The sequence below is a fragment of the Amblyomma mixtum genome, chromosome 8, assembly GCF_055824585.1.
Source record: "Amblyomma mixtum isolate Tamu chromosome 8, ASM5582458v1, whole genome shotgun sequence".
Lineage (NCBI taxonomy): Eukaryota > Metazoa > Arthropoda > Arachnida > Ixodida > Ixodidae > Amblyomma > Amblyomma mixtum.
The window spans coordinates 106,847,793-107,402,507 of record NC_143019.1 but is presented as its reverse complement, the minus strand read 5'-3'; the positions used below and the strand labels follow the sequence as shown (position 1 = coordinate 107,402,507).

The following is a 554,715-nucleotide window of genomic DNA, read 5'->3' as shown; positions in this document are numbered from 1 at the left end:
ACAAGGGTCTATTTTGGGTCCAGTATTTTTCATTCTTTATATCAACGATATAATAGCCATCCCTCGAACTCCCACAATAATTTTATATGCAGATGATACCAGTGTATTTTTTTCTGGCATGCATCTTAGTAATATTCAGGCTGAGGCAAATGCATGGTTACAAGAATTGTCTTTATGGTTGAATATAAATAAACTAGAGTTAAATGTTAATAAAACAAAGCTTATTGTATTTAAGGCACGTAACAAGCCTGATAACAGTGAAATTAATCTTACATTCAAAAATAGCGTAATTGAGCGTGTTTCTTCCTACAAATTTTTAGGCATAATCTTTGAAGAACACTTGAGTTGGACCCTGCATATTAATAAGATTCATGCCAGCATATCAAGGTCATTATGTGTATTATATAAACTTCGAGACCATGTTCCGAAATGGCTGAAGTTGCAGTTATATTATACCCTAATTCAATCACATCTTCATTATTGTTTACTTGTTTGGGGATCTACAACGAAAACTAACCTCACGAGGCTGATAACATTACAGAAAAAAGCAATACGATATGTCGAAAACCTTGCATACAATGATCATACAGGTTTGTACTTCTCTAAGCATTCTATTCTAAAAGTCAATGAATTATTTGAGCTGAAACTGCTTTCTTATGTGTTTAACGATTTCAAACACCATCCCACTAAATATGTTCAATTAAACTCTAGTAGTGACGCGCCTTATAAATTAAGGCACGTCAGTTACAGAGTACCATTCGTAAGGACTAACTATGGAACCGAAATGCTTTCATATTTAATTCCCAGTCTTCTAAATAAACATACACAGGCCATAGAAATTATTCAGAAATCTGTTTCCCAAAAGTCATTCAATAGAAATGGTAAAGCTTACCTCCTTTCTCGCCCGAATGATTAAAATTCTTGATGTCCCTGTTTTTCCGTCAACTCTGTGAATTCTCGTGTTTTTCTTGTTGTGATGTGCCTTGTAAATATTTACTTTAATTATGTCATTGCAAAAGTATGCACCTTCCTCCTACTTTTACCTTGTATAATTATGTGTTGTTTTCTGTAATGAGAGTGTATGAAGCTCTTGCTTCTTTTGCCGCTTGTCCTGAGCATTGTGTCGGGTGCTTGGGCCCCGTCAGGCAGAGTGCATCTGCCTTTTGCCCCTGCATCCGAGACCTTGTTGTCTAAATAAAGATCTATCTATCTATCTATCTATAATCCTGATCCCTTTCATTAAAGGGACACTGACGACAAATAGGAGCTGGTCCGTATCGAATGGGTACCACGTTCTACTCACAAAGAGACCATTCTCATCGAAAACGGTGCTTTCATAGGCTGAAAGGCTAAAATATAGAATACGGGTGTTTCCATCACCGGCCGATTTCGCAGCTAAACTGCAGTGGGCGGACTTAGGATTTTGGGTGCGGAACCGCTGCACCGACGCGTAGCAGCACCGTCATACACTGCAAAGTGGAGTCCTTTCACGAGTTTGAATCAAGTGGCGGGAGACATTTTCATAAGCTAGAACAGGCAAAAAACCCGAATAAAAGTGTCGCCCCCACCGACCGATTTCTCAATAAAACTTTGGGGCGTGTACGCATCATTTTTTTTTGTAGATCCCGGAAAGTGCGATGCATCGTCATTCTCTACATAACTGTGTACGTCACGAGTTTATATCGACTGGTCAGTAAAGCTTGTTAATACAGTTTTCTTAGTAATAAATGCGTCTGTTTCTGACGGACAAACGTTGCGCTCCACAGAATGACCAGTAAAAGTCACAGCGTCGATTTTTACTAAAAAATAATTGATGCGATTTGCTAGGTACCATTACGCAAGAGACTTGCAGACGTAGACCTTGAAACAAACTAAAACATCCTCAACGGAACATAGTAAGATGAGTGCAGAAAGAAGTTAGATGAAGACAATGGACTATGTGTCACTAAAGGCACCGTACCGTGTTCGAGAGTTCACTACAAACACAGCTGGGCGTCTTCTTTATCAAATAAATAATTTTCCTAATCTTCGATGCGGCTAAGCGGCTGCGATGTTTCAGTGTACTGTGTACGGCGCCAAGGGGAATGTACTCCCCCCGTCAAAAGTATACAGCCCAAACAGATTGCTTTTGAGGCCTGCATCCTGAGAGACCGCAATCACTTGAAAGAAGAATGGCTTCGCGTCCTCAATCCTGCCAAGCTTCGACTGCTAGATGTGCTAGGGAGCCGCACTAAACAGCTTAGAAGCAACCCCCTTGGTCTGTATTCTTTTGACGGGGGTTGTACTTCGCATCCGCTGTGATCGCGTTCCGGTGGCTGCGAAGCGCAAGAACACCCTATATTAATACGGAGATTTAGCTAGATGTACTTTGACCCTCAGCATTCCGCTACGGCACCGCTCGAAAACCGGGGCGCAGATTTGGAGCACTAAATGGTTAATGGTGTCTTACAGGCCGAAGCAAAAGTCCGGGTGGTCAGGTATTCCGTAGCGAAGGACTCCGGAATATTTTCAGTAGCTTTAGGTTCTTGAAAGAGCCGCGGAATCTCAGACGGCATTTCTTTCACTTCGCTTCCACCTAAAGGCGGCCGCCATATCTGGGATCAAACCCGCGTATCAATGTGCTGGGTGCATGGCTGATGCTGAGCTACTAAGCCACCGTAACCAGCGTGTACGGGTTTAACTTAGCATCGCGATTACGTTTTTGCGATCACAGTAGAATTGTCATTCCGGAAAGTCCCGGCATCGGCATGTGACAGCCAAGGAGTGAAGCGTTTACAGCGGCGTCTGAGAGCAAAGGAGTCAAGCCGCCGCCCTTCACCCACTTGCAGCAACCGCAACCCTGCCATGGGAGGAGCCCACCACGCACACACCTCCACCCTTCAGACAATTCCGGCGTCGGCGAGTGTCAGCAAACGCGTGAGGCATCCAGAAGAGCCACCCTCCACCTAACTGCGTTCTTCAAAAGCTTCCACCTAGCACAAGTCCATGAGAGCAGCCCACCACCACTCACTAAAGCTCATGAAAAGCGCACAACCTACCCACATGCCTACCTCCACTCTACCACACTCTACACTCACCAGAAGATTACGCGTAATAATAACAAAAACCAGACGGCAAAAATTGTGCAGGTACGACGAAACTGCGCCGACGAACGGGACGGAAGAAGAAAGGAGAGACACATGCGCTGACGGATGAAGAGGCAGGCACAGCGCTGAACTGAATAAGAGACAGACACATGCGCTGAACTAAAGAAGAGACAGACACATGCGCTGACAGAAGAAGAGACAGACACATGCGCTGAACTAAAGAAGAGACAGACACATGCGCTGAAGGAGAGACAGACACATGCGCTGACAGAAGAAGAGACAGACACATGCGCTGAAGGAGAGACAGACACATGCGCTGACAGAAGAAGAGACAGACACATGCGCTGAACTAAAGAAGAGACAGACACATGCGCTGAAGGAGAGACAGACACATGCGCTGACAGAAGAAGAGACAGACACATGTGCTGAACTAAAGAAGAGACAGACACATGCGCTGAAGGAGAGACAGACACATGCGCTGAACTAAAGAAGAGACAGACACATGCGCTGAAGGAGAGACAGACACATGCGCTGACAGAAGAAGAGACAGACACATGCGCTGAACTAAAGAAGAGACAGACACATGCGCTGAAGGAGAGACAGACACATGCGCTGAACTAAAGAAGAGACAGACACATGCGCTGAAGGAGAGACAGACACATGCGCTGACAGAAGAAGAGACAGACACATGCGCTGAACTAAAGAAGAGACAGACACATGCGCTGAAGGAGAGACAGACACATGCGCTGACAGAAGAAGAGACAGACACATGCGCTGAACTAAAGAAGAGACAGACACATGCGCTGAAGGAGAGACAGACACATGCGCTGACAGAAGAAGAGACAGACACATGCGCTGAACTAAAGAAGAGACAGACACATGCGCTGAAGGAGAGACAGACACATGCGCTGAACTAAAGAAGAGACAGACACATGCGCTGAAGGAGAGACAGACACATGCGCTGACAGAAGAAGAGACAGACACATGCGCTGAACAGAAGAAGAAGAGACAGGCACCGGCGCTGAGATGGACCAAGAAGAGATAGACACATATGCTAAACGGAAGAAGAAGGGACACACACATGCGCTGTCTTCCGTCCCATCTGTCAGCGCTGTTTCGTCGTACCATTCAACATGAACCCATCAGCCTGACTCAGCCCTCTCCTTAAAATTGTACAGCACTGCTGTCTGCTGCATTGGAGAAATGCGAAAGCATTTCCGTTTGAACATCAGCAACTTTTTTTCCCCAAGTAATCGTTGTCTAACATCAGTACACATCACCAACACACCACAATGCGTTCACTTGCCCTCTAACACACTTGTACCAACGACCTTCCATGGCATATGCGTTTCGTGGTGGCCAGGCACACAGATGGCCTGGGTTCGAAGCGCAATGTCGGGGAATTTCTTTTTCACAATGGTCATTTTCGTAAGGACACACCCTGCTGACACACTCTGCCGACCCACGTCTGCTCTGACGTTCTGCTGACAGGTGCTGTACATGCCACTCATGACACACCAAATGCTTTCGAATTAAAATCGAACCCCCAGAACGCATTTGGAGGGCGAACATAGTAAAGCGAAAGGCGGGAGCCTCGCATAGCATCTTCACCGCATCAGTTCGTATGATTGTCCATCAGTATTGCTGATCAAGTGCAAGTTCAATATAATTTGCATTTCTATAAATACAAAAAATGTAGGAAAAGGGAGTAAATAAACTGACTTGAGGCAAGCGCAGTGGTGCCAACCCTAGAAATTTTTCTCTAGATCTAGGGAATTTGGACGCAATTTAGGCGAAAAGGGGTTTTTTGTATGATCTAGGTGAAATTTCGTTTGCTCGGAGAGTTTTTTCTCTCTCTCAAATTGGGAAGACAGTACAAGCTTTTCGTTGTTTTTGCTCTACAACTGACGGAGGCCCGCACAACACTGCCACGCGCTCGAGTAGAGCCTGTTTCACATGGAAGTGAAAACGCTTTGTTGCTGCGGCGCAAAAGCTGTTCAGAGCCATCGCGACGGCTCCAGCAGTCAGAGCGGCGATGTTCCAACAAGTTACAAATTTTTCGCCCCGCTGCGCTGCTGAATTTTCAGTCTCTTGCATGCATGTGAACCAGCCTTTACACGGACGTAGTCGGACGTGTATGGTCCCTGACGTGGCCAGTGGCACCCGCTGTGATCTGGCGCGCCACCGCCTTCCCTCAACACGCGCGCCCCTTCCTCGCGCTCTATTTGGAGCTCGCTGCACGACGTGAAATTCCTATTTAATAAGCATATCAGCACATTTATTTCGGTAATTAGGAAAGAACAAGGGTGTCATGCCTTTGATAAAGGAGCGCCGGGTTGGAAATCTTAGCTAGTCTAACTAGTGTTGCGAGGTACGGGCTGTGGACTCGGTGAAGGCACTGGTGAAGGAATTGGGTCTTTATTCACAGAATTTGACCCAAAATAAAAAAAGGACCCCAGGCCCTTGGAAGGTACAGGCTGGCTCCCCGAGCAGCTGCTCTCTTCCGCTTCTGGAGGACGACTCCCCTCGTTGACTCCCGTGCGTTCACTCTGCTCCCTCGAACGCCGTGCCCACGAGACCCAGCTGGGCGTTCTCGGGAGGAAGCGTCCCTCTGCGCTGACGGTCGCGCTCTCGAACGCCGTGTCCACGCGTTCGCGTCCCTGGGCATTTACGTTCGCGTTTTCGAACGCCGAACATGAGCCCCGTGTCTGTGAGGAGGCAGGCACCCTGCGATGCCGAGTAAGGTCCGAACGCTCGCGGCACAAACAGTTTCCGGATCTCTGGCCCACAGGCCCGCAGTGTCTTGCAACGTAACACTAGGGGAACAATTCCCAGTTCACGCACCGCGGTGGCGCGGGGGTTATGGCGCTGGGCTGCTGACCCGAAAGACGAGGCTTCGATCCCGGCCTCGGCGCTCGAATTTCGATGGAGGCGAAATTCTAGAGGCCCGTGCACTGTGCGATGTGAGTGCACGTCAAAGAACCCCAGATGGTCGAAATTTCTGGATCCCTTCACTACGGCTAATCCTCATAGCCTGAGTGGCTTTGGGATGTTCAAGCCCAATAAACCAAACCAATCAAACTGTTACGTCAGCCACCCTCTAGAGAAATCGCAGTAAATGAACAAGTAGCTTTTATTTCGGTTTCTGTACACTCCTCAAGCGACCTCCAGGCATTTTGTACGTGGTATCCTTCGGATGAAGTCTAAACCGACTCAACATGAGGGGAAAAAATTCAGTTAATTCCACATGCCGATGCATGTTTACCGATATCTTGCGTGCAGAAAAAAAAGCATACACGATATAGAGCGTTTAATTTGCCATTTTCAAAGAGCGCTACGGTTTATCTTCCAGCTTCATTTATAACTTCTTCATTTCAGATCCTTCATTTCAAATTTACAGCTAATTTGTTAACCGACGTCTGGTAATAGGGTAGCTGCATGATAAAACATGGTACTAAACTACGCATAAATATACATTTTTTCACAATTGAACACTATTTTTTGTACCTAGAAAAATTTAGGAATTTTTTGTTAGCAAATTTGAGGAGAAGTGGCTCTGGAGGTTGGCAGCACTGGGAAAGCGTGACAGGGCCCCCCTTTACAAGGCAATTGTAAGCAAGAACGCTTCAGCAATTTGTAATGAAGCAAACCTACGAAAAAACCGATCTATATATCATAAAACGCGAAGACGGATAATGTGTTAGGTATTATCCATCTTCGCGGCGTTAGGCATTATCCATCTTAATCAATGAATATCTTAATCAACGGACGCCACCTTATATTTGTCTCCTGTAAGCAATGCGAAGTGGCAGAAGTATTCCGCAGCCTCAATAAAAGAAAAGCTACCGACTGCGGCAACATTCAGATAAGACCTGTGACGCATGTCATTCATATTATAGCTCCTGTTTGGTCTTTTATCTTCAACCTAGCGATCGAACAAGCCGTATTTCAAGCTCGGATGCAAGCTGCCAAAGTATCGCCCATTTATGAGAAAGGAGACAAGAAGAAGCTAGAAAATTACAGGCCAATATCCATTCTTCGGCTTTTCGTAAAGGGTTTCGAAGAGGTAGAGCTTATCAGGCTCACAAAACTCGCTGATAGCATTTTTCCCCAGCGCATAATGGTTTCCGCACACACCAATCTACCGAACTTGCTCTCCTTGATCAAAAAGAATGTATCTTAGAAGCAGTAGAAAAGAAAAACCTTGGTCTAGTTTTATTTATTGACTTCACGAGAGCCTTCGACTTTCTATCACATGCTAAGCTGCTCAAAAATTGGAGGTTTATGGGTATCGGGGACACGCAATAAATCTGGTAAAATCTTTACTTGAGCAGCCGCCACCAACATATCTATAATGGCGAGAATTCTTCTGCAACTAAGCAATAAAATCAAGAGTGCCGCAAGGAAGTGCCTTAGGGTCATTTATTTTCAATATCTACATTAACGATATAGTAAACATTGCACATGAGACGAAGTTCGTTATTTACGCAGATGATACAATAGTATAGATGTCAGGATGTGACCGCCAAAGTATTGTAAACGCGGCTAATACAACCCTGGCAAACCTGGCAAAATGGTGTAACCAAGACAACCTAAAAGTTAACTCCTCCAAAACAAAGCAATGTTTTTCTTCGCGAAAAATACACCCTGTCAATTCACTCAGCTAGTCATGTACAATATGACGCCAATAGAGGTAGTGAGCAAGTTTAAAACGTTGGGCGTATTTTTTAGACACACATTATCATGGGATGAACACGTTAATAACATCGCAACAAAGATTGCCTCTGTTAGTGACGTCACGTATTATTCCAGCTCAGATTTGCACTACCCCTCCCTGTGAAAATGTTAATTTATAATTCATTAATTACAGCACAACTTAACTACGACGAAATCATGTGAGGTACGGCGACGCGAATAAATAAAACAAAACTATATATGTTGTAAAAAAGAGCGATGCGGGTAATGTTCAGTATCACGTTAGAGAACTCTATTCTGCCTGCTTTTTCATGTGCCCGCGTGGCAAAATATTTTTTACCTATGCAACCTCAGACTACTGCTCTTATATAAAAAACTGTCACGTAATGATGACAAAAGTCTCGAACACACACACACACACAGTCCAAAGACATTTTATATATTCAACATGTCGACAAGAAAGACGGATTGTTCAGCGAACAAGGACTAATTTTGGTAAGCAACGATTTGTTTACACACTAGCAACATTGCTAAAGCAATTACAAATTGCGAACAGTGATCCCTTGTCCACTTCTTCACGTCTATTATTAAATAACTTACACATTTTTTACAGCTTGAAAACCTATGCCTGTCTCCACTTGTTATACCTGGCAATACACTTATATATTTGTTTTTCTATTGAATGTCTCTAGCCCGCCATGTATAATTATTTCTGTTATATTACTGACATTTTTTTTACATGCTGCTGCACTGCCTGCTTTTTTTTCGTCCCTGCTTCTTACACCGTACGGGATTGAGAGCCAGTCAAGCTGACTAGTTCAGCTTTTTTCCGAGTGTTGCATGCCTTTGTAGACGTTCTCTCTCCACAAGACAGCCTGAATAAAGTAACCTTATCCTTATCCCTTTCCGTATCACCAACAAAAATACAAAAACAACAGCCCCGTCGCAATACTATGAAACGCCTAAATTAATAACTGCAAGAAAAATTATTTCATCGAAGTTTATTGCCTTAATGACCCAAAGCTGACTTTTTTTTCTTTTGAGGTAGCGGTGGTGTCCATCTAAAAATTGGGGCAGTTATGCGCCTTTAAAAGACGCATAACTGGCACCCTGGGTCAGCGGACACCACAATCGCGCTTTGAGGTACGTGGCGCTGGTGTCCACCTAACTCGTTACGCGTAACGCATTACACGGCTGCCGTTGTTCCCATAAATTGCTTCTACTAAATTACTTGTACAGAGGTATTGCAGCTTTCGCTGTAAGAAGTCATAAAATGCTAAATATGAAAAGACAACCACTGTACTGCATGGCGAACGACTCATTGTATATATCTGATTTCAGTTCATGAAAGTAGTTGCCTTCTACGCCGCTCAGTTTAGGCTACTGCGTATCCACAACAGAACTGCAATTTATTGTTGTTGTTTATCGCTCTTCCGGAACATGTCGCGCTTCGCGCACCGTTAGCGCAATAAGGGCTGCACGTTGAAGCCTCAGTCACAACTGGACACCCCTGTCGCTGCCGAGATTCTCTTAATTAGGGATTTTCATTGTCCATTTACGAATCATAAAATGTACGCACGTTTGAGCATGGCGGACACTGACGCACTCCCACCGCATGCTCCGACGCCGCTCATGGTTTGGAACTCCCACCGTGCCTTGTCACTTTATGCATGGTTGCCTAACTATAGCCGTAACGACGGTCATATTTCACTCGAAAAGACGAAACGCAGACCAAACTCGCGCGTGAGCATGGCACATGTCACGCCCACAAACCTTACTCGTGGTTTTATCTTCCTTCCTCATTTTTTTTTTTTTTTGCAATACCTCGTTTAGGGTCACCGCGGCGAAGGTTATACGAATAAGCGAAACGCGATGCCAGTTTGAAAACGCATCCACATCATTAAGTGCCTGGTAACGTAATTCTTCCTGGCACGCTTGAGCGCGACCGACGCGCAGTAACCGGCTCCCGGCGTCGGTAGGCAAAGCATCGATTGCGCGAGGCAGACCGCGCAGCACACACATTGCGTGGCACGCTGGGGTCACTGACCACTGTCCGCGGGAGACGTCCCTTCACTGCTCCGTTGTTCGCTGTTGGACAACGAAGCAACAAGGCACCTCGAGATGGCGACACCGGACCTGAGGTTGACGTTGTTTCAAGGTACTGGTGGGGTTAGCCTTGCGATTCTGCCGGCAAGTGCTCCACCGTGCCGACACTTAAATGGTAAATAAGGCCCACAGATCAGGTACATACCTGAGACCTGACTGATCTGCATAGCCAGGCTGCATAGAGAGCGCCAACGTCTAAATCCGCAAAGTCAGTACTGTTTATCCTGATAGCTGCTCTACTTAGATCAGAGGATCTGCAGCAGGAGCCACATCTGTTCGGACTCCTTAGGGGCTAAAAAAAACTCGAACTTGTGACTGTGACACTAAGTACATGCAAATCACGAGATACGTGCCCGTAATTAGACAAACTACAAAAATATGCAGTTACCTATGGCACGAGAAGAGGTTCAAAATGCCGACCAGAGAAAAACAGACGCCATAACATAGAAAGCAAAGAACATTAGCGTAAGTCCAACTAGCTTCCCCCACATGCAGACTGATTTGCAAAAAAAAGAGAAAAATTGGTCGAGGTGGTACGGATCCATGTTACGATCCACGTGCTCTTTTTCTGGCTCGAGCCTTGCAATAATGTACTTAACTGTGCACGACACGTGCTCTTTGTGTTCTTTCGTTTTGTTTTCTGTTTTTCATATATTGAGTGCCGCAGCAAATTTTTGTCAGTTGATAGTGGCCGCCTGAGCTGTCTTTCTACGTCTCCGTCGTCGTCCTTGTGGGGCCTCGATAACACGGACACTTTGATTCCCCTCTCCACCAGTCTGAACCTATAGCATGGAAGTGAAAGGCAACATATGTGTAACATTCTCGGACAGAAAATTTAGAAATTGGGAAATTGTAAGGTACTGTTATGGAAATATTGAAGGTAAAAGTCCATTCTTCTAATATATCGCAAATTGTTTCTTTTAAAGTGTTTCCATCCATCACATCGAACAGTTAAGACTGCCATAGAAAAACAATGGGGAACGCTTTTGACGAGAGCAAAAACGTTAATAGAACAAAAATGCAAGACCGCCGTCACGTGATATGCTGATATATTGATTTTGATAGTAAAATCTTAAGTCATATGAAAAAACTGCGTTCATCAACGGCTTCCCACTCAAAAATGCTTTTGTCCAGAACTGTTAGGTATGAAATGCGTTTAGTTCCCATTCAAGAATTGTTACACAAAGAGAGGTATTGTCTGCAGTCTGAAAACGACCTCTCAGCTCAAGGCAGCTAAATAACGGCGTCTCCCGCGCTTTACTTTGGGCAGATTAATTATACTTATATTTAGAGAAAGGGCAGAACTGTCACCGCCGTGATGACTGTAAGGCTAATTGCGCCTGCACCTTAACGCTTCAAGCATTACCCTCTAAGTACACATCTGAGATGTAATCGCAGAATTCAAGCCACAGATGCCCGCTGGCAGATAATACAGCAGAATAAAAAAAATACTTTTAGCCCAGTGGGTGCGCATTATTATTTCTCTACCGCGCGTCCATGGGAACAGAGATCGTACACAGCTGGCGGACCAATAAAAGCTTGAAGATTGTTACGGACCCGCACGGGCCCTGCAGATAATACATGAATGGCAGGATCGAAATGAACGCCCTCAGAATTCTGATGAAAGTAGCAAATCCAGATTCCACCCCAGTACATATTTGTTGGATGCCGGGGTATGAAGGATTACCCGGAAACGATGATGATGATGATGATGGAGCAAAGAGGCTTGCTCGAGCTTACACCAACCGTGCGACACCAAGACTACCCTTAACACCGGAACAGATGTCGTTTCTTGCAGGACATCATCGTACCATTAGGTGCTGTTATGCTCCTCGTCATAAGGATCTAGACAAAAAACAATTCCCGGAATGGCGGAAAATTCAAATGGGGCTTTACCCAAGCCTGCTTTATACGGGGTGTTTCACCTAAAATTTTGCACCATTTTTAAAGATAGGCTTTTTGAGTTAGAAGAGCGCATATTTCGGCACAGCACTGTCAGCGGTTAAGTACATCGGAATGCAACTAAGATGTGCTAACTAGAAATCTCGTTAACTCAAACTGAATGTTTAATTTTTAACTATTACTGCTAGGCTCCTTAATTTTTGAGAGGCGTGTACCCAGCGTAAGTAATATTCAGATAAGTTTTTAGAATTTCGAAAACGCGGTCACCCTCGGCGCTGTGTCCCATAGACATTTTGGCTACAGCACGCCAAAATACGCGCCCTTTTGAGAAGTTTGCAGGCAAACTAACCTTTCCAGTGCACGTAACACGTCCAATAGCCCGAATGTGTTGGGCCACAGCGCCAAGGATAACCGCGTTCTGGAAATTCTAAAAACTGATTGGATATTGCTTGCAGTGAGCTAAGGAACCTAAGACCCAACATTAAGGGGCCTAGCATAATCATTAAAAATTAACTATTTAATTTTGGTTACCCATCCCGCTATTTAGCACGCCTTAGCTGTATTATGATGTACTAAACCGCTGACATAGCTATGCGAAGTAAACGCTCTTCTAACTCAAAAAGCCTATTGTGTAAAGTCTTAGGTGAAACACCCCGTATAACCGCATGTATCCCAACAGGTATATGGAGTATTGTCCCTGGTGCGAAGACTCGCATCCCTCACTAGACCATATTACGGGTGGGAATGACGTCGGATCTAAGGAAACTCATATGCACTTCTCGAGAGCAGTGGGAGTCCCTGCTGGAGTTCTGACCTCAACGAACAGCTTAAGCTGATCAAAGCAGTCCAGAAGGCTGCTAGAGAGAGTGGAGTCCTGGACTAAGACCCAACACTGCTCTCCCATGAATATGTTTTGTGATTTCCAATAAATGTTTTCAATCAATCAATCAGCCTGCCTTGAAAAGAAGAATGCTGTAATCTCTGTGTATAAACCACTTTTGCGGATGTCTCAAGATGGTGTACAGTATCTCGCATAATGTTCGCGAAGGGTTTAAAGGAAAGAAACAGGTAAATATCAACTTTGAATATGAAGCAGTATTCTCGGTCCAAACACACGGAGTAATTTTGATTTACATGCTAGCTTCGGCAATTATTCGAAGCTGCTTTGGGTGCATAGGTCTAGAACCATAATGTTCCAAGTAATTCGAGCTCAAGGTCAGATCAAGTGGCCTCAAGTAGCCTACTTTGAGGAAAAGAGTCGGCATTGTCCTGCTCCTTCCTTCACGGTTTCTTTTCTAAGCAAAACAGCTTTGTAAAGCTCGACCATGTATCGGTGTTCATGAAGGTGCTCATAAAAACGGTAACAGTAAACCATGAAAAAGAGAAAAAGTTACCGTGTCCTTATTACAGCGTCTCGTACTCTACCACAAGCAAGGAACGCGCACAAGTCCGGCTTCTTGCAAAGGTAGGATATAAAAAACTCTGCCTCTCCCGTAAACGAGAGTAGAGTAAGCATGAAATGTTTACGGGCCTAATGTCATCTCGGTGGACACCCGAACCGCACCGTACAGGAAGGGAGGAACGCCACCACCCGTTCAGCGCGATGCCTTGCCATTTGAACGCAAGGTTTTTTGAGGAAAGGAAATGGCGCAGTAATTCTCTGCCATCTCGGTGGACACCCGAACCGCACCGTAAAGGAAGGGAGGAACGCCACCACCCGTTCGGCGCGATGCCTTGCCCTTTGAACGCAGCGCTTCTCCCCCGGATCACGTATGACAACGAAGTGTAAAGTGGCATTTATGTGCTTTTTGCACGCCTTATTAGAAATCGGAAATTATAATTCCGTGCATTATCAAACCCACAGCTCCACTGATATCTTGATAAACATTGAGAAGGCACTGGCAGCAGTTATTTTTTGTCTCGTTTGGAGACCAACCGGTGCTTGCATGCCGGTCGCGTAGGAGGGCTTAGAGAGTCTCGTTAAATCTCGTTAAGTCTCGTACGGTGCCCGGATGTTCTCGTTTCAGAGCCCGGATGAGTGGATTTCAGTGCCCGGATGACGGGAATTCAGTCCCCGGATGACGGGAATTCAGTGCCCGGATGAGTGGATTTCAGTGCCCGGATGATGGCTCTAGGTCTCGGCGTGACGTCACCACACTGCCGACAACGGGGGCTAAAAGCATTTCATGCTTAAAAGAAATTGAATCATTATCCATGACTGGGCGTCGAACCCGCGGCCGAGTAAACAGATCTCCTTTAAGGGCTGCTCAGCGAGAACACGAGGCTATCGCCGATTTCTTTTTTTTGTAGCCAACACGCTTCGAGTTCAAGTGCACCACTGTCTCGCGCTGTGCATTGGAGAGCGTCGCCTTCATCAACTTCTATTTGCTCACTGTCTTCTTCTACGTAGCAGAAATCCGTGCTTTCGCTCTGATTCGAATGTAGTAAACATTCTCTGTATTTTGTTTTCCCCTGGGACATCCATATTCTCCTCTATTACTCCAAGGTTGACCTTGGAGCACCGCTTTTAACTTTCTGTAACGCAGCATTTTTGGAACAGGCCCTAAAATAAAAATCGGAGCATTTCTCGCTCGCATTCACAGCATCCGGAAAGCTACACTCATTCCTCTAGATGTTGCTTGTGAGACCCAGTGCTAGTGAGATTTCGAGCCAATTAGGCATGGTAATTGACACTGGCATTGGCCGTATCATATGCCCTCAAATGCTCAAAACGTGACACATGACCACTGCGAGCATCAAATTCAGGGCACGAACGGGGAGATACTTTTTTGTTAACAGAGTCGTCGCGTTATCGTTGCCAGTAATGCAAAGCACCTCGCGAATTTTGGTATGTTGGTCATCATTTTGTGCCCCGGTTAAGTACCAAGCGCAAGATGAAGCAACCGGGGGTCAACGACCTGCTCCCGCTTATCCGCGGTGCCTACCCACCACCAAAACATGCAGCGGAGCTCTGACAACGCACAAATTGATAGCTTTCCCACCCGCTGCATACTGCAGCCTTTAATCACATTCATTTCTCACTTCTCCGGAAGCAAGTTGATAACTAACCCGAAGCGCTGTTCCTGGTCGTTCGAAGCGACTTGATTCCAAACGTCTCAAAGCAAACCAATGTTTCTTGATTCAAAGAATCTTATAACATAGAAACACTGTTTATCTAAAGTGCCTTAAAGAACAGCGATCATCACTGCAGTCTGCAAAGAAGGCAGAAGTACGGACAGACATAAGCACCGCAGAGGTCAGTGACCTCTGAGCAACTGACACGCTGCGCAAGGCGGTTCGGAGAGAAACTCAAACCAGGAAGAAAGAAAGCGCGCTACTTGAGTTTGCCCACACACTCACGTTCAAGACGACGTCGTCACGCGTCCACTACACATCCGCACGGGTTAAACTCTCCTGTTCTTGACAAACGGCCAACTGCGCACGGGTTACGACAAGCGAGCACAGTAGATAAAAGCGCGTACAGTTCCGGAAGAGAGTCCTGCGAGACCAAAGAGAGGCACGGGATTCTCTCTCGCCGGCTGGCAGCGTTGCCCGCAATGCACGCGGCTCGCTGGTCGATTTGAGAGCACCGTGGGCCCGCGTCGCTGGCCACGCTTGTCATTGGATGGGTGAGATCGTCACGTGACCACGCCGTCCCAGAGTGATCCCGGCCGGACGAAATGTGCCCCGCAGGCAAAGCAGTCACGCTCCACGGAACCAGCTTATTTGTTTATTTGCGCCCCGCAGCCCCTGGCCCAGTGGTTCGAGCTTCCGCCTTGCATGAGGAAAGTGCGGGGTTCCATGCAGTGGCAGAGGGCACCCTCCGATTTTGTAATGAGTATAAGCGTCCGCCGGGCCTGGTGCGTGGCTCTCTCCGGAATGAAATGAATGGGAAAATTGGGCTTAACCTCGCACCGTGCACACCTAAAAAAAAAAAGAGAGAAACGTTAGGCACGGCTTTCTTCCCTTAAGCTGCCCTTCCGCCATTACAGTCCACCGTCATCATCATAATAATACAGCGGGCTGTGTAGCTTGCCCTCATCATAATAATAACAATTAGCTCATACACCTTGTTTTTTTTTCAGCTAGCATTTAACCTTGCTTCTTGTCTAGCAACGTAGTACGCCGTACCCTAAAACTGCATGTACCCCTGCAAGCCAACGGGAAATACGTTCATAGACCTGAGCGTCTATATGTTATCCCTATCCAGGCAGCACCGAAACATTACGATAATGGCCCCGCCGCGGATGGTGGTGGTGGTGGTGAAAAACTTGAATCAAAGAGAGCTTGAGGGTTAAAAAAAAGAAACCTGCTGCATGGTCGGTATCCTTAGTCCGGGACACCGCATGACGAGGCCCCGTCTCGCGCCCGCTTGACCAGAGCCCTTTGGGACTCCAGTGTGGAGCAGTTGAGGAGGACAGTCTCCCATGCCTCTCGGGTGGGGGTGGGGGAGGGGGGAAGGTGAGGAGGCTCAGTGGTTACGGCACTCGGCTGCTGACCCGAAAGGCGCGGGTTCGATCCCGACCGCAGCGGCCGAATTTCGATGAAGGCGAAATTCTAGAGGCCTGTGTGCTGTGCGATGTCAGTGCACGTTAAGGAACCCCAGGTGGTCGAAATTTCCGGAGCCCTTCACTACGGCGTCCCTCATAGCCTGAGTTGCTTTGGGACGTTAAACCCCAATAAACCAAACTAAACCAAACCATTACAATAATGTTCATTTTTGGGGGGATCAAATGTTATTTCAATGTGCTCAATGTCCTTTTTTCTAATGTTCTAGTAAAGTTACATATAAATGTTAGAATAATCTTCCGCGGAAATTAATGAAACGTGTAAAGAACATAAATTTCACATTACTGTAGCAATCTAGAAAATGGTGAAGCAGCCCTCCACAAGCATGCAGCCCCACCAGTTGTGACGACGCACAACTTACAATGTTTTGCAAGAACCAGTAACGAGGGCGACACATATTAACTCCACTATTCAGCAACAACATGCAACTCGTATTCACTCACCTCCGAACGGATACCATGAATTCAAGCTTACACCCATTGCTGAGGGATGCACCATGACTTATAGTAGCGGATGGGTAATAACCAAAATTTTTAACAAAATTTAACGAAATATTTGTAATCTTGTTTGATATTTCTGACTCTAACGTTGTAGTAACGTATACAAGACTATAATAAAACAGTGTTGTTTACAGCATTAAAATAGCGTTTTCTGTATAACTTAAAACGTTATATGTTGAATTTTAACGCTATTGTAACATTACAATGGAACAAGTAATATTACTGCAACTTGCGTAACATTTTTATAACACTATTCTAATGTTCGGTGCTACCAGGGCATAACTTCAACACGCAGAAGAGCGATAAGCACCGATTTTTTGTTGTAGCAAAAGGGCTGCATCAATAATAAAGTTTTCACCATCATCATACAACGAAAAACGCGTTCCAGGCAGGTAGAACACCGTCAGTAGTTCTGCCTTGTTTTTTCTCATTTGACAATGCACGCAACAAAATCACATTTGTTTGTTTGTTTTTTTTTACTCAAAAACATCTCTCCTTGGTGGTGTAAAACAACTGGACAGTTTAGATCATTGCATTATCTCGATGATAACACAAAATCATCTGAAATCCTTTGAACATTAGCGATTGCGGCAGGGCGTAGCCTGTAGAGCACTTGGCCAGGAATGCTGTGGGTCTGACATTCAGCTGTAACCTTTTACGGAACGAAAACACAGAACCACTCACAATCAATGACCGAACGGCAGCAGTTGTCACTTATGCGACCGGAACCGTCACTCTTGCGGCCGCGCTGGCGGCGCTAAGCCACTGAGCACCGCAGCGGCTGAGTGGTTGTGGCGTTCGGCTGCTGAGTAGATGGTCGCGGAACCCCCATTCACGACAGCTGCTCTTCGACGAGACAACAGGAAAAAACATGTGTATGGGGTGTGCGACGTTGGAGAAGGCCTGCTGGTCGAAATTAAAGGGATACTGAGGCGGTTTTCGAATCAGCTAACCTTCCAGGGTTTTGAAGTAGTGTCATTGCTGATCACCTCTGTGAAATTATTTTTTCGATTTTGGCTAAAACAGTGGCGGAATCACCAATTAAAAATGCGATGTTTAAATTTCCCGCGCCCCGCGCGAGCGCCGGAGAGGGGAACAGCGGAGAGGGAAACCTCGTCCATGTCGGCCAGCGTGACGTCATGTTGAGGAGCCGGGGATGCTTCGGCGCACCCGAGCGCGCTTTCAGCGCGCGTTGTTTCTCGTGCTGCATGCGTTGTTCCTCGTACTGCGTGCGTTGTGACGTACAAAGTGTGTCAGCCGACCTTGAGAATCAGATTCAACAGGTACTACTCTGCGTTCGTGTCCACGAACAACTACGGCCGCGACTGTGTCGTCTTCCACTGTTTTCCGCAAGATCACAAGCTCGCAGCGCAACCGCTCGCTGCTGTGACGAAGAATTCAAGTCGACTAAAGCAATCTTACTCTGCTCGAAACACTTTCGTAAGAGCGGCTACAGGCAGAGATTGTCCTAGTGTGATCTCTGGAGATTTCTGTCGAAAAGACGCGGCTGAACCATGACACACTTCCATTGATTTCCTCGCGCATAAGAGGCGTGTCACCATTCCGAAGAAGCGCCTCTTTTAAAAGTAGAAACATGCTCACTTAGCCCCTGAAGAAACCTTATAGAGGCTTAAGCATGTGTCGCTCTCCTCAGCTTAGGTGCGGCCAGACCACCTGAGACGTGCTCAGCAAAGCTCGGTTAGTGATTTTATACTCGGTTCCACGTGTCCAAGCCAACAAGCAAGCAAGCAAGCAAGCAGAACAAAGCACAATAAAGCAAAGCAAGCAAGCATCGAAGCTCTTCATATGCGGCATCTCGTTTAATACTAGCTAAGCAATTAAAATGAAAGCGTTCGACGTTGATTTCGGATGCAAATTTATGACAGAAATGAATGCCAACCGAGTTTTTGCAAAAAAACACCGCAACCTTACTCGGTTTCTTCATCAAGTTGTGGCAGCGGGCGTGTTGCAGCTAGCTTGGCTTTTAAACACACATATAGTTGGCAACTACTTCACTGAACCTAAACTGCAAATGTAGGAAGGGCGAACGTTTCCGAGGCAGCGATTAATATTTTCTGGCATCTGCTGAACGCGCCAGGAGTGAAGCAGCAGCCTTGTGCACGTATTTGGCTTGGTTTCCAGCGCACCATGATTGCGTCACTAATTTTGACACCAACCTTGTGCTCCTTCATCGTTTCCTTGAAATACTTTCTTGCCCCAACCTGCAACGCAGGGTACTGAGAACGGGATTTTTTGTACACAGTGCTTTGGGCCTTTTCTTTAGGATGACGCTCTTCCGGGCGAGCCAGGAGGCGTCCCGTGGTGGTAATTGACTTGAGTATTGTTCGCACCTCTTTTTTTCCGAGAATACGAGCCGAGGCTGTGCTGGCACCTTTTACGCATGGTCTGCATCGCGTCTTTGACGCTGGCGTATGCTTGTGCTAGGCATAGAAGTTTTTGCTTGTGTCTTTTTTGGTTTCAGGCGATACGTGGAATGAGCAAACTGTAGTATCCTTTTCTTCGGTGGTCAGTAAAAAAAAATAGTCGCCGTATTCGCTTTTACAACGACACGGAAAGCTGCCATCTGCCCTCAACGCAGCGCCGGATCCGCATCGGCAGCTTCTCCAGTCCTCAAAGTGACGTCATGACCTCTCTTGACCAATCACGGGCGGCGGCGCGCCGCGCGGCGTGCCCCGCGGCACAGGCCGCATATTTCGGCTAAAAAAGGCAATTCGCGCTTGTTTTTGCCTTATTTGGATGCGATATTCCAGTATACAGCTTGAAAAACTATAGGATGCCGCTGCCAGCCCAATTTTCAGAAAAAGTGCTTCAGTCTCCCTTTAACCCGCAGCACTCCACTGTACGACGTCTGAATAACCCACATTCATATTCGTGGCTTAACCTCTACATAAAATACTATGCTTTAGCACGACGCAGTAACGAGTACGAATCTTGTGGCTTTCTAAATCACGCCATCCTTCACTGTTGCTTCGCTGCAATGCTTTTCTTTTCCTCACTCAAGCGATGAACAAAACATATCGTTAGCGTAGAAACCCCCAAGGAACGGACCATTCACTGACTCTCGCAACGTTGCTGTCATTATGAAGAATGATGCACAGCCCCTTTCACACTTACAGGGAAACTATAAACGCGTGACGACCGCGCTTGGAGAAGAGCTGCTGCCGACAACAGGCTCCTTCTCCGCCTTCTCACCAATACATTGCTGTGCCCGGCAGCGCTAAAACATTTTGACCCCTCCTTTAGCGGCAGCTGCCCACACTGTAGTCCAGTGTCTTCTGACACCTATCACATGGTGTGGGCCTGCCCCTCCAACCCCGCTATTCCCCCCATCCCCAAACCAACCCGGGAGGACTGGGAGGCGACCCTGCTCGGCTGCCACGACTTACAGGCCCAACAAGCCTTGGTCGAGCGCGCCCGGGCGGCAGCTACCGCCACTGGGGTCCCATACCAGGGACCTCCACCTAGTGTTTGTAAGGATCGGTCCCTTACGGGCTGATCCAAACATACCTCCTGTTCATTCGTAATAAATGTTTTCACCACCACCCACAACAGGAGATAATGCGTGGCACAAGGCACATACGCGGATAAAGTAGCTGGCCGGGCACATTGCGCATGCGCCTTTACCGCCGGTTCTCGCCGGTTGCTGGCAGTAGCGTTTCGCAAAGCACGGTGGTCACGCGCTTCCAGCTTCACTCTAAGTGTGAAAGGGGCTGTACAGCCCTTTGCCAAAAGCGAAGCGCCCAGAGGTCTTTTTTCTAAACCGTATAGAAGGGCATTTGTAGCATCACAGGCAACACAAAGGCGTCCTAAATATGACCCCAGAACTCCTGCGTCAGGGTGTTCAGGAGTCCTCACGTTCAGCTACTCAAGCGGTCCAACTGGGATCCATTTGTTCGTGAGTAGCGCATGCTGGGAATATCTTTAGGATTATTCATTTATTTATTCATTTGTTTATCTGTTTATTTATGTACTATCAGGGCCCGAAGGCATTACAAAGGGGAGTGCGAGGACATACATTTGGTAACGTACGGCGCAACAAGGACAATAACTGGTCTAAGGCGGCAAAAAAAACCAAGAAAATAACAGTACCAACTGAAAAAAATTTAAAAACTGGTTTAGAGAAATAGCACATGGCGCAGTCATTGTCCCGCATCTCGGTGGGCACCCGAACCGCACAGTAAGGGAAGGGATGTAGGAAAATGCTTAGACGTCAATATACCCGTAGTCGTCGATATAGTACATAGACGTCAGAGCTCCTACGGACGTCGATATATTATGTGGACGTTCTGTTTTCGCATTGCTCCAGTCCGGGTCGCCGCAGAGATCTCAGAGTTTTTTATAGTAACAGTGCCTTTTAATTTTTTGATTTTCAAAATATTTGTCCAAGAATGTTCGACATGGAGGAGTATGATAGGAAAGGTCCACAATCAGTTTTTTAGCACGCGTGCGCAGTTCAGCCTAACGAAGCTCTAATCTGGCAGCAACATGAACAGGAGAAGAAAAAAAATAGTGTCAGCACCGCCTATCAAAAGGCCACCTCCCCCATTCTTTTAGCCCTGTCACACCGATAAGTGGGAAAGCGCTTGTTAAAAAGAAAAATTTCAAAGCTTTTTCAAAAGTGACTTTCGCAGAAAGTCACCTTTCAGTAAGGCAGACAATGTCAGCGTCAGGTGCATCGATAGTCGCACAAAGTTAATCACATTTAGGCAAAGCACTTCGAGTGTTAGCTTACAAAAACCACAACGAATTCCGAGCTGCAGACCGGTGACCATCCCCCTCACGCATCCCGAATCGGTGGAAGTTTCGGATGAAAGGCTGGCAACACTACGACCTTCAGAAACGCTGTAGCTGTAACACCTATTGCCCATGCAAAGCTTATTGTAGAGTACATTGGATTTAGAGATAGCGTTCTGAGAGATTTCAAATTCGACTAGTTTTTTCCTCGCCGGACGCGTCAGAAGAGAGTATTGTCCACTTACGCTGATGCCATCATCTTTGAGTTTGGAACTTTAAAAGAAAAGTGTCTTGATTTAAAATACGAGAACATGATTGGTCTCCATTTATCTTCGAAGAAACCACCAAGCCTATGTGCCCGTTTAACTGACAGTCCCGATGCTGGAAAATTTAAGGCAGATGAGAATAGAGTACTGAGAACTTTTTCTTCAGTCTCGGTTCAAGAACTGACATGAGGTAGGCCATCAAACAGAATATTATAATAGCGCTGCCTCTCTTCCAGCTCTTCCTGGTTAACCCTCAATTTTAAATCTTCACTAGCTAGGTTCTAGACAAAGCATCGCAGTCGACGACATTCCTGCTGAAGAGATTCTCTGGCAGCAGTTTTGCCCTCGACCACAGTTAACCTTCCATAAATATCTGATAAGTGACTCTAAATTGCCTCCCGACTTTTTTTTATTTCATTCACTGTGCTGATTAAATCAACCTGATCCTTCTCCATTTTAGCGGTTCGAGTGTTCCTATCCTACAGTAACTAAAACATGTCACTTAGCTGCTTCGCCTCAACATCGGCGTCTTAGGCGCGAGTATTGTGTCCAGGATCTTCTTCCACATCACCGAAAAGCAGAAGAAGCTCTTTAGCAACAATAAGACACTCACTTAGCAAAGACAACAGTATTCCCGGGCGTGGGAACAGCAACAAGCAGTCATTGTACGATTTACTCGCATATAGACAAGAGTCGCGACTGACCTGGACAAAGAAATGGACCAAATTGAAGAGCCGCTTCACGAAGCTGCTCCCACGCCCACTGAAAAGTTCCGAAGCACGCCAGCAGTTCTTTTCGACAATGGGTGCTGATAACATGGTCGATGCGGATGCCTTTTACCACTGGGGAGCGATCAAGTACGATTGCCAGATATAGCCAAAGTCTTCGGCATGCGTGGTGGCGAAATGCACGGACGAAATTTATGAGCCACGCCATGAAGCTGCTCCCACGCCCACTGAATCATGTGTGGGAAAATTTTCAGCACTACTTCAGGATTTGTATCCAGCTTTTTTTTTGTTTTCAGGGGAATGCCGTATCCGAAGCTAACCACAATAAGCAAAACGAAGAGGCACAAAACCGGCTTACCATGTCCATGGATGGATGGAAAACTTTATTATCAAGCGAATTTAGACCGTGTAAGGTCTCAGGGCCATCGCCCAGCCCTCACATTACGCGCATGTTTTCAGGCCACCTAGGGCCATGGCACTGGCACCCCAGTTCACACAGCGAAGTTGCGTGTCCGGGTTCTGCGACGCAAGGAGGGCCTCCCATTCCTCCCATGTTCCGATGGCGGGCTGTCCCTGCGGGGGAGGATCATCAGGGCAGCCGAAGAGGATGTGGTCCAGGGTGGCGTGCGATTCTCCGCAGAGAGTGCACTCTGGGGAAACGGGGTGGAAGTAGGAAAGAAGCTGAGGGGTGGGAAGAGTTCGGGTCTGGAGTCGCCTCCAGAGGATTTGTTGGGAGTGGGATCGGCGGGTGTGGGGAGGGGGATAGAGTTGACGGGCAAGGCGTGCTTTTTGTGTGAGTTCTGAGAACGTGTGTGCCCGCTCCCTCGAGAAATCCCGGCTGGGGCCGCCATTTGCCCGGCAAATAAGTCCTCGGGCTATGTTATTGGCAGCCTCATTTCCGGGATTGCCAGAGTGAGCCGGCACCCACACGAGATCTATGCGCCTTACGGAATTTAGGGTGCACATTATCAATACCTGCTACGCGGGGGGATTGACGCGTCCACGGGCGAAGTTCAGAATGGATGTTTTGGAATCGCTTACTATATAAGCCGCGTAGGTTTGGGCAATGCCTATTGCTATAGCTGCTTCCTCTGCTTCTTCCGGGGTACAGAGGGGGGGGGGGGGGGGGGGGGCCTGCTAGATTCTAAGCCACAGCTACTGAACGATCTCGACCACATGCGGCGTCCACCCTGCGCACATCCTCTGAAGTGCCATATTCTTTTGAAAGCCTTTGGCTCGCGCGACTCGGCGGGATTGATGGTATTCGGTGTGGACTTTCTTAGGAAGGGTTTTGAGGATAAGCGCGGCGTCTACAGCGCGAGGGAGAGAGATTAAGTATCCAGTAATCCAGTATATATCGCCCTATTTCCGTGCCAGCCAGACGAAGGTACTGTGTGTGGCGATGTGCATCTGTAAGTTCATGTAAAGTGTTGTGCACTCCTAATTTTAAAAGCCTGTCCGTGCTAGTGCTCTTTGTTAGGTTGAGCGCTGCTTTGGTGGCCAAGCGGATTAGAGCCTTCATCTTATCTTTATCCGCACAGGAGAGGTTCAGGTAAGGAGTGCCGTAAAGAATGCGACTAACCACAAAGGCATGCAGCACCTTGAGATTGTCTGCATCGTCTAGACCGGCTCGTGAATGTGAAACCCTTCTAAGAAGATGGATGACGGAGTAAGTGGACTGTTTTAGTGCTTTCAGAGTAAGGTTGTTTTTCCCCGTGTCCTGTAAATGTAGGCCAAGAATGCGGAGGGTAGATGTTTGCGGTATGGGAGTGTCATGCACGTAAATTGTGATGAGGGTGGTAGGGACGCGCCGCGGGCGGATTATGAGGAGTGTTGACTTTGTGGGGGAGCATTCAAGCCCAATGCTTCCCGCGTGAGTTGCTATAGTTGTGGCTGCTTCTTGAAGGGTCGATGTCGCCATTCAAGCTGTATGTGGTCAAAACCGTTATATCATCCGCGTAAAGTGTGTGTCCTAAGTGCGGGGTGTGGCTGAGAGCCTTGGCCAGGGGATGACGGTGAGGTTGAAAAGCGCCGCAGAGAGCTACAGCTCTCTCTGAACTTGAATTTTGCTGCCTGAATGGAAAAGATGATTAGCCGAAAAATCTAAACAGTCCAACCCCATCAGAAGCATGCATACATAAGACCAGGTGTAAAAGCAAAAATGTCGTAAGATATCTTTTCACGACATTTATTTTTTGCGGTCACAATAGTTTTTTTTCATTGCATTACTATTGTACCGCCGCGGTGGCTCAGTGGTTATGGTGCTCGGCTGCTGACCCGAAAGACGCGGGTTCGATGCCTGCCGTGGCGGTCGAATTTCGGTGGAGGCGAAATTATAGAGGCCCATGTCCTCTGCGATGTCAGTGCACGTTAAAGAACCCCGGGTGGACGAAATTTCCGGAACCCTTCACTACGGCGTCTCTCATAGCCTGAGTCGCTTTGGGAAGTTAAAACCTACAAAACCATAAAATCAAACATATCGTTTAAAAATCTGCCGTTTTTAAATAATGAAGGCCGAGATCGAGACATAAAGATGGTTCGACCTCAGCTCAATTCCGCAATATTGCCCTGTGTTAGTGCGATTGTAAAGCATTTCAGGAATTTTCATCCTCGAACAGCGCCTCCTCTAATTATAGAGGAAGCGCTGACTCGAGTCATCCAGCAAAGTACAAATTAAGGACTTCGTCATGAGGGCATTTAGCCTTCGATGCACTCAAAAGGTACAGAAAATGTCCTGTTCGGAATAAGGACATTCTGACCATTTGAGGACGTTCTCGGGACGTTTGGTGTTGTATGGAATCCGTTGAACTCCGACCTTTTTGCGGGGCAACGGCGAGAATTCCTCATCATCATTAATATAATACTTTATTAACACAACTGATGAGTTCGGAGCACGCAGGCTCCTGCCCCTCCCCCCCCCCCCGCCCCCACCCTCCACCCCACTGCACTCAAGCGTTTATGTCCTGCATTCCTCACACCTCCGAGAGAATTGGGAATGCTGGTGGTATACGAGGTATTTCAGGGAAGACTTGAAGTTATAATTTTTCAAAAATAGGCTTTTGCGGCATAATATAGCCAGTGTTGGCGGACACCGGAAAGCCAGTGAATTGTTTTCAGCAGGAAGCTGGTAAACTAATTTCTGCTAATTAGCTTCTTAACTATCACAGCTATAGGAAACTGGTTGCAAAAGAGATTCGTAGCCAGTTGTTAGCAATCACCTCCTTAGTTTTTAGGATTTCAAAAACCCGGTTACCCCCGGCACTGAGGCTCCGCAAAATTTGGATACGTCGTGCCAAAATGCATACGCTTTCAAAAAGCACGCAGGCAAATCAACTATCTAGTGCACGTAACTAGTAAAAAAAGCCTAATTTTTTCGATCGACGGCGTCAAGCGTATTACGTTTCCTAAGTTCTAAAAAATGATATGGCTATTACTAACGACAGGCTACAAATCTCTGATTGCAACTAGGCGCCTAACACCAATAGTTAAAAAGTTAATTATTAAAATTAGTTAACCAGATTAGTACTTAAAACAATTTACCGGTTTTCTGGTGAACTAGCCGTGCTGAAAGGTGAATGGAGGTGGAATGGCAATGCTATGCTGAAAAAGCCAATTTTTACCTCAAAAAACTTATATTTCAATAAGACAGAGAGTTGAGCTAGTTGGTACATACTGCTGTCTCTCGTCTCAGCAAACTTATTTTTGAGAACTACTTAAAGTATTTCCTGAAATACCTGGTATAAACATTCACAGGCATCGCCCGCAAACAAGCCCCTGGCTCTGTGCTTTCGGCAAAGGCAGCACCTACGTAACAACAGTATTAGTAAGAACGCACAACGCGACGCGCATTCCACCTGCACCACGATGCCGAGATCGCCAAAAACGTTGCGTAGTCGTCTAACCTGCACTGACTGCACTCTGGGGAACGCCAGGTGCACTGTAATGCAGTGTTGCAGGGTTAGGTTTCGTGGATACTCGAAGTACTTAAAATTGTTAGAGGCAGGCATCGCAGGTTGTTCGCGTTCGGGGAGCGACTCTGCACATGCTGGGCACAGTCTAAATGGGTCGGAAGTCTCAGTTTCCGGATGGGCTGGACACTTTGCGCAATCAGGCATCTCCCGCAGATATCTCACAAAGGTAGTCGCTCTCACAGACACACACGGGGCAAAAGATATTGGCCGTGAACTAGGGCACGGCAGGGGACAGAGGCCCGTGCCCGACCCAAGCCTGAGACAAAGAATTGAGCCCAGCCAGTGCGTCCTATAAAGAAAAGGCAGCTCATCTCCTATGATGCCGCGCACCTTTCGCGGTTCAGCGTATTAGAGCATGAATTTGGAAACAGAAGGCTTCACTACGGGACCTCGGGCATCAATCGCGGACCGTACGAAATTGACCTTCAGCTGAATTAGAGGTCAAACCATGAAAAAGATAAAAAAAATCGCTGCACGAACAGATCTCCTTTAAGGACCGCTCAGCGAGACCACTTCGTTACGGCGGCAAACAACCCGCCTCGTGTTGTTGTTTGTTGTTGCCTCAAAAACGATGGCACATACCCACGGTGGGGGATTGGCCAGAGTTAAACTGCACCACACTCTCCCGCTGTGCACTGTAGAGCGTCGTCTCCATCAACTTTCATCTGCTCCATCCCGCGGCACTGCCTGCTCACTGTCGTCGTCTACGTAGCGCAAATCCGTGCTTTCTCTCCGATTCGAATGTAGTAAACATTATCTGCAGTCTTTGAGCCCAGTGTTTAGAATACGTGCTCTAATATGCTCAACCGCGCAAGCTGCGCGGGGTCGCAGGAGGAGTGCTGAGGCCTTTTAATGCGAAAGCACTACTTCACTAGCAATCCTCGAAAAGCCGCTGGGTCTCTGAAGCCTAGACCTTTGATACCTTTGAGATACCTGCAGAAATAAAATATTGCCGCGACTGGGTTTTGAGCACGCCGCGGTGCAGACAAGTCAGCTTTGCTGGCCACTGCACGACAGCACTGCGCTGTCGCCACAACCGATCAAGCCTCGTGTGTTAATGATGGTGATGATGATGATGTCCTCAGGCTTATTGGCCCATACCCACGGCGGGGGATTGGCCAGTCGTTTGTAAATGTCACACACACGCGCTTCTTCGCCTCAGTAAACATGGCACATATCCACGCGGGGGATTGGCCTTTCCGTTGCACATCGTCGTCTTCATCAACTGTAATAACGAAAGGAAAGTAAACGCGCATAACTGGCTCCCTAGGTCAGTGGACAACTCGATCGAGCTTTACTTCCAATGTGCGCCCTGTGTGCCCTGTTAGTAATGACCTACCGAAACATGGTCATACCTCCCCTTTCTATCTGTCCCTCCGTTCCCCTCCCCACGTGTAGGGTAGCCCCCAGGCAACGCCTAGTTAACCTCCCCGCCTTTCCGTTCATCTTTCTCTCCCTCTCTCAATCCCGCTTGAAAGTACGTGGCGGTAATCAGAGAGCTGTGCGCTGCATGCGCTGGCGTTGACAACGTTGTGGCAGATACGCGGCACTGGACATTTATTTCGTTCATTGGCGTTGCCATTGACAATGCTGTGTCGACTATGTTGGTACTGAGGAAAGAGATGGAGGCAAAGAGCAGAGAGAGCCTGCGTGCTGTGCGATGTCAGTGCACGTTAAAGATCACCAGGTGGTCGAAATTATTCCGGAGCCCTCCACTACGGCACATCTTTCTTCCGTTCTTCTTTCACCACTATCTTCATCTGTGCCCTCACGGCGCGGTTCAGTTGTCCACCTAAAAGTCAGACAGCGTGCCTACATTTCCTGATAACCTATCTTTTTGAAGCAAAAGCTTCACTACGGGACATCGTGCTTTGACCGCCGGGTGCTTAGTTTTGACCTCCAGCTCAGTTAGAGGTCAAACCCTGAAAAATAGAAAAAGAAATTGGATGAATATCCATGACTGGGAGTCGAACCCGCAGCTGCGCGAACAGACCTCCTTTATGGGCCGCTGAGCGAGACCACTAGGTTATTTCTTTTCTTTATTGCGTGGCAATGGCGCCGAAAAAAAAAATCTAGGCATGCTTACGCCACAAAACACCAGGCCACCATACCCCTGCATGACCCCACCTTCCAAAACATCAAAAGTCTGAAAGGCACACGCATGCATCCAGATAGGGGAGCCAGCTAGGCGGCTCTTGCAAGGCAGCATATACTCCCCGCACCAAAGCACATTGTTCACGAAACAAAGATTTCGACGAACGTGGTGATTCGGCGTAGCGGTCCATCATGCGGCTCTTACAGAGACTAAATAGCCCCAGCGACATAAATAGATCATATGGCACAACACAATTTTTCTCCACAGGCAGAAAAACGGATACTGTAGGGTGTTTGGTTTTGGTTTTGTGGGGTTTAACGTCCCAAAGCGACTAAGGCTATGAGAGACGCCGTAGTGAAGGGCTCCTAAAATTTCGACCACATGGGGTTCTTTAACGTGCACTGACATCGCACAGTACACGGGCCTCTAGAATTTCTCCTCCAAAGAAATTCAGCCGCCGCGGCCGGGATCGAACCCGCGTCTTTTGGGTCAGCAGCCGAGCACCATAGCCACTGAGCCACCGCGGTGGCCTGTAGAGTGTGATGTCTATGTCCTTCTTAATTGTTCGTTCTAATATGCCCCAGAAGAATACAGCATCAATGCAAAGAATAAAACAATGGTCAATTTTTCTCTGGTGTACTGCACAGCCGGCAATTCACCGTCCATGGCGCAAGCATCTTCTTAGCATGAAGCCATGCCATCACAGGCAGCGTAGATCTGTGCAGTTTAAAGAAGAATGTTTTTGCCGCAGAAGAAATGCACATTCGCCTAACACGTCTTAAAACACTGGTGCCAAGGAACTCCAGAAAAAATTGCCGGTACGAATACTCTGTAAATGGCTCTGCCGATACGAATACTCTGTAAAGACGAATACTCTCTAAATGGCTGAGTCATCTGCCTTCTGGAGAGGCTATAAAGGTAGTCCAAGGAAAAGCGCACAGTAGGGAAATCGAAGGCGTCAGCAACTTCCTTAACAAGGAATCCCCATAAAGGCCCCTCACGAGTGTGTCCAGTCAGTGCGAAGAGGAAAAGCAAATGAGCACGGAGACGCCTAATAAACACAGCTACTAAAAAAGGGTGGTTTGCTGATTTAAAAAAGAAAAAACGCGAAACAGGTTGATGCATGAATAAGTGAACAAGACCTTTTCCACCAGACTGTAAAGAAAGAAATAGCTTATCGCGACGCATGGGTTCCCATTGGGAGCGCCATACAAATGTAGCGAATATTCTGTGCATCACCTGCACTTTCTTTCTCACACAGTGGAGAAACTGTAGCACATAGGCAAGTGTTACAAATAAAAAATGTTAAGCCCTAGCAAGCACTGACTGTTCCCTACCCATCCAAGCCTGGGTTTGTCACCTCATGGAGATTATCTGTGAATCGCCCCACTGCTGCGAATTTGGTGAAGAGGAACCCCAAGGTAGTGAAGGGTACCGCAGTCCCAGCTTATGCCGCCATAATGACTTGGCGTTGTACTCCAGGGGTCCAACTAAAACCCTTTGTATTTATTTAAATTAAGAATCGCACCTGATACCTCACAAAACTGTTCAGTCAAATGTAATGCCTCAAGCACACTCGTTTTGTCAGAACAAAAGAGGGCGACATAATCTGCATATGCTAAAATCTTAATTTCCCATTGCGCCAGGGAGAAACCGCGGATAGTTGCGCTGTTAATAATACTGAGGCAAATGGGTTAAAGATATAGGGAAACAATAAAGGCGATAATGGACAGCCTTGGCGAACAGATAATTTCAATGGAATAGGTTTGGTTAGCTCTTGGTTAACAATTAGCCTTGTATACTCCTTATAGCACAGTCTTATGCCCCTAAGAAAAACATCTCCAGTATTTACATTCCCTAAGACCGCAAACAAGAAATCGTGACAACTTTATCAAAGGACTTGGCAAGGTCAATCTGAATTAGACCTAATTTTCCGGGCTCATACGATACTTTCTATAATACAGAACGTGCACTATGAATATGGGTTCCGATGCTGCGGCCTCTGATACCGCAGACCTGATGCGTGCCAATTAAGTGAGCGACCACTAGCTACAGACGATTGCAAAGAACCTTTGCATAAATTTGTAATCATCCGGTTCATCAACTAGACGAGCCCCCTTTCGCGGCTTATCTCTAGCCAACGCGGCTCCGTGATGCTCTCTGTCCTAGGGATCGCTAGAAACAGCCCGGCGCCTCCAACGCCCATTCGAATAACTCGTTCCGGTGACCGGTTCTGGCTCCATATGTCTACGGTGTCAGCAAGCGCTGGCCTTTCAGTCACGTGACACAACTGGTGTGAGAGCGGCGCAGCGGCAAAAAGCGATTACAGAGCTCTGCGACAAGTCGCGTAGTATGACGTCACAGCCACACCTCCGGCGAGCCTCCAGTCAGAGGTCAAATCCAGTCCTAATTTGACCTCCAGCTTTGCATGCAGAAGTGGAGTTTTTCGCTCCAAAAGTTACCGTGTCCTTGTTACAGCGTCTCGTACTCTACCACAAGCAAGGAACGCGCACAAGTCCGGCTTCTTGCAAAGGTAGGATATAAAAAAAAATAATTCAGGGGGCACTTTGGCTTTCTCAAGTGCTGCAAGGCGAAAGCGTTTCCTGGACACTGTTTGTTTTTATTCACTTTTTATTTTTCACAATTTGTTCTTTATTTATTTTTTGCTCCTTTTCTTAATTTTATTGTTTTTTATTTTTATTTTCACATCTTATTTTTATATTCTTTTTATTTTTGTTTATTTTCGTATTTTCAATTTTTATTTTCCTTTTCTTGACTTTACTCCTTTTATTCTATTTATGGAGCCCATGCATTCACTAGATGCGCCTTTATTCATGCTGGAACCTTGAACCTTTTAAGCGGTGACGCCGAAAGGCGGACGAATATGCCGATGCGTCTGTCGACGCAGCTGCCGACGCGTCTGTCGACACGGCTGCCGACGCGTCTGTCGACACTCCTGCCGACGCGTCTGCTAACGACAGTATGAGGCATTAAAGGCTTTCGCCTTAAAATGAAAACCAGAAACAAGAGAGAGGGATGAAAATTGTGCAAGAGCTCCGAATAACAAAACTGAACGCTTCTTTGGTGTCGGAACAAGAACCACGGTCGTTCCTTCCGGAGCACGCCGACGCGCACTCTCCAGACCGGCCGTGCAACTCGGCGGACGCGTTCACCTCATCTTTCGTGGTCATTACCATTGCCATCGCTGCAACCGTCGCAGCCACCGGCGTCAGAATCACCGTTCGCGTTGCTGTTCCGCCCATCAGATTAGCGTTGCGCTGGCCGCAGCAACCCGCCGGCTGCAGCTCTTGATGTCACAGCAGGGTAGGTCCGCTGGACGGGGTGCCAGCGAGGACGTCGTGACTAAGGTGAGTCAATGTTATGACGCATACCATTTTCGTGTAGAATGCAACACACCATAGCCACGACGCGCGTCGGATTCACGGCGCGAAACGCGCACGAGGACGCATTCTATCTAACCAAAGAGTGATCGCGGCCATATTGCATGTTTCACCAATACCGGACAGCTGGCGAGTTTAAGGGGCTGACAGATCATGGAACAATGAAGGTAGCGATGGCGGCGTCTCACTGTAACAGTAATGACAGTCATAAAATAAACATCAACGAAACAAGCAGCTAAGCTAGACAGGTTGTTTGCCATTTGAGAACGCAACCACCTTCGTTTTGCGCGCGATAATGTGACTGCGTTGGTAAGAGAAAATTGGCGGGGACTAGCTTTGGTTAAGCCTGGTAGGTTGCGAAAGAAAAAGCGCAGCGCCTCCAACTGAAGGAACGCAGCGCGTCGCATCTATAGGTCACGCGTGGCTACCGGCCGCCGCTGCGCGACGATTCAAAGCACCTTCGGTATTTTTTTTTTCATATTTTGTTTTTGATGATGTTGCGACAGAGATATTGCGACTGAGAGAAAGAAAAAATTATGGCTGAGGCTTAGTTAAGGTTAAGCCTAGTCAGATGCGAAGCATATTGGTGGCTAGGCTTGGTAATACATGGCTTTCCTTGGTTGCATACTTGGTCATTTTAATACAACCACTAGAAGCCTTCGTCGTGGGGGAAGCCAACGGCATGGCTACAGCGGAACGCCGACTAACCCCGAGACGCGCGTTGGGTGAGCGCCTGGATTGCCACGGAAGCCGCGTCTGCCTGCCCGGTGGAGCGAGCGTTTCACCTACACCGAGTGTGAACGCGCGTTCGAAATGCGCGGGAATGCCGCTCGAGGACATTCCGGCGTCTATGCGATGGCATCGTCACGACGACGTCACGGTGTCACGTGGCGTGACGGCTAGGGGTCCCACGGCGACGGCGCGAGGTGGAGGCCGCCTCTCTCATCCGATGTCACGTGGTGTGACGTCACGGTGTCACGTGGTGTGACGTCGAGGGGTCCCACGCCGACGGCGTGAGTGGTAGCTCTAGCAATATGCTTCGCATAAAAAGTCAGGGGGGCACTTTGTTGACCCAAAAGTGCGGTGAGGCGAAAGTCTTAAGCGCAGTGTTGCTGCCTTTGTCACTGATGTGTGGTTAAGATGTTAAGCTTCGCCTCAAAGAGTGGAACGCGACAGCGTCTTGCAACGCTGCCAGGAAGTACAGAGAACGCCATCGCCCGTTCGGCTCTACGCCTTACTCGTCGGTAATTTGTTTTTGAGGAAAGCAAATGTATCTGTCTCGCATATCTCGGTCCAACGCCTATGGCTTCAGCGCCGCGTTTCTGGCGCAACGTTGTCAATGCCTGCAGCCCTCCTCCTCTCTCTCTCTCTCTCTCTCTCTCTCTCTCTCTCTCTCTCTCTCTCTCTCTTCTCTCTCTCTCTCTCTCTCTCTCTCTCTCTCTCTCTCTCTCTCTCTCTCTCTCTCTCTCTCTCTCTCTCTCTCTCTCTCTCTCTCTCTCTCTCTCTCTCTCTCTCTCTCTCTCTCTCTCTCTCTCTCTGTCACCCCCACGTACCTAGCTGTAAGCTCGATTCAGGCGTCTGCTGAACCAGGGAGCCAGCTATGCGCACTTCCTTTCCTTAAAATGATCGGAGTGTAAAACCTTGTCAACGCCAGCGCCAATGAACACAATGAACGCCGACGGCCTATGGCTTCAGCGCCGCGTTTCTAGCACAACGTTGACAATGCCTGCAGCCCACCTCTCACATTCGCCCACTGACCCAGGGAGCCAGTTATGCGCACTTCATTTCCTTAAAATTGAACTACGTTGTCGATGCCAACGCATGCAGCGCGTTACCTTATATGGGCCCCTGCTCATCAGGGGTTGGCTGGAAACGAGGCAGGAGACGCAGCCGTCTGCGCGCGCTCTCACCGGGCTGTTTTCTCCTCCCCACCCGATCAGGAACCCGATCCTAATCCGATCTATACGTTCAAACATATTACAATCTACTATCAAAATAGTCATCGCCTTTACCCTAGCCCATGTAAAGGCCTGACGAAGGCGGACGAAGGCTCCTTGTCCGCATTCTCACCAATAAATTGCTGTGCCCGGCAGCACTAAAACATTTTGACCCCGCCTTTAACGGCAGCTGCCCACACTTTAGTTCGGTGTCTTCTGACACCTATCGCATGGTGTGGGCCTGCCCCTCCAACCCGGCCATTCCCCCCATCCCCAACCCAACCCAGGAGGACTGGGAGGTGACCCCTGCTCGGCTGCCACGACTTACAGGCCCAACAAGCCTTAGTCGGCCGCGCCCGGGTGGCGGCCACCGCCACTTGGGTCCCACACTAGGGACCTCCACCTAGTGTTTGTAAGGATCGGTCCCTTACGGGCTGATCCAAGCATACCTCCTGTCCCTTCTTAATAAATGTTTTCACCACCATCACACCTGTCATTACCGTCATAGCTTAAAGCACGATTGAGGTGCCCGCGGTTCCGAGATGGCAGTTTGCGCTTTTCCTTTGCTTTCCAAGCTCCCGCTCCATTGCTTTCGCACCTTCTTAAAGCGCGACTAAGGCGTCCACTGCTGGTTACAACAGCGACGGCAACGGCGACACCGCGAAACGCAGAAACGGTCGCCAAAGAGCTGTGCTCAAAAAATTACCGGAGACACTTTGGAAATTCTAAAGTGTGCTTGGCGAAAGCGTTGTGGTCAACACACTGTCGCTTGCTTCCCCGAACCGCTTGGCGCGGAATCACTGGGCCGCTTGGGAGCCATGCGTCTCGCTGTTTTAATGCTGTTTGCAACTATTAAGGCGAAAGCCTTCAATGCCTCATACTGTCGTTAGCAGACGCTGTCGTTAGTAGACACGTCGGCAGATTTGTCCGCATTTCGGCGTCACTGCTTAAAAAGGAACTGCGCCGAGGGTGGGAATAGAACCAGAGCCTTTGCATTTGAAGCGGAGACGCTACCACTCTGCCACGAATGCTCAAGGTTCGAGCATGAATAAAGGCGCATCTAGTGAATGCATGGGTTTCATAAATAAAATAAAAGGAATAAAGTGAAGGAAAGGAAAAATAAAAATAAAACAATAAAAATAAGAAAAAGAGCAAACAACAAAATATGAAAAATAATAAATAAATAAAAACAAACAGTGCGCCAGGAAAGGCTTTCGCCTTGCAGCACCTTAGAGAGCCAAAGTGCCCCCTGAATTTTTTTGAAGGTTTGTAAGAATCATGTATGTCCGTGTAAAAAGATTGCGAAGCACTGCAGTCTGCTGCATTGGAGAATGCGGAAGCATTTGCATTTGAACCTCAGCAACTTTTTTTTCCAAGTCATCGTTTTTACGTGACCTCAGTTGGATGACATCTCCAACACACTTTACCGTGCACCACAACGCATTATGCGTTCCGTGCCCGCTTGGCAGACTGCGTTGGATCCGCACTGCCAGTGGTCATTTTCGTGCAGACACGCTCTGATACGCTCTGCCGACACGCTCCGCTGACAGGCCCTGTACACAACACTTCTGAGACAAGAAATGCTTTCGCATGAAAATTAAACCATTGGCGATTTCATGTGGAAAACGGACAAATTTGCTGTATTGGGGTCTTGATATGTTATTGAAGCCGAAAATATTTAGTTTCATTTTAAGTAACGGTGCCTGAACGATTAATTTCCTCAGCTGACACGCACAGGCCACATTTTCTTCTCGTTTGCGTTCCCAGACGACGGCCGAGCTTGCCGAGCTGATCATCAAGCGTCTGGAGGAGCTATGCCCCGAGGAGGTGTTGCTGGCGCTGGATGCGAAGGAGCCCATGACCGACGAGGAGAAGCTCAAGATGGACTTCATGGCAGAGAGCATCGTGTCGGGCCCTCTGTACGGCCAGACTCCGAGTAGCGGGGGTGAGCCTTCCTTCTGACTCACGGTCGTTGGCAGGCAGCTAGGAGGGCTCCGAATTAGAGGCGCTCACCTTCAAAGAAAAAACTTGACGCAATTGTGCGATCAGGGAAACTTGCTAGTGCACCCAAGCTGGTCGCAGGTGGAGTCCTCGTTTTAGTTGCCATGTTGGCTCGATTGCTGCGCCGCCTATAGTTCGTGAAAATCGCCAATAGGGGTTGCTAACGTGTGCAGACATCACACTGCGCACGGGCGCCTTTTTGCGTTTCGCCTGCATCGAAACGCGACCGCCGCGGCCGGGTTCGAACCCAGGCCGTCCGGCGCAGTAACCAACCGCGCTTACCACGGAGCCACCGCGGCGGGTTAAAATTGAAACAGACACAAGATATATGGCCGACGACACAGCGCGGGAAAGGCACGGACAAAGAACCCGAGACATGTGCGCTCGTGGCGGGGCTTTTCCTTGTGTCTTTTCTGCTGTTTTGTCGAACTATATCAAGACACCTAGTTTTCCATCTTTAACAAGATGTGAAATGTGTTGCCAGAATGAACGAGAAGGCGACGAAAGCAGTGCTGCGCAAACTATAGCCCTCAAAGTAGCTGCCTTTATTGTTATAGAGGGGTCGCTATGCACTTGCGTGCAGGATAACCGCACCACCTTGCGCCTGGCCCAGTGGATGGTGAACGACGGGCTGTCAGGAAATCCGCCCGAAGACCCCAAACTCAGGGAGGCTTGGCGGAAGCTGAGCGAGGGCGTGGAGCACCGCCTTCAGGCCGCCGAGGAGTGGTATGAACGCCAGAAGGGTCACCAAAAGTGCTCCAGTGACCACAAGGGCACGGGTGACCACAAGAGTCCGGGTGACTGCACGGGCCCCGGTAACCACAAGTGCACGGGTGACCACAAGAGTCCGGATGACTGCACGGGCCCCGGTAACCACAAGGGCACGGGTGACCACAAGAGTCCGGGTGACTGCACGGGCCCCGGTAACCACAAGGGCACGGGTGACCACAAGAGTCCGGGTGACTGCACGGGCCCCGGTAACCACAAGGGCACGGGTGACCACAAGAGTCCGGGTGACTGCACGGGCCCCGGTAACCACAAGGGCACGGGTGACCACAAGAGTCCGGGTGACTGCACGGGCCCCGGTAACCACAAGGGCACGGGTGACCACAAGAGTCCGGATGACCGCACGGGCCCGGGTAACAACAAGGGCACGGTTGACCACGAGAGCCCGGGTGGCCACAAGGGCTCGGGTGACCGCAAGGATTCCGGCCAACACAAGGTATAATAACGGCCTGTGGTCATGAAAGCGCTGACGGACGACGGTGGCGGTCTGGGTAGTGGTCTCCTCCACTTATTAGATTGTATTGTGTGCCCATCTTAGCAACAGCGTGAAACGGCGGCACACAAATACGAACGATTAAAAAGAACAAGGTAAACATCATGTGAACTGTTAACGCCTGATATGATCATGCATTGGCGAGGCATGTAATGCTAAGGCGAGATAACCTTTTGGGTAACGGAGTGAGTGAGTGAGTGAGTGAAAAACATTTATAGCTCCAAAAATCAGATTTTAGCGGTGGGCCGATGTCTTCATGTCTTCGGCCTCTTCACAAGGTCGGCGCCCCTATTCCAGGGCACCGCTGAGTCTTGCTGCTTCGCAGGCGTGCTGCACCAGTGCCCTTTGGGCCGTGAGCTCGCTGCTGGTCAGCAGGCCCTCCCATTGTTCCGCATTCGGGTCATTTAGATTTTGAAATGCTCTGTTCCGTTCGCATTCCCATGTGATGTGATATAGCGTGGGGGTTGCTCCGCACCACGGACATGTGTCCCTGTATTGTGTAGGGAACATCTTATGTAGTATGTATAAATTGTGGAAAGTCCCTGCTTGCAGTCTCCGCCAGCAGACCGCCTCGTGCTGTGTTAATGATGTGTGGGGTGGTGGGTATTTGAGTCTCCGCCCTCTGTGGTAGTTCAATATTTCTGCATACGTTGGTTCCACCATCATGGGGTCCTCCAGGGTTTCTGACTGCCCTGCTCGGCTCGTGATCTCGCGAACTAGGCTGTCTACCCTCGAGTTACCCTCTATCCCGGTGTGTGCCGGTATCCAGAAAATCCTGTGTCTTAAGGTCTTATTTGGAAGCTTTGCTTCGAGGGGGATGCTCAGCGCTTCCTTGCTTATTTTGCCCTGTATGTAGTTCCTGCATGCTGCTTTGGTGTCTGTTAGGATTATCAAAGACTTGTTCCTACGGTAACCTTCGGCCGCCGCTAGAGCTACGGCAGCTTCCTCCCCCTCTGTTACCGTACAGTTTCTTAATGTCGCGCTGCTAATTGGTTCCCCCATGTGGTCTACCACTGCTGCCGCGACTCGGAACTTTCTGGTCCTGTGGTCCCATGGATAGAGGGCCGCGTCTGTGTATACTGTGTTTTCCATTGTGGCTAGGTTCCGCTTCACATAATCTGCCCTGGCCTGCCTTCTAGCGGCATGGAGGTTGGGATCCATGTTTCTCGGCAGAGGGCTGATGTCTAGTGTCTGGCGGACCTCGTCTGGAATGCTAGCTGTTCTATCTACGATCCCTTCTACATTGTGCCCTAATCTCTTTAGGAGCTTGCGGCCGGTGGCTGTCTGCTGGAGCCTGGCTATTTGCGCACTTAGCTGGGCTTCCGTTAGTTCTTCGAATGTGTTGTTTAGGCCCATTTGTAGCAGCTTTTCATTTGATGTGTTTCTTGGCAGGTGGAGTGCCGTCTTGTACGCCATTCTTAGCAGCGCCTCCGTCTGTTCTTTGTCTTTCTTGGTAACGGAATCAATTCTACCAGAGGGCAAGCGTATCGAGCCCCGCCGAGAGTCAGATGGGCGGACAAGATTTGTATGTTTGTTATCGCATCTGGCACAGGACAGGGTTGGAGATATGGGAGAGACCTTTGTCTGGCAGTGGGCAGACAGTGATTGTAATATCGCTCTGCATAAGGGCGCCTTTTCGAAACGCGGCAGGGAAGGAACTCGCGTCCCTCGGACTCGGCAGCCGAGAGAATTAACTATTGAGCCATCGCGGCGGGCGAGTGCGAACTTTAGTCGTAAGGAAAAAAGCGGCAGGTAAGGGGAAAGGTGAAGGGGTCGTGCCACAGATGTAAAAATGATAGTTTTGGAGCCAACTGTGAGTGAAGGGTCAGTGGAAGGGCTAGCGCAGGTTAGTTGGAGCTCAATAGCAGAGGCCTTTACCGTATTGGGCGGAGGTATCTGTGACGATGTGTAGAATGGCAAGTCGCGCGCCTGAGAAGGGTCAGAGTGGAGTGTACCGATAGAACGGCACGACTATGGTTAGAACCGAAGTGAGGTGCTTGGGCGGCGCCCACATCTAGAAATGCGCAAAGTTGCTTGCGTGGTTGAAAGGTGCCTTCAAGGTGCCTTCAAGGTGAAGGCAAAGTGTGCAAAGTGCTTCAAGGTACGATAAGGAGCCCATTATCAGCTAAATCAGCTGAGAGGGAATTCAGGCGAACACATCTGCCCCTTGGTATTACTGCGCGCTACTGTGTAGTAGCGCTCCGATGTAGAATCAAGATTTAGAACCGACTGGACACTGTTTTAACTCTGATTACAACTGTCCTCTCGGTGCTGGGTTGTTATTCGGTTCGTAGCGTTCGAGTTTTCCGGTTTCTGGTGGCTCCACAGCTGGTTTGGTTGCTAGCGGGAATACCCACTTATGATGACCAGTTTCATGGTACAGCCAATATAGCCGCTTCGGTAGCCCCCGGTGTTGAGCGTTCCTCGCGTAGAAAGCGATAGCGGTGACAGTGTCACAAGAAAGCTTGAACAAGTTCATATAATGCGCAAAAGGAGTACTGACAACCGTTTCATAAACATATGCAAGATGCAAAACATGGGTCTCAAAAAAACCTTGGCAGTTAGCAAGGGCGTCCGCAGAATTTTTTGCAGGGGGGGGCCCCGTTGGTGCCCCGGGGGGGGGGGGGGGGGGGGGGTGGTATGTTCGTAGCAAAAAGGCGCTATTTGCGGAGTAAATTTATTTATTTATATATAAATAAAAATTAAACAAAATGCACACATGAAAGAAAAATTACAAACAGCAAATTAAAGCGCGGCTAGGAGAGGTACATTGGAGTTTATCAACGAAGAAACAACTAAAATTAATAAAAAATGCAAAAAGATGCTATATCACTTCGTGGAGAAGAGTGCTCAGTCTTCCTGCATACGGGTTCTCGACTCACCCGGATTGATGACCAGCACACAGCACAATATGTTCGCAAACACGCAACTACAGTCACTCAGTCAGTCTTCCTTGAACAGCTACTGTAGGCGCCTCGGATTTTTCTGGGCGAATTGCGTAATTACACGTGTGATAAATTCACTTCTGTGCTTCATTACACGCTCTCGGTGCACACTCATCATACACATTGATTGGAAAAACTGTTGAACGTGTACGTTGAAAACAAAAGATGACTATATATACAACGAAAACTTATTTACAAGATAAATGCACGCTCGCAGCTTCATACACCTCGCTCCATCTTGCTTGCGCATCCGCACAGTCGAGCAACCCAACACACACTGCTCGCCGCTCGTCGTTTTCTCTTCCGCTGTCTTGGTTGTTCTCAGCTTCGCTGACAACCGGCCACTAAAAACACCCAAGCACAAACACAGAGGCGCGCACACGTGCGAGGGCTTACTTGCCGCAGTATCCCCGAATGCGCACTTTGGGGGTGAAAGGAACGCCGCGCAACTTCCGAGGGGAAGGGACACTCGCCACTCCGGTCGGAAAATTTGTTTTTGTGTTTTTATGGGGTTCAGAGCCCCAAAACGACTCAGGCTATGAGGGATGGAGTAGTACAGAGTTCCGGGTAATGTCGACCACCTGGGTCTCTTTACCATGCACTGACACGCACAGCACATGGGCGCTGTTGTGATTTGAGGCCCAGCCAGAGGTGACAGGCGAGCCAGGCAGGCGCCATCGGGCTGCGTTGACCAAAGGCGCTGGTTTTCACAGAAGACGCAAAGAACGCTGGTGTGGGGGCGCCTCGGGAGACTGCGTCGCCGTGAACAAAAGCAGCTAATCCCCTTTGCCGGAGATTCTGAAAGCGGCGCTTCTACCGAACTGCGCTACACGTGGATCGGAGGAGACAGCGAGCGGCGGCGGCGCCAACTCATCGCCCGCTTGCCCCTGAGCAGCCCGACAAAGCGGGGGTGGACACGGCTGATTTGTCCTTCCCTCCTTAAGAATTCATCGGTGACCGGCGTAACGACATAGGCGAAAACAAGATGCCCCGTGCACTGTCTGCCTCCGTGTCGCTATCTCTCTAGAGATCAAAGAAACAGACACCCATCTCAAGGCGGCTCGAAACACATGCTCGCCGGTGCCGCTGTATGTCTGGAACAGGTCGCCCTTCAGTAGAGCTAACGATGGCGTGGTTTGAAAACGGCGGAACGACGCACGCCCGGACGCGGCATTTCGCAGATGTGACCATGCGGGGCTGCTTTTACCCTTTTGACTGAGCGCACCACCGCCCCCGGCGTGCGGCCATCACTCACGGTTCGAGTGAGTGATTTTCCAGGGGGGTGCAACCGCCCCCCCTTGCCCCCCCCTCCGGACGCCCATGGCAGTTAGTGCCATGCCCGAGAGTCGTCGTCGGGAGTCAAACATGTGCAATTAAACGCTCTTCGTCCAGGCGGACGCGGCCTTACTTATTGTTACCATATGAACCCTCACTTTCTGCATCGAGGTCAGGATCAAGAAGCTCCCAAATTTGCCAGGAGGACAGATATGCTGCTCAACTAAGATTTTTTAGACAGTCTATGGGCAAATGCTAGAGAATAGTCCATAGGCAATACAAATCCTTTTGGCAGTCAACAGAATATTTATAGCCACACATTTTTAGTACACCTTTTATTTATAGGCAGTCTATATAGACTTTGAATAGACAAAAAGAAATATCCATAGAAAGTCAATAGAGCCTATAAGAAGCCTATATAGCCGACGCGGTGGCTCAGCGGCTATGGTGCTCGGCTGCTGACCCAAAAGACGCGGGTTCGATCCCGGCCGCGGCGGCTAGAATTTCTTTGGAGGAGAAATTCTAGAAGCCCGTGTACTGTGCGATGTCAGTGCACGGTAAAGAACCCCAGGTGGTCGAAATTTCCGGAGCCCTTCACTACGGCGTCTCTCATAGCCTTAGTCGCTTTGGGACGTTAAACCCCATAAACCAACCAACCAACCAAGAAGCCTATATACTATCAGTAGACCATTTTTATAAGAGCTGCGCGGCTTCAGGGTCCTGATAAGGGTGCGAACGGTGCTTGAAGCCTTAGCAGGAGGACTGAGTTGCGAGGTGTTTCTGCGCTTTTTAATGCGTTAGCATTATAACCCCCGTTATCGCAAGTGTCCGGCGTTGGCGGTGTGTGAAGCCTAGGAGCAGAGGGGGCAGGGTGCATAGAGGAAAAGGGTACAGGGGAGAAAGAGATGAGGGAGGGAGACATCAGGGGCGAACGGGAGAGGCAGAAAAATGAAAACTGGTCTTGACGAAACGAAATGGCGCAGTAACTGTCTCGATTCTCGGTAAACGCTTCAAACTGCTCAAACGCGCCGCGAGGGCAGGGAAGAACGAGGGAGTGAGAGGACGTTGGTAGGAGGCGACGGGTGGCTAGAGGAAAACGGCGGTTTGCTAGAGTCGATGGATGGGGATAGTAACGAGGGAGTACTGCGTGTCACATGGTTATTGATGAGCTCGATCAAGCCACCGTCAGGGTGAACACGATTCCTTACGAATCGCATTGATCATCGGCGAATTTTTGAAAAAGATATATTGTCCTGTCCATGTAATTGCTGTCGTAAATTATACCCTTGCCACACGGACAGATTTAATGCCATTAAGTGCTCACTGCCTTAAGCTTCAATGGCATTCGTGTGGTGCCACACGCATAAATTTAATGGCATTAGCCTTACTGTCATTCGCGACCTACTGAGTTCAATTCGCCCGTGCAATGCGTACTCCCGTTCCCATTCCAGACGCAGAAAAGCATGAGTAACAACTTCCTAACCAGCAGCAAATGGTTAAGTCGTAACTCTGTCAGATGAAGCATCTATATATGCAGCGTTTTCGATGCGAAGAGCGCCATTTTAACCAGCCTTTTTGACAGATACTCTCGACTCGTGTGCCGACATGCGAGTTTATGGCTACTTTTTCTACTTGCAAAGCAATAACTGCCGTATTTTATAGAAAATCATTTTTACATTACATTTGAACAACATTCCCGATATATTGTGCTCACTAGCATTCTTTATATTAAGATGAAACTTTTGACTGCCTTGCAAGCGTTATCGTCATCCTCACTTCCGATAATGGCATTAAATGTGGACGTGTAACACCAACTCCGAAGATATATATAATGGCATTAACAAACTTAAGGCCTTAAGCGCGTGGCACGGGTATTAGCCACCTACTGCGGGGCAGCACGATGGAGAAATTTAGCTTTCTTTTGCGTAATCCGCCTTCACCGCCTAACTCGTTATTCACCACTCTCTTTCCAGCCCTGAATACCACCTGTCTGTCGTGCGGTGCCTGCTGGCGTGATGGCCGGTGAAACAAGGACAGAATAAGCATGTTTTTTTGGATGTTTGTTTCAAATAAAATGATGCAGTGTGCACGCTCAGTTATTTTCTTTACTTCACGAGTCTTCTTGAGCCTCGAATCTAGAGAAGAGGCTCTCGAGGTAGAAACCACGTTTGGAGTTGACTGTTAAAAGAGCTCTAACTTGGAAGCATGGCCGCTTGCACAACGATGAAAAAGGCCACAAGCTCCATTCTCTGTGCATGCCCGGCCTCGAGCACAGTGCATTAAAAGAGGACGTCAAGGCTGTGTCTATCGGTTATATGGTGAGTAAAGATGGCAAGGCTGTACTTCACCCCTGGTATAAAGCTCTGCCGATCTATGGAGAACATTTTGCACTGCATTGAAGTCAACCTGTATCCACAGATTATTCGTAAAGAAGTTAGAAAATACCACAATATTAAATACAGGTGACAAGGAGTGCCGTGTACTGGAGGGCGTTGCTTTGCGCGCGCACTTTTCGAGATCGGCGAGAGATGGTCGAAATTTGTTGAGCCAGTTATGAGATCGAGTATAAACCCGGTTTAGGAGTCCTAAAGACGAGGGCAGTAGCGTTTTTGCAATTTTATAAACTCTTACGGGTTACTCTAACGGCCTGCTGCAAACGTCTAATTCTATCCAGGCGACTAACATTATAGTAACCTATGCCTGCCGCAGGGGCCCCATTCAGTAACACTAGAATATATTTGCAGAAAGCGAAGTTTTCGCATCTTGGATGCGTGAAACCGTTCAATACTGCTGCCAGGCACCGAAATCTTATTACAAATCATTATTTAAAAGCGACGCTAGCATCGAAGCACCCTATAGTATAGGCACGATCGAACGGACAGGGCTCAAAATCTGGACGTGTACGCGCAAAGTGTAAGGATGGGGCCAAGAACACATTTCTGCATTAAAAGGCTTAGGAACTTGCGACCTCCGAAGCAACTCTTCCTTCTCTTCCAGCCCTTTAATGATGGTGTCATCAGGCTTAATGGCACATACCCAAGGCGGGGGATTGGCCAGGGTGCATAGCACGTTTAATAAAGGTGCCTGCCATCTTCTTTTGAAGCGGAAAGCTTCACTAGGCTAGTCAACACCGGTCTGGCGTATGCTCCATTATCAGAATTAGCCACACCTGCGCGTGCGCAGAACCGAGTGACGTCACAGAAGAGGCGCAGGCGGCCGCAACTGTAACATCTCGGTGGACACCCGAAACGCGCCATAAGGGAAGGAAAATGAAAATTGGTTTTAAGGAACGGAAACGACGCCTGTCTCTCTCATATCTCTGTGGATACCCGAACCGCGCCGCACGGGCTTTAAGGAAAGTGAAATGAAATGAAAATTGCTTTTAAGGAAAGCAAATGGCTGTCTCTCATATCTTGGTGTACACCCGAAAGGAATGCACACCACAGTACATGTCTCGAAAACAACCTTCTATTATAAGACAACACCGTATTCACTACACGCGTGGCTCCTCCTCCGCCTCGCCGCAGCTTTTCGCTTCGAGATATCCATGCTTAACCTTGGATAAGCCACAGCCATTTTTTTTCTTTCTAGCATTAGTTTCAAGCTTGCGCGGATATCAGATTTTATTTTCTTTAAGCAAATAAGAGTAACAAAACTTGGTTCAAATAAAACAGATTATTCTCGAATAACTCAAGTATGAACGCACAGAGAGTGAAAAAACGCGCGTTCTACCATTTAGACAGGAAGAGGAGAATTTCCTGACAAGAACGCTGTAAATATACCCTCACTGGCTGACGAATTAAATGACACCTACCAAGTAAAACAGCGTTTTTTTTTTGCGCTTCATTCTCCTATTTAACACTTGAGTATACTTTTTGCTTTACGGGCTTCTGTGCGCCTGGCATGCGCACACCTTGGAACTTCAAAATTATTTCACGCGGTGAAGCGACGAAAAAGAAGCCATGTGACTGTGCCGCGAGACGGGAACAGTCCTGCCCTCTGGTTGCAGTGCCCGTCGTGCCGCGCGTTCGCCATCCGTCGAGGCCATGATTTCGATCCAGGACTGCCGCATACTGTCCATCCAGAGCCACGTCGTTTCGGGCTACGTGGGCAACAAATGCATCGCTTTCCCGCTGCAGATCTTGGGCTTCGACGTGGACACCGTGGACACGGTGCAGTTCTCCAACCACACGGGCTACCCGGTGTGGAAGGGCCAGGTCACCGACACCGAGGACTTCGAGGCGATACTCAGCAACCTCGACACGTCTGTGTACACGCACGTCATGACGGGCTACGTCACATCCGCCGCGCTGCTCGAGCGCATTCGAGACCTCGTCACCGAAATGAAGAAGGCTAATCCTGAACTGGTCTACGTCTGCGACCCGGTCATGGGAGACAACGGCTTCCTCTACGTCCCTGCGGAGCTGGTGCCCATCTACAAGAGAGACCTGCTCCCGATAGCCGACATAGTGACGCCGAATCAGTTTGAAAGCGAGCTGCTGACCGGGATTACCATCCGCGACGAACCGATGGCACTGGACGCCATGGAAGCGCTGCACGTGATGGGTGCCACATCTGTGGTCATCACGTCGACCACGGTGGACGGAAACGCGAGCACGCTGGTGGTCTTCGCGAGCAAGCGGACCGGCGACCGGATGACTTCGCTGCGGGTGGACGTGCCACGCATCGACGCGAATTTCTGCGGGACGGGCGACCTCTTCTCAGCTATCCTCGTGGGCTGGATGACCAAGTCGAACAACAACCTGCGCGTATCCGTCGAGAAAACAGTGTCCACCATACAGGCGGTGCTGAAGAAGACCTACCGACATGCCCAGAACATGCACACCGACCAGTCGGAGCTGAAGTACAACAGCCACGAACTGGAGCTACGCCTCGTTCAAAGCAAGGATGAGATTGAGGAGCCACCGCAGAACTTCAAGTCTGTGGCCCTCACCTAAGTGTGGTACAGGTAGTGGGCAAAGTCTCTGCAACCAGGAGTCCTGTGCTGGAGCAAATCGCTTAAATAAACATGTTGCCAAGACAGGCTTTGAGTGTGCATGTTAAAATGCAGGTCCAACTAGAAATTTCCTTTTTAATAAGGACAGAGAACTGGGCGAGTTGGTGGGGATTCATCGTTTGAACTGCGCAAAGAAACGTTTAAACTGTTTCTTTTTTATTCGCTCTTGCAGGAGGCTACCAACGCAGCACAAATTTGGCAATTTAGACCTGCATAATGCCAGAGCTACAAGATTGTCATGAATCTATATACCTTATGCAGTCTCCAAAAACATAACTGTGTTATGTTGTGCACCAGGGGGCGGCAGAAAGTAAGGTGGGCAGATGCGATCGTCGTTTGCGGGGGATATGGTGGCCGCAGCTGGCAGAGGACAGGGTTAAAGGAGTATAGACACCTAACTTTTGGGTGCATGTTTGTAATATGCGTAAGGCATTATTATACATGAATCACCATGTGGAATTTGCCTACGACCGCTAAATATTGAATAGAATTTCTTGTGCTGTTCCGGGTTCAGTCTACCGATGACTGCAACGTCAAAGTGAGGTTACAGGTCACGTAAGCTTCAATATTATCATTGCTTCTACATTCATTAGCATTCCAGCTATTGAGGAAGGCTGGCTTCAGCACCGTAGTGAATTGAAACGATGAAATGGCAATTATATCGACATTTTGCCATGCCTCACTTGACGTATAGCCATACTTTGATGTCACAGCCATCGTTCGCCTGTTAAAACCAAAACTGAAGCAGCATGAGAGAAAAATTCATTATAAATTATTTAGCAGTCACAGGAGAATACCTTATGGTGATTCATGCATAGTGGTGTCTACTGGATCATTGTAGAGAATAAAACACGCACCAAAATTAGGTGTCTACACTCCTTTAATTGCAGAGACATGGGAAAGGCCTTTGCCCTGTGGTAGGCGAAGTCAGGCTGATGATGATAATGTTGTGTTTTACGGCACAAGGCCATAATACATCAATTAGAGAAAAAGTACTAGTGGAGTAACAGATAAATGCAGCTGCAAAGTACTTAGAGGAAATGTGCATAACAGCAACTGTACGAAGAAAACTGTTCTTTCCTTTATTTCGGCCGGACACTTTGTGCCTGTGTACTACAAAAGCTGGCGTTCATTACTGGTGATATATTTTATTAGAAAAACCACATTAGTTTACTCTGCCGTCTTTGTCACAAACATCTGCAAATACGTAACTATTAACAAGAAGGCACCTATGCAAGGGCTAATCATGGGTTTCTTGGTGCACTTACTGTGCTACAAGTAATCTACACAGACAATTAAGCCATAAACAGTTGTGTCTTTTGGTGGCGCAATGACGAGCATGTCTAATTTGCATGTAATTGTGTTTTAACTGCGTGTGACCAGTTGGAATCGCAGTGATGTATGCTAAAAGACAATTTGATCGCATCACTTTTCACGGCCGTCCCGTCTGTCGCAGGCCTACGAATTTGATGTCGGTGCATAGGCCCTTCAAAATTATGTTGAGATGATGTCCACTAGCAGATGATCTGCAATGAATGCTCACATGGATGTCCCACGGATGTCCCATAGATGTCTCAATGATATTCAATATCTTTGACCATTTGTACACATTCTGTAAATACTGCCCATGGTTTTCTTTGTTTCAGCCACGTCAAGAGCCACCCAGGCAGCATAATTATATCTCCAGAATCATACCTGGACACGACGTTTGAAAATGTTCCTTTTTTCCTGTGGTCAAAACTTTCTCAAAAAATTCTTATCTGGTCCAAATCAGTGGATCCAGCAGTACAAAGAGATTACATCCCAGAGGACACTTCTGGCATGTTTTCAAATGTCATGACCATTTCACACAGCAAGTCTGCTTCTATATGAGCATGTGGGAAAAAAATATTTGCAGCCTCTCCTTTTTTCTACCATTTATGGCACACTCCTCCAAACAGTGCCAACTGCAAATCTGCGGATTCTGCTGGCCACATCCTGTAAGTTTTTTACATCTTTAGCTTAATCATGCTAGTTCCTCCAGTTTTCAATTAGCTCTTTCCACATACCCCTATCCACAAGTATGCGCATATGTGCATTCGGTGTCAAAAGTTTGTGGGGCACAAGTGTCAGCAAAAAAACATAATTCCATGCAACGTGGGCAGATAAGCTGAAAATGACAGGGGCTCTGCAGAGTTGTCATCCTAAAGCACAGGCTGCAGGTTTTCATTTCAAGGCACATCTCCAGTTGGGTACAACTCCAGAACGAAGCAGCAGATGCCCCTCAAAGGAGGCCTTCCAGCCAGTGGTGTGGAGCAGTTTTCATGACACTGCAGTGGTTAATCCAATTAAACCATGGTCAATTCCCTTTCGTCTGCTACACCCTTAATTCCCTTTCATCTGCTACACCCTTAATTCAATTCCATCTGCTACACTCTGTGGTTTAGTTTATGGGGTTTAACGTCCCAAAGCGACTAAGGCTACGAGAGACGCCGTAGTGGAGGGCTCCGGAAATTTCGACCACCTGGGGTTCTTTAACGTGCACTGACATCGCACAGTACACGGGCCTCTAGAATTTCTCCTCCAAAGAAATTCCAGCCGCCGCGGCCGGGAACGAACCCGCGTCTTTTGGGTCAGCAGCCGAGCACCATAACCACTGAGCCACCGCGGCGGCTACACTCTGTGATGTCATGTCTGCAGGTACAAGGGGATTAACAATGAAGAAGGATCGACATCTGAGCTAGTTGGTAATGCATCATGAAAAAGTTTAGCGCACTCCCGACGAACGACGAGGGAGACAAGACAACACAGGCGCCTGTGTTGTTTTGTCTCCCTCGTGTTCGTCATAAGAGCGCTAAACTTTTGAAGCGAAAAGCTTCACTAGGCTCGTCAATACCGCGCTTCGCGTGAGCCACGCCCGGGTGCGCCCTTCCTCCTCACCACCAGTTTATCCTTCGCCGCTGCCGCGCGGTCTCCACCGCCGTCCTAAGAGGAGACGGTTCTTTCGCAAGGCGTTGCGATAACGCGTGAGTGGCAGCAGCGGCCATAAAAGAGGGCGTGCGCCATGGCGCACGCTCCATCGCCACTTCTCCTCCTCGCCACCGGTTCACCCCTTGCCTCTGCTGCGCGGTCTCCGCCGCCGTCCCAAGAGAAGGTTCTTTCGCAAGGCGTTGCGAGAACACACGCGTGAGCGGCGGCGGCGGCCGTAGAAGAGGCGCAGACATTCGCCATGGAAGGAAGAAAAGAAGACCCAGAAGTGGTAGCGAGGGAGTTGGCTCAAAATCTACACCGCTATCGTGGTGCTCCCAGTGCATTGTGCGCGAACTGCGACAGCCATGATGTCAAACAAAGCATAACTGCAACTTTTCGCTTGTATATCCAGGCTTAACCAGAGCTAAGCCACTGCCAATTTTTTTCGTGAGGGATTCACCACGAGTCATGGGAATCACTCAAAATCTTTGGCGGGACGGCCTCCTTTGAGGGGCATCTGTTGCTTTGTTCTTGAGTTGTATCCAACCATAGCGACAAATTCAGATTTTTGGCAATGCGTATGTGCCGTAAACTCCTGATGCAAGGTGTAGAAAGGGATCTAGTACCCGATAAAGTGCCAGGATGTCAATAAATGTGCACGTCCCAGTGCCTGGCGAATGTACAATACGCCAGTCAGCAGTTTACAAGAATCGACTGAATGCTATAAAATAAGTTTATTCAAGCAGTGTCACAGAGTCTAAATTTCTATGTATCACAATCCTATTCTGTGCACAATTACATCTTATGATATTGCACGCACTGTACATCACTCTGGCCCACACTGAATCCCTTACAAGAATTTAACTTCCAGGTACTCAAGCCCGTACAATACAATGACATGAACGCAATGCTCCGATGACAAGGTGCATTGCGAAGAAGTCCCACCACAAACAAAGAGTATTGTAAACAAACAGGCTTTTTAAACAATAAATAATAAAACCTTTGGAAAATCAATGATAATTAGGTGTACGATATTTTACTATAAGGCGTCACTGACAAATAGTGCTGTAAAACTTCTCATAGGAGAGTACACAATAAACGTCTGAAAATAGGAATCAGCACAGTAACATTCAGCCCATTCCAAACATCACAGCGCAAGAAATGTCAAGCTTTCAGTTGGTACACACGAGTAAGCACCCCGTACTACAAATAGCAATATACTTAAAAAAAAAAAAAACAAGCTAGCATCGTGCTAAACCGGGACAGCACCGGGACTTCCTTTGGGCAAGTACCGCATAGGCAGCAAATATTTCCCCAAAATAAATGCAATCTTCCTTCAGCAGGAATCTGGTCAACCATCAGACATGAAACTGTTAGTTCAAGATGAGCTTTTTACATCCCTGGGCCTTGCACAAACTGTAAAAAGTGAAGTGTTGACAAAGCTACATTTATTTTTGTGCAGTCATTAATTTCGTGCATACTTAAATTTGTATGTTTAATGAATGCAGAGCAGACTAGTCGAAAATGCTCCCATTCTGGTGACATTTAGTCACAACACTGACCCATATGCACAATATCTTCACTATGGAAATGTTCTGAAGTATGATGCTGCTAAAGCAAACATAACTCCACCTTCATAACTTACCACTGGGTCAACAGAATATTAGAAAAGAAACGTATAAAACTCGACACCGATTCTAAGCAGCACATGCCAGCACTAAGAGTAAAGTAAACAAGTAACACTAAAGAGAACAAAGTTACATAATGTAAGCAAGGCCAACAGCTTTAATTCACTGGGATAAACAATGACCCCATAAAAACAGAAGTACTAGACATATATGCACAAATGTTTGCTTCTACCAAAGATTTAATCACATATTCGCAAAGAAAAAGGGTTAATATATCCACAAAGGAAGGAAGACAAGAAAATAGCAAAAGCCACCCGGTTTTAAAGAGGCAGTTTAGCCAGCCCGGCACCAAATTTGAAGTGGTACTTGGAACATGATGCATTGTGTTTGTAGTGGACTTGGTCACTCCACCACTTCCATGGTGCACGAAGACTCAAAGGTCTGCTTGGCGGGAAGCTTCCAGGGCTCGGACACGTATCCGGGCTCAACGCACACCATCTTGGTGTACTCGTCGTCGCCAAAGTCCGCCATGGCAGCCGCCCCTTTGTCCCACGGGTTCCAGATAACTGCAATCCCAAGTTTGCCCGTGTCGGGCATGATGTTTGAGAGGAAACGTGCAGCACAGCAGGGCTAGCATGTCCGGACTTTGAACATAACTCTATTTAAACTTTGTTCCTATAATGAAAACAAAATTGTTTGGCTCTTTCTGTCTAGGCTTACATTTCTTTGGCAGAAAAACACTCACCAAAGGGAACTTTTTTTTTTTTGCCGCTCTATCAAAATTCAGGGGGGCACTTTGTTGACCTAAAGTGCGGTGAGGCGGAAGCCTTAAGCACAGTGCTGCTGCTTGTGTCACTGATGTGTGGTTAAGGTGTTAAGCTTCCCCTCTAAGAGTGGAACGCGACAGCGTCTTGCAACTTCTTGCAATGCTGCCAGGGAGTTCACAGAACAGTATCGCCGTTCGGTAAATTGGTTTTTGAGGAAAGGAAATGTATCTGTCCCATCTATCTCGGTGGACACCTGAACCTCACCATAACTAACAGGAAGGGAGGAAGATGGGAGTGAACGAAGACACCGTATTCACTAGACGCACCTTTGTTCATTCCAAGCCATCGAGCTGGCATGGCGGAATGGTAGCGTGCTCATCTCGCACTCCGGAGACCGGGGTTCGATTCCCGAGCTTGACCAGTTTCCTACTCAGTTTTATTTATTTATCTGACCTGACTAGAAAAGTTAATTGGGCTAATTAGGTAATTAAGCAATGAACTCAACTCATTCCCACTTACTTTGAGCATCACTATAAGATCCCTTTAATTGGTTGCATGGTTACTAGCCAAAGTACACTTGTCCCCGTTTGAAATTCGCGCGCTGTGACGTTACGACCGTTTCGACCAATTGAAAATCGTGACATTTCTGTCGACAACTTCTGCTTACAACGATGAGGCTTCCGCCTTAAAATTTGTGTCGACAGGACTGAAATGGACCCTGCTATCAAGATTTGAAATTCAATAGAGAGTAACCCAGCCTGAGAGATCTGCACTTAAAGAAAAGCCTGCCACTGTCTGGAAGACGAAGAACCGAGCGTTAACTGAAACTATGCCGCCATTTTGTCCTCTGACGTCATACTCATAGTTCCACCTCTATCCACTATATTGGACCGTGACGGCATCATTGGCACGCAGCACGGGGTTGTTTCTACAATGCTATTGTAGATGGCGCTACAAGTCTCAATGTAAGATGTGCTGTTTTCTAGTTGCTCCCACAGGTGGTGCTGTGATCTCAGGGTGGTAGCAGACCCCACGAAGTCTCGAAACGCGATGAGTAAGAGCCAACACTCTTAAAAACTGTCGTGGTATCACTGTATTTGCTTGCAAAACCAGCCAGCAGTAGCTAATTTCTTGGCTCCTTCTGTCTTATGAAAAGCTACTGCTGCATGAAGCTTAAAGATGCCCAAGTAGGTGCTTTGCTATTAGAACACAGTAATCTGCTGATACAAGCTGAATTTGATTTGTCCTCAAAGGCTGGTGAAGTGTCATCTTCATGCTGTGAACATTAAAAGAAGTGTGCTTGCTGAATGCTTAGCGATGCACTTATGAAATGCACTAATGTGTACTGGAGAGCTGATGGTTGAAGCATAATGCATGTCACTGCTCGGGGGAATTAAAAAAGCACACCATGCCCCACGGAACCCTTGGATCCACTTTCAGACCCTCAGTGAAATAAGGGAGTGATTACCCAGGGCAAGGAAAAATTTTCCTTCAAATTCCAAGCTTTTGCGAAAGCTGTATGGATGGAAGAGTAATCATTCCATCGTCTATATTTACTCTGCCTTGGGAGGGGATTCCCCTAAACACAATGGGTGGCAACTGGTATAAGATTTGTGCGAAGGTGGCAGTAGAACGCCGCTGTTCCATTTTTTGTGGGACCGGGGAAAGAGCAGGCATTTCCAGTGTTACGTCTCGCCTTCGTCGTGGGGGAAAACAACGGCATGGCTGCAGCGGAACGCCGACTAACCCCGAGACGCGCGTTGGGTGAGCGCCTGGATTGCCCACGGAAGCCGCGTCCGTCTGCCCGGATGAAGTTTTGAGCAAGCGTCTCCCCTACACCGCGTGCGAACGCACGTTCGAATGCATAAACTGCGCGGGAGCGCCGCTCGTGGACATTCCGACGTCTGCGCTACGTGGATGGCATCGCTCGCCCTCTCCCAGCGCGAGGCCGTGTGATCCCTCGGAAGTGTGTGTGTGGGTGTAATTGATGACAAAGAGAACCTACTTAATCGGCGGGCCCGGCCCCCATCTAGGGAACCGAGGGAAAGGGAACACTTAAGAACCTCGGCAGCGGTACGGCCGAGGGGCTTTTTCATCAGATGGTCTCATCATGTGCTCTCCTCATGCAGCATTCCAGCAGTGAGCGTCTCGTTACCGAGCTCCCTTGTAAATAATGTAAATTAAATGGCATAAAGACTTCTCTCCTTGTCTTTTCCCGCATCCTCGTCTCCGACGTCCTTCATTCCCTCTCCGGCGCCCGACCATGCTACCTCATCTTTAACACCAGGCAAACAGTGCAAAGAGCCAGTCACAGCATGAAACAGCTCTGTTTATTTGCATCCCGAAGCGCGCACAGCAGCCAAGCAATTTGTAAACATGGCCACCGTAGCAACGGTCTTGCTGTTGTGATGTCAAATGTGAGCTATTTAAAGGCGATCCAACCAGGTATATGAGCCTCGCCAACGCACATCGCTTCTTTCTGTGGCCCGCAATGATTTCAGCACCTCAGAAACTGCTCTCGGAGGAGAAACGTCGCAGAGGACAGATGAGGAGCCGCAGTCGATACGACCTACTATGGAGGAGGGAGCAAGGCGATTTTCTCACAACCCCCTTTCCCACCAGGCACATGTGTCATGCAGGCTTCCCCACATGACACATGAGCATCCTGATTTCAACACAGCTATGACAGCTATGACGCACGACAGCTATGTGTTGTCCAGAATGGGTAAGCCAGACTGGAGGCTAATGAAAAGCCATTTGGACAGGGTTCGCACATTCATTAAAAGCAATGGATCTCAGCTGGTTTCTAGTTCCTTTCGGACTGCAGTGACAGCGCTAGCAATCGCTTCTCTGTTGCCAACGGTGGTAGGCATAGTGGCCAGTGCTAAGTGAAAGCACGTTGCCATCTGACACTTCTACGCATCTAAATCAACTCCTTGGGTAATGGCCACCTACTGGTCATCGGAAACTGTCTCACACCTTCATTTGCCACAGTTGTCACTAATTTCTGCCTTGCGAAACCAGCAAAATGTTAACAGCACTGAATATACTGAACACACCGTGAAATGCTTAAAACTTGCGAAAGAGGAAACTATGCTGCACTTGGCACTGGAGAAGCACAGTGCGGTCGTAGCAGGCTGTATGCAGCAAGAAGGTTGGACAGCAGGGGAAGTGCAAAGGCCTTGGTAACTCATGAGGCATAGTGAGGCATAGACGGCCCAGTGTCGTACAGCACAGTGTGCAAGTAATGACATTAGGCCATGACATGACATGAGTACAGGAGTGTTGAGCAGCGCTGCAAACTGATTTACACTCAGCGTGAAATTGCCTGGAGGTCCTTTAGAGTTCGTTATATCCCACTGCAGGAAGATTTTAGTTTAGTTTATTAGGGTTTAACATCCCAAAGCGACATAGGCTATGAGGGACGCCGTAGTGAAGGGCTCCGGACAAGTTCGACCACCTGGGGTTCTTTAACGTGCACTGGCATCGCACAGCACATGGGCCTCTAGAATTTGACCTCCATCGAAATTCATCTGCCCCGACCAGGATCAAACCAGCGTCTGTCGGGTCAGTAGCTGAGCACCGTAACCACTGAGCCACCTCAGCAGGTCACAGGAAGATTTTACTTAGTAGAAACGAGATAGAAGTACATGAGTTTGTATGAGACCTATCAATATTGGTCTATTATATCCATTATTTTGTTGTAAACCATACTGTTACAGTGAAGTTTGACTGTTCTTCCCGTTCAAGGACCGGCAGACAGTTCTCTTCAGTTTTTTTGTTATTGCTATGAAAGTAGCACTCCTTATTTAGCACTGCCTTCTAAAAAGTACTTATAGCGTCACGCTCCACTGAACAAAGGACACACAGCTGATGGCCACCGAAGTGCATTTGTGTGCAGATGGATGTCTGTAGAGCTTGGCTTAAAAAGCAATTACAAAGCTTGAACGCAGTTAAAAATGTTTTAAATGATGGAACTTACATGTGCAAAACCTGAGTGCTACCAAACTGCATCTTGTTGTGTACACAAAGTTCTACACATGTTCACGTTGACCTGGCTCCTTTGTGAAAACCCCTGAGGCTTGCATAAGAATGTAAAACAAAAGGAAAAGAAACTGTCCTGCACAGTCAGATCCATGGCCAGTTTCCACAGATGCGCTATATATATCACACGGGTGCTCAAGTTAGCCATTAAAATTCCTCTTGTCCTTCCAAGCACAGTCTCCTGAAAAAGAAACGAATGCAGTGAGCGAGGAGGACTGACCCGTGTCCGGGAAATGGGTGGTCTTCTTGACAATGATTCGGGCCTTGTCTGCCACGCTGCACGTGTGGGTGTCGCTCGTCTTGAGGTACACCCTGCACACATCCCCAGAGGGGAAAGAGAGAAAATACCGTACTTCCACAAGTCTAAGTAGACTCAAATGTAAGTCAAGCTCTCCCATATCACATCTGGGCAAAAACTACAGAGAATGTTTACTACATTCGAATCAAAGCGAAAGGATGGATTCGAGCTACGTAGAAGACGACGGTGAGCAGGCAGTGCTGCGGGACGGAGCAGATGGAAGTTGATGAAGACGATGCTCTCCAATGCAGAGCATGAGAGTGTGGTGCAGTATAACACGAGGAGTGTTGGTTGCGGCAATAGCTAATGGTCTCGCTGAGCGGCCCTTAAAGGTGCACTGAAGAGGATTCTGAACTTGTCTTTTTGCCGCGGGAACTCGATCTACACGTTCCTAGCATTCTTAGAAACTGCAACTTATTGCCCTGTATGGCCGATTTCCCTAATTAAATCGAATTAACGTCCGGCTCCCGCCCTTTTTTTTTAATTCTGCCTCGTACGATGGGCAAAGTCGACCGACGCGTGAAGTTCCTTTCAGCCAGCTCCGTGGAGGCTTTGCTTTCGCTTTATTTTGTTTTTTAGGTTTCCATGAATAAATAGTTTCATTCGCAGATAATAAAGCCGCAAAATAAGCCCGCAGAAATAAAAATACGCGCGGACTATTTGCTACTACGGACTACTACGTATTACTCCGCCGATGGCAGAGCGGCAAGCCGCCACGGGACTGGGTGAAAGGCACTCCACGCGTTGGTCGACTCCGCCCACCGTACGAGGCAGAATTAAAAAAAAAGGGCGGGAGCCGGCCGTTAATTCGATTTAATTTGGGAAATCGGCCATACAGAGCAATAAGTCGCAGTTTCTAAGAATGCTAGGAACGTGCAGATCGAGTTCCCGCGGCAAAAAGACAAGTTCAGATTCCTCTTCAGTGCACCTTTAAAGAAGATCTGTTCATGAAGCTGCGGGTTCGACACCCAGTCATGGATATTGATTCAATTTCTTTTTGTCTTTTTCATGGTGTGACCTCTCACTCAGCTGAAGGTCAAAACTAGGCACTCGACCACCGAAGACCGAGGTCCCATAGTGAAGTTTTCGCTTCAAAAAACTTGCAGGTCACTTAAGGATCACCTTCAATAGTAGAACGCAACAGCATTATTGGACCGCCGCCGCTTATCATCAGCCGCTATAGGCTGCTGTGCGCGGGCGTGCCCATGAGCACATTCCAAAAAATGTATTAGTCACTGGACTACTTGTCCACACTAGCACCATCGTCCTCATCAGCACTGCTGTCGTGATCACTGCTGCAGTCCCAAAGCACATCGTTTTAACGACACTGTCCAGCAAAACACTGCACTTCACAAACAGTTGCCCCACAAAGTCGCATGGGACAGCTGAAAATTTGCTACAGCTGCTACGTCTCTACCACCCGTTCTGAGGCATTGAACTTGCAGCCGACACGCAGTTGCTCGTTTCATGGGCGTAAAGAATGACAGCCATCTTCAATGTAGCCATGAACAAGCGCTGGACGCTCACCGGACCCAGAGCACAAATGACAACTGACGGAGCACTATGTTAAAAACTGAGAAAACACGGCGGGCAGTCATCGTCAATGCCAAAGAGAAACTATGCGTGAGCAGCGTCGGCTCTTCCATCAGCTACCGACACTCCCTGGCACCGCTACTGTTCCCAGTGGCGGTGCCGGCGTGATTGGAACAGCGGCCTTTTCATCAACTATCAACACTCCCTTGAACGCTGAGTGCGCAGTTGAAAGTTAAAAAAAAAGGGAAAAAAAGCAGGATGCTTAATCTTTGCCTTTAAGAGTAGAACGCCAAAGCGCAATCAGCAGCCGCAATCAGCAGCCGCAATCAGCAGCCGCAATCAGCAGCCGCAATCAGCAGCCGCAATCAGCAGCCGCAATCAGCAGCCGCAATCAGCAGCCGCAATCAGCAGCCGCAATCAGCAGCCGCAATCAGCAGCCGCAATCAGCAGCCGCAATCAGCAGCCGCAATCAGCAGCCGCAATCAGCAGCCGCAATCAGCAGCCGCAATCAGCAGCCGCAATCAGCAGCCGCAATCAGCAGCCGCAATCAGCAGCCGCAATCAGCAGCCGCAATCAGCAGCCGCGCCTAGAGGAGGTGCCAGTTCTGTATGCTGACAGAGCAGCTGCTCAAGGCCACCACCACGAGATGCGACTGAGCCCCGCAGCGAAAATGCAACCACGCCATAGCATCTCAGATATCTCGTTTGTCTCGCTTTTATTTATGCTGCCATGCTTTGGTTTCAATTGTAAGTCAACCCCCCAGTTCAGATTTTCAAATTAAAACAAAATGGGGCGACCTACAATCGTGTAAATATGGTAAGATTGGGTACCAATGCACACACACTGCTCACAGGGTTCCAAAAAAAATTTGTTCTGCACAGGCATGCCAGAATGCATCACGATGGCCTCGCCTTGTGGACTGATGACAGGACCTGTGCATGACGGCAAATAGACTTTATGGTGGGATATAAATAGATAAAGGGAACTACAAAAGAAAAATGACAGGTGTAACATTAAGAGACCGGAAGACGGCAGAGTGGGTGAGGGAACAAACGCGAGTTAATGACATCTTAGTTTAAATCAAGAGGAAGATGGGGGCTTGTTGGGCAGGGCATGTAATGCGAAGGCTGGATGACCACTGGTCCCTAAGGGTAATGGAGTGGATTCCAAGAGAAAGCAAACGTGGCAGGGGACGGCAGAAAGTTTGGTGAGCACAGCCAAGTGGAGCTTGGCTGCACGGGTACCATATGACTACTAGTATTACGACATCAACAACTATGCTTTGTCCAGAAACCTTCACATTAACAGCTAGTGCCGTAATTAAAAAAAACAGCAACCTTGCACAAAATATAAGCAGCACAGCATACTGTGGGGTTCCATAGAGCGCACTGACATCGCTCAGTAAATGCATTTTGCCTCCATCGAAATGTGACTGCCATGGCCAGATTGAACCCGCGCCTTTCGGGTCAGTAGCAGAGTGCCATCCACCGAGTCATCGTGGTGGCACCTTTGTCCAATGTACACAGCAAAACAAGCTCGCTTCTGGGCCATGCAGTAACATTCCTTTTGCCTCAACAGTGCTCCAAATCTGCCAAAGGTGAGAGGAACTCATCCGATGCCCTCCACAGTTCAGGACTTCAAGTGCTCCAAGTGCCGCTCTACAAGGCTCGGGGACAAACCCCCTGACCTTTTTACTTGTCACAAAGACAGCATTTGCTATGTCTACTGACACTAATTAATTCACAAGGGAAGGATGAAAAGTTTCTCTTCGCGTGATTTCCTTCATGCTTTCCTTTGTGGTGTGAGGCAAGGGAGGAAGTCTGATAATGCAATGTCAGGAGAGTAGGTCAGCAACGGCAAGAAGTCAAAGCCTCAAGCTCTGATTCCATCCAGGAATGCTGGGGTTTCGAGCCTTCAGTCTCACAGGAGGTCACAGCTCAACAAGTGCTACCAAAATGAAATGCCTATGCAGAGTAAGACGATGCGCACCATCACACTGGTGCGTTCTCATATGGTTGCAGTACCGTATTTACCCAATTCCACGTGCCCCCGATTCCAAAGCGCACCCAATTTAGGGCACCAAAAAAAAAAAAAAATTTCAAGCCCCGACTCTAACGCGCGCCCGATATTGGTAATGAAAAAAAAAACTACAAGCCCCGCTTCTAACATGCATGTGACTTCCACGAATGAAAATAATTTGCAACCGTTTTTATATTTTAAGGAGAGATGCGGGTGAAAAAACCGCTATTTTTTCTATAAAGTCGATTTTGTATTTTCTTGCGTTTTGTATTCCCCCAAGCCTCTTCTTTTATGTATAAAAAAATCAAAGCCGATAATCAAGGGGAAGTTAGTAAAAAATGCAATTAAAGCACTCGTGGTGGCTCGCGAAAGTGAGAATTTGAGCGAATTTCGGGAACGCGGCATTTCGCTCCACGGCGTCGCCCGCTCTTGAATTTTCGCGGGGAAGTAGGCCTACCCATCTTCTACCAGAAGCCACTTCAGCAGCGGCGCATTCTTGATAAAAATATGAAAAAAAAAGATCATTTCCCACCCAAGTCGAGTGTCGCGACTGGCCCTTCAAATCACGTGGTATGATCGGAGCCCTTCCATTGGCTACGAGCATTCCACCGCACGGTCGGGCGCAGACGCTCTTTCTTTGTTCTGCCGCCACTGAGACATGAATCAACGCTTCTGCCCGGGTTTTTCTCCTTTCTCTGCTATGGATGTGACTGAGAAACGAGATTTTCGTTCACGCAAGTTCCTGACAAAGCATCAGTATAAAGGAAGACGCCCCAAGCGCAAAGGAAGACACCCCAAGTGACGGGAGGTTCGCCTGCTGCTAGGCGTAACTGCGGCAACGGCGATGCACCATTTGGATCCTTCAAGCTTCTTGCGGAGCATCCATGACTTCGTCAGTGCATCTCAGCAAAAGATAAAGATGTTCGACAGCCAAAACAAGCGTAAAAACGAGCGCGGAAGCGCTGTTATCTGTGAGATTGGCATGATGCACGACCTCGCCAGCGGCGCGGCGTGCCCCGCCTGCGGACAATGTAATCTCTGTCAGAGAATCAGCCGCAAAACAGAAAGGACTCTCATCGTTTTTGGAGACGAGTTTCCGACAACCGTTGCTTCATCAACATATTTTTCGAGCTGCGTATCTCGATAGTGCAACGGCAGTGATGAGGCGTCCGCCCGCGGCAGTGCACGGGATACCGTCGCCGTGAACGTGGTCGCTGAGCACGCGACCAATGACAAGTGCCATACCGGTTGAAAATGGCTCCTGCGACGCAAAAAACGACGAGAGCAAACGTGCTCCCATGTTTGCCAGCAGTTAGTGAGCTCCCACATCGTATAATGGCGATGACGATGGGCAGCTATGGGGATGTTTCGGTTTGCACTCGAATCCAACGTGCATGCGGTTTTGAGACCTATTTTCCCCGAAAAAAGGTGCGCGTTGGAATTGGGTAAATACGGTACTTCTCATTCAACGCTCGCAGTTAGGCCCCTCCTTGAAGTACTTTAGGACTAATGTTTAGCCCATCCACAGTTGAAAGTGCCAGAACTAAGCAAGGAATGGCTACAAGCCCCTCTCAAGATTAGGTATCAACAAAGCCCAGTGCATAGATGCTCTGCACCATACGTGGACTTCTCGTTGCAACGTCCAATAACATGTTTCTGTCCATGAGTACTGGGTGCTGACAAGATTGAAGAATCCGTACAAATGCTGCCGACTGTTTCCATCAAGCGAGTTCGAAATAGAGTGGGCCATATTTTTCACTCCTTACAAAAGCCTTTGCCAACCAGTCTCCTTTATAAATCAGTCTTTTCTTTTTGCCTCATCAATAAACTTTAGCACCTACACAATCTCGAATTCACCTTCCATATGGATCTGCATCTTTGTGATGGTTCCTATCTAAATTTTATCCGAACTTGGCTTCTACCATTGCAGAAAGACAGAACGTGGAAAAGTGCGAACAAAAGCAGGACAATGAGAAGGAACCTGAAATTAGGAGAGGCTGAAGAACTGTGCAATGGATCTTTGCTTGTAAACAGTGATCCCAGCATGCCAGAAGCAAACACAAGCTTAGTCATTAATCAGCCATAAGTGCAACACACCCCCAATTCTTTAAATCCACCATGAAGGAGGCATGTCCATCAATGTATGCCACTGTCCATCATTGTATAACTTTCTCAATGTACCACTGATATGCCCAACCCTCACGCAATGTTCTGTCCTGGGACCCTTCGAGAAAAATAAAGCAGCGCTGCTGGTGTTTGCATTGTCCTGTTTGCACACAGTTTGTCACTGACGGCATTTCCTAGACGTTTATTAGACGTTTCCCAGACGTTTGCTCTGAATCTGCACTCCTGAAGAAATGGTCGAAATGAGCGCCCACCTGTCCGTAGGGCCCCGGATGCGCACCTGGTCCTCATATTCCAGGCACCTTTCCCCATCCTTCACCTGCGTGCAACGAACAGGGCAGCCATCAGCGTCTCTGATCTGACCGTTATTGCAAACCATGCAGTTCTGGGAAAGCTGTAACTCTGTCACACCGATAAAAAGGAAGTAATTATTAAGGCAAAAGCATTTAATGCCTCATCGTTGTCGACAGAAGGTTGTCAGCAGAGGTGTCATGCGTTTTCTAGTCAGACAAGAAAAAAAATCTTTGTGCATGATGGGATACGAACCACCATCGTTCGGTTCCACAGCCAAGCATGCTAATGGCTACGCTACTTCCTGCCAACGCATATGTAGTCCTCCTTGTCTAAGGCGCTGGAGGGTGTCTGCAGAAAGGCGCAGAACCAGATGAGTGCCACCCAAACACCCTCCAGAGTCTCCAGCATTTAAGATTCACAAACAATTGTGTACTTAATTAACATCTTAACCATACATCAGTGACACAAGCAGCAACACCGGGCTAAAGGCTTTTGCCTCACTGCACTTTAGGACAACAAAGTGCCCCCCTGAATTTTTCCATCGGCATCCACCCAAGCGCAACCATACGGCTACAAAGGAACCAACACTGACAAGCTGTTCCCACTTTGAGTTTTTGATCAATTTGCTATCACCTTGCCACATGCTAGCCATCCCAGCTAGCTCAGCTGGTAGAGCTACTGCTCCAGTGAAGTGGCGGTCCCGGGTTCGAACCCCAGACCAGGACAAATTTTTCTTTAACTACGAAGATGCCGTGGAACCTGTATACCTTTCCTTTGTAAGCGTGTCACTACGCTCGGGTGGATGCCACTGAGCGATTACTCCCTCATTACAAATCTATTCCACCTTGAGGGATTCCCTAACCATCTGACCAAGTGCTCTGGTCCAGAGCTGAGACGTTCACAAACTTTGAAGGCATGAAAAAGCTATGCGTCCGTCAAACAGCAATAAGCAGTCCTGCCTTCCAAGTGAAAAGCCGAGAGAAAGAGATGTTCTTTAATGAAGACTGTAGAAGTCCTTGATGTGCACCTCTAGCGGGGTGCACATCATGCAACAAGGCTGAAAGGTCACGCGAAAGATCTGTAAATGACAAGCCGACAAGCATCCAAGTGACACACAGTCCAAGGCACCTTTCAGAACAGAACACAACTCAAGGGAGTTAGTATGCAGTTGAGTACAACACAAATTTTCTCACGCGATACATTTTTCATTCCGGTAACAAGCAGTTATCATCCATCTCTACCTTCACCTACCAACACAGCCTCTACTTTCTTCACATGCTTACTTGTCCAGTTTGCTCTTCAATGAAGCTTTCACATCCAACCACTAACGGCAGCAATGGAGGCATGAACACCTGACAGTTAGTCTCTAGATGAGGCAGCTACACACCACGAGCAGATATATGGGTCACTCTTGGAGAAGCAGAATCATTTGCACCATACATTTGTCAGACTTTTTTCATTTTTTCAAAAGAAATGGGGATCAGCACAATATTCCTATGTAAAATTTCTAGCCAAGGGTGACCCCCCTTCCAATAAATCCACCCCTGCTATACACTGTTACCAAACGTATATATACCTGTGGTCAAAATTCTCTATCAAAAGCCACATGCAGGCAATCGCTTGTCACAGACAAGCCAGCGGTTAAGGTCGCAGAAATTCAATCGTTAGACTTCCTCGCATTCACCCAGGAAGTGCGCTGCTCGCAATGTGAGAAGGCACGCGGCACTGTTTGCTCTGAAACTTCCCCGACCTTACACCATTCCATCTTCGTACTAAGCTACCCCTGCATACAACTCCCGCACAATGTTGCCCATTCCTCGTCCACAGCACTCTGCCCAAAGCTATAACTGGCTTCAGGTCTGCTTGCCAAATCCACAGCTTCCTTAGCTCCGTAACCCAACCATGGTTCGTCCCTGTTTCCCCAGACCAAGTGGCCCACCTTGTCGATGTAGGGGCAGCCTCGGAGGCCCGATATGGACAACTGGTTCACGTCGTCCAGCCGCAGGTACGTGTGCAGCAGAATCGTGAAGGAGAACTCCTCCTCACCTGTGGGGAGAGGGGAAGAGGGGAACAACAGAGTCCACCACGTTGCTGTTGTTGTAAGGAAGGAAAAGCGATAAGGGCGACATCCTCTAATCAAGAGAGAAATCGTGATTAGAAAACAAAAGCAAGTTAACGGCATCCGAGCCGAAATCAATGAGGAGGAAATGTTTCTTCATGACAGATATTCGTTATAAGAAGAGACAACTTGGGTACTCTGTTAGAATAAAAGAATGAATTCCAGGGTGGAAACATAGGGGTGATAGCAGCAAAGGGTAAGGCAGGGAAATGAGGTTAGGAAATTCATAGCAACGCCTGCAGCAGGAAAAGAGGGGCCGATCGGAGGTCAATGGAATGGAACTAAAGATCAATGGCCTTTCTTCTGACTGATGAAGATAACTCGTTCACCATTGCAGATGCCGTAAAATACACTTGAACCGATTTATAACCACCCCGCTTATAGAAATGCTTCCTTAGTACGAACAAAGACAATGTGACGGCTGTGAAGAACAAGGGGCTAAGCACCGAGCATCAGCCATTCTGCATATTTTAAAATCACTTTATAATTACGTTAATTTACCATTCTTAGCAGACGAACTGCTTCTAGCAACATCAGCAAAGCACGTGACTCTACGCGTGCCCAGAGGCGAGCGGTGCAAGCCAGCTTCCGGAGAATGGAGATACATAACCTCTCTCAAAGCCCGATGTGGCGCGGCATTCACTGCGGCAAAGCCTTGGAAGTGTGACTGAAGTTGGGCCTTAACCTTTTCAGACAGACATGAAGGCAAAATAAAACACAGATATTTAACCATTCAGAGGCATCCATAAATAATTGATAACAAGCAGCGACAGCAACATGACAATGTGCTGCAAACAATTACACTTCCAACAATAAAGTGGGTGAAGAAGAATTGGGGGCTCAGGGAACACAGAAAAAAGGTCCGTAAAAGCGAATCGTTCTGCACATGAGAGAAGTAATTGCAGTGCAAAACACGGAGCATTCCAGTGGGTGAGTGCAGGAAGTACCTGTGTTGGTCACCTTGACATCAAGGACAAGGTTGTTCTTCCTCAGAATGACCATGTACACCACTCGGAACCTGCACCAGGGGAAGAGTACGCTGAGCACAAGACCATGTTTTAACCGTTCCCCCCACAATATGCGCCCAAGAACATGGAACCCATTTCAGCAACAACCCATCTAAACATACATCCCACTAATTATTCAATTAACCTCGTTTTATGCCATTCGCAGCTGCACTGTCTCTCACGCTTACCACTCAGAACGACCAGCTACATTGGCGACAACTTTGACGACTACCTCGCTCCCATCTCACCAACATTTCCTGACATTCACCTATTCCAAACTGAACAATGCAAGGAGAAGACACTGATGGCACTCTTCAATGCCACATGTGATTTACCTCCCAGCCGTTTCTGTGTTTGCGCTGGTCTACTGTACAAGAAAAATTTCGTACCCCGGAGGTAAGCACTTTTTTTCTCAATGTGCACGAAGATGCCATGACTTGCCACTTTGGAGTTGCCCGCAGCCTTCATTGCATAGAAGAATGATTTTACTTGCCAAAAATTCGTCACATGAGTCAACGCTACGTAGCCAGCTGTGTACAGTGCCAGTGCTTGAAACTCCTTACAACCTGTCTGCCAGGACAGCTGTACCCTCCAACCTCTCCAACCACACCATTTGAGCAAGTGGGCATTGACCTCTTAAGACTTTTTCCACAACCTTTCAGTGGTAACCACCTCACACGATACTTTTAAATAGCTGCAATGCCATCCACTACTGCTTCTGATGCTTCTCTTTTTCTTCAATTTCTCGTTCTCCAATATGGCCCTCCTCAAGTTCTCATCAGTGACTGCTGGTGAAAGTCTGCAATGGATGAATAAGTCTACTATGCCAGTTTACTATGGATGTTGAAGACCTTTGTCACTGTGAATGCAATATTCATCCCTCAACAACATATCACCCCGAAACAAATGGCCTCATTGAACACACAAACAGCACACTCATTATACTGGTTATGTATGTCGCTTCCAATCATAACTGGGACGATATTGTAACGAAGACTTGCCACAGTTCCACTGGCACAGCAGAGAAGACTGCGCTCTCACAAGATGGCTCATTCACCCAGAGGCACACTATCCTCATCGCGTGCTCTCCCATGAGCACGCGGAAATATCTTGCCTTTTGTTACATATGCGTGGAACACTGTGCAATATCCAACAACTGTCCATGGCCTCTCTCACCTTCTTTATGCTCGTGAACGTCTCAGCTGTCTCGGTACCATATTTCCCTCGACACACCCCACGACACACCCCCTGTTACCCCAACACTGCTGAGCTGAACAAGTTCGCACTTTGGACCCACAGAAGCGCTATAAGGAGTGCTATGACGTCCAGCACCAGCACATCTGGTATGTCCTCCAGCAATTAAGTGTGGCTGTGGACGCTGCTCCGCAAGCGTGGTTTCTGTCAGAAGCTCTATCAAGTACAACGTATCATGCCACACTGAAAGTGGCCAACGCTCACAAGACTCGGGTGATGCATGGCGCTGGGCTCATGAGATTCCTCCCTCGAGAACCTACGAAACTCCCGATCAGGGCTTTGTCTGTGAAGATGGAACTGTCATATGCTTTATGCTTACGAGAAACAAAGAGCGCAAAGAAAGAAGAAGCAGGTAGGCTTTGCTGTGCTGAGTTCTCCAGCCCCATCAAAGAACACTGTAAATAAACATGCCAGTATGTACTCAGTAAGTAACTATACAGATTCACAATAAAACCGGCAGTAATGCAGTTTTCGACCACAGTTTCTACCCCCATAGCAAGAGATGTATGTATTGGAACATGCCAGCAGTTCATTTACTCAACTCTGGCAGTAGATTGACCATTTCAAAAGCCACTAACCTTAGAAGAAAGCTGGCGACAGTGCCTTCACTTAATTTCCCAGCATTCCACTGGATGGATGCCAAGCCCGCCTTTTCATACTTGTCACAGGAACATTTGCAAAATTGCTCTTGCATCATTAACAGTCATCATCATTAATGAGTAGCCTCCTTTTTTTCAGAGCTGGCTATGCCTTCCCCCTATGCAATTAAAGTGCCCAGCCTGACGAAACAAACGGCAGCCCCCCCCCCTCACTTGAAGTTCCACATCTTCCTCGTCTCCTCCGTGTCCTCGAGCACCAGGCTTGCTGCACAGCCACCGTCAGCAACCTGCGAGGAGAGGACACAAGAATTGACATGAACGCACCCCACAGCTGGAGTCGGGAACAGGCACTAGTCAGTCGTCACAAGGTTTCACTAACAGCAGATGCCTGTATACGGGCCAAAGTAGCAACAAGAACTCACAAGCAAAACAAAGCCAGAGTAGAAGTTTTTACAGTTCACAGCAAACTGAGAGCAAGTAGCCAACAACTTCTGTTCCGAAGAGTCAAACAGCTGCCTTTCCACAAAATTGTAATCGTTTCCGTGCTGGCCCTGCTGATGATGGGCTTCGAGCTTAATGATGCGAGTTGTGCTACAGTAAACTATAGTTGTGCTCTCTTTGGACGCATTTTGAGCTGCCATGAAAGTTATACGTGCAGGTCAAAGATAAAACTGCTGACTATGCTCTCAGCACGGAACGACTCAACTTTTAAATGGAACAAAACACACATTTCAGTATGGGACCATGGTGAAGATTTCAGTGTAAAGGACTTTACTCCACCAACTTTGGAGGAGAAATTAGAGGCCCGTGTGCTGTGCGATGTCAGTGCACGTTAAAGAACCCCAGGTGGTCGAAATTTCCGGAGCCCTCCACTACGGCGTCCCTCATAGCCTTACTCGCTTTGGGACGTTAAACCCCAATAAACGAAACCAAACCAAACCACCAACTTACTTTCTGTCCCATTTTTAGTGCTTCGAAATTTCCTCTGAACTTCTTTTCTCTGTGTAATGTACGCACTCCCCATATTATCGCGCATATTTGGGGAAGAAAAGTCAAGCCAAGTCAAAGTCAAAGCCAAGAAGAAAAAGCCAAGTAAATGTGGCATTTCTTTCCATCGGATAGTTTACTGGTTGCAAGCATGGTTGTGGAACTAGGCGCTATCCAGCTTATTCTCATTCAAAAAATGTCACGTGCTTGCTTCTGGCAGCCCACATTGAAAACAGAGCAAGTATGTGATCATCAGTGCCTCTGTTCGCAAGTTATGCGTGTAGCCTGGGTGGTATCACCAGCGGCTAACGCAATCAGCCACTGTGCGTTCTGCCTCACAGGTGCTCTAAGGAGAATCCTGCTAAAGATCACAGGGGAGAGGAGACATTTGCAAACGTAAAAATGATAAAAGTTTCTTCGCTCCAACAGCCTGCTCGTCGTGATGAGCCGTGAGACTGTGCCAATTCGCCAATGAAGATAGACAAACACACAGTGGCATCCTTATAAGTTAATAGTCTGTAGACTTGGTCTCTGTGAACCCTGCACTGGGTGTGGACAATCTAGTTAAAATTTTTGCTTTTCAACAAGAATTGAGCCCTGTAGACTGCACTCCAGGTGCGGACTATATATCGGAAATCATAATAAAAAATAATTTCAGAAGCTAGTCAGCTATTAGCACTGGGTTGCACTTTTGTGCAGCTATTTGCAATTAATGAATACCTATGCAATTTACGATTCGCTGATGACATTGTCTTTCTAAGTCACTGAGGAGATGAGGTGCACAGAATGATCAATGAGTTAGACAGGCAAGTGAGACCGGTAGGTCTTAAAATTAACATACAGAAGACCAAAGTAATGTTCACCATTTTCCCAAGGGAAGAGCAGTTCACAATTGGTAGCGAGGTAATGGCAGTGGTAAGAGAATATGTCTACTTAGGGCAGGTAGTGGCCGCAGATCCGGATCATGAAAGGGAAATTACTAGGAGAATCAGAATGGGATGGGGAGCATATCGCAGGTTCTCTCAGATCATGAATGGTAGCTTACCAGTATCCCCTCCAGAAAAAAGTATAAAACAGCGGTATCTTATCGGTACTCACCTACGAAGCAGAAACGTGGAGACTACCGAAAAGTGTGGTTGGGTTTATGGAGTTTAAGGTTCCAAAGCGACTAAGGCTATGAGAGACGCCGTAGTGGAGGGCTCCGGAAATTTCGACCACCTGGGGTTCTTTAACGTGCACTGACATCGCACAGCACACGGGCCTCTAGAATTTCTCCTCCAAAGAAATTCAGCCGCCGCGGCCGGGATCAAACCCGCGTCTTTCGGGACAGCAGCCTAGAGCCGTAACCACTGAGCCACCACGTTAGCAGTCATGTGAGTGGCTTGCATCACATAAAAGTCCTGGGGAATGGAAGACAGCGTACCGAGTGTGGTGCCTCGTTGACGGCCCATCTGGTGATCCTCGCAAAGCCGTGCTGAGGGCCCAGGCTCCACGGTCCAAAGTTGGCTGCACATTGGTCGACAGTGGGGGCAAAGCTTAAAGAGAAACTGCGGGCGACTTGATTCATTTTTGTTTTCCGAGCAAAAAAAAGTAAGGTGTCGTGGCTCTTTCTGGTTATGCGGATGTTTGTTTGGTAGCGAAAGGTGCATTTGTAGCAGATAAACTTGCATTTTAAGAAATGGAACAAGCGCTTCCGGTCACTTCATTCAAACTTGTGATGCTGATGACAACGATATACCTGCATTCCATTTCAGGGCCTCCTCTAGCTTCTGAAGTCTGCACTCTCAGCAAAATTAGCCTTGTTATCATCACAACAAAGTCACTAATTGAAACAGGCTAATTTTGATTCGTGTTCCATGTCTCTTCACACACGTCCACAATCAAAGTTCTTCTTAGATCATATGTCTGTAAATTCCATTTCAAAAACTGACTAGTCCCAAGGCCCCTTTCTGGGCTTTTATAGATAGTGGCGCCATCTGGAAGCACCGAAAAAAGCTCGCTTTATTAGTCGCCATTACCTCTTTATTATCCCTCATTTATCCCTCAGACTGTTATATCTATAGATTTTTGTTACTGCATGTTTCACTGAATTCATTGCCAGGCAGTAGTACGTTTATCAACAATATTGAAGTTTGTAACTGAAACGCAGTTTATATTATCTACAACCTGTGCCACAACAATCCATAAACTCCAAATTTCAGCCAAATCAAATCAACATTTTTTTAGGATGTCGACCCTATGGGAAGTTTTGCAACTGGCAAGATCAAAGAGCTCTCTTAGCAATAACACACACAGCGCTCTCAGTTCAAAGCAGACACGAAGGGTGTTAACAGTTGGATAGCTCAGCTATAAATTTAGGTCACTGCCAAGGAGGGGACATATCTACACGTTAGGAGAAATGGGTACAAATTCAATGGCTCCTATTGTGCCAATAGAACAAAACACCATTTATACTAAGTAGAGAACAATACAAGGACTGAAATGGACTCTTCAGCCTAGAAGCTGTAAGCTCGTCATATAGTCAAAAAACTTCACAATGAACAAGGTAACAAATAAACTGACCTCACCCCAAATTTCATCATGCCTGCATGACACTAAATACAGCTTTTAGTTTATTGGTTTATGGGGTTTAACGTCCCAGAGCGACTGAGGCCATGAGAGACGCTATGTGAAGGGCTCCGGAAATTTTAACCACCTGGGATTCTTAGATAACGTGCACTGACATTGTGCAGTGCATGGGCCTCAAGAATTTCGCCTTCATTGAAATTCCACCGCCGAGGCCAGGATCCAACCTGTGTCTTTCGGGTCAGCAGCTGAGCGCCGTAACCACTGAGCCATTGCAGCAGTGTACAGCTTTTAGTGAACAGTACATAGTAACTCTGGCTACATATGTGGATGTCACAGACCCCACTGCCTCCACAAATAGCTTTATTTCATATCCAACTATCATTGCATACTTAATAGAATTCAAAATTTTTAGGAATTGAGCAGCACGGCTCTTTTAAAACAGCACAAATACCTAAGGCTCGGCACATATTTGTGTGCGCCATGCAGAATACCAAGCAGTGAAACAGAGTAGAAAAAAAAATTTACATGAGATCGTAATATCTGGTGTGACAAATCTGGGTTAGCAGTATTGTTTCTACATTTTGCATTTACATTGATCGCCTTCCCATGGCGTCTTTGAATTTAATTTTGCCCTCATCTGTGTGCACTTTCAACATGAACATGAACAAATCAACTGCTTATGGCAAAGTAAGCGAACGGCCATGTTGTTGTGGTGCCAAGCATTAAACAAACGGCAGCTATCGCTTTAGAACCAAGACATGGCAGCCTTAATTACATGTACATGTAATTACATGTAATTAAAGTACATGTCTCTAAGGCACTCCACAAAGTCAAAAACCAAAAACGGATTAGGTCTACCTTTGCTGAGCTTGAACCAACGAGCCTTTGTGGACTATGGGTAGCTTGCCCATACCACAACCAAAAGTCCTGGGTTCGATACCCACTCAAACACAATTTTCTGTTCACTCAATTTTATTTATTCCTTGCTTCACTCGTGATTTTTTATTGTAATCCAACGCTGACAACACCACTTTTTCTGTAACACGGGACCCTTAAGCAATCATTTAGAACTTCTTCGGCACTCCACACGTTTCTGTTCGCCTTACTACAAATTTGTGCAATGTGAATGCAGACCTACAGATCTAACCTGTAAATATAGACACACATGAAGCAAGCAGAGATGCAAAGTCAACTTACGAAAAACAAAAGGAATTCCTCCTCGAATAGCCTTCTTGTTGTCGACGACAGCCTTCGAACTGCAAAAAGAAGTTTGTACAAAAGGCATGGTCACACAGTTCCAAACTGCACGCATTAACTGTAGAAATAATCTGGAACAATGAAAGCCTGATAATATATGGTTCAAATTAGCTAAAGATTTAAGGTCCACCAAAGTTTAAAATTAAACGTGCCTGTAGTATCTCAATTCCAGTATGCATATCCTGGCGGTAAGGAAACCAACCTCTTTCTTAGTGCTGTGTTCAAAAAAATATAACCACTGTATAAAAGACTATGCCACATAGATCATAAAATTTATTGTTCAGAAAACTTCCTTAGGCAGTGACTTGTGCAGTGCAATCGACACCACATGCAAACCAGGAATACCGTTCTAAAGTAAATTCAAGCGCATTTAATCTTACTGGCAGTTTTTCCAAATGCAGATCTGCAACATAAAACTAGGTGCTTAGAAAAGGTGTCTGCATTACATCTTGTGGCAATGAAATGCTTTCTGTAAGTCTTGGCTGCTGACAATGCATTCCACATAGTGTTTCCCATTACAACATCATAAATCGAACAGCGAGCTCTGAAACACTCGGAAAACTGAACGTTTTCCGCCAGAGTTCCTATTTTATAACTGCTTGCCACACGCCCGACGCCTGCCCGACGCCTTTTCAGAGGCGCCTAAACGGGACAGCTACACAGTGCACTGAAATCAACAAACGAACACGCTAATTTCACCGTAAACCACTCGCCCGCGGCGGATGCAGCCACCAAGAAGTGGAAGAAACGAACTGCAGCAAATCCCTTCGGCTACAGCTTTTCCGACACTTCAGGACAGCCTTCGTTTTTTCATCAGAGGCCCCGAAGTGTCACGAAACCATTAAGTCAAAAACACTGCTTCGAGTCTGTTTCTTCGATTCTGCAACGCAAGCACACAGCCTTCGGTCAAGCATTCCCTCTCGCTAGCAAGAACCAGTCTCCTCGTCAGTCTGCTTTGCACCGAAACTAGTCCAGCGGCTTTCAGTGTCAGCAGCAGTAAGCAGCTTCTGAATGAGGCGAGCAGAATAAACAGTTTACAGACACCGAACATGCAAAACCTGTCGCGCATCACGGTTTCGGACACGAGTTCAGACATACCTGACGAATATCTGTTCCTTCCCCTTGTAAACCCAGGAGATCAGCGTCGCGCCTGTACAGGGAAGGAATCACTTTGCTCAGATACTGAACTTCGAAAGAAAGCATAACAAATAATAAAGACACGACAGTGTTCGCTGCCCTGTGTCGAGGCCAGACGTCAGAAATAAGGCGAATACCGTGTAGGTGAATGCATGCCGTCGCTTCAGCCGTTTGCAGCTTGACCAGATCCTGCTCTTGAGCCTTGTCCATTGTGGATCTGGAACACCGAAGACGGCGGCTGACCTTCTAGTGAAGCAGCAAGGACTTTATAGTGTCTTCAGACCATATGACGCGCGTTTTCGTAACAGCGCGGTGCCTCCTTCTACTCCTGACAGCTGGCAGCAACGATTGCCAAGAAAAATACACACGAGACTGGAGGGATGACAGCAGAGGGCGCATGAACATAGAAGACGAAGTGAGTGGAGAGCAGTAGAGGGTAAGAAATAACTGTGGTCACTTGTATTTAGTCACTCACTGTCCTATCTTTCTGATGTAATAGACCGCTCTCTCTCTTTCTATGTGTTTTGTACACAGCTTATTTTCTTTAACTGTATGCTGTTTCCTATACTAATTCATACTTAGCTACAAGGAATAATAAAAAAAAAAGATAGGGTGGTATGACCCGCCACCTGTTGGATGGCGCCTTAAAAAGGAATCGAGAGGCGGGAAGGTTCAAAACCACGTCAACGTATCCTTCGTAATACAACGGTAACGAAGTGGTACTTGAACACATGAGTCACTCGCTGAGGAAAGCGGTAAAGGAGGGGGTCAAAGGAGTTAAAGAAGATACACAATCAGTGGCAGCGACAAGCGAAGGCGAGGGTTGGCAGCCGCCTACCCCTAAATTTTACTGTTTATTTACTTTTTTTATTTATTTTTATTTAGAATTTATTTATTTATTTATTTATTTTATTTATTTTATTTTTTAGAATTTATTTATTTATTTAGAATTTACTGTTTCCTTCAAACTACAACGAAGAACGCACTGCTTGATAATGCAGCCCAAGCCTGCTCGCTGTATGTGCAGCACAATTTTAGAGTCACGAATAAGATGCTAAGGAATTTAGATGATGGATCCATTAGACTGTTAACCGAATATATTGGAGAAGTTTGAAATAACAGGTAGCTAGCCGAGTAATGGAAGGCGGCCAAAATCATACTCATACCGAAGCCGGGCAAACCCCCGCAGCTAGACAGCCTAAGGCCATTTTCCGTTACGTCGTGCGTAGGCAAATTGATGGTGCACGTCGTGCAAACAAGGCTGACGGTCTTCATGGAGCAAAACAACCTGTGGCCGCACGAGATGGTCGGTTTCCGGCCACACTTGTGCACGTAGGACGTGATGCTCCGACTTAAACACGACATCATAGACTCGCGCTCCAAAGACGGGAAAGTAATTTTGAGCCTCGACCTCACCAAAGTGTTTGATAATGTCAAACATAAGGTATTATGCTCAATGGGCTGAACGAGCTTGTATTGGGGAAGAGAACTTACGAATATATAAAGGGTTTCCTATGAGGACGGAAAGCCTGTTCGCGATTTGAAAGCTTAGAATCTCCCGCGATTCAGCTGGGAAGCAGAGGCAAGCCTCAGAGCTTGGTCTTGTCAGCAAGCTCTTCAACGTGACAATGAGAGGCCTCCCGGGCAGATTAAATGAGCTAGAGGGGATAAACTTAAGCATTTACGCGCACGATATAAATCACTGGGTCAATCGAGGGAGTGATGCACGCACGGAAGAGTGGCTGCAGGCCGCAACCGACATCGTTGTCGAGTATGCAGCCGAAAGGGGGCCGGCGTGTTCGTCGCAAAAGTCGTAACTTTTTGTATACAACTCTAAACACCTCCGGTGTAAAGAACGCGGGGATATTAAAATAAAGGTGGCGGCCATGCAGGTGCCAAATGTGGATAAAATAAGGATCTCCCACGGATATAGCGGGGAGGCCCTTACCAAGTTGGAGCATTACACGATGCAAACTCTAGGCCTAGGGGATTGAAAGAGAAGAACTTGATGTGGCTAATAAAGGCGTACGTAATTAGTATAATCAGTTACGCGAAGCCCTACTTAGATATAAAAGCCGGAGAGATAGAGAAAATAGATTTGCTCATTCAGAAATGCATTAAAAAGGCGCTATAGGGCTACCCATGAGTACATCGACTTAGTGACTGCTTAGGTTACAGGTATATAACACGTCGATAGGATTACTGGAGGCGGTGCGCACCTCTAAAATAGAGAGAAACAGCACAACGGAAACAGGCAGGGTAATCCTAGCAAAAGTTGAAATTCCCGAAACAGGGATCGAAATGAAAGTTGCGATCGACAGGGAACGAAGGAACGCCTTGGTGCACCCCCCCCCCCTTTCCCGAAAAATATGCGCCTGGAGTTCAACGCAGAACGCTGGGCCGAGCTTGAGGACCGCTAATATAGAGAAAGCGGACGTAGCGTATGTTGGCGCGGCGGGTGGAGGGACGGTAGCGGCAGAAGCTGCGGTCGTCAACGGCCGAGTGGCGCCAGTATGCGCGGGCGGCCAAAAACATTGACAGTAGAGAAGCCTGGGAGACCCTGCTAAGAAGCCCGGACCCTAAGCTCCAGCGTACCATCTTCCATTGGGCGGTAGAGGCCGCTACAAGTGAAGAACTGCCAGCCAGCCTCTAACTGCGGACGCGCAACTCCCCGTCTCCCAGGCCTGCGTGCCGGGGGCGGGGATAAGCGTCTTTTTATGATGGAAATAAGAGTTGTTCGATCAGTCAACGTATGTGGTGCCATGGGCGCTGACTGCAGGGGGGCTGGAGGGCTCCCCCGAAATTTTTTACGTTAGAGCTTAACCCACGTCCCCGCGGAGACTGAGCGACGGGGTCAGGGGACAGCGTTACTTCTCCATGGGCACAAACAGCTCACCCGCAAAATAAATCTCAGTGACATCGCGGACGAGTTTATTCAGAGGTGTGCTGTGCGAAGCAACACATTCTGGATTGTGTGGTAGCCTTTGTATTATATTTATTTATTTATTTATTTATTTATTATTGATACCCTCAGGGCCAAAGGCATTTCAGAGGGGAGTGGTTACAAATTACAGAAAGAGAACAAAAACAAAAATTCAACATACAAGCGTCATGTTCCTGGTTACACAATTCAGTAAAAGAAGTAAGCATAATATGTAAGTGCAAGGTAAGAGAACAAACAAAGGAAACTAAAGTAAACAAAGGAAATGGAGAATGATAAGTACATTTCTTGTGAGCCTTAGTATACAATGTTAGCTAAATTGTTACGGAAGCGCAGGATGTCTTGAATGCAGGCTGTCGATCCGGGAAGGTGGTTCCAATCTGCTGATGTACGGGGAATGAACGACTGAGAACAAGCTTTTGTTTCGTGCGACGTTATACCGACGTTGTGAACGTGTTCTAGCCGTGGAGAGATGAAAGACGGAGGAGATATCAATTCATCGCGTAGATTGCGACAGTTGTAAAAAATTTTATGAAATAAACATAACTGTGAAAATTTTCCACGGAAGGCTAAGGGCGGGAGGTTGAGCGCATTTTTCATGGAGGTGACACTTGCAGTACGAAGTGAAGGACAGTGAAGTTCATCACAGTAAAATACGCCAGCTTTCTTCAGGCGGCACTGTCCATAAGCTCAACTAAGTCCCACCCATAAAAACGGCCCTCAGTTTTCTGTGTTGCCGCTTCGCCATTACAACTTCTGCTCTTTAACTCCTGTTTGTGTCTTTCGTTTATATTTTTTAAAGATGCATGAAGAGTTCATATTCCTTCTTTACATTTTAAATTGTTAGCCTGTTGTGAGAATTTCTGTATGGTCGATTGTTTCTTACACACGAAGAGTTTAAAATATGTTTATGTTGAAATTGTAATGTTGTCGTGCAATGTTGTGCCATTACAAAGTGGTTTTGTGTATCCGGAATAAACCGGTATTTTTAGAAGACTTTATTGTCATTTATCGGGCGAGGCTATCGCTCACAGACCCGTTGATTAGAAGGCAGGGTCTTTCGTATAAGCCTCTCCGCCTGTCTACATCTTGTACTAACATCATCTGTAGATATCATGTCACACCTTATGCCCGGTCTGAGCGATCACGATATCTTGCATTTCACGTTCGATTTATCGCATGCACCATAATCAAATTGCTCCAAGGCCATTAACAACTAAAGCAAAGCTCATTTTGTAGCCATTAATAACTGGGCTCCCTTTAAAAATTTTCTTACTAGGTTATCTCGAGTGCTCAGTAGAAAGAAACTGATGCATGAACAGAAATAAAGTGTCTTAACTGATACATCATCTTATCCCTCTTCAGCGGGTGCACTCCAGTAGCCATGCTCCATGGTACAACAAATATTTAAAGGGACACTGAGGAGAAATTGAAGTTGGCTTGTATCGACAGAATACCAGCTCCTGATTCCAAAAACGTCACTCATACTGACAACAAAGCTCTTGTAACGTAGAAAAGAGCAAGAACCAAAATACAGGTATCGCCGCCACAGGCCAAACTCGCAAGTACAAGCGTGATGACGTCATAGGACAAAACAGTGTTGAGCACTAGGAACCGAGAAGCCACAAATCACTGAGGCGCAGCCAATGCATGCGCAAATCTCCTTGACGTGGCCAGATAGCGCCACGTTCCCGGCAGCTACGCGCGCACCTGCAGCATCGGGACCAATCAGCGCCGGCTCACCGGAGGTAGGCGGGCTCCCGGTATTGCGCTAACGGTAACAAGGTACACGGTATGCTAAGGGTGTCTATTTGCGAGAACTTCGTTGACGACTTCGAGAACGGGATCCATCGTAACGCTGGCAAAACGCCGGTGCAAACGTAAGCGAAGCGACTGTAGCAACGGCCAGCCGATAGATGCCTTCAACGTGCGGCCGGCGGTAGCTTTCTTTTCGGCTGCTGCTAGGCCGCTCTGCTGGCTGCCAGAAATCACGGAGTCTGCGTTACGTCATGTGCACGTCATGTTTCACGTCACCTAGTCCTGTGTCGTCATAAGAGAATCCCAAGTTTGATTCAGAGCGGCGGGAAAAACTTTTCTACTTCGAATCCAAATTTCTTAGAAATATATGCATCATTCGCTGCCGGCCAAGTGGCAACAAAGCCATGAAATGCCGAACTATCGGATTTTGCTATAAGAAGATATTAATAGTGCTCTCCCCACTGTCCCTTTAAAACGATTTTTTAACAAACGGAAGAGGCTTTTTCGAACTGCTAAGTATTAAAACCTTCCGATTGCACAGCATACATGGCAGCTGCTTCAGCATATTAACGAGCACTGAAGTCTATTAATCCACCTTCTTTAAGGTAACCCTCCTGAACATTCTGAAGACTAATCCAAAACGCTTCTGAAACATGATAAAACCTGGAAACACCAATCAAGTGTCGTTATTGCACCCACCAGCGAACTTTCTCCCGGCAACCTCTGTGCTTCTTCATCCAATGTTATCCAACGGCCCGGTCTCCAACTGTGCAATCATTTCGCGATGGATCCCACCATGTTCGACGTGCAAGGCATCATACCGATTTGAAAACAACGCCTTCTAGCGGAATTGATGGTATAAATGGGAAATTAATACGGAATGCTAAAGAGTATAGTTCTATCATCTTGAAATGCATATTCTCACAAGCGTGCCGTGGTGTACTACTGATGACTGAGAGACTGCTGTGGTCATACCAATACAAAAAGCCGGAGAGAAACAGAATTCATATAACCATTGACCCATACCTTTGAGATCAATAGCATGAAAAATAATGGTGCATATATTTACACATCTTGTTAATTTTCCGGAGGATCACAATTTCTTCTCTCCAACAGAACATGGCTTCGGAAAGCTTTCCTCTTGTTACATTCAAAATCATCACACCTGACTTAGTTGCGCTAAAACAGAAACCTAGAGTGTCTCCTTCGTCTACACAATTGACCAGAGTTTGCAGCTCTTCCTCGCTATCTATTAACAGTGCAATACCGTCTCATACATTAAACCCGGAAGCCGTTGTTCATCTACTTTTCCGCCTAACCTCTACGACAGATTATAACCTAGATGGCTCCTTTGTAGCCTCGTTTCCATGTTTATAATATAAAGCATGAACAGCAGCTATGATAGAGGACAACCTTGCCTTAATCCTTTGTCTACCTTCACAGTTATCCTACTTTTTATCCCTTCCGAAGTACTTTCAACTTTATTATCTCGGTTGATTTCCTGATCAGCGTAGACACGTGGTCACACACACTGTAATGGTAGCACATGTTAAAGACGCTTTGATGAGCTTACGGAAGATGACTTAAAGCCAATGTTTTTGATAAGAACCAAATTTGACTCACGACAATGGAGGAAGGGGATAATAGGCGCTTTTATAAGTGGCGGGTTTCGGATTAACCTCGACCGCCTGAAATCGCTAAACTTTCATAACAGTAACAGTACTTTTAAAGAAATTTCACACGCAGTGAATTCGACCGGAGTGTCTGTGAATCTACGACATCGTGCCCAGTAGGGGAACACTGTATTCACACAGCCACCGCGACATCTGTTCCTGCATGTTAGCAGTCGGGCCGCTATTTGAAAGATAGCTTCTTTCAGATGAAAAAAAAAAATCGGATCTGCAGGGAATGCAATAATAAAAAAGTGCACAATGCCGGCGCGCTGAAAATATGGGCACACAGCCATTCGAAACGAGACAGTATTTCCCGCGAGTAATAACACAACAGTGCAATACGGTATCATATCATCAGAGTTTCAGTATGCCGCAGTTCAGTATAAAAGCCGGATAACACTGAAAATCAAAGCATTTCTCACAGTTGCAGGAAAAATGTTTCACAGTAGATTTCGTTTTCGTTCAATGAAGTTTCGCTAGTAGGAACGGAATTAGACTTTTAGAAGCCATATATAAAGACTAAAATTAAACAAATAGCACTTTAGCTGCATCACAAGGCTCTACATTGCACAGCTTCAAACCGTGAAAGTATCCAAGGAAAAAATGTTTTAACGACAAAGAAAAGGAGATAGGTTGTGTAGTGAACGGAAACCACACCCGTCAAGCGCCGCAGGTGTGCGAAGTGCCGCCTGTCTCTGAAGTTGTCTTCAAAGCAGACCTTCAAGGACGACACATTTGTTCTCGGGGTTCAGTGGTTTGCCAACACTGCAGGAGAAAGCATCGCTAAAGGCAGCCACGTGGCGCACAGCGGCGCTGCAGTCGTCACCGATGGCCTCCGAGTTCCCGCGGCAGCGAATGTAGCACCAGGTGACGAACAAGAGCTGTGCCTCCGTCATACTTCTGAATTCCGCGAGCATGAATTGGGAGCCGTATGCAGCGAACGCGTCCGCCAGCACGTCCAAGGATACCGCGCGAGACAGTGCTGCTAGCCTGTCTGTGGTACCCGTGGTCGCTACACACTTGGCGGCGGCATTTACCTTCTTAGCGCTGAAGTAGCGGGGGATAGATACGTTGGCACACGCCTCAGCCACGTGAGCTCCGAACGCCCCGTACTTGACGGCGTCAACGAGGCCGTGGTCGTAGAGCGGAAATGAGAGGATGTACGGGGCCAGGACGAAGTCTCCGGCCCAGCGCGAGTAGGATGCAAACATGTGGATGTCGTTCCAACCGAGCCTACGTTGCACGGAGTCGAATTTCTGAAACCGCGACATGCTCCAAGCGGCCTCCCAGTTTCTTGCGAGGGAGAGAGTCATGTCGGGCAGAGAACTGGTTGCAGTCTTGAAGTTCACGTCCGAATCCATCGTTTGGTTCAACGCGCTCATTACAGTGGCAAGCGAGCTCCAATGAATTCTAGTGGATCTGTTAGAGTACGGTGGTGTCGAGGAAAGACGAGAGGCGAATTTTTTCCTGATTGCTAAGACGATACGTTCCACATCCAGACGGATTTCAGGATTAAAGCCTTGGGAATTGTAAGGAGCAAATAAGTAGTCACCGACGAATTTGTAGGCGAGCCTAAAGCACCAGCGTCCCTGATGGTATTTAATTACGTCGTAATTCGTTGTGGCATAGTAGTTGAAGATCAGCTCGTTGTTTGCGAATAGACTGGTGTATCGTACTGCCATCCACGAGATGAAAAGGTGAGTCGCATATTCGCCGAGTGTGTTCCAAAGTTTGACAAACGTCACGATGTAGGAAAGGTGTTTAGTCAGAAATGTCCGCGCCCTGGTCACGTTAAACTCGGCCAGTAAAACCATCCAGTTCTTTTTGTGTATTACTCCAGCTGGCACTTCTTCCACGTTTTCTCGTTTTCGGGCCCCATTAAGCTGTGGAAGGAACGCCTCTTCCAACCTGCTCAGTTCCTCGAATTCAACGGCCGTTTCTGAATTCTTTTCCAAGAACCTCTTCCTAATGAACTCGAAGCTGCTGCGTCGACCGCCCAGCATGCGCAGCCTGTCTTGTTCTGTGGCGATGAACTGGAATGAATCGGGTACACCTATATACACTTTTTTCGTCAGTGGGTCCACGCCTATGACCACGGCCCAGTCAAGCTTTATGCTCAGGCTGAATAAGGTGCGAAGGACATCGGGTTCCGCAGCCCGGCGCGGCCACACGACGCCCGCCCTTCGGAGGGCATCGCGTATGGTGGGCAGCTCATCGCGCTCTCCGCGCCACACCATGTCGCAGGAACGGTAGAATAGGCCGGCCTTCTGGGCGATGGTCTGGCCAGAGGTCGGCGGGTTCGTGTCCTTGCTGACGGCCTCAGTCATGTCGTCCACCGCGTTGGCGACGAGCTCCGCATGCACCGAGTACTTCCGCCTGGCCCTCCAGCCGCCGCAGACGTACGCGTCGAAGTTGGCGCAAGGGTCTGCGGATTGATTGACGGACTCCTCCAGGCGCTTGGCGAACTCTTCGCAAGCGGGACTTGTGCACAGCCTGGACTTCTTGTGGGCCGTTGTGCGAAACAAGATGGCGAGCAGAAGGAGCAGGAAGCAGGCAACGGCTACGATGGCGGTGCCCAACGCAGCGAGGAGGCTGATGCGGGGTGCCAAAGGTGCGTCCTTCCTACCCGGAGAAACGAGGCGCCGGTACAGGGCCCCCGGTGACTGCGGGAAGCAAAGGACAGACAGTTCTGTACGTTATACCTCAACTGATGGTTTCTGCATAATATTAGTCAGTGTCAAGCGTTTGTCAAAAGTACATAGACCAAGGTGTTTGCGGAGCAACTGACCAAGGCGGCGGTCAGATCTGTGACGCAGCGGAGGGTGCTTAGAATCTCTGGCTCCGGACAGGCCGCCATTGGAAACCGAACATGGCAACGTTTAACGCAAGAACCTTATCAAGTGAGGCTAGCTTAGCAGTGCTATTGGAGGAATTAGCCGGTATTAAATGGGATGTCATGGGGCTTAGTGAGGTTAGGAGGACAGATGAGGCGTATACAGTACTAAAGGGCGGGCATGTACTGTGCTATCGTGGATCAGCAGATAGGCGAGAACTAGGTATGGGATTCCTCATTAATCAGGATATAGCTGGTAACATCGAGGAGTTTTACAATATTAACGAGAGAGTGGCAGCTATCGTAATTAGGCTTAATAAGAGGTACAAGCTGAAGGTGGTGCAGGCCTACGCGCCTAAATCAAGCCATGATGACCAGATAGTTGAAAGTTTCTATGAGCATGTAGAATCGGAAATGACCAAAGTGAAATCGCAGTACACTGCACTGATGGGCGACTTTAATGTAAAGGTAGGTAAAAAGAAGGCGGGAGACCAGGCGGTAGGTGACTATGGCATAGGTTCTAGGAACAGTAGGGGAGAGTTATTAGTAGAGTTCGCAGATAGAACTAATTTACGGATTATGAGTACCTTCTTCCGCAAACGAGCAAACCGGAAGTGGACGTGGAAGAGCCCCAATGGTGAGACAAAATGAAATAGACTTCATACTGTGTGCACACCCTGGCATCGTAGAGGATGTGGAGGTCCTCGGTAAGGTCCGTTGTAGCGACCACAGAATGGTAAGGTGTCGTGTTAGCTTAGATTTGAAGAGGGAACGGAGGAAACTGGTGAAGCGAAAAGCTATTAACGAGTTAGCATTAAGAGGGAAGGTACAGGAATTCAGAATGTCGCTGCAAAACAGATTTTCCTCTTTAACTGAAGAAGACGACCGTAGTGTTCAAACAATGAATGATAATTTTACAGCTATCGTTACATAGTGCGCCGCAGAAGTAGGTGGTAGGATGGTCCGACAGGATACCAGCAAGCTATCTCAGAAGACTAAAGATCTGATTAAGAAACGCCAAAGCATGAGGACGTCTAACTCCACAGACAGGATAGAACTAGCAGAGCTATCGAAGTTAATAAATAAGCGCAGGGTAGCCGACATAAGAAAGTTTAACATGGAGAAAATCGAGCATGCTCTAAGGAACGGAGGTAGCCTAAAATCAGTGAGGAGAAAACTGGGCATAGGTAAAAAAACCAGATGTATGCGCTAAAAGACAAACAGGGCAATGTCGTCAGCAGTATGGATATGATAGTTGAATTAGCCGAAGAGTTCTACACAAATCTATACAGTAGCGAATGTAATCAAGTTACTGAGGGAGGCAGTCGAGCACAGCAATGGGACATCCTGCCAGTAACGAGGAGGAAGTGAAGAAAGCCTTAGGAGCAATGCAAATAGGGAAAGCAGCTGGATCAGGTAACAGCATATTTGTTGAAGAACGGAGGAGAGATTGTGCTACAAAAACTAGCCACCCTGTATACGCAATGCCTTGTGACCTCGAGAGTACCAGAAGCTTGGAAGAACGCTAACATTATCTTAATTCATAGGAAAGGAGAGGTCAAGGACTTGAAAAATTACAGACCAATCAGCTTATTGTCCGTTGCCTACAAGGTATTTACTAAGGTAATCGCTAATAGAGTCAGGACAACCTTGGACTTTAGTCAACCAAATGATCAGGCAGGCTTTCGTAAAGGATACTCCACAACAGACCACATTCACACTATCAATCAGGTGATACAGAAATGCGCAGGATATAACCAACCACTATATATAGCCTTCATTGATTATGAGAAAGCATTTGACTCAATGGAAACCTCAGCTGTCATGCAGGCATTGCGGAATCAGGGTGTAGAAGAGTGTTATGTGAAAATATTGGAAGATATTTACAACGATTGCACAGCTAGTATAGTTCTCCATAAAGTCAGCAATAAAATTCTAATACGGAAAGTTGTCAGGCAGGCAGACACGATCTCGCCAATGCTCTTCACTGCCTGCTTAGAGGAGGTATTCCGGGGACTGGAATGGGAACAGTTGGGGATAAGAGTTAATGGAGAATACCTGAGTAATTTGCGATTCGCTGATGACATTGCCTTGCTAAGCCACTCAGGACAAGAACTGCAAAGCATGAGCAATCAGTTAGACAGGCAGAGCCGAACGGTGGGGCTAAGAATTAACATGCAGAAAACCAAAGTAATGTTCAACAGCCTAGCAAGGGAACAGCAGTTCGCATTTGGTAGCGAGGTGCTGGAAGTAGTAAGAGAGTATGTCTACTTAGGGCAGGTAGTGACCGCAGATCCTGATCATGAGAGGGAAATAACTAGAAGAATAAGAATGGGGTCGAGAGCATATGGCGGTTTCTCTCAGATCATGAATGGTAGCTTACCAATATCCCTGAAGAGAAAAGTATACAACAGCTGTATCCTACCGGTACTCACCTATGGGGCAGAAACGTGGAGGCTAACAAAGAGGGTTCAGCTTAAGAACAACGCAGCGAACTATGGAAAGGAAAATGATAGCTGTAACGTTAAGAGATCGGAAGAGGGCGGAGTAGGTGAGGGAACAAACGCGGGTTAATGACATCTTAGTTGAAATCAAGAGGAAGAAATGGGCTTGGGCAGGGAATGTAATGCGAAGGCAAGATAACCGCTGGTCCTTAAGGGTAACGGAGTGGATTCCAAGAGAAAGCAAACGTAGCAGGGGACGGCAGAAAGTTAGGTGGGCGGATGAGATTAAGAAGTTTGCGGGGATACAGTGGCGGCAACTGACAAAGGACAGCGTTAATTGGAGAGACATGGGAGAGGCCTTTGCCCTGCAGTGGGTGTAGTCAGGCTGATGATGATGATGAACGTCCCAAAGCAACTCAGGCTATGAGGGACGCCGTAGTGAAGGAAATTTCGATCCCCTGGAGTTCTTTAACGTGCACTGACATCGCACAGTACACGGGCTTCTAGAATTTCTCCAGCATCGAAATTCAGCCACCGCGACCGGGATCGAACCCGCGTAAACTTTACTATAGTCACATACAGCTTAAGTCTGCAGTGGAGCTCCGCCCATATTCAGCCTCGGCGCACAGAATTGCTTCACGAAGAAACAGTAGTCCGTGTTGAAAGTTTTCTTCAACACCTAAATAAGCAGCTTATGACAAGTAAAAAATGATAAGCTTTAGAGTTTTGATGCCTGGTTTGTATAAGATAGTCAAACATTAAAAAGCTGACTTCGTTTAGTGCTACGATCGGCCAGCGGAGTAATACAGGGCGCCGCGGTCCGCGACACAGTGTTAGCAACTGCTGTTTTTTTTAAGTTGTATCCTACTATAGAACTAAGCTAGCCGGTTTAGCGTGTTATTCAGCGAAAGCTGGTTGTATTTAGCGGCCTTTCCAGCAGTAAAGGTCTGCCTGGCTCGTGCATGCTACGAAGACGGTAGTTCTGGCACAAGCATATTTACACACATTTATGCACGCGACGGGCCAACCTGACACACAAATAGCCACTTGGCTTTTGTCTTCTATTTCGTGCGTGTTTAGCTACTTGACTGCGCCTCTCTTTTCGAGCAAGTCTAGCTACTTCACTTTTGCCCGTTTGCTTGGAGCACGTTTAGGTACAGTCTTGGTCAAAAGTCTTAAGGCCAAAAGCTTTTCGCTTCAGCCGCTTAACAGAGCCATCACGGCACTCTTATGGACCGAATACCTTGAAATGGTAGCAGAAGGTCTCTTCTTGCGGTAGAGAATTTTCTTGCTCGACTTGTGTTTCGAATGACCCGCTACGCGGAGCATTATATAAACATTCATTTCGCTGCACCGTATCTTTAACGTGCACTGACGTCGCACAGCACACGGCCGCCCCTTACGTTTCGCCTCCATCGAAACGCGGCCGTCGCGGTCGTGTTCGTACCCGGGTACTCCGGCAAGGGTTGACGAGCGCCTGAGTACCCGGGTTCGAACCCGACCACGGCGGCCGCGTATATATGGAGGCGAAACGCAAGGGGCGCCCGTGTGCTGTGCGATGTCAGTGCACGCTAAATATCCCCAGGTGGTCGAAATTATTCCGGAGACCTCCACTACGGCACCTCTTTCTCTTTTTCCCTTTCTTCTTTCACTCCTACCTTCCTCCCTTCCATTACGGCGCGGTTCAGGTGTCCGCCGAGATATACGAGACAGATACTGCGCTAGTTTATTATTTATTTATTTGTGACGCTGAGTGTGCCGCGCGGCATAAGACGTGGTGTTAGTCACGAAAGGTAGAATAAGTTACAGAAATGCATGAAGCCCGGTTGCGTGTAAATAGTCACATAAGCTTCGGGCGTAAATGTTTTTAGTTACCCACACGTTCAAACTAGAGTCATTGTTTGCAGACAGTCCTGCCTCTTGAAGAACTCGAGCGCGCACCAGTGAAGTTCCGGGACATGTCCACAGTAGGTGGTGGACATTGGTTTCGGAAGCGGGTGCCTCGCAGTGGGGGCATTTTTGCGGCGCAGGAATCTTGTCACTTTTCCACTGGTTGCGAACAGCAGGCGTAAGGGCCACTCCGACACGCAGCCGCCTCAGAGAGACCTCCTCCACCCGTGATAGGTTGGGGGGAAGGGGGTAGGTACACGGGGGAATAAGAGCACGTGTACGCTGCCTGAGGGAGGCTGAAGATGTTAGATGTGTCAGAAGTGGATCTGGTGGCAAAGAGGCAGGTGGAGTTTGTGGAGTGTCAGTCTCACGAGATATGTCAGGTGCGATGCTGTGGACATCTGTGCGAGCTTGAACCCACTGAATGCGTATAGGCACCGGGTAAGATTTACAAGCAGCATGTATGGCCTGGGAAACACGAAGGGTACCGCGGACTTTCTTTAGATGCTTCACGGCTTCTTGGGAATGGGTACATAGGTGCACCTGGTTATAAGGAGGGTCGTCAGGTAAAGCTGCTATGGCATTTAATATTGCTTGCAGCTCCAAAGAAAGAAATGATGAAGTGTCAGTAGAGTAGGTTTGTCGGCCATAGAGGTGAGGGTGTGTCGGGCTTATAAAAGCAGTTGATCCTCCTGTTGGGGTTATGGCGACCTCTGTGTAAAGAGTGCAGCTGTCATGTTGCGTAGAAAAACCTTGTGGTAACGGCGGTGAGAAGAGTTCCGACTTCTTATGACGGGCAGGCTTGTTTGATGTGATGTGACAGTAGTCCCATGGAGGTGGTTGAGGTGCGAACATCGGACGAAGAGAAACTTTCCGCGCTCTATTTGTTTGTCTCTGGGTAATTAAATCTTCTAGTGTGTTGAGCTGCGCATACTCCTGCAACAGACAAATAGGAGTTGCTCGAGGTAGGCCAGTAATGACTCGCATGGCTTCGTGGTTGAGTGTTTCAAGTGTGGACCACTGTCGTTTAGTAAGTTGTTGGAACTGAGCCTGGTATAGGAGCCGAGGCTGAAAGACAGTACGAACAAGTCGACGAGCTGTATCTGAACGGGCACCTCCAGAGCGATTGGCTATCCTGCGGATGAGGCCAAGTGTGTTTAGAGCACTCTTGCGCATGGCTTACAACCAAGCCGTGCCCTTGCCTGAAGAATGAACGTGCAGGCCTAAAACATTGGTATGTTCCACCTCAGGAAGTGGGGCATTGTCAATAGTGAGCACGAACGGAGTGGATTTGAAAGTACGGCGGCCAGCTTTATTGCCCACATGGACATAGCAAGACTTGGAGAGGTTGAGAGAGAGGCCAGTATAGGCAAGAAAGTTGTGGAGGATATTGAGGGCATTTTGCAGGGAGTCTTGCTGCACCTGAGCTGAGCGATTTGTTGACCAGAGAGTGATATCGTCTGCATATGCCAGAACCTGAACATTAGGAAGGGTGGAGAGACTGTGTACCAGAGGAATGAATGCGATGTTAAATAGAACTGGGGCTAAAACTGAGCCCTGCGGTACACCCCGATTAGAAATGAAGTGGCCTGTGGGTTTACCATTGACGCGGATAGCAAATGTTCTTTGCGAAAGAAAGGCATGAATTGCTCGACAAAGCTGCAAGGGCATTCCAAGTGATGCCATAGTGTTAAGGATGGCTGCGTGGAGAATGTTATCGTAGGCCTTTGTGATGTCTGTTGCCAGGACTGTGCGAACGAGACGGCTGTGAGGTGAGCGACGTATCACATCGTTGGCAAAGCGGTCAAGACCATCCTCAGCGCCGTATCCTGGTCGGAAACCGATTTGAGCAGACGAATATTTCTGATGATGGTCGAGCCACCAAGAGATTCGAGTGGCAAGCAGTTTTTCATAGAGTTTACAAATAGTTGGGGTTAGAGAAATCGGTCGTAGGGCTCCAAGAGTTGTGGGTGGTTTTCCGGGCTTTGGTATCGGAACAACCACTGAATGTTTCCAATCGGATGGCATTTCACTGGATGTCCAGATTTGGTTAAAAATTTTGAGAAGTGCAGCCAATGCTTCACTGCGCTAGTTCCTTTCCTCAAAAACCAGTTTATCAAGTTATCACCTGAACGCTGTGGCCTTAACTCTTTTGACCAAGACTGTACTTGGCCTAGCGCCTGTGTTACAAACTCGTTTGGCCACTAGGCATAGCCACATTATCAGAGAGCACAAATGCTAGCGGTGCGGTCTTGCACGTTTAACTCGGAATCGAGAATGACCAATTCCGCCGGCATGGCGAATCTAAGCGCATCCTACGGCACACACTTCCGCGAGCATCCGTCGTGGACTGCTTCGCAGCTCGTCAACGCGGCACTGAACTCCAATGCTGCGTCTTTTGAGGAAAGGAAGTGACGCAGTGTCTCGTCTCCGGGTGGAGAACTCAGATGGCGTGGTGAAGAATACAGGGAGGAAAAGACAGGTGCAGAAAAGCGCTAGATGGGGGGGAGAGGGTTCTAGGGAGGAAGGTTGGAGTGAAAGAAGAAAGATTGGTTTGGTTTATTGGGGTTTAACGTCCCAAAGAGACTCAGGCTATGAGAGACGCCGTAGTGAAGGGCTCCGGATATTTTGACCACCTGAATTTCACTCCTCCTTTATCCGCCGCGGTGGCTCAGTGGCTATGGTGCTCGGCTGCTGGCCCGAAAGACGCGGGTTCGATCCCGGTCGCGGCGGCTGAATTTCTTTGGAGGAGAAATTCTAGAGGCCCGTGTGCTGTGCGATGTCAGTGCACGTTAAAGAACCCCAGGTGGTCGAAATTTCCGGAGCCCTCCACTACGGCGTCTCTCATAGCCTTAGTCGCTTTGGGACGTTAAACCCCATAAACCAAACCAAACCTTTCTCTCACAGCGCTATTCTACATATTTTGAAATGTTCATGGCGTACACCGACTGTTGTTCTGGTTGTAGCCTGCTATTCGCACGTAATTTCCACACTGGCGACCCCTTTCTCTATGGTCTTCACTAAACTGCCTTCCTTCTCACAGCACATTGCCAGAATTTCGGGAAAAGGAAGGAGCATAAACGGCCGACGTTTTTCTGCCTTCGTCCCTTCGTCCCTTCGTTCTTTCTGCCTTTCTTCTGCCTTCGTCCCACATGTCAGGAACCAACTGAATTAGCATCACGTTGACGCTAGCTGTGCAGAGGGCGCCTTGGCGATCCTTCGAGTGGAAGATGGCTGCCACGATTTCAATACGTAGGCGACGGAGATTTTAAGGCGAAAGCCTTTGATGCCTCATACTCTCGTTAGCAGCCATGTCGGCAGCCGTGTCGACAGCCGCGTCGGCAGCCGTGTCGGCAGATATGTGTCCGCGTTTTGACGGGTGTCCACCGAGATATGTGAGACAGTTACTCCTTTCCTCAAATACAATTTTCAGTTTCTTCATTACGGCCCCTCTTTCTCTTTCTTCTTTCACTCCCACTTCCTCCCTTCCTGTACGGTGATGTTAAGGTGTCCACTGAGATGACAGAGAACTACTGCGCTATTTGCTTTCCTCAAAAAGCGTTGCGTTCAAAGGGCAAGGCATCGCGCCGAACGGGTGGTGGCGTTCCGTGGACTCCCTGGCAGCGCTACAACACGCCGTCACGTTCCACTCCTAAAGGTGAAGGTTAAGCGTCATTAATTAGCAGTCAATTAGTGCATAGCCATTATTCAGTAATTAGTGATTAATTATTAATTTGTGATTACTTCGTCATCAATTATGTGTGACGTGATCCAGTGGCGACGTCACCAGTGTCGCATAGGCTAAGTGGTGCGGAAAACGCTTTCACCTCGACGCACTTTAGACAAAGTGCCCCCTGAATTTTTACATTCAGCACCATGTTATTACGGGTAGATCTGGGTAAATTAAATTACGGTTAAATTAAATGGAGGAATTAAATTATAGCAATTCGTAGTGCATGAGGTATATGACAATTTCTTCCCGTTAAACATCACGCCCTGCTTTCAATACACTGGCTGAGTACCTAATCACGCACACTGTTCCTGTTTTAATTGCCTAAGTATCTTCAACGTATGGCTAACAGAGGTGCAGTTTACCTCCCCAAGTCCTTCGAAGATAGTAGATGGGAGACTGATACTGATGTTTGGGAAACCTGTGAGAAATCTTTGGCACTGCTACGAAAGGGCGCGCTTTGCTCCTAGGCGAACACGCTGAAATCAAATTCAGGTAAGAGAAATAGTGTATGCAAAAGCACAACGATACGAACCATTGGCATGGATCTAGGCCTCGAAGCGCTTCCGACGGGCTCTTGTAAGTCCTGCAAAAAAAAATGATTAAACATTTTCTTCTTGTCGACAACGGAAATAAAGAGATAACGCACATAACGTATACGGACTGATTGATGGAATTGATAATGCCAGTTTTCAAGACGCAATTATTCGCGCTGTTTGCCGGCCAGATAGAGTTTCCCATCATGAAACCTGACGGCTTTGTGGCACCCTGGCGTCATCCTCGAAGACCTTACGCTCGTCTCTAAATAATATTTCTAAATGCTGTCCAGGTGTCTGGACATTAAGGAACTATAGACAACAAATTTTCGCCTTCGTGTTTTCTATTTTCAAATGATGCGTTAGATATTATAATACATGTATCACCGCGTGTCATTCACTTGCGACCAATAAATAATGTATTATTTCATCTTATGATTTACCTATTAGTAATATATTATTTCACTGAATTTATTCTCTTATGCTGTTTCGGTTTCATCAACAGAATGATGGCTGTGACGTGTAGTTCGCACTTAGGCCACGTGAGGCGTGAAAAAAAAAATCCCAGTGGCATAGCACGGCTATGCCAGGATATACGTAGCGAAAGCGAGCGCAACGACGAGATGATGATGATGATATCTTTTATTTCCACCGATGTAGGAGGCCCCCTACTCCCCGTCCCTGGCACGCAGGCCTAGGGGACGGGGGACGGGACCTCCGCGACTAAAGACTGGCGAAGATACATTGTCTCTTCGCGGCTTCAGCCGCCAGGCGGACAGCTCGTTTCTGGTCGGCGGGGACCTCGCTTCGCAGAAGGGCCTCCCAGGCTTCTCTACTCTTAATATTGTCCTCAGCACCCGGGGATCCAGGGCATTGCCAAATTATATGATCGAGTGTCCCCCTCGCTCCGCAGGTCTTACATTTGTCATCTTTTTTATCGTCTAAAGTGGTTTGAAATAACCAGACAGGGTTAACGAAATTTCCGGCCTGTAATCGTCGCCAGGCGATGGCCTCTGTATTGGTTAAATTTGGATCTGGTGGTGGCATTAGACGCCTGCCTAACCGGTAGTGCACGGCGATTTCCGCGTATGTTTGCAAACGTTCGTCCATCCCCTGGGGGTCGGGTGGCTCTACAGTTACCCGGAAGTAGAGATCTCGGGCTAACATGTGGGCCGCCTCGTTACCGGGGACGGATGTGTGTGCTGGGACCCAAATTAAGGTGATCTTGCGATCAATTTTGGCTGCGGACAGAATTCGAGCCGTTTCTGGCGAGACCCTGCCCTTTCCGATGTTGCAGATTGCTGTTTTGCTGTCACTAAGAATCAAACTAGCCTTGGTTCCGGCGCAAGCAAGCGCTATTGCGACCTCCTCGGCCGTATCTATGTTTCTACTCCTAATAGAGGCGGCGGCGACTGGTGCACCTCGGCCGTCAACTACTGAGGCGACCGCCGCCCCCGACCTGCCACTCGCTGCGTCCACGTAGGCAACCTCATTCGCCCTGAATTTCCCGGCCCTTTTAACCAGCGCCTCCGCCCTCTTTTCCCGTCTTTCCCTGTGATGTTCTGGGTGCATGTTGCGGGGGAGGGGGGGAACGATGATATTCTCGCGACATTGTGGCGGTAGGGCGACCTTGTCGCATATGCCCCTATCTACTTTTCGGCCGACCCACTCTAAGATGGTCCGGCCCGTATTCGTTGTACTCAGTCTTTCGAGCTGGGCGATTCGCACCGCCTCGGCTAGTTCAATCCAAGTATTATGCACCCCCATTTCCAACAGGCGGTCTGTAGACGTGGAGATAGGTACGCCCAGCGCCCTCTTGACGCAACGCCGAATAATTGCGTCGATCTTCTCTCTCTCGTTTACCCTAATATCGAGGAATGGCGTGGCATAGCATATTCGGCTAATAATATACGCCTGCGTCAGTTTCAAGAGGCTACTTTCTTTGAGGCCCCTGCCCTTCAGCGCGACCCTCCTGAAGATCCCTGTTACTTGCGCAGCGTAGTTGCTGAGCTTCTTGATCGTTCCTTCATTGTAACCGTCCTCTTGGATAAAAAGTCCGAGGATCCTGATGTGATTAACTTGCGGTACAGCTTTGCCCTCTACCTTAATTTCAAAATTCCAGTCGCGCTTCCACCGGAGCGCTTTCGGATTGTAAACAAAGAGTTCCGATTTCTGCGGCGAACACACAAGGCCCCTTTCGGCCGCGTAGGACACTACAGTGTCTGCCGCAAGACGAGGCAGGCGGTGTGACGTCATACCAAACGGCGGAGGCGGCTCCGCGCGTGGCGCGTGGCGTGACGTCATGCCAGATGGCGCGGCGTCCGCCAGATGCGGCGGTTGCTAGGCAACGGCTCAAGGTCGGTCTCTGTGCCTCCTCGGAGCACCGCCACAGCGAAATCGCAAGTTGGTTGGCAATGTAGCTTTCGCTACAACAAAACGGTAGTGTTACTGCTGATACGTCGTTTGTTGGCATTCCAGCTCTTCGAGTACGCTGGTTTAAGGCAGCCTACTTTCGTTTGCCGGTAAAGCTGCAATTATTAAGGTGGCTGCTTGCAGAAAGTGCATCGTATCTGAGAAAAGTTACCAAGCAATAAAGTTAGGTTCTCAGTCGTCTATGGAAGCGCTTATACCAAAGCAGCACACATGATTCCGTTTCATTTCGTTTTATTACCTTAAAGGCCCAATACTGCAAATGGATGGCTTTAATCGGACCCTTTGTGGGACCGCCGTTTGACAATACATTTCCAATACTGGGCCGCTTGCCTGTGCTGCTTGTGATATGACACCATTAAATACCATGAGGTCTGGAAAGGTGAGCACAAGGGACCTGCTTCCCTTGTCTACATAGACTGAGAGTTTGACTGGTGCCACAAGCAGTCCATTACAAGGCTAAGAAACAATCCCGCAGCATTGATATTTGTGCATTATTGGTTTGGTTTATGGGGGTTTAACGTCCCACAACGAGTCAGGCTATGACGGATGCCGTAGTGAAGGGCTCCGAAAATTTCGACCACACAGGGTTCTTTAACGTGCAGTGACATTCCACAGTACACGGGCCTCTAGAATTAGGCCCTCACCGGAATTCGGCTGCTGCACCCTGGATTGAACATGCGTTTTACGGGTCAGCAGCCCAGCGCCATAACCACTGAGCCACCGCGGCGGCCGCTTTTGGCAGAGATCGCGCTTGATTTTTTCTAAGGCCAGCCACCAGACGCCTACATATTTTCTGTTTCTCTGTACAGCAAGCCAGGTAACTAGTGACGGCCAGCGGCTCTGACCAGTGGTGTCCTTTGATCCACAATCTTTAACAGACTTGCCATGTCGTGTGTCATGCCGCTCCTATCATTTGGTTTGCGCGTAAGATGCCGCATATTTATGCTAAAAAACAAGCTAGCAAGATTCGTAGACGCGTCGTAGTAACAAGCCTGTCGCTGGCTCTAGCAGAATTAGCGGTACGCACCCGTGGGCTCGTAGGACCCGAGGGCGTCATCACTGAGCTTGGTTCGGTACTCCGCGGTGATCGGAACGATGCCGCCCGCTCCATCGATCTTTGCATGGTGAACTGGAGAAAGGTCAGGATGAAATATTCAGTTCTGGATTTAGGGCCTTGTCACACAGGTTGAGGGCGCTGCTTGTGTGTGTGTGTGCTTGAGTGTGTCTGTACATTGAAACTTTTTGAATGAACTTTGAAGGACCTTAAAGGAACACTGAGGACAACTTCCTTCAATTTTTGCTCACATTACTCCAAGGGCGTTAATGAGAAATTGAGAGCTAAACATTAAATGTTTTCCCGGCTGTCATTTGAAACCCTTGACGGAGAGATGTCGTCGAGAGGTGGATACACTCCGTGATTGCTGGCCGGGAAGTGGACATCCATGTATGTGTTGACGTCATGCAGCGCAGTTTGCCTGAGAAAACAGTGAGTGGGGATGAAGTCATTGTACTATCTTTTAGCCATTTCATTAAAGCTCCGTTCAAAATCAAATTAGTCTCCTTCCAATAAAACTTCCAGTTGCTTACTTACAATAAAATTCAAGTTACAAGTTCAGCGCCGTTCTGTGTGTCCCTTCTCTTACTCTGTCCTGTAGGCGCTGTTGAACCATCATGCAATGTCTCCTGACTGTGAAGCAGTACGTTAACGTCCCCATAACGTTAGCTGCACTGAAAGTTGAAGTGCCCTGGAGTTCGATGAGCTAACACACGTTTGCATTGGATACATCGTGGGTAAGGCGAGATTTCGCAATGTCTCACTGAACTTAGAACTTTGTATACATTTTACTGCAAAGTGCCATTTGCCAACATTTTAAAGCGCTCAGAATGAATGAATACACAGAGAAAAGTAGACAAAGCAAGCGTTGTAAATGTAACAGCGGCAGCGCAGTGTTTAGGAAATGCCGATAATGGAAAAATTTGAAAATGGAATGTTATAACATCACTTTAATGTTTCCATTTGTGTACGTCTGTGATCTATTTCGAATATTCCAAAGAACCCAAATATGCAACACAAATCAAATATCTTCGGAAGCACATACAATGATTAGTTTTCTTATTTGCAGTTGAATCGTGACGAGCTCTGCGAGAAAGACGCAGAGACCTGCCTGCACCATGCATCACCTCGGAGGATTGCGATTAATTTGTGATGATAGGAAATATCACTTACTCTGAGAACGTGTGTTGAAATTACGATTAGATTCAGATGTGCCTTTGTGCTAAATAGACGTTAAATTACTCTCAAATGAGCCCAAAGGCCACACCGGAAACTGGGACTGCGCCATAGAGAGAACGCATTTACGCGCAACAGTAATGGAAAGCAGAGATGAGCGCTATGATCAGTTTACGAAGCGAAGGATTGAAGCTGAGACCTACGACGAGAAAGAAAAAAAAATTTTAACAAAAAATATTTGCTCTAGATGTCATCGTCAATAATGCAATTTTGCTCCTTGTAGAGCTCTTATGAGTACTAGAGGTGAGTTACCAGACCCTACTGGGAATATCAACTTAAACTGCCTCCAGTCCACATAGCTGCAGAGAATGCGATTGACATGTACCTATAGAGTGGTATATGAATATCCTCTTGCGGCCAGATGGCCGTAGGGTGATAAATATGGACACACGTGACAGCACAAGGCCCACTCTCTAAAGTGCCTACTTCGCGAGTCGCCATGACTGCGCATGTTATAAGGCCTGCATGGACCGTACTCTCTGGAATCAGATGCTGCTACACACTGTATCCTATATAGGGGCCGCTGCCTCTCACTTTGATGACATGTCACATTAACCAGCTTGCAAGCGTAGACTATTAAGGCTCCGTTAAACGGCGACGATGACTGCGCAGTTTGTCGTTGGCAAAGCCTGATATACAAAGTCACTGACTGTACAAAGATGCCTCCGCACCCTGTTCAGTCAGAGTGCCTGGAATGCCCACGGTTAACAAAGTTGCTCTTTAGTCAGTCATGCACTCTTGGTACCGTTCGTCACTACATGCAGAGAGTCTCTCCATGTAACCTAGAACGTCACGCCGCCAAACGCACTCTGGGTTCTAAAGAGCTAGGCCCTGCTGTGGTGGCCATCTCATAGTAGTCCGGAACTCTCACAGAACCATTGCATTTATGTTCAAGTTCACTGTTCACTTGTGGGTGCAGTTCCACTGTGTTATGCTTTTTGTAATTATGTGCCCCTAAAATAGCTGGTGCGTTCCGATCGCAGCAGAGCCCGTGCGTGATCGCCATACACAGCACCTTTTCCCTCCTAAGCGGCGTCGGTGTCGGACCCCACAGCTCCCGTTGTTTACAAGCTGGCCGTGACGAAAGGGATCAAAGCGGAAAGGGGAGTAGGCGCTGCTGAGAGGGAGCCCTGTGCGGTCACGGGTTTCGTTTAGGCTTGGCGCGTGCGAACTTTGCAATGGGGTGTTCGAGTGGCGCTGGGTCGTTGAGCGGCCGACAACGATAAGGTCTCGCTTACCCTGATGTTGAGTGCAGATGTCCGCGACGTCTAGGCCGATGTCTTGCTTGTGTCAGGAGAGCACGAAAGAAGCGGCTTGCAGGCGGCCGTGACCTTTTCTTCTTGGTGTTCTTCTTCTTCTCCCCTCGGTAAAAGTGGCACGTACCCACGCGGGGTTCCTCGTTCTTCTTCGTCTTCTTGGGATACCATGACCGCATCCTTTATTGCTTTCTTTTTTTTTAGGCGGGGCGTTGAGAGAAGATATATTACAATATGAAACCATTCATTACAATGAGACGACAGTTTACAATGGCTGTCTTCTGTACACATACTGTGTTCTGTGTCCACTCAGCCGACACAAATTCCGGCATTAGATTCTTGAAGGCAACAGCGCAAAAGACGGGGACGAAAGAGCTATGAAAACAGGACGAGCACTAACTCACAACTGAAGTTTATTCACAGAAGAGATGGCGAATTTAATGCAAGCGCGAGAAACAATACGACAACCAAACATAACTAACATGTTGCTACTTGGGATCAAGCAACTTATCATGCAGACAGGGCTTGCTGAGGCACAATCTTGATTTTTCTTCCTGTGGTAAGTTTAGAGCTAAAATATAGCCTGTTGTATAGTGAGAAATTGTGAGAAAAATGTTTAATGAATAAAATTAATCGAGGTTTGTGGGTGGGTCTTCATTCCAGGAGTCCAATGGCTTGCCTCCGCTCTTGACCGGTTCACAAGGCAAAGGGCTGGGTTGCGGCACGGTCCAGCCCAAATGCGGAAGTCCTGTTGCACAGTCATGGGATTTTTTTGAATGGAGAATTCGAAAAGAAAGATAGAATAAAATAGGAGAAGATATTAATGAAGAAGAGAATAGGAGAACACATTATGCGATTTCGCACCCTGCGTTATTCCCAAAAGTCACGGATTGGCCGCGATCCTTTGGAATTCTTGAAGTGCGCTGACCACGCACTGTCAGCCTTTGGGCACACAGAGGACTAATAAAAATCAAAGCTAAATTACAGCGGGGAGATGAAAAAACGGCTCTCTACATTTAATCAAAGAATACCTTCTACCCTAACGCACAAATCCCCGAGAGTCATGATGGCATGCCTAGATAAAATATTCGCAAACTGTAACGCAATGCCATTCTCCTTAACATCTTAGATAGTCTGCATTCAACGGTGGGGAAGGTATTGTTCGCGAAATTGTATAAATAGTGCACGTGCGATTTGAAACAAAAGCAAATCTGTTTTGCCGAACAAAATTTTTGTTCACTGCAGCGGTAACGCGGGTGCTTCAGCGGCGCGCGCTTTGGACGTGCGACACTCCCTGGCCGTGCCCAACGGCGCGGTAGGGTGTGAGGGACTGACTCGGCAACTGAGCCTGAGTACCCCAGTCCGAAGCCGACCGCGTTGGATGATGATGATGTTAAGCCGAAAGTGAGGAACTAACCCGATAGTCGGCTGCAGAGCTTTAGAGGAGGTCGGCAGGGATCCCACCATTGCGGGCTGGACGATCCAGCGCTGCTGAGCCGGAACGGTGGTGCGCTGGAGGGACTCCCACTTGTCAGGATTTTGTCAGTCGTGTATATGACTGTGACATGTCCACATCATGTCAAGTAGTGTGGCAGTCTGATAACAGCCTTTGCGCAGTGGGGAGACTAAATTCGGCTATAGTCTGCTCTATAGCCACGGATTAGAGAAAGTTTCAGAATGCAGTTTTCGCCTCTCGTCTAGGGAGGCTCTTATCTGCGGGAGGGCAAAGACATCGGCTAAGTTCGAATTGCTGCAGAATGTCATGATAGGTAACCAGAAGTGTCTGCTTTGTTGAGGAGTGTTCAGCCGACAGGGGTGAAGCATTGCGCTGAATATCCTCAGCCCGGCAGCTAAGACCTCAGTCCGGATTGTGAGCTTCGACGTTCCCTAGCGATGACTCGTGAGCAAGGACCCAAATGAGGAGCCGTGGGGACGCCGGAGGCTGTATGTTGCGTTATACACGACAGGCTTGTTTCGAGATACGTACAAGATCAAAGTCCCCAACTACCAGTTGAGAGCCACTGACAATGCCAATGACTGACAATGACAATGGTGGGGTCGGTAGTGTTCTGGACACAGCAGGTAACTTGCATGTGACAGTGAGGAGCCACCTCTATGGCAACCATGGCTTGATGATTCCGGTGCGTGGCTGCATCTGTACAGGTAGCCTCAGGGTGGGTCCCAAAGCGGTGTTGTAGTAGGTGGGCTCGATCCGCGCTGCGCCCGGAATGATGATCCGTGTGCACACGTGTAGGAATTGGAGGAATTTTATGGCCTGCTCTCTAGCCGAGCCTCTAGATTGGGTTTTCCGCCCCACAGACTGGCGTAATAAGCATCCCAGTTTGGGGTCGATGACTCGTAGCACTCTTTTTGGGTCCGCCACACGTAAGAGAGCAGTGAACTCCGCAAAGCTGGTTGTGGAAGAGGAGTCCACCTGCGACGACGTACGCAGAAAAGATCCGAGTCCGTGAGCTTCCGGGGCGCAGACGCTGCCGGTAGGATTCTTGGACCACTATTTCTAGGACACAGTGGTCGCTACCAAAAGTTTCCCGAGTATTCGACCACCTGGGGGTCTATAAACTGTACTGAAAGCGCATAGCACACGGGCGCCTTTTTCACTTCTCCTGCATCGAAATGCGGCCGCGGCCGGGTTCCAACTCGGGTATACTCAGGCTCAGTAGCCGAGCGCTCTATGCCCTGAGTCACCACGGCGGGTACAGTCGAAGCCATTTGTTGGTTTTCAAGATAAAAAATGCGTATAAGTGGGTCACTTTGTCAAGTGCGCCTTGAAAGTAGTAGTAGTATTATTCAAAACTCTTACTAACGCAGACGAGTCGGGGGTACGAAGTCCCCTGGGCCGCTGCAGGGCTCCTTTACATACAAGCGTTCATGTTCCTGTGCTCCATGACATCGGCAACCCAGTACGTGGCGGTCTTCGGTTGGACCGGTTCCTGATAGCGTAGCGCGTCTCGAGAACACCTCCAGGTGCCAGCTATTGTTTTTTTAAAGCATGAAATGCTTTTAGCTCCCGCTGGCGGCAGTGTGGTGACGTCACGCCGAGACCGAGAGCCAACATTCGGGCACTGAATTGCACTGATCCGGGCACTGAAAGGAGAGCATCCGGGCACCGTACGAGATTTAACCAGAGTAAGCCCTCCTACAGGACCGGCATACAAGCGCCGGTAGCTTCGCACCGAAAGGGTGGTGGCGTTCCTCCCTTCCTGTACGGTGCGGTTCGGGTGTCCACCGAGATGACAGAGAATTACTGCGTAATTTTTTTCCCTGAAAAAGGTTGGTTTGGTTTGTTGGGGTTTAACGTCCCGAAGCAACTTAGGCTATGAGGGACGCCGTAGTGAAGGGCTCCGGAAATTTCGACCGCCTTGGGTTCTTTAACGTGCACTGACATCGCACAGTACACGGGCGTCTAGAATTTCGCCTCCATCGAAATTCAGCCACCGCGGCCGGGATCGAACCCGCGTCTTTCGGGTCAGCAGCCGAGCGCCGTAACCAGTGAGGAGGAGGAGGAGGAAAACTTTTATTCCTATTTACAGTGAGAGGTCGATGGGGCGAGCCGGAAGGGCCCGCCCCTTACAAACACTAGGAGGGATCCCTAGTCCGGGATCCCTGTAGCTTCCGCAGCGGCCCGGGCTCTAGCTACCAATGCCTGTTGGGCATGGAGTTCGGAGCAGCCGCGCAGGGCAGCTTCCCAGTCCTCTCGAGTGGGGTGGAGGTGGGGTGGGTAGGCAGGATTGGAAGGGCATGCCCACACCATGTGGTAGGTGTCCGAAAACTCCTCCTCACAGTGTGGGCACGCGTCCGAGAAAGAAGAATTGAAGTGCTTCAGTACTGCCGGACACAGTACAGTATTGGTATAGAGGCGGAGAAGCCAGCGCTCCTCCACCCTGGTGAGGCCTTTACAGGGAGGGGGATAGAGACCATGAAAATTTTGATAAAGAGAGGTGATCTCTTTAAAGGTGATGGCCGGATTGAAATTGAATTCCGGATCAGGCTGCGGATGAGGCGACGCCCGGTGAGTAAGCGCGCGGGCGGCAGCGTCGGCTGCCTCGTTCCCCTCAAGACCCGCATGAGCCGGAGCCCACACGATGGTACGATGGGTCGGAAACCCTGTGTATTCGCATGCGTGGAGAATTTTGAAAGCACGGTCTGGAATATACCCTTGTTCAATATTGCGGCAGGCGCCCCTGGAGTCCGTAATAATGACTCGGGACTCTGGATCTGCGGCGGCCAGTGCAATGGCGATCTCTTCCGCAAATGTAATGTTTGGGGCACGGAAAGTAAGGCCCTGAACTGTAGTGTTTTGGTGGATGACGGCCGCTGTGTACCAACCCCCATGGTGTGGGCCGGCCGCATCCACATAGAAGACACCTGGCTTATGGCCATATTGTTGAGAAATAGCCTCCGCCCGCGCGAGACGGCGACCATCATGGGTGCCTGCAGTCATGTTCTTCGGAAGGGGTCGCACCTGGAGTGCAAAGCGCCAGGCTTCAGGGATGCGGACCCGTTCTTCTGTATGTGTTGCGTAGGATATGTGTAAGCGGGTCAGAAGGCGGCTCCCCGCAGGTGTTTTGCTTTGGCGCAAGTATTGATTGTTAAGATGAGCTTCTCGTAATTCCCCAAAGGTGTTGGTCATCCCCAGACCGAGGAGACGCTTGTTGGACGTCGTTATGGGGAGGTCGAGCGCTCTCTTATAAATCTTGCAGAGAACTACTTCTAAGGCATTCTCATCGCATTTGCGTAGGTGGAGGTAGGGAGCCGAATATAAAATCCGGCTGGTCACGAATGCATTGGCCAGCCGCAGGGCATCTTTGCATCGTAGTCCCCCCCTTTTATTGCACACCCGGCGGAGCATCCGACCCACCTGGTCCCCCACCTTACGTAGCTTGTTTAGGGTAGTGTCTATCTTGCGCCTATGATGAATGAAAAGCCCCAGTTCCCGGATCTCCTCGTGTTCAGGTATCGGTCTGCTAAGTAGGGAAAGGGCAATTTTGGTTGTGCACTTTGAGTTGGGCGTATGTGCACAAATTCAGATTTGCTCGAGGAGCATTCAAGACCACAGCGACGAGCGTATTCGTCCACAATAGCTGCCACTTGTTGCAGGTTGGTCTCGATGTCTCCAACCGATTGTTGTGTTGCCCAGAGGGTGATGTCGTCCGCATACAGAGCGTGCTGCACACCGGCGACCTCTGCCAGCTGGGTAGGGAGCTTCATCATGGCCAGATTAAATAGTAATGGCGAGAGGATAGCTCCCTGTGGGGTCCCTCGTGTGCCAAGTTGATACGGGCCATATTCTGTGTCTTGCAGCCGGATATAGGATTGGCGATCTGTAAGGAATTGTTTGATATAATTGAAAGTATTGCGCCCACAGTCTGTTTGCGACAAGTGGGATAGGATGATCTCTTGGGTCACATTGTCGAAAGCCCCCCGCAGGTCAAGTGCGACGACTACTTTATCATTGCTGGGGTGCTCGACGGGGTCGAGAATCTCCTTGTGAAGTTGCAACAGGACATCTTGTGCGGACCGCTGTGGGCGGAAACCGTACATGGTGTCTGCGAAAATGTTTTGCTGTTCCAGGAAAGCCGACAATCTGTCGCGGACCATAGTCTCCATCAGCTTCCCCACACACGAAGTGAGGGTGATGGGCCGGAGGTTGTCGGTGTTAATGGCTTTACCTGGCTTGGGAATGAAAGTTACTAGTGCCGTTTTCCAATCTATGGGGAGTGGTCTGCTTCCAATCCAGATAGTGTTGAAGTAATCGAGGAGAGTTTCGTAGGCGGGATCTGGGAGGTTGGCAATAAGCTTTACCGTCACCTTGTCCCGGCCTGGTGCTGTACCTCGCTTCATTTTAGCCAGGGCCGCTTTTAGGTCATGGAGCTGGAACGGTTGATCCAAATCCGCGTTCTCGGAACCTGCATACGAGTACGCCTGACCACGGGGATCCTGGTGTATACTCAAATATTTGTCGCGGAGCGCATCGGCCAGTTTGGCCGTGTCTCCAGTGAAGTTATGTATAGCCCTTTGAAGCTGTTTTTGTGTCTCAGTACGGGTTTGTGCCGGATCAATAAGGGCGCGGAAGAGGCGCCACGTACTCCGACTCGACATTTGCCGAGCTGCAGTGTTGCATCGGTGCACCCAATTGGAGTCGGCGAGTTCGGCCGCGTATTGTGCTGCCTGTTTGGTGATATCCGCGATGCGAATTTTGAGTTTCCGATTGTGTTTTTGACGACGCCAGCGGCGGACTAGGCTGTGTCGTGCCTCCCAGAGGTGGAGGAGGTGGTTATCCACCGCCGGGCTCGCCTCTGAGAGTTGAACATTTTGCTCGACTGATTTTTTTTAATAATAATAATAATAATCTTTATTCAGCATAATGTGAACATACAAAGAAACGGAAGCGCCGAAGCCACAAGTGGGCTTGTGCGGCGAAAACCGGCAGCCGCGGCAATCTTCGCGCTACATCAGAGCTCCATCAGAGGCAAAAGAAAAATAAAAGACGTAAACATGAAGAACACAAAAATTTTGGCACGGAAAGAATGAAAAAGCACTGATAAGATTTTAGTACATGTTAAAGATTCTCTAACGCTTGAACAGCAACACGCAGTTTTTTGCGGGTGGTTAAAGAAAATAAATCATCCGGTAATTCGTTGAAGATAGCTGGCACGTAATATTTTCTAGTTGCTTTGCCGTAGTGAGTGCGCACTATCGGTTTATGATAGCGAGGAACATGTCTCAACGGTACCGGTTTCGTATTTATGTGTCTGTATGCGCTATTCCAAAAATATTTCGGTACTAGAATTTGTTTAAAAAGATTGTCAAAAGAAGGCAAACCGGCTGCGGTAAAGACACTGTTGGGCAGATTTTCCTGCGGCAAGTCGAGAACGCTTGTAGCAATGTTTTTCAAAATCCTATTAACACGACATTTCCATGTGAAAGAGCAGTTAAAAAAACAACACATACCGTATCTCAAGACACTATACCCCAGAGCCTGGGCGACTAATTTTCTCACAGAAAATGGCATCATAGTTCGCAAATTAAACAACAAGCATGCAACACTTCTGAGTTTCTTACAAATGTGAGCCATCTGAGTATTCCATGCCAAATCACTGTCTATGTATATACCAAGATACTTAACCGACGGGACGCTACTTATAGGTTGACAAGAACACAAAGAGCAGTATGAGGTGTGTAAATATATGGAACCTGCACTTGGTACATCCTTATGCGGGTTACGAAAACAGACTAGTCTGGATTTGGTGTTATTTATTTGTATTAAATTTGAGGCAAACCAATCACTAACTTTAATAGCGTCCTCCTGGAGGTTAGCCAGGGCATATGAAAAATCAGGGTTGCTTGAGACTAGTAAAGTGTCATCGGCGTAAAGGAATATGGTGGATGATTTCACATGGTCACATATGTCATTCGCATATAAGTTAAACAACAAAGGAGATAAAACGGACCCTTGCGGGACACCACACAGCACTTTTACAGCGTCACTGCAGATAGGCCCAAACATGACTGCTTGAGAACAATTGTGAAGATAGTTTTCAATTAAAGACAAAAAAGGACCCCTAAATCCATACGAGTACAGTTTAGAACACAAAATTTGATGATTTACCGTGTTGAAAGCTTTTTTTACGTCCAAAAAAAGTGCGAATGCTACCTCATTGTTCTCCAGGCTTTGATGCAGCAAATCGGAGAGATTTTCCAATAGCATCTGTGTTCCTGACCCGCTGACAAAACCGTACTGATTCCCACTCATTAGGTCATGTTTAGTAATAAAAGCATTCATTACAGAAAGTACATGTTTTTCCAATATCTGGGATACGCAGGAAAGAATAGATATAGGGCGATAGTTTTCAAGTGGGATACTAGGTGTTGGGACCACGTTGAGTATCCTTGGTCCATTATCGATTGAGGATTGGTGTAGCTGCTCCTAAATTTGGTCCAGTCGGGTAGTTTTGAATTGGCTTGTGGTCTTGTGAGTGGCTTGGTATGGATTGTAGTGGTAATTATGCAGTGGTCGCTACCGAGGGATTCCTCGGTGTTCCTCCAATCTGCATAGCGAATATTTTTCGTAAAGGTGAGGTCCGGACACGTATCGCGTGTAACGCAGTTACCTATACGAGTGGGTTGCGCGGGATCCGTGTGAAGAGTAAGGCCCAGTGTGGAAACAAGCTCCGCCAACTTGCGTCCGCGTTTCTCTTCACGTGTGTACCCCCATAAGGTGCTGGGAGCATTAAAGTCCTCAACGATTATGAGGGGATCCCGATTCGCGACCTTCAAAGCTCGGCTGAAGACATCTGCGAATGTAACATTTGGTAGCTTTGGGGGACAGTAAATGTTGAGTATGTGCAATGGGGGGTCCTGTTTGCGTAGCGGAAGGATCGTCACCATTACATAGGAGAAATTAGCGCTAAGATCCAGGTCAACCTGGGAGGCCGTGTAAATTTTATGTACGCAGAGGCAGCTCTGCGCATCCTGCTGGTACACCGTGTAACTGGCAAGGGTGGCGCCATTTCCTGGCTCCTGAAGGGCCACCACAGCAGGTAATTCTGGGAAAGTTGTAAGGAAAAGGCGTAGATCGGCTCGCTTTGTGCGTGCCTTGAATCCGCGACAGTTCCACTGTACAATTTGAATAGGGATCGAATTGCTTCGCGGATGCTTCCTATTTCTAGGGGCGCCCGCCATGATCAAGGGTAGAGTTGTGAGTTTGGAGAGAGGAGGCTTGAGAGCCAGTGGCTCCAAAGAGAGGAGCGTTCTCTATACTGGGGTTGGCACAGGGGACCTCTTCTTCTTCTCCGGCGATTCGACGCCTAGACGCTTTGAGCTGCCGGCCTGCGAAGGTTTTGAGCGGGCCAGCGCGCTTGGGAGCGCGGGTGAGTTGAGCGAACTGAGCGGTTATGAGGTTTGGGATAGATGCCGCAAGGTGGCTAATTTTGTTGAGTGCCGCCGTAAGTGTGGCATTGATTTGCGTTTCCAATGCGGATATTCTGTTGTTAACTTGAGTTTCGAGCGCGCTCACTCTCGCCTCGAGTGCCGTGAGGGCATGCGCAGCCTGTCCTGAAGGGGTTGCGTCGCTTTCCATTGCCTCTGCTGCGGGCGAGGCAGAGGTGTGGTTGGGGGAATTTTGGCGGGCCTCCGCTATTGCGAGGCGCTTTTGAAAATTTGCAACCTGCTCGCGGAGAGCAGATATTTCTTTTTGTTCGGCAGAGATTGTCCGTGGTTGGGATTGGGAAGGGGGAGGGAAGGGAGAAGCTGCCCTGCCCGCGCCGCTCACCTGGGAGTGTTGCTTGACAACGTTTGCCACGTCTTGGAGCCGCCGTTCTGGGGAGGTTCGAGGGGCTTCGCTGCACCGGCCTGAGGCGGCGGTGGCGCAGCTGGAGGTTTTCCCTGGCTCCCGGTAGAGGAATTCACAGGCTGGTCCATGGCTTGGTCGGCAGCCTTGGCCTTCAGCTTGTCCGGGCGGCGCTTGCCACGCCTGCGTCGGTTCCGCTTCGATTTACGCCCGCGCTCGGCATGCGGGGGCTGGATAGCGCGATATTTAGCCGTACACGCAGGGCCCCCCGTGACATGGGCCCCGCCGCACACTGAACACTTTGGGTTGCACTGGTGAGGGGCCCGCACCCCCTCAACGAGTAGAGCCTGCTGTCCGCACAGGCCACACCGGTCCAGCCTCTGGCCGGGGCAGGCGTCCACGCGGTGGCCGACCACACCGCAATGTCGGCAGGCTGGAATGGTTCGCTGGTAAGGTCTAACTTGTACAAGCTCCGAGTCGTAGTGCACGAAACGTGGCTTCTCTGTTCCGGCGAAAGTCAGTCTCGCTTTGTTGGATGTCCCAAATTTACGCACTTCCACGATGGTGCCGTAGCGCCATTGGAGCCTAGTACGGAGCGAGTCCGTAGTTTCAGAGTTACGGACGGTAATGACGCCGTAGCAGACGTCCTTGCCGTCTTGGCGCAGGTGCCCCACAAGGGGGACCCTCCCGTCGGGTCCATTCAGTTCAAATTCGCCGATGATACGGTCGGCTAGCTCAGGTTTCGCAGTCTGAACAATAATGAGGTTTTGGTGTCTTACCGGTATTATGGTAAGGTCTGTTGCGGGTTGCGTGCCCAGGAGAGCCGTGAACGCCCGGCCGTAGCCGGTCTCCTGGAAAGTCTCGTACAACGAGACGCGGGTCCGGGGCTTGATAACGACGACGTAGTCGTCTGGAGCAGGCTTGGGAATAACAGGCGGTTTCCACTTCGTGAGCAGTCGCCGACTGCGGCCCGCCGCGCGCGGGGCGGGTGACTGCTGGTTTCCGGCGTGAACGCCGGCCGCGTCTACGGACGCCGGCTTTAAGGCTTGGTCTTGCGCTCGGCGCAGCACTGCGGCGTTCAACGCGGCGCTGCGAAATCTTGCCGAAACTGGGCCTTCGGTTGCCGCTGGGATAACCGTTGTCCAGTGCATGTTTTCGGGGTCGTAGCCTCGGCAGGAGATTTGCGCAGCAGCCAGCCATACTGGCGTTAGTGGCCAGATCCCCGATGTGGCGGGTACCGGTTCGGCCGTTAGGCCTAGCCGAGCCACTGGCCCGATTGGGCCATGTGTTGCCAGAAAAAGGGGTTTAACCGGGCCCACCTTGGAAAAAACTGGTGTCCAGATGTTCCCGACAGCTTTCGGTGCACGTTGGGGATGATCTTGCTAGGGTCAGGCGGAAACTTCCGCTGCTCCGGCTGAAAATCGCCGGAGCCGACGAGCAGCACGTCTGACTCCCCGTGCGAACGCGTGCGTTTCGTAACCAGTGAGCCACCGCGGCGGATTCCTGAAAAAGCGTCGCGTTCAAAGGGCAAGGCATCGCGCCGAACGGGTGGTGGCGTTCCGTGGACTGCCTGGCAGCGCTACAACATGCTGTCGCGTTCCACTTCTAAAGGCGAATCTTAAGCGTCATTAATTAGCAGTTAATTAGTATTTAGTCATTAATCAGTAATTAGTCACTAATTAGTGATTTGTCATCACTTCGTCATCAGTTATATGTGACGTAATCCAGTGGTGACGACACCAGTGTCATATAGGCAAAGCGGTGCAGAAAACGCTTTCGCCTCTACGCACTCCAGACAGTTTCGAACACGCTGCATATACATTCTTGTCAGGCCTGCGTCTCGTCGTGTCCGCGTACGCTTCGTGTTATGCCCGTAAACATTTCATGCTTACTCTACTCCCGATTACGGGAGAGGCAGAGATTTTTTCTGACTGCGCGGTTCAAGTGCCTACCTATAAAGTAAGCCGGTCGTGCGTGTTCCCTTTCCTCGGAACTAACACAGTGATCAAACCCCTAATAAGGCTAGACTGGAGCTAGAGTGTCGTATTAGCTTCGTGCAAATGGTTGGTGAGATGCAGCGCCTCGAAATAAAAAGAAATAGAGAGATTTTATGTTCTTAATGTTCGAACGGGAAGAGATATCTATCATATTTTGAGCGCTAACAACGACAAACCACCACCACGTTTCACGAGTTCACTGCGGTCTTAGCATCAAGGGACGTAAGTTGATCAGTTATTTCAGAATCCAATACCAGTTAGCATAAACTAATCGCACCCTTTCCTAACTAAGGACGGGTGATTTCAAAATGAGCAGCGCTGCTAGTGAGCTCGAGTGAGCGCGAGGGGCAGGCATATACTAAACGAGGGCAAGTTTTATCCTCATCTAATTACGCTTCATATAATGCACGAATTTTCTCAAACTTTAGCTGTCGCGATGGCTTAGTGGTTATGGCGCTTGGGTGCTGAGCCAAAGGACAGGGGTTCCTTTCCGGGAGAAGCGGTCTAGCTTCGATAGAGACGAAACGCGAGAGGTATGTGTGCTGTGCGATGCAAGTGCACGTAAAGAACTCCAGTGGCCGAAAGAATTCCGAAGCACATTACTACGGTTCGTCTACTAAGGCGGAGTACCCGGTTTCGAACCCGATCGCGGCAGCCGGGTTCCGGTGGAGGCGAAACGCAAAAGGCGCCCGTGTGCTGTGCGATGTCAGTACTAGGCCTACACAATACGATAGGGGAGCTGATCGAGGCCCACCGACAGACACAATACATACGTCTCGCGAGAACCACCACCGGGAGACACATCCTACACACCCTCGGTATACTACTACCAGTCACGGATCCCACACAGCTCCAGGTCCCCCGCCATATTCACCGCGAACTACTTATCAAATCTCTCCTCAAAAACATGCACCACACCTACTACGAACCCCGACGCAGAGCTCGCGCTCGGGCACTCCACAAACACAATGGCGCGGAACCGTTTGCCGTTTGGGTGGATGCTGCATGCACAGGCGAAGACGCGGTTGTAGCCATCACAAACCCCTCCCTCCAACCGATTGCCACCCTTCACATATCCGCCGCTGCCACTTCCGAGGAGGCCGAAGAGGCCGCCATTGCCCTGGCCATCACACGCACACGCACGGAGGCTCGATATAGAGCATACTGTCAGATTCCAAAACTGCCATACTAAATTTTGCTCGCGGGAGAGTTCACGTCCCTGTATTTCGCATACTGGACTCCATCGCCGCGCACCCGCCCCACCATGTGGAGCTGATATGGGTGCCTGCCCACTCCGGGAATCCCGGAAACGAGGCCGCCAACGCTTTAGCCCGAGCTTCTCTCAGCCGGGCACCGGCGGCCTCCGTCCTGGGGTTCTCGCGGGAGCGCATGCACTCATTCAGTGAAATGACGCAGGCCTGCAAAGCCGAGCGTCGGCTCTACCCCCCACCTCATCCTTCCCTCGACCTTCCCCCCACCTCATCCTTCCCTGTTTAATCTGCGGGGGCCCGCACCTCACCAGCTCCCGCGAATGCACCGCGAAATTCATCAAGTTGCCGCAGCCAGGGCCCAGGACGCCACCCAAGGGAGCCAATGCCGGCGCTACACGGGGAGGGCGGCAGCGAAACAACCAGAAGACGCCACGGCGTGGCGTGATGCCTCCCCCTGGCAAGACAGCAACAGTAACGCCACCACCCGGAGCAGCGGAGTTCCCAGCTCTCAGCGCTTCATCTGGCGGCGCCGCCTGCAACCAACCCAAGGTAGGCAGCTGGGCGAGGGTCGCCTCCTCTCCTTCCCCTCCTCCCTCCTCCCCCACCAGCACCGCCGAGACACAGGAACTCAAGCGCGAGCTCGCCCTCTTGCGAGCTCAAAACGAAAAACTAGCCAGCGAGCTTAACTCGCTCAAATCCCAATTCCATACTCCGCCCGCGTCGAGCGACGAGGCATAAAACATAACAGACAGGGAGATCCCTCCTCCTGTGGAGAGTCGCGCCGCGGCCCTGAAGACCCGGGTGACCGCGTTTGAAACACAATTGGCTGACGTCCCCAAAATTATCCATGATACCATCGCGCGTCAGGTGTAGAGTGTCATCGCACAGGTGACACAAGCCGTAACGCACATTATCCAAAAAATGAATAAAAGACAATCCGCGCGTCCTTAAACGGGTAGCACCCATCTGGACTCTAACCGCCCCTCAAAATTCAATAGAGCTATTCCGGATGAGTTTGACTTTTCGGAAGACTCCTGCACGTCTGCGCCGGGCACTAGCGGACTGGGGAGTCTTAACAACGTGACCCCACCCTCCGCCTCCGACCATGGCCCCCAACCATAAGTCGCGAGCAAGAACAACTCAGCCGCTTACACTAACGCAGTGGAACTGCCGAGGTCTCAAGGACCACAAGAAGCGGACTCATCTCCGCCTCTATCTTGAGAACCTTGAGTTCCTCGTCGCCGTGGTTGCCCTTCAGGAACCCGGCGCCGGTGCCAAACTAACAAACTACACTACATTTCAACACAACCCGCAGACATGTATACTTGTTCACAAGCGATACACTGCGCAGGAGGTCACACTTCCCACAACACCGTCTTTCCCATACACGATGGTTTCAGTGCTGCCCCTAAAGCGGTCTGACCCACCTGTACACATTCTAAATATTTACTGCCGACCGAAACTTAACAACGTCACGTTCAATGAAATTTTCACTCAAGCTATGCAGGTGGCGGGTAGGGATCCCCTCCTAATCGTCGGCGATTTCAACGCCCCGAGCAGGCTATGGGGATACCCCCGGGAGGACAGGCGTGGGAGGAAGCTTGCGGAACTTCTTTCCACACTTGGACTCACCCTGCACACTGACCCCGCCAACCCAACACGTGTCGGCAATTCCATTCAACGAGATACTTGCCCGGACCTCACATTTACACGCAACATACGACATGCCGACTGGCTGAATACAGAGGACACTCTAGGTAGTGATCACTGTATAATCAACACAACCATTTACATGCGTCCCCTGAAACGCCCACTAAAACAAGCTCGTATCCCTGACTGGACGACTTTCCGCACCTCTCTACCTATTGTAGACCCCCTCCAGTCGGGATACGACGCCTGGTCCAGATCGCTCACGTCTACACTCACACAACACGAACAGCAGATACAGCTCACAGAAACACAAACAGACGTGGACAACCACCTTCTCCACCTTTGGGAGGCCCGTCGCAGCCTCACGAAGCGATGGAAGAAACAGAAACATAACAGACGCCTAAAGAACCGCATCCTCGAACTCACACAACAGGCAGCGGAATATGCTACTCAGCTAGCCGACACTAACTGGGTGGACCGGTGCAACGCGGCTGCTCGCCAGATGTCTGGCCGCAACACGTGGCGCCTGTTCCGCGCTCTCATCGATCCAATACAAACACGCACGGAAACCCAACGCCAATTACATAGGGCCTTGCACAACTTTACAGGAACGACAAAACAACTAGCGCACACGCTCAGGGATCGCTACCTGTGCACCACTAAGGACCCCCGGCAGGCGGCGTACTCGTATGCAGGCGAAGAGAACACGGAGCTGGACAAGCCGTTCCAGCTCCACGACCTCCGGGCGGCCTTGAGCAAAATGAAGCGGGGCACTGCACCCGGGCGCGACAAGGTTACGGTCAAGCTCTTGGCCAACCTTCCCGACGCAGCCTACGCCGCGCTCCTCAAATACATCAATAGCATTTAGGACGGAGAGCCTCCTCTCCCTCTCGATTGGAAATCGGCTCTCGTGAACTTTATTCCGAAAGCCGGGAAACCTATTGATGTGGAGAACCTTCGCCCCATCTCCCTCACGTCTTGTGTCGGCAAGCTGATGGAGACGATGGTGCGCGACAGACTGTCCGATTTTCTCGAAACACAGCACACTTTCGCGGACACCATGTTCGGTTTTCGCCCTCACAAGTCTGCACAGGATATACTTCTGCAGCTTCACCACGACATCTTAGATCCTGTCGAATGTCCCCACAACGACAAGGTGGTGCTGGCCTTGGATCTTAAAGGCGCATTCGACAATGTCAAACACGAAGTAATCCTGGACCACCTCAGTAACACCAACTGTGGCCACAAAACATTCAACTACATAAAACAATTTCTTACAGACCGTCAAGCCTACATACGCATACAAGATGCGGAACACGGGCCATACACCATCGGCTCGAGGGGAACACCTCAAGGCGCGGTCCTGTCTCCCCTCCTCTTCAATTTGGCAATGCTTCATCTTCCCTCCAAATTGTCCTTTTTGCCCGGGATACATCACGCTCTTTATGCGGATGACATTACAATCTGGGCCACGCAATGTAACCTGGGCCACATGGAATCCTGCCTGCAAGCAGCGGCGACCCTAGTCGACGACTACGCGGCCTACTGCGGACTCCAGTGCGCGCCGTCTAAATCAGAATTTGTGCACATACGTCCCTCCCCTCGGGACACAATACCGCTTTGCATCAGTCTCCCCTCGGGACCGATCCGGGAGTCCAAGGAGATCCGCGTCCTTGGTCTCTTCATACACCACCAACGCAGAGTCGACACCACCCTAGCCAAACTTCGCACGGTGGGAGACCAGGTGGGCCGCATGGTCCGCCGGGTCTCCAACAAGCGGGGCGGATTGCGAAGCAAGGATGCACTGCGGCTTGCCTATGCTTTCGTAACGAGTAGAATCCTCTACTCAACCCCCTACTTGCACCTGCGCAAACATGATGATGACCAACTGGAGGTCATCCACCGGAAAGTCATCAAGCGGGCTCTCGACCTCCCGGTCACCACGTCCAACCAGCGACTTCTGGCCTTGGGCGTGGTGAACACATTTCGGGAGCTTCGAGAGGCCCACTTAGTCAACCAATACACGCGTCTTGCACAGACCACGTCCGGTCGCCGCCTCTTGGACCGGCTACACATCAAACATGACTACCATATTGAGGAAAGGGAGAGAGTGCCAGCACCCTGGAGACGCGCCCTCCGGGTCCGACCCCTTCCCCGCAACATGTCCAGAGAAGACCATAGCGGTCGTCGCCAGGCGCGCGCGGAAGCGTTGGCGCGATACTATGGTAACCAACAACATGTGTATTACGTGGACGTTGCCGGCCCACACCACGGGGTGTGGTACACGGCCTCAGTCGTACACAACACAAACACAGTCAACGGGCTCACTTTCAAAGCCTACAGCGCAACACACGCGGAGGAGATTGCCATTGCTCTTGCTCTCACTACTCCCAAGTCGAAACACATCATCACCGACTCGCGAGGGGCCTGTCGGAACTACGAGTTGGGCTGGGCTCCCCCGCTTGCCTGGCGCATACTGGAATATAGCTGTCGATCTGAAGATCCAACTCCACGCAACCTGATTTGGGCCCCCGGTCACCAGGGGACTCCAGGGAAACGAACAGGCCGATCAGGCCGCCCGCGCACTCTCTCCCCGGGCTATCTCCCTGTCCTTGGAAGGGTACTCCCAATCAGACAATCTGGCCATTACATTCAAACAAATCACCGATTACTACAAGGAGGAGCACCGGCGCTACCCGGCCCCTTGTAAGGGTCTGGATCGCGCTGACGAGTGCCTCCTCATCAAAATTCTTACTAACACTGTACTGTGCCCGGCGGTGCTTAAACATTTCAATACATCCTTTGATGGCGCGTGCCAGTTCTGTGGGGAGGTGGCTGACACCTTCCACATGGTTTGGGCGTGTCAGTCAAACCCATCTATCCCCCCCAACCCCAACCCCACCAGAGAGGACTGGGAGGCGGCCCTGCTCGGCTGTCAGGACCTAAAGACCCAAAAGGCTTTGGTTCAGCGGACGCGGGCGGCGTTGCTTGCCAATGGGGCCCCGGAATAGGGGCTCCACCTAGTATTTTTAGGGGACAGGGCCAATAGGGCCTACCCCAATCACCTCTCTGTAAATATTTATTGCATTATAAATGTTTTTCACCACCACCACCTCCCTCGACAATTACCATCAGACACTTTGGAGGCGACTTAAAACACGCACTTTGCCCTCGCCTTATATACGCTCGCGATATCACCCAGTCCACACGAACCCTTCCTGTACCCTCTGCCACCACCCCAAAGCCATTCTCGACCATATTCTTTTCCTCTGCCCGGCGGATCCTCCCCCGCGGGGCCTGGAGCATCTTACCACTTGGGAGGCTTGGGAGGCCCTACTGCGCTCCGAGGACACGGCCAAGCAAACCATCGCCACATGCCGGGCTGCCAGCGTCATGAGCCTCCGGGACATGAACGTTTGAGTGCAGTGGGGCCGTGCGGGGGTCCAAGGACTGACGTGTCCAAAACTCCCTTGTTACAAATAAACTTTTCATCATCATCATCAGTGCACGTTGAGGATCCCCTGGTGGTCGAAATTATTCCTCAGACTTCTACTACGCCACCTCTTTCTTCCGCCGCCGCGGTGGCTCAGTGGCTATGGTGCTCGGCTGCTGTCCCGAAAGACGCGGGTTCGATCCCGGCCGCGGTGGTTGAATTTCTTTGGAGGAGAAATTCGAGGCCCGTGTACTGTGCGATGTCAGTGCACGTTAAATAACCCCAGGTGGTCGAAATTTCCGGAGCCCTCCACTACGGCGTCTCTCATAGCCTTAGTCGCTTTGGGACGTTAAACCCCATAAAACCAAACCAATCAGACATCTTTCTTTGCACTGCAGCGTGAGGCTGTACGCACATTCCTATCTTCCTCAGGCCTGAAATAAACTGTTCGATTGTGTGCAGCGCCGTGAATAATTAAAGTATGAGACAAAGAAACGTCTTCGCACGTTCTTAACAGGAAAAAAATAGGCGGGGGCTTAGCTTTGGTTAAGCCTGGTAGACTGCGAAAGCAGGTGTTTTATACTGCATATGCAGCACTGCATATGCAGCAGAAAGCCCGGGCCCGGGCTTTCTGGCCGGCCCGAGCCCGTGCAGTGCACTAATCCAGACCCTTACAGGGGCTGGGTAGTGCCGGTGCTCCTCCTTGTAGTAATCGGTGATTTGTTTGAATGTAAGGGCCAGATTGTCTGACTGGGAGTACCCTTCCAAGGACAGGGAGATAGCCCGGGGAGAGAGTGCGCGGGCGGCCTGATCGGCCTGTTCGTTTCCCTGGAGTCTCTGGTGACCGGGGGCCCAAATCAGGTTGCGTGGAGTTGGATCTTCGCATCGACAGCTATATTCCAGTATGCGCCAGGCAAGCGGGGCAGCCCAGCCCAACTCGTAGACAGGCCCCTCGAGAGTCGGTGATGATGTGTTTTGACTTGGGATTGGTGAGAGCCAGAGCAATGGCAATCTCCTCCGCGTGTGTTGCGTTGTAGGCTTTGAAAGTGAGCCCGTTAACTGTGTTTGTGTTGTGTACGACTGCGGCCGTGTAACACCCCCTGTGGTGTGGGCCGGCAACGCCCACGTAATACACGTGTCCTTGGTTACCATAGTATCGCGCCAACGCTTCCGCGCGCGCCTTGCGATGACCGCTATGGTCTTCTCTGGATATGTTGCGGGGAAGGGGTCGGACCCGGAGGGCGCGTCTCCAGGGTTCTGGCACTCTCTCCCTTTCCTCAATGTGGTAGTCATGTTTGATGTGTAGCCGGTCCAAGAGGCGGCGACCGGACGTGGTCTGTGCAAGACGCGTGTATTGGTTGACTAAGTGGGCTTCTCGAAGCTCCCGAAATGTGTTCACCACGCCCAAGGCCAGAAGCCCCTGGTTGGACGTGGTGACCGGGAGATCGCGAGCACGCTTGATGACTTTCCGCAGGATGACCTGCAGTTGGTCATCATCGTGTTTGCGCAGGTGCAAGTAGGGAGTTGAGTAGAGGATTCTACTCGTTACGAAAGCATGGGCAAGCCGCAGTGCATCCTTGCTTCGTAATACGCCCCGCTTGTTGGAGACCCTGCGGACCATGCGGCCCACCTGGTCTCCCACCGTGCGAAGTTTGGCTAGGGTGGTGTCGACTCTGCGTTGGTGGTGTATGAAGAGGCCAAGGACGCGGATCTCCTTGGCCTCCCGGATCGGTCCCGAGGGGAGACTGATGCGAAGCGGTGTTGTGTCCCGAAGGGAAGGACGTAAGTGCACAAATTCTGATTTAGCTGGGGCGCACTGGAGTCCGCAGTAGGCCGCGTAGTCGTCGACTAGGGTCGCCGCTGCTTGCAGGCAGGACTCCATGTGGCCCAGGTTACATTGCGTGGCCCAGATTGTAATGTCATCCGCATAAAGAGCGTGATGTATCCCGGGCAGAGAAGACAATTTGGAGGGAAGACGAAGCATTGCCAAATTGAAGAGCAGGGGAGACAGGACCGCGCCTTGAGGTGTTCCCCTCGAGCCGATGGTGTATGGCCCGTGTTCCGCATCTTGTATGTGTATATAGGCTTGACGGTCTGTAAGAAATTGTCTTATGTAATGGAATGGTTTGTGGCCACAGTTGGTGTTACTGAGGTGGTGCAGGATTACTTCATGTTTGACGTTGTCGAATGCGCCTTTAAGATCCCAGGCCAGGACCACCTTGTCGTTGTGGGGACATTCTACAGGATCTAAAATGTCGTGGTGGAGCTGCAGAAGTACATCCTGTGCTGACTTGTGAGGACGAAAACCGAACATAGTGTCCGCGAAAATGTGCTGTGATTCGAGATAATCGGAGAGTCTGTCACGCACCATCGTCTCCATCAGCTTGCCGACACAAGACCTGAGGGAGATAGGGCGAAGGTTCTCCACATCAATAGGATGGATGGATGGAAAACTTTATTAAGCAAGTGAGTTTGGACCGTGCAAGGTCTCAGGGCCACCGCACAGCCCTCACATTACGCGCATGTGTCCAGGCCACGTAGGGCCATGGCACTGGCACCCCGGTTCACACAGCGAAATTGCGCGTCCGGGTCCTGGGACGCAAGCAGGGCCTCCCATTCCTCCCATGTACCGATGGCGGGCTGTCCCTGCGGGGGAGGATCGGCAGGGCAGCCGAAGAGGATGTGGTCAAGGGTGGCGTGCGGTTCTCCGCAGAGAGTGCACTCTGGGGAAACATGGCGGAAGTAGGATAGAAGCTGAGGGGTAGGAAGAGTTCGGGTCTGGAGTCGCCTCCAGAGGATTTGTTGGGAGTGGGATAGGCGGGGGTGGGGAGGGGGATAGAGTCGACGGGTAAGGCGTGCTTGTTGAGTTAGTTCTGAGAACGTGTGTGCCCACTCCCTCGAGAAATCCCGGCTGGGGTCGCCATTTGCCCGGCAAATAAGTCCTCGGGCTATGTTATCGGCGGCCTCATTTCCGGGATTGCCAGAGTGAGCCGGCACCCACACGAGCTCAATACGCCTACCGGGATTTAGGGTGCACATTCGCGAAGGTTTGCCGGCCTTCGGAATGAAGGTCACGAGAGCCGATTTCCAATCGAGAGGGAGAGGAGTCTCTCCGTCCTAAATGCTATTGATGTATTTGAGGAGCGCGGCGTAGGCTGCGTCGGGAAGGTTGGCCAAGAGCTTGACCGTAACCTTGTCGCGCCCGGGTGCAGTGCCCCGCTTCATCTGGCTTAAGGCCGCCCGGAGGTCGTGGAGCTGGAACGGAGTGTCCAGCTCCGTGTTCTCTTCGCCTGCATTGGAGTACGCCGCCGGCCGGGGGTCCTTAGTGGTGCACAGGTATCGATCCCTGAGCGTGTGCGCTAGCTGTGTTGTCGATGCTGTAAAGTTGTGCAATGCCCTAAGTAAGTGGCGTTGGGTTTCCGTGCGTGTTTGTATTGGGTAGATGAGGGCGCGGAATAGGCGCCAGTGTTGCGGCCAGACATCTGGCGCGCAGCCGCGTTGCACCGGTCCACCCAGTTAGGGTCGGCTAGCTGAGTAGCATATTCCGCTGCCTGTTGTGTGAGTTCGAGGATGCGTTTCTTTAGGCGTCTGTTATGTTTCTGTTTCTTCCATCGTTTGGTGAGACTGCGGCGGGCCTTCCAAAGGTGGAGCAAGTGGTTGTCCACGTCCGTTTGTGTTTCTGTAAGCTGTATCTGCTCTTCGTGTTGTGTGAGTGTAAACGTGAGCGATTTGGACCATGCGTCGTATCCCGACTGGAGGGGGTCTACGATGGGTACAGAGGTGCGGAAAGTCGTCCAGTCCGGGACACGAGCTTGTGTTAGTGGGCGTTTCAGGGGACGCATGTAAATCGTTGTGTTGATTATACAGTGATCACTACCCAGAGTGTCCTCTGTATGCAGCCAGTCGGCATGGCGTATGTTGCGTGTAAATGTGAGGTCCGGGCAACTATCTCGTTCAGTCGAATTACCGACACGTGTTGGGGTTGGCGCGGTCAGTGTGTAAAGTGAGTCCAAGTGTGGAAAGAAGTTCCGCAAGCTTCCTCCCACGTCTGTCCTCCCGGGGGCACCCCATAGCCTACTCGGGGTGTTGAAATCCCCGACGATCAGAAGGGGATCCCTTCCAGCCACCTGCATAGCTTGGGTAAAAATTTCATTGAACGTGATTTTTTTAAGTTTAGGTGGGCAGAAAATGCTTAGAATGTGTACAGGTGGGTCAGACCGCTTTAGGGGCAGCACTGACACCATCGTGTATGGGAAAGGCGGTGTTGTGGGGAGCGTGACCTCCTGCGCAGTATACTGCTTGTGAACAAGTATACATTTCTGCGGGTTGTGCTGAAATATAGTGTAGATTGTTAGTTTGGCCCCGGCGCCGGGTTCCTGAAGGAAAACCACGGCAACGAGGAAGTCAAACGTCTCAAGACAGAGGCGGAGATGAGCCCGCTTCGTGCGGTTCTTGAGACCATGGCAGTTCCACTGCGTTAGTGTAAGCGGCTGAGTTGTTCTTGCTCGCGACTTAGGGTTGGGGGCCATGGTCGGAGGCGGAGGGTGGGGTCACGTTGTTAAGACTCCCCAGTCCGCTAGTGCCCGGCGCAGACGTGCAGGAGTCTTCCGAGAAGTCAAACTCATCGGGAATAACTCTGTTGAATTTGGAGGGGCGGTTAGCGTCCCTGATGGGCCCTACGCGTTTAAGGACGCGCGGATTGTCTTTTATCCATTTTTGGATAATGTGAGTTACGGCTTGTGTCACCTGTGCGATGACACTCTCCACCTGACGCGCAATGGTATCGTGGATAATTTTGGGGAGGTCAGCCAACTGTGTTTCAATCACGGTCACCCGGGTCTCCATGGCCGCGGCGCGACTATCCACAGGAGTAGGAATCTCCCTGTCTGTGATGTTTTCTTCCTCGCTGCTCGACGCGGGCGGAGTAGGGAATTGGGCTTTGAGCGAGTTAAGCTCGCTGGCTAGTTTTTCGTTTTGAGCCCGCTAGAGGGCGAGCTCGCGCTTGAGTTCCTGCGTGTCGGCGGTGCTGGTGGGGGAGGAGGGAGGAGGGGAAGGAGAGGAGGCGACCCTCGCCCAGCTGCCTATCTTGGGTTGGTTGCAGGCGGCGCCGCCAGACGAAGCGATGAGAGCTGGGAATTCCGCTGCTCCGGGTGGTGGCGGTACCGTTGCTGTCTTGCCAGGGGGAGGCCGTGGCGTCTTCTGGTTGTTTTGCTGCCGGCCGGTGGCGTGACTTCCCCGTGTCGCGCCGGAATTGGCTCCCTTGGGTGGCTTGATTGGCGGCCTGGGCCCTGGCTGCGGAAGCCGGATGAATTTGCTGGTGCATTCGCGGGAGCTGGTGAGGTGCGGGCCCGCGCATATCATGCACATGGGATTGCAAACGTGGGGGGCCATCTCCTCAGTACCAAACCCCACGTTCTGGCCACAAAGGCCACATCTTTCTTTGACCGGGGTGGGACAGTTGTCCACACGGTGCCCCAGCGTGCCGCAACGGTAGCACGCTGGCACCGTTTTCTTATACTCCTTGACGGGAGTCAGTTCTGCATTGTAGTGGACGTAACGCGGAACGCTGCGTCCCTGGAAAGTTAGCACAGCTACATTCGTTGTTCCCAGCTTGCTCACATGGACTAATTCACCACCGCGCCACTGCACACTATGTTTCAAGGATTCGCTGGTTTCAAGGTTATGCACAGTAACCACACCACGACACACATCACCGGTGAACTTGAAGTGTCCGTTAAGCGGGAGCGATCCTTTGCTGGTGGTAATTTGGATGTGCGTCAGAAGCTTTTGAGCCACCTCGGGGTTTTGCGTGCCACAGACGATGATATTTTGTTCCCAAATGGGAGAAATTGTAATCGCATTCATATGCTGTCTGCCGATGAGTTGAGAAATGGCAGCGCCGAGCTCACCGTGCTGAAATGCTGTCTTGAGGGCGAGCGTACTGCGTGGCCTCAGCACGATCACGTAATCGTCAGGGTTCATCCTGACCGTTGGCTTAGGTGTCCACTTGGAGACTGGTGAAAATGTCTTTTGTGGACATTTAGAAGACAGAACGGGAGCGTCTTCCGTTGCTGATTTGTCGAGAGGAGTCTTGGGCATTGCAGCTCCTCGTGCGTTCTGCCAGCGGCGGCGCCGGCTCTCAACGACTTGAAAAAGGGCAGCTTGCTGCGCCGAAATGGTGGATGGGCCATCCTCTGGCTGGCTTGCAGGGACAGAACACCACGACAGAGTCGTGGGGTCGTATCCGCGTTGTTCAGGCAGAGCAATGTTGAGAGGTTGACCGGCTGGCGTCTCCACAGCCAGCGGCGGGGGAGCCGGAGCCGTTAGGCTCAGCTCGACCGCTACGTGGTGATGCGGAGGGTTGCTCGAAGTGGCCGAAAATTGGGCGTACCTGGGTCAGATTGGTGTCTCCAGGATCCTGCTGACTTCACAGATGCAGACGCACAGGTTTGATGTGTTACATCAAATTGCCGCGGTTCCAGTCGAAAATCGACGGAGCCGATGTGCCACGCGTCCGATCGCTCCGCGCTCAAGGCCCCGTAGTCGAGTGCCAGGGTTCGAACCCTACCACGGCGACCGCGTTTCGATGGAGGCGAAAGGCAAAAGGTGACCGTGTGCTGTGCGAGGTCAGTGCATGATAAAGATCCCCCTCCCGCTCTTCAGTGTCACTCTCATCCCAAGGCTCGCAAGCTAAAGCAAATCTCAAGCCTCTCCCACTCCTTCTGTGCAGACGACATAACCCTGTGGATTACCGCGGGCAGTGTCGGAACCATAGAGGAAACCATTCAAGCAAGCGCCCACGCGGTAGTGAAGCCTGCAGCCTCTACAGGCCTCTCGAGCTCCTTTGCCAAGTTCGAAGTCCTGGTACTCGACGCGACCCCAAACCGCAAAAGGAGAGTAAACCCCTCCATACACATTGAGGTCAATGGTCTACCAGTGCCAGAAGTGCAAAAGGTACGCACCCTACGCATGTTTTTACATATCAACGGCCTCAACACGGAGGCGACCGTAAAGCTGACAATCACCACAAACAAAACCATCCTACTAATTAGAATAGCCAAGGAGCATCGAGGCATCCTGAAAACGATTTTAGGTGGCTGGCGTAGGCTTTTGTGATCAGTCGGATAGTTTACTCCCTTCCCTACCTCTACCGCAGAAAGGTGGAGGAAGAGAAGGCAAATGAACTAATAAGGCATGCAGGCATGCAATTCAGTCTTAAATCTCCCACAACGGGCTCCCAGCATCCAGCTCCTGAGCATGGGAGCACACAGCACACTACAAGGGCTAACTGAAGCTGACCGCACGGCTCAGAAAGACAGACTCTCTTCCTAAAATACAGGCAGACACATTCTTACCTCGCTATAGGTTCAGCCAATAGGTCCACCCCCCAACAACCCCCACCCTAGGGAAAAACTCATAGTTCACCCCCTGCCCAAAAACGTACACACAGTCCACTACTAGGCCACACGCGAAGCTCGTGCCAAGGCCTTACATAAAGTTCATGCAAACACCTACAGTTCGGCCTACACCGTCAGGGTAGCGTCACGCGACCTCAAGCACACAGCCTCGGGCTCGATCAAGACAACAACCTCACTCGAGGCCGAAGAAGCAGCCGAAGCAGCCATTTCCTCCTCCGCTTCCACGCTCATTCTGGGCGACTCTAAAACCACAATCAGGAATTTTGCACGTGAACTGGTCCATTCTGCCATCCCCAAAATTCTCACTTCTTGCCCCACAGAACCGAGAACAATTCAAATAGTTTGGGTGCCAGCCCACGCAGGTAACCCCGGCAACAAGCGGCCCATTCTCTTGCTCAAGCGCACGTCAACCGAGCCAGGCACGTCGAATACAAGGTAACGCGAGAAACCGGCTCATCACCTACAACTAGATTACGCTCCATTACAGGGAGCAAAAACTCACCTATACCCCACCACATGTCTAGGAAGAGCAAACGACCTGGAGACACCTCCAGGCTCATGCGGTCCCTTCCCCGGCTCTGTGAACCCTTATATGCCCAGGCCATTAAAAACCCGAATACTCTCTATGTGGGCCTCTGAGAACCAACTTAGACCACATTCTGTACGTCTGCCGAGAATTCTAGCCACCATCTTGCTGGAACCTCACGTACCTAGAAAGTTGGGAGATCGCGGTCTCCAGCTCCGAATCGGCCTCACAAAAGAGGCTTGTAGAGTGGGCTGGAAAGGTCGCCGCAGATCAAGGGCTGTTGGCCACCACCCAGGATCAAGAGCCAGACCAACCCTAGGATGCAACACCTTTTTCAAGGCTCATCAGCAAAGCTTTTACCTACCTACCCAGGTGGTCGAAATTATTCCGGAGCCCTCCGCTAATGCGCCTCGTTCTCCTAATTTCCCTCCCTTATTCCTTCGTTCCCTCACCGCGCGATTGAGGTGTCCTCAAAGAAGTTAGACAGTTACTGCGCCTTTCGTTTCCAGATAACCAATCATGAAGTGAGACAGTTTATGTTCCATTTATTTCCTCAAATTCAATTTCCACTGTTCTGTCCCAGCTCTAGCATCCCTTCGCAAGAGCGAGTGACAAGCTATGCGATAAGGTTTGGACGGCAACAACGCTAAGGATGGGAATGAAGAGCGCTGGTTTACCGCCCTCAATCGACAACGCAAGCGCAGATCTGAAAGAACGACGTCTAACGCGTTCTTTCCACCGTATACAAGCTGCATTTGAACAGGTGGTGGTGGTGAAAACATTTATTTAGAAGGGACAGGAGGTATGTTTGGATCAGCCCGTAAGGGACAGATCCTCAAAGTTTGGGACCCCTGTGGCGGAGGCCGCCGCCCGGGCGCGCCCGACTAAGGCTTGTTGGGCCTGTAAGTCGTAGAAGCCGAGCAGGGTCGCAGGAAGTTACTAGCACGAGGCGGCGACTTCCACGATTGCCCTATCCTCGCGATCTCGCGTGACTCCAGGGGCGCCTGCCGCAACATTGAGCAAGGGTATATTCCAGACCGTCCTTTCAAAATTCTCCACGCATGCGAATACACAGGGTTTCCGACCCATCGTGCCATCGTGTGGGCTCCGGCTCATGCGGGTCTTGAGGGGAACGAGGCAGCCGACGCTGCCGCCCGCGCGCTTACTCACCGGGCGTCGCCTCATCCGCAGCCTGATCCGGAATTCAATTTCAATCCGGCCATCATTTTTAAAGAGATCACCTCTCTTTATCAAAATTTTCATGGTCTCTATCCCCCTCCCTGTAAAGGCCTCACCAGAGTGGAGGAGCGCTGGCTTCTCCGCCTCCATACCAATACTGTACTGTGCCCGGCAGTACTTAAGCACTTCAATTCTTCTTTCTCGGGCGCGTGCCCACACTGTGAGGAGGAGTTTTCGGACACCTACCACATGGTGTGGGCATGCCCTTCCAATCCTGCCTACCCACCCCATCCTCCACCCCACTCGAGAGGACTGGGAAGCTGCCCTGCGCGGCTACTCCGAACTCCATGCCCAACAGGCATTGGCAGCTAGAGCCCGGGCCGCTGCGGAAGCTACAGGGATCCAGGACTAGGGATCCCTCCTAGTGTTTGTAAGGGGCGGGCCCTTCCGGCTCGCCCCATCGACCTCTCACTGTGAATAGGAATAAAAGTTTTCCTCCTCCTCCTCCATTGAAAACTCAAAGTTGTTTTTTTAGGAAAGGAAATGGCGCAGTTACTGTCTCCGATTTCTCGGTGGACCCCACAACCGCGCGGTAAGGGAAGGGGTAAAGGAGGGACTGAAAGAAGAAAGGAGGGAGGTGCGTAGTGGAGGTCTGCAAAAAAATTGGCATTGGCTACCTCTGCTATGCAAAGATATATGTAACGTGAGGTGAGGGCGAGGTGTCAGAGGAGGTGGTGACGAAGCGCGGCTACGGCCGCTTACCTGTTTTTCAGCCAGCGTCCGCTTTGGCGGACGCGGTTGTTGCTGCTACACGCGTCTGTTCTTTTCTTTTTCTCTTTCCTCTGTTCTTTTAACTCTCCCCGATATACACGTGGCAGCGGTGGTGGATTGGCTAGAGCCAGTTAGCAGGCCCGTGCAATTTTCTTTCATCCTTCTCTCAGTCGCAACAACAACAACGAGGTGTCCACATCTCGGTGGACACCTGAACCAGAGGCAAGGTGCATAACTGCCCTCTTGTAACAGTGAACACCTCAACCATTCTATAAGCTAAGTGGCGGTAGTGAAAGGTGTGCGCTGCATGCGTTATCATTGACTACGTTTTGCCTTAGGTGCCGTGCTGAAGCCATAGGCCGTCGGCGTTCGTTGTGTTCATTGGCGTTGGCATTGACCACGTTTTACACTCCGATCATTTTAAGGAAACGAAGTGCGCGTAATGGCTTCCTTGCTCAGTGGGCGCCTCAATCGTGCTTATAGGTACGTGGGGTGATGAGAGAGACATGTGGGCTGCAGGCGTTGACAAGGTTGAGCCAGAAACGCTGCGCTGCAGCCATAGGCCGTCGACGTTCATTGTGGTCATTGGCGTTGGCACCGTCAACGTTAAACACTCCGATCATTTTAAGGAAAGGAAGGCGAGCGCGTGCGGTAAGGCACGCCAGTTGTGCGTAGTGACGTCACTTGCTCCTCGCGCATGCGCAGCACGGCTCTCCAGGAGCCACGCGAAACTGCTCAACCTAGGCCAATGTAGCGCACGCTACAATAATTTCGACCACCTGGAGATCTTTAACGTGAACTGACATCGCACATCACACGGGCGCCTTTTGCGTTTCGCCTCCATCGAAACACGGCCGCCGCGGTAGGGTTCGAACCCGAAAATTCCGGCTTAGTAGCCAAGCACCCTAACCACTGAGCCACCCCGGCGGGTGCTTGCCATTCGCACCCTGCTGGAAGCCGTCGCCTTGCTTTCGTAGACCGCACTCCAGTAGAAGAAATTTTGAGGGTGAGATTAAGCTATCCGGCCCCACACGAAGTCGCAGCTTTCAAAGCTCTTCTGAGCTTCTTTCCTCGCTCAAAAATTCCTCACCCGCAATCCCTATTTTGTGCGGAGTTGGAAATCAATAGTTAGCAGTGCCTAATGTCTGGCTCCCTAGAAGGGGCTAACTAAGGATTTGAACAAAAGCAGAGAGGGAAATAAAAAATGATGCCCAGGCTTAGCTTGGTTAAGCCAAGAATGCGTTGCATATTGCGCGGTCTTTTTGCGCGAGGTATTGCCTGGCGGCACTCGATTTTCTCAGCAGCTTTTCCCCCGTGACGTATGGATGGATGGATGGATGGATGGATAGGAGCGCCCCCTGTGAAGCGGGGTGGTGGCAACCGCCACCATGCTCAGCCGTTTTTTTGTTTTTTTCCCCTTCTCTTTCTTTCTTTTTGTTTTTTCTTTTCCCTTTGTTTTTCTCTTTTTTGTTTGTTCTGTTTTTTGTTTATTTCCTTTCCTTTTTATTGTGTTTGCAATTCTCACCAAGAATTGCCATCATCTTTACCTACGGTTTTTCCTCCGGCTGTCGTGACGTCACGTCACGTGGTTTGGTGGCTGCTCGGCCGCGCCCAAGGGCTGAACTGAGTGATTGGAATATGCTACGCATAAAAGGAAGAGAGAGAAAGGGGTTGGCGGGCTATTTTGCACATCGTTTTACACAAAGGGGAGCAATTATTCTTAAAGGTGGTGCTCAATGCTTTTGTGCTGTTGTGTAGCCTTTCAGTTGAGTGGCGAGCTCTGCAATGACTCGTGGTGTGAGGGCAGGTGTTCGCCTTTTTCTTCCAGTGTTTGTGCAATGCTGCCGGGTTTTTGTTTTTCTTCGTCTTAGGATTCAGATAACATGTTGATGACTGTCACTAAAAATCACGCTGAAATTTTCCGCACGACAGAGCAGAAATGTTCCGACCACCCCTGACAAAAAGAATGAAAAAGTGTTGCCTGCTTCGGATTCAGGAGTCCCTACATTCTAGTGCGGAGGTCTGAGGTCCCTTGTCAATACTGGTGGAGTGTCTGAGACCCTCGAGACCCCCTGACTTTGGCTCTGTATTATTTAGACCAGCCTACTCAAATGTAAATCGAAAATGCTTAATTTGAGGTGCTGAGGATTCAAACGGCTCGCAATTCGTTGATCCTGGAATGAACTCCCATGGAGCGACTAAATACTGGGCGGCTAGTCGAAACGAAAACTTCGGGTTTTCGGGTAGCTGCACCTAATGGTCTCTAGAATATGACATGTTTGTTTCAATGATCTGCCAAACAATTCTAGCAGCAGGCATTTTTCGTGTAGCTGTTCACGACATGACAAAAACGACGAGATTTACATGAAAGGATTCTGAATTATCAGGATCGCACAGTTTGCTAGAAAAACAGCTGTCTGCCCTAAAATTTTAATTCAGTGTTTATTCCGTTCATTATTTTGTGCCCGTTCCATGATGAAGTACGAAGTTTCAATGAATGTTTTTAAAAGTGGTACGACAATGCAAAGCTCGCTTGATGTATTCGCCGTGTTTCCTAATCAGATTTGGGGGCCAGGTATTTAGTTTCGTTTCAGTTGAATAGTGCGTCACTAATGTCTTTTGCTTATTCACACCGCCTCCTCTTGCGCATGTGCTGCTGAGTCAATCCCTTCGTTACGGCAGACACATTTGCACTGGACAATGTGGATAGCAGAAAGCTTTTTCGCAGTTGCGGTCTTTAAGGAACGAAGCAGAAGCCTTCAGTGAAGGTCATCTTGATTCAGGTGCCCTGTCTCCTTGCACAAAGGATGAGAGTTCTTCCTGGATTATCCTCGAAAACGTTCTCATGCGAAGAAAATTTCGTGTGAATGCATTTTTGCATTAAGAACTCAAAATATGTTAAACATGTAAGAAAACATAACGATGCCTGGTGACAATATCTCTAACATCATTGTTATTTGTAAACGCCCCCTTCGCGCTATTAACCGTCAAAGTGACCTGGCAGATTTTTATGCTGAGGGCATATCTTTATTCTTTATTGAAGGATTCCTGCAGCGGCCGAAGGCATTATTGCAGGCAAGACGTACAACGGGAGAGAGAGGGAGACTTTAATGAGTACAGGAGAGGTATGCCCTAATCAGATAACGGGGCTATTCGAACAACACGTGGAACACCAATACACGCCACAAAAGTGTGCACACACTCGCGTAATTGAATGATGAAGTCTTAGGATAAAATCAATTTATGAATAAATGCATGAAACGCTTCCACAGATGTGCAGTTAGACGTGTTTTTAGCTCTGTTCTTAGTACCTAGTATCCCTTTGTACTCCTCTTAGTACCTGCTCTTAGTACCTGGGATTTATACCTGGACGCCTATAGAGTATGCAAAGACTGAATCAGACATGCTATGGACATCCAGCAGCCGATCGTGGCTTACTAGGTTATATCCCCTTTTTCATATCCACTATATTAACCTAGCACTTTAACCTCCTGTTAACCTCCTTAACCTGTTAACCTCCTTAAGCTGTGTATGAAAATGATTTTTTAAGGAGAAAAGTCAGCTTCGGCCAGAGCGACAAGGCACAAGTTATTTTTCGTTACATAACGTGGAGTCAGACACCCATTGCTCAAGCATTTCTTCCAAGCTAAACCGAACATCAGGCCAGGTGCCCATTGGAAAACGATGTGTGCCCGGCGACATTGGGGATCGAACCATGCCTTGTAACGCCTTGTAACTTTTTTCGGCAGCCTTCAAGTGGGATCTGCTCGGAACTCCAATCTGCATCTTGCAGGAAGAGCTCCAGTACCCATCACTAAATGCATCATCCATTTACACCTCTGTTCACGCCAGCAAAACGTCCGCCACTCCTCGTGCCCTGCACGAGAAGCGAAGAAGATCCAGTATGTCAGTTGACTCAAAGCATCGTGGAGTACAACGAGGTTTTGTGGCACGTGGGCCTTGAAATAAGAGAGGAAGAAGGCGTCGGTGATCTGGGCATTGCCAGTCCACCGGGAATTCGGCTCACAGGGCTGTGGTTGCAAGAGCAGAGTGAACGTGAAATCCTCGCTGTTAATATTATCCACGACGTAATCGCGCAGCACCGCTGCATCGTGTCCATAGAGCTAAATTTCGTGCTCGCGATTAACCCACTAGTTCTCAGGATACTTGAAAACAAACGCAGTGTCAGGAACCTGATTATCTCGTACATCCCTTGCATCCCGTACTGGGAAACGAATGTGGTTGAGGTCTTGAGAAAGCTTGCCAGCCCCTCGGGAAAAAATGACGCAGCTTTCCCGCCAAAATGCACGTCCTTGGTCAGTATGCCACCGTTTGAAGCCCCATTGCAACGAAAGAGAACCTTTCTTACTACCCTGGATGTTGGAGCTCTGAAGATGTGCAGTGACTTCGCCCAGCAATTGTTCGACATGCTGCTGCAGAACAACACCGTCAGCGAGTTGACCGTCGGAGCGTCTGTTTTCACGTCGGACAGCTTGGTCCTCCTGGACTGCTTCGCCGTCTACTTGGGTAAGGAAGGCTCTGCGCTCAAGAAGCTGACTATGGTCACGCCCCTCCTCCCCATGAGAGGCCTACAGTCCTTGGTGATGGCCATCCTGGCGGCGAAGACGCTGGAGGAGCTGGTCGTCCACACCGATATCTACTCTATCTCCTGCGCCGAGCAGAACGCCCTCTTCACCGAAATAGTCGCTCGAAACTGCTCCCTGCGGGACCTCAGGGTCACGGGCCCACGACGCCGCGCCTTTCCCTCTATGCCCGACTTACTGAATATTTTCCTCGGAGACGCCGCCGCTAGGATTGATCCCTGGCTCTAAGCGCTACAAAACAATACCGCGCTCTCGACTCTCGCTCTAGACCTCGTGGGGCTTTCGAACGACGAGTGCTGCGCATTCTTCCGTTCCATGGCGCTGAACAACGCCCTGAAGGACGTCTACATTGGCTACCTTCCATCATGGGCTGACATCAAGGACATATGTTTCATCATTCGTGAATCTCGCTTGGCCAAGGCAGTTCACATTGAAGATTACGTCGTGAGTGCCAGAAGCCTGTCGCGTTCCCCCCAGCGGCGTCGGCGACGCCGCGAAACGCAGAAACGGGAGCCTAAGAGCTGAGCTCTGAAATGCGGGATACGCATAGTTGATAGCTTGGCCACACATCCTTAGAGCAACAGCGTCGAATCATGGCATTCGGTTTTGAAGCGCGTGCTAAGAGCTATGTGCTATGAGCATCATAAGGACTGGGAAGCTTGCCTGCCCGCATCTATGTTTGCTCTCTGTTCAGTGCCGCATGAGGCCACGGGCTTCAGTCCGGCGGAGCTGGTTTACGGGTGATCGCGGAGATCTCCCCTTCGGATGTTAAGGGAGACTAGGGAGGGAACCGGCGACGATGCTACCATGGCGGAATATGTGCTGAGCTTGGTTGATCGGTTCCACTCGTGCCAGGAGATGGTAGCGAATAACATAAAGTCCGCGCCGCAAATAGCCAAGTGGTAGTATGGCCGTAGTGCGCGCCAACGAACGTTTGCTGTGGGCGACAAAATGTTGATTTTAGGTGCTTCACGGGCAAACAAGCTCGCTGTTCAGTGCGAAGGGTCAGCCGAAGTAGTTGACACGCTATCCGACGTTAACTATACGGTTAAGATGGCAGGCCGGAGAAAGGAAACGAGGGTTTATCACTCTAATCTCATGAAACCTTACAAGGAACGTGAAGCCATTGTCCACCTTGCACTAAATGAACAGAAAGAAGTGGAGACAGAATTTGTGTTTTCAGGGGGCGAGGCCGAATCACACCCCTTAAAAAACCTGCTCGAGAGGATTCGTGCAGTGGAGAGCGTGAGCGCACAAAAACGGGAAGACCTGGAGAGACTACTGTACGAGTTCCAGGCTGTTTTTTCGGACCAGTCAGGGAGGACTGATTTGATAGAACACGACATTGAACTAATATCACACCAAGCCATTCGCTCTAGCCCGTATCGAGTCTCGCCGCAGCAGAAGGAAATTTTAGCTTGTGAAATAAACGGATGCTAGAGCTGGGAATTATTGTTCCATCAGAAAGTGTATACGCGTCTCCTCTCGTGCTAGTGCAGGTGCCTGGCAAGGATCCGAGACCTTACATTATTTACCACCGGCTAAATATCATAACAAGCGACCAGATGTATTGAATTCCTAATTTATACGAAAGAGTGGAGACTGTTGGCCAGGCAGCCTATGTGTCAACCCTTGACTTAACGCGGGTATCCCGGCAAGTACACCTGATAGAACGAGCGAGCCGTTACGCGGCGTTTATCTCGCCCCTGTCTACTTTCTGACCGTTTTGCTTTGGGCTAAAAAACACCCCCTTTTGCTTGTCCTGCTTAATGGATCGTGTTCTCAGGGGGGGGGGGGGGGGGGGGGGGCGGGAGACTTTGCGCTTCCTCACCTCGATGACATAGCGGTTTTCTCGCACAGCTGGGATGATCATTTGCGTCATTTGTGGGAGGCATTGACCCAGGTACAGAAAGCCTGCCTCACAGACAGGGCGGAGGAGCGCCAGGTTTCAAAAGCTTAGGTGGAATCATTAGGGCATGCTATCGGAGCAGAACGCAAAGGTGCAAGCAAACCAGGAGTAGCGCCGACCAGTGACTAAGACCGATATACGAGCATTCCTAGGTTTAACCGGTTATTATCAGAGCCCTCCACTACGGCGTCTCTCATAGCCTTAGCCGCTTTGGGACGTTAAACCCCATAAACCAAACCAGAAGTATATCCCTAACTACTCGGAAATCGCTAGTCCGCCGACGGACACTCTAAGAAAGGCACAGCCGGTTCGGGTGGTTTGGGACGATGCTAAGGAAAGCTCTTTCAGGGCCTTAAAGGCGGCATTAATAGGGGAACTTGTTCTGAGAGCCCCGCGTATGACCGCCCCTTCGTCCTACAGTGCGATGCTAGAGACAGGGGCGTGGGAGCAGTGTTCAGCCGGAACGACGAGCTTGGAGCAGAGCATCCGGTTTTGTTTGTCAGCCGAAAGTTGACCACAAGGGAACAGGCCGAAAAAGAATGTGCCTGTTTGGTCTGCGCCACCGAGAGACTGAGGTCCTACTTGGCAGGTTCAAGGTTCGCTATAGAAACTGATCACTGCCCGTTAACGTGGCTTGGAAATATGCCACCAAAGAATGGGAGACTTTTACACTGGAGCTAGGGCATCAAGAGCACAACTTCAAGATCGGCTATCGGAAGGGGCGGGAAAAACGGAATGCCGACGGTCTCAGTCGTAGCTTCCCTTTATAATCTTGCGTGAAAAGCACTAATGCTTGAGAAAAACTCCCGTTATTTTTTTTTGTTTCTGCACATGTACCTCATTGCTTTAAACAAGGAGTGGCTCCTTACCAAACTTGAGACGCATGTCTCTCGCTAAAAGAAAAGGAAAAAGACGAACTAGTTTTGATTCAGCCCACTCCGGGCGTGTGCTATAAGCCAGGCCTAAATCACCCAAATTTCCAGCTATGTGACTCAGAATTAAAGACCTGACGGCGTTCAGGGGATGGCCGCGTCCTGCCTTGCCGAAAATAGGGGCTCAGCTCAGATCTGATTGCTAATGTTCCGTTGAGGACCATTGCCAGCTGTGCAGGTCAAGTGGTCTGACTTTGCTACGAGGCCGACTATGACTCTGACGCCCATTGGTGATGCACCGACCAGCCGCAACAACTTCGTGGCGTCTTCTTGGCGGTGGACGGGCTGTTGTGATCGGAGGCCCAGACAGCGGGAACAGACGAGCCAGGCAGGCGCCATCGAGCTACCTTGGCAACAGGCGCTGTTGTTCGGAGAAGACACAAGAAACGTTGGCATGGGGGCGACTTCTGGCGACGGCTACGCCGTGAACAAAGGCATATCTAATCCTTTCCGCCGGTGATGTGGAATGCGGCGCTTCTCCCGCACTGTGCTCTCCCGTGGAGCGGCGGAGGAATCCCGAGAGGCGGCAACAGCGGCGCCAAACCACCGCCCGCTTGCACCTGAGCGGCCCGACAAAGTGGGGATGGACACCGCTAATTCGTCCTTCCTTCCTGAAGAGTTCACCGGTGTGAACCGTCAGAACTCGTTTCCCACGGTAGGGATCGCCGCAGAATGAGCCAACGTCCTTTTGGACCCGGTCGGCCCGTGGTAAACCGCAGTCCTCGACTGCAAGGCGCTAGGATTCCTCCTTGCCGGCACATATTTCTGTGATGTGTGCGTGGTCACCTGGTGAAGGCGGAGCCTATGAAGAGGCTAAAGGACCATTGGACTCTCTACCAGCTACCAAATTCCCTGGCTAGGTGCCTGGGTAATGTCAACTGTATTTAAGGCGCAATCTGGCGTGTTTCAGAGCGCTTCATTTCCGACTTTTGGTCTCTCTGTTTATGTTGCAAATAAGTAAAATATATCTTCAAGTTTACTGCTTCTCCTGAAGGCTTCCCTTGTAGTCTCCCACTTCCTCCTCACGCGGTGAGGACCTCGGTGTCAATCCCCCAGCACATCACCGGTAAATTTCCGGATTTCGAAGGGTTGTATGGACCTTTTCAAAAAGCTTCCAAGACGCTCCCATTTTTGAATCCCCGGTGGGAAAAGCAAGGATGCGGGCGACGCCATGTTGGACTGCAAGAAGTTCGTCGCATTCGTGTGTCTGCGATTGTTTACGTGTGTTTTTGTTGCTTCTCGCCTTGTTTTGGGAGAAAGAAATCCCCGCTTCGATGCTGATACGACCATTTTTTGTGCCCTAGGACTTTGAAGAAGACTTGCGCTTGTGAATATATGAAAAACGGGCCGTTTTGTTCACAGTGAGCAATTGCTCGATAGCACCTGCGCATTCAGCTGTTGACACCCCACCGTCGTGCGCGACGGGGACCCAGCCAACCGGGCTTATTGATATCGGTGGTAAGATGACTGCTTATACAATTTAGTTGCAATAAATATTCACTCCATACGATTTTCTGCATCTTGCTTGGATGATGCAGCTTCCAAGAATGCTCAGCTGCTGACCTTAAAGACGCAGGTTTGATCAAGGCTGCGGCGGTTACAATTCGATGGCGTCTCCAATACGGCGTGTTTCTTACCTTGAGTCGCTTTGAGACGTTTAACCGCAAGCCATCATTTTGGGCTGGCACGATACTGCGTATTGTTTTTTACTTCTAAAGAAGCCGAGAAAGAGAATTTGTGATCTTAAAGTTGCTATACCCGTGACGCTGATTAATTCAGATTATTGTTTCATGCGGGTTATATTTAGGAGAAATGTAAGCGAGTGCATTGAGTGGATGAGCTCCCTGCAGCGTATAATAATCGGCAGTCATGTCACTGTCAATAAGAAAAAAACGCGCTTGCCATTTTGAATCCCAGCAGAGAGCATCATCTAGCGGCAATCAACTTCTGTCGTCGCTTTCAGCTGTAATTAGAAGGGTGTACAGAATCACTATGTTGGATTTCAACAAAGCTATGGCATGGATAACGTGCCCTGTATCGCAGTCCGTCTAGTGAAAAAAGCCTCGCTTTTGGGCAATTTTCATTCCTACCGTCAGGCCATGGGAAGGATAATGGTGCGGTGGGATGCAAAAGTTTGTTTAGGTTTATGGGGTTCAACTTCCCACAGCGACTCGGGCTGTGAGATACGCTGTAGCTGAGGGCTACAGAAATTTCTACAACCTGGGGTTCTTTTACATGCGCTGACATCGCACAGCACATGGGCGCTTTGCTTTGCTTTTCACCTCTGTTGATAAGCGGCGGCCGCGGTCGGGATTCGATCCCGCATCCTTTAGCACAGTCATCTACCTTGTTGAAACAAAGTAGTCGACCATCCTAACCACTGTGGCCTCACAAATGTAGAATAAGAAAGAATTCCGCTTTCAGTTTTTATCTGCGACGGAAACAACACTTCAATTGACAGTCAAGGGGAAAACAATCACACACACCCGCCATGCATGCATTCGTAGTCATTGCTCATAGCGATATGCCAGCTTCCCATGCAGTCCACACAGAATGGGCAACATTGAGTGGTGCGTTACTCTCGCCGCCAGCAAATTACTCTTGGCTTCTTGCCACCTGGTTTGAGACTTTTGACTGAAAGATGCCGCTCCCGGTGTTGAAAATGTGTATAGCATTATGAAATGCATCGACATATTCCATATTATCCAGGTGGTCTTGTGAGTATTTTGCTCAAAAGAAGTGCCTTGCGGTTAATTTAAGAAATAAAAACAAATTACAGACAAGAAAAATAAAATATATGATGTCTCCGTGTCTGCGAAGTTAATTGCAAACAGGACTGCAGGCCGGTGAATTGGCCCTGTCGTTATCTCTTCGTACTCTTAAGGCGGATCTTAAGTGCCCCCGAATTTTCGAATCAAGCGCTCAGTGGTGATAAACAATTTTGAAATCGGGGCCGAATTTTTCTTTTTGATTAAAAGCAACCTTCCGAAGTCAGGATCGTAATAACTTCCTGAACAATTAAACAAAAGTGAAGTCATTTATGTTATCCTATTGGCTAACGTTACGGGGGTGGTGATATCTGTCCAATAAAAACTTTTTTCTACCTTTTCGCTGCCATGACCTTCAAATCTGCGACGAGTGCCTCTAGGTTCAAGTTAGTTGAAAAAGTTCGAAAATTTTCTTGTTTTCCTGTATTAAATGAAAGCAGCATTTTAATTATATGAAAGTACCTCTTCTTAACAGTGCATTCAAGCAAATGTTCCTGGTGATAAAGAACCGAATTCCTTATTCGACTGTGGTATGTGAGATTACCTCGATCTTTGCGACTCTGTGCAAGTATGTTCACTGTGCTATTTTTAAATATGCCCTGTCTACGTACGATCCCCAGGCTGAAAATTTTGTTGTGGAGGCGATGGATGGTTTCTTTTTTAATCTTAAGAAGCGCGAAACATAAAACTATTCTTTCTGTTTTGTTTTTTTTCATAAATGAGACGCTCTACGCGCAGGAAACTTCGCTTACATATGCTTAAAAAAAAGAATTTCAATGATAACGTGCTAACTACGTTCAAAGCATAAAGGGGCGGCGCAAAAGAAAGTGGCTGAGGCTTAACTCAGTTATGCCTGGATGTGCGTAGCGAGAGTTACGGTCAATCTTATTGTTTAGCTCGTTCTTCTTCTGTCTCCGCAGCTCGCTGCCTCCTCCTGGTTTCACTCCGTCGTTGATCCGCGGCCCTGGCACGAGATGCCGAACAAGACGACGAACCATGCTCATCTGAATGCACTCGCCTGGCCGCTTCGTGCTTACGACGCGTCGCGAGGCGTGCGGCTCGTTCTTACTCCGTCTCCTCGGCTCACTGCCTCCTCTTGGTTTCGCTCCGACGAAGAAGCCTGGATTCTTTTAGTCTCTCCGGCTCACTTTCCATATCTGCGACGAATCGCACCAAGCCGCCCCTTCTATATATACAACGCAACGCCGGCTCCTCCTTCTGTTGTTGCAACGCGGTTTCATCGGCTCCTCCACTGACATCAATCATACCTGACGGCGTGGCGAGCGGCGCTGCCAGCTGCGGCGGTTGCTAGGCAACGGCTCAGCTCGCGGTTTGGCCACCGGCCACAGCGAAACGGCGAGAATACGGCCAATGTTGGTCGCTACGAAATTCGGCAGATACGCTTAAGACTGTTGGTCAAATGTTTAGGGGAAACCCCCAAGGTGGAGTAAATTTGTAATAAGGGAGTAATTACTCATTGGCATCCACCCAAGCACAGCCATACGGCTACAAAGGAAAGCTATACAGTTTTCTCAGAAACTTCGTAGTTAAAGAAAAAAAAAGTTATTGATCAATTCGCTCTCGCCCTACCATAAGCTTGCCGTCCCGGTTAGCTCAGTTGGTAGAGCGACTGCTCCGGTGTAGCGGTGGTCCCGGGTTCGAACCCCGGACCAGGACGAATTTTTCTTTAACTACGAAGTTTCTGAGAAAACTGTATAGCTTTCCTTTGTAGCCGTTTGGCTGCGCTTGGGTGGATGCCAATGAGTAATTACTCCCTTATTACGCTTAAGACTGCTTACTTGTGGGAACGCAAATGCGTTACTATCCCTGCCTGCAATGACAGCTACCCACACACACACACACACACACCACCCATAACGCTGTACGACGAACGGTTGCATCATAATTTCATACGAAATTTCATTTTTTAGGCAAAGAAATGGCGCAGCAACTGGCTCACACCTCAGTTGACACCTCAACCGCGCCATAAGGGAAAGGGTAGAGTCCGGCAAACCATACTATTGAAGGTGCATATACCATCGGTTCGAATCCTTGTCTCAAACTGTCCTAGAACTTCACTAGCACATGTGTGTTATATATGTAACAAAAAATCTTACGACACCCAGCGGAATTAGGTAAAACGAACCGTTGCGTCACAGTTTTGGTGCGAATGTTGTCAAGAAAACTGGCTCCACATGAAGCTCGGCCATTGGTGATTATATGTCAATCAATCAAAAACATTTTATTTCAGGGCATTTCCTACGGAGACAAAGCCAAAAGGCTAATATAGCCTGACGAAGTCTCTGCACCCGTTTGGTTCGTACAGCGTCGCAAAACGGTGCACTTCACATAGAAGGAGAAAAAAAGCAAGCAATACTGCACATAAACACAGTTAACGAAAGAAACGATATGCCCAGAAAAACTTCGTAAACATTACCGCGCATTACAGGTATTCAGTGAGCACTGTTGCTGCAGTACGCACTTCGTACAAAACAGAAAAACAGTAAATCAGGGAGAAAAGCTCATAATATAATAAAAACAGTATGGAGCAATCTACATAACGCATACGGTTGCCATAAGGAAAGTCCTGTACATTCTTTTTAATTTAGCAGGGCTATCTGTCCAATTTATTATGCCTTCGCGTTTGTTTAGAGCATTGAATGCTTGGTACGTCAATGACTGTTTACCGTAGTTTGTTCTATCTTTCAGAAGCCACCTTCTGTGATGTCTGAAACCGTGCCGGTGATCAACTGCTACGCCGATATCTTTGTATATGTGTGTGGCGTGTATCTGTAGAATTATTTTATACAAGTATATTTAGTTGGCCGGGATCATGTCATGCTTCACAAATAGCTCCCTAGTGCGTAATTCACGGATATCTCCTGCATAATTATCAAAAATACGTGAACGACGACGTTAACAAGGTAAATCGATGAATGAACTTTATTTGGTTGTCTGAAGTTGCGGTTCTGGCCTTGCTGTGTGCGTCACACGGCCGCTTGATTCCGTCAGTCTATTTTTCTTTAGCTGGAGTTTTGTGTCATCTGCTAGCATGGGCACACTCACACGCCACCGTCGTTTGTGGTAATGGGACTAGTAACGGCTTCGCATTAAAAAAAAACTAGGATAAAACGAGAACTGCTATCTCTATTTGTTGACGAACGGCGGTAGGGGACATCACAAGGATTTCCGGCAGCTTCACTATCGGGAGAAACACGTGGACGACTTTCCGCTTCCTTTGCAGTCGAATGCTGGTTACGTCACCGGCGCAGCCGGTATCTGTGAAATGCTTCCATCACATTTCTCGCCTGTATTCGCCAGGAATCGCAATAGTGCTATTGCAGTGCAGACCATCGGCCCATGCTCCGTAATGAAGCCTAGAATTTAGAAATATTACTCCCACTACTCAGAGTCAGCTACCAAAAACATCTCAAAACGTTCATGCCGTTCTTTTTTCCGTATTAAATAGCTTCTGAGATGTATTAGCGTCTTCCCCACTATTTATCTTTATGTATTTTATTTATATACAGAATACTGCAGACCCTAAGATGGGTCCAAGCAGGAGGGGCAAGAGCACAAAAAAAGAGACGCGGCAGATTACATAGCAAAAAACTAACATAACAGTAATAGAACATATGAAAGAAGCCAACAGCCACAGAAACAAAGGGGCACAGGGGTTTTTTTAGTTTATTTATTTATTTTGTGGTGTTGACCAATTTAGAATATAACTGAATATGTTATCGCTTAAAGCTAATTGATTAGAAAAGCAGAAGAAAAAACAACCACATGCCGCCGGTGGGACCCGAACCCACGACCTCCGAATTACGCGTCCGGTGCTCTACCGCTGAGCTACGGCGACGGCTGTCAAATCTTCTGTTTTCGGGGGTATTTATGTTTACAAGTAACCTAACCTTGAGAGTGTTCACCAGCGCCACCCACGTTCATAAGCGACGGACGTAGAACGTCCTGAGTTACCGCAGGTGTGACGTAGAACTTCATCGAACGGAGAGGGTGGAAGCTGCGTGAGAACCCTCTTATGCTTCCTATGGCATCAAGGCTGCCAGAACCGAGGCCCTCGCTAAGTAATTACGCAAACAAGGGGAGGGGAATGAGGGGCTCGTTATAAATATGAAAGAAGCCAACAGCCACAGAAGTAAAGAACAATGAAAAAAAAACAACTCAGCAATTATCAATAAGCAATTTTGTTAATGGCATCGATGCTGTTTACAACCTCAGGCGGGAGTTCATTCCATTGAGTTATTGTGTGAGGAAGAAATGAGTATTTAAAAGCATTGATTCTAGCGCTGTAAGGTGTTAGTGATTCCGTGTGACGACGTCGTGCTAGTCGCGTTGTGATCGGTTTAAGAAATAAATCTGGGCTCATGGAGAGTTTGTTATTTTTGAGTAGGGAAAGAAATTTCAATCGCTGAGTTTTTCTTCGTTTTTGCAATTTTTGTATGTTGTTTTGTGCCATAAGAGTGGTTGGAGAGTCAGTAGAACGATATTTATTAAAGATGAATCTAACACACTTTCGCTGGATCATTTCCAGTGCCTCAATGTTATGTTTCGTGTAAGGGTCCCAGATGGTGCATGCGTACTCAAGTTTCATTCTGATGATGAATGTGTAGGCTAGAAGCTTTGCACTAGAAGGGGCACCTTTTAATCTATGCCTAAGAAAGCAAAGTTTCCGAAAGGATGACGTACATATGTTGATAGATTTAGAGCATCAATCGGCCTTCGGAATTTTCCTTTCGCTTGGAAGGAGGCTGTGATAGTCTCAGTTGTTCAAGCGGCAGTACGCACTGCTGCCGGAAAGTACAGGCCTACCGTCTTTCAGCCATGACTGGCATTCGAGAAAATCGTTCTGTTGAAACTGTCCTTATCCGTTTCTTGGGCAGTGTAGCTAATAGGTTGGCGTTGTTCATCTTGATTGTAGGCCGACTTTCTACACGGAGAACACTGCATTCTCCTGGGCTGTTTCAAAGCACGCCATCACAAGGGTGTCTCAGTTCGTGATCTATACGTGCAACTGGAGCAGTTGCGCGTTTCGCCTCACAGGCTGGGAGTCAAGGATGTGTGTTTGAACCTACGTGGCATCATGGCAAGTGCATACCGAGCATTAATTAGTACAACATGTTACGCAATTTACCTACAAGAGTCTGGTGCTCTCTGAACTCCTGTATGCCGCTTTCATCTGGAATAGTATCGGCCCCGTTCTTTCTCCACTTATTCCGAATCAGTAAAAGTGGTTCGCTCGAACGCCATGGCTCCTTGTACCTCCCTAATGTTGCCAGTGCGATATCAGTGTTTCAATTCACGTCTCAGCGCTAAACGCTCTGAAAAGTGAATTCCAGAAGAGGGCAAATACGGGCTGGTTGGTACATGTTTTACGAATTGGAATAAAAGCGCAGTCAAAGACGAGACACAAGAAGGACAAAACACCAGCTCTGACTATCAACCAAATGGTTTATTGCTACAGGTGAGGCAACAAATAAATAAAATGGCACGAGTGAAAACACCAAATAAGCATGACAGAAAGGTACCGCACAACCACACAACTTGACTGAAAAAAGGAGCGTCACTGATTAAGATACGCAAGTTCCTTTGATAGTATATTTATCGATTGGCTGCTGATAGAGGTGTTACCAAGCTTTTTGATATGGCAAGCCTCCGAAATGAGCCTTGTGGTCTCATCTTTATAACGGGCGATGATAGTGGTCCGATTGAGGTGCGCTTCGCAATCTTCACACTCAGCACAGTGCACAGCAAGCTGGTTTCTGCGAGACTTGTTCTCGATATCTTCTACATGTTCACGCAGTCTATTATTGATGCATCGTCCCGTCTCACCAACGTAGAAACTCCCACAAGAGGTGGGGATCTTGTAAACGACACCAACACGACACTGAATAAACTTCCGCTTATGCTTCTTCTGGCAGCCTTTTTTGCTTCCATCCTCATTAACACGCTTGCACAATCCGCTAAGTTTATTCCTGGCTGAAAAAACCAGCCTAATGCCTCCTTTGCTCACTATCTTCTTTTGATTGTGCGAAACTTTGTGCACCTACGGTATGCACACTGTTCTTTTTCTTTCTGCCAGACGCGCATCGGTGCCCTTGATCTTTCGCAGACCACATTCTGCAAGCAGGGACTCAGCAACATTTGACACCATCTTCGTGGGGTATCCTGCTGCAGATAGCCTGTTCACCTGTGCGTAGAAACTGCCTTTTGTCTGATGCAGACATGATCTTTGCAGTGCGGCTCAGGCATGCCTTGGCGATACCGCGCTTAACAATCTTCGAGTGAGCTGACCGGAAAGGGAGAAGGCTCTTCCTGGACCGCGGCGAGTATGCCCAACAAGTATGGTTGTTAGAAATTGTCAGTTCCATGTCTAGAAACCTGAGCCTATTATTAGAGGGGAGCTCTGAAGTCAATTGAAGGTCATTAAGTTCATAACAGAACACGTCAAAAATCTCTGCAGCCGTTTGCTGTGCGTCATTAGTGCGATATAAAATTAGAAAGTCATCAACATATCGCATTATCTTAACAACGGGCGCGTCATCGAGCTTAGTTCGAAGACGCCTGTCATAACTTGCTAGATTGGTTTGGTTTATGGGGTTTAACGTCCCAAAGCGACTAAGGCTCTGAGAGACGCCGTAGTGGAGGGCTCCGGAAATTTCGACCACCTGGGGTTCTTTAACGTGCACTGACATCGCACAGTACACGGGCCTCGAATTTCTCCTCCAAAGAAATTCTGCCGCCGCGGCCGGGATCGAACCCGCGTCTTTCGGGCCAGCAGCCGAGCACCATAGCCACTGAGCCACCGCGGCGGCTTTGCTAGAAGTACTTGCTAGAAGTAAATCTCTTAGTACAGGAGCGATGCTCGAGCCAATGCAGACTCCTTGTTTTTGGATAAAAAAGTTACTGTCTATAGTGACAAAGGTTGATTTCATGTAAAAACTTAGCAATTCTAAAAACCTGCTAACGTCCATTCCACATGCGTTTTGGAATTTTGTTACGCCAAAGCGGTCGATGCAAAGGCTGACTTCCGCGGTCACAGAGCTCTGAGGCATCAACCGAAAAAGCGCTTACATGTGGTGGGCACTCTTCCCGGAGGAAGTCTGAAACAGTCTCGGGATTCCTGATGAGGAATGGGTCGTCCACCTCCAGTTGAGAAAGGCACTTCTGCAAGAAAACAGCGACTTCACGTTGCCACGTGCCTCTTTCAGACACGATAGCGCGGAATGGGCACTGATGCTTGTGTGTCTTCGCACTGAAGAACATAGAAAGGCAGGTTCCTTTCGATGTCTTTACAGACGAAGCCAGCCTCGAGAGGCCGGCTTGTTCACTTAGCTGGACCGCTTTTTCTTGCACCTTGGCAGGTTTGACGGACTTTAATTCCCTGAAGTTGGCTTGGACTGCTTCTTGGGCCTTTTCTTTGTACAGGCCATTAGACACGATGACAAAGTCACCTTCCTTGTCGGACTGTAGCAGCTTCACCTTCGCATCTCTGAGGGCTTCCGCAGCGGAGGTGAGAAGACGCGTGTTTCCTTTCTTGACATCTTTTGGGAGGCACTCAACTCCTTCCAAGATGCACCTGTTGGCGTCATCCATGGTGACCCTTTTTGCAGCCGTCCGCACCAGAGAAAGCAGCTCAGTTTTGTCAAGACGCGGACGTTCACAGAACTTCAGTCACTGCTTGAGAAGGCTGTTGACTTTCGTAGGGATGTTGACGTTGCCGAGCACAACCACTTCCTGTTGGACGGGCCCTGGAGGTCTCCTTTTCCGTGGAAGTCAAGGAACTAACTGGCGCCACATGAATTCTGCTGTATTAGATGCCAAACGGAGGTCTTGCCCAAATCTTTTGTTCCCTGGTTGTGTGGATACCTCCCTACTGCATGCGATGCTCAGGCACTCGGTGTAGAACCTGGCTTGCCTCCAGGTCTCGGATCGCAGAATGCGGCAGACTCGCTTTGCGTGATGATATGAGGGTGCGAGCCCCCCAAGTAAGCTGAGAACAACAGGAGGCAGATAAGAGATCTTGACTGAAAACGTGAGAAGACGAGCCCACATGTGGTTGCGGCCAAAAGATTAACACACATAACTGAAGAGCGCAGGCATAAAGAGGGCAGAAAAGTGCCCGATGTAGAAGAATTGAATTCCAGAAGAGGGCAAATACGGGCTGGTTGGTACATGTTTTACGAATTGGAAAAACAGCGCAATCAAAGACGAGACACAAGAGAAGGACAAAACAATAGCGCTGACTAACAACCAAATGGTTTATTGCTACAGGTGAGGCAACATATAAATGAAATGGCACGATTGAAAACACTTCAATCAAGAACTCTTATCTGCCTCGTGATGTTCTAAGCTTATTGGGGGGCTCGCACCCTCAGATCGTCACGCTAAGCATCGCTCCTGTACTAAGCGATTTACTTCTAGCAAGTTATGCCAGGCGTCTTCGAACTAAGCTCGATGACGCGCCCATTGTTAAGATAATGCGATATGTTGATGACATTATAATTTTATATCGCACTAATGACGCACAGCAAACGCCTGCAGAGATTTTTGACGTGTTCTGTTATGAACTTAATGACCTTCATTTGACTTCAGAGCTCCCCTCTAATAATAGGCTCAGGTTTCTAGACATTGAACAGACAATTTCTAACAACCAGATTTGTAGGGCATACCCGCCGCGGTCCAGGAAAAGCCTTCTCCCTTTCCGGTCAGCTCACTCGCAGATTGTTAAGCGCGGTATCACCAAGGCATGCCTAAGAGCCGCACTGCAAAAATCATGTCTGCATCAGACAAAAGGCAGTTTCTACGCACAGGTGAACAGGCTATCTGCAGCAAGATACCCCACGAAGATGGTGTCAAATGTTGCTGAATCCCTGCTTGCAGAATGTAGTCTGCGAAAGATCAAGGGCACCGATGCGGGTCTGGCAGAAAGAAAAAGAACAGTGTGCATACCGTAGGTGCACAAAGTTTCGCACAATCTAAAGAAGATAGCGAGCAAAGGAGGCATTAGGCTGGTTTTTTCAGCGAGGAATAAACTTAGCGGATTGTGCAAGCGTGTTAATGAGGATGGAAGCAAAAAAGGCTGCCAGAAGAAGCGTAAGCGGAAGTTTGTTCAGTGTCGTGTTGGTGTCGCTTACAAGATCCCGACCACTTTTGGCAGTTTCTACATTGGTGAGACGGGACGATGCATCAATAATAGACTGCGTGAACATGCAAAAGATATCGAGAACAAGTCTCGCAGAAACTAGCTTGCTGTGCACTGTGCTGAGTGTGAAGATTGCGAAGCGCACCTCAATCGGACCACTATCATCGCCCGTTATAAAGATGAGACCACAAGGCTCATTTCGGAGGCTTGCCATATCAAAAAGCTTGGCAACACCTGTATCAGCAGCCCATCGATAAATATACTATCAAAGGAACTTGCGTATCTGAATCAGTGACGTGCTTTTTTTCAGTCAAGTTGTGTGGTTGTGCGGTATCTTTCTCTCATGCCTATTTTGTGTTTTTACTCGTGCCATTTCTTCTATATGCTGCCTCACCTGTAGCAATAAACCATTTGGTTGTTAGTCAGCGCTGGTGTTTTCTCCTTCTCGTGCCTCGTCTTTGATTGCGCTGTTTTTCCTATTCTGAAAAGTGCAATCGCGGTGCCTTCTTTTCCTCCACAAACGAGTTCATAGGCACACTGACGCCTCCATGTGGCCGGTCTGACTTTACGAATCAGCTGTGTGTTGGGCATTCCTTTGTGCAACCTGATCACATTGTTGCTAGAGATGTGGCTTTACAGTTACGTGGTGGCATCTGATATTGAAGTATTTCTTTCGTACTTGGCGGCTTTCAAGGAAGCCTTGCAAAGCTTTTCGGACCTCAACACCTGTTGATTTTTTCTCACCTACTTATTATTTTTATTTTCGTCTCTTCAATTGTTCTTTTCATCTTCTGTCATTACGTACGTGGCTGCAGTAAGTGTTTTACTGTCAAAGGCTTCTCGAAAATTAATATATACTTATCATGAATGGTTTCTTGGCAGCTGATGAATAATTGTAAACAGAAGTCATTGAAAACTCAAAAATCATAAAAGTGAAAATAATTGTTGCATTTATTAGGAGTCCCGTCCTTTTTCAAGATTCTTTTTCTTCTTTCTTTTCCCTCCCTTTTTAAACAGCGAAAATGTTAACGCATTTATTCGCAATTTTGGACAGCATGCCCTTTTTTACGAGAAAATTTACAACGCTCTTCCTTCTCTTCATAAGGCGTTGGCATCTGAAAAGATGGCCGACACAAGAAAAACAACAAGCAAACATATATACCTGGTGTTCCAGGGACGACCGCCTGAGACGGCTCAGCTGGCGCATCCTTCTCGGAAAGAGAGAGAGAGAAACAACTTTAGTGTCATAGATTGGCGGGATTTAGGGCAGGTGGGCTTGTTGTGGCCCCCAGGTGGGGGCGACTTCCTGGGCCCACGAAATGAGTACCAGTTGGATGCTCTTGTCTGGCCTTCTGAGGAGTTGGTTCCATCCGTCTTCGGAGGGAGCTGGCGGTAAGGTTCGAGGGGCCGGATTTCCCGCGCAACCCCAGAGGGTGTGTGCCTGGGTGGCGATTTCTCCCTGGTAACAATTTCGGCAGACGGGGTCGTATTCCCCGTCTGTGATGAGTGAAAGTCTAGAATGGCTAAGGATGGAGTGTGTCTGGAACCTGCGGAGCAAGGTGGCTTTCGCTCGATTCAAGTCGGGGTGTGGAGATGGGAACTAGCGTCTCATCTCTCTGTAGAGGTTGGTAATTTCGGCAAAGGTCTGGGGAGCCTCGGCAAGAGCATCGGGGTCCGTGGGGCCAGCCGCCCGGTTGGTTAGTCCTCGGGCTAGTCGGTCGACCCCTTCGTTTCCAGAGTTTCCCGCGTGGGCGGGTACCCAGACCAGGTTGATCTTATAGTCGGGATTGCAGCCGCGAAGGATGCGTGCAGCGGGGTGGCAGATAAAACCTGTCGAGTAATTTTGTATCGCTTTTTTGGAGTCGCTTAGGACTGTGCGCGAACGTGGGTCAGCGATGGCCAGCGCGATGGTGGTTTCTTCTGCCGCTCTCGGAGAGTGAGCTACTACTGTGGCGGCGGTGACGAGAGTAGATTGTGGCGTGGTTGCACAAGCCACGTATGTGTTTGCACTTTGCCGTGCAGCATCTACGTATATTGCGTGTTCGTCGGCAAGGTATGTGGCATCTAGTACTTGGGCTTTCAGCTGACGGCGCGTATCATGGCGGCCACGTAGCATGTTTTTGGGGATTGGTTTTATAACTAGGCGGCTATAGACCCCTATCGGAATGGGCGTCGTGGGGTGGACGTCGCCTATGGGGTTGATGTTGAGACGGTCAAGTATGAGCCGCCCGTCTTTAGTGCGGGAGAGAGTGGCCATTCCGTCAACGCTCTGGTACAGACAGCCCGCTTCATCGACATCGCCACTACGCGTCAGCCTTCTAAACGGCTCGCGCCCCGATCCGCGCTTGAGTGGGCACGGGAGCAGTCCTCGGATCATGGCTCCTAACCATCCCTCTTGTCTTATGCAGGTGTGTAAAAAGTTTTCTCTCTTTACTAAACTGTCAGACGACCGTTGTTTAATTCTGCTCCTGTGCCCTCGGGTCATTTGTGACACTGTTTGCGATTGTTTTTCGATGGCATTGTTGCTACTGCGCTTAGAGGACGTAGAATCCAATCCCGGCCCTGGCCCCGGTACGCGTTTACAATCCTTGCTTGATATTGAATATTTGCCAGATGACCCTTCTGAGCAAATGGTTGTTTTGTTTAAGTTTTTGAAAGATCTTCATTCGCATACGCTCCAGAGTTCGAAGTGTGAAATGAAACTAGCCGCCGACGTCAAAAGCGTAAAGAACGGGCAAAAATCATTTGAAACAAAAACGGAAAATTCTCAAAAACGACTGGTTGACTTGGAAGAGAGGACCAAGCCCATCAGTCAATTCAAGAACAAAATAACCACCTTAAAACAATCCGTCACGCAACTCAGTACCTCGAATGACTAGAAGCTATTCGGTTTGAGCGAATTTAAAGATCGTTCGCGTCGCAATAATTTGATTTTTCATGGGCTCCCCGATACAATTAAAGCGTGTAAAGATACCGAAGAAAAAACTTATGCTCTCGCTTCCGGCATTGACCCCCTCCCTTCCTATGCGAATGAACGTGCGCACCGCTTAGGCATTTTTTCGCCGACTAATACCCGCCCCATCATCGTGAAATTTTTAAACTGCAAGACTAATGAGACAGTTCTTTCTTCGCGGAAAGAGCTTAAAGAAAAAAACCTATCTGTCGGCGAAGATTACTTCGTTTCTACTCGCATGGCTCGCAAAAAACCAATACAGTTCGGCAAAAATCAACCAGGTAATCTTTTTTTTAAGCTACACTAAAAAAAGTTAATTTTAAATAAGAAAAGCTATGTGTACTGCCCGAGCTCTGATAGCGCACGCGAAGTTGAGTCAAGCGACGAACGCTCCGAAGCCTACGTGGCTCAACAACTTGATCCGCGCTAGGAAAGGGCGAGGGATAGTGGCATTTGTTCACTTCCATTTACATCGCGCGTATCAGTCCTTTTCGGCGACGTAAGAAGCACACTGAGCAAATGCGGATGCTATTTCATCCCTGATTGGTACATGTTCCGCTCACACCATCTCTTTAACTGAAACCTGGCTTTCCACTAGTGTTCTTGACACACAAGTTTTTCATAACGCATCAGCTTTCACAATTTTCTGTTGCGACAGAACCTTACGCCGTTGAGGGGTGTCCTCATAGCTGCATCTAAAAGTACATCATCCTCGTGTGTCCACATTAACAGTGACTTGGAAATGGTATAGCCTTTAATTATTCTCGAGCATCAAAATTAATCCTAGGCGTCTGTTATCGTGCATCTTCATCCGCAGCTTGTTTCTCTAACGACGTTTACAACGCAATAAATATAGTTCGCGCACGTTTTTCCACATGCCTTTGTTTTTTTCGGCGATTTTAATTTTCCTATTATTACATGGTACTCGCAACCACCTCACCTGGCGCCCTTTACTTCCGAGGCTAATAAATTTTTGGACCTGTGTTCTACATTCCTGCTCTCTCAGTTAGCACTGCAGCCCACTAGACTAACATCATACTCTTCGAACACTCCTAATCCTCTAACAATCCTAATCCTCAACCTAATCCTTAGCAGCCATCCTGACTACGCATCTTCCGTCTCATATCTTCCCGGCATAAGTGATTATTGTATTCTCTCATTTTTCTTTAGTGCCCACGTATCAAAGACATCCAGAGAAGTAAAGACATTGCGATATTACAAGCGAGCTAACTTTTACGTCATAAACAACGAGCTTTCAACGTTTATTGACTTTTTCTTTAAAGGTTTTGATGATCGCTCTGTGAAAACTAACTTGGAAATTTTTGCGTCAAAAGTTCATAATCTCATCGAAAGACACATTCCTTGCTTCAGCATTACCACGAATTCTAACGCGCCAAGTTATAATATACACATCAAACGCTTATGTAACAAAAAGAAACGTCTTTATCTCGTCGCTACACTTTCACCTACTGATACCCGTCCGCGTACAAAATAGCCTCTGAAGCTTAAATTCAAATTCTTTATTTCTGCCTTGTAAACATACAGACAGCGGAGGCGCAGAAAAAGCTGAGAAACAGCTTGACTAAGCCGCAGCCCCCTTTCGCTTGGCAGCAGCTTGACAGCAAGGCTTTTAATACAAAAGGCAGTTGCAAAGCGTGATAACAAGTATACAATACAAGAGAAAACGAAAGAACATTATACAATATTGACACAATATTCACATTGGGTAGACACAGGTAATGGCAGCAAAGGAGAAAAAAAAGAGAAAGAAGAAAAAAAAACACAAAACAAAAATCCTACATGCTAGCATACAAAGCACGCAAAGACCTGTTTGACGAACTGAAAAGGTCAAAATTATTATATATATACGCGTTTAGCAGGGACGGAAGAGTGAACTGCAGGCGTTCTCTACCCGAGTTTAACCGTGGGGTCGGGACTATCCATGTCTCCGCATGCCTTGTTGTGTAGCTTGCATCTCGGGTATGTAGTTCAGCAAGTTTACGTATGTGGTTTACGTTTCTACGTGTTTCGAGTTTAAACCGGACACTCAAGCGATATTTATACAAGTTGTGTATTTTTAGCACACCACTTTGTAGAAAGAGATCTTTGCTTGGCGAGTCCCAGGGGACATTGTAAACATGACGAAGGAACTTTTTCTGAAAAATGTAGATACGCTGAAGACAGCTAACCGTAGCTGTGCCCCACACTAGATGGCAGTAGTTTAAATAGGAGTAGAAAAGTGAATTGTAGAGGAGTAACTTTACTGTTCTTGGAATGACGTATCTGAGCCGACTTATGACTCCGGTTATTTGAGCCAGTTTCGTGACAATATGGTCCGTGTGGTGTTCCCAAGACATGCTGGAAGAAAAAACTACTCCAAGGCATTTAAATTGTTCAACTATGTCTATACGTCGCGAGTTTAGTTTAATCTCGATGGGGGAAGGAAGTACTTTGTTTTTAGGACGAAATATGACAGCTTTTGTTTTCTTCTCATTTATACGCATGTATCTGGATTCGGACCACTTTTGTAATTCACTCAAGGTGTCATTGCATTCCCGAACAAGGAGATCAAGATCATTTCCAGTAAAAAAGATGCTAGTGTCGTCAGCGTAGATAATAAATTTTGCGGCGGAGTTAATGTTGGAGATATCATTTAGGTACATATTAAAAAGTAATGGTCCCAATATACCACCCTGGGGAACGCCAGAAGTAACAAGTTTTAGTTCAGATGTCACATTGTTTATGCTTACAGCCTGTTTTCTATGCGAAAGATATGATTTCAGGATCATTTGAGCCAGTCCACGAATACCACAACGCTCCAAGTTTTTCAGGAGTACACTGTGGTTTACTAAATCGAATGCCTTCGAGAAGTCCACGAAGACACCAATAACAAAGGCCTTATTTTCAAACTGTGTTAGTATATATTCCTTTTGTTCGAGTAGTGCTAACTCGGCAGATTTATTTTTACAAAACCCAAATTGATTAGGTGACAAAAGGTCATGTTTATCAATAAAATCAGACAACCGTGTATAGAGAACTTTTTCAAAAGCTTTCGAGAATATTGGGAGTATCGATACTGGTCTATAATTTCCTAAATCATTGCGGTCTCCTTTCTTATACAAAACCGTTACTTTGGCTATTTGCATTTTTTTAGGAAATGTGCCCGTAGTAAAGCATAAGTTAAATATATCTGCAAGAACAGGGGCAATAACTCTTATAACATGCTTGACAGGCCTCACTTGAATGCCGTCAATGTCACAGCTATGGCTGTTATTTAGGCTTTGTACGACTGATATAACCTCCTCTGTCGTAACTGGGTTCAGAAATATTGTGTCCCTATTGTAAGAGCTAAAATAGGTGTTGAAATCACTTGACGGGGTGTTATGGGCAAGGGTGGTAAAAAAGTTGTTGAAGGCATCTGCCAACTCTCTGCCGGATACATCTTTGTTATCAAGCTTTAAAGCCCGCGGGGCAGCCTGTGGTTGCTCACGCCTCAGTAAGAAATTCAACCTTGACCACAACAGATCGTGGCGACCATTTTTAATTTCAAGAAATGTCGCGAAGTATTCCGCACGAGCGAGACGTAGCTTTTTTGTTAATCTATTTCTGTATTTCTTAAAAATGCTTAGGTCATCTGTTGAACGTGTGTTTAAAAAGATTTTGTACAGTTTTTCTTTCGTTTTAATTTCTTGGCGCAACTCAGAAGATATCCAAGGTTTGCGAGTTTTACGCTTTATTGCACGAACTTTTAGCGGGAAAGAGGAATGGTAGAGCTGTTTAAATACTCGGAGGAACTCATCGTAAGCCTCATTTGCGTCACTGGTAACGTCAATACTATCCCACTCAACTTGTTCTAGTGAACTGTGAAATGAATTGAGGGTAGCATTGTTATACTTTGGTACTTCGCTTTCTCCTGTCGGTACTTTACCAGTCTGGTCTTATTTATGCATGCAAACACTGGAAGGTGGTCACTGATCGCACATGATATTACACCCGACTCAACTATCGGTTGGGAAGTGTTCGTAATCAGCAGATCAAGGAGTGACTCACTTTCTTGTGTTACCCTTGTTGGATCGTTAATAAGATTAATAAATCCGTTCGAGGCCAAGACTGCGTTAAAGTCTCTAGTAGAGGAGTTATCCTTCAACATATCGATATTAAAATCACCTCCAGCTATTAGAGTGTATTTGTTATCTGTTATAAATGAAAGAAAACAGTCGTAAAATTCCAAAAACCTAACCATATTTCCCTTCGGTGGACGATAGCAAACCGAAAACACGAACCTACCAGTACAGGCTGATAGCACTTCAAAATATTCAGTAATAAGACTGTACGAGTCCAACTTGTCGCATTCAATGTCATCTGACACCAGTAAAGCCACTCCACCCCCCCGGAGGCCGGAGCGGTTCAAGTAATAAGTTTTGTAATTGGTCATCCTGAAAACGTCGGAATCATCTGTGCTCCAAGTCTCACTGAGCATGATCAAAGAAAAAGGAAATGAAAATTCGCCAAAGAACTCCTTTAAACACAATATCTTGTTTTTTACAGAGCGTGCGTTCAGGTGAATAGCGTTAAGCGTTGTCAGCGCAACACACGAAGCAGTGCGGTTCAAGTCACTCGGCAGATAATACATCTGCTGCATTTCGATTATGTTTCAAGAAGAAACTCAAAAGATACCATGCTGAGTGCTATAGCCGATCCAAATCGCTCTTTCCCTTCACATGAATGGCACTCATTCCCTCACTTCGCCTAACGAAAACCTTTCCATTGACATACCAAGTGAACTTATAGCCTTTTTCTTTGGCACAGACTTTAGTTGCCTGAAGCAGTTCTCTATTTCGGCGTGTTAAATTTTCTTGCATGAAAATGGGCGGGTCGCTATCTTTTAAGTTCTTCTTATTCTTCAACCAGTTTTCTCTTGTAGCTTGCTTCGCAAAACGCACAATGATGCCTGGCGTCTTATCACGTTTAGCGGGAAGTCGATGGACAGTTGCTATCTCCGATTCCATCAAGCGAGGCACTCGAAGTTTATCAGCCACGTTATTCAATATGACTGTTAGATCCTCATCCTGCACTTCTTGTATGCCATGTGTTATCTTACGTCACTGCATTAAAAGAAGCCAAGTTAAATTTTGTTTCTACCACTGTTCCATCCATGCTAAAGAGAAATCCTAGGAAATTTTGGCGCACAGTTAACCTTTCGACCTCCGACCATATTTCGCTTGAAGATTCATCACTTAACCCTATTCACGCGAGTCAGTGTGCGACAGCCATTAACAATTCCTTCATGAAAAACTTCTCTCGTGTCACAAACGTTCCTTCGCCTCCTACACGTCAGTATTACTTCATTCAGATGCCCAGAAATATTGCCGATGTGCAAGGCATTATTAAGTTAATTGATAACCTCACAAATCACTCTTCTCCAGCTTACGATGAAATAACAGCCAAGTTTCTAAAAAATACATGTGCATATAGTTCTGTAATCTTAACAAAAAATTTTCAGCAGTCCCTAGGTACATCCTCACTTTCTACTGCTTGGAAAATAGGGAAGGTGGTTCCATTACATAAATGCGGTCATAAAACTAACCCAGCGAACTACCGACCCATTTCTCTCACCAACACTTGCTGCAAGCTACTAGAACATGTAATCTTTTCTCAGTTAACTTTCTTGAATCAAATTCATTTTCCACCGCGTCTCAACATGGTTTCCGAAAGTCATATTCATGTGTTACGCAGCTTATATCCTTCAAGCACAAGCACCATGACATTTTAGACCGTCCCTCTCTTGTAGACTGCGTTTTTTTTATATTTCTCTAAAGCATTCCACGAGGTTTCACATGACTTCGTTCTTTACAGATTAAAGCAATTAAATATTGACTACAGTCTTCTAAAATGGATTGAATCTTTCTTTACTGATCGCTCACAATTTGTTGCAGCTAACGGCCACAACTCCTTGCTAACGCATGTGCATTCTGGTGCGCCACAAGGATCGGTTCTTGTGCAACTTTTTTTTTTCCTTATCTACATAAATGACCTTGCCTCTACTTTGCCTTATAATATTCATCTTTTTGCTGACGACTGTGTTATCTTCCGTGAACTAAGTGACGCTAACGATACTACGATTCTGCAAAATGACTTAACTGCTATAGTGAATTGGTGTAATACTTGGCTCATGGAACTCAATACTAAAAAATGCAAACTTAGGCACGTATCTCGTACAGATTCTGACCTCATGACTTACCACCTGATTTGGAATCCGTTAGCGCTTACAAGTACCTTGGGTATATATTACGGGTAACTTATACTGGGCGAGTCACATTAATTATATTGTCTCCCTGTTAAGTTTTCTGTAATCTACACAGAAGGGCAGCGGGCCAATCTATTGCTCATCGCATGCTAGGTTACCTTTGCCGTAATTTTTTCAGCATTCCATCTTTCCTTAAATTGCTGCTTTTCAAGACATTATTACGCCCGAAACATGAGCGTGCGTCATCAGTTTGGGACCCTGCTCAAGTCACCCTAACCCATTCTCTTGAACTTGTCCAAAATAATTCCACTCGCTTCATCCTTTCTTATTTCAACCGAACAGCCAGATCAACCACGAAAAATAGCCTTGAGCTTTCTTCTCTAGCATCGCGTCGTAAAATTTCTCGCTTAGCATTATATCACAGGCTTTTCCATCCTTCCATAGTGCATGGTGAACTAATTCTAGGACCGCTCTATCGCTCCCATCGCATTGATGACATTCACAAAAGTGGCTTGGGTAGTTGTAACCCCAAAACCTTGTTTTCAGTCGTACCTTCCACTGATTTCTCGTGAATGAAACCACTTGTTGGAATGATTAGAGTTGGAACGAAAATTGGAATCAATAGAAAACGAGGCTTGCCCGGTCTCACGCACAAAACCGCGATGTCGAAGGTGCGTGGAAGACGAAGTGGAGGTAGCACAGTAATAATTTTGGTGTCCTCTTTTAGGCCTCAAGAACGTGTTCGTCAGCTCTTCGTCTGCTTTTCTGCCTTCTTTGGGATTCGGGTCAAACAATGCAGCAAGGAAACCTTCTTCAAAATGAGATGAACCTCTGCTACGCCAATATAAAAATTGTCCGAGATGGAAGATGAAGACGGTGGCGAGTCTGATGCTTGGTACAAAAATCTTATCAGCCCGTTTGCGAACGTTAGTGCAAGAGTTTCGTTTCCAAAAAGGTTGCGGAGAGTTGTGACCAGAGGAGTAGTTGAGCTGGATCTAGAAGTGCTTCTAGTCATAGTGAACCTATCGTAATGTATAAACACGAAAAATGATTAAAACTGTCCGACACTAACCTACCGAATTCAAAAATTAAGCGAAACGGTTTCGAATATCGAGTTCTGCATACTGGAGTGTGCCAAGCTCTCAAAGTGCCTTTAGTTGCTGGGATATTGGCCTCCCATAACTGCGTTGCACGTTAAGGCAGTGTTTTATGTCTGCACATGTGAGTGGACAGTTTGGACCCTGAGGTGTGGAAGTCTACCGGTACAGATAAAGTTTGGCCGGTGTACGTAGGAGATTAAACTGTATTCGGCGAAGAATGCGAGCTTCACGGATCGATAAGGATGGGTGTGGCGCAGCCTTCCAGTCCCCCGCCTGTCCTTTCCCCCCACCCCGACCGCGGCCCATCTCGCTTGCCTCTTTGGATCTGAGGCTGCAACGTGTTCTCGTCGCCGTGGCCCAGGACGCACTGAACGCCTATTATAAAGGCTGTTCTAATAAAAGTGTCACACCACCACCACCACCCATAAGTGCGATGCTTATTTATTTCTCACGAATACGCAGGTTAAGCTTACGGAACAACTAGATAAGAAATAGGCGTTACTGGCTGCCTCCGAATACGCGATAAGGGCCCCTTGCTGGTTCCCAGTTATCGAATCACTCAAACGTTTCGACCCCGTATTGTTCACGCCGAGAAACTGTTTAATAACTTTGTCTTTCGCCTTTCGTCTTTTAAGCTTACAAAGAAATCCTTCCACGGAAGCCCCTATACTCTCACTGTATAAGTGTTCTTGATCGCATTTCCTTGCGCAATTCTTTCTCTAAGCTAATTGTAAAGTACGCACATGTACGGCAATATAAAAAAGAATGCCTCGCTCGCCTTACGTAGAGACGTATGTCGCTTCGATCTATTGAACGATGCTTACGCAGAGGAACATGTTTTACCCACCGGAGCATCGGATAGTGTTTTGCAGCTCTCCTTATTTGCGCGGACTAATAAAATTAATAAGTCATTACTTAATTGTGTAGCTTCACCAAAGCTGGCTGTTTCTACCCAGGTAACTTAAAATGAATGCGTAGCATGTTCCGGTTCAATTAATTTTTGAGACGGAGTAAGACACCACCGAAAGAGACAACTGCTTTGGTTTTGAAAACAGGCGCATTTCTGAGAAGAAAGCACATATTTGTCTTTCTTAAGAAAGCGGATTTCCGAAAGAAGCGGATGCAGGATTTCCTGGGAGTTCGACGGATCTCCTCCAGATGGGAGGCAGCGTGTGGAAACGCCCTCCAGCCCTCCTCTCCCGCAGCCTCCCGTGCCTCGCATAATCACTCGCCACATGTCTTCCAGGAGGCTAATTTACTATTCCCCTGTAGTACGTGTCTCTACGTCGCGTGTGATTTGTGTGCGTTGGGCGGACTGCTCCCAGAAGAAATTTCCCCAGTCGCTGTGTGCCATCAAACTGAGAAATTGCCGTACTCCAAACAGAGCGATCGAAGTGTGAGTCCTTTAAGACCCCATTTTTTGTGTAACTTGTACGTGCATTGAACCTAGAGTGCTGGCCGAGAAGACTGTTCCTACAACCAGGGACGGACGAAGACTGAACAGTGGCGTCGCCGTTATGCAGGGCAGCAGCAGTCAACTTTACCTCGCCGGACTTCTGCCAGTTGAAAAAAAAAATGTATGGCCCTGCTTCTGAGTTCTCTTAGCTTCGACAGCATAGTAGTGGTAGGGACGTCGACCCCGAGTTCTCCTGTGGCCCTCCGCGAAGCGCTTAGTTTTTGTGATACACACCGGAGCGCATCTGTCGACAAAGGGTGGGTTCACTTCTTACCAGCGCCCTGACTCAATTCTGCACTGATGCTTTTGTTTGTGATTGAGACAGGTAAACCTTCGATGAATGTCGGGCTCGAGTGTAACTTGTAGATTGACAAGGAAAGTTCACGCCGATTATAACGCACGCAATCACCTGGGAACAAGAGATCTCCAGTATGGTTACTTCTCCTATGATAGTCCTAGTCTGCACGCTGGCTGCTTCGTGCACTTCAGTGTATGCTGTGCGCAGCTGGCCATGGTATCGGAAGAAGGTCAACGCCACATGTCCAGAACTTCAGCGCTGCTCCTGCGAGACTACGATGGACGGAGCTGTGTTGGCGTGCACTGACGTCTCTAAAGCAGAAGAAATCGACGCAGACATTGCCATGATGAGGGGAGTCTCTTTAAAAAAACTAACGTTGAGGAACGTCGCAGTCATCGATCTGCCTGCTGATTGGTTTTCCAACAGAACAATTATTTTTCTCGCTATCGATCATTGCCCTCTGCGCGACATCGGAGAAACGACCCTGAGGTCCGCAATTAAACTGTACAAAATCTCCTTGAAAGAGACTCTGCTGAACAATCTCCCATGCGGTTTGAGCGCCGCTAAGGGCTTGCATCATATTATTGCAAGTAGAAATACCTTCAGAGTTCTGCAGGGCTCTCTGTATTTGCCCGAATTATATCAGTTGGACCTACGGTACAACAGCATTGAAGAGGTGGACGAAGAATACCTGAGTGGTTTTACCAAGCTGAACGTCCTGTTGTTGTCGCACAACAAGATCCAGCACCTGTCGCCCGTTCTCTTCAAGAAGTCAAGAAATTTGAGAGAAGTCCGAATAGCCAGTAACCGCATCACAGTAGTAAATGGCGTGTTTGACGACTTGCGCTACTTAGAGGTAAGCGTCTTATTTTCTCATTATTTTTATCTCTGCTTCAAATCGCAGCAATGAGTTAATTAATGGTTCCAAGACATGCTATGTAACCTTACCCCAAATGAGAACCTTACTCATACGAGCACACCACGACAGTGTCAAGTATTATTTCCTCTTCTTTAGCATTCCTTTCTGGATCATGCTGAACATGGCTGAACGCCGCAATCGAAGCCCCTTCTTGCACGGTACAAAGTGGAGCGTATATCTGGTTTTGAATGGAAAAGGCTTGACAAAGTGTGAAATCGAGTACTGGCTCCGACACTCAGCGCGTTTAGGTTTATGATTTCTCCTAGTTTAAACTTTCTGAAGCATTTCAGAACACAGCTGCTGGAGTGCGCACAATATTATTACATCACAGTGCATTGTTGAGTAGATGTGCTAGTTTTCTCGTAACTGTCTCATGCCTGAGGTTCCACGCAATCACTACCGAGCGCCATCTGAGAACGCCGTCCAGAAAAATGAAGAAACCGCGACACACATTTTTAAAGGGAGATTATGGGCTACAGGAGTGCACAAGTTAACAATGCTCAGCATAACTAAATATCACTTTGCCAGGAACATAAAGAAATTTCTTTTACAATAGGCACCGCTGAAGGTTTATTGCATCCACACTAGAGTTCGAAAACAGTTTTGCCAGTTGCCTCTAAACTCACTCAGTTAGTTCACCCTATGAGCTTAATAAATCAAGCTATGTTGATTACAAGGCTGGCCATACACGTGACTCATTGTGGTAGGTTATTGGTTCAGTACCAAGACCCATCATTCAAAACAGGCGTCGCTCTAATAAGCGGGCTTTAGATTAGCGCTCGATGCTTTTACTTACTTCCGGCGTCTTCTTCGCTCCGAAATTTTATATCTCAAAATGATGTCATACTATAGCTTTCCGCCTTGATTGACTATCTACCCCCTCGTACACTCTTAGAAGACATCTTAAAGCACCCTCACGGAGAGCTAAAGGGGACAATTTGGCAATAAATTTAAATCTCGGTTCAATATTCCGGCTCCTCCTCAGTCTGGCACATTGGGGCTTAAGTCATTAACACTCCTCGCCATGCCTTGCTCAACCATGAGCCACAAACTGCCAGATGTCTTCCTCCCAACCTGGAAGGTTTATTCAAAGGTCGCCGCACCGCACACATAACACCACGTAGTGTTTACCCCAAAGTAACAAACTACGCCAAGTACACAAGTGTAACGAAAGGAAAAAAAACTCGAGTCACCCTACACAGTCAACATGTCTCTGAGAAAACATAGCAGAATGCAGCATATGCTTTGTCACGAGCCACAAGGAAGACCTAAATATGGCGGGACCCGATTAAAAAACCTCGGTTGTATGAAAGATCACCCTTAAGCAGGCATTGATCGGGCGCAACCAATACGTCAAAATGTTGTATGCCCATAAATCATCGACCTTTTAAAAACGGTTTCCCGCAACGCGTCTAGGGCGTTGTCCACACCTAGCAAGCCGGCAGGCTAATGTGCCGATGTTTGCAGGCACACTGAACAAATCGCAGTCAGTATCTCCTGGCGTGCAGGAGGAAATGTGCTTCACTGATACCGTTAAACTCCTACTTGACCGAAAGTTTACTTCGGCTAATTTTGCGCTGGATAAAGTGCGCATGTTATGAACAATATTTATATTTAATGTTAGGGCTGTGAAGCGTCTAGAATTTTAGTTGTAAGCGTTCAAAAACATCTCTAGCAGACGACGCAGTCCCCTAGCGGTGTGCTGGACAACTAACAAACCTGACCAGAAATGACGCACAATTGAGACACCGGCATCGCCGGCTCGCCAGTTTCAGGCGTTCAGAAGTGAGTGCGCGCTCCTTGTAAGCTCTTCTTCTGGCGCGTTTCTGGTTGTTTTCACCGCGAAACTCGATGGCCTCCGAGAAAAATAAACTGCTGGCATCATGTTGACGAAGTGCGTGGCCGCGGAAAGGAATACGAGGAATGCGGAACGCACCATGTATACCTCTCGGCCACTGCCCTTCACCCCAGATCTCGAAAGCTCGTGTCAGCTGTCTGGCGCTCAGGTTATAACGTGAATTCCCCTCTCTTCTTCAAAAAAGATAATGGTGGGTGACTGACGCTTCTGCCTCGCGCTAACCACTTTTGTGGGGTGGGTTTTGTCAATAGACCTGTCCCGGTCTACATCATGCATCAGAGCATGTACTACATGTTTCTGGCCCGATCGGCAAATCATGCCACGAACCGAGAGGGTAATAATTCGGAGAAGAAAGGCTTCGAGGCGTGTCCAATCGGGAGAATAAAGAGGATGGGGGACCGCTTGTCACAAGCTAGCTTAGCCGGTTCAGAAGCTGAAGTGGACGGTTTTGCTCATCGAGCAGCGCCCTTCTGACATGTAACAAGTGAAGGCGGGCAAGTTGGTGGTTGACAATGGAGTCCATATTGCAACTGTGCAAAACGACGAGGCACCAAGAGAGGAAAGCACAGGACAAGACGCGGATTCGCATCTTGTCCTGTGAATTCCTCTCTTCGTCCCTCGTCGTTTTGCGCGGTTGCAGTATGCACTCCATTGTCCTTTTGACGGCACGTTGTTTACACCAGGCAGCCGTCTAAGGGGAGGTCTGCTTAGTCTGAAAAGGAATCAACATATGCACGCGTTTACTGCACGTACAGCTCTGCCAAATGAGCAATAATGCCGTCGTGCGCCGAGTGTATCTGCTGCCTCGAAGATTCGCGGGCCGGGCTGAGAATCCTGGAAGGCCACATGAGCGTTACTGAAACCGTCGAATTTCTCACTGCCTCACGCCGTTCATACTTGAGGTCGATTACAGGAAGCTTCAGCGTTACCATTCAAGGCGCGTCTCCAAGACCTCAGAGGCCTAAACGCATGTTATTTGAATGATAATATTCTCAAAGGAAGACAACACGAAATTTTGATTATAAGTTCTGCATTATTACTCAGTCGATTCAGACACACTGCCTACGGTAATTTGCGCGGTGGGTGTAAACGGTCGACTGGGGTCCGGCAACCACGTCGTTCTGCCCAGCTGTGTGGTTTGAAAAGATTAGAAAAACTTTTCCGTCCTTGCTGTACACAGGCTTTAAGTGGTTCTAGGTAAATACAGTAATGAACGCAGCGCATAAGTTTTTGTTCCTTTGAATCGGCATGTATTTAGCAATACGCAGTGGCTGGCCCGACCGAGGCGCGCAAAGATGAACCAGCCCACCATCGGCACCGCATTGATGCCACGGTCCTCGAAGCGAAAAATATATATTTATTTTGAAACACATATTTTTCTTCTGGCATATTCTTTCGCTGAACGCAGCGCTTGATTCTCTTGAGCTCCCTTTTTAGACATCCAGCTGTTTTTATTGATTTACCTCGCGTTCAGAGCACTGCAAATTTCTATGCGCAGACAGGAATACCTTTCGACGGGGGAGAAAAATCAGAAGGAAAAGGAGAAGGCATGTCATTTATTTTATCAAGACAACAACCATATTGCACGCACAGCACAGCGCACATGTGCTGCTGGCATGCGCGTGCCCGCTCAAAAAACCCATCTTGATAATACAAGCACTTCTACTTGGCCTCCATTTGATTACGCTTCCTTCCTCCGCAATGTCCAAACTTTGTACGAGCTGTAATCGAATACTGCCAGGCAAACAATGCTCACTAGCATTGCGGCGCGATCATCTTCGCTGAGGTTGAGCCAGGAGTTTTCTAATCTACTACAGCAAATAAAACACGTTTAAAACTTTTTCTAGGGTCTTTCATCCGTTTTAAGATGTGTGTTTTCACATATAACCAGTATTCATCACACAAAGTGCTGCACGCGCTACCGGTACCTGTGCTTTGCTCCAGCCGCAACGAGCAGACGCTCCGAACCTGGACGGACTCTAGTCTCAAACATGCGTCACTTCCGGCGGGCGGCAAGGGCGCCCGTTTTTCCAGTTTCGGTATTGAAAACTCCGATTTTTGCGTGCGTTTGGCACCGTAACTGCTTGAAACTGGAGCGTAATGTTTTGTGGGTAGCATAATACGGGGGTGTATTATGAAAAAACAACCTTTTTACGGTTTGAAAAATTTCGGTCAAGTAGGCCTTTAACGTCGTGTTTTGTGCGATTGTCATGATGTTTCCGCCTAGTGTCACTAGATACGTTTCGAAAACTTATTCAGTGGCTCCATTTCCACTTCTTCACCAACAGCGATGGCTCAGTAACTCATGCCCCGGCTCAGCTCTGGTTCCGAGTCAGTGACTAAGTAACTCACACCTGTGGCTCAGACCTTGGATGTTTGAAAAGACCCAACAATTGCAGTCATTAAAACCAGAAAAAAATAAACATGCAGCAATTTTTTATTTGTCACTTTGGTCACTGCAAAATAACTAGAGCGAGCATTTTAGATCAAATAGAGAACTTAATACGCCACTTCATATACTCCAGAAATAAAAATTAAGCCCGCCTACGCTTTACTTGTTTCGATGCCTATCGGCTTCTTTCGGATGTCGCAAAGATAATTTGGATAGAATGCTGCTCCTGATTGTTTCATTAAAAATTTTTTTCAGACAATCAGCCTCGAGAACAACTTGATAGTGGACATCAGTGAACTTGCGCAATCGAGGATGCCATACCTGAAAGAAATCAACCTCGCCCACAACAAGATTGGCGTTATACCTAAGTTCGCGTCAGCAAATTGCGTAATAGAAGCACTCCGCTTGGGCGACAACCAAATAAGCGACATAGAGCCTACAGCTTTCAAGGCGCTTCAAAGACTCCGTCGCCTGGATCTCAGCAAAAACAAGATAAGTTATGTAAATGCGTCTGTTTTTAGCGCAGAATCAAACTTAGAATTTCTAAACATGAAAGAGAACCAGCTGACCAACTTGGCAGAGATGTTCAGGCACACACGCCGAATCAAGGAACTTAAATTATCTTCCAATCGCATAACTTGCATCACCGACGCGTTTCAATATCTCGGAAGTTTAAAAAAGCTATTTCTTAGGGATAACCTCATCAGCCATGTTCCCGACGATAACTTCAAAGACAATACGGACCTTCTGGAGTTGCATCTGAGCGAAAACCGCATTCATTGGTTTGGTAGGAACGCGTTCCGGGGGCTGGTCACTCTTAAAAATCTGCGTTTACGAAGCAATCAGTTGGTTTCTCTTAATGGTTCCTTGAGACACCTCGTAAATATGAAATACTTTGATGCGGCCTTCAATGAAATACAGTACTTAGAAAGAGGTGAATTTGGACGAAACGCGTTCCTCGCCTACATCTCCCTGATGGGAAACAACATCACCAGCGTGGAAGGTGCCTTCACAGGAACTGTACATCTGAGAGGTCTCGGCCTCGCAGGAAATGGGATTGAAGTTCTGCGCCGAACGGATTTTCCGCAACGCATGACAACTACACCGAACGTGACCGTGGACCGTAAGCTATCACATTTGGTTGCCACTTTCCAAACTATGCGACTTTCTTTGAAAAGGTCGACCGTAAAGGTGCTCGCCCATTACTCTGCGGAAACGGCGTGCCCTGTTAGTGTATTAAGGAAAAAACACAGGTCAGTAAGGTTTCATGCTATAGCTTTTTATTTGCCTAACCGAGACGAAACCTTAAAGATTACAGAACACCGCAATATAGAGTGGATGTAAGCTAGCGTATCCAAAAGGAGGTAAAAAAATAGGGGACGCTATGATTTAAAGCTAGGAAAACTTAAAAGCTTTCTTAATTCATGCACCAATCAATTCCAATGCAGATTCTTCATTGCTCCCGCAAGCTTCGTATATGCACAAACAGTTCTTCGGGAGGCTGTCAATAGGTCTCTTCGATTTGGCAGCACCAGCTGCACCAGTTCAAAGGGGGCAGCACCGTCGTCCTCGTTTTTCCGGTGCCGCGCGCGCCATCTGCACTTTTCTCCTCGTTTTGTCAAGGTGCAGGCCTGGTTCTGCACGAGTTCTTCGCCGCCTTGCACTCGGTCTGAAGGTAGTGCTGGAAGTAGTGCAGCATGGCGCGGCTGCACTTGCGCCTTCGTTTTGCCACTGGCCGGTGCGCGCTAGTGTACGGGCTGTATCTGCACTTGTTGAACTGGCGCTGCACGCTCACGTGACCGCTTGGCACCGCTGCAGAACTAGCACAGCCAGTGCAAGCCAAATAGAAGAGACCTATAATTGTACGCAGATCTGCTGTTGTCCGAGAAATTCGTCTCTTCCACTAACGGTTCCTTCTTCCATCTCCATTTTGTCTTTTCCGGTTGTTTGTTAACTGCAGCTGTAACTACGCAAAATATGTGGCATTTATAGATCTCGACGAGTCCTCATTCCACTACCGGCGTCTTGGTGCAGTGGTAAAGAAATGCGCGACTGTCCCAGCACGTCGCTGCTTCAAACAAATCCGCCTGTGCAGCTAGAGAGATGCAAGCTGCTTTTCGCAAGCCAATGTGTTGCACAGATAGTTCTTCAGGGAGCCTATCTATTTCGCACTGACGTCCTCACTTGTCCAGTTATTTTCTTTTTAATCGTGTTCATTTTTGCTGACTCCTTCTCAGCCAGACGTCGTCCCTACAAGTAGAGAGGAAGGGGAGAGGGAAACGACTCGCAGGTGGCAGATGAGAGAGGGTAATCCCCCCGCCACTGTTGGAAGGTGAAGGCTTCGCACAGACGCCTAGGCCCGATGCCGACGGCCTACACATCTCGCCGTCATGGTCCTCCTAATGTTGTCGCAATCAAATGTTCAAAGAAAAGAGCAGAAACACGATTAGAGAAAAGGAATGCGGGTGCCGGTCAGCGATCGAATAAACACTTCTCTATTAAATTTCAATATGTAGACCGGAGAGCTGGTATTCACTAAATGCACGTCTGCTCGCATTGTAGGAGCTCTTTCAAACACAACGTTCATGTTCTTTTCAGCCATTGTAATCAGTCTAAATAAATTAACCACAGTAATAAATCAAACTTACTTAATAAATTGTAAAATGGACAGTAGTCCCCGTGGATACATCGCACTGCTACTGAATATAGCAAAAGCACTCTGCGTTCTACTGATGGCCGACATCAACCCGAAGGTGCGAAATAGGCAGGTAGACGAGCCGGCATTGCAGAAGTATCGTATAAATTCCAGAGATAGCCTTAGACAAATCACAGCAAATTCTTTGGACAGAAATTACTTAACAATCCTTAACACCGTCTTACTTCAGGGAAGGATAGGCAGCGGACGTGAAAGAGCCCTCACTGGGTGGCCGAAACTGAAGTCCCCTTCGCAACGTACTATCGGGACAAAAGTGGTATACTCCACGCGGCGGGAGCCGGAGCAACGAAAAATTGCGGCATTTTGGCCAGCTAAAGCACCAAACATTGAAATGAGTCAAGCGACATACCTTCTGATAATAAAGGTCAGGCTTTGGTTGTCTCGATCCCAGATGCCGTCTGGAGACGGTGTTGCAACGCAGTTTTTCGTTGCTCCGGCTCTCGCCCCGTGGAGTATACCCCTTTCGTCCCAGTTCATACATCCCTTCTGTCAGCATACTGGGCGTAGATGTGTCCGACAAGCTTGGCTGTAGCTACCGTAGAATCATCATCATCATCATCATTAGCATTATGAGTCTGACTGCGCCCAAAGCAAGGCGAAGGCGTCTTTCATATCTCTCCAATTAACCTACTTGTGCCAGCCGCGGCCGCCCTACTATCGCAAAATTCTTAATCTGATCCACCCACTTAATTTTCTACCGCCCCGTGCTACGCTTGCCTTCTCTTGGAATCTAGTCCGTCACAAATGATCACAATCGGTTACCTTCCCTTCAAATTCCATACGCTGCCCAACCCCATTCATCTCGACTTCGACAATGGTGTCGTTAACCCGCCTTTCTTCTCTCACCCACTCTGCCCTCTTCCTCTCTCTTTATGTTACACCTATCATTTTCCTTTCCATAGCACGCCGCGTTGACCTTAAGATAAGCTGAACGCTTTTCGTTACCCTCCACGTTTCTGCCCCATAGGTGAGTGCCGGTAAGCCAAAGCTGTTGTATTCTGGAGGGATATTGTTAAACTGCCATTCATGATCTGAGAGAACCTGCCAAATGCGCTACACCCCATTCTTATTCTTCTAGTGTAGGGGTGCGTTTATTAGGCGTCCTCAAGAGACCGAACCGCTGTGCAGGGTCTGGCAGCGTAGACGGGCGTAGCCAGCACCAAGAGAGCGGGGGAACTTCGTCGCCGTCAGGCGCAGCGCAGTGTCGGCGCAGAACTTCGTCGTCGTCAGGCGCAGCGCAGTGTCGGCGCATGGCGGTAGCGGAACCTGTCACAGTTGGCACACTACAGTTTCCCCCGGGTGAAAAGGAGCCATCCTGGCGTCTTAAGGGGAAGGAAGAAGAGAGGGGTCGTAGTACGGCTTCAGTCGGTCGACGTGGACGGTTTCGCGGCCACGGCGACGCAAATCCGCAGCGGGTGCAACAGGCTCAACAATATAATTGACCGGAGATGTTTGCTTGAGAACCCGGTAGGGACCATGATATCGATGCAGCAGTTTCCGCGAAAGGCCGGGAGTTGTGGGAGGCACCCAGAGCCACACAAGGGAGTCGGCAGGGTAGGAGGTAGAGGCCGCGGAAGTGTCGCGGTCATGTTTTTGCTGCCACTGGGTCTGCGTGGTAAACGAGCGAGCAAGCTGGCGGCATTCTTCGGCGTACCTGGCAGCGTCGGACAGTGGCGTGGACTCGGAAATGTCGGGTCGGTAGCGAAGAAGAGTATTCATCGTGCAGGGGGGCTCGCGGCCGTACAGAAGAAAGAAGGGAGAGAATCCAGTGGTGGTTTGTGTCGCAGTGTTATATGCGTAGGTGACGAAGGGAAGAACTTGGTCCCAGTTGGAGTGGTTGGCGTCGACGTACATGGACAGCATGTCACTGAGGGTTCGGTTGAAACGCTCGGTCAGGCCGTTGGTCTGAGGGTGGTAAGACGAAGCGGTTCGATGGGTAATGCGGCATTCCGTGAGGAGGGCCTCAAGAGCGTCAGACAGGAATACGCGTCCACGGTCGCTGAGCAGTTCTTGAGGAGCACCATGGCGAAGAATCAGGTTCTTTAGAAGAAAGGAAGCCACGTCGCGGGCGGAGGCAGATGGTAATGGAGACGTTTCAGCATAACGTGTGAGATGATCCACGGTCACGATAATCCAGCGGTGACCAGCGGGAGTGGGAGGGAGGGGGCCGTAGAGGTCTATGCCAACGCGGTCAAACGGGCGGGCAGGGCAGGGTAACGGCTGCAGTGGAGCAGGCGAGGTGTGAGGCGGACATTTACGCCGTTGACAGGATGGGCAAGATCGCACAAAGTGGCGAACAAAGCGGTACATGCCACGCCAGTAGAATCGAAGACGCAGACGCGTGTAGGTTTTCAACACGCCGCCGTGGGCACACTGTGGGTCCGCATGAAAAGCGGCGCAAATGTCGGTGCGTAGATGGCGGGGGATCACTAGGAGCCATTTGCGTCCGTCGAACAGGTAATTGCGACGGTAGAGGAGACCGTCCCGAATAGAAAAGTGACGGGCTTGACGTAAGAGAGAACGAGACGAATTATCAGTCGAAGGACTCGAAAGGAAGTTAATAAGAGTGGCGATCCAAGGGTCTTTCTGCTGCTCGGTTGACATGTCGGCAGTGGCAAGCGAGGACAAGTCGTAAGCAGACACAGGAGCAGGCGATGAAGCACTAGGTAGCGGCGAGCGGGAAAGAGCGTCCGCGTCATTATGCTTGAGGCCGGAGCGGTAAATGACATGAATGTCATACTCCTGCAATCGCAGAGCCCAGCGAGCTAGGCGGCCTGACGGGTCTTTGAGAGAGGCCAGCCAGCACAGGGCATGGTGGTCGGTTACTATACAGAACGGGCGACCGTAGACATAGGGACGAAATTTTCCAATGGCCCAAATGATGGCCAAACATTCTCGTTCGGTAACAGAATAGTTGGCCTCCGCTTTGCTCAAGGTCCGACTGGCGTAGGCGACCACATATTCACGGAAGCCAGGTTTGCGTTGGGTGAGAACGGCACCCAGTCCGCTGGCGTCAGTGTGGATCTCAGTAGGCGCAGTCGGGTCAAAGTGGCGCAGGATAGGAGGCGAAACCAAAAGGCGGCGCAAGGTGTCGAAGGCGTCATCGCAAGCAGGCGTCCAAGCGGAGAGGTTGGAGCTGCCTGCGAGTAGCTGGGTCACGCTGCCGGATGGCGCCAGAACAAATGACGGTGGTTGAACTGGCCGCCGGTGTTGGGGCAGTCTCATTTGGCATGGTTGACACAAGCGGCAGCGTACGGCTCCGGAGTTCCAGGTTGGTTGGGGACGAACCCAGCACCTGCACCAATTGTAGGGGTGCGTTTATTAGGCGTCCTCAAGAGACCGAACCGCTGTGCAGGGTCTGGCAGCGTAGACGGCGTAGCCAGCACCAAGAGAGCGGGGGAACTTCGTCGTCGTCAGGCGCAGCGCAGTGTCGGCGCATAACTTCGTCGTCGTCAGGCGCAGCGCAGTGTCGGCGCATGGCGGTAGCGGAACCTGTCACAGTTGGCACACTACACTAGATATATCCTTCTCGTGATCCGGATCAGCGGTCACTACCTGCCCTAAGTAGATATATTCCTTCAGTAAACGAATTGTAAACTGTAAACTTTCGAGGCAGCAGAATAATAAAGTCTAGAATAAGCTTGAAATTGAAAGTCCGTTGATGAATCAGGAGCACAAAAAATCATGTAGAAACCTGTTAAATAAAAGAAATATGCAACTTTTTTTTTCCAAATACATGTTACATTAGCCTCCCTCACAAAGCCCTGGCAGCCTTGTCGGTTCCCGGCAGGTGAGAGAATACCAGAAGCAATGTAGCACTTACAAGAACACGAATACAAGTATAAAATCAAATCGAACACAATTTCAGCAGTGACTCAAATTTGAGTCCGCTTTAACTCCCTCCCAGGTAATGCTAGGGGTCATATTATGATTAATTTTGCGTAATATATATGCTGATAGCGTACAACGTTACAGCGTTTTCTCCACATCGACTCGATACTCACAGCAACAAAAAATTTGAGACCGTGCCCGAAAACTCGTATTCCGCCCTGTCCGAGCGGCACAATCATAACATAACCAAAACCAAAGATAACTTTATTAGCCGTAGGAGGTACGGTAACTAAGAAGGCTGCTGGGAATGTCTGCGGCGGACCAAAACATTGCTCAACGAAACGTCCGAAAACTAACCGAAGACAGGTCCCGTAAACTAGAAAAACTAATTATGCAATTATTGTACACGACAGGAGTGAGCAATGTAATAAGTGCAGGCAGCATTCTAGGCAATATAATGCGATAATAAAAGTTGAAGAAATTTTTTTCAGCCACCTCTGCGTAGCGCTCCTCATAAATGGTGCTGTTAGTGACGTTCTGTCTCTCTTTCCGTGTTTTCTTTTTCCGCGAGAGGCACAATAAATTATTTATTTTGTGCATGGGCCTCAACTTAATTCGCATGAAAAAATCCCAAGGAACTGTCACGAATTCATAGAAATGTCTTTTATTGCCATAGCTTCTGTCCCAGCAGCACTAATGTCGCTTCATCGCATCCCCTCTCTTAGTTGCGCTCCTCGCGAAGGTTTGTCTCCGCACGAAATTGGCTCGGAAGCTTCTCTACCATTAAAAAGGCACTGAGAGCAGTGGTAGCATTCATCACAAGCATGGGTGATCTTGAGCGCTTAGAAAACGACATACCTATTCCCTTGTAATCCCTGTCTCAAAGTGTACTGAAATAATTCATAATACAACCATATACCTGCTTGACTGCGCTGAGACAGCAAATTAACCGAATGGTTTCTGGAAAGAGATTTGCAAAAAAAAAACAATTTTAATGAGATTCTTGATAATTTCGCAGAATAAAACTGATCCAAATAATAAGGGAGTTGGAAATTGTTTTTCAGGATTTTATCGAACCTAAGAAACAGTAGTGCATGAAATTAGTTCTCGCACTGAGAGAATGCAGCCTTGTGGACGCAATGCATTCCTCGCCATTTCACTAATAAATTGACATCAATTAAAATAGGTCCCTAGTCACTGCAGTAAGCGTCAATTATGTCACCGACAAACGGGTGAAGAAATAGCCCAGGTTCTAATTAGACGAGGTGGGCGTGCCAGCTAGCAGGCAGCTCGAGCGAGGAAGAAGACGATCTTCGATCACCTCGAATGCCCAAGGCTTGGCAAGTCCCTGCTTAAACAGTTCGGCCGCGGTACGGCGCCACTGATTGGTCGGACGGTGGCATTGCCCCCTCTCTGAAGGGTACCGACTCGGTGCCGCAGCAATGAGCAGCACGAAGAGAAGGGACGCTGCATGGGTCCGGCGGCAGGTGTAGACATGCCTGAAACGCTAGCGGGCGTGGTATGGCTTCATCCGGGCGACATGAACAACTTCGTAGGTCGGCCGTCTGGAGGAGCGAACTGTTCTTTGGGGAAGGACCTCATAGTTCACCTCACTTACATGGCGGAGTACTTCGTAGGGGCCGAAATATCGGCGCAGAAGCTTTTCGGAGCGTCCACGCATGCGGATTGGGCTCCAAACCCAGACTTGTTCGCCGGGCTGGTAACTAACAGCTCTGTGGCGGAGGTTATAGCGGCGAGCGTCGTGGGTTTGCTGGTGCCGGATGCGCTGTCGGGCGAGGTGGCGGGCGGCCTCGGCGTGACGAACGAAGTGGTCAGCACCCACAACAGTTGAGGTAGTACTAGTTGGAAGCAACATTGCGTCCCGCATGGTGGTGGCGTCGCGACCATGCACTAAACGAAACGGAGTGAAACGCGTCGTTTCCTGTAGTGCAGTGTTATAGGCGAAAGTGACGTAAGGTAGTATGGCATCCCAGTTCCGGTGGTCTGCGTCAACATACATGGAGATCATGTCGGCGATCGTCTTGTTGAGCCGTTCGGTGAGTCTGTTCGTTTGAGGGTGGTAAGCGGTTGTTTTGCGGTGACTCGTGCCGCTAAGGCGCATAACCTCCTGTGTGAGGGCCGAGGTGAACGCCGTTCCCCTGTCAGTTATAACGACGAAGGGGGCACCATGACGAAGCACAATGTTTTGAACGAAAAAGTTCGCAATTTCGTCAGCGGTACCACGGGGAAGAGCTTTAGTTTCACAGTACCGGCTGTGGTAGTCGGTGGCCACCACAATGTAGCGGTTACCCAGCGAGGACTGCGGAAAGGGGCCGAGTAAGTCCATGCCGACTTGGTGGAAGGGGACTTGTGGCGGATCAATGGGCTGTAGTAGTCCGGCTGGCTTAGTCGGTGGCGTCTTGCGACGTTGGCACTCGCGGCAAGTTCGGACGTAACGCTGTACAACTGCCGCAACCCTGGGCCAGTAGTACTTTTGGCGTATCCGCGCCAAAGTGCGAGAAAAACCCAGGCGACCAGAAGATGGGTCATCATGGCACGCCTGCAGGACTTCTTCGCGCAAAGCCGCAGGTACGACGAGCAGACAGACAGCTTCCGTCGGGCGGTAGTTTTTCTTATACAGAACGCCATTGCGCAAACAGAATGACGACAGACCACGTGAGAAGAGTCGCGGGGGCGACTCTGCGCTTCCTTCAAGATACTCAATGAGAGGCCGGAGTTCACTGTCGTCTCTTTGGTGTTGAGTGAGGACGGATGTGGAGATGGCGCCGAGAAACACAGAATCGTCGTCGGGATAAGCTCGGTTGTCCTCGACAGGGGCACGAGACAGACAGTCGGCATCACTGTGCTTCCTACCGGACGTATAAACGATGGTGACATCGAACTCTTGAGGACGAAGGCTCCAGCGTGCAAGCCGCCCCGAGGGATCTTTCAGGTTTGCTAGCCAACACAGCGAATGGTGATCACTGACAACTCGAAACGAGCGGCCGTATAAATATGGACGAAATTTGGTCACTGCCCCCACAATTGCCAGGCATTCTTTTTCAGTAGTGGAATAGTTCGCCTCCGAGCGTGACAAGGTGCGGCTTGCGTATGCGATTACGCGTTCGAGACCATCCTGCCACTGCACAAGGACCGCACCGAGGCCGATGTTGCTGGCGTCTGTGTGCAGTTCAGTGTCGGCTGACTTGTCGAAGTGGCCAAGGATGGGCGTACTTTGCAGACGACTGCGGAGGTCTTCGAAGGCCTGTTGTTGCTCCTGGCCCCAGAAGAACGGTTCGGCATCTTTGGTGAGGCGGATGAGGGGCTCAGCAATCTGGGAGAAGTTCCGCACAAAACGCCGATAATAGGCGCAGAGGCCCAGAAAGCGGCGCACACTTCGCTTATCGGTTGGCATGGGAAAAGCAGCGACGGCGGCTGTCTTATCGGGATCAGGGCTTACTCCCTTAGCGCTCACGATGTGTCCCAGAAACTTCAACTCCTGGAAAGCGAAGTGACACTTTTAGGGCTTAAGGGAAAGACCGGCCGAACGAATTGCGGCGAACACGGCGCGCAGGCGCCTCAGGTGCTCTTCGAACGTAGCGGAGAAGATGACAACGCCATTCAGGTAGACGAGGCAGGACTGCCATTTTAGGTCGGCAAGCACGGTGTCCATCATTCTCTGGAAGGTGGCAGGAGCCGAGCGCAGTCCGAAAGGGAGCACCCGGAATTCGTACAGACCATCCAGTGTAATAAAGGCGGTCTTTTCCCGGTCGCGCTCGTCCACCTCGATCTGCCAATAGCCACTACGTAAATCTAGTGACGAGAAATACGTGGCGTGGCGTAGCCTGTCCAGGGAGTCATCAATCCGCGGCAGAGGATAAACGTCCTTTTTGGTGACTTTGTTGAGACGCCTGTAATCAACACAGAACCGTAGGGTGCCATCCTTTTTCGCCACAAGAACAACAGGCGATGCCCACAGGCTCGTCGACGGCTGTATCACGTCGTCCTGGAGCATTTCTTGAACTTGTCGGCGAATAGCGTCACGTTCCTTCGAAGAGACCCGATAAGGCGGCTGGTATAACGGTCGCTGGTTTGCGTCAACAATAATGCGATGCTTTGTTAGCGGAGTCTGCCTAACTTTAGAGGTCGAGGCAAAACAGTCGCGGAAAGAGTCGATAATGCTCTCCAGGCAGCGTTTCTGATGAGACGGGAGGTTCGGGTTGACGTCGGTCTTTATGGGAGTGGTCGGTGCCTCCACTGATGCCGGGATTTCGGACAACGCGTGCTGTCCCGCGAAGTCACAAAGTTCTTCGAAATACGCAATAGCTGTTTTGCCAGGCAAACACTGAGGTTCAAAACCAAAATTGGTCACCAGAAGTTCGGTTCGCCCACTGTTCAATTCAATAATTCCGCGAGCAACACAGACTTGCCGACCAAGGAGCAGCGAGATGTTGGTTTCAGCGATGCCACGAGTGCTGGGGCTGTTATCGCACTCTACGGTAACAAACATGCTGGCTCTTGACGGGATTACTACCTGGTCGGCACAGACGCATAGCTTAGCCCTGTGTGGCTCGGTATCGTCGTCGACAGGGCCTTGGGTGGAAAACGACACGATGAGCTCCTGTAGATTGATAACGGCACCGTACTCTTGAAGAAAATCCAAACCGAGTATGAGGTCCTTGGAGCACTCGGGTAACACAGCAAAGCAACCAGGGAAAGTAACTCCGCGGATCTGGATTCGCGAAGTGCAGACACCGATCGGAGTTACGACGTGGCCACCAGCTGTCCGGATCTGCGACCCAGACCAAGGGGTCAGTACCGTCCTCAGGGCCGTGGCTAACCGACTGCTCATTACAGAAAAATCGGCGCCGGTATCCACCAGTGCAGTAACGTCGTGGTTGTCAGCGGATACCGGAATTTCGGCAGAAACCAGTCGGTCGCAGCGCGTCGTTGAGGTCGTCGGGTCAGGTCGTCGTCGGTCGGAGCGTCGCGGCGAATCTTCGAATGGAGGCTCTTGACACGGTCCAGTAGCGGCGGCCCTACCCCCGGAGGACGCCGTCTTCAGTTTTCCCGACGAGGGGACGCACCTCTGAACTGGCCAGAGGTTGATGGGCGGCCGGGCGAAGAGAACCGCCTTGGGGATGGCGATCTGGACTGGCGCCGCTGCGGAGTCGAGGACTGCACGTTATCAGCCAGGTACAGCTCGATATCCCGTGGTCTTTCACCGTAGCGCGGTCGAGGTGCGTCAGGTGAAAACCCTCTTAGACCCATTCTGCGGTAGGGTCAGTGGCGGAGGATGTGGCCGGGCTCCCCGCAGTGGTAACAGAGCGGCCAATTGTTTGGCGTACGCCACACGTGCGCTTTGCTCATGCGGGGCCTGTACTCCTGCGGCACAGATGGTACTGCTACGCTCGGGTACTGCAGTGATGGCACTGGCATGGGAACGACGGGGGAAAAGGCTTGCATCGCTGGCCCAGGACTTCGTAGTGCCTCGCTGTACGTCATAACAGAGGGCGTCGGGTGTGGAGCTGGGGGTGGCTGCACAGCTCGTCAGATTTCGTCACGGACTACGTCCGTTACGGCAGCGACACTGGCCTGTGGAGCTTCCAAGCGAAATTTCGCCAATTCCTCGCGCACAACGCTTCTTACAAGCTCCCGAAGCTCCTCGGCGGGCAACGACGTAGGCGTGTGCTGGGAAGTGGCTGCTACAGTAGCCTCACGTCCGTAGTGTGCGCCCCGTTCCTGCAGAGAGCGCTCGATACTCGTTGCCTCCCTTGTGAAGTCGGCCACTGTTCTTGGTGGGTCACGGACAAGTCCGGCAAATAGCTGTTCTTTTACGCCGCGCATTAAGTGGCGCACCTTCTTCGCCTCTGGTATAGCAGGGTCGGCCCGATTGAACAGTCGCGTCATGTCCTCGACGAACATCGCGACGCTCTCGTTGGACTGCTGGGACCTCGAGTGCAGAGCGATTTCAGCCTTTTCTTTTCTTTCGTTGGTGGTAAACGTTGCTAATTGTTCTCGATGAAACACTTCCCAGGTGGTAAAGGAGGCTTCGTGATTTTCAAACCATGTTTTGGCTGAGTCCTGCAGCGCAAAGTAGACATTGCGCAATTTGCGCTAGCCGTCCCATTCGTTGAAGCCCGCCACTCGGTCAAAGCTGGCCAACCAGTCTTCTACGTCCTCGAACCTGTCCCCGTGGAACGGCGGCGGCGACCGAGGTGCGTGAAGGACGAATGGCGGGGCATTCCCGGAATGCTGAGTCGTCTGGCTAGCCATGGTTGAGGTCATTGCTCTTACCGCCCTTACCGGCGCTGTCAGTTGGCTGAACTCCGGTTGTAGGCCTCGCAGACGGCGGCTCGCTTTGTGGACGGGTAATGTGTCTACGCGTGGAGAACAGGTGTCGAGAGTGTCCTCGTAATCCGAGTACATGGGACGTTTCCCAGCACCTCCACCAAATATGTCACCGACAAACGGGTGAAGAAATAGCCCAGGTTCTAATTAGACGAGATGGGCGTGCCAGCCAGCAGGCAGCTCGAGCGAGGAAGAAGACGATCTTCGATCACCTCGAATGCCCAAGGCTTGGCAAGTCCCTGCTTAAACAGTTCGGCCGCGGTACGGCGCCACTGATTGGTCGGACGATGGCAATATTTATACAGGAAGCTTAAAGATAAATCTATTCGTAGAGTCTTCGTAGCGTGACATTCTACGTGTATATCTGCCTCCAAAATTGCAAACTAGTCTTTCAAGCAACACATGCAACACGGTGCCTCAAGACGTGAAATCCCTTTCTAGTATCAAAGTGTCATTTCGTAATACGCTAATTTTATTTCGCGAAAGTGAAATGGGCAGAGTGACAAACTTCACTTGCTTCTCTCGTTCGATGGCCAATGAGCGTGACACGCAGCAGCTGACAAGCACACTGGAGAAGTTCGAGGAAATATTGACTGCATCTAGTGCGTTATATGGCCGCTTTTAGAAACACTCTCATCGCTTAGCATCGGTTGGTTTGGTTTATGGGGTTTACCGTCCCAAAGCGACTAAGGCTATGAGAGACGCCGTAGTGGAGGGCTCCGGAAATTTCGACCACCTGGGGTCGAATATTTTCTTCATGATCATGTGAGACTATAGAACCATGGAACAGGGGCATGCGTAGTGACCGAGAATCCCTCTTTTGTACCTGAAAAAGTATTATGATTTCCATTTATATGACTAAATGACTATATTTATAGCATCTATAAAATAACTTTATCAGTGTCTTTTGTCCACAGCAACCTGCTTACAGTGTTGTCTTTAATTTGTTTCCGGTTCCAGACAACCCTTTGCTATGTGACTGCAGATTGGCCTGGCTTGTACGGCACGACAGTGAAGTGCGCTTAACGCGGAAACCGATGTGTGAGAGCCCACCCTGGATGAAAGGAAACTCGCTTCACGACTTGACAGAGGAGAACTTGACCAAGTGGCAGGATGACTGTGAAGCGGGCTGCAGCTGCACCTGCCGTGATGACGGATTCGGAAACCGAGGCATCATCGTGAACTGCTCGTCGGCAGAAATGAACCGGTTACCCATAACCTTTCCTGAAAACGCGACTGATTTGGATCTGCGTGACAACCGCCTCGAAGAGATCGATGCCTCTTTCAAACACGCCGCTCCTCATGTGGAAGCGCTTTTTTTACAAAATAATCTCATTTCAAGACTCAGTGCGAATGCCCTTCCCAGCAAAGTGCACTCCCTCGATCTTAGGGGCAACAACCTGATGCAATTTCCACACGCCCTGGTGATGGAACGCAACCTTACTTCGCTCTGGCTGTCCGGCAACCCTTTCCAATGCGGATGTGATGATTATTCATTTCGGCAGTGGCTGGAAGCTCACAAGAATGTGGTAAGCGTAACCAGTGACAACCAGAGTAATCTGGGAAAGAGGGTTCTTCAAAATACCATATTTTACCATACGAAATGAGGTTTATTTTTGCAGTTTCGCGGTCTCTTCTTTCTTCCTACACTTTTTTACCCCATGTGGTTGGCCTATTTTGCCTGCCGCTCTTACAGATTCCAGATGCCAGACACATCACATGCGCTGAAAGTTTGAATCAACTTGTGTCAGAGAGGAAATTTATCACCTTAGGGGAAAGCCAACTATGTCCTCTGTCCTCTCCAGCATACACGACATATCTCCTGTACGCCTTCGGTGCGTGTCGAGACGCAAGCTATTTGCACTTTTCGATCATTACTGTCTTGTGTAAATAGTTCTTGCGCCAACACTGAGCATCTCCGATTCTCCACCTTTGTATACGCACGCAGTGATGCTGGCCGTGATGCTAACGCTCTCAGCGGCGTACTTTTACGGCGAACGGCACCTGAAGGACTGGATGACCATGCGAGGTGTCTGCAGCTGGGTGCACTGCATCAGGGAGGTGGACTTGGATGCAGAGAAGGTGTTCGACGTGTTCCTATCATACAGCAGCAAAGATGCAGGCTGGGTACATGAAGAGCTGATACCGGGACTAGAGGCTGTCGGCTTATCCTACTGCACCTATGAGCGGAACTTCAAAGGCGGTTTCCTGCTGCAGGACATCATCCGTGACGCGGTCGCCTGCTCCAGAAGGACGGTGCTCCTCCTCACCGGGTAAACATGTTCCCTTTCATGCGCATAAACGGATGCGCAGCTCTTACTCAATCCTAACGACTTCTCGGTCCTTTGTATGTCTGAAAGCAACGAGCGCTGCATAACTTGGTTGCTGACGAGTACTGTGCGATCGTCTACCTCGGCTCTACGCTAGAACTATGCCCGATCAGTCAGGCCAAACACTTCCGGCCACTTTTGATTTCTTTAGGACTTTGGACTTCGGCGCTCCTAGAAAGCCAACATAAGTGATCCATGGAAATTTGAGCCTGTTATACTATTCAAAAAGTTTTTCATGGCTGCCCCTCCAATAAGCAAAATTGTTCTGACCTCTGCATACGCGTAGGCATGTCTGGGTTTCAGGCACTTCTCCGCTTCCCTAGCGGGTAGCCATGCATAGCTGAAAATATCACCCTAGCGTAGGACGTGTTTTTCAGCTTCAAAGCTGCGTTCATATTGATTGGCCCATGTGATTGATGTAAAAAAAACTTAGGTAAGTAAAGGTCGCAGATACCCTTCAAATTTACGGACAACATGAACTCTGAAATGTACCCCGCATGCTAGGAATCATTGCTCTTGGACCATTTCTACGATTGTTTCATAATACAAGGTGAAGTGTACGCAATAATTGTGGGAATGTTGTGATATTGTTTTTCATCCCCCGAGTTAGTCGTTTAAGTATAACTTATGGAACGTTTTGACCCTCATTTTGCACTTCACAGATTTTATGATGAGTTAAAAGGTGGACTTTTTTGAGAAATACTCTTTTCAAGGCAAATGCTGATGATGCGTTCTCACTCCTGCAGGAACTTCGTAGCAAGCGAGTGGTGCCGCTGGGAGTTCCGGTTGGCGCATCAGAAAGCCCTGGAGGACAACGTCAACAGATTGATCATTGTGCTTGTCGACGAGGTTGCCCCTGGTTCTCTAGACGAAGACCTGCGCCTCTACATGCGGGCGGCGAATTACCTCCGCTGGGGAGAAGCGAACTTTTGGGACAGGTTCTACTGCTCGATGCCAAAGATGGATGCAAAAAAGAAGCTCATTAAGCACAAACCACTGCAGCCAGCTATTGCCGAAATCGGCTCTATTGAAATAAAACAGGCTGCAGCTTAGAAAGTTGAATTCCACTGCATTTGTGATATGAGTATGATAGCAACAATCGTAAGCATCTGTGCCTCGTCTAGCTGTGTACAAAGGTTTGTACTCTGGTCCCTGGACTCTGGTCCCTTCCTACGCCTGTGAGAACATTTGCTTGAGACTATAAAAGTTACCGACTACTGTATCGATATAGTTTTACACTATGCATCTTTTCAATTGAACTCAGCCAATTTTTATCTTCCGCGTTTTTTACCAGTCGTTTAATGCTCTTTCTTTCTCCATCCTCGTGTGCGGCATAATTACTGGTGAGTTTCCCAATTCCTTTCCGCCATTGTGAGTGAACGCTCTTTCTATATAAGTATGTAAATACCTTAGCTGCCGTCTTGCTCTCGTCCAGTTTCCCCGGGCGTTGTTTATATAGTATTTTATTCTGAGCTTCCCGTGCTTCGAAGGATGCCCAGCCCATATTCCCACGTACTGCCTCGATTTTTGTTTTGTCATGGGCACCTAGTGCTAATCTACCAACAGCTCTGATTTACTTCTAATCTCCACTGAACTGCTGCCCTTAAGTACAGAATCGCATTGCCGAAAGTATGCCCCGGTACCATTATTCCTTTCCAAATACCTCTCAGCACTTCATATTTGTTGTACTATCAGCGTCAAATGAAATGCGAACCGCGGAAAGCCTGGCCACAGGTCCCACTTACTCATCAGCCTGTCGACAGGAAACACAGGCGCGCTCATCCGGTTTGCGATGCTTTTGCTTGCGTTTTCTTTGACGTTCGTTGTCGCTTTTTGCCACTGGAGCGCCACAATCATTCTGTCTACGTATGGAAGCTTGAGCAGCGCGGTTTCGCTGGCGGCAGCGGCTCTAGCCCGCGTGGTTCAGAGAAACGAGCGTTCTTGGCTCGCTTGCTTGCCGCGCTATAATTTCTTGGCATCGTAGACGGACGCTGATAACACGGCGATGACGGAAGCAAATTCAAAGCGCTCGCTTCACCCACGCGGGCCAGAGCCGCGCCCGCCAGCGGAAACGCGCTGCCCAAGCTTCCATACCTAGAAAGAATGATTGTGGCGCTCCAGTGGCAAAAAGCGACAACGAACGTCAAAGAAAACGCAAGCAAAAGCATCGCAAACCGGATGAGCGTGCCTGTGTTTCCTGTCGACAGGCTGATGAGTAAGTGGGACCTGTGGCCAGGCTTTCCGCGGTTCGCATTTCATTTGACGCTGATAGTACCTCCATAATGCCCTATGCTTCATTATCCCGGCATCCCTTCGCTCATTTGCCCTGAGAGACTGTAAATGCTTTTCTGTGTATATCTGCCCTTCGTTTAACAATATCCTCAGATATTTGCATCCGACCACTCTGGGTATTTCATGGCCTTGTATTGCACGCATCTGATCAGTTGTACCTATTCATGACACCTGACTTAGTTGCGCTAAAACTGAAACCTAGAGTGTCTCCTTCGTCTCCACAATTAACCAGAGTTTACCACTATTCCTCGCTACGTGTTAACAGTGCAATATCTTCCCATACATTAAACCCACAAGCCGTTGCTCAAATACTTTTCCGCCTAACCTGTACGACAGATTATAACCTAGATGACTCCTTTGTAGCCTTTTTTCCATATTTATCATATAAAGCATGAATAGCAGCTGTGATAGAAGACAGCCTTGCCATAATTCTTTGTGTAACTTCACAGTTGTCGCACTTTTTATCCCTTCCGAAGTATTTAGAAATTTAATATCTCGGTATATTTCCTGATCAGCGTAGACACGTGGTCAGCAACACTGTAATAGTAGCACGTATGAAAGACGCTTTGACGAGCTTACGGAAGATGACCTAAAGTCAATGTTTTTGATAAGAACCAAATTTGACTCTCGAGAATGGAGGAAGCGAATAACAGGCGCTATTATAAGTGGTGGATTTCGGAGTAACCTTTATCGCCAGCAATCGCTAAACATTCATACCAATATGAGTACCTGTAGAGAAATTTCACACGCAGTGAATTCGACCGGAGTGTCTGTGAATCTACGACGTCGTGCCCCGTAGGGGAATACTGTATTCACACAGCCACCGCGACATCTGCTGCTGTTTTTTTGCAGTCGCGACGCTGTTTCAAAGGAAACTTCCTTAAGATGAAAAAAAAAAAACCGGCTCGGCAGTGAATGCAATAAAAAAGTGCACAATGCCGGCGCGCTGAAAATATGGGCACACAGCCGTTCGAAATGCGACAATATTTCCCCGCGAGTAATAACACAACAGTGCAATACAGTACCATATCATCAGAGTTTCAGTATGCCGCAGTTCAGTATAAAGGCCGGATAACATTGAAAATCAAAGCATTTCTCACAGTTGCAGGAAAAATGTTTCACAGTATATTTCGTTTTCGTTCAATGAAGTTTCGCTAGTAGGAACGGAATTAGACTTTTAGAAGCCATATATAAAGACTAAAGTTAAACAAATAGCATTTTAGCTGCATCACAAGGCTCTACATTGCACAGCTTCAAACCGTGAAACTATCCAAGGAAAAAATGTTTTAACGACAAAGAAAAGGAGATAGATAGGTTGTATAGTGAACGGAAACCACACCCGTCAAGCGCCGCAGGTGTGCGAAGTGCCGCTAGTCTCTGAAGTGGTCTTCAAAGCAGACCTTCAAGGACGACACATTTGTTCTCGGGGTTCAGTGGTTTGCCAACATTGCAGGAGAAAGCATCGCTAAAGGCAGCCACGTGGCGCACAGCGGCGCTGCAGTCGTCGCCGATGGCCTCCGAGTTCCCGCGGCAGCGTATGTAGCACCAGGTGACGAACAAGAGCTATTCCTCCGTCATACTTCTGAATTCCGCCAGGTTGAAGCGGGAGCCGTGTGCAGCGAACGCGTCCGCCAGCACGTCCAAGGATACCGCGCGAGACAGTGCTGCTAGCCTGTCTGTGGTACCCGTGGTCGCTACACACTTGGCGCCGGCGTTTACCTTCTTAGCGCTGAAGTAGCGGGGGATAGATACGTTGGCACACGCCTCAGCCACGTGAGCTCCGAACGCCCCGTACTTGACGGCGTCAACGAGGCCGTGGTCGTAGAGCGGAAATGAGAGAATGTACGGGGCCAGGACGAAGTCTCCGGCCCACCGCGAGTAGGATGAAAACATGTGGATGTCGTTCCAGCCGAGCCTACGTTGCACGGAGTCGAATTTCTGAAACCGCGACATTCTCCAAGCGGCCTCCCAGTTTCTTGCGAGGGAGAGAGTCATGTCGGGCAGAGAACTGGTTGCAGTCTTCAAGTTCACGTCCGAGTCCATCGTTTGGTTCAATGCGCTCATTACAGTGGCAAGCGAGCTCCAATGAATTCTAGTGGATCTGTTAGAGTACGGTGGTGTCGAGGAAAGACGAGAGGCGAATTTTTCCCTAATGGCTAAGACGATACGTTCCACATCCCGACGGATTTCAGGATTAAAGCCTTGGGAATTGTAAGGAGTGAATAAGTAGTCACCGACGAATTTGTAGGCGAGCCTAAAGCACCAGCGTCCCTGATGGTATTTAATTACGTCGTAATTCGCTGTGGCATAGTAGTTGAAGATCAGCTCCTTGTTTGCGAATAGACTGGTGTATCGTACTGCCATCCACGAGATGAAAAGGTGAGTCGCATATTCGCCGAGTGTGTTCCAAAGTTTTTGAAACGTCATGACGTAGGAAAGGTGTTTAGTCAGAAATGTCCGCGCCCTGGACACGTTAAACTCGGCCAGTAAAACGATCCAGTTCTTTTTGTGTATTACTCCAGCTTGCACTTCTTCCACGTTTTCTCGTTTTCGGGCCCCATTAAGCTGTGGAAGGAACACCTCTTCCAGCCTGCTCAGTTCCTCGAATTCAACGGCCGTTTCTGAATTCTTTTCCAAGAACCTCTTCCTAATGAACTCGAAGCTGCTGCGTCGACCGCCCAGCATGCGCAGCCTGTCTTGTTCTGTGGCGATGAACTGGAATGAATCAGGTACACCTATATACACTTTTTTCGTCAGTGGGACCACGCCTATGACCACGGCCCAGTCAAGCTTTATGCTCAGGCTGAATAGGGTACGAAGTACATCGGGTTCCGCAGCCCGGCGCGGCCACACGACGCCCGCCCTTCGGAGGGCATCCCGTATCGTGGGCAGCTCATCGCGCTCTCCGCGCCACACCATGTCGCAGGAACGGTAAAATAGGCCGGCCTTCTGGGCGATGGTCTGGCCAGAGGTCGGCGGGTTCGTGTCCTTGCTGACGGCCTCAGTCATGTCGTCCACCGCGTTGGCGACGAGCTCCGCATGCACCGAGTACTTCCGCCTGGCCCTCCAGCCGCCGCAGACGTACGCGTCGAAGTTGGCGCAAGGGTCTGCGGATTGGTTGACGGACTCCGCCAGGCGCTTGGCGAACTCTTCGCAAGCGGGACTTGTGCACAGCCTGGACTTCTTGTGGGCCGTTGTGCGAAACAAGATGGCGAGCAGAAGGAGCAGGAAGCAGGCAACGGCTACGATGGCGGTGCCCAACGCAGCGAGGAGGCTGATGCGGGGTGCCAAAGGTGCGTCCTTCCTACCCGGAGAAACGAGGCGCCGGTACAGGGCCCCCGGTGACTGCGGGAAGCAAAGGACAGATAGTTCTGTACGTTATACCTCAACTGATGGTTTCTGCATAATATTATTCAGTGTCAAGCGTTTGCCAAAAGTACATAGGCCAAGGTGTTTGCGGACCAACTGACCAAGGCGGCGGTCAGATCTGTGACGCAGCGGAGGGAGCTAAGAATCTCTGGCTCCGGACAGGCCGCAATTTGAAACCGAACCTGGCAACGTTTAACGCAAGAACCTTATCATGTGAGGCTAGCTTAGCAGTGCTATTGGAGGAAATAGCCGGTATTAAATGGGATGTCATAGGGCTTCGTGAGGTTAGGAGGACAGATGAGGCGTATACAGTACTAAAGGGCGGGCATGTACTGTGCTATCGTGGATCAGCAGATAGGCGAGAACTAAGTATGGGATTCCTCCTCATTAATCAGGATATAGCTGGCAACATCGATGAGTTTTACAATATTAACGGGAGAGTGGCAGCTATCGTAATTAGGCTTAATAAGAGGTACAAGCTGAAGGTGGTGCAGGCCTACGCGCCTACATCAAGCCATGATGACCAGATAGTTGAAAGCTTCTATGAGGATGTGGAATCGGAAATGACCAAAGTGAAATCGCAGTACACTGCTCTGATGGGTGACTTTAATGTAAAGGTAGGTAAAAAGAAGGCGGGAGACCAGGCGGTAGGTGACTATGGCATAGGTTCTAGGAACAGTAGGGGAGAGTTATTAGTAGAGTTCGCAGATAGAATTTACGGATTATGAATACCTTCTTCCGCAAACGAGCAAACAGGAAGTGGACGTGGAAGAGCTCCAATGGTGAGACTAAAAATGAAATAGACTTCATACTGTGTGCACACCCTGGCATCGTAGAGGATGTGGAGGTCCTCGGTAAGGTCCGTTGTAGCGACCACAGAATGGTAAGGTCTCGTGTTAGCTTAGATTTGAAGAGGGAACAGAGGAAACTGGTGAAGCGAAAGGCTATAAACGAGTTAGCATTAAGAGGGAAGGTACAGAAATTCAGTATGTCGCTGCAAAAGAGATTTTCCTCTTTAACAGAAGAAGACGACCGTAGGGTTTAAACAATGAATGATAATCTTACAGCTATCGTTACAGAGTGCGCCGCAGAACTAAGTGGTAGGATGGTTCGACGGGATACCAGCAAGCTGTCTCAGAAGACTAAAGATCTGATAAGGAGACGCCAAAGCATGAGGGCGTCTAACTCCACAGACAGGATAGAACTAGCAGAGCTATCGAAGTTAATAAATAAGCGCAGGGTAGCCGACATAAGAAAGTTTAACATGGAGAAAATCGAGCATGCTTTAAGGAACGGAGGTAGCCTAAAATCAGTGAGGAGAAAACTGGGCATAGGTAAAAACCAGATGTATGCGCTAAAAGACAAACAGGGCAATGTCGTCAGCATTACGGATATGATAGTTGAATTAGCCGGAGAGTTCTACACAAATCTATACAGTAGCGAATGTAATCATCAAGTTACTGATGGAGGCAGTCGACCACAGCAATGGGACATCCTGCCAGTAACGAAGGAGGAAGTAAAGAAAGCCTTAGGAGCAATGCAAAGAGGGAAAGCAGCTGGATCAGGTAACCGCAGAATTGTTGACGAACGGAGGATAGATTGTGCTTCAAAAACTAGCCACCCTGTATACGCAATGCCTTGTGACCTCGAGAGTACCAGAAGCTTGGAAGAACGCTAACATTATCTTAATTCATAGGAAAGGAGACGTCAAGGACTTGAAAAATTACAGACCAATCAGCTTATTGTCCGTTGCCTACAAGGTATTTACTAAGGTAATCGCTAATAGAGGTAGGACAACCTTGGACTTTAGTCAACCAAATGATCAGGCAGGCTTTCGTAAAGGATACTCGACAATAATCAGGCGATAGAGAAATGCGCAGGATATAAGCAACCCCTATATATAGCCTTCATTGATTATGAGAAAGCATTTGACTTAGTGGAAACCTCAGCTGTCATGCAGGCATTGCGGAATCAGGGTGTAGAAGAGTGTTATGTGAAAATATTGGAAGATATTTATAACGATTGCATAGCTACTCTAGTTCTCCATAAAGTCAGCAATAAAATTCTAATACGGAAAGGTGTCAGGCAGGGAGACACGATATCTCGCCAATGCTCTTCACTGCCTACTTAGAGGAGGTATTCCGGGGACTGGAATGGGAACAGTTGGGGATAAGAGTTAATGGAGAATACCTGAGTAATTTGCGATTCGCTGATGACGTTGCCTTGCTAAGCCACTCGGGACAAGAACGGCAAAGCATGACCAATCAGTTAGACAGGCAGAGCCGAACGGTGGGGCTAAGAATTAACATGCAGAAAACCAAAGTAATGTTCAACCGCCTAGCAAGGGAACAGCAGTTCGCAGTTGGTAGCGAGATGCTGGAAGTAGTAAGAGAGTATGTCTACTTAGGGGAGGTAGTGACCGCTGATCCTGATCATGAGAGGGAAATAACTAGAAGAATAAGAATGGGGTCGAGCGCATATGGCAGTTTCTCTCAGATCATGAATGGTAGTTTACCAATATCTCGAAGAGAAAAGTATACAACAGCTGTATACTACCGGTACTCACCTATGGGGCAGAAACGTGGAGGCTAACAAAGAGGGTTCAGCTTAAGTTAAGAACAACGCAGCGAGCTATGGAAAGGAAAATGATAGCTGTAACGTTAAGAGATCGGAAGAGGGCGGAGTGGGTGAGGGAACAAACGCGGGTTAATGACATCTTAGTTGAAATCAAGAGGAAGAAATGGGCTTGAGCAGGGCATGTAATGCGAAGGCAAGATAACCGCTGGTCCTTAAGGGTAACGGAGTGGATCCAAGAGAAAGGAAACGTAGCAGGGGACGGCAGAAAGTTAGGTGGGCGGATGAGATTAAGAAGTTTGCGGGGATACAGTGGCGGCAACTGACAAAGGACAGCGTTAATTGGAGAGACATGGGAGAGGCCTTTGCCCTGCAGTGGGTGTAGTCAGGCTGATGATGATGATGAACGTCCCAAAGCAACTCAGGCTATGAGGAACGACGTAGTGAACGGCTCCGGAAATTTCGATCCCCTGGAGTTCTTTAACGTGCACTGACATCGCACAGTACACGGGCCTCTAGAATTTCTCCACCATCGAAATTCAGCCACCGCGACGGGGATCGAACCCGCGTAAACTTTACTATAGTCAGATACAGCTTAAGTCTGCAGTGGAGCGCCGCCCATATTCAGGCTTCAGCTAGGGTTGACTAGCGCCTTAGTACCCGGGTTCGAACCCGACCACGGCGGCCGCGTATATATGGAGGCGAAACGCAAGGGGCGCCCGTGTGCTGTGCGATGTCAGTGCACGCTAAATATCCCCAGGTGGTCGAAATTATTCCGGAGATCTCCGCTACGGCACCTCTTTCTCTTTTTCCCTTTCTTCTTTCACACCTACCTTCCTCCCTTCCATTACGGCGCGGTTCAGGTGTCCGCCGAGATATGCGAGACAGATACTGCGCTAGTTCCTTTCCTCAAAAACCAGTTTACCAAGTTATCACCTTAACGCTGTGGCCTTAATTCTTTTGACCAAGACTGTACTTGGCCTAGCGCCTGTGTTACAAACTCGTTTGGCCACTAGGCATAGCCACAGTATGAGAGAGCACAAATGCTAGCGGTGCGGTCTTGCACGTTTAGCTCGGAATCGAGAATGTCCAATTCCGCCGGCATGGCGAATCTAAGCGCATCCTACGGCACACACTTCCGCGAGCATCCGTCGTGGACGGCTTCGCAGCTCGTCAACACGGCACTCAGAAGAATGCGATATCCCCCACCGCACAAATCTCTCAGCAGAGAGGAGGCTGTCACTTGGAGACAATTGCAAACAGGCTCTTTCCCAAACCTACATATACTAAACAAAATGCACCCTACGATATACACGCACAAATGTCCCTGGTGCGACGAAAAACCTACTCTATACCACATCACATGGGCCTGCCAAAACATAGACGTGGTCCCCAAAATACAAAACCCGAGTGCGGCGCAGTGGGAGACTCTGCTGTCCAGCGACCGCTGTGAAGACCAACAAGGTCTGGTACAGCGAGCTCAACGGGCGGCAGTGGCCAGCGGAGCCCTGGACTGAGGGCAACCGACCACTGATTAGAGGCGGACGACTTCGACAGAGCAGGTTCCTGGGGGTAGAACCAAGACGTCTCTGAAGATGCCCCAAACAGCAGGAAAAACCATTAGTGTAAATAAAGTTTTCCCTTCTTCTTCCAATGCTGCGTCTTTTGAGGAAATGAAGTGACGCAGTGTCTCATATCCGGGTGGAGAACTCAGATGGCGTGGTGGAGAGTACAGGGAGGAAAAGACAGGTGCAGAAAAGCGCTAGATGGGGGGGAGAGGGTTCTAGGGAGGAAGGTTGGAGTGAAAGAAGAAAGATTAGTTTGGTTTATAGGGGTTTAACGTCCCAAAGCGACTCAGGCTATGAGAGACGCCGTAGTGAAGGGCTCCGGATATTTTTAACACCTGGGGGTTCACTCCTCCTTTATCCTTTCTCTCACAGCGCTATTCTGCGTATTTCGAAATGTTCATGGCGTACACCGACTGTTGTTCTGGTTGTAGCCTGCCATTCGCACGTAATTTCCACACTGACGACCCCTTTCTCTATGGTCTTCACTAAACTGCCTTCCATCTGACAGCACATTGCCAGAATTTAGGGAAAAGGAAGGAGCAGAAATGGCCGACGTCTTTCTGCCTTCGTCCCTTCGTTCTTTCTGGCTTTCTTCTGCCTTCGTCCCACATGTCAGGGACCAACTTAATTAGCATCACATTGGCGCTAGCTGTGCAGAGGTCGCCTTGGCGATCCTTCGAGTGGAAGATGACTGCCACGATTTCAATACGTAGGCGACGGAGATTTTAAGGCGAAAGCCTTTAATGCCTCATACTGTCGTTAGCAGCCGTTGTGGCAGCCGTGTCGACAGCCGCGTCAGCAGCCGTGTCGGCAGATATGTGTCCGCGTTTTGACGGGTGTCCACCGAGATATGAGAGACAGTTACTCCTTTCCTCAAATACAATTTTCAGTTTCTTCATTACCGCCCCTCTTTCTCTTTCTTCTTTCACTCCCACTTCCTCCCTTCCTGTACGGTGAGGTTAACGTCTCCACTGAGATGACAGAGAATTACTGCGCCATTTGCTTTCCTCAAAAAGCGTTGCGTTCAAAGGGCAAGGCATCGCGCCGAACGGGTGGTGGCGTTCCGTGGACTCCCTGGCAGCGCTACAACACGCTGTCGCGTTCCACTCCTAAAGGTGAAGGTTAAGCGTCATTAATTAGCAGACAATTAGTACATAGCCATCAATCAGTAATTAGTCATTAATTATTAATTTGTCATTACTTCGTCATCAATTATGTGTGACGTCATCCAGTGGCAACGTCGCCAGTGTAGCATAGGCAAAGTGGTGCGGAAAACGCTTTCACCTCGACGCACTTTAGACAAAGTGCCCCCTGAATTTTTACATTCAGTACCATGTTATCACGGGTAAATCTAGGTAAATTAAATTACGGGTAAATTAAATGGGCTAATTAAATTACAGCAATTCGTAGTGCATGAGGAACGAAACAATTTCATCCCGTTAAACATCAGGCCTTGCTTTCAATAAACTGGCTGAGTATATAATCACGCACACTGTTCCTGCTTTAATTGCCCATGGCTGATAGAGGTGCAGTGTACCTCCACAAGTCCTTGGAAGATAGTAGACGAGAGGCTGATAATGATTTTCGGGAAACCTATGAGAAATGGTTGGCACTGCTACGAAAGGGCGCGCTTTGCTCCTAGACGAACAAGCTGAAAGCAAATTCAGGTACGAGAAATAGTGTATGTAAAAGCACAACGGTACGAACCATTGGCATGGATCTAGGCCCCGAAGCGCTTCTGACGGGCTCTTGTAAGTCCTGCAAAAAAAATGATTAAACATTTTCTTCTTGTCCACAACGGAAATGAAAAGATAAAGTACCTAACGCATATGGACTTATTGATGGAATTGATAATACAAGTTTTCAAGACGCAATTTTACGCGCTGTTTGCCGGCCAGTTAGAAGTTCCTTTATGAAACCTGATGGCTTTGTGGCACCCTGGCGTCATGCTGCAGGAGCTTACGCCCGTCTCTAAATAATTTTTCTAAATGCTGTACAGGTGTCTGGACATTAAGGAACTGTAGACAACAAATTTTCGCTTGCGTTTTCTATTTTCAAATGATGCGTTAGATAGTATAATACATGTATCACCGCGTGGCATTCACCTGCGACCAATAAACAATACATTATTTCATCTTATGATTTATCTATTCGTAATATATTATTTCACCGAATTTATTCTCTTATGCTGTTTTTGTTTCATCAACAGAATGGTGGCTGTGACGTGTAGTTTGCACTTAGGCCACGTGAGGTGTGAAAAGAAAACTCCCAGTGGCTTAGCACGGCTATGCCAGGATATACGCAGCGAAATCGAGCGCAACGACGAGGCAAGCAGAGTGACGTCACACCAAGCGGCGGCGGGGGCTCTGCGCGTGGCGCGTGGTGTGACGTCATGCCAGATGGCGGGGCGAGCGCGCGGCGTCCGCCAGACGCGGTTGTTGCTAGGCAACGGCTCAAGGTCGGTCTCTGTGCCTCCTCGGAGCCCCGCCACAGCGAAATAGCAAGTTGGTTGGCAATGCAGCTTTCGCTACAACATAACGGTAGTGTTACTGCTGATACGTCGTTTGTTGGCATTCCAGCTCTTCGAGTACGCTGGTTTGAGGCAGCCTACTTTCGTTTGCCGGTAAAGCTGCAATTATTATGGTGGCTGCTTGCAGCAAGTGTATCGTATCTGAGAAAAGTAACCAAGCAATGAAGTTTGGTTCTCAGCCGTCTATGGGAGCCCTTGTACCAAAGTAGCACAGGTAATTCCGTTTCATTTCATATCATTTTATTAGCTTAAAGGCCCAATATGGCAAGTGGATGGCTTCAATCTGGCCCTTTGTAGGACCGCCGTTTGCCAATACATTTCCAGTATTGGGCCGCTTACCTGTGCGGCTTGGGATGACAGCAATAAACACCACAAGGTATGGAAAGGTGAGGACGAGGGACCCCCTTGCCTTGTCTACATAGACAGAGAGTTTGACGGGTGCCACAAGCAGTCCATTACAAGGCTAAGAAACAAGCCCGTCGCCAATTGCTACTTTTCGCAAATGTGGTGTGGTTTAGGAGGTTTAACGTCCCACAGCGATTCAGGCTACGAGAGATGCCGTAGTGAAGGGCTCCGGAAATTTTGACCACCTGGAGTTCTTTAACGTGCACTGACGTTGCACATTACATGGGCCTCTACAATCTCGCTTCCATCGAAGTGCGATTAGCACGGCCGGGATCGAACTCGCGTCTTTCGGGTCGGCAGACGAGCGCTATAACCACTGAACCACCGCGGCGGCCGCTTTTGGCAGAGATGGTGAATGATTGTTTCGACGCCCAGCGACCAGATACCTACATATTTTCTGTTTCTTTGTACAGTAAGCCAGGTAACTGGTGCCGGTCAACTGCTCCGAACATTAGCGTCTGTCGATCCACCATCGTTAACAGACCTGACGTGTCGTGTGTCATGCCGCTCCTATCCTTTGGTTTGCGCGCAAGATGCAGCACATTTATGCTAAAAAACAAACTAGCAAGATTAGCAGAGGCTTCACAGAAACGAGCGTGTTGCTAGCTCTAGCACAATTAGTAGTACGCACCCGTGGGCTCGTGGGACCCGAGGGCGTCATCACCGAGCTCAGTTCGGTGCTCCGCGGTGATCGGAGCGCTGCCGCCCGTTCGATCGGTCTTCGCATCGTGAACTGGAGAAAGATCAGGAGGAAATATTAAGGCGGAAGCCTTTAATGCGTCATACTGTCGTGACCAAGGAATGTTAGCAAATGTGTGCGCGTTTCGGCGTCACTACTTAAAAAGAAACACTGTCGAGGCTGGCAATCGAACCAGGGCCTTCGGCATTTGACGTGGAGACGCTACCAATCCGCCACGAAGACTCACGATTTGAGCATGAATAAAAGCGCATCTAGTGAATGCATGGATTTCATAAATAAAATAGAAGAAATGAAAAACAAGAAACAAAACAAAAATAAAAGAACAAAAATAGAAAGGAAATTAAAAAAATAAAATATGCAAATAAAACAAACAGTGCGCCAGAAAATGCTTTCGCCTTGCAGCATTTTAGACAGCCAAAGTGCCCCCTGAATATTTCAGTTTTGGATTCAAGGGCCTTGCGACACACGTTGCGGGCGCTGTTTTTGTGTGTGTGCGTGTGTGGGTGTGTGCGCGTGCGTGCGTGCGCACGCCTGTGTGTGTGTGTATGTGTGCATGCTTTGAAAATTCTTGAATGAACTTTAAAGGACCTTAAAGAAACACTGAGGACAACTTCCTTCAATTTTTGTTCACAATACAGCAAAGACGTTGCTGAGAAATTTAAAGCTAAACATTGAATGTTTTCACGCTAATCATTTTAAAACCTTGGTGCTGAGATGACGTCGACAAGAGGATAGACTGAAGTGATTATTGCAGAGAAGTGGACGTCCATGTATGTGTTGACGTCATGAAGCGCAGTTCGCCAGAGAAAACCGTGAGTGGTGGTGAAGTCATTATACCAATTTTTATCAATTTTTTTAAAAGCTCCGTTGCCAATCAAATTAGCCTCCTTTCAACAAAACTTCCAGTTGCTTACTTCCAATAAAATTCAAGTTACAAGTTCAGCGCCGTTGTGTGTGTCCCTTCTCTTACTCTGTCCTGTTGGCGCTGTTGAACGATCATGCAATGTTTTCTGACTGTGAAGCAGTACGTTAAGGTCCCCATAACGTTAGCTGCACTGAAAGTTGCAGTGCTGAGGAGTTCGATGAACTGAGACACGTTTGCAGTGGATACATCTTGGGTTAGGCGAGATTTCGCGGTATCTCACTGAACTTAAAATTTCGTATATATTTGACTGCACGGTGTAATTTGCAAACATTTTTAAGCGCTCGGAATGAATGAATACACAGAGAAAAGTAGACAAAGCAAGCGATGTTAATGTAACAGCGGCAGCGCAGTGTTTAGGAAACGCAGATAATGGCAAAGTTTCAAATGAGAATGCAATAACACCACTTTATTGTTTACATTCCTGTATGTCTCAAATATATTTCGAATTTTCCAAAGAACCCGAACATTCGACACAAATCGAATATCCTCGGATGCACGCACAATAGTTTTCTTATTCGCGGTTGAATCGTGACGACCTTTACGACAAAGACGCAGAGACCTGCCTGCACCTTGCATCACCTCGTAGGATTGCGACTAATTTGTGATGTTAGGAATTACCATTTATTCTCAGAACCTGTGTTGAAATTCAAATTAGATTCAGAGAAGCCTTTGAGCTAAATAGACGTTAAAAAAACTCTTAGATGAGCCAAAAGGCCACAACGGGAACTCGGACCGTGCCACAGAGAGAACGTATTCACGCTGAACAGTCATGAGAGCGATGATCAGAGCACGGATCGAAGATATGAAGCGGAGGCCAACGACGAGAAATAAATAAAAATGTTAAGAACATTTGTTTTAGATGTCAGCGTCAATGACGCAACGTACTGCTGCTGGTAGAGCTCTTATAGGTAGGAGAGGTGAATTACAATACCACACTCGGATTATCGACATCCACTGCTAGCCCACATAGCTGCGGACAATGCGATTGACATGCATCTATAAAGTGGGGCATGCATATACATGTGGAGTTCGCCTCTTTTTGCGGCCCAGATGGCCGGTGAGGGATACATCTGGATGCACGTGACAGCACAAGGCCCACTCTCTAAAGTGCGACTTCATGAACCGCCATGACTGCGCCTACTATAAGGCCTGGACGTACCGTACTCTCTGGAATAAGATGCTGGTACACACAGTATCCTATACAGGGGCCGCTGCGCCTCACTTTGATGACATGTCACATTAACCAGCGTGCAAGCGTAGAATATGAAGGCTCCGTAAAACGGAGGCGATGACGGCAGACTTTATCGTTGACAAAGCCCGCTATACAAAGTCACTGCCTATACAAAGAAACCTCCACACCCTGTTCCCTCAGGACAACTGGAATGCCCATGGTTCACAAAATTCTTCCTTTCGTCAGTCATCCATTCTTGGTATAGTTCTTCATTACATGCAGAGAATCTCTCCATGTAACCTAGAACGTAACGGCACCAAACGCACCCTGGGCTGTTACTAAAGAGCTAGGCAATGCTGTGGTGGTATCTCAAGGTAGTTTGGAACTCTGACAGAACCGTTGCATTTGTATTCACATTCGCTCTTCACTTGAGGTTGCAGTTCCACTGCGTTATGCTTTCTGTAATTATATGCTTCTCCAATAGCTGGTGCGTTCTGATCGAAGCAGAGCTCGTGCGTGATAGCCATACACAGTCCCTTTTCCCTCACAAGCGGCGTCGGTGTCGCAGCACAAAGCTCCCGTTGTTTACAAGCTGGCCTTGACGAAAGCGATCGAAGCGGAAAGGGGAGTAGGCGCGGCTCAGAAGGAGCCCTGTGCGGCCACGGGTTCCGTTTAGGCTAGGCGCATGCGAGCTTTACAATGGTGCGTTCCCGTGGCGTTGAGTAGGCGTTGAGTGGCCTGCAACCATAAGATCTCGCTTACCCTCACGTTGAGTTCAGATGCCCGCGACGTGTAGGTCAATGTCTTGCTTGTGTGAGGAGAGCACGAAACAAGCGGCTTGTAGGCGGCCGTGCCCTTTCCTTTTTCTTGTTCTTCTTCTTCTCCCTCGGTAAAAATGGCACATACCCAAGCGGGGTTCCTTGTTCTTTTTCGTCTCCTTTGGATGCCATGACCACATCCTTTAATTACTTTCGTTTTTTGAGGCGGGGAATGTAGTGAAGATATATTACAATAAGAAACCATTCATCATAAAGAAACGACAGTCTACAATGACAGTCTCCTCTACACTTACTGTGCTGTGTATCCACTCAAGTGACAAAAATTCCCGCATTAGGTTACGTATACAGCGACATCTCGTTCTCTGGTACTGCTGGTCGCAGTGTCAAGGTATGTTTACGAGCACTTGTAAGGTTTGGTTTGGTTTATGGGGTTTAACGTCCCAAAGCGACTCAGGCTATGAGAGACGCCGTAGTGAAGGGCTCCGGAAATTTCGACCACCTGGGGTTCTTTAACGTGCACTGACATCGCACAGTACACGGGCCTCGAATTTCTCCTCCAAAGAAATTCAACCGCCACGGCCGGGATCGAACCCGCGTAAGAGTTATAAATTGTTATGAGAATATATTCACTAATTTTATGCTCAAAGTGAAACACGTTTTCACCAAAAGTCTAGTAGACATGAGCACGCAGCAAGTGTGGAAAATTATACTTAAGCAAGCTGTTACGTTTAAGTTCTCTGTTTGTATGGACCCGCATGTTGCAGTAACGTTGGTTAGTTTCCTATGTGCGGAGAGGGAGGATGACAGACAGGGTGATCGCATTAGAAAGTGATAAGAATTATTTACGGCCTTTCTTTTCATACAGCTGAGTCAGTAAGTTTTGAAAAGCTGCCTTTAAGGATAACATAATTTAATAAATAGCAGCCATCATAGTTTAGCCGTTCTTCACCTTTCATTGTAGAGAACTCAGAAGAATTGAGATCTGAGCCAAACCTTATAATATTTATTTATTTATTTATTTGTTTATTGATTTTAACCTCAGGGCCTTGCAGGCATTGCAGAGGGGAGTGGGCAGAAAATATAGAACAAAACAATGGAGAAAAAGGAAACGGGTACATCAAAGATTAGTCCTGGGTATACAATATTAGCTAGACAAAATACATTAGCGCAGAAAAAATCGTCAGAGTTTACACAACACCAGCCAAAGCTTTGCGAAAGTTATTTATATCAGTAATAGATACAATTTCACCAGGAAGATCGTTCCATTCCATAGAAGTACGCGGGAGAAATGAGTGTAAGAAAGAAACTGTTTTACATAATGGGATGGCAACTTTGTGGGGATGATCAATGCGGCTAGATAAGTAGTAAGGTCTATGAAATAAATTATTGTGTAGGCTGGAGTGATAATATACCGTGTGAAATAGGGTTAGCCGACAAATTTTTCGTCGCGAGGCCAATGACTGAAGACAAAGGTTAGCTTTCATTTCCGTTATGCTAGCTCCTCGGTTATAATTAGAAAGAATGAAGTGAGCGGAGTTATTTTGAACACGTTCAAGCGAAGTAATTAAGTAGTCAAGGCTAGGATCCCAAACTGCTGGTGAGTATTCTAGCTTCGGACGTATTAATGTTTTATAAAGAACTGATTTCAAAGAAGAAGGCGCGCGAGAAAAATTACGTCGCAGATAACCTAAAGTTTTGTTAGCGTTATTGATTATGTAATCTATGTGAAGCCTCCAAGATAGGTTAGAAGTAATGTGAATGCCTAGGTATTTATAAGAATTGACGCTTTCAAGTGGAATGTCATTCAAGTAGAACACGGGAGACGGATTAGCAGAACGGGATACACGCAAGACCTTGCATTTGTTAAAGTTTAGTTCCATTAGCCACTGATTGCACCAATTAACTATAGCCGTAAGGTCGCGCTGTAGGATGTTGATATCGTTACCGCTTTTAATGTCACGAAAAATCACACAGTCGTCGGCGAATAAATGTAAGTTAGAGGACACATGAGAAGGAAGATCATTGATATAAATTAAGAACAGTAATGGTCCAAGAACGGAACTCTGTGGAACACCAGAAAGTACATTAACAAAGGGTGAGTTGTAACCATTAGCAGCGACAAATTGGGAACGGTTAGTCAGAAAGCATTCAATCCACTTGAACAAGTTATTGTCAATATTTAGGTGACGTAATAAATGAACCGTAACTGTGCCGCAAAGCATTATTTTCAAACATTCTAGGTGCTGAACATGCATGTGAAGCACATAAATGCCTACATCTATAGATTACATATGTGATGCGTTGCATACTTGCATGTAGAAATATTGCACTTAATGATTGACTTATTGAGAAGAACATTGGTGATTTGAAGTGCAACATGCCACAAGGAAGGCAGAGGCTGGTCGTCGTTGTGTCCAGAAGGATCAAGATTAGTAATCACGCTATAAAATTGCTACAGTTAAAAAAACCAAGGAATACATTGTGTTCATAGACATTCCAGACTTTTTGGTATCACTAGTGTTTTAGCGATGGTTTATCAGTTTATCAAAGTCATTTAACGTGCATGCTACGCCGCATTGTTAACGCCATAACTAAAACTGGACGCGAATGCCTTTTTTTCAGCATTGCACAACACGTAGCAACAGGAACTTGCAGAAAATGCTGAAAACAAGTCGGATCAAGCTTCTGTGTGTGCTCTAAAGCCGAAGCATGATATGTTTTTACATTCACGCATAATATTAATTGAAATTCACTATCAGTCGCTCAGATATGCTGCATTAAGCTCATTTATTATATGCTGTAGAAAATGTGCTGGAAAAGGATTTGCAAGACAAAGATCGGATGTTATTAACCACAGGACGAGAAGAGTTTCTCATTAGCAGCTGGGAAATTCGCTCCTCTTGCAGTTGAGCAGTAAAGCTTCTTATTTCAAGAGCTTGTTCTGCTTTTAGCTCTGGTTTTCTCACTGTTTTGTCCTTGTGCCTGACTTTGTTTTTGTTGTAGTGCCTGTATAGCGAAGCTGCGCAGCAGGTATGATGCCTTAATTTGGCTTTAAGTTTACATTAGGAAAAACACAAGGCAAGCTCATCATTTGCCTGACTGCTATAGTTTTTTTACTTGCTTACCTCTCCTTGAACACTGCTTCATACATTGCATACATTGCTTAAGTTATGCATTTCACATTTCTGTACATAACTAGGCGTCAAGAGCTCAGGTGCCAACCATTGGGGACATCTGACCATACACAGGCTCGTGGTTCTCCTTCGACTAGGCTCAGAGCACAAAGTGCACGACAGCAAATTGGCTACAGGCTCCTCTCTGCCTTGATGGGACGCAACATTGATTTTGCATTCTCGAGCTACTGAACGTTCAAGAGATGACACAAAAGAATGCATTTATTTCTGTACATTTTTTTTCATCTACATAATGCAGCAACCAGCATTGGGAAATCGAGTAAAGAAACTCTTAACATGCAGAGCTGCAAGTTATATGTAAACGACATGTAATGTCCCACACCACCAAGCAGGATGTGAAATGCATTGCAGTGCAGTTGCAGTGTATAACTACAGATGGTTAATTTTGTTTGTGAGCAAAGTTCTTATGCATCCATCAAAGCCGCAATAAGTGGCTGCCTCTCACTGCTGGAATATCTGCTATGTCACTTGCCCATCCAGGCTTTTGACTCATATTAGTACAGGTTTTCAGCCACAAAGTCTCGGTGCATGCTTAATGGGACGTAATTTAAAAAGTGCGTCACCGCGCTTTCTATTCATTTACTTGAAGGTGAGGATGAATTGCTGGATGGCTACCTGTAGCTGTGAACCATGTCCTCAAGACTGCTTCCAGTAAGCGCCCTTTCTTGTTGTCGTGAACGGGAATGACTCCGCTTTTTCCTTTGCGTTTTCTTGCTTCTATTCCATGGCGTTTTATTTGCTTTTACTTCATTTGTTAATCCATTTCTCATATTTGCATATCCCATTCAGCAATGGTCATTTCCATCCCCTCCCCCCTCGATGCGTGGAGCCCTCCACACTCGTGTTTTATACTTCTCGGTTTATCCTTTTCTGTTTCGTTCTTTCTGTCCCTTTTTCATATACATATATTTTACAGTTTCCAAGTTTTTAATTTTTCCATTGTACTATACATAGTTTCACAGCTGCTCTCTGTTTTCGACCTAATTTTCCGTTATTTTACTTCCCGTGCCGTGCTCATGCATGTAATTTCCCCAATGTCGCTCTGCCTTTACTCACCACATGTTTGTCGTAGTGTGGAGCCTTGTACACTTCCTTCATCTCTCACTCGATCTATATTTAGCTCCTCATTTTTGCCGCGTTATTTGTTTGGCTCTAAAACCTTGACAAGCTTGAAAAGCGCATTTTTGCAGCAATTATGTTTCAGCACGCGCTGTATCTTTTCTGTTCGTTTGTTCCACCGGCACCGTGTTTTTCTTTTTCTCTTATTTTATCGTAATTTTTCTTATTTTATTATTTTCCACACACTCTAATCTTGATTGTGCTCTTCATTACGCATGCTCATCGCTTGATAATGGCGATCGGCTCCCATATATTAGACATGGTGGCTTTTCGAAAATAAAGTTGCAAGTTAGCGCCTTCCCGTCCAGTTCTGTGTCGTCCGTGTCTTTTTTGCCCTATGTTTTCGAACACATGCTATGCAGTTCTCCAGCAGCACGTCCCCGGCTGGCACCTAGGGTTACTTTTCAAAGAAGCAGAAACGACGTGGAGCTGAATGCAGCCCGTCCGGCCGAGAACATCGCGCGATGCACCTGGCTAACAAGCGCGCTTACTGCGCGCCGCTTACTGAAGGGCCGGGACTTTGACGTCGTCGCAGAACATTCCTTGACGGTTGCCTTCCATCACAATCGCAGCACTTACTAGCGCACGAGAAATCCTCCAACTTTGCTTTGTACTCGAGTTTACAGTCGTTTTTCATCACTTGACCTGGATGAAAAACGCTACTGCATGGGCTTTTAGGCAATCTAAATTTAAAAAAAGAGGCACCGCGAGGAAACTTTGCACTTGATATCGAGCGCCTCGTTTGACACCAGGACACCTAACAGAAAGCAGCAGAGCCAACGACATTTGGAATAAACTTACATTCTGCTGACGCAAACGAACCCTCTTTCTTGTCAGCGACCTCACCTCATGGGAAGAAAAACTCGCTAACTTTCTCTCTCTCTCTCATTTTTATTGTGTGAAATGAATGCATACAAACTTTATTAGACCCATAGCCAACTCGGCTAGGAAAAGGTATAAATACAAGATGTTCACAATAAAAATGGCAGACATTTAAGTACAAAAAAGACGTTAAATACTACAATAATGGCATTTCAAATATGTAAAGCGCAGAAATATTCTGAAAAAAAAATTAAAAAGAAATAGGGCTAGTGCAAGAGACAAGGCGAAGAATAAGGTTAAAATGCACAAAACTAAACAAGCGTATTTAGTCCCAGAGTTATGGACAAATTTTTTTAGTATTTTTAGTAAGTTCGATATCACGGGGAACTTGATTCGACATTTGGGCACAATTGTATTCTAAAAGCCTTTGGCCATAAGAGCTGTGGCAGGGGGGTTGATTAAATCTATTATTAGTGGCGGCTCTTGTTTGTTTCAGCGGTGACAAGAATAGTGTAAAAGGAAAGCGATCATTAGTTTTTATTACTGTGTTTATTACTCCAGCTATATTAAGTTTGTATGCAGCTGATACCGGTAATATTCGCAATTGTTGAAAGAGTGGTCGGATAAGGTCGGTTCCCTTTGCGAAGGTTATTGCACGAGCGGCATGTTTCTGCGAACGCATAATTCGTTCCAAATACGTTTTATATGTACCGCCGCATGCCTCTAGAGAGTAACACAAGCGACTAAGGACAAACTCGAAATACAATATACACAAAACCGGTGGTCGAAAACATTCTCTTGCCCTCAATTAGTTTGACAGAGCCAATTTTTCTAGACGTACATCGACATCCGGATGGATACCATCACATTTGAGTATGAGGTGCCCAATTGTTTCTACAGATTTACCACATACAGCCCAAAGGTTGTCATCATCTTTTTCTTTTTGTAGCTGCGCGTTCTAAGATGCCTTGACCTAGCTTTTATGAGTAGGGCACTGCTTCTCGAGTTGTCATACAACAAAGACCACTCTGGGTACTTCATGGCCTTGTATTGCAGGCATATGATCAGTTGTATCGTTGAAAATGATCACACCTGACTTATTTGCGCTGAATCTGAAACCTAGAGAGTCTCCTTCGTCTCCACAATAACCAAAGTTTGCCACTCTTCCTCGCTATTTGTTAACAGTGCAATATCGTCCCATACTTTAAACCCGGGAGCCGTTGCTCTACTACTTTGCCGCCGTTGACGTGTACGACAGATTATAACCTAGATTGCTCCTTTGTAGCCTTCTCTCCATATTTATCATATAAAGCATGAAGAGCAGCTTTGATAGAGACAGACAACCTTGCCTTAATTCTTAGTTTAACTTCACAGTTGTCGTACTTTTTATCTCTTCCGAAGTATTTTGAAATTTATTGTCTCGGTATATTTCCTGATCAGCGTAGACACGTGGTCAGCAACACTGTAAGGGTAGCACATGTGAAAGACGCTTTGACGAGCTTACGGAAGATGAACTAAAGTCAATGTTTTTGATAAGAACCAAATTTGACTCTCGACAAGGGAGGAAGCGGATAACAGGCGCTTTTATAAGTGGTGGGTTTCGGATTAACCTCGACCGCCTGAAATCGCAAAACATTCGGAACAATAACAGTACTTTTAAAGAAATTTCAGACGCAGTGAATTCGACCGGAGTGTCTGTGAATCTACGACATCGTGCCCAGTAGGGGAATACTGTATTCACACAGCCACCGCGACATCTGTTCCTGCATGTTAGCAGTCGGGCCGCTATTTGAAAGATAGCTTCTTTCAGATGAAAAAAAAAAATCGGCTCTGCAGGGAATGCAATAATAAAAAAGTGCACACTCCAGGCGCGCTGAAATTATGGAAATACAGCCGTTCGAAATGCGACAAGATTTCCGGCGACTAATAACACAACCGTGCAATACGGTATCATATCATAAGAGTTTCAGTACGTCGCAGTTCATTATAAAAGCAGGATAACATTGAAAATCAAAGCACTTCTCACAGTTGCAGGAAACACGTTTATCGCAGTAGATTTCGTTTTTGTTCAACGAAGTTTCGCTTGTAGGGATCGAATTAATCTTTTAGAAGCCATATATCAAGACTAAAGCAGAACAAATAGCATTTTTAGCTGCATCAGAAGGCTCTACATTGCAAAGCTTCAAAGCGTGAAAGTGTAAGGAAAAAATGTTTTAACGACAAAGAAAAGGAGATAGATAGGTTGTGTAGTAAACGGAAACCACGCCCCTCAAGCGCCGCAGGTGTGCGAAGTGTCGCCTGTCTCGGAAGTTGTCCTCACAGCAGACCTTCAAGGGCGACACATTTGTACTCAGGGTTCAGTGGTTTGCCAACACTGCAGGAGAAGGCATCGCTGAAGGCAGCCATGTGGCGCACAGCGGCGCTCAAGTCGTCGCCGATGGCCTCTGAGTTCCCGCGGCAGCGAATGTAGCACCAGGTGACGAACAAGAGCTGTGCCTCCGTCATACTTCTGAATTCCGCGAGCTTGAACTGGGAGCCGTATGCAGCGAACACGTCCGCCAGCACGTCCAAGGATACTGCGCGAGACAGTGCTGCTAGCCTATCTGTTGTACCCTTGGTCGCTACACACTTGGCGGCGGCGTTTACCGTCTTGCGCTGAAGTAGCGGGGGATAGATACGTTGGCACAGGGCTCAGCCACGAGAGCTCCGAACGCCCCGTACTTGACGGCGTCAACGAGGCCGTGGTCGTAGAGCGGAAATGAAAGGATGTACGGGGCCAGGGCGAAGTCTCCGGCCCACCGCGAGTGGGATGCAAACATGTGGATGTCGTTCCAGCCGAGCCTATGTTGCACGGAGTCGATTTTCTGAAACCGCGACATTCTCCAAGCGGCCTCCCCGTTTCTTGCGAGGGAGAGAGTCATGTCGGGCAGAGAACTGGTTACAGTCTTCAAGTTCACGTCCGAATCCATCGTTTGGTTCAACACGCTCATTACAGTGGCAAGCGAGCTCCAAGGAATTCTAGTGGATGTGTTAGAGTACGGTGGTGTCGAGGAAAGACGAGAGGCGAATTTTTTCCTGATGGCTAAGACGATACGTTCCACATCCCGACAGATTTCAGGATTAAAGCCTTGGGAGTTGTAAGGAGCGAATAAGCAGTCACCGACGATTTTGTAGGCGAGCCTAAAGCACCAGCGTCCCTGATGGTATTTAATTACGTCGTAATTCGTTGTGGCATAGTAGTTGAAGATCAGCTCGTTGTTTGCGAATAGACTGGTGTATCGTACTGCCATCCACGAGTTGAAAAGGTGAGTCGCATATTCGCCGAGTTTGTTCCAAAGTTCGAGAAACGTCATGACGTAGGAAAAGTGTTTAGTCAGAAATGTCCGCGCCCTCGACACGTTAAACTCGGCCAGTAAAAGCATCCAGTTCTTTTTGTGTATTACTCCAGCTGGCACTTCTTCCACGTTTTCTCGTTTTCGGGCCCCTTTAAGCTTTGGAAGGAACGCCTCTTCCAGCCTGCTTAGTTCCTCGAATTCAACGGCCGTTTCTGAATCCTTTTCCAAGAACCTCTTCCTAATGAACTAGAAGCTGCTGCGTCGACCGTCCAGCATGCGCAGCCTGTCTTGTTCTGCGGCGATGAAATCGAATGAATCGGATACACCGATCCGCACTTTCTTCGTCAGTGGGACCACGCCTATGACCACGGCCCCAGTCAAGCTTTATGCTCAGGCTGAATAGGGTGCGAAGTACATCGGGTTCCGCAGCCCGGCGCGGCCACACGACGCCCGCCCTTCGGAGGGCATCGCGTATCGTGGGCAGCTCATCGCGCTCTCCGCGCCACACCATGTCGCAGGAACGGTAAAATAGGCCGGCCTTCTGGGCGATGGTCTGGCCAGAGGTCGGCGGGTTCGTGTCCTTGCTGACGGCCTCAGTCATGTCGTCCACCGCGTTGGCGACGAGCTCCGCATGCACTGAGTACTTCCGCCTGGCCCTCCAGCCGCCGCAGACGTACTCGTCGAAGTTGGCGCAAGGGTCTGCGGATTGGTTGACGGACTCCGCCAGGCGCTTGGCGAACTCTTCGCAAGCGGGACTTGTGCAGAGCCTGAACTTCTTGTGGGCCGTTGTGTAAAACAAGATGGCGAGCAGAAGGAGCAGGAAGCAGGCAACGGCTACGATGGCGGTGCCCAACGCAGCGAGGAGGCTGATGCGGGGTGCCAAAGGTGCGTCCTTCCTACCAGGAGAAACGAGGCGCCGGTACAGGGCCCCCGGTGACTGCGGGAAACAAAGGACAGACAGTTCTGTACGTTATACATCTACTGATGGTTTCTGCGTAATATTACTCAGTGTAAAGCGTTTGTCAAAAGTACATAGGCCAAGGCGTTTGCCTCTGGGCCAGGCTGCTGCGTTTTTGTAATATCCGTGGAACTATTAATTTCCCAGAGGTTAGAAGAAGAGTATTTCATTTTCCACATGTCTGTAGGTTCCGATTATCGTGGTGTCCACAAGTTTTCTTTTATGGAGGTGGGGTTTTGCACGTGTTCATAAAAAAAAAACCTTCAATGGAAACTGAAAGTAACCTCTTCCAATTTATGTGTTCAGCAAAGCTGAATTGCACGGTTACATTTTGGTGCCTCTACGGCAAGAAAACGCGCATTTGTTGCCGGCATAAATCTTCCCGCGCCTGATAAACTCGTAACGCCTGTATAAAAAAAGCAATTCGTGAGAGATCATCATTTTTAAGTGAACGCTAAAAAAAAAGTTCGTGAGAGACCACACTTTGAAGTGAAGGATTGCGTAGCCTGGCTTCTGAAATACGCGACGGAAAAGTTCTGTCGAAGCACCACCAGTTTATTTGCAAAAGTGGCTTGTGATTGCGACACGTGATACTAGTTTTTAACTTTTCTAGCCCATAAAGACTCCGTTTTAAGTGAAGGAAGTGTTATTGTCGTTGGAATGCGGTAATCTATTTATAGAGAGGCTAACCTACAATCGCCTTCAGTGTCCTTTCTAAGATATGACGTGCATGAAAAATTTAGTTTGGTTTATTGGGGTTTAGCTTCCCAAAGCAACTCAGGCTATGAGGGACGTCGTAGTGAAGGGCTCCGGAAATTTCAACCACCTGGTGTTTTTTAATGCGCACTGACATCGCACAGTACAAGGGCCTCCAGAATTTTGCCTCCAGCGGAATTCAGCCACCGCGGCCCGGATCAAACCCGCGTAAAATTTCTTAGAGCTAAGCTTACAGGGTTAACGTATCATTCAGCGAAAGCTGGTTGGAATTAGCGGTCTTTCCAGGAAAGGTCCAGGGAAGGTCTGTCTGTCACGTGCATGCTACGAGGATGGTAGTGCTGGCACAATATTTACAGACATTTTATGCAGGCGACGAGCCAACCTGACACACAAATAGCCAGCTTGGCTCTGGTCTTCTATTTTAAGGCGGAAGCCTTTAATGTCTCATCGTTGTAAGCAGCAGTTGTCGACAGAAAATGTCACGCTTTTCAATTGGTCGAAAAGGCCATGACGTCACAGTGCGCGAATTTCAAACGGGGCCAATTGTACTTTGGCTAGTAACCATGCAACCAATTGAAGGGATCGTATAGTGATGCTCCAAGTAAGTGGGACTGAGCTTAGTTAATTGCTTAATTACCCAATTAGCCTAATTAGCTTTACTAGTCAGGCCATATAAATAAACAAAACTGATTAAGAAATTGGTCGAGCTCAGGAATCGAACCCCGGTCTTCGGCGTGAGACGAGCATGCTATCCACTCCGCCATGCCAGCTCGATGGTTTGGAATGAACAAAGGCGCGTCTAGTGAATACGGTGTCTTCACTCACTCTCATCCTCCTCCATTCCCTTCCGGCGAGGTTTAGCTGTCCACCGACAAATGAGAGACAGATACATTTCCTTTCCTCAAAAACTAATTTACCGACGAGCGAGCCGTAGAAATGAATGGGCGATGGCGTTCTATGGACTCCTTGGTAGCGTTGCAAGACGCTGTCGCGTTCCACTCTTAGGGGCGAAGCTTAACATCTTAACCACACATCAGTGACCACACTTTAGGTCAGAAAAGTGCCCCCCCCCCCCTTGGATTTTGTGACACAGTTACTGCGTAATTTCCTTTCCTCAAATACAATTTTCATTTTCTTCATTACGGCTCCTCTTTATCTATCTTCCTTCACTCCCACTTCCTCCCTTCCTCTACGGTGCAGTCCAGGTGTCCACCGAGATGACAGAGAATTACTGCGTCATTGCCTTTCCTCAAAAAGCGTTGCGTTCAAAGGGCAAGGCATCGCGCCGAACGGGTGGTGGGGTTCCGTGGACTCCCTGGCAGCGCTACAACGCGCTGTTGCGTTCCACTTCTAAAGGCGAAGCTTAAGCGTCATTAATTAGCAGTTAATTAGTATTCAGGCATTAAGCAGTAATTAACCATTAATTAGTGATTTGTCATCACTTAGAAATTAGTACTCAATTTCATGTGACGCCACCAGTGCCACAGAAACAGCGAAGGTGGTGCGGAAGACGCTTCCGCCTCTACCCACTTTAGACATTCAAAGTGCCCCCTGAATTTTTGCGCATATTTAGCTACTTGACTGCGCCTCTCTTTTCGAGCAAGTCTAGATACTTCACATTTGCCTGTTTGCTTGGAGCAGGTTGTGGTACAGTCTTGGTCAAAAGTCTTAAGGTCAAAAGCTTTTTGCTTCAGCCGCATTACAGAGCCATTACGGCACTATTAAAGACCGAATACCTTGAAATGGTAGGAGAAGGTTTCTTCTTGGGTACAGAATCTTCATGCTGGACTTGTGTTTTGAATGATCCGCTACACGGAGCATTCTAAAAACATTCATTTCGCTGCACCTGAACGCTGTGGCCTTAAATCTTTTGACCAAGACTGTACTTGGCCTAGCGCCTCTGTTACACACTCGTTAGGCCACTAGGCATTGCCACAGTATGAGAGGGCACAACCGCTAGCGGTGCAGTATTGCACGTTTAGCTCGGATAACACATTTAGCTCGGAATGCAGAATGTCCACTATGGCGAATGTAAGAGCATCCTACGGCACACACATTTCCGAGTATCCGGCGTGGACTCTTTCGCAGCTCGTCAACGCGGCACTCAACTGCACAGCTGCGTCTTTGGAGGAAAGGAAGTGACGCAGTGTCTCATATCTGGGGTACAACGCAGCCGCCGCCACAGCTGGCGTGTCCAGGAGTTCAGGGAGGAAAAGAAAGACGCATAAAAGCGCCAGATGAGGGGGAGGATGGGGAGGGAGGGGTTCTAGGGAGGAAGGTTGGAGTGAAAGAAGAAAGAGAACTTCTTTCGCTCCCTCCTTTATCCTTTCTCTCACAGCGCTACACCGACTGTTCTTGTTGTAGCCTGCCATTCGCAAGTAATTTCCACACTGACGACCCCTTTCTCTATGGTCTTCACTAAACTGCCTTCCTTCTCACAGCACATTGCCAGAATTTTCGAAAAAAAAAGGAACAGCCATGACCGACGTCTTTGGAATGTTTGGCTACGTCCCGCATGTCAGGGACGAATAGGATTAGCATCGCGTTGGCGCTTTGGGAATCCTAAGATTGGAAGACGATTGCCAGAATTTTAATACGTAGCGGATGGAGATTTTACATTCAGTACCACGTAATGACGAGTAAATGTAGGTAAATTAGATAGGGAAATTAAATTACAGCAATTTGTGCTGAGTGAGGGACGCGACAATTTCTTCCCGTTAAACATGACGCCTTGCTTTAAATAAACTGGCTGAGTATATAATCACGCACACTGTTCCTGCTTTAATTGCCTAAGTATCTCCAACGTATGGCTGATAGAGGTGCAGTGTAGCTCCACAAGCGCTTCGAAGATAGTAGAATGGGAGGCTGATACTGATATTCGGGAAACCTGTAAGTAATGTTTGGCACTTCTACAAAAGCCAAAAGCAAACGCAGGTAAGAGAAATAGTGTATGTAGAAGCAAAACGGTACGAACCAGTGGCATGGATCTTGGCCCAGAAGTGCTTCCGACAGGCTCTTGTAAGTCCTGAAAAAAAAATCGTTAAACATTTTCAGCTTGTCCACAACGGAAATAAACAGATAAAGTACATAACGTATACGGACTGATTGATGGAATTGATAATGCTAGTTTTCTAGACGCAATTATGCGCGTTGTTTGCCGGGCAGATAGAGTATCCCATTAAGAACCTGATGGCTTTGTGGCACCATGGCGTCATCCTCCAGGAGCTTCACTTTGCTTCACTTTATTCACCTTAAATACCCCCTTCGAGGGGTATTCCATAGGGGGTGGATTAATATATTCAACAATAATAAATACATGTCATTGCAGTACGATAGGCCCGTATCTAAATAATTTTTTTCTATATTAAAGGACTGTAGGCAACAGATCTTCGCCTGCGTGTTTTCTATTTCAAATTATGCGTCAGACATTAGAATACATGTATAACCACGTGGCATTCACCTGCGACCGCGAAATACTTCATTCTTTACTCTTAATATTCGTCTATTAGTCATCTATTATTTCATTGAATTTATTCTCTTATGTTGTTTCGGTTTCATCAGCAGCTCGGCTATACCAGGAAATACGTAGCGAAAGCGAGCGCAACGACGAGGCAAGCGGTGTGACGTCATACCAAGCGGCGGCTTCGCGGTGAGGCGCGCGGTGTGACGTCATTCCAGAAGGCGCGGCAAGCGCGCGGCAGCCGTCAGCTTCGGCGGTAGCTAGGCAACAGCTCAAGTTCGGTCTGTATGCCGCCTTCGAGCACCGCCACGAGGAAATCGCAAACTCGTGGCCGATGTAGCTTTCGCTACAAAAAAGGGCACTATAACTGCTGATACGTCGTTTGCTCTCATTCCAGCTCTTCAAGTAGAACGATTTAAGGCAGCCTACTTTAAGGCAGGCAGCATGCGGTAATGACGGTAAAGCTGCAATTACTAAGGTGGCTGCTTGCAGCAAGTGTATCGTATCTGACAAAAGTAACCGAGCAATGAAGTTTGGTTCTCAGCCGTCTATTGGAGCCCTTATACCGAAGCAGCACAGGTCATTACATTGCATTTCGTTTTATTACCTTAAAGCCCTATCGAAAAATCTCATATGAATTCATATGTGTCTCGTATCATTCCATATGTGTTACATACGAGCTATATGTGTCTGATATGTGTCTCGTATGAACTCGTATGCAGCCCAAATGAGTTATATGTGTCAGTATATGTGCCTCATATGAACTCGTATGCAGCCCATATGAGTTATATGTGTCAGTATATGTGCCTCATATGAACACGTATAGGCTTCATACGAGTTCATATGTGCCACATATGTGCCTCGTATGGACACATATGGGCATCATATGAGCCATATGTGTCGACAAATGCGCCTCGTATCAGCACATATGCTTCATACGAGTTCATATGTGTCACGTACGAGCTCATACGCGTCACAAATGTCAGAGGTGAACACATGTGCTGCATATATAGCAGTTCACGCGCTACGGAAATGTGACCTGTATGCACTTATTACTTATGTGGCATAGCTCAACTGACACGCGACACTCGTGCATACACAAGAGCTCCGATATGCGTCGTATCAGCTTACATCAATCTCGTGCGAAACAGATAGCCGCTGATGAGTGCCTCTTATATAGTGGGCCTTGCTGTTTGAAAAACGCGGAAAAGAAGGCATGAACAAGCGATTAACAACTGCCCAACCAACGCATAAAAAAAACTCCTGGCTTGTTTCAAATATTTTTCTCCCTGATTCTCTGCTTGTGCCCTCTTGTTATAAACAGCGCCTATCCAAACAGCATGACGTTGGGCGTTTCCAATGTGCTTGGACAAACGTTCAGCTAGAAGGCAGATATTGCCTTCTGGGCTTAGTTGAGCTGTTGAGCGAATAACGCCAGGTATTTTCATGCAAGAGCTCCGACTGTAGTTAACAATAGCTGCGCAATGAGAGTACTACCATGAATGGTGCAGGCGCTGTGAAAATTAAGATACATACAAATATCAGATCTTTCAGTGCTTATCACAGAGCACATCAAGATTCACAATATCAGTGGAAGTGCAATCGGCTGTAGTTCAGCTCCTTAAACCTTACAAAGAAACATTTGACCTCGCACCTAACCGTCGAATTCTAAAATAGTGGGAAGCATAGCGTAAGTCTTGTCATCCAAATATAACGCAATAGTTTTCCGTGTCAGCCGTGGTGCAGTGGTTAGTGGAGTTTGTGGTATCCAAAGATGAGCTCTCTGGTGAAACTTTTGGTTGCTACAAAGAGATTGTAGCAAGCGTTCGGTTTCTTTCGGCACGTTTTTCCACCGATTATTTGTGGAAAAGTAAAAGGAAAAAGTTCTACAATGATCTTTGTGATATTGTTTTCCCAGAGCCCATGTACAGGGCCTTGTACAGTGGAGGCCCGGGAGGAGATGTTTTAAAAAGGGTGAAGAATATGCAGGTGCCACCAGGAGTAAAGACTTTCTTTTTTAAGTTACACAACGGGACGTTACCATTTAAAAAGTTTCTAGAGGGAAAGGATTTCTTTTTACCGTGGGGATCGAACTGCTTAATTTCTAAACAGCCTGAAACAATAGACCATGTTTTTTTGCATTGCTGGGAAGGGGTTTATTTTTGGGACGTGTTACAAAGGACCATAAAGAAAGAGCTACCACTTGACGCGCACGGAATTCGTTATTTAGGCACTGATAATGAGGATGGGGCACCTTTTGATCTCATAATGCTCTTGGGCCTCCACTGTATATGGCGCTCCAGAATGGCAGGCTACCATTGCGACAAAGACGCACGACCGGCCCGAATTTATTTTCGGGAAAGCATGGACTGGTTTCTTGCAATCCAAAAAGCAGCTGTGGAGCCTCCCGAGTGGCTCTCAAGACTAGAGCCGTTGTGTATGTTGCGGGAATTTTAAGCTGACGAAGCCAGTCTCGTGCTGGCTGACCACGACAGTGTCGTATGTACGAGGTCTGTTAGAAAAGTATCCGACTTTGCGAACACCTCATGGATATGAAACAAGCGCGCTTGCACCAGCCCACCTTGAACCCTCGTGCGCATGCACGAATATTTTCCCGCCTGCCGATAGCGTCAGTCGCTGGGAAGCAGCGTTTGAGTGAGGCAGTGCGCAGTGCTCTCGTCGGTTTTTTGTTGCAAGGAAAATGGCGGAGCGAGAGGAGCAGCGCTACTACCTTAAATTTTGCCAGAAACTTGGCGATAGCCAAGTGGAAACCATTCGAAATGTTCAGACGGCTTTCGGTGATGATGCTATAAGCAGCACACAGATTAAGCAGTGGTGCAACTGGTTTAAAGACGGCCGCACATCTGTGGAGATTGAGCCACGCTCCGGTCGGCCATCAACATGCCTAAATTACTAGGTAATTGCCGAAGTGAACGCTGTGGTGATGCGGGACTGTTGTGTGACTATCCGAGAAATTGCGGAAGAGGTGGATATCAGCAATTTTTATGCACATTCCATTATCACCGAAGATTTGGCCATGGAGAGAGTTGCGGCGAAATTCGTGCCGAAGCTGGTGACGGTGGAGAAAAAGCAACTTCGTGTTGAAGTCTCACAGGAGATGCTGGATTCCACAAACAGTTACCCTGACTTCACCGACGCCGTAATCACTAGTGACGAGTCTTGGGCGTACGGGTACGACCAGGAAACCAAATCCCAGTCGTCACAGAGGACGCATTCCACGTCACCAAGACCAAAGAAGGCCCGCCAAGTGCGCAGCAATGTCAATGTTTTTCTGACTGCTTTTTTGACTCCCTTTGTGTGGCACACCACGACTACGCACCCCACAGGATAAAAGAATGACTAAAGAGTACTACAGGGATGTCCTCCATCGCCTACGCGGTGCTGTGCGGCGCAAGAGACCGGAATTGAGGTCAACAAGAAATTGGCGCATCCCTCGCGGCATTGCTCCTGCACATTCCTCGCATTTGATTCAGACTTTTCTGGCGAAAAACCAGACTCCTGTAGTTCAACAGGCTCCTTACTCTCCTGATATGTCTCCCTACGACTTCTGGCTGTTTGCTAAAATCAAGAGGCCATTGAAAGGAGCGCAATTTCAGAAAAGAAAGAACATTATGGCTGCAACGACAGCAGAGCTAAATTCCATTCCGAAAAGGGCCTTTTCGGAATACTTACAACAATGGCAGCACCGCAGGGAGATGTATATGGAGCCCCAAGGAGACTAATTTGAAGGTTATTAGGTTTCTAACGCTCCAGTTATGCCAGTTTTTTTTTCTTCGGCCAAAGGTCGGATACTTTTCTAACAGACCTCGTAATAGCGTTATGTGTATTTTTGTTGTGCAATGTCATGAGCCAAAGCCAGGCAATAAAGAAAAAAAAGCAGTGGTTAGTGTAGTGAGCTGTAGATCTCTAGGTCAGTGGTTCGAATCCGGTCCCACCCGTAGTTTTTTTTCGCGTCCGAATTTTTTTTTTTACTTTCTTTAGTTCACTAACTTCAATGGAAGCTATTTTATTGTTAATTGCCTTATAATTCCACCCCAGCCCTTCCCTTTCCTTTCCCAATAATTGTAAACCAGTCATATATGACACATATCACACATATGACACATATCACACATATCATACACATGACACATATCACACATATGACACATATTCCATAATCGCATATGAACCAGACACACATGACACATATATATGAGATTTTTCGATAGGGAGGCCCAATATTGCAAAAGGATGGCTTTACTCTCGCCCTTTCTAGGACCGCCGTTTGCCAATACATTACCAATATTGGGCCGCTTACCAGTGCTGCTTGAGATATGACACCATTAAATACCGTAAGGTGTGGAAAGGTGAGGACAAGGGACCTCCTTGCCTTGTCTACATAGACTGAGAGTTTGACGGGTGCCACAAGCAGTCCGTCACAAGACTAAGAAACAAGCCCGTTGCCAATTGCTGCTTTTCGCAAATGTGGTGTGGTTTAGGAGGTTTAACGTCCCACAGCGATTCAGGCTATGAGGGATGCCGTAGTGAAGGGCTCCGGAAACTTTGACCACGTGGGGTTCTTTAACGTGCACTGATGTTGCACATTACACGGGCCTCTACAATCTCGCTTCTATCGAAGTGTGATTAGCACGGCCGGGATCGAACCCGCGTTTTTCGGGTCAGCAGCCGAGCGCCATAACCACTGAGCCACCGCGGCGGCCGCTTTTGGCAAAGATCGCGCATGATTGTTTCAACGCCCAGCGAGAAGACGCCTACATATTTTCTGTTTCTCTGTACAGCAAGCCAGGTAACTGGTGCCGGCCAACAGCTCTGAACAGTGGCGTCTGTCGATCCACCATCGATAACAGACGTGACGTGTCGTGTGTCATGCCGCTCCTATCCTTAGGTTCGCGCGTATTATGCCGAATATTTATGCTAAAAAACAAACCAGTAAGATTCGTAGACGCTTCGTAGTAACGAGCCTGTCGCTGGCTCTGGCACAACTATTGGTACGCACCCGTGGGCTCATTGGACCCGAGGGCGTCATCACCGAGCTCAGTTCGGTGCTCCGCGGGGATCGCAGCGCTCCCGCCCGCTCCATCGGTCTTTCCATCGTGAACTGGAGAAAGTTCAGGATGAAATATTCAGTTTTGAATTCAAGAGCCTTGCAACACAAGTTGAGGGCGCTGCTTGTGCGTGCGCGTGTGTGTACATTGAAGCTTTTTGAAATGAACTATAAAAGACCTTAAAAGAACACTGAGGAAAACTTCCTTCAATTTTTGCTCACATTACGCCGAAGGCGTTGCTGAGAAGTTTAGAGCTAAACATTAAATGTTTTCCCGGCTGTAATTTGAAACCCTTGACGCAGAGATGTCGTCCACAGGAGGATAGACTTAAGTGATTATTGCGAGGAAGTGGACGTCCACGTATGTGTCGACGTCATCCAATGCAGTTTGCCTGAGAAAACCGTGAGTGGAGGTGAAGTCATTAAACCATTTTTTAGCAATCTTATTAAAGCTCCGTTGCCAATCAAATTAGTCTCCTTCCAATAAAACTTCCAGTTGCTTACTTCCAATAAAATTCAAGTTACAAGTTCAGTGCCGTTCTGCGCGTCCATTCTCTTACTCTGTCCTCTTGGCGCTGTTGAACCATCATGCAATGTCTCCTGACTGTGAAGCGGTACGTTAACGTCCCCATAACGTCACCTGCACTGAAAGTTGCAGTGCCCTGGAATTCGATGAACTGACAAACGCTTGCATTGCATAGATCGTGGGTTAGGCGAGATTTCGCAATGTCTCACTGAACTTAGTATTTTGTATGTATTTTGCTGCAAAGTGTTATTTGCGAACATTTTAAAGCGCTGAGAATGAATGAATAAACAGAGAAAAGTAGACAAAGCAAGCGTTGTAAATGTAAGAGTGGCAGCGCAAAGTTTAGGAAACGCAGATAATGGCAGAATTTCAAATAGGAATGTTATAACATCACTTTAATGTTTACATTTCTGTACGTCTCTAATCTATTTCGACTATTCCAAGGAACCCAAATATTCAACACAAATCGAATATCTCCACAAGCACATAGAATGATTAGTTTTCTTATTCGCAGTTCAATCGTGACGAGCTCTGCGAGAAAGACGCAGAGACCGGCCTGCACCGTACATCACGTCGTAGGATTGCGGTTAATTTGTGACGTTAGGAATAACCATTTACTCTGAGAACGTGTGTTTAAATTCAGATTAGATTCAGATTTACCTTTGTGCTAAAGAGACGCTAAATTACTCTCAGATGAGCCAAAAGACCACACCAGAAACTGGGACCGCGCCATGGAGAGAACGGATTTACGCGCAACAGTAATGGAAAGCAGGGATGAGCGCGATGATCAGTTTACGAAGCGAAGAAATGAAGCTAAGGCCAACGACGAGAAATGAAAAAAAAAACGTTAGAAAAAATATTTGCTCTACATGTCAGCGTCAGTAATACAATTTTGCTCCTTGAAGAGCTTTCACGAGTACTAGAGGTGAGTTACCATACCCTACTGGGAATATTGACATCCACTGCCTCCAGTCCACATACCTGCAGAGAATGTGATTGACATGTATCTATAGAGTGGGACATGAATATTTTTTTGCGGCCAGATGGCCGTTGAGTGATAAATATGGACAGACGTGACAGGACAAGGCCCACTCTCTAAAGTGCCGAGTTCGCGAGTCGCCATGACTGCGCCTATTATAAGGCCTGCATGCAGCGTACTCTCTGGAATCAGATGCTGGTACACACAGTATCCTATATAGGGGTCACTGCCTCTCACTTTCATGGCATGTCACATTAATCAGCGTGCAAGCGTAGACTATTAATGCTCCGTTAAACGGCGACGATGACGGCACAGTTTATCGTTGGCAAAGCCTGCTATACAAAGTCACCGACTATACAAAGATGCCTCGGCACCCTGTTCAGTCAGTGCGCCTGGAATGCCCACGTATAGCAAAGCTCTTCCTTAAGTCAGTCATGTATTCTTGGTACCGTTCGTCATTACATGCAGATCTCTCCATGTAACCTGGAAGGTAACGGCGCCAAACGTATTCTGGGGTATTACTAAAAAGTCAGGCAGTGCTGTGGTGGGGATCTCAAAGTAGTCCGGAACTCTCACAAAACCGTTGAATTTGTATTCAAATTCACTGGGTGCAGTTCCACTGCGTCATGCTTTCTGTAATTATGTGCTGCTCCAATAGCTGGTGCGTTCTGATCGGAGCAGAGCTCGAGCGTCCGTTGTAGGGCGATAGCCATACACAGCACTTTTTCCCTCGTAAGCGGCGTCGCTGTCGCAGCCCACAGCTCCCGTGTTCGCAAGCTGGCCGCCACGGAAGCGATCCATGCGGAAAGGGGAGTAGGCGCTGGTGAGAAGGATCCCTGTGCGGCCACGGGTTCCGTTTAGGCTTGGCGCACGCGAGCTTTACAATGGGGCGTTCCCGTGGCGTTGGGTAGGCGTTGAGCGGCCGACAAGGATAAGATCTCGCTTACCCTCACGTTGAGTGCAGATGTCCGCGACGTTTTGGCCGATGTCTTGCTTGCGTGAGGAGAGCACGAAAGAACGGCTTGCAGGCGGTCGTAACCTTTTCTTCTTCGTGTTCTTCTTCTCCCTCAGTAAATATGGCACATACCCACGCGGGGCTCCTTGTTCTTCTGCGTCTTCTTGGGATACCATGACCGCATCGTTTAATTATTTTCATTGTTTTAGGCGGGGTGTAGTGACGATATATTACAATAAGAGACGATTCATCATAAAGAAATGTCAGTCTACAATTGCTGTCTCCTGTACACTTACTGTTCTGAGTGTCCATTCAGCCGAGACAAATTCCCGTATTAGATTCTTAAAGGCAACAACGCAAAAGACGGGGACGAAAGATCGAGGAACACAGGACGAGCACTAACTCAGAACTGGAGTTCAATCACAAGAAAGATGGCGAATTTAATGGAAGCGCGAGAAACAATGCGACAACCAAACACAACGAGCGTGTTGTTGCGTGGGATCGAGCAACACGACTCCCTTATCATGTAGACAGAGGACTTGCTGACGCACAATCTTGAGTTTTCTTGATGCGGTAAGTTTAGAGCCCTCATTAGAGCCTGTTGCACAGTTAGTAAGTGAGAAAAACGTTTAATGCATTGAATTAATCGCGGTTTGTGGGCGGTATTTCATTCCAGGAGTCATTCCTTAGGCCACCGCTGTTGACCGGTTCACAAGGCAAAGAACTGGAGTGCGGCGCCGTCCAGCCCACATGTGGAAGACCTGTTGCACAGACTTGGGATTTTTTCCAGCGGAGAATAGGAAAAAAATAGAATAAAATAGGGGAAGGGAATAAGAAAGAAGAGAATAGGACAGCGAAATATGCGATTTCGCTTTCCGCGTTCGTCCTGAAGTCGTAGATTGGCCGCGATCTCTTCGAATTCTTCAAGTGCGCTGACAATGCCCTGTCAGCCTTCCGGCACATAGAACGCTGATAAAAATCAAAGCTGATTTAACACTGCAGAGAAAGAAAAGACCACTGAACACTCAGCGAAATATTGCCTCCTAGCCAAACGCACAAAGCCCCGACAGTCATATGGCAAACCTAGATAAACTATTTGTAAACTATAAAGGTAACGCCGTTTCCCTTAATACGGATACGCAGCATTCAATGGTCGCGTCAAGATGGTGTTAGCGAAATTGTATAAATAGACCGCGTACTACTTGCAGCAAAAAAAAATTGGCAGAGGCTTAGCTTGGTTAAGCCCGGAAGGTTGCGAAAGCAAATTACGAGCAAGTTTAGCGACTACAGTAGTGAAAGGCGAAAGCCTGAGTGCTGCACGGAACGCCGGAATCAGCTTAAAGTGCCCCAAAGCCAAAATGTACTTATGTGGAAGGGAGACGCGTACTAAATGCATGTGATAAGGGACTCTCCACGAAGACCTATGGGGTTTCTGGCTTGTCCTGTATTGTCCCCAGTCCCTGAAAGTGTGCAGGCCAGCGATTCGTATCTACCCCCCCCCCCCCCCCCCCCGCAGTTGCAATCGACAAACCTACGCGGACGAAGATCAGTCCACTCAAAATTCACAACAGTAGGAAGTGGCCCTGATACAGCAAATAGAATCACCTTTTTCATCTGATGTTATACACCCTCGTTGTCATATGCTCATGTGCTCAGAAATGATCACAATATGCTCTCCTGAAGTTGTACACCCTGGTTGTCAGATGCTCATATGCTCAGAAATGATCACAATGTGTTCTCCTGAAGTTACACACTCTCATTGTCATATGCTCTTGTGCTCATAAATGATCACAATTTGTCCTACTAATGTTATACACCCTCGTTGTCATATGCTCTTGTGCTCACAAATGATCACAATGTGTTCTCCTGAAGTTACAAACCCTCGTTGTTATATGATCTTGTGCTCATAAATGAACACAATGTATCCTCCTGACGTTATGCACCCTCGTCGTCATATGCTCTTGTGCTCAGAAATGATCACAATGTGTCCTCCTAAAGTTATACACCCTCGTTGTCCTATGCTCTAGTGCTCACAAATGATCACAATGTGTTCTCCTGAAGTTACACACCCTCGTTGTCATATGCTCTTGTGCTCATAAATGATCACAATGCGTCCTCCTGAAGTTATACAACCTCGTTGACATATGCTCATCTGCTCAGAACTGATTACAATGTGTCCTCCTAACTCTAGTCTGTCCCTGCAATTACAATATCATCCGACAGATGCCTCTTTAAAACACATTAACAGTATGTTTTCCTTTCACTTTGTTCCTATTATTCTCTCGCGAATAAAATGGGTGATTCCATTTTATGTATTAGGGCCACTTCGTACTCTTGTGAATTTTGAGTGGACTAATCTTCGTCCGCGTAGTTTCCTGCCGATTACAACTGCGAAATCATGACTTGAAATTTCTATTTCCTGGTGCTCCGACATATGTTTTTTCTATATAACCACTGGCGCACATGGATGCTACGGAATACAACTAGGAAGGCTATGCAATACCAGTCGTGAACGAAAACCTGCAAGCCTGCATGAGTCTCACTATACACCATGTCCAGCGCCCAGTCAAGACGGAGGAGACGGTAACCTCAGCCATTGTGCAAAACAAGGTCGCATATATCCTATCGGATTCAATATCAGCCGTACAGAATTTTTCAACGAGGCATATTAATGCGTCCTCCCTACAGTATTCTGCGCAATTCCCCCTCCCCCACCCGACAGATCACCCTCCTCAGCTTTCTCGGGCACTCTGACCATCCGGGGGACACGACCGTCTACAAATACGCCCAAGCAGTCGTCAACCGGGATGACGGCGGCTATTCCGCGTTCGCAGCGCCAAGGAAGATATCTTCACCTACCATAAAATTCAATACCGGCAGTCACGGCTATAATCTGCCCTCCCCGTCGTCGTACTCTAAATTAAGCCGAGCAGGTCACTTCGCGCCAACTTCAAACCGAAACCCTTCCTACGCATAACCGGGAGGTGCGCTACCCAAAGCTCAGGTCGGCCAAGGAACGACTGACAACCTCCAAAGAAATAACTACCCACTTCAAGAAAGAAAGACAAATCTTCCCAGAACAACATAGATCTCTAAGTAAAACAGAAGTCAGTTGTCGGCAGCTCCAAACAGACACGTTCTTTAATCCGTACATGTACGTACTCCGTATGGTTCCCAGTGTGTCCTCTCTGTGGGCACCAAAAGGCAGACACACCGCACATCCTATACTCATGTAATCAAGACAAACCATCGCAGAGTCTGCAGCTCTCTAGCCAATCTCAGTGGGAGGCCGCACTGCTCAGCTCAGACCCGGAGGCTCAACTCCGAGCCACAGAGCGGGCCGAAGAGGTCGCCGAACGACATCGTCGGTCGGCCACCTGGCGTCTGCTCTAAAAGAGGAGCCCACCTCGGGAGGAGAGCATCACCCCAACCCGCGATCGGCTGTGAGTGCGCGGAGCCAGAGGACATCAGTGCATCGGCTCCGCCAACTTTTGGCTGAAGCCACGGAACTTCGACCGCAACCCGTCAACAGAGCCGCGTCTGGCTTCCCGAAGTCGACAGCTACCTGTGCATACCTCTCGCAAACAGGTGGGGCAAAATTTAGACCTTTTAGGGCCGATCTTCACTTCGGTATCGTGGTGGTGGCGCTAGGCCTAACGCCTACGCCGGCACCCGGCCGTGAGTGAGTCGCCCACCCGCGGAAAGATGGCTTTCCCAAACCTACAACGTGGCTACGACCCGGACGCCAAGGCCTGGTCCGAGGTTCCAGCAAATCTAGGGCCTTATAGCCCGGACTCTGCGCCCATCGAGAACTTGGTTATTCAAGCTAGTGGAACGCCGCTCCCGCAAGCGGAACGCTACCTCCAAGAAAGCGGACGCCACGTCGGCAGGCCGCTCAACACGGCACAACGCTGCTGCGCGCGCTGCAGCGCTTCAAGGTGGGCCCCAGAGTAAGACCGGACCTGCTTGGAAACCAAAGCCGCATCCGCGGCTTCATCCCGAAGACATCGTTATCATCCTGAAGCCCCGGGTGACTGTCGCTCTGAAGGATGTCTATCAACAGCGTTCGCGGTCTACCTGGGCGCCAAGGCCGCGGCATCGCTGAGCCTGTTCCCCACTTGGGAGCAAAACCTGACCGTGGCAGGCACCCGAGAGCCGCACGTCGCAGACAAGCTACTGCGGAGCTTCGAACTAACAACACCGAAAGGCCAGCTCTCCATGTACGGCCAGGTGAAGCTCACTGGCGACGTGTGCCGCGGCGTCATCACCGTGGCCAAGCACGAGACCAGTGAGTCCCCGCAAAACAAGATGCAGTGGCGTGCTGGAGAGCTTGCCGATATCCGCAAGCTTGGAAAATCAGACGTCGCGGCGCTCACCTTCGTGGGCAAAGTGGTGCCGCGATACGTTCACTACAACTCACAAGTCGCCCTTGTGCGTGCATATAAGAAAACCGTCCCGGCCTGCGTGCGATGCGGCACTGTGGGACACCGAGCGGACACATGCCCCTGCCCGGATCAAAAGTGTGGCCTTTGTGGCAATGCGGTGTCGACCGTCGACGGGGTGAAGACACCGCATGAGTGCACTCTGTTCTGTGCAGTCTTTGGGAGAGCCCACGCCACCAACTCCCGGGACTGCACGGGAAAATTCAGGCAGCTCTAGGTGCCCGGCCGCAAGGCTAGGCGCCCAGAGCTTCCTGGAAAACAGCGACCTGGCCGGCAGCCAAGTCATCCCAATTCAGGTGCTGGTGGCGGAACGCCGCGTGGGGCTGACGGCATCGACAACAAAACGTCATCATCTTCATCCTCGGTGAAGTCACCGCCCGCGAACAAGACTACGCCCCCACCGCCACCGCCCAGCGGCAGCGACGCTGGCCACTTCCCGGCGCTCAAGACAAATGGCGCTGGCGGCGCCCGGGCATCAGCGTCTCAACACGACAAACAGGTGAGCAGCTGGGCTGAGATCGCCTCCTCTTCCTCCCATCCCTCGCCCTCCCCCGTAACCGTCTCCGCACACGACGCGATACAAAAAACAGATCGACGCCCTCCGGGCACAGAATCAGCTTTTGCTCAACAAAATTCAAAATTTAGATTCAAAATTGGCGTCCGCCGCTCCGAGCCCGCAGAACTCGCACGCAATGGAGAGCGACGCGGAGATCTCGCCTGCCCTCGTGACAGCCATCTCCGCGATGGAGGAGCGCTTAACCTCTAAATTACGATCTATGATCGAGACCGCCAGGGACCAGATCTTTACCAAGGTCAAATATTCCGTCCCCGCCGTAGTATCAAAACACATCTTGGACAACCCCCGCCTCCTCCGTCGGACGGGGCCCATTAGGGACGAATCCCGTCCTTCAAAATTCAACCGCCTGATTATTGATTCGGACAATGAGGGCAGCTGCCCCGCTCCTTCCGTCATCACCCCCTTGATGGCGCAAGTAGCTGGCTCTGGGGCAGCCAATCCCTCCTCCTCCCCCCCTAGAATATTAAATCATGGCGAGACACCTTAATCAAAGGACTTCCGTCATCTCCAATTCGGCCATATCAACTTCCATAACACAATGGAACTGTAGAGGCTTTAAAAACCACACTAAGCGGGCCAATTTCCGCCTGTACCTTGAAACCTTCGAGTCCCTACCAGCCCTGGTTGCCCTCCAGGAGCCAGGCCTGGGCGCCACACTTTCAAATTACACGACGTTCGAACAGGATCCCGCGTCTTGTCTTCTCGTTCACAAAGCCTACACAGCCAACTTAGTGGATCTCGACCTCCAGCTCGAGTTTTCCTATGTAATGGTGACCATCCTACCACTCCGCCGCAGGGACCCGCCGTTGCATATACTCAACGTGTACTGCGCTCCCAAACTCAAGCGAGTGACTTTTGCAGGCCTCTTTAGCCGCGCGGTAAGAGCAACGGGTCGCGATCCCCTGCTGATTGTGGGCGCTCCCAGTCAGCAGTGGGGGTATCGCGAGGAGTCGCGCGGATGTAGGCTGGCGGAGCTTGCGTCCGCGTTAGGCCTCAGCCTCCACACGGAACCCGTCGACCCAACACGGCTAGGAAACTCCGTGACACGGGATACGTGCCCGGACTTAACATTCACTCACAACATACGACACGCAAACTGGCTCAACACCAAGGAGACCCTCGGTAGCGACCACTGCATCCTTAACACTACACTACGCACACGCCCCCTCAAGCGTCCCAGAACACAAGCCTGTACCCCAAATTGGACGAAATTCAGGCAAAATTTTAACTCACTTGATAAAGCACCCATTTCCGCGCAAGGCTACCCAGCATGGTCCCAACAGCTGCTGACACACCTTTCCTCGCATGAAACACACATCCAGCTCTTAGAGGCGGTCACGGACGTGGATAACCACCTTCTACACCTCTGGGAAGCCCGTCGCAGCCTTCTCCGCCGTAGCGACGTCAGAAACACAATAGAAAGCTTAAAAACTCGAATTGCCGAGCTTACCCAGAAAGCTGCAGAGTACGCGGCCCAACTCGCCGACTCCAACTTGGTGGATAGATGCAACACGGACGCACAACAAATGTCCAGCTGAAACACGTGGCGTCTCTTTCAAGCCCTAATCGACCTAATCCAAACACGAACCGAAACACAAAAACATTTGCAGCGAGCCATGCACGCTTTTCCTGGGAACACGAGTCAACTGTCACAGAAACTTCGGGACCAGTATCTGTGTACAGCCCAAGACCCCCGTGGATCTGCGTACTCTTATGCAGGCAGAGAGAACACGGAGCTGGATCAACCTTTCCAGCTCCATGATCTGCGGGCGGCTCTCGCCAAAATGAAGCGGGGCACTGCGCCTGGACGGGATAAGGTCACCGTTAAGCTTTTGACGAACCTGCCCGACTTGGCATACCAGTCCCTCCTGGAATACGTCAATGCGATTTGGCGCGGGGACACCCCCCTGCCAATCTAATGAAAAACGGCTTTGGTCACTTTTATTCCTAAAGCTGGCAAACCAATTGACACAGATAACCTCCGCCCCATCTCTCTGACCTCATGTGCAGGCAAACTAATGGTGACGATGGTGCAGGATCGGTTATCTACATATCTTGAACACAAACATGTCTTTGCGAGCACCTTGTTCGGATTCCGCCCACACAGATCCGCACAGGATGTCCTCCTGCAACTCAATCGGAAAGTCCTTGACCCCCTAGAATGTCCCCATAATGACCGGGTAGTACTCGCCTTGGATCTTAAAGGGGCATTTGACAATGTAACACATGAGATCATACTCACTAACCTAAGCCACACTGACTGTGGCGTCAACACATTCCGATACATAAGCAAGTTTTAATGGATCGTCAATCCTACAGTCGAATTCAAGATGGAGAGCATGGTCCTTACATACTCGGCACGCGAGGAACCCCCCAAGGCGCGGTACTTTCCCCGCTGCTCTTCAATCTGGCCATGATGCACCTGACGGCTCAGCTGAGTGGTGTCGCCGGCATGCAGCACGCCCTGTACGCCGATGACATCACTCTGTGGGCCACGCAAGGCAGCACAGGGGACATTTAAACCAGCCTGCAAACAGCGGCGACGATAGTAGACTGCTACACCCGCCGCTGCGGTCTTCAGTGTTCCCCTCAAAAATCGGAATTTGTGCACCTCCGCCCCTCACCGAAGTGCACAACTAAAATATCTCTTTCTGTTGAGAGTGGTGCCATACGCGAAAGTGATGAGATATGGGTACTCGGACTCTGTATCCACAAACAAGGGCGGCCAGACACTACATTGGCCAAACTCCGTAAGGCGGGGGACCAGGTGGGCCGCATGGTCCGCCGGGTTTCCAACAAACGCGGAGGGTTACGAAGTAAGGATGCTTTGCGGCTGGCAAACGCCTTCGTAACTAGTCGAATTCTCTATTCGACTCCTTATCTCCACCTACGGAAACAAGAGGAGGACGCCCTTGAGGTCCTCCTTCGCAAAATTGTTAAGCGTGCCCTTGACCTCTCCGTCACTACTTCAAACAGCCGGCTTATGGCCCTTGAGGTGGTAGATACTTTCCGGGAGCTCCGGGAGGCACACCTTACAAACCACTACAGGCGCTTGTCGCTAACGGAGTCGGGTCTCCGCCTTCTTGCTCGACTCCATATCCAACACACCCCTCCAATGGAAGACAGGTTTCGCATCCCGGAACTGTGGAGACGTGCCCTCCACGTGCGGCCTCTTGCAGCAAACATGTTACATGAAGACCATAATGGTCGGCGCCTGGCACGAGCGGAAGCGCTAGCCCGATATTATGGCAACAAAACAGGTGTATGCTACGTGGACGCCTCCGGCCCTCACCACGGGGGATGGTAAACGGCCGCGGTAGTTCACAACAGCAACACAGTTAATGGCCTCACTTTCAGAGCCCGCAGTGCAACACAAGCAGAAGAGGTCGCGATTGCTCTAGCGGCCTCACATTCCAATTGAAAATACATAATAACCGACTCGCGAGGGGCCTGTCGGAACGTCGAACAAGGCTGCACTCCCTTCCTAGCGTATCGAATATACCAAAATTCCATACGGGATACGGACCCCGCACACCGTTACCTTATATGGGCCCCTGCTCATCAGGGGTTGCAGGAAACGAGGCAGCAGACGCAGCCAGCCTCGCGCTCTCTCACCGGGCTGTTTTCTCCTCCCCACCTGATCAGGAACCCGATTTTATCCGGTCTATACGTTCAAAGATATCACAACCTACTATCAAGATAGCCATCGCCTTTACCCTAGCCCATGTAAAGGCCTCAGAAGGCGGATGAGCGGCTCCTTCTCCGCCTCTTTACCAATACATTGCTGTGCCCGGCAGCCCTAAAACATTTCGACCCGCTGTTTGGCGGCAACTGGCCGCACTGTAGTGCGGTGTCTTCGGACACCTATCACATGGTGTGGGCCTGCCCCTCAAACCCTGCCATTCCCCCATCCCCAACCCAACCCGGGAGGACTGGGAGGCGACCCTGATCGGCTGCCACGACTTACAGGCCCAACAAACCTTAGTCGGGCGAGCCCGGGCGGCAGGTACCGCCACTGGGGTCCCAAACTAGGGACCTCCACCTACTGTTGGTAAGGATCGGTCCCTTACGGGCTGATCCAAGCACCTCCTGTCCGTTCTGAATAAATGTTTTCACCACCACCACCACCACCCCAACCCGCGCCTAAGACCTCTTTAATAAAGTTTACCTCCTCCTTCCTGCTCAACTCAGTAATTCACCCCAGCGAGGGGCTACCAAATTGCGACTTACCCCAAAGCGGACTTCGCGCACAGCTATGGAAACCTGCGCGAAAATTCAAGGAGGCGCTTTGTTCTCCTTAAGTGCGGTCAATAAAGCTTTAAGGGCGGTGTTGCTGCTTGTGTCACTGAGGTGTGGTTCTGTTAAGCATCGCCTCTAAGAATGGACCGCGACAGCGTCTTGGAACGCTGCCAGGGATTCCACTGGACACCATCGCTCGTTCGGCTCTACACCTTGCTCGTCGGTATATTGTTTTTTTTTTGATGAAAGGAAATGTATCTGCCTCGCATATCTCGGTGGACGCCTGAACCTCACCGTAACAGGAAAAAAGGAAGGTGGGGGTGAACGAAGACACCGTATTCACTATACGCGCCTGTGTTCATGGCATGGCGGAGCTGGCATGGCATGGGAGCTGGCATGGCGGAGTGGTTAGCATGCTCGTCTCGCATTCCTGAGACGCTGGTTCGATTCTCCAACTCGACCAATTTCCTACTCGGTTTTAAGGCGAAAGCCTTGAATGGCCCATGCTCGTGGTGTCGATCCGTGCCCTGGAACAGGCCTCTCCTCCGAGCAGCGGCGCAACCTCCTGAGTAATTTCCTTTCCTCAAATTCATTTTCTTCATTACGGCCCCTCTTTCGCTTGCTTCTTTCACTCCCACTTCCTCCCTTCCTCTACAAATGGATGACGGATGTCCGAGGAGATATGCGAGACAGTTACTGCGTAATTTCCTTTCCTCAAATGGAATTTTCATTTTCTTCACTACGGCCCCTCTTTGTTTTTCTTCTTTCACTCCCACTTCCTCCCTTCCTGTATGGTGCGGTTCAAGTGTCCACCGCGACGGTTGCTGGGCAACGGCTCATACGGCTGCATCAACTCCACTGACCTCGGGAGCCAGTTTGCGAACTTCCTTTCCTTATAATGACCAGAGTGCAAAACGTCAAAACCAAAGCTACTGAACATAATGAACGCCGAATGGCCAATGGCGACGCCCGAAACGGGCGCCAAATAGCTGCGCTCTAAAACATCACAATAAAAAAAGCGACCGCAGTCGCCAAATACAGAAAATTGGAAGCTTATCAAGGTTAAGCCCAGTGGATGCGAAGCATGTTAAGCAGATGCCTCAGTGTGGATGGGGCTAAGTAACGGAGACGTGGTTTTAGGTTAATCGTCGTACTTTATTCTTTGCAGCCCGACAAACACACTCTTATGGTCCGTAAATGCATGACTCTTGGTTTGCACGTCACTTATTCTTCGCGTTCTTCATCGGTTTCCGTAGCACGCTGCATCCTTCGTTTTGCATTCCTATTATTAACGCCCTTAGCGTTTGGAGGCATCTTGACCGCATACACGCCCGGCGCAAAGACTCTGGCGCGGTTGCGGGCACAGAGACTGACACGACGGCGGGCGCGCGCCGCTTCATCCCTGGCGTGACGTCACATATCACGTGATGCAGCGATGGTGGCGCCGCCGCCGCGTCGCGCGCGACGGCGCGAACCGGAACGTGGAGGCTCACCGACGCGCGATATGACGCCCCATCTGCAGCCGGTGTGACGTCATCACGTGACGTCACATCATGTGATCTCACTTCAAGGTCAATGGTGGCCACCGCCGGGAGGCGACCGACGGCGCGATATGAGGCCCCATCTGCAGCCGGTGTGACGTCATCCCGTGACGTCATGTCACGTGACCCCACTTTAGGGTCAATGGTGGCCACCGCCGCGCGTCGCGCGAAGGCCCGAAACCTACGTTAATATGCTTCGCATAACAAAAACCGCACATGCGGCAAGACTGCCATGCGCCAAGCGTTTCGGGGAAGCGGCAGTGGGTTGACCACAAGGCTTTCGCCAAGCACTCTTCAAAATTTCCAAAGTGTCTTCGGTAATTTTTATTTATTTATCTGGTCTGACTAGATAGGTTAATTAGGCTAATTGGTTAATTAAGCAATTAACTAAACTTAGTCCCACTTACCTGGAACATCACTACACAATCCCTTCAATTGGTAGCATGGTTACTAGGAGGAGGTAAATTTTATTAAAGAAAAGGTCTTAGGCGCGGATTGGGGTGACGTTCCCCTCCCCGCGGAGGGCTCCTCTTCTAGGCCGGACGCCAGGTGGCCGACCGACGATGTCGTTCGGCGACCTCTTCGGCTCGCTCTGTGACTCGAAGTTGAACCTCCGGGTCCGAGCTGAGCAGCGCGGCCTCCCACTAAGATTGGGTAGAGAGCTGCAGACTGTGCGATGGCTTGTCTTGAGTACAGGAGTATAGGATGTGCGGTGTGTCTGCCTTTTGGTGCCCACAGAGAGAACAGACGGGGCTGTAGTGCTCCGGGAACCATATGGAGTACATGTAGGGATTAAAGAAAGTGTCTGTTTGGAGCTGCCACCAACTGACTTGTGTTTTACTCAGAGATTTATGTGGTTCTGGGGAGATCTGTCTTTCTTTCTTAAAGTGGGTAGTAATTTTTTTGTAGGTTGTCATTAGCTCCTTGGCCGACCTGAGCTTGGGGTAGCGTACCTCCTGGTTAACCACGAATCCTCGGGCAAATTGGAGCGCCGCCTCGTTTCCAGGATGGTCCGAATGGGCGGGGACCCAGATCAATGTTATCTGGCGGATATTGGAGATTTTTTGTAAGATTTTGATGGCTGCTGAGTGGGCCCTTCCTTTTGAAAAATTTCGAACTGCTGTTTTGGAGTCACTTATGATGTATTTGGCAGTGGTGGAGGTAATGGCTAAAGCTATGGCAGCTTCTTCGGCCTCCTTCAGAAATTTTGTTTTATCTATTGTCTCCGATGCAAGGGGAGAACCTCGATGATCGACAACTGCCAGAGAAAGGCGTCTCTGTCCGCATGTTCTGCCACGTCCTCGTGCGCCGTGTCTTTCTAAACTGAAAATCTTTCGTGAAGTTTTTGTGCCCTAGCCTTTCTTCTGTCCGTATCGTAGTGTGGATGCATGTTTTTGGGCAGAAGAGGGACTGTTAAGTGTTCGTGCACGTGTCTTGGAATTGGCAAGGTGTGTGTACGGATTCCTTTATATTGTATTCCTGCTTTCTTAAGAATGAGACGTCCCGTTTCAGTGCCTGATAGTCTTTCATAGTGTGCGGTGAGGTGTGCTTCTATCATTTCCGCTAAGGTGTTATGAATTCCTAACTGTAATAGTTTTTCATTTGGAGTATGACGAGGGAGGTTGAGCGCAATTTTGTAGGACTGTCTAATTAGAGAATCCAGGTCGTCTCTTTCTCTCACTGTGAGGGTGACGTATGGTGTAGTGTAGTTGACTGTGCTAAGATCGAAGGCTTGCATTAGTCTCCTGGTCTCGGCTTCTTTAACTCCTCCTCGCCTATTCGCGATGCGTCTGATGAGGAAGGAGATTTGGTTGACAGTGTTTCTCAGTTTCTTAATTAGTGCATCATTTTTTTGGTTTGACTGTATCAGCATTCCCAAGATTCTTAGTGTTTCCACTTTTGGGATGGCTGCCCCTTCCGCGTAGATTTTGATCTCAGGCGCTTTATTTTTCCTTTGACGCTTTGGGTGTAGGATTACGACTTCAGATTTTTGGGGGGAACACGCGAGTCCCGCGACTTGTGCCTCCTCTACTACTACATCTGCCGCTTGTTGTGGCGTATCTTGTATCGTGGCGATACTCCCCTTGGTGGTCCAAAGGGCGATATCATCCGCGTACAAAGAGTGTTCTAGGTCTCAGATTTTTGCGAGTGCGTGTGCCATTTTGATGAGGGTTATATTTAATAAGAAGGGGGAGAGCACCGATCCTTGCGGCGTTCCTCTGTCTCCTAAACTGAAGGTGTCGGATTTGATTGCGCCAATTTGAATTTTAGCCGTTCTATCGGAGAGAAAGTTCTTGATGTAGTTAAACGCTCTTTCGCCCACATTCAACGATGAAAGAGATTCTAGGATTGCTTTGTGTTTGACGTTATCAAACGCTTTTGTTAAATCTAGAGCTAGGATTGCCCTGGTGCTCCTTTCTTGCTCCTGAGATAGGACTTCGTTTGCTAGTCTGAGCATCGTGTCCTGTGTTGATAAATGGGGTCTGAAGCCAACCATAGTGTGTGGATATAAATTCTCTTTGTGCATATGAGACTGGAGTCTGTCTAGTATGACGTGCTCTATCAGTTTTCCTATGCAAGATGTAAGCGAAATAGGCCCGAGGTTTTCGACAGTACAGTACAGTTGTCGCCATTTGAAATTCGCGCACTGTGACGTCACGACCATATCGACCAGTTGAAAAGCGTGACATTTCTGTTGACAACAACTGCTAACAACGATAAGGCATTAAAGGATTTCGCCTTAAAAAATCGCGCCACCATATGCGGGACTCAAACTTCCGGAGCAGTGGGAGGCCGCGCGGCACAGTCGTAGGCTTAATTCCGTCTAGTGCGCTGGGCCACCACGGTCGCCGGGGCCCAAGGGCTCAAAGCTATCTAGAGCGACCGCGAGGGCGCACCTAATTGGCCCACCCCCCATGAACTGTAAACTGGGCCCCCTCACGTTGACCCCTATTTCGGTGCTAATAAATGTATTAGTACGATTTAAAGAACTATTCCCATGGGTAAACCTCGAGCAAGATCATGCGATGTTAGTGCGTGTTGTGCCAATTCTAAAAAAAATAAATAAAAAAAATCAAATATCCGCGAATAGGATTCGAACCCGCGGCAGCGCGAACAGATCAGTTTCGCTGGCCACTGCGCGAAAGCGCTACGCTATTTTTCTTTCTTTGTATTTATTCTACATCGTTATGTAGAGAAAGGATATGCAGCCGAACACGCCTCCATTAAAACTGCCACACACTCCACCGCTGTGTGTTGTACATCGTGTTCTTTACCAACTAATACTACTACCGAACTAATATTGGGCTTTGAGCTAACTGCCGCTAGTGACAAAGAGATCTGCACTGCACGCGTTAGCATGGACAGCGTTGTGGCAGAAACATGGCACTAGAGGAATACACGTTGGCGTTGACGACATATTGCTGCAGAAACGCAGCACTGGAGCATAGGCCGCCGGCGTACATCGGTTAAATTGGCATAGATGATGTAAAAACTGAAGACGCGTATGACTGGTACCCTTGGTCAGTGGGAACCTCAAACACGCTTTCAGGTACGTGGCAACCACCACCACCACAGAATTCTTGCATGAAATGATCCACCAATGACGCACGTTAGTATTCCGTGCACTGTATGTCACTTGAGTTGCATGAATGTCTCTAGCTTTCTGGCCAGGCGTGCTTCGCTTTCATGTTGCAAACGTCAGCTCATCTCTAGTGTGGCGTCCCTCTATTTAAATGGAATAAACTGTGTGTGTACACTGTAACAAAGCAAAGATGTGACCAATATGGTCCTTGTTACCTTTAGACTGCTGGAAAACTCCCCAAATCCATCTTTGTAACATGGCGCTCCCTGTGACAATCATCAAAGTTGTTGTATTCATCAAATACTGCTGTTCTCCCTTCAGGCAAATAATCTCCTTTAGTCGTTTATACTCTCTTCGCTGCTACGTAAGGTTTCCTTGAGACAACAAAAAATTCTTTTATACTCTGTTAGTAATTTAGTAATGGTAAAGTAAATCCCCCCAAAAGTACAAATTTCCTTCCGTGAAATATGGTTGAGGAACGGCTGATCTCCGAAATCCCGTTCATGCAGGTTCGTCGAACCTGCATTAATAACTTTGGTCAGTACAGGATGAAGGGGCCGGTTGTTAATGCTCCAGTTGACGCAGTAACACGCTCAAGGCTATGCCATGTAATATCGAGGATGGCGATTGCATTCTGGGAAAGATTAAGCGGAATATGGTTAGCAAAACTTCCTACCTTTCGGACTTGGTTTCAAAAGACATGTCATCCTAGTCGACATCCTAGTCGAAATCAAGAGGAGAAATGGTCTTGGGCAAGGCAAGTAATGCGAAGGCGAGATGATTGGTGGTCGTTAAAGGCAACTGACTGTATTCCAAGAGAAGGCAGGCGTAGTATAGACCAGCAGAAAGTTAGGCGGGCGGACGAGATTAAGAAGTTTGGGAGGATAGGGTTGGTGCAGCTGGCACAGGACGGGGTTAATTGGAGAGGTATGGGAGTGACCTTTCCCCTGCAGTGAGTGTAGTGTTGCGTTGTGTCTGCTCCATTAGCGGACTCAACGGGTAGCGATGAACCAAGTCAGAAGTCGGGCTGCAGGCACTTGGGCATCGCGGTTAACACCGGTGCAGAGACGGGTCGAGGAATAGAGAAAATTAAGAAAGACTTTTTTTGACGCGGTGATCAATGAGATTTCGGTCCTAAAAAATTAGCACTGTGGCTCCTTTTAAAGGGGTTCCCTGGCCCTAGTTCCCTGGTTGTGGAATTTAGTTCAAATAAAAGCGTCCAATTACTGTCGTTTGGGTCACGTGCCTAATCTTCGAGAACCGCCCACCAGGACGTCCCCCACACACTTTCGCCCCTTCCGGCAAAATGCTGTCCCGACCGTTCTTGCAGCAGTGATGACGATCATGGAAGGAGGCCCCAAGTGGTGGCGAAGGTCAGACACTTGCACAGCGCAGCTCTCCGTCGCAACGGAATGCCGAGGATTCACTCGCAGTAGGGTTCTGCACAAGACAAGAGGAAAGTATTTACTGAACCGTGAGTTCCTCGCTGTAAACAACCTCTCCCACATCTGCCGGGAAGCACACAGAGCACCGCCGTCGCCGCCGACACACGATACCATGCCGCTGTGGCTCAACTGGATGGCCGTGATGAACCTTCCCAGGCAGCGGACGGCCATCTCAACGCCGCAGTCTCGATGCACAGAGGAATTCGAAACGTAACAGTAGTCAGACTGATGATGATAACTGGGGAGAAGAGCAGAGTATATGCGATACCCTTACAGACCCTCGTCTAAAAGCACGCCATATCACTGAAATTTACCTCTAAAATGGACTGTCGCGCGGTCCTCGGCTACCACTTTGTGGGTACTTTTTCGATTATAAAAGCACCACATTTAGCAACGCACTATCTTGTTTGACTAGTCTTCGTTTTTGCTGGGCCAATTGTCTTCATCTTGGCGGTTGAACATGGTTGAAAAAAGTTGTAGAAAGAAAAACGTACGGAGAAAGGACACAAAACAGCGGTATCGCATTTACTGAAACACCTAAGCAACAATGGCGCAACAGTGACAGTTGTCTATTGAGAGCATTAAGCAACTACGCAGCGGAAATCAGAAGCTGCGATAGCAAGGGAATTTGTGTCAACATAGCGACGCGCTCAGCAGCTGCGCCCCTAGCTTTGAATCGAATTCATTGGCGTTACTTCGCCATTACACAAAAGACAAGCGCATATTGAGCTCTTAATAGCCAAGCAGCCGAGAGGTGACGAAATCGCTGTTCTTGGAAATTTCCAGAAGCTGGTATAACCGAGCACTGAAGGAGGCAACCACCAGCTGTTGTCCGTGGGCCACCATGGCAATCTTTTATACTCCTGGCGATGTTACCAAATCATGGATGGATGCATCTCTAGACATCTACGACCAGGGCGTTTTCCTCCTGTCGGAATACCTTGAAAAGCAGATGCAGCCGAGTCTTCCCAATTCCTTGTCTACTTCTGAGTTGGGCCGTGGAACACCATGTATTGAGAAAAAGTGGAGAGTCAGCGTAGTGTCCATAGTTTTTCCGAGACGCTGCTTCCCATGTTCCAATAAAGCGCCTAGGTGCCTTGGTTCACGTCTTTTCGAAGTAAGTCCATGACAACATTAGCCATTTCGACTCCACTGTTTATTTATAGATATTTATTTGTTAAAATGTCCTCCATCGCCCAAGCACTGCAAGGGGAGTGAGTTATAAGGAGAAAAATAAGTCATAAAATCTGCAACATATAGATTACAAAAATACATACAGAAATGAGCAGTTTGCTATATCATAGCGAAAAAAAGCAAACAGCAATAGAACAACATTTAGATCACCCCTCAAACGAGTGCCAGAAGTGATTGCCAAAAACTCTAACCTTATAGAGATGCGATATCTGCGAGAAGAGTGTTAGTCTTTTCGTGTGTTTCACAATAATTAATAATGAAAGTTGTTTGAGCCGCAGTCAGCAAGAGCGGCTTTGTGCTTGTGATAACACGTGAAGAGTGGTAGCTAAAGGCAACACGGTAAATCGGCTGTGTAAAAACTGGTGGTAGTAGGTTTTATGAAGTAAGCACATGCGAACAATTTTTTGACGCAATTACAGGCACGGCAAACCTAGGCTACTCATCGGGCCTCTTGTTATCAAGATAGAGTCACAGGTGTTGAGTAACATTTTTAACAGTTACTATATAATCAGGCACGAGGGAGAAGGGTAGTGGTGCCAGTAATGTGGATATTTCGGATGGAATGAAGAGCACATGAAAGCACATTACAGGCAATGCGCAGGGGAAAACAAAATATGAAAAAAAAGCAACTGCAGGATATTGGAAAGAGGGACTAAATATCAGATGACGCAGCCTTGCCACCATGCGTGCATAATGATTCCTTAGGTCGAGCTTATCGTATGAACAGAATAATATTAATAATATGGAGATTTTATCAGTATTTGTGTCCCGATACGCAGGGTTGAGACGACTCCGCTAGCTCAACAACACCTGTGACCTCAATGAATCAATAAAGCAACAACCTTCCTTAAGCAGCTGCTCTGCTTATCAAAGTCTGTCAGCTCCCATCAATCTCGGAACAGCAACTAACTATCAAAGCCAAAAAACTAAAAGTCTAATGGCAGTTGTGCGTGCTAACCTGAGTTATGACGTAATCAAACTTTCGCTGCGAAGTGTCACAAGCTGGTTTACAGATTTAACTTAAACTTCGCTGAAGAAGATTTTTTAAAAAAAATCAAGGCGGAATTAAAAAAATGTCCAGCGGCAAATAGCAAACTCATAAGAAACCGCTAGTACGAAGCCACACAGAAGCCGTAAATACGAGATGATGCTTCAAACCGGTGCTTTTATTGATGCGTATAAAACCATCTGTGTTTTTATTCAAGTACAGGGGCGATGGAAAGATATGCGAGCACAGTGGAGAATGCAGGCCCTGCTGTTCACATTTCTTTTAATGACGCTTTTACTTTGGTGGTAGCAAAACGATGCTAGAGTCATCTGTGATGTATTATAGGACAACTCTAACGTCTTTTTTTCCAACCAGGCAAAAGCGCGGTCAAAAGGCATGCGAACAGTGGAGCACGTAAGAGCTGCATTTTTAACGCTTTTTTTTCCATCGTGATAGTACGTACAATGGATGCTGCCGTGAATTTGCACCCCCTCATGGTGTGATAACCGGTAACCATGAGCATTTTCTGAATGTCATTTGTCTTGACAATTACACCAACAAACTTTCATACTTCTTTTTATTCCAAAAAGGCAGCTGGCTGTGGCGTAAGAAGGGTTCTGTCGACCGAGTCACTGAACAGAACAACTTTCTGACTTGACCAGCGCTAGAGGATCGCTGTCTGACTTGACCAGCACTGGAGGATCGCATTGGCGTGTGAGCAAGTCTTCGCGCCTCTTCAATTCAGCCGCTACCGCCAGGAACAGCTTTTCCACGTTGGTGCCGTCCTTGGCGCTTGTTTCGATGAACGACATGCCGAGTAGATCAGCAAATGCCTGCATATCACCACTACTTATCGAAGGCACACAAAGAATACCTTAGAGTCATCTACTGGCTTCCTTATGCAAAGGAAACTTCGGACTTTGTAGACGAATAAACGGCATACACGTGTACAGCCATGCATGCACCTGTCAAGAGTGTTCGAACGGCGCACCGGAGTGTACATTAATGGCGAAGTGCACGGAACTTGACCTTCTAATGCATGCACATTCCATGAGTTCGTGAGTAACATCTCATGTCTTTAAAAGCAGTACCGGGCCCACCCGGCAGCGATGATTGCCATAGATGCCCAACACGCTGCAGACCGTTGTGTGCATGACTGCACATGGCTACCGACAGCGGCGGGAATATCCAGTGCTCCCAGTGCGACTTCCGACGTCATCCGCAACGCTATGTTGTAAAGCTCTGATGGACGAATGTGCACAGGCAATAACTGTTAGAGACGCCACCTGCTTGGCCTCTTTTGGTACCCGCCACTGTTTCTCACTGGCTACACGGTCCGGCTACTGATCCCAAGGTGGCGGGATAGAATTACGGCCGCTGTCACTGCTCTTCCGTGGAGGCATGCTCATATACTGTGCGATGCCAGTGGGGTTTAAATAACTAAGTAAGCTTTACTAACGCTTCAAATGACCACACAAGGTCCTCATTCTTCCAGAGTCCTGCACTGCGACATTACTCAAAACTGTTTGTGAACCAGCGCAACGTCACAATGCCAAAAGGAGAAGAAGGGATAGGGCAAAGCACTGAACTAAGAACTAAGCAATAGCACGGAACTTGTTAGTTAAGCGCTATGTCTTGTCCTCTCTGCACCTTTAGGCTTCGCGTCTTCGCGTTGGTTCACGAAGAATTATGTCTTAGCAACTTGCCCACCAGTTCATGTCTGGTTTCTAATGTCAAAGATTACATAGCATGCTTACCTAACTGTTTGCATAACATAGCAGTGGTATGTTATGCAAAGGCACGGCAAATGCCTTTCCCATGTCGCTCCAATTAATCCTGTCCTTCGCCAGTTGCGGCCACCGTATTGCAGCAAATTTCTTAATCTCATCCGCCCACCTAACTTTCTGCCGCCCCCTTGCTACGCTTGCCTTCTCTTGGAATCCACTCTGTTACCCCTAAGGATCAGCGGTTATCTCGCCTTCGCATTACATGCCCTGCCTAAGCCCACTTCTTCGTCTTGATTTCAATTAGGATATCCTTAACGTGCGTTTCTTCTCTCACCCACTCCGCGCGCTTCCGACCTCTTAACGTTACACCTATACATAGCTCGCTTCGATGTCCTTAACTTAAGCTGAACCCTCTTTGTTATCCTCCACGTTTCTGCCCCATAGGTGAGTACAGGTAAGATACAGCTGTTGTATACTTTTCTCTTGAGGGATATTGGTAAACTGCCATTCATGATCTGAGAGAACCTGCCATATGCGCTCCACCCCATTCTTATTCTTCCAGTTATTTCCCTCTCATGATCCGGATCTGCGGTCACTACCTGCCTTAAGTAGACATATTCTCTTACTACTTCCTGCACCTGGCTACCAATTCCGAACTGCTGTTCCCTTGCTAGGCTGTTGAACGTTACTTTGGTTTGATGCATGTTAATTCTTAGCCCCACCGTTCTGCTCTGCCTGTCTAATTCATTGATCATGCTTTGCAGTTAATGCCCTGAGTGAGTTAGCAAGGCAATGTCATCAGCGAATCGCAAATTACTTAGGTATTCTCCATTTACTCGCATCCCCCACTGTTCCCATTTCAGGCCCCGAAATACCTCCTGCAAACAGGCAGTGAATAGAATAGGCGCGATCGTCTCTCGCTGCCTGACACCTTTCCTTATTGGAATTTTATTGCTGAGTTTATGGAGAACTATGGTAGCTGTTTAATCGTTATAAATATCTTCCAATATTTCCCCATAACACTCTTCTACACCCTGATTCCGCAATGACTGCATGCCTACTGAGGTTTCTACTGAGTCGAATGCTTTTTCGTAACCAATGAACGCTATATATGGGGGCTAGTTATATTCTGCGCATTTCTGCGCAATCACCTGATTGATTGCGTGAATATGGTCTATTGTCGAGTATCTTTTTTGAAAGCCTGCCTGGTCATTTGGCTGATTGAAGTCTAAGGTTCTGCTGACCCTATTAGGAATTACCTTAGTAAATACCTTGTAGGCAACGGACAATAAGCTGATCGGTCTGCAATTGTTCAAGCCCTTTACGTCTCCTTTCTTATGAATTAAGATAATGTTAGCGTTTCTCCAAGCTCTAGGTGCGCTCGAGGTCACAAGGCATAGCGTATACAGAGTGTCTAGGTTTTCGAGCGCAATCTATCCTCCATCCTTCAACAAATCTGCTGTTATCTGATCTTCACCAGCTGCTTTCCTCTTCTGCATTGTTCCTAAGGCTTTCTTTACTTCCTCCTTCTTTACTGGCGGGATGTATCATTGCTGTGCTCTAATGCCTCTCTCAGTAACATTCTGATCGGAATCGCTACAGCGTAGATTTGTGCAAAACTCTTCGGCTTCTTTAACTATCTTATCCACATTGCCAATAACGTTGCCCTCTTTGTCACTTATCGCATACATCGCCTGCTGAATAATAATGCACAGGGTCACAGTGTTTTGTAACCATGCTGTTTATAGGCTGATGACAGTTGCAGAGGATGCACCCAGCCGGTTGTGTAGGATTTGTTTCTGAAAACTATTACCGAAGAGCACCATCACACAATTTGGCAAATATGATGATGTCGGACTCATTACGTCAGCTTTTTGACCAAAACAAAAAGAGGACGATGACATCTAACCATACAAACCAATCATTATAACGTTCACTGCCTCTTAGACCGACAGCAGCTTGTATCTGAAGCGCCATGACTGCTTTGGTGGAGTCCGTAGAGGAGAGACAACGCTAGGGAAGGTGCGCTTCGGGAGAATGAACAAATCAGGGGTGGGCACGGTGCTACTCTAAGGTCGAACAAAGGCACTTGTGAGCGTGAGACAGTCCCTCCATTTGATATTCACCAGTAACCTATTTAACAACAGTACGTAACAGCTGTCTCTTACCGGTAATGACCTATGGGGCAGAAACGTGGAGGTTAACAAAAATGGGTCGACTTTAATTGAGGACCACTCAGCGAGCTATAGAGAGGAAAATGGCAGGTGTAACTTTAAGAGACTGGACGAGGGCAAAGAGGGTCAGGGAACAAATGCAGGTAATGACATTCTAGTCGAAATCAAGGGGAAGAAATGTGCTTGGGCAGGGCATGTAGTGCCAAGGCAAGATAACAGATGGTTCTTAAGAGTAACGGAGTGGATTTCAAGAGAAGGCAAGCGTAGCAGGAGGCGACAGAAAGTCAGCTGGGCGAATGAGATTAGGAAGATTGTGGGGATAGGGTGGCCGCAGCTGGCACAGGACAGGGTTAATTGGAAAGATATGAGAGAGGCCTTTTCCCTGCAGTGGGCGTAGTCAGGATGATTATGGTGAATGCATGCAACACATCGAGGGGTGGTTAACGCTCTGTTGATTGATTCGTGCTAGGCGCCAGCCAGCTGGTCATTTTCTCTTTTTTTGCTGCTGGTGCGTGTAACTCCCTCCGGGCTTGCCGCCCTGCAGCCGCCGCCCATAACAGACCCTGCTTATCAGCACGAGTTTCGGATACGCTCAAAACGGGAGGGGAGAGCAGGAAGCTGATCAAAACGCCTGGCATGGTGCAGAGGAGAATGCAATGTGAACACGTATCAGCAGCAGTGCGTGTCACCGAAGGCACAACGAAAACGGATGCGGGTTGAAATCATCGGGTGCCAACCACCGATGCTGAGGTTAAAGGTGCACTGAAGAGGAATCTGAACTCGTCTTTTTGCCGCGGGAACTCGATCTACACGTTCCCAGCATTCTTAGAAACTTCGATTTATTGCCCTGTGCGGCCGATTTTCTTAATTAAATCGAATTAACGTCCAGCTCCCGCCTTTTTTTTTAATTCCCCGCGTACGGTGGGAGGAGTCGACCAACTCATGGAGTGCCTTTCAGGCAGTCGCGTGGCGACTTTGCTTTCGCTTTTATTTGGTTTCTTTTAGGTTTCTGTGAATAAATAGGTCTATTCAGAGACTACATAGCTGCAGATTAGGCCGACGGAAATAAAAATACGCGTGGACTCTTTTCTTTCGCCAATCACTACGTATCACTCCGGCGATGGCAGAGTGGCAAGCCGCCACCGGACTGGGTGAAAGGTTGGTCGACTCCTCCCTCTGTCTGTGGGGAATTAAAAAAAAGGCGGTAGCCCGACGTTAATTCGATTTAAATTAGGGAAATCGGCCGCACAAGGCAATAATTCGAAGTTTCTAAGAACGCTTGGAACGTGTAGGTGGAGTTCCAACGGTAAAAATGCGAGTTCAGATTCCTCTTCAGTGCACCTCGAAGTAGCTTTAGCGCCAAGGCCTTACAGCGCATGCCGCATAAGGCCTGCTTGCTGCATCCTTGCATTAAGTCATTTCAGCGATATTCCAGGTACAATGAATTCCCACACAGTTTCTCTTTGTGTGTTCGTCTGTGGTCCATCTGGTAATGCCCGCGTGTTCCTGAAATACACGGGTATTACTATAGTGTATTACATGCTATCAAATGGAATGTCACAGTGGTTAGTGTGGTAAGAAGGATGGGTGAAACAGCGCTTAACAGCAGGAACATACTACGCTATCTTCGTTTAGTGGACTGGTCAGAGATAGTGTGGGATTTCTTATGATATTATATAGCGTTCAACACATGCAAATTCTACAGTTATAACTAGAGAGTGGCAGTTGTCTTTATCTTAATAAAGCCTAATAACAAATACAAATTCAAAGTTACACAGGAATACGCACCTACGTGGAATCATGATGAAGAGAGAGTCCAAATGTTCTACGAACGCGTAGAATCAGTTATGAATAGAGTAAAATGCAGTATAATGACATCATGGGCAGAGAGGGCTACAGCATTTTTTTCTACATAGAGCATAGTGAATTTACTAGCAGAGTTCGCAGACCCGAATAATATAGGTATCATGAATACCTTCTTCCGCAAACTGGAGAATCGCAAGTGAACTTGGAAGAGCCCTAGTCGCGAAAAAACTAAATGGACTTTATATTGTACGCATCCTGCTAGTAGAGGATGTTGTGGTACTCGGTAACGTGTGAAGTAGTGACCATTGAACAGTGATGCCTTGAATTAGATTACATTAGACCAGGAACCGTTGGAAGCTAGTAAGGATGAAGATGATCTAGAACCTGGCGGCAAAGGGGAAAGTACTGGAATTTAGGACCTCAGTCAAGAACATATATTCTGCTTTAACGAAGGAATATAACTTGCTATTAGGAAAATATATGATAATCTCACAGCTACCATGACAGAGTACGCAGTAGGAGTAGACGGTAGGATAGTTAGACTGGATTTTGCTAAGCCCTCCTAGAAGCCGAAACACCTGATTAAGAAACGGCAAAGCAAGAAAGCCTTAATCAGTATAGATAGGTAAGGGACGGCACAAATTCTAAAGGAAATCGATGAGCGCAAGGTAATAGAAATAGAGAATTTAATACACCGAGGATCAAGCAGCATCTCAAGAAGGGAGGCAGACTGAAAGCGGTCAAGCGGATATTAGTCCTTGGCAAAAAACACATGAGAAAAATGCAGGGCAATGTAAGTACCAAAACAGTTAGTGTTCTACACAGATCTTTACAGTAGCTAAAATAATCAGGATAATAATGATGAAGCCAGCGGTGTGCTCGAACTGGACACGCTGTCTGTAAAGAGAGTGTAGAAAGCCTTAGAAAGAATTCAAAGAGGGAAAGCGATCGGTGTGGTTGAAGTGTCTGCAGATCTGTTGAAGGGCGGTGGGGACATTGTGCTACAAATACTTGCCGATCCTGTATACGCAGTGCCTCGTGGCCTCGAGTATACCGAATATTGGAAGATCGCTAACGTTATCCTGATACATATATAAGAAAGTGGTCGTGAAAGGTTTGAAAAATTACCGACCCATTAGCTACTGTCCGTTTTTTACATGTTTACTAAGGTTATCGGTAATCGAATTAGATTAATCTTAGGCTCTCACGCATCAAAGGATCAAGCTGGCTTACGAAATGTCTAATGGACTATAGACCATATTCACACCGTCAGTGAAGTGATAGGGAAAAGCGCTGGACATAAGTTCTGTATATAGCTTTCATAAATTACGAGAAAGTGTTTGACACAGGCGAACCTCAGCAGTTATGCAGGCATTGCATAACCACGATGTAGAATAAGGGTATGTAAAGGTTCAGGAAAACATCTATAGCAGTTGCGCAGCTACTACAGTCATTGACAGGGAAGGTGTTAAAATGCCAATAAGGAAGGGTGTCACACAGCGAGACACGAGCTCTCTGGTACTACTCGTCCTCTATTTAAAGGAGTTAATCAGACGACTCGACTGGAAAGCATTGGAGGTAAAGGTTATGGATAACATTTTAGTAATCTCCGATTCACTAATGTCATGTCCTTGCAAAAGTAATTCAAAGAACGAACTGCTAAGCATGATCGAGAAACTAGGCAGCCAAAACAGAGTGGTGCATCCAAAAATTAATCTGTAGGAAACTGAAAAGTTTCGGAAACAGTCTCCGAAGGAAACAGCAGTTTCCAACTGATAGCGAGGTGTGGAAGTGGTAAGATAACACATTTACTTAGGGCAGGTAGTGACCACATATCCGGACCACGAGAGTGGGAACTGTGTTTCAAGGTGGAGTAGATTTGTAATAAGGGAGTAATTACTCATTGGGGGATTCCCCTTGGGGGATTACCCTAAACATTTGGAGTAGGTGGGGTAGATTTGTAATAAGGGAGTAATTACTCATTGGGCATTCCCCTTGGGGGATTCCCCTAAACCTTGGGGGATTTGCCTAAACATTTGACCAACACAGTTCCCACTTAGAGTTATTGATCAATTCGCTCTCGCCCTACCATAAGCTTGCCGTCCTGGTTAGCTGAATTGGTAGAGCGACTGCTCCGGTGAAGCGGTGGTCCTGGGTTTGAACCCCGGACCAGGACGAATTTTTCTTTAACAACGAAGTTTCTGAGAAAGCTGTATATCTTTCCTTTGTAGCCGTATGCCTGAGCTCGGGTGGATGCCAATGAGTAATTACTCCCTAATTACAAATCTACTCCACCTTGGGGGATTCCCCTAAACATTTGACCAGGAAAAGTATTTTTCTAACATGTCATGAAAATGAGGTGCTTAATATATGCAAAGGCACGAACATTACGAACAGTGAAGACGCTTTTGAACTGAAAATGAAACCTGTTATGCATGTCTAACATTATTTGCTTGATTTTAACTTATATCTATAACTCGTCTCTAACTGCAGGCGTTTTCTCTTCACCCGTGAAAATAGTGAAAGTAGTGATTCTTTATAAAAGAGGTTCAGGAAACAATCTCTGTATTTACAAGCAAGTATCTATATTGGCTATTTTTGTAAGAGGTTTGAAAAAAAAAATAATGCATTTACGTCTGTCTAATTTTCTCAACAAATACAATGGGAAAACAGTGAAACAGTATGGATTTAGACCTCAGTCCTCAAAGGAAATGGCTCTCCTGTAGCAAAAAGAAATAATCCTAAACAACATAGAATATAAACAAATAACTCTGGGAATATTTATATTTGTCCAAAGCCTTTGAGAGGATTAATCGCGAGAGTCCTCATATTCAACTCAGCTTTTTAACTGACCGATATATCATCATCGGCTACTTATCTGACCGATATGTTTCGATAGATAATCACCATTCAACTTATAATAAAATAAAGTATGGTGCACCTCAAGGAAGTATCCTTGGCCTCTCATTCAATTTACGGATTGATTTAGTACAGATTGACTCCGAAACAGCATATGTAATTTAAGCTGACGACACAACTTTATTTTTGTTGGGTACCAACGCTAATAAGATAGTCGAAAAGGCCAACAGCGTGCTGGGTAAACTGAACTCGTGGTGTGAAAAAAAGTCCTTACTAATAAACACACGTAAAATGAAGGCGACATTTTTAGAGCCAAAATGTGAGATGGGTTGCACATATACATTTAGTCTTGGATGGTAATACGATAGAAATAAGTAATGTAAAAATACTTGGTGTTGAATTTAATGAATTTATGTTATGTAATAACCACACCGAGCTAATGGAGGGTAAACTGGCTCGCGTTGTTCATACTCAGAAGGTTAAAGTGCATGATACCAGCTAGGAGAAAACTTGTAGTCTATCATGCACTGTGTGACTCTCATGATAAATATTGTCATTTGGTTTAGGGTACAATGACGCAAAGTAATATTCAGAAGGTTTTAATATTACAAAACGAATGCAGTGAGAGCAGTAGAAGGTGCTACATATTTAGAACCTACAAGTTCTTTAACACCGCATTATAGACGCGAGGGTCATCCATCAGTATCGTATGATTGAGCTGTATAAATCTCCAGTACACAGTGACGCTACATTTTTAACTGACATTGCTAATCTACGGGAAGATGCTGTTCTTCATAATACAAGACTCTATGAATACCGGTATGTACCTTGTCCACGCACAAATGACGGACTTCAAACACTAAAATATGTATTATGGGCGTTCCTGAACAGACAAACTTTTACTAATCCGTTCATTCTCCCCGTTTCGTACAGCAGTATCCGAAATATATTTCTACAAAACAATAAGCATTATACAATAGTAAATATACAAATTATCCATGTTATCTGTTTCATCTGCTATCCTTTGCCAGTGTGTAAGAGGGCAGAGACTGTGCTGATGATCCATTATGAAGATATTTTGCATATTTGTTGTTTTACGCATTTTATTGTTTTATTTTTTTTTGCTAGTATGTGCCATCGCCATGTCGAACCGCTTCGGGAAGTGGGAGCTTTGTGAAGCCGCGTGCGCGGCTTTTTCCTTTCTCCTGAGCCATTGTACATGACTGAAATAAACAGAACTGGACTGAACTGAACTGCGGAGAGGAGAATGAGTAAGGGACAAACGCAAGTTAATGACATGCTAGTCGAAATCGACAACAAATGGACGTGGGAGGCTATTTAATGCGAAACCAAGATAACCGATATTAGTAGCGGATTCCTAGAGAACAGAAGTGTAGCAAGGGGCGACGGAATGTCAGGCGGGAAGTGATATTAGGAAGTTTGGGAGGATAAGGTGGACACAGCTGGCATAGAACAAGATTAAATGGGGGAGATAATGCGGAAGCCTTTGCCCTGCAGTGGGTGTAGCTAGCCTGATCTAGATAGGGATGAGTTTGTGCCTTATGCTACATGCGCTCGTCAGTGCTGTCCCTGTGCTCTTTTTCTTCCTCTGCAAACCGACATCGCAAGTTTCGAATAGTTTGCTCCGAGCGCAGACCACCTCTTCACTCTAAGGCTACCAGAATAATCACAAATGTCAATTCAATATTTTACTTTTACCTTTACCGCCGTATAACTGAAGTTTTTACATATAAGTATCCGATCTTCAAAACTGAAAACTTTTGTGTAATCAAGTTAGTGCCCAAGAAAGAGTTGCGCCACGAGCATTAGGCGGCAGCCAGCAATAGTGCATGAGAGTAATTACCGCAACATATTCCAAGTATTTTCTGCACAATTGGTGCATACTGACAGATTGTGCGGTGTGTTCAGTACCGTGGTTGTGTTGTGTGTGCTTTCATGCTCGGAAGTTCACCGCCTGTCAGCTCAAGGTGCTCTGCGCACGTCACGGCGCAGCTCATCAGCGGTTCTGCGCAGACCTCTCTCATAGCTTTGTTTTAGAGAAGAAACTATAAAAGAAAAAAACGTGGTTATGTTTTAGCTTTATATATGGGGTTACTCACGGAGTCACCCAGGCACGTATACATACGCTGTGCACATGCATGCATTGAGACTTGCGATGGCAGATGGCTTCTTATAATCGCTGGCACTGCACTACCTCAGTTCACATTAGACGCTTTACCTGCACGTACGCGCCTCAGTAGCCAATTCGACTGAAGCCGCACCATTGGCATCGATGCACCCTCGTCCCGCAGCTTGCAGGAAATTAAGTGAAACCTACGAGTGCGAAACGACGTTCGCGCGTGTGTGGCTGACTGTGAGCACGAGGAAACTTCAGACTTGTGAAAGCTGTCACCGCGTGTATGTCACGACAAATCCTTTTAACAGTGTACGCGTTCTGAATAGAGCCGAGAGAAGGAATTGGGGGGCGGTGGGTTATTCACAATTGAGTGGCTTAAAATTTGGCATTCGTGTCATTCAGAGTGGACAGCGGTACATTGCCGCGAGGAAAGAGCGGAGAGGAGGGGTCAAAAATAAAATAGCCAGATTACCCTTCACGGTAACGCAATTTTTTAACGCAGCTAATGCGCTACTCGAACCTTAACTGACAGCATACCACACACGCAGTGCCGAAAAGAGGCGGCTGTGGGTTTCGACTTGGACAGTGCGCATAGCGTTCAGCCGCCGATGAGCCTCGCCTCTGGCGAACGACCAGCGCGCTGAGAGCACGCACTAATCTGGCGCCATGTCTTGACAGCGACGCATACCGTAGTAGGTCATCGACGAGCAGAAGAAGGCGTGGGCTGCTCTGATGACGCGTGTCGCCGCAGCACACTCTGTCTTTACGTTCCCACCGTACACTCATCCCCTGGTATACTCCACACGCTCTCTTCGCTGTTGCCATCTTTCATCCTCCGCTGCGCTCCGAGCTCGATTACGCCGAGGCACGCCGCTCAACCCAGGAACGACAGCCTAAGAGCTGCGCTCTGAAAGGGCCCTGCCTACGCCAGCATGGCATAGCACACCGATGTCTTGCATGTTCGCCTCAATCGAAATGCCGATGCCGTGGCCGGTATTCTCCCTGCGATTTACGCACGGACGCCACAGCCGCTCAGCACGCCTCGCAAATTGGAAGAAAAGTGAGTAACATGAATGGTTCCGGAACTAGACACACGTTGCACACCAACAGCGTGCTAACTACTCCGTGCAAAAACTTTAGTAAGGCGGCCTGAACTACCGATTGTAAAGAAAGCAGCGTCACTTGCCTTTCCGGTTGCGTAGTCGACCACCCTCTGTGTAGCCATGTCGGTCTTGTTGCCAACGAGAAACAAGGGAACATCTTTTTTGTTCCATTCACAAATCTCTTGCAAACAGAGCGTGATATGATCGAATGACACCTGCCATGACAATGAAAAAGCAAATAAAGATAACAAAAATAATTTTCACGGTGTTAAGGATCAGGCAGTATGCATTTTCAAGCCTTTCACCTGAATGAAAAACGAAGTGTATGAATCTCAAAAGAATGCTGTATCTTGTTGAAGGGTCACAACCAAAGTCGAAATCTGATAAAATATGAGACTTCGTAGTGTAAATATTTTTCAATTACCGTACTGCCCATGAGGTAAAACGCAAAAAAACTGCTAACAGAGACTTTTAGCATAGCGCGTGCCGCCAGACCTATCGCGCGCCGCCAGTGTGCGTACCCTCACTGGTCCCAATGCGGGAGGTGTGCAGCGGCTGGCGGGCACGAGGCGCCATCTGACGCCCTCGGGTCGAACGGCGCATGTGCACTGATGGCCTGCGGTCGAGGTAAGCCGTAGCTGTAAATGCTGTGCTAAAAGTCTCTAATGCTGCCTAAATCACTCCGTTTAATTTGGATCCTGTGATCGAAATGGAGCGCACATCGCGGGGCTTGCAGCCCATCGTCAATGAACCAAACGCGAGAGTTGAGTGAGCTGTGGCTGGTTAAGAACGCCCCATATTGTGACGGACTAGAAGACGACGAAGCGGGCAGTGGCATGGGCAGGAGCGCTCGTGCTAGGCTCGAAGACATTAAATCATATCATTGCCATCCATCATGTAGTCCTGTCTTCATCGGCTTGCCGTCACGCAACAATATCAACTTTGCTTACGCTTTATTTTATCCAATTGTTTCCCTTCGCGCGTCTCAGATAAAGGTACGACCTTTGCGGAAATAAACGAACGCAGTAGAATGCTTCTCTCAGCTAAATGGGTGGACTGTTCGAGCTCAAATTTAGCACAGAAATGGCATTTGGTCGGCAGAATTATTTCATCCTACCTTTGCTTGGGTTACTTGCATGAATCGGTCAAAAGAAGCCGCATATTCGCATCGTCTGTGCAGACGACGAAGGAAATCAAGCCGTTCTGTCAGCGATCGCAACGGTGGCGCCATCTCCTTTGTCAATGCCATGAGGAGCTTAAGAGTAATAGGTAAACACTTAACTATGCCATTTAGTTAACCCTCTTTCTAGCTGACAAGTTCCGGCTGATTCTTTCGCAAACAACTGCTGAGAATGGCATGCCGAACAGAGTACTGTCTTAACACGCTTACTTTTAAAAAAAATTGCTAACATTCTTACGTGAAACACTGCATAATGACTATTACAGAATAACGGCCCCCTCGTCTTTTCTTTTGGCTGGCAGTATAGTCTGCAACAGAAAATTCGGCACAGACACTTGACACATTAAGTGTAGAAATGGGAAGGCATTGCAAACACTGGCGTGCTTCTTTCATGTTTCACTTTGGGCGATGCCTATGTCGTACCTGTAGACGGTTATGGTTCACTGTTCATTGCACGAGCACACACTAAACCAGCCGCAATGAAGTCCAGCGACAATGTATGACACCACCCACGCACACACGCACGCGCGCGTATGACCACAACCAAAAAGTTGTACGAAAAACGGTTGCATGACACTTTGGAGATAAAAATTTGAAAAAAAAAACACACAATTGCAGGGGCTTATATGACATATGTTTGGATCTCTGTCGTAAGCTAGCCTCCAACTTGACTATAGCGCATGTACACGTTGTGCGCAGCGAGAAATTGTTTGCCACCGCCCGGAACGCTATACGGCAAACGGTTGCGTCAAATTCTGGCTCGCGAATGTCGGGAAAACTGGCGCCACATGGTGGTCAGATAGTGGTGAGCATGTATTGTCACGGGACCAAGGATCGAGACACCGTTCACCAGCGGCGTTTCCAGAAGACCTCTCAGGGCGCGTGAGCCAACCCTCACCTCCTTGTCTTCTGATGCCACCTGGGGCCACCTGGTGGCATTATTCCCTCTCCCGAAAAAAAGAAAAACCGGAAGACCATTAGGGCGCAAAGGGCTGACTGGAGGGGGTAACGGAACAAGAAACGAAACGGCTTTTGCTCCGTTTGCCCCCTGACAGGAGGAAAACGGCCCTGTGCGAAAAAAGAAAACAAAAACAACCGTGGAAGCATGATATAGGGCTTCATCCGGAGTACGTGCACTACTTCAGGCTGGGGTCGACGGCGTGCACTCTGCACAGAACCGTCGGTCAGTCACATCCGTGATGCGACGCAACATGTACTCTGTAGGGGCCAAAGTAGCGGCATAGGAGTTTTTCCCACAAACGTGGGTGACGGACAGAAGCCCACACCCACATTTGGTCGTCGGGTTGGTACTCGACGTGGCGGTGTCGCTAGTTGTAGCGGCGTGCATCTGTCCCCTATTGCCTCGTGATGTGCATGCGAGCAAGTTGGCATGCTTCCTCCGCGTTTTGGACAAATTCCTCGGCGTGTGGCGTGAGCGCCCGGTCATCGGCAGTGCATGGAAACATGGCATCTAGCATTGTTTGCACATCATGCCCATAAACAAGGAGAAATGTCGTAAAGCCAGTTGTTTCTTGTACGGGCGTATTATACGCGAAAGTCCCGTATGGAAGGATCTCGTCCCAAGTCTTATGCTGGACGTCTAAGCACATAGCGAGCATATCGGCTATAGTTTTGTTCAGTCGCTCGGTGAGCCCATTTGACTGCGCGGGTGGTAGGCAGCAGTCTTGCGATGGCCGGTGTGACCTGGCTTGAATACCCCGTGCATGAGCTTCGCTGTGACAGGCGTTCCTCGATCTGTGATCACGTAGGACGGGGCGCGGTGTCGAGAAACAATGCGGTGCATGAACTGCATGATTTCAGGCTATGCACCACGCGGCGCAGCATTGCCCAAGCATCCACAGATATCCGTCGTACGTCAGAGCTAGATCATAATGTCCTACGCCGAGATCGGACGTCCGTCGGACATACGAACGCAATCCTGATTCGGATATCCTTATCCGTACGTCCGTCGAAGGTACGGACAGTGCGCACTTTTTTACATCGGCATGGGAGACGAGGTGTACGTCCGAAGGATGTAAGGCCGAGCATTTTCCCAGGCCATAAGAATGGCCGTTTGTTTGTTTTTCCACAGGAAATTCGCGCTTTTCTTGTATGTATTCTGTGTACGCGATGCAGTTTGCTTTTCTAACCGCGAAAGACGTATTCGGCAAATATGCTTTCAAGAAACTATTTGTATCAGTTGGAGGGTTTGACGAGAAGACGTTTGTAAATTGGTGCGATTCCACTCCTACCTGCAGTGCAAGAGCCGCCAACGAGTTAAATGAATTTAAGGGGAGCAGCAGGTGTCGCACAATTTTGCAGCAACTCAATTATTAGTTTTATATTTATAAAACTACAAATTAGTGAAATTATGCGACATACATGCCCACCGCTTTGTTCGCTAAACTTGCAATTGAAACCATTCGCAAAATTCAAAACTCCCGCGTTTTCCGTTATCTTCATCATAGACGTCAGTTCGCGGTCAGTCCAATAAAATCCATCAGTACGGCTCCGTAGCGCCGCTGTTAATTTGTTACGTAGTGTTGTACTGCTTTATAGCTGTTATTATAATGCCTGGCTTTGTTCGGTCTGTGGACGAAAGTGGTATGTAACTTAAGCAATTCGAAAGATGCGGGAAGCGCCTGAAGCTCTTCTGGAACGCTGGAATGCCGTACTGCGCCAACCTTGGTTTAAAAAACTCTGAGTGTGACTGCTTACGAAGGTATATACAGTACACTGCTTGGAACTTGCTTTTAGGACAATGCAGCATGATCATATAACATGCTTTCGGAGGAGAGTGGTTGCAGTAAGCTCTGTTGCTTCTGCTATGGTAAGATCCTTCTGTGCCAGCAACTACTTTTGCAGGTTCTTCGAGCGGACGCCACATGCGATGCGATCTCTCAACATCCTATCAAGCATTGTTCAGAAATTTCAGTTCTCAGCAATGTGTCGCAATTCGGCAATGAAAGCTTGCACTGGCTCCCCTTCGTGCTGTTGCCGGTGAAAGAACTTGAAGCTTTGGCACATTTCGTTCGGCGTAGGGTCGTAGTGCTTGTTTAACTCATCTACTACTGACTGATAGCTCAACGAGTTTGGCTTCTGTGGGGCGACTTGTCCGCAAAGAATGTCAGTGGTTCTTGAGCCAAGCGCGGACACTAGCAGGGCTCTTTTCCTGTCATCGTCAATTACTTGGTTAGCTTCGAAATAGGCTTCAACTTTGACGAGGTAAGATTGCCACTTATCTTTCCCGTCGTCGAACTCTGGCAGGTGGTGGCCCATGGCTGCAGGAAGGTCCGATGCAAGGATGCTATTGACAGACCATTGTGTCAGAGGAATCCTCGTCGCCACTGTTAGAAACGGGCCGGCGGCTGGCGGACGCCTGCCAACGGGTCGGCGGCGGAGCCCGCTTAAACGAAACGGGTGGCTGGAGCGAAAAGAACGAGGTTTATTTCGTGGCTTTGGTTTTTATAGCAAGTCAAAGAAAACGAGAAGGAAAGGAAAGGGAAGCTGTGCTTGGCCACGACGCTGTGTGATAAGATGAGCAGGGCGGAAGAGAGCACACGTGGCGCTGACGAAGCAGTTAGCTGTTCGCAGCAATTGCAATCGTTAGGAGGAGGGCACACGCTGCAGGGCCATGCTCTTCAATCTCGCGGGGTCTTTGACCAAATGGAGGTATGGCGCGCCGACGGGGAAACCCTGCAGGCCGAGCTCACGATATGAGCACTGGCGTAATTAAGAGATGACCGGGCTCCCCACAGTAGAAGCACAAACGCCTTCTGTCGGGGCCACGCCAGACGTCAGCCTTACGCAGAGGTGGTCGATCATTCGGCAAGTACCGCGCCGGCTACATGGAACGTAGCAGGACGTGATCGTCGGGAACAAATGACGCAGAAACTGGGGCGGGGCGTCGCGAGCGTCAGCGTATGTCGGGCTATGGAAGTCATTCCGGAAGGGCCGATGTTTGTCACCCAGCAACGGAGGTCTGATCACTTGCTGCAGCTCCTCGCGGATGACGCTAGAGAGCCGACCGCTGGTTGCGACGCACCGCAAATCCTCTGGAGCTCTTCACGTACAATAAAGCGGACCATGTCCCAGTGGAGGTGAGGATTGTGCCCGAACGCCAGGATGGACTTTGTGGCTGAAGCAGCAAGTACTAGCCTGTCGTATACGGTGGAACACTGCTGAAGGACCTGCACCCTTGTAACCGCGTCTGCGTCAAAAACTCGGCGATAGCACCGGGGAGGGGGGGGGGGGGGGTGGCGCTCGAGGCCAGCGAAAAACTGTTCTTTAACTCTACGCGTTAAGTGGCTTAGCTTTTTTGCTTCCGACATAGCTGGGTGAGCTCGCCGGAAGACCCGCTTCATGTCTTCGACATGCATGGTGACAGCTTCATTGGCCATCTGTATGAAGGCCTGCAGAGCTCGCTCAGCTTGCTTGCGACGATCTGTGCTGGTGTATGTCTCGAGCAGCCGACGGCGGTACTCACGCCATGGTTTCTAACCTCACGATTCCCATACCACGTACGAGCGCTGTCTTACAGGCTGAAGAAGACATACCGCAGCTTCGCGGCGTCGTCCCACTGACTGAACGAGGCGACGTGTTCAAACTGCAGGAGCCACTCTTCGTCGTCCTCAAGCTGATGTGCCGTCAAAGGGCTTCGGTACTCGTGGGTTCTTGAGAGTGTAATAATTAGCACCTTGCATGGCTGGTCGTGGGGCAGGCGCCGAGGTAGAATTCATTGGCTCGTGCTCAGGTGTTAGTCCTATAGGTTGCGGCGACTGACTCGCTGAACTGGTGAGTCTGCCCGCAGAGGCCCGATCGAGGTGCGTGGTGCGAGGAGGGGTGTGTGACATAGGCCAGGAGTGTAGCCAGCTCACTCCACCAAAAATAAGTCACGGAACAAAGGATCGAGACACTGTTCACCAGCGGCGTTTGTTGTTGTTGTCCTCTAGATAATGGCGCTTACCCACCGCAGGGGATTGGCCAAGATAAAGGTGGCAACTGATAGCAAAAAACCACTCAGGGCGCGAGCCAACCTTCACCTCCTCGTCTTCTAAGGCGAAAGCCTTTAATGGTTCGACTGTCGTCTGTTAACAAAACGTGTCACACGAGTTTAACTAGAGAACTAAAAAAGATAGAAGAAACCCAATGGTGGCTTCAGATAGAGGAGAAAAAATGGACCTAGAAGCCAAGTTCTTTGAGCGTAGATTAATTCGTTATTTATTTTAGGCAGAAATGTTGAACTTGCGTCAAAATGGCATGGCTGTCGAGATAGCCACGGGACCGGTGTGACGTCGCATTCACCGGAAGTCGTCATGGCATAGTGAATATTATCCTAGAATGGTCGGAAAAGCGTGGGATTTGTGCATGGAAAAATGTGTAATTAAGCGTAATTAACGCTTAATTCCCCCGAAAGATGTATAATTAGGGTATCGGTATAGCAACGGGAACGGTGTGACATCACCTCCACCAGAATTCGTCACGGCATAGTGTCCTCGGCTGGCTTTCGCCTCTCAACCCTTTAGTTGCCAAAGTGACCTCGCGATATTATGCTGCCTGGGTTCACCTGGTGGCAATACAGAAGAACGACATGTATATGATTGTCTGAAGTGGCGGTGCTCGGGTTGCTGTGTGCGCCATACGGCCGCTTGATGATGTGATCATATTTCTCTTGCCAGCGCTGGGTTTTTTCTGTATTGTGTTAGTACACAAACTTGCACACGCATGGCACGCACACACACACACATTCAAAACGCCGCCAGCATTTAATGGGACTAGTAACGCTTTCGAACTAAAAAGCCGCCGGACCAACTTGGCTGCATTCACGATGCCATATTACACAATATTCGCCCAATACGTGCTCATAAACTATTCATTACTGTTTGTTCTTTTGGGCAATTTGCTTGGTGTAAATTCAAATCCACAGGAATATTGTGCGGAGCTCGAACTAGCTACCGGCAGAAACGCCGCTAACATAAGGACTGCTGAATATGTGCTGGAGGAAAAGAATCCTATTCCACAGAGTTCACATGATAACATTTAAACTAACATGTATGGCTTACTGAAAACTGTCAAAACAATGTGATTTCTGATACGTAACTTGGTGCGCAACACAATATATGGCGGTCAGAGTGCAAAGCTGGATCCATTTGAATCCCTGCAAACAGAAATCAGAGACTCTCACGCACCTCCGATGTGATGTCGTAAACAATTATGAAGGCTTCCATTACCATCATGCATCTCATTCTCGCAAATCGAGAACGAAGACATCCAGAAGTGTCCCACTGAAAGAAAAGATTAAAGAACGAAGTGATCAGAAAGGGTAGCCAGCCTCTGGTTCGATACTTTTTCGACTTTCGTAATGACGGCATGCATATTATACACAGTCATCTTTTATAACTGTACAGATCATTACTTTAATTAGTGGGAGAGATACGTCGGTGCGGTCTGTCGAGCTGGATTGCGAAGCAGGTCGCACATTATGTGAGCCATATCAATAATTAATTACAGAATTGATTAACATAATTACATATTGAATTTTTGTTTCAGATTTTAGGTGGAGAGTTTTATTGCTAAATTGATGGCTGTCCACAAAGAAGGGAAACCCTGTTTTTAAATTTTATAAATCAGCAATGTGTTTCGAAACTTCGAATGTCAAGTATACGCATTTGAAAGCTCGTCGAGTTGGCTTTTTCGTATTGCATATTAATGAAATGGTGTATGTGGAGTTACTTACGCATCGAACACAGGCGCAGTTGGTGTGTATTATCATGTAGAAGTTAGCTTCGATTTCTGCGACGATACTAGGCTCAGTGACGCCACTGTGTTATTAGGTAATATGAGAAAGCTAATTGAACAAGCTGTCGAATGCATATTTTTGAGGTTCGATTTTGCGATATTCATGGACGATTAGCAACAACTAGAAACAGAGCTCACCTTCAAGGTTGGAGGCCATCAATTTCGCATTGTAACCTTGGCTCCAGAAATCAAAATTTTAAAAAGTATATGGTTAATTTACGTACATATGAGGTACATACTATCCGTTTTGCTGCGTGATCTAGTTCAACAGACTGCACCCACATATCTCTTGCAGTTTTTAAAATAAAATTCTTCGGAGGGATAAAATAATGAGCGTGCATATTTTTATAAATCAGACTGACACAAGCTGAAAACCACTACACAGGTGTACTGACGTTTTGATAAGGGAACTGTCTTCTCCACATAGAAACTGGTCACCCGCGCCAGGCGATGAACGATGGGCACCCTGGAGCCAACCAGTAAGCACTGCCATTTCACTACCATTGAAAAAAAGGACGTTTGACCTTAGGTTGATACAAACTATGACAAACTAACTTATTATTAGGCTGCCTCATTTTAAAATTTCTTGTTCCTTCACTGCACAAATGTTTGCTTACCTAAGTGATTTGTTTTCATTAAACTGTTTTTAAGTTTTTTAACCTTGCTCCTTCACTCGCTCTTACTGCGTTAGCACTAGAGTAAACATTCGGCAAAAACACTGTAGTCTGCATCTCTGAAGCTTCACAACCGCCCACTCGCCCATCTCCACCCTCCAGAATCTCCAGACGCCACCGTGAAGGTGGCCTCCACCCTCCACATGTTACCCTCCACCACTTCCAGAAGCTCAAGCAGCAGCACAGCAAAAAATCGACGGCGAAACTTAATTCGAAGACCCGATGAGATGGTGATCATAAAACCGACAATGTAAAAGCAAAATCTGAAACTCGTACTGTTAACGCAGATTTTTTTGCATCCCATCGTACGATCGCCAGAAAATGTTTTCCATTCACCAACTTCACATTCGTGTTTCTTTTAGTCATTCTATCCGTCAGTCTTTCTTGTGCAAGAACGGCTCATAATTCACACCAGTGCTCAGATCAGTGAACGCTATTCGTTTACTACGATGATATATACACTAGCCTTGTTAGTTTCTCTCTATAGTGCTTAGTTCCTATGTCTCTGCTCTTCCGCTGCTTTATTTGTATCAAGCGCCGCTCAACCATCACACGAGATTCCAGTACAGTCGAAGACTAAAGGACCACGTTCTGCGTATTGTTTTCATACACCGTTTGATCTCGAACTTAATGAAAACTCTATCCAATTCTGATTCTCCACTAAAACAAACGTCAGTGCCATATCAGTGTATATTCTAAGACTTAGCAGTGAAAATCACATGACTCCGCCAGCTACAGTAGAGTGTCCCGTACTTAGTCTTTCTCTGCAATATGAGGAGCTCCTTGCATAAAAAAACATTGATTCTTAATAATGGTCTTCACAAAGACTCCTGCAGGTTACAGCATAAAAGGGGGCAGAACAAGAGCTCGAATATCACAGACACGGACTTTCTGCGATTCGGTAATCTAAGCAATACTATATATGTGTTGAATTGGTTTTATGGCACAAAGGCAACTCAGGCTATAGTGCGCCAAACTCCGTCAAAGCGGTACTAGTCAAAGTATCGTAGTCATTGTCGAGCTAGCCGGAATAACAGCTGGAAAGCTTGTGCTGCATGCACGATTCCAAATGCCTGCTCATTTTCAATATTGAATGGAAGCCAGGATCCTTAGCAATCGTTTTGTCAAATATGCGGAAATAATTCCCAAGTGCTTTCCATCTAGCAATAGAAAACAAATTCAGTATCGGAGCCAACAGCTCATCACTGAGGCAATACTTAATCAATCTAAACTTTCCTGCAGTTCATAGGCTATGATATACCAGGTAACAAAATTTTGGTTTCTGGGGATTTAACGTCCCAAAGCGACTCAGGCTATGAGGGGCGCCTTAGTGAAGGGTTCCAGAAACGTAGATTACCTGTGGTTCTTTAACATGCACTGACATCGCAGAGTACACGAGGCTCAAGAATTTCGCCTCCATCGAAATTCAACCACCGCAGCCGGGATCCAACCCGTGTCTCTCGGTTCAGCAGCCGAGCGCCATAACCACCGAGCCACCGCAGCGGCTCCAGATAACATGAATAAAGCTACGTACTTTAACTAGCTTACATTGCAACATACTGCTCCACCAGTAAATTGTGGGAAGAAAGTATAACTGCAGCAAACGACCTCGTCGTGACAGCCACATCTAAAATAAGGCACACTTACAATACCGAGACTGATGATTTTTCCGTCTAGAATTAGCCTCTTGGTTGCCTGCAAGCAAAAAGAAATAATTATCAGAAAAGTTTGATAAGGCTACTTCTGAGGTAGATATTCGGCCTCTCGCTGCATTCATATGCTTTCAAGTACGAGTAGTTTCGCGAAAAATTACGCAATGACAGGAATATAGTGAATGAAACACTTTTTGACCGAAGTGCACCCAGCACATCATTATCGTATGCAAGAGGAGCCTCTGCGCCCGTGTGGCCGTCGCCATGTCTAACAGTGCACGCCAACCTATTGCTAGGTGCAAACAGAATATAAGGAAACACGGCAATGTGTGTTACTTTGGGCAGAGGGTGCGTCTGTAACTCCTTTAAAATTTGGAGGCACGCCCTATCGGTGCTTGAGAATAGTCGGTGTTAAAAACAGAGGAGCCACTGTTCACGCCTAAGAAGTCGCTTGGAGCATACTTTGGTTTAAAAATACCGAGCATGTATTTTTCGAAACCATTATCGCCTGTAGAAGAGGAGGCTTCCAATCCAGAAGCGCGAAGCGACTTTTACCAATCGGGAGAAGGACTAAGGACGTGTGTTCGGACGGACAACGGCACGAGCTCGCGTGGCCCTTTCACATTGCTCCCAGCTGTATTATGCCTTAAGATTTCCTATGGCCTGGACATTAGCGCATTTTGATATTGGGGTCGCTTTATATGCATTATATCCCACACTTGTAAGCCTGACATGAAATATTTTCTTATTACCGCACGCACGGAATTATTAGAATATGGAGCGTGCGTGAAAGTATGCGGAAATACGTATTACTGCAGCCAGTTTTCTTTCCCTGCTTCTTTCTTTCTTTCTTTTCTTTTTATTAGAGATAATTCAGGAACAGATTGCCTCGGGAGGCATAACAAAAGGCCCGAATAGAGCCTGTCGTGGCTATGCCAACCTGGCAGCCATCGTAGCAACGTAATCTGACATCATTCAAAATCATTCAGTCACATCATTCCGACATCATTCAGACAAAATACAGTTCGTGATATCAAAAACAGTCGTAACAATCAAGCGTCTATTTACAATGTCTAATTTTCAGGTAAGAAACAAAAGAAACAAAGGCAGATTATATATCACTAGGGAAAATATTACACATAAAACACTATATTTACAGTGCAACAGTGGTTTTGTACTAAATTTATTTATTTATTTTATTTATTTAAATACCCTAAGGGCCCGGCTGGGCATTACATAGGGGGGGACAGCAAATAACACAACTACTCAAGCTTCACTTCATGCATAATACAGATAGAGAACAAAAGAACTAGGTGTTAATTATCAAATTCGGTAGTTTTTTTTTTATACATCGTGGGCATGGTGCACTGGGCAATAAACAAACATAATAATATGTACACGCATACGGCAAAGCAGTGGTACAAGGCGACAAGTTCAAACAGACGACAATGCTGCGCCTGATTCCAGAAATGTTAGTAGCGCTGAACGGAAAGATGATGGTTCAGTGATAGCTACAATGCTAGCAGGTAGACCATTCCACTCCCTTGTAGCCAAGACTAACGGAAAATTCTGATATTTCTTTGTGCGGGCGAAAATTGTTTGAATTTTATGCGCATGGTCGCTTCGAGATGATATGTGATGTGCTGCTGTGATGTGCCTCCGTTCAAAAGATGAATGGTTGTAGTAGAGGGAGTGGGACAACGATAGGCGAAAGAATTTGCGTCGTATGTTGAGGTCCACAAGATTTAGAGACTGTTTTATTGCAGTAAGGCTCTGAAATGCACTGATTCTATAGAGCTAGATAAGTTTTCTTGGTGGGGATGCCATACTACCGAACAATATTCCAATGATGCCCGAACTAGAGATGTGTAGGCCAGCAGTTTGGTGTCAGGGTTAGCTGGAGATAAACGACGTTTAAGCACGCCTAATTTTTTCAAAGATTTGCTAGTGATATACTCTATGTGGCTATGCCAATTTAGGTCCGGGGAAAGAACAACGCCTAAATATTTGAAAGTTGATGAGCGCGCAATGACGTTATTATTTATACTGTAATTGTTTACTGGTGCTTTAGAGAGTGCAGAGAAAGTCATCTGTTTGGTTTTATCGGTGTTTATTTCCATCTGCCAAACATTGCACCAAGCACTTAACCTCTCTAGATCTGTTTGCAAGACAACAACGTCGTTAGGATTAGCTATTTCCCTATAAATGATACAATCGTCAGCGAAAAGACGTATGGAGGAACTAATGTCTGACGCGATGTCATTAATATAAATTAAAAACAGAAGTGGACCCAAGACGAATCCTTGAGGTACACCTGATTTAACATTTTTAGTTTCAGATACGATGTTATTAGCCGATACGGATTGCTGCCTGTTAGTTAAAAATTCTTCAATCCACTTTGTAGTATCATGATCAAGCTGCAAGTTGTGCACCTTTTTGATAAGGCGCTTGTGAGCTACCCGATCGAAGGCTTTTGAGAAATCAATAAAAATTGCGTCAGTGTACAAGGCGCTATGAATTCTAGAATGAAGATCCGTGACTAATTCAAATAATTCGGTTTGACATGAATGCCGGTACCGAAAACCATGCTGATTTTCAAGTAGCAGGTCATTTGCATTAAGGTGTTTCATGATGTGGGTAAATATTATGAATGAAAATAATGAAAATAAATTAGAAACAATGCCCAAGACTGATATAAAAAACTGGATTAAGCGATAATTTCTAAGCTCGCAAAGTCTGAAAGAAGTATTGTTTAGCTCGTTTTTAAGTTGTGTTGAATAGACTTTACTCCTCATGAGGCTCAGTATATCGGGGTATTCATTCAGGAGTTCTGGAATTAGTGATGCTAATCTCTGTAGACCACAATTTCTACTTGATTTGGCCGAAATTATTGCATTCTATCTTCTGCTTAACAGGATATTTTTCTTGAAACGACGTACAGGTTATTTTTGGTGGTGTAGGGTTTCCAGTGAGAGCTTAAGTCTAGATAACTGTTTCATCGGCATAGTGTTATACGGGTGAAGTAGGCAAAAATGCTTTCTATAAAAGAAACGTTGCCTATTGCCCCTAGTGCTCGATTTTGTAAAGATAACAGTGGGTTTAGGTTTGTATCGATTCTTGTTAACCACACCAGAGAAGATTATGTAAAACGTGAGTGAACAAGGGTTGTATGTGGTTTCTGTCTGCTAGGCGTTTTGTTTCAGCGTGATTTACCCCCTCGGCCAACAGTAACCGAGGAACAGCTTTTTGCTTCTCAACCGCACAATGGAGCCGTTACGGACCCCGCAATAGACCAAAAGGTTTCAAAACGTGCTGACAAGGGCTCACCTTACTTTATGCAGATTGAGAGCTTAACGGCTGCCATAGGTGCTTCGCTGCGCGACTAAGAAACAAAGCACCTGTGCCCGGTTACTTCTGGCACAAGCAGTACATGACATCGTGTGGCACCTTCACACATTCCCACCTTCATATTGTTACGAAGAAGACGACGCTGGCAGTGGCGCGGGACGGAGCGCTCGCGCTAGGCCAGCGGCCATTAAATATTTTCTTGTTCATGGTGCATCACGTCTCATTCTTCGGCTGGCCGCCACGTTACAATATGTATTGTCTGTCCTCAAAAATCCTATATGATCTGTGTCATTCGTATTTAATCCTTACAGAAAACATGCGGAAATACTGCAGTGGACTTACTTAATCGTTTTCCAAGGCATAAAGCCGCAACGCTAATTCAGGTTCTATAGAGAGGCTCCTTTCTGGTGCTAATGAGCTTGCAACAGGTGCTCAGGAGACCCATGAGCAAGCGTAGGTCTACCCCTCCTTTCTTTATGCCTTAAAAGCCGCAAAACCCATTAATATCTTTAAAGGTATCAGTGGTAGGTAGCAGTATTGCAAAGAATGCGACGTTTAAATAAATGAAATTTATTTTTAATTTTGCAACCAGCCTATAGAAAACTAGCCTGAATGTTGCTGCAAGGTGTTTCACTTCTTTCGTTTCTTTTCTTAGAAGATGCAATGACCACTGATGAAGGAGGTCGATGGAGGTGGCACTGGCCGGATAGTGTGCAACAAGGTCTAGTGAAACGAAAACAAGCCACAGAATGAATGCCGCAGGCTTCGTGCAACCTAGTAAACCTAGTATAGTATAGGCGGCAGCTTTCACATTTGACCCCAGCAAACATATATTTGTAGGTTAAGACACTATGCGCCTGGGCTGCCACACTGCGTGAATCGCTTTTTATTGCACTGCGTTTTATTGCTGGCGAAACGGCTTCTGCTTCCGCTGTGCGCTTGAGGCGGAGGCTCTCGCCTGTGTCTGTGAAGGCTGTCGCGCTCTCGCTGACCGCCCGGGATACCAATGGAAGCTTCGCCTGGTGTGTAAACGATTACTTAAGCTACCCTACATGACTCGCATTGTCGCTTCATCGCCCGATCGCACTTCGTCGGCCAGCGTGACCTTTGTATGCAAATTCTATGTCGAAAGAGAACTCACTGCAATGGAAAAGGAAAAAGCAAGGGCTTTTTTATGCAGTCTTCATCGGGGAGCTCTACTCAGCGCTCGAAGAAAAATTGGAGGGATAAGGGTAGACAGTGTAGAGGGATGCGAAGACAGATGCCGGTTTGGAAGAGTGGAAGGGATCGATATTAGCGCCTACTGCACTGTGACCACAAGTAACCGCCACGGCAGAGCCACTTCTGACACTTGCACGCACTGCGGCAGTGAAGAAACTTTGAAGAACCTCCTCTCCGTCGGTCCTGCTCTTTTTTTCACAGTGCGCCGCCATCTTCACAGAGTTCCAACAACTTATCCTCCGTTCATCTCACGGTGCCGCCAATTGGTTGCCTTCAGCAGCCTCTTGGCCTTCCTCAAGTCTACAGCTCTTACTTCCATCCTCTGATCCTGGCGGTACTTCCAGCCCTAATCAACCTCCATACCTACGCGAGCCTCCTCATTCAGCAGGATTCCTCTGCCGTCGGTGCTGTCCTGTATTGTAATTGAATACCATTGCAGTAGTATAAATTATAAATCCAAGGTCAGCATAAGCTACGAGACAAGCCAAGCCCTGAGAAAAAAAGGAAAAAAGATTGGCTGTTGGTTAGCTCGGGTTAACCAAATTGTGTTGCGAAAGCTAAAGTCTAGCCGTCTCGTCGTTCTCCAATGGAACCCAAGCTCAAGTTTGGAAGCGCGGTACCAGCGCCGCAGCGGCGATCCGTGGAAAGTCGAGGCGCCGCCGCAGCAGACGCTCTGCTAGCGTTGTGTGCATGTGAGGCGGGAGAGTCAAACGAGGCGCAATCTTCGCGCTGACAGACACGGCCTCGGTGAAGCAAAATATGCAGCGCTACTGCGCATGCACAACAGGCGAGCGCGGCGGCGGCACCTCTGAGTCACCCGCACAGCGACGGCGGCGGCGCGCCAGCTGTGCGCCGTGTGATATCCCTGCTCCTCGCGCACGTGCAGTATGGCCTTTCCTCAGCTCCGCGAAATGGCTCGCCGACTCGTGTAATGTTTCTTTCGCTACAAAAAGCGAGACGAAGAAGACAAACCAGTAGAAAGAAAGACGAAATAAAAGAAAACAGGAGGAGAAACGAGAAGCAGAAGGTAAGAAGAATTAGAGCGAATGAAGAGAAGAAAAAGGAGAGAAAATGGAGAGACGTCAATGTTCTTGCTTAATGTGTTAATAGTTTTGGGTTGATTTAAGCAGTCTCATGTAGTTATATGCCTTTGAACTTTCTTAAAAACTCATTCGCCCTCGTGGGCGTTAACGCAGGGCCCTCCTTGCAACCGATGGTCGCCACTAGAGGGTTATGAAGTGGCTATTCGGCGTGCACGTGCTTTTAGTCTCCATTTTCTGTTCGTGCGCACTGCTTCCCCACCAAGAAAGTATTATTTCTCGACGTTCAAAGCAGCTATGCCATTTTAAAAATTGCAAACACTTACTTCAAACGCTCACCCCAGCCTTTAGGGCGTCAGTTAAACTCATCTAACCCAGCAAGGAGGCGTACAGTCGCCGTCAAAAGTAAATGGAAGGCGACTTTGTCAAAAAAGTTTAATTTCTTCAAATCTAAAGCATAATAGTCCATGTTTGTTGGTGCACAGTGTAATTCGCGCAATCACAGTTAGTCTGCACATATGTATTCAAGCATGCATGAACTGAGCGGGCAATGATTAAATTTTTTCGTTAATACTGCCTTCCATTTATTTTTGACGGCACCTGTACGTTCAAGTCCCGTAGAAACCTAAAACTGTTGTGATATCTTTTACATTTCCGCTACCTTCAAATTGGCTGCCGTTGGACGTACAGGCGCGGAAAGGCGACGGGGTTGAGATGACATTCGTTCATCATCAACAACAGCGGAAACAGCCAAATTACGTCCTCTTTTTCTGCAATATTCCCCCAATTGACCATTTCCTGTGCCAGCTGCCACCAGCTTATCCACGGAAACGTCCTAATCTTATCTGCCAACCTGTTTTTCTGCCGCCCCCTGCGAATATTACCAAACTTGAGAAGGTCGGCATAATTGTCAGTTGAAAAAGGCCCCCAGCAGCTCTTTTGCAAACGGCCAGTTAGAGACCCCGCAAGCCAGCCGATGCCAAGAAAGAATAAATGTGGTCCACTTGATTCCCAAAGTCAACACTGAATAAATAAAAATGCTTATTTGAGTTGGTTAAGCGGTGACCAACCCGTTCTTTCCATTCAAAGAAAGTGAGCAATTTTTTTTATGCAAAACAAATGCCTTTACAGCCTTACTTTTTCCCAGAACCATCCAAACTTTGAACGACCTACCTTCAAATGTGGCTGAGAGTTCGACTGCGCCTTCCTTTGTGACCGTATTCCGTGACACAAAGCAGTGTTTCGTTAACATCGTGTAAATACATCGCTTTGCTTTGTACGTGTTGTACATGTTACTCGCATGTCACTCTTCGCTTGATTGAATGTACAGTCTATACCAACATACTATCTCATTTTTCTCGTTTTGTCCAACCTACTCATGCCTAAGGCCTGACAACTTGGCTGGCAGCAAGAAAGAACAAAAATTAATAAATAAAAATGCAATTTTAAAACAAAGTAAAGAGTGGGTCTGAGACCTTTGTTCACGGTTGTCCATTTATCACATGACAACATCATTTTTTACTTAATTCCTGGTATTGAAGTCGGAGGACCTGTTGTCTCCATGTAAACCAGTTGGCTAGGTATGAAATGTGTGCATCTTGGAAAATTCAGCGTAACAAAGGGTGGAGTAAAAAGGAAGACACAGACGAGCACTGACAGCGCGCGTCACAGAAGAATTTGCTAAGATGCACCATCTCCAACTCTCCCAGCTCAGCATAACTGAAATAAAGTGGCGGGTCGGAGTTTTGTTCCGATTGTGTTCCAAAGCTATTACGAATATGGAGCGATCTGGCGTGAGACAGTCTCAAGATGTCTTTTCGTACAAGTCGGTTTCGCTACTCAGCTCTTCATTTGCTGACACTGACCGTAGCCCAACACTCTGTGCATGAACACCGTACCTCACAGCATGTAAGCTCTGTGGACGTTCTTTTTGTTGTTTACTGCAAAGAGAAATTGCAGGAGGATTGTACCGTCAAAGATGAGTGACTTAGGGCATATTTCTTTGGAAACTAAGAGAAAAGTAACGGGCTCCGTAAACGTTGCCAGCGGTCGTTAATAAACACCTCAAATTAAAAAAAGGGCTGAAAATATCTAGAAGCGCTATGGAAATTGGTGAAAGCCCATCATTCACATGTGATGTGTTACTTCTTTGTGTGCCAAACTGGGCGAAAACCTTTTTTGGTTTTTACTTGCTAGCCCTCCCTGCTATTTCGGAAGAACTTACAATGGTGCATTTGAGGTGCAGCGCGCCCATCAAGCGACACACACACCTTGCAAGCGAGAGGTATCGCAGCGCTCTACTTGCTTACTAGTACATTCACACCATTACAGCGAATGCCAACCGAATGCAACAAGTTAAAATGATTAGAAAGTATAGTTTTCGTTCATGGTCAAGGTAAACTTGAGCACACTGCACGCGTTAACGGATGGCGTGCAACAAATTACGGAATCTATGTCAGTCCAGCGCCTTACAAAAGGTATCCTATGAAGAAACTGTACAAGAAAAACGTTTAAGAAGTTCACACTTCTATAGTATATTTAAAAAACATGCAACTCACAAAATCTACACCAAAGGTGGGTTTCACATCGTGATCGAAGGAGCCAGTCTGTAATGAAACAATGACGACAGGAACAATAAGAATGCTGAACAGAGAGAATGACATAAAAATAACGTACTTACGCTAATCACGAAAACTGTGGCTAATATACAGAGTGAATAACTTCATCACAGGAACAGTTTTTTTCATGAAGCAAGAATCAACAGCATTCTGCACTGCACATGCAAATACTACCAGAAAAAACTACAGAGATTGTTTACTACATTCGAACCGGAACGAAAGCACAGATTTGTGCTACATAGAAGACGACGGTGAGCCGGCAGTGCCGCGGGATGGAGCCGATTGAAGCTGATGAAGACGGCGCTCACCAATGCACAGCGCGAGAGTGTGGTGCAGTTTTAACGCGAGGCGTGCTGGCTGCGGCGATAGCCTAGTGGTCTCGCTGAGCAGTCCTTAAAGGAGACCTGTTCGCGCAGCCGCGGGTTCGACTCCCAGTCATGGATATTCATCCAATTTCTTTTTCTCTTTTTCATCTTTTGACCTCTAACTCAGCTGAAGATCAAATTTACATGGTCCACGATTGAATCCCGAGGTCTCAAGCTTTCGCTCCAAATGTCCTCATTAAGCCCTCTTTACGATATTCCGGAACAGTGTGAAAACGACTAGACTAAACCCCTCTCTGTAATGTAAATGATGTCTGAAAGCAATAAACATCTTCGTCATCATCATTAGCCTGACTACACCCGCTGCAGAGCAAAGGCATCGCCCATGTCCTGCCAATTAACCGTGTCTTTTGCCAGCTGCAGCCATTGTACACCCGCAAAATTCTTAATCTCATCCGCCCACCTACATTTCTGGCGCCCCATGCAATGCTTGCCTTCTCTTGGAATGCACTCCGTTACCCTATTTTCGAGCATCCGTTACGAAAGCCTGCCTGATCATTTGGCTGACTGAAGCCTACCGTTGTCCTGGTTCTATTTGCCATTACCGCAGCAAATACCTTGTAGCCAACAGACAGTAAGCTCATTGGTCTGTAATTTTTCAAACCTTTTACGTCTCTTTTATGAATGAAGTTAATGTTAGAGTTCATTCAAGATTTTGGTATGCTCAAGGTCGCAAGGCATTGTGTATACAAGGTGGCTAGTTTTTGTAGCGCAATCTCTCCTCCGTCCTTCAACAAATCTGCTCTTCCCAGATCCTCACTACCTTCTTTGCCCCTTTCCATTGCTACTAAGTCTTTCTTTACTTCCGCTTTCGTTAGTGCCGGGATTTGCCATTGCTGTGCGCTACTGTCTCTCTTATTAACATTCTGATTGCATTGACTACTGCATAGATTTGTGTAGAACTCTTCTACACAAGAGGCTATTCAAAGTATCTTATCCATATTGCTAATGACATTGCCCTATTTGTCTCTTAGTGCATACATCTGGTTTTTACCCATCCCTAGTTTTCTCTTCACTGCTTTTAGGCTACCTCCGTTCTCTCCTTATATCGGCTACCTAGCGCTTATTTTTAACTTTGGCAGATCCGCCAGTTCTATCCTGTTCGTAATGTTAGGCGCTTTCATGCTTTGGCGTTTATTAATCAGATTTTTCGTCTCCTGAGGTAGCTTGCTGGTATCTTGTCGAACAATGCTACCGCCTACTTCTACTGTACACTCCGTAATGATAGCTGTGAGATTATCGTTCATTCTTTCAGCATTAAAGTCATATCCCTCACTTAGAGCCGGATATCTGTTCTGCAGCGATATATTGAATTCCTCTACTTCCACCCTAACTGCTAACTCGTCAATGGACTTCCGATTTACTATTTTCTTCCTTCCTTTCGCTTCAACGCTTGGCTCTCCTCAGATAGCTCTTCTCTTGAGATAGCTCGCCGGTATCCTGTCTAACCAACATATCGCCTACTTATACTGAATATTCAGTAATGACAACTGTTAGATCATCGCACACAGCTTGCAGATTATGGTAGTCGTCCTCAGTTAAAACCGAATATTTGTGCTGCAAAGGTATCCTGAATCCTCTACTTTCCCCCTAACAGCTAGCTCGTTAATGGCCTTCGATTCACTACTTTCTTCTGTTCTCTCAGTTCAACTCATGTCTAATTCGAGATCTTACCATCCTGTGGTCGCTACAACGCACCTTTCTGAAGAGCTGCACTTCCTGCATGATGCTAGTGTGAGCTCACAGTATGAAGTCTATTTCATTTTTAGTCTTACCATTGTGGCTTTGCCACGTCCATCATTTGCGGAAGAAGGTATTCATGATCCGTGAATTACTTCTCTCTACAAACTCTACTATTAACTCCCACTTGTTATTACTAGGTGCTATGCCATACTCGCCTACTGCCTGGTTTCCAGCCCGCTTCTTCCCTACCTTGACACTGAATTCGCCCACACGTACAGTGTATTGTGCTTTTACTTTGCTCATGGCTGATTCAACATTCTCATAGAAATTTTCTACGATCTGATCATCATAGCTAGATGCAATTCTGTAGATCTGTACCACCTTCAGCTTGTACCCCTCATTAAGCCTAAATCTCAGCTTTCTATATCTCCCTTCGTCCCCCTTCCCACGCGTATAGGTGGCATACTGGGCGTCGCCTAGAGTTAACCTCCCTGCCTTTTCGGTCATCACTCTCTCTTTCTCTTGAGAATCAAAAACACGGCGCCTCAGAGTGATTGCGCCGACATGCCTCAAAAGTAAAAAAGCCACACACCTCACAACGTGATGGTTCGGGCTAGTGGGTATGCGTTATGTTCCATAGCGCAGCACGAACTCAGGGGACAAACACAAGCGCTAACTTTCACTAAGGCTTTCTTTGGTGCACACAGAATTCATACCTGAACAAAACGGTATTTATCTATTTATTTATTTATTTCGAATACCCTCATGGTCCGGGTCGGTCGTTACAGAGGGGAGTGGAATTCACAACATAATTACGATAAAAGCACAGACATATATATATATATATATATATATATATATATATATATATATATATATATATATATATATATTTGTAAACATAAATACCCCCGAAAGCAGAAGGTTTGACAGCCGTCGCCGTAGCTCGTAGCTCAGCGGTAGAGCACCGGACGCGTAATTCGGAGGTCGTGGGTTCGGATCCCACCGGCGGCATGTGGTTGTTTTTTCTTCTGCTTCTCTAATCAATTAGCTTTAAGCGATAACATATTCAGTAATATTGCCACGCGCCTAACGCGCCGCGCGGCCTCCGCGCTGAATCGAAGACGACGACGGAGCGGCGGTGGAATCTCGCGGCGGGCTTGTTCTGTTTTGGTGTCGTGGAAGCTGGCTCTATAATTAAAAAGAAGGCTCCCAGTCTTGGGTTCTTGCCGACGCCTACCTTCGCGGCTCTTCTGGTCGTAACACTGGTGGAGGTGCGACCGATGCTCCCTACTCCTGAGGACGACTCGACGCGCCCGCCTCTTGTGAAAACCCCCGTCCATCGTGCCAGCCGGAGGATCCGAGGCCTGTCCCCCGAGGCCCTCCCTGTTGTCAGCGCGCCTTCAACTACCATTCCACTCATGGCGGCGCCACTGCCCGCCCTGCCTACGACCGTCCCTGCAGCCAGCCCCACCTATCTCACCCTTCAGACACCACGCACGCCGAAGTCCTTCCACGGTGACCTGTTTGAAGATGCCGAAGACTGGTTGGCTCACTACGAACGGGTCGCGACCTTTAACTGCTGGGACGACGCTACAAAGCTGCGTAACGTGTACTTCAGCCTTGAAGACTCCGCACGAACGTGGTTCGAAAACCATGAGACTACTTTTTCTACGTGGCCGGACTTTCGACGTCAGCTCCTGAGTACGTACGCCAACAGCGACCGCCGGGAGAGCGCAGAGCGTACACTGTCCTCTCGAATTCAGCTTCCCAATGAGGGTGTTGCCATGTACGTCGAGGATGTGACGCGTCTTTGCCATCGCGCCGATCCGGCCATGCCTGAAGAAAAAAAGCTGCGGCACCTGATGCGCGGCGTAAAAGAACAGCTCTTTTCCGGCCTCGTGCGGAACCCGCCCAACACCGTCGCGGAGTTTCTGGCCGACGCCGTGCACATGGAGAAATTGCTGCAGCAGAGATCCCATCAGTACGACCGGCAACTGCGTCAAACTTCGACTCTACCAACGTTGGACCGGTTCGACCATGAACCCAGGCCGAATCCGGACTCCCTTCGCGAACTCATCCGTTCCGTGGTCCGCGAGGAGCTGCAGCACCTTCAAGCCACCCTTGCCCCTCGCGTCGATTCCGTCACCAGCGTCATCCGCGAGGAAGTCCGGCAGGCACTCAGGGCACAAGACGCTGCAGCTGTGCCGGCGCCGCAACTGACCCCATACGATCCCGCGTCGTACCCGACTCCTGTCCAGCCAGTCACGTACGCGGACGTCGTGCGCCGCGCGGCCCCACCTCCTGGGCCTTCGCCTTACACCGCACCATTGGTCGCGGTGCACTCTGCCCAGCCGACACCTTACTGGGCAGATCGGCGCCAGGCACCGCGGAAGACTGACCTCTGGCGGACTCCGGATCAACGCCCGCTCTGCTACCACTGTGGTGAGGCCGGCCATCTCTACCGGCGGTGCCCCTATCGCGAAATGGGACTACGCGGTTTTTCCATCGACAGCCCCCGTCCACGCCCTGGAGAGCGCCCTCAAGACATCGCTGAGTATGTCACCCGCCAGCGTAGTTCACCGTCTCCTCCGCGCCGCGAGTCGCGATCGCCCTCTCCACGCCGGTCTTCGCCCTCTGGGTCCCGTTTCGCCCCAGGACGACGTGGTTCCTCGAGCCCTCGTCGGGAAAACTAGCTCCGGCGGCCTTTGGAGGCGAGGCCGCCGAACGCCGTTCCGACGCAAAGCTTCCACCGCCGCAGCAACTGAATCGCCCTGACGTCGCACGCCGCATCGCTGCACAGTTTTCCCCGACGCGCCTTTCGTATCGTCGCGATTCCGCAACCCCGATCGCCGACCGGCTTCCGCCGCCGCACCGACCCAATCGCCCCGACGCCGAACGCCGCATCGCTGAAGAGTTTCCCCCAACGCGCCGCTTGAATCGCTCCGACAGCGCAACCCCAGTCGCCGACCAGGTTCCGCCGCCGCACCGACTGAGTCCTCCACAACAGCCATCGACGGGCCGTGCTGAAGGCAGGGTCTCCTTGGATATCCCTGTTCTCGTCGACACAAAGGAGGTCAGTGCGTTGGTCGATACGGGCGCAGATTACTCTATCCTTAGCGGACGGCTTGCGACGGCCCTGAAAAAAGTGACGACACCCTGGGACGGCCCCGACATACGCACGGCAGGCGGACATCTTGTCGCACCACTCGGCATGTGTGCGGCCCGGGTTACGGTTCGAGGCTGCACATTCGTTGCCACTTTTCTCGTTCTCCGCGAATGTTCTCGCGATGTCATCCTTGGCATCGACTTTCTTCGCGAGCACGGTGCTATCATAGACCTGCCGAACCGCTTGGTGACGTTTTCTACCGCAATGGCCACAGAAGAACCTGCGCACCAGGGTTCTCGGTCCGCCCTGCGAGTCGCCGACGATAACGTTACAGTGCCACCACGTGCCAGCATTCTCGCTAGAGTTACCTGCGACAAGCCACATAGGGGACTCCGGGTTGTCGAGCCTAATGTCTCCCTCGTACTCACTAAGGGGGTTGCGGTGGCACGGGGCCTTGGATCCCTTCATGACGGTTGTACAGAGGTCCTTGTCACCAACTTCTGCAATGAGCATCGACATCTGTTCCGTGGCACAGCCATCGCTTACGTCGACCATGTTCAGGAAGTGGCCGAATGCTTTGCTTGTGCGGAGGACACACCTGGAGCTGACGCCGAAGCGGTCACCAACGTAGACATAAATCCAGGCCTTCCACCGACTGAAAAGAGGCAACTCCAGGACCTCTTGCGGGAGTTTGGTGCGTGTTTCACGTCGTCGTCTAAAGTGCGGCAAACGTCGATAGTTAAACACCGCATTATCACGCATGAAGGAGCCCGACCCATCCATCAGCAGCCCTATCGTGTGTCCTCTCGCGAGCGAGATGCTATTCAAACACAGGTCGAAGAGATGCTCACAGACGGCGTCATCCAACCGTCAAGCAGTCCGTGGTCGTCTCCTGTCGTCCTCGTGAAAAAGAAAGACGGGACACTACGGTTCTGCGTAGACTACAGGAAGCTGAACAGTGTGGCCAAGAAAGATGTGTACCCGCTCCCGCGTATCGACGATTCCCTCGACCGACTTCGTCAAGCCAAGTACTTCTCTTCGGTCGACCTCAGAAGTGGTTATTGGCAGATAGAAGTTGATGAGAGGGACCGTGAGAAAACCGCCTTCATCTCATCGGACGGGCTGTATGAATTTCGTGTCCTCCCATTCGGGCTCTGCTGTGCTCCTGCCACGTTCCAAAGAATGATGGACACCGTTCTCACCGGTTTGAAGTGGCAGACCTGTCTTGTTTATCTTGATGATGTCATCATTTTTTCCGCAACGTTCACGGAACATCTGCACCGCCTCAGGACTGTCCTCGAAGCCGTTCGATCCGCCAACCTCTCCCTCAAACCAGAAAAATGCCACTTTGGGTTCACCGAATTGAAGTTCCTCGGGCACGTCATTAGTGCTGACGGAATCCGCGCTGACCCAGAGAAGCTTGCTGCCGTTGCTGCCTTTCCGGTTCCCGCCCACAAAAAAGCAGTCCGACGCTTCCTGGGCCTGTGCTCCTACTATCGCCGCTTCATTAGAAACTTCGCCCAGCTCGCCAGCCCCCTGACACTCCTCACCCGTGATGACACGTCATTTTCCTGGGGCAACGAACAGCAGACTGCCTTCGACGAGTTACGACGCCGACTCCAATCGCCGCCCATCCTGGCACATTTCGACGAAGATGCTGAGACGGAGGTGCACACGGATGCGAGCAACGTCGGTCTTGGCGCTGTTCTAGTACAACGGCAAAATGGCGCCGACAAAGTAATTGCCTACGCCAGCCGCGCACTGTCGCGCGCTGAGTTGAACTACTCTACTACGGAAAAAGAATGTTTGGCGGTAGTCTGGGCCGCCGCTAAGTTCCGCCCATACCTGTATGGTAGACCGTTTCGTATCGTCACCGACCACCACTCGCTGTGCTGGTTGAAAAATTTAAAGGACCCTTGCGGCCGCCTAGCACGTTGGGCATTACGCCTGCAGGAATTCGATTTCACCGTCACCTACAAGTCAGGCAGGAAGCACACCGACGCTGACAGCTTGTCACGCGCTCCCGTCGAACCTCCTCCAGAAGGCACCACCGATGATGATAGCTTTCTTGGAGCGGTCAGCACGTCTGAGCTCGTTGCCAGACAGCGTGCAGACGCCGAGCTGGGTCTGCTCATCGAACATCTCGAAGGCGGGCGACCTGAAATACCACGATACCTAGCTCGTGGACTATCATCGTTCTGCCTGCGGAGAGGGGTGCTTTATAAAAAGAACTCTACTTCAAGTCCGACAACATACCTGCTCGTCATACCGTCCGATCTCCGGGATGAAGTCCTCCTTGCCTGCCATGATGAACCGACTTCCGGCCACCTTGGAGTTACACGGACCTTATCCCGAATCCGCAAGAAATATTACTGGCCCAACCTAACTTCAAGCGTGAAGCATTATGTCCGGACATGCCGGCAATGCCAGCGGCGGAAAAAACCCGCGCTCAAGCCTCCTGGACTGCTTCAGTGCATCGAGCCACCACAAATACCATTCGACAAAGTCGGCATGGACCTTCTGGGGCCATTTCCTCTCTCGTCGTCCGGCCACAAGTGGATCGTAGTCGCCACAGACTACTTGACCCGCTACGCTGAAACAAAGGCCCTTGCTCGAGGTACTGCCGCCGAAGTTGCCCACTTCTTTATGCACGACATCGTGCTTAGACACGGCGCCCCATCGGCCGTCATTACTGACCGAGGCAAGGCGTTTACAGCCCGACTTCTACGAGACGTCTTAACGCTTAGCCACACTGCGCATCGACCAACAACAGCGTATCATCCCCAAACCAATGGTCTAACGGAACGGCTCAACAAAACATTGGCGGACATGATCTCGATGTACGTCGACGTTGAACACAAAACCTGGGATGAGGTCTTGCCGTACGTCACCTTCGCATATAATACCGCGACGCAGGAAACCACCCAGTTCACCCCGTTCCGTCTCGTGTATGGCAGAGAGGTCCGCATGATGCTAGACGCCATGCTGCCGTATGGCGGCGCAGAGCTCCCCCCTGAAGCAGGCCACTTCGTGGAACAAGCAGAGCATGCCCGTCAGCTGGCCCGCTTGCACATCAAGGACCAGCAATCCGCCGATGCCCGACACTATAACCTTCGGCACAGGGACGTGCACTACGAGCCCGGCGACCACGTGTGGGTGTGGACACCCGTGCGCCGCAAGGGATTGTGCGAAAAGTTTATAAATAGGTACTTTGGCCCGTACAGAGTCCTGCGCCGCCTGAACAGCGTCAACTACGAAGTTGTACCCCATGGAACTGTGATCGTCGGCCCTCAGCGTCAACGGCCTGAAATTGTGCATGTAGTGCGCTTAAAGCCGTACTTTTTGCGTGACTGAGCGCTGCGTTCACGCTGTGTTTCTTACCTTTTTCCCCTTACCCCACGTGTGACCTTGACTCTCGCCGCATTTCATTTAGCGCACGTTGTATAGTTCACCTCACCCCTATTCTTGTTTTTTTTGCTCCTTCTCCTCTCACTGTACATACCCCATTCCACATCGAGACGATGTTTGCTTTCGCGGGGGGGAATAATGCCACGCGCCTAACGCGCCGCGCGGCCTCCGCGCTGAATCGAAGACGACGACGGAGCGGCGGTGGAATCTCGCGGCGCGCTTGTTCTGTTTTGGTGTCGTGGAAGCTGGCTCTATAATTAAAAAGAAGGCTCCCAGTCTTGGGTTCTTGCCGACGCCTACCTTCGCGGCTCTTCTGGTCGTGACAATATTATAAATTGATCAACACCACAAAATAAGTAAACAAATTAAAAATCCTCTGTGCCCCTTGGTTTATGTGGCTGTTGGCTTCTCTCATATATATATATATATATATATATATATATATATATATATATATATATATATATATATATATTGATACATGCATTCGAAGAAGAGACAGAAGTAGTGCATGCGCTAGAAGAGGAAGAAGTTAGTTTGCTCTCTCGCGCGCGCTCGGACCACTGGGTGACCGCCGCAGGTTTTTCGTCTCTGCGCGGGTGTTCTTTTTAGCGTTGCACGCTACAGTTTGGTGGAGGTGCTGGATGCGCTTCCCGACCTGCAAACTCCGTACAGCGTCACTACGGACCTCACACCGGTTCACCAGCGACCCAGCCGCCGTCTCCGCGGAGAGTCGCCTGAATTTGGGCCCCTTCCCCCGCCAACAAGGACGACGCAGCCTCGACCGCCGAGTCCAGCTGACATGGCCACTGACACCAGGACCCCGCCGCCGATCCAGCCTCTACCGTCGAGTCCAACTGCCATGGCCGCTGACACCAGGCCCCTGGCGCCGATCCTTTGTCACCCACCGTGAACACCGCCATCTTTTCACGGTGACGTGTTCGAAGACGCTGAGGACTGGCTGGAGACGTTCGAGCGGGTCGCACGCTACAACGGCTGGTGCGACGAGCGCAAGCTGAATAACGTCTACTTTACCCTGGAAGAGTCTGCTCGGACGTGGTTTGAAAACCACGAGGCTACACTTCCCACCTGGGAGACGTTCTGCCGGAGTCTCCTGGCTACGTTCCCCAACGCTGACCGCCGGGAGAAGGCTGAAGCTGCGCTGCACTCCCGAAATCAGCGCACGAACGAAAGCGTGCGCATGTACACCGAAGACATGGCCCGTCTTTTCAAGCGCGCCGACCCCAACATGACAGAGGAGAAGAAGCTGCGCCATCTCATGCGTGGGGTTAAGCAGGAACTGTTCGCGGGCCTCGTGCGCAGCCCACCCCACAAGGTGGCGGAATTTCTAACCGAGGCGACCACGATGGAGACGACGCTGCAACAACGGGCCCGCCAGTACAACCGGGACATCAACTGCATGGTGCCCGAAGGCTTTTCGTCGTGTCTCGGCGCCAGTGCACACACCTTGCGCGAACTAATTCGCTCCGTTGTCCGGGAGGAACTGCAACGGATCCATCTGCCCCAGGTTGCACCTGCGCCGCTGGCAGCGCTGACTGAAGTCGTCAGGGACGAGGTGCGACAGGCTGCGCAGGCACCTCCTGTCCCCGAAGCGCCGTCCCGGTCGGATGACAGACCCACGTACGCATCCGTTGTACGTCGCACGACAGGCTACGGTCCCATTACCCCAACGCCTGGCGTGAGCAACATCGGCACATGTCACGGAAGCGTGCCTGGCTACGGTACGGCCCCGACGACCCCCGTGAGTAACATCGCCGCATATTCCGCACCCGCATCTGCTGCAGCTGGGCCACGCCCTCGGAAGTCGGATTTGTGGCGTACACCGGACCGCAGGCCTCTCTGCTACCACTGTGGGGAGCCCGGTCACCTCTACAGAGCATGTCCGTACCGCCAAGTGGGCCTTCGCGGTTTCCGTCCCGACGCACCCTGCCCTCAGAACGGCGAACGACCGCCTACTCAGGAAGGCGCGAGTCCCTTTCCTCTTCGCCTCTCCGTTATCGCTCTTCCAGCCCTGGCCGCCAGAGTAGCTCTGCTGGCCGTCGCTCGCCGAGTCCGCGTCGGGAAAACTAACACCAGCGACCTCTGGAGGCAAGGCCGCTGACGTCGGGACGTGTCAAGATCCTCCATCGCGAAACCCTCGAGCCGACGATACCTGGACAGAGAGAGGCAGCGACAGTATCAGATACGCTGCATCCTATTTGCGTGTGACAATTGATGGCACGGAGATTACCGCGCTGCTCGATACCGGTGCTGACTATTCTGTTATGAGCCGTGTCTTTGCTGGAGAACTTAAGAAAGTTCTGACACCGTGGGCGGGGACCCCCATTCGCACCGCTGGTGGCCACCTAATTTCCCCTGTGGGCAAGTGCACGGCTAGAGTTGGGATTAGTGGTTTCACGTACGTTGGTGAATTTGTCGTACTCCCCGAGTGTTCCAGAGACTTGATTCTGGGGATCGACTTCCTGCAGTCGAACGCCGCTGTGATTGACTTTCAGGAGGCACGTTTCACGTTCTCGACCAAACAGGCCGTGGCGCGCTTTGACTCCCGCGATCCCTGCAGCAACGCCCTGCGCGTTGTCGAGAACGACGTTACGGTGCCGCCGCGGTGCAGTGTTCTGGTGCTCGTGCGGAATGACCTCTTTCACGACTACGAGGGCCTAGCGGACAGCCATAGTCCACTGCTGCTTAAGCGGGGACTTGCCGTTGCAAGAGGTCTCGTCCAACTACGTGACGGCCGCACCCATGTCCTCCTGACTTGCCAACGAATATCAGCACCTGGCCAAAGGCATGGCTATTGCCTTCCTCCACGACGTTGCTGAGGTTCCAGGTTTTGTGCACCGTGGGAGGACCCACTCCTGAGTATGCTGGCCCACATCACGCTCTTCAGTCAGTCAGAATAAATCCTGCCCTGCCGTCGGTTCAGAGGGATCTTCTGTCGGACCTCTTGGCAGACTTTGCGGACTGTTTCGCTACGTGCTCGAAGGTCGGCCGAACTCCACTCGCCAAGGATCGTATCATCACTGATGAGACTACGCGACCCGTCTGCCAGCGCCCATATCGCGTTTCCACGGTGGAGAGGGAAGCCATTCAGAATCAGATTGCCGAGATGCTTGCAGACGATGTCATTTAGCCGTCCACCAGTCCGTGGGCATCGCCTGTGGTTCTTGTCAAAAGAAAGGACAATACCCGGCGTTTCTGCGTGGACTACAGGAAACTTAACAACGTGACCAAAAAGGACGTTTACCCGCTGCCCAGGATAGATGACGCGCTCGACCGATTGAGGAATGCCCGATACTTCTCGTCATTAGATCTTAAAAGCGGGTACTGGTAAATCGAAGTGGACGAGCGAGACCGGGAGAAGACGGCTTTCGTGACGCCTGACGGCCTCTATGAGTTTAAAGTGCTTCCATTTGGTCTGTGCTCAGCACCGGCCACGTTCCAACGCATGATGGACACTGTTCTCTCCGGCTTGAAATGGCAGACCTGCTTGGCATACCTGGACGATGTCGTTATATTTTCGACCACCTTTGACCAGCACTTGGAGGGGTTGCGCATTGTGCTACAAGCGCTCAAATCTGCGCAACTCACCATCAAAGCCGAGAAATGCCATTTTGGCTTTGAGGAACTTCGCTTTCTTGGTCACGTTGTCAGCACACAAGGTGTTCGCCCGGACCCTGACAAGACCGCTGCCGTCTCAGGTTTTCCACGCCCAACTGACAAGAAGGCTGTTCGCCGGTTTTTGGGCCTGTGCTCCTATTATAGGCGCTTTATTCAAGATTTCTCGAAAATCGCAAAACCGCTGAACGCATTGACCCGTGACGACACGCCCTTCCTGTGGGGGACCGACGAAGAGGCTGCATTTATCGAGCTTCGCAGCCGTCTGCAAAGCACTCCGATACTCGGCCACTTCGACGAGCATGCTGCCACGGACATCCACACTGACGCCAGCAATGTTGGCCTTGGTGCAGTACTGATCCAGTGGCAAGACGGTGCAGAACGGGTCATCAGTTATGCTAGTCGAACACTTACGCGCTCCGAGGCCAATTATTCTACGACGGAGAAAGAATGTCTTGCAGTGATATGGGTCATCTGCAAGTTCCGACCGTACCTCTACGGACGACCCTTCCGTGTGGTAAGCGACCACCACTCCTTATGCTGGCTGGCGAGCCTCAAAGACCCCTCAGGACGCTTGGCTAGATGGAGCTTACACTTGCAAGAATACAACTTAACAGTAGTTTACAAGTCTGGCCTTAAGCATCAGGATGGGGACTGTCTGTCGCGCGCGCCTATCCCAATCAGTACCGAAGAAACCACCGATGATTTTCCTTTCCTGGGCTCTCTTAGTACCACCCAAATGGCGCAGCTTCAGAGTGCGGACTCGGAGTTGGCGCCGCTCATCGATTATCTCGAAGGCAGTGAAGGTCCCATTCCGCGTGTTTTTCTTCGAGGGCTTCACACCTTCACTTTACGGTCTGGTGTTCTCTACAAGCGCAACTTTGCCAACAGCGAAGAAGTGTTCCTACTTGTCGTACCATCACAGTTGCGGTCAGAGATCTTGAGTGCCTGCCATGATGCACCATCCGCCGGCCACCTTGGAGTCAGCCGTACACTCGCGCGGATTAGACAAAAGTATTATTGGCCCAGGTTACTCCCATCGGTGCGGGCCTACGTAAAAACATGCCGTGAATGCCAACGTCGGAAGATTCCTCCATTGAAACCAGCCGGATTTCTTCACCCCGTCGATCCACCGAAGACCCCTTTCCAACAAGTGGGCATGGACCTCCTTGGTCCATTTCCGAAGTCTTCGTCTGGGAAGCGTTGGATAGTCGTTGCGACTGACTACCTCACACGGTACGCTGAGACTACGTCTCTTGCCAAAGGCACTGCTGCTGAAGTGGCGCAGTTCTTCGTCCACAACATTGTCTTGCGTCATGGAGCACCCGCCGTTGTTGTTACTGACCGCGGAACTGCTTTCACGGCCCGCTTAACCCAGTCCGCGATGACCCTGACGCACACGAGCCATCGACCTGCTACGGCGTATCACCCGCAGACAAACGGGTTGGTAGAGCGACTTAACCGCACACTCGCCGACATGCTATCAATGTACGTTGACGTCGAGCATCGAACTTGGGACACTATTCTGCCGTACGTAACGTTTGCGTACAACACCGCCCTGCAGGAAACAACCCTTTTCAGCTTGTCTTCGGTCGACAGGTGACCACCCCGTTGGATGCTATGTTGCCCGTCGACCCTTACTGCGACTCTGACGCTGACCTCGACGTAGATACCTTCGTTCAGCATGCTGAGGAAGCGCGTCAACTGGCCCTCCTGCGAATCCACCGTCAACAGGAGACTGACGCCGCTAGGTACAACTCTGGGCGCCGTTTCGTCAGTTATGCGCCCGGCGACCTTGTGTGGATTTGGATACCTGTTCGTCGCCGCGGGCTCTCTGAAAAGCTGCTGCGCCGCTTTACGAAGTAAAGCGGCGCAGCAGCTTACGAAGTAGTGCGCTGCATCAGTGATGTGGCGGAGTAGTGCGCCGCATCAGTGATGTGACTTATGCAGTTGCTCCCGGCCCGACAGCTTGTTCATCGCGCCGGTCGCACCGAACTGAAGTCGTACACGTTGTTCGCATGAAGCCTTACCACGACCGGCTACCTGACTGAACTGCGGTCCACTGCAGCTGTGTTCTACCCTTTCGCTGACTTTTCTCTCCTAGCCGCATCGTGTCGATGCTGCAGAAGAGGGGGGCAGTGATACATGCATTCGAAGAAGAGACAGAAGTAGTGCATGCGCTAGAAGAGGAAGAAGTTGGCTCTCTTTTTCGTCTCTGTGCGGGTGTTCTTTTTGGCGTTGCACGCTACAATATATATATATATATATATATATATATATATATATATATATATATATATATATATATATATATATATATATATATATATATATATATAGGGGTGTCAAAAACAGTGCAAAAATAATAGGAACACCAGAAGGTAACAATAAAGATCCAAGAATTCAATACAAGTACTACAAGTAAGGAACACCAAAATATAACTGTAGAACACGATACAAGTAGTAATACGAGGCTAAGAAATAAATAAAACAGTGCGTAACTATTAATCAGGAGCACCAAAATGAGCTTTTGTCAGAAGAATACCTCAGAAGAATGACCTGAGAGCCGAGTAGGTTCATGGTGAAATGAACGCAGGCGCAACAAGGACACTAATAAGGACACCACATGCCATATGTGCATGTGGCGCCCCTTTCTTGTTACTGTCCTTGTTGCGCCAGCGTTCATTTCAAAACGATACGTGTCCGATTAGACGAGATAATGTGTGAATAACAACCTTAAGAAGCATGTATAAATGTATAAATTCTGTGTATAAATTCTGTGTGCACCAAATAAAGGCTTAGTGGAAGTTAGCGCGTGTGTTTGTCTCCTGAGTTCGTGCTGCGCTATGGAACACCATACACCTCCTTCCCAACCCCCCACTCGGTCGGCCGTCTAAACACCGGACGCGCAAAGGACATAGAACTGTGATGCAATTTTCTCGAAGGTCGCTTGGTGTATAGAACATTTGCTGCCGTGAGTACTAGCCAGAGTTATAAGTAGCATATGGGGGAAGCAATTATACTAATGGAATTTGTAAAGCACTATGATTTTACTATTCGCGATGTCTTGTAATTAGATCAATCGGTAAGCATGCATGTCATGTGTCATCTATCAACCATATTTATGTGCACTAGAAAACAGTGGAGACTTATTTCACTGAAGACGTTTCTTTTCATTTCAGGCTGCCTATAACAACAGTTCATCCCCTTAATAGAAGAAAAAAAGAGGGCATCGTGAACCGCTCCTAACATGAAAGCGATTTTATTTCTCTAGCTAAGAAAATTGTATTGGACCTGGCCACCTCGGTGGAAAGACTACATGCGACGGCGCTGGTAGCATTCTGAAGGTCATACCAGCAGAAGTGAGTGCTCGGAGGACCTCTTGAGGTCAAATAATGAACCCACATCTGCTATTTATAAGGGCAGACAAGAATATTGCCACGTATCATTGTAGCATCCGTTAGCTCGCACAAAGCCGCAGAAAAGGGGTGTTCTCATTTTTGTTCGTGACGCGAGAAGCGACCGGTCTAATCTCGATTGTTCACAGCCATGAACAGCTGCATCTACGTGTTTCCAGATTACTCTAGATGATCTCGGCCTGTTATCTCGAAGTTTACTTGCCGGCTTTAAATTGAACGATGCTGCTAGCAGCGGGTATTCGTAGACCGACGATTGACGAGCACGCTTGTTGCTTACGCCGCCACCGAGTGATTCAGTTCTTTTGCGGGCGCAAGTCAGCCCTAATAAAGAGCTTCATTTGCAAGTATTTCTGGTGTCTTCCTGACCGCTGGACTGCCGTCACTAAAACGGGACAATATTAGGCGCTTCGTGCCACAAAAATTATTCAGGGATAAAGCTGAACTGTCTGGGCGATTTTGCAGTCCGCTGTTTCTCAAGGAGTTAAGGAAAAGTTGAGGAAATTTTATCACTTCGAGCCTTGATCATGGAGTAGGGTACACAGGAAATTTGTCGCACATGGCGACAAGGAAGTTCCAAGTGTCGAGACGTAAATTGACACATCTGCTGACCTTTCTACACCCTAAAATAAAAAAGTATTCGCTTTGAGAACCGAAGACCCACTTCCTCGCCTCTTTGCCGCCGCGGGCTGGTTGAGCCCCAGTGAAGAGGGAGCATGAAGTGGCGCCAGGTAGGAGGCGGATGCTTAATTCCAAACTATTTGCTATATTGAAAACAAAGAAAGCAGGCTCAATTTCTTTTATACAACTTTATTTCAGAGCCGTGTCCGGAGAAATATCCTTCATATTTACTAGTAACCCCATAAATGTGCAATATTTAAGTAAATATCTGGCAAAATCAATTTTTGCCCATCAAGAACTTATCTGAAAGTGCTCATACTCGCCGTGTTCTGAAGAACATTTATCATTTGCTAAATCCTTTCGATTTAGCAAATGAATTAGAACTTGAATTAGGACTTACCTTAAACCTCCTCAGCAGGCTTGTTTTGCCAGCAACATACCCACACAGGAAAATATCGAGTTGGTAATCGCTGCAAAAAGAAAATTGCAAGAAGATCTGGATGGACACATTACTTTTTTTGAGATGGAAATGTCGATTTTAAAACAAGAAATGATGCTAGCGTTCAAAATGGGAACCAATGGTGGTACACATAGCAGCTCGTGTACATACATGTATGTTGTCACAAACCAATATGGGGCTAGGGCGGACACGCAATGGAATAAACCGGCATAAACTCCCAGGATAAACATTTCACCTTTGTCTGGTTGCTTTCATTAATAAATTCCAAAAGGCAGCGCTGAAGGTGAAACAGATGTAAAAACTTAGCGCTCTCAAGGTAGACCGAGAGAAGCCTGTTACTTCCTGAAAGCGCACAATCTAAGCTGCGTAAACGCTATTATGCGAACACTATTTAGGCTGCACCAACGAGAACTTGCAAGCATTGTATTCATGAAACCTTTTAACTGTAAGTTGAAGTAAGTTGAAGAGGGATAAAAAACGTGCCGAAACCTCATCACACGGTAGATGCCTTGTTCGGGTGTCTTCGGCGTCTTTGCCAAAATTAGCCGTGCAGCCCCACTGGCTGTTGGAGCAGGCTCGCAACCGAGTGGTGGCACTGCCGACTCTGGCACTTCACAGCCTTTATGGCACTGAGCCTTGCTCCCCAGCTGCGAGATTAAACTGACTAACTTAATCCTGTAATCCTGTCTTCTCGCGCTGTGTACAGAGGTACGAAGGCTTGAAAATACACGCTGCGCATGCTATCCGCTTACTTGTTACCGCAAAGAAAGTAGAGGGAGGGCCCAGGCTTACGCAACCACTTTACCGTCATACCCGGGGAGCAAGGGTGAGCGCTGGGGACTGCAGCGCCACCGCTTGACTGCGAGCCCATTCTGGCCGCTGAAGCGACTGCTTTGTTAGCTTTGGCAGAGACAGTACCCGTGTAATCCTGTGTAATCCTGTGTAATCGGGAGATGCTTCAACAAAATGTTCAATGAACACAATCTAGCTGCTAGGAGTAACTTAGGGGGCCACCTGGCCGAACACTGTAGACGCGGCTGCGCACCATAACTCTAACATACGACGTCTGTGGCACTCGCGAGCGATAAAGGGCGTTCCCCTACTGATCAGGTAGGGAAGCCACCGCTGTTTTAGTATGCTCTGAGTTCCACTTACAGTAAAAGAAAATACCTTCGCAGTAGAGACGCACACAACAGGTTGGTCGACTCCGACCTTACAGCGAGCTGCATTTACCGATTTTAAGCCACGGACTTCGAAATTTTTCGAGTAGTGCTGGGCTGTCTGCACCAACTCGTTTTCGGCTCGATGAATGGCTCCCTGGATCGAGAACTTGACTCTGACTGCACTATTGGCGAGTTTCGTTGAGGCTATATGAGTATCATGGGTGCTTGTAAGCATCATGGTTAGTTTTTCGCTGCTGCGACTGGTACATCGCCGCTATCATACTTTTCAACACTGTTGCTTTCGTCACCAGAAATATGCGTGGTAAAATCGCTTTCATCGCTGTATAACCATCATCACGGTCACGTTCATCCCTCTCTCTCCCTTTCTTGTCTTCGGTGGCCTAGGGTGCGTCAGTGGGCGCAGCGAGCATGCACAGCCGCACCCCACTGCTGGTCCCAGGTGAAATCAATCTCTCTCATGCCTCTCTGCTTGCCTGCCTTCGCATCACGATGGAAGGCTAACCAATACTTTAGAAGTACAGAGTAAACAGTTTGCCTGCAGGCTATTTCGCTAAGAACAACATGCCTGCAGCCTGAGAATGGCTGCAGCGCTGCAAACCTCAACAGCGCTGCAACAGCGCTGCAAACCCCAGGACATTTCGCTCTAGATTCACAAAAGCACAAAGTCAATCCTCAAAGAAATTAAGCGAATATTTTAGGTAAAATGCCGAAGAATTTCTTGCTAGATTTCAGCAGAATAATGATTCCAACATATCTTTGTAGTTAAAACCCAGTTTCAGGTCTCTTGAATCAGAATGCACTTGTTAATGGAAGGAAAGAAAGAAATAAGTACTTAGATCATTAGTATTAACAGGAACCTGCTGCGTGACTTTCGCCATTACTGCTAATGTCGGCTCAGCGCCACTGCCGTGTTTACTCCCAAATATGGTCAATATGCTGTAAAATTCGACATCCAAATTTCACGCAGTAGAAAAAAAACTAAGTTGTGTTTCAAATTTCGTGCGGGTCCTCCAACAAAAGCTAAAGCTGTCAATGCACTAACAGCGTGGATGGCACATCGAATCGCGCATCGCTCATGCAGGAGCTGCATAAGAGACACTCCATCTGAGACAGCGTGGTAGTGGCACCCAGCGCTGATCTGAGCATGAACGGCAGTATATACAGGAGAACATGAGTGAAGACGCATGATGGAAGTACCTACTTTTCAGTCTGTTAATGTCCCTCAGACGACCAATACAATATTATGTTAATGTTCAGTCAGTGCAGTCAGTGCTGAATGCCATATCAGCGTTATCTCAGAATGTTTTTGCCGCACTGTGGAAAACAGAGGACTCGTGCAACCTCTGTGAAGTAGCAGTGGTGCAATACGCCCTTTAAGAAGGCTCGGAGGCAACCGTGCCGAAAAGTTTCCACCACTGTTATTGATTCCGTCGTTTTCTCTCTTTATTTTATGCGTTTGTAGCCGGGTTTAGACTTTTCCGAGGCTGTTATCTTCAGCTGAAAATACTTACAACCGGCAGCAATTATCACATTTCCTTGCTTATGCAGAATACTCCATAAAAAGATGTGAACATTCTGTTTTTCCTTTGTACCCATCCTTCCTTCCATTCGTCTATGCCCAAATAAGGTAATTTCACTGAATTCAATATCAGGTATGACTTCTGGTCATTAGTAATTCACATACAAGAGACGTGAACGGTCCATTGAAATATTGCTGTGCCTATAGGCAAAACTGATACACAGTGACTCTGTAGCTTAAAGCTACTGTTGGCAGCCCGGGGAGCCGCGAGCGAATCGATGGAAAATTTTAAACTAGTTCAAGTGCGCAGTTGGTTCACTGTGGTTCTTACGAGTTTATTGTCGAGTCGAGCTGACTGCGGGTTGCTGGAAGTTGTGATTTGGGCGAGATGTTGATGCCAAGGCACGCGGGCGCAGAGGGACTCCCGTAGCGATCCTCGGAGGCGTTCTGGTTGGTGCTACTGTCGTTGCTCTCGAAACTGGCTGGAGTCCCCATATGGCCAGAGCTCCTCAAAAGCTCGAGCGCCATTATTATGAAAGCCGCATCCACGTTGGTGCCATTTCGAGCATTCGTCTCGATGCACTGAATGCCTTGCCTGGCCGCAAACTTCTGTAACGCCAACTGTCAAGTTGCGGCACTATGAAACATGTATGGCTGACAAAGTGTGCCCATGCGATTGCAATCTATTTGACTTTTATGAAGGTGATCGCTTGGCAGATCGAAATGCTGAATGCATTTCGCTCACTCTTTCAAGATGGTGAACACAGCCAAAGTCACAATATGTATGCGGCAACATTAAGCTTATTCTATCGAATCAAAGTTGTCTATCTCAGTTAGTTTTCAAATGTTTCCTTCATATGTTACGCTGATGGCGCAACTCATTTGATAACCGGTGAGACTACGGTACACATCGAACAAACAATTCAACAGGTCTTGCCTAATTTCCTTAAGTGGACTAATGAAAATGCTCTCTATATAAACACCACGAAGACAAAAGCTGTGCTTTACCGGCCCAAAAACAAGACTACAGCCACTGAATATACTACTGGACGGAGAAACTGTAGACCTAGTCGATAAACTTAAAGCGTTCGGTGTCGAGTTTTCAAATACACTTATCTGGGATGGTCACGTTAATGAAATCCACAAAAAACTGTGCAAAGTTAGTGATATTTTAAGCAAAGGTCGCTATCTATTGCCTCAACGTGTAAAGATCCTACTTTATAACGCCCTCTTTCTTCCACACTTGACCTATTGTAGTATTTACTCGCATAGTAGGCGCACTCGCATAATAGGCGCACCCCTAGTTTGGTCGCGAAAAATGAGACTTTTTTATATCCGCGCATAATAAGCGCACCCCGAACTTGGCACTGTGATCAACACTGTATTTACACGATCGCAAGCCGACGCCTCGCCGCCCCCCGCCCCCCAATCTTTATTTTAACAAAGTTTTTGCTGAACTGACTACTAGTCCTCACTAGTGCTGCTGCTGTCGCAGCTGCTGCGGACCCACAGCACATAGAACAATATCGCGTAGAACAGCTGCACAAAGTTTTCAGGGATGCTCACTTTAAACGTCTGTTCAAAGTTTTTGCTGAACTGACTACTAGTCCTCACTAGTGCTGCTGCTGTCGCAGCTGCTGCGGACCCACAGCACATAGAACAATATCGCGTAGAACAGCTGCACAAAGTTTTCAGGGATGCTCACTTTAAACGTCTGTTTGCCGCCGCGATGGCTCAGCGGTTATGGTGCTCGGCTGCTGACCCAAAAGACGCGGGTTCGATCCCGGCCGCGGCGGCTAGAATTTCTTTGGAAGAGAAATTCTACAGGCCCGTGTACTGTGTGATGTCAGGGCATGTTAAAGAACCCCAGGTGGTCGAAATTTCCGGAGCCCTCCACTACGGCGTCTCTCATAGCCTTAGTCGCTTTGGGACGTTAAACCCCATAAACCAAACCAAACCAAACCTAAACGTCTGTTTGGAAAGCTTCATCTCCAGCCGGAAACGTTCCCGACTTAGGCACGCGAAAACCTCGGCGCTTGGAGTCGCGTACGAAAATTTAAGCACGCCGCAGTCGCAACAGTCGCACTTCTCGGCCACGTCGAATTTCCGACCTGCCGCACGCTTGCCGTGTTCGAGAGCAAACTCCCAGCCGTGAAGTTATTAAGTTGCTTGCCCGTCGAGCTAGAACAGCAACGCTCGGCGGCAAAGCCACAAACCACGATGAACTAACGCGCTACCGCAGATCTCGACACTTGACAGCAACAAAAAAAAAACTGGAGCTGGTGATGCTGATGGCGATATGGATAGCGAAAGCTCGCGGCGGAGGAAAACGTTGATGATGATGATGAGCCTGGCCTCGGGCGCCCTCCGTGGGCGGCGTCTGTAAGCTCCTGTGCGCGTGTGTGGCCTCTGCGATCAAGCGCCCGTAGCGGGCAGCCGGAGCTTATCGCAGAGGCCTCGGCGCGTGCATTTCGAAGGCTATTCCCGCGTGGGTCGTGGAAAGTTTCAGTGCGGCCCTTACGCGAATCTTTTTTTTTATATATATATTTTCTTCGGAAAAATGGGGTGCGGTCCGTACACGAGTACGTTTAGGCGGTATGTTCAATTCTGCGAGTCGAAAAATTTCCGGAAATTTTACTCCGCGTAATAGGAGCACCCTGAACTTTGAGCCGGATTTTCTGGAAAAAAGTGCGCCTATTATGCGAGTAAATACGTAATCTGATTCGGGGAACAACCACAAAAACAAATATTGACAAATTAGTACGAATACAAAAGAAAGTGGTAAGGATTATTGCTAATGCACCATTTGCTTCACAAACGCAGGAACTATTCGACCAATATAAAATAATTAAACAAGTAATTTATACCAATATAGATTGGTCCAGACCTACTGCAGAGCAATTTTTACTTTTTTACTTTTTACTTTTACTTTTTATTTTAACTGTTTTCTTTCTTTTTTACTGGTTGCAGTTGAACCATGTATTTGTTTTCCTCATTGACATGTATATTAGTTGCTGATGCTCTGCTCTTGTATAGGGGATGGGAGCGTAGTCAAGCTGCATTACAGCGGCTTTTTCTCCCATCTCCTCATGTATGTGTATTACATGAAAATAAATCAATTCAATTCAATTAAGAACACAAATAAATTTTATACAGACTTATCACAATTGAGCCCCGACCTAAATACGTATGCAACTCGATCGAGAAACAAATGGTACACTCCAACGCCGAAAAATAATTACGCCTTGCAGTCATTACGATACAATCTCCCAATGCTGCTAAACAAGTTTAATAACTCTAGAATAGATCTCTGTCGCCTTTCCAAAAAATGCTTGAAGACCCTGCTCTTGTGAAAGAATGTTTTGCAACAGAACCTCACGCTTTATCTTGCTATTTAAAATTTACCTGTGTTCAAAATACGCAGAAATAGTCCGTCTAACCATTGTTGAACAGGCCGCTAAGGCAACCCTGCCAGGAGATAACTTACTTTGGCAACCCTGTTGTGGACTACGTTTTTCTCTTTTACGTCCATCTTGTTGATGACGAGAAGGATCTTGACGTTTGGAGGAGCGTGCTCCTTGATAATCTTGAACCACTTCTCTACACATTGGAAAGGCTTCTACCAGGGTATTTTTTTTTGTACGGGAGTCGAGTGGCAGAGAGAAAACAACATTAGACTCAGTGGAAAAAAAAAAGAGAAAATGTCTAGAAAAGGTAGACAATTCGTATTGGGCAAATTCTATTCAGTAGAAGTACAGCAAGTTCTAAAATGCGGGCAGGAAGTTACACTCGCCGTTTTTTTTCTTTTTCATTGGATAACAACTGAGAACTTGGAAAGATTGTTGAACCTTTCTTTTATCTGCGGCAACGAAGTTCATGATTTTATTTGTTTCATCCCGTTATGGTGTCGATTGCTGAGAGCACTGAGTAGACTCCGAGAAACGTTACGAAGTGCCTCCTCTTCTTTAACACGTAAGAAATAATCCAGTGTAGTTGTGTAAATCCTCGGTCTGCGGCGATAACAGTTAGTTCAGAATAGTGAAGAAACCGCGCACAGATCTTTCGCTGAGGTGTACATCCTCCATAACTGACTCGTTTTTTTAATGTTCCCACAGGGCCCACTTGGAAGCAGCACAAACATACATGGTTATTGCATGAGGTCGTGAGGGGACGCAGAGTACACTATTATGGCAGCCCTCTCAATTTGCGTACATAATTCCGGGTTGCCACGATCCCTCTGTGGTGTAGTGAATAGTAGCGATCCCTGCTCTCTGCCTTCCGTTAAACCCTTTCCTCTAGCCCAAGAGTAAACAAAGCAACATAAACTTATTATCAGTCTGCGTTGCCGTCATCATCTTTAGCCGTTATGACCTTAGAACACTCAGAAGCACAACCGGAAATATGGACACAGAAGCAGAAAATGATAAGATGCTGAAGTGCAAAGTAGAACAGATATTTTAATTCAGATAATTTTAAAACATGCACTTCACTTTGTCAGTTATTCCTTTCTCTTGTGTCATGGGTTTTATCATCGCAGCGCAGCTTCAAAATGGTAGGGAATACAAACTAGCCCTTTCCAAATGATCCAGCACATTCTTAATTAAGAGCGTAAATTCAATGACATACTATAAATTTTGTAGTCGATATTTCGCAGAAACTGAGCACCTGATTTCCGACGTCGCAAACCACGATGAATCCGTCTGCCTTTTTCAAGCCAACTCCCAGTTCTTGCCTTGGCGTCCACTGTAACAAGATGCACTCGAAGGGATCATACATGATTCTCTAATTTCGCTGCGTTTACGTGTTCTTGAAATATTTTCAACTTCAAGTGCAAGAAGTAATGAACCCAACTCTAGTAAAAGAGATAAAAAATGGAGGCGCATTTAAGTTCCGCTTAAGGGTAGGACTAGATAGAGCATAGGGGTTCGCGCTCATATGAGCAGAATTGCTCATTCTCTACTTAACATTCATAGATCTCTGGCAGCCCTAACACCATTCCTGGTTTAGTGGTGCAGTGGTTAAGCGATGCGCCAATGCCCTGCGACAGCAGGTGCATCCACCTGTTCGGCTGTGCGATCAATGTTGCTCTCCCCGAGAAACCTCTCACGACCAGTAATTAATTTAAGCCACCTGCAACGGTGCGCAGTTTGCTCACAATGCGATGGGCAGGTTGCGATGACACCAGAAGGTCACATGATCTAGGTGGCCCCCCTGCCTCCTTGGCTGCTTCTCTGCAGATTTTTTGCTGCCGGTGAAAGACGCCAACGCCGCCACCGAAACTTCTGTGACGCGAGTTCCTTAACGCTCACGCGTTAAAAGTGTGAATCCTGCTGCATTTTACTTTGTTCAGTACACGTAAAACATCGCCCAAATTGTGTTTCCTGTGACCGGCGCAAGATGGGTTATTAAAGGCCACCGCTCTTATTGAAGCTCGGCAGCAACAAGCAAATGGTGACATGTTTCCAGTTCAATCCCAGAAGAGGGCTGATAACGGGCTGATCGGTAATTGTTGACGGAAATGATGTAACAGCGCTAAGACAGGAAAAAAAAAGGAACGAGACACGAACTTGGGATGACTAGCAACCGAATCATTTATTGCAGCCACCGCGGTGGCTCAGTGGTTATGGTGCTCGGCTGCTGACCCAAAAGACGCGGGTTCGATCCCGGCCGCGGCGGCTAGAATTTCTTTGGAGGAGAAATTCTAGAGGCCCGTGTACTGTGCGATGTCAGTACACGTTAAAGAACCCCAGGTGGTCGAAATTTCCGGAGCCCTCCACTGCGGCGTCTCTCATAGCCTTAGTCGCTTTGTGACGTTAAACGCCATAAACCAAACCATTTATTGCAGGCTAATGAACAAGGTTCAACGTAAGTTAAGGACAACGCAGCGAGCTACGAAAAGAAAAATGATAGGTGTAACGTTAAGACCGGAAGTGGGCAGAGTGGGTGATGGAACAATTCTAGATTAATAACTTCTTAGTCGAAATCACGAGGAAGAAATGGGCTTGGGCAGGGCATGTAATGCGAAGGCAAGATAACCACTGGCCCTTAAGGGTAACAGAGTGGATTCCAAGAAAAGGCAAGCGCAGCAGGGGGCGACAGAAAATTAGGTGGGCTGAGAGGTAAGGAAGTTTGGGAGGATACGGTGGCCGCCGCTGGCAAAGGACAGGGTTAATTGGAGAGACATGGGAGAGGCCTTTGGCCTGCAGTGGGCGCAATCAGGCTGATGATGATGATGGTTTATTGGGACATGTGAGGCATCATATGAAGGAAGCATGGCGGGCAAAAAAAATAGCAGGAAAAACCACACAGCTCAACAACTGGGAGAACTTGTTCAGCATCATTGATTAAGAAATGCCCATTCCCAAGGGAAGACAGCTATCGACGGCTGCTGATGAGCATGTCATTCATTTTGTGTATATTATAGGCCTCAGAAATGAGCCTCGAGCTCTCATTTTTATGCCTGGCGCAGATAGCTCGGTCCAATTCAAAACCGGTTTACAATTTTCGCACTTAGGATAATATATGGCTATATAGTTTCTGCATCAGTCATACCCTGTATCTTTGGCGTGCTCACATTGTTAATCGCTGATGCAGTGCCCTGTCTCATCAATGTATATATAGTGGCATGACGTCACAGTCTTCTATACTATACCAATGCTACTGTCAGCGACCTTCATCTGGTGCTTTTTCTGACAGCCTTGGTTTTCTTCTTTGTTTATTCGTTTGCACAGTCATCCTGGTTTATTCCTCGCGGCGAACAGCAGCTGCACGCCAGCTTTGCTCACAAGTTGTTTTGAGTTTGTGCGAGCCTTTGCAGGCGTATGGGATGCACGATGTTCTCCTGACTGCTTGGTCAGCTTTGGTGCGCTTGTTCTTTCTTCTGGATTCTATATTCAGCAAGAAGGGCTCCACTACGCTAAAAAAAATGGTTCATAGGGTATCCTGCAGCGGTTAGCCTCTTAAATTGAGCGTGCAAACCGGTTTTCGTTTCATGCACAAATTACCTCTTCAACGCGGCTTTTATCCATGCTTTTGCGATTCCACGCTTAATCCTTGAGTCAGCCGGCTTAAAGGGAAGATGGCTTTTCCGTCACCGCGGACCAACACACATGGTCATTAGAAACCATAAGTTCTAGATCCAAAACGTACGTACTGTTAGTGCGAAGCTCAGCAGTCAACTGTAAATAATTGAGTGCAGTACAGAACATGTTGAAACTCTGCGCCGCTGTTTGCAGAGCGTCATCAGTGAGATAGAAAAATAACAAATCATCAACCTAACGCCTAACTTTAACAACGGTCGAGTCATCAAGCTTAGTGCGAAGTCGTCTGTTATAAGAAATAAGAAGTCGCTTAATACAGTAGTGATAGTTCGAATACAGACTCCTTGTTTTTGGATATACCACTTGTCCAGAGCGCCCGACTACGTGAGCATTTCAATGTTACAAAGACTAATTCATGCAGAAACCATCTTGCCATACATAGTGCTGAGTGAGAAAATTGTCAAGCGGTTTTGAATCGGAATGCACTCATCTACAGCTAAAAAGAGCAGACCTCGAGGCTAATTTCCGAGGACTAAAATGTAGACAACACAAATTGCAGGTGCATCAGCAATCAGAGGATAGCCTCCTACAAGATTGTGCATTTATTAATCAATGACGCTGAACAATTTCCCCGAGTGTGCAGATGTGCGCTTTTCCTGTTATTTTCTTTTATTTTGTTTTGTTCACCATATTTCTTTGAAATGCTGCCTCACATGTCGCAATAAATCATTTCTGTGCTACTCAGCACAAGATTGTGTCTCGTTCCCTTTTGTCCTGTCATAGCGCTGTTACATCCACTCCACGTTAAAGCTTTTGCTGCAGCCTCTTTCTCAGAAGCAGACACCCGGCTCTTATGGCTCATGTTGGATGTCGCATACAGTGTAGATGCGAACTGTGTTTAAGGGAGCAATTTATTTCTAAAGTTATTAATGCGAAACCATTACTAGGCTATATCGGCGGCTTTCTGTCATCAAAACCGTATCCGCAGCGATTGTGGGAAACCGGAAAGAGATATCATTTAAAAAGTAGTTATAATTGAAGGAGGATGATATTGAGGATGCGTCGCGAAAATTTTGGTGCCGATCGGATCGTTAGTTTATTAATTACAACCAAAAAAGGTAACAAAAGTGGGCGTGGTCAGCCCGAGAGTGGCGCGAAATTTTAATCACTCGAAGTGCAGTACCACGTGACACATCATGCGATACACCACGTGATTGGCCCGTGTGACCGAAAGATGGGCGGAGCCAACGCGTGGCGCGAAATTTGAACGTCCGAAATGAATACCGAAGTGAAAAGATTGGGGCTTTAGAGTTAATCGAAATCTAATCAATAATTAACAAGTTATAGAAACGCTTAATAAACAGATTCACAACAGCGCTACGGAACGAGGACACGTTTTATGAGTTCTGTCGAGCTGTGTGATGACTCCCCAAACGTGTGAGGCGTTCCTTCGCTGTGTCCCGTGGCTGACAGTGCATCACGTGGTCCAGGAAATAGTATAAATATGTGCTGGTTTTTCACGCAATAAAGAGTTGGTAGTCAGCGCCCGTCCTGTGTTTTTCGTGTTCCTTCTGTCCTCGTTCCGTAGCGCTGTTGTTGGCTGTCCTCGTTCCGTAGCGCTGGTGCGTTAGCGCAAACGCACAGTGACGACAGCGAAGTGGTTTTCGCAGTCGGCGACCGTTTTTCTTCATTCTCGGAACTTTTAGACAGGATAAATAAGTTCAGTGGTGCGAACTGCGTGCAACTGTGGAAAAGGGACACGCGGACAATCGAAGCGGCAAAAAAGCGTGTTGGTCTTATCGCCAACAAGATGCCGGAAGCACTGAAGTATTATCAAGTGCGCTACTGCTGCATCCACGGCGGCATGAAATTTGTGAGCAGCACCAAAGGCACGCGGAAGTCATCGTAAGTACCCTGCTTTGATGCACGTTATCACTTGGCATAGACCTTGAGAACTGCTTTAAACAAGATTGTTGTCGTCATCGGGTGTCTTCGATTTGGTAGCTAAGTTCTGAACTGTCCCGACGTCTTAAGACTGTAGCCAATTCTTGAACAATGGAAGTGAGTGGGTGAGTTAGTTTTCCATGCTGACAGTGAAAGTGAGACATACAAAGCGATTACTTGCAACTGATTTACGTGAAAAACAGTTTTACACTCTTTGCAATCACCTGCGCATGCTTAAAAGACCATTACCAACGAGTCATGACTGGCACATTTTATCGGGCAACCCACATGCCCGATGTAAGATATGGCATCTCTTTTTCGGAAAACAAAATTGATGGAGCGCTTACGCAACCATCGCCCCCGCTCGTGCTATCTCAAAAGCCTCCATGATCTCTCGTGTTATCGGACATTTGCTTTTGAAAATTATTTTAAATCGCAAACTGAAATCAATTGCGTGCAACAAAATCAGTTGCAAGTAAACGCTTTGTATGTCTCTTTTATTCTGTCGTCCTTGTCTTCTTGAGTGCTTTCACTGTCAGTGCGGATTCTTGTCTACACTGACAGACTGGGATGACAAATTGAAGAGACCAACTGGTATCGTTCTTGATGGCGTAACTGTCATTCGCGACACCGCATGCCATAAGAAAGTCTGTTCGATTTGGTTGCACTAGCTGGATCAGTTCCGCGGTGATGTCGCATGGTTACACGGTCAGTTCAGGATGTTCAAATGTAACTTGGCACTCCGCCGCTGCACTGGCGAAAAGAATGCAAAAATACTGGACTGCTTGAACTGGTGCAGCAAGTTCAGCCCCATTCAAACAGACCTAGAGTTGTTATCGAAAGTAGCATAGCTGGCCCTATTTGAAGGCAGTATCTCTGTTTCTACCCCTCCCTCCTTTGTTACAGAAAGCTTCAGTTCCCATAGCTGAATGTAATCTGTACCGTTCATGGCCCCTAGCGTTTACAAAAAAGTATTCTTGTGTGTCAGCTCTCTGTGATTACGCACAATATCGTTAAATGTTTGTGGTGTGCAATTCAGGATGTTATTTGGTTTGGTTTGGTTTATGGGGTTTAACGTCCCAAAGCGACTAAGGCTATGAGAGACGCCGTAGTGGAGGGCTCCGGAAATTTCGACCACCTGGGGTTCTTTAACGTGAACTGACATCGCACGGTACACGGGCCTCTAGAATTTCTCCTCCAAAGAAATTCCAGCCGCCGCGGCCGGGATCGAACCCGCGTCTTTTGGGTCAGCAGCCGAGCACCATAACCGCTGAGCCACCGCGGCGGCCGTTATTTGGTCATTTATTTCGCCTTTCAGCTCAATTATGTTTTGGCCTGTTTCTTAAATTTATAGTATTGTCACTTATTTTGTTTTTCTCATTATTCCAGAACATTCAAGCAAGACTGCACATTCAGCATTTATATTGCTGCCAACAAGGAAGGCACTCACCTTGAAGTGCGCTCACTGAACCTCCAACACAATCACGCCATCACTGAAGAACTCTTCAGGCACCTGCCCCAATAAAGGCGAATTGCGCCCGACTTGCAGGAGAAGGCGCGTAATCTTTTACGGCTCAAGGCCAATAAAGTGTTGGTAAGGGAAGAAATGCAGAATGAAAGTGGAAATGCTGTGCTCCTGAAAGACTTATCGAATATATCAGCTAAAGGAAGGGCGGCTAATACAAGAAACGACTTGCCAGAAGTTGTGCGTATTTTAACTGAAAAATACAAATCAACTGTACACCTCCTTACAGATGAGGATGATGAACTGCAGGGAGTGTTTTTTCAAGATAATCAAATGAAGAAGTCATTTCAAGACTTTCCAGAGGTGCTCTTTGTAGATGCAATATACAAACTCCTCGAGACCAGAATGGCTTGTTTTTTGGTAATTATTTAAAATGGCAAAGGTGAAAGTGAAATTTTAGCTGTTGGGCTGTTCACAACAGAAGACGGTGAAACCCTTCGATGGTTCTTTGAAACCTTTAAAAGCCTCAACCAAAGATGGCAAGCAGTGCGAGTCACAATGGCTGGCAAAGATGTAAAAGAAAGAACCATTGTGAAAGAGCTTTTCCCATCATCTGCACTCACATATGTGCATTTCACACATTGCAGGTCCTTCGCAGGGAACTGAGCGTGCATAATATAGGCATTACGAGAGGAGAGCAGGAAACAGCTCTGGATATCCTACAACGCATGGTGTATGCAAAAAAATGAAGAGGCGTATGAGGAGCTTTATGCCATGCTGCGGACATCAACAGCACCTGCAGTAGTGGAGTACTTTGACACCAACTGGCACTCCATTCATGCAGAATGGGTAATGGGTATGAAATGGGAGTCCGGGAACTTCTTAATTCAACAAATAACCGAGCTGAAAGCATGAATGCAAAGCTGAAGCAACTTGTTGAACGTTTCAGCTCTCTTTTTTTTTCTTTTTTTCTTTTTTTACACAAACTGTTGTTTGGACCCATAGCCTTTACGGCTAGTGAGGGGTCCAAATACAAAACAAGTACAATATTACTGCAGAACGTGTAAAATAAAAAAAAACTTCAAGATTAACACACACAATTGAATTCATTCCTACATTTCCATGGAAATTAAATAGTGTTTTAAAGATGCCGAAAAGTTATTTTTTTCTTTAACTTCATTAGGGATTTCATTCCACACATGGGCTCCGTTGTATTATAGGAGTCTCCGGCCGTACATATTGTAACAAGGTGGTAAATTAAATAGATTGTTGGTTGCAGCTCTTGTTTGTTTCATTGGTAATCTAAATAAACTAAGGGGCAGGGGGTTGTTATATTTTATTACATTGTTTACTATTTCAGCTATCTTCAGTTTATATGCCATTGATAGGGGTAAGATACGAAGCTGCTGAAAGAGTGGCCTGCTGGGGTATGTATTATTTGAATAAGTTATCATACGAATAGCTCGTTTTTGAAGGCGAGAAACAGGATCTAGGTATGTTTTATATGTACCACCCCATGCTTCCAGGCAATAAGATAATTGAGATGTTTGTTGAAAAGTTCTTTTCAATCATCTATGCTCAACGAAATGAAAAAACGCATAAAGCAGCTGATATGCTACAAAAAAGAAGTGTTGTGCCAAATGAAGACGAGGCCAGTGAACTGTATTCAAGGTTGTTAACACCGTACGCCTATGATCGCGTTCAAGCGGAACTTTCTGCATCTATCGCCATAAAGAAGAGTACTGATGCACTGGCTGAGGCAAGTAAATTCTGTGCTACGGTGGAGCGCTGCACATGCTCTTTCAGGAAAGCTATGCTGCTGCCTTGTCGCCATATTTTTGCCTTCCGAGAGTCTGCAGATCTTTTAAAATTTGACAGAAACCTATGTGCTCAACAGTGGTGTTTAGATCAGTACCTGGAAGGTTGTGGCATGACAGCCACTGATGATTATGGTGGACAGCCAGTGCAGGTGAGCAATCGCAAAAATAAAAAAATTCTTTCTGCGCACCAGAAATTTAGAAAGGCAGCAGCCATTGCATCTAAGCTGGCAGACCGTGCATCAGAGGGCTCGACAGCAACATTCACAAGGAGGCTGAAAGTTCTAGAAACCGTTCTGGAATGTTGGAATGCTGGGAATGAAGTTACCATAAATGAGGTAGTACAGCCGGAACAGTGCAATCAGCAGGAGTTCTGCGATAATTGTGAAGAAAGTATTCAGCCTGAACAATTGCAACAGGAAAATGTTGAGAAGCCGAGTGTACTGGGTACTAACACCAGGCCAGAGATGAGCAGCGCGCATCTCCCGCATGAAAATGGTTCACTAGGCAGCTCTGACACTACTGAGGTTGCCTGTCAAGGTCAGCAGGGAATTTTTGGAAATTCCAATTCATTGTGTACAAGTGCTGAAGCAGAAACGAGGGACACACATTTGTCACGCGAAGAGGTCCTACACGGCACAGCTGACACTGCTGCGTCTTCTGGCTGCCAAGGTAAAACCGTCCAAGATGCAGACACACTGGATATGATGAAAGTGCCAGCTCCAATGAGAAAGTGTGGTCGGCCAAAAGGGCAAGTTTTGATCCTCATTGGCTTGCCAAAAAAACGAAAAAGGACTGACAGGCATTATGGACAGCTTACTGTGAGGGAGAAAAAACTGAAAGTGTTGACGTGGCTAACAGGGGCAGGAAATGCAGCTGATGCTATGAAAGGGAAGCTTCTCGATGAAGATTCAGTCGAGCAAATGCCTGAATATGTCCACAAGTAGTATTCGCGACGACTGTGTGGACATCAACTTTGTGCGGCGTTACTTTACCGAAGATGGATGGCAAGCGGTGGAGATGGTTGTAAAAATCAAAAAAGAGCAAGAGTGGAAGTGTAGTGAGTGCAACACAAATTTAGAAGATGAAGACTCAGTAAGATGTGACTGGTGCCTGACTTGGAGTCACCGGCCCAGTGTTGGACTAAACAGCCAACGAAAGACCAAGTTATGGAAATGTACAGTCTGTAGCAGTACACTGACAAATCAGTAATTGCCCTTGTGTTTGCAATTGGAAATTGTGTGAATAAACTGAAAAAACTGCCCAAATGTATGTAATGCTCCCTTGTAATGTCAATACTTTGAGTGGCTGACTCGCTTCTCTTGATCGTCAAAAGACTTCTTTTCTACGCAGGCTGCCTAAACAAGGCACACGGCGACGTAATTTACTTGGAATGAAATTCTGTGCCATAGAGGATGTTTGTTTCACTGGAGTGTCGGTACCTCTGTCAGGATATCAAGTAAATACTGAAGGCCATTGTTTTTTTCTGTGAACCGAGTACTAAACAGTCGACCTATAAATAGTAAACGGGAAGCACTACCGCGTGTGACGATAATTTGCAGCGCGATGCGCCCAAGGCCGCTGAAATGCGTTCTTCAGGTTCTTGGTTAGATGAAAACTTCGCGCAACGCCTAAAAGTGCTAATAATAATAATACTATTTATTAGCACTTAGGTAGCAAAAAGAAAAGTACGTGAGGCAACATGTATGGCTGGACCGAGAGGTGAAAAGCCCGCAGCGTTCCGCTGACGGGGTCGACTTCTGCACCAACGCTGCAATTGCTCCTCCAACCACATAAACTACTGAAACGCTGAAACCATGAATGATAATTAGAGGCGCCTGCCCGCAGAAGTCTAGGAACGCTCAACCGGTGGTAGTAGTTTTATTAAAATAATGAAAAAGGTAGGAAAAGAAGTTCAGGGTTCACGGCTGCCGGGAGAGAGCAACAAAATCTTAAATTATCATTTGATCACGCACAGCCGTAAAAATTGCGTTGCCGAAATTCTCACGGCTGCCGGGAGAATAACAAAATCTTATCCTACCGGCAGTTATCATGTGACCGTGTACAGCCAATCAGAGGCGAGTGCCGTGAGAATTGTGGGAGAGGAATTCTCACGGCTGCCGGGAGAATAACGAAATCTTATTCTACCGGCAGTTATCATGTGACCGTGTACAGCCAATCAGAGACGAGTGCCGTGAGAATTGTGGGAGAGGAATTCTCACGGCTGCCGGGAGAATAGCCACTCCCATAAATTTACGAAAGAATAGGTAGAAACCTTCACCAGGCAGACGACTTTGCAGTGACCATTTTATCTAAATATGTTTAGACCGGACCGGAGCGTGGGCTAGGCTTAAATCTGATGAAGTATGGACAATGGTCGGTTGGTACACATTAGCGCCTCCAAATGCATGGTACTGCTTTTTCGACGGAGCGTGTCATGTACTGTTTTGTACTGTAGCATGTTAAGCCTAATGGAATTTTATTCTTGATGCTTGGTGCAGTTGACTTCTAACAGCGCTTCTCGTCTTTCTTGTCAGTCATTTCTCTCGCGCTGTGCAGCTGAAACGTGGCTGTGCTTTGGAGTTAGGTTAAAAGCACGCCTGGAAGGTAAATGACACCCTGAAGCGATAAACAACACCTGCCATCATGAGAAGAGTCATCGTCCGCCACAAACTCTTAACTTAACTTAGCGCCATCTCATGCGTGGGGTTAAGCAGGAGCTGTTCGCGGGCCTCGTGCGCAGCCCACCCCACAAGGTGGCGGAATTTCTAACCGAGGCGACCACGATGGAGACGACGCTGCAACAACGGGCCCGCCAGTACAACCGGGACATCAACTGCATGGTGCCCGAAGGCTTTTCGTCGTGTCTCGGCGCCAGTGCACACACCTTGCGCGAACTAATTCGCTCCGTTGTCCGGGAGGAACTGCAACGGATCCATCTGCCCCAGGTTGCACCTGCGCCGCTGGCAGCGCTGACTGAAGTCGTCAGGGACGAGGTGCGACAGGCTGCGCAGGCACCTCCTGTCCCCGAAGCGCCGTCCCGGTCGGATGACAGACCCACGTACGCATCCGTTGTACGTCGCACGACAGGCTACGGTCCCATTACCCCAACGCCTGGCGTGAGCAACATCGGCACATGTCACGGAAGCGTGCCTGGCTACGGTACGGCCCCGACGACCCCCGTGAGTAACATCGCCGCATATTCCGCACCCGCATCTGCTGCAGCTGGGCCACGCCCTCGGAAGTCGGATTTGTGGCGTACACCGGACCGCAGGCCTCTCTGCTACCACTGTGGGGAGCCCGGTCACCTCTACAGAGCATGTCCGTACCGCCAAGTGGGCCTTCGCGGTTTCCGTCCCGACCCACCCTGCCCTCAGAACGGCGAACGACCGCCTACTCAGGAAAGCGCGAGTCCCTTTCCTCTTCGCCTCTCCGTTATCGCTCTTCCAGCCCTGGCCGCCAGAGTAGCTCTGCTGGCCGTCGCTCGCCGAGTCCGCGTCGGGAAAACTAACACCAGCGACCTCTGGAGGCAAGGCCGCTGACGTCGGGACGTGTCAAGATCCTCCATCGCGAAACCCTCGAGCCGACTATACCTGGACAGAGAGAGGCAGCGACAGTATCAGATACGCTGCATCCTATTTGCGTGTGACAATTGATGGCACGGAGATTACCGCGCTGCTCGATACCGGTGCTGACTATTCTGTTATGAGCCGTGTCTTTGCTGGAGAACTTAAGAAAGTTCTGACACCGTGGGCGGGGACCCCCATTCGCACCGCTGGTGGCCACCTAATTTCCCCTGTGGGCAAGTGCACGGCTAGAGTTGGGATTAGTGGTTTCACGTACGTTGGTGAATTTGTCGTACTCCCCGAGTGTTCCAGAGACTTGATTCTGGGGATCGACTTCCTGCAGTCGAACGCCGCTGTGATTGACTTTCAGGAGGCACGTTTCACGTTCTCGACCAAACAGGCCGTGGCGCGCTTTGACTCCCGCGATCCCTGCAGCAACGCCCTGCGCGTTGTCGAGAACGACGTTACGGTGCCGCCGCGGTGCAGTGTTCTGGTGCTCGTGCGGAATGACCTCTTTCACGACTACGAGGGCCTAGCGGACAGCCATAGTCCACTGCTGCTTAAGCGGGGACTTGCCGTTGCAAGAGGTCTCGTCCAACTACGTGACGGCCGCACCCATGTCCTCCTGACTAACTTTGCCAACGAATATCAGCACCTGGCCAAAGGCATGGCTATTGCCTTCCTCCACGACGTTGCTGAGGTTCCAGGTTTGTGCACCGTGGGAGGACCCACTCCTGAGTATGCTGGCCCACATCACGCTCTTCAGTCAGTCAGAATAAATCCTGCCCTGCCGTCGGTTCAGAGGGATCTTCTGTCGGACCTCTTGGCAGACTTTGCGGACTGTTTCGCTACGTGCTCGAAGGTCGGCCGAACTCCACTCGCCAAGGATCGTATCATCACTGATGAGACTACGCGACCCGTCTGCCAGCGCCCATATCGCGTTTCCACGGTGGAGAGGGAAGCCATTCAGAATCAGATTGCCGAGATGCTTGCAGACGATGTCATTTAGCCGTCCACCAGTCCGTGGGCATCGCCTGTGGTTCTTGTCAAAAGAAAGGACAATACCCGGCGTTTCTGCGTGGACTACAGGAAACTTAACAACGTGACCAAAAAGGACGTTTACCCGCTGCCCAGGATAGATGACGCGCTCGACCGATTGAGGAATGCCCGATACTTCTCGTCATTAGATCTTAAAAGCGGGTACTGGTAAATCGAAGTGGACGAGCGAGACCGGGAGAAGACGGCTTTCGTGACGCCTGACGGCCTCTATGAGTTTAAAGTGCTTCCATTTGGTCTGTGCTCAGCACCGGCCACGTTCCAACGCATGATGGACACTGTTCTCTCCGGCTTGAAATGGCAGACCTGCTTGGCATACCTGGACGATGTCGTTATATTTTCGACCACCTTTGACCAGCACTTGGAGCGGTTGCGCATTGTGCTACAAGCGCTCAAATCTGCGCAACTCACCATCAAAGCCGAGAAATGCCATTTTGGCTTTGAGGAACTTCGCTTTCTTGGTCACGTTGTCAGCACACAAGGTGTTCGCCCGGACCCTGACAAGACCGCTGCCGTCTCAGGTTTTCCACGCCCAACTGACAAGAAGGCTGTTCGCCGGTTTTTGGGCCTGTGCTCCTATTATAGGCGCTTTATTCAAGATTTCTCGAAAATCGCGGAACCGCTGAACGCATTGACCCGTGACGACACGCCCTTCCTGTGGGGGACCGACGAAGAGGCTGCATTTATCGAGCTTCGCAGCCGTCTGCAAAGCACTCCGATACTCGGCCACTTCGACGAGCATGCTGCCACGGACATCCACACTGACGCCAGCAATGTTGGCCTTGGTGCAGTACTGATCCAGTGGCAAGACGGTGCAGAACGGGTCATCAGTTATGCTAGTCGAACACTTACGCGCTCCGAGGCCAATTATTCTACGACGGAGAAAGAATGCCTTGCAGTGATATGGGCCATCTGCAAGTTCCGACCGTACCTCTACGGACGACCCTTCCGTGTGGTAAGCGACCACCACTCCTTATGCTGGCTGGCGAGCCTCAAAGACCCCTCAGGACGCTTGGCTAGATGGAGCTTACACTTGCAAGAATACAACTTAACAGTAGTTTACAAGTCTGGCCTTAAGCATCAGGATGGGGACTGTCTGTCGCGCGCGCCTATCCCAATCAGTACCGAAGAAACCACCGATGATTTTCCTTTCCTGGGCTCTCTTAGTACCACCCAAATGGCGCAGCTTCAGAGTGCGGACTCGGAGTTGGCGCCGCTCATCGATTATCTCGAAGGCAGTGAAGGTCCCATTCCGCGTGTTTTTCTTCGAGGGCTTCACACCTTCACTTTACGGTCTGGTGTTCTCTACAAGCGCAACTTTGCCAACAGCGAAGAAGTGTTCCTACTTGTCGTACCATCACAGTTGCGGTCAGAGATCTTGAGTGCCTGCCATGATGCACCATCCGCCGGCCACCTTGGAGTCAGCCGTACACTCGCGCGGATTAGACAAAAGTATTATTGGCCCAGGTTACTCCCATCGGTGCGGGCCTACGTAAAAACATGCCGTGAATGCCAACGTCGGAAGATTCCTCCATTGAAACCAGCCGGATTTCTTCACCCCGTCGATCCACCGAAGACACCTTTCCAACAAGTGGGCATGGACCTCCTTGGTCCATTTCCGAAGTCTTCGTCTGGGAAGCGTTGGATAGTCGTTGCGACTGACTACCTCACACGGTACGCTGAGACTACGTCTCTTGCCAAAGGCACTGCTGCTGAAGTGGCGCAGTTCTTCGTCCACAACATTGTCTTGCGTCATGGAGCACCCGCCGTTGTTGTTACTGACCGCGGAACTGCTTTCACGGCCCGCTTAACCCAGTCCGTGATGACCCTGACGCACACGAGCCATCGACCTGCTACGGCGTATCACCCGCAGACAAACGGGTTGGTAGAGCGACTTAACCGCACACTCGCCGACATGCTATCAATGTACGTTGACGTCGAGCATCGAACTTGGGACACTATTCTGCCGTACGTAACGTTTGCGTACAACACCGCCCTGCAGGAAACAACCCTTTTCAGCTTGTCTTCGGTCGACAGGTGACCACCCCGTTGGATGCTATGTTGCCCGTCGACCCTTACTGCGACTCTGACGCTGACCTCGACGTAGATACCTTCGTTCAGCATGCTGAGGAAGCGCGTCAACTGGCCCTCCTGCGAATCCACCGTCAACAGGAGACTGACGCCGCTAGGTACAACTCTGGGCGCCGTTTCGTCAGTTATGCGCCCGGCGACCTTGTGTGGATTTGGATACCTGTTCGTCGCCGCGGGCTCTCTGAAAAGCTGCTGCGCCGCTTTACGAAGTAAAGCGGCGCAGCAGCTTACGAAGTAGTGCGCTGCATCAGTGATGTGGCGGAGTAGTGCGCCGCATCAGTGATGTGACTTATGCAGTTGCTCCCGGCCCGACAGCTTGTTCATCGCGCCGGTCGCACCGAACTGAAGTCGTACACGTTGTTCGCATGAAGCCTTACCACGACCGGCTACCTGACTGAACTGCGGTCCACTGCAGCTGTGTTCTACCCTTTCGCTGACTTTTCTCTCCTAGCCGCATCGTGTCGATGCTGCAGAAGAGGGGGGCAGTGATACATGCATTCGAAGAAGAGACAGAAGTAGTGCATGCGCTAGAAGAGGAAGAAGTTGGCTCTCTTTTTCGTCTCTGTGCGGGTGTTCTTTTTGGCGTTGCACGCTACAATATATATATATATATATATAGGGGTGTCAAAAACAGTGCAAAAATAATAGGAACACCAGAAGGTAACAATAAAGATCCAAGAATTCAATACAAGTACTACAAGTAAGGAACACCAAAATATAACTGTAGAATACGATACAAGTAGTAATACGAGGCTAAGAAATAAATAAAACAGTGCGTAACTATTAATCAGGAGCACCAAAATGAGCTTTTGTCAGAAGAATACCTCAGAAGAACGACCTGAGAGCCGAGTAGGTTCATGGTGAAATGAACGCAGGCGCAACAAGGACACTAATAAGGACACCACATGCCATATGTGCATGTGGCGCCCCTTTCTTGTTACTGTCCTTGTTGCGCCAGCGTTCATTTCAAAACGATACGTGCCCGATTAGACGAGATAATGTGTGAATAACAACCTTAAGAAGCATGTATAAATGTATAAATTCTGTGTATAAATTCTGTGTGCACCAAATAAAGGCTTAGTGGAAGTTAGCGCGTGTGTTTGTCTCCTGAGTTCGTGCTGCGCTATGGAACACCATACACCTCCTTCCCAACCCCCCACTCGGTCGGCCGTCTAAAAACCGGACGCGCAAAGGACATAGAACTGTGATGCAATTTTCTCGAAGGTCGCTTGGTGTATAGAACATTTGCTGCCGTGAGTACTAGCCAGAGTTATAAGTAGCATATGGGGGAAGCAATTATACTAATGGAATTTGTAAAGCACTATGATTTTACTATTCGCGATGTCTTGTAATTAGATCAATCGGTAAGCATGCATGTCATGTGTCATCTATCAACCATATTTATGTGCACTAGAAAACAGTGGAGACTTATTTCACTGAAGACGTTTCTTTTCATTTCAGGCTGCCTATAACAACAGTTCATCCCCTTAATAGAAGAAAAAAAGAGGGCATCGTGAACCGCTCCTAACATGAAAGCGATTTTATTTCTCTAGCTAAGAAAATTGTATTGGACCTGGCCACCTCGGTGGAAAGACTACATGCGACGGTGCTGGTAGCATTCTGAAGGTCATACCAGCAGAAGTGAGTGCTCGGAGGACCTCTTGAGGTCAAATAATGAACCCACATCTGCTATTTATAAGGGCAGACAAGAATATTGCCACGTATCATTGTAGCATCCGTTAGCTCGCACAAAGCCGCAGAAAAGGGGTGTTCTCATTTTTGTTCGTGACGCGAGAAGCGACCGGTCTAATCTCGATTGTTCACAGCCATGAACAGCTGCATCTACGTGTTTCCAGATTACTCTAGATGATCTCGGCCTGTTATCTCGAAGTTTACTTGCCGGCTTTAAATTGAACGATGCTGCTAGCAGCGGGTATTCGTAGACCGACGATTGACGAGCACGCTTGTTGCTTACGCCGCCACCGAGTGATTCAGTTCTTTTGCGGACGCAAGTCAGCCCAAATAAAGAGCTTCGTTTGCAAGTATTTCTGGTGTCTTCCTGACCGCTGGACTGCCGTCACTAAAACGTGCAATCTGGTGGAGGTGCGGGGTAGCCTTCCATGTACCGGACACCCCCTACAAGCCGTGACTCCAGCCCTCTGAGTCATCAACCGCAGGACCTGAGTCCTGTCCACCGCGCTAGCCGACGCCTGCAAGGGGACGCACCAGAGTTCGGGAATCTGTCGGACCCTACCCGGAAGCGGAAGCCAGCCGCAACGTCTACCATTAGCTTCACCAGCCCCGGTTGCCACCAACCTTCGACGCTTCGCCTGGCGCCGACCCCGAAGAATGGCTGGAGCAGTTCGACCGTGTGGCTATCTTCAACAACTGGGACGATGCCACGAAACTTAGGTACGTCTTCTTCGCCTTGGAGGGACCAGCAAAAGTCTGGTTTGAGAATGAGGAAGCTAACCTCACGAACTGGGAAACCTTCAAGGAGCAGCTTCTAAAGACCTTCACGAACGTCGTGCGAAAGGAGAGAGCCCAGCAACTGCTACAGTCTCGCATACAACACCCAAACGAGACCATTGCTGTGTACACTGAGGAAATTAAGCGTCTCTTCCGGCGTGCCGACGCGAGCATGAAGGAAGAAGAGAAGGTGAAGTTGCTTATGCGAGGACTAAAGAGCAACTATTTGCCGGCCTCGTTCGCAACCCACCGAAAACCGTCGCGGAATTCGTAGAAGAGGCATCCACAATGGCGAAAACTCTTGACGCCCGAGCCCGCCAGTATGACCGCCAGCAGCGCTTTTTGTCAGCAAGCTGCATGGACACCGCTAACAACGATAACCTGCGGGAGGTTATACGTGAAGTTGCGCGAGAGGAGCTCGGACGGTTGCTGCGAACGGGAACGCAGCCGCAACTTTCATCGCTCACTGACGTCATCCGGGACGAGGTTCAACAGGCCTTGGGTGTGACGCCGACACCCACGCAGCCTCTCCAGCCCCCAGCCATGACTTACGCCGCAGCTGTGCGCCGTCCTGCACCTCGAAGACGGGACCCAAGCCCCTATCGCCCTCAGCCAGCTGCGTTGGACCGCCGCCAAATCGCCCCAACCCGCCCGTCCAACGAGCAACGCGCGCAGCCGAGGAAATGCGACGAGTGGAGAACTCCCGACCAGCGCCGCCCACTATGCTTCCACTGTGGCGAAGCCGGTCACGTCCTCCGGCACTGCCCATACAGAAGACTGGGCATCCGAGGGTTCTCTTACGACGCTCCACGACCCCGACACGGCCAGCGACCAGCCGAAATCGAGGAGTTTTTACGTCGGGAAGAATACTCATCGCCGAGCCGCCTATCACGTTCCCCGTCGCCATCGTCCCCGCGCTTTGTTTCTCCTAGCCGAGGTTACGCCGTGCGTGGACGCTCCTCCAGCCCCGGAAGGTTAAACTAAATAAAGCAGCCTCTGGAGGTGAGGTTGCTTCTAAGCGCAATGACAAAGATCCTCCATCGACGACAACACCGACGACGACAACACCGACGACGACAACACCGACGACGACAACACCGACGACGACAACACCGACGACGACAACACCGACGACGACAACACCGACGACGACAACACCGACGACGACGACACCGACGACGACGACACCGACACCGACGACGACGACACCGACGACGACGACACCGACAACGACGCGGCCAGACTTGAAGCTTTTACCGCTGCCCTTAAAGCTTATTACGAACGCTAAAGGACTCGAAGTTCGCATTCTCCGCGTTTATTTTCATTTTAAAGCATCGAGACGATGCTTCTTTGCGAAGGGGGTAATGCCACGTATCATTGTAGCGTCCGTTAGCTCGCGCAAAGCCGCAGAAAAGGGGTGTTATCATTTTTGTTCGTGACGCGAGAAGCGACCGGTCTAATCTCGATTGTTCAAAGCCATGAACAGCTGCATCTACGTGTTTCCAGATTACTCTAAACGATCTCAGCCTGTTATCTAGAAGTTTCCTTGCCGGCTTTAAATTGAACGATGCCGCTAGCAGCGGGTATTCGTAGATCGACGATTGACGAGCACGCTTGTTGCTTACGCCGCCACCGAGTGATTCAGTTCTTTTGCGGGCGCAAGTCAGCCCTAATAAAGAGCTTCATTTGCAAGTATTTCTGGTGTCTTCCTGACCGCTGGACTGCCGTCACTAAAACGGGACAATATTAGGCGCTTCGTGCCACAAAAATTATTCAGGGATAAAGCTGAACTGTCTGGGCGATTTTGCAGTCCGCTGTTTCTCAAGGAGTTAAGGAAAAGTTGAGGAAATTTTATCACTTCGAGCCTTGATCATGGAGAAGGGTACACAGGAAATTTGTCGCACATGGCGACAAGGAAGTTCCAAGTGTCGAGACGTAAATTGACACATCTGCTGACCTTTCTACACCCTAAAATAAAAAAGTATTCGCTTTGAGAACCGAAGACCCACTTCCTCGCCTCTTTGCCGCCGCGGGCTGGTTGAACCCCAGTGAAGAGGGAGCATGAAGTGGCGCCAGGTAGGAGGCGGATGCTTAATTCCAAACTATTTGCTATATTGAAAACAAAGAAAGCAGGCTCAATTTCTTTTATACAACTTTATTTCAGAGCCGTGTCCGGAGAAATATCCTTCATATTTACTAGTAACCCCATAAATGTGCAATATTTAAGTAAATATCTGGCAAAATCAATTTTTGCCCATCAAGAACTTATCTGAAAGTGCTCATACTCGCCGCGTTCTGAAGAACATTTATCATTTGCTAAATCCTTTCGATTTAGCAAATGAATTAGAACTTGAATTAGGACTTACCTTAAACCTCCTCAGCAGGCTTGTTTTGCCAGCAACATACCCACACAGGAAAATATCGAGTTGGTAATCGCTGCAAAAAGAAAATTGCAAGAAGATCTGGATGGACACATTACTTTTTTTGAGATGGAAATGTCGATTTTAAAACAAGAAATGATGCTAGCGTTCAAAATGGGAACCAATGGTGGTACACATAGCAGCTCGTGTACATACATGTATGTTGTCACAAACCAATATGGGGCTAGGGCGGACACGCAATGGAATAAACCGGCATAAACTCCCAGGATAAACATTTCACCTTTGTCTGGTTGCTTTCATTAATAAATTCCAAAAGGCAGCGCTGAAGGTGAAACACAGATGTAAAAACTTAGCGCTCTCAAGGTAGACCGAGAGAAGCCTGTTACTTTCTGAAAGCGCACAATCTAAGCTACGTAAACGCTATTATGCGAACACTATTTAGGCTGCACCAACGAGAACTTGCAAGCATTGTATTCATGAAACCTTTTAACTGTAAGTTGAAGTAAGTTGAAGAGGGATAAAAAACGTGCAGAAACCTCATGACACGGTAGATGCCTTGTTCGGGTGTCTTCGGCGTCTTTGCCAAAATTAGCCGTGCAGCCCCACTGGCTGTTGGAGCAGGCTCGCAACCGAGTGGTGGCACTGCCGACTCTGGCACTTCACAGCCTTTATGGCACTGAGCCTTGCTCCCCAGCTGCGAGATTAAACTGACTAACTTAATCCTGTAATCCTGTCTTCTCGCGCTGTGTACAGAGCTACGAAGGCTTGAAAATACACGCTGCGCATGCTATCCGCTTACTTGTTACCGCAAAGAAAGTAGAGGGAGGGCCCAGGCTTACGCAACCACTTTACCGTCATACCCAGGGAGCAAGGGTGAGCGCTGGGGACTGCAGCGCCACCGCTTGACTGCGAGCCCATTCTGGCCGCTGAAGCGACTGCTTTGTTAGCTTTGGCAGAGACAGTACCCGTGTAATCCTGTGTAATCCTGTGTAATCGGGAGATGCTTCAACAAAATGTTCAATGAACACAATCTAGCTGCTAGGAGTAACTTAGGGGGCCACCTGGCCGAACACTGTAGACGCGGCTGCGCACCATAACTCTAACATACGACGTCTGTGGCACTCGCGAGCGATAAAGGGCGTTCTCCTGCTGATCAGGTAGGGAAGCCACCGCTGTTTTAGTATGCTCTGAGTTCCACTTACAGTAAAAGAAAATACCTTCGCAGTAGAGACGCACACAACTGGTTGGTCGACTCCGACCTTGCAGCGAGCTGCATTTACCGATTTTAAGCCACGGACTTCGAAATTTTTCGAGTAGTGCTGGGCTGTCTGCACCAACTCGTTTTCGGCTCGATGAATGGCTCCCTGGATCGAGAACTTGACTCTGACTGCACTATTGGCGAGTTTCGTTGAGGCTATATGAGTATCATGGGTGCTTGTAAGCATCATGGTTAGTTTTTCGCTGCTGCGACTGGTACATCGCCGCTATCATACTTTTCAACACTGTTGCTTTCGTCACCAGAAATATGCGTGGTAAAATCGCTTTCATCGCTGTATAACCATCATCACGGTCACGTTCATCCCTCTCTCTCCCTTTCTTGTCTTCGGTGGCCTAGGGTGCGTCAGCGGGCGCAGCGAGCGTGCACAGCCGCACCCCACTGCTGGTCCCAGGTGAAATCAATCTCTCTCATGCCTCTCTGCTTGCCTGCCTTCGCATCACGATGGAAGGCTAACCAATACTTTAGAAGTACAGAGTAAACAGTTTGCCTGCAGGCTATTTCGCTAAGAACAACACGCCTGCAGCCTGAGAATGGCTGCAGCGCTGCAAACCTCAACAGCGCTGCAACAGCGCTGCAAACCCCAGGACATTTCGCTCTAGATTCACAAAAGCACAAAGTCAATCCTCAAAGAAATTAAGCGAATATTTTAGGTAAAATGCCGAAGAATTTCTTGCTAGATTTCAGCAGAATAATGATTCCAACATATCTTTGTAGTTAAAACCCAGTTTCAGGTCTCTTGAATCAGAATGCACTTGTTAATGGAAGGAAAGAAAGAAATAAGTACTTAGATCATTAGTATTAACAGGAACCTGCTGCGTGACTTTCGCCATTACTGCTAATGTCGGCTCAGCGCCACTGCCGTGTTTACTCCCAAATATGGTCAATATGCTGTAAAATTCGACATCCAAATTTCACGCAGTAGAAAAAAAACTAAGTTGTGTTTCAAATTTCGTGCGGGTCCTCCAACAAAAGCTAAAGCTGTCAATGCACTAACAGCGTGGATGGCACATCGAATCGCGCATCGCTCATGCAGGAGCTGCATAAGAGACACTCCATCTGAGACAGCGTGGTAGTGGCACCCAGCGCTGATCTGAGCATGAACGGCAGTATATACAGGAGAACATGAGTGAAGACGCATGATGGAAGTATCTACTTTTCAGTCTGTTAATGTCCCTCAGACGACCAATACAATATTATGTTAATGTTCAGTCAGTGCAGTCAGTGCTGAATGCCATATCAGCGTTATCTCAGAATGTTTTTGCCGCACTGTGGAAAACAGAGGACTCGTGCAACCTCTGTGAAGTAGCAGTGGTGCAATACGCCCTTTAAGAAGGCTCGGAGGCAACCGTGCCGAAAAGTTTCCACCACTGTTATTGATTCCGTCGTTTTCTCTCTTTATTTTATGCGTTTGTAGCCGGGTTTAGACTTTTCCGAGGCTGTTATCTTCAGCTGAAAATACTTACAACCGGCAGCAATTATCACATTTCCTTGCTTATGCAGAAAACTCCATAAAAAGATGTGAACATTCTGTTTTTCCTTTGTACCCATCCTTCCTTCCATTCGTCTATGCCCAAATAAGGTAATTTCACTGAATTCAATATCAGGTATGACTTTTGGTCATTAGTAATTCACATACAAGAGACGTGAACGGTCCATTGAAATATTGCTGTGCCTATAGGCAAAACTGATACACAGTGACTCTGTAGCTTAAAGCTACTGTTGGCAGCCCGGGGAGCCGCGAGCGAATCGAAGGAAAATTTTAAACTAGTTCAAGTGCGCAGTTGGTTCACTGTGGTTCTTACGAGTTTATTGTCGAGTCGAGCTGACTGCGGGTTGCTGGAAGTTGTGATTTCGGCGAGATGTTGATGCCAAGGCACGCGGGCGCAGAGGGACTCCCGTAGCGATCCTCGGAGGCGTTCTGGTTGGTGCTACTGTCGTTGCTCTCGAAACTGGCTGGAGTCCCCATATGGCCAGAGCTCCTCAAAAGCTCGAGCGCCATTATTATGAAAGCCGCATCCACGTTGGTGCCATTTCGAGCATTCGTCTCGATGCACTGAATGCCTTGCCTGGCCGCAAACTTCTGTAACGCCAACTGTCAAGTTGCGGCACTATGAAACATGTATGGCTGACAAAGTGTGCCCATGCGATTGCAATCTATTTGACTTTTATGAAGGTGATCGCTTGGCAGATCGAAATGCTGAATGCATTTCGCTCACTCTTTCAAGATGGTGAACACAGCCAAAGTCACAATATGTATGCGGCAACATTAAGCTTATTCTATCGAATCAAAGTTGTCTATCTCAGTTAGTTTTCAAATGTTTCCTTCATATGTTACGCTGATGGCGCAACTCTTTTGATAACCGGTGAGACTACGGTAGACATCGAACAAACAATTCAACAGGTCTTGCCTAATTTCCTTAAGTGGACTAATGAAAATGCTCTCTATATAAACACCACGAAGACAAAAGCTGTGCTTTACCGGCCCAAAAACAAGACTGTACAGCCACTGAATATACTACTGGACGGAGAAACTGTAGACCTAGTCGATAAACTTAAAGCGTTCGGTGTCGAGTTTTCAAATACACTTATCTGGGATGGTCACGTTAATGAAATCCACAAAAAACTGTGCAAAGTTAGTGATATTTTAAGCAAAGGTCGCTATCTATTGCCTCAACGTGTAAAGATCCTACTTTATAACGCCCTCTTTCTTCCACACTTGACCTATTGTAGTATTTACTCGCATAGTAGGCGCACTCGCATAATAGGCGCACCCCTAGTTTGGTCGCGAAAAATGAGACTTTTTTATATCCGCGCATAATAGGCGCACCCCGAACTTGGCACTGTGATCAACACTGTATTTACACGATCGCAAGCCGACGCCTCGCCGCCCCCCGCCCCCCAATCTTTATTTTAACAAAGTTTTTCCTGAACTGACTACTAGTCCTCACTAGTGCTGCTGCTGTCGCAGCTGCTGCGGACCCACAGCACATAGAACAATATCGCGTAGAACAGCTGCACAAAGTTTTCAGGGATGCTCACTTTAAACGTCTGTTTGCCGCCGCGATGGCTCAGCGGTTATGGTGCTCGGCTGCTCACCCAAAAGACGCGGGTTCGATCCCGGCCGCGGCGGCTAGAATTTCTTTGGAAGAGAAATTCTACAGGCCCGTGTACTGTGTGATGTCAGGGCATGTTAAAGAACCCCAGGTGGTCGAAATTTCCGGAGCCCTCCACTACGGCGTCTCTCATAGCCTTAGTCGCTTTGGGACGTTAAACCCCATAAACCAAACCAAACCAAACCTAAACGTCTGTATGGAAAGCTTCATCTCCAGCCGGAAACGTTCCCTACTTAGGCACGCGAAAACCTCGGCGCTTGGAGTCGCGTACGAAAATTTAAGCACGCCGCAGTCGCAACAGTCGCACTTCTCGGCCACGTCGAATTTCCGACCTGCCGCACGCTTGCCGTGTTCGAGAGCAAACTCCCAGCCGTGAAGTTATTAAGTTGCTTGCCCGTCGAGCTAGAACAGCAACGCTCGGCGGCAAAGCCGCAAACCACGATGAACTAACGCGCTACCGCAGATCTCGACACTTGACAGCAACAAAAAAAAAACTGGAGCTGGTGATGCTGATGGCGATATGGATAGCGAAAGCTCGCGGCGGAGGAAAACGTTGATGATGATGATGAGCCTGGCCTCGGGCGCCCTCCGTGGGCGGCGTCTGTAAGCTCCTGTGCGCGTGTGTGGCCTCTGCGATCAAGCGCCCGTAGCGGGCAGCCGGAGCTTATCGCAGAGGCCTCGGCGCGTGCATTTCGAAGGCTATTCCCGCGTGGGTCGTGGAAAGTTTCGGTGCGGCCCTTACGCGAATCTTTTTTTTTTATATACATATTTTCTTCGGAAAAATGGGGTGCGGTCCGTACACGAGTACGTTTAGGCGGTATGTTCAATTCTGCGAGTCGAAAAATTTCCGGAAATTTTACTCCGCGTAATAGGAGCACCCTGAACTTTGAGCCGGATTTTCTGGAAAAAAGTGCGCCTATTATGCGAGTAAATACGTAATCTGATTCGGGGAACAACCACAAAAACAAATATTGACAAATTAGTACGAATACAAAAGAAAGTGGTAAGGATTATTGCTAATGCACCATTTGCTTCACAAACGCAGGAACTATTCGACCAATATAAAATAATTAAACAAGTAATTTATACCAATATAGATTGGTCCAGACCTACTGCAGAGCAATTTTTACTTTTTTTACTTTTTACTTTTACTTTTTATTTTAACTGTTTTCTTTCTTTTTTACTGGTTGCAGTTGAACCATGTATTTATTTTCCTCATTGACATGTATATTAGTTGCTGATGCTCTGCTCTTGTATAGGGGATGGGAGCGTAGTCAAGCTGCATTACAGCGGCTTTTTCTCCCATCTCCTCATGTATGTGTATTACATGAAAATAAATCAATTCAATTCAATTAAGAACACAAATAAATTTTATACAGACTTATCACAATTGAGCCCCGACCTAAATACGTATGCAACTCGATCGAGAAACAAATGGTACACTCCAACGCCGAAAAATAATTACGCCTTGCAGTCATTACGATACAATCTCCCGATGCTGCTAAACAAGTTTAATAACTCTAGAATAGATCTCTGTCGCCTTTCCAAAAAATGCTTGAAGACCCTGCTCTTGTGAAAGAATGTTTTGCAACAGAACCTCACGCTTTATCTTGCTATTTAAAATTTACCTGTGTTCAAAATACGCAGAAATAGTCCGTCTAACCATTGTTGAACAGGCCGCTAAGGCAACCCTGCCAGGAGATAACTTACTTTGGCAGCCCTGTTGTGGACTACGTTTTTCTCTTTTACGTCCATCTTGTTGATGACGAGAAGGATCTTGACGTTTGGAGGAGCGTGCTCCTTGATAATCTTGAACCACTTCTCTACACATTGGAAAGGCTTCTACCAGGGTATTTTTTTTTTTTGTACGGGAGTCGAGTGGCAGAGAGAAAACAACGTTAGACTCAGTGGAAAAAAAAAAGAGAAGATGTCTAGAAAAGGTAGACAATTCGTATTGGGCTAATTCTATTCAGTAGAAGTACAGCAAGTTCTAAAATGCGGGCAGGAAGTTACACTCGCCGTTTTGTTTTCTTTTTCATTGGATAACAACTGAGAACTTGGAAAGATTGTTGAACCTTTCTTTTATCTGCGGCAACGAAGTTCATGATTTTATTTGTTTCATCCCGTTATGGTGTCGATTGCTGAGAGCACTGAGTAGACTCCGAGAAACGTTACGAAGTGCCTCCTCTTCTTTAACACGTAAGAAATAATCCAGTGTAGTTGTGTAAATCCTCGGTCTGCGGCGATAACAGTTAGTTCAGAATAGTGAAGAAACCGCGCACAGATCTTTCGCTGAGGTGTACATCCTCCATAACTGACTCGTTTTTTTAATGTTCCCACAGGGCCCACTTGGAAGCAGCACAAACATACATGGTTATTGCATGAGGTCGTGAGGGGACGCAGAGTACACTATTATGGCAGCCCTCTCAATTTGCGTACATAATTCCGGGTTGCCACGATCCCTCTGTGGTGTAGTGAATAGTAGCGATCCCTGCTCTCTGCCTTCCGTTAAACCCTTTCCTCTAGCCCAAGAGTAAACAAAGCAACATAAACTTGTTATCAGTCTGCGTTGCCGTCATCATCTTTAGCCGTTATGACCTTAGAACACTCAGAAACACAACCGGAAATATGGACACAGAAGCAGAAAATGATAAGATGCTGAAGTGCAAAGTAGAACAGATATTTTAATTCAGATAATTTTAAAACATGCACTTCACTTTGTCAGTTATTCCTTTCTCTTGTGTCATGGGTTTTATCATCGCAGCGCAGCTTCAAAATGGTAGGGAATACAAACTAGCCCTTTCCAAATGATCCAGCACATTCTTAATTAAGAGCGTAAATTCAATGACATACTATAAATTTTGTAGTCGATATTTCGCAGAAACTGAGCACCTGATTTCCGACGTCGCAAACCACGATGAATCCGTCTGCCTTTTTCAAGCCAACTCCCAGTTCTTGCCTTGGCGTCCACTGTAACAAGATGCACTCGAAGGGATCATACATGATTCTCTAATTTCGCTGCGTTTACGTGTTCTTGAAATATTTTCAACTTCAAGTGCAAGAAGTAATGAACCCAACTCTAGTAAAAGAGATAAAAAATGGAGGCGCATTTAAGTTCCGCTTAAGGGTAGGACTAGATAGAGCATAGGGGTTCGCGCTCATATGAGCAGAATTGCTCATTCTCTACTTAACATTCATAGATCTCTGGCAGCCCTAACACCATTCCTGGTTTAGTGGTGCAGTGGTTAAGCGATGCGCCAATGCCCTGCGACAGCAGGTGCATCCACCTGTTCGGCTGTGCGATCAATGTTGCTCTCCCCGAGAAACCTCTCACGACCAGTAATTAATTTAAGCCACCTGCAACGGTGCGCAGTTTGCTCACAATGCGATGGGCAGGTTGCGATGACACCAGAAGGTCACATGATCTAGGTGGCCCCCCTGCCTCCTTGGCTGCTTCTCTGCAGATTTTTTGCTCCCGGTGAAAGACGCCAACGCCGCCACCGAAACTTCTGTGACGCGAGTTCCTTAACGCTCACGCGTTAAAAGTGTGAATCCTGCTGCATTTTACTTTGTTCAGTACACGTAAAACATCCTTGAACTAAGCCCAAAGTGTGTTTCCTGTGACCGGCGCAAGATGGGTTATTAAAGGCCACCGCTCTTATTGAAGCTCGGCAGCAACAAGCAAATGGTGACATGTTTCCAGTTCAATCCCAGAAGAGGGCTGATAACGGGCTGATCGGTAATTGTTGACGGAAATGATGTAACAGCGCTAAGACAGGAAAAAAAAAGGAACGAGACACGAACTTGGGATGACTAGCAACCGAATCATTTATTGCAGCCACCGCGGTGGCTCAGTGGTTATGGTGCTCGGCTGCTGACCCAAAAGACGCGGGTTCGATCCCGGCCGCGGCGGCTAGAATTTCTTTGGAGGAGAAATTCTAGAGGCCCGTGTGCTCTGCGATGTCAGTACACGTTAAAGAACCCCAGGAGGTCGAAATTTCCGGAGCCCTTCACTACGGCGTCTCTCATAGCCTTAGTCGCTTTGGGACGATAAACCCCATAAACCAAACCATTTATTACAGGCTAATGAACAAGGTTCAACTTTAGTTAAGGAAAACGCAGCGAGCTACGAAAAGAAAAATGATAGGTGTAACGTTAAGCCCGGAAGTGGGCAGAGTGGGTGATGGAACAAACGTGCATTAATGACTTCTTAGCCGAAATCAGGAGGAAGAAATGGGCTTGGGCAGGGCATGTACTGCGAAGGCAAGATAACCACTGGCCCTTGAGGGTAACAGAGTGCATTCCAAGAAAAGGCAAGCGTAGCAGGGGGCGACAGAAAATTACGTGGGTGGAGAGATAAGGAAGTTTGGGAGGATACGGTGGCTTCAGCTGGCAAAGGACAGGGTTAATTGGAGCGACATGGGAGAGGCCTTTGGCCTGCAGTGGGCGCAGTCAGGCTGATGATGATGATGGTTTATTGGGACATGTGAGGCGTCATATGAAGGAAGCATGGCGGGCAAACAAAAATAGCAGGAAAAACCACACAGCTCAACAACTGGGAGAACTTGTTCAGCATCATTGATTAAGAAATGCCCATTCCTAAGGGAAGACAGCTATCGACGGCTGCTGATGAGCATGTCATTTATTTTGTGTATATTATAGGCCTAAGAAATGAGCCTCATCTCACACTTTTATACCTGGCGATGATAGCTCGGTCCAATTCAAAACCGGTTTACAATTTTCGCACTCAGGATAATATATGGCTAGATAGTTTCTGCATGAGTCGTACCCTGTATCTTTGGCGTGCTCACATTGTTAATCGCTGATGCAGTGCTCTGCCTCATCAATGTAAAATATAGTGGCATGACGTCAGAGTCTTCTATACTATACCAATGCTACTGTCAGCGACCTTCATCTGGTGCTTTTTCTGACAGCCTTGGTTTTCTTCTTTGTTTATTCGTTTGCACAGTCATCCTGGTTGATTCCTCGCGGCGAACAGCAGCTGCACGCCAGCTTTGCTCACAAGTTGTTTTCAGGTTGTGTGAGACTTTACGGACGTATGGGATGCACGATGTTCTCTTGACTGCTTGGTCAGCTTTGGTGCGCTTGTTCTCTCTTCCGGATTCTGAATTCAGCAAGAAGGGCTGCTCTGCGCTCAACAAAATGTTCATAGGGTATCCTGCAGCGGTTAGCCTCTTAAATATAGCGTGCAAACCGGTTTTCGTTTCATGCACAAATTACCTCTTCAACGCGGCTTTTATGCATGCTTTTGCGATTCCATGCTTAATTCTTGAGTGAGCCGACTTAAACGTAAGATGGCTTTTCCGTCACCGCGGACCAACACACATGGTCATCAGAAACCATAAGTTCTAGATCTAAAACATACGTACTGTTAGTGCGAAGCTCAGCAGTCAACTGTAAATAATTGAGTGCAGTACAGAACATGTTGAACCTCTGCGCCGCTGTTTGCAGAGCGTCATCAGTGAGATAGAAAAATAACAAATCATCAACCTAACACCTAACTTTAACAACGGTCGAGTCATCAAGCTTAGTGCGAAGTCGTCTGTTATAAGAAATAAGAAGTCGCTTAATACAGTAGTGATAGTTCGAATACAGACTCCTTGTTTTTGGATATACCACTTGTCCAGAGCGCCCGACTACGTGAGCATTTCAATGTTACAAAGACTAATTCATGCAGAAACCATCTTGCCATACATAGTGCTGAGTGAGAAAATTGTCAAGCGGTTTTGAATCGGAATGCACTCATCTACAGCTAAAAAGAGCAGACCTCGAGGCTAATTTCCGAGGACTAAAATGTACACAACACAAATTGCAGGTGCATCAGCAATCAGAGGATAGCCTCCTACAAGATTGTGCATTTATTAATCAATGACGCTGAACAATTTCCCCGAGTGTGCAGATGTGCGCTTTTCCCGTTATTTTCTTTTATTTTGTTTTGTTCACCATATTTCTTTGAAATGCTGCCTCACATGTCGCAATAAATCATTTCTGTGCTACTCAGCACAAGAGTGTGTCTCGTTCCCTTTTGTCCTGTCATAGCGCTGTTACATCCACTCCACGTTAAAGCTTTTGCTGCAGCCTCTTTCTCAGAAGCAGACACCCGGCTCTTATGGCTCATGTTGGATGTCGCATACAGTGTAGATGCGAACTGTGTTTAAGGGAGCAATTTATTTCTAAAGTTATTAATGCGAAACCATTACTAGGCTATATCGGCGGCTTTCTGTCATCAAAACCGTATCCGCAGCGATTGTGGGAAACCGGAAAGAGATATCATTTAAAAAGTAGTTATAATTGAAGGAGGATGATATTGAGGATGCGTCGCGAAAATTTTGGTGCCGATCGGATCGTTAGTTTATTAATTACAACCAAAAAAGGTAACAAAAGTGGGCGTGGTCAGCCCGAGAGTGGCGCGAAATTTTAATCACTCGAAGTGCAGTACCACGTGACACATCATGCGATACACCACGTGATTGGCCCGTGTGACCGAAAGATGGGCGGAGCCAACGCGTGGCGCGAAATTTGAACGTCCGAAATGAATACCGAAGTGAAAAGATTGGGGCTTTAGAGTTAATCGAAATCTAATCAATAATTAACAAGTTATAGAAACGCTTAATAAACAGATTCACAACAGCGCTACGGAACGAGGACACGTTTTATGAGTTCTGTCGAGCTGTGTGATGACTCCCCAAACGTGTGAGGCGTTCCTTCGCTGTGTCCCGTGGCTGACAGTGCATCACGTGGTCCAGGAAATAGTATAAATATGTGCTGGTTTTTCACGCAATAAAGAGTTGGTAGTCAGCGCCCGTCCTGTGTTTTTCGTGTTCCTTCTGTCCTCGTTCCGTAGCGCTGTTGTGAATCTTTTTATTAAGCATGAACCAACTAGCCCACACCAGAATCCTCTTATAGAAACGCCAGTAGTAAATGAAGATGAATTAAGGTGCATTAGAGTGTACAAAGGTAAATTATCAATGAAGGTGGATTACGTGGCTATGATGTGATTTAATGATATATTGCAATGAATTCAAAATGAATTAGAGTAAATCAATTGTTAGTTAAATGTGAAATAAATAAATCATTTTAGCATGAAATACATTATGCGTGAATTAAATAGAATAACTGCGTATTAATTATGTAAAATTGTGAATTAAGGGAATGAAGTGTGAAATAAATGAATCAATTGTGAAGTAAATGCAAATTATATAGTATTTATTTATTTATTTATTTATTTGAACGCTGAGAGTGCTGCGCGGCATAAAAGTGGTGTTAGTCATGAACGGCAGAATACGTAACAAAAACGCATAAGCCCGGTTGCGTGTAAAAAGTCACATAAGCTTCGGGCGTAAACGTTTTTCGTTACCCACACGTGCAAAGTAGAGTCATTGTTTGCAGACAGGCCTGCCTCTTGAAAATTATAGGGTAAGGTAGGTGAAACGATGGGGGCTTTGCATTTAATCTAAATTTAATAAATAATTACCAAATTATGGAAATTCCAGTAGTAAATGAAGATGAATAAAGGTGCATTCCAGAGAATTAAGGTGAATTAATTATATATTAAGGTGGATTAATGTGGCTATAATACTACTTAATGATACATTGTAATGTATTAAAACTCAATTACACTAAATCAGTTCTGAATTAAGTACGAATTCAGTGAACCAATTCTGAGGCATCAATGCTTTCGTATTACTCCAATGCGGTTTCCGCGCTGCCCTTTAACGTTTTTTTCTGGGCTTCCAGTATGAGCCCTCGAGCTAACAAACTAGTGAAGTGGCTTAGAGATCAAGTCCGTATGATGTCCATGAGAATGGGACTGCTGTCATTTGGCGGTGTCATAGTAGAGAGAAAGGCACTCTGATGCATTGCAGATAAAACACTCACAAGTCCCAGCTGCACTCTTTTTCCTTGCAGCTTCACTTTCTTGGTTCTCTGCAAGCAAGAAAAAAAAACTTTGTTACTAAGAAGTCGGAAAAATTATCACATACCGAGCGTCCCAGCAAAAATAACCCAGCTTTTGAAACGGACGAAGTGTCCTAGCATAGTGAAACCATGTGGGTGGTCTTGAGAGTCCCGTTGTCTAGTTTGCAGTATTTTCATTTTCCAAAGTTAAATATTAATAAAGACGAACTAACGAACTTGCTAAATATTGCCTTCAGGAATAAAGTGCCAATTCAGAAGTTCTAAAGCGTCTTGAAGTACAGCTGGCTGAAATGTTTGCACCAAGGTACCATTTACGTAATTTAGCCTTTTCACCGGCCTTAAAAGATGATGCGCACAAAACAAAAGCTTCGACGTAACTGCGGTGCTGCTTCAGCACCACAAAACGCATAGAAAAGAACGATATAGGCCTTTCTCTGGAGTGTTTTCCCGACGTTGTTTTAAGTGGGCACTGAGCGAGATATATGAGATATATACTTTTCTAATGTTGGATCGATTACTTGTGCTGCTTCTTTTAAGCTCGGTAAATAAGGCTGCTCAAATGGCATCTTGTTGCAAGTATTTCACCTCGGTGTTTTTTAAGACGCCGCAGAACTTTTGAATTGACATTATGTTCCTGAGCGAATAAATGCAATGTTAGCTACTTCTCTTTATTAATCAATTAACTTCACACAACAAAAATACTGCGGCTAACTAGTTCTTACTAATTAGTTTAGACGACAAAAAATAGTGCAGACTAGACCATGCGACTGTCTGCATTCCTGAGTTGATTTCACTGGGGCTGGGGCACTTCGTTTTTCTAACCTCGGTTACCTCAGCTGAGACACCTTGTATACTCAATCATACCGGGATTGGTTTTCTGCGTTTTTAATTTAATATGCATGGCATTGTAATTTGTGTTGACTGCTAGGTTGATCAGGATGCGCCACTGATCGCCACTAGGGGGCTGGATGGCACATCGAGCGCCCGAAAGTGAAGCCACCGGAAGTAAGTGGCCTTGTCCCGGAAGTCAGCCTTTGGCAGTGCACGAAATCGGACCTCAGCATTGTTTTTCAATTCCAGTTTTGGTTTTCCACTTAGCATTTCGTTGTTTCGCCGTTCTCGTCATTTTCCACGACAGTGCCCACCTGTTGCGCCGTCAACTGAGCGAGGAAACCAGCAAAGTCTTCGGGAAAGACATTTCAAAAATAAAGGTCCACTGCATCGCAATGGGACAACAATAGCATACGACAGGACGTTGCTACACGCAGCAAGTATGGAGTCTCGCCAGCTCAGCTCTGTGTCGTCCCGTTGCGCTAGCGTCGCCAACTCTGCTCTTTACTGTGATGCTTGTTCCCGCGCTCAAGCCCAAGTTATGCTGTCAATGGGGGATAAATTTAGGGAGTGGCTATTCTCCCGGCAGCCGTGAGAATTGTGTTTGCGAATTTCTCACAGCACTCGCTTCTCATTGGCTGTGCATTGTCACGTGACCACTGCCCGACCTCATTGGCTGTGCATTGCCACTGATGCACGTGCGTCGATGCGCGGATAGTTGTCCCGTCTTGCTTCGCACGTGTTGTTCCGTCTTGCTTCGCATGTGTTGTGACCTGCAGCGTTTATTTCTATCGCGCGCGGTGTATCAGTGAACATGGCGAACGTGTCCAATTGCGGGCAGCCGCAAACGCACAGTGACGACAGCGAAGTGGTTTTCGCAGTCGGCGACCGTTTTTCTTCATTCTCGGAACTTTTAGACAGGATAAATAAGTTCAATGGTGCGAACTGCGTGCAACTGTGGAAAAGGGACACGCGGACAATCGAAGCGGCAAAAAAGCGTGTTGGTCTTATCGCCAACAAGATGCCGGAAGCACTGAAGTATTATCAAGTGCGCTACTGCTGCATCCACGGCGGCATGAAATTTGTGAGCAGCACCAAAGGCACGCGGAAGTCATCGTAAGTACCCTGCTTTGATGCACGTTATCACTTGGCATAGACCTTGAGAACTGCTTTAAACAAGATTGTTGTCGTCATCGGGTGTCTTCGATTTGGTAGCTAAGTTCTGAACTGTCCCGACGTCTTAAGACTGTAGCCAATTCTTGAACAATGGAAGTGAGTGGGTGAGTTAGTTTTCCATGCTGACAGTGAAAGTGAGACATACAAAGCTATTACTTGCAACTGATTTACGTGAAAAACAGTTTTACACTCTTTGCAATCACCTGCGCATGCTTAAAAGACCATTACCAACGAGTCATGACTGGCACATTTTATCGGGCAACCCACATGCCCGATGTAAGATATGGCATCTCTTTTTCGGAAAACAAAATTGATGGAGCGCTTACGCAACCATCGCCCCCGCTCGTGCTATCTCAAAAGCCTCCAGGATCTCTCGTGTTATCGGACATTTGCTTTTGAAAATTATTTTAAATCGCAAACTGAAATCAATTGCGTGCAACAAAATCAGTTGCAAGTAAACGCTTTGTATGTCTCTTTTATTCTGTCGTCCTTGTCTTCTTGAGTGCTTTCACTGTCAGTGCGGATTCTTGTCTACACTGACAGACTGGGATGACAAATTGAAGAGACCAACTGGTATCGTTCTTGATGGCGTAACTGTCATTCGCGACACCGCATGCCATAAGAAAGTCTGTTCGATTTGGTTGCACTAGCTGGATCAGTTCCGCGGTGATGTCGCATGGTTACACGGTCAGTTCAGGATGTTCAAATGTAACTTGGCACTCCGCCGCTGCACTGGCGAAAAGAATGAAAAAATACTGGACTGCTTGAACTGGTGCAGCAAGTTCAGCCCCATTCAAACAGACCTAGAGTTGTTATCGAAAGTAGCATAGCTGGCCCTATTTGAAGGCAGTATCTCTGTTTCTACCCCTCCCTCCTTTGTTACAGAAAGCTTCAGTTCCCATAGCTGAATGTAATCTGTACCGTTCATGGCCCCTAGCGTTTACAAAAAAGTATTCTTGTGTGTCAGCTCTCTGTGATTACGCACAATATCGTTAAATGTTTGTGGTGTGCAATTCAGGATGTTATTTGGTTTGGTTTGGTTTATGGGGTTTAACGTCCCAAAGCGACTAAGGCTATGAGAGACGCCGTAGTGGAGGGCTCCGGAAATTTCGACCACCTGGGGTTCTTTAACGTGAACTGACATCGCACAGTACACGGGCCTCTAGAATTTCTCCTCCAAAGAAATTCCAGCCGCCGCGGCCGGGATCGAACCCGCGTCTTTTGGGTCAGCAGCCGAGCACCATAACCGCTGAGCCACCGCGGCGGCCGTTATTTGGTCATTTATTTCGCCTTTCAGCTCAATTATGTTTTGGCCTGTTTCTTAAATTTATAGTATCGTCACTTACTTTGTTTTTCTCATTATTCCAGAACATTCAAGCAAGACTGCACATTCAGCATTTATATTGCTGCCAACAAGGAAGGCACTCACCTTGAAGTGCGCTCACTGAACCTCCAACACAATCACGCCATCACTGAAGAACTCTTCAGGCACCTGCCCCAATAAAGGCGAATTGCGCCCGACTTGCAGGAGAAGGCGCGTAATCTTTTACGGCTCAAGGCCAATAAAGTGTTGGTAAGGGAAGAAATGCAGAATGAAAGTGGAAATGCTGTGCTCCTGAAAGACTTATCGAATATATCAGCTAAAGGAAGGGCGGCTAATACAAGAAACGACTTGCCAGAAGTTGTGCGTATTTTAACTGAAAAATACAAATCAACTGTACACCTCCTTACAGATGAGGATGATGAACTGCAGGGAGTGTTTTTTCAAGATAATCAAATGAAGAAGTCATTTCAAGACTTTCCAGAGGTGCTCTTTGTAGATGCAATATACAAACTCCTCGAGACCAGAATGGCTTGTTTTTTGGTAATTATTGAAAATGGCAAAGGTGAAAGTGAAATTTTAGCTGTTGGGCTGTTCACAACAGAAGACGGTGAAACCCTTCGATGGTTCTTTGAAACCTTTAAAAGCCTCAACCAAAGATGGCAAGCAGTGCGAGTCACAATGGCTGACAAAGATGTAAAAGAAAGAACCATTGTGAAAGAGCTTTTCCCATCATCTGCACTGCACATATGTGCATTTCACACATTGCAGGTCTTTCGCAGGGAACTGAGCGTGCATAATATAGGCATTACGAGAGGAGAGCAGGAAACAGCTCTAGATATCCTACAACGCATGGTGTATGCAAAAAAATGAAGAGGCTTATGAGGAGCTTTATGCCATGCTGCGGACATCAACAGCACCTGCAGTAGTGGAGTACTTTGACACCAACTGGCACTCCATTCATGCAGAATGGGTAATGGGTATGAAATGGGAGTCCGGGAACTTCTTAATTCAACAAATAACCGAGCTGAAAGCATGAATGCAAAGCTGAAGCAACTTGTTGAACGTTTCAGCTCTCTTTTTTTCTTTTTTTTCTTTTTTTACAGAAACTGTTGTTTGGACCCATAGCCTTTACGGCTAGTGAGGGGTCCAAATACAAAACAAGTACAATATTACTGCAGAACGTGTAAAATAAAAAAAAAACTTCAAGATTAACACACACAATTGAATTCATTCCTACATTTCCATGGAAATTAAATAGTGTTTTAAAGATGCCGAAAAGTTATTTTTTTCTTTAACTTCATTAGGGATTTCATTCCACACATGGGCTCCGTTGTATTATAGGAGTCTCCGGCCGTACATATTGTAACAAGGTGGTAAATTAAATAGATTGTTGGTTGCAGCTCTTGTTTGTTTCATTGGTAATCTAAATAAACTAAGGGGCAGGGGGTTGTTAGATTTTATTACATTGTTTACTATTTCAGCTATCATCAGTTTATATGCCATTGATAGGGGTAAGATACGAAGCTGCTGAAAGAGTGGCCTGCTGGGGTATGTATTATTTGAATAAGTTATCATACGAATAGCTCGTTTTTGAAGGCGAGAAACAGGATCTAGGTATGTTTTATATGTACCACCCCATGCTTCCAGGCAATAAGATAATTGAGATGTTTGTTGAAAAGTTCTTTTCAATCATCTATGCTCAACGAAATGAAAAAACGCATAAAGCAGCTGATATGCTACAAAAAAGAAGTGTTGTGCCAAATGAAGACGAGGCCAGTGAACTGTATTCAAGGTTGTTAACACCGTACGCCTATGATCGCGTTCAAGCGGAACTTTCTGCATCTATCGCCATAAAGAAGAGTACTGATGCACTGGCTGAGGCAAGTAAATTCTGTGCTACGGTGGAGCGCTGCACATGCTCTTTCAGGAAAGCTATGCTGCTGCCTTGTCGCCATATTTTTGCCTTCCGAGAGTCTGCAGATCTTTTAAAATTTGACAGAAACCTATGTGCTCAACAGTGGTGTTTAGATCAGTACCTGGAAGGTTGTGGCATGACAGCCACTGATGATTATGGTGGACAGCCAGTGCAGGTGAGCACTCGCAAAAATAAAAAAATTCTTTCTGCGCACCAGAAATTTAGAAAGGCAGCAGCCATTGCATCTAAGCTGGCAGACCGTGCATCAGAGGGCTCGACAGCAACATTCACAAGGAGGCTGAAAGTTCTAGAAACCGTTCTGGAATGTTGGAATGCTGGGAATGAAGTTACCATAAATGAGGTAGTACAGCCGGAACAGTGCAATCAGCAGGAGTTCTGCGATAATTGTGAAGAAAGTATTCAGCCTGAACAATTGCAACAGGAAAATGTTGAGAAGCCGAGTGTACTGGGTACTAACACCAGGCCAGATATGAGCAGCGCGCATCTCCCGCATGAAAATGGTTCACTAGGCAGCTCTGACACTACTGAGGTTGCCTGTCAAGGTCATCAGGGAATTTTTGGAAATTCCAATTCATTGTGTACAAGTGCTGAAGCAGAAACGAGGGACACACATTTGTCACGCGAAGAGGTCCTACACGGCACAGCTGACACTGCTGCGTCTTCTGGCTGCCAAGGTAAAACCGTCCAAGATGCAGACACACTGGATATGATGAAAGTGCCAGCTCCAATGAGAAAGTGTGGTCGGCCAAAAGGGCAAGTTTTGACCGTCATTGGCTTGCCAAAAAAAACGAAAAAGGACTGACAGGCATTATGGACAGCTTACTGTGAGGGAGAAAAAACTGAAAGTGTTGACGTGGCTAACAGGGGCAGGAAATGCAGCTGATGCTATGAAAGGGAAGCTTCTCGATGAAGATTCAGTCGAGCAAATGCCTGAATATGTCCACAGTGGTATTCGCGACGACTGTGTGGACATCAACTTTGTGCGGCGTTACTTTACCGAAGATGGATGGCAAGCGGTGGAGATGGTTGTAAAAATCAAAAAAGAGCAAGAGTGGAAGTGTAGTGAGTGCAACACAAATTTAGAAGATGAAGACTCAGTAAGATGTGACTGGTGCCTGACTTGGAGTCACCGGCCCAGTGTTGGACTAAACAGCCAACGAAAGACCAAGTTATGGAAATGTACAGTCTGTAGCAGTACAGCGACAAATCAGTAATTGTCCTTATGTTTGCAATTGGAAATTGTGTGAATAAACTGAGAAAACTGCCCAAATGTATGTAATGCTCCCTTGTAATGTCAATACTTTGAGTGGCTGACTCGCTTCTCTTGGTCGTCAAAAGACTTCTTTTCTACGCAGGCTGCCTAAATAAGGCACACGGCGACGTAATTTATTTGGAATGAAATTCTGTGCCATAGAGGATGTTTGTTTCACTGGAGTGTCGGTACCTCTGTCAGGATATCACGTAATTACTGAAGGTCATTGTTTTTTTCTGTGAACCGAGTACTAAACAGTCGACCTATAAATAGTAAACGGGAAGCACTACCGCGTGTGACGATAATTTGCAGCGCGATGCGCCCAAGGCCGCTGAAATGCGTTCTTCAGGTTCTTGGTTAGATGAAAACTTCGCGCAACGCCTAAAAGTGCTAATAATAATAATACTATTTATTAGCACTTAGGTAGCAAAAAGAAAAGTACGTGAGGCAACATGTATGGCTGGACCGAGAGGTGAAAAGCCCGCAGCGTTCCGCTGACGGGGTCGACTTCTGCACCAACGCTGCAATTGCTCCTCCAACCACATAAACTACTGAAACGCTGAAACCATGAATGATAATTAGAGGCGCCTGCCCGCAGAAGTCTAGGAACGCTCAACCGGTGGTAGTAGTTTTATTAAAATAATGAAAAAGGTAGGAAAAGAAGTTCAGGGTTCACGGCTGCCGGGAGAGAGCAACAAAATCTTAAATTATCATTTGATCACGCACAGCCGTAAAAATTGCGTTGCCGAAATTTTCACGGCTGCCGGGAGAATAACAAAATCTTATCCTACCGGCAGTTATCATGTGACCGTGTACAGCCAATCAGAGGCGAGTGCCGTGAGAATTGTGGGAGAGGAATTCTCACGGCTGCCGGGAGAATAACGAAATCTTATTCTACCGGCAGTTATCATGTGACCGTGTACAGCCAATCAGAGACGAGTGCCGTGAGAATTGTGGGAGAGGAATTCTCACGGCTGCCGGGAGAATAGCCACTCCCATAAATTTACGAAAGAATAGGTAGAAACCTTCACCAGGCAGACGACTTTGCAGTGACCATTTTATCTAAATATGTTTAGACCGGACCGGAGCGCGGGCTAGGCTTAAATCTGATGAAGTATGGACAATGGTCGGTTGGTACACATTAGCGCCTCCAAATGCATGGTACTGCTTTTTCGACGGAGCGTGTCATGTACTGTTTTGTACTGTAGCATGTTAAGCCTAATGGAATTTTATTCTTGATGCTTGGCGCAGTTGACTTCTAACAGCGCTTCTCGTCTTTCTTGTCAGTCATTTCTCTCGCGCTGTGCAGCTGAAACGTGGCTGTGCTTTGGAGTTAGGTTAAAAGCACGCCTGGAAGGTAAATGACACCCTGAAGCGATAAACAACACCTGCCATCATGAGAAGAGTCATCGTCCGCCACAAACTCTTAACTGAAACTGCGGAAGCTGTGGAACGAGGGACACTTCGATAGTAACGAAGGATTTCCGCGCCATCGTTAGCCTTCTCTTTGCTCCACGAAAATTTGGTTTAAGATGACCTAGCCTCATCGTAATTCCAGTACTTCTCATTTACGCTCGGAAGACAAGAACTAGACAAGAATATATATTGTTCAATAAACGCACTCTTTGCCGCGTCAGGGCTAGACTTGCAAGACTGTTTATTCTTAGGATTCTTCACACAATGCTCACATTTCTGGCGTTCAGCTTGCTTATTACTTTCATACAACAGCCGACATTACACGAGAACAGCGCAAAAAAACTGAGAACTAAAGGGCGAAAAACGCGACTTTTTGCTTGGTTTGGTTTTATTGAGTTATTGGGGTTTAACGTCGCAAATCCACTCAGGCTATGAGGGACACTGTAGTGAAGGGCTTCGGAAATTTCGACCACCTGGGGGCGGTTCTTTAGCGTGCACTGACATCGCATAGTACAAGCGCCTGTAGAATTTCGCCTCCAACGAAATTCACCTACCGCGGCCGGGATCGAACACGCGTCTTTTAGGCCAGCAGCCGAGCGCAGTAGCCACTGAGCCACCGCGGCGGAATTTTATGCAAATGCTAATGAGTAGGTGCGTGATTAGGAAGAAAAATAAAACATTAAATAGAAAAAAAAATGAAGAGAAAGTAAAAAAAAACAATGCTTTCGCATTTAAAGCATGGAAAAGCGCACAACGAAATTTTTCTGCGCCATTTATATGGATCTTCCTCTAACGAATACATCTGAGCTAGAAGCGAGCTTGCTTGTTACTTTTATACAACAGCAGACATTACACGAGAACAACGCAAAAAAAGAGAACTAAAGAGCGAAAAACGAGACTTTTTGCCTTAAAATACACAGGAGACACCCGACTTCCGGGACAAGCCGTCCAACTTCCGGTGGCTTCACTCACGCTCGTCCCGGAAAGCGGGAAGGCGGCATCCAACCATCTAGTTTGGTTTGGTTTGGTTTATGGGGTTTAACGTCCCAAAGCGACTAAAGCTATGAGAGACGCCGTAGTGGAGGGCTCCGGAAATTTCGACCCCCTGGGGTTCTTTAACGTGCACTGACATCGCACAGTACACGGGCCTCTAGAATTTCTCCTCCAAAGAAATTCCAGCCGCCGCGGCCGGGATCGAACCCGCGTCTTTCGGGTCAGCAGCCGAGCACCATAACCGCTGAGCCACTGCGGCGGCCCAACCATCTAGTGGAGATCAGTGCGATGCGGCGTTAAATCCGCGCTACTTCATGAAAGGATAAATTGCTCGACTGAAGCCAGTTATTCACTGCTCGCTAGATTGCTACCCAACTAAACGAGCAATCAGCTCCAATAATGCCCATAAACTAATTCTTTTGCGTACAGTTAAAATACCAAAAATAAAAATGAAATGTACTGATGTTGTGCCAGCAGAACGCAGTATTTCCTATTGTTTCAATGTTCAGGGCCCGAAGACGCAGAACTGATCTGGAATCGATCCAGATTATCTGCGTTTTAACTTCCTGTTATTAAAGCACACAATGCCCGTGGGCCCATGCACCTTGAGGTTAGCCGCCTGTGAACTAAATTTCTTGGTTCAACGCTGCCCTCGCGGAATAAAACATAATTTTTGACCAATAGCTGCCCTTGCTGGAAGATGAAGCTATCAAAGAAAAAAAAATATTACAGTGCCTTTTTAAGGACAGAGTTGGGTAACTCGGTGTAGTTTGAAAATTCTGGCATACGAATATCGAAGCGCGATGTTAAGGATTCACGCTATGGGCTGGACGTCGCCTTCGTTTTTTCAAAGAAGTGTGACTAAAAAATGAAGCAGCCTCCCACGGATACGGAACTGCCTAAAATATCAATGGGGCCAAGCGCCCTTACCAGTTTATATCAAATTCTTTCATCCACCGCCAACTTTTTGATGTCCGCCCTGCGACCTGCTTTACCTGTTTCGACACTGACTTCGCTAGAGTTCCAGAGACATCATAGATTAGATCCTCTTTGTGCACTCTGGTTCTCTTATGCTCATGTATTTATGCGTTCGAGGGATCACCGTGTGGTAAGGATGAAACTCTCTAAAGAAGCGAAGTCTGGGACATTGACGAAGTCGAAACAAAAGAAACGGACGTTTCACGTTCTCTATAGAACCATTCCACACACCATGACCACTGTCGAAAAAGACGGCTTGTAAAGAATTCAGCACCACTCGTGGGCTATGATAACCAGGTAGAATTTTTAGATTTTTATTTGACTGTAGAGAAGGGACACATGTTCGAAACACTCAGCACGGGCCGAAAAACCGTCGCTCAACTATAAATGGCATCATTCAAAGGTAGTAAAAAGTGGAATTGTAGTTTCAGCGTTGTCATCGGCGTTGTCAAAATCCTGTCACCATGCTATGAAACAATGCTTTGATGATCAGGCTAAGAGGCTTTGGGATGCAGGTTATCCAGATGAGCTCATCACTTTGGGTTCCAAAAAATAATTAAAAAGCTTAAAACCTCGGCTTTGCTGCCTTCTTCGCAGAAAGAACAGAAACGAGAAATTTCGCAGTCCTTCCCTATGTACACCGGCTCTCACATGGTCTTAAACAAAAGAGTGTCAATAAAATGAATTCAATTGTAGAAAATAAGGCTCGCAATCCTAATAAATCTGTAGCGTCTTGTGGCATTAAGCATAAGAAATTTTTGCCATGCTCTGAGGGTGTAGTGTATAAAATACTTTCGCCCTGTGGTCAAATTTACATAGGTCAAACGGGAAGGTGTATTAACACACGACTCAGAGAACATCATAACTCATTAGATTCCACCCGTTCCACTAATTTAGTTGATCATTGCCGAATGTGTCAATCCTGATTTCCTTCCTTACACTATAGTGAAATTTTGTATAAATACCCCGACCAATTGACCAGGGAAAACGTCGAAGCCTACCAAATGAGAAAAAAACCTATATTGCGCGTCAGCAAACCATCCCTGCTGCTGCGTGACAGTGAGGTTGCACGTGCCCTGTGGTTTTGTTCGGTGGTTGCCTGTTCCCTTATATTTGCCTGTTTCCTGTAATTAAACTTTAGTTAAGAGTCAGCGCTTCTCCTGTGCTTTTCTACTCTTCTTCTCTGTTTTTCGTGCTGTTATTTTTTGAAAACATACCGTTCTACCTCAACATGTTGGGCTTGACAAGCCTAGGCCTGGCTGGCGGATTAGATGGCATTGGTTACCCCGGCCCAAGGCACCCCTGACGCTTAATATTGCGTCAAAATAGTTTCCTCTTTCTCTCCATTTCATCGTCTACTACTTCTGCCCCTTTGCCTTCTTACTTTTCAGAACTAACCAGGATAACATCGATGGCCAATTGTCTTCCCTTAGCCGCCATGTACGCAGCCCATACCGCGGTAGAAAAGTGGCTCTAAATCAGCCGTGCATTGTCGCTGCACTGTATCTGTATATTATCAAGAGACCTTAACCATCCCACGCATTTTATTGATCTTTAGGGCAGCGTCAAAAACGGAGAGTTCAACATCCTGCATGCGCTCAAAAGACGGCCAAACTATGCCTCTGATGTGCATCTCAACAGTGAGTGTGATGACTTCAGCGTCACTCGGTTTTTGATCCACACCATGTGCGCAACGCAGTGCTAACACTTTTTAAGAAAAAAGAGTTGTGTTTTTTTTTCAAAATTTATTAGGCAGCTGTGATAGAACGTTATTCGCGACCAATGCCACTGGTATCAGCCACAGCGACGACTGCGGTTGACCTCTGCATTCTTTTCGCGTACACGATACTTGCCAGCTGGGGCCATGAATTCACTCTTGCCCCAATGAAAATTTTCAGCTACTGCCAACTAAAGCAGTGCGCAACATACTTCGTCCCTCTATCTTTGCTCTTCTATAGCATCCCGAACGTCTTGCTGAAATGATGACTGTCGACAAACTTCCTAGAGCATTCGATACCACAATCAGCATTCATTAAGGAAGCATACACAGAAGCTCTGAGTGCGTGCATTTGGCTAATATCAGGCATAAATACTGGAGTCTTTCAAAGCGCGAGTAAACACCTAATCAGAAGGCGCGAATTAGTCGTACGTAATAAAGAGGTGTATGTGCCCGTCGTATGGTCTGCGTCTAAGCTTGGGTCATGGCGGAATCGCAATTCTATGCGCGAACAATTCAGCAAATTGACAAGCCTGTGGAAGAAGAATGCAAATCAGCGCATGGCAGTCACAGAAGTGACTAGTGACAGAGTATTAGTATATGAAACTGTCTTGGCACTTTCTTGCCAACCAAGACAGCGGTGTGTAACTTACGACACAAATACACTTACAAATTCCATATCTTTCCAGCGGTGTTTTTCCGTGTAGGCTCCGCCCTGAAAAATAACCGAAGTGAGATTAAAATACGTGTTGCCTTTACTTTTAACAAGACTGATCACTCCTTGGCACGCTCAGATACACAGACGTATCAGGTACACAAAAATTTCCAAATACGGTGTGCATTTTGTGTAATAAGTCATTATCGAAAGGACAAATTCGTATGTTGGAGAAACCTGCCCAAAAAATGCAGTCAGCGCAGAAAACGTGCATTAAACAAGATCTCTGTGGGTAATACACGCAATTCAAAGTATCTTTTCTCAAAGGAGATAAGAAAAAATTTACACCACAAACAGATGCACGGACTACTATTTTAATAATGCAAGTGGGCGCACGTCTAACTTAAGCAGGAAAATAATGGTTCGCAGGGCTACACTGTTATGCTATTGGTGGCTGTACAGCAGCCGTATCACGTTTACGCAGCTTGGGAAGTTCTGTGTGCGCACTCCTATGTGATCCCGGATTTCACATTTGCAAGAGTACCCACATTTCAGAAAACAGTACTCATGGCGAGGGTCCACCAGGATGGAAGTTTTTTTTTTGCCAAAATGTTAATATATATTGTTTTCACTTCTGGCCTACGATGACGCCTCCAATGTCAAGTTCTCAAGGTTCTCTCTAAAGCTGCAGTGAAATCACTGTGCCTATAGTTGCTTAAACATCATGTACGGTTTACTCATAGAGCCTGACATGTGGCAAAACCTGCATGGAGTGATAAGCCAGCGCTGCTCATGTCGCACTTGCTTGCAAGCTATAATCGGATACAACTTCAACCCCCCCCCCTCCTCCCTCTCCCCCCCCCCTTCCGCGGCGGCTTTTCCCCATCAAATGACCTCCTTCCAGCCAATGGCGCCGGCGATTCTCATGAGCCTGCTAGTGTGACAAAGCAGGGATTCGTAGATGAAAGGGGATGGTCCCCTCCCTCCATGGTCAGGGATAGACCCCTCTTTCCATTGTGGTGCCGCTTCCTGCATTACCACGCTGGCAGGGTCATGAGAATTGGTGGACGCCATTGCCTGGAAGGGGACCTTTTGACGGGAAAAAGCCGCTGCGTTCTTAAAGGGACCATGAAAAGAATTAAAAGCCGCTTGTAAATGTTAGAAGTTATGCTCAGAAGCACTGACACCAAGTATGAGTCTTCGCAACTGAGCCGGCAATTTATTATGGCTTTTTAAAAATCGCGTTTTTTATAATTCGCGGGCCGATTGGTGTCTTCGTAGGGAGCGATTTTGAAACCAAAACCGGGAAAACAGACGTCACTAGTCCCATGACGTCGGTAGGCCACCACACGCTGTCATTCGCTCGAGCCGCGGCAGCTACGACGTCACGGGCACACTTCCGGTAGCGGTGAAAATCGTCTGCTCGAGGCGCCGCGCGACCCCCTCAGGCGAGCGCGGGCCAGGGCATTGCCTTCACGCATATGTTTTCAATTTACCTCTGCCGCCTCTTTCTGCCGGGAGTTCGGGAGCGAAGAAAGCGCCGAGACCGGAGAGACGCTGCCGACGCACGCTGCTCCTCGGGAGTGCGACAACCGGAAGTCGTAAACCGAACGTCAGCGAATGACGTATTCATGGGCGGAGCCCAGTCCCGGAGCTGTTTTCTTTATTTTTTCTTGGTGCTCCGCGCGTATGAGTTGAGGGGGGAGAGGAGGAGCGTGATTTTTAATCGTCTATAACTTCGTTGTTATTCATGCCAGCTCGAAAATTCTTTCGCTGGGGTGACGAGTGATGGATTGCCTATCTTTACGTAATCTCAATTAATTTGTTTCATAGTCCCTTTAAGTTGTACCCGACCATAGCGCAAAAAGGACGCGACAGCCGTCTTACACGTGCAGCAAATTAAGTTGCCACTCTTACCGCACTTCGCGAGCCACCCTTGAACAACTCACCCTATACTATGACCAAGAGCCCGAATATGGGTCGTTTTCATAAATGCTTCCCTGTCTCTCTCTCTCTCTTGCTACCTGTTGACTGGAACGCTCTGCCACGCTCACCTTTTGGAGCAGTTGTTCACATGCTGTCTGCGCAATCCCACTCCCCTCAGTCTAGTTAAGTGCAGAACATTTTTGAAGGTGGTCAGCAGTCACTTGACTAGTCGCACTTGACCCTGACGTTGCAAGTTGTACCAGAGAGGAAGCTAATGCTGTGCGGGTCTCTCTTAGCAGATGTGCTCTGCCGTGGTAGTGGGATGTCATTTAGAGTGAAGCGATTGGAAATTGTCTGAAGGTTCACTAGTCCACAAGAAGGTGGTTTTGCGTATTCGTGCCAGGTAAACGCAAGCATTGTACTAGATAAGCACACCGTTGCTCCAGGTTAACAACACGTGGTCAGCAGTGTATCTTTATCTGCACGACCAATCTTTTGCGTTTTTGCATCTTGGTTTTCAACAGCAGCTCCTTTCTAAAGAGTGCTAGAAGCATCATCAGTGCCATGCAGCCGATTCAGGTGGTTTATGAAACTTCGCGAACCAGGTAAGATGCCTCGAAGTGCTTGGGATTGGGCCCGCCGGAATATTCTGATTTCAATGGCTGCGCAGCTTGAGCAAAGAGGGACGTGTTCGAGAGACAGAGACAAGCGAAATGTTTTTATTCGAGGTTTTATTCCAGAAGACTGGAACGAAGAAAACATGTACACGTGACTACGGTCCGACGATAAACAAAAAAAAACAATAAACCACAGAAACACGCAGCGATGATAGCAAGAACCGAACAAACTAACCGACCAAATGTTTGGTTCCCCTACGCCCCCAACAGATGCACAAGCTAAGGCGACACTCATGTCAGTCTAGTATCAGCGCGCAAAATATTTAATTCCCTACCAGTGAGCACAATGGACGGGCAGCTAGCGTAATCACCACGAATATAAATAGAGGCCGTGAGGGAAGGGATAGAGGAGGGAGTGAAAGAAGAAAGAAAGAAAGAAAGAAAGAAGGAAGGAAGGAAAGAAAGAAAGGAAGAAAAAGAAAGAAAGAAAGGAAGAAAGAAAGAAAGAAAGAAAGAAAAAGAAAGAAAGAAAGAAAAAGAAAGAAAGGAAGAAAGAAAGAAGGAAAGAAAGAAAGAAGGAAAGAAAGAAAGAAAGAAAGAAAGAAAGAAAGAAAGAAAGAAAGAAAGAAAGAAAGAAAGAAAGAAAGAAAGAAAGAAAGAAAGAAAGAAAGAAAGGAAGAAAGAAAGAAAGAGGCGGCGTAGTGGAGGGCTCGGGAATAATTTCAACCGCCTGGGGATCGAACCCGGTCGCGCCGACCGCGTTTCAATGGAGGCGGAACGCAAAAGGCGCCCGTGTGCGGTGCGATGTCAGTTTAAAGACCCCCAGGTGGTCGAAATTATTCCAGAGCCCTTTACTACGGCACCTGTTTCTTCTTCCACTCCCACCTTCCTTTCTTCCCTTATGACGCGGTTCTGGTGTCGACCGAGATGTGAGACAGTTATTGCGCTATTTCCTTCCCTCAAAACCCAATTTCACAATTTTTCTTTTCACACAGAATTAATTGACTTTGTCACGATGCATAATCTTTCCAGAAAGCCGAGAACATTCTGTGCGTGGCACAGCATTTCCCGAACCAACGATTCCTAACTCTGCCGCTACCGGGGACAGCTTTTTTGCCACATGCATTTATTTTTCAAAAAATCGTGTGGTGGCGTTCTTTTCTCTCAACACTGCCATGCGATAAAAGTCTCTCGTTATTCTTAAGGCCGCATAAAAGACTGTCAAAGTTTAATGACCTCAACTTCCGATGAAAAAAGATCTGCTATCAAAAATATAGTCTGGGGTATGCGAAAGTAGCATTTACCGACAATGCAGTGTTGGCTCGAGTTTACATGACTAGTTCTTTTATTTGCTTAATCTGAGGCCCCCATGAAAACGTCCCGAACAAGGCACCTGACACGTGCACAAATAAATTACCAAGGGCTTGGAAGATACTCACCACAAACCTCTTGACTAGATGTTTTTTTCCCATATCGCCGACAAGGAGCACTGTAAAAATGTGGTCACTGAAAATAGTGGTCAGTCAGGTCAGCTTTACACTTTCGTACAGTTTAAGAAAAAAAAACAAATCGAAAGCTTCACAAAAAAAAGCACTGCAAAAAATCAGTCATGTAAAGAAAGACAACATCAACATATAAAACAATAAAAGCACGTTGTAAGGTATTGGTAGTGCGCGCGGGGTCATTGGGGCCGGTCATTCTTTCTCAGCACCCCGCCGCTGCCGTCTTCAATGGACCCCCCCCCCCCCCAACCACGCGACGGGAGTGGGCGGTAAGGCGCGCTCGAGAGCGAAGCTCCGTTCTCGGAACGCGGCCGCTCGCGAAGGCGCCGGGACGTACTGGTGTCCCTCGCCCCGCGGTGCCGATTGGCGTCGGCTAGGCAAAGAGCGGTGACAGCCTGGGGCTGAATAGCCGCCGCACGACGACCCCCCTCGTCTTAACGGCCACCAGCCGAGGCGCAAACTCCCGACGAACGTCTCGTTCGAAAAGTGTGCAGAGTTCCTGAAGATTAAGCACTGCCGGACGGAGCGGTGTCAGGGCGCCGTTGACGAGGGGGGGGGGGGGGGGGGGCAATAAAGGTGGTGTCCAACTGACGGCGGACATTGCGTCACGGTGCAGCTTTGTCACGTGAATTTGAACTTCCGGGTCTTTTCTGTCGTTTGGTTTGTGTGGGCATTGCTTGCAGACGTGCGGTTTCGGTCTTTCTTTCCTAAATACTGGCGCTCACATTGCTGGGAAAAGGATGTTGTGCGCTGCCTCAACCTGCAGAAACTTCATTGCAACGGGATGCAACATGTTCCGAGTGCCATCAAGTATAGGGAACCGCAAAAACAGTGCGTTGTTGCGATCCGCTGGCAGACTGCCTGCGACGGTCAACCCTATGCTGTGCTTCGAACATTTTGTTGGCGGCAGAGTTTGAGAGCGTTGTGGAAGTTGAAGAATTCGCTTAAGTAGGTTGTTTATCTCCTTGAGGAGCACCAATTTCTCGCTCGGAAGACTTCGGCTATGTGCCACAACCGTTCTCACATGACGGCGGCAGCACCGCGCGGGCTATGTTTGCAAATATATGCTGTTCGGCCTCCGTCAGTACAGCGTAACAACGTAAGATGTTAAAGGAAAGGACGATTATTCCTTAAACATTTGCGCTGAATGCGAGTAAACGTAAGAGTAGCGCAAAACCAGGACGACGGACACAAGGGGAGAGAACACACACCAACAACACAGGCGCTAACTTCTGACTGACGAAGAAAACCAAACCCAACCAAGTGAACGGAACCCGAGCAAAAGTAGCGCATGCGCTGACCTAAGATAAAAAAAAATTCGAAAAAAGGTGCGAAAAATGCGATAAAAAATGTGAGATCACGGATGTTTTGAACCCAAGAAGGCCAGCTCTCGTTTAGACAAGGAAATGGACGGAGTACTAACGCAGTTATCTTGTAAGGCAGCAATCTGTGCAGCTTCCACAATTGCTGCCTTACAAGATAACTGCGTTAGTACTCCGTCCATTTCCTTGTCTAAACGAGAGCTGGCCTTCTTGGGTTCAAAACATCCGTGATCTCACATTTTTTATCGCATTTTTCGCACCTTTTTTTCGATTTTTTTTAAATCTTAAATCAGCGCATGCGCTACTTTTGCTCGGGTTCCGTTCACTTGGTTGGGTTTGGTTTTCTTCGTCAGTCGGAAGTTAGTGCCTGTGTTGTTGGTGTGTGTTCTCTCCCCTTGTGTCCGTCGTCCTGGTTTTGCGCTACTCTTAAGTTATGGATCAATACCGACTTGCCCAAATTTCCACCCTGGTGAATGCGAGTAGCTCGAATTCTTAGCTAATACTTAAGGCGTGTGTGGTCACTGTCGTCAGCTGTCGAAACGGCGACACCGCGGCCACGCACGGCGGCATCTCGTTCGCTGGCACTGCTCTGGTCGCAGTGTTAAGGTACGTTTACGAGCACTTGTAAGAGTTATAAATTGTTCTATGAGGCCATTTTTGTTAATTTCGTGCTCAAACTGAAACACGTTTTCACTAGAACACTAGTCGACATGAGCACGCAGCAAGTGTGGAAAATTATAATTAAGGAACCTGTTACACATAAGTTCCCTGTTTGTGTGGACCCGCATGTTGCAGTAATGTTTCTTCGTTTCCTGTGTGCGGAGAAGGAGGCTGACAGACAAGGTGATCGCATTAGAAAGTGATAAGAATTATTAACCGCCTTTCTTTTCATACTCTGAGTCAGTAAGTTGGGAAAAGCTTCACTTCAGGATAACACAATTTAAAAAAAAATGGCAGCCAACATAGCCTAGCTGTTTTTCGCCTTTCATTGTACAGAATTTAGTAGAATTGACATTTGAGACAAATGCTATAATACTGAACTGTCACTGTGCAGCAAAGTGCCATTCGCACACTGTTTATGTGCTGAACATGCATATGAAGTAAATGAATGTCTACGTATATAGCTTGCATATGTAATGCATTGCATGCTTGCATGTAGTAATATTGCACTTAATGATTGACTAATTGAGAGGGACATTGGTGATTTCAAGAAGTGCAAGATGCTACAAGGAAGGCAGAGGCTGGTCTAATGGTCGTTGGGTCCATAACGATCAATAGTAATAATGCTCTAAAATTACGTTTTTTTATTAAAAATTAAGCCAAGGAACGCATTGTGTTCAGTCATTCCAGACTTTTTGGTATCACTAGTGTCTTAGGGATGGTTTATCAATGTGCAAGCTGTGCCACATTGTTAACGCCAAAGCTGAAACTGGATGAAAATGCCTTTTGTTCAACATTGCACAGGACTTCGTAACAGGAACTTATAGAAGATTCTGAAAACACCTCGTATCAAGCTTCTGTGTGTGCTGTAAAAGCTGAAGCATATTTTTTTTATGCTCGACCATACTATTTATTATAATTTACTATTTGTCACAAAGATCTCCTTAATTAAACTCACTTATTACATGCTGTAGAAAATGCGCTGCAAAAGGTTTTGCAAGACAAAGATATGATGTTATACCTACAGGAAAAGAAGAGTTTCTTGTTAATAGCTGAGTAACTTGCCCTCTTGCAGGTCAACAGTAAAGCTGCCCACGTCAAGAGCTTGTTTTGCTTTCGGCTCCTGTTGCTTACTGTTTTGTCTTTGTGCCTGACTATGTTTACGTTCAATAAAACTTCTTTTGGGGCTAGTTGGTGCATTTTGAATCTAAGAAAAGGAGCAGCACCAAAGCATGCAAACACAAACAAAGAAAGGAGAAGAGTCAAGCGCTGCAGTGCCTGTTGTGGTGCCTGTAGTGAAGCTCTGTAGCAGGCTTTGATGCCTTGTTTTGGCTTTAGGTTTTTATTAGGACAAACAGAAGGCAAGCTCATCTTTTGCCTAGCTGCTAGTGTTGTTACTTATCTACCTTACCTTGAACACTGTGCAAACAGTGCGTAAGTTTTACATCTCCACATTTCTATACATAGCTGGGCATCAACAGCTGAGGTGCCTATCATTGGCGACATATGTCTGTACACAGGCTGGTGGTTCATCTTCAACTAGGCTCGGAGCACGAAGTATAAGACAGCAAAATGGCTACAGGCTCTCCTCTGCTTTGATGGGAAGCAACATTGATTTTACATCATTGAAGCTAGTGAACGTTCAAGAGATGACACAAAACAAATTTAGCATTTATTTTTGTGCATTTTTTTCGTCTACCTAATGCAGCAACCAGCATCGGGAAATCGAGTACAGAAATTCTTAACATTCAAAGGTGCAAGTTAAATGTAAATGGCTTGTAATGTCCCACACCACCATGCAGGGTATGAAATGCATTGCAGTGCGGTTGCAGTGCATAACTATGCATAGTTAATTTTGTTTGTGAGAAAAGTTCTTGTGCATCCACCAAAGCTGCAGTAAGTGGACGCCTCTCACTGCTGGAATATACCTGCCATGTAACTTCCCATCTGGGCTCTTGGCGCACATAAGTAGAGGTTTTCAGCCAAAGTCTCGGTGCATGCTTGTCGGGGCATAATTCGTACATGCAGAAAACTATAGTGCTGAAAATTCAACACATTTGAAATGCAGTTGTATTTTTGCATTACAGCTCAACTAAAATTAAATCACATGACAGAGTTGTTAAGAATACCAGCTTCTGCAGTAATTATTCCGTGAAGCATAGCAAATATCCCACGAAAGCAATTAAGCTGACAAGTGCCGCTTGCTAAGGTTGTAAAACATTGACAGACTTTCGAGAGGAGGAGCGACACGTGGGCAACCAGGGACGCTGTAGTAGAGGCCTCCATATTAATTGAAACCACCGGGAGTTCTTTAACGTGCTGTGACATCGCGCAGCGCACGGGCGCTTTTCGCGCTTCACATCCATCAGAAACGCGGCCGCCGCGTCCCGGATCGGGTCCTCCGCCCTAACCGCTAGGCCACCGCGGCGTGTATAGAAAAAGAACCGAAAGTCCTCCGCGGATTTGCACGGTTCAAGCTCCTTGCCGTCGTAGCCAACCTGCTACAATGTGCCCACCAGTGCGCTCGTACGTACTGCTAGGCTCCGGTTGCTGCGCCTGGAGGCGCGAAACCTCTAGGAAATATGTACTCTAATATATATTAGAGAACTATGTAGCAGCCGTACGATAACCGTAACAAGAGGCGGACTTTTCAGCGAGTGAATGAAGCGTCCTAAACTTCAGCGCGAACAGACGACGCATGCCGAAACGTTCGCACTTACAACGCTTTTCCGCCCTTAATTCCAATACGGAACGTCGAGCGTGGGCATAATAATGCACGCAGAGCATGCTGACCTTTTTTACGACTTCATTCGCGCGTATTAACTTACTAAGAGCGAATTTAAGCTTGGTAAATCCGCATCTCAAGCAGAGCGCCGCACACACGCATCTCGCCGAAAGACCCGGAAGTCGGAGTACCCAGCATGCCTTGCGGCTCGTTCAGATTGGACACCACCTATAGTCGGCGACAGCTAGGCTAGCCGGAAACAGCGAAGGCCTGAGTTGGGTGACGCTACTGACACGGTGTCGGTGAGGCGGCGACTAAACACCCTTGGGAAGGCTAAGTCGCCTTGGAACGCAGGTCCGAGCTCGCAGGGGCAGTTACAGCGGTAACTGCCCGTTTAAGCCGATAATCCCTAAATCCGCTACGACGCCAAAGTGGAGGGTCATCGGAGGAAACCGATGGCACGTGCGCGCACAAGTGTGTTTTTGTGTTTGTTTTTACTTTTATTTTGCGAGGGAGAGAATGTTCTGCCCCGCACGTGCTAGCGACTGTGCGTTTGTGTTTCTTTTTGCTTTTATTTTGATATGGAGAGGGTGGTTTACCTTATAGAAGCTGGAGGGCTGGCCATGCCCTTAAAGAACCAATCATGTTAAGAGCGCAACTTGATTGGAAGTTACCAAATGTGGGCCGGGCCTTGAGGTCTTTAAAACCGGGCCCCGGAGCCGGAAAAAGGGTTCTGGGCTAAGGTCAGGTGCTATGCATCTTCGGCTATACCGAGTAGGGGCCTCCCCTAGTGTTAGCGAGTTCCGCCTTTTTGTTGTTTGTGTTTTTGCTGCTGAATTTGTCTCCAGTGCCTAAACTTGTATGTGATGTAAATATCTGTGTATAAATCTCCAAGTAATCCTTTTATATCTGCGTCCCAACTCATCGCAAGACCGTCTCTGACAGGGCACTCCTGGTGTAAGGAAGGAGGAGAACCTGAACTTTACTCACGTGTTCAGTGCAAACAACAAGTACACTCAGCCAACAATGACTGGAGTGCAGCATTCAGGCGATTCGACATGTAGAGGCACACACACACAAAACACTACAGCTGCGACTTCAGTTCGTGATTGGTGGGTGCCCTCGAACAGGCTACCCAGATAACCCGCGATCCTATTTTTACCTACAAGACTCAAGAGGATGGCGACCTTTTGCCACTGGTTAAATAAAACTTTTCCACCTCCTTTTCCACTTCAAAATGCTGCTGCTGGTGACCGTTCCTGCATAGTCCAATTACTGCACAGTATCCATGTGAAATAATGCGATAGCCGCGGTGGCGGCTCAGTAGTCGTGTTGTTCGCCTGCTGTACCCAGGGACGCGGGACCGAATTCCACCTGCTGCGTCCTCATTTTTATAGAGGCGAAATGCAGAAAAAAATTACTCTTAAGTTGCGTAGTTCGGCCAAACGCGGTAGGTGCGCTAGCCGTTTGGCTTTCACTTCGTTTCCAGTGTTCACGGATTAGTGTTCTTCGGATAGCGATACAGGTTAATTTCTATATATGCGGAATTGGTCATTCTCTACGCTCATAGATTCCTGGGAGTCTTCCTATCACTCCTGGTGCAGTGTTGCAGCGGCGAAGCGATGCGCCAGTGTCCTTCTCTGGCAGGTGCTGACATCAGTGGGACTTCGGTTGCTTCAGTTCGGTTGAGATCCAGATTCCTCTTCTATTCCCGAGCACCCTTACAGGGATAATTGAGCTGCTGCCTGACACGGTTGGCAGGTTGCAAGGTGTGTGTGTGTGTGTGTGTGTGTGTGTGTGTGTGTGTGTGTGTGTGTGTGTGTGTGTGTGTGTGTGCGTGCGTGCGTGCGTGCGTGCGTGTGTGTGTGTGTGTGTGTGTCTGGTTTATATCTTTATAGCCTCAAAAAACGAAGCGATGGCTCACACGAGGTCGTTACAATCGACAAACAACTGCCAGTTTATCTCGAAGTGTTAAAACAAATGCGATTCAACAACGGTTCACAGAAAGATTCCTCCGTAACGTCGCCATGATGTATTACATAAGGCGCCCCCTACAGGCCGTGAAAGTAGATATGAAGCTATAAAAGTTCAACAGTGCAATACAGGTGTCACCACTGCAGTCACTTTCTCAATCAAACCAGACATATTCGACGCGGGAATTCCTGAGGCCAGGCTATTTATCTATTATCCTGCAAACTGTGATCGCTGGGTGCTTCCTCGGTCTTTATGTCGTGCTTTTGAATGAAGTGAGTTGAGAAAACGATTGATTTTAAATTGAATTTTTCTTCAGCAACAAATCCGTCTTGCTGCCGAACCAGTGTAGCAGAAATCGAAAAAGGTCGTTTCAACCCCGTACACTTTAAGGGATCACTGGGGACAAATAAAAAGCTTGACCTGAAAAATGGAGCTTTTATAAGAATTAAAATATTAGAAAACGAAACACAAGTGTCGCCATCATCGAGCGATTTCGCAACTAAAATGCATGCGTCATATCGATTTCTCAGAAACTACGCTGCACCACCTTTCAGCTCAAAATGGTTGTGACCCCTCCTCGATAAAAGTGGCACGAACTTGAATCAATTAGGGGGAAAATTTTTTAGCCAATTTTCTCAACTGAAAACGCGCCATTTGCTGCCGCATAAGCATCGAAATAGGGAGAAAGAAGAGCAGAATCAGTTTTTTGCTGAGAACAATAATAGCGTGCAATTTTCTTTGGTGTCCCTTTATTTTGTGTTGCGTAACGGCATTGATGTTATGAATGCGCGTTTTTCAAAAAAAAAAACAAAGACTAGGGGTTTGGAAATGTTGCCTTGAGGAGTGCGGCGTCCTAAAGTTGTTTTTTCCTTTTAGTTTTGTAGTGAAGTTGCGGGACATATCAAACAAAAAGGGACTCTCGATTACAATATAATGCCACTCACACATGAAGAAATCACTAATTATACAGGGTGATAAGAATCAAGGTTTAAAATTTCTTAAAACAACGCACTGAGTCGAACGTGAAATAAACCTCTGCACATAAGTTATGCTGCCAGGGATACATAAAATGTGATGATAATTCTCACTGTCAGTCTCCTAATTACTTAACACATGATGAAGTTTTCGTCCCCTACGGCTAGCGGGAATATTTATACTGGAAGCACGAAGGCGCTCACATCGCTACTACTATATTTCATACAATTGTTCTAGAACATGCGTGTTCCAAGATATTCACCCCCAAAGTTTCTACTCACTTCACTTAATCACGCATGCAAAGCGGTGACATTCGTCGAAAAACTACTCCCTAATGTGGCATAGATGTTGCGTCGGGCGTCTCTTGAATACTGGTAGCCAAAACTGAAAGAGAAACTGTTATGAGCCTCACTGGTCGCTCGACGCCGTTGGCAGCGGAAACGCCGATTCACGTCTGGAAAAGTTACTCGCCAATCATCAATGCTTCGCATGCCCAATTACGCGGACCAAGCAAAACATTTCCAAGCGAATATCTCCGAACACATACGAGCTAAAGGAATTTTACTAAATAGAACTGTGTAAGGATAACACTCCTCCGAAATTTACGATATTAACATGCACCGCTTGCAACAGTCACTGAACAGTTCATTAATCGATTTCATGTAATTAGGGGGCAACGACAATTATCAACCTTTGCATCAGCGTGGCCAAATAACTTATGTGCAGATGTGTATTTCACGTAGCTGTCAGTCGCTTATTTTTGAGGAATTCAGTAAAACTTAATTTTGACCATCCTCTATAAGCGTGTCTTGCCATGTTGTGCCTGCGTGAAATGAAAGCCGGACATGACTGTTGATATGGGCATCGCAAGATTAATACTATAGCAGTTCTTATTCAATTCAAAAGCGAGAACATCGCTCTTGAAAAGTGTTAAGAAATCCGCCTGTATTCCTTCGCTAGCTGCCAATATTTCTATGTGTGTTTCTGCCTTCTCGTTTCATTTGTGCCGTTCGCGTTTCTTATGATTCTTCATGTGAAGAAGCAAGCTCTTGCCAAACTCATTGAAGAATAATGCCCCTCCATCTTTTGGACCGATGAATGTACAGGCGTGAGCAAAGGCGGCAAGACCACGTCTCCAGTGGCAGAAGCAGCTGCGGGGCGCACCGCAGCGCTGCTATGCTCGCTGCGAGGATGTCCCAAGCATGGAAGACAAAAAAAAAGAGCTTCTTCCATGGCCACAAGAGACGACCAGCTTCGCCCTTGCTCTGGTGCTTATCAAGCTTAATAAATTTATAGTGTGGCGTTTGGTTACTCTGCTGCTGACGATCGTGACGGATGGGAGCCCATATCACAAAGTGTGCAGGACACGACAAAGTTGCGTAGTAGCGGAAAGCAGACGACAACGCGGCGTCAAACGACTCCGCTCCTGGTTGGTTTGATTTTAGTTGCACTGATGTTTCATATTCTCTCCACACTAAGGAGTGGCTTATTTTTACGTTGAGTTGTTAACTCGCTTCCACGATGCTTTCGGCTTCTTACACATCGAATAGCATATTCCAATCGGCGATCCAGAAAAGGCTCACTTGCTTCGCAAACCGGAAAGACCATTTAAAAGGGTGATTTGGATTACATTCTCAGCCCTGGTTGGCAACCGCGAAGTAACGACGTGTTTTGTGTTCCTTCGGTTGCTCACCTTTTTCGCGACCGTCACCAGCAGAGTAGCCGAAAGCCGCGCTAGAAATTTATCAAGCGCAATAAGCACCCGCGCGAGAGCGAAGGCTAAGTTTGTCGCTACTCGGGGCTAGAGTCACTGAAAGTTATTCCAGTGACTCCACTCGGGGCTAGAGTCACTGGAATAACTCTACTCGGAGCACTCTCGCAGCACCACGATGCAGCAGTTCTGCCGCCGCAGCCGTGATCACTCCACTCTCGCTCATGCCTGTAGGTTTCTTGTCTTAGCCTTTCCCATAATGCAATATAGCGGAGAGAGAGAGAAAACATTACGGGGACAGATGCACAAAGAAAATACAGTGGGAATCACCATTTGGTCAGCGCGCTACTCTCGTCGCGGACAGCTGTGACTACATGGTTGCCGCCCCTGCCGGCAGTAGCGGTTGGACGGCGGTGGTGGTTCGACAGCTTGGTCGCCATGTGCTCGATCATTTCCTCCACTCCTGCGCCACTCTTGGCGCTGACCTCGAACGACGCAATGCCCAGCTGGTCCGCCAGCTCCTGTTATGGAGGCAGTGGGGACACGTAAAGCCGTGAGCAATGTGAGAGGAAACAACGTTTTGGTGATAGCTACACTAAATTTGAGATTACAAAATAGCCAATTTTCTGGTCATAACTAAATTTCAAATTGACTACTGTACATTGCACATCAAGATGAAAACTAGTTATAAAAGAAAAACCTCTGCTTGGCACACATTATCAATACGTTAATGGTGAAACTCTGTTCCCTCTCATTGCTCATGATTGCATACGTGACACTGGAGGGCGGGGGTATACGGACAAGTATAGGAAGACAAGTATGCTCAGACAAACGCCATTCGTGTCCTACGATGCCTCTTTTCAAAAATGGTCCTCGCGCAGGTCACACATATAACTAATAAAAACTACTTTCTTATTGTCCTATCGAGGAATAGGAAACGTATTTCACCATACATAGCGAAACAAAACACCAGTAAAGGAACTACCGCAGCGGCTTTTTAACCCCGCTATGGCTACACTTGCACGTACCCGTGCAATACAATCTGCAGAACTGCGTGATAGAGAGCAAAGAAGAAAAGATTGCATCCCAAAAATAGAAAACCGACAGTGGTGTTTTATGTGTATCTTTGTCGCCGTGTACCATTCAATTTATGTGGAAAAGAATCATTTGTACCTAGCTGAGAAACATTTTTTTCCCTCAAGAACTTTTAGGTAAGAACATGAAATATACAAGCTGCCATTTAGAGCATGCAGATGACGGTTTTCCGAAAGCCTGGACCTCGCGGATCGGCCAAGACGAATGCTGAAAGCTTCACGTGTGCGCAGGTAAATAAAAGGTTTTGTTTGTATAAAGCATTTAAAATATCAAAAACTTATGAAATATTCTGACATCTACATTTTATGCCAGAGAACGACATCACTTTCTTTTTCGCTTTGCTGCAACCACAAGAGACGCTTAAAAAATTTTAAAAATATGTGCTATACTCGCCCTTGCTCTCGCATTCTCAACCACTTTTCCGGCCTCCAAGTCGCTCTTATTCCCCACAAGGACTTTCACTATATCCTCACATCCTGAATAGTCCATGTCTTGAAGCCATTGTTTGGTATACTCAAAGGACACCTGCAAAACAACAGAGAACAGAAAAAATAAAGTAGCATCACTCAAACAAGAGAGAACACACAACACAATAATAGCTTATTAGTTCGTAAAGCAAATGAAATTCGTTTTCCCGCAGCCAAACATAAGTACACGTAGAAGATCTATTTTGCAGAGCACACGAGGTACACTCAAGAGCGCATTATCCCTGGGCGAGTCTATTTCTCAATTGTACATTGAAGTACAAATAAAATAAAAAGAAAACAGAGTATTCCGGCATGTGGAGGCAATGCACGGAATGTCATCGGACGAGCGGCATGCGTACCATTCAAAGTGATTTTATTATTCATCGTGAGATTGCGCGGTAGAGGCCATGCTTACCGCATCAAATTGACGCCCCAAAAAAACGGCAGGGTTCTAAAGGAGTTACACCGAGTAGACGGGCGAAATCATGTGTTTAGCCTGGTTGGCTCTTGGGTTTACTTTGCTGGGTCGTCGGGACATCTGGAGATGATATAAAACTGAGGTTAAGCTCTGATCGAGGTTAAGCTGATCTGACCTCTTCGCACTGAACATGGAAGTTGATGAAGATGACGATATGCAATACACAGCGCTAGAATTAGTTTAGTGTGCTAGTTTAGTGCTCTAGTGAAGCCTTCAGCCAAGTTGATCTGTTGCGCCGCCGCGGGTGCAAAACCCAGTCCCAGCAATGTGTATTTTATTTCTGCATGGCCTCTTGCTATGCTAGGCTTGGCCAAGGTCACCCTCGAGTTGTATGCACGTGGCACAACGCTCCTCCGAACTAAAGGTAACAGTGTGAACACCGCACTACTATGCCACCGCTACATATCATTCACTTGATATGGATTATGGATGGATAAGCAACCATGCATTACTGTACATGAGGCACGCTGGCAAGCTTGACGCACGCTCATACCTTACGCCACTATACCCATAACTTGCACCTCATCACACACCACTTCATACAATGAATGAAGCCAACAGCCACAGAAACCAAGGGGCACAGGGGATTTTTTTCAAATTTATTTATTTTGTGGTGTTGATCAATTTAGAATATTACTGAATATGTTATCGCTTAAAGCTAATTGATTAGAAAAGCAGAAGAAAAAACAGCCACATGCCGCCGGTGGGATCCGATAGCCTAGCATAGCTTCCACCCTCTCCGTTCGATGACGTTCTACGTCACACCTGCGGTAACTCAGGACGTTCTACGTCCGCCGCTTATGAACGTGGGTGGCGCTGTTGAACACTCTCAAGGTTAGGTTACTTGTAAACATAAATACCCCCGAAAACAGAAGATTTGACAGCCGTCGCCGTAGCTCAGAGGTAGAGCACCGGACGCGTAATTCGGAGGTCGTGGGCTCGGATCCCACCGGTGGCATGTGGTTGTTTTTTCTTCTGCTTTTCTAATCAATTACTTTAAGCGATAACATATTCAGTAATATTCTAAATTGATCAACACCACAAAATAAATAAATTAAAAAAAATCCCCTGTGCCCCTTGGTTTCTGTGGCTGTTGGCTTCATTCATATTTATAACGAGCCCCTCCCCCCTTCCCTTGTTTGCTCAATTGCTTAGCGAGGGCCTCGGTTCTGGCAGCCTTGACGTCATAGGAAGCATAAGAGGGTTCTCACGCAGCTTCCACCCTCTCCGTTCGATGACGTTCTACGTCACACCTGCGGTAACTCAGGACGTTCTACGTCCGCCGCTTATGAACGTGGGTGGCGCTGTTCAACACTCTCAAGGTTAGGTTACTTGTAAACATAAATACCCCCGAAAACAGAAGATTTGACAGCCGTTGCCGTAGCTCAGAGGTAGAGCACCGGACGCGTAATTCGGAGGTCGTGGGCTCGGATCCCACCGGCGGCATGTGGTTGTTTTTTCTTCTGCTTTTCTAATCAATTAGCTTTAAGCGATAACATATTCAGTAATATTCTAAATTGATCAACACCACACAATAAATAAATTAAAAAAAAACCCCTGTGCCCCTTGGTTTCTGTGGCTGTTGGCTTCATTCATATTTATAACGAGCCCCTCCCCCCTTCCCTTGTTTGCTCAACCACTTCATACAGTTACTAATTCCCTCGACTGGCATCAGGAATTCACAGCATACTAGCGGTTGCCGAAAATCACATTGCCACAAGGGCGAACGTCTTTTCACTAATCTTTTTTTCTCTTTCAACTGCGTAGTTCATCGTTCACACAAAAACATTCGTACAGCGAGCTCACACTTCTGTGTATTAGGCCAAGTTTAGGCAACAAGCCTCATTTACCAGTCCTTCCCTTAGTATGGGCACATAAAGAAAGTGTGGCATGTTCTTTGCATTTCTGCGTATTATTTCCAGGCCAAGGTAAGGCAACAAGCCTCAGTTGTGTAGTCGCCCAGATTTACCAGTCCTTCCCTTGGTATGCGCACATAAAGAAAGTGTGGCATGTTCTTTGCATCCAAGCATGATAGAGCTGATAAAAGAGCAGATAATATCTCGTGAAACACGCCGCACGTTTCAAGGCAAATCTAGAGGAGAGTTTATGACCACATGCAGAAAAAAATTAACGCTGGTTGGTCGCAACTCTCCCGAACCTCAACGCAAAGCGAAAGTTGCTTTCAGTTAATTTTTTTATGTTTAGTTTTGTTCTATTTTTGTTTCTCAGATTACTTTTTGTTCTACTTTCTTTTCTTTCAAGTTATATTTAGTACCTAGTTTTTATTTATTTTACTTGTTTTGTATTTGTTCCTCTTTGTATTTTTATCTTTTTATTTTATTTCATTTCATTATTTAATTTTATTATCGTTTTCATTCTTGCTTTATTATATTTATTTTGCGCTCCACTGCCTCCCAACGTCCTCTTGCATATCGACGTGACTTTGAAGAACGGGTAGACTATTTTGTGCTTTTTATTTGGCGCTCCAGTACCTCACAAGCTCGTTTTTCATACCGACATGACCTCAAAGAACGGGAGCAGTAGTGTTCTCGCTCTATAACAACAGCCCTAGCCTGTTTTAGGCTGAAGTGACGCGGAAGGCGTCGCTACTTTATCACTTTCTCCATTCATGCGACCTTGACTGTCGCCGTTCTTAGACAACGGTGCCATGACAATGATGGTTAACCGAGTCAATGCAATACTAGTGATGGACCTTCTCGAGGCAGAAACGCGTGTGCTGCAAAAACCAAAGTAATATTCAACAGTCTAGCAAAAGAACAGCAGTTTTCAGTTGGTGGCGAGGTGCTGGAAGTAGTAAGAGAATATGTCTCTTAAGGGCAGGTAGTGACAGCTGATCCGGATCATGAGAGGGAAATAACTAGAAGAATAAGAATGGGGTGGAGCGCATATGGCAGGTTCTCCCACATCATGAATGGCAGTTAACCATTATCTCTCAAGAGAAAAGCATACAACAGCTATATATTACCAGTACTCACCTATGGTGCGGAAACGTGGAGGCTAACAAAGAGTGTTCAGCTTAAGTTAAGGACACCGCAGCGAATTATGGAAAGAAAAATGGTAGGTGTCACGCTAAGAGATCGGAAGCGCGCGGAGTGGGTGAGAGAACAAACGCGGGTTAATGACATCCTAGTCGAAATCAAGCGGAAGAAGTGGGCGTGGGCAGAGCATGTAATGCGAAGGCAAGATAACCACTGGTCGTTAAGGGTAACGGAGTGGATTCCAAGAAAAGGCAAGCGTAGCAGGGGGCGGCAGAAAGTTAGATGGGCGGATGAGATTAAGAAGTTTGCGGGGATACGGTGGCCGCAACTGGCGAAGGACAGGGTTAATTGGAGAGACATGGGAGAGGCCTTTGCCCTGCGGTGGGGATAGTCAGGCTGATGATGATAATTGCGTGCACTGAATTCAATTCTGACCTGTCAGGTATGCACCTCCACAGCAAACATTTGCTGATGACTGCAGTGAGCAGCATAGAAGGTATCGGTAAGCGAACTCGCTGCCTCGTACGCATTATCTAGTTTTCCTGCAGTCATGCACAAACTGCACAGAGCAGTGGACTGCGGCGGCGAGAAATATTGGGGTCGTTTTTGATTGACATGTTAGCCGCATACGCACTGCATCGGTGACGTCGTAGACTGCGATGACCCCTTGCGCATCCCGTAAGTAACTTGCTGATGTGCAGCCAAGCCCGTCTTCTGCGACGTACTGAGTAAAAAAAGAAGAAAAAGAGAGAGGAGTAGATTTGAGGAAAGCAAACGCGCGGGAAGTGTGGCATCTATACTGAAACGTTCCATATGAACCCCACCTCGTGAATAACGGGAATATGGAGTCCATACGTCATGAAAAAATATATGGAAATCCATGTTCTTTGTCGTAAACTTTCCATATAGTTCCCGAATGATTTCTATATAGCGGACATGACGTCAGATCGAGTCCTTAAGTTAACCTACGTGCTTTGCATATTCTTCATATTGACTCCATGTGCTCCATAATGACTCCAATAAGCAGTATGCAAACAATTAATCATGGTACTCGTCACATGGAAACTTTAAGTAGGGACTTCAAGGCGGCTGCCTAATCGTTCCTCCAACTATGGTGGAAGGGAGGAAGCGATCGAAAACAGTGCAGTCGCAGGCAGCCAAGAAACACAACAAGCTTCTCACCTCTGCTCCCTCCACCCTCTCAACTAAATCAGAAAATTGGTTTTTGAGGAAGGAAATGGCGCAGCATCTGTCTCACATCTCAGCGGATAGCCTTAACCACACCAAAAACCAAAATCTGACAATAATTGCGTAAATCAGCTGGCGTAAAAGATATATCAGCTGGCTGGGGGCACAGAACAAAGACAAAAAAAGCAATTCTTTGCTGAGGCTCACATTCTAGGCTGATAAAAAGGAATACAGCTGCACTGTGCTTTAACAAGGCTGTACAGAAAAACTGAGTTTGGAGGCTGACCGGTCGGAACCCTCAAGAAACCCAGCCCCCTTGTAAACGGCGCCGGCCGAAGTGGCATTGAAAACAATCATAAAGAAGAGCAACAAAAAAATCGGCGCAGATGGAGATCGAAAAAAAGATCAATTTTTCCCTATGCTCAGGCAGTGGGATACAGACTGAAAAAAACTAAGCTTAACACTTAAGACACTTAGCCACTTAAGCCTCGCCTTAAGCCTATGACGTGATAGCGCAATAGGTTAAGTCTCATACGTGCAGAATAGGACATTCTTTACTTTACATTCACAGATTCATGGGAGTCCTCTTACTCCTCCTGGTGCAGTGGTGCAGCGGTTAAGCGATGCGCTACTGCCCTGCGATGGCAGGTGCTCCCCGTGCCGGGCCTTGTGCGGCCCCATTGCTCTTTCCAAGCGACCAATAACTTATTTAACTGACAACTGCCACGGTGCGCAGTCACGTGACCTAGGTGGCCCACGTACTTCCTAGGTTGCTCTCTGGGGACCACCTGGCGGATTTTCTGCGTAACGGGGACTCCAACGCTATCGCGTTAAGAGTAACCCCCCCACTTCCTCCCACCTTCAACCCTGCAGAAGAATTACGTCACATGTTTGAAGCCGCTGCTTGGAATAAAAGTATTGAGTAGAGTAAAAGCGCCTAATTTATTTAATAACAGCTCAAAGATCTCGTCGAGATTAAATCCGACTAGTGTCGCAGCTTTCTCGCAAAAATTTAGTGGTCGCCCTGTCAGTGTGTTTTTAATTTTTTAATTTTCTGCCGGAATTGTCATGCATATTAAGACGAGGACCTTCTCATAAAGGCAGTTATAAGCTACATCTAACTGAATTTTGCGCTCTCATTTCTCTACTGTCCTTGTCGATGTTAATATTAGTATATGCCTTTAAATCCGTAGTACAGGTCGTTTACTAAGTGATTAATTGTGAACAAATCTTTCAGTGAGCGAGCTCAGCTTCTGGGCGTTATAAACCTCCATAAACTTTGCCTTTGGTGCATGACAGCCTGAGTTGTTTATGTCCCATAAAACGCAACGTGTATTGTAAGACCAGGAAATGGGAAGAGGTTCTAGTTATGACATACATGACGGCATAGGCAGCCATAAGATTTCATCGTAGCATAAGACGGTACTCGCACAGCTTCCGCCCTCACCGTTCGACGGCATTCCTACGTTGCACCCGCGGTGCTACAGGACGTACTACGTCCGCCGCTAGGGGTGAAGATATCCTGGTGAACATTATCAAGCTTCGGTTACACTAAGCATAAATACACCCGAAAGCAGAACATTGCACAACCGTCGACGTGGTGCAGTTGGTAGAGCACCGGAGGCGATATTCGCAGGTAGTGAGTTTAGATCCCACTGGCTTCATGTGGTTGTTTTTTTCTTCTGCTTTTATTAATCTGCCATTCATGAAAACGACAAGTTAAACGAAAAAAAAACATCCCTTACGCTCCTTGGTTTTGGTGACTGCTGGCTTCCATCGTGAATACTTATTGTTAGTTACGAGGGGGTACCCAAAAGAAACCGGACTTATTTTTGTTTGAACTTATTTGGTCACATTTTAAGCACAGACCTTCAATCTCCTTCAAAGTATTCCCCACTTTCAATGATACGCTTGTCGAATCTTTCATTCCATTTTTCAAAACATTGTTTAAATTCATCTTTTGTGATGCTTGACAGTGCCTCCGTCGTTTTTTTCTTCACCTCTGCAACATCAGCGAAACGCTTTCCATTCACCTATTTTTTTCATTCTAGGAAACAAAGAAAGTAGCACGGGGCAAGGTCGGGAGAGTATGAGGGTTGAGGAATAGGGATCATGCCATTTTTGGTCCAAAATGGTCGTAGAGACAGGGCTGTGTGAGCAGGGGCTTTGCCATGATGGAAAAACCAGTCACCCGACCGCCACAAATCTGGCCGCTTCCACCGCACACTGCTGCTCAATCTTTTCAAAACATCCAAGTAGAAAGCCTGGCTAACTGTATGACCCTGCGGAACAAATTCTCAATGGGCGACTCCTCTCAAGTCGAAAAAACAAATCAGCATTGTTTTAAGGTTTGGTTTCACCTGACGAGCTTTCTTGAGGCGAGGTGAATTTGAAGTTTTCCATTGGCATGATTGTTGCTTTGATTCAGGATTCGATTCAGGAACACTTGAGTTGTCCCCATAGCATCGTCCTTGTACGTCTTTCTTAATATTTCAAGAGTTTCGATTCAACTTTTTCCGAGCAAAAATCAGAATTTCACCGGCGCACGCTTCTCACGAAAATCAGCCATTGCAAAAACGACATTCACACAAAACAGTCGTCACTCTAAAACTCTGCCTAAACTAGTCTGACTTCCTTCAACGACGGCACTCGGCTTACTGACTCTGGAATGTTCGTTCTATGCGTTCCTAGTGGCAAAACGCGGTACCACAGAAGCATTGCCGACCAAAAAATTTAGTCCGGTTTTTTTGGGTACCCCCTCGTATGTCGTCCACCGGCGCAGCCGCTTTGCATCTCAACTGCACCTTTTTTTTCACGGTAATTGCTGTATGGTCTGCGAGATCGCGTCGTGTACGTCGTCATCGTCTGCACCGCTCAACACTTGCGCCCCTATATTACACAGCCTGGACAGCCACCCCGACTAACTACCAGGTGATCCTGGAGCGCAAAGCACACTTATGAGCCATAAAATGCCCCTCAACCCTAACCATGGTCTCCGTACCTGCTGTGTGTTCAGCGCATCCGGTTACTACCCCCCACTCAACGCCGCACTCCCTCACCCGTCTTTATGTACAGGTGCAGACAGAAGTAAACAGAGCGTGCGATTCCATTCGGTGTGTAATCATGCCTTTGTTGAGCAAAATAAAAAAACATTGTTTATACGTGACAGAGCGCACTGGCGTCCCCTACCAGCATGCACATGACATGGCCGCCAATTTCAATAAGGGAAGACGTCAAAAATATTACAAGGCAATAGCGTGCACCCTTTGCTTTTGTCCGCACCTGTACGGTCTATGGATGTATGAACGTTGCGCAGGGCCACTAGCGGGCGGCGCAGGTGACGGGCACCTTCCCCACAGTTTGCTCACAGCCAGGTGGGCACGTTGTGATGACGCCACAAGGTAACGTGACCTCTCGACCAATCAGAGAATTTTGTAATGTACAAAGCATAAATTGTTTCTGAGACAACAATCTAAATGCTGTTGCATTTATGGTGCAAGTTTGGACGTACTGGTAAAAGAGTGTGAAATAACAGCGCGGAGGCGAAGAAATGACAGACAGTAGCGACGAGCCCAAGATCGCTGCCCGTGTGTTCGCGGCTCCTGTCATCGTAATTTGACCATTTCAGCACTGCTCTTTTCATGATATTTTAGAGATTAGCGAGCCCTCTGTATTCTCCAAATGAAGCAAATTCCTCTGTAATTGTTGTGCCCAAGATACCAACACATGCAGTAGCACAGTGTGAGTTCTGAAACGATCCTTTTTATGATGCATTTTTTGTTCTACAGATAACCAATTGCTATGGCATTGGGGCTCACACGGGGCAAGTCCCCAGGCGGCTCTTGCATGAAAGGAGAGGACGGTCAATGCAAAAATTTGAATGGATCGCGAACAAAAACATTTACAAAGTACAGGCCCAAACTTTACACCGGTTCAACCATAGCTGCAGGCATACGCATAAACGCGTTTTAAAGGGATAATATACTCACAAGATCCATGAACACTGTCTCCCCAGCAACTTTCACCTCTCTAGTTCTCTGAAAAGAAATACGAAAAAAATGGCTGTACTGATTCCATGCGCTAAAGTCATGCAAGTCTTGCTTGCTGCTTGATTTTTATGTGGAGCTTGCCAAGGAGGTTTCAGCACAAAAGTGGCACCTCATAAAGCTAGAGTTTTAGTTCTGGGTGGGAACCGGTAAGAGCAGTTTTTTTTTTGGTTTAGCTTTAACCACTCAGAACATCGATGATCATACATTGGACCCGATTTCTTAACACATCTGAGTTTGTTTTGCTCTTCTCGGAGTGGTTGTGCAAGTGTGAAACTTATGTATTTCTGTCTTTCAACTATAAAAAATAAGATTCTACTTCTTGTCTCTCGCCGTAGCTGTTAGCTCGTGGCTCTTTGTTTCAGGACTATTGCAGCTATTAATCCTGAATGAGGCACGAAAGAGGAAAGGAGCGGCGGAACACTGCCTGGCACCATGGGTTGCTGCGCTGATAACTGCACTGAAGGACTACGACTTTTCCGTGTTTGGTTTCTGTTACCCTTTCTAGGTCAGCACATTTTTTGCTCAAGCCATAAGTGTTTTATTATTGCACAGATAACTGTGCTGCTCAGAAATAGTTTCGAAGAATACTATTTAATTCTCATCGTTGCATGTTTTCAGCTTTCTTTGGATAAAGCGTTCTTTCTTATCAAAATGGTTTGGTTTGGTTTATGGGGTTTAACGTCCCAAAGCGACTAAGGCTATGAGAGACGCCGTAGTGGAGGGCTCCGGAAATTTCGACCACCTGGGGTTCTTTAACGTGCACTGACATCGCACAGTACACGGGCCTCTAGAATTACTCCTCCAAAGAAATTCTAGCCGCCGCGGCCGGACTTATCAGAATGTTTGGCCTTCGGTTCTCAGCCAGTGCTGTACCAAACAAAATCATTGTTTTCTGCAAATATTTCAAATTTACATATTGTCAAATTAGATGCAGGCAATTTCCCTCCAGCAGCGAATTATGGTAACCTGGTACGTATATTCTACTTATTCATGAGCCAGAATGGCAACTCCAAGCTCTAATAGTCATCCTTTGGCCATTCTCACACTTTCATTAGTGTGAACAACACAGAAATCGTGTTTGTAATTTAATGTCGACTTTCTTTAAATACCTGCACAGAAACTATGGTTTCAGAGGAAATAAAAACTTTAAAATAAATGAACAACCAACATGAAACAGAACTTTCCACGAATTGCAAAATAATTCTGCAGTAAATGATAAATTTCAGTAAACTTCAGTAAATAATAAAATTGTCAGTAAATACTAAAAAGTACTCTGTGAAAGAACCCAAGAACTGAAAAACCGAAAACAGAACTGTACAGCCATCTGCCAGAAAATGTGTTTTTTTTTTCAGAAAAATTTAGTGTACACAAAATGTAGCGCAAAATTCAAAGCTGGTCCGTTACTTTTCAGTGCAGTGTTGCGACCACAGAATGTTTCGACTTTTATGCTGCTAGGGTTCGGGTAACCATCTGTTCATCATTCAGGAGGCCTCCTGCATCTTGGGCATCTAACAGTTTCACCTTGATTTCATACTTGTGTTCCGAAGACCATTCCTATGTCTGTGTAAGCAGGAATGCGAATAACATTTTTACTGCCTGTATAACAGCTGATACTCAAAGCATTACGTGATTAAGGAGCAGAAATTTCATTCCTGGGTGAACTTATTTACTTTTTGGTAGTGCTGTGAATTGAGTCTCACCTGGTGTTACAAACACTCCAACACAGGAAGCCTGCATTCCGTGTCAGTTTAAAAATCGAACAGCCTCAAAAATTTACCAACACAAAATAAATAAGTACACCAAGGAACAAAATTTCTGCTCCTTAGTCATGTCCGTTTCGTAATGATGTTGAGAGAATTTGCAGGTAGAGGTACAGTACTTTTCCACAGGACCACGAATATGGAATTAAACTTGATCAACTACGTACACGTTTCTTCCCGTTTCTGTTCGGATTCCAGTCCAAGTACACATTGCAATAAAAAGAATTAAAGCCCCGAACTTTAGCGTTTATGCCCTACGTGCGGTGCTGACTAAGGCGGCACAACCTAAACTTCCACATAGGACGTTTTATACAAAACATGGCTGCTTACGGGCTCACCAACGTCTTCATATGGGGTAGGGAATGCAGCTTCCAGGAGCTTACGTAAAATTGAAAATTGCAGTGAAGAAAAGCTGAGTTTTATTAATTAGGCTGAGAAATATATCCTCCTTAGTTCCCATGTTGACAACCACAAGTCGTTTCTCTAGGAGATTTGCCTTTCCGTGCGCATGCCAGCCGTTTCACACCTCTGAGGTCATCAAATTTCTCACCGAAAGAGTCCACTAGGTCCAGGTAACGATACTTTTCAATTGTAGCAAACGAAGTCAAGATATAATTGACACTAACATCTGTTAGTTATGAGTTGAAACTAGACCGCTAAGGGCCTACTTTAAACATGAAACCAATAAAACCATAGAGTGATGCCGGAAGAAAACGCAGGGAAACGGAAGTACCAAGCTTCGATGACTAAAACAGAACGAAAGGTTAAAACGCAAACCTCGCAGCCGGCATATTTACCACTTGTAATTGAATATATACCTTTTATTTGCTGGTAGGTGCTCCAGCCGCCAACAACATGCTGTCGCGTTCCGCTCCTAAAGGCGAAGCTTAAGCGTCATTAATTAGCAGTCAATTAGTATTCAGGGATTAGTCAGTATTAACTATTAATTCGTGATTTGTCATCACTTAGTAATTAGTACTAAATTATATGTGACGCCACCAGTGCCACAGAAGCAGTCAAAGTGGTGCGGAAAACGCTTTCGCCTCTAGGCACTTTAGACAGACAAAGTGCCCCCTTAACTTTTTTAAATTTAGTGAAAGTGGGATGCGATACGTAAAAGGCTAGATTAAAAATAAGAAAAAGAAGAAATCGCGATTGTTTGTGCTTACTGATACAATATTTAACTTTTGTTACCTATACTTCATACGCCGCCGCGGTGCCTCAGCAGTTAAGGCACTCGACTGCTAACCTGAAAGACGCGGGTTCGATCCCAGCCGCAGCGGTCGAATTTCGATGAGGGCGAAATTCTAGAGGCCTGTGTGCTGTGCGATGCCAGTGCACCCTAAAACACCCAAGGTGGCCGATATTTCCAGAGCCCTTCATTACGGCATGCCTCTTAACCTGAGCCGCTTTGGAACGTTAAACCCCCATAAACCCATAAACCAAATCCTACTTTATACCTTAACTCTATTCGTTCCTGCCTAATATCGATGGCAATCAGTTCCTGCCTTTATTGTTATTATTCCCTTTTTGCCGTGGTTGATGTTTGACTAGCGTAATCTGACTAGTCGTCGGCTCCGTTAGCCCCGATCGGCCAGCAACAGACAGCTGTATATGAACCTACACTTTTCTTTTATTACTTGTGAATGGTAGTGCAGCACTGGCAATCAAACTAAGGCATCTTAAGAGCCAGGCGCCTACTCTACCTATCCGCCAACGCGCCTTCGATCGCGTTACTAGTTAACAAACTTCAAGACCAGGCAGCTTAATGGCACTTGCAAAGCACTCAATACAGCTGCTGCTCAAATCTGGCGTCTCATGCAGTGATAACGCTTTAGTCTGAGAAAATTTTCCACTTACTGGATCTTCGTTGGGCTCACCCAAGACGTTTGAGTCTTTACCCTGGAACAAAAAAGAAAGCGCAAAAACATTTCAAAGCACAAAGCACCCTTGCATTAAAGTGCCAATGAAATATGGAGAATTTTGGCATTAGCGCTACTCCTTAAAGGTATAACAGTACCTTTTTCTGGGCTAGTTGGTGTGACATTGTGTTCAGGAGCGTGTTCAGGATTATGTTCACAGCGCCCGTCCTGTCCGTCTTTCTGCGTGTTTTGTGTAGAATTTAGCGCTGTTTTTACTTTCCTTAAAGGTAACAAGGAAAAAAACACTCAAGCATAATCTAAAACAAAAAATAACGAATGGTTATGTTCACGCCAGTGAAGGGTTTTGCATTTGAGTTATAGCTTTCATTGCGCCTTCAGCCCCGCGAGCCCGAACATCCAGGTGCAGCAGTCTCTCACAATTTCGCACAGCGTTCCGAGCTGCCGCTTAAGCGTTTTGTCGTCGGCACTGCTGCATTTCCGCAGTTTCCCGAGTCTGCACTCCCGAGCCTCAGGACGGCTGTTGCGTGCGCTTCGGGCGCTATACCATGGTTCCTGCTCCGCCTTTCTCTTGTTAACGCTCCCGCACCCTTGTCTTTCTCTTGCGGGTCGCGCCACCAGTGCGATCTTTAGCACGCTGTTATTCGGCGTTACCTACGGCACTGCTCTTAGCACGACTCATACCATGTCGACACTTCAGAATGACCTACCAGATCAGCGCCGCTCCGTCACTTCTGCTGCAGCGCCCTGTATCTACGCGGCTGCGTTGCTATCTGCTCTGGCGCCTCTTATCCGCGCCGCTGAGTCGCTCACCCTCAGCACCTGTCCTCGCCGCACCCATGCTCTTTCCCCCTCCTGTGCCCCCTTTCCTGCGGCGCATGTGCTTCTCGGACGCGTGAGGGTGACAACGCTCGGCACGAATGCGGCTGAAACCTCATAAAGCAGTTAGCAATCAATGAATATCAGAATGACAACTTTCTGCTATAAGCACATCTCGATAAACTCTCTTATACCCCTGTCACAAGGGCACTTACGATCCTCATTGAACTCGATCTGCATCGAGATTTTCGAGCACGGTGCTACACGGGCATTTTCAATGCTCCTTGAGAAGTTTCCCTCATGTGTGTCAGGTGGCGCCAAATGTTCCTCCAACAGCCATAACATGGTGATGTCCGGCAACACTGTGCAGTCGGGCGCAGCGGCAGCCAAATCCGTAGCCAGACGTGTGGCGCACCTCTGCTGCTGTGCGATGCCACCCGACGGTCCGCAACGCCTCCGCGATTTCTGCGTAGACTGCGGCATTTCTCTTGTGGCGCCGCAAATCATCGAGGTGCTCTTGCCAGCAGTCACTGAGAGCGGCTGCCCCGCGCTGGCTCCACAGTTTGCGCGTCGACGAGCAGGAGGACGCCATCTTTGTTTACACTGACGGCGAGGCTTGGAGCGTGGTGTCGAGATTATTTATAATTATGTTAGCAGGCACATTGCATGGAAATGTCGCATTTTAATGAATTGCAACAGCAACAATTGTTGTTTTGTTTTGTTAACTATTGTTTATCTGTATAGCTTCGTGCGAGCGAGAGTGCTTTCGATTGTACTTGGAACCTCAAGCACTCTTGAGGAATCGGCATCAAGTCAAGCAGGATCGAGCTCGATTGCGCTTGAAAGTAGCCGTGTGACAACTGTCGTTCCGCTGTTAGTTCAATAAGCATTGACTCAATGATGATCAAAAGTGCCAGTGTGGCAGGGGTATTATATAGGCTGAATAAAAAAGAAGAAAATGAAAGGAAACGCCACACGCGATCTTAAGCAGAGAGGTTTCGGGAGGTAGCGCTAATGGCCCATTTTCTACATACCTTTGGGAACTACTATTAGGTTCTCTTACCAGTATGACCACGGGCTATCTAGGAATAATAGGACAACGTTGACTCATACTGTGGGCATAGTGCTAGCCATGCGGAGGAGCTGGCAATGTAGGGACAGGTGTGCGATACAGATCGTAGCTGCCGCTGCTAAATACAGCACAAGAAGTGCTCGAAACTCTTTCTCTCCTTTGAAGTCGTTCAGATCGTATTCGCGGCCCAACACAAAGGTGTCTCACCTCGAACCCCTTACACTTCAAAATCGCTACATGTTGCAGAAAATTAGTCTCACCAGTAACCGGTACATGAGTCTGCATTTGCCCACACGTGGACTGCCAATGAGGATGACCTTAAAAACGCACGAACTGAAACAAGAAATGACAACACGAATGAATCAGTAACGCTAGGCTGGCCCCGTAGTTGAAAATCAATGCACATGTTCTGTTCGAGAAGAAATACAAGCGCATTCACTTCCAAGACGTCACAAAACAAAAGCTCAGAGGGCAAAATCTGTAGCGTTTTAAAATCATTTTTAGGTGGTCCTTTTTACCAATAAAAAACGGTCCAGTCCCCTATTTTATATGATACAGGACAGGAGCGCTTATCGCCACGAAATGTTTATAAATATTTAGTTCACAACCTGTAATCCTACGTCGCGCTACTTTTTCCGCAAATTCCATTCCAAGAGCCTACCTTTTCACTTTACCGCTGTTTAACATTACGACGGTCTTTTTCTGATGGTACTGAAAAAAAAACTAATTAATATGCAGTAGAGACGTCTGCATCACGAATGTTTTGCATAACGTCTGACTGTTGCCCCTAAATAGTGCAGAGCAGTAACAAAAATGGCTGCGCCAACTTTTTGAAAAAAAGAAGCGCGCATCACCTGAACTTCATGTCTTCGGTTACTACGATCTTCACATCACTTCTGTGGCCTTCTGTGCCAGTTGACGAAGAGACCAGTCGATCTTTAATTTCTGAAGCCACTGTCCGGAACATTTTATCAACCCCGATGCCCTCTAGGGCACTTGTCTCCAGGAACCTGATTCCTAGCTGTTTTGCAATCGCCTGTGGAAAAGAAGAGGTGAGGATTGGGCTTGTTGGTAAGACATACTTAAGGGGGAAAAAAAAGGCCTGTGGAAAGAAAGCACCAATACGAGGGGGTACCCTAAAGAAACCGGACTGAATTTTTTGGTCGGCAAAGCTTCTGTGGTACCGCGTTTTGCCACTAGGAGCGCATAGAACGAACATTCCAGAGTCAGTAAGCCAAGTGCCGTCGTTGAAGGAGCTCAGACTAGTTTAGGCAGAGTTTTATAGTGACGACTGTTTTGTGTGAATGTCGTTTTTGCAACGGCTGATTTTCGTGAACAGCGTGCGCCGGTGAAATTCTGTTTTTTGCTCGGAAAAAGTTGAATGAAAACTCCTGAAATATTAAGGAAGACGTACAAGGACGATGCTATGGGCACAACTCAAGTATTCCTGAATCGAATCCTGAATCAAAGCAACAATCATGCCAATGGAAAACTTCAAATTCACCTCGCCTCAAGAAAGCTCGTCAGGTGGAACCAAACCTCAAAACAATGCTGATTTGTTTTTTCGACGTGAGAGGAGTCGTCCATTGAGAATTTGTTCCGCAGGGTCAGACAGCTAGCCAGGCTTTCTACTTGGATGTCTTGAAAAGATTGGGCAACAGTGTGCAGTGGAAGCGGCCAGATTTGTGGCGGTCGGGTGACTGGTTTTTCCTTCATGGCAATACGCCTGCTCACACAGCCCTGTCTCTACGACAATTTTGGACCAAAAATGGCGTGACCCCTATTCCTCAACCCTCATACTCTCCCGACCTTGCCCCGTGCTACTTTCTTTGTTTCCTAGAATGAAAAAATAGGTGAATGGAAAGCGTTTCGCTGATGTTACTGAGGTGAAGAAAAAAACGATGGAGGCACTGTCAAGCATCACAAAATATCAATTTAAACAATGTTTTGAAAAATGGAATGAAAGATTCGACAGGCGTATCATTGCAAGTGGGGAATACTTTGAAGGAGATTGAAGGTCTGTACTTAAAATGTGAACAAATAAGTTCAAACAAAAATAAGTCCGGTTTCTTTTGGGTACCCCCTAGTATAGGTATAATCTTTTGCGAAAATGACGAGTCCCGTCAAATTATTCGCGACAGTATTCGTGCTCATGCATCATCATCATCATTTTCAGCTTCGCTATGCTCATGCGAACGGGCGCTTTTAAACAGCAGGAAAGGTAGCTTTGCTACCGAAAGCATTGAAGCAGTAAAAGCACCCCGGTGGTCATTTTCAAAGCCCGCAAACTTTCGACGGGTATTTGTGTCTGGCCTGTCTATTTTACTTGTAGCTCTGAAGGGCGATAATTATGGAAAAACCAGAGTAAATTAGCTATGTGTAAAGAAAAAGAAGCAGCAACTGTCAAAAAGCAGTGCCCAGCACAGTCGCGCATAGAGGGAACGGAGGAAGGACTGGGAAAGAAAAGTGTACGAGAGAACTTCCCAGTATGATCATCTCTCTGCAGCGTAAATTTCAGTTTCAGCTCAAGATGGCAAGTCACCCAGATGGCATGGCTGCTTTCAATGCAGCTCAAGTGTCAGGCCAAAGAACTACATTGTGCGTTGTCAAAAAAGGGAAATGAGTTATGTTTAGTTGCTGTATACACTGCGATCACGCCATGGTGCCGATCTGGAGGCCCCGCTGAAATTTGCCTTAATGTGGAAAAATTCAGGTGCTAGCAAAAAGCATAGGAGGAGACACAGCGCTGACTTGCAGCTGAAGATTTTTTATTCAGATGTTTCAATATATACATAAAACAACCAACAACTCAAAACAATCACACGCCACGTGGAAGGGAAGCGATTAACATGGTTTTCATTTCATCACCTAAAAAATATATCTGCCTTCCAGAAAGCCTAACCGACCTATGGCTAACTCATGAATGCCCGGTTTTCGATATGAAAACCTTCTACTATGTTCCGTTTCACTCGATTGCGGTGACGGCACAAAACACTTGTTTTCGAGAATAGGAAGCCATCTTGCTCCGCAGGTTGAAGAGACACTCGATCTTTAGCCATTCTAGACTTTCACTCATCACAGACGGGGAACACGACCTCGTCTGCCAACATTGTAATCAGGGAGAAATCTCCACCCAGGCGCATAGGGATGGAACCAACCCCACAGAAGGCTAGACAAGAGCATCCAGCTGGCACTCGTTTCGTGGGCCCAGGAAGTCGCCCCCACCTCGCGGCCACACCAAGCCCACCTGCACTAAATACGACATTCTATTTCAATAAGTTCTTCTCTCTCTGCTCCTCTCGCCACATATCCCGCTACGGCCAGCCTGGCCGCATCTGCCCCGCATGCGCGGGCGGCAGCGTGCGATCCCCAGTGCTTCTCGGTACCCAGCGGAGATACAAAAGGTACAAGCTTTACCATGACTTGGGGTCGGCTTCTCTGGGCTGAAATGCTTGCAAGTGGGTCTTCGCCCCACCCTGCGTATTCAACTGTCTCACAGTTCGCTGGAAGTGCAAATGAAGCAACGAGCGCGAGGTGCCGGCTTTAAGCCGTTTCAGCTGGCTAACTCCCTAACGTGTGACAACAATTCACTTCTTCAAGCCGTCGCATCGCTTTCGTACCTTGTACACAACTGGACTGATTCATTCAAAACTTGACTGAAAGAATGGCAATTATCGGAGTCTTGGGTGGTGCGCCCATTCCGAGAGCCAATTGGCCTGCGCCGCAGGGTGGGCTCTGCGAACCAGTGCTTGAATCTGGTCGGGACCCTCGCCGTGCAGAATGGCCTCCCACTACACCAAATTGGGATTATGAGGTCGCTCAATAGCGGGAGTGCATTGGCATGCCCACACTATGTGGATAGCCGTACCTCTTTCTCGACAGTGTGGGCACTGTGCTTTGTAGAGTGAGGGGAACCATTGTCTAGAGTTTTGTGAGGTATGGAGTATGTCTGCCTGGCCTGTCTGTAGGCCTGTAGGTTCTCGGCGAAGCTGATTATGGGCTGCGTAGCGGGTTCATGTGCCTCCTGGGCTAAGGGAAACGACTTACGCGATGGAATGTAGCCGCGGCGGCGGGCCGTGGTCTCGCCCAGTCCGGCCATGATCACATTCGCCTCAGCCTTCGCCACATTCATCCTATCCTCTCTGACCGGTTTTCTTTTCTCACTCTCCTCTTTTTTACTCCCTCATGCTTATTTTAGCTCTCGCCACTTTAATCTCCCACCGGTGCGTCTATCTCGTCCTGTTCACACTCCTCGTACTGCTTCTGGGTATGTCAGATGTTAAATAGATCCCGCAGTGAGAATTTACAGCTTCTCACAGAGCCACCCACTTATTCCACGTGACGCGGCATAAATACCAAAGTCAGCAGGCCTTCGCTCCGCTAAAGTCTTCCTATTCATAAATTCAATGGGGTAAGATCTTGCTCCACATCGCTGACAACCGCAATTAAGAATTTTTGAGCCGCTCGCACTATAATGCGTGAGTCAAGTAACTCAGCAAGAACGAACGTAAATATTGCATGTTTTCTTTACTTATGTGCCTCGCCTTTCCCTTCTTTCACAGGTATAGGAGAAGGCCGACTGTAAAGCTTACTGCTACCACACCTTTTCTGACCTGCTTATAAAACTAGACGCCATCATAAAGAGTCTGAGAGGCGTTTCGAAGCGTTCGGCAACGTGTTACGACCGCGGTCCCTCCCAGTAGCCAAGTTTACATGAATGCGACAGAAGTCGACTCCAGCCCACTTTTTGCAGCGAGGGCTACATTACCCACAGTCTCGCCGTTTCGCTGAGGGTCTTCGGCGCCACTTGTGCTCATGCAGAAGGAGCCGAATGACGTCACAGCCGCGCAGCTGGTGCGCCGCGCCGCGCGCCTCCGACCGAGAGATGATGGTGATGCGGCGGTGTTATACATACCCCTCGCTACGTATATCCTTGCATACCTGAACTAAGCCCCTGCCAATTTTGAGGGGAAATGTAAGAACGTCGAGGAAGGGAATGGAGGACGAGTCACGCCTTTCCTTCTTAAAACCTGCAGTTCCCATGAAAATTGGACTAATTTGTCCCTTCTACATATCACCAAATCACCACATTCTACAAACTCAGCCGCATGACTCGGCCACCATCTCACAGTACCTTGTCGCCCTTATCTAGTGTCACATGGCGACAATTACAGACAGGCTGCTTTATTTTACCCTACTGTCTGTAATGCTTTCACCCCACCTTTCGTCCTCATTGTACCACTTGTGGCGTGCCCAGATCCGCACTTCTCCACTGCCTTTGGGAATGTCCTTCCCCAAAGGCAGTACCCCCCTTCCCTAATCCCACTCATTCTTCCTGGGAGGCTGCTTTATAGACCGCTCAGCCCGCCGGCAAGATATGGCTGATGGATCGGGCTTTATCTGAAGCACAAACCCGTGGACTCCTGCACCAGTAGGGGACCACCCCGTAAGATTTTTGTTTGCCTAATAAAAGTTGTTTCCATCCATCCAAGAAGCGTTTCGGATAGCAGAGCTCGGCGTCTTCTTAGGACCGCGCGTCTCACCTAATGAGAGTTGCGCTGAATACAAAAAACGACCGCTTTTTGCACGCTAAGAAAGTACGTGGCATAGATTGAGAATGCTTATCAGCTTTAATAATATAACACTTCTCTGATTGAGAGTATTGGCATAGCTTCCGCGTTTAAAGCATATCTGGCTTTTGCCAAGATTTCTAAAGTATCTTGTCACGAGCTGGAGGCAAAGAAAACTGACTGGATAACGGAGGGGGGGGGGGGGGGGGGGGGGGGCGCTATTTCAGCGCCATTGTGGTGCACGGGTTAGATTCAAAAACACAAAATTTTGCGCGGAAAAGATAATTTCGCATCCTTTCCCATGCAACCATTCAATACCGCTGCCAGGCAAATGAGCCTTATTTCAGACTGAAATTTCAAAACAAAGCTGGCGTCAAGGCCCCCTAAGGGCCACAAACTTATAACAGGACTTACAATTCGAAAGTGAAAAGCACAGTGTGGAGAAAATAAATGAAAATTGGCTTGGAATGGTAACTACAGAGTTCCATCTCTTATTTGGATTCACTTAAACAGCACCACATTCTTCCTGCAGACACAGACAGACCACTTATGGTATTTGATAGTATGAGCAAGAAAGCACGCAATTTTGCGCAGAACGACTATATTCTCGGGCATGTCGTTTAGATTTACCTCGCTGCTAGAAGCATGTGAATCTGCAAATATTCGCAGAGGGCGCTGTGATACAAAAGTAGATATAGCTTGAATAATCGGATAACTTACAGTAACACGGTAATATGAAGAAACTATAGTCGTTATCTTCGAAAATGCCGACAACACACGCGGATACTCTGCAGAAAAATAGAAACAAGATGGGAGTGACTGTATGGTTCATAGTGTTTGTAGTAGCAGCGTAACTAAAGGGGTACGTTGAAGTTAGCGGCTTCAGCATAGAAAACAACATTTTTCTGATGCTAAAACGACCAGTGTTCATCCTCTTGTGCTGTAGAACGACGGTCCATGCTGCTGAACGGAAAAAGAAGAAAAAAAATTCAGGTGGGCACTTTGTTGACCTAAAGTGCGGTGAGGCGAAAGCCTTAAGCGTGGTGTTGCTGCTTGTGTCACTGATGCGTTGTTAAGATGTTAGGCTTCGCCTCTAAGAGTGAAACGCGACAGCGTCTTGCAACGCTGCCAGGGAGTCCACAGAACGCCATCGCCCGTTCTGTTCTACGCCTTGCTCGTCGGTAAATTGGCTTTTGAGGAAAGGAAATGTATCTGTCTCGCATATCTCGGTGGACACCTGAACATCGCCGTAAGGGAAGGGATGAAGGTGGGAGTGAACGAAGACACCGTGTTCACTAGACGCGCCTTTGTTCATTCCAAACCATCGAGCTGGCATTGCATGGTCTTTTCAATATGTATTGTTTACCACTGTTTTCATAATGGCTTGTATATAGTTCATGTACATAGAACATTACATCACTGTAATAAATACCATGTTGAAGAAAAAAAAAAGCTGGCATGGCGTAGTGGTAGCGTGCTCGTCTCGCACTCGGGAGACCGGGGTTCAATTCCTGAACTCGGCCAATTTCCAGCTCGGTTTTATTTATTTATCTGGTCTGACTAGAAAGGTTAATTAGGCTACTTGGTAAATTAAGCAATTAACTGACCTCAGTCCCACTTACTTGAAGCATCACTATACCATGCCTTTATTTGGTTGCATGGCTACTAGCCAAAGTACAATTGGCCCGTTTGAAATTCGCGCACTGCGACGTCACGACCGTTTCGACCAATTGAAAAGCGTGACATTTATGTCGACAACTTCTGCTTACAACGATGAGGCATTAAAGGCTTCCGCCTTAACACAGGCTACCATTCACTTACCCTAAAAGGCAATACGGCAAGACACTGCACAATACCTGCTTCCTTGTGGCCTTTTGCCTAGCTTTCCAGCAGAAAATGATGAATACATTAACCTGCCAAAGACCTATACAGCGAAACTGCACTCACCGCTGCAGTCGAAGAGTCAACAGCTCTCCAATTTTCCAAATCGCTCTTGTTGGCGACGATAAATACGGTGGTATCTTCGCAGGCGTACTGCTCAGTCAGCTTCAGCCACTGGTATACGCTGTTGAAGGATTCCTACGGCGAAAAATGTTTTAACGACATAGAAAGGAAAACTTAAGGTCAGAGAAACGTAAACAGTAAGATGCTAGGAACGACACGAAACTTCCAGAAGCTACCGCGCAGTGTGTTTACCAGGCGATGCGAATTGGACAATGGCTAAATCGCGGATGGTGCTTTCCGGGAGTCCCCATGTTCCGCATTACATACAGAAAGCTATTTGGTAGAGGTAGTAATAGTTTACTGCCACAGGCCACGTCCAGTTCGTAGCCCTCTATTACCACACCCGACGGAGAGCATCAGCTCGTACTCTTAAGTCCCCTAATAAGCATGCAAGTCCATTTACGCACGCATCCCTCGCACACAAACAGCGCGGTGGCTTTTATCTCAGCCTCAGCGCTGTCACACAGTTGAATACAGCCCGGAAAGTGGTGACCGACGCGAAAATGAAAGTCGCTTTGAAACTGCGAATAATACCATTTCCAATGACTGTAGATGACAGCTAAACACAAATAAAGACAAACTGCAATGGATGAGCTTCAGTCTTTAGTCATGAACAATTGATCGTTAGAAGAACATTTTATTAAGGACCCAATTCTCCTGGGGACTATTATTGGTACACTTGCCCATTTCAACAGAATGAGCGTTTCCAGTTCATCTACACAGTCTTTTCTTTTCATGTTTCGGCTTCTGGCTTTTACCGCTTTGACTAGGCTTAGAGGAGCCTGGACAAAGGCGACCTGCATAGTTTTCTTGTTAACCCATGTGGCTGAGCTTGGGTGGATGCTAATCAGTAAATACTCCCCTATTAAAAATTGACTTCATCTCGAAGGTTCCATTTTAAACATTAGACCAAATCGGCAAAGTAGTTAAGAATGCTCTTTTCAGAATTGTAAAATAGAAGTATTGATTGTCGCCGTGCATTTTCTAACAAGTCTATATTTGCTGGTGCGTTCTTCTGCATAGTTTTGTAACTATTCCAGTGCCCTAATCTGCAATCAACGTCCGCTGCTGCCTTGTAAACGGCTCCAGGGCCCAGTCAAGCTTGCTTCTTGTAATAAAACAGCGCATGGAGACAGGACAAGAACGGAGAGAAGAAACACACGGCGCTGTATTCTCTTCGTTCTTGTCCTGTGTCCATGCGCTGTTTTATTACAAGATGCATAACCAACTCGCCCAAACTGCCATTTCACTACAGTTCAAGCTTGCTGTATGCAACTTTTAACGCTGGAGACCGTCCAGTGTACTGGTAAATAAAGAGCAGAATTGCACACTGTTCCCACTTCGAGTTCATCAATTCGCTCTCACCCTACCATCTGCTACCGGATCTGGCAATTTCAACTGGCAGAGCGACTGCCCTGGACAGGCGCTGGTCCCGGTTTCGAACGCTGAAAAAGGAATAATTTTTCTTCATCACGACCATGGGTCTACTCAAGCTCACCTATATCGCCAGGCCGGGCTTGAGTGGCCATCTAAAGCGAGAAGCACGGGGTATCATCCTTGCGCTACGCCCACGGTTTAAGTATGCAGATAAGGTCCAATAACCTTTTTATGCTTTCCCACAAAGCGACGTTCCCAACAAACGAGAGCGCAAGGCCGAGATGTTTAAAAGCATGTCCGGGATTCTTGGACATCAGTTTAAACTACAAGGCAACTGGAGAACATTGTAAGGTTCCGTATTGAAATGTTGAAGTTAATGGTCAGTTCTTTCGACGCCTAGCAAAGCTTGTCCATCGCTCGCATTAGGTAACTGGGACTAACATAGAAAAGTGATGGAGAAGTTTTTGAGGGTAGTAATGAATTTATTTGCAAAAAACGCAAGCTTCTAAAGAGGAGACCTGCAGATACATTGATTATTGTAGTGAAACTTTACGATACATGAAAAAATTGCGTTAATTTACCTATTTCTCGTTGAAAAATGCACTTTTCGAGCATTGCTGTATGTGTTGCCCCTAAAGTAATGGCTTCGATTGTCACCGCCACACAATGATTGAGGATGTTCAGCGGCAACTACATGGCATCGACAATAATTCAGCTGCTAATACCTGGTCGGTGATGTCGTACATTATGATAACGCCATGCTCTTCTTTCGAATATTTCGACGTGATCTTCACGAAGCCCAAGTCATCGGATGGGGTCCACTGGAAAACGTTTCATTGCGTTTAAAGTACACATCGGCACGAAGTGTGAATGTTATTTAATCATTATCAGTCACATTTTGTGCATTTTCGTTCTGGAAGTGGACGTAGTGAAAGGCAGTAAGAATAAGGAAAAAGAACGGCTTTTCTCTCGCTTGTCCTAGAAAATTTCCTAATATAGTCTTTTCACTTCACTTTTCCTCTAGCGCTTGCAGATCTCTTCCTGTGTAAAACATCATTTATCGACATTACGTGTCCAGCCAAAGAATAATTTCCCCTCGCCATAAATGGTCTTAAATCATTAAGAAGAGTTTGTTTCCATTGAAAGCTACTGTTTTGCGTGCAACGTTACAAGAATAATTTTTCTTTTTGCAGCCCTTGACACATTTTCTACTTTCTACATTTGTCTACTTTCAAACATTTTGTTGCCTCCAAGGGTAGCCTTTCATGGGACGATGAAATCCATTGTATGCCCTCTTTTTGAAGGATATCTGAAAGCTGTTCATCATAACTAGAAAGTGCAAATGTCCTACAGCTTAACCGAAGCAGACCTAGCCCTCTCTACTATCCAGTGTTTCGCTGCCTGTCGCAAACTTCTCTTTTCATTAAAGATGAGTGAAATTTAACTTCCCTTATACTCATTTTTTTTCTCCTGTAGTAACTGAATATCAAGCATGCGTGACAATTGACAGATAGATTACCTAGTGGGTTACTTAAACGAAGAAATTTAAGCTGACTAAAATATTGATTATTAGTTGGCATGCTAATCTCTTCCGGCTCCGACCGTCTGAACGCCTTCTGTAAGCAGCTCGTGAAGGACTATTGATAGTTGATGTCCAGCACATCAACCCTTTTTCTGTCTGGTATTCCCTCACTTCCGGTTTGGGCGCCAGGACACTTAAGCAGTCCTTGCAGATACTTGTTGCGTATTTACATAGCTGCCTCCTCATTTTGGGTACACAGAGCCTGCATTACTGCTGATGTTTTAATGGAATCCACTGCTTTTTTGAATAAAAGATAACACACACACACTATATATATATATATATATATATATATATATATATATATATATATATATTATCAAAGTATACGCTTCGTTAAAGGAAAAATCTATTTGACTCGACGTTTCGATCGGAAGACCGATCTTCTTCAGGAGTGACTTTGTTAATGCATCTTCTTTTCTAGGGGTGGGCACAGAACAGGGAAATGAGAAACACAAAGCACATAGAAGAAAAATACAGATAGAAAAATTATTACAGGGAGTGCGACCCACACGAAAAAAAAGAAAAAATATAGAGTGCGATGAACAGGTACTAAGTAAGAAAATACAGCGTCCAGATGCGGCCTCTGATTACGAAGAAAGAGAAAACATTCAAATAATAAAAAATGAAAGGAAGTAAAAAACATTGCTGTCGCATCCAAAGCATGAAAATTCTTAACTGCCCTAAGAAATTTTTCTGTACCATTTCTGTAGATCTTCCTCTAATGGACACATCTGAGCGAGAATGCTTGTTGTCATGAAACGTATTAAAAAAAAGCATTACTTACAATTTGCAGTTTCACGGTTTGGCCGTCTAGCTGTATCGTCTTCAGTTTCTGCGTAAGCAAAAAAACAATAACAACCGGCTGATAGCGGCAGTTGAAAGCGATTTATATTAAATACATTTGCGACTGCTTGTAAGCGGCAGAAGAGAACTGCCGTCGAATGGCCCATCAGCTGCCAAAATGTATAGACCTTAAAAAGCTTTCTTGTCTAAATGTAGCTGGATTAGCCCTCGATTTTGCTTACTGATACCAATCATTGATGCTCCCTTGTACACTACCACGTATTAAAGTGCACCACCTCTATGAATTCGTCACTAAATTTTTTAAAGGGTGTTGCGAGTTAGAGCGGTGAACTTTGACCAAAGGTTACGATAAAATATTGCCGCGAATCTTTGTAGCGTTTGTTTGTTGTGTATATTTGTGCATGCTTCAAAGCTGCCGGCCGCCTTGAAGCAGCCTTGGAGCCGGCAATATCTTAACCGATATGTAGCACATGCTTGTGCAAGAAAGCCTCAAAATGAATATATCCTTTAACGAAAACACATTTCAGCTGATTGGTCGAATGAAGTTGCAGGCTATTATGGGAAAATAACATACCGGCGCAATCTCAACTGAAGGAGAAATTCAGCGATCGTTGCTGTCCCTCTGAGGGACAGACTGACTTCAATGCTTTTCGACTGCTACTAAAACGGAGCAAAGCGAACTCAAGCAATCCTTTTTAAACGAGCGCTTCACACCAGAAAAAGCCGGTTATTGATTCAGGAGCATTTCGTGCTTTCCAAATTGTTCGCTTCAAGCTTGATCCTCTTGTTCGCGAACATAATTATACAAACAAACCTATACTTCCCAAACTTGAACAAAAAAAATCAGGGGGGCGCTTTGTTGACCTAAAGCGCGGAGAGGCGAAAGCCTTAAGCACGCTGTTGCTGCTAGTGTCACTGATGTGTGGTTACGATTTTAAGCTTCGTCTTAGTGTGGAACGCCATACCGCCTTGAAACGCTGCCAGGGAGTCCACAGAACGCCATCGCCCGTTCGGCTCTACGTCTTGCTTGTCGGTAATTAGTTTTTGAGGAAAGGAAATGTATCTGTCTCGCACATCTCAGTGGACACCTGAACCTCGCCTTAAGGGAAGGAAGGAAGATGGGAGTGAACGAAGGCACCGTATTCACTAGACGCGCCTTTGTTCATTCCAAACCATCGAGCTGACATGGAGGAGTGGTAGCGTGCTCGTCTCGCACTCCGGAGACCCCGGTTCGGTTCCCGAGCTCGACCAGATTCCTTCTCGGTTTTATTTATTTGTCTGGTCTGACTAGAAAGCTTACTTAGACTAACTAATTAATTAAGCAATGAACTAAACTCAGTCCCACTTAGTTGGAGCATCTCTATACGATGCATTTAACTGGTTGCATGGTTACTAGCGAAAGTACAATTGGCCCCGTTTGAAATTCGCGCTCTCTGACGTCACGACCATTTGTACCAACTCAAAAGCGTGACATTTCTGTCGACAACGCTTGCTTACAACGATGAGGCAATAAAGGCTTCCGCCTTAACAAACGAGAACAACATCCCCAAAAGTTGGTGTTTAAATAACGATTTGAGGGAGCACGACTGCTCTGTCAATTCCAGCACTGGCAACAACCTTGCTCGGCCCTACTATTGTACGGGGTGTACGCTGCAAGTTTAAAAATGCAGATTTCTACGCTAACACGGTGAAATGTATCTCAGTGAGGTATAGAAGCCTACGCTATCTTCAAGCATCACATACAACCTGCCGGTGCTTCATGAATGTCTCTGTTAGACAAAAAGGTGAATGTATCTAGGCATATAACTTTTGTACGAAAACTCTCTCTTGTCAGCCCTGTTTTTGTTCTTTTTCTTTCTTTGACGACCGTATCTAAACGCAACTTTTCTTGTGGATCGACTGCTAGATAGAGCTGCGGACTCTTGCCTTCTTTGCCTTTCACCCCATCTTTTTCGTTTAGTAGACTCCAGAGTTAGCATTCGCATCGTCCTCATGATTTCTTTGGAGCATTCTTTGACGTTTTCGCGCACCTGTTTTTTTTTTTTCAATAGGAGTTCGCGAGAAACTTACGAAGTTCACTCCGGCTTTTCGATAACAGCTTCTCATGCAAATGCTTTTACTTTTCTCTTCCTCCTTTTCATATTCATCGCTTCCGCGTGCTCCAGCTGTGCACTGTGGCCCATTGGTGTTCACTTCCGTTGGCTTCCCTGCAGTTCTTTTATCTGCAGCCTTTTCCCCTGCCTGGAAAGTTCGAAGGGAAATGGAATTGAAAGATCTTCTGCTTATCACGCTTGGTCGAAAAAAGGGAGTGCTAACACGCTGCCTCAAGTGACTTCATCAGTGGAAAACAAAGAACTCTTTAAAAATACTATTCACACTACGACAACATTCAAAGACACCTCACTGGGAAAATGAGCGATGTCTTTTGAAATGGTGGGCTTTCAAAAAATCCGTCCCTCTATGATGCTTTGCTGGTGTTGGAGGAGTTGTACCTTCCTCTTGTAAAATCCTAGTTAACAGGTTATAAAAAATTGTAATGCTCGCCCCCAGATGCGCGAAGGCTCGACTCCTGTATATGTGAGGCGTTTAGTAAAGTATATTTATAGAATGCTCTCCGTGCCAATCTAAATTTCAAAATCGCGTGTGTGTGTCACTTCACTTCAGTTTTCAACTGAGATTTAGTAACACTAAATGCTGTTGCAAGATTCCCTTATTTCATTAGAAGTCTTCAAATGTTTATCATCACTTCGTGTGGTCTCACTACAAAATTCTGTTCGTTTCTTCGTACTTTCGATGTTATGATCGTATTGCTGTACTGTTGGCTGGTACGTACGTTAATAGAATAGGTTCTTTCAGGTGTACATTAATCGGTACGCTTCAAATAAAGCACAGCTATATTTGTCACATAAACCTACACCGTGCGCTGATGTACTGGCCTATTTTATTTTCGCCAAAAGAGGTAGCACTGCAGTCTAGCCTGTTTTATTTTGGAAGCAAAGGTTTCTTCGCAGTCGCGAAGGTAAGAAGCGCTTGCTTCAATCCTTACATTGCACATAGCTTGTGTATTGAATTCTTATGAAAAAGTGAAATTAAAATTAATATAAAATGCAAGAGCAAAAACGCATGCAAAAACGTATATACAAGGCAGACAAGGCATGCTTTGAGGACTTTTGAACGTAGCAACTAATAAAAATCTTTTAACGAACGATTATGCTATAACGTAATAACCATTGTGCATTAGAGGCCTGCTGCAAAGGCCTGAAAACACTGAGCAAACACTCACCAGCGGTGCATTCAACAAGCAGGACTTCCCCACTCCTACGTCTCCGACGAGCAAAATATTAAATACTAAGTGACTGCAAAAAACATGTGATAAATTAGTACAAGCAATTCAACTCCTGAAACAAAAATGCTCGTGTAAAAGTTCTCAAGGAAATGTGCCGGCCATTTTGTTCACGTCGCAGGTAAAACGCTTCCAGTTCGCAGACAAAAGTTTCGGGACATGAGTAATAACAGGAATAAACGAATTCGAGATATCTCGGGCTCAGCGTTATTAGGTGCGAGAGAAATGTTGGATCGTATTGTTACTTCAGTACAGCAGTGGGCTGCGAAATGCGGTAAGTGGTCAACAATCGCATTCTATAACACAGACGGTGGCTTTGAAACGGTGCTGTTGTTCCTTTCTTTAGATTTCATTGAGGCTACGGTCGTAGTTTAGAATCTCTGCCAGGATATAAGTGAACGCTAGGATAGGGCATGTATCACGGGAAGAAAACCAAGAACTGGATACACACTATGGACGAATGTTATTCAACAAGAATTTCGGCCAACTGCTAAAGCCGGAGGTGTTTCATTTTTCCAGGCAGTGGTAACTCCTACGCTACAATCCCGAACTGTCTTCACACATGCTGCAATAATTATTTGCTAAACACTTTACTGCGCAGAATAACAGGCAAAGACAAAGATGTCTGTGATAGAGTTGGTATTGCATCTTTCTAATCTAAGAGACCATAGCTTTGTCTTCACCACAGACCACCGAAAAATGACTTGAGACGAAATAACTTAGGAGAAAAAATAACGCAAGAATGAATGTGGACCGTTTAGTTCTGATCTTAAAACTTTCACTTGTTTCTTAGTTGCACTTGTTACTATGGTGGTGATAAAATCAAGCTTCTAGAAACTATCGCAACAGTAGCTTTTCGGAATGGAATTCGAAATGGACAATTGGGATGTGATCAGAGTAATTCCTGATCCAGCGCAGATTTGCATTGATGTTAATACTTGGTTTAATTATAGGATAGTAAATTATACATTATTTACACGCAATTTAACGCACGAGGAATACGCTAGACGGATCAAAACGGTTGGGAGCGCTACAATGTGCTGTCACGTTAGCGTAGTCAGGTGCCCTTTTTTTCATATTTCTCGGGCTTTGTTGAAATGCCGGTAAAATGGTTTGGTTTATGGGGTTTAACGTTCCAAAGAAACTTAGACTATGAGGGATGCCGTAGTGGAGGGCTCTGGAAATTTCAACCACCTGGGGCTCTTTAATGTGCACTGACATCGTACTGTACATGGGCCTCTAAATTGGCCACGAAGACGAGACGCTGCCACAAAACCCTGCACCGGTTGTCTCTGATGCACTCGGACCCAAAATTAAAAGTAAGGGTTTTGCATGATTAATCTTGGATATGTAGGTAATTAAGAAGTATTTGAAAATACTCTGAGCGCAGTCACGGGAAAAAAAATGTTTTTTATTTTTATATTGTCTTTTATATTGTGTTTTTTAAAAAGTTTTTTATTTTGTGCAATCATTTACTCGATTTATATGCACCGTCCTGTATGTAGTACTAGAACCGAAGTTTATATTGCAGGCCACACCTTCAAAAGACTTCAGCTAGAAGTTATACTCTCACCCTTCAAGTGACTCGCCTGTCGCTATAACAGAAGAACGCTCCAAAACAAAACACCACAAGTACAATAGCGGCGGTTAAAAAAATATGCTGGACCTCATACATTATGTCGCTTAGGTTTAAACTAACTGCAAAATGCCATCGTAAGCGGTACAAGTTGTTCGGGTTGTCCCACTGCCGCTCCCGCCTTACTTTCAGTGCGCACTGCGGTTTCACTGTCCGTGCACTGCCGGGTAAGACACTTTAGGAACCGTCCAGAAAGATTGCGGCGGCTAGCCTGGGCTCTCCGAATCACGCATTTGATGGGCCGCACAAGAAGTGGCACTTCCGCCTTCGCTATCATCGTTGCTGCTATAGAGACAAATAGATAAACAGCTAACCACGCAAGCAAATTAGGGAAGTTAGCCAAGGCGTGTGCTGCATTTGTGATAACGCTGCGGCCATGCATAGTAGGGCGACTACCCTCTCCAATGACCTTATTTCTTGTGTGCACATGAATGAGAGGGAATAGCAATGTAATCGTATAACAACAGGCCACTTTGTACTCTCCCATAGCGTTGCTTTCATACTAGCCTGAATGGCTGAATCGAATGGATAGAGTGGTTACTGAAAGATCACTTGCACCACGTCGGTACGACCGTGGTCAGGCCTAAGGACACAACAGCGGCTACCTGCCAGTACATACCTGTAAAATCCTGAGCTCTCAAAGACTACAAGATGTCCTTAACACCGACAACTGAGTTTCTGCCCTAATGGTCTATGCTTTCCTATTCCATCGGCGCCTCGTTGCCTCCCGACGGCCTCTCACCAAAGTGCAATTATCGGCAAAGCGTGCGACAGGTCACAGGTCACAATAATCTCTGCGAGAATTCTGCGAAGAAAAATGGAAAGTGTACTTACTAGTCTAGATCCATTGGAGTCATTTCGTGCTTGTCGGCGGGTGCATCGCTTGTGAAAAGTTAGAGCTGACGACCGTCGGTGATGGCTATTCGTGTCGTCCAGCACAACTTCAGAGCCAACCGATAAGGAAAATCAGCCCGTCGGAGGAGCTGGGCTGCCTGAAGTGACAGAACGATAAGTCTGCTTTGTGTATTATATCTCGGTATGCTTCTATACGGGTTATCACGAGGTGTTGCTCAGAGCTTTTTTCTCGAGAGCGATAAGACGGTACGCGGCGATACCTGGTCACAGCCCTTTTGGAGCCTGTTAACTGTAAATATATCCTCGATACTCCTTATAGTTCTGTATATTGGCTCTAATGTGCGGATATGCGGAACATGCATGTCCGAAAATCTATAAAAGTTGCATTTTCTGTCGAGCCTCAAATAAACCGAGGTTAGCGCGGTAAAAAAAAAAAGCACGCTTTGCAACTTGGAATTATATATCAACGTCACTGTGTAGAAGAATAGAATTGGACATATAACTCTTATCTTTATCCTATCCGCCGGTTACAAAACAAAGAAACCGAGGTTATCGCGGTGTGCTGTGTCTTACCCTAAATAAATTTTAGTTTTTGAACCCCACACTACCGTCTGGCTATGGATTCAAACAGTGTTTTGTAATTGTATGGCAAAAGTAGAAAAACAAGTGAAATGAAAAAAAAAACTGAAATGAAATATGCCGCAGTGATTCATGTGTCATGGGAGCACTCTCGAAGTTGCGGCAGAAATTGCTGAAACGCATCGGAAAGTTTCCTGTTGACTGCAAGGACAGTGGAAGCCACCATCGTGTGCTTTCTTATCAAGGTATAAATTTGTCCCAGGCAGCAGTATGTTTTGACAAAGAGCACGGTGAGAAGGAGACAGCGCGAAAGTACGGTACACAAAGGGAAATTTGTCGTTTCATATTGCTATTTGGTGTCCAGCCGAGCGGGCGCAGCCGCCCTATCTTGTGTACAGGCCCCCTGCGCTGCTAACTGCTTGGAATTTTTGTTGTTTACCTGCGGAATAATCCACACATGACTTCGGCAATGGAAGAGCGAAAGCGCTACAACTAAATAAAGAAAGTAACTGGCCTATCCTTTGGGTAGGGAACCGCCTCATCTAGACTAGCAAGGCTACTGACAGTCGCACGCATCGCATCTTCGGAGTGGATGAGCTAGCCATATTAGAGCGAAATATGGGTACTCCCGTTCTCTTAGTTCAATAATGTGTCGACAAAACTGTCATTTTGTATGCTTCACAATTAAAATACAACGCTTCCCTGTACATATATGTATAAATTGCAAAACACATTATACATGCTTTTGTTACATATGTGAATGTAATTTCATTTCATTATTCGTATCGCCAAGCTCACTGTATATAATTTTCATGTTTATATCACCTTTCTACATTTCATATAATTTCTCCAATAGTAGTGTGTTTTTCTCATGGTTTTAGTTGTGATATGTCTCCTGTCTGGTGTTCTGTATGTTCTAACGTTAGGACTCCTTGTTTTTTTTGTGAATGTCAAATGATCTTTTCTAACCATTCACATCGCTAATCAGCAACTCATGGCGGCATATATTATCATTGCATTGTATAGCAACCTCAAAAACCCACCATTATCGCACAGAGCTGTCATCTACTTCAGACCATACCGTAATACAAGACTAATATTAAATCGAAGTTTCAACTTGCCTGAGTGTCACAATGGTGGTTTGGTTTGGTTTATGGTGTTTAACGTCCCAAAGCGACTAAGGTTATGAGAGACGCCGTAGTGGAGGGCTCCGGAAATTTCGACCACCTGGGGTTCTTTAACGTGCACTGACATCGCACAGTACACGGGCCTCGAATTTCTCCTGCAAAGAAATTCAGCCGCCGCGGCCGGGATCGAACTCGCGTCTTTCGGGACAGCAGCCGAGCACCATAGCCACTGAGCCACCGCGGCGGCTCTTACACTAATTAGTGTAAGCCGAGACGAGCACTCTAACCACTCCGCCATGCCAGTTCGATGGTTTGGAATGAACACAGGCGCGTATACGGCAAACGCTTTGTTTAATTCCCCAGCGAAAAAGTCTCGTACAGAGTGCCTATTAATATAAAACTTCGGAATAACTTTAAGCTCAGTTGCAAGTTAGCAACTTGTTAGCAACCAGGAAGCGCCCTGACTCCCCACGACCCATTTACTTTTGCTGTTTGTTAAAGTTTTGTGATCTTTATTCTGTCCTTATCATTATAATTCTGATTTCTTTTTTTGATTACTCGGCTATGATTTATGCAGCGTTTTAGTGCGAAAGCACTGCTTCAAAGTATCTTGTGGCTTGCATCACCTTGATTGTGCAGAAATAAAATAAATACCGCCGACTGGGTTTCGAACCCGCTGTGGTGACCACTGATCACATTCGCTGGCACTGCACAAGAACACTCTTCTATCACTGGCTTTTTTCTTTCATTATGCTATCACTGGTTAGGCTGATCTGATCTGTTCGCGCCACTGCTGGAACTTGATGAAGATGGAAATGTGCAATGCAAAGGGCGAGAATGTGCGGCAATTTAATAGGAGGCGTTATCTATGCTATCACTGGTACAGATGATGCCTGCTATTAAATTGCCACACATTCTCGCGCTTTGAATTGCACATTGTCATCGTCATCAACACGTCTGCTGCGCGAACAGATCAGATCAGCTTAACCTCAATCAGAGCTTAACCCGAGTCTGATATCCTCACCAGACGTGCAGACGACCCAGCAAAGCAAAACCATGAGCCAACCAGGCTAAACACAAGCTTTCGCACGTGTACTCGAATGAACTTCGTTGAAAACCTACCATTATTTTTTATACGCATTTTATTCCGCTCACTACGGCTGCCTGATGTATTTTATTTTGCACTGGACCAGTTTACTAGCCCCACGGCTATCGTTCCAAATATTTGGTGCATATTGCCGGATCATGAGAGGGGAATAATTAGAAGAATAAGAATGGGGTGGAGCGCATATGGCAGGTTCTCTCAGATCATGAATGGTAGCTTACCAATATCCCTGAAGAGAAAAGTATACAACAGCTGTATCCTACCGGTACTCACCTATGGGGCAGAAACGTGGAGGCTAACAAAGAGGGTTCAGCTTAAGTTAAGAACAACGCAGCGAGCTATGGAAAGGAAAATGATAGGTGTAACGTTAAGAGATCGAAAGCGGGCGGAGTGGGTGAGGGAACAAACGCGGGTTAATGACATCTTAGTTGAAATGAAGAGGAAGAAATGGGCTTGGGCAGGGCATGTAATGCGACGGCAAGATAACCGCTGGTCCGTAAGGGTAACGGAGCGGATTCCAAGAGAAAGCAAACGTAGCAGGGGAACGCAGAAAGTTAGGTGGGCGGATGAGATTAAGAAGTTTGTGGGGATACAGTGGCGGCAACTGACAAAGGGCAGGGTTAATTGGAGAGACATGGGAGAGGCCTTTGCCCTGCAGTGGGTGTAGTCAGGCTGATGATGATGATGATACCAGGTATGATTAAAGACAAAATACGTTGATTTTCAATTCTGTATCCTTATATTCCATTACGGTGACCTAGACATCTTCCTAACCCTCGTCAATCCCACATCTTGTCTCTCACCTTCGTTCATGATTAAACAGCGCGAAAAAAACGCGGACAGAGCAAGAAAACACGTACGCACAAAGAGCGCAGAATTTCCAACTTTTATTCGAAAAACGCTTCGAGCATTACCTTTTATACGCTCTAAACAACCAAGCCCAACAAACTGGCCAAGATGTGCCCTAAACTCAGCAGTAGTGGCCCTGCAACATCCGGCTGTGGAACAAAACACACTAAGCCATTTGTCCGGTGTGCCACGGGTGTGGTCTATGAGATCCCCCTTTCTTGTGGCAAAGCGTACGTTGGCCAGGCAGGGCGTTGTGTTAACGAACGTGCCAGGGAACATGAACGAAGTTTGGGAAACGCATCAGACTCATGCCTGAATCTACCCGCCCATTGCCGTTCTTGCAAGGGCCAAAACGATGATAACTGTGAGCCACGGCTTCACGAAATCAAAATTCTAAGCAGGAGCAAAGATAGATTAGCTCGGAATTTATCCGAAGCATTTTTCATCAAGGCAAAAGGCGACATGTGTGTCAGCACCACTTCTGTCTCCCTGCATGCCAGCGAATTCAGATTGCTTAAAAATAAGGGACGAAATGCGTGCCGCCCACATTAATCTACCTTTGCTGTCATCTTTGTCATCTTGGCCTTTCCTTTTGTGGTCTGTCGCAGGTGCGCATGCGCTCACGGTCGCCTTTTCTAGTATGTTCTACAAAAACGTGTTCAATAAACATAGTTGGAGTCAGCTCCCGTCCTGTCATGTCCTCTGTGTATTCGTCCTAATAGTTAGCGCTGCTTAAATTTCAACGAAAGAAAATGCATAACCAACTAGCCCCGCAACGTGTTTTACTAACTAAACAACCACCACATGACACAGCCGGGATCAAAAACAGATAAGTATTGACAGTTACGTGTACATGATGCGCTGACCAGCCAGAGCGCCAATATAAACTACACCAGTGTGTGCAAGATTACGCACCATTGAACGTTGAAAAAAGGATAATAGGAGACAGGAAGATAAAGATCCTGAAAACGAAGATAATACAAATACCACGAATGAAGGCATCAACAAAAACGCTGTATTGCTAGTGAAACTTACTGAGTAAAAAGGGATGAGACTCGGAACCAACAGTATTAACAGTAAACGATGAAGGGGCAAAGCCACTAAACAACGTAAGCTGAAAAGAACTAAGACCCAATATAAAAAAAAAATGTTGATCACCTGGGGTTTTTTAACGTGCAGTGACATCGCACACTACACGCTACGGCTAGAACCGAAACAGAAAGGGAGATAATTAAGGCCTTCCTAATCGCAAAGAATTCGCAGAATTGTGTGAGCACACCGTCCATTATGCTTTCTGATAAATAAATCTCGTTTTTAGAAAGGAACACTTTAGTAATCAGAAAGTTGGGCTAGTTGGACACAGAACACAGGGAGAACGGACAGAAACGCTCTTGTCCTGTCCGTGCTCCCTGTGTTCTGCGTGTTTTTCTGTGCGCCGTTTTTAGATGAAGAAACACTTTAAACCGTCCATTTTAACCCTGCACCCATACTCCTGTTGATTGTCATTTTCATCCTTCATAGATTTTAGCCTGGTTTTTTGCCTTCTCATTACTCGCGTCGCCTTTACCTTTGTTTTTTGTTGTCTCCATCTTTCACTCTCAGTTTCACAGTTTTAGCCTCGTTGTTAATTTTTCCCAGATAATTTTTTGTTTACATTTGGTCTTAGTTCTTTTCAGCTTACGTTGTTTAGTGGCTTTGCACCTTCGTCGTTTACTGTTAATACTGTTGGTTCCGCGTCTCACCACTTTTTGCTGAGTAAGTTTCGCTAGTAATACAGCGTTTTTGTTGATGCTCTCATTCGCGGTATTTGTATTATTATCATTTTCAGGATCTTTATCTTCCCGTCACCTTTTATCCTTTTTTCAAGGTTCAATGGTGCGTAAGCTTCCACACACTGGTGTAGTTTAGATTAGCGCTCTTGCGGGTCCGCGCATCATGTAGACGTAACTGTCAATACTTGTCTGTTTTTGATCCCGGCTGTGTCGTGTGGTGGTTGTTTAGAGCGTATAAAAGGTAATGCTCGAAGCTTTTTCCGAATAAAAGTTGGAAGTTCTGCGCTCTTTTTGTGTACGTGTTTTCTGTCTCTGTCCGTGTTTTTTTCCGCGCAGTTTAATGATGAACGAAAGTGAGAAACAAAATGTGGGATTGACGAGGGTTAGGAAGATGTCTAGGTCGCCGTAATGGATTATAAGGATGCAAAATTGAAAATCAACACATTTTGTTTTTAAACATACCTGGAGATATGTAACAAATATTTGGAATGATAGCCGTGGAGCTAGTAAAATGTCCGGTACAAAATAAAATACATCAGGCAGCCGTAGTGAGCAAAATAAAATGCCAATAAAAATAATGGTATGTTTTCAAATCAGTTAAGCCGAGCACGCGTGCGAAAGCTTGTGTTTAGCCTGGTTGGCCCATGGTTTTGCTTTTCTGGGTCGTCTGCACGTCTGGCGACGATATTAAAGCCAGGTTAAGCTATATTAAATGATATGAAACGACGATATTAAACTCGGGTTAAATCGAGGTTCAGCTGATCTGATCTGTTCACGCCGCACCTGGAAGTTCATAAAGATGACAATGTGCATTGCAAAGCGCGATAATGTGTGGCAATTCAATCGGAGGCGTCATCTGTGCCAGTGATAGCATGATGAAAGAAAAAAAAAGCCAGTGATAGCATAGTGTTATTGTGTAGTGGCCAGCGCACGCTGGCCACTGCACCAAAATAGCTCGGCTGCCATGGCAGCCCAGAAATGACAACACTGGCGTTTAGAGGGGCGGCGACAAGTGATGGCTTGAACATTGCACTGCCCTGAGCCAGGCGGTAGCGTAAAATGTAGGCTTCCTTTTAAGGCGAAAGCCTTTAATGCCTCATACTGTCGTTAGCAGACGCGTCGGCAGCCGTGTCGACAGACGCGTCGACAGATTTGTCTGCCTTTCGGCGTCACTGCTTAAAAAGAAACTGGGCCGAGGGTGGGAATCTAACCAGGGCCTTTGGTATTTGAAGCGGAGACGCTACCACTCCGCCACGAAGGGTCAAGGTTCGAGCATGAATAAAGGCGCATCTAGTGAATGCATGGGTTTCATAAATAAAATAAAAGGAATAAAGTCAAGAAAAGGAAAAATAAAAATAACAAAATAAACAAAAATGAAAGCAAAATAAAATAAGGTGTGAAAATAAAAATGAAAACAATAAAAGTTAGAAAAGGAGAAAAAAATATATAAAGAAAACTTGATATGGAAAATAAAAAGTAAATAAAAACAAACAGTGCGCCAGGAAACGCTTTCGCCTTGCAGCACTTTAGAGAGCCAAAGTTCCCCCTGAATTTTTTTTTCGTTATTTCAGCATGACACGAAACACAGAGCCTGATGCAGGGACAGAAGCTAAAGGCTAATGGTGCCTGACGAGGCCTCTGACTCTACACAGTTCACAGCGGTACAGACACAATACGAATCTTAGAAACAAAAAAAATAAAGTGTGCCCCCCAGCTGTAATCACAAGGATAAAAAAAACGCAACATTTGACACTAGCGCATAAACGTATTGCATATATTGTTGCACACACAAACAAGTCACACATAATAGGACGTTACACAAATGACATGGATAAATCAACACAAATAGCTGCTCTACAAAATCATACAAAAATACGTAATGCACTTCTTAAATTGACAGTGAAACTGAATAATATGCTTTGAAACGACACAAAACCAAGATAAAAGAATTTTGTAAAGTCACTTTGAGTTATACAGAGATTTGTGTTTCTTTTGTGAGACGACAGGAAAACATGAAAAACAGTGTTCAATTATGCCTATACTTAATCTGATATCATAGCAATAATAGCTCCCTAAGTTGGCATTTAAATGCTTTAATTTACATTCAAAGTTTAGCTTGCCTTCAAATTTGTTTAAGATAGTAGGTATTTGATACGCCATTGTTTTCCTTCTATAATTTCTTCGGATTTTTGGTGTGCGGTGTTTTCGGTGCCTCAAAAGGTATTCTGCGTTTTCGGAGGCAATAATTCCGTACAGTTTCTTCTGGTGCATTACTTGCAGTGCTTTGAAATAATATAACTGGACTGCCTTTATGATGCCGTGTTCCTTAAATATAGGAGCGATTCTTAAGTCGTGTGCAATGCCACGACAAGATTCGAAGCAGCGCAGGATTTTCTTTTTTAATAATCTTAGTATAATTGTATTGTGTATTAGTGCCCCAAACCATTACGCCATAGGTGAGCTTAAAATAAAAAAAGTGAGGTAAAATATTCTTTTTCAGCCAGAGAGATATGAGCGCAGATATTTTGTAAAGACATCCGACTGTGCAGGCAAGTTCTACACTCAGGTTTCTTACGTGTATAGACCAGCTGAAGTCTTCCTGAAACGAAACCCCGAAAAATTTTTGTGCCTGGACTTGTCTTATAAAGGTGTTCTCAAATTTCACGTTAAGTTTGGGGTGTAGAGGTTTGTTGGTGGGACGAAATATGACATATGTTGTTTTTGAGGCATTTAATCTTAACTTATTTCTTCTTAACCAATTTGAAAGTTGTGCAAGGTAGTCATTTCCATAAAATTCTAGTGTCATTAGGTTATGGGAAGAGAAGAAGACATTGGTATCATCTGCATACATTATAGCTTGAGCAGGACTATCTATTTTGACAATGTCGTTAACATAGACAAGAAATAGTAATGGGTCCAATATCCATCCCTGGGGTACTCCTTGCTTTAGCTTCGCAAGTGTTGATACTACATCATTAATTTTCACCAAATGATAACGATCATTCGAATAGCTATTTCGAAGATCTAGTACAATACCTCGGGCACCGTATCTTGATAATTTTTTGAGTAATAAATCGAACTGCATGGAATAAAAAGCTTTCTGAATGTCTAAAACAACCCTAGTGTATATTTTCTACATTCTATGTTTTCAATTATCCTGTCTTTGATGAGTGCTAGAGCGTGTTCAGTCGACCGATGCTTGCGAATGCCATACTGACATCGAGTTATCACCTGATGTTTTCAAAAAATGAAACATGTCTCATGAATGACGCTTTCAAATATTTTAGATATTGCAGGAGGGACTAAAATAGGTCGGTAGTTAGATATAATATTTGTATCACCTCCTTTGAATATTGCAGTGACTGGCGATTTTTAATTGTTTAGGAAATACGCCTGTTGTAATAGTGAGGTTAGTTATGTCGCTGAGAGCTTCTCTGATGAAAGGCGATATTAACTTTATTTCATTTGGACGAAGTTCATCCACCCCTGGAGGTATATTGTTTTAAAGCTTGCCGATTACACTTGAAACTTCAATTCGATCACTAGGTCTCAAGAAAAGAGGGTGAGTCAGTATTGTGTCCACTGGCATACGGTCATCGCGGGTTATTGCATTCGTGATACTGTAGGAGCCAGCATCCACAAAATGTACGTTCATTGCATCAGCTAGCCGTTCCCCATTGAGCTGTGTAATGCTATCCCTAGTTTTTTTCTTGAAGTGAGCGAGTTTACAACCTCCCATATTCATCACTTATTATTATATATGCTCTCGAAAAGATTCTGGCAGTAGCACTGTTTTGCTTTTCTTAAATCGGTCGTTAAAGCATTTCGGTACTTCTTGAACTCTGCAAATATGTTTGGAACTCGTGAACGAATAAAATCATGATATAACTTGTTTTTTATTTCGATACGGTGATAAAGCTCCGAATTAATCCAAGGTTTCTTGTGTTTTGTTATGTTACGACCGGATGGCTGTAATACAGGAAATGCAGCAGTGTGTGAAGCGCGTGGGAAACAAAAGAATCTCTCGTAAGCGCTGTCAGCATTCTCCTCATTGTATTCCTCACTCGAGTCAATCAGGCCGTCCTAGTGGATAAATTATTTTTGCGTTTCAAGGTTTATGGCTCGCCGACCAGCTCTTTTATTGTTGTCCTTGTCACGGAGCTTTGTAATTGAAAAAAAAGCAGAAAAACTGGCAGATGATCGCTAAGATATACGAAAATATTCCGCTACTAATTTCTTGTGGACTGAAGTTTGTTATGCAAACATCCAAACCAGTGGCAGTCTACCGTGTAAGTCTTGTTGGTTTACTTATATGATTTGCGAAGTCATATGTAGCTAACAGTGTCTCAAAATTTTCTACGTATGGATCACTAGAACTTAAGTCAATATCGATGTCCCCTATAATGATGCCGGATGCGTTTGAAAAGACAGGCAAAGCCAAAAGTAAGTCCACGAACTCTACAAAGCGACCTTTATGCCCTAGCGGAGGACGGTAAAGAGCGATCTCCACTCTTTTATGGATACGCAAGCACAAGCATTCAAAATCGCCATTCATTACCGTGAAATCGTCGAACAGTTCATAGGAAGAGGTATCTTTAAAGTAGACAGCCAAACTCCACTCTTCTTTTGCCTACGACAGAGATGTTGAGACCGATAACCTGGAAAGTTAGGTTTTGTGTCATTGTACGAAAGCCGTGTTTCAGGAAAGGTTAGAATACCGAAGTGAACTGATAGCGAATGCAAAAAGGCAGAAATGTCGTCTCCTTTTTGTCGAATGCTTCTACAGTTTGCATGTAATGCAGAAAAAAACTTGCCACAAGAAAACTAACGATTAAAAGCGTCAGCTGTATAGTACCTGCCGTTATCCTCTGGGTACATCATCATGAGAAGGAAAGGCAATTAATGTACATTAAATTTAGTCTTTAACAGCTGATTTTATCTAAGTCTCTTTCATGAGGAATGTGAATTATGTCCGGGTTTTCATCTTTTCGTACAAGCACCTTGTCTCCAGTCGTCCAGGCAAATTTCCATTTGGCTGCCTTTTTCCTTTTAATCGCATCTGAAAGCAATGCCTTGTTTCTTTGCGTCAAGTGCTCGTTCACAAAAACCGGTGTTGTTCCTTCAAGACCAAGCATTGAGCTGTCTATCTTGTTTTTTCTGCACTTTGAGAGCAGATCATTCCGCTGATTGCGTCTCACAAAGCGAGCAACTACGTTCTTGACATCGGCGTTAAATGTACGCACATAGTGACATGTGTCAGTGTCAATCATGGTGTCACTGGTTACCCCTACACTCTTGCCTATCTTTCTTATCATTTAAAGCGGGTCATCTCTCTCCCGGACGCCCTTAATCTCGAGGTTGTTTAGGCGCTGGTTTTGTTCGAGCTCTTCACATCTTTGTGATAACCGGGCGTTTTCGCCTTTCAGTTCCGTGTTCTGCTTGAGCAATTCCTGCATTTCAAGCCTCAAGTTTTTGATCTCGGTAGTAGTATCTTTGACATCATTGCAAATATCGGTGCAGTAGGATACACCTTTCTTAAGCTCCCGCATTTTTTCCCTGAAGTCACGCCCGAAGTAACTATTTATTGCGCTGTTGTATGAATTGTGGTTTTAAAGAACGGGTCATTAAGAGGCAATGTGTCTGGCACCCGGCAAATATAGATATTTTCCAGAGTCCGGAAAATACATATAATGGAACATTATACCTTAGATTCACATGAGAAATTTCGGCTCTCACTCAAGAGGTCGTTTAAGTCCAGCTACTAATTTGGGCATTTTGATTGTATGGCTGTTTGTTACAATAGCTGTTGCAATGGTTGAGTAAGTACCAAACCTTCTGCTTAGAGAGCCGGAAATTTATTATCGAGTTGCAGTTTTAATCCTCACGGTTAGTATAGGCTCACGAGTTGACCATGTAATCGAGGCTGTGAGATTAAGCATTTCCTCCCAGCACTTAAATTAAACAGTAGCAGCGTCACTAAATGTATGAATACCCTTTGCGTGGCTTCAGCACTTCGTCATGTGGTACTACACTTTTGAAATAGAGACTTTTTTTCATTTGCCAAGCTCAGGGCTGAATACCTTGCGGGGTAATCCACTCGAAGAATTTTTGGTCTGACGTGTTCATGGCGGCCCGCCGAGAGTGAATTCTTGCCGATATTAGCAGGCGCCCGTGAATGCTGCCAAATGATCAAGATGCTCGCAAATTGTTGAGGCCGAACTTTTTCAACCAACATTAAAAGCGTGTCTACAATTAATTTATTACGCTATGTGTAGCTCATTAAAAAAATTGGCAGTGGCTTAGCTCTGCTATCCCAGGATATACGTAGCATGAGGCATATGTATATCTTGGTTAAGCTGAATGTTATTAGCTTGGTTTCTCCTCTCCTAAACCTTGACATTCCGGTATGTGTAACTATGGGTAAATTAAAAACGAGAAAATGCGCAGTATCAATTGTGAAGCGTTTATTTATTTCTTATGGTTTCTCTTGCTCTCGTTGGTGAAGCCATGGGCCGTCGGCGTAGCTGAAGCCATAGGTCGTCCGCGTTCGTCGTGTTTATTGGCATCGGCGTTGACAACGTTTTACACTCCGATCATTTTAAGGAAAGGAAGTGCGCATAATGGCTCCCTGAGTCAGTGGACGCCTGAATCGTGCTTATAGTTACGTGTGGTGATGAGAGAGAGATGTGGGCTGCAGGCATTGACAAGGTTGTGCCAGAAACGCGGCGCTGAAGCCATAGGCCGTCGGTGTTCATTGTGTTAACTGCCCTTGCCGTTTTTCCTCCATGGAACACGGCGCAGTAGCTGTGTATCCCTCCACAGTTATACACGCGGCGCAATCTTGGTCAGTGCGCGGCTGGCATAGGCGATAACACGTTGTTGGTCCCGCTGAACTTTAACCAGAACAGCCCCGAGACCAGCGTTGCTCGCATCAGTGTGGACCCTTGTGTCAGCAAGCACATCAAAGTGCATCAGCACGGGGGGGGGGAAGGGGGGGGACTGCAGGCGGCGTTGAAGCTCTTGACACGCCTTCTGCTTCGGAGGTTCCCACTTGAACGGTACATGCGCTTTTCTCAGATCAGTAAGGGCTGAAGCAATTTTAGAGAAATTCTTCATGAAGCGGCGGTAATATGCCCATAGCCCGAGGAAGCGACGAACTTCCTTTTGGTCACGCGGCGGTGTAAAATGGGCAATGGCGGATGTTTTTTCGGGAATCGGCAGGACCCCTTCTTGGTTGACGACATGGCCTAAAGACTTCAACTCTTCGTATGCAAAATGGCATTTTTCGGCTTTTTAGAGTAAGGCCTGGTGACGTAATGGCCTGCAAGACTTCGAGGCAACGAAGGTGCTCCTCAAAAGACGGGGCAAAAACGATGACGTCATCCAGGTAGACCAGACACGTTTGCCACTTCAAATCCGCAAGAACGGTGTCCATGAACCTTTGGAAAATCGCGGGTGCCGAACAAAGACCAAATGGCACCACCTGAAACTCGTACAAACCGTCTAGAGTGATGACTGCCGTCTTTTTGCGGTCTCATTCGTTTACTTCAATTTGCCAATATCCAGACTTCATGTCCATGGAGGAAAAACATCTGGTGTTCCATAAGCGATCCAAGGTGTCGTCAATTCTAGGCAGTGGATACACAACCTTTTTAGTGATGTTGTTTAACAGACGGTAGTGAACGCAGAATCGTAAGGTGCCGTCCTTCTTCGTCACAAGCACTACAGGTCCCGCCCACGGGCTCTTACAGGGCGAATAACGTCGTTTGCGAGCATTTATTTCAGCTGCGTGCTAATAGCCTGACCTTCTTTGGTAGACACTCGATAAGATGACTGTCGGAGTGGCGGAACATTTTCATCTTTAATAATGCGATGTTTCGCAAGATGCGTCCACCCGATGCGTGGCGAGGACGCGAAGGCGCCGCGGTAGCGATTGAGCAGTTCCCGCACTTTGTTTCGCTGCTAGAGCGGCAGGGTTGGGTTAATGTCGTACTTAACACCAGTAAGTTCGTCGGGCTCAGTTGTTGACGCAGTTGTTAAACTGTGCACACACCTAGTTTCACTAAGAGCGTCAATATACGCCACAGTCGTCCCCTTGTTAAGGTGTCGGTGTTCGGTGCTGAAGTTGGTGAGAAGAACGTTGACCTTGCTATTTTCAAAGAAGACAACCGCCCTGGCGACGGAAATTCCTCTGTCCAGTAGCAACAGCTGCTTGCTTTCGACGACACCCTCAATTTGCCGTATGTGCTTTCAGCAGACGGTTACAATTACACTAGAACGCTGAGGCACGGTCACGTGGTCGTACAGAATGTGCAGAGCCGCTGCGAGAACGCTATCCACGGATATGGCCTTCTCGGTCGAGAACTTGACGGACTGCGATTGGAGATCAATAACTGCACCGTTTTCGGTCAAAAAGTCCATACCGAGTATGACGTCCCGGGAGCACTCGGCTAACACTACGAACGTTGCCAAGAATGTTTGGCCTTGCACGGTAACCCTCGACGTGCACGTTCCCGTAGGCGTAATCAATTGTTCCCCTGCAGTACGCATCTGTGGGCCGTCCCAAGCGGTTGTGACCTTTTTTAGTGCCGCGGCGAATTGTTCACTAAGCACGGAATAATCGGCACCAGTATCCACCAGCGCGGTTACATCGGCGCCGTTAACCGAAATCTCCAAGTCGGCAGTTGGTGGTGTCTTACTTTGGGAATGTCGAGGCATTCGGTCTCGGCTGCGGTGTCTCGAAGCAGTTCGGCATCGAGGAAAGGCGTCGTGGCCACGGAGGGGTGCATCAGGACAGCGGCTAGTTTTAAGGTACGTGGGCTCAGGAATCATCGGTACGGCTACGAAATTCGGGGTTGGTTGAGAACTGTCTTGCGGCGATGGAGGATCTTGTACACTTTGACGTTCACCAGCCGCACCTCCAGAGGCTGCTGCATCTAGTTTCCCTTATGGGGACTCCGAGACTGGCCTCGTCATGGGGAACTGTACCGACGCGGTGATGGAGATCGACAGAAGCGACGCTGTACGGAGTCCGCTTGCAAGATGTAATCCGCGATCTCCTGCAGTCGTTCTCCATACGTCGGACGAGGACAACCGACGGGGAATCCTCGAAGGCCCATCTCCTTGTACGGGCAGCGGCGCCAAACATATCCAGCCTCACCGCAATGGTAGCACAGCGGCTGATTGTCTGGCGCTCTCCAGACATCCGTTCTGCGGCGTCCAAGACGCTGTGGAGAATTCAGCTGAGGAGGTGGAGTTCGTGTAGCGGCTCAGGTGGGTGGGTCGTAACGTGCGTTCGGCTGGGATGGAATGAAGCGGCCTGTGACGGCGGCCTAACTGAGATTCGGGGGCGGCTGAGGCTGCACAGGGCCGGGAACAGGTAGTGGTGTACAAGTACCTAGAGCTCGCTGCACTTCCTCACGGACAACGTCAGCAAGTGTGCTAACCTGAGGCTGTTCCTTGTCCGGAAAGAGCTTCGCCAGTTCTTCCCTCACGATGCATCGAATAATCTCCCGTAGAGAGTCTCCTGAATTCACCGTGGCGCCCTCCACAGTGGTAGTGAGCATCAATACTGCTGTACGGTCGTACTGCCGGCCCCTCATGTTAAGGGGCTTTTCGATGTTGCTCGCCTCCTTTACGAAGTCAGCCACAGTCACTGGAGGACTTCGAAACATTCCAGCGAACAGCTGCTCCTTGGCCCGTTTCATCAGGAAGCTCACCTTCCTGTCCTCGGACATGCTTGGGTCCGCACGTCGGAAGAGTCTCTCCATTTCCTCAACATACACCGTCACACTCTCGCCCGGAAGTTGATTTCGGGCCTTTAAAATCAGGTCAGCCTTCTCCGTGCGCAACGTGCTGTCCTTGAAGACTTGGAGGAACTCTGTTTTGAACGTATCCCACGTTAATATGTCAGATTCATTGTTTAGAAACCAGGTCCTCGCGTAGCCTTCAAGGGCGAAATAAACATGGCGCATCTTGCAGTCAGCGCCCCAACCATTGTAGATGGTCACCCGGTCATTCTGGTCCAGCCAGTCTTCGGCGTCCTCGTGTGGTTGACCGCGAAAATGGGGTGGCTCTCGCTGGTGGGGGAGCAGGACCGGCGACACTGTAGCCGGAGGATTCATCGCTGTAGGACCTGCCCTCCGTAAGCAATGGGAAACAGGGAGCAGTCCAAATTCGGGAGGTAAGCCCTGTAATCGGCGACTGCCCTGGTGGACTGGACGCTGTCTACCTTCGGTATATGTACGGGGCTGGAATTTAGGCTTGAAGGGGGCGTACGGTGCATTAACGACGTATCCAGCACCTCCACCAGATGTCACGTTGGTAATAAGCGGCCGAGCGTCAACAGCGGCGTAGACCAGGACGTGCGCTTCCAGAACACTTCCACACACACACACTTCCTCCTCTTCTTCAAAGGCACTTTCGTTCGCACGAGCGCTGGCGTCAATATGACTAATGTGGTTCCCTGAGGTAGGTCGGAGGTGCTAGAAAGAGATTAGGCATGATCGAAAGAAAAGACGCGCGCTGCAGCAGCCACGTTCACCGACGCGACAACAACGGCTACCTCACCAACAGATACCCTAATAGCAAGTTTCTTCCCTGTTCCGCTGGGGTCATGCCTGTACAATAGTTCTGCGCTTATGGCCCTGCTTACTTGCATAGAAGGCACTTCCTGATGTCATTTCTCTCAGCAGTGAGGAACCGATGGGCCGTTACTTCGAAATGTAATCCTCCTCAAGTCTAACTTGTAGCGCAACGGAAGGTACAACACTTCTCAACCAATCAGGCGAAGGCATACTTCCTGCGCCTCATTTTATATTTTTAGTCTCGTCGCGGCAAGCAGACTTTGCAGAGACCGTTTGTCTGCATTTTTCAATAAAGCTCTTTCCTCGAGGCACACAGCGAGTGGAAATAACAATAAAACGCTTTCCGCAAACCACACTGACACATGTTGATGTAACCCGCAAAAGGACGAACGGACGGAGAAAGAACACAAGGACCAGTGCTATTTTCCACACTGAAGCACCGAAGAATTGGTGCGACAGTGGCAGTTTCCTGTCAATAGCACTAAGCAACTCATCAACATCAGCCGGACTACACCTACGGCAAGGCAAAGGCCTCTCCGATATCTCTCCAATTAACCTTGCCCTTCGCCAGTTGCAGCCACCGCATCCCCACAAGCTTCTTAATCTCATCCGCCCACCTACTTTCTACCGCATACTGCTACGCTTGCTTTCTCTTGGAATCCACAGCGTTACCCTTAAGGACTAGCGGTTATCTTGCCTTCGCATTACATACCCTGCTTAAGACCATTTCTTCCTCTTTATTTCGACTGGGATGTCATTAACCGGTTTTTGGCCCCTGACCCGCTCTGCCCTCTTTCCGTCTCTTAACGTTAGATCAATCATGTTGCTTTCCGTAGCCCGCTGCGCTGTCGTTAACTTAAGTTGAACTTCACTAATGTTATGTGAAGATATTGGAAGATATTTATAAAGATTGCACAGCTACTATAGTTCTCGATAAAGTCAGCAATAAAATTCCAATAAGGAAATGTGTCAGGAAGGGAGACACGATCTCGCCTATGCTATTCACTGCCTGTTTACAGGAGGTATTGCGGCGCCTGAAATGGGAACAGTTGGGGGTAAAGTTAATGGAGAATACCTAAGTAATCTGCGATTCGCTGATGGCATTGCCTTGCTAAGTCACTCAGGATATGATCTACAAAGCATGATCAATGAATTAGACAGGCAGAGCAGAAGGATGAGGCTTAAAAGTTTGATACAGAAAACCAAGGTAATATTCAACAGTCTAGCAAGATAGCTGCAGTTCGCAATTGGTGGCGCGGTGCTAGAAGTTGTAAGGGAATATGTCTATTCAGGGCAAGTAGTGACAGCTGATCCGGATCATGAGAGGAAAATAACTAGAACAATAAGAATGGGGTGGAGCGCATATGGCAGGTACTCTGAGATCATGAATGCCAGTTTACCAATATCCCTCAAGAGAAGATTATACAACAGCTGTATGTTGCTTGTTCTCACCTATGAGGCAGAAACGCGGAGGCTAACAAAGAGGGTTCGGCTTATGTTAAGGACAACGCAGCGAGCTATGGAAAGAAAAATGATCGGTGTAACGTTATGAGATCGGAAGCGGTCGGAGTGGGTGAGAGAACAAATGCTGGTTAATGGCATCCTAGTTGAAATCAAGAGGAAGAAGTGAGCCTGCGCAGGGCATGTAATGCGGAGGCAAGATAACCGCTGGTCCTTAAGGGTAACGGAGTGAATACCAAGAGAAGGGAAGCGTAGCAAGGGGCGGGAGAAAGTTAGATGGGCGGATGAGATTAAGAAATTTGCCGGAATACGGTGGCCGCAACTGGCGAAGGACAGGATTAATTGGAGAGACACGGGAGAGGCCTTTGCCTTGCAGTGGGCGTAGTCAGGCTGATGATAATGATGATGATGATGAACTAAGCGACTACACAGGACAAACCAGAAGCTGTGATAGCAAGGGAAGTGATCGTTACCCACTCAGCGACGCGCTCAGAAGTGGGGCCCCCCGAACCAGAGTCAGTGCATTGTCTTTACTTAGCGACTACAGAAAACAACTGCGAACCAGGCTTACAGTAGCCACGTAGCCGATGGGTGGCGAAATCGCTGTGTTTTGAAATTTCCAGCTGGTCTAACTCAGCACCTAAAGAGAGAGACCTACGTTGCAACCACTTGCCGTTAGCCGTCAGCCACCATGGCAATCTTTTATGCTCCTGGTGACGGTACTTATTCATAGATGGTTGCATCTCTAGACATCTTCAGTTAGGGCATTATCCCCAGTCGCAATTTCCTGAAAAATGAATGCAGCCAAGTCTTGCCACTCCTTTGACCACTTATTAGTTGGGAGATGCCTCATATTGAGAAACAGTGGCGAATCTGTGCGGTGTCCCTACTTTTTCTAGACGCCTCTTCTCCAGGTGTGATACGACACGTAGGGGCCTCGATTCACGTGTTTTCAAAGTAAGTCGATAATAACGTAAGCCATTTCGACAGGATGTTTTATTTCTAGGTATTTATTAATAACACCTTCAATCACTGAAGGATTGGAAGGCGAGTAGGTTACGGACAAAAATACAGCACAAAAGCTGCAAATTATGCAGTACAAAAGATACATACAAGAATAAGTGCTTTGCTATGCGATAGAAAAAAGAAAACAGACCAATAGAAAAACATTCAAAAATAAAAAAGAAAAGCATTCAGATCACGTCGCAAGGGGAGCGAGAAACGATTGCCCAAAACCTTAATCTGGCAGAGACGCGATACGTGCGGGAGGGTAGTTAGCCTTTGCATGTGTTTGGCAAGAATATTACTAAAAGTTTTTGAGCGGCAGTCAGCAAGAGCGGCTTTGTCCTAATGATCAACACGCGAAGAGCGGTAGATATAGGCGACACGGTGAATCGGCCTTGTAAAGATCTATAGTAGTCAATTTTATTAAGCGAACATATGCGAACAATTTGCGAAGCAATGACAGACAAGGCAAGCATATTCTGGTCGTCCTGCTTCTTGTTTTCAGGATGGAGCTGATGAAGTCAAGAAATTCAGTAAGAGTTTTAACGCTTACAATACAGTCACGCTCCAGCAGGAAGAGTAGTGCTGCCGGAAAAGTGGTTAATTCAGAGGCAACGAATGAAGATCACTTGAAGGCCTTAAACGTAATGTGGAGGGGCAAATCAAATGATGAAAATAAAGCATCTGCACGACACTGGAAGGAGGGCGTGTACATTAGGCGATGAAGCCTTGCCACCTTGCGAGCAAAATGGTTTATTAAATCAAATTTGCCGTATGCATAGAGGAATACTGACATTCTGGGAATTATGTCAGTGGTTTAGTCCCGACATTAGGGGTTAGTACCATTGAGCTAGTTGGATGACACCTGTGCGTTCAAATAACAACACATTCAACAACCTTCCGTATGCGGCTGCTCTGCTTAGCAAAACCTTTTTTGACCTGCTGTCAATCGCGGAACTGCAAATAAGTACCGAAGCCAAGGAAGTCAGATTAAAAATGGCAGTTCTGCATACTAACCATAGTTAACTCATCAACTTTCACTACCCTCTGACACAGGCAGGTTTTCAGATTTCACTGAAGCTTCGCTGAACAAGATTTTCTTTAAAAAAAATGAATGCAGCATTGATAAAATGTCCAGGGAGAACCAGCAAACTCACAAACTACCGCTACGGCGCAACCGCATAGAAGCCGTTAATCCGAGAAGCACATTCTCATCGGCACATTTATTACTGCTTCGAACGCCATCTGTGCGTCTTCATCCAGGTACTCATAAAATGAATGCTGTCGGGAATGTACTTATTAAGGCGGAAACATGGGCTAGTTGGAAAGCGTTTGAAATCATATTTGCTAGCGCTTAGTGAACACACGAGACAAGAACACAAATACACACGACTGACGCTAGTCCTCAACTGCCGTTTATTCAGTTAGAATAAACGGCAGTTGAAGACTAGCGTCTGTCCTGTGTATTTGTGTTCTTGTCTCGTGTGTTCACTAAGCGCTAGCAAATATGATTCCAAACGGGAATGTACACCCACTTGTGCTATAACAGAGAACCGTGAGTCTTCTGTGCAGGTCTTGTATACTAACAACCCCATTGCTTCGTCTCGACGGAAACAGCACTAATGTAGCTGGCTGTGGCGCAAGAGAAGTTCTGTCGATGGAGTCACTGGACAGAACATCTTTCGGACTTCGATGCCGGTGGAGGATCGCATCTTTCTGACTTCGACGTCGGTGGAGAATCGTAGTGGCATGGGGACAGCTGTTTGCGTCTCTTCAATTCGGCCGCTACCGTTGTGAACAGCTCTTGCACGTTGGTGCCATCCTTGGCGCTTGTCTCCATGTACTTCATCCCCATGCGATCAGCAAATGCCTGCACAACATTCCACTACTTGTCGAATCCACACAGAGGATGCCTTAGAGCCGACTCGCTTGCTTCCGCAAAGCGAAATTCGGACTCCGTAAACAAAGAAACTGCCTACACATGCACAATCATGCACACAGCTGCCTAGAGCGCTGGAACGCCGCACCGGAGTATATATACACGACTGGCGCAGTGCTCGAAACCTGGCATGCACATTCGCATCGATCAATCAATCCATCAATCAATCAATCAATTATTCAAGCTTATGCCACATCAGAGATGTGAAGGACGGGGACAACAAGCCTAGATAAAAGCTTTACGTGAGGTCCCCGCCCCCTGCAGCAGGTTTATTGAGTACAGAACTTTAATTACACTACGCTATAGCACTTTAGCACATACTGTACCTTTATAACAGAAAAAGTATATATTATTTAACAATATGCATTTACAAAGCATTAATACGTGACATAAGCATCAAGTGTTCAAACCAAATTGAATGCATCACAGCAGTGTTAAATTTTGTAAAGCAACAGAATTTAGGATAGTCTCGCAAAAACACTGCGGAGAAAATGAGTGGTAACTCTGAGTGCTATGCCAATTGTAGTTCATTGCTGTTTTGCGAATTAACGAAAAATTATATGACAGCCTTTGTATACTGCAGCTAAATCGCGTTCGTGAATAACTCCTCATGCCTTTAAAACCAGTAACGGGCCGGCCCCGCAGCAACGATTGCCATTAAAGCACAACATGCTCAAGACAGGCGTATGGACGACTGTACACGGCAGCAGTAAGAGGCAGGGATATCTAGTGCTCTTAGCGCGGCTTATGACGTCATCCACGACTTTATGTTATAAAGCTATAATGGGCGAATTTCGATAGGCAGTAACTGTTAGAGACGCCACGTGCTTGTTTCATCTTGGTACCCGCCACTGTGTCTCACTGGCTACGGAGTTCGGATGCTGATCCCAAAAAGGCGGGATAGAATTTTGGACGCACGTCGGCTACTTGTGCAGGCGCGCTCGTGTGCTCTGCGATGCCAGTGCACTTAAAAAAAAAAAACGCTAGAGATCACTGTGGCGACGCGCATTGGCAGATTGCGAAAACATTGATGCCTCCTTCACACTCGGCGCCTCTCTTTGCTTCACTTTAGATTGTTTGCCTCTATTTTTTCCTCTTTCTTTCTGTTTTGAATGTTGGCCTCTCTGTTTAGTTCTTGCGATTTTGCCGTCTACCGCTATTTTCACATTCTCACATTATAATCACATCTGGGGCCATTTTGACGTCTAAATGACCTTTAGACCTCTAATTTATTAATTACTCCAGATCAATCATATTTGGTGTACAACGACATGTCATCATCCTCTGTCACGGTGTTGCGTTTTTTCCCCGCAATTTTGACGTCTACTACTGTTTCCACGCCCTCGCACTATATAGACGTCCGATACTATATTAACGTCTAAGTGACGTTTTTGGCTTAATTACCTAATCACTCCACATCGACCAAATTTGACGTGGATCATCCTCACATCATCCTCTATCACACATAATTGTCATTTTTCGCTTAACTCCCACAGGAACGGAGAAATCGCTGCCGACACGTTTTGCGGCCACGAAATCGTCGACATAGCCAAGCAATGCTTTCGCATCAATAACCACTCTATATATTCTCCATTGTTCCGGAGCCCTGCATTTGGGGCGTTACTCATAGTTTGTGAACCACCGCAACGGTGCGAGGCCAACAGATGCACACGGGACGAGACACAGCGCTGAACTAACAATTTCAGCACTATGTCTCATCCCGTCTCCATCTTTTGGTGTCCTGCCCTTGCGCTGGCTCACAATGATTTTTTGTAAGCCAGTTCATTTTGTCACTCGCAGTTCATGTCTAGCTTCCGATGTGAAAGATTACATACCATGCGCACGTAACTGCTTATTTCACACAGCAGTAGCATCCGGCTTGATTCGTCAGGTTGGCCGAGAGAACAGCATTAACCGCACATGAGCGCCGGATACTGAATCTGGCATGACAGAATCGATATGCTGAGTAATACTGCATTAAGCATAGGGCTTCTGGCAGGATGCCTGCCAATGCCTGCCAGTTCTGCCAAGAAACAATCTTATCTTACGAAATGACGGCATAACATTCTGTAATCTTTAATCTAAGACTTAATTGGAAAGAGCACGACAACCTAACATGAACAGTAACACTTAAACAGCAAGGGCCCCAACGCTTCTCCAACCGAGCCGAACATAGCCAACGTTTCTCAACCGTCACCCGCTGCAGCGCCGGAGAACGTCGCAAGGCACGTAGCGTTCCCAGCAGCTAGCGAACAAAGAAAATATCAAGCATACATTGCCAACGGCCTCATTTCTACGTCCCTGATCTGCTAGAAACACCGAGAGAGGGAAAGGGGAAGCTCGGGCACCGACGAAGTAATTATTGTTTTTTACGCTTTTTCACGCGCCTGACCAAGGGCTTGCCAGGGCCACACAGCAATAAGAACACAGTATTCATCCTTTTCTAATTTTCGCTGTTTTGATTCTTGCACTCTAAAGAGAAAAGAGTGAAAAGGGCATGACAGCTGTCCTCTACACCACTCCCTTTTACGAAAGGGTGTGCGCTAGAGGGCACCTTATTCCCCTTTTTACTCCCATGTGGGCCTATTCGTGCTTAGAATGAAAGACGTGATTCAGCCAGTCACTTGACGCTGCCTGCAGTATACAGGGTCTGTTCTGAAAGTAGTAGGACTGGTTTTTTCCTGGGCGATCTGCGGCGGTCTGCGCGTGCAGGATCGTTGAAAGGGGATATTGGGAATTCTGGGGAAAATCGCCAGTCGGCTCTCGGCCGTTGAAGAGAGCAGGTCGCTTGTACTGTGAACCCCTGTCGAAACGTCTCGTCACGCAGAATCATAGAGCGTTTACCGGATCAGCGATACGCAATAAAATTTTGTGTAATTCTCGGTAAAACGGGTAAAGAGACTCACGACATGATTAAGGAGGCCTACAGTGACGCTGCCTTGGGTATATCAGGTATTGTTTGTGTGGCGCAAGCTGCTCCGAGAAGGTAAGGAAAGAGTGGAAGACGACGACCGCTCCGGACGCCCTTCGACCAGCAAGACCAACGAAAACGTGTAGCGAGAGAAACATTTACTGAACACTGATAATAGGATGAGTATCGAATGGCTGCGGATGACTTGAGCATTCCTAAAACCCAAGTTTTTGAGATCGAGACAGAAAACTTAGCCATGAGGAAAGTGTGCGCGAAGTTGGTGCCGGGAGTGTTGTTAGAGGAGCAAAAGACCAACCGAGAAGCGATCTGCCAGGATCTTCTTCATCATGTGAATAAAGACCGCGATTTTTTTCTCAGCACAGGGCGGCAACGCTGCCTCAGCCCCCTACAGCCCCGACTCGGCCCCGCCAGACATTTTTCTATTCCGGAAAATAAAATCGACGCTCAAGGGGAAACATCACGGATCGGTAGAGGTCGTTCAACAGGCCGTGACGAGGGAGCTAAACAGCATTCCGGTCCAGGCGTTCCTGGAGGCGTACGAAAACTAGAAAACTCATTAGCAGCAGCGTGTAGGTGCGGAAGGGTGCTACTCTGAAAAATTCGAACCGTTTTTACTACTCTCATGAATAAATTTTATTTAAAAAAAATGAGTCCTACTGCTTTCAGAACAGACCATGTATGAATCCGAGATCGTTGCTCGTTATACGATGTGTGTCACAGCGACGGGATCGAACCTGCGTGTTTCGGGTCAGCAGCCGAGCGCCATAAGCATCAACCACCGTGGCGGTTTAAAAAGAAGAAATGCGTTACTGGAAAAGATGCAGAAAAGAGCGCCCTTTTAGAAATTAAACAAAAGCAATAAATTATTTGTTTTTATTTTTTGCTTACCGTGTCCCCTTAACGGAGACTCTTGTACTAAAACACTTATCTTAGAGTCCGTATACCATTACATACGTTCGTGCAAGTGATTGAAGGCCAAAATACCGGTTTTGGATTCCTCGCCACTCAAAACGGTATGGCGCGCGTACATATCAGTACGCGCGCCATACCGCCATATTTCTGACGGGGGCTGTACATATCAGTACAGCCCCCATCAGAAATATACAGCCCTAGGGATTCGCTTCTAGGTGCTTAGCGGGACTCCCTAGCTCATCTAGCAGTCTGAAGCTCATGAGGATCGAGGACGCGAAGCCATTCCTCTTTTTGCGAAATTACGGTCCCTTACGAGACATAACGAGGCATGCTACAGGCCTCATAAGCAAACCCCTTGCGCCGTATACCTTTGGCGGGTGGTGTACCTGCGTTTTTGGATGGCCTACCGCGCAGTGTACTCTGCGAAAATGAAATACAGGCTAAAAAAAACTTCGGCTTATCGTTACGTCCCTTCCTGCTCCGTAAATGCAATCATGTCGTTATTTTATAAACTTCACGTTGTCATTTCTTTTAAATGTGTACATATTTTGTAGTGTGATTTTCCGTGAGTCTAACTCGTTTTGTCAGATTTATTGCAAAGTTTGCACTTTGTTCCATTTTGATCTCGTTTTCTTATGCAAATGTTCGCTGTCTGCCAGCGCTGCCCCTCAAGCCTTCTGAGGCTTTGGTCGGCCTGGTTACTTCTCTATGCCAGCTGACATCAATAAAGCTGCCGTCCGTCCGTCCGTCCGTCCGTCCGTCCGTCCGTCCATCCATCCATCCAACCATCCATCCATCCATCCATCCATCCATCCATCCATCCATCCATCCGTCCGTCCATCTGTTCCTCCGTCCGTCCGTCCGTCCTTCCATCTGTCCTTCCATCCGTCCGTCCGTCCGTCTGTGCGTGCACCCCTCTATCTCTCTGTCGATCTATATGGATCCCTGGACACTGCTGGCTTGAAGGATATGAGAGCCAATGCTGAGGCAAAGAGCGCTCTCAGCAATGGCCTCTGCACAGTTGTGCAGTTCTCAGAACCGGGCACCATTTCTCTTCTTTCGGATTTTGTGAAGCGTGCACCGGCAAGATACTAATGCGGTCTGAACTACCGATTGCAAACAAAACACGTTACTTGCCTGTCCGGTTTCGTAGTCGATCTCCCGCCGTGCCGCTATGTCAGTCTTGTTGCCGACGAGGAACACGAGCGCATCGTTATTGGTAGCTTCACCAATCTCTTGCAAGCTGAGCGTGACAGCATTGAATGTCATCTGGCATGAAAAAGACAAAACAAATAATAGTAACAAAACAAGTCAATTTCACGGCGCAAAGCGAGGTCCGTAAATTTCTGCAGAAGAATGCTGTATCTTGTTGAAGGGTCACGAGGTCAAATTCTAATTGTGAAAAATACGAGACGTTGTAGGTACAGTACTTTTCATTAAAGTAAACCGTAGGGCCTCAAGGAAAGTGATTGCGCCTGCATCGGCATCCGGATGGATACCATCACATTCGAGTATAAGGTGTTCAGTTGTGTGTACAGAAACAATTTCAATTGTTTAAATTTTCAATTGAACTGCGCATGTGCACTGATGGCCCGCGGTCAAGGTAAACGGTAGTAGTAAATGCTGGCCTAAAGTCTCAAATGATGCCGTAATCGCTCCTCTTAAACTTGACCTTACTTCCGAACCTACGCGCCTACTGCGGAGCCGCCGTGGTGGCTCAGTAGTTATGGTATCTCAGTGGTTACGGCGCTCGGCTGCTGACCCGTAAGACGCGGGTTCGATACCGGCCGCGGCGGTAGAACTCCAATGGAGGCGAAATTCTAGAGGCCCCTGTAGTATACGTTGTCAGTCCACATGAAAAAAACCGCAGGTGGTCGAAATTACCATAGCCCTCCACTACGACGTCCGTCACAGCCCGAGTCACATAGGGACGTTAAACTCCATAAAACCAAACCAAGCATATCGTGGGGCTTGCAGCACATCCAATATGAACCAAACGCGAGAGTTACATTTGCTATGACTTGTCAAGAATGCCTTAAGCCGCCTTACACACGCTTCATTTTATCGAATGGTTCTTCTTCAGGCGTCGCAGATAAAAGGTGAAAGGACACAAATGGCCTAGCGCTCGTGCTGTCAGCTGCTCCAGAAATAAGAGGCATACCCCGCGTCCGGCACCTACCGTTTTCTCCTTGACTGTACTCGTTTTTGAGCAAAAAAGAAAAGAGCTTCTACTACGAGCCAACTTTTGCGGTCTTTATCCGTGTTATAAGATGACCCTTTGCGTTTCACTTCTCCAGAATAAATGCGGTGTTTCGCGCTTGGTGCATTGCTGAGGGAGCTCTTTAGGGCTTTAAAGATTAGCAAACTAGAAAACGAACACCACGACGTTACATCTAGAGGCCGGTGTGACAGGGCTCTAGTCCAGAAGATAATAAAATTTCACGTAAAAAATTTGGAAGTTCTTGTTTTTCTGCCTTTAAGGACAAAATTCCTCTGCTCGACCGGTCCCGGTGATTTGGCTGGTGAACACGATGACGCTGAATAAAACCCCACCTGCGGTAGCCGCGTTTCAATTGAGGCAAAGAGCAAAAGACGCCGATGTGCTTTGCGATGTCAGCGCATGTTAACGACCCCAACTTGACGACATTATTCGCTCGACCTGATTGCAATCTGACTTTCATAATTTCGCTTACGTTAGAGTTCAAGTGTTCAGTGAGATTGACACAATCATGGCTCTTTGCTTTCCACGTGATTATATTTTTTGCTACTCTATTACGTTTTTCTGGATAAATATCCTATTTAGCTAAAAACAAAATGACTGGCGTTTTGATAGACCTGACTGCCAAGTGCTAGAAGCTCAGAAAAATATTTCTTTTTCAACATACAATTTCTTTATTAGAAAGAATTGTAAGGGGATATTGAGAGGTTTGTAGCCGGCCGTAAGTAGTATCGATATGGGTTTTTAGGTTTTGGAAAATTCCATTCTTTGTCACCGCTTCAGCGGAACGAGTTTTGACGAGAATGCCATTTTCGACAATATGAAAACTGATCTTGATATTAATTACGGTGGGTTACATGCTTGTTAATTTATGAGGAGCTTAACGGTATTATTAACCACTTAACTATTCTATATTATATAACCAGCCTGCTAGTTAACATGTCTTGGTTGATCTTGGTGCAGACCCTCGCTGACAATGCTATGCCGGGGAGAGCGCGGTTCTAATTCAACAAGCGTATTTTTTTTAATTGCTGTCATAGGTGAAATAAAGTGTATAATAATTATTAAATAATACGGGCGCAACACATTCCGCAAGAAAAAACGTCATACCAGCAACTTGACTACATGCGCGCTGTCACATTCCATATTCGCCGCCCATGACCAGCTCAAAACTCGTTATTGCTTTCACTTGCGTTCGTTCCATCTAGGTCATTTGCTTAGTGCGAATGTAACTCCACGGGAATATTAAATAAATCTAATTAGCCGGCGGCGGTAACAGCGCTCACAAACTATTCCATGTTAATTAACCGGCCTGCTTATTGTGATTTTAGATAGGTAACTTCGTACGGAACATAATTTCTAGCCATCGAACTTTAAAGCTAGCTCCCTTTCAATGCGTGAACAAATTGAAAGACGCACACGCACCTTTAATGTGATGTCGTACACAACAATGAAGGCTTCCGCTTGACTCATGTGGTGTAATCTGATAGGCCGAAATCTTTCATTTCCCGAAACGTCCCACTGAAACAAAAAGTTCAAGGAATGAGGTTATCAGAAAGCATAGCGAGCTTCTCGTCCAGTATTTTTTTCTCTCTTTCCGAATGACTGCATGTATGTATAATTTTAGAAAGTAGAGTGGCACACGTTGTAAATAATTACAAAGCTTTACTGACGTTTCGACATAAAAATTGTATCAAAAGAAGGCTGGTTACCCGCGCCAGGCGATGCACAATGGGCAATCTGGCTCCAACCAGCCAGAACCGCCTTTCTACTCCTTTTTGCCTATTAGTTTCCATCCGTTTAAAACGTGAGATAAAAGTTGTGAATTTCCAGGACTTCGTCGTGAGTGGCTTCTTGATAGCAAAAATGTAAAAAAACTTTGGAATTCATTCAGGAAAAATTAATTAAATCCATATTGATTGATTTGAGCTAATGTTTATGATATTTGAATGCCTAAGGTCCACAAAACCTTTTGCTAACAGGCTGGCGCATGTAGGAATTCAAGTGTAAAATTCAAAACTGCCCCGTCATCTGTGAATGCAGCATTGTGATCATATATATTTTAGCCTGTTTTGCGGTAGGGCTAGCTTTTGCAGGAATTCATCTTTTCGCGGGCCTCCTGCATCTCTAGACGCATATATTTTGTCCTTACGTTGATAAATATATTGCAGAAGACCGTTACTTAAAGTATGGTAGCAGTTCAAGTAGATATGTGGGAAGAAATCAAAATTATTCACATCTTTGCGGTCTGTAACAAATATGCAAAATAGGGTGTTAATGGGAACTTTCATCACCATAATCAGCCTCACTATGCCCACTGCAGGGCAAAGGACTCTCCCATGTCTTTCCAGTTAATCCTGTTCTTCCCCAGTTGCGGCCACACTATTCCCGCAAACTTAATTGCATCCGCCCACCTAACTCTCTGCCGCCCCCTGCTACGCTTGCCTTCTCTTGGAATCCACTCCCTTACCCTTAAGGACCAGCGATAATCTTGCCTTCGCATTACATGCCCTGCCCAAGCCCACTACTTCCTCTCGCTTTCGAATAGGATATCCTTAACCCGCGTTTGTTCCCTCACCCACTCCGCCTGCTTCCGATCTTTTAACGTTACACCTATCATTTTTCTTCAAATAGCTCACTGCCATGGCCTTAACTTCAGCTGAACCCTCTCTGTTAGCCTCCACGTTTCTGCCCCATAGGTGAGTACCGGTAAGATACTGGCAAACTGCCATTCACGATCTGAGAGAACCTACCATATGCACTCCACCCCATTCTTATTCTTCTAGTTATTTCCCTCTCATGATCCGGATCTGCGGTCACTACTTGCCCTAAGTAGATATATTCTCTCACTACTTCCAGCATCACACTACCAATTGCGAACTGCTGTTCCCTTGCTATACTGCTGAACATTACTTTGGTTTTCTCCATGTTAATTTTTAACCCCACCGTTCTGCTCTGCCTGTGCAACTCATTGATCATGCTTTGCAGTTAATGTCCTGAGTGACTCAGCAAGGCAATGTCATCAGCGAATCGCATGTTACTTAGGTATTCTCCATTAACTCTTCACCCCAACTATTCCCATTTCAGGCCCCGGAATACCTCCTGCAAACAGGTGGTGAATAGCATTGGCAAGATCGTGTCTCCCCGCCTGACACCTTTTCTTATTGGAGTTTTACTGCTGACTTTATGGAGGAGTATGGTAGCTATGCATTCGTTATAAATATCTTCCAATATTTTCACATAACACTCTTCTACACCCTGATTCCGCAATGCCTGCATGACTGCTGAGGTTTCTACCGAGTCGAATGCTTTCTCGTAATCAATTAACGCTATACAGGATCTCTTCTGAAAGTAGTAAGACTGGTTTTTTCCTGGGTGAACGGGCTAACGAGAGGCGGTTTACGCGTGCAGGATCGTTGAAGGGGGATATTGGGAATGCTGGGGAAAATCGGCAGTTGGCTCCCGGCCGTCGACTCCCGGCCGTACTGTGAACCCCTGTCGAAACGTCTCGTCTCGCAAAGTCATGGAACGTGTACTGGATCAGCGATACGCGATCAAATTTTGAGTAAACCTTCCTCAAACGGGCAAAGAGACTCACGACATGATTAAGGAGGCCTACGGTGAGGCTGCCATGGGTAAACCAGGTGTTGTTTTTAGTGGCACAAGCTTTTCCGACAAAGTAAGGAAAGAGTGGAAGGCGACGACCACTCCGGATGCCCTTCGAACAGCAAGACCAACGAAAATGTGTAGCGAGTGAAACATTTACTGAATAGTGATCGTAGGATGAGTATCAGAGGGATTGCTGATGAGTATTCCTCAAACGCAAGTTTTTAAGATCGTGACAGAAAACTTAGCCATGAGGAAAGTGTGCGCGAAGTTGGTGCCGGGAGTTTTGCCAAAGGAGCAAAAGGCCAACCGGAAAGCGATCTGCGAGGTTCTTCTTAATAATGTGAATGAGTATCGCGATTTTTTGTCCAGCATACAGCGGCAGCGCTGCCTCAGCCCCCCTACAGCCCCGACTTGGCCCTGCGAGACTTTTTTCTATTGCCGAGAATAAAATTGACGCTCAACGAGAAACATCACGGATCGGTAGAGGTGGTTCAACAGGCCGTGACGAGGGAGCTAAACCAGATCCCGGTCCACGCGCTCCTGGAGACGTACCAAAATTGGAAAACTCTTTGGCAGCAGCGTGTAGGTGCGGAAGGGACTTTGAAAAATTTTGAAAAGGAACTTTGAAAAATTCAGATCGTTTGTGCTATTTTCATGAATAAATTTTATTTTAAAAAATGAGTCCTACTACTTTCAGAACAGACCCTGTATATAGGGGATGGTTATATTCTGCGCATTTCTCTATCCGCTGATTAATCGCGTGAATATGGTGTACTGTCGGGTATCCTTTACGAAAGCCTGCCTGATCATTCGATTGATTGAAGTTCAAGGTTGCGAAGACCATATTAGCGATTACCTTAGTAAATACCTTGTAGGCAACAGACAATAAGCTGCTTGGTCTGTAATTATTCAAGTCCTTGACGTCTCCTTTCCTATGAATTAAGATGATGTTAGCGTTTCTCCAAGCTCTAGGTACGCTTCAGGCCACAAGGCAATGCGTATACAGGGTGGCTAGTTCTTCTAGCACAATCTCTCCTCCATCCTTCAGCAAAGCTTCCGTTATCTGATCCTCACCAGCTGCTTTCCGAAACCTTGGCATTGCTCCTAAGGCTTTCTTTACATCCTCCTTCGTTAATAGCGGGATGTCCCATTGCTGCGTTCTACTGCCTCTCTCAGTAACATTCCGATTACAACCGCGACTGTGTAGACTTGTGTAAAACTCTTCGGCTACTTTAACTACCTTATAGATATTGCTAATAACATTGGCTTCTTTGTCTCTGATCCCATACATCTGGTTTCTACCTATGACTAGTTTTCTCTTCATTGCTTTTAGCCTACCTCCGCTCTTCAGAGCATGCTCGATTTTCTCCACCTTAAACATCCTGATGTCGGCTACCTTGCGCTTATTTAATAACTTCGATAGCTCTGCTAGTTCTATTCTGTCTGTGGAGTTAGACGTTCTCATGCTTTGGCGTTTCATAACCAGATCTCTAGTCTCCTGAGATAGCTTGCCGGTCACCTGTCGAACCATCCTACTACCTACTTCTGCGCCACACTCAGTAACGATAGCTGTGAGAAGATCGTTCATTTTTTTAGCATTACGGTTGTCATCTTCAGTTAAAGCGGAAAATCTCTTCTGCAGCAAAATCCTTAATTCCTCTACTTTCCCTCTTAATGCTAACTCGTCAATAGACTTCCCCTTCACTAATTTCCTCTGCTCCCTCTTCATATCTAAGCTAATACGAGACCTTACCCTTCTGCGGTCCCAACAACGGACCTTTCCGAGGACCTCCACATCCTCTATAATGCCAGGGTGAGCGCACAGTATGAAGTCTATTTCATTTTTAGTCTCACCATTCGGGCGCTTCCACGTCCACTTCCTGTTGGCTCTTTTGCGGAAAAAGGTATTCGTGATCCGTAAAATATTTCTGTCTTCCTTGCGTACAAACGGCTTAGAAGTCACACCAGTACTCACATCAACGAAGGCGACTCCCTTTGTACGGTCATATTTACAAAGCCTCTGCGCTATTGTGTTTATAGTTGCTTTCTCTACCCTTTAGCACAACTTTATTTCTTTAAAGCGCCACTCAACCATCACACGAGGTTCTAGTAGAGTAGCAGAGTATATGAGCTACCTCGTTCTCCGTATGATTTTGGTACGTTGTTTATACTACAAACTGAGTGAAAGCTGTTGTGTCTCTTTCTTGTTCTGTGCCGTCTTTGCGCTGCAATAATGAATTAATGAATGAATGAATGAATGAATATTATGAAAGCTCTACGCGTTTCTTATTCTCCCCTTATAAAAACGTAAGTATATATTCCGTGTGTATTCTCACGCGTAGCGAATAAAAGCATATGACGCCAACTATAGTACAGGGCCTCGTACTCCATTAGTCTCATTCATTATCAGAAGCTGTTTGCGCGAAAGCACATTCGTTCTTAATAATTTCCTTCCCGGAGACCCCTGCAGGTTCAAGCATAACAAGGAGCACAACAAGAGCTCGAATATTGCAGCAGGATTAATCTCTTGTTACTGAGCCCCGAACTATCGGTGATTCGATAATCTAAGTGATACTATAGTTAAAATATGGTGGTCTTGTCGAGTCGGTCGCAATAATTGTTGGAGAGCTCGTGCTGCATTCATAGCTGAAAATATCGCGTTCATTTTCAATATTGAATTGAAGCCGGGATTCTTAGCAAGCCTTTTGTCAACTATGCGGAAGGAATTCCTAAGTGCTCTTCATCTAGTACAGAAAACAAATTCAGTATTGGTTTCAACTATTCGTCAATGGGAGAGTACTTAGTCAATCCAAAAATTTTGCGTAAATAAGAGGGCACGATATATCAGGTAAAACGCAATAAAGCCACATACCAAAAATAGCTCTTATGGCCAGAGCAACAAATACAGCTGTAGCAAAGCACACTGTGACATCAACATCTAAATAAAGGAACACTTACAATCTTCAACAGAATGGTCTCTCCGTCAAGAATGACCACCTTCTCACTCTGTAAGCGAAAAAACAAAATTCACAGAACGGGTGGGTAAAGCTGCTTATGAGGTAGATTTTCGGGTTCTGCTCGTATTCTAACGCGATGTGGTGTGAGTACGCCATTCTGAAAAATCACGTAAAATGAGGAGAACAGCGAATGAAACACTTTTTCGATCGAACCCCAGTGGGAACATTAATTATGGAATATAAGAAGCTCACTGCGCATGTGTGGCTGTCGCTCTTCCAACAGCGCACGCTAAGTGCAAGCAGAGTAGAAGGGAACACGCCGCTACGTGTTACTTTGGGCAGCGGGTGGGCCTGTAAATTTGAAGGCATCAAATACCGGCCCTGAAGAATGGTCGGCGTTAGAAACTGGGGTGCTGCTGTTCAAGCTAAAGAGCAGGTCTGGAGCATACATTTGTTTAAAAATACCGGGCGTATTCTTTTTTTTTTTCAGTTATTATCGTGTGTAGAAGTGGTGCGTGGCTACTAATCAGGAAGCGTGGAGGGACGTTCCCTCACTGTTGAGATGGACCGAAGACGCGTGTTCAGTAGACAATGGGACTAGCTCGCGTGTTCCTTTAATATTGCTGGCACCTGTATTACGCCTTCAATTTTCCCATGGCTAAGACGGGAGCGCGTTTTGATATTGCGGTCGCTTTCTATGGATTATGGGTTATCCCACGCGAAACGTCACAGGCCCCATAAGCAACCACTGCCGAGTGTTTCGAAAAAATAGGGCTGTATAAGAACGGCAGGCAGAGTTGGTGGTTATTCACGGTTATTTAAAAAACAGTCTACGCAAAGGCGGCGCAGGGAAGACGAGAGGACCGCACAGTCAGTCCTCTCGTTTGCGTGGTGGTGAAAACATTTATTTAGAAGGGACAGGAGGTGTTTCGATCAGCCCGTAAGGGACCGATCCTTACAAGTAGTAGGTAGAGGTCCCTAGTTTGGGACCCCAGTGGCGGTGGCAGCCACCTGGGCGCGCCCGACTAAGGCTTGTTGAGCCTGTAAGTCGTGGCAGCCAAGCAGGGTCGCCTCCCAGTCCTCCCGGGTTGGGTTGGGGATGGGGGGAATAGCGGGGTTGTAGGGGCAGGCCCACACCCTGTGATAGGTGTCCGAAGACACCGCACTACAATGTGGACAGTTGCCGCTAAAGGAGGGGTCAATATGTTTTAGTGCTGCCGGGCACAGCAATGTATTGGTGAAGAGGCGGAAAAGGAGCCGCTCATCCGCCTTCTTGAGGCCTTTACATGGGCGAGGGCAAAGGAGATGATTATCTTGATACTAAGGTTGTAACATATTTTAAGGCATAGACCGGATTAAAATCGGGTTTCTGATCGGGTGGGGAGAAGAAAACAGCCCGGTGAGAGAGCGCGCGGGCGGCTGCATCTGCTGCCTCGTTTCCTGCCAACCCCTGATGAGCAGGGGCCCATATAATGTAACGCTGTGCAGGGTCCGTGTCCCGTATTCAATTTTGGTAGATTCGATAGGCTAGGAAGGAAGTTCAGCCTTGTTTGACGTTCCGACCGGCCCCTCGCGAGTCGGTGATTAGATATTTTGAATCGGAATGTGAGGCCGCGAGAGCAAACGCGACCTATTCTGCTTGTGTTGCACAGCGGGCTCTGAGGGTGAGGCCGTTAACTTTGCCGCTGTTATCAACAACCGCGACCATGTACCATCACCCGTGGTGAGGGCCGGAGGCATTCACGTAGTATACACCTATTTTGTTGCCATAATGTCGGGCTAGCGCTTCCGCTCGTGCCAGGCGCCGACCTTTATGGTCGTCGTGTGACATGTTCGCTGGAAGAGGTCTCACATAAAAGGCGCGTCTCCACAGTTCTGGAATGTGAAACGTGCCTTCCATGGAAGTGGTGTGTTGAATATAGAGTCGAGCAAAAAGGTGGTGACCCGACTGCGTTTGCGACAAGCGCGTGTGCATGTCTGTAAGATGCGCCTTCCAGTGCTCCTGGAAAGTGTTCACTACCCGAAGGGCCATGAGCCGGCTGTTTGAAGTAGTGATGGGGAGGTCAGGGGCACGCTTAATAATTTTGCAAAGGATTACCTGACGGGTATCCCCCTCTTTCCGTAGGTAGGGTAAGGAGTCAAAAATAGAATTCGACTGGTTACGAAGGTGTTCGCCAGCCTCAAGGCATCCTTACTTCGAAACCTCCGCGTCTGTCGGAAACCCGGCGAACCATGCGCCCCACCTGGTTACTAACCTTACGGAGTTTGGCATATGTACTGTCTGACCGTCTGTGTTTGTGGATGTAGAGCCCGAGTACCCGTGTCTCGTCAGTTTCGCGTATGGGACCACCCTCAAGATATAGAGAGATTTTAGTTTCGCACTTTTGTGAGGGGCAGAGGTGCATGAATTCCGTTTTCTTTGGGGGAAAATTGAAGACCGCAGCGGCGGGCGTAGCGGTCTGCCATCGTCGCCGCTTTTTGTAGGCTGGTTTAAATGTCCCCTGTGCTGCCCTGCGTGGCCCACAGAGTGATGTCATCGGCGTACAGGGCGTGCTACACGCCGGCGACACCAGCCAGCTGGACCAGCAGGTGCATCATGGCCAGATTGAAGAGCAGCGGGGAAAGTACCGCGCCTTCGGGGTTTCCCCGTGTGCCGAGTAGGTAAGGACCATGCTCTCTATATTGGATGCGGATATAGTATTGGCCATCCGCTAGAATTTGGCCTATGTATCGGAATGTGTTGAGGCCACAGTCGGTCTGCTTTAGGTTAGTGATTATGATTTTTTGTGTTACTTGGTCAAATGCCACTTTAAGATCCAAGACGAGTAGTACCCGGTCATATTGGGGGAATAAAAACCGACCCCTTATGTAACACCCCGCAAGGGGTCTTCAAGGAAATTAAAGTGACGGGATGTTATGTGATGATGTGATTCAACGGGGTCAACGACTTCCCGATTGAATTGTAGGAGGTCATCCTGTGCGGACCTGTGTGGGCGGAATCCAAATATGGTGCTCGCAAAGACATGTTTGTGTTCAAGATATGCAGATAACCGATCCGGCACCGTCCTCTCTATTAGTTTGCACACGCAGGAGGTGAGAGAGATGGGGCGGAGGTTATCTGTGTCAATTGGTTTGCCTGCTTTAGGAATAAAGGTGGCCAGAGCCGTTTTCCAGTCGATTGGCAGGGAGGTGTCCCCGCGTCAAATCCCATTGGTGTAGTCGAAGAGGGGCTGGTATGCCAACTCGGGCAGGTTCGTCAAAAGCTTGACGTGACCTTATCCCTTCCTGGCGCAGTGCCCCGTTTCATTTTATTGAGAGCCGCCCTCAGATCATGGAGCTGGAAACGTTTATCCAGCTTCGCGCTGTCTCTGCCTGCATAAGAGATCCACGCAGATCCACGGGGGTTTTGGGCTGTTCACAGATACTGGTCCCGAAATTTCTGTGCCAGTTGAGTTGTGTTGCCAGGGAAAGCGTGCATGGCTCGCCGCAAATGTTTTTGTGTTTTGGCTCGGATTTGGCCTCGGTCGATTAGGGCTCGAAAGAGACGCCATATGATGCGGTTGGACATTTGTCGCGCGGCCGTGCTGCATCTCTCCACCCATTTGAAGTCGGTAAGTTGGGCCGCGTACTCCGCCGCTTTCTGGGAGAGCTCGGCAAATCGAGCTTTAAGCTTTCTATTGTGTTTCTGGCGTCGCCAACGGCAGACGAGACCGCGATGGGCTTCCCAGTGGTCTAGAAGGTGGTTATCCATGTCCGTGACCGCCTCTCAGAGCTGGATCTGAGTTTCATGCGAGCAAAGGTGTGCCAGCAGCTCTTGCCACGATGCTGGATAGCATTGCTTCGAAATGGGTGTATTATCAAGTGAGTCAAAATTTTGCCTCAATTTCGTCCAATTTGGGTACGGGCTCGTGTTCTAGGACGCTTGAGGGGTTGTGTGCTTAGTGTAGCGTTAAGGATTCAGTGGTCGCTACCGAGGGTCTCCTCGGTGTTTAGCCTGTCTGCGTGTCGTACGTTGCGAGTGAAGGTTAATACCGGACACGTATCCCGTGTCACAGAGGATTGGGTGGACGGGGTCCGTGTAGAGGGTGAGGCCGAATGTGGACGCAAGCAAAAGACGCCCGTGTGCTGAGCGATGTCAGTGCACGTTAAAGATCCCCAGGTGGTCGTGGTGGTGAAAAACATTCACTGTCGATTAAATCAGAGAGGTGATTGGGGGTAGGGCCCTATTGGCATTTTCCCCTCACAATACTAGGTGGAGCCCCTGTTCCGGGGCGCCATTGGCAAGCAACGCCGCCCGCGTCCGTTGAACCAATGTCTTTTGGGTCTTTAGGTCGTGACAGCCGAGCAGGGCCGCCTGCCAGTCCTATCTGGTGGGGTTGGGGGGATAGATGTGTTTGATTGGCACGCCCAAACCATGTGAAAGGCGACAGCTACCTTCCACAGGACTGGCACGCGACATCAAAGGATCTGTTGGAATGCTTAAGCACCGCCGAGCACAGTACGGTGTTGCTGAGAATTTTTATGAGGAGGCGCTCGTCAGCGCGATCCAGTCCCTTACTAGGGGCTGGGTAGTGCCGGTGCTCCTCCTTGTAGTAGTCAGTGATGTGTTTGAATATAAGGGCCAGATTGTTTGATTCGTATTTGGCTTCCAAGGACAAGGAGATAGCCCGGGGAGAGTATGCGCGGGCCGCCTGATCGGCCTGTTCATTTTCCTGGAGTGCCTGGTGACCGGGGGCCCAAATCAGGTTGCGTGGAGTTGGATCTTCAGATCGACAGCTATATTGCAGTATGCGCCAGGCAAGCGTGTGAGCCCATCCCCGATCATACTTCCGACAGGCCCCTCGCGAGTCGGTGATGATATGTTTCTACTTGGGATTAGTGAAAGCCAGAGCAATAGCAATCTCCTCCGCGTGTGTTGCGCTGTAGGCTTTGAAAGTGAATCCGTTAACTGTGTTTGTGTCGTGTACGCCTGCGGCCGTGCACCACCCCCCGTGGTGTGGGCCGGTAAGGACCACGTAATACACGTGTTGTTGGTTACCATGGCATCGCGCCAACGCTTCTGCGCGCGCCTGGCGACGACCGCTATTGTCTACTCTGGCCATGTTGCGGGGAAGCGATCGGACCCGGAGGGCGCGTTTCCAGGGTTCTGGCACTCTCTCCTTTACCTCAATGTGCTAGCAGTGTTTGATGCGTAGCCGGTCCAAGAGGTGGTTACCGAACGTGGTCTCTTCAAGACGCGTGTATTGGTTGACTAAGTGGTCTAGTCGAAGTTCCTGGAATGTGTTCACCACGCCCAAGGCCAGAAGTTTCTGGTTGAACATGGCGACCGGGAGGTCGAGAGCCCGCTTGGTGACTTTCCGGTGGAAGACCTCCAGTTGGTCATCATCGTATTCGCGCAGGTGCTCGTGAGGTGGTCCAAATTATTCCAGAGACCCCCCCCCCCCCCCCCTGCGGCACCTCTTTCTTCCTTTCTTCTTTCACTTCCTCCTTTATCCCTTCCCTTACGGTGCGGTTCGGGTGTCCACAGAGATACGCGAAACAGTTACTGCGTCATTTCCTTGCCTCAAAATCAATTTTCATTTTTTAACGTAAAGAAAGCACTTGTATTTCTGATTTTTAGCTAGCTTTGGTTAGCTGGCTAGCTTTGAAAATTTGTTGTATTCAGAGCGCACTTTCTATCGTGTTCCGAGCCTATTACGAATCTGGAATGGTCTGGTGTGATCCAGTCACGAAGCGTTCTTTCGTACAAGGCGTTTCGAATATTGTTGCTCCTCTCTTTGCACGAACTTTAGTGCAAGAGTGCAAGCAGATTGGGCTGAACGTATGCAGGCTAAGGCTTTGTGAGCGCTCTTTTTACGCTATATCATGCGCTCCAAAAGCTGCTGACGGAGTGGAGAGCATCTGTCTGGCAACAAAAGAGTGACAGGAAAACACCCCGAATCCTAAAAAGGTCACAAACTGCTTTGATGCGCATCTAAACCTAAAAGAGAAACGATCCACAATTCCCATAGGCCGCATGCAAAGCGATGAGCGCCCTTAAGTCACGTGTCAAGTGTAACTGCTTTATGTGCCGAACGGAGTGAAAAGCTCAATTAATTTTTACTTGTTTGGCCTTTCTGGTACTCAATGGGGTGTTGACAATGTGGCAATTGCAGCGCAATGCACCTTGCAAGCAAGCAATACAGCAGTGCTCTTTTTACTTAACCATACCGTCGCACTGTTACATCGAATGCTAACCGAAAGCAAAAAGTGAAAATGCTTAGAAAGTATAGTTCTCTTTAGCCTTTCGCACCAGTCACAAGTTAGTGATTAGCTTGCAATACATAAATTATCGAATCCGTTTAGGCGAATGCTTTACAAATAATGCTATAAATAACCTCTGCATGAAATAAATTTCAAGAAGTCAGCGCTTCTATAGTACATTTTAAGGAGACATGCGACTCACACAATCTGCACAGGTCAGTTCTGGCCAGGAGGAGAGCGAGCCTTCCTGCAATGGCGAAAATACCACAGGAACAATGCATAGGCATGCTCAATAGGGGGACCGAAGTAACCGTTGTGAGAACACGTAAATTACGGAAAGTGCGCTTTAAAAATCCAGGATATATATAATGTCAAGCCTTCATCACGCTTATGCGTAAGCTCCCTCCACGACGTCCTCCACAGCGAGATAGAACTTTCAAGTGTCGAAGTATAGACTAACACATGTACCGCGATTTATATGCCTCAAAATAAAAGTTTTGACTTTGAGAAATGCTGCGAACTGGTGCCTCCGCTGGCAGATCGAACTGAAGAGGGAGCGTATATCTCCTTCGATATACAGGACGGCTGCTACTTCAAAAATATTTTTTTCGCTTAAACGAAAAGAATGTAGGTTAAACTTCTTTTACTAGATTTACTTGAATATTATTGTTACGTGACGGCAAGCTGATGAAGACGGGACTACATGACATATAGCTATGGAATAATTTAATGGCGGTGGGCCGTGCGCGAGCGGACCGTGCCGCGCCACTGCCCACTTTGTCGTCTTCTAGTCCGTGACAGTATTATCTAAAGCAACAGCTTTCTAACTTTAACTAGGAACTCCTTTAGCGTGCAATTCATAGATCAATACGTAACTAAACATGAACCAATTTGTTGCTGACATGGCTCATATGCGCCGCGTTCCGATACACTAATAGTTGTTGCGCCTCGTGGAAAGTATAAAAAAAGCATTGAAATTACTGGAAAGAAACAATTTTTGAAACAAAATTTATAATCGCATGCATTTTTACGTTCTTCATTTTTATTTAGAAAAAAATGAAAATTTTTTATAAGGTTGTCCTGTGTAGAGGCGCAATGTTTTGATACTATTTAATTAAGTTACGCCAGCGATGCGTGAAAAATTTGAGTTGTGTGAAACGTTTAGCTCTTGCTGGTTTTATTTTCGTTTAAAACATCATAAGGCCGCCGAGCAAGAAAAAATTTCACACATACGCCAAAAGCCTACGCGAAGAACGTTTATAAAATTGACGCAGTACACTCAGTTTAAGAAAAGGAGAATGGTGGCTTGTCTTCGCATCCACTCTTGCGTGTCGAAAGGCATACGCAATACGCATACTAAAAATGAGACCTGACAACCAGGTGACTCTGCCTCCAGTTTCCAAGCGCCTGTTTCGTATCTTCGTGAACCTCCGTAAGATATTAGTGGACGTATACACATTCACATCTATACTGCGTTGTGCCTCTGTTCTCCACGAAACATCTGTAGTTGAAATGACTGCCGTGGTGGCTCAGTGGTTATGGTCCTCGGCTGTTGACCCGAAAGACGCGGGTTCGATCCCGGCCATGGCAGCCGAATTTCGATGGAGGCTTAATTCTAGAGGCCCGTCTACTGTGCGATGTCAGTGCCCGTTAAAGAACTCCAGGTGGTCGAAACTATGCGGAGCCGTTCACTACGGCGTCCCTCACAGCCTGAGCGCTTGCTTTGGGAAGTCAAACTCCAACAAACCAAACCAAACTAATAGTTGAAATGAACGAATTTCATACGGGCAAGCAACTAAATTTCAAGTAGTTGTACTATACAAAAAGATCATAAGTGAACACTTATGAAAACTTCAATGCTTTTTTTTCCAGCTGGCTCTTGCGTACCGCTACATTTCATTTCTGCCAAGAAGATAATGAGGTAAAAAATGCAAATTAATGATAACACTTACCACAAACGCCCTCACCAGGCTTGTTTTGCCAACTACATAGCCAGAAATAAAAATCGTGAATATGTAATCCCTGCAAAAAGAAGATTGCAAAAAGAGCTGGGTGGATAAATGAGTTTTTCAATAAATGAATGTTAACGAAAGGAATTTCGCTTACGTTCAGAATAGGAGCCAACGGTGCTATACAAGACTCGCCTTTGGGTCCCCATCCAATATGCCGCTAAGACGAACGCGCACTAGGGATGCTGCCTACGACGCTTATACAGACATCGTCACTGAAGCTAAAAGATAACTATATGATGGCAAGACAGTCCGAAAAGATGAAACCACACGTCGTGCCACTTATCGCTCCGCCCGCCTCGACACAACTACCTAAGCGTTCTACTTATTAAATGTCTCATCATTGCAAACAAAAATGATCTACTCGCCAGCCTCATCCTTTCTTCCAAGTCTCGCATTGTAATCGGCACCAAATCGTGGCTTGGCGAAACAGTAAAAAAACAGTGGAATTCCCCCCACCCCTCCCACCTCCGGCTTTTACCGTTTACTGGCGAAATCGAGACATGCATATTGGTGGAGTTTTCCTTATAGTTGATAAATGCCTCCCAAGTGTTCCAATAGATAGCTGTTCCAAGTGTCCCAATAGATAGATCCACTGTGAAACTGTGTGTTGCCGAGTGAGTCTGCATGATGCCACATATATTGACTTTGGCACATTCTATCGTAGCCCAGGCTGTAGCAGTCAAGATAGTTTTATTTCCCCCTCTCGTGCCCTCCAAAGTAAGACGACAGATTACATGCTTGACGGTGATTTTAATATGCCTTCCGTGCGTTGGGTGCAGGGGTCCCCCGTTCTGTCCTCTCGTTGCGCCCTCTTCAGTGAATTTAGTGATATGATCACCGCCAACGGCCTTTATCAGTTTGTGAACTTTCCCACAAGACAATGCGTTGAGAGCGTGTCCACATTTGACCTGATATTCACAAACTTTTATAAGCTGGTGGGATCCGTCTTACCCGTGCCCGGTATTATTGACCATGATGCTGTATAGGCAGAAATTTCATCCTGGCGCTGGTCACTGATAAATCCTTGCCACGTAAAGTCTTCTTTTTGAGAAAGGTAATTATTGTTTAGTTACGCAGTGACGTGAGATTTTCTACGAAGAGTTTCTAGACTACTGTAATACTTCTGATATTAATGAGCTATGGGTGCTGTTTAGGAACAAACTACGTTCTGTAATCGACTAACACACACCATTCAAATTCTTATAGTGTGGACGAAGACATAGCAAACCATGGTTCACTCCTGAAATAAAACGACTGCTGAATCAAAGAGGCCGCCTTTTCCGACGGTACATTAGCAAGAAGGATGACGAATATAGCCAATTAGACGAGTCAGGAATAAATATCAACTCAAAGATATAACAAGCCAAGGATGCCAAGAATTACTTGCTAAGCCACAAGCTGAAACGTAGTCCAAAATAAATGCGGAAATATCTCAAATCCACTGGCAAAAAAGACAGCTCTCTTCCTCCGGTCTCGTCTCCTGAAGGTCTAATCCCTGACGATACAGAAAAAGCTAAGCACTTGAATAATTACTTTAGATCAATGTTTTCTGCACCTACCAATTACAGCAAAGCCGGGCCGGTCCCCTATCGCCTTGACGGCATGTCAGACACAATTATTTCTTACGAAGGTGCCCTAACACTCCTACAGGAATAAAAAGATAATTCAGCCACTGCTCCTGACAACGTTCCATGTCATGTTCTTAAAATGTGTGCCCCCGTTATAGCCAAATTACTTGTTGTCCTGTTTGGTGTGCCACTATCTTCAAGCGCTCTGCCTGGCAAATGGAAAAATACCGAACATTGTGCCAGAACTAAAAAATGGTCCTCGATGCCATGTTGAAAACTACAGGCCGATATAGCTAACCAGTGTGTGGACTGCCTTTAGAGCACATTCTTTACATTTCTATGTTTCGTCATTTGCAGGATCACAAATTTTTTGCCAATTTTCATCATGGCTTCAGAGCTGCATTATCATGTGTGACTCAACTTGTTGAATTTTCACATGACATTTTTCTTCTCTTTTGATTGTGGTAAGCAGGTTGACTATGTACTGCTGAACTTTCAGAAGGATTTTGAAACGGTGTCCCACTCTCTACTGGTCTTCAAACTTTCTTGCCTAGGTTTGCCTTACAACATCTTACACTGGGTAAAAGATTACCTTCACGACCGCAGTCAAAAAGTCATCAGCGGCGTAGGGTCACACTGTGTACCGGTTACATCTGGCGCACCGCAGGCGTCCGTGCTAGGACCACTTTTTTTCTTAATTTTTATAAAGAATATCGGTTTGGGTATAACTTCTAAATTTTTACCATATGCAGATAGTTTCGTACTATATCGAAATATAAAAAATGAAGAATATACAGACGCTCTACCAACAGACCTTAACCGGATCATAAAATGGTGCTGCAAGTGGATTATGACTCTAAGTCCTAAATATGCTGCCATATTCGTTTTAACCGAAAAAGATAACCATCTAGAATAGTTACTTTTTAAATAGTCATCAAATAGCCACATATCAGGGCGTTAAGCACCTAGGTGTTTATTTCTCCCATAATTTAACCTGGAAGAAGCATGTCGTTTACATAGCAATGAATGGTAGTAGCGTACTTAACTTCATTAAAAGAAATTTTCGTAATGTAACAAGTGACGTGAAAGAAGTTCTGTATATCTCAAAATTGCCATCTATTTTAGAATACGGAACGGTAGTGTGGGATCCAGCTACTAAAATCCTTATCGAGAAACTAGAAGCGATACAGGATCATGCAGCACGTTTCATTTTATACGCTTATTATTGTCACAATAATGTCAGCGCGTTAAGAAAGAATTTAGGATGGGGTCCCTTACAGCTCCGTCGTACCTTTTTCAGAATAGTCTTCTTAAACGAGATTATGAATAAAAAGATTGACATTGACCGTAACGCTTACCTTTCACCTCACACATACGCTTCCCGTAGAAGGGAACACAGCCGTAAAACACGCGAAATTGCCTGTCGGAAATCTGTATTTAAATAAGCTTTTTTCCCACACAAAATAAGCTAATGGAACAGCCTCCCAAACGAAATAGTTTCATTATATGATAACGGCTTTATAGCCGCTCTTCAACACATTTACGGGACTAACTGATGTATCATTGTACCATGCACCATAAGCTATTGGCTGCTCTCCTTATCACAGTTTTTGCATTCTACTATTTCCCATTATATATATTTTAACCTTTTCATGATTGCGTAGCATTTCCCAAGCGTTTGTTACTGTTTTTAGCTGCATTATTGCTGGGTCTTTTGAATCAATTTACATCTATTCACAGTGCTTTTGCCTTTCACTTTACGTACCCTCCGTGCATTAATGCCGAGTGGGGCGATTTGTACATACTAAATAAACAAATCACTAATAAATAAAAACCCACTTAACTCACATTATCAAAATTTCACATAAGTCTAGTTTCTTTTCCGTTAATAAATTTGAAAAAGGAATCGATGACAATGAAACTGAGTTGTGTAAAATGAGCACTCTCAAGGCAGACCAAGAGAAGCGTGCTACTTTCTCACAGCGCTCACTCTGAGCTTCCTGCTCTAACCAAGTTCTTTGAGAGGGCTCCATGAAGTTCCATGAATTTAATCTCGCGGATGACCTTCGCTCATTTGTAATTCCCATACGAGAAGCACTCACGCTACATCGAAATCTTGCTGTACATATGGGAAAGGCTGAGATACCTGGACTCTATACATGCATTTCAAAGCTACCGGCAGCTGCCCGGATAAACCTCGATAAAATCCTAATACAATTCTAATCGGCCACAAGCGCGCAGTGGGTTCAGTCCGGTTCATACAATTTTGAAGACTTTTTCGAGCCGCGAAGACTGCGCTTGGCTGGAAGTTGTAGTGATTTCGGCGATACGCTGCTGCCTCGGCACTCGTGCGTAGAGGGACTCCCGCAGGGCTCCTCGGAGGCGTTCGGGTCTGTGCTGCTGTCGTTGCTTGTAAGACTGGCTGGAGTCCCGAAATGGCCGGAGCTCCTCAAAAGCTCGTGCGCCATTATCATAAATGCCGTATCCAGGTTCATGCGAGTTCGGGAATTCGTCTCAATGAATGGAACGCCTTGCTTGGCCGCAAACCTCTGTAACACCAACAGTGAAGTTAAGACACTATGCAAGCATATATCGCTTAAAAGGCGCGCGCATACCATTCGAATCTATTTGACCTGCATTCAGGTTATCGCTTGGCAGTTTGAATTCTTAACCGCAGCTCACATATCCAAAATGGCTAACAAAACCGAGGTCAGAGTCAATATGACTGGTACCATTAAACTTATTGTAGTGGAATTGAAGTCCTCTACCACAGTATACTTTTAAGACGGAAACAAATATATGACCATAAATGGCTCCCACTTCACTCTATGCTGCATCAGCACTGCTATTCGGGAGGGAATGACGGCTGAAGCAGAAAAAGTGTTGGGTCTAGATCACTCAACCGGAGATTGTTCATCTTAGCTTTTATTTTGACGGTACTTTAATGTGCGCGCACTTGAGCAACTGTGCTGTTCGTCGTAAATTGCACGAAAAATTGATTCACAGTGAGGCTGACGCAGTCAATTCGAGCCAGAGCTCGTGTTATCCTGCTTCACCACATTCAACTCATTCCTAAAGCCAGTTCGCCATAAGCCTCTTGAGTCTCAACCCAGGACTTAAGGCCACCTTGCTCAATATTCACCAACTAGCCCAACTCCAGACTGTTATCATGTATAGGACCTCTTGTTGAGAAAGCCTGACTTCTCAGTACGCTAGTTCTTTCATCCACCCGTCTACTGGCAGCTCGACGTATGGTCAACTGATGACAGCAACATATGGATTTGTCGCACCCCTTATGATTTTTGCAGTTGTGCGCCCTGTGCGCATCTGCTCAAAATGGCGTCAGAGTGGGTTCTACGAGGAGCATGAGTACACTCTCAGTTCATATGGTTAGCTATCTAGCTTTCACCGGTTAAACTGGTGCCTTGGAGACTGACCTCATACGCGACACACTCCGCCCCTCCCTTTTCGGTCGCTCTTTGGGCTGTGAAGGCCTATGCAAAAGGATGCTCAATTGGGCGAGTTGGAGTTGCTTCATAGTTAGAAGGCGTGTTAGCGAGGAAAGGCAAGCCCCGTGCATTTTTCACTCGTGCAGCTCTCAAAAGTGGCACACGGCTGGAACTTTCTGAAGTAAAGCCACCGTTTGCACACCTGTCGCTGCTGCTGTGCTTCTCCTCACATTCCTTGCTCTCCCATCGTCCTAGCCAATTCACCTTCCCGACTGAGCTTCACAGCGCCTCTAGCCCGCGATGCGCTCGGTACAGAGCGCTTCTCCGGTTACAACTTCCGGACTCGTGTGTCGCAGCCGGCCGGCTACCCCACCCACTTCCATTGCAACGCCTAGAGCTCGTGAACGCCTGCCTGCTGCTCCGCTTCCGGATTGTTGCTTCTAGACACTGGAGCAGGCGTTCCTGCATGGATGGCTGGCTTCCGCTACCCTGCAACTCTGCGACGGATCCCACGAGATGTGGGAGCACATTCTCCTGGGGTGCCTGGAACTCGCCGCCCATGCCACCGTGGTGGTGGCATCATATAGGAATATGGGGCTACTCCACAGAGCAACACATCGTTGCCCCAAGCACTCCTCTTTCCTCCGGCACCCGGGAAGTGCGAAGCTGGATCCAGCATCATTGTTCCGCGCGATTTGCTTCACCAGCGATCAGTTCTAGCTCGCAGGAACTCCCCCCCTTCCCCCCTCTTGTTTTTTTTGTCATTGTAATGTTCCCACGGAGTGCCTAACGGGAAGGTGGTTACTGCGGGAACCATCCGGAGAGCTGTTATCGCGGAAGGAGGAGGGTATGGCAATAGCGGAGGAATGCGTTAACGAACGGCTGCGCGGGAAGAACAGAGAGGTAATAGTGAAGGCAGGAGGGATATTAATACTTCGACAGCTGCAGCTGAATCTCGGGTTACACAGTGGTAAGTCTCCTGTAAGTTTTAGTATGAAAGCAATATTGGCCTGCTAACCTGGAAAATCCCGGCGTGTGGTGAAGCCTTTGAAATTAGTCACGTGATGCGGAAAATGATGAGAAATAAACGAGACTTTTAAAGTTGGTGACCTTGACCAACCTTCGGCCGTTATCTAGAGCTTTCGCTTTAGAAAGAAGGTTGACGGCTCGGGCGCTGTGCCCCGCAGTGAAGAGCCAACTAGCCACAAAGCAAACGCTCCTAGAAGGTCACTTACCTTCGCAGCCGTGGTGTCGACTGCGTTTTGTCCTTTTACGCCGATCCTGTTGCCGACGAGAAGCTTTGTAATGTTTGGAGAAAAGCGCTGGTCGATGGCCGCAAACCACTTCTGGACATATTTGAAAGCCTCCTGCCATGGCATTTTTTGCATGAGAATCGAGGGGGGAAAAGGAAAATAAACGAATAGAAAGGCAGGCAGACTGAAAAAAAATTACGAAGAAAATGTCTAGAAAAGGTAAGCAAGCTGCATTGGAGAAATTCTATTCAGGGTAAGTGAAGAGAGTTCTAGTGCGCTGGCACGAAGTCATATTTGCTTTTTTCGTTTTCGTAGAATAACAACTGACTACGTGGAAAGTTCGTCATACTTTCCATCTATCTGCGGAGAGGAAGTTGATGGCTTCATTTGTTCCATCCGTTTACGGTGTCGACTGCTGACAGCACTGAGCCACAGTACTCTGAGAAACGTAACGAAGTGACTCCTCTTTAACGCTTAAGAAATTATCCACTGGCAGAGCTGTTTTTTATCTGGCGATTGCAAGTAGTAAAGTATAATGAAGGGACAGCGCACAGATATTTCGCAGAGGAACACTCCCCCCAAACTGACTCGTTTTGAAGAGATCCGGTAGTGCCCACTCGTAAGCAGGACAACCACACATACTCGATTCCATTCGGCCGTGGGCGGACGCGAAGTACGATCTTATGATGGTGACTCTGTTAGCATGCGTGCGTAAAGGTTGCCATGGTTCCCTCAAGTTTAATGAGTAATAGCAAGCCCCTCTCTCTGTGTTTCCACTAATTACTTAGCGCTGGTCATCCTAAGAGTGAGCCTAGCTGTAAAGCTTTGTATTCGTCGGCGTCGCCATCATCATCACGAGCCCTTTTGATCTTGTGCAACTTAGAGAGACAACCGGAAACACGGACGCGGAAGCAGACAACACTGATACGGTGGAGTCCGACATAGGACCTGAAATTCTAACTCAGGTCTTGAATCTTGCACTTGTGTTTTCTGTTGTGCTGGCTTTTATGGCACATAGACAGCTAAGACTGCCATGCGCCAAGCTCAAGGTATGGGAAGAGTTTGGTGCAAAATTTATTGAAATTTCAAAATCATCGGTAGTGTAGAGGGCCCAAAACTTTACTTCCTACTACCGAGCGATGACAAAGAAAAGAATTTTGGGAAATAGCTACCAGTAAAACGCTTTAAACCGGGCCGAGTAACATCGGTGATCATCCTTGGATGGGCAAGGATCGCGAGGCTCCCAACGAACCAGGGAAAGACCCAGCCTTCTATTCAGAAATGAGAAAGTGGCTGACGTGCATAAAAAATTAAGCTAAGTAGTGGGTCTGCCTTCAGACTTTCTTGAAAAAATTTTCTTCTCTTAAAAAGTTAGTAGTAGTAGTAAAAGACTTTTAATCGACCATAATTTACAGGCCGAGCATTTCGACCGCCTGGGCGACCAGAAGCCGCTGTTCTTCTTCCCCTTCAGAGCCAAGCCAGTCGAGCCAGGTGGTGATGGATAGAGGGTGGGGGGAAGGAACCCGACTGCTGAGCAGCCGGGCAATAGAAGAGACAATGGGCCAGGTCCGCATAGATACAGGGGCAGTTGGGACAGGAAGGGCCCGATCGATAGCGATAGAGGAAGAGGCGGGACGGGGTGATAACTGCATTCATCTGAATGTGCCGAAGAAGGCGAGACTCCGGCACCGTGAGTGATGGATGAGGGGGAGGGTAAAGGCGTTTGTCGAGGCGGAGCTCAAGGTAGACCTCTTTTATGGTGCGGCGAAGGGTGAGTCTCCCACCGTCCTCCGAGGGCTTGGGCCAGGGGATCAACGGTGCCCGGAAAAGTGTGTCGCGGGCGAGCTGATGGGCCAGCTCATTGCCGTCAATCCCTGAATGCCCATGGACCCAGCGGAGGAAAACGATGGAAGGCTGCAGTGCGGAACCGCTCGTTCGACCTCCTGTTGGAGATAAGGGGTCAGGGTGCGTTTCTCTATGTGGTGTATAGAGGCTTGTGAGTCCGAATAGACTGTGTACTCTTGGAGAGAGGGAAGGAGGGAAAATGACTGGAGGGCATGCGCAATGGCGAGGACCCCGAGGGACAATGCGTCTGGAGGGTGTAGATACGGCCCGCTGGTGTGGGTTTCAGGAGCAGGGAGCTGTGGATGGTACAGGGCGCAGCCGCAGGAACCTCGAGGAGCCACGAAGGAGGCATCCGTGTAAGCTACACCCTGGGTATCAAAGAGAGGGGAATGGTGCTGTGCGGCCGCATGACGACGTCCGGCGTGCAGGACGGGGGACATGTTGGTCCAGAGGGGAAGGATACGAAGATTGGGGGCGGGGGTGGGAATAGGAGAGGTAAACGGGGAGATTGGAATGGGCGAGATACCCGCTTGAGTCAATAACCACTGACCCTGACGGGTAAGAGAAAGCCGGGCAAGCTGCGAGTCACGATGAAGACTGAGAAGAGAACGAAGAGGATGGAAGAGGCCTGTGGCGAAGAGCTTAGTGGTAGAGGTAGTGATAGGGAGGTTGAGAGCTGCCTTGTAGGGGCCCACAAGGGCAGTCTCGAGAGCGTTAAGTTGAGTCTGAGTGAAGGAAGCGTAGGGTGCAAAGTACAAGACCTTGTTGAGGGCCAGCGCGTGGGCAACTCGGCACGCGTGAGCCTCGTGGAGACCTGTGCGTCGAGTGACCACGCGCCGCAGGAGGTGAGTTACAGAGTGGCAGGTGGTGAGAGCGCGGTGAAGGGATTGCCCATTCATAGCCGCATGCAAAGGGAAGCCAAGAACTTTGCACTGTGTGACGACAGGAATGGGAGAGCCAGAATGGTGGAGAGAGACGAAGTGGTTGTGTGAGCGCTGGTAGGAGGAATGGTTGAGAAGGAGAAGCTCGGATTTCTCAGGAGCAGGAGAGAGGCCAGCGGTGGTGAGAAAGGAGTCGATGAGATCTAGGCCACGTTGCAAGGTGTCCTGTACGTGACCGGGAGAGCCAGATGAACACCAGAGAGTGATGTCATCGGCGTAAAATATATGATGCAGGTCGGGAATTTCAGCTAGCTGGGAGGCGAGAGGGGCCATAGCGAGATTGAAAAGGGTAGGAGTGAGAACAGCACCTTGAGGAGTGCCACGGGTGAGGTGGTGTGGGTTAGACAGGTGGGTATCTATTCGAAAGCGAGCCACACGTTTAGAGAGGAATGAGCGGATATAGGAGTACATGCGGGAGCCACAATCCAAAGAGGCGAGTTGAGAAAGGATGTGATCGTGGCAAACACCGTCAAAGGCCTTGCGAACATCGACGGTCCCAAGTGCGTAAATTTGAGTAGGTGTAGGGGACAGGAACGTTTGCTGGAGAATCAGAAACATATCCTGTGCACAGACGCGGCGTCGGAAGCCAATGAGAGAATGGGGGAAGAACTCCCGTGCCTCAAGAAAATCAGAGAGGCGAGTCAGAGCCATTCGCTCAAGGGTCTTACCAACGCACGACGTCAGGGAGATTGGGCGGAGGTTAGAGAGAGGGAGGTTTGCCCGGTTTTGGAATCAGAAATAAGGGAGGATGTCCAGGAGCTCGGCAAGCAGCCGCTCTCCCAGGCCTCATTGTAGGTTTGAAGGAGGAATTCTTTGGCGCAGTCAGGAAGGTTGCGAAGTGTGGTGTATGTAATGGCATCCTCACCGGGAGCCGAGCGTGTAGAATTAGCAGCCAGAGCAGATTCGAGCTCCCGCAGAGTGAAGCATTGGTCCAGATCGGGGTTAGGTCCACCCGAGTACACCGGGTAGGAGGGTGCCAGAGGGTGCGGGAGGTAGAGAGAGGCGACTTGATCAAAAAGTTAAAAACACGTCATGTCAACAATTGCTTTATCACATCTGAGCAGTGTTGGATTGAAATAAATGCATTCTTAAAAAGTTATCTACTTTTTTCTTAGATTTTTACAGTTTCGTGCATTAGAATACAATGTGAAACTAAGTTCACCTCCACATTTTCCATAAACAGGTTCTTCTCGTTTGGTCAGCAGGAAGTTGTGTGTAAAGTGTGTGCGGCCTATACGAAGACTCCAGAAAATCACTTCCTTGTGAAGAGCGGTTTGAGGGGACGTGGGCAGCGCCATCAATGAAGACTCGGCCACAAGTAATCGGAAAAGCAGGTGGGCGAAAAGCAGGCTTACACAAAGAGCAGCTTTTAGCACACGTTAGTCAGCCAGCCGCGTCTAGAGCTTCGTCGTCGTTGGCGTCGGCACTTGGTCGTCAACATAATTCCACTTGAAACGTTTCTAGGGCACACATGATTTTCATTCACCTATACAGGCTGTACCAAGTGTAGTTATATACTGAGTTGTTCTACGTCGACTGCCATTTTTTTCCTAATTTACGATGTACTAAGCTCATGCAACCCTTGAAGAGCATATTTACTTTTTTATTTCCTTGCCACAAATCTACTCTTGCGTTTCCTCTATACCGGCATGAGTTGGGACCGAGCTGAGTTTTATGTTTTGTCCTCAAGGTCTGGCTGTTACTATGTTGTGTATGATGTCAGCAAGTAGTGGACTGATTGCATTTCTAGAATGGACAGTTGTTATACCCCTCTCCAGCACACAAGTTAAGTGCAAGTACGAGAAGTGCACTCTGGCAGCCCGAGTGACACTTCAGCCTTCGCGGTGCTAAATGGGAAGGCAAAGTGCTCCTGTAGCAAAAAAAAAAAAGTGGCGACACAAAATGAGGGGAATTTTTGAAGAGGTCAATAAAAAAGAAAAAAATTTAGGAATTCAGTGTTCAACGTGTTAGCAGAAATAAAACGATCTTACACAGTTTCACACAATGAAAAAAAATAGCAGCAGAAGAAAAGCCGAAACACGTCACGGCTATCCAGAATTTTGACAAGAAACAAGATGGCGGCGTGCAGCGAAGTTCCATACGTCGCGTTCCTTCGTTGTTTTGATTCGCTTGCGGCTGTCACGAAGAAATATTTTTAAAAACAGTGTTACAGCAAGTAAAATAAGTTTGTGAGCACTCTTATGCACCATACATAGAGTGCCTTAAAAGTCGTTGCTGTCAAGATTATGCACTCGGCCCTCAAAGTGCGTTCCCTGATCGGGCGCCAACCGCAGTGCACTCTTCTGCCAGTGAATGCGACGTTTAGATTTCACAAAGTGCATTTATAGCGAGTGGCACTGTCCTCTTCACAGGTGCATCAGTACGCTTAGAGAGAGTCTGTGTAAATAATACTGCCCGTGAGGTTCTCGTTTACTATTTTACTATGGTCACACAAAGGGTGTAACATTCCGCAGTGATCACAGATGCGATCTGTGAAGTCTTGCTATATTTTCCCCATTTTGTCGTGCCAGGGCGCTTCCTATGGAAACATCTTTTTTTGAACGATCAGTATGAATATCCGGAAACCTACTATATTTTTCGTCCAGTGCAATGAATTCTAGTACGAACGCAGAGTTGGACAGTGACGTCGCAATCTAGGATGCTCAACTACATTGCCCGGTCACGTGGGCCCACACAGTTGCGACGCACTTACTGCTGCATCGTCTGTTTTGTCACACACGTGCTGTCCAGCGCATGAAAACAAACAACGGCATGGCTAGTCCCAGCAGCTCGGATTTTGACGAATCTGATTCTAATGAGGGCATCAACTTTTTTTTTATCGCACTATTGCACGCTAATATCGCCTGCGCGGTTTCGTGTGAGGATGCGAAGCACTTTGCAAAACGCCAGTAAGCATGACTAGTTCGGCAATACGTTGACAAAAACTAACCGAGCGAGTGGCGATTCGCGGCAAATGTGGCTCACTGGTGCGTCAACTGCGCTCACGTGGCTCGTCACTCGTGCCTCACGGCTGTGGCTGTGGCTTTGCCCCGCTCATCGTTCGTCACTGTACTGTGGTGTGACGTCACTAAAACGTTGGTTACTCTACCAGAGTAGTGAGTGCTAGCGATGGGTCTAGATCGTGAGAGTGAGCATTTAGGTAATCTTTGGAACCGAATTAAAATATTTTTTAAACGTTTGTTGTGTCCAACACCTAGCTGTGAGTGCCCTTGCGTGCAGAGGAATCCCATAGCAGGCTTTTTATAGCCTAAAAATTTGGTGTCTCCACCCCTTTAAAATACACCCCTGCGGTACCCCACCCTCCTGAAAGAATTTTCTGGGCAGTGTTGAACCGAGGCGTACATGAAGTGAACGGTGGGACAGAAAATCTTTTAAGCAATTCAGTCATTCCGAGGACACCCAGGTCTTAAGTCGCATAGAAGCCCAAACCTCCTGGTGATATCGTAAGCGTTCTCCATATCAAAGAAAACTTCCAGGCAGAGCTGTTTCTGCATGAATGCTTCTCGCACTGTGTTTTCAAGGCGGACGAGATGGTCAGTTTTTGAATACCCCTTTTTAAATCTACATAGGTGGATGTCAAGAAGATCACGGGATTCGAGGAGAAGCATTAACCTAATATTCAAGGCACTTTCGAAATATTTGGCGAGGCAACTCGTGAGTGTTACAGGTCTGTAGCTACTAGAGGAGGGTGGTGGCTTTCCAGGCTTCAGGAATGGCACAATAACTGTTTTTTCCCAAGCCTCTAGTATTTTTTTCACTTTCCACATTTTTTTCAAGAATTGTAAAAGTTCCTGTACTGCAGCTTCGGAGAGATAGGCCAGCATCTCATGATGTATTTCATCAGGACCGGGTGCTGTCTGTTAACTGCCCTGCTGTTAAGTGTAGTTTAGTTATTATACCCCTCGTTCGAACTGCCACTTGTTGGAAGTTTTTGTTTTTCAACTGTGTTTGTGTGCTTTAAAATGACCCTGTATAGTGTGTGTAGAAAAAATTGAAGAAAAATGTTCTGCTAGTATGCCTGCCTGTTCTTCAATACTTGCTCAGGACGAACTGGCGGGCTAGTTGGTTACACATCTCAAAATTTTTGAACAATACTTGTTTATATACCAGGGGCTGTGAGAAAAGGGATTGTCAAGGGGCAATAGCTGCAAGTTGTTTAATGAACTTGCTCCCACATTTTATTCCGTGTGATTCAACAGTTTATATATCAAATATAGTTCTGCCATGGTGTTTATTCAGCGCGTCGACGGGTCTACCTTACTATGGCTCTCACTGTAAGATTTTCGTGCGTTGGGTACAAAAAATTACCCATGCTTTATTTTGTGTCCTTTTTGCTTTTATATTCTTGTGAATACCACACCTTATAATTTTATGGCACCACAACCGAGAGATAAGGAATAAGAGGCTGTGAACATTTCATTGTTCGTTGATATCTAGATCATCCGAAAACAGTTTCTTCAGGCTGCAATTTTCTCGGAACAGTGCACAGTCAGCCAAGTGCAACTTCCAATGGCGAAGTTTGCTCGGGATGTTTGACGGTGAGGATGACAGGCTAGTAATGATTGGCAAATGATCACTTCCACGTGGGTTATCCGGAACATTTCATTCAAAGTCAGTAAACACAGATGGTCAACTAAAAACTAAATCCAAGCAGCTCATGTTTCCAGTGCTTGGGGAGCAGTGCATGTGTTTTCCTGAATTCAGTGGGCAAACATTATTGCACAGAATAATATCTTCTAAAATGCGACCTCTATTATCTCTTTGTGTACTCCTCCATAAAGAGGAGTAGGCATAAAGTCCCCGACTACCAGATATGGTTCTGTTTGGAAGTCGTGAAGTGTGACTGTTAGGTGTGGCTCAAGATATATGGAACATATTGTGATAGTTTTAAAACGGAGAGCAGTGAATGCAAGAGCTTCATATTTGGTATTTCTCTTGATTTGAAGGTTTGCAACAACAGATTGGATCACAATAGCAACACCTCCAGAGATCCTGCTTGCTTGCTCTCGGTCACATCGAAACACTTTATAATTTTAAAAATGTTTGTGTGTTTAGAACTTAGTTTCGTTTCCTGTAGGCATGAAACCACAGGGGAAAGTTTGTTTAAAAGATCAGCTACATCACTGTTGTTTTTTATGTATTAGTCCGCGACAGTTCCAATAAATTAGGAACTCCATTTTTAATATGATTTGGGGGAGCAGTTAAAAACCTATGTTCTATGTTCCCGATTTGGAGGATCCTGTCACTGGGGCCCTTTCTTTCCTTTTTCTCTCAAGACAGCTGTGCCACCGCTGCAGCGATGTCGACGCTGTATCAATCGCCTAACTAGAGGCTCTGGAGGCCCGCGGAGTACCCTCAAGTGTACAGTCTAGAGGCCTCTCTCGACAGGGGAAACCTTGCGGGCGGCTGACTGAGGGGCCGGTAGGCCCTTTTTCAGTAGTGGCAGGGCAGCTTTCGCTGCGTCTGCCGGAGGAGGAGGAGGGGGGGGGGGTCTCCCTTACGCTCCGCATCCGCCAAGTTTGTTTTTTTCGCAAACTTTTCCTGGCTTCCCCGTACGTTATATTTTTGTTTTCAATGTTATGATTTGACCCATGGCCGTATCTGAGGATCTGCGGGGGATGTGTATATATGCACGGACTTGAATTTTAAAGTATCCCACTTCTATTGTTTAGGGTAGTGTGCTTGCATAGAATGTGAGGAACACGTAGAAATTTCCTTTTCACCTTTACGGATAGTGATTCGATCAGTAAGACCACCTAGCGTATTCTTTTCAGTGACGTGGAGGAAGTCTGAGTCTAATATTATGCCGCTGACGCTATCTAGCGTTCTACGTGCTCTGACAATCACAGGGGCATCCCAAATAGGCATTGTTCGCATACTGTGGCTCATTATCAAGTTCGAGTAGCAGATCTCCATTGGCTATTTCGCTCACTTTGTATCTTAGGCCCAAGAGATCTGTCAAAACATTTTGACACTACGAACGGGGACGACATTCGGGCTGGTTTTTCTTGAAGTTCAGAATGTATTACATAATTAGCAAATTTTTTAGTTGTTCTTCGCGGAAATTGTGTAGCGTCTTCGGTTCGCCTCTGTCTGTCGGGGCGATCAGTTTTTGAGGATTGGGAAGCCATAACATGTGCGTGGTGTTCGGCCACGGTCCCAACCATGCAGCCCGACACAGAGGCGAGATAGGAACTGCCCGCGCCATTTGCACACTGTAACTGTAACAAAATATGGCGTAACGCAGGGTGGTTGGCGAAACCACACCGCCTGGAAGAAGGAAAAACCAAGACAGAAGGAGAAAGGAAAGTTGTGATAGAGATGATACGAAAGTTAACGGTGGAGTGGAGGGGAGGAAATAGCGATTCTCAATTTCCCCCGGTCGGGTCAGGCGGAGGTGCCTACTGCAGGGCACTGGGGCCAGGGTAGTGTGTTGTCTCAGTCGAGGGGCTTTTAAGGTCGCAACACTCGGCATGGGCTCAACCACCAGGATCCTCTTTCCCCGGACACGGCGATGCCACGCACTGCTACGCGTGGGTGCTCGGGTGAAAATTTCACTTCAGTTTCTTAGATAGATGTATCTTCTGAGTTATCGGTTTTTCCCACCAAGCAGCTTCAAAATACTTATGTACGTATTAGCCCTATTCAAACCCTTATTGATAACCATTACAATCACCTTGCCTTTTGGAGCCGTCTTAGAGGAGGACTGTGAACTAATTTGTCGTGCAGTAGGCTTAAGACATGGACCAACACCACATGAACGTTTGTACCGTGAGTGGGGTCGTGCGGTGGCCCTGGGCACCCGCGTGCCTTGAATTTTCTTGTGGAATGAAGTTTTTACCACCAACAACAACAGTAGGCTTACGGTCAAGCAGTTAAAACTACTCACCCCACTGCTTCATCACAACCTAGCACAAAACCAATTTGGTGGGTAAGTACAGTGGCCTATTGTACAGTCAGGCTGAAATGAAACGCGAACAGTGCATGTCAACAACACGAAATATTTTACCTGTCTACTTTACAGTGCAATATACAACTATCCTTTTTCATGTTTCTGGCGAAAAGGTCTACAGAAGTCCATATTCACAAACTGGCTCTAAGCGAATATCACGCAGCAAAGTAGAAAACTATCGCATACACGTGTTCGCGTTTCATTCCTCCCTGACAGTGTTTTGTAGTGGAAATTTCAGATAAACTCAGCACCTTATCTCCGACGTCGTAAACCAGGATAACCCCGTCAAGCTTGAAGCAAAGTCCCAGGCGTAGCCATGGATCCCTACCGCCTGCCCTCTTCAAGTAAACTTCCCGGGCTAGCCATGAAGTACACTGTAAAAAAGGGCAGATCACGCATGATTATCTGTTTTTGCTGTGTTAATTTGTTTTTCAAATACACTGGACTCTAGGTGCAAAAACTTAAGAATTTAACTTTCACAATAGAGGTAAAAGTGCGAAACCTACCTTACTTTACTTTGTTTCAGTCAGGGTGTCGAACCGGAAACGAACCTGAACCCGAAACCGGAACCGAACCCGTATTTTTACCCGGAACCGAACCGAACCCAAATTTTTTTCGCCATCTTGGAACTGAACCCAAACCGGAACGATTCAAAGGAACCGTTCCGAACCGGTTCGGGACTCGGTTCAGCCGTACATCTTTTGCAACACGACATATTTCTTTTTTTGGCAGACAAAAGGACATGTGCCAGCGCGTAGATTTACGCACCCAAAGATGTCTGTGCTAGGCAATACAAGAATGGCATCCAGTCTATGCGACAACAAAACAGAAGGAGGACCCGTGTCTAGGAAAAAATCCAATTGGCGCTTCTGCAATGTGCTCGCGGTAATTTGAAAGCATTTTACGCCGGATTGATACGAAATCTTGGATTTAATAGTATCCCCCTCTCACATGCTTACGTACTGCTTTAATCGAATTGTTAGCACTGCTTTAAGTCATAAAGCATTGACTGAGAATGGCTTCCCTTTCTTTTGTGTAGTGTACCATAATTATGAGAAACACAGCTGGAATTACCCAAACACGTTGTGCAACATTAGCTTTCGGAGGCATTCCTCTGCTCAGACAGAAGATACTAAATAAGACCCCTCACCATGGCTCACTGGCTGTGGTGCTCGGCTGCTGATGCCAAGGTCGTGGGTTCGATACCGGTGGCTAGGCCGCATTTTGGTGGCAGAGAAATGAAAAAATAGCTGAGGCTTAACTTGGTTAAGCCTGGAGAATGCGAAGCAAATTTCAAATTTCATTTATTTGTCCCTTAAAGGCCCGAAGGCATTACATAAGGGGGGGCGTACATACAGGTTGGAGGGTAGTGGCAGAGAACACAAAAAAAAGAAAGGGGGAAAAATACACGGGGTACAAAAAGAGTACAATAATATACAAACTAAAAGCAAGAAATAAACATACAAAAAGAAAACAAGGAACAGTTGGCACTTCGGTGTCGCAGTATGAATATGTTTATGAGAAGTGATTAGCCAGTTTCTCGCGGAAAAGGCGGCGATCGGAGCATGTTATTATGTTGTCGGGAAGGCCATTCGCGTAATTTGGAGGCGCACAACCACAGCGACGGCGCGAGGTTGGCCCCCGTTTCTCCACTGTCGTGACGTCATCGTGTCACGTGGTGTGACGTCATGTATCACGTGATTTGGAGGCGCACAACCACAGCGACAGCGCGAGGTGGGCCCCCGTTTCTCCACTGCCGTGACGTCACCGTGTCACGTGGTGTGACGTCATGTATCACGTGATTTGGAGGCACACAACCACAGCGACGGCGCGAGGTGGGCCCCCGTTTCTCTACTGTCGTGACGTCATCGTGTCACGTGGTGTGACGTCATGTATCACGTGTTTTGGAGGCGCATAACCACGGTGAAGGGCTGAAGTGGTAGCTAAAGTAGTATGCTTCGCATAAAAAAAACGCACGTGTACTGTGCGATGTAAGTGTACTTTGAGGAACCCCAGTTGGTCTACGTTAATCTGGAGTCTTCCATGACAGTGTTCCTGATAGACTCCGCGTTGCTTTGACGCGTTACCCCATATATTAACACTATTATTGCAAAGCAAGGAAATATGAACTGTTTTTTTTAGAATCCGAACATTCTTTGTTGCACACGAGAGAAATACTAAAGGAAAGGCGGGCATAAGCAACGGTGCGATAATTAGAAAAAATAAATAAATAGCGATTACACGAAGATGCAATGCCCAGTACATCCTCTAGCTGAGATGCGAATATGATTACGCCCAGAAAGATGCTACTGCAAAGAAATGTAATTGCGATTAAGTGAATCGGTGTTATGGTGATGCGCTGAAATTGTTCTGCTCCTAAAAAAAAATGCCAATCTCTAGAGGGCAGATTCGTCATGCTGTTCTCAGACTGCTGGATCTTAATTCTCTGACGGGCGGCTTCACTCTGCCTCTCGCTGCCGCTCATGACAGAAGTGAACAGTCATCGAAGCGAAGGTCCACAGAAATAGTTTATGGTGTTCATCAGGAGCAGCTTAACAGGGTAAATATATTTAAAAATACTTAATTAGAAAGAAGAAAAAACAACCACATGCCGCCATTAGGATCCGAAGACACGACCTCCGAATTTCGCGTCCGGTGTTCTACCAGCTGAGCTACGGCGATGGCTGTCCAATCTTCTGCTTTCTGGGGTACTTATGTGTAGTGTAACCGAGATATGCGAGTGTTCACAAGCGCCACCCACGTCAGTAGCGGCGAACGTAGTACATCTTCTTTTACCGTGAGTGTCACGTAGGAACATGACCGATCGGTGATTGCGGAAGCTCTGCAAGAACGCTCACTTCGGGTTGTTTGTGTCTAAGACGAGAGGCTTGTTGGCGTTCTTTCGTTGAACGCTTTGGCGACGACCTACATGCAGCATTCACAGTAATTAACCTCCGGTAGATCGGCTGCATGTAGAGGGGGCATTTTTGAGCGCAGCACTTATGCGCCCGTTCCTGCGTTCCGCGTCGTAGTCGGCGTAACCGGTTTTCCAAGTAGCAAAGTGAATGAAACGCCACCTGGAAGGTGGCTGCCACGGTAAGATCCCGCAAAGTGGCTAGCAGCGTAATACGCCACATGCAAGGTGGCGTTTACGCACACATGCACTCCACCGCAGGTGGCGTGCGAAGAGTCGCGCTCAACTTTCACATTACTGACAATCGCAACCGTCCGTCAGTTGTTTACCAGTGAGAACCTGGATGTGTGCCCACCAGATTGTGCACGCGTGTTCCCATACATATGTTCAGGCGTACGCATGGGCGCGCGCACACGCACACAGCCATGCACGCCCGGCCGCCCGCCTGCCTCTTCGCACACACACACCACCACCACCACGCTTTTTTTTAATTTTTGAGAAGGCTAAACTACCAATCCAGTAAAGAAAACAACTACCATACTCTAACCCCGAGTGGAAATCGAGCCAGTGGCGGCGGGCGCAACACAGAAGCTTCGTTTACTGATGCCTTGGGCTACTCATCCATCTTCGAAGACTGTTTTTACTGTTGTCGCATGGAATATCAGGAACCTCCCTGACCTCCTCTTGCCTTACTTGACTGGGTCGAATTCAGCGATCTCGCCATACGGCTTCAGGCCACCATCACTCCCTCACACCGCCAGCACATAAAAATTCCGGAAGCCACACACGTCAAGAAAGGGCAACCAGTCAGGAGGTAGAATTTGCAAGCATTTACGGTCTGAACTAAATTGCACTGTTCTCTGACCACCGACCTCGCTGAACACAGCGACTGGGCGTGTTTATCAATCATGTGGCTTTCCCACACGCTAAACAGACTTATTAACAGGAAAGACAGATAGAGAAATGGACGGAAAGGCAGGGAGGTTAATCGGGCGGTGCCCAGTTGGCTACCCTACACTTGGGGAGGCGTGCATCCTACCCTGGAGGCTACCCTACCCTGTGGAAAGCGTGCATCTGAAACGGTGGATCACTAATGGGGAGCCGGTGATGGCGACCCAGGTTGGCGGAGGTTAGGGTAGGGTAGGTGTACTTCTGGGCCGATAGCGGTGTACGCATGTATATATCACATTGTACATGCGGCAGTGTGGTGCACTAGCGTATCTAACATGCTTGTGTACTTCATCCTGCCAGGAGAAGGCTTGAAACAGATTAACAGGAAAAGTTCGCACGGAATTCCGGGGTCTTTCATCATAAATTGTATAGTGTAATGCGCGAACTCAATGTCCTTTTGAAGAAACTGCTGAAGCTGGCTATCTCCCAAATGAACACAGCATTATAACACAACAAAAAAAGAAAAAAAAAACTTTAGTGATCACTACGGCGACCCGCACTGGGAGAATGCGAAAGCATTGATGCCTCCTTTGTACTCGTCGCCCCTCTTTGCTTCACTTTGCGTCTCTTTTTACTTCTTCCGATTTTGACGTATACCGCTATTTTCAAGTCCTCACACTATATGCACGTCTGAGGCTATTTTGACATCTGGTTTGGTTTGGTTTGGTTTATGGGGTTTAACGTCCCAAAGCGACTAAGGCTATGAGAGACGCCGTAGTGGAGGGCTCCGGAAATTTCGACCACCTGGGGTTCTTTAACGTGCACTGACATCGCACAGTACACGGGCCTCGAATTTCTCCTTCAAAAAAATTCAACCGCCGCGGCCGGGATCGAACCCGCGTCTTTCGGGACAGCAGCCGAGCACCATAGCCACTGAGCCACCGCGGCGGCTATTTTGACATCTAAATGCCCTTTTGCCCTCTAATAACTAACTAATCCAGATCAATCAGATTTAGTGAAGAGCGCCATTTTATCATTCTCTGACAAGAGGTTGTGTTTTTAGCCCGCATTTTTGAAGCCTAGTACTGGTTTGGTTTGGTTTATGGGGTTTAACGTCCCAAAGCGACTGAGGCTATGAGAGACGCCGTAGTGAAGGGCTCCGGAAATTTCGACCACCTGGGGTTCTTTAACGTGCACTGACATCGCACAGTACACGGGCCTCTAGAATTTCTCCTCCAAAGAAATTCCAGCCGCCGCGGCCGGGATCGAACCCGCGTCTTTCGGGTCAGCAGCCGAGCACCGTAACCGCTGAGCCACCGCGGCGGCCTGAAGCCTAGTACTGTTTTCACGCCCTCACACTATATGAACGTCTGATACTATTTTGACTTGTAAGTGACATTTTTGGCTCTAATTATGTGTTGTGTTGGGTTTAATAAAGCACATAAGCAGCTAAGGCCATCACGCGCCAAGCACAAGGTATAGAAATGTCTTCTGTGGGATTTAATTAAAATATAGAAGTGATCAGTGGTCTAAAGGGCCTAAAAAGTTTAACTACCTAGCAATAACGATGAAAATGAGATTTAGGAATGGCTAATTGTAAAAGCTTTAAAAAAAGGTCACATAGCCTCAGCGGCCATCCTTGGCTAGGCAAGGATGTCGAGGATCCCAAACAATCAAATAAAAGCCTCAGCCTTCCTCTCTGGGATGAGAAAGTGGCTGAGGTGGATCATGCAATAAAACGAGCCAATGGTTCAACATTTACAGTTTTTCAAGTACGCCTGCTTCTTTTAAAAAGCCAAAAATAGAAGGTATGTTAACAATGGCATTACCATCTAAGAGCAGTGTAGGATGAAAAGGAATACATTCATTATAAAATTGACTAAAATACTTTTTTCTTTGTTTCTCAAGCTTCACACCAGAGAATATAATATGGTTAACCCTTAGTTCATCCCCGCATTCTTCGCAAACAGGTTTGTCTTGTTTTGTTAGCAGGAAATGCTGGCAGGAGCGCACTCTTCCCCTATCCTGGCGTCACGCCAAAAGCATATTCATACCAAAGCCCCACAAACCTCTTACACCCTCAAATCTCCGTCTCATTTCACTAACCTCATGTCTAGGCAAGCTTTTCGAACACGTCGCACTCGCCGACTCACCCAACACATGGCGGAGCAAGACCTCTACCCGCACAGCATAATGGGCTTCCGTCCCCATCTGTCAGCACAGGACGCCATGCTCCAACTCACGCAGGACATTTTCCACCCCCTCATTCCGGGTCACACAAAAGCTGTCCTAGCCTTGGATCTCTCCAAGGCCTTTGATCGCCTGGACCATCAAGCGATCATGGCGGCTCTCTCCTCCTTGAACACAGATGAACGTATGTACACCTATATTCAAACATTCCTTACTAGCCGCACGGCCGAAATTCACTTCGGTCCCCACATATCCCCCCATACACCCTTAGTGGGGTCGGAACCCCCCAAGGGTCCGTCCTCTCCCCTTCCTCTTCAATGTCACTGTCATTCCCCTTGCCCGCAACCTACAAACCATCCCTCATCTTCCGCATACAGTCTATTCCGATGATATCACGCTATGGACCACCCATGGCAGTGATGGAGACATAGAGAACACCCTACAGTCCGCACATACCCTCACCCAAACACATGCGCGGAGTATCGGACTCTCCTGCTCACCGGAGAAGTCGGAGCTCCACATAATCCGCTCCACAACACGAAACTGCCCCACAGCCCCATCACCGTGACACTGGAAAACCGGCCCATCCCGGAGGTAAACACTCTCCGGGTACTTGGCCTCCACATCCAGAACAACGGGAAAAACACACTCACCATACGGAAACTCAAGCAAACAACTGTGTCGATATCCCATCTAATCCGCCGCATTTCTGCACACCACCGGGGTATGAAGGTACATGACCTATGTCGTTTCATTCATGCCTTCGTCCTCAGCCGCTTTATCTTCACGCTCCCCTACCTGAAACTCCAGGCCGGGGAAATCTCCACCCTGGATGTCATGATTCGAACACCATTTAAGATAGCACTACACCTACCCCTAAATACCTCAACCGAAAAACTCCTTCAACTAGGCCTACACAATACGATAGGGCAGCTTATCCAGGCCCACCGACAGACACAATACATACGAGAACCACCAGGTCTTGCGAGAACCACCAGCGGGAGACAAATCCTACACACCCTCGGTATACGCCTACCAGCCACGGATACCACACAGCTCCAGGTCCCCCGCCATATTCACCGCGAACTACTTATCAAACCTCTCCCCAAAAACATGCAGCCCACCTACCACGAACCCCAAAGCAGAGCTTGCGCTCGGGCGCTCCACAAACACTATGGCACGGAACCGTCTGCCGTTTGGGTGGATGCTGCATGCACAGGCGAAGACGCGGTTGTAGCCATCACAAACCCCTCCCTCCAACCGATTGCCACCCATCACATATCCCCCGCTGCCACTTCCGAGGAGGCCGAAGAGGCCGCCATTGCCCTGGCTATCACACGCACGAAGGCTCGATATGTACTGACAAATTCTAAAACTGCCATACTAAATTTCGCTCGCGGGAGAGTTCACGTCCCTGCATTTCGCATACTGGACTCTCTCGCCGCGCACCCGCTCCGCCATGCGGAGTTGATATGGGTGCCTGCCCACTCCGGGAATCCAGGAAACGAAGCCGCCAACGCTTTAGCCCCAGCTTCTCTGAACCGGGCACCGGCGGCCTCCGACCTGGGGTTCTCGCGCGAGCGCATGCACTGATTCAGTGAAATGACGCAGGCCTGCAAAGCCGAGCGTCGACTCTACACCCCGCCTCATCCCTCCCTCGACAATTACCAACAGAGACTTAGGAGGCGGCTCCAAACACGCACTTTTCCCGCCCCTTACATATGCTCGCGATATCACCCAGTCCACACGAACCCCTCCTGTACCCTCTGCCTCCACCCCAAAGCCACTCTAGACCATATCCTTTTCCTCTGCCCGGCGGATCCTCGCCCGCGGGGCCTGGAGCACCTTACCACTTGGGAGGCTTGGGAGACCCTACTGCGCTCCGAGGACCCGGCCAAGCAAGCCATCGCCACCGGCCGGGCTGCCAGCGTCATGAGCCTCCGGGACATGAACGTTTGAGTGCAGTGGGGCCGTGCGGGGGCCCAAGGACCGACGTGTCCAAAACTCCCTTGTTCCAAATAAAGTTTTCATCATCATCATCATTAGCAGGAAGTTGTGCGTAAGGTGCGTGTGGCCTATTCGGAGACGGCATGGGATCACTTCCTTGAAACGTTCCTGGTGTACACACGACTTAAATTCACGTAAAACTGGTTTTACCGAGTGTAGTTTATTATTTACTTCACTGTTCCCAGCCGACTATCATTTTCTCTTTAGTTTCCTATCTACTAATTTCATCCAATCCTTAAAACGTATTACTATTTTTTTTTATTTCCATGCCACGAGCTTTAGCAGCGCAAAAATCTGCTCGCTCATTGCCTTGTATTCCGACATGTTTCGGGACCCAGCAGAGTTTTATGTTTTGTCCTCGAGCTGTGGCTATTACTATCTTGTGTATGATGTCACCAAGTATAGGAGTGATTGCGTTTCCCGAAGGAAGAGCTGTAAGTACACTAAAGGAGACTGTGTAAATAATACTGTTTGGGAGGTTCTCGTGCACTAATGTTTTCTTTGGCCACACAGACTGCAAAACTTTCTGCAGTGAAGAAGGATGCGCTCTGTGGAAGTCCCACTGTTTTCTCCAAATTCCATCGTACTACTGCGCTTCCAACGTAGACATCCGTTTTTGAACCACAGTGTAAAAATCCGTAAAACTGCTGCATTTTTCTTCGAGTGCAAGAAATTCTTGTATTATATGTTATTGGGGAGTTTGTTTTTTTTACGAAACTGAGTAAGGGTGAGATTCCAGATTGCAGGAAAATTGTACCATGGAGGCAGTGGGTCTCGTCTTTGAGCAATGGCAGGTAATGTGTCTAGTACACTGAGGTTTCAGCACATCTCTTCAAAACGCAGGAGGAGTGGCCTTATAGCTAGCGGTTTGTTGCTAAACAATGTTCTTGATGGTCACTTTGTGACTGTGGGGTAACATAGGTGTTTGGGGAGCAAACGGATTTTTAAAATGTACAGCATGTGAGCGTGGTTCTTCGGTCTGTAAGTGATGGTTCGTTGGCTTCTACATAAAGACCGTTTGTGGGTAATGTCCTGCATGCACCAGTGGAAAGACGTAAACCTAAGTCATGAATTGGATACAGTCGTTTAAGGTATGATGGTCTCGCTGACCCATACACTATACACCCATAATCAAGGATAGAGAGTACTAAAGAGCGCTAAATTTTAAAAGGCATGTCCTGTCGGCACCCCCATGTTTTCGTGACCGTACTTTGAGTATGTTGAGGACACCGGAGGCTCTCCTTTTTAGTGCATTTTTATGAAACAGGAAAGTGAGTTTTTTTATCAAAGGCTATGCGAAGGAATTTCATCATCATCATCATCATCAGCGTGACTACGCCCACTGCAGGCCAAAGGCCTCTCTCATGTCTCTCCAATTAACCCTGTCCTTCGCCAGCCGCGGCCACCATATTCCCGCAAATTTCTTAATCTCATCCGCCCACCTAATTTTCTGCCGGCCCCTGCTACGCTTGCCTTCTCTTGGAATCCACTCCGTTACCCTTAAGGACCAGCGGTTATCTTGCCTTCGCATTACATGCCCTGCCCAAGCCCACTTCTTCCTCTTGATTTCAACTAGGATATCATTAACACGCGTTTGTTCTCTCACCCACTCCGCCCGCTTCCGATCTCTTAACGTTACACCTATCATTTTTCTTTCCATAGCTCGCTGCGTTGTCCTTAACTTAAGCTGAACCCTCTTTGTTAGCCTCCACGTTTCTTCCCCACGGCAGAATGGGTCGGCATGTAGGCCTCGTTTGAGAGAGAACATTATGGCCACTGTTGTTTGAGGAGAGAACTGCAATCCGTTTCTGCCTGCCTATGCCGCTAGTTTGTTTACTGCCAATTTTACTCGTCTCTTGCACCTTCATATGTTTGTTGACGTACAGGCGATGTGAAGATCGTCAACATAAGCTGAGTACATGATTGATTTTGGGATTATTTTTGCTAAGGAATTAATTTTTACGACAAAGACAGTTGTACTTAATACACATCCCTGAGGTACCCCATTCTCCTTAAAAAAGTTCTTTGAGATTGTTGAATCTAGGCGTACATGAAAGGAACGGTTGGATAGAAAATCGCTTAGGCAGTTCAGCATCCTTCCGTGGACTACAAGTTCTGCTAGGTCGCAGAGTATCCCGAACCTCAGGATCCAAACCGAAGACAAAGACGGGGCCCAAGCAGGCTCCTCCGCCCAAGGCCAAGAAAGCGTCAGCCGATCAGGAAACCAAGGCCAAAACCGGGCCATCGAAACCTGTCAAGTCCGCGACCCAGGCGGCGCCCCTGGTCCTCAACGCCAGGGACTTCCCGCCCTTGGCACCCGTCCAACCACAGGTGAGCAGTTGGAGTAGGGCAGTCTCCGGGCCCCCTACCCGTCCCTCCCCTACCCGTCCCTCCCCTACCGAAACCGCCCTACAGCAGCAGGTAGAGGAGCTCAGGCGCCAGAACCAAATTCTAGCGCGCAAAATTCAGGAATTAGAGGCCAAACAGGCCGGGTCATCTGAACCAATGCAAGAAGCTGAGCCAGACGACGAGGATGACGGATCATCCGTAACATCTTGCCTCACTAGCGTCTCGCGGCAGAGCGGGGACACGGTAGTTGGATCAGCTGGTCGCGTCGCCGGCCTAGAGGCACTGCAGCGCCAAACCGAGCAACTGGAGGAGCAAGTGGCGGCCCTCCCGAACCAAATCATGTCAGCAGTCCGCGAGTCCTTCCAGGACATGTTCAAGGCAGCTTTAACGCAAGCACTTCCCGACCTTATGGCCCAGCTCACTGACTCGGTCCTTAAAGCCGTGCAGCCCTGGGTCAGCACCCAAATTAAGAACGCCACAAGCTGCGAATCCCCTCACCTCAAACGTAAGACAGCCTTCCGTCAGGCAGCGGAGGAACATGGTTCAGGCTCGGCAGCTGGTGGGTCGGTGCGGCCCCTCACTGGGGTTGCTCCGGCTCCCGGCCAGAGCTATTCCGATCACCCTTAAATAAATACGACAAGATGGCTAGCAGATGTAATAGGCATGCTAAAAACTTTGAAAAATTCCAGATCATCCAATGGAACTGCAGGGGAACTGCAGATCTTGGAAAAAGCGGTCACACCTCCAGCTTTACCTGCAGTCCCTAGGTGACATGCCGGCGCTCATTGCCCTACAGGAGCCCGGCATAGACGCTAAATTATCAGGCTACAGCACCTTTCAGGGGGGGCCCCTCTACGTGCATCCTGGTGAATAAGGCTTACACCGTGGTTCAGGTCGACTTAGACTTGAGTACCGAGCAAGAATATACAATGGTCCGAGTACTGCCTCTCAGACGCCGCGACCCGTCAATACATATCCTCAACATATACTGCCCTCCGCGTAAGCCGCGCGTAACTTTCAATGAAATCTGCCTTCGCGCGATAAAATTGGCAGCCAAAGAGCCTCTAGTGATCGTTGGAGACTTCAATGCCCCCAGCCTTCATTGGGGCTACCACTTCGAACAGGCAAGAGGACGTAAGCTGGCGGAGCTCATCTCCACCCTCAGCCTCACGTTGCTCACGGACCCGGCGTATCCCACTCGAGTGGGGAATTCGGTAACCCGCGGCACGTGTCCAGACCTTTCTCTCGTTAAAAATGCTAGAGCGGCTGCATGGGAGAACTTGGGAGATTCTATAGGCAGCGATCACCTCCTTCTCCGGATTACACTCGAGGCAAAGGCAGCGCGCAAAAAATGGGGTCAGGCCAAGCTGACCGATTGGCACAAATTCCGGAATCACACTATCCCTTCCGTACTATTTTCCGGCGGTTACGCGGAATGGGCTAACCACATATACAACATTCAGAAACAACACGTCACAACACTACAAACCACCGAAGAGGTCCCCGCAGTGGACACCCACCTCCTGCATTTGTGGGAGGCGCGCCGGAGCTTAACTAAACGGTGGAAAAAGCAGAAAACTAATCGCAAATTACGCGACCGCATAGCCAAACTCACAGAGCAGGCTGCAGCGTATGCTGCCGAGCTCTCAGATTCAAATTGGATAGGACGCTGCGAAGCCGCAGCTCATCAGATGAGCTCGAAGGGGACGTGGCGTCTCTTTCGCAGTCTAATCGACCCCTCCCAAACGAGAGGGGAGACGCAAAAGCAGCTCCGGCGGGCTCTGCAAGGGTTCCAAGGTACGACGGCGCAACTTGCGGACACTCTGTGCGACAGATATCTATGTCGTATGGAGGACCCGCCTGGGCCACAGTACATGTACTCTGGCAGGCCTAATGAAACACTCGATGCCCCTTTTGAGTTGCACGACCTTAAGGTGGCCTTAGCAAAAATGCGCCGGGGTACGGCTCCGGGACGGGACCACATAACAGTGAACCTGTTGGCGAACCTACCGGACTCAGCCTACCTTCATTTATTAGAATACATCAACCAGATCTGGGACGGGCGTCCACTCCCTCCCGAGTGGAAAACGTCACTTGTGACGTTTATCCGTAAAACAGGTAAGGCCGTGAATACGGACAACCTGAGGCCCATATCACTGACCTCATGTGCGGGCAAGCTTATGGAGACGATGGTACGGGATCGCCTCTCTCCATACCTGGAGAGTAAGGGCTTCTTTGCAGTCACCATCTTCGGGTTTCGCCCTCACATGTCTGCACAGGATGTCCTTCTCCAGCTGCACAGGGATGCAATACGACCCACAACTATGCAACACAATGACAAAGCCATCCTCGCCCTTGATCTGAAAGGGGCTTTCGACAATGTGAAACACGGAAGCATCCTGGCCAACTTGAGTTCTACCGATTGTGGGGCTAGGACCTACGCGTATGTAAGAGATTTCTTGTCTAATCGCCAGGCCTTTCTTCGGATTGAGGGCGAGGAATACGGCCCTTACATGATGGGAACACGGGGTACCCCTCAGGGAGCAGTGTTATCACCGCTCCTGTTCAACATTGCTATGATGCGCCTCCCAAGCCAATTGGCCCGGGTGGAAGGCATTCAACACGCGTTATATGCAGATGATATTACAATTTGGACCACTCAGGGGAGCCTTGGGGACATGGAGGACCGCCTTCAGCAGGCTGCTTCCATAGTCGATGCGTATGCTAATGACTGTGGGCTCCAATGTGCTCCAGCGAAATCAGAGCTTCTGCATGTCAGAGCGAACCCAAAGGATAGGACTACAATACACATCTCTCTGTCAGGAGGTCCTATTAGAGAGGTGGAGGAGCTCCGTATTCTGGGCCTTTTCATTGACCAGAGACTCAGACCGGACTCCACTATTGCGAAACTCAAGAGAGTAGGCGAACAGGTAGGGCGCATGATCCGCCGCGTTTCCAACAAGCGGGGTGGTCTGCGGGGCAGGGACGCGCTTCGGCTCGTCTATGCCTTCGTGACTAGCCGGATCCTCTACGCCGTGCCATATCTCCGCACTACTAAACAAGACGAGGCGCGAATAGACGCCGTCATCCGCAAGGCAACTAAGCGAGCCCTGGATCTCCCGGTGGCTACCTCTAATGCCAAACTCAAGGCATTGGGGGTGCTAAACTCCTACCAGGAGCTGCGGGAGGCCCACCTCGTGAACCAATACACGCGGCTCACGCAGACGGCTCCTGGGCGCCGCCTGCTAAACCGCTTACAAATCCAACACGACTGCACTCCAGAGGAGGCGGAGCGTATCCCAGTACTATGGCGCCATATGCTCTGGGTCTTCCCGCTCCCCCGTAACATGGACACCGACATGCATGAAAACAGACGACAAGCGCGGGCTCGGGCTCTTGAGAGACAACACGGCTCCCGACCCGGTGTATATTATGTTGACGTAGCAGGGCCATCGCCCACGGGATTTTACTCGGCCGCTGTCGTTCACCAGGAAATGCACGTTGATGGACTCTCCTTTCGAGCCCCGAATTCAATGCGGGCCGAGGAAGTAGCGATAGCGCTTGCTGCCGCCCACGCCAATTCGAGAATAATCATCACGGACTCCCGAAAAGCATGTGAACATTACTTGGCAGGGGAGATCTCCCCCTTAGCTGCTTGTATTCTACGACGGACTGCCACTGATCCAACACCCAAACGAATCATTTGGGCTCCTGGCCACCAGGGCTTACGAGGTAATGAGGCCGCTGACGCGGCTGCCCGAGCGCTTACTCACCGGGCTCCTCATCCCAGCTCTTCTGGCTCGGAGACTAACCAGCCGCTGCTGCGATTCGGGGAAATATTAACACAATATAGCGACAACCACCGCCTTTTCCCGGCGCCTGCAAAAGGGCTGAGTAAGACCGAGGAGCGAACTTTAAGGCGCCTGCAGACAGGTACTCTACTCTGTCCTGCAATAATAAAACATTACGATCCTAACACGGATGGGCGATGCCCACACTGTGGGGAGACCTGTGATATCTTCCACATGGTGTGGGCATGTACTCAAAATCCCTACCTCCCCCCTTCCCCTACCCCTTCCAGAGAGGCATGGGAGACTGCCCTCCTCAACTGCTCCTCGCTTGAGTTCCAAAGGGCTCTGGTGAAACGGGCGAGAGACGGGGCCTCGTCGTGCGGTGTCCCGGACTAGGGACGCCGACCATGTAGCGGGGCCACTCTGTGGCTCACAAACTCTTTTTCCCAAAATAAAAGTTTTCACCACCACCACCCGAACCTCCCAAATGTGTCATATGCCTTTTCGAGATCGAAGAAGACAGCAAGACAGTGATGTTTATGTATGAAATCTTCTAGGACAGATTTTTCGAGGCGAACTAAATGGCCTGTTGTTGAGCATGCCTTTCTATAACCACACTGATGAATGTCAAGCAGTTCACGAGATTCAAGCACAAAGGTTACCCAGCGGGATATTCAAAATACTTTCAAAAGACTTGGCTAGGCAGCTGGTCAGAGCTATTGGTCTATAACTAAAGGGGGATGTTGGCTGCTTTCCAGTTTTCAGGAACGGTACTATTATGGCTTTCTTACAAGCTTCTGGAATTTTCGCTAACGTCCAAATTTTGTTAAAAATTGTTTAAAAAGCTTCAGCAGAAGGTTTGGAAAGATGTGCCAGCATTTCGTAATGAATTTCGTCAGGGCCGGCAGCAGTCTGCCTGCCAGCTGATAAAACTCTTGTAGCAGGATTTCCGGGGAAGTAGCCTAAAGACAGCTAGCCAAAATGCCGGTCCGAGCTTCGGTCCTCAACCCAGCGATCTCGCGCCGCGCGCTGGCGGTGCGGCTGCCGCCGCTCTTCATCTTCCTCTTTACACTCTGTTTATTTCTTTGATTTTAATAATTCTATTGAATGGTTCATTTGCACAACCACTTGTTGGAAGTCAGTTTTTCTCAGCTGTGTTTTTATATTGTTACGGGGTAGTTCCGCTTGGGATTGCAGACAGGGCGGACACGGAAGACAGGGCTTTCAAACGACAGGCGTTTACTGCAGGCACCGGCCGACACTGCTCGACCGTCGTATTCTTCAAAACTGACGAGCTTCGTCTTCGTCTTTCCTTATGTGCATATCAGTGCATGCACCACCTAATGTAGCACTACCCCGCCGGCTGAAAAGCACCGTCCCGGTGCGAACTGGCGTCCAAACCAGGGCCTGTGTAGTACGGCTTGAGGCGTGCAACATGGACCGTCTCGGTGCGAGGTGTAGAAGTATGGCGTACGGGATGCAAGGGCGCAATTTCGTATGTCACTGGAGTCACTTGTCGTAAAATACGGTAGGGTCCTGTATAACGGGGCAAAAGTTTTTCCGAGAGGCCCACGCGGCGAGCTGGGGTCCAAAGCAGCACGAGAGAGCCGCAAGAATACTGGGGGTCGCGATGACAGGAATCAGCGACGTTTCTGGCAGTGCTGGGAGGCTGTGAGTCGGTTGCGAGCAACAACGCGGGCAGCATCAGCGCGGGCTTTGATGTCACGAGCATATGAGCTGGCAGTGGCGACTGAGGGGGAGCAGGCTGTCAGAACCAAGAAGAGGTTCACGGCCGTATAGAAGATAGAAGGGGGAGTAGCCGGTAGTGGTGTGACGCGACGAATTGTATGCAAATGTCACAAATGGCAGCGTGATGTCCCAGTCGCGGTGGTCGTCAGAAACGTACATGGACAGCATGTCAGTCAATGTCCGGTTAAGGCGTTCGGTAAGCCCGTTCGTCTGTGGATGGTAGGCAGTCGTGAAAGAATGACGAACGTTGCACAACCGTAGGATCTCGTCGACTATACGCGCAAGAAAGCAACGGCCACGGTCGGTGAGCAGTTGGCGGAGAGCTCCATGCACGTGTATAACGTCGCTGAGGAAAGCAGCAACATCAGTTGCACAACTGGTTGGTATTGCTCGTGTGACCACGTAGCGCGTGGTGTAATCAGTGGCCACCGCAATCCACTTGTTCCCCGATGCGGACAGCGGAAAAGGCCCTAGAAGATCCAGACCCACTCGAGAAAATGGGTCTATGGGGATGTCGATCGGCTGCAGAAGTCCAGCTGGTAAAACTGATGGCTTTTTCCGGCGTTGACAGCGGTCACAAGCAGCCACGTAGCGGCGGACTGCGCGGTATAGGCCTGGCCAAAAGAACCGACGGCGCACACTGTCGTATGCGCGAGAGACTCCTAGATGACCCCTTGTAGGAACATCGTGGAGCTGTTCAAGGACGGCTGTGCGTAGGTGCTGAGAGACGACTAGTAGAAGGTCGAGGCCATCAGGTCGCATATTGTGCCGGTATAAGGTGCCGTCGTGCAGCACAAACAAACGAAGGGTAGGGTCATGGCGATCGGCGCAGAGGCGATTGATAATTTCGCGAAGCTGAGGGTCCTGGCTTTGCTCACGGCGAATGTTGGAAAAGTCAGAAATATAGAGCACGCAATCTTCATTGTCACATTCAGGTTGACTTGGCGGGTCGACTGGATGACGGGACAGGCAATCGGCGTCTCGATGCAACTGGCCAGACTTATAAACTACTGAAAAATTGTACTCCTGAAGGCGCAAGGCCCAACGGTCAAGGCGGCCAGTAGGGTCTTTGAGTGTAGAAAGCCAACACAAGGCGTGGTGGCCAGTGACTACTGTGAATGGCCGCCCATACAAGTAGGGGGGGAACTTCTAATGGCCCAGACTAGGGCTAAGCACTCACGTTCAGTGATGGAATAATTCTGTTCGGCCGTAGAGAGGAGTCGGCTGGCATAGGCGATGACGTGAGAGGAGCCGAGCTGACATTGTGCGAGAACGGCACCAATGCCATGACCACTTGCGTCGGTGCCTGTGGGGGCGGATGGATTGAAGTGAGCCAACAGTGGCGGACGGGTGAGGGGGGCAATAAGAGCGGAGAAGGCGGCCGATTGTTTGTGGCCCCAGGAAAAGGAGACGTCTTTTTTCAGAAGCTGCGTGAGTGGACGGGCGATTTCCGCGAAGTTTGGTACAAATCGCCGGAAGTATGAGCAAAGTCCGAGGAAGCTACGCACGTCGCTGCTAGATTTCGGTATAGGAAAACCACTTACAGCGCGAATTTTGTCGGGGTCCGGCTGGATGCCATGGGTGTTGACCAAATGTCCCAGGATCTTGAGTTCCCGGCGACCAAAGCTACACTTCTTGGAGTTCAACTGAAGGCCAGCTCGTCGGTAGACACCAAGAATAGCCGAAAGACGATGGAGGTGGCCCTCAAAGGTTGATGAAAATACGATGACGTCGTCAAGGTAGCACAGAGATGTGGTCCATTTGAACCCGCGTAGTAAGGAGCCCATCATGCGCTCGAAGGTCGCAGGGGCATTGCATAAGCCGAAAGGCATCACCTTGAATTGTTAGAGTCCATCCGGGGTGACAAAAGCCGTCTTCTCACGGTCTCTTTCGTCAACAGAGATCTGCCAATATCCAGAACGGAGATCGATGGAGGAGAAGTAGTTGGCACCATGCAGGCAGTCGAGGGCGTCATCGATCCTAGGAAGAGGGTACACGTCTTTCTTGGTTATCATGTTTAGGTGTCGATAATCTACGCAAGACCTCCAGCTGTTGATTTTCTTTTCGACAAGTACTACCGGAGACGCCCAGGGGCTGCTCGACGGCTCAATAATGTTGCTGGCCAACATTTTGTCCACTTCTTCCTGAATGATCTGGCTTTCTGAAAGAGCAACTCTCTTCGTCTTTCCTTATGCGCATATCAGTGCATGCACCGCCTAATGTAACACTATTTTAAAAATGATTCAGTGTAGTGTGCAGAACTAGACACTCTTGAGAAATATGCGCCTAGGATGTCTGCTGGTTCCTGTATACTTGTTTGTGTATCAGGGGCTGTAAGAAAAGGAATAGTGAAAGGGGAGAAGTTGCCATTTAATTTGCGGACTTGCTCCCACATTTCCCTTGCTGCTGGCCCTGCGCCCTGCTGGCCCTGCCTCGGTACGAGCTAGCGAGTTACCTGAGCGAGCGCGAGATTCTGAGACGAGTTCTCCCCGTCGCACTCGTTGATCAAGCCGCCCGGTGGTACCAGTTGGTTGGCCACACAGCGGGCAACATGGCTTATTTTCGACGCTTGTTCAGGGAGGAGTTCCTTCCATACGATTACAAGCTGCGTATGCGGCGAGAGGTGGAGGTGCGGACACAGGCCCCCAGTGTACCGCTTGTGCAGTTCGTACGAGTGATGCAAAAACTGTATGAATATGCAGACCCAGGAGCTCCCAGTTCGGAACGAGTGGAACGCGTCATCCAACAGAACCACCCCACCTTTTCTGCAGAAGCAGCAATTTGAAAGAGCTTGCTACTGAAGCGCGCCAAGTCCCGGCACAAATTTCAGCGGCTCGTAAATACCGGGACCCACCGGCGGCTCAGGAGTGTCTAGAGCCAAGGTGTGCCTGGAGCGGCATTGCTGCGATTAGGGGTGAGATCAGTCACACGACAGGAGATTTCATGAGCGAGCAAATGCCGTTCGAATTATCGTATGCGCCACGGATCCTTAGAGGTAAGGGCTGAGTAGTGCCGGCACAAAACCCCCGGAGATCTGCGGTGTGCCGCCGCAAAAGCCCGCGCCTGCTCAGTGAGACGTCTAAAATAAAATACTCCTGAACTAACCAAGAAGTGCGTTTCTTGAAATCGGCGCTGATGGGTCATTGAAGCGGACCGCTATATTGAAGCTCGGCAGCATCAAGCAAGTGGTGACAAAAGTTAAATCCTAGAAGAGGGCTAATAGGGGCTGGTTGGTACGTGTAGACGGAAATGATGTAAGAGCGCTAATAAGGGACAAAAGGTAACAAGAGACACAGGTGCGCTGACCAGAAATAATATGATTTATTGCGACCCGTCAGGAAGCTTATGTACGAAACATGTCCATCAAAAATAAATCAAATATAACAGGGAACAACCAGACATCCACAAACGCGGGAGGATTTACTCTTGAGGGAAGAAAGCTATCGACGGCCCTTTTACGCACGTGCAATTTGTTTTGTGTTTATTGTAGGCTTCGGAAATGAGCCGGAAGATCTCGTCTTTCTGCCTGCCGATGATAACAGTCCCATTAAAAATAGATTCGTATTTTTTCACTCAGAACAATGTTATGGCTACATGATATATGCGTGACTTGTCCTCTCTAACTCTGGCGAGCTCATATAGTCGATCACTGATGCAACGTCCTGTCTCGCCGGTGTAAAATGGTTGCAAGACGTCGAGATTTTATATACCAGACCAACACTACGGTCACCGAACTTCATCTCGTGCTTTATCTGAGAGCCTTTTTACCTTCCTCCTTTGGTCACTCATTTGTACACTTCACCTAGTTTATTCGAGGCGGAAAACCGCAACCGCATGCTAGTTTTTGGAGGCTTTGCGCACGCACAGAATGCACGCTATTTTCTCCTTGACCGCTGGATTACCATTGGTGCGTTTGTTCTTTTGGATTCTGCATTCAGTAAGCAAGGACTATTCTACGCTGGACAAAATGCACACAGGGTACACTGCAGCGGTTAGCTTTTCACCTGTGCCTGGAAACTGGTTTCCATGTGAGGCATGTATGGCCTCTGCACGCAGCCTATATGCGACAGCATAAGATCCTTATTTACTGCGCTGAGCCGATGTCGTCCGGTGACCAATGCACACCTGGGAAACAAACTAAGGAAATGAAAAATTCTTTAATAGGGGAGCGGGGTTCGAATCCGCGGAGGAGGGAACAAATCAGTCAGTTCCGCTGGCCGGGGCGTCATACCAATACGCAATCCTCACTTTTCTGTTTGTTCGTACACCATCTCTGTTGTTTAACATCCCGCGTGTTAAACTGCCCCTCTTTCGCGCTGTGCTTGGAATGCCGTAATCTTAATCAACTACCCGCCATCACGTGTTGAACTGCTGGTCTCTCGCGGTGTGGTTTGGAAGCAGTTCTCTTCATCATCTGTCATCCGTGCGCGTGGTGGAAACGCCATGTGACGAGCATGCAGCAAGCTAGACAGTGCGGTGAAAGATTAAAGGCAGTGAAATTCAGGTAAAACATCCAACGCTATAGCAATGTCATCGGGTAATGGTAGTTAAGCGACATACAAATTTCATGCATAATTTTGCAATCCCGGTCTTAATCTTCGTCTGTGCCGACTTAAAGGGCAGAAGTCTCGTCCGGACCGCGGCAAGTAGACCGAACACATATTGCTGTTAGAAATTACAAAGCCTAGATCTAAAAACTTGAGTCTATTGTTAGTAGAAAGCTCCGTTGTCAATTGCAGATAATTAAGTCCAGTAGAGGACACGTCAAAAATGTGGCCAGCAATTTGCTGAGCATGACCAGTTTAAAAGAAAAATAAAAATAACCTGCGCAATGCATCGTTTTAATCACGACCACATCATCGAGCTTGGTTCGAAGACGCCTGTCTTAACAAGTCAAAAGTACATTACTTAATACAGGAGCGAGGCTATATCTAATGCAGACTCCTTGTTTTTGGATATACTCTGTTTTCTAGAGTGTCCCACAACGCGAGCACGCCAACGTTATAGAGAACAAGTCACCAAAAAACAATCTGGCCATACACTTTGCTGAGTGCGAAGTTTGTGAAGTTGTTTTGAATCGGGCCACTATAATCTCCAAGGTTAAGGGCGGTACCTCGAGGCTAATTTCCGAGGACACAGAACACAACAGAAAACAAATGACACGTGTATCAGTCATAATTAAAACTGCGCGAACAAAACAAGGACACGAGCAAGAAACCAGACAACACACACGAGCGCAGACAGAGCCCAGGGTAGGAGAAATATAGTTCAAAAGAATCTTCTGGCGGGCTAGTTGGTAAGAATCATTCATAATTAAAACTACGCGAACAAAACAAGGACACGAGCAAGAAACCAGACAACACACACAAGCGCTTGTGTGTGTTGTCTGGTTTCTTGCTCGTGTCCTTGTTTTGTTCGCGCAGTTTTAATTATGAATGATTCAAACCAACTAGCCCGCCAGAAGATACTTTTGAACGTGTATCAGCAACCCATCAATTGTTCTGTTCCCACAGGAATGAGCTTTTGTTTATCAGTGACGTCGAATAACTTCTCCTGGGTGCGTAGCTGTGTGATATTTTGCTGCTAGTTTGTTTTATTTACTTGTGCTTGCCATGTTTCTGTATATGCGGCCTCACATGTCGCAATAAATCATTTCGTTGCTACTCTGCACAAGAGTGTGTCTCGTTCCCTCTTGTCCTGTCTAAGCGCTGTTTCTTACATCCTTGCCGCGACGTTAATGCCCTTGCCTCTTTCATAGACGCGGACACCAGGCTCTTATGGCTCGGGTGGGATCTTGCATACAGATCAGATGTGAACTGTATTCATGGGTGCATTTTATTTCTACGGCTATTTCGCCTGGCGTCCAGTATTATCTTCTCAGGGGCTACTACTAGCTGAACGGCTTAGAACCCCAGTCCCTCACAGGTTCATGACAGTTGGACTCCTGTCACTTGAGTACGTCACAACAGATCCAAAGGCACTCTGATGCAATGTAGAGAAAATACTCACAAGGTGCAGCTTCACTCTTTTTCCTTCTATTTCCAGTGTCCTGATACTCTGCGAGCAAGGGAAAAAGGCTTGTGTAAAGAAGGCCAAATGCTAGTTAGTTAGTTATATGGACCTTTATGGCGCATAAGCAACTGTGGCTATCATGCGCCAAACACAAGGTTAAATGATGTTATATTAAGTGTATAGATGTTACATTATATTAGATTTAAAACATTGGCTTTCTTTAGAAACTTACACACCAGCGAAAACTCGACGAGTGTTTGCTCGCCTAAAAGCGATGCGGGATGAAATGAAATGTGTTCATCGTATAATACAGTAAAACATTTTTTCTAAGTTCTTCGAGATGCGAACAAGAAATTAAAATGTGATTAACTGTGAGCTCCTCACCACACATTTCACAAACGGGTTTGTCTTTTTTGGTTAATAAGAAGCTATGGGTGATGTGTGTGCGACCTATGCGTAAACGACATAAAATTACTTCTATAAAACGCTCTTTATGGCGGCATGGTTTCCATTTTTTTGAAATGGGCTTTACGGTATGCAGCTTGTTGTTTCCTTCATTTTCCCAAGAAGCTTGCCATTAGGCTCTTAGTTTGCTACGTACTAACTTCATGTAATCCCTAGGAGCCAAATTCACATGGCTCTCTCATTGTCCCTAATGCCAACGTGACTGGGAACCCAGCAGAATTTTATAACATGTTTTTGTGTTGTGACCTTTACTATGTTGTGTATGATGCTTCCTATCAGTGGCTCCGTAGCATTTCTTTAGTTTAATGCTGTAAAGACGCTCAGTGAATCTGTATAAATGATGCTGTTTTTGATGTTTTCATTTGTTATTTTCTGTACCGCAACACAAATGGCATAACACTCAGCGGTGAAAACTGTAGCACATGAGGGAAGTCGTACTGCATTTTTATTTTTCCCTTGTTTACTGCGCTCCCAACATGAGCATGAGTTTTTGACCCATCAGTATAAAATGCAGTTTAATTTCTGTATTTTTCTTGTAGTGCTAGATATTCTTGTATTATATGGTCATGTGGTGTACAAGTTTTACCGAGGCGTGTTAGTGTGACGTTACACACTGTGGGGAGAGTGTACCACGGTGGTACAGCTTCGTGTCTTGGGGCAATACTTTTAATTTCATTTAGTATGTTCAGAGCTTGGCATTTTTCTTTGAAGCGCAAGAGCAACGCCTTAATCGCATGGGGCTTGTTGTTGAAGAGTATTCGGGATGGGCATTTCGTGACAATTGGGTAACAGAGATGTTTGGGCTGAGAAAGCATTTTGAGGATGTATGTACAAGTTAGTGCAGTTCTCCGATCTTCTAAGGATGGTTCATTAGTTTCCACACACAGACTTGCTATTGGGGAAGTTCTGTAAGCATCGGAAGACAACCTTAAACCAAGATTGTGGATAGGATCCAGTCGTTTTATGTAGGACGGTCTTGCTGAGCCATATACTATGCACCCATAGTCTAACTTAGAGCGAACCAGAGAACGATATATATGTAACAGGCATGCCCTATCAGACCCCCAGCGTTTTCTTGACAGTAGTTTCAGTAAAGTGAGGGCCAGGTAACCTGTTTTCTTTAAGTTGTTTATATGTGGCAAGAAAGTGAGGTTTTTTGAAAGTTACCCCTAGAAATTTATGCTCTTGTTTGACAGGAAATGGGGTTTGCAAGTGTGGGGTCGGCCTGTAGGCTTCGTCTCAAAACGAACAGAACCGCTACTGTTTTCTGAGGAGAAAATCTAAATCCGTTTCTATCTGCCCAGGTAACCAGTTTATTTATCGTTATTTGTATCTGTCGCTCACAAGTAGGTATGCTGGAAGACGTGCATGCTATTTGGAGGTCATCTACGTAAAGTGAGTACATTATGGATTTTGGGATTACTTTTCCTATGGAGTTCATTTTGATGATGAATAAGGTCGTGCTGAGGATGCACCCCTGGGGTACGCCGGTTTCTTGAATAAACGTGTTGGAGAAGGTTGTGCCTAGGCGGACTCTGAACGCGCGGTTGGTTAGGAAGTCGCTCAAACAGCTCAGCATCCTGCCGCGGATACCTAGGTACGCTAGGTCACGGAGGATACCGAACCTCCACGTGGTATCATAAGCCTTCTCCAGGTCGAAGAAGACCCCGATAGAGTGTTGCTTGCGGATGAACGCTTCCCGGACTGTGTTCTCAAAGCGAACAAGGTGATCGGTTGTGGAACATGTCTTTTTAAACCCGCATTGGTGTATATCTAGAAGTTGCCGGGACTGAAGTATGAAGGTTAGTCTGATGTTGAGAATGCTTTCGAATGGTTTTGCTATGCAGCTAGTGAGTGCTATTGGCCTGTAACTGGTGGGACTAGTTGGTGGTTTGCCAGGTTTTAGGAAGGGTACTGTGATTGCTTCTTTCCATGCTTGGGGGATTTCTCCACTCATCCATATTTTATTTTGTGGGCCGGTATTTGTGATTTTGTTTCACTATTCCAGAGGATTGAGGAATAGCTCAATGTGCGGCAGCTAAGATACAATTCGTGAAATTTTCATTGATCTCATTGATTTCAATATTTTCTAAAACTATTTTCTCTAATGTGGCTTCTGCAATAAAAAGTTGCCAGTCAGCTAAACGTAGCTTCCAACTCCGTGGTTTTGTGGGAACGACTGTTGGCGAGGATGAGAGACTTATTGCGACAGGGAGATGATCACTTCCATATGGATTGTCTAAAACACTGCAGTTAAAATCGTTAAAAACAGACGGTGAACTAAAAGACAAATCTAAAACGCTCATTTTCCCCGCGGTTGGGGAGCAGTATGTGGGTTTATTCGAGTTCAGTAAACAAATGCCATTGCATAAAATAAAATCCTCTATGAGATGGCCTCTAGCGTCAGTTTTCTCGCTTCCCCAAAAACATGAATGTGCATTAAAATCTCCAACTACCAGGTATGGCTCTGGTAGATGCTCTTAAAATCCTCTAAGTCATGTTGTGTTAACTTAAAGTGCGGATCGATATATAGTGCGCCCACTGTAATGGTTTTATGAGCAACCAGAGTGGCTGCGGCAGCTTCGAGTCTTGTTTTTAGTTGAAGCTCTCGAGCCAGGACACCGTTTTCCACTATGATGGCTACGCCTCCCGACAGCCTGCTCACCTGCTTCCGATCGCGGCGGAAAACAGTGTAATCCTTAAGAAAGTTATTTTTTGGGGACCTAAATTTCTTTCTTGTAGACATAAGGCGACAGGAGCGTGTGCTCCTAATATGTCTTCTATGTCACTGTAATTGTTTAGAAGTCCTCTACAGTTTCATTGTATTATGAAAGCCATCTTATTTTTGTGTTTGTATCGAGTGAAAAACTAGACCGAGTTGTTTATGGTCCCGTGACTCGGGGCCTGTCTTTTTTGACCGATCCACGGAGCTCCGCCGACCCTCCGATGTGGACGGCGCGGGGCTGCCCGGGGTCGTGTCCATCGCCTCTGCGGAGGCGCTGGACGAACGTGCAGAAGGCACGTTCAGGTTAGAGGTTGACCTCGACCTGTGGGAAGAGGTTATAGCGCCTGGCAACGCTATAAAGCGCAGGCGCTGAGATCGGCGTTCCCACGATAGAGGAAAATAAACGAGGACAGCGCGTGCTCGGAGCGCACGCCCGGCACGGGCTGTTCGGAACTAGAAGCCTGCCATGCTGGTCATCGTGCTCTGGTGCTCCGCTGCGACCCCGCTAATCCTCAACAGTGGTGACCCGGCGAACTGTGCCTTCTATCCCAGCGGCGTCCTAGCATGGCGTACTGGCAGCACCCAAGTTTCGACCCGCCGCTCCCAGCGTTCCGGCCTGCAGGCGTCGGCGGGTGGTTCGCCCAACTGGAGGCTGCGATGTACCTGAACGGTATTACCATCCAGCCGTCTAAACACGCAGTCCTTTGCGACATCCTCCCGCCCAACCTCCTGCGTCGGCTCACCTACTCTGCCTTCGGCTGCCGGCCATACGATGAGCTGCGTCCGGCCGTCTTGGCTGACTTCGGCGCCTACTATGTTCCGCCGCCGCTCTACGACGCAGCGGACCCGTTTTCGCCGCCGCTAGCCTCTGGCCCTGCACCGGCCTCGCTCGCGCCCACGCAGCCTTCATCAGAACCCGGCCCGCCTCAGCAGCCCCTCGCCGCCTCGCCGCCACTCCAGTCCAGCGTCTCAGGCCCGGCTTCTTTAGCACCGACCGCACCAGACGCTGCCGCATCGCTTCCGACAGCACATCCTGCTACTCCGGACACGCTAGCAGCACTGTGCGACGACTCCACGGCCCCAAGTCCGCAGCCATTCCATCAGCAGCTCGGTGAGGTGTCCGGCCCACCGCGGTTTGCAACGTCAGCGAACTCAGCGACAGATGCGCCTCGCGCCACCCTGTTCAGCGCCTCCGGCCATACCGCCTCCGATAAGGACGATACACCGTCTTCGGCACAGCCCGGTGAGCAACTTCTCTCATCTCCAATAGTGCTGCCGTCAGTCGAGCTCTTCCTCGACGAGTGCCCCATTCCGCCAACTTCTGTAACCTACTGCGTAGCATCGCTGCCAGCCGAAAGCTCACCTGCCGCCTCATCGCTCATTCCGCCAAAGCCGTCAGTCACTGACCTGAGCGATCTTGCTAAAGGCGAAGTGAGATTGCCGCCACCGCAGCATATGCCGCATACCAGCCCCACTACCTCGGTGGCCACACTGCCTGCCCAAGAGGCCCCACCCCAAGCCCTTAGTACTGTCAACCACTTCTCGGAGTCTGATCCTGGCAGCTCGACACTGTCGCACCAAGCGTCTGCTTTGGTGCCTGACTTGAGCCATCCTCATCAAAGAATGGTCGAGCTACCCACACCGAGTAGTGCGGCAGTTGTCCATCCACCAGATGTGTCTCTTGCTCTCAGCCAGCCGTCTGACGTAGCAGTCTCAGCTGTACGGCCTGTAACTGCCACAATCTTCTTGCAGCCGCCCATCGCCGACCATGCCCACACGCCAATCAGCACTGGCCAATCGCTCCGGACTGCCACTCTCGTTTCACCCAAGCACTTGGCATTGAGCCCAGCAACTTGCTCCGGCATCGTCACAGCTGTCACCGTTGTGGCGACGGTCCCACCACAGCTGCTGTCAGTCCATGGAGCTGTTTCGGCCGCTCCTGTGCTTGTGACCGCGTACACTGCGCGTCAGATCCCCATGGACATTAGCCGCAACGTTCCAACACCGATGACACTTGTGTCAGCGGGCAACGCAACACTCGGTGACGGCCCGATCATGGCCTCCCCTGCCCCCATATTCATTGTCAGCTCGGCACCCTGCATCATTCGTCCGTTGCACAGCAGCCAGGCTCGCCCACCTGAGCCCGCGCCCTCCACCCGACGGCTCTTCCTGGTCCCTGACATGAACTTACTGGACACTCATTCTCTCCTCTCCTCAACCGAGTCCACATTTCGACGTTCCGTCTAGGCGGGGGCCCTATAGCGCCCGGCGACGCTATAAAGCGCAGGTGCTGAGATCGGCGTTCCCGCAATAGAGGAAAATAAAGGAGGACAGCGCGTGCTCGGAGCGCACGCCCGGCACGGGCTGTTCGGAACTAGAAGGCTGCCACGCTGGTCATCTGGCTCTGGTGCTCCGCTGCGAGCCCGCTAATCCTCAACAAGGTCTTGCGGCCCGCCGACCCGGGGGTCTGCGCATCCTGACTTAGAGTTGGCGGAGTAGCGTTAGCTGCTCCGCCTTGGGGCGCGTTTGGCCCCGCCACAGGCTCACTGCATGTGAACTGGGCGGGTGCCGAAGCCTGGTGTGGTGCGCCGCGCCCAAGCACCACATCGGCGAAGTTGGGTTTTGTTTTGAAGGAGAATGAGTTGGTGAGTGCAAAATGCCTTCTCGCTTCTCTAAATGAAATGTTTTCCTTTGTCTTTATGGTGATTATCTCTTTTTCTTTTTTCCAGGACGCACACGCCCTGGAGTATGCTGCATGATCTCCTTCACAGTTTGCGCAGTGCGGGGCTGCGTCACATTGTTCAGAATGATCCTTCGAGGCGCATTTCGCGCATGTTTTCCGACCGCGGGAACTTTTTGAGCCGTGGCCGAACCTTTGAAAGTTGAAACATCGGCGAGGGTTGGGAATGTATGGCCTTACGTTAACTTTCAGATATTACTACTTCGACTGTGTCGGGCAGTGTGCTGGTGTTGAACGTCAGGATCATGTGTTTTGTGTTTATTTCCTTATTATCCTTCCGGATCTTGATTCTGTGAACGTCTATCACGTCTTGGTCACTCAGACCTTCGAGCATCTCTTTTTCAGTGATGTGGACAAGGTCCTTTTCGGATATAACGCCTCGGACGGTGTTCAGAGATCGGTGTGACATCACGGAGACAGAAATATCCCTAACAGATACAATGTTTACGAGTTTTGAGTGTTGGACATTGTCACGCAGTTCGAGCAGTAAGTCACCGTTGGCCATTTTAGATACCTTGTAGCCAATGCCCAAGGCTTCTGTCAAACACTTTGATACTAGGAAAGGAGACAGGATTCTTGCTTGCTTATCTTGTACTTCACTGTGGATGACATGGTATTTAGGAAACCTGACTTTACTTTTTTGAAAAAAACTCATCTGCTTCGTTCCGCCCTCTCTTGGGAGAGCGATCAGGTTTGGAAAAAGCGGGAGCCATAGAAAATTCTAGTTTTTCGGTCATGGTGCCAGTCACCCACCATGGAGCCCAACAAGGGGACGGGACTGAAACTTGCGAGCAAGTCCTGCCCACGCCAGCTGTACACCTCAACTATAACCAAATATGACACAACTCCGGGTAGTTGGCCACACAAGGTTAACCCTAGCCGCCTATGAAAAGTGAAAAAAAAACCAAGAGAGGAGGAGACAGGAGAGTTGTAAGAAAGAGGTAGGAAAGTTAAAGATGGAGGGGAGGATAGGAAAAGGCGACTGCCGATTTCCCCTGGTCGGGTCAGGCCGGAGGTGCCGTCTACAGGAAGCTGGGGCCAAAGTGGTGTGCTGCCTCCGCCGAGGGGCCTTAAGGGTCCAAACGCTCGGCATTGGCTCAACCACCAGGATCTCCTTTTCCCCGGACACGGCGATGCCACGCACGGCTAAGCGCGGGTGCTCGGGTCCGTGGTGACGCATTGCTCACCATCATCCCCCCGCGGGGATGTCCCTGCGGATGCTCGGGATACCCCGTGGTGTCGCCACCCACTAACGTCTGCGTGCTGCAGACGCCCCCCTGCGGGGAAGCAGGCCAAATGCGACAAATGCTGAGATACTGAGTTTACCACCTAAAATCAACCGGGCTGTTTAAACACCCGGAGTGTCCTAGCCTCGTAAAACCAACTTATTGGCCTTGAGAGCCACGTGGCCTAGTCTGCAGTATTTTTTCGTTCTCCAAAGTTAATAATTTATAAATACTAAACACCGAAATTGGTAAACATTTGCTACAGGAATAACGTAACTATTCAGAAGTAGCAGGACATTACGAAATACAGCTGGCTGAAATGTTTGCACCAAGGTACCATTTACCAATGTAGCTTTCTTAACGGGCCTGAAAAGATGACGCGCACATTAGGAGAGCTTCGACATGACGGCAGTGCTGCTTCAACGTCCCAAGATGTGTCTCAGAGACCGAAATGCGCTCTTCTATGGAATGTTGTCCGGACAGCCTTTATCTGTGCACAGTGCGAGATATCTGCACCGGCAGCTGTTACGTAGTAGCCTTCTTTTAAGGCCGGAAGATAAAGGTGCTTAAATGGTACATTGGTGCAAGTAATTCAGCCAGGTGTTTTTGAAGACAATACTCCTCATTTGGCGTCTTATTCCTGATGCCAACAGTTAGAAAGTTAGCTAACTAGTCTTTACTAATTCACTTTGTCCAACGGAAAATACCGCACAGTAGGCCACGCGACTGTCCGCATCTCTCAGATGGTTTCACTTTCTAAAAGCTAAGAAATAAAGTGCCTTTCTTTTGTAATATTTATTAGGAACCTGTGGTGTTCCTTTATTCATGACCACTGCCACTGGCAGCAGCCACAGCGACCGCTCTGGGTGAAATCCGTACGGCGTTTTGCGCATGCAATACCTGCCAGCTGGGGGCCTAGAATGCATTCTTGTTGCAATGAAGATTTTCATTCAGTGCCAACAAAACTTGAGCCCAGACACCTCGTCCTTGGGTCTGCGCTCTTTTACACCATTCCGAAAAAACGTGCCGAGATGATAACTGTCGCCGAACTTCCTGGAACACTCGACATCACGGTCAGCATTGATTAGGGAAGCATATGGACGTGCTCTGAGCGCGTGTATTCGGCAGATATGAGGCTTAAGAGCTGGAGCCATTCTAAGCGCAAGTCAACGCTGAATAAGATGGCACTTATCAGTCTGTACGTAACGAACAGGTGCGCGCGTCAGCCCTGTGGTGTGCTCCTAGACTTAGTCATATGGCCACCACAATGCCACGTAAGACCAAGTGAGAAAATCGACAAGCCTCTAGCTGGAGAATGTGGATCAATGAACGGCAATGGCATAAGTGAAGATGTGTTGCGTTTTGTTGGGTTTAATGGCGCATAGGCAACTAAGGCCATCATGCGCCAAGAACAAGGTGTAGGAAATAATTTCTGCGCGATTTAATAAAATTGTGAAAAGTGATCAGTGGTGTAAAGGGCCTAAAAGTTTACCTACCTACTAATAACAGAGAAAAAGAGATTTAGGAATGGCTTAAGGTAAAAACATTAAAAAGGTCAGGTAGCCTCAGCGTCCATCCTTGGCTGCGCAAGGATGTCGAGGATCCCAACAAATTAAATAAAAACCTCAGCCTCTTTTCTCAAGAATGAGAAAGTGGCTGAGGGACATCACGTGAATCACTGGGTCATAATTTACAGCTGGCTGAGACAACCTGCTTCTGTTGAAAATCTAAAAACACAGGACATGTCAACGATGGTATTTTCACTTATGAGTAACGCGGGATGAAAGGGAATGGATTGATTATAAAAAAGCGAAAAGTACTTTTTCCGTAGCTTCTCGAGTCTAGAGCATTGAAATAAAATATGGTTTACCGTCACTTCATCTCCACATGTACAAACTGGTTTCTCTTGTTTAGTAAGCAAAAAGTTGTGTGTGAGGTGTGTATGGCCTATACGGAGACGACATATAACAACTTCTTTAAAACGTTGCTGGTGCACACATGACTTCCATTGTCCTAAGACTGGCTTTACTGAGTGTAGTTTATTATTTATTTCGTTGTTCCAAACGGACTGCCATTTTTTTCGAGCTTTAAGATGTACTAAGTTTACGCAATCTTTATATGGCATATTTACATTCTTAATTTGCTTGTCACGAGCTTGGGCAGCTCAGAAATCTGCTCTTTCGTTGCCTTTTATGCCGACATGACTTGGTACCCAGCATAGCGTTATGTGTTGTCCTTAAGCGATGGCTGTTGTTATATTGTGCATGATGTAGCCAAGCAGCGGAGTGGTTGCATTTCTACAGTGAAGGGCTGTTAGGACACTTAGCGAGTCAGTGTAAATAATACTGTTTGCGAGGTTCTTGTTTACTATTTTTTCTATGGCTACACAGATCGCGTAACATTCGGCAGTGAAGACGGATGCACAGTGTGGAAGCCTTACTATTTTATTCCAATTACCTTGCACTACGGCGCTTCCGACGTAAGCATCAGTTTTGATCCATCTGTATAAAAGGCAGTGAAAGTACTGTACTTCTGCTGGAGTGTAAGGAATTCTTGTATTATATGTTCTTTGGAATTTGTTTTCTATGGAACTCTGTAAGGGTGAAATCGCAGACTGCAGGGAAATTATACCACGGTGGCAGTAGATGTCTTTGAGCAATGCGTGGTAAAGTGTCTAGTATGCCCAGGTTCTGGCACATCTCTTCAAATCTTAAGAGTAATGGCCGGGTAGCTTGTGGTTTGTTATTAAAAAGTATTCTAGATGGACACACTGTGGCGATTGGGTAACATATATGCTTCTGCAATGAACGGATTTTTAGAATGTAGGCACATGTGAGCGTGGCTCTCCTGTCTGCAAGTGATTGTTCGTTAGTCTCTACATACAGACTGGTTATGGGTGACGTTCTGTATGCACCAGTGGAAAGACGTAAACCTAGATTATGCACTGGATCCAGTTGTTTAAGGTATGATGGTCTCGCTGACCAATAAAGTACACATCCATAGTCCAAGGTAGAGCGCTCTACAGAGCGGTAAATTTGTAGAAGACATGTTCTATCGGAACCCCAATGTTTTTGTGACAGTACTTTTAGTATATTCAGGGAGCGAGAAGCTTTCTTTTTAAGGGTGTTTATGTGTGGCACGAATGTGAGTTTTTTGTCAAAAGTTATTCCTAAAAATTTGTGCTCGTTTTTTACTGGTAATGTGACCTCATTCATTAAAAGGGTGGGATCAGTGTGCAGTCCTCTTCTAAGCGAGAACAGAACAGCTACTGACTTTTGTGAGGAAAACTTGAAACCATTTTTGTCTGCCCATGTTGTTAGTCTGTTTACTGTCAGCTGTATTTGCCTCTCACACGATGTAACGCTAGAGGATGTGGAAGCAATCTGGAGATCGTCGACATCGAGTGAATACATGATGGACTTTGGAATTATTTTTGCTAGGGAATTCATTTTTACTATGAAAAGCTTAGTGCTTAAAATGCATCCTTGAGGTACATCGTTCTCTTGAGTGAAGTTCTTAGAATAGGTGCTTAAGTGAAGTGACACTGAGCACTATTATATTGATCTGCACTAGCCCTTCCTTGGCAATTATAAAAGCGGTATGTAACTTGCAGCAAAAACATACTTACAAATTCGATTTCTCTACTGTTGATACTCTCTTGCGAAAAAGCTCCGCCCTGGAACATCACCAGAATAAGATAAAAATGCCGGTTGCGTTTGCATAAAACAAGGGTTGATCACTCCTTGGCGCGATCAAAAAAAAAAATACCTGCTATACCAGGTGTTTCAGGGAAGCCCGACATTAATTTCTAAAGTGAGTTTTTTTAGATAAAGTGAATTTTTTAGTGGCATAGTTCACCAGTGTTGGCGGACTTCTATGTGTAGGCGAAGCCGAACCTCGTGAACTTAAGAAGTCAGTAACTAAATTCTTATACTTAACTTTTTAACGAATACTAATAAAAGCCTAATTGCTATTAGAGATTTATAGCAAGCCACAATTAATAGCCATATCAGTTTTAAAACTTCGAAACGGCGTTACCCTCGCCACTGTGGTTCAACAAATTTGGGCTACTTCTTCCGTAATTCGAAAACGGCGCGCCTGTCGAGAGCGCACAGCGACGTCCATCAAATCGCGTCCCTCCATGGCGAGTGTGACACGAGGCATTCTCTGCACCGCCCGCGCTGAAGGAGCGAAGAGGCGAGGAGCGGGAAGCACCGCAGCGCCACGCGGCAGCCAGCAGCAGAACCTTTCCCATAGGGAAATATCAGCTCTAAAAGAACTTTCGTACCCAACAATTGTGGACAAAAGCATTTCCGAACTGGAAACAGTTTATGAACGCAATTTTTTCATATATGTAAGATCTCACTATAACAATGAATATATCCGGAGATCTCCCGTCGGCAGCCTTGCCTTTTTTTTGCAATTTACGTATTTTATATAGTCAAAAGCATTCCCCCATACCTTTTTATGAGAGTCTTAACTGCTCGATGCGAGCCAATGGAAAAACTTTGCCAATGGAAAAAAAGAGAAGGATTTTTCTAGGCATAGGTAAAATAGACCATTACCTTCAATACTTCCATAACAGTACTTTACAATGTTCCAATATTCAAAATTTTGGTCCAATAACGATGAACATGGGGGGATAAAAACCTCGCCATCCTTCCGATAGAGAAAGGAAGTTTAATGCTGGTCCTCGATCGGCAGGGTTACAACAAAAAAATTGGCAGTGGCTTAGCTCTGGTTAAGCCCGGATATACAAGCGAAAAGCTGCAGTTATGCTTTGTTTGGCGCCATGGCTGTCGCAGTTCGCGCACAGTGCACTGGGAGCACCACGATAACAGTGTAGGCAAGCGCGATATATAGCCCTCCTTGCGCATGCGTAGTAACTGTGGTAAACACGCCACTACAAAGACAGGTCAAACGGTGGCGAGGAGGCGAGCGGCAGTGAGGAGGCGGCGCAGTAGCGCGCTTCTGCGCCGAAAGGTCAGGCGGCGGAATCGGCCACCTGCGCCGCGCGTGACGTCAATCGGTTTTGCGCATGCGCAGCTGTGGCCAATCTTGGCTCCGACGCTTGACACGAAGCGTGGCTGTGGTGGGGGTAGTGAAGCTTTTCGCTTCAAAAATTAGGCAGTGGCTTAGGTCTGGTTAAACCTGGATATACAGCGAAAAGCTTCAGTTATGCTTGGTTTGACGTCATGGCTGTCGCAGTTCGCGCACAATGCACTTGGAGCACCACGATAACGTTGGAGGCGTTCGGCCGTCCACACACTGCCTGTACGGAGGCGGAGGAGGAGACGGAAATCAGCGCGGTTAAAACTGCCCGCAGGAATGCGGACAGGAGGGTTGCCGGCTGTGACGCGGGCAACACGCGGCTGCAACGAAAGGTCAAACGGAGGGCGAGGAGGCGAAGCGCGCAGTAGTAGAACATCCCGGTGCTGTGGTGCTGTGGGTCGTACCGCTCTCGCGTAACATGGACACGACTTCACATGAAGACAGACGACAAGAGTGGGTCCCCACGCTTGAGAGGCAATATCGATCTAAACAGGGCGTCTACTACGTGGACATAACAGGGCCGTCGCCCGCGGGATTCTACATGGCTGCCGAAGTCCACCGGGGAATCAATGTCAATGGGCTATCTTTGCGGGCCCTAAATTGAACGCGAGCGGAGGAAGTTGCAATAGCTCTCGCTGCCGCCGCTCCAGAATCGAGAACGGTTATCACAGACTCTCGACAGGCTTGTGAACACTATCTTGCAGAGGAAATATCACATCTTGCCTCCCAAATTCTAAGACGGGCTCCCGCCGATCCAACTCGCACAAACGTAATCTGGGCTCCTGGCCACCGGGTTCAACTAGGCAATGAGGCCGCTGATGCGGCCGCTTGAGCGCTCACACACCGGACTCCTCATCCTAGCTCTCCTGGCTCACAAGCTCATAAACCGCTTCATTACTGCGACAGCCACTGCGCCTGCAGACAAGAACTCTTCCTTCCCTGTCCTTCTATCGCCACACACTTTGATCCGAACATAGATGGGCGCTGCCCACACTGTGGAGAGATCTGCCATATCTTTTACATGGTGTGGGCATGTACTCAGAGTCCTCATCTTCCCCCACCCCACCAAAGAGGCATGGGAGACTGCCCTCCTCAAATGCTCTACAGCGAAGTCCGAAACGGCTCTAGTAAAGCGGGCGCAAGACGGGGCCTCGTCGTGCTGTGTCCTGGACTAAGGATAACGACCATGTAGCGGGGTTTTCTGACCTCCAAACTGTGAGTATTAAAAAAAATTTTCACCAACACCACCTCGGCGCCAGGACAAGCCTGAGCCCGGAAGCACACTGGCGGCTGTTTGAATAGTATGTCTTTCCCTCCTTCAAAGGGGAGTGCTACAAACAAACCAAAGGCACTGCCCTGGGCGCTGCAATCTCGGTGACTGCTGCCAACCTGACGACGCAGTCGAATGAAGAAGTAGTAGTGCAGTAATTTCAAGAAAAGCCTAGTTTTCATTTGCTGCATTGACAACTGCTTCTGCTTCCTAAGATATCAGAGGTGGAAAACATCCTTGCGCATCTGAATTCGTTCCACCCTTTTATCCAGTTCACAATGAAACAAGAGGCGAGGCACGCATTTTTTTTCTCTTCCCGACAAATTCCGTCCCAGCCAATTATTGCCTCAGTTTTCTTTCCTACAGCACGTGGTATAGCAAAGGTAAGGCAACGCCAAAAAAACAATGAAAACAGAAGCATGGCCGAATACTCGTCATTTTCATTGCGCTCAAGACAGTAACGAGCGCCGAACCCAACGCCTTCCTGACTGGAGCTAGATTCATCGATGATAGCCTCCAAGGCAGGTTACTTATTGCTTAGGTGGTCTCCTGAATCAAGCCCGGCAGCTTAAGCTTGGCAAGGTTCGAGACACGCGCATTTCCTCCCGTTCTGCTCTTGTTTACAACACACAGCACAAACACACAAATAGTAATCGACAACAGAAACAATGTTAACACGCAGCCGGTGCTGCGCCCGCAAATACTGCAGCGTGCACCCTCTTTCATGTGCGTCTCTGGTGAATCTGTCTTTCGTCGCGCGGTGCGTCGTCGAAATGCTATTCGATGCGCGCCCCTCCGCTTCTCAGCAACAACGCGACCTTTCCTCCTCGCTATCAGCTGTACGCCCTTAATGCTGTATTCATTTGCAGTAGTTGTCTTAAAACTCAGAGCCAAGAAAACGGCGTCCGGGTGTGAGATGGCGGCCTTCTGCTCGTCGACCCGCCAACTTAACTCCATCGCATATCCGCCAGCAGCAGCAACAACACAGGTCCCTGGTAGTCCTAGAAGCGGTCTTCACCGATTCGGTCTCTCCTTTCCGATCCTTTAAGCTAGCCCAGGCTTGCCGCGCGTCGTTCTGCTTCCCAGCCACCTTACCGAGAGCACGAGAAACCAAATTTTTCGCGATACAAAGAGGAGTGGTGCATATTAATTAAAGTAATTCCGAAATGAATTAATTAGTTTTGCTGCTCACTTACGGCCGCAAAGTAGTTGATTACATTTATAATTATTATGCCAAGAAAGTAATTCATTGAATTACTAATTACCTGTGAAAGTAGTTAAATTACAGTAATTCAATTACTGTCAAGTCTGATGGTTTTTCTGGAACCAAATAATTTGCAGTCTTACAACATCCGTATAGGCGCGAGTTTAGCACAGTAACGCAATTATCTGAGCTCACGTACGACATTTTGCTTAAACTTGATGTTGGCAGCCATGTTGACGCCATTTTTCGAGATCTCTCGAAAGCATCTGATATTCTGCGCTACATGCTAAACCTAACGCTGTAATAAATAATTATCACTTTGTCAACTAGATTTCAGGCTTTCTCTCATTTATCTCCCAATTAATTCGGCTGATTGATCCTGTAGATTTGACATCAATTCCCCAAGCCTTTGCCCTTGGGCCTTTTTAATATACAAAACGATTTGCCAGTGAAGATTTCTATCTTTTAACGTTTGTCTCTGTGTTGATGACAGGGTTTTATAAGGTAATTAACTGTTCTATTGATCATTATCGTCTCCAAGACTCAATTTGTTTTGTAATTGGTGCAGCACCTGGCAAAAAAAATAGTTATGATAACACGGTGGTGGTGTCTTTTTCTAAGAAATCTTCCCTCGCCCTTTAGTAACTCCTTCAATGGCCATGCCCTAAATAGCGCCATCAAATAACCGCAGACGACACAACAGCATGCGTCAAAACAGCGCACAAAAAACAGCACAGCGACAAGACAGCACATGGAGGAAACGGCACGGCGACAAAACAGCACAGGGGTAAAATAGCACGCGTCAAAATATCACGGCGGACAAAACAGCGCAGCGACAAAACAGCACGAAAGAAGAGCGCAGGGAAAAAACAGCATGACAAAAAAGCAGCACATCGGAGTACTGCGCAGCGCTGTTGGAGGGGTGAACTATCATAACCGTAGCCGAAAACGGTAAGTCACAACCGATGGCAGCGACATTTGGATTTAGCTAGCGCACGTTTCACAGACTCAGTTAGGAACAGGGTAGGGAAATATCTGCGATCTCAAAAAGCCACTTTTTTCTGGTTGCTAATGGAATGAATAACGCTGAATAAGTTGTTCTGGATGCATCGGTTCCTCGGGTTGACCATCATGATGTTGAATTCTGGCAATTACGCCCAACGTAGGTATCTGGATGTACCAAAAGTTCTTATTGTTCAAAACTCTCGCTGTCCGCAATGGAATCTTCAGCAACTTTGCTTGGAGCGAGTTGCAGGACCTTCATACATTGAAAATATTCAATACGCGGAGCTTAGTTTTAACGATGGCAGGTTTGCCGATGCGACATCTTCGGTTTGTTTGGTGTTTAACCACGACGCTGCAAAGTGGTTGTCTGAGGTTTGCCGTCGTGCTGTTTTTTCCTCTGTGCTGTTTTTTGTGCGCTGTTCTGACGCATGCTGTTTTGACGTGTGCTGTTCTTTCGTGTCCCCAGACATCACAAGCTAAGCTTACCATGCGCGCCCTAACGTGTTAAAGTTCAGTTTTTTCTCCTCCTCGCTTAAAGACTGGTATCCACTGTCTGGGTCCATTCGCTCATATCGATAACAAAGTTTCGCATCGGCCACCCAAGGTGCACGATCCTGGACATCCTTTTCTTGTTTGTTTTTGTCTTTTTTTCCGTGAATTTTTTTTTTTCAAAAATTGTTCATTCGTGCTTACCGTTGTTTGTTATACCCTGATGTATTATTCGAACTTTTTTTGAACCCATTCCTGCCTTACGGCATATTAGCGCTGCAAGTATGCATAAATAAAAGAAAACTAGCAGAGGTTTAGCGCCTGTTAGGCCTAGTGATACGAGCGAAAGCCCTGTTAAGCGCGGTTTGGCTTCGGCGCGCGCCTCATCCTTGGCGAGACTCAGCGACCGAGTGCCAGCGAAGCAGCTGTTATACCACCCGACAGCCGCGTGGTACAGCAGCGGCGAGTCTCGGAACGAACGCAGCTGCGACGCCTCTCCACAGCGAATCACGTGGTAAGACGTCACTTGCCACACCTCCACTCCACCGGCTCAACGTCAAACACATAAATACGAGCGCAAACCAGCCAGAGACACGGCGAAGAACGAGGACACACAAGCGCTGACACAAGTCAGCGCTTGCGTGTCCTCGTTCTTCGTCGTGTGTCTTGCTGGTTTGCGCTCGTATTTATATGTAATGGATCACCAATTAGCCCGCACTCTTACCCTACTCAAGGTCAAACGCGCACCAAACTCGACCTTGGCAATTGTAGTGTGAAGAGTAGAGCTTGCGCTCTGATAAGAAGAAATTGAAGCATCATTTAACCATATATACCTTGCACTGGCGCCGAGCGTGCGTCTTCGGTGTATTATTCCACGACAGCTGCGCTAAGGCTTTATCGAGGTGGTTCTGATCAAGGCAAGGAACAGAACGCACCGGAACATCCTCTGGGCTCGAGATTTCTAAGAGATATTCAAACGTCGTAGGCTCGCAACTCCATCCCCATCATTAAGTAGCGGTCCAAGGGTCTGCTTAGCGCAGCACAGTTAAAACGCGGTTTCTTTTCTCATGCCTTCCTCCCTCAGGTTGAAGAACCTAAGATGCTTCTCATAAAAAATCTCTGCTATCAGAAGTATAGACTTTGGTAAGAGAAGATAACATTGTTGGACATTGCAGTATTTGGTGGAGTTTCCTGGACTAAATCATTAACAGCCTTGTTTGGGGCAGCTGCTGGGAACGTTCAGGACAAGCCATCTGACCCACACAGGCAGAAATGATCAAGTGCTTGCTGAATACTCACCAGAAACCTTTTGACGAAATACTCTATTGTCACGTCGACGACAATGAGCACGGTAAAAGTGTGGTCGCTGAAAATAGTGATAAGTCAGTTGAACTCTACACTGTTATGCAATTCAAGAATAAAGCAAATAGAAACCTCAGAAATTAAAACTGCAGCAAATAAGTCATGTCAAGAGAGATGAGGTCAACAGATAAAGCCTTGAATGGCGTATTCAGTGTCAACAAAGAGTATACAGGGCCAATATTGATTTGGGTGCCGCGTTCAGGAAAGTAGGCGCCGGTATGTGACGGCCGCCAGAACTAAGGCGCGCTGCCGGACGCCTTCCTTAGTTCGGATCGTTCCTATGTGTCCGTGGCGGCTTCGGAGCGGCGGCTCACATTCCTTTTCCTACCTGTTCTTGCATTCACGGTGCTCATGTGCACCTCTTATTCGTGCGACCACGAGCGTCATGGACGGCATCCCCAGAACTTATGCTGCAGCTTCACCACATAAATATACGTATATTGCCCGCTCGGTCCAATGTGGTACGCTTCTAATACTGCTATGAATCTTCATTTGGAACGAAAGCATCCTATCGAATGTGGACCCTTTGGGTGCATCTTCTCAAAGGCGCTGCGCCGCCTCTCAATAACCGTCTACATCGCCAACTTGACTGTTTCAAGCTGGTCGACGACATCCTTCTGTGGCGCAATTATAGTGTCCTCGGTCAATCCTGGGTACCTGTCATGATCCCTTTCTCTTCACCAAGAAGTTTTGCAGGCATTTCACGACGACCCCATGACCGGCCATTTAGGCTTCCAGGAAACGTATGACCGCATCAAGCGTCGTTCCCTTTGGCCTGGCCTCTCAACCTCTCTTGGCAAACACATTGCCTCTTGCATCCCTTGCCAGCTCCGCAAACGCGCCACGTCTCCTCATGCGGGCCTCCTGCAGCCTCTACCCTCAGATACGCCGCAACGTCCCCGTTCCTTCCGGCTGTGCTTCTGACATTGCCCATTTATACCTGAATGCCATACTTCTGCGCCATGATGACCCTCGTGTCCTTATCAGTGACCGCGGCAAGACATTGCTCTCCATCGTCTTTGCCGAAGTTCTTCACGCTTCTAGAACTGTCCACAAAACCGCTACCACATATCGCCCCCGGGAAAATGGGCTCACAGAACGCTTTCATCGCACGCTGCCAGATACGCTGTGCACGTATGTCCAGCCCGACCACACCAACTGGGAGACCATGGTACCTTTTGTTACCTTTTGCTTACAATACTGCAGTGGAAAGAACAACCAGTTTTTTGCCCTTTTTTCTTGTGTATGGCCGCCCACCTACCTTCGCTCCAAAGCTTCTTTCTTCTCTGCCTTCTCCCCCTCCCCCAACCTATTCCGCCCTCTCTCACGAAGGATTTACTTCCCGTCTTGCCTGCTGCGCACCATTACCCCGCTGAATAGTGACGCAAGGGAAGCCTCCCAGAAAAGCACCTATGACTTCACCCACCGTACTGTGTCATTTTTCCCTGGCGATGAAATGTTGCTGCGGACTCCAGTGTGAACCCCCGGCTTGTGCGAAGAATTCCACAGTCGCTTTATTGATCTATACACCGTTCTCGAACAAACATCCCCTGTGTTGCCCCTGTCAACCCTCTAAATGACCGTCGTCGCCGCGGTGCAGAGATCGTCCATGTTTCTCGTTTAAAGCCCTTTTCCCGTCGGCCTACTTCGCTATAACCTGCTCCCGGACCGGTCGCTTTCGGCCGTGAGGGCAGAAAGCGTAAGCACAGTGCGCGATCTTCGTCTTCATCTGTGCGTATTCTTCATCATCGTGCGACTTTCGTCTTCATCCGTGCATGCATGTGTATACACTTTATGTTCGCTATCCATGTTGTATTCGCTCTCCCCACTCCTTATGTAATACACCGACCAGGGGCCTTAAAGGTTAATGAATGATAGATGATAAGGCAGAACCGCTGCGCGGCGCCATCCGTGTTCTCGCCGAGCGCAATAGAGATCTTTACTGAATTAATTATCTTTCTTTCCTGGCAGCATACAAGTCAGTCAAGGCCTGTGTTGGCCGCGCATTCTTTGAGTTCACCTCGCACTGTTCTGAGTAATATAACTTCATATTATATATCTGCGTTTCACTCGCGTTCTTAATTACATCACGCAATCGTAATGGTTCCTACGTCTACAAAGCTATCGCGTCGCCTGTTAGAGCGGAGCTTAAATGTCCCCCGAACATTTTTGTGCTTCGGCTGCCACCGGTTTTTTTTTTTTTTTTTACTTTCGATAGCGCGCTCGGTTTCTGCTGCTTTGGTTCTTTTACTTGGTTGTAACGATCGCCAACTCTTCCGCGACCTTAAATTCCCGACATATAACGTGAGAGGCTACCAGCTAGACCGAGTCTCGCAAGAGGCTGAGATCGCTTAGTGGCTTGAGGTGTCGGTAAACAAGGCTGCTCTCTTGCGCCGGCGCTGGTTCGAATGCCGCTAGGAGCTGCGTTGTTGTGAATTTTTTCCAGCTAGATGACATTCTGACAGAACGGGTTCACTGCGTTGGCGGCCTTAGTTTTGCCTGCATTTGTTGTATCAACTGCACTCAAGCCGCGTATAGAACTACGTTTCTTGTAATAAAATTTGCCAAGCAATTTTCTTTATCTATCCCATTCTAAACGAAAAATTTAACACGTGCCACCAAAAACGGCATTAAAGAAATAGGGCTCAAGTAGCTGTGCCTGTGTACCGGTCTTTATACTTTTGAGGACCGGGGCATAATATAATGAGTCGTGTAAAAGAAATGCCTGTATATTCTGGTGTGAAAAGAATTTTTTTAGATTGTAGGGAGGGGGGGGGGGGGGGGCTGTGCATGCTGAGACGAATGGCGGAGATGGAAATTTTTTTATCATGGTGTGTTAACTTTATTTACGCAGAAAGCCAGAGGCTATTTTACATGATAATATAAAATATTCATGTGGACTTCTTTTGGAACGCTTTAAAGCGAACTTTGCAGAAAGGTTTCGTTTTAAATCCCCGTGGAATTCGGTTTTTGAAAGTTGGAAAGGATAATGGTATTCAGTATGAGCTGCTTAGGCTGTAGGGATTTAAATAGCGTGGTCACCACACATACACTCAGGTACCCGCCTTGCTAAAAGTAACCGAGCAGCAGGTTTTCCCTCGTCAAACGTATAACGGAGCCTTTACGACACCCCTAAAAATCTAAAGGTGTCAAAACGTGTTTACCTTACAGAGATTCAGGGCTTAAGGACCGCCATAAGTGCTTCGCTACAACCGTTGCTCGGTTACTTTTGGCGAAAACTGTACATATGGCCGAGTTTTCAAAACAGTTATGATATGTTGAACAGAACTACCAGAATTCTCGTCAGTATCTCTGATGTAAACATCAAAATGTGCAAACGGCGCATTGCTGTTCACCATGCCGATCTTTAAGTCAGAGATATTCGCGATTGATCTGGTGGTTCTGTTCAACATATCATAATTGTTTTGGAACCTCAATCGCGTGTACCTGAGTGTATAAGTGTACTAGAGAAAGCGACAAACTCGAAACATCGCACTTTTCAAATTTTAAAACAAGCCCGACTCCACCAAGGCCATTCAAATAGCGAGAGCTCGGTTAAGGCCGGCTAATGATATGTAAAAATTTGTCTTGCCTCCTGTGCTAGAGTGCAATGAAACCATGACAGAATAGTTTAGATTCTAAGAGTAGGAGGGTTATTCATAGGTGTTGTTATTCATTTCAAGAGCGCGAAGATCAATCTTTGGACGGGTTAAGAAATCAGGCTTTATTTGTTTACTAGCTGCCAAAATTCCTGTGAATGTTTTTGCTTTCTCGTTTCACTTGTGCTGTTCGTGGTTCGTATGATTTCAGTGGGAAGAAACAAGCGCTCGCCAGAGTCATTGAAGAAAACTTAACTTAAAATGCCTGTGATTCCGGACGCCCACTTCCTTGCAGCACTACGAAAGCTGAGATGAGAGCACAGGCGACGTTATGACGCTGCAGAATGTAGTGCCAGTATAACATATGCATATGGGTATATGGGATAGCGCGCTTTGAAGTGCGCATGTGCCATACACTATTTTATATCGAGCCGTAACGTGCGCTTATGTTACATTGCAGTCTCCCGAGTTTAGCGTGCGCGATTCTTACATACTGCAAGCATCCTTTCCAAAATGGCTGCCCCCTTCGAAGCAGGACCTCTCGCTTCTGACTGTATTAGTCGTTGTTACTGCCGTTTTCAATATGTTCACTAGCCATAAATAGGCCATTGGGCTTTGGCTTCGTCTAATCTCGCCCTTAAAAAGCACAGGAGCAAGAAATTGGATAATTTTTTTTTGTTTCCAGTGACGATTCTGCCGCTTCTAGTCCTAAGAGGATCGTCGGTTTGTTGACAAAAGTCATTCTAACAACCAGATGGCACCACTGGGCTTAGCCTATTCTTGCGTCTCTGTTTGCATACGGTGAACTGAACATACGAACAAGACGAATTTCGTAACATCCCGAAAAATCTGGCATTTAGCGTACTTAAGCATGCATACTCTTATGGTACGCAGAAGCGCCGATTTACACTATTTTCTAACCAACCCTGTGTATATCGCGAGCAGATGACGGTCCCGCCTCGGTGGCTCAGAAGGCGCCCGTGTGCTGTGCGTTGTCAGTGCACGATAAAAATCCTCAGGCGGTCGAAGTTATTCCAGAGCCCTCCACAATGGCACCTCTTTCTACCTTTCCTCTTACACTCCCTCCTTTATCTCTTCACTTACGGCGTGGTTCGGGTGTCCACTGAGATATGCGAGGCAGTTACTAAGTCATTTCCTTTCCTCAAAAAAAAAAGCAATTTCAAAACCAATTTCAGATGACTGGTCGCGGAGAAACACTTTTAACGCGCTTTCTGATTGGCTTAGGAGGGCTGTACCTTCCACAGCGCTGCAAAGAACTTATCAGATGGAGTTTATCTCGCAGACAGATGGATGTAATTTTTTTGTTCTATACTTTTGGAGAATACAATATAGCGGAGAAAGCCAAAGACCTAGCGTGAGCAGCTTCAGAAAAGGAAACAGATTGAGAGTTACCATTTGGCGGCAGTAGCGCTTGGACGGCGGTGGTGGTTCGACAGCTTGGTCGCTATGTGCTCGATCATTTCCTCCACTCTTGCGCCACTCTTAGCGCTGACCTCGAATGACGCAATGCCCAGCTGGTTCGCTAGCTCCTGTCATGGAGGCAGGTGGTATAAATACAACTGTAAGGCTTGACTGCGTCATACTGACATCGACAGGAAGTCAGCCATGCACAGAGAAACGCCATTCGTGTCCTCAGAGAGTGATGCCAAGCCTCGCTTCAAAAAAGGCCATCAACAAGGTAACATATATAGACAACAAAAAATCCGTTCTTAATGTCCTAAGCAGGAACCGGAAGCGTATTTTTAACAAACACGTAACGAAAAAAAGTACCTGCAAAGAAACAACCGCTGTAGCTGTTTACCGCCTCTGTGGCTACGCCGAGCTGCATCAGTGAAATAGTCTGCAGCATTGCGTGGTAGGAAGCAACAAAAACAGCTTTCATCCGAAAGAAAACAGACAGCGGTGTTTCTCATTTCTAATTTTCATTTCCACGTACTCCACGTACTCCACGTACTGGGGAATAATGCCGCCAGGTGTCCCCGGGCGGCGCCGAAAGGACGAAGAAGTGAGGAACTCGCGTGCTCTCGGAGCTGGGACTCTGCTTCTCTGTTGGCGGCTTGCGCCTAGCCTGTGTGATTAAGGACCCATCCGTGAAGGAATCGTTTCACCTTGCTGGCAATTATTTTTTGCCAATGTTTTATGTAAGAACGTGCAATCTACGAGCTGCCAGGTACAGCACGCTCATGGAGGTTTTACGAAAGCATGAAGCTTGCGTACCACTTAAGGTAACTGTGAAAACTTCGCTTTTCCACAGCTAAACATGCCGTTTTTCTTTGTATAGCGCATCTTCTAAAAACGATAGGAAACACAGATATACGATACTCTATGGATTACTTTTGTGCCAGAGAACGTCATCACTTTATTCTACTTCCTGCAGGTACAAGGGACATTTGCGACAAACAAATGTAAAATCTGGCTATACTCGCCTTTGCTCTAGCTCTGTGAACCACTTTTCTGGACTCCAAGTCACCCTTACTGCCTACAAGGACTTTGACGATATCCCCATATTTTGAATGGTTCATGTCTTGAAGCCATTGTTCGGTATACTCAAAGGACACCTGCAGAAAACAAAAAAGCAAAGTAGCAACACTCAAAGAAGCAAGAACGCGCAGTAGCTTACTGGTTTGTAAAGCAAATCCAATAGTTTTTTTAACGAAAAAAAAGAACATGCCGAAGGGCTCTTTTATACAACAAACCAGTTATAATCAAGAGCGCATCATAACCATGGTCTATTTTACCATCGTACTGTAAAATACAAATAAAAGAAAAAGGAAACAGATTATCCCAGAATGCGGAGGCGATGCACTGACTCTCATCGCACGAGCAGCATGTGTCCGATAAAAGGTGATTTTATCACTCACCATAAGGGTGCGTGGTAGAGACGACAGTTCTATAATCGAAAAAAAAAATGACGCCGCTTACTCTAATGCTACGGCGAGTAATCAACGCAAGCTGGTTCACGAAGTGGTTCCCCAAATAAAGCCCCAGTGCCTGCGTTTTGGCCACAACATTTAATGGCTCTGAGCTGTCTCTGCTTCTTGCAATCCTAAATTATTTCTGCTTTGTTAGAAGGAATATGCCTTCATATGGCCGCAATCGCCTGTAACCGCGCTCGATGCCATACACGCGACCGATACCTGTGTTTCTTGATGGGTCGAGTGCATCAAATTCATTTCGACACTAAAGTCCCCAGATGGAATTCGGACGAGGAATAGCTTGTTTTTCATGACGCCGACGTGAGAGAAACAACGACTGGCGAAGTGCGTTCGAAATCGGCGAGGGGGACTGCAGGAATATCAGGTCGATCGTTTCTTGAGAGGCGTTTCGAGGCCGTGCCTTGTTAGTACCGCGAACCGGATCCGATGACGACAAAAGAAGCGCCAGGCGCTAAACACCGGCTCCGTGCGCGGGGTGTGGACGCGATTGAGGAAGAGTGCGCGTACGACGGCGAAGGTAGCGCGAGACGCATGCGCTTTTTCGGCGGACTGGGCGTCGGCATCGACTGAATGGAAATGTGGCACACAGCTCTGACAGTAAGTGCTGCAAAACATCCTCTCCCTGACACTGTTCGACTGAGCGCTGACACGGTAATTGCGCTGTTTTGATGCCTAAGTGAATAGGCGCACTTGGCGGGCAACACACCTGCCGCTCAAATGGCATAGTTTGTCATAGGTTTGCCCCTTTTGAAGGAGTATTCAGTTCTCTACAATCGTGATAAAATGGGCACAAGCTTTCCCCTTGTCTCCTGCTCGGCTTCTTTAGGGTGAAATGCTTGGAAAATGCGTATCTGACCCCGCCTTCAGTAGAAGAAAAATACCTTCTGCCATGACGCTGTTTGGCCGCAGATGCCCTTGCGCCATAAAAATCTGGCATCATCATCATCAGTTAGTCAAAACCAGCTCTCCTATCGGGCGCTAATTAGACATTCTAGTGGCGATGCATTAAACACAGATAAAGTACCCGTGTCCGCCATGAAATATTTACCATCCTACCATATTTACTTCTTTTTCCGCAAGAGTAAAAACACCTCCCACCAATCCATCCCTAAAGTGCTGCGCTCTACCCTTCACCCGTTATCGGCTTACAGCACTCGGCTACAGCCACAATGTGAATGCCTCACTCCCACGCAATCCTTATATGGCGTCAAACTTCATAATGGATAGATAGCAGCCACGCGTGAGCGTGCATGACGCACAATCGCAACAGTGACGCAACCTTATACTCTACACCATTGTCTCCTCAATGCGCACACCCGGTGTCAGAATCACTAAACACTTGTACTAACATCAGGAATTCGGAGCATTTATTTATTTATTTACTTATTTCATTGCCCTCAGGGCCACAAGGCATTACAGAGGGGAGTGAGTTACACACGAAAGTGAATTAAAGATACAGCTGTAAATACACATAAAAATTAGGCATAAACGAAGCTCACAGAAAAAAGGAACAGGTTACGTCAAAACATTTAAAAAGTTAACAGCGCATATCGCAGAATAAAAACAACAACGAAAAACATCAGCGTACAATAAAAACAAAAACGACAAGAGAAATCACAGCCACATAAAGGCAGTGTGGCATGTTTTTGCACCCCAGCTTTCCTCGACACTGTTTTTGCGTTAGCAAATGATAGCGCATATGAACGCGCCGTGTATTGCTCCCACGTTTCATGGGAAATCTAGTCTTGTGTTCGTTATCACAGGCATAAAAGCAACACCCCTGGCGTGTTTTTGGCAGAAGGCACTCTGAAGGCGTAGCTACACTATCGCTTTCTCTATGCACGCGATCGTGACTGTTGCCATACGTAGACAACGGCGCCGTGAAAGTATTGGCTAACCGAGTGAATGAAACACTGGTGCCGGCCCTTCTCGAAGGCAGAAACTTGCGATACAAAGACGGCCAATTGTCTTGCGCGCGCCCTGAATTCTAACATGTCAGGTCTTCACCTCGACAGCAAAACATCTGGCGATGGTTATGGCTAGCAGCTTAGAAAAGCTTTAGGATTGGGCTCATGTAAGATATCGTTAAGCCACTTCACTGCATCTCCAGCCGTCGACCGCACGCCTTATCCAGTTTTCCTGCAGTCATGCACAAACTGCACACAGCGGTGGACTGGGGCGGCGAGAAATATGGCGATCATATTTGATTGACACGTTAGCCGCATACGCACTGCGTCAGTGACGTCGTAGACTGCGATGACTCCTTGCGCATTCCGTAAGTCACTCGCTGAAGGGCAGCCAATGCCGTCGTCCGTTGTGTGCTGTGTAAAAAACAAGAAAAGGAAAGAAGGATTATGCATGGCTCATAGAGTTTAACGTCCCCTAGCGACTAAGGCCATGAGGTTCTCCGTAGTGAAAGAAATCGGAGTAATTTCGGCCACCTGGTGTTCTGTAACGTGCACCGACATCGCACCGTGCACGAGCATCTAACATTTTGCCTTCATCGAAATGCGACCACCACGGCCGGGATCGAAACCGCGTCTTTAGGGTCAGCAACCGAGCACCATAACCCCTGAGCACACCACGAAGTCATTTCAGCTACTGATGTTTCGGGCAGAACAAAGGTACAACGTAGTATAGATGCGAATGTGTATACGTCCATTAATATGTTACGGAGATTCACGAAGATACGAAACAGCCGCTTTGAAACTGTAGTCAGTGGCACCTTGTCAAAGGATGATTAGATGATTGTAGGGGAAAAAAAGATGCGGGAGGTGTCACACTTCAAGGCGCCTCCTTAACCTTGCCTCCAGCTTTTGTGAAAGAGAGGCAGTGAAAACAGTGCACTCAAAGGCAAACCGAGAAACACAACAAGCTTCTCACTTGTGTTTGTCGGGTACCGGCTGAACAAAATGTTAACAAATCGCTCAGTGAGCTCGTTTAGCAGCACCGCATTGTGAACCTTACTGAACCTTGCGTTTGGGACCTGGTAGCCTTAGTTGCTTATGTGCCATAAAGCACAACACGTATTGTAAGTGCCGTCTATCGGGTCAACTTTGCGTCTGCAATTCAGCTACTTTTTTTACAGCGTTAGTTGTATGGGTGTCATTCAGTGAGATAGCGTTATGGTTATCGTCGTCCGCATACCTAGACACTGACTGCCCATTATTATACAACCTCGACAGCCGCCCCAACAAAACCACCACAAGATCCTAAAGCGTAACGCACACTTATGCGCCATGAAAGCCGCTACACCACTTACCACGATTCCGACAGCCGTTGTGTTCTTAGTGCAGCCGGTTAAGCACTCTCAGCACCGAACTCCCACACCTCTCTTACAAGTACGGTCTATTGATGGATGACCCAGCGTACGTGGAACACGATCGCCAAAGAGGCGCGCTGGTGGTGCTCATCTACCCTACAGTCCAAGCCCTGCGCCCCAAGACATGTACCCAGAGCTGCTAAGGAGTCCAACTGGCATCAGCATTTCCCACCACTCCAACTCCCTCCCCTCTCTGTCACTGCGTGAATGGAGGAACGGCTATGTGTGATCCCCCCCCCCCCCTTAGCAGTAGCGTATTCAAGATCCCTCCCCCCCACCCATACTCCGTACTGATGAGCCATATAAGTTTGGTTACTTCACCCGGCTTCCACAAAACTCTGAGAAAAAAGCATTCATTTAAGCTTACCAGCGGCACTAATGTAATTTTACCGGCATAAAAGCAACCGATTTCGTAGCTTCGGCTGTATCTGACGAGTTGGGCGGTTCAGAGTGGACACTTTAAGAACGCGCCTGCAGACAGCCCGTTATATTGTTACGTATGCTAGTACTCACCTCATCGTTCCGTGGAGACAAAGGGACTATTCTCTTCTTTTTCACTCGCGAACTCCAACTCATACACCAGGATTTTATGAGAAAATACGGGAGAGCGAGCTGACAGGCATTACAAATAGAGAGGAGTTAAAAACTTGGAGCCCTTAACCACACTCTTAAAGAAGAAAATGTGATACCATGCAATGAATTTTGATGTTCTTGCAGTTTTCCTGCCACAACTAACGCCTCCTTTATTTTTACGAGAGCTCCGGTTAGAACCGGTTCCATTGCCCTTATATTCTATGCATGAGTCGGCACCTCCTAGAATGTTCGAGTTCATGTTATTAGATCATCATAGGGGATTAATACTCACCCGACCAAATAATCCATATTAATCCACCCGCGAAACCCCACTACTGTACCTTAATCCATTTTCTGGGGTAAGCCTACTTTTGAAAATTTCAGGGGTTCATCGAGATTTTGGAGGGTGAGCAAGCTTCCAAATTTTGGGGACCTTTCAAATCTGGCGGTGCTGCATGATTGGTGAACTAGAGGTCACGTTGCAATCATGATGCCAAGACCCTCTAAATCGAATTCATAGATAGCGGGCAGTCCTCACACCACCACTGGTGCCGTGGTGCAGCGGTTAAGCAGTGCGCCACTGCCCTTGCAGGTGGCCGTTTCAAACACAACCACCGGTGGTGCTTGCGAGACTCAAATTCCTCTTCCCGAGCTCCCGTAAGGCTCATGCGCGGCGCCACTGCGGACAGCTGGCAATTCCATTGTATTCAGCAACGTTGGGCAGTTCGCTCACGATCCGGAGGGCAGGTTGTGATGACATCACAAGGTCACGTGACCTATCTCGATAAGTCAGGGAATTTCGTGACAGAGAAGCCGGTGATTTTTTCAGAGGACAATTTAAATGCTATCGCATTAGAATATATAAAACAGGTAAAAGACTATTGGTAAAAGAACATAAAATACTAGCCCGGAAGCGACGAAATCACGAATAAAACACAGGCTTAAGTTCGCCGCGTGTGTGTTCGTGGTTCCTGCGTTTATTATTTGATTGCGTCAGCGCTCCTGTTTCCGATTTATTCTAAGACTAGAGAGCGCTTCATGAGTTCCAAGCGAAGCAACTACCTCTGTAATTAGTGGGCCTAATACAATCACACATGTACTAAGCACAGTGTGGCACTGCGAGCAGTCCCTGAGTTTTGAAACGATCCTTTTCTTTATGAACGTATTATTCTACAGTTAACCAACGGCTCTGATGCCGGGTTTCATACGGGGAAGAATGCTCCCCAGCCGGCTCCGGCATGTAAGGAGAGGACGGCCAGTGGCAAAATGCTTGATGTGGAAGGATCGGAAAAAAAGGTCTGTAAAAAGTACGGACCCTAATTCTAAATTGCTCCAATCACCACTGCTAGCAAATACCTAACAACCGCATTCTACAAGGTTAATAGTATACTTACAATTTCCAAGAACACGGTCTCCCCAGCAAGTTCCATTTCTTTAACGCTCTGAAAACAGATATGAAGGAAATAGCTGTACATACTGCAGGAGCTAAACCAGTGCAAGTCATGATCAACCGTACGCTCAGAAAGCACGTGTAATAAATTAGCCGCTCACAGCGTCCTTTTTCGCCTTCATTCCAGACGCAGAGTAGGGACTACGATTCTGCAAAAGAAGAAAATACGAATCTTTTCAAGACACCCTTTCCGCGCATGCCGACGCAGGTGAAAATAACTGCTGATCACCTTCACAGCTCTTAAGCCTTACGTAGTTATGCACGGATTACTAGAAGCTTTGCGTAGCGCGGCAAGTGGCTGGTGCGCTTAAATCTACGCATCTAAAGTGTATGTGGCAGACGCTGGGAGCTGTAGCGGTGTAAGCGGCCTTATTCAATACTGGCATTTCGGCCTTGGTTGTGGTCCGCATCTCTCACCACAAAAGAAAGCCGAAACCAGACTTCATAATGCGAGATCTAAAACCTGAAAATGCAGATCCAACTAAGCAATCGTTCTCAACAGGGCAGCAAAGTGCAAAGATATTACCGCAGAAATATTAGGCGTTTTTAGCGTTGGTGTTCTGTCAGCCATGTGTTCGTCTTTCAGGAGGCCTGCTGCATCTCCGGCATCTCACACTTTCACTGTGTAAGCAGAAATGAAGAAGTTATGTATTTACACCCTGCATAACAGTTTATACTCGATGCATTACGTGATTAAGGAACAGAAGTTTTATTAGTGAATGGACTTGTTTCTTTTGTGTTTTAGGAAATTTTTGTGCTTTCCATTACCAGCAATCTCCCGGACACTGAATGCAGACGTCCTGTGTTGGAATGTTTGTAACACTTGGTAGGACTCCAGTCGCAGCATGCTAAGTCAGTTTTGTAAGGTTCACCTAATTCGAAGGCGCAGTACGCACTTTCTTCTACGGGAACACTGACATAGAATAGAATTAAATTTTACCAGATACGTACAGGTTTCTTTCGGTTGTTGTTGGGATTCCAGTCCGCGTACATACTGCCCTGAAAAGAATCAGAGCCACGAACTTGAGCGTTTAGGTCCTAAGTGTGGTGTTGAGATAGACGGCGCAAGCACTCCTCAGTATGAAATTCTAGCTGAACTTTCATATGTGACCATTCATCCAAAACATGGCGGTGTATGAGGGCGCGTCGGCGTCTTCGTATGAGGTAGGGGGAAGGGGGCCATTAAATTTCTCGGAAGTCACGTAAAATTAAATATTGTTGTCAAAACAACTTTAGTTCTTTAAAGAAGTTAAAAAATATTTCCTTTTCAATTTCCAACATTCGCAACCGCAAGTCGTCCCTCTCGCAGGTTTGCCTTTCAGCGCATGCGCCAGTCGTTTCGTAGCTCTGAATTTAGCAAGTTTCTCACCGAAAGTGTACAGTAGGCCCAGTTCACGGGATTTTTCAAATGCGAAAAACTTCCGGCTATGATTGACACTTTTTGCGTGGCAGTAACAGCTGTTAGTTCCGCGTTGAAACTGGGACCTTAGGGACCTACTTGCAACGAGACATCAATGCAAACCAGACAGTGACGCCGGAGGAAAATGTAGTGTATTGCACTACAAAACCTTTCGTGATTAAAACAGAACGACAGGTTGAAACGAGAACTTCGCAGCCGGCATATACCGTTACTTGAATATATGTTTTTTTTATTTGCTGGTACGTGCCGCAGCCGCCAACCACGTAAAGAACATTGCCTACAGACGGTGCAATGCACAGATCGTCGAGGGTGCAAAGACACGCTCTATTAAATTTATTCAAACAGCCGGACGCCATATTTACTAAGGCTCGAGTGATAAGAAGGAAAGCAAGATAATACGAGTTTCCTTGGTTACTAATGCCGCTATTTAACTTTTGGTCCCAAACTTTGTACCTGGACTCCATTGAATCTTACCTAATACCAATGGCAATCAGTACATGACTTCATTTTCATTAAGTGAGCCTTTTTGCTATGGTTTAGCTTCGATTACCTTGATCTCAAAGTCCTCGGCTCCGTTTGGCCCGATCAACCAGAACCAGGTGGCTGTATATTCAATCCCATATACACACTTCTTTTATTACTCGTGGATGATAGGACTGTAACCTCAGGCGTCTCGCACGCAAGACGCCTGCTCTACCTTTACGCCATCGCTTCTTCTATGGCGCCATTGGCCAACTCTAACGCCTAGCTGCTGCCCTCCACGTGCAAGCTAAAGCTGCAGCTGCTATTCAAAATCCGGCAAGACCACAAGAAAATGCGCGACTTACTAGCTCGTCGCTTGGCTCATCCCAGCCGTTTGAGTCCTCATCATCCTGGAACAAAGCAGAATGCTTAGAAACAACTCAAAGAGCAAAACCATTTTTCAACCTTCATATACCCTCCTTCCTTCTAGTTGCCCTGAAATAGCCTGCATTTTGGCCTTAGCGCAAACACTTATATCCAGCGGGGAGAAAAACCACTGGAGCACAATCGAAAACAAGACATAAAGGATGATTGCGCCTTCGCCATGCAGGTGCTTTTGCATTTGCTTTTTCGCTTTCATTGCCCCTTCAGCTTGGCGAGCCCGCACATCCGCGTGCAGGTGTCGCTCACAGTTTCGCACAGCGTTCCGAGCCGGCACTTAAACGTCTTGGCGTCTGTGCTGCTGCTTTTCTTCTGCTTCTTAAGCGTGCACCACGGGGTCTTAGGACGCCGTGCGTTGATACTAAACATTCCAGTGCCGTCTCGTACGCTTGTGGCGCTGCACCATGGTTCCTGCTCCGGCATTCTCTTGGTTAACGTTTCCGCACCCTTGCCTCTCTCTTGCGCGCCTCGTGACGAGCGTGAGCTTCAGCACGCTGTTATTCGGAGCTATCTATCGCACTGCTCTTAGCACGCCTCACCTACCATGAGCACGCTCCGGGACCGTTAAACGCTCCAGCGAAGCTCCGTCGCTTCTGCTGCGGCTCCCTCTATCTACGCGGCTGTGCAGCTCTCTGTCGTGGCGCCCCCTATCTGCGTCGCTAACCGCTCCGGCGCCTGGCCCCATCACATATTCAATCCTTCCCCCAGTTATTCGATGCACGGTGACGCTGACGCCGCTAAATGCGCAGGAAGTGCTTGTAATTGTTTCTCGCCTTTCAAGCCGTTCAGTTCTATTTTTCGATCCAACATAAAGGCCGCCTTTTTCAAAACACTTCCGCTTCAAATCGCTATTCGTTGCAGAGAACTTCTCTCACCCGTAACCGGTGCACCAGTCTGGATTTTCCCACGCCTGAACAGCCAAGAAGGACGAGCCTAAAAATACTGAAAGAAAAAATAAAAACACCAATGAATAAGTAATTCGACGAAATTCAATACATACTTTCAATTTCAGAACAAAACGCAAGACCTTAGCAACAACATCAGCTTCAAACACGTGAAAAAAAAAAGTGCTCGGCAGTCAAGATTTCTTATGCTTTTAGCTCCGTAATTATCCATCCAATGTAAAACTTCAACCGACCTTTCTTTACGAAAAGCGCGTGTACTAGTTAGTAACGTGCGCCTCCCGGAGTTCCCGGAGAGTACTCACCCCCTCTTGCCCTTGACCTCCCCATCACTATTTCAAACAGCCGGCTAATGGCTCCTGGGATCATGAATACTTTCCGGGAGCTCCGAGAGGCGCACCTTCAAAACAGCATATGAGCTTGTCGCAAATGGAGTCGGGTCGCCGCCTTCTTGCTCGACTCCATTTCCAGCACACCCCTCCCATGGAAGATAGGTTTCACATCCCAGAACTGTGTAGACGCACCCTCCACGTACGCCCTCTTCCAGCCAACATGTCACATGAAGACCATAATGGTCGGCACCTGGCACGCCCTAGCCCGACATTATGGCAACAAAACCAGTGTATACTACTTGGACGCCTCCGGCCCTCACCACGGGGGATGGTACACGGTTGCAGTAGTTCACAACAGCAACACAATAAACAGCCTCACCCTCAGAGCCCACAGTGCAACACAAGCAGAAGAGGCCGCGATTGCTCTCGCGGCCTCACATTCCGATTAAAAATACATAATCACCGGATCGCGAGGGGACTGCAGGAACATCGAACAAGGCTGCACACCCTTCCCTTCCTAGCCTTTCGAATCTATCAAAATTGCATACGGGATACGGACCCCGCTCACCGTTGCCTCATATGGGCCCCTGCTCATCAGGGGTTGGCAGGAAACGAGGGAGAAGACGCAGCCGCCTGTGCGCTCTCTCACCGGGCTGTTTTCTTTTCCCCACCAGATTAGGAACCCGATTTTAATCGGTCCGTACCTTCAAAGATATTACAACCTGCTATCAAGATAGAGATTGCCTTTACCCTCGCCCATGTAAAAGCTTCAAGAACGCGGATGAGCGGCTCCTTCCCCGCGTTCTCACCAATACATTGCTGTGCCCGGCAGCACTAAAACATTTTCACCCCTACTTTAGCGACAGCTGCCCGCACTGTAGTGCAGTGTCTTCGGACACTTATCACATGGTGTGGGCCTGCCCCTCCACCCCGGCTATTCCCCCCATTCCCAACCCAATCCGGGAGGACTGGGAGGCGACCCTGCTCGGCTGCCACGACTTACAGGCCCAAAAAGCCTTGCTCGGACGCGCCCGGGCGGCGGCCACCGCCACTGGGATCCCAAACTAGGGACCTCCACTTAGTGCTTGTAAGGATCGTTCCACCCAAAACCTTTCTTTAATCGGGCATAAGCTGGAGTACGCGTCTATAGTCTGGGATCCGCACACAACATCGAACATAAAGAAGTTTGAAAAAGTGCAAAGGAAACTTGTCAGGTTTGTATTCTCGAAATTTTTGACATCCGATTCTCCTTCCGAATTATGCAAACTCACGATATATCGCGCTTAGAAATGCGGCGAAGAAAACTGCGTTTAGAATTCCTTTCCTTGTTGTTTAACAACAAGATTGGTGTTTATCTATTCAAATATTTAATACCACATCCTGCCAGAAGCACTCGACACTACCATACTAGTTTATTACCGCCATATTTTGCCCGAAAAGACTTGTATAAGTTTTCTTTTTTCGCTCCCACCATCGCTAACTGGAACTGCTTGCCCAGATCTGATTACACCTCCACGGACTAGCGCATGTAATCCTGATCTGTGCTGCGCCTTGTATCTGCTTATGAGTCGCAATTAATTTTTACAGCTTCAAGTGCCTTCTATGCTGAGTGGTTCCTTGAACATTTTGTGTATCTTTTGCATCACACCTCAGACCTCCGCATACGCCTCAAGGTTTTACTACGTTTCAAATTCTTTATGCTCAAAGTGCCATTTATGTAGTGAATTGCTCTATGTTTTGTATATTTTCACTTCTTTTTTTATTGCTGTGTGAATTGCCCTTGCTGCTTGGACCTAATCATGATCCGCAGTATGCCCGTAAATGTACAAAAGATAAAATAAAATCGTTTTAATGTTCTCTTTCTTGACAATAAAAAATGGTATCGCCCTACGATATATTTACACAGAATGGAATATCATGTCAAGCTAATTTATCCATTTCAAACCATATCACTATTCTTTTCGATTGTCTTAGCAAAGATTTCATCCTCGAGAATGGACGTTAAAGGATTCTTATACGTCATAGCACTAAACAACGATGACAAGAGAGGAGTGGGCAAGACAGGCGCTATCTTTCAACTGAAGGTTTATTCGCGTGAAAAGGGAAATATATATGAGTACAAACAAGAATACAGGAAAAACAAACAAAGGCAAGCTCACACAAGACTATCTAATGTGGAATTTCTCTCTCTTGAAGTGTGAAAGAGCGAAACTCCAATATTAGATAGTTTTGTGTGAACTTGCCTTTGTTTCTTTTTCGTGCATTCCTGTATGTATATATTTCCTTTTTCGCGTGAATAAACCTGTAGTTGAAAGATAGCGCCTGTCTTTCTCTCTTCTCCATTGTCTTAGTTGTTTAGCGCTATGATGTATAGTTCAATACAACTAGCCCAACTTACCGCTTTTCTGAAGGATTCCTAGTTGTCCTTTAAATACATCAGATTCAATTTTTACGCTTCATTTGATTGCTAACTCAAACAGCTTAAACGGACTTTCCAAAGTCTAGGTTCTCATCTTCACTACGGCTATGAGAGACGCCGTAGTGAAGGGCTCCGGAAATTTAGAACCCCAGGTGGTCGAAATTTCCGGAGCCCTTCACTACGGCGTCTCTCATAGCCTCAGTCGCTTTGGGACGTTAAACCCCAATAAACCAAACCATAAACCAATCTACCTGAACGCTCTACCTAATTTTTGGCTGGAACGGGCCTGCACGGTCTCTCTTGAAGACGTCCGTTAGTTTGAAATGGCACGAGCGCTTTTTCGCTACTGCATGTTTATTAACCTTTACTTCATACCGTTTCCCGGCCCTCCGCACTACTTTCTTCATGAATACGATTCAACCACCCCCCTTTCCACTTTACTGCTGTTTGACATTACGGCTGAGTTTGTCTGAAAGTACCGCAACACTTATTGATAAGCAGTAGCCACATCCAAATCAGGAATTTCTGGAATAAAGGCTTATGGTTGCGCCAGAATATTGCAAAAATGTTATTAGGGGCAACAAAAGTGGCCGTGCCATTCTTTTTTTGTAAAATAAAAGTGCATATCACCTGAATTCCATGCTCCCAGCTTCTGCGGTCTGCACAAAGCTTCTGTGCGGTTCTGTGCCAGGCGTTGAAGGGATCACTCGGTCTTTAATTTCTGAAGCCATTGTTAGAAATATTTCATCCACCTTGCTGCCGTCTAGGGCACTTATCTCAAGGAACCTGATTCCTAGCTGTTTTGCAATGTCCTGTGGAGAGGTATCAAATAAAGCACCCGTGCAGGCAAATCTTTTACAAAAAGACGAATAACATCGAAGCATTCGCGATCGCATTCATGCTCCTGCGAATGAGAAGTCCTAAATAGTAGGAATAGTAGCTTTGCTATCTAAAGCATCCAAGTGGTGAAAATTCAGATGGCACTTTGACTGTCTAAAGTGCGCAGAGGTTTTCCGCACCACTTTGCCTATGTGACACTGGTGACGTCACCACTGGATGACGGCACACGTAATTGATGACGAAGTAATGACAAATTACTAATTAGTGACTAATTACTGATTAATAAGTCAGCACTAATCGACTGCTAATTAATGGCGCTTAAGCTTCGCCTTTAGGAGTAGAACGCGACAGCGTGTTGTAGCGCTGCCAGGGAGTCCACGGAACGCCACCCTCCGTTCGGCGCGATGCCTTGCCCTTTGAACGCAACGCTTTTTGAGGAAAGGAAATGGCGCCGTAATTCTCTGTCATCACGGTGGACACCTTAACCGCACCGTACAGGAAGGGAGGAAGTGGCAGCGTAAGAAGAAAGAGGGGCCGTAACGAAGAAACTGAAAATTGTATTTGAGGACAGCAAATTACGCAGTAACTGTCCACATATCTCAGTGGACACCCGTCAAAACGCGGACACATCTGTCGACACGGCTGCCGACAAGGCTGCCGACACGGTTGTCGACACGGCTGCCCGCACCCACAGGGTCATCATCATCATCATCATATCACCCTGACTACTGCAGGGCAAGGGCCTCTCGCATGTCTCTCCAATTAACCCTCTTCTGTGCCAGCTGTGACCACCCTATCCCCGCGAACCTCTTAATCTCATCCGCCCACCTAACTTTCTCCCGCACCCTGCTACGCTTGCCTTCTCTTGGAATCCACTCCGTTACCCTTAAGTACCAGCGGTTATCTCCTTCGCATTGCATGCCCTGCCCAAGCCCATTTCTTCCTCTTGATTTCAACTAGGATGTGATTAACTCGTGTTTTATCCCTCAGCACTCTGCCCTATCCCTGTCCCTCAACATGAAACCTATCATTTTTCCTTCTATAGCTTCTGACCATAGCAAAAACATTAATAACAAAAACTGCAAGTTTTTCGACGGGAGATGCGGATATATTGATTATAGTGGAATCTTAAAATATATGAAACAATTGCATTTGTAAAATTTTTGCCGTTCAAAAATGCTTTTGTCCGAAATTGTTGGGTACGTTTCCAGTAAAATAAATTAATGGCTTAACCTTCCAATAATTTTACACAGCGAAACAGCACTCACCAGTGCTGTCGAATAGTCAACCGCTCTCCAATTTGGCAAATCGATCTTGTTGCCAATAATAAGTACGCTGGCATCTTCGCAGGTGTAATGCTCAGTCAGCTTCAACCACTGGTATACGCTGTTGAAGGATTCCTACAGCGAAAAATGTTTAACAGCACAGAAAGGAATATTGAAGGTCAGAAAAACGTAAACAATAAAGTGAGGTACAACGCAAAGCTTTCAGAACAAATCATTCAATGTTAGGATTAAGCGATGCGAAGTGGACAATGCCTAAATCGCTGACGTCCGGTGTTTCCGGCAGTCAGCATGTCCCACATTATGTGCAGAAAATTATTTGATACAGCTACTAATACTTTACTACCACAAGCCTTGTGCATTTCGTAGCCTTCTATTGGAATTCCCCTAGGAGAACACCTGCTTGTACACTAAAGTCGTCGTAAAAAAACACGCACGTTCATTTACGCGCGCATCCCACGCACACAAACCGCGCGTTGGCGCTATAGATCTCGGCGTCAAAGCTGCCTCACGGTTGAACGCCATCCAGAAAGCGATGGCCAATGCGAAATTGGAAGTCGTTTTGAAATTGCGAATGATAGCATTAAGCACAAATTGATGAAATCTTCTATGATTGTAAGCAATAGCTAATGACAAACTGCAACAGATGCTCTTTAATCTGGAGATTTTATTAAGGATGGAATTTTTCGCCTTAGGGCTAATATTGCCACTGCTAACCATTTCGAACAGACTGAGCGTTGCCGGTTTATATTTTTTTTAGCCGTGTGGCTGCGTTTGGGTGGATGCTAATCATTAATTACCCCCTGATTATAAATTCACTGGACCTTGAAGGACATTTCTAAGCATTAGACCAACACTGTTCGCACTTCGGGTTGGTGATCAATTCGCTCTCGCGCGGCAATCTGCTAGCCGTTCCAGTTATATCAACTGGCACAGCGACTGCCCTGGAAAGGCGGTGGTCTCGGTTTTGAAAGCAGAATTAATTTTTATTTGCGTACGAAGATTCTGTGAAAGATGCATAGCTTTCCTTTGTAACCATATGGCTGTGCTTGACTCGGTGCTCATGAGTAATTACTCACTTATTACTATGCTTATGCATCTGAGGACCACGATCACGAGTCTGCTCTAGCTCACCTATATCCCCAGGATCGGGCTTGAGTGGCTCCCTAATGTGAGAAACAAGGCGTGTCAGCCTTTATCTACGCCCATGGTTTAATCTCTATAGATTAGATTCGACAACCTGTTATGCTTTAGAACAAAGTTATGTTCCCAATAAAGGACGGGCGCAAGGCTGTGATGTTTAAAAGAAAGTCTCAGATTCTTGGACATCACTTTTATGTGTGAGGCAGTAAGTATTTTGTAAGGTACTGTTATCGAAATATTGAGGGCAATGGTCAGTTTTTCCAATGCCTACCAAGTCTTTTTTTTTAGTTTGTCCATCACTCGCATCGAATAGTTAGGCCTGGAATAGAAAACCGATGGGGAAAGTTTTTGCTGATAGCATTAACATTAATAGCAAAAAATGAAAGCCTACCGAGGGGAGATATACGCACATATTGATTATTACATTGAAGTCTTACGATACATGAAAAACTGCGTTCGTACTCTTAGCCATTGAAAATTGCGCTTGTCGAGAATTTCTGCGTATGCGTTCCCCCTAAATTCCTGACTTCCCATCTCGACACCACACCGATCACTTAGCAGGGGCAGCTGCAATACATGGTGTAAGCAATGATTCGCGTGCTAAAAATTATACCTTGTCAGTGACGTCGTACATTATGATAACGCCATGCTCTTCTTTCGAGTATTTTGACGTGATCTTCAGGAAGCCCAAGTCATCAGATGTGGTCCACTGCAAAACGTTTTATTGCGTTTAAAGTACAGATCGGCAAGAAGTTTTATTCACAATAGTTCTTGAAGCACTTAATCATTATCAGTCACATTACGTCCGCTTTGAAAGTGAACATAATAAAAGGAAATAATAAAGAAAGGGAAGGGCTTTTCCCTTCCTTGCCCCAAACCCGACCACCGAGTTCCAGAAAATTTTGTAATAATTTTTTCTCTACCATTTGCAGATCTCTGCCTGTGCAAGCCACTCTAATACCCTTAAACACCATTGCTAGACATTACGTTTCCCGTCTAATTCTTCATCTTCACATAAGGCGATGCATCTTTAACTCCAGTTTGTGTCCATTTCAAACCACTCTGTTTCGCAACTTTACACATATCATTTTCCATTACACAGCCTGCTGAACTCTTCTCTGTCTGCTTTAGAACCCTTTGTTAGCCTACAATATTCGTCTTCATGGCGGGATGAAAGATTGGTCCGCCAATCGAAACGTCGAGTCAAATAAAAATGTTTCCTTTAAAATGTGCGCGTGTGTGTGTGCGTGTGCGTGCGTGCGTGCGTGCGTGCGCGCGCGCGCGCGTGTGTGTGTGTGTGTGCGTGTGCGTGTGCGTGTGCGTGTGTGTGTGTGTGTGTGTGTGTGTGTGTGTGTGTGTGTGTGTGTGTGTGTGTGTGTGTGTGTGTGTGTGTGTGTGTGTGTGTGTGTGTGTGTGTGTGTGTGTGTGTGACAAGCTCATTGATGGCATGAGAGGGCCTGTTGTAGAATGCTGTCTGAATATGAGCCGGTACCAGCAGTAGAGAAAGGCGCACCGACCCACCGCGGGGGCTCAGTGGGTATGGCGCTCGGCTGCTGACCCGAAAGACGCGGGTTCAAACCCGGCCGCGACAGTCAAATTTAGATGGAGGGGAAATTCTAGAGGCCCGTGTGCTGTGCGATGTCAGGACACGTCAAAGAACCCCAGGTGGTCGAAATTTCCGGAGTCCTTCACTATGGTGTCCCTCATAGCCTGATTCGCTTTGGGACATTAAACCCCAATAAACCAAACCAAACCAGAAAAGCGCAACGTTGTTTCACTGTAAATTCAGCAAGAACATACATTAAGATGAAACAATGAAGTAATCACTGTGCCAAATTTAACCTTTCTATTATTTTTATTTTTTGAGCCTCTAAGTACACAGTGATAACTCTCGACAGAAAGTCATACCAATTTGATGATGATGACCACCCAAAATTTATGTGGCTTGCGGCACTCCAGGTTTTGTGCTACCTTTGGAAGGCATAGAACAAACCTCGCACTCAGCAATTTGCTTGCATATGTGCGGACCATATTTCGACACGCACTGTCAAAAGGCGTCCTTCGTGATTTGTGTCATTTCTACGCATTTTTCTTCACAGTTCAAGCATAACATTTTCAATGGGGTAACAGAACTTCGTGTTCGGCATCACACCGAAAACTATACTATTTAAAAGCTGACTGCAGTTACTACGGTTCGAAACAGTGGATCAGAAGTAACAGTGGGTCAGTGTTGTGTCGATGATGCTATTGAATGTTTAGAAACGAATCGCACCCTGCTACTATTGTCCAAGGACATAGAAACGAATCCGGGACCTTCCAGTGCGGAGGCAGTGCTTGCTGAATTGAAGAAGTTGTCCTCAGGTCAGGCTACAATAATCAGTGGCGTCCAAGACATCAAGAACAAGCTAACAACTACAGAGAAAACCATTACTGATCTAATCAGAGGATTGCCGATTTAGAGAGCCACTACCAGAACCTGGCTACTTTGAAAACAGATGTAGAATGTGTGCAATACTCGCAGAAAAGACGACTATGCCGAAAACCGCTCACGGACATGCAATTTGATTTTTTTACGGCCTTTCCGATCCTACACCATCCGAGTCATTTGCCTAATCCGAAGAAGTCATAATTCGCCACTGCTCCAATCAACTCGACTTGACGTTAAATAGTAAAGACATCGAACGTGCACACCGTCTTGGGCGTCAAAACACAGAACGCCAGCGTTCCATAATTGTAAAGTTTGCATCCTTTAAGACAAAACAAATGATCCTCTCAAATGGCCCCAAACTAAAAGATACTGATTTCAGCACTGGTGAGGATTTCTCCCGCCGAGTTCAAAATATAAGAAAGCAACTTGTCGCGTTTGCCAAATCAAAGACAACTAAATTTGCTTTACGGTACAAAACCCTCTATATAGGCCCCAAACGCTAATTTTTTTTATTAGACTGAGCAAAGAGTAAAAGAAATCTTCTAGCTACCACTGCGACGCAAGTCGGCACTACACCGTCCCCAAACATGTCCTCGTCCTAATCTTACGTTTTCGGCAATCTTTACCAATATATGCAGTTTCATCCCGAAGCGAGAGCTCGTGTCAAACCTGATGTTATCATCTGACAGCAACTTGCCTAACTAACAAAAACGTGGCTAACAGATGACATTAGTGATGACGAGGTGCTTGCTGATCTACCAAATTTTTCTCTCTTTCTTTCAGATCGTAAAAACGCACATGGTAGTGGTGTTCTGATTGCGGCAAGCAACCACTTATCATGCACTGCTCTAAACATTTCATCCGACCTTGAAATTATTTGGCTCATCTGTCGATCCGCACCACATTCTGTGCTGCTGGGTGTCTGCTACAGGCCGCCACAAAACACCCCCTATTTTTGCCGCCAGCTGAACGCAACCGTATCTATATTAACCTCGCGGTATCCCAACGCTCACATTCTCCTTTTCGGGGATTTTAATTACGCGACTATTACCTGGCATAACCTGGTGCACTCCATAGCTAATCGAGCGGATACAAGACAATTTCTTGATATCTGTTTGAATTTTAATCTTGCCCAACTTGTACTAGAACCTACGCGTGTAGTAAAGGACACTGCAAACATTCTAGATTCAGTATTAACGAGTCATCCTGAAAGTTTCTCCTCCATGACTTACTTGCGTGGAATTAGTGATCATAAAGTCATACACAGTTTTTAATTTAAATCCAATTCCTCGCCACATTGCGGTAAAGGCAATCCGGCTGTATAATAAAGGGAACTATGAAGCAATAAATAGCGAACTGCGCTCCTTCTTTCCATCTTTTAACGCAACTTTTTAAAGCAGATCTATCCAAGAAAACTGGTCGATATTTAAACAAAGCTTAACTCCCTGGCAGATAAATACATCCCGAAGACTACTTTTCATGACAGTCGAAACCAGCCTTGGTTCACGAAGTTACTGAAAAAACTCGAAAATAAAAGAAACGCCTATTCCGCGCAGCTAAAGCCAATCCTAGCACCTGCTCATGGGACAAATATTATGCCGTTGAGAGCTCGTATTTATCAGCAATCAAAAACGCGAACGACAGTTTTATCACGACGACTTGTCGAGAATCCTATAAAGTAACACAAAAAAGTACTGGTAAATTATAAACCCTGGTAATGCGTGTTCAGTTACCCTGAATAAAGATTGAGGGGAGCCATTCATGCCAAACCAACCATTATCACAATTCATTCATCCCAAGTACGTCAGTAAGCTGGAATCACCTTCCCGGATCTATCGTCGAAATTTCTGACAATCCTATGTGTAAATCTGCTTTAACGAACCTGTTGCTGTCATAAACTCGAGAATCCTTAACACGGTCATCTTTTTTTTTTCTTTTTATGGTTGTTCCACTTGTTTCATATGCGCGCATGTTACTGCCTTTTGAACGTGATTCCTCTTGTCGTTTGTTTTTATTGTATGCTCTTGCTTTTTGTTGTTGTTTTCATTCTGCGATATGCGCTGCTAATTTTTACTTGTTTTGACGTAACCTGCTTGTTCGTTTTTTTTTTCTGTGAGCTTCATTTATGTGTAATTATTAAGTGTATTTACAGCTGTATTTTTCGTTTCACTTTCGTGTGTAATCCACTCCCCTCTGTAATGCCCTCTGGCCCTGAGGGTAATGAAATAAATAAATAAATAAATACTGAATGAGCTAATATATTTTCAGTTGCCTTTTCCTGTCTTCACAAGCGAGCCGGATGCGCCCTTACCTATTCTGCCTACGACCATTCCGCACACCATGCCTGTAACCAATGTTTCTGCTAATGGAATATTGTCCTTAATAGATAAAATTAAGCTGTCATCTGCAGCAGGCACTGACGAAATAAATTCTAAACTTTTAAAGAACACAAAGTGCATTTCTGCCGAATATTTATTGTTACTGTTTGCTCAGTCGCTCTCCACAGGCACCATACCTGATGATTGGAATAAGGGAAAGGTTTGGTTTATTGGGGTTTAACGTCCCAAAGCGACTGAGGTTATGAGAGACGCCGTAGTGAAGGGCTCCGGAAATTTTGACCACCTGGGGTTCTTTAACGTGCACTAACATCGACCTCTAGAATTTAGCGTTCATCGAAATTCATCCGCCGCGGCCGGGATCGAACCCGCGTCTTTCGGGTCAGCAGCCGAGCGCCATAACCACTGAGCAACTGCGGCGGGGGAAAGAAGGGAAAGGTCGTTCCAGTCTACAAATCCGGTAACAAAAATTCACCGTTCAATTATCGTCTTACCTCGCTCACAAGTGTGCCGTGTAAAATCATGGAGCATATCACCTACTCTGAAATCATGCAGTTCCTAGATGGTAACAAATTTTTTCATCCTGCACAACATGGATTTCGCAAAAACTATTCTTGCAACACACAATTAGCAGTCTTTCTTCACGATCTGCATGCGAACTTCGACTTGAATATCCAGACTGACGCCATTTTTTAGACTTCGCTAAAGTATTCGACAGAGTTTCCCATCGACGTTTGAGGGTAAAACTTTCGGAGCTGAACTTGCATCCTAACATCTTAAAATGGATTGAATCATTTCTAACATGTCGCTTTCAGTCAGTTGCTGTTAACAGCCAGTCATCTCATTCTATCCCCGTAACCTCAGGCGTACCTCAGAGCTCGGTCCTAGCTCCTCTTTTCTTCCTAATATGCAGAAATGACTTGCCAGAACATCTATCATGCAATATCCGTTTATTTTCCGACGACTGCGTTATCTACCACTCAATAACTAATATTTCCGACCAAAAAGCCCTTCAGGATGATCTTAACCGCATTGAAAAATGGTGCGATGATTGGCTAATGACGCTTAACCCTAACAAATGCAAGCTTATTTCGTTTCACCGCAGACTTAATCCGTTGTCCTTTTCCTATAGACTTTTTAACAATCCAGTAGAGCCCATTCATTCATATAAATACTTAGGTGTCACTGTAAGTCATGACTTTACTTGGCGTGAATATGTTACTAGCGTTATTTCATCTGCAAACAGAATCCTCGGAAATCTGAAGCGCCACTTGCGTCACGCAACAAAAGAGGTCAAATTACTCTCTTACATATCATTGGTAAGGCCAAAACTAGAATACCTATCCACCATTTGGAGCCCCCGCTAAGCATACCTAATCGATCCACTTGAAGCCGTCCAAAATCGCGCCGCCCCTTTCATAGACCTATTACAGTCGAACCCCACAATAACGAATCCGCCGGGGAAGGAAAACCTTTTCGTTGTCGTGAGAATTTCGCTGTCGCGAAAATGGACAAATAAGCACACCCATTACCTTCCAGAACCAAAATTTAATGAAAAAAGTTGCTTATTTTCTCTGCTTGACATTTATATGCAGGAGTTTGACGACTCTGGCTTCGCAGCTTGATAAGCTATGCATAGCTTCGTCGTCGTCGTGGTCGCCGAGAAAATTCCGGATAACATCGAAAGCATCAAGCACATCACGCGAGCTTACTTGCTTACTTTGTGCTTGGTTTTCGCCATCTTCGTCGTCACTCGCCTCATTTCCTTTGCGCACACTGTCGATAATAGCGTCGTCGCTGAATTCCTCGTGCACGATCAAGTCGACGTCCGCACACAAAAAGTCATCCAGTTCAACAGCCTCTGGCACCATTGCATCTACACGGCGAAGCGCGTTGCATGCTTCGGTTAGTGGCTGCAGATCGTCACCGCTTGCAGCTTCCGGTTCTGCCAAGGCGTGCTGACCAGCTGCGAAAGTTTTGCCCATTCTATGTTCCTGACTGGCTGATGAGCCAAAAAAATGTTGCAGATCACTACCTCAAACTTTCGTTAGTGTGGGACTGCTTTTTAAAAACCCTTCGCTGTTGAGAGGGGAGAAATGCATTGAACCCTATGGGAGTTCGCCGGGGGCGCCTGAATTTTTCGTTGCCGCGAGAATTTCGTTGTTGAGGGCTTTCGTTATTGAGGGGTTCAACTGTATTCACACGAATTCAGAGTGTCATCCTTGAAATCACTGTTCAATTTACGAAGTCTTTCTTGCGGCTGTCGCATTGGAACCCTATCTGTTTTTCAAAAATTTATTACATATCACTCATCCAAAAACCATACATCTGCGCACGTCCGCCGCGCATATCTCATCGCACTGGTCACCCCCTTCAAGTTACTCGTCCACGCGCCCGTACCGTAACCTTTTCCACCTCTTTCTTTCCACGAACCGCGTCAGACTGGAACGGCCTCTCCCACTCCATTGCTGCTATCACCTGCCCATCATTCTTCAACGCCAACATTGAACTTCATATGTCATCGCGAAAAAATGCAACAAAACTTTTTATTCTTCACCCCTTATGCAATACTCCGAAAGTGGCCTTTAAGGTAATTAAATGAAATGAATGAAATGAAACTACTTCATAACAGTGGCCATCGCTCGATTCATATCTTGGCACCTAAGACTTACAACAGGCCAGCAACAATTAGCGGCCTATAGTAGTCTTAAAACTTATGAAAAAGTGTGCGCTCTATATACCGGGTGTCCCAGCTAAATGTAACCAAACTTAAAAAAAAGGCGCAGTGTCCTAGTCCAGTGAAACCAACTCAGGGTTGTTCAGTCTTGTGGCCTCGTCTGTAGCATATTTTTCGCTTTATAAAGTTAATCAGTTAAGTTTTAAGTTTAATTAGCTAACTTTTTAATTATTGACTTAAGGAAAAAGTGTCAATGCAAAAGTTTTAGATCACCTCGAAAAACCGCTAGTAGTGCTGTTTCCGTCAAGTTACGATTTACGTAGCTTCATTTATTGGCCTTAAAAGAAAGTTGTCACGTGACCAGCTGCTCGCTCACTTCTCTGCCCCAATGTGCACCCAAAGTCTAATCGAGGAGAGGACTTCAGAAAAAAAGGATTTAATTCTTTACGGCGCGTCTAGGGACGTTGAAGTGGCACAGTTGTCATGTGGAAGCGTTTTCTTATTGTGCGGGTTATGGTTAAAGGCCGGTAAAAACACTACTTTACGTATATATTACTTTGCTGCCAATGTCTCAGTAAGCTGTTTCTCAAAGCGATCTACAACTTTTCCTTTGACACTTTGTTCCTCAAGTCAATAATTACAAAGTTAGTTAATTAAGCTTGACTAATTAGTCAACCTTGAAGAACGAAAAAATACTGCAGACTAGGTCACGCGACTCTAAACAACCCTCATTTGGTTTCAGACGGCTAGGACACTCCGTGTTTTTTAAAAGCTTGGTTACATTTAGCTAGGACACCTGGTATATAAGACATACACCTTGGAATATATTGTATCAGGATTTATTTGATTTTATGTACAATAGGAGCGCACCTAGTTACAGCTATATTTTATGCCAGGAATTTTTATACTGTAACAGGACCGGGATAGCCTGACTGTAAAACATACCAATAAGACCAGCTCGGCCTCCTGTAGTAGGCGAACCACATTTTGTGCACTCGGTTCGTACTCAAAAATGAAGCTTTTCGCTGCTACTGCTCCTAATAATAATAATGCAAACACACAGAGTCAACTATAGACGTGGAGTGCCTGATTTGTGCCATTCGTTGAACGTTGTTTTTGTTGAGCCGGTGTCGTATGTTGTTACACACTGTTCTTGCCCCCGCCTTATGTAATGCCCACGGGCCCTGAAGGCTTCAATAAATGAAATGAAATGAAAAACCTCCTGGTTGCTTACCGAGGTAGCGTGAATGGACAGCGGCAGATGGTTCGCAAAATTGTTGATGAAAGGATGACGCGAAGCATAAGGAGTTCCAAGGCGGCCCATGATAATGAGATCGTGATGGTGCTTTGGTGCGGTCTCAACGCATACTTCTGCCCCCTTCTCAAATACCAAGATTATGACCTTGCCGAGTCCCGCGTTTCCAGCCTCCTTCACCGGAAGCTATACGCCTGCTCAGCTAATAGATCGTTTTCAGGCTTGCGAATACACTTTTAAGGCGAAAGCCTTTAATGCCTCATACTGTCGTTAGCAGACGCTGTCGCAGCCGTGTCGGCAGCGGTGTCGACAGACGCGTCGGCAGATTTGTCCGCCTTTCGGCGTCACTGCTTAAAAAGAAACTGCGCCGAGGGTGGGAATCGAACCAGAGCCTTTGGCATTTGAAGCGGAGACACCACCACTCCGCCACGAAGGCTCAAGGTTCGAGCATGAATAAAGGCGCATCTAGTGAATGCATGGGTTTCATAAATAAAATAAAAGGAACAAAGTGGAGGAAAGAGAAAATAAAAATAAGAAAATGAACAAAAATAGACAAAATAACAATAAGCAATGAAAATAAAAATAAAAACAATAAAATAAGAAAAAGAACAAAAAAAAAACAAAATATGAAAAATAACAAATAAATAAAAACAAACAGTGCGCCAGGAAACGGTTTCACCTTGCAGCACTTTAGAGAGTCGAAGTGCCCCCTGAATTTTTTCGTTGGACTTACGCAGTAAGCTTGCGTACGCATCCCTCACTGCGTTGCGTACGCTGTGAATGGCGCAAACACGACTCTTCTTGTCTGCCGTACCATAACGTCCCTCAGATGCGTGTGTAAACAGTGGAGTCATCTAGTGAAAATACCTCAAGGCATATGAACGCTGTGCTGAAGCATTTTTTTCGTAATTATTGAGGAGAAGGGTGCGTTAATTGTGAGTCTTTCTTTTTTTGTTCCAAGAAGAAAAACTATGCAAATAGAAGAAAACTTAACAACTGACTTAAATCTAGAGAACTGCTTCACCAGGTGTCGCTGCTACGACACGTTACTGCGAGGAATATAAACTGCATTTAGTTAGGCCAAAGAGCTTGAAAATCACCCAATCATCTGAAAAACAGGAGCTAGCTGTCGCTTCTATCTCTACGCGTGGGCGAGAGTGTGCGAATTAAAAGCGAATTGGTAGCATTTCGAACAAGTTACTGCGTCGAAGAATGCACCGGCGACATGTATTTATTCCGGAGCTGGCGAGCAGGGCGCCGCCATCTTGACAACGCGTCCCGTAACGTGCCCGTTGCGTCCACACGCCATGGTAGGTAGCAAGCGCGCGTAGGCAAGACGCAACGAGATACGTAACGTCGTGCACATGTGCAGTCGTTACCCGCAGAGTCGCTGCGTACGCAAGCTCACTGCGTACTCCTAATACCTCTGACGTACGCCGAGCGTTCCAATAATGCGATTCTACTCCCCGCCACCCCGCATGGCGTCATCTGCACCCACGCTGCTCACATCGTAATTGATGTAGGTGCAAACGTGCAAACGGTCGCAGTTTTGAAGCCATATATGTGCAGAGGCGCCGAATTGCTATTATTAAACAGTGCGCACACAACTGCTGTCCACGAGTGCCGCCACTTTATGTGCGCTGCATGCACCGCCACCCTAAGCGCCGCCTAGTAATACCTTGTCTGTCACTCGCAAATTATTGCCTCGCAATGGATGCCAGTTGGCGATAAAGGCAAGGACAACTTCGGCGGCGCAGCTAGAAAGCGCGCCACGTGCTCTTTCCGATTGGGTACTGAAAGGCGATGGTTTGAAGGAGAGCTGCTGCAGCACTGCAAGAACACGTGTCACGTAATGGGACACAATAGCTGCACTAACGCCATAAAGGGAAGGAATATGTAGCAGCGATGCACAAGAACGTACAACACACGCTCTCGCAATAGCTACTAGAAGGCGAGAAATGATACAACATCAGCATGCTGCGCAGGAGCGTGGCACGCACTGTAACACAAAGGCTACTCACAAAACGCGGAGAAACAGGGCTCCGCAGGCGATGCATGAGTGTGCCATATATTGTAGCACTCGCGAATTAGCTACAGTCCAAAGGCGATGAAGGGAAGGAAAGATTCGGCAGCTTTGCACGAAAGCGTGCCACGTAATGCAACACACTGGCTACTGAAGAGCGGTGGTGGGAAGGCGAGCTTTAGCTGCCCTGCAAGAAATCGTACACTTAACTTTAACACATAGGCTGCGCACAACTGATGAAAGGAAGGAAGGCTTCGGCGGCGCTGCACGAAGGTGTATCACGCACTGTAACAATAGTCTGCGCGCAGTCGAAAAAATTTATAGAGCTACGCTTACCGGGTTAGCTCATTAATCAACAAATGCTGATTGGCGTTAACTGCCGAGAGGACCAGAGAGGCAGGCCTGTTTTGATTGGCGACTGCCCGGTCGGGCGTCTCACAGGTTTTGTCGTCTCTACGTTCACGTGCGTACTGGACCTTCCTCGTGCTTGCGATCTTCCGTTCAATCGCGTTCGCCGCACACGTCACGGATTCCAGGGCCCACTTGCACGCAGCTAATTGAGTGATTGAAACCATTTACTTTAAGTGGCATGGGTGAGTGGCCCGGTTATTGGGAGAGAAATTTCGGAGCGAAGTCCCATGCGGCGGTCGGCGCCGGTAGCGCGCGCAAAGGCCCGCAAGGATAGGAGCGTGTCTTTGGCGCCAGCAGAGTTGCGGGGCATAACTCAGTCCTGTAGTCAGCAGGTACCCGGGGTAATCAGCTGACCGCAGATTCGTTATAGTCCGTATACCATAAAACGTGATAAGTTGCTGGGCTCGCGTCTGTGCCTCCTGTTGAACAGGACACTCGTAAATGCGAGGCATCGTGATGGACACTGCAGTCAGTCGCCCTCTCTTGGCACTGTGGTTTCTCCACCTAGAATGTCGGCAAAGTAGGCCGCTCTCCAGCGCGCCCTGTGGATGAGGATTTGTGCGCCTCGTGAAAGACCGGCTGGTATAGGGGCGCAGGGTTGACTGGGCCACTTTCGCGAAATCGGTGTCGGCCCGGCTAATGGGCTGCAGCCTTCTGTTCGATGGGCTTGTGATTCGATGACGCTAAAGGGACTGAGACGTCTGGGTCGGAGCGGATGTCTTCATGTTCGCACACGCGTGGGCTTGTAGATATTACAGTTTTCGCAGCAAAACGGATGTAGGGCGTCAGCGGCGCTGAGAGACCACTGTGACACAAAGATTGCCGACAATCGATGAACCAAAGGAGGGCTTTGGCGGCGCTGCACGAAGGTATACCACACACTGTCATTCGTAGGCTGCACACAGGCCCTGAACGGCAGGAGGGCTTCGCTGGCCCTGCATGAAAATGTGCCACACAATACAACACATAGGCTGCCCACAAGCGATGAACGGAATGACGTCATCGCGGCGCTCCGCGAAATTGTACCACGCACTGTAAGGCACAGGCTGTACACACGCAAAGAACGGAACGAGGGATTCGGCGATGCTGAACGAAAGCGTACCACGCACTTTAAAGGGAAACTGCATATGTTTTAGAAATTGACGAGCTTAAGATGGTCGAATGTGTGGCATTTGCAGGCAAAGCATGAGAAGTCTTTTTGGGCTAGCACTTGAAATAGTGAAGTAATTGACGATTAAAATCCGGACACCCTTCAAGCTTCTCCGCACCGCACAAAGCAAAGTTGGGGGTCGCATGATGGCGTCATCGAAGGTGTCGGTACATTTCCAACGCACAAACGCCTGCATTGAAGGCAAAAACCAACGCCACGGAAGACAAACCCTGCCGAAAGTTGTTGGCAGCGTCTAACGAGTCAGGGCAGGGTGTGGTTGACGACAGCGGTAATTTGAAATCATACCTTCCGTGACGTCACACAGAATTCCTCTGCACTCCTCTGGTGCATTGAGGAGAAGCGCAAAATTCAATCGGCCATTACGTCACTATTTCAAATACTAGTGCAAAAACACTTGGAATGCTTTACCTACAGCCTATATAGAGTTGCCCTTTAATGCAGAGGATTTGTACAGGCAATGAACGGGAGGGCTTCTGCGTCGCTGCACATGCCGCACGCACTGTACCAGCTTGGCTACCATAAGGTAATCAAAGGAGGGAGAGCTTTGCGGTGCTGCACGAAAGTGTGACACGTATTGTCATGCAATTGTTACTCAAATGCAAAGAACAATGAAGAGGAGAAAGTCTACGACTTCACCACACGACCAAACGGCACTCACTGTCACATCGACAAACGATCGACTGTGGTGTATCGTCGAGCGCCACGAAATCACTTTTTGTAAGAACTCCTATCACATTGCAGGTAAACCGCGTTCCGTGAAACGGTCGACCGACGTTGCAAGAACCAAGCTCGATATGAAAGTGGCGTTAGAACATCACCATGGAAGCTTCCGTAAACGGAGTCTTGGCCTGGATATGCATGCTCACAGAGCCTAGAGATAAAACCACAGTGTCAAGAACTGGAAATGCGCGTTCGTGAGGCCGTCAGGAAAAAATAACGGAGACAACGGATTAATGCAAAAGCTTGCTAAGCCGAATCTGGCTGGCTGAGGACACGTGCGATTCATGTTTGTGGTGCTCAAGTGCTAGGAGCGTCCCTTCGGAATAAATTGGTTGTAAGAGGTCATTAAGCCGCGAAAGAACTGTCGCTCGGTTCTTATATTATACAGCAGAGAAGAGAATGAAAAGAAGTGCCCATCATGACATAAATGAAGGGAACCAACAGTCAGCGGAACCAAGGAGCATAGAGGATATCTTTCTTTTTATTTCTGGTTTTCATCACAACAAATTACAAAAAAGACATCCTTTATGCTCCTTTGTTTCGGTAACTGTCGGCTCCCGTCATGGTTCTGATGGTAGATGTTTTACGGCGGCTGCTGTTATTGCTGATGCTTCGAGATAACGCCGCTTTGTACTTGCGCGCCGAGAGATGTAAGGGGAAACAGCCTCAATCCACGCCTCCGCCTTGTGGATACATGTGGCTGCGAACAATGAGAACAGTATTGACGTCATTCAGCAGCGCGTCACGCCTTTTTACGGGATAACCTTACATGTTTTAGTTCAAATGGCTAAGAACTTTAGCTCCGTCAAAGTGCACAAATAGATTAGCAAACAGGAGTAAGTAGCACTTAGAGTAATTAGCACTTAGAATAAAGAGTAATCAGACTGCGAATGTCTCAGCACAGCGCTGTGCAGGCGATACACGATTCTTCCAGTAGTCTTCACTGTGCCTGTGCGCGCTTAATTTTAGGCCATGGTACTTGGGCGCTACACACATCCATGCCACGCTCATATTCAGCTACTGTAGAGCCCAACAATCTAAACCACAGGCCGCAACTCTTGGCACCGCTTATCTGGGCATCCAAAATTTTTCCGAACTACTGAGTTGAGCGAACAACTTCATCTACGCTAGGCTTCTCTGCGCAGAAAAACGCCCGATCATCTGCATAATGTAATATTTTGAGTTAGTTATATGGGGCTTTATGTCGCATAAGCAACTATGGCTATCATGCGCCAAACACAAGGTTAGATGATGTTATATTAAGTGTATAGATGTTACTTTATGTTAGATTTAAAACATTGGCTTTCTTCAGAAACTAGCAAACAAGTGAAAACTTGACGAGTGTTTGCTCGCCTAAAAGCAATGCGGGATGAAATGGGATGTGTTCATTGTAAAATACAGTAAATTTTTTTTTTCTAAGTTCTTCGAGATGCGAATAAGAAATTAAAATGTGATGAACTGTGAGCTCCTCACCACACATTTCACACACAGGTTTGTCTTTTTGTGTTAATAAGAAGCTATGGGTAATGTGTGTGTGACCTATGCGTAAATGACTTAAATTACTTCCATAAAACGCTCTCTATGGCGGCTTGATTTCCATTCTCTTAAAATGGGCTTTACAGTATGCAGCTTGTTGTTTCCTTCATTTTCCCAGGAAGCTTGCCATTTGGCTGTTAGTTTGCTACGTACTAACTTCATGTAATCCCTAGGAGGCAAATTCGCATGTTTTATTTCCATGGTTCTGGCTTGTGCAGCACACATGTCGGCTCTCTCATTGTCCCTAATGTCAACGTGACTGGGAACCCAGCAGAATTTTATAACATGTTTTTGTGTTGTGACCTTTACTATATTGTGTATCATGCTTCTTATCAGTGGCTCCGTTGCATTTTTGGAGTTTAATGCTGTAAGGACGCAGAGTGAATCTGCATAAATGATGCTGTTTTTGGTGTTTTCATTTCTTATTTTCTGTACAGCAACACAAATGGCATAACACTCAGCGGTGAAAACTGTAGCACATGAGGGCAGTCGTACTGCATTTTTATTTTTTCCTTGTATTACTGCGCTTCCTACATGAGCATGAGTTTTTCACCCATCAGTATAAAATGCAGTATAATTTCTGTATTTTTCTTGTAGTGCTATATATTCTTGTATTATATGGTCGTGTGGCGTACAGGTTTTCCTAAGGCGTGTTAGTGTGACGTCACACACTGTGGGGAGAGTGTACCACGGTGGTAGCGCTTCGCGCCTTGGGGCAATATATTTAATTTCATTTAGTATATTCAAAGCTTGGCATTTTTCTTCGAAGCGCAAGAGCAACGGCTTATTGGCGTGAGGCTTGTTGTTGAAGAGTATTCGGGATGGCCATTTCGTGACAATTGGGTAACAGAGATGTTTGGGCTGAGAAAGGATTTTGAGGATGTATGTACAAGTTAGCGCAGTTCTTCCATCTTCTAAGGAAGGTTCATTACTTTCTACATACAGACTTGCAACTGGGGAAGTTTTGTAAGCACCGGAAGACAACCTTAAACCAAGATTGTGGACAGGATCCAGTCGTTTTATGTAGGATGTAGGACGGCCTTGCTGAGCCATATACTATGGACCCATAGTCTAACTTAGAGCGAACCAGAGAACGATATATATGTAACAGGCATGCCCTATCAGACCCCCAGCGTTTTCTTGACAGTAGCTTCAGCACATTGAGGGCCTGGGAAGATTATTTCTTTAAGCTGTTTATAAGTGGCAAGAAAGTCAGCTTTTTATCGAAAATTATCCCTAGAAATTTATGCTCTTGTTTGACAAGTAGTGGGGTTTGGTTTAGATATAGTGTGGGGCCGGCCTGTACGCCTCGTCTCAAGGAGAACAGAACCGCTACTGTTTTCTAAGGGGAAAATCTAAATCCGTTTCTATCTGCCCAGGTAGCCAGTTTATTTATTGTTATTTGTATCTGTCGCTCACAGATAGGTATGCTGGAAGACATGCATGCTATTTGGAGGTCGTCTACAAAAACTGAGTACATTACGGATTTTGGGATTACTTTTCCTATGGAGTTCATCTTGATGATGAATAAGGTCGTGCTGAGGATGCAGCGCTGGGGTACGCCAGTTTCTTGAATAAAAGTGTTGGAGAAGGTTGCGCCTAGGCGGACTCTAAACGTGCCGTTGCTTAGGAAGTCGCTCAAACAGCGCAGCATCCTGCCGCGGATACCTAGGTCCGCTAGGTCACGGAGGATACCGAACCTCCACGTGGTATCGTAAGCCTTCTCCAGGTCGAAGAAGACCCCGATGCAGTGTTGGTTGTGGATGAACGCTTCCCGGACTGTGCTCTCAAAGCGTACAAGGTGATCGGTTGTGGAACATGTCTTTTTAAACCCGCATTGGTGTATATCTAAAAGTTGCCGAGACTGAAGTATGAAGGTTAGTCTGATGTTTAGAATGCTTTCGAATGATTTTGCTACGCAGCTAGTGAGTGCTATTGGCCTGTAACTGGTGGGACTAGTTGGTGGTTTGCCAGGTTTTAGGAAGGGTACTATGATTGCTTCTTTCCAAGCTTGGGAGATTTCTCCACTCATCCATATTTTATTGAAAAATTTTAGAAGAGCCTCTATGGCAGTCTCAGAGAGGTGAGCAAGCATGGCATAATGTCTGGCCTGGTGCTGTCTTTTCACCGGATGTTAGTACTGTGTTTAGTTCCTGCATTGTAATAAGCTGATTGCAGTCTTCACGTATGCATGTTCTGAAGGGAAGTTTTTGTTTTTCTCCTACTGTTTTGTGCTTTTGAAATGTGTGTGTTTAGTTAGATGAGCTTGAAACTGTGGAAAAATGCTCACCTAATATGTTGGCCTGCTCTTCTAATGTTGTTTGAGTACCGGGTGTTGTTAGCATTGGAAATGTGAAAGGAGTAAAATTTCCGGTGAATTTCCGCACCTGCTCCCACATTTTCTTTGATGATATTGACCTGTTTATGGAGGATATGTACTGTTGCCATGATGCTCTGTCTGCGTTGCGTCTAATGTATCGTGCTTTGGCTCTAGCCCTTTTGAAGATGAGCAAGTTTCCTGCAGCGGGATATCTGCGAAGGTTGCCCCAAGCCTTGTTTTGCTGCTTTTTGGCCAATGTGCATTCATTTGACCACCAAACTTTATGTGTTTTTCGTGCAATTTCAGACGTTTGTGGGATTGCTTCTATTGCTGCAGATGTTAAGCATGTCGCAAATTTTTCATTTATTTCTTCTATGGTACGTGTTTCGGAATATTCTTATTCTAGTGTGGCCTTCGTTCTGAAAAGTGCCCAATCGGCGAGATGAATTTTCCATCGCCGTGGCTTCCTAGGGAGGATGGATGTAGCTGATGTTAGCTTTAAAACCGTAGGTAAGTGATCACTTCCCCGAGGGTCATCTAAAACATCTCAAATAATATTATTAAAAACAGGTGGTGATGCAAATGCTAAATCGAGGCAGCTCATTTTTCCACAGCTGGGGCAGCAGTACGTGGCTTTTCCCGTATTCATTAAACATATGCTATTCGAAAGAATAAAATCCTCGATGAGCTGACCCCTGGAATCAGTATGCTCACTTCCCCAGAATGAGGAGTGTGCGATAAAATCCCCTATTATCACATATGCCTCTGGCAACTGTTCCAAAAGTTCTTCTAGGTCATGCATGGCTATTGTGTTGTGTGGTGGTATGTACACAGAGCATATTGTTACCGTCTTATGGCTAATGATGTTTACTGCGACCGCTTCTAAGTTCGTCTTTAATGATACCTCTCTTGCAGGGACATCGCTTTGCGTAATGATAGCGACGCCTCCTTAGAGTCGGCTAGCTTGTACTCGGTCTTTCCGGAAAATATTATATTTTTTTGAGATGTTTGTGTGCTGTGGCCCAAGGTTCGTTTCTTCCAGGCACACAGCTGTAGGTGCCATTGTTTTGGGCATATCCGTTATGTGTGTAATTTCTGTGTAGACCTCTACAGTTCCATTGTATTAGATAAGCCATTGTGATAAGCTGGGTATTGGGGAAAGTTACTTATTCTCAGGAGCAGTGATTCGTGGTTTCCCTTTTTTCTCTAGGGAGTCTCGCCGCAGCTGCAGCAGTGGCGAACCAGGAGTTGTATCCATCGCCACTTTCGTGGCGCCGGATTTCCGCGGAGACGCCGCGGATGCGTGTGTTTCAGATGTCGGCGGACTTTCGCTGACATCCATATCCTCCACGGTGGACGTGGAGGATGCTTCTTGTTTGCTATGGCCCCTGGCCTTCGCATTCGTCTTTTTTGTTGGCACCACTGAACCAGGCCCTGCTCCAGGGGAAGACTCTCTTGGGCCAGCCTTCTTAGAGGGGTGGGGCGACAGGTCCAGTTCAGCAGCGCTGTTCTGGGTGTCTGTCGCCGAGGATTCCGCTGCTGAAAGTGGGCCCTGAGTGCCTCCGGCAAGGATCGCGTGGTCTTCTCGAGAAATTTTCAGCCCTGTGAACTGTGTCACCGACTTCTGTGGTGGGGACTTGGGTGTCGTGACCAGGTCCATCGGATCAACCTGTGTGCTGACAGAAGCCGAAGGCGGCGGTGGTCCCCGCGTCACCGCTTCAGAGTATGTCCCTTTCTGTTGGAAAGAGACGCGTTTTCTTGCCTCAAGGTAGGACAGGTTTTCTGTGGTCTTCAAAGTTATGATTTGTTTTTCTGTTTTCCAGACTGGGCACGACCTGGAGTACGCGCCATGTGCGCCATTGCAGTTGATGCATTTTGGTGTGCGTTCGCATCTTTCATCTGTATGTGCGTCTTCTGCGCATGTGACACAAGTGGGTTTATCCCGGCAAGCCAACATGCTGTGTCCAAAGCGCTGGCACTTGAAACATCATCTCGGATTCGGTATGTATGGGCGGACTTTACAATGGAGATATGCGGCGTGGATGGAATCAGGCAGAGTTGTGCTATTGAAAGTTAGGACAATGTGTTTGGTCTTGATTTCAGCATTGTTTCTCCGGATGGTTATTCGTCGGGCTACTATTACTCCTTGTTCAGCCAGTTCTTCTTCCATTTCCGCATCGGTACTCTGCAGGAGTTCATATTCAGATATGACGCCCTTTGAGTGGTTCAGCGTGCGGTGCGGGGTTACCTGCACACTCATTTCTCCAAGATTCTGTAAGGACATCAGTTTGTTGTTGTGTTCTTTTGTGTTTACTTCTACAAGGAGATCTCCGGTTTGCTGCTTTTTTGCTTTGTAGTATTTGCCTGCACAGCTTTTTAGGGCGTTGGCGATGACAAATGCAGATAGGTTGGCTACCGGTTCATCAGTGTTTGAGTGAACCATAAAAAACTTCGCAAACGTTTCTGGCTTCTGTGGATTCAATTTCTTCACATCGGTGCAACCCCTTTTTGGGGGCCGATCAGATTTTTTTTGCAGATTTATCCATACGGCATGTACTGACTAAGGGTTCCTAATACTTTGTCGCCTCTGATTCACCCTTATACACAGAGGAAGGTGCCGGGACTCCCCGCCTGGTAGACAGACGAGGAGCCCATCGGCCGAGGATTGACCACTTCCTCGACCACCACCGTTCATGGTTTCTTCCCTCAACCTATCGCCACGGTACGGGGGCTAAGGGTCCGTGGTGGCGCCAAGCACCAACACCACGTTACACAAGGTGCCCCTGCGGGGGTAATATTTCGAGCTCACTATCTAGGATACGGAAGCTTGGAATGGCACTACTCTGCAGAATACTCACATAGCGGCTCTACGAACAGTTTAAATAGAAATGGCGAAAGTGGACACCCCTGTTTGGCATATGAAAAGATGGACACGGGATGTGATAGAACACATCTCACTTTCCAAGAACAGAAAATTGTGCTGGAGATGATCTCAGGCCTTCGCAAGGTCAGTTTAAAGCATTGTTATTTGCTCCTGAGACTTGCTGTAATAATCTTGAACTGTTCCCGCAATATTATGTCGGTTTGAATACAACAACCTCTCAAACTACAAGCCCTATGAGGTCCAGTCACAGTCGACATTGCAAACTGTTACCAATTCGCCAAGAATTTGGGAAAAATCTTATAGTTTACTTTGTATACCGTAAGGATCCTATAATCTTCTACATATTGCAAATTTTCTTCATCAGAGCTCTTTGGAATCAATACAATGTGGCTTTTTTAAACGTCTGTGGTAGAAATGTGACCTTTGGAGTAATGGTGAATATAAGTAAATTGGGATTCAAAACGGGCTTAGAGGCCTTGTAAAATTCTCTAGAAAGGCCACCAGGCCCAGGTGTCTTAGAAAGTGGCAATTGATCGTTGGCATCTTCTTGTTCTGCTAAAGTCAAAGAGTCACTTATTGCCCAGCACGCATCCTCTGAAAGAGGCTTCACACGGGAGACGAAGCCCGCCACAGCCTCTGTGTCTCAGGTTTGGGAGGAAGCGGTCAAGAGAGCCGCGCGTGGTATTTTTTAGAGTTCCGACATTATTAAATCCGTACTGGTCACCAAGGCAGTAAACACAATAACGTGCTGATATTCTCTTGGCAACCACATGACTGGGCTCTCAAGCAAAGCCTGACGAGTCGGTTCTTCTTGGCTAACAGAGGTGAACCTAGGGCACGCGTTCCCATGCGACTGTAGGCTAATGCGTAGCTGTGTCGTTAGACAGGAAGTGAAAAAATCTTAAATAAATAAAAATGAAAATAAATTAAATAAAAAATACTTCCACATTAAAAGTGCATAAGTAGTCGTAAGTGCCCTCCGTAATTTTTTGACACCATTTATGCTGACGATGCTCTAATGGACTTATAAAACGGAGAATGCTTGATGTAATGAACCGTAATAATAAAAAGTTGCTTACAATTTGCAGTTTGATGGTGTGGCCGTCTAGCTGTATCGTCTTCAGTTTCTGTGTAAGCAAAGAAAAGCGACAACCTCATCAATGCGCCAGTTGAAAGCGATTTCTATTAAGTTGTTGAATGCTGTGGAGAGCTGTGGAATCGCCCGTCGGCGGCCGCAAAGACTGTGAAAAGCTTTCTTGGCTACATGTAGCTCGATTAGCCCTCACGCTTGCGGATTGATAACAATTCGTGAGGTTCTTTTGTACGCGTACCAAGTCTATTAATTCGCCACGGAATTTCTTAAAGTGCGTTGCGCGTTCTAGTGGTGAACTTTGATTAAAGATTACGATGAAATACTTTAACCTCGATGTAGCACATGTTTGTGCAGGACCGCCACAAAGTGACGACATCCTTAAACGAAAACCAAGTTGGCAGATTTGTGGAATCCAGTTGGAGGGTAGTATCGGAAAATAATATCGGCAAAGTATGAACTGGAGGAGAAATAAAAGCCATTGTTGTTGTCCCTTTGACGGACAGACTGGCTTTCCCGGCCCTCGATTTCTATTACAGATGTGTAGAGCGCACTCAAGCAATCCTTTTAAAGCCACTACTTTTCATCAGACAAAGCCGATTGTTGATTCGGCAGCATTTCCTGCATTGCTCGCTTAAAGGTTGATAGCCTTGCTCAAGAACTTGTTTTCCAAAACTAAATATCAAGTACGGAAATATAGTCCATGTCATGCACACAGGCTACATACGTTCGACAAAACGAACAGCTGGGCTATTTAGAACGGTTTATGTATATTTGGAAAAAAAGAAGCAACGTAAGACGGCAGAGATGACAAACGCCTTGTGTTCTGACAACTAAAGTTTCATAAGAAAGCCTGCGCTTAGGAGAGGTTGTTAGAACAAGGAAAAATGACACTCGATGTTAGTTAAGCAAGATGCGGCCTGTATGCGGTCCAACTCAGCTTACAAATCCAGGTTCGATGCCTTTAAGGGCAACTCCGGGGTTTTTATGCCGGCCACACATTTTACTCGAACTTTAACTGCACGTTCTCCTCAGTATTCTGGTAATGTGTGACAAATTTCGGAACCGGCTGACGTCGAACTTCGGAGCGAACGAATTTGTTGTCTCAGTCGGAAAGCGTGATTCAGCAGTTGCACTTGACTAGATGTTCGCTCTGCGTGTGTTAAATAAAAAAAATCGGACTTGCTTTTGGATTTCACAGAAAAAAACGACTGAAGTTACCGTTCGCGTCTACAGTTTAGTTGTTCGACGCGCACACAATCTGTTTCTTAAGAATATCTATGATGTTTTTTTTTAATTTTTTTTCTGTTGTGGCTTTGGTTTGGTTTGGTTTATGGGGTTTAACGTCCCAAAGCGACTAAGGCTATGAGAGACGCCGTAGTGGAGGGCTCCGGAAATTTCGACCACCTGGGGTTCTTTAACGTGCACTGACATCGCACAGTACACGGGCCTCTAGAATTTCTCCTCCAAACCCAGTCAAAAAAAACCATTGGAACCCATTGGATTTGCAACTGGTTCCAAATGGTGCCAATTGGACTAGTTGAGTTTCCAACTGGTTCCAATTGGAATGGTGTTCCAATTGGATGGTCCAATTGGACTATCCAAATGGACCATTTGGGTTTCCACTTGGTGGGCCCAATTGGTCTTACCCATTACATCCAATTGTACCGCCCAACTGCACCCAATTTTTCCGATGAATGTTTGCATTTTTGACAAACAAGGTAGAACCAATATGGTTCCTATAATAAGAGCTATCAGCAGCTTAACCTACTAAATTGTACTCATCATCTGCACCACCACTGCAGCTGAAATTAAATTAATTAACTGCGCTCATTGGGCGAGCGCCACTGGCCCCAGCATGAGAGCCTCACAAATGGGGTATATAAGTTGGAGCAGAAGTATGTTATCTGGATGTACATATTGAGCTAATATATGCTACTAGTCCCTGAATGTTGCTTGCGTGTGATGTATTTGTGCCTGTTGACTTTGATTTCCATAAAAACATGTTAATCTCAATTCCGTAGAACAATGTTGATTGGCACTAGGCACATCTCCCTGCAGTCCTCATAAATGAGTTTTCCTTTTGCATATTATAATATGTTCAGTTGTAGAAATATTTGTCCAAGATTCTCGAGCATATTATTCACAAACATTTAGCTACCTCTCTCAATGAACATAACATAATTTGTGAATATTTTCTGGGTGAAATAACTGCCTGGCCTAATGGGTCCAATTGGCTAGTCCAGTTGGGTCCAATTGGTCGGGAGTCCAAAAACACCACTGGAACCAATTGGTTAGAATTGGGAAATCCAATTGGAACCAATGGGAATGTCCACTTGGTTCCATTTAGAATGTCCAATTGGTTCCAATGGTTTTTTTTGACTGGGAAGAAATTCCAGCCGCCGCGGCCGGGATCGAACCCGCGTCTTTCGGGTCAGCAGCCGAGCACCATAACCGCTGAGCCACCGCGGCGGCCTTTCTGTTGTGGCGTCATGCTTGTATATTGGCCGAAACCTAGTTAAGGTTTGGCTTCGTGTTCATTGATGTTTTATTATTTTTTTGCGGCTTATTTCAAAAATATTTAATCGCAATTACGAGAGAGAAGTCAAAAAAATACAACCCAGTCGTTAACTAAAAAGGTTAAAAAAAAACTCCGGTGTTGCCTTTCAAGCATCCGGGCACACAGGAAGCTTCTACAAGACTCCGCCGAAAGCTACTAGCAATGCTGACAGCAACGCAACAGTAGGATGATCCAATCAACTAACCTCGGGCGGAGGCTATACTTCATGGTCTTTTTTATTCCACCAGTGAGTTAATGCATTGAGGTTTTCTTCCCTTTTTTTAGGAAAAAAAGTTTAATAAGGTGGGAATAGAACAGCAGTCTGGAGAAAGAAACATCCCTGGTGCTTTGTGAACTCTGAAGTTGGCTACAAACACTGTTATAGTTTAACCGCTGTGAAATCGGACAAACGAGTCAGTGTTTAAATAACCGCCTGAGGAAGCACGACACCATTGTGAATTGCTGCACTGCCAACAATAATACTGTGGAGTCCATTGCTTCGTGGTGCGCGCCGCATTTTCAAAAATGCAGCTTTATAGCCAACATAGCGACATGCACCTCCGTGAGATATTTAAGCCTACGCTATCTGCAAGCATCACATGCAGTCTGCCAGCCCGCCATTAATGTGTCTCTTCCACAAAAAGATTACGTATCTAGGCATATAAATTTTGTAGGAAAACTATCTCATGTCAGCCCTGTTTCTGTTGTTTTTCTTTCTTTGACGATCGTATCTAAGCGTAGGTTTTCTCGTGAATCGACTGCTAGATAACGCTGCGGAGTGTTATCTTCTTTGCCTTTCACCCCGTCATTTCCGTTTTGTAATTGCCAGAGATAGCATTCGCATCGCCCTCATATTTTTTTCCAGCCTTTCCCGCGGCTGCCGTTTTCGCACACCTATTTTTCGTTAATAGAAGCTCGTCACAAACTTACGAACTTCACTCCGGCTTTTCGATAACCGCCTCCCGTGCAAAGGCCTCTACTTTTCTCTTCCTCCTCTCCACATTCGTCGCTTTCGCCTGCTCCAGCTGTGCACTGTAGCCCACTGGTCTTCAGTTCTGTTGGCCTCCCTGCCGTTGTTTTATCTGAGCCATTTTCCGCTCCCTGAAAAGTTAAACGAGAAATGGGATTCAGAGATTTTCTGTTTATCATGCTTGGTCGAAAAAGAAAAGGAATGCTAACACGCTACCTTAAACGACCTCGTCAGTGGAAAACATAGTAAGCTTAAGAAATACTATTCAGACAACAACAGCTTTCAACAGCACCTCAATGGGAAAATAAGCGGCGTTTTCTCACATAGTGGGCTTTTGAAAGAAGCAGCGCCTGTACGATGCTTCACTAAAGCCAAAATTTGGGCGAGTTCGTACCTATTCATATTTTCTCCACAGCGCAACAAGGAGAAGCTCTGCTATTTCCATTTCGCGCCTTCCTTTTTGCCCTCTTGAAGCAATATGCGTGCGATGCTTTGAGCATTTAGGAGCAGTTGTATCTCTCTGTCGTAAAATCCTAGTTAACAGTGTTTCAAAAATTGTAATATTCACAACAGTTGTGGAAACACTACACTGCTGTATGTACAATGTGCTTGGCAAAGCATCTCTATATAATGGTTTTAATGCCGACTCAAATTTCAAAAATGCACATGTCACTTGAATTCAGTTTTCCGTCCCCTATAAGGAAGTAACATTAACAACTGTGCCAAGATGCTTTACTTCATTTCACATCTTTAACGTTTATCTTCAATTCGTGCCATCTGACTACACAATTGTGCTCTTTTATTCTTAGTACTTTCAATGTTTTGACCGTAGTGCTGTGTTTTCTGGTTTACTTGTAGCCATGATTATAGATGAGGTTAATTCTGATTTATTAAGCTTATAACTAATTGCTGCACTTCAACTAAAGGACAGCTATGCTTATTTCTTTTCTTTACCAGCTTGAGAATTCTCATTTTACGTGTTCTCTGTTCTTACGTGCACTGCTTAGGTTTTCACATTTTATCTATGTTAGCCTACATCCTGCGCTGATGTGCTGGCCTATTTTATTGTCGCCATAAGAGATTCCTTTCCAGTCGTGTACGTAAGGATCTCTTGCTTCAGTAATTACATTGCAGACAGCCTCTATATTGCATTTCTTTTGATAAATAAATTGACCTCAGTATAAAATGCAAAGGCAAAATTATAGAAAAACATATATGAAAAGGTCGACAAGGCATGCTTTCAGGACTCACTTAGGCAGAAACACTAATATAAAACGTTGTAAAGAACAAATACGCTGGCACAAATTACCCAGGTGCACTAGAGGCTCGGCGCAAAGGTTCAAAAGCAGTTAGCAAACACTCACCAGCAGTGTATTCAACAAGCAGGACTTCCCCACTCCTGCATCTCCGACCAACAAAATATTAAATACGTAGTAACTGCAAAAGACATATGATAAATCAGTACAACTCCTGGAACGAAAATGCTCGCATAAAAGTTGATAAAAGAGTGCTCCGGTGATCTTGATCATGTGGAAGGTATATGTGGCAAGTAGCGACTAAAGCGCGCTTCTAGTTCTAAAACAAGTTTGTGCACAGAAGTTTTAAACGGCACTCTAGATATCTTTGTGTTGTGTTGGGTTTAATGGCGCATAAGCGGCTAAGACTATCATGCGCCAAGCTCAAGGTATGGAAAAATTGGTGTGAGCAGAGTTTGAAAACAAAGTGTATAAAAACGATGGCGTAAAGGGCCTAAAAGTTATCTTTACTACGTAGTTGATGAAAGACAAACATTTTAGAAATGTCTGTTTGCATAAGCTTTTAAAAGTTGGTAAACCTCGGTGGACATCCTTGGCTTGGTAAGGATCTCAGGGCTCCCAACAACTTAGATAAAGACCTCAGCCTCCTTCTCGGGATTGAGAAAGTGGCTGAGGCGTATCGTTCTACGCAGAGAAGCACAGGGTCAGAACATTACAGTTTTTGAAGAATACCGGCTTCCCTTAAAAAGCTGAAAACATCAACCATACCAACAAGTGCATCTTCACCTGATATCAGTGCTGGATGAAATAGAATATGTCCTTTGTACAGTGTAGTGACATACTTTTTCCTTAGGGATTCGAGTTTTGTGCACGAGAATAACATGTAGTTTACGTTAAGTTCGTCTCCACATTTTTCGCAAAAACAGGTTTGGCTGCCATTGTAAGTAAGAAGTTGTGTGTGAGATGTGTGTGTTCAATACGGAGACGGCATAAAATAACTTCTATGCAGCGTTCTTGGTGGCAGCACGACTTTCATTCTTCTATTAAGGGTTTTACTAAGTGGAGCTTATTATTACCTTCAATATTCCATTCAGACTGCCATTTATCTCTGAGCATTTACTGCATTAACTTCAGGCCATCTTTGTAGAGAATGTTAACTTTCATTATTTGTTTGTTCCGAGCTTTCGCAGCACATTCATCCGCTTTCTCGTTGCCAGTGACTCCAATGTGGCTGGGAACCCAGCCAAATTTTGTCTTATCCCTGTATTGTGGCGCTTGTTATGCTGCGTACGATATCACCGATTATTTGTGTGACTGCATTTCTATGGTGAAGTGAGGTTAGTATGCTCAGATAATCAATGTGAATGATACTGTTCTGAATGTTAGAATTTATTACTTTTTTTTACAGCCACCGAGACTGCGTAACACTCGCCGGTGAAAATGGATGCACACTCAGGTAGCCGTACTATTTTTTCCCAATTATTCTGAACTACAGCACTTCCGACGTAGTGTGCTGACTTTTATCAATCGGTATAAAATGCTTCTTATTCTTCGTATTTTTCGTTAAGTGCTAAATATTTTTGTAATATCTGCTCATGCAGTGTGTGTTTTTTCCGAAATTGTGTTAATGTGAAGTCGCACACAGTTGGTAGGCAGTACCAAGGCGGGAGTGGATCAGGCTTGCGGGCAATATTAGGCAATGTGTCCATTATGTCTAGTTCTTGGCATTTCTCTTCAAAGCGGAGAAGTGGCCTGATTGCGAGAGGTTTGTAGGTAAATAGTGTTCGAGATGGGCACTTAGTAACGAGTGGTAACAGATATGTTTAGGCTGAGAACGGATCTTTAAAATGTATGAGCATGTGAGCATTGTTCTTCTGTCTCCAAGTGGTGGTTCGTTGGTTTCTACGTACAGGCTTTTTATGGGTAACGTCCCGTAAGCACCAGTTGAAAGACGCAAACCCAAATTGTGCACAGGGTCCACTCGCTTCAAGTATGACGGCCTTGCTGACCCATACACTATGCGACCATAACCTAAAACGAAACGTACTACAGAGCGATAAATCTGTAAAAGGCATGCCCCATCAGAACCCCAGTGTTTGCGTGAAAGGACTAGATTGGTTTCCTGAAGACATAAGGCTACGGGCGACACTGACCCTAAAATATCTCTTATATCCTTGTAATTCCTCAATATTCCTCTACAGTTCCACTGAACTGGAAAAGCCATGTTTATGTTTGGGGCAGGAACGATTAAGGGTTTACTTGTTTTCTGGGGCCGATATGACGGCCCTGTCTTTTTTCCGCTCAAGAGAGCTGTTCCGCAGCTGTAAAGCAGGCGGGCTGGGGGTTACGTCCATCACCTCGCAAGAGGTGCTGGACGACCGCGGGGAAGCCGCGGGTGTGTGGGTGTCAGGCCTCCCCCGACGAGGGGAAGTCCTGCGAGATGCCGACCCATGGGCCGGCACTCCCTGGCTTGGAGTTGGCAGAACAGCCTTCGCTGTGCCTGCCTGGGGCGTGGATGGACCTGCCACAGGCTCGGTGGAAGTGGCCTCGGCAGGTTCCGGAGTGCTGTGTGGTGCTACGCCCCCGCGCACCACATCAGCGAAGTTTGGTTTTGCTGTGAAGGAGAATGTGTTCGTAAGCGCAAAACGTCTTCTCGCTTCTTTAAATGAAACGCTTTCTTTGGTCTTAATGGTGATGATTTATTTTTCTTTCTTCCGGGATGGGCACGCCCTTCAGTATGCAGCGTGGTCTCCTTCGCAGTTCGTGCAGCGTAGGGCTGCGTTACATTCCTCAGGAGGGCGGTCCTTTGAAGCGCATTTCGCGCTAGTTTTACGGCCACGGCAACTCTGTGAGCCATGGCCAAACTTCTGATGATTGAAACATCGGCAAGAATTGGGTATGTAGTGTCTGACGTTGACTTTCAAGTATCCAACTTCGATCATTTGAGGCAAGCTGCTGGTGTTAAATGTGGGGACCATGTGTTTGGTATCTATTTCCTTGTTGACGTTGCGGATTTTGATCCTGTGCACGTCAATTACAATTTGATCAGAGAGTCCTTGAAGCATTTCGGTTTCTGTTAGATGGATGAAGTAAGCCTCTGAGATAACACCTTTAACTGTGTTAAGAGATCGGTGGGGAGTCACGAAGGCAGAGATGTCCCCTATAGAAGCAATGTTTGAGAGTTTCAAGCACTGGATGCTCTCGCACAGTTCAAGGAGTAGGTCGCCGCTGGCCATTTTTGACACCTTGTAGCCAGGCCCTAAGGTATCTGTTAAGCATTTGGTGACAAGAAATGCGAATATTATACGGGCTTGCTTTCTTCAGAGTTACTGTGTATTACGTGAAACTTTGTGACTGTCGCTTTCTTTTTTGGAAAAAAATATGCCTCGTTCCGCCCTTTCTTGAGAGAGCGATATGGTTTGGAAAGGGAAGGTGCCATAAAAAAAATTTAGTTTTTCGGTCATGGTGCCAGCCACCCACCAACAAGGGGACGCGACAGGAACTTGAAAGCAAGTGCTGCCCACGCCAGCTGTAGACCTTAACTATAATCAAATATGACGCAACTCAGGGTAGTTGGTCACACAAGGTTAACCCTCACCGCCAGGAAAAAAGAAAAAAAACCAAGAAGGAAGGAGGATACAGGAAAGTTGTAAGAAAGGAGATAGGAAAGTGAAAGATGCAGAGGAAAACAGGAAAAGGCTACTGCCGATTTCCCCCGGTCGGGTCAGGCCGGAGGTGCCGTCTACAGGAAGCTGGGGCCAAAGTGGTGTGCTGCCTCCGCCGAGAGGCCTTAAAGGTCCAAACGCTCGGCATTGGCTCAACCACCAGGATCCCCTTTTCCCCGGACACGGCGATGCCACGCACGGCTAAGCGCGGATGCTCGGGTCCGTGGTGGCGCACTGCTCACCATCATCCCCCTGCGGGGATGTCCCTTCGGATGCTCAGGAACCCGTGGTGTCGCAACTCACCAACGTCTGCATGAATCAGGCGCCCCTAAGGGGAACTCTACATTTATTGGGCAGGGTGTTTTGTGCGTAGACGTAAAGACCTAGAGAGTATGTTTCGGATTTCGCTTATTAAATTATTTATTTGAGATTAACTACATGAAATTTTGGTATTCACTCCACGGTCAATTGCGTTTTCTAAAGCTGTAGAGGGGGTGCGAAACAACCGATTTAGGTTTTTGTAGCAACAAATCTCCTACGTGGTCCTTTTCGTCCAGAATTAAAACACAACGCGAAATATTTTTAAAAAAAGACATCTCATTGGGGCTGTTGCCATACTGCACTGCAGTGCTGCCAAACGCTTTTTGAATTAACGAAGCGCGCGCGCTCATGGACTCAAGTGACCGGCCGATGCCGCTGTCAGCAGTCATCCTGGAATGCGCGCGCCGTGGTCTGTAAGAAAAGACAGGGCACCGACAGCCATTTTAGACGGAGCTTTACTCAGCCGTCACTCAGAAAAAAAAATTTCTGCGGCTTAACTGAGCTAACGCTAGTTATGCAAGCGATAGCCACGCTTGCATAACCAGCGTGAAGTCATGCTGCGGCTTATTGCTGAAGTGCCGCGTGTCTGCCACAGCGTTGCCAGCGCTAACGTAGACAGCCCACTGTCACCACCTCGCGCACTTTAGTGTGCGTTCCTAGACACCTTTAGAGCGTGTGGAGATAGCGGTCTCGGACACAAAGGAGATGCCCTCGACTAAGCGTGGCAAGCTCAGCGGAGACCAGCCACCAAGTGACAAGAGGTTTGGTCGTTTGGTGCCCAGCTTTCGCCGGTCGCAAGCCAGAGAATGAGTCGGAGCCAAAGGTTCACAAAGAAAACAAAGTTTATACAGCAATGAGACGGTACAGAGGATTCACAATCACTCGTAGGAGCACATACAAAGTGATTAACAAAACAATGCAACTCGTCCAAAGTTAAACTTGAGAGATCTTACAATAAAAATGAATTATTGCACCTGAAGTGCACTAACACACGAGAGAGGCAAACAAACAAAACACAGTTTGTTCACTGGGCACTACGAGAGTCCGACGACCGACGACCGCAGGTTGGCGCACGCTGCCTCGTTGTACCGTGGCTAGGTGAGTGGTGTTGTCCCGGGAGTCGAGCGGGTGCGCTTCACTGAAGCTTAAACGGCGGCTCGGGCTCCCGACAGCGGTAAACGCCCTTCATAGACGCATATAGGCGTGCTCCACGTCTGTTTGTTCTTTGCGCCAAGGCACGCGCGCACATACGCACAGTATTGACTGTGCAATGCCCTTCTTCTCGCGCCGGGCGCGCGTCCCCATGTGTCAGGCACACAGACTGGCTTCGAGTTGCTTCCAAAGATTCCTGGTCTGGCGCCGCCGCCGACGCGCGAGTGAAGAACGAGGGGGCATCAGTTAGCACACTCAAGGCACACACCTCTCCGTCAGCACCGAGTAGAATCGACTCCGACATTCTGGAAGGTTCGCCGTCATGGGCAGACGCAATTTCTTGGCGCCGCGCCGGCGAGCGATGGTGGATGGGGCCGCAACACACACAAGGCTAGACGCTCTTAGGGGGTTTCCTTCTTCCCTGCTGGCAAGGTCGCGTCCGCGCGGCGCTGTTTTTGTGTCTTTTTTTCAAAAATGCGTTCAATTTTATGACACGCACATCTCTCCCTCACCACCTCCCCACACCTGAAAGTGTGACTGAGGCGTCCACTTAACCAGGGAACCAGTTGTGCGCCCTTCCTTCTCTCAAAACCAACGGAGTCTGGAACGTTACCAACGCCAATAACACAATGAACGCCGACGGGCTACAGCTTCAGTCCCGCTTTTAAACTACAACGTTGTCAATGCCAACGCATGCAGCGCACATCTGCCACTACCATCGCGTAGCTTAAAGCGCGACTGAGGTGTCCACTGTCCCAGGAAGCTAGTTATGCGCCTTTCCTTGCTTTCGAAGCTCCCGCTGTTCACCGGTTCCGGCTGTCCGTTTAGCGCGCTTACGCTCCCCGTCGATTTTGTAAATTCCTCGCACGGTAGGCAATGTCGACCGCACGATCAGACTCGGCCTGACGTCTGCGAGTGCCCACTCTCCAAGACGTCGGCTCTGTATGACTTCCTGCGTCCATAGCGAGACACCGGATTGGTAGCGCGCGGCAGCTGCTGTAGTGATGTGGTACGTCACTTGGTTACTCACGCAGCTGCACTCTTCTTGTTCAATGTCATTCGTGCAGACACAGCGAAATCGACGCCGCTAGACTAGTAAAGCTTTCGCTTAAAAAAAACATCATGAATGGAAAGCAGTGTAGTCGTGGGTTTCATAGTAGCCTCGCTTTGTCTTGCTTGTGCCAAAAAATTTCTAAATTTCACCCAGGGAAAGCTAGCTCCACCGCCTATGCGAGTTTCCTAAAAAGCACTTCATCCATAGCGGGAATTACGGGCAGACGAAGATTGGCGTTTGGCAAGGTTATTGTGTTGTGTTGTGTTTAATGGCGCATAAGCAACTAAGGCTATCATGCGCCAAGCTCAGGGTAAAGAAAATTGTTTTATATAGGATGTTATACAAAAGACTAAATGAACGGCGGTGTAAAGGGCCTAAAAAGTTAATTCATGGAACCTAGAAAAATAAAAGACAAAATTTTAGAAGTGACTTATAGTAAAAGCTTTAAAGAGGGTCGGAAACCTCAGCAGCCATCCTTGGCTGTGCAAGGATCTCGAGGTCCCCAACCGATGGAATAGGGACCTCAGCCGTCTTCTCGGGAGTGAGGAAGTGGCTGAGGTGCATTAGAATTAAAACAGACCAGTGGGTAAAACACATTTAGAGGCACTTAAGAAATCCTGATTCTTTAAGAAAGCTAAAAACATGTGATATATCAACAATTGCATTATCTCCTAAAAGCAGTTTAGGGTGAAAAGGGATGTATTCGTTATAAAATTGAGTGAAGTACTTTTTCCTTATTTTTTCCAATTTCGTACAAGAGAATAAAATGTGGTTAATCGTAACTTCAACTCCGCATTCCTCGCAAATAGGTTGATCTTTTTTTGTCAGTAGGAAATTGTGTGTCAGGTGAGTGTGTCCTATACGAAGACGACAAATAATGACTTCTTTGAAGCGTTCTTGGTGGGTGCAAGATTTCCATTCGCCTAAAACTGGTTTTACAAAGTGTAGTTTGTTGTTTGATTCATTGTCCCAAGCGGACTGCCATTTTTTCCTTATTTCAGAATGTACCGAGTTCATGCAATCTTTAAAGGGAATGTCTACTTTCTTTATTTGTTTGCTACGAGCCTGCGCAGCGCAGAGGTCTGCTCTCTCGTTGCCTTTAATTCCGACGTGACTCGGCACCCAGCAAAGTTTTATGTTTTTTCCTTGAGCTATGGCTTTTGTTATGTTGTGTATTATGTCACCGAGCATCGGAGTAATTGCATTTCTAGAGTGGAGAGCTGTAAGTAAACTAAGGGAGTCCGTGTAAATAATACTGTTTCTGAGGTTTTCATTTACTATTTTTTTTACGGCCAAGCATACAGCGTAACATTCGGCTGTGAAAATTGATGCACACTGTGGAAGTCTGATTATTTCATTCTCATGCCCTCGTACTACCGCACTTCCTACGTAGGTTGCTGTTTTTGAACCGTCCGTATAAAAATCCGCAAAACCATTGTATTTTTCCTCCAGTACAAGAAATTCTTGTACTATATGTTGTTGCGGGGTTTGCTTTTTGTGAAACTGTGTGAGAGTAAAATCGCATATTGCAGGGAAGTTGTACCATGGAGGTAGTGGCTCTCGTCTGAGCGCAATGTTAGGTAATGTGTTCAGTACAGCGAGACTCTCGCATATCTCTTCAAAACGCAAGAGGAGTGGTCTGGTAGTTTGTGGTTTATTATTAAAAAGTGTTCTGGATGGACCTTTTGTAACTATTTCGTAACAGATATGTTTTGGTAGGGAACGGGTTTTTAGGACGTATGAGCATGTAAGTATGCTTCTTCTATCTGTAAGAGATGGTTCATTTGTTTCAACGTAGAGGCTATTAATGGGTGACGTCCTGTAAGCGCCAGTTCCAAGACGTAAACCTAAATTGTGCACTGGGTCCAGTCGTTTCAAGTACGATGGCCTTGCTGAACCATATACTATACTACCATAGTCCAATGAGGATCGTACCACAGAGTGAAAACTTTTTAGAAGCCCTGCCCTGTCAGAACCCCAATGTTTATGTGAAAGGACTTTGAGTATGTTCAGTGATCGGGAAGTTTTCTTTTTTAATGTGTTAATATGAGGCAGGAAAGTGAGTTTTTTGTCAAATGTTATGCCAAGAAATTTATGTTTATTTTCTACTGGTAAATCTATTTCGTTAAGGTGTAGGGTAGGGTCTGCCTGTAAGCCTCGTTTGAGTGAAAACAGAATGGCCACTGTTTTCTGTGGGGAAAATCTGAAACCATTTCTGTCTGCCCATGTTGTCAGTTTATTTATTGTTAGCTGTATTTGTCTTTCACATGTTGATATGTTGGAGGATGTGTAAGCTATCTGGAGGTCGTCTACATAAAGTGAATACATAACAGACCTTGGTATTATTTTGTTAAGAGAATTCATTTTCACAATAAAAAGAGTTGTGCTTAAAATACACCCTTGAGGCACTCCATTTTCCTGAATAAAATCCCTCGAAAGGGTCGAGCCTAGACGGACATTAAATGAGCGGTTAGATAAAAAGTCTTTAATGGAGTTCAGCATTCTGCCATGGATGCCAAGTTCAGCTAAGTCCTGAAGAATTCTGAACCTCCAGGTAGTATCATATGCTTTTTCTAAATCAAAAAAGACTGCAAGACAGTGTTGTTCGTGTATAAACGCTTGTCTGACTGTATTTTCGAGACGGACTAGGTGATCCGTAGTGGAGCATCCCTTTTTAAAACCACACTGGTGGATATCAAGAAGTTCACAGGATTGAAGAACAAAGGTTAGTCTTATATTTAGGACACTTTCGAAGGTTTTGGCGAGGCAACTGGTCAGGGCTATGGGTCTATAACTGCTAGGAGAGGTTGGGGGTTTACTAGGTTTAAGAAACGGTACAATAATAGCTTTTTTCCAGGCCTCAGGTATTTTGCCTGATATCCAAACTATGTTGAAGAACCTTAAAAGTGCCTCTACGGCAGGTTGAGATAGCTGTGCCAGCATTTCGTAGTGGATTTGGTCGGGTGCCTGGAGCAGTTTTTTTACCAGCAGACAGTACTGTATTTATTTCTTGGAGGGTAATCACACTTATATTTTTGGTTTGCACCTCCACTAGTTGGAAGTCTTTGTCTTTCGGCTGTGTTTTTGTGTTTTAGAAAAGACTGTGTATAGTGTGATGAACTTGAAACTGCAGCGAAATGTTCTCCCAGTATGTCTGCCTGTTCCCCTATGCTTGTTTGTGTGCCAGGTGTTGTTAAAAAAGGAATTGTGAAGGGTGAAAAGTTTCCATTTAATTTGCGAACCTGCTCCCACATTTTTTTAGATGTCATCTATGAAACATTACTCTGCCATGATGCTTTCTCGGCACACCGACGGACGTACCGAGCTTTGGCTCTTGCCTTCTTAAAATTAACGAGATTTTCATGTGTCGGATACCTGCGGAATTTACCCCAAGCTCTGTTTTGTTGTTTTTTGGCTTCCTTACAGTCCTTTGTCCACCATACTTTATGGTTTTGTCGCGCCACTCCTGACGACTGAGGAATAGCTGTGAGTGCGGCGGTTATAATACAATTTGTGAACAATTCGTTTATCTGGTCAATGCTTAAATTATCTAAAAGTATATTTTCTAAGGTGGCTTTTGCTTTAAAAAGTCCCCAGTCTGCTAAATGCAGTTTCCAGCGCCGCGGTTTTGTTGGGATTATTTCCGGTGGGGATGTTAAAGTGATTAGTACAGGGAGGTGGTCACTGCCATATGGGTTGTCAATGACATCCCATTTAAAATCATTAAAAACAGAAGGTGAGCTAAAAGACAAATCTAGAAAGGTCATTTTCCCCGAGGCAGGGGAGCAGTAGGTGGCTTTTCCTGTATTTAAAAGACATACATTGTTTGTGAGGATAAAATCTTCGATTACTTGACCCTTAGAGTCACAGTGCTCGCTTCCCCAAAAGGAGGAGTGAGCGTTAAAGTCCCCAACTACTAGATACGGTTCTGGAAGTTCATTGATAAGTTCTTGTAAATCGTGGACTGTTAATGTAGAATGTGGAGGAATATATACAGAACAGAGAGAAATTGTTTTATGGCTGACGACACTGACCGCAACGGCTTCAAGTTTTGTTCTGAGTTTTATTTCTCGAGCAGGAATGCCGCTTTGTACGATAATCGCGACGCCTCCAGAGAGTCTATTTGCCTGCTCACGATCTCGTCTAAAAGTTTTATAATGCTTCAGGATGTTCATATGTTGTGGACCTAGATTGGTTTCCTGGAGACATAAGGCTACGGGTGACATTGACCCTAAAATGTTTTTTATGTCATCGTAATTTCTCAATATTCCTCTACAGTTCCACTGAACTAGAAAAGCCATGTTTATGTTTTGGGGTAGGAGCAACGAGAGGTTTACTTATGTTCTGGGGCCGTTATGGTAGCCCTGCCTTTTTTTCGCTCAAGAGAGCTGTTCCGCCGCTGTAGAGCAGGCGGGCTGGGAGTTTGGTCCATCACCTCGGAAGAGGTGCTGGACGACCGCGAAGAAGCCGCGGGTGTGTGGGTGTCACGCCTCCCCCGACGGGGGGAAGTCCTGCGGGATGCTGACTTGTGGGCCGGCACTCCCTGGCTTGTAGTTGGCAGAGCAGCTTTCGCTGTCTCAGCCTGGGGCGTGGATGGCACTGCCACAGGCGCGGTGGAAGTGGCCGCGGCAGGTGCCGGAGCGCTGTGTGGTGCTACGCCCCCGCGCACCACATCAGCGAAGTTTGGTTTTGCTGTGAAGGAGAATGAATTGGTAAGCGCAAAACGCCTCGTCGCTTCTTTGAATGAAATGTTTTCTTTTGTCTTAATGGTGGTGATTTCTTTCTCCTTTTTCCAGGACGGACACGCCCTGGAGTATGCAGCGTGATCTCCTTCACAATTCGCGCAGCGTAGGGCTGCGTCGCATTCCTCAGAAGGGTGGTCCTTCGAAGCGCATTTCGCGCAGGTTTTGCGGCCGCGGCAACTCTGTGAGCCGTGGCCAAACTTCTGACAGTTAAAACAGCGGCGGGGATTGGGTATGTAGTGTCTGACGGTGATTTTCAGGTATCCAACATCGATTGTTTCGGGCAAACTGCTGGTGTTAAACGTGAGGACCATGTGTTTGGTGTCTATTTCTTTGTTGTCTTTGCGGATTTTGATTCTGTGCACGTCAATTACATTTTGATCAGAAAGTCCTTCAAGCATTTCGGTTTCTGTTAGATGGATGAAGTCAGCTTCTGAGATAACGCCTTTAACTGTGTTAAGAGATCGGTGGGGAGTCACGGAGACAGAGATGTCCCCTATGGAAGCAATGTTTGAGAGTTTCGAGCATTGGATGCTCTCACGGAGTTCGAGGAGTAGGTCGCCGCTGGACATTTTGGATACCTTGTAGCCAGGCCCTAAGGTATCTGTTAAACATTTGGTTACAAGAAATGGGGATATTATTCGAGCTTGCTTTTGGTCACTGTTGCTATGTATCACATGAAACTTTGTGAATGTAGGTTTCTTTTTCGAAAAAAAGTCTGATGCTTCGTTCCGCACTCTTTTGAGAGAGCGATCTAGTTTTGAAAGGGGGGAGCCATAAAAAAATTTGGTTTTTCGGTCATGGTGGCAGCCACCCACCATGGAGTCCAACAAGGGGACGCGACAGGAACTTGAAGGCAAGTCCTGCCCACGCCAGCTGTACACCTTAACTATAACCTAATATGACTCAACTCAGGGTAGTTGGTCACACACGGTTAACCCTCGCCGCCAGGAAAAAGAGGAAAAAAACGAAGAAGAGAGGAGGATACAGGAAAGTTGTAAGAAAGGAAATAGGAAAGTGATAGGTAGAGGGGAGGACAGGAAAAGGCGACTGCCGATTTCCTCCGGTTGGGTCAGGCCGGAGGTGCCGTCTACAGGAAGCTGGGGCCAAAGTGGTGTGTTGCCTCCGCCGAGGGGCCTTAAGGGTCCAAACACTCGGCATCGGCTCAACCACCAGGATCCCCTTTTCCCCGGACACGGCGATGCCACGCACGGCTAAGCGCGGATGCTCGGGTCCGTGGTGACGCATTGTTCACCATCATCCCCCTGCGGGGATGTCCCTGCGAATGCTCGGGTTAACCCCATGGTGTCGCCACTCACCAACGTCTGCATGCTGCAGACGCCTCCCTGCGGGGAGTTTGGCAAGGTTAGTGTTGGACATTAATCACTTGATCAAACAATCAATCAATCAATCAATCAGGTTTATTACACATCACAAATGTGAGGGGCGGAGGAAAAAGCATGTGGTGTCCCCGCCTCCTACAGCAGCCTTATAGAGTGAACCTAAAATTACAAAACGCAACAGCATTTTAACAGATAATATGCCAATCAACATGCTTGTAACAGAAAAACGATAAGCTATTTAACTATTCATTTAGAAAGCTATAATACGGGACATAAGCAACAAGCGTTCAAATCAAAAGGAAAGTATATGAAAGGAAGGCAAAAAGGAAAGGAAAGCAATCTTCAACTTAGAAATTGGGATATATTGACAAAACCACAAAAGTTATAACGCATATAATGAATTCTGCGGAGAAAATAAAAGGGAAATCGGAGTGCTGTACCAATTACAGTTCATTGCTGTTGCTGAGAATTAACGGAAATTATAGGACAGCAAATGTAGATTGTACCTTGAAATTGGTAGTCGCGCTGCGATTCTCTCCTCTGTATTCAGATTAAATTACTTCAATACTGCGTTTTTCACTTCCTCAGTACATTCAACGCAAGTGAAAGTTCAGTGTCCAGCTGGAATGGAAACTTTCAATGGATTTCTGCGGGGTTTGCCTCCAGAAGAGTCGTATTTTCACGGCTTAATCCACGTTTTACGCCCAACAATAGTCATGCCAAGCAAAGAGCCTCGTCATCCCAGAATCCCTGCGCCTCTCTATGGAGGATGAAGTGTGCCGCCGCCAGCTTTCCCTGTAGTTGTATAAAGGAAATCTATCATTTATATCATTGTGCAGCCCGTCAAAATGAGGGGCGGCCGCTCACTACGGCACGGTCAGCGCACACATTTCATTTGTTGAAAACACGATTGGGAGCACTGCAATATGGTAGTGCATCAGGGCCGTTAAGTGGCGGGGTTTTTTATTATTTCATCGGCAGTCATTAAATTCCGGTAGACACACAGAACAAACCTTGCTACAAAGCACTGGATCTCTTGTTTCTGATCCCCCTCTACAGTTTAAACGAATGCACTTGGCACTAAAGTGAATATTAATTGGTTTGCATAATTAAAATTAGATAAATAGCTAATTAAGCGCAAGTTAAAAACACTCTGTGGAGCGCTGTAACACTTGAAACAATTCGTCGTTGGCTTCATCTCAGCTGCAGTTTCTTGCTTTTATTTAATCCTTTGCTCAATTTCCATGACAGACTCCGTATATGGTACTAGAAACGAAGTTTGCATTGCAGGCCGCACCTTCAAGTTACTTGGTTTCGCGAGTCACGCTCTCGCCCGTCGATTGACTCGCGTTACGGTCTAACAGGAGAACGCTCGACAACGAAACGCAATAAATGCAATAGCGGCCGCTAAAAAAATGTGCTGTGCCTCCATCAGAGCACCAGCGTGCTAACTACTCAGGTCTTTGTGGCAAAAACTTGACGTAACTATGGATGATGTCACATCAGTTTTAACTGAAATACATAGTGCCAGCATGAGAGGTACAAGCTCTGCGGGTCACACCCACTCATGCCAGCTGCCCCTCCCGTCTTCACTTCGCTGCGCACTGTGGTTTCACTGTATCTGCACCGCCGAGAAAGACGCTTTAGGAACCGTACACAAAAATTCCGGCGCTTCTCGCGGGCTGTGGGGAGCACACATTTTTATGGGCCGCGCAACATGCGGCATCCATGCCTTCACAATTAATGTTGCTGCTTGATACTACTATATAAACAGCTGACCACGCCGGGAAATTTGATAAGGTATCCAAAATGGGCTCTGCATTTGTCCTAGCACTTTTCCTTTGCATAGCAGAACCCGTACCCTCTGTAAAGACTCAATTTCATGTGCCCGCATGAAGGTAGCGAAAGCAGTGTAGTCGTATATTGTAGGCCATTTTGTAATCTACCATGGAGATGGAGTTGCTCTCATACTATTATGAATGTTTGATTAAAACAAAGGATACGTTTTTCAAAGATCCCTTGCACCACGCCAGTACGCCGAGAGCAAGCATTCGGGCCTGTCATGCTGTCAAATCCAGCGCTCTCATAGTCTGCATCTATATCTCACTCCCAAACTGGCACTACCCTATCGATGCATAACCGTTCCTATTCCGTCGTACCCTCGTTACCTCCCGATGGCCTCTCGCAAATGTGCAGTTATCGGCAAAACGTGAGACTGGTCACTGGTGTTCGATATCTCAAATACTTATGCGAAGAAAAGATGAAATGTTGTGCACTTACTGGTCTGGATCTATTGGAGCCATTTTGTGCTCGGCGGGACGCGCATCGCTTGCAGCGAGATAGGCCTGCCGACTGTCGATTGCGGCTCGCCGTGCCGTCCAACGCGACAACAGGGCCAGCCGATAAAGGAAATGTACCTGTCAGGGCAGCTGTCGGAAGTGACAAAACGATAAGACTGCTCTCTGTATTATATGTGGTGTGCGTCTATAGGAGTTATCAAGAGATGTTAACTCAGAGCGTTTCACTCGGGAGTGATAAGATGCCCACTCGACTCAAGCTGCGATACCCGGTCACAACACTTTTGCAGCCCGTTAACTGTAACTATATCCCAGGCACTCCTTAGAGCGCTGTAAGAGGGCTCTGCAGTGGGGCTATGCGGAACATGCGGGTCCGAGAAAAGAGAAGTGTTGCATTTTCCGACGAACCTCAAAGAAGTCGAGGTCAGCGGAGTAAAAAAAAAGCGCAGTTTTCGACTTTTAGCTACATCTCAACTGCATTCGTCGCAGTGGTTCACGTGCCATGCCGAACAGAACTTTGGAGGTTGCGGTGGCGATTCGTGAAAAGCACTGCAGCATTTTTTTTTGGCGACAAGTACCGTGCATACCCACATCAGATGCTTTCTTATTAAGGTATTAGATTAATGTGCGAGGCGGCATTTATATATATAAGTGTTTATTCAAATACCTACACCGCCCCAATGGGCATTATTATAGGGGGAAAACCTAGAAATAATGCAACACGTAGCAGACTGCAACATGAAAAAGCAATGATGGTCAAATGTGCGGGGAATCCAAGGTGGTGTCAATTGGTAATAAGGTAGTAATTACTCACTAGAATCCATCCAAGCGCAATCAATATCAGTAGTTGATCAATTACTCGAAGTGCAAGTATAGCGCAGTTGATCAGTTACTCAAAGTGGGAAAAGTGTTGGTCAAAATTTTTGGGGAAAAATTTGACCAACTCTGTTCCAACTTCAAGTTGCTGATCAATTCACTCTCGGCGTACCATGCGCGAGCCGTCGCGGTTAGCTAAGTTCGTAGAGTGACTGCTCTGAAGCGGTGGTCGAGGGTTCGAACCCCTGGAATAGGACGAATTTTTATTTAACTAGGTGATCTCTATGGAAGCTATATAACTTTTCTTTGTAGCCGTATAGCAGCGCTTAGGTGGGTACCAGTGAATAATCACTCCCTTATTATGAAAGCGCAATGCTATGAGCAGAAACAATACGACATTCAACAACGTATTCACACACAAAAAATGGATACATGAGCGAAAAAAAGAACAAATAGAAATCTTACAAAGTATTTAAAAAAGTTAGATACTACAGCTGTATCAACCTCAAGATGAAGCGCACCGCAAAAATGGTTACACCACAATTAGTTGATCAAACACTGCTATAGCATTGTGAAAACACAATCGCAGAGCGCAGACAATCTCTTCCCGCAGGTTGCTCCAGTCATGTACGGCTTTAGAAAAAAAAAGAATGTTTAAACATATTAATTCGACACTTGTACTCAAAGACGTTCAGGGAGTGGTGAACTCGGGCGGACCTCTAAGTACTACTAAGTAAATACAGTAGTGAACAAAGAAATATTACAATTCTTCTTAGAACTTTCTTTAGCGCCCTAAACGGTGCGCACGATGTTGGTGGGATGACAATATCAGACTTTTTACACAACAGCCAAAAAAATATTAAGCGGGAATTGACAGTATTAACCGAGAATTCGTTCCCAAAGCAAATTTATTGAAAAACTGCTTTCTGCGCTGCGTGAAGATATCGATGATTATGTTTTTTAATTACAAAATTAGGCAACAATCTCAAGAATGTCTTTTCACGATAACCTAGTGCATCAATACTTAACACGCTAGCCTTCTCCGGCGATCACTACTTGATGCCGCCGAAACATTTGTGTTCAGGAAGCTGTCAGTTCAATTTCACTTTATGTCAGTGAACGTCTAGCCCAGAGTTCCGACTCTTGCCGCAGGTCCCACTTTATGCTAGGCGCTAAAGGCTTCTTTGTCGCTCGGGCTTCGCACGACGCTTAGTCAAATCTGTTGTGTTGTGTTGGGTTTATTGGCGCATAAGCAGCTAAGGCTATCATGCGCCAAGAACAAGGTATGGAAAGATTGGCTTGAGCAGAGTGTGAAAACAAAGTTGATAAAAACGGTGGTGTAAAGGGCCTAAAAGTTATTTTTATTACCTGGCTGATTAAATACAAACTTTTAAGAAATGGCTGTTTCCAGAAGCTTTTAAAAGTTGGTTAACCTCCGTGGACATCCTTGGCTTGCCAAGGATCTCGAGGCCCCCAACTACTCAGATAAAAACCTCAGCCTCCCTCTCAGGACTGAGAAAGAGGCTGAGGTGTATCGTTCTAAGTAGAGAAGCACAGAGTCAGAACATTACAGGTTTTGAAGAACACCGGCTTCCTTTAAAAAGCTAAAAACATCAAGCATACTAACGGGTGCATGTTCAGCTAAAATCAACGCTGGATGAAATGGAATATGTTCTTTGTAAAATGTAGCAAAATATTTTTTCCTTACTGATTCAAGTTTTGTGCATGATAGTAGTATGTGGTTTACGGTAAGTTCATGTCCGCATTGCTCGCAAACAGGTTTGTCTTTCTTTGTTAGCAGGAAGTTGTGTGTGAGATGTGTGTGTCCAATACGGAGACGGCATAAAATAACTTCGATGAATCGTTTTTGGTGTGAGCATGATTTCCATTCGCCTAGGATGGGTTTTACTAAATGTAGCTTATTATTTCTTTCGATGTTCCATTGTGACTGCCATTTATTTCTTAATTTGCACTGCACCAACCTCATACCATCTTTGTAAGGAATGTAACTTTCTTTATTTCTTTGTTCCGAGCTTTTCCAGCACATTCATCTGCCTTCTCATTGCCAGTGATTCCAATGTGACTGGGGACCCAGCAAAATTTTATGTCTTGTCCCTGTGTTGTGGCGCTTGTTATGTTGTGTATGATATCACCAATTAGTGGTGTCACTGCATTTCTATGGTGAATTGAGGTTAGTATGCTCAGAGAATCAGTGTAAATGATACTGTTCTGAATGTTCTTATTTATTATTTTTTCTACAGCTAGCAAGACTGCGTAACACTCGGCGGTAAAAATGGATGCACACTCAGGTAGCCGTACTATTTTTTCCCAATTATTCTGAACTACAGCACTTCCCACGCAGTGCGCCGATTTTGATCCATCGGTGTAAAATGCTTCGTATTCTCCGTATTTTTCGTTTAGTGCTAAATACTCTTGTAATATCTGTTCATGCGGTGTATGTTTCTTCTGAAAATTCTTCTGAAAATGTGAAGTCGCACAGAGATGGTAGGCAGTACCAAGGAGGGAGTGGATCACGTTTGCGGGCAATATTAGGCAATGTGTCCATTATATCTAGTTCTTGGCATTTCTCTTCAAACCGGAGAAGAAGTGGCCTGATTGCGAGGGGTCTGTTGGTAAATAGTGTTCGGGATGGGCACTTTGTAACGAGTGGGTAACAGATGTGTTTAGGCTGGGAACGGATCTTTAAAATGTATGAGCATGTGAGCGTTGTTCTTCTGTCTGCAAGTGGTGGTTCATTGGTTTCTACGTACAGGCTTTTTATTGGTGACGTCCTGTATGCACCAGTTGAAAGGCGCAATCCCAAATTGTGCACAGGATCCAGTCGCTTCAAGAACGATGGCCTTGCTGATCCATACACTATGCAACCATAATCTAGAATGGAACGTACTACAGAGCGATAAATGTGTAGAAGACATACCCGATCAGAACCCCAGTGTTTGCGTGATAGGACTTTCAGTATGTTCAGTGCTAGCGACGCCTTCTTTTTCAGTGCATTGATGTGAGGCAGGAAAGTAAGTTTTTTGTCGAAGGTGATGCCTAGAAATTTGTGTTCCTTTTTGAAAGGCAGCTCGGTTTGGTTGAGGTGTAATGTTGGATTTGTGTGCAAGCCTCGTTTCAGTGAAAAAAGTAAGGCCACTGTTTTCTGTGGTGAGAACTGGAAACCATTCTTGTCTGCCCATGTTGCCATTTTGTTGATTGTAAGCTGTACTTGTCGTTCGCATGTGGATATATTGGAAGATGTGCACGCTATCTGAAGATCATCAACATACATTGAATACATAATGGGCCTTGGGATTATTTTTCTAATAGAATTCATTTTTACAACGAAGAGAGTTGTGCTTAAAATGCACCCTTGAGGAACTCCATTTTCCTGAATGAAGTCCCTCGAAAGGGTCGAGCCTAGGCGGACATTAAATGAGCGGTTAGACAAAAAGTCTTTAATGGAGTTCAGCATTCTGCCACGGATGCCGAGCTCAGCTAAGTCCTGGAGGATCCCGAACCTCCAGGTTGTATCATATGCTTTCTCTAAATCAAAAAAGACGCTAAGACAGTGTTGTTTGTGTATAAAAGCTTCTCTGACTGTATTTTCGAGACGGACTAGGTGATCTGTAGTGGAGCATCCTTTTTTAAATCCACATTGATGGATATCAAGCAGTTCACAGGATTGCAGAACAAAGGTTAGTCTTATATTTAGGACACTTTCGAAGGATTTGGCGAGGCAACTGGTTAAGGCTATGGGTCTATAACTGCTAGGAGAGGTTGGGGGTTTACTAGGTTTAAGAAACGGGAGAATAATAGCTTTCTTCCAGGCTTCAGGTATTTTCCCTGACATCCAAACTGTGTTAAAGAATCTCAAAAGTGCTTCTATGGCAGGCTCAGAAAGATGTGCAAGCATTTCATAATGTATATGGTCGGGTCCTGGAGCAGTTTTTTTTCCGGCAGACAGTACTGTGTTGATTTCTTGGAGGGCAATTAGACTATTGTATTTTTCATTTGCACCTCCAGTTGTTGGGAGCCTCTGTTTTTCAGCTGTATTTTTGTATTTTAAAAAGGCCTGCGTGTAGTGTGATGAACTTGAAACTGCAGTGAAATGTTCCCCCAATATGTCTGCCTGTTCCTGTATGCTTGTTTGTGTTCCGGGTGTTAAAAAAGGAATTGTGAATGGTGAAAAGTTGCCGTTTATTTTTCGAACCTGCTCCCACATTTTTTTAGATGGGATCTGACTGTTGATATTTGAAACATAATTCTGCCATGAAGCTTTTTCGGCACTGCGACGGACATACCGAGCTATAGCTTTTGCCTTTTTAAAATTTAGGAAATTTTCATGTGTCGGATACCTACGGAATTTACCCCACGCTCTATTTTGCTGTTTTTTTGCTTCTTTACAGTCCTTTGTCCACCATACTTTATGGTTTTGTCGCGCCACTCCTGACGACTGAGGAATAGCTGTGAGTGCGGCAGTTATGATACAATTAGTGAACTTTTCGTTTATCTCGTCAACGGTAAGATTTCCTAAAACTATATCTTCTAAAGTTGCCTTTGCTCTAAAAAGTGACCAGTCGGCGAGGTGAAGCTTCCAGCGCCGTGGCCTTGTGGGGATTATTTCCGGTGGTGATGTTAAAGTGATTAGTATAGGGAGGTGGTCACTGCCATATGGGTTATCAATGATATCCCATTTAAAATCATTAAAAACAGAAGGTGAGCTAAAAGACAAATCTAAAAAGGTCATTTTCCCCGAGGCAGGGGAGCAGTAGGTGGCTTTTCCTGTATTTAAAAGACATACATTGTTTGTGAGGATAAAATCTTCAATTATTTGACCCCTAGAGTCACAGTGCTCGCTTCCCCAAAAAGGGGAGTGAGCGTTAAAGTCCCCAACTACTAGATACGGTTCTGGAAGTTCATTGACAAGTTCTTGTAAATCGTGGACTGTTAATGTAAAGTGTGGAGGAATATATACAGAACAGATAGAAATTGTTTTATGGCTGACGACACTGACCGCAACAGCTTCGAGTCTTGTTTTTAGTTTAAGCTCTCGAGCTGGGACACCGTTTTTCACTATGATGGCTACGCCTCCCGACAGCCTGCTCGCCTGCTCTCGATCGCGGCGGAAAACAGTATAATTCTTAAGAAAGTTATTTTTTTTGGGACCTAAATTTGTCTCTTGTAGACATAAGGCAACAGGAGCGTGCGCTCCTAGTATGTCTTTTATGTCACTGTAGTTGTTTAGAAGTCCTCTACAGTTCCATTGTATTATGAAAGCCATCTTAATTTTGTGGTTCTATAGGGTGAAAAAGTAGATTAAGTTGTCGATGGCCCCGTGACTCGGGGCCTGTCTTTTTTTGACCGATCCAGGGAGCTCCGCCGACCGTCCGACGTGGACGGCGCGGGGCTGCCCGGGGTCGTGTCCATCGCCTCTGTGGAGGCGCTGGACGACCGTGCAGGAGGTATGTTGATTTTCGAGTTTGACCTCGACCTGTGGGAAGAGGTCTTGAGGCCCGCCGACCCGGGGGTCTGCGTTGCCTCCTTTGGGGTTTGCGGAGTAGCGCTAGCTACTCCACACGGGGGCGCGGGTGGCCCCGCCATAGGCACACTGCGTGTGGCCTGGACGGGTGCCGAAGCCTGGTGTGGTGTGCCGCGCCCACGCACCACATCAGCGAAGTTTGTTTTTGCACTGAAAGAGAATGTGTTCGTTTGAGCATATCGCCTTCTTGCTTCCTTGAAAGAAATGTTTGCCGTAGTCTTTAGAGTAATTATTTCTTTTTCTTTTTTCCAAGAAGGACAAGCTCTGGAGTAGGCAGCATGTTCTCCTTCACAGTTTGCACACCGCGGTGTAGCAACACATTCTTCAGATTGGTGTTCCTTTGACGAGCATTTTGCGCAAGTTTTGCGGCCGCGACAACTCTGTGAGCCATGGCCGAATCTCTGACAGTTAAAACATCTTCGTGGGTTGGGTATATATGGTCTTACATTTATTTTCAGGTAACCAGCTTCAATGCTTTCAGGCAGTGTGCTGGTATTGAAAGTGAGGATCAGGTGCTTCGTGTCTATTTCCTTGTTATCCTTCCGGATCTTTATGCGTTGAACATTTATGACATCTTGGTCAGTAAGGCCCTCAAGCATTTCTTTCTCAGAGAGGTGGATAAAGTCGATTTCAGATATGACGCCTCGGACAGTATTCAAAGATCGATGTGAAGTGACAGAGACTGGGATTTCCCCAATGGACGCAAGGTTTGAGAGTTTAGAGTGTTGGACAGTGTCACGAAGTTCGAGCAGTAAGTCACCGCTGGCCATTTTGGATACCTTGTACCCAAGGCCCAAGGTGTTTGTAAGGCACTTTGCTACTAGGAACGGGGATATCAGTCTTGCTTGTTTTCCTTCTGCTTCGCTATGGACAACATGAAATTTTGGGAAAGATAGCTTTCTTTTCTGAAAAAAATCGTCTGCATCGTTCCGCCCTCTTTTTAGAGAGCGATCTGGTTTGGAAAAAGGGGGAGCCATAAATAATTAATGTTTTTCAGTCATGGTGCCAGCCACCCACCATGGAGCCCAACAAGGGGACGGGACAGGAACTTACAAGCAAGTCCTGCCCACGCCAGCTGTACACCCCAACTATAACCTAATATGACTCAACTCAGGGTAGTTGGTCACACACGGTTAACCCTCGCCGCCAGGAAAAAGAGGAAAAAACTGAAGAAGAGAGGAGGATACAGGAAAGTTGTAAGAAAGGAAATAGGAAAGTGATAGGTAGAGGGGAGGACAGGAAAAGGCGACTGCCGATTTCCTCCGGTCGGGTCAGGCCGGAGGTGCCGTCTACAGGAAGCTGGGGCCAAAGTGGTGTGTTGCCTCCGCCGAGGGGCCTTAAGGGTCCAAACGCTCGGCATCGGCTCAACCACCAGGATCCCCTTTTCCCCGGACACGGCGATGCCACGCACAGCTAAGCGCGGATGCTCGGGTCCGTGGTGACGCATTGTTCACCATCATCCCCTTGCGGGGATGTCCCTGCGGATGCTCGGGTTAACCCCGTGGTGTCGCCACTCACCAACGTCTGCATGTTGCAGACGCCTCCCTGCGGGGGGCTTAGTCAAATCTATTCAGTTCAATAATCTCGGTAGGATAGTTCGAGCACTCCATAAGGTCCACCGTTTTCCTCTTCATCCAATCTTTCACATGAGCGCGTTTGTATCTGCTATGCACCCTGGCCAATCCCCCGCCGTGGATATGTGCCATGAAGCCTGAGGACATCATCATTAACTGACGTACAGAAGTGATTCAGGTCTTAACTTTTTTGAAACACATTGAAATCCCAGATTCTTGCGTGCCTATCGAATCACAACCTTTTAAAGAGTGCCCTGACTAAACTCTTCACTTATGGTACCTTGAATACACTCAAGGAGACAAGCTCCACAAGTATAGAATCATCCATGTACCATTACTTTCCCACCTCTGTGGTGTAGGGTGGTATGCTGAAAACGAGGTCCACATAAATTGCGTTTGAGGCAACGTATACAGCAGAATCGCATCATTCACGCACAAGAACTTCGATTCATCTAATTAAATAGCTCTTTCCATTCCTGATCTATCCACACCATGTGTTTTATTACCAACGTCATCCTGGAAACCCAATTCTTTCCACAGGTGTGCGGGATTTGAGCTGGGCACCTGTAGTTTACTTCAGCACATTATGCATAACGTCTCGCAGTCCATGGAGTTACTGTAAAGCTTGATAACAGATCAGATGTTCTGAAATGTCGATAACGGTCTGCGTAGAGTTTTGTAAGGCTCGCGCGAGGATTGTCTTTCTCGACAACATGGTTGGTCGTTCTGGCGTGTCTCCTGCGATGATCGAGAAACCAAAATCTCCTCTGAACCTATATCGCTTCAAAACTTGTGAAGGCGTGGACTGCGTTAGGCTGAAGTGCAGTGAAATCTGATGGTGTTTCATCATATAGTTGCTGCCCCAGATAACTGCTATTTAAGGAATCCTAATGACGTTATGGTAACCACACACTCCACGCATTCCTTGCAAAAATATGCAATAATACATTCAACCGCAGAATATGACATCTGAAAGTAACTTAATCATAATTTGGAAAAGAATAACTTCCATATTTTTGCAAAATTCTGAAAAATATCCTATAAGCCGTGCTCGGCGTATGATGGCCTTAGCCGCCTATGTGCCATTAAACCCAACACAACACAATAAAAATTTAAACAGTTGGAAAATAAACGCAGTCACAAGCACCCATGAAAGGACTAAGATGGAAAACGAACTGAAGGCCCCCACTGGGCGTAAGGGGGGGGGGGGGGGGTAACAGTTACGCCCCCAAAAAGTTCAAATGGAAGGAGAGTGAATTATTGCAGCCTAATATATTCAGAAATAGCCCATAGGTTTTTTGTATCCGTGATATTTTGAATCAATACGAAAAAATTAAAAATGTGAAATCTTCCTTCGCTACTGTATCTTTCTTTCCTTAAACCCGTTGCACCTGTAAAGATATTCTGGAACAGTTTTAATCGGATGTACTTCGGCCTCTGTTGTAGAAGTGGTCATCGGCAGATTTATTGTTATGTGAGAGGAGCTTTGAGTGAAGTTGCAGTTTTAGAAGACAAATCCTGCTGCACACTTCAGGATGCGCTACAATTCAGCAATACTATACCGCAATTCTGCAATTCCAGGGTCCGAAGCGGAGCAACCGCATTCTGAGGGAGTAGCGGGCACATTAGAAAAATAAAGTGTTTCTTTAAGCGGGAGCTTTCTTAAAATTTCCTTTCAGGAAATTAAGAACACGGCCAGTCTTAGCTATTGTATGGTCGATGTGGTCATTCGAGGAAATGTCATTTTTGTACAGAAGGGCTAGATATATGTAATTTCACACTACCGACAAGGAGACAGCGTCATAGTACTAGACAAAAAGGGAAGAGTATAGCGCCAAAAGGGAAGATGTGTTGTGTGTTGTGTTGGGTTTATTGGCGCATAAGCAGCTAAGGCTATCATGCGCCAAGAACAAGGTATGGAAAGATTGGCTTGAGCAGAGTGTGAAAACAAAGTGGATAAAAACGGTGGTGTAAAGGGCCTAAAGGTTATTTTTATTACCTGGCTGATTAAGTACAAACTTTTTAGAAATGGTTGTTTGCAGAAGCTTTTAAAAGTTGGTTAACCTCCGTGGACATCCTTGTCTTGCCAAGGATCTCGAGGCCCCCAACTACTCAGATAAAAAACCTCAGCCTCCTTCTCAGGACTGAGAAAGTGGCTGAGGTGTATCGTTCTAAGTAGAGAAGCACAGGGTCAGAACATTACAGGTTTTGAAGAACACCGGCTTCCCTTAAAAAGCTAAAAACATCAAGTATACTAACGAGTGCATATTCAGCTAAAATCAACGCTGGATGAAATGGGATATGTTCTTTGTAAAATGTAGCAAAATATTTTTTCCTTAATGATTCAAGTTTTGTGCATGATAGTAGTATGTGGTTTACGGTAAGTTCATGTCCGCATTGCTCGCAAACAGGTTTGTCTTTCTTTGTTAGCAGGAAGTTGTGTGTGAGATGTGCGTGTTCTATACGGAGACGGCATAAAATAACTTCGATGAATCGTTTTTGGTGTGAGCATGATTTCCATTCGTCTAGAATGGGTTTTACTAAATGTAGCTTATTATTTATTTCGGTACTCCATTGCGACTGCCATTTATTTCTTAACTTGCACTGCACCAACTTCATACCATCTTTGTAGGGAATGTACACTTTCTTTATTTCTTTGTTTCGAGCTTTTCCAGCACATTCATCTGCTTTCTCATTGCCAGCGATTCCAATGTGGCTGGGAACCCAACAAAATTTTATATCTTGCCCCTGTATTGTGGCGCTTGTTATGTTATGTATGATATCCCCGATTAGTGGTGTCACTGCATTGCTATGGTGAAGTGAGGTTAGTATATGCTCAGAGAATCAGTGTAAATGATACTGTTCTGAATGTTCTCATTTATTATTTTTTCTACAGCCACCAAGACCGCGTAACACTCGGCGGTGAAAATGGATGTACACTCAGGTAGCCGTACTATTTTTTCCGAATTATTCTGAACTACAGCACTTCCCACGTAGTGCGCCGATTTTGATCCATCGGTATAAAATACTTCGTATTCTCCGTATTTTTCGTTGAGTGCTAAATATTCTTGTAATATCTGTTCATGTGGTGTATGTTTTTTCCGAAATTGTGTTAATGTGAAGTCACACACAGATGGTAGGCAGTACCAAGGCGGGAGTGGTTCAGGTTTGCGGGCAATATTAGGTAATATGTTTATTATGTCTAGTTCTTGGCGTTTCTCTTCAAAGCGGAGAAGAAGTGGTCTGATTGCTAGAGCTTTGTTGGTAAATAGTGTTCGGGATGGGCACTTTGTAACGAGTGGGTAACAGATGTGTTTAGGCTGGGAACGGATCTTTAAAATGTATGAGCATGTGAGCATTGTTCGTCTGTCTGCAAGTGGTGGTTCATTGGTTTCTACGTACAGGCTTTTTATTGGTGACGTCCTGTATGCACCAGTTGAAAGGCGCAATCCCGAATTGTGCACAGGATCCAGTCGCTTCACGTACGATGGCCTTGCTGGTCCATACACTATGCAACCATAATCTAGAATGGAACGTACTACAGAGCGATAAATGTGTAGAAGGCATGCCCGATCAGAACCCCGGTGTTTGCGTGATAGGACTTTCAGTATGTTCAGTGCTAGCGACGCCTTCTTTTTCAGTGCGTTTATGTGAGGCAGGAAAGTAAGTTTTTTATCGAAGGTGATGCCTAGAAATTTGTGTTCGTTTTTGAAAGGCAGCTCGGTTTGGTTGAGGTGTAATGTTGGATTTGTGTGCAAGCCTCGTTTGAGTGAAAAAAGTAAGGCCCCTGTTTTCTGTGTTGAGAACTGGAAACCATTCTTAATTGTCTGCCCATGTTGCCATTTTGTTGATTGTAAGCTGTACTTGTCGTTCGCATGTGGATATACTGGAAGATGTACATGCTATCTGAAGATCATCAACATACATTGAATACATAATGGACCTTGGGATTATTGTTCTAATAGAATTCATTTTTACAACGAAGAGAGTTGTGCTTAAAATGCACCCTTGAGGAACTCCATTTTTCTGAATGAAGTCCCTCGAAAGGGTCGAGCCTAGGCGGACATTAAATGAGCGGTTAGACAAAAAGTCTTTAATGCAGTTGAGCATTCTGCCACGGATGCCGAGCTCAGCTAAGTCCTGGAGAATCCCGAACCTCCAGGTTGTATCATATGCTTTTTCTAAATAAAAAAAGACGCTAAGACAGTGTTGTTTGTGTATAAAAGCTTCTCTGACAGTATTTTCAAGGCGGACTAAGTGATCTGTAGTGGAGCATCCTTTTTTAAATCCACACTGATGGATATCAAGCAGTTCACAGGATTTAAGAACAAAGGTTAGTCTTATATTTAGGACACTTTCGAAGGATTTGGCGAGGCAACTGGATAAGGCTATGGGTCTATAACTGCTAGGAGAGGTTGGGGGTTTACTAGGTTTAAGAAACGGTACAATAATAGCTTTCTTCCAGGCTACAGGTATTTTCCCTGACATCCAAACTGTGTTGAAGAATCTCAAAAGTGCTTCTATGGCAGGCTCAGAAAGATGTGCAAGCATTTCATAATGTATATGGTCGGGTCCTGGAGCAGTTTTTTTTTTCGGCAGACAGTACTCTGTTGATTTCTTGGCGGGTAATTAGAATCTTGTATTTTTCATTTGCACCTCCAGTTGTTGGCAGCAGCTGTTTTTCAGCTGTATTTTTGTATTTTAAAAAGGACTGCGTGTAGTGTGATGAACTTGAAACTGCAGTGAAATGTTCCCCCAATATGTCTGCCTGTTCCTCTATGCTTGTTTGTGTGCCAGGTGTTGTTAAAAGCGGAATTGTGAATGGTGAAAAGCTACCGTTTAATTTTCGAACCTGCTCCCACATTTTTTTAGATGGGATCTGACTGTTGATGGATGAAACATAATTCTGCCATGAAGCTTTCTCGGCCCTGCGACGGACGTACCGAGCTTCAGCTTTTGCCTTTTAAAAAATTAAGAGATTTTCATGTGTCGGATACCTACGGAATTTACCCCAAGCTCTGTTTTGTTGTTTTTTAGCTTCTTTACATTCTTTTGTCCACCATACTTTATGGTTTTGTCGCGTCACTCCTGACGACTGAGGAATGGCTGTGAGTGCGGCAGTTATGATACAATTAGTAAACTTTTCGTTTATCTCGTCGATAATAAGATTTTCTAAAACTATATTTTCTAAAGTTGCCTTTGCTCTAAAAAGTGACCAGTCGGCGAGGTGGAGCTTCCAGCGACGTGGCCTTGTGGGGATTATTTCCGGTGGGGATGTTAAATTGATTAGTACAGGGAGGTGATCGCTGCCATATGGATTGTTAATGACGTCCCAGTTAAAATCGTTAAAAACAGAAGGTGAACTAAAAGACAAATCTAAACAGGTCATTTTCCCTGAGGTAGGGGAGCAGTATGTGGCTTTTTCTGTATTTAAAAGACATACATTATTTGTGAGGATAAAATCTTTAATTATTTGACCCCTAGAGTCACGGTGCTCGCTTCCCCAAAAAGGGGAGTGAGGGTTAAAGCCCCCAACTACTAGATACGGTTCTGGAAGTTCATTGACAAGTTCTTGTAAATCGTGGACTGTTAATGTAAAATGTGGAGGAATATATACAGAACAGATAGAAATTGTTTTATGGCTGACAACACTGACCGCAACAGCTTCAAGCTTTGTTTTGAGTGTGATTTCTCGAGCAGGGACGCCGCTTTGCACGACAATCGCGACGCCTCCAGAAAGTCTATTTGCCTGCTCACGATCGCGTCTAAAAGCTTTATAATGTTTCAGGATATTTGCATGTTGTGGACCAAGATTGGTATCCCGAAGACATAAAGCTACGGGCGAGATTGACCCTAGAATATCTTTTATGTCACTGTAGTTCCTCAACATTCCTCTACAGTTCCACTGAACCAGAAAAGCCATATTTATGTTTGGGATAGGAGTGATTGAGAGTTTACTTATTTTCTGGGGCCGTTATGACGGTCCTGTCTTTGTTCCGCTCAAGGGAGCTGTTCCGCCGCTGTAAAGCAGGCGGGCTGGGAGTTTGGTCCATCACCTCGCAAGAGGGGCTGGACGACCGCGGGGAAGCCGCGGGTGGGTGAGTGTCAGGCCTCCCCCGACGGGGGGAAGTCCTGCGGGATGTCGACCCAAGGGCCGGCACTCCCTGGCTTGGAGTTGGCAGAGCAACCTTCACAGTCCCTGCCTGAGGCGTGGGTGGCCCTGCCACAGGCGCAGTAGAACTGGCCTCGGCAGGTGCCGGAGTGCTGTGTGGTGCTACGCCCCCGCGCACCACATCAGCGAAGTTAGGTTTCGCTGTGAAGGAGAACGTGTTGGTAAGCGCAAAACGCCTCCTCGCTTCTTTGAATGAAATGTTTTCTTTGGTCTTAATGGTGATGATTTCTTTTTCCTTTTTCCAGGACGGACACGCCCTGGAGTACGCAGCGTGGTCGCCTTCGCAGTTTGCGCAGCGTAGTGCTGCGTCGCATTCCTCAGACTGGTGGTCCTTTGATGCGCATTTCGCGCAGGTTTTGCGGCCGCGGCAGCTCTGTGAGCCATGGCCAAACTTCTGGCAATTGAAACAGCGACGGGGATTGGGTATGTAATGCCTTACGTTGACTTTCAAGTATCCGACATCTATTGTTTCCGGCAAGCTGCTGGTGTTAAATGTGAGCACCATGTGTTTGGTGTCTATTTCCTTGTTATCTTTGCGGATTTTGATCCTGTGGACATCAATTACATTTTGTTCGGATAGTCCTTGAAGCATTTCAGCTTCTGTTAGGTGGATAAAGTCAGCCTCTGAGATTACGCCTTAGACTGTGTTGAGGGATCGGTGGGGTATTTCGTCTTGGACAAAAGCGACAAGCTTGTGCGGTGGAAAGCTTGTGCGCCGAAAGTGCTGCGGAAAGTGCTGACGCACTATCAAGCCGCTGCTAAGAACGGCGGCCGTTCACTTCGCCACGGTTAGCGGGCAGGCTCCGTTTGCTCGAAACGCCGCTGGGAGCGCTGCAATTTGGTAGCGCACGAGCGTAATCACGTGGTACTTTTTCATAATTCGCGGGCTTTATTTAAATGCCGGAAAAAAGGACACCGTAGGAGATACGATGCTGCAATGAACGGGATCAGTTGTTTATAAACCTCCTCTACAACCTAACGTAACGGTCCTGGCACTGAAATGAATATTTTGCATAATTCATCTTAGTTACTAAACTAATTAAGCGTAATTAAAAACATGCTGAGGAGCGCCACATGATGCCGAACAATGTGTCGTTAGTTTCAGCGGGCTGCGGTTTATCGCTTTTTTAAATCCTTGGTTTAAGTTACGTGAAACGGATGCTTTGTGATTCTATTACATGCGTATTTCTTGATTACGCATCATTTTGCACTAGACGGGCCTAAAAGCTATTGTTTTAACCACACAATTGTATTCTATAGTGTGTACTTCTGTTCTGCTTTTGTTGTAGCTTATGTTTATTTCCATCACCTTATATGTCAAAGCCACTGCTATCTAATGGTTTTCCGGGCCCAGTCAAGCTGCGAAAGCAGCTTTTTGCCTGGAAATCCTTCCAGTTGTTCTGGGGGAAATAAATAAAATTCAATTCAATCTTAAGCCCCAACTGCAACGACACTGCCTGGGTGCACGCGCTCAGCGTCGGTGCTCTTGGCGTACACCGGAACCGGTCTGCGCATGCGCACTGTTGGAGACGCCAACGAACCTAGGCGAGGCGCCGAGATCTTTCACAGCTATATATATATGTGCAAGCGCTCGCGCAAGCGCCGGAAGCTGCTCACCGTCACATCTCTCATTGGCGTACTTGAGGCAGACATACACCAATGGGACGACGCGGTTCTCGGGATATCCGGTGCGGATTTTTGCGCGCTCTTCACTTGCTGTTTACATTTTTGCTTGGTGCCGAGGCTGTTCGCGCCATGTCGCAAAACAAAATAATCCACGAACGTTTGATCGCCGCAGTGGAAAGGCGGCCGTCGCTCTGGCAGGCGAGCCATAAAAGCCACAAAAACAAGCTTTAAAGGCAGGTTTGTCGCTGGAAGCGGCAGCGGAGGTACTGCCAAGCCTACCAAGCAAAAGTAAGCTGATATCTTGCTTGTGACGAGTACTGATTAAGTGAAATGTGCTCAAAAACGCGTTTCAATCATGCAGAGGGTTCCGATCTAGCGCAAAAGCGGTGGAAATCACTGCGGGACAAATTTCGCCGGATATATCAAGCGGCGATGGACGCGAAGAAAAGTGGCGCCGGGGCCGAAGAAGTGGCTGACAACGATGTGGCGTGGCAATATTTTGAATTCCTGCACTTCCTGAAGGACACCATGCACGGTAGAAGGTAAGTTCACTGATAATTTTGGTTCCCACAACGAGCTATTCTAGAAAGCGATGCATATAGTGTGTAGTGTATTGTTGTGCCATTATGACGATTGAAGCTTGCATGAAGTGAGCACGGTCCAACGAGAGGCACTTGCATGCAATTCGTGCAAACACGGCTGCAAGCATTTCAGAACGCTCAAGCTGTTGTCTGCAGCATAAAATATTGGAGCGAAGTTAGGGAAGGTCGACCCCTCAGTATGCTTGGGCTTTCTCGGCGGGGGCTGTGTGCACTGGCAAAGGGGGAGGGGGGGGTGCCGCAGAAAGAAAGCGATACAGAGTCACTACGAAAAGAATGCAGTGCGAATTGAGCAGAGTAGAGAAAGGAAAGAGGACGAACGGGTACAGCGGCGATGACCACGGCCGCCGTGGCTGGCTCGCCGGTCGAAGGCTATCTTGCTGCTGATATCACGTGCATTCACGAAGTTTTGCCGCTCAAATGATATCGACCTTTAGCCATTGCTTCGGTGTTGTTGCACGCCGCTTCGTTTTTTTTTCCGAGCCCTCGACTTATATAACTGGCTTGAAAAACGTTTGATCGCGTTATAAGCGTGAATTTTTGTACATTATCGCGAGTTCTAAAACTACGCTCCGCGCAATATTCTTGGCGGCATTTTACTTTTATAAATCCGGTGCTTCTATCACAATACTCTTTTTTTTTTGTTTCTTGTGAGCTTCGAAAACATTTTTGCGCCCTAAGCAACTTCAATGTATGTCGTATGGAAGTGCTGATAATGGCTACAAACAAAAATGTGGTCAACACTCATATGAAAAGTACAAATCTTTGCTTCCCACGAGTTGAAGAGTTTGGTGTGAAGGATTTTCTAGAAGTGTATACATCCGCAGCAAGTCCCATGTTTAGTCAGTGATAGTAGTGGATTTTGGGTAAAACTGCCATCCTGCACAAATCTGAGCGAATTTGAGGACAACGCAGTGAGCTTTGTAAATAAAAATAATAGAGGACTGCATGCTGTTTTGCAAAGATGAAAATCAAGGGTGTTCAGTGACTCTCAAGGCCTCTTTGATATTTTTGCATGGACTTGTGAACTCAATGGCCCAACAAAGCGACATTTCCTACACATCAAAAAATGTACCTTTTATTGCAAAAGAAACTCTTACCTGTGAAAAGGCTCAAGCAAGGTTGTTTTTTGGTCTAGGCTTCCTTTCAAGCTCATCTGTGATGCTGACAGAGTTCTGGGCCTTTTCTCAGCAATCATCCTCATACTTTTGGACATTATTTTATCCCCAAGACAATAGTTTTGCATTAATGTCTTGAATAAAAAATGATTGATTGATTGATGTCAGGCCATGACTAACTGCTCTTTTAGTGCCTGCTGAAGGATTCCACTCAGTAAAGGCTGCTCTAAGCTTCTATTTTCCTACTACTACGTTCAGTACCTTCACCGAGAAATGCTTGTAAGACATCTGCTGTACTACACTTCCACAGCAACTTCCCAATTCACACTGAATGCATGCTTCACGCTTTCTGTCCATGGCTGAAAGCTGTGACATTGAGATTGGGAGAGAGCACAGTGGGCCAGGGAACAAATGCAAGTTATTTATTTACAATACCTGCAGGGCCTGAAGGCATTACTGCAGGATGGAAAGAATACATATTGTTTGTTTAGGCCTACATAACGAAAGGAAGGCAAAGTAAATGTAACGGCATAACAGTGAAAAAAACAAAAGTAGGAATTGAACAAGCAAACTAATGGGCAGCAACAACAACAGAAATGGCACTGCACAAGCTGCTATATATCCGACAACAGAGCCCGAAGCAGCGAGTCACGCCAGGATTCAGTAATTTTCTGTGATAACAATATTAGAGTTACTGATGGTGAGAGCAAGATTGGATAGTCCATGACGACGTTGAGTAGTCTGGTCGTGGTCGGACCATGGCTGTCCAGGCATGGGCAAGATCATTCTTGTTTCCGTTGCTCTGGAATCCACAACGCATCCTGGACCACGAAAGGGGGACCTGTGGCAGCAGTGGAAGCGATGAAAACCTGTGAAAAAAGCAGCATTCGTTTTAGCATTGTTGCAGCATTGCAGTCACTTCGCCCACTCTTGCTGCAGAGAACTTTATGTGCTATATAATGTATTTACACTTGTAACGTTCACTTCTTTTTTAAAAATAAGCCCAGAAATTTGAGGGGTGTGTTCATTTTGGTATATGGTTGCTGTTCTAATATATGCAGGACTTCAACTATAAGTCACCAAAAACAGGCCAGCCAGCGTAAAGTTGTGTGCTGGGGTCCAGCGGTGCATTTCGTCTCGTCACAGTGTAGGACAGTGCAGTGCTCTAGGACAGCGCAGGAGCCAAGCAGTGCGTCCCAGCCCAGATAACCAGGTGGAATCCTCTGGACATCCACTTGATATCGCCCTGAAGATATCAGATATCCATATGATGTCCATTAATACCCACATGATGTCCACTGGACATCCTCTGGACACGTGTTTTGACACAAAGTGGCAATCCACAGAATGTCCTAGGGAGACCCAATAAGATGACAAGAGGATATCCTGTCAACATCTTCAGAACATATTTTAAGTTTCCTTGCGACGTCTTACTGACATCTCCTTTCAGTCTTCTGGGTGTCCAGAATGACAGTTATTCCCACTGAAAATTAAATATGCATGCACCCTGAACACCCCTTCGAATTTAGGCAGTTGCTTCATGCACATATAAAAAACTTGAACTGACAAGCTAATATCTTTTTTGAAATTTTTATTTCAAAAATGCTTGGTCCATTTCTCTTCATTCACCACTTCTAGTGAACTGTGAAAATGAGAAAAAGCATAAACTGATGACAAGTATACCATGGAGCAGTTTTCATGCCCACACAAGTGAACAAAAAACTTAAGTACTGCACAAGACTGCTGGGCTAATCATGGTAAGGTTGGATATTAGAGAAGTTACACATGTGGCTAGAGTTAATGCCACAAATATTAACAAGGCACAGCCGAAAAGAACCCTTCCGGGATGATGAGAGCACCTGTTATCAGGGGCCACCTTAATAGAACACATTAGAGGCAACAAGGCATCAAAAAGTGCATGAATGAGTTGGTTAAACGTTAACACTGGCCACTGGTTAATGCTGGCCACTTATTATGTATGTTAGTTCAAATAGGAAAGACGTTAAAGAGAAAAAATGAAGACATTGAGGAGAATAAAGTTGTTCAAGCCAAAAGACTTTGAACTGAAACACTAATTTAATGAAACAGGGATGAGGAAAGTACTTGCAGGAGTCAAGGACAGGCAAAAGTGGTTGTTATAGCTGCCTTGGGAGAATTTCATGAAAAACCCCAGGTAGGTAGAAAAATTCGGCGGGCTTTGGTAATCATGTTCGTGCAGCATTGAAAGCAAAAAAAGAAATGGAAAAAGTAGCTGGTCGCTACACAGAATCATGTTCGTGCAGCATTAAAAGCAAAAAAATAAAAAGAAAAAAGTAGCTGGTCACTACACAGAATCCATCTGAGCAACATCCCTACACGGCAAAGCAGGAGCCAAGGCATGTCAAACAATGTATGACAGTATTGAAGCAAGGGAAAGAAGTATATATGACTACACAAAAGCAAAACAACAAAGACATCAACCTCACCAAGCCAGCGAAGGCAATGACTGAACAAGTGTTGGCATGCCCAAGATAAACCAGGTAAAAGCAGCACTTTATAAAGAAGACTGTTGGAATTACATAAGTCACACACTATGAAGAATATACAAAATTTGCCGCTCCTCAGGTACAGTCACACACAATGACGACACGCTGCATTGTTACTTTTCTAATCGCTGCAATGTCAGACATTTCAATACTTCGTATCCACAATACTGTCTTCGCTGTTCTAATCGTTGCAACGCTCAGTCACTAACATAGATGTAAACACAACAACACAAGCCCCTTGCGTTTCGTGTGCGCCGTCGATCACTACAGAACTGGATGGAACGCTTAGATCGGCGCTGGGTGCACTGGATTGCTTTTCTCTGAACGCCCAACAAAAGTGGATTCGCTACTGGGTGA

General features: G+C 47.3%; 9 protein-coding genes, 1 long non-coding RNA gene and 1 pseudogene across 22 annotated transcripts; 5 read left to right on the top strand and 6 right to left on the bottom strand.

Moving 5' to 3' along the window:
- Positions 1-30,922: 30,922 nt before the first annotated feature.
- Positions 30,923-43,606, top strand: LOC149333833 (uncharacterized). Of its 3 annotated transcripts, XM_089558807.1 has the most exons (5): positions 30,923-31,066; positions 31,152-31,206; positions 35,779-35,956; positions 36,597-37,234; positions 43,485-43,606. In XM_089558807.1, the coding sequence occupies exons 1-5, from the start codon at positions 31,026-31,028 to the stop codon at positions 43,488-43,490; spliced, it is 918 nt and encodes a 305-aa protein (XP_089414933.1). In that variant the 5' UTR covers positions 30,923-31,025; the 3' UTR covers positions 43,491-43,606. The 3 variants fall into 3 exon arrangements, with proteins under 3 accessions (XP_089414933.1, XP_089414932.1, XP_089414934.1); XM_089558806.1 differs by having other exon boundaries at positions 30,949-31,206; XM_089558808.1 differs by lacking the exons at positions 30,923-31,066; positions 31,152-31,206 and adding an exon at positions 31,675-32,041.
- A 1,730-nt stretch (positions 43,607-45,336) lies between these two features.
- LOC149333832 (pyridoxal kinase-like) lies at positions 45,337-46,555 on the top strand. The gene has a single exon (XM_089556118.1). It carries the CDS (start codon positions 45,558-45,560, stop codon positions 46,467-46,469), a length of 912 nt encoding a protein of 303 aa, XP_089412244.1. The 5' UTR covers positions 45,337-45,557; the 3' UTR covers positions 46,470-46,555.
- Positions 46,556-50,196: 3,641 nt separating this feature from the next.
- LOC149333831 (uncharacterized) lies at positions 50,197-73,484 on the bottom strand. Its single transcript, XM_089558805.1, has 10 exons — positions 73,250-73,484; positions 73,074-73,125; positions 71,916-71,974; positions 69,574-69,656; positions 67,377-67,450; positions 65,251-65,321; positions 64,124-64,230; positions 62,145-62,209; positions 56,137-56,228; positions 50,197-51,671 (listed from the first exon to the last, which is right to left on the bottom strand). The coding sequence occupies exons 1-10, from the start codon at positions 73,320-73,322 to the stop codon at positions 51,508-51,510; spliced, it is 840 nt and encodes a 279-aa protein (XP_089414931.1). The 5' UTR covers positions 73,323-73,484; the 3' UTR covers positions 50,197-51,507.
- A 5,557-nt stretch (positions 73,485-79,041) lies between these two features.
- On the bottom strand, positions 79,042-88,863 carry LOC149333830 (uncharacterized). Its single transcript, XM_089557811.1, has 2 exons — positions 88,845-88,863; positions 79,042-82,173 (listed from the first exon to the last, which is right to left on the bottom strand). The coding sequence occupies exons 1-2, from the start codon at positions 88,861-88,863 to the stop codon at positions 80,192-80,194; spliced, it is 2,001 nt and encodes a 666-aa protein (XP_089413937.1). The 3' UTR covers positions 79,042-80,191.
- A 1,377-nt stretch (positions 88,864-90,240) lies between these two features.
- Positions 90,241-177,593, top strand: LOC149333827 (toll-like receptor Tollo). Of its 2 annotated transcripts, XM_089558803.1 has the most exons (6): positions 155,350-156,674; positions 161,243-162,110; positions 174,846-175,414; positions 175,582-175,720; positions 175,834-176,158; positions 176,962-177,593. In XM_089558803.1, the coding sequence occupies exons 1-6, from the start codon at positions 155,952-155,954 to the stop codon at positions 177,266-177,268; spliced, it is 2,931 nt and encodes a 976-aa protein (XP_089414929.1). In that variant the 5' UTR covers positions 155,350-155,951; the 3' UTR covers positions 177,269-177,593. The 2 variants fall into 2 exon arrangements, with proteins under 2 accessions (XP_089414930.1, XP_089414929.1); XM_089558804.1 differs by lacking the exons at positions 155,350-156,674; positions 161,243-162,110; positions 174,846-175,414; positions 175,582-175,720 and adding an exon at positions 90,241-90,309.
- Positions 90,583-107,661, bottom strand: LOC149333829 (uncharacterized). 3 transcript variants are annotated; one of them, XM_089558801.1, is made up of 4 exons: positions 107,526-107,661; positions 106,189-107,374; positions 94,378-94,479; positions 90,583-90,967 (listed from the first exon to the last, which is right to left on the bottom strand). In XM_089558801.1, exons 2-3 carry the CDS (start codon positions 107,355-107,357, stop codon positions 94,407-94,409), a joined length of 1,242 nt encoding a protein of 413 aa, XP_089414927.1. In that variant the 5' UTR covers positions 107,358-107,374; positions 107,526-107,661; the 3' UTR covers positions 90,583-90,967; positions 94,378-94,406. The 3 variants fall into 3 exon arrangements, with proteins under 3 accessions (XP_089414927.1, XP_089414926.1, XP_089414928.1); XM_089558800.1 differs by lacking the exon at positions 94,378-94,479; XM_089558802.1 differs by lacking the exons at positions 90,583-90,967; positions 94,378-94,479 and adding an exon at positions 104,088-104,965.
- On the top strand, positions 128,210-129,520 carry LOC149333828 (uncharacterized; annotated as a pseudogene).
- Positions 177,594-179,896: 2,303 nt separating the features above from the next.
- LOC149333826 (uncharacterized) lies at positions 179,897-196,820 on the bottom strand. The gene is made up of 3 exons (XM_089557810.1): positions 196,779-196,820; positions 180,227-181,852; positions 179,897-180,070 (listed from the first exon to the last, which is right to left on the bottom strand). Exons 1-3 carry the CDS (start codon positions 196,818-196,820, stop codon positions 179,897-179,899), a joined length of 1,842 nt encoding a protein of 613 aa, XP_089413936.1.
- A 3,159-nt stretch (positions 196,821-199,979) lies between these two features.
- Positions 199,980-376,423, bottom strand: LOC149333824 (uncharacterized). Its single transcript, XM_089557809.1, has 33 exons — positions 376,236-376,423; positions 373,706-373,778; positions 372,493-372,663; positions 370,403-370,450; positions 368,759-368,854; positions 366,600-366,731; positions 359,937-360,118; positions 359,343-359,415; positions 357,172-357,213; positions 353,492-353,539; positions 348,949-349,038; positions 344,764-344,895; positions 343,606-343,796; positions 333,846-333,912; positions 329,879-329,923; positions 317,547-317,594; positions 312,540-312,617; positions 311,358-311,489; positions 308,337-308,626; positions 305,241-305,310; positions 286,092-286,169; positions 284,914-285,045; positions 281,758-282,047; positions 278,664-278,733; positions 261,948-261,995; positions 253,776-253,823; positions 250,845-250,940; positions 243,560-243,691; positions 232,325-232,503; positions 229,312-229,483; positions 201,325-201,935; positions 200,363-200,504; positions 199,980-200,318 (listed from the first exon to the last, which is right to left on the bottom strand). Exons 1-33 carry the CDS (start codon positions 376,256-376,258, stop codon positions 199,980-199,982), a joined length of 4,368 nt encoding a protein of 1,455 aa, XP_089413935.1. The 5' UTR covers positions 376,259-376,423.
- LOC149333825 (uncharacterized) lies at positions 290,192-292,180 on the top strand. Its single transcript, XR_016284977.1, has 2 exons — positions 290,192-290,371; positions 291,800-292,180. It is a non-coding gene; the product is annotated as an uncharacterized LOC149333825 (long non-coding RNA).
- A 19,802-nt stretch (positions 376,424-396,225) lies between the features above and the next one.
- On the bottom strand, positions 396,226-534,509 carry LOC149333823 (uncharacterized). 8 transcript variants are annotated; one of them, XM_089558793.1, is made up of 27 exons: positions 534,370-534,509; positions 519,921-519,993; positions 518,517-518,687; positions 515,016-515,063; positions 494,789-494,884; positions 493,018-493,149; positions 491,540-491,721; positions 488,132-488,198; positions 487,181-487,225; positions 485,885-485,932; positions 485,035-485,082; positions 484,878-484,925; positions 481,820-481,909; positions 479,079-479,210; positions 478,045-478,181; positions 472,970-473,036; positions 466,279-466,326; positions 455,492-455,539; positions 433,843-433,965; positions 423,815-423,946; positions 421,393-421,679; positions 417,503-417,572; positions 415,753-415,797; positions 409,309-409,356; positions 404,167-404,262; positions 401,661-401,792; positions 396,226-396,610 (listed from the first exon to the last, which is right to left on the bottom strand). In XM_089558793.1, exons 1-27 carry the CDS (start codon positions 534,390-534,392, stop codon positions 396,404-396,406), a joined length of 2,643 nt encoding a protein of 880 aa, XP_089414919.1. In that variant the 5' UTR covers positions 534,393-534,509; the 3' UTR covers positions 396,226-396,403. The 8 variants fall into 8 exon arrangements, with proteins under 8 accessions (XP_089414919.1, XP_089414925.1, XP_089414917.1 ...); XM_089558799.1 differs by lacking the exon at positions 519,921-519,993 and having other exon boundaries at positions 518,521-518,687; positions 534,370-534,507; XM_089558791.1 differs by lacking the exon at positions 534,370-534,509 and having other exon boundaries at positions 519,921-520,648.
- Between the last annotated feature and the right edge of the window lie 20,206 nt (positions 534,510-554,715).

Bases quoted from the DNA above. Each gene is read 5' to 3' on its own strand.
- LOC149333827 (XM_089558803.1), top strand. From the start codon at position 155,952: ATGGTTACTTCTCCTATGATAGTCCTAGTCTGCACGCTGGCTGCTTCG. The intron at 162,111-174,845 runs GTAAGCTATCAC...TTCCGGTTCCAG, and splicing joins ACCGAACGTGACCGTGGACC to ACAACCCTTTGCTATGTGAC. The intron at 176,159-176,961 runs GTAAACATGTTC...TCACTCCTGCAG, and splicing joins ACGGTGCTCCTCCTCACCGG to GAACTTCGTAGCAAGCGAGT.
- LOC149333823 (XM_089558791.1), bottom strand. From the start codon at position 520,085: ATGATCAAGATCACCGGAGCACTCTTTTATCAACTTTTATGCGAGCAT. The intron at 433,966-455,491 runs GTGAGTATTTTC...CCTTTTTTACAG, and splicing joins AAAGAGTGAAGCTGCACCTT to TGTACTTCATGGCTAGCCCG. The intron at 401,793-404,166 runs GTGCGTGTGCGT...TTTTCATGCCAG, and splicing joins TGTACGACATCACATTAAAG to ATGACATTCAATGCTGTCAC.
- LOC149333826 (XM_089557810.1), bottom strand. From the start codon at position 196,820: ATGAAGGAAGTGTACAAGGCTCCACACTACGACAAACATGTG. The intron at 181,853-196,778 runs GTGAGTAAAGGC...TGCTTCCCGCAG, and splicing joins CACACTACGACAAACATGTG to TCACCGGGGGCCCTGTACCG. The intron at 180,071-180,226 runs GTAAACGCCGGC...ACGGAGGAATAG, and splicing joins GCTACTTCAGCGCTAAGAAG to CTCTTGTTCGTCACCTGGTG.
- LOC149333831 (XM_089558805.1), bottom strand. From the start codon at position 73,322: ATGGACAAGGCTCAAGAGCAGGATCTGGTCAAGCTGCAAACGGCTGAA. The intron at 71,975-73,073 runs GTATGTCTGAAC...TTCTTTTTGCAG, and splicing joins AAGGAACAGATATTCGTCAG to TTCGAAGGCTGTCGTCGACA. The intron at 69,657-71,915 runs GTAAGTTGACTT...ACCAATGTGCAG, and splicing joins AGGAATTCCTTTTGTTTTTC to CCAACTTTGGACCGTGGAGC.
- LOC149333824 (XM_089557809.1), bottom strand. From the start codon at position 376,258: ATGACTCCAATGGATCTAGACTA. The intron at 372,664-373,705 runs GTGAGTGTTTGC...CGAACTTTCCAG, and splicing joins GCTTGTTGAATGCACCGCTG to GCAGGGGAAAAGGCTGCAGA. The intron at 229,484-232,324 runs GTCAGAAAGTTG...TGTCTTGTGCAG, and splicing joins GATCCTCTAGCGCTGGTCAA to AACCCTACTGCGAGTGAATC.
- LOC149333829 (XM_089558800.1), bottom strand. From the start codon at position 107,357: ATGCACTGGACAACGGTTATCCCAGCGGCAACCGAAGGCCCAGTTTCG. The intron at 90,968-106,188 runs GTGAGCGGCGCG...TTTTTTTTGCAG, and splicing joins TTGTCAAGCAACACTCCCAG to GACTTACAAGAGCCCGTCGG.
- LOC149333833 (XM_089558806.1), top strand. From the start codon at position 31,102: ATGCAGAAGTGGAGTTTTTCGCTCCAAAAGTTACCGTGTCCTTGTTAC. The intron at 31,207-35,778 runs GTAGGATATAAA...TTGCGTTCCCAG, and splicing joins AAGTCCGGCTTCTTGCAAAG to ACGACGGCCGAGCTTGCCGA. The intron at 35,957-36,596 runs GTGAGCCTTCCT...CTTGCGTGCAGG, and splicing joins CCAGACTCCGAGTAGCGGGG to ATAACCGCACCACCTTGCGC.
- LOC149333832 (XM_089556118.1), top strand. From the start codon at position 45,558: ATGATTTCGATCCAGGACTGCCGCATACTGTCCATCCAGAGCCACGTC.